Source organism: Vulpes vulpes, chromosome 3 (genome assembly GCF_048418805.1).
Source record: "Vulpes vulpes isolate BD-2025 chromosome 3, VulVul3, whole genome shotgun sequence".
Classification (NCBI taxonomy): domain Eukaryota; kingdom Metazoa; phylum Chordata; class Mammalia; order Carnivora; family Canidae; genus Vulpes; species Vulpes vulpes.
In genome coordinates, this window is record NC_132782.1 from 137,303,715 (window position 1) to 137,880,430 (window position 576,716).

The 576,716-nt window shown below is 40.1% G+C and overlaps 8 protein-coding genes, 2 long non-coding RNA genes and 1 other non-coding gene across 22 annotated transcripts; 9 read left to right on the forward strand and 2 right to left on the reverse strand.

The window, feature by feature from the left end:
• Positions 1-318: 318 nt before the first annotated feature.
• Positions 319-3,181, reverse strand: CCN1 (cellular communication network factor 1). Of its 2 annotated transcripts, none has more exons than XM_026004816.2 (5): positions 2,975-3,181; positions 2,440-2,653; positions 1,735-2,091; positions 1,395-1,603; positions 319-1,298 (listed from the first exon to the last, which is right to left on the reverse strand). In XM_026004816.2, the coding sequence occupies exons 1-5, from the start codon at positions 3,035-3,037 to the stop codon at positions 996-998; spliced, it is 1,146 nt and encodes a 381-aa protein (XP_025860601.1). In that variant the 5' UTR covers positions 3,038-3,181; the 3' UTR covers positions 319-995. The 2 variants fall into 2 exon arrangements, with proteins under 2 accessions (XP_025860601.1, XP_072610808.1); XM_072754707.1 differs by having other exon boundaries at positions 769-1,295; positions 2,975-3,169.
• Positions 3,182-5,748: 2,567 nt separating this feature from the next.
• Positions 5,749-102,896, forward strand: LOC112924415 (uncharacterized). Its single transcript, XR_012000789.1, has 5 exons — positions 5,749-6,020; positions 30,551-30,774; positions 85,571-85,706; positions 88,378-88,482; positions 102,238-102,896. It is a non-coding gene; the product is annotated as an uncharacterized lncRNA (long non-coding RNA).
• Positions 102,897-105,229: 2,333 nt separating this feature from the next.
• Positions 105,230-239,504, forward strand: DDAH1 (dimethylarginine dimethylaminohydrolase 1). Of its 4 annotated transcripts, none has more exons than XM_072754711.1 (6): positions 105,230-105,401; positions 200,622-200,721; positions 206,991-207,064; positions 208,102-208,221; positions 233,891-234,034; positions 236,222-239,504. In XM_072754711.1, exons 2-6 carry the CDS (start codon positions 200,628-200,630, stop codon positions 236,336-236,338), a joined length of 549 nt encoding a protein of 182 aa, XP_072610812.1. In that variant the 5' UTR covers positions 105,230-105,401; positions 200,622-200,627; the 3' UTR covers positions 236,339-239,504. The 4 variants fall into 4 exon arrangements, with proteins under 4 accessions (XP_072610812.1, XP_072610809.1, XP_072610810.1 ...); XM_072754708.1 differs by lacking the exon at positions 105,230-105,401 and adding an exon at positions 105,648-106,063; XM_072754709.1 differs by lacking the exon at positions 105,230-105,401 and adding an exon at positions 106,115-106,620.
• Positions 239,505-268,714: 29,210 nt separating this feature from the next.
• BCL10 (BCL10 immune signaling adaptor) lies at positions 268,715-279,866 on the forward strand. Its single transcript, XM_026004808.2, has 3 exons — positions 268,715-269,063; positions 275,795-276,083; positions 278,025-279,866. Exons 1-3 carry the CDS (start codon positions 269,007-269,009, stop codon positions 278,378-278,380), a joined length of 702 nt encoding a protein of 233 aa, XP_025860593.1. The 5' UTR covers positions 268,715-269,006; the 3' UTR covers positions 278,381-279,866.
• Positions 279,867-284,732: 4,866 nt separating this feature from the next.
• Positions 284,733-296,562, forward strand: C3H1orf52 (chromosome 3 C1orf52 homolog). The gene is made up of 3 exons (XM_026004807.2): positions 284,733-285,511; positions 286,169-286,367; positions 292,657-296,562. The coding sequence occupies exons 1-3, from the start codon at positions 285,236-285,238 to the stop codon at positions 292,728-292,730; spliced, it is 549 nt and encodes a 182-aa protein (XP_025860592.1). The 5' UTR covers positions 284,733-285,235; the 3' UTR covers positions 292,731-296,562.
• A 33,115-nt stretch (positions 296,563-329,677) lies between these two features.
• On the forward strand, positions 329,678-378,530 carry SYDE2 (synapse defective Rho GTPase homolog 2). Of its 2 annotated transcripts, XM_072754712.1 has the most exons (8): positions 329,678-330,884; positions 341,199-341,882; positions 348,300-349,402; positions 353,274-353,400; positions 367,257-367,438; positions 370,615-370,846; positions 375,565-375,612; positions 376,171-378,530. In XM_072754712.1, the coding sequence occupies exons 1-7, from the start codon at positions 329,732-329,734 to the stop codon at positions 375,573-375,575; spliced, it is 3,492 nt and encodes a 1,163-aa protein (XP_072610813.1). In that variant the 5' UTR covers positions 329,678-329,731; the 3' UTR covers positions 375,576-375,612; positions 376,171-378,530. The 2 variants fall into 2 exon arrangements, with proteins under 2 accessions (XP_072610813.1, XP_025860503.2); XM_026004718.2 differs by lacking the exon at positions 375,565-375,612 and having other exon boundaries at positions 329,684-330,884.
• Positions 378,531-398,218: 19,688 nt separating this feature from the next.
• On the reverse strand, positions 398,219-467,851 carry DNAI3 (dynein axonemal intermediate chain 3). Its single transcript, XM_026004806.2, has 23 exons — positions 467,694-467,851; positions 459,126-459,221; positions 458,676-458,714; positions 452,205-452,386; positions 451,522-451,626; positions 450,812-450,961; positions 449,552-449,751; positions 445,446-445,562; positions 439,338-439,528; positions 438,447-438,571; positions 436,479-436,568; positions 434,272-434,358; positions 433,260-433,388; positions 430,259-430,332; positions 423,989-424,133; positions 422,547-422,631; positions 414,992-415,125; positions 411,005-411,068; positions 406,103-406,233; positions 403,880-404,084; positions 402,111-402,202; positions 401,238-401,360; positions 398,219-398,543 (listed from the first exon to the last, which is right to left on the reverse strand). The coding sequence occupies exons 2-23, from the start codon at positions 459,205-459,207 to the stop codon at positions 398,403-398,405; spliced, it is 2,691 nt and encodes an 896-aa protein (XP_025860591.2). The 5' UTR covers positions 459,208-459,221; positions 467,694-467,851; the 3' UTR covers positions 398,219-398,402.
• LOC112924524 (U6 spliceosomal RNA) lies at positions 456,518-456,620 on the forward strand. Its single transcript, XR_003235906.2, has one exon. It is a non-coding gene; the product is annotated as a U6 spliceosomal RNA (small nuclear RNA).
• LOC140598387 (uncharacterized) lies at positions 462,256-473,947 on the forward strand. Its single transcript, XR_012000790.1, has 3 exons — positions 462,256-462,348; positions 473,075-473,295; positions 473,812-473,947. It is a non-coding gene; the product is annotated as an uncharacterized lncRNA (long non-coding RNA).
• Positions 473,948-477,471: 3,524 nt separating this feature from the next.
• MCOLN3 (mucolipin TRP cation channel 3) lies at positions 477,472-506,473 on the forward strand. Of its 4 annotated transcripts, none has more exons than XM_072754713.1 (13): positions 477,473-477,642; positions 481,080-481,309; positions 484,999-485,166; positions 489,472-489,625; positions 491,655-491,739; positions 491,821-491,917; positions 495,866-495,965; positions 499,167-499,279; positions 499,363-499,512; positions 502,020-502,121; positions 502,235-502,357; positions 503,202-503,408; positions 505,281-506,473. In XM_072754713.1, exons 2-13 carry the CDS (start codon positions 481,082-481,084, stop codon positions 505,413-505,415), a joined length of 1,662 nt encoding a protein of 553 aa, XP_072610814.1. In that variant the 5' UTR covers positions 477,473-477,642; positions 481,080-481,081; the 3' UTR covers positions 505,416-506,473. The 4 variants fall into 4 exon arrangements, with proteins under 4 accessions (XP_072610815.1, XP_072610817.1, XP_072610814.1 ...); XM_072754715.1 differs by lacking the exon at positions 477,473-477,642 and adding an exon at positions 478,607-478,717; XM_072754714.1 differs by lacking the exon at positions 502,020-502,121 and having other exon boundaries at positions 477,472-477,642; positions 505,281-505,564.
• Positions 506,474-509,400: 2,927 nt separating this feature from the next.
• On the forward strand, positions 509,401-561,352 carry MCOLN2 (mucolipin TRP cation channel 2). 4 transcript variants are annotated; one of them, XM_072754719.1, is made up of 14 exons: positions 509,401-509,716; positions 525,905-526,064; positions 531,870-532,043; positions 534,037-534,190; positions 537,462-537,537; positions 537,643-537,739; positions 539,579-539,678; positions 545,303-545,415; positions 546,580-546,729; positions 548,244-548,345; positions 548,452-548,574; positions 556,203-556,409; positions 557,769-557,890; positions 560,505-561,352. In XM_072754719.1, exons 1-14 carry the CDS (start codon positions 509,640-509,642, stop codon positions 560,539-560,541), a joined length of 1,692 nt encoding a protein of 563 aa, XP_072610820.1. In that variant the 5' UTR covers positions 509,401-509,639; the 3' UTR covers positions 560,542-561,352. The 4 variants fall into 4 exon arrangements, with proteins under 4 accessions (XP_072610820.1, XP_072610821.1, XP_072610819.1 ...); XM_072754720.1 differs by lacking the exon at positions 509,401-509,716 and adding an exon at positions 509,898-510,161; XM_072754718.1 differs by lacking the exon at positions 509,401-509,716 and adding an exon at positions 510,207-510,454.
• Positions 561,353-576,716: the final 15,364 nt, after the last annotated feature.

Here is a 576,716-nt window from a genome sequence, read left to right on the forward strand (position 1 = left end):
AATAAAGCATTATTATTTAAATCACGAATTTAGCTTCAGATTCCTTGTGCTGCCTACAATGCCTTGTGTTCAATACATGTTTTAGAAACAGATTACTTTAAATGCAAAGATTTTTCCCAACCGAAGATAAAAGCAATCATTGTCTTATTTTTGTAGGTTAGTCCCCTGCTCTTATCCTAAGCTCCTAGAACAGTTCCTGGCACAAAGTAGGCACTCAGGGAGTCCTGTTTGAATGACTGAGAGAATGCATAATAAGCTAGGCTGTTCCCAGTGACTTTGGGTAGTCTCTAAAAACACTGAATGCCACACACGCAGATATTAGGTAAATATTTCTTTATTAAATGATTAATTCCATAAATAAATTCTTTTCACTGAATATAAAATTAAAATCATTTACAAATTATTCCAGTATTACATTTCCCTTCCCTCCCCAAAAGCTACATTTTGATAAATAAAAACATTCAGTCTTAAAACACCTGATTTCTGTTTGCAGTTTAGAGTGCAGATAGCTGCCTCTCACGGACACTCACGGAGTGTCACCTTCGGGAGGGGACGGAAGCCCCTCCCATTTTACTTCTGTCAAAAGATGAAGGTTTTAACTGATCAACTAACTTTTTTTTTTTTTTAAAACAGTTGTAGAACCGAAAGGAAAAACGCCTAGAGAGAAATATGCTTACCAAATAATTTACAAACAGAAAACAGAACGTCATCAACACCACAAGCTCCAAAATGAAGCAGTAACATGTGCTCCAATATTACGAAGCGAAGTATTCTCCAATTGTGGCTGCATTAGTGTCCATCTGCACCAGCACACCTAGCAGTCTCAAAATACCTTAATACTACTCACGAATGAGCAATGCATCCCTTCTACAATGAGTCCCTCACCCCCACCGCCCCCACCCAGAGCTCCTGATCCTGGCACTCTTCTTCCCCCCTCCCTCCCCCCCCCCCCCAGTTGTTCCGTTTCACCCTCGTGCTGGAGACCCAGGTAGCAATTAGTCCCTAAATTTGTGGATGTCATTGAACAGCCTGTAGAAGGGGAACGCCGCCTCGTTGGCGTGCGGGCAGTTGTAGTTGCACTTGCAGGACTGGATCATCATGACGTTCTTGGAGAACGTCTCCCCGTCTTCGCAGCGGAAGCGCATCTTGACGGTGCGGGTCTGCTGCGGGGTGCAGCACCGACCGTCCACGCACGAGCCGCAGTACTTGGGCCGGTACTTCTTCACGCTCGAACATCCAGCGTAAGTAAACTTGACGGGCTCGGGGGATTTCTTGGTCTTGCTGCATTTCTTGCCCTTCTGGAAGGAAGAGGAAAGGAGGGGAGTTAGGGACTGTGCTGCTTCCCTTTCTCGCAAGAGAGCCCCACATCTGGCCGCGGGGCCCCGGGAGCTCACCTTCAGGCTGCTGTACACCTGCTGCCCGCAAGGCCGCACTTCGCAGATCCGGGTCTCCTTCACCAGGCGGCATTCAAGGTTGTCATTGGTAACTCGGGTGGAGATCCCCGTCCCACACGTCTTTGAGCACTGGGACCACGAAGTTGTTTGAACGATGCATTTCTGGCCGTGTAAAGGGTTGTACAGGATTCGAGGCTCCGTTCCAAAAACTAGAGACAGACAAGAGGGCACGTTTTTCAGAGAGGCAGACTGACCCCAGCACCTTCAGGTGCCCATTTCTACCAGGCTTCAAGCCAGGTGTGCTATCTCAGTACATCTTTCGGGCTCAGGCTAGACTTACCTGGGAGGCGCTTCAGGGAGCCGCCTTTTCCAACCGCGATTAATTCGTTGTTCCTGGTTAGCTCCACCTCCGAGGCATCGAACGCCAGCCCCTTGCCCAGGAGGCCATCCCCGTCGTCCAGGGGCTCCTTGGCATCGTCGTCGTCACAGACCCACTCCTCACAGCACTGGCCGGTAACTTTGACCAGCCGGGGGTTGGGACAGCCCAAGTTGGGGAGCGAGAGCTCTTGGGGACACAGAGGAATGCAGCCCACGGCGCCGTCGATACATGTGCACTGGTGTTTACAGTTGGGCTGGAAACTTTCCCCATTCTGGTAGATTCGGGAGTTGTATTCACAGGGTCTGCCCTCTGACTGAGCTGCAAAGAGCACCAGAAAAGGGAAAAAGAGGATCAAGTTCGGATTCCCAACCATGGCCTGAAACGCGTACATATTTTTCTGCTCTTAAATTCAGTTTATGGTAAAGTTCCCTACAATTCCTCGGGGACTCCAGACCAGAACAATAAGTTAGTCAGGAATCACTTTTCCGTATGCGCTTTTCGTTGGGCCCAGACACACTGAATTGCATTCCAGACTGCTGAAATCATGTGCCTTTCTGCCAAGCTACCAACAACAAAGCATCACCATACATGGTCTCAAAATTACTAAACTTCTGGACTACGAGGACTATTATTTTTTTTAAAGGGGCCAAACCACAAGCATCTCACCTCTGCAGATCCCCTTCAGAGCGGTGGAACTGGCGCCGAAATTGCATTCCAGCCCCTTGGTGTGGTCGCAGGGCTGCGTTTTGCTGCAGTCCTCGTTGAGCTGCTTGGCGCAGACCTTACAGCAGCCGCAGCCGTCCCGGACCAGCCCGACTCCCGGGGCGCACTTGGGCGCCTCCTGCGGGCAGTGGCAGGCGGCGGGGCAGGTGGAGAGCGCCTGGAGGGGGAGAAGGCACGCGTGAGCCTCGGCGCGCTTCGCCGGGGAGCGCAGGCCAGGGAGGGGGCTGCAGGAGGTGCTCCGACCCCGGCCGCCCCGGGTCCCCGGTCCTGTCCAGCCCCGCCGCTCCGGGCCGCGGCGCCCGCCCAGCAGGCCCCCGACGCGTCTCCAGGGGCGGGGGCGGGGTGGGGGGCGCTGAAAGAAAGAGCTAACCCGAGACGCCCCCGAACTGTCCAGTTTATAGTTTTTTCCCTGGCCGCGGGCAATGTGGGGGACAGGCCTGCGAGGGCGGATGGGGAGGCGGAGGCCACAAGCACTCACCAGCCTGGCCAGGTGGAGCAGGGTGACGGCGAGGGCGAGCGTCCTGGCGGCGCGGGAGCTCATCGTGGCGCGCAGGGGGAGTCCGGGCGAGCGGCGACGCGGGGGCGCCAGCCCAGGGAGCGCGGGGTCGCGGACGGGCCGGCGGGTCCGGGGCGGCGGGGCGGCGGGCCCGCTGGCAGCAGGGCGAGGGCCGGGGAGGCGAGCGGGCTACGGCTGCCGGCGTCCTGCTCTTGAGGTCCTGCCCGGGGAGGCGCGAGGGGCGCGGGGGCTGCTCGGGGGCGCTCTCGCTCGCGGTCTGCCGAGCGCCCGGAGCCCGCCCTTTATACGGGCCGGCCGCGGCGCCGCGTGTTGCAGTGACGTCGGCGCTGTCTGCGAGTTCCAGAATTCTCAAACATCTCAGGAATGCTGGTTGGCGCGGGCTGCTGCCAAGCGCCTCCCCTGGCTCCGTTGCACCTTTTTTTTTTTTTTTTTTTTTTTTTTTTTTTGGGTCCTGGACCCGTCAAGAAAACAATCTTCCGTTTTTTCCACTTTTCAATAACTCCTTCTATTGGGGAGGGCTCTTCCTGGCGCGGTGGCGCAGAAGGTGGTGGAAGGGGCGCAGGGGGAGGGGGGCGCGCGGGGGGGGGGGGGCGAGGTCCGTACTCCGCCGGCCCGGGGAGGGTGGGAGGACCTGGGAGGGAGGAACAAAACCGGTTTTGTTTGGTGATGCCGAGTGGACCGGGCAGCCTCGGAAGCCCTCGCCCGGGAAGGCGGCGAGCTGTTTGCTTGTTTACGGAGAAGGTGAGAGTCAAGTCACCTACGGAGGGGCGAGGGTGTCCGAGGGCCAGGACTGTGTGTGGATTCCGTGGACGCACGTTCGAATCGAGTCCGAAGCCTGGGCACTGGGCATGGTGTTTATTAGCCGAGTTAAGTGTATTGCAAATTAATACCCGCAGTGCAGTGGCATTTATGAATGGAAGGGGGGGGGGAGTCCACTTCCCCCACTGTCTGGCAGATTCCCAGGCAGAGGTCTTCCCCCTTCCGCCCCCCCCCTCCCTTTTCTGGTCTGTCGTACTTGTTTGTTTTTGGAGGTTCCCACTGTAGTTCCAGCCCACTGCCTGGGTTGGAAGTCCGAGAGGAAACGCACGCAGGGAGTTCTCCGGGAGGCTGACTTCGACTTCCTCGCGGAGGCGGAGGCCGGGCCAGCCCTTCAGCCTCCCTCCCGGGCCGGCGGGCGGCGTTGCCGACTGAGCAAGCAGCCCGCCCAGAGCCCCGGGGACCAGGTTGCGGGGATGTGTCCTGAGATCATCACCTGTGTAGACCGCGATGCCAAACCGGATTCCAGCCCCGTTGTGCCCAGTGGGGTCCACAACGCTAAAGGTTTTGTGGGGTTCTCACCACGTTTCCCTGGGGCCACTCAGAAGCCTCCCGATTTCAAATGAATTGCGATGCTTCTCTAGTCAAGTACAAAGGATGAGGATGGAGATCTAATGTTCTGTAATAAAACAACAGAATATAAGATCCCCTTCTACCTTGAACACACTCAGTAGAAGAACCTCCCCTCCCCACCACACACACAATTTGCTTTAACAGCATCAATATCGTTACTGTGATTGATAAATTTCCCGTCAACGTTTCAAAAACCATCTTCTTGTGCAATTTTAAATAAAAACATACACAAGTAATTATGCGGATCTTTCTTTTATATGCGCTCTAGAACTCTTTGTCCTTTTTAAAGTGGAGGGCTGCTCTGTCTTCACAATCTAGCAGTCTTGCTTAAGTGCTCCAGTGCCAACTTTTCTGTGAATGACTCTGATAATCACGATGAGAAGCTATTGCAATGAAATCATCCTCCAGTAAAGAGAACTGTGGCTGGAAAAGAGTTAAGTTTCATTCATTCGAAAGTGCCCTTTCATAAGTCTAAGAGGCTTTTGCTAGTTGGGAGTAGGATCTCTAAGGCTTTGTTGGAGGGGGTTTAGGGTGCGGGGCTTACTTTTCAAGACTATGGCTTGTCAGGTGTTATGCAAATTAAGCAAGGAAAATCTGGGCCCTACTTCTTACTCGAGACAGTCCATCCATTATTATTTGGAAAACGTCCCCCCCCCCCCCCCCCGCATTAAAGCTTCATTATTGTTTCCGTCTTAATGAAGTGACTGGGGATGGGGGTGAGTAGGCGCAGTACAGGGTGGGAGGAGGTCGTGGGCAGAGAATGGAGAGGAGTGTTCCTGGCTTCTGTTGTGGAGTCTTTTCTATTTGACTTCATGGTTGTAAGTATTTCCAGATGGTGAATCAGACACCAGACGTAACAATATTTCCATATTTGGGTATAGCAGTAGCCTGCGTTTTTAACATTTTTCTGCCTCTGTTATCCAACCACAAAGCATTCTTGACAGCTTCAAATGTTGTTAAATATAGACTTAACTTCTGTTCCCAGAGCAGGAAATTCTTTGGAATTCCTTGTTTTTCACGCAATCTGTCTATCATGATTTAAAATAAAATCGTAGTGGATGATCCAACTGGCCGGTGTATATACCTTGCTCTTTTATTGAGGGGGGCGGGAGATACGCAAAGAGATTCAGTCTGCCACACAGCTTTGAAACACAGGCCATTCCAGAGATTCCTTTAAAAATCAGATTAAAGTTTTCTAACAAGGGTGTGTGGGTTTGTTTCTGGGCTTCAGTTGGATCTTGGAGGATGAGTTGGTCCCAGAGAAGAAACTTAGAGAACCTTACCATCAGCTGCCCATTTAAAGCAGGGAGTATACTATGGGGGGGGGGGGGAGCGGGGGAAGGGTTGGGGAGCTGGAGCACACAGGGCCAGGAGGTAGGGGAGAGGGAGAGACTGGAGCAACCTATGTGCACAGCCTTTCCATATACTATGTCCTGGGGCGCCTGCTAGTAGTAAACGACGGCATCAGCCGAGAGGAAGAGCAGCTCCTCACGTCCTGCTTAAGGATGGTCCCGAAACCCCAGATGTCCCGTCGCCTCCTCGCCTCCTCCTGCTCCGCTGAGAGCCGCAGATCAGTTCACGTTGACAGATTAGAGGGGAAATGTGCCAGAGTTTATGGGTAAGTGTCTCGGATGCTAATTCTGCATGGCTCTTTTGCTCTTTCTCCTCGCTGCCCCCTGCGCGGACGCCCCGCGAGGGAAGGACGGGCCCGCCTTGCTTGCTTGGGCTGCAAGGCACCGAGGAGGAGCCGCCTGTCCCCGGCAGCCCCTAGCTGGGAGCTGGGGGACGGGGACATCTCTCACCCGCTCCTGCCGGGGAAGTTCAGGTCACCCAAAGAGGGGCTCACTGTCGGGCGGCAACTGAGGATAATCATCACCCTCGGGCTCCAGGTTCCCAGCCCTAGACCAGTGTCCCTCCAACTTGGGCGTGTCTCGGAATCACCTGGAGGTCTGATTGATTGATTGATCGCTGGGCCCAGCCCCGGAATTTCTGATTAGCTACATTTCGCACAAGCCCCGAGGTGCTGCTGCTGCTGGTCGGGAATCCCAGCCTGAGAGCCTCGGACGCTGGGGGTGCCTCTGGCAGCTGTGTGTAAGCGCGTGCAAGCGCCCCCAGACTCAGGCACTCGCCTGCGCCCCCGGGCCCACCACCTCGCTGTTCAGAGCCCCTTTAATGAACGGAGCAATTTATGGGGACGGGGAAAGGTCGGCTTGGAGGGGGCGCCCCCGCACCATCCTTCCTCTCCACCCCGCTGTGCACCCCCCCGCCCCCCTGGAGGTCCCCGGGCTGACGGCGGCGGCGGCGGCGGCGGGCGGCCCCGGGGAGGGCCTCGCGGCCCTGGGGACCCTGCGGGGGCGGGGCCGGGGGCGGGGCCCTGCGCGCTGCGGGGCCGCCGGCCGCCCGCCGCCCCCTGCCGGCCGCCGGGTCCGCGCGCCCGAAGCCTCGGCGGCGGGCAGGACTCGGGGTTTCCGGCGGCGCGCGCCGCAGGACGTTTCCAGCCCCGGCCCATATTTGGAGAAAGTCTTTCAGGACTCCGTCACCCGGCCCCCGGAGCTGGCCCTGCGACCTCGCCGCCGCCGCCGCTGGGGGCCGGGGCCGGGGCCTGGAGCGCGCCCGCCCCGCCCTCGCCGCACCCCCGCGAGGCCCAGGCCCACCCCGCGCCGCGTGGGAGGCGGGCGCGGAGGGCGCCGCGGCCGGATTAGGTCACTTTTCCCGTCCGCCCCCCACTGTTGACTCGTCCTCCCGGCGGGGCAGCGAGGTGCCGCGCTGCCAGACTGCGGGGTACGCCCAGGCGCGGGGTGCGTGTCGGAGGGGGCGGCTGTGCCACTCGGAGCCCACCCGGGAGCTGGGACGTGCAGCGGGCTCTGGGGAGAAGTCCCCAAGGGCTGGGTCCTTCCACCCCTGCAGGGAGGGAGCCCGGAGCTCGCCCTGGGCCTCCCACGGCCCCTGGGCCTCCTTCTCATCGAGCTCCCAGGCGGGCACAGACACCCCCCGCCCCCCATAGGAAGCCCCAGCCCTGCCATCCCCAGCCTCCAGCTTTCGCTAAGCTGCATCCTTCACCCGGAACTTGGGAAAGGAGACCAGTGGGTAGCAGAGCAGCAGCAGCCCTTTTCAGGGCCAAATAGCTTGCCATTCTCTCCTCCAGGAGGACAAGCAAACGCTTACACCTGTCCATGTCAGGCAACGTTTAGAATGCCTGCTGGATGTTGACTCCTTTAATTCTCCAATCCCCCCCCCCCCAACTGGGGCAGATCTTCTTGTTGACACGGTTTTCTATCTAAATGAAGAAGTGGAGGCCCAGAAGCGGCTGGCCCAAAGACACCCACCTAGGAGGTAGCAGAATTGGACCCAGGCGTCTTGGTTCCAACAAGCCTTGTACTTCAACATTGTCCATACTGCCTCTTCCCCATCTCTTCATTCAGGCCTATCCCCTTCTCCTAGAATTTTACCTTTATTTAACTCTATCACAGCCCAGCCAGATGTTCCAGGATAAACGTACCAGATAAAGAAATAGTTGGGATCCCTGGGTGGCGCAGCGGTTTGGCGCCTGCCTTTGGCCCAGGGTGCGATCCTGGAGACCCGGGATCGAGTCCCACATCGGGTTCCGGTGCATGGAGCCTGCTTCTCCCTCTGCCTGTGTCTCTGCCTCTCTCTCTCTCTCTCTCTCTGTGACTATCATAAATAAATAAAAATTAAAAAAAGAAGAAGAAGAAATAGTTGATATGTCCACTGAAGCTGTGCCGACCTCTGAGAAATTGCCTGATGCACCAGCTCTTCCGGAGCCAGGGGGAAGGGGTGTTGCATTTGAACAGGAAAAGGCTTCATGCAAATAAGTTTATATAGTGGGCTTTTAAGCACCTGGGCAGGCCGGTGGAGAAGATATCCAGGACCTTTGGGGTCCTTCTGATAACTCACAAGCCACACTGATCAAGGAGTCTCAGCATCCGGCATAAGGCTTGAGCTGGTAGGAATTGCATTTGTCACAGAGATAGAGTTTTCAAGGTCACTTGCTTGATAGTTTATCAGTTTGAGCGTTCCTTATGGATTGAATATGCTATTAGCCTGATTTTTCCACTAGGCATTATGAATATGATTATGTATCTAAGGGCAAATTGTTTATCCCCTTCAAACCCAGGATTTATACAGAGCTCATGGTGTGTCATGGCCCTGTGGTAGGCGGTAGTGACATTAGAAGGAGGGCTTCAACACTGACCTTCCCCCCGAGGACTCGGCAGTCTGTTGCTAAAGTGGGTACAAAGTGCTGTGTGGACGCTTCTCTGCCTGGGGAGTGAGGGTGGAAATACTCTGAGTCTGAAAGGATGAGCAAGAATCTGATACAAGAGAAGACTTTGGAGACAGAACAGAGCCTTGACCATGCATGACGAGGATGCACCTGGTGTATCTGGACCATGGGCTTCATTTGGGGAACTAGCAAGAGAAGTTAGCTCAGCCATCTGTCGTGACACTGGGATGCTGGCAGTGGTGAGCCATGTGAGGTTTTGCCTTGATTTCCTCATCTCTAAGATAACAGGGTTGCCCCAGCTCAGGGTAACATGCACTGAAGGGCTCACCGGGGTCAGCCAAGCAACAAAATGCCGTTGCAAGGATTCATGGTGGCTGACACTCGGCTTCAGCATTGGGGAATCATGGTGATAGCAGGCACCAGCCCTGGAGGTTGGAGAGGTTGATAGGTGAAAAATGCAGGGCCAGTGTTTGCCTGTTTTCTCATTTTTTTAAAGGCTACCAGAGATGTGGATTTTTCTGTGAAGTCCTTTAATTTTTTAAATGTTGGCTATTAATTAAAACAATGTTAAAATGCCATCTAAGTTAACCCTAGGAAAATCAAAGAAGGCGGTGTTTGGGGGCTGCCAGTTGTGATCTCTCTGGCCTGAATAACTCTAGAACCTATCCTGCTCCAGCATTCTCTTACTCCCAACCACTCACAAAATATCAGGTGATAGCACCCTGGGTTCCCTTTAAGTGTCAGGTTGACTAAACTTTCACTTGCTTAGGAATCAGGGCTGCCACTTAACTGAGTTGTGGGAATTTATACTTTATAAACAAAACTGGAATGTGTCTTTTTCTTATTTGCCACTTTACTCACTCCCAGACACTACTGAGTTTCCTTCTTCCTTCTCCCTCTGAATTTATGTTATAAGCAGCTGGCATTGCCTTGGCAGCATGGTAGGAAACACTTTTTTTTAGGGCATCTGTAACCAAGGGAACTATATCTGTTTACTTCCTCCACCTGGCCTCTGTCCACAGGAAGCCAGGCACTTCTAACCCCCTTACCTTACAGAACTTATTATTGATGATAACACAGAAATATTTCATTGGAACAGACTAGAAGGCACCTCTCCAACTCCACCCTGCAATCCATCTTCTACACATGATTAAGCAATATGATATATATTAATTATAAGTCACTATCAAATGGCTCCAAATTCAAACGATTAAGAATTAATCTCCTCTTGTGTTTTATTAACAAAGCTCCCTGTCTCTTAGTTGCCCACTTAAAATCACACACACCACATTGAGGATTTAGAAAAGATTTGATTTGGGCACAGTACTTGAGCACACAGACAGATCCTACAGAAAAATTGAAGCAATTTATTATTGCCAGCTTTTTGCCGGTCCAAGGACTAACTGCAAAGGAGGATTCCGGCTAATGGCCTGATTATGTGAAATAGGACATAAGACATGTTTAATGCTCAGCAGGATGCTTGGGACATAGTAAGTGCCTAATAAATTCCAATTACTGCTACTGCTAAACCCCATCATTACCTTCACTTTTACTACAATTAGCATAGAATGAGCTAGCTTCATTCTCCAGAGAATATTCTGTATTCTTTGGACTAGATGAACTCAAGTTATAAATGGTACATAGATGAAGTGATTTTTTAAAAGTTCCATGCAGCCCAGTTCTCTGGCTTGCACTGGAGCCCCCATGACCATGTAAGAAGGCACTTGAGCTTTGCCTGTCATGGAATTGCAGATTGGCCTACAGGCAGTGGTGAGCCATGTGACATTTTGCCTTGATTTCCTCATCTATAGAAGCTAATGGGGTTGCCCCAGCTCAGGGGTCATGCACTCAAGTGCCCCAGGGACCAGGCAGGTACAAAACACCATGCCTGAGGAGTATTGGCAGCTAACTCTTGGCCTCAGCATATGGGAGCCATGGGGATAGTTCTATCTGTGGGGCCTGGGTTTTGCCTGCCAGACTAGGGAGTTAGCATACATAGATGGGCTAGTGATTTTTTTTTTTTCAAGTAGGATAAGTTTTATGATTTCGTCATCATAGAGTTGGGCCAGGTTTCTTTTCTTTTCTTTTCTTTTTTTTTTTTTTTTTTTTTTACATTTTTTTAAAAATTTAAATTCAATCTGCCAACATATAGTATAACATCCAGTGCTCATCCCATCAAGGGCCCTTCTCAGTGCTAGGTTAGTGATTTTATCTAATGTATATGCCCTTGTTGGTTATAGTATTCCATTTTATGTCCCTTTAAATGATGAAAAAGCTGAGGCTTAGCTAGCCAGAGTCAGTAAGTGGTGCAAGGGCACACAGCCCTTAAGGGAGAGCAGAATGTCTGTCTCCAAAGGCTATTGTTTTGAGGGGGAACATGGGATTTGCCCTCCATGAAGTCTGCCTTAAAGTTTAGAAACGTGTCCTCAACTTCTTGACCTCCCCTTAACAACTGACTGTGGGTGTTACTTGAACATATTTCTTAACGTGTCTTGGACTTATTTGGTTGTCATAATCATGGGCCCCACCTTCTTCACAGGAGTCTGGTAATGAATGAGTTAAACAATAAAAGAGGGCTCCCTCCACAAGGAGACCCTTGCCTAAGCTTGCTCCTATTTCCTCTGAAGAAAGAGAGATGTGTCAGAACAAAGGAGGAGCTCAGAGATTGAGAGATACTTCTACTGTAACTTAGTCATCACCATCTACTTAGTTACTTGAGGCACTGAGCAGCCACCTCCCACAACCATGGGTCACCCTCACAACAGTTACTAAGCACGGAGCCCTGCAGGCACCCGCCTCGAACACCCTGTGTCTCTGAGACTTGCAGACTTGCGCAAGTGTCTCTCAGCTCTGGATGTGAGGGTGGGGGTAGGGTGCCCAAGGTTCTGACAATAAGTAAAAAGCAAAGAGCACTTTGAGTCTAGACCCAGGTGTTTCTTTTAAATTTGGTGCCCCCTTTCCTTTGAGTAACTTTTAGCTCTCCAAAGGGGGGGACATAAAACCCTGTTTTTAAATAGCCAATCTTTCTTTTTTGGAGTTATTTCTAGCTTTTTTTCCCCTTTCTTTTAAAACTGACATACAATTGACATATAACATTATATTCGTTTCAGGTATACAATATATACTTGTATATATTGGGAGATGATCATCACAGTGTGTCTAGTTAACACCCATCACCACACATAATTACAATTCTTTTTTTCATGTGAGGTGAACTTTGAAGATCTACTCTCCTAGCAACTTTGAAATATACAATGTGGTATTATTAACTATAGTCACCATGCTATGTGTGACATCCCTAGGATTTACTTATTTTATAACTGGAAGCTTGTGCCTTTGACCACCTAAACAATCAATTCTTTATTTTTTGTTAAAGATTTTATTCATTTGAACACAGGCAGGCAGACATTTGAAGAGAAACAGAGAGAGAGAGCATGAGTTGGTGGGGGGGAGGCATTACCAGACTCCTTCATTTCCAGACTCCTGCTCAGCCTATGTTGGGCTGATCTGAGGACCCTGAGATCATGACCTAGCAGAAGGCAGACACTTAACCATCTGAGCCACCCGGGCCCCCCCTAAACAGTCAATTCTTAATGGACAAAGATAATATGCGTTCAATGCTTGAATTTCTGAGATTCTGGGAAAGGCTCCTAGGGAATTATAAAGCACAGAATATATACTGAAGCATTGCAGATCCAGAAGCTTGGTAATTCAGGTCAATCTGATAAATACAGTGTGTATGCCAGGCCTTGTGCTAGGTGGCAACACAAAGAGGAATAATATCTAGACTTTGCCATCAAGGCTCTCACAGCCTGGGGAAGATGTAGATGTTCGTGCAGATAATACAATATGGTGACTTATGCTCTACGTGCAGTGCAACCAAATTGCTTTGGGAGTACAGATGAGGGACATCTAATTTAGAGTCCCACCATTTAAAGATGTGAGGACTTGTTCAGTTTGTAAGTTTGGATGGCTGGGAGGGCTCAGGCACAGCTATGCACAGGCACTAACACACACATTCCCTTTGAAGCTGGTAATTGCAGAAAACATGTGCATCTTCTTGAGACATTAGGAAAAACACCTAAAAGTGAGAATTTTGAGATGAACCTCTCAAAATGCATTGATTATAGACAAGAGCAGCCCTTTGGGTGCTGGTGAAAATTCTCTATCACTATGGATCCTTCTTTCTGAGAAGGGAGGGAAAGGAACTGACATTTACAGGGCACTTGACAGGAACCAGATGCCTTAAGGGTTATCTCATGTAATGTTCAAGAAAATCCCCTAAGATGAACATTTTGACATCTTTCTAAGCTTGAGAAGTGGGGGATTCAGAGAAGTTAAGCAACTTGCCCAAGACCAGGCAGTTAGAATGGGACCAAACAAGGATTCTAATCCAGTTCTGATTCCAAAGCCTGTGCCCTTTCTCCATTTCTGCTGCACTGTCCTGACTCCCTGAGTTTCCAGTCCCTTTATGAGTGTTTGCTCTTTTTTCTGTTTTCTTGTATTGCTACCGTCCCACCTTTATAGAGCCAGCCTTTTCTTTTTTCTTAGCATTTTTGGATTTATTGATGTTGAAGTCTTTGAACCACTGGTGAGTCTGGCTTCTAAAAGGAGGCACAGATTGAAGTAAATGGGGTCATTACCATCTTGTCGACATCATCACCACATCATTATAATCTGAGAGCAAGCATGGTGACATTAATCTCCACTTACATTTGCCCCCTTGCTGGGCACTGTGTAGAATAATTTAGATGTGTGTGACTTCTGTTACCTAAGGACAGATGACAAGCTCCAGCGGCTGTAAAGTTTAATGAGAAATAACGAAGCAAGTATTATTTGGGGATTCTGTGTTTGAAAGAAAGAGGGAAAGTACAGTCAGAGCCTGCACTAGAGCGCTGTACAGTCTCTATAAAGGCAAGGTGGTAACAATAAAAGATAACAGAAAAAGAGCAAATACAGAGAGTGGAGACTCAGAAGGAAGGAAGCTAGGTGACTATATGAAGAGGGTATTGGTCCAGTGCACTGAGGCACGTGCACATTCACGTGCTCCTGTGTTGGGGAAGGTAAGGATGGAGGGTTGGAGTGAGAAGATCATAGTGAATTATGACATTCCCATGGATTCATTTCCTTTTCTTGTTATCATTGATCTGGATTTCACTCAACTTTCTTTTCTCTGGGCTTTCACCACTTTCTAGGTCATCATTCTGCTATTTTGAATAGAGAAATCCTTCCCTCTTAGGCCAGGAAAGGTAACCAGAAAGGGCCTACTTTCATAGCTGGGCCATCTATTTTCAAGGGCTTGCAACCCTAAAAGCTGGGGCCACAGAATGAGACAGGGGTAAGGGTGGGAAGGGGAGCAAGCTCAGGGAAGCCTTCTGAAGTGGCATAAACTGAGGATTGAGACAATTTCCACTTGAAGTCACCTCTCCACTTATGAGTCATTAACCATCTGGAACCAAGCGCAGTTAATTTAGCACCACGTTGGAAAGCTTATAACGTGAACTGCATTCCAGGGCCCGGGCATCCAGGTTTTAATCCTTTGTAAACGCCTCTCTTTTGGAACACAATTTGGTGTCAGTACATAGGAACTAAGAATTGTGCCAACTGGTGAGTCATCGCTCTCTGCTTTCTTCCAGAGCACTGTGGGAAAAGGATGGGCAGACTGGTTCAGATAAAACCCAGTCCCACCCAAACTCTCACTGAAAGCTGGAAACAAATCCATTTTTTAAATGTTTTTAAAATCTAATTGAACTCCGAAAAGCGATAATAAGCCTCTGTTCTTTGATTTCAACTTGGATCTGAAGACTTGTTTTGTTTTTCTAAGTCTCTAGGCTATCACACTGAGTTTTAACCCTTTAGTATGTGCTTGCCTTTTAAAGAATATTTAATAAGTGATTGCACTGTGCTAGGTTTTGGGGATACAAAGCTATGGTCCCTGACTTTGAGGGCCACACAGGCGAGAGCAGTGAGAGCATGCGTAAATAATATGTGCGTAAATACCGTGTAATAAATCCCTTCATAAAGGTACACCATCTTTTCTGGATCTCTGTCTGAACAGGGACCCATACTAAGGGTGAGGTTCTCTCATTGCACTGGACGGTGTTGCTCTTGGAACTTCCAGTACTTCCTCTGCAAACTTGGAAGAACCAAGCAATGTTTTTCTCTGCTTGAATTTAATGGACTCTGCTTATGATATAGTATCAGCAGAAACCTTGGGAGTCCTCTGACAACCTCTCATTAGTAAGGGGTTGGATATTTTTATCTTGAATGCCTTTCTACTTCCCTTTGATAAGTTATCCAGGTGTTTATAGCCTTTTGGGTAAACTTATGTCTTCTGGTATTCTAATGATAACTAGCGGATATGTGAATTATATTTTTGGCCTTAGCTGAAATGGTGCCTGGTGAATTCTCAAGAATTCTGTTATATAGTTTTAAAGGTGAACCCAGTTATGTGAAGCTTTTTTTCCTAGGCGGTTGACCACAGTGGGAGTGGGCAAGAAGGAAGAGCATATTAAGAGGACAGTACGCCAGGATTCTATTACATTGGTGGCATTTTAGAGAATTGTTTAATTTGATTCTACCATTGTTTGTGGTGTGCCGCCTGGCGTTATTTCCTTTCCTCTATTTACTTTGGCTTCAGTTTTCTCTTATTTGTCAAGTTTCTTAATGTGGAAGCTGAAGTTACTGATTTTAGATTTTCTTTCTATTATAAGCATTTGGGGCTATACATTTCTGTAATCTTGACTTCAACCGTATCCCGCAAGTTTTGATATGTTGCTTTTATTTTCATTCAGTTCAAAGGACTTTCTAATTTCCTTTATGGGGATCCCTGGGTTGCTCAGTGGTTTGGCACCTGCCTTTGGCCCAGGGCGTGATCCTGGAGTCCCAGGATCGAATCCCACGTCTCCGGTATGGAGCCTGCTTCTCCCTCTGCCTGTGTCTCTGCCTCTCTCTCTCTCTCTGTCTCTCTCTCTCTCTCTATGTCTGTAATGAATAAATAAATAAATCTTTAAAAAAATAATTTCCTTTATGATTTCTTTTTTACTTCTAAGTTATTTAAATGTGGGTTATTTACGATCCAGCTATTTGGATAGTTTTCAAGTATCATTCTATAATTTCTAGTTTGGTTTAATTGTGGTCAGAAAATCAACTGTATGACTGGAAATCTTTTAAATTTATCGAGATTTGGGGATCCCTGGGTGGCCCAGCAGTTTGGCGCCTGCCTTTGGCCCAGGGCGCGATCCTGGAGTCCCGGGATCGAGTCCCGCGTCAGGCTCCCTGCATGGAGCCTGCTTCTCCCTCCTCCTGTGTCTCTGCCTCTCTCTCTCTCTTTCTCTCTCTATCATAAATAAATAAATAAATCTTTAAAAAAATTATCGAGATTTGTTTTATGGCCCAGAATATGGTCTATCTTGAAAAGAATACTTATGCTGTTGTGGGTAGAGTGTTCTGTAAATGTTAGTTAGGTTAAGTTGTATGATAGTGATGTTCAAGTGTTCTGTATTCCCACTGATGTTTGTCCACCTATTCTTTGGATAATTAAAAGAGGAAGATTGAAATCTCCAACTGCAGTTATGGACTTGTCTATTTTTCCTTTTAGTTCTGTCAGTTTTTTGCTTGATATATTTTAAGCATCTGTTATTAAGTGCATAAACATTTAGCTTTACTAAATACTCTTGATAAATTGACCCCTCTCTAGTTATGAAATGAAATGACTTTCTGTAATAGTTAATTTTATGTGTCAACTTGACTAATTCATGGAATATCCAGATATTTAGTCAAACATTATTCTGAGTATGACTTTGAGGGTGTTTTTGATTAAGATCAACATTTGAATTGGTAAACAGAGTAAAGTGGATTGCTCTCCCCAGGGTGGTGGGTGGGGGCAGCAGGGGTGGGGGGTGTTCCTCCGATCAGCTGAAGGCCTAAATAGGACCAAAGACTGAGTAAGAAGAAATTCCTTCTACCTGAGTGCCTTTGAGCTGGGAACATCAGTTTTTGTCCTGGGTTTGGACTGGAATTGAAACATCTGCACTTCCTGGGTCTTGAGCCTGCTGGCCTTAGGATCGGAACTGCACCATCAGCTCTCCTGGGTCTCCAGCTTGCTAGCTGCAGATCTTGGGATGTGTCAGCCTCCATACTCCTAGGAACCAATTTCTTTTTTTTTTAAGGATGGGAGGGGCAGAGGGAGTGAGGGGGGAGAGAGAGAATCTTAAGCAGGCTCCACACATAGCACAGAACTCGATCTCACAACCCTGAGATCCTGACCTAAGCTGAAACCAAGATTTGTATGCGTAACCAACCGAGCCACCAGGTGCCCCTAAACTGTGTGTGTGTGTGTGTGTGTGTGTGTGTGTGTGTATCTCATATTGGTTCTGTCTTTTTGGAGAACTCTAGTACATTCTCTTTAGAGAATACTATTAGGGAGTAATACTCTTCACTCTGAAATCTGCCAACTCCAGCTTTCTTTTGATTAGTGTCAGCATGTTGTATTTTTTCATCTCTTATTTTTAATCTATGTGTGTGGGTTTCTTGTTTTGCTTGTTTATCCAATGTAACAGCCTCTGTCTTCTAATTAAGCTGTTTAGACCATTCATACTTAATGTGATTATCGATACAGTTAAGATTAATTTCCCACCTTGCTGTTTTTCATTTGTCCCATCTATTCTTTATCCCTTTTCTCGACTTTTCTTCCTTTTTCAGACTGAATTTTTTTTTATAATTCTATTTTACTCCTTTTATTGGCATATGGGCTAAAACTCTCTGTTGTTTTATTTCCTGGTTGCTTCAGGGCTGACAGTATACATTTTAAATTTATCAGAGACTGCCTTCAAGTGATTTTATACTGTTTCACATACAGTATAAGTACCTTATGGCAGTGTGACACTACTTCTCCCTGAAGCTCTTCTTTTACTGTTTCTTGTGCAGGTGTGCTGGTGATAAATTATCTCAGCTTTTGTGTATCTAAAAAAGAATTGGTCTCATTTTCTTTTTTTAACTTTTTAGTTTTGAAATAATGTAGACTCTAGAAAGTTGCAAAAAAAAAAAATATTAGAGTCAGTCCCATGAACCTTTCACTGACATTTCTCCAGTGATGGCATTTTATAACTGCAGCACAATAAAACCAAGAAATTCATGAGTACAGTACTGTTGACTAGACTACTGACCTTATTCAGTTTTTATCAGTTGTTTCCTATACTTGTTTGTGTTTTTTACCTCCATATTTGAAAGTTATTTTTCCTGGATATTGGACTTCTATGTTGCCAATCTTTTCTTTCATTAAAAGATGTCTCCCTAAAAAAAAAAAAAAAAAAAAAAAAAGATGTCTCCCTGCTCTGGCTTGTGTTGTTTCTGATGAGACATCTTATGACATTCTTATCTTTATTCTTCCCTAGGTAATGTATCAATGCTGTGGCTGCTTTTAAGAGTTTCCTCTTTATCACCAGTTTTAAGCAATTTGATTATGATGTGCCTTGTGTAGTTTTTTTTTTTTTTTTAATGTTTCTTGTGCTTGGGATTCTTGGATATCTATAGGTTTATAATTTTCATCAAATTTGGAAAAATTTTTCAGCCTTATTTCCTCAAATATGTTTTGGTCTCACATCACACTCCCTCTCTACATTTAGGAGACTCCATAGTAGGTCACTTGAAGTTTTTACCAAGTTACTGGACTCTATTTTACTTTTAGTCTTTCTTTTCCTCTATGTGTTTTAGTCTGGATAATTTTTAATGCTATATCTCAAGTTCATTAATCTTTTATGACAGGCATATAATCTGCCATTAATCACATTTATTGTATTTTTTTTTTTTACATTTACTATATTTTTCATCTCAGATATTCTATTTTCAACTCAAGAAACTTAATTTGGGTCTTTAAAATATCTCCAGGTACCTACATAGCAGAGTTCATCTTTTTATGGCCTGCTTGACCTTGTTGAATATATAGAGTATAATTATAATAACTCTTTTATTAATGTCCTTTTCTATGAATTCTATCATATATGTTATTCTTGGGTCTGTTTCTACTGAATGATTTTTCTCCTCAATAGAGATCATATTTTTCTGCTTATTTGAAAGCTGGGCAATTTTTGATTGGATGTCAGGCATTGTGAATTTTATCTTGTTGGGTGCTAACTGTATTCATATTATTTAAATTATTATTAGATTTTGTTCTGGAACATAGGCTACTTGGAAGCAATTGAATCCCTTCAAGTCTTGTTTTTAAGCTTTATTAGGGACCAGAGCAGTATTAATCTAGGCTGAATTTGTTCCTACTACTGTGGCTAAACCTTTCTGAGTACTTGAACTGCTGTGCCCTGACTTAAAATTTTCACTCTGGTTGGTAGAAACACAAACTATTCCCAGTTCTACATGTGTTCCAAAAATTGTTCCCTCTGCTCCTTTTATTTATTTATTTTTTTGATTTTTTTTTTCCCTCTGCTCCTTTTAGACAGTTCTTTCCCCAGCCTTGGATAGTTTCCTCACCTGAACACACCATTCAGTACTTAGTTAATGACATGAAGGCTGCGCTTTTCAGATCTCTGAGACTTCCCTGTCTAAGTACTCTGCCCTATTTTCTCTAGACACTTTGGCTTCTCTAGATACCTACCTCTTCTAAGCAACTCAGGGAGACTGCTGGACTCTGTCTGGGTCCCTCTGCCCATACTGCAGCCTGGATATTCTTTTCAGGAAGTAAGCTGGGGTAACTAAAGGTCTCAACTCTTATTTTCCTACTCTAAGTAATCACTAGACTATACTGTTTGATGTCCTGTGTCTATAAATGTTTCACATATTTTGTCTGATTTTAGTATTTGTTGCAGGAAGGAAAGTAAATATAGTCATTTTAGCAGAAAATGGAAGTTCTGCAATTGGAATTTTGCTGAAGAAACTTTATAGGCTCCCTAGGGCTGCCGTAACAAAGTATCACAGACTGGATGACTTAAAACCACAGAAATGTGTTCTCTCATAGTTCTAGTGGCCCAAAGTCCAAAATCAAGGTGTCAGCAGTGCCATGCTCCTTCCAAAGACTCTTCCTTGCCTTTTTTAGCTTTTGGTGGTTGGCTGCAACCCTCAGTATTCCTTGGCTTTAGATACATTACTCCAATTTCTGCTTTCATCTTCACATGGCCTTCTCCCTGATGTGCTGTATCTCTATGTCTAAATTTCATCTTCTTATAGAGGCACCAGTCATTGGATTATAGTCCACCCCAGGCCAGTCTAATCTCACCTTAACTTGATTACGACTATGTCTTAGTTTGGGGTGCTATAACAGAATATCGTAGATGGGGTAGCTTAAGAAAAAAAAATATTTCTCACAGTTCTGGAGGCTGGGAAGTCCAAGAGACCTAGCAAGCGACTGATGAGCACTAGTCCTGGTTTGCAGATAACTGTCTTCAGTGTGTCCTCACAGCAAAGAGAGCAGAAAGGTTTTCATCTCTCTTGTGTCTCTTCCCATAAGGGCACTGATGTCATTTATGAAGGCTCTACCATCATGATTTAATTATGTCCCATAGGCCGCATTTCCAAGGCTTCAACATGAATATGTGGGGATGGGGGACGTAAACATTCAAGAATTCAGTCCCTAGCAATCTGCAAACACCCTACATCAAATAAGGTCACAGTCACAGGTACCAGGAGTTAGCACTTTAACATATCCTTGGAGGGGACACAATTTAACCCATAGTGGAAATATTTATTCTTCTTTGCTTTTTAAAAGCTCTCTCTTTTTTTTTAAAGTAAGTTGTATACCCAATGTAGGACTTGAACTCATGACCACAAGATCAAGAATTATATGCTCTACCAACTGAGCCAGTGAGGCATTCCCTTCTTCATTTTTTAAATTATTTTTTACATTTTATAAGGTTTTTAAAATTTTCATTCCTGTGTAGTTAACATACAGTGTTATATTACTTTCAGTAGTACAAATATAGTGATTCAATATCTCTGTACACTGTCAGTGCTCATTACAGTAATTATACTCTTTAGCCCCCATCACCTATTTCACACATGCCCCACCCTATTCTCCTTCTTGATTAAAGTATATTTTAAATGAAACAAAGGTGACTGACCAATCTTTCTGGGAAACTGTTAAAATACTCTGTGTTATTATTTTATCTTTAGATATCCTCAAGTATTTATGATGGTTTCTAAATCAATTCCATATTTATCTTCCCTTAATTATGATTTCTTAATACAATGAAATTATTGCTTTAAAATTTCTCATATTGGCTTTAAAAAAATAGAGCCATTATATATTTTTCGGTCTTCTGTTTCACCCTGAACCAAAGGGATTATTAGGGATTAAAAGGGTTCAAACTGGAAATTGTAGGAATCAGCTGCTGTGATGTTATCTTAAAAATAGCTTCTTGCCTGAGGATTAAAATGTGTAGTCAATTAAATCTTCATTATTTGGAGGGATTAGAAGAAATTCTGTCAAATAGACAGACCCTTGGTTCCATTTACAAATTCTTTTTAAAGGAAAGCCAGAAAGGAATCACTCACATACTCATCCAATCTCTAATAAAGTTTAATTCCATGAGCTAATATAATCAATGACAGAACCATGGTCAAAATTAGAACAGGACTCATAAAGGTCTACATTCTAAAGGGATTTTCCTTAGGGTTATAATAGGTGTTTAATCATCCATGTGCCTATGGATCCACAGGCTTTCTGAGGTGGAAGGGATTTCTGACATTGCCATTATCATATATGTTGTATTGTTTTAATTGTCTGTTTATGTGACTTTCTCCCTCAGAAAACCTGAAGATAACAAATACCTTGGTACTTAACACAGTGTAATGTAGTAGGTTTTCAGTAAATATTTGTACAAGAGATGACAACATGAAAAGAGGAAGGAAGGCCCAAACAAGTGAATGAAGGAATAAGGCCCAAAGAAGTTTAACATCCTGTCTGTGGCCACAGAGACGATGATAGGCTAGAATGAAAACTTGCTTTCCTAGTTCTCAAGTAATTTTCTTTACAACATTTCCTATATTTATTATCTCTTTAAATCTTAGTTCTTAAAAATAAATAAATAAATAAATAAATAAATAATTCTTAGTTCTTTATCCACATTTTACTAATTTTCATGAATAATAATAGATAGCACTCTTGTGGTATTTACTATCTTTCTGGTATTTTTCTAAATGTTTTCAATATATTAAGTCGTTTGATTTTTTTTAAAGACTGTATTTATTTATTCATGAGAGACACAGAGAGAAAGGCAGAGACACAGGCAGAGGGAGAAGCAGGCTCCCCATGGAGAACCCGATGTGGGACTTGATCTCAGGACTGCAGGACCACAACCTGAGCCGAAGGCAGACGCTCAACCACTGAGCCACCCAGGTGTCCCAAGTCATTTGATTTTTATACCAACTCTATAAGATAGGCACTATTTCCCCTATATTACAGGAAACTAAAATACGGAGATGTTGAGTAATATACTCAAGGTCACATGTCTAGTAATTGCTAAAGCTGAGATTGGAACCCGGGCAGTCAAACACTGGAGTCTGAATATACACCATTGTGATACATTTCCTGAAATAAAGTCACATTGTCTTTTTTGTTAAAGTTCGGTGAGGGTAAGTCAACTAATATTTAGCAATACAAAAATAGCAAAATACAAATTTTATTGCACAAAGAACATATATGTTTTAATGTGTCAATTGAGTTCAAGATGCTCAAAATTTTTTCCCCTGGAAGATACAGAAGCAATAGAAAAATATCATGTTTGTAAACTAATATTACTATTGAGAAATAAATTAAAGATATTCCTTGGGTAGTAGTTTGACAGGGTTTTTATAAATAATATTCCAAAAGTTGTGACTGATTCTTTGTTTCTACAAGATAGTTAAGACTTACTGTTTTTAAACTTGTCTGTATAGTTCTAAGGTGAAAGTCATTCTAGTGCTATTCATTTTTTTAATTGATTACTTTAGGGTTTGCAATGTACGTTGTTAAACTTATCCCATTCTTTCTTCAAATACAATTACATGGCTTCATACATACGTAAAAAACTTAAAATGGTATAATTCCATTTCCATCTCTGATCCTTGTGCTATCACATCATACATTTTACTTCTATATATGTTTTAAGCTCTGCAATGCCTGGTAATTCTTTTTACTTCAGTCAACTGTCTTTTAAAGAAATTTTAAAATGAGAAGAAAAGTACTTTATATTTACTCACATATTTATCATTTCTGACACTCATTTTTCCTTTGTGTAGATCCAATGTTCCATCTGATATGATTTTCCTTTTGCTGGAGAAACTTCCTTGAATGTAATTTTGTAGCCCAGGTGTGCTGATGATAAATTCTTTCTTTTATTTATGTAAGGCAGTTTTTATTTTGCTTTAATTTTTGAAAAATATTTTGCTTCTCCCACCCCCTTTGGCACTTTAAAGATTTTATTCCATTGGCTTTTGGCTTGCATGTTTCTGAAAAGAAATAAGTTGTCATTCTTATTTTTGTTGCCTCTAGGTAATCCGTCTTTTCTTCTGGCTGGTTTTAATATATTCCCTTTATTGTTGATCTTCAACAGTTCAGTAATCATGTGCCTTGGTGCTGTTATTTTTTGTTTTTATCCTGCTTGAGATCATCAAATTTCTTGGATCTGGGGGCTTATAGTCTTTGTCAAATTTGGGAAATTTCTAACTATAACGCCTTTACATATTTTTCTGTTTTCCTTTCCTCTCCTAGGACTTCAATTTCATGGCTGTTAGACTGCTTGCTGTTATTTCAAAAGTCATGAAGCTTCTGTTCATTTTTTTCTTTTAGTCTTTTTTTCAACTGGGGCTTAATTTTGGATATATTTTAAATTGCTGTCCCCTCAAATTCACTAATTTTTTTCCTTCTGCAGTGTCCTATTTGTTGTTAACCTCATCAGTGAAATTTTTATTTCAGATAGTACATTCTTCATCCCTAGAAGTTCTATGTGGTTCTCTTAAAGATATCTTCCACTTCTCATAATATTTATGTTTTCCTTAAATACTTGTACATAGTTATAATAGTTGTTTTAATGTTATCTTCTAGCATCATTATCTCTGGCATTTTTAGGTCTGTTTCTATTGATTAGTTTTTCTCCTGATTCTGAATCACATTTTCCTGCTTCTTGTCATGTCTAGCAATTTTCTATTGGAAGCTGAGTACTATAAATATGTTGTTGAGTTTCTGTATTTTCTGTCTTTCTTTAATAGTGAGTCTTTGTTTTTGGCAAGTAGTTAAGTTACAGGCAGATTAGTTTGATTCATTTAAGGCCTCATACTTTCTAAGGCAGGTATAGAGTAGCCTACTACTAAGATGTGACTCTACTCTGTCTGTACCAAATGATCTAGAATGTCATTGATGTCTCTCTACTAGTCAAAATCAAAAATCAGGGATGCAGTTTAAAAGAAGCTGGTCACAATGGCCTCACTGAGAAGGTGATGGTTGACACAAATGCTTTTCTTTTGCTTTTCTTTGCTGGAGCAGTGGGTGTAAATTATTCTAATAATATTGATATATGATGTCAAACTTCGCAGATCATGTTTTATACCTTCACCAGCAGTTTGGGAGAATGCCTGTTTCACAGTATCTTTGCCCAGTGTTTCCCTGGTGTAGTGCTTGTCAAATTTGCCTCACAGTATCCTTGCTAGCATTGAGTGTGATGTTTAATAACTTATGATATAGTCTCTTGGAAGGACTATCATGCAGTCATTAGGATCATGTTTTTTGAAAACTACTTAATAACCTGGGGGAAGAACTCTCAAACTAATGTCAATAAAACAAAGGTAGAATAAAAAAGTTGATATGCATCAAGATCTTACTATTAAATAAAGATCATATATATTCTTTGTTAATAGCATTTATCCATGGATAATGGCATTGTGAGAGATTGTTATATTCTCATTTTTTTAGTATAACTTTGATACTAAAAACTACTCCAAATTGTAAGGTATCTGATAAATGGATTATTCCAAACATGGAAATACTTTAAGAGCAAGGAAGTCTGCCCACATGGAAACCATATGCCCTGGGACACCTGGGTGGCTTAATGGTTGACTGTCTGCCTTTGGCTCAGGTTGTGATCCCGGGGTCCTGGGATCAAGTCTTGCATTGGGCTCCCCGTAGGGAGCCTGCTTCTCTTTGTGCCTATGTCTCTGCCTCTCTCTCTGTGTCTCTCATAAATAAATAAATACAATCTTTAAAAAAAAATATGCCCCCAACAAACTAGAACTGGAGTCACATCTTTTAGTACATCTATTCATCAGGAATCCTCTAATAATGGAGCTATCTGAGCTATTGAAAGGAATGTCCTGACAGGTCCTCCCACCTAATTGTGAATTTATAAAAGTTATGTAATTGGCCAACTCTCTGTTTTGGATTGGTTTTATTTGTTTTGACTAATTTGAACCAAATGCATTTTCCTTGTCTCCCATCTTACCCTTTAAAACACTGAATTTGCTAGGATTGCCATAAGAAAAGATCACAGATTAGTTGGTTGAAACAATAGAAATTTATTCTCTTACAGTTCTGTAGGCTGAAGTCCAAGATCCATGTGCTGCCAGGGTTTTTTTTTTTTTTTTTTTTTTTTTTTTTAGTTATTTATGATAGTCACACAGAGAGAGAGAGCGAGAGAAGCAGAGACACAGGCAGAGGGAGAAGCAGGCTCCATGCACCTCGAGCCCGACGTGGGATTCGATCCTGAGTCTCCAGGATCGCACCCTGGGCCAAAGGCAGGCGCCAAACCACTGCGCCACCCAGGGATCCCCAGGGTTTGTTTCTTCTGAGACATCTTCCCTTAGCTTGCAGATATCCATCTCCCTGTTCTTCATCTGCTCCTTACTTTGTATGTACCTGTGTCCAAATTTCTTCTCATAAGGACACCAGACATATTGAATTAGGGCCCACACTAATGACTTAATTTTATTTATTTATTTATTTGTTTTTAAGATTTTATTTATTTATTTGACAGAGAGGGAGAGAGCACAAGTAGAGAGAGCGACAGGTGGGGGGAGAGGGAGAAGTGGGCTCCATGCAGGGCAGGGAGTTTGACATGGGGCTCAATCCAGAACCCTGGGATTATGACTTGAGCTCAAGGCAGACACTTAACCAACTGAGCCACCCCCAAGAGCCCCTAATGACTTCATTTTAAATTATTTACTTAATTGCATCTTTATATTTCTAAATATAGTCACTTTATGAGTACTGGGGGTTAGGACATCAACATGTGAATTTGGGAAGGGCACTGTTCATTCCATGATACTGAGTAACTTTAGCTCTTCAAATTCCTTATGGAGAAAACACATTTCTTTGCTCTCTGAGCATAACCTCTAGAACCCAATGTGTGTGGTGTTGAATTTTGACTCTTTCACTTTAAGAGCTGTTTGATGTGAGACAAGATATCTAGCCTCTTTACACTTAAGTATCATCATCTCTCAAATGGGGACAATACAAGTACATACTCATAGATTTATTGTAGCATTCAGTGATTTAATTTATGCAGATTTGAAGAACAGTGTTTGTCACAAAGCTGTATAGTTGATGCTCAATAAAGATCAGCTGTTGTTATATCAAATTGTCTTATTAATATAGTTGCCTAACACTGTATTTGACATGGGAAATATAGCGATGAACACAAAAAATACTCTGTCTTCACCGAGGAAGGATTTTTCCCCTGGATCTATGTATCATTCTTATTTCTGGTGAGACAACTTGTGTTCTTCTTTTAAAACTTCTGTGTAGAGGGATCCCTGGGTGGCGCAGCGGTTTGGCGCCTGCCTTTGGCCCAGGGCGTGATCCTGGAGACCGGGGATCGAATCCCATATCAGGCTCCCGGTGCATGGAGCCTGTTTCTCCCTCCGCCTGTGTCTCTGCCTCTCTCTCTCTGTGACTATCATAAATAAATAAAAATAAAAAAAATAAATAAAACTTCTGTGTAGAAAAACCTTTCTAAGGGCTACTGAACAGTCAAAGCATGCTTGATCTCTGCCCTTGCCTCATTGTGGGCACTGACTCTTAGACGGTTTATAGATTTGAGGAGAGGTAAAGTCTGAAAAAGAAGCCCATGGTGATAAATCCTACATTTTCTTTATGATTGTCTCCTCTTTCCCAACTCTTTAGACAACACACACACACACACACACACACACACGCTTATAACCTCGTAGCTGTGCTAGACACATTTTGTAAACCCACGTGCCCAGATTCTGTATGTAGATAATGCTGTCTTGTGAAGTTGAGGTACCTACTCCATTAAGAAGTCCTCGTAGAATATTTGGATGACTAAAAATGTGGATGATGTGTCTGTCCTTTGTACACCAGCTCTCTCACCCTTCTGTGGGAACATGTGCTTTAGGTACTTTTTCAAGCAAGGACTTGTGCTGATCCACCTCATACATTAATTCTGGCTGTAGTAATACTTTGGGAAAGGAATATGAGCCCAAAAATAACCACAAGGAGAAGTGTGTCATGAAAGGTCATGGCAGTGGGGCAGAGGATATTGGACAGAAGAGATCTAAAAATAGAGAGCAAGAGATCAAAGAACCAGCAGCAGTGAGGAACCTTTTTTGGCTTTGATTCACTAGAGGGGGAGGCAACACTCCCCAGCGTGCTTCTCCCCGTCCTGCCACTCGCACCCCATTTGTGGAACTGCAGGGAGTAGCAGGATGGTGAGCAGATTTTTCTCCCCTGAGAGCTGACTGCCTTTAAATCATCTTGATGAAAAGTATATTTAAATAATACTTTAAAACATGTCAAAATAAGTCACTTTTTGAAGAATTTTATGTTAACTGATATATTCCTAATATTCTGAGTAAAGTCGAAGCATTCTGATCAAGAAGATTTCATTTCAGCTGTATTCTGGACCAGATCTTTGTATTTTACCACTTGACAGATTTTTTTTTTATTGTCTCCCTACATTGTACCTAATGATTAATTATTTGCAGAGCCAAGCACTAAATTTTATGTGCACGCGCTACACATTGGGTAGGTGGGTTCAGGCACATCAGATTCCAGCAGCCATTGTTTGTGTTCTGTGCGGATGGGGTGTGGGAGTATTGGCTGCAATGGAAGAAACTGATATTTTCGATATGCTGTCCAATGCTCTGCCCTTGTATATATAATACAATATATATACAATTATTTGACGATAATGAGGTGGGTAGGTTAAGACAAGGTTGAAAAGACAGAACTCTTTTGCATGAGCTTTGACAGATGATTGTATTTGTGTGTGAGAATGGGGTGTAGTTGTTTTCTAATTTCATAAACTAGAGAATCAGAACATTTGGGGTGAGTCCCATAATCTCTCTAAAAGTCAGTTTCCTCAACAGTAAAATGAGCTCATTGGCACTTGGTTTAGAGACAATATATGTGTGGAGGTGCTTGCAAATTATACAGCGCTGTACACATATTCCTTTTAAACCACATGGGTGTCAGAGAATCAGTCTGTGCGTTTGGGTGGAATCCACCCTTTCCTATTCAAGGAGGCTTCTTTTTATTCATTGCAAAACTATTTACTTCACTCTAGTGTGCAAGGCACTGTGCCAGGCACCGAGGTGCATTCAGAGGTGAATCATACCCAGAGCCTGCCCTCAAGGGAATTCAGGGTACAACGATGCAGATAAACCATTGAAAAACACACTGCTTGATTTTAAGAATTTAGCTTCAAATGACTGCATAATTGAGCATAATATCACATTTTAAAAGTGAGTTAGCAACCCCTTTTAAATATTTAAATAGTAATGTACATATTCATCAACATGCATTAATCTGCTAATAGACTAATTAACATGTATGCCGTTAGTCTAGGACATTGAGAAATGCACGTGAAAACAGTGTCTTGACTCAAGACAGGCAATTTGGGGTACTGCAGCAATTCATGATAGCTGACAGGACACTAACCCCAACTCCTGCTGAGAGATCAGGCTTCATTAGTCTCCTCAAACCAAAAGTGACCCCAAAACAATCGATTCTATCTGGTCTTAAAGTCAATTTCTCCATTGGTTTGATTCGAGGCTTTCTTAGCCTGAATCCATGAGTGAAAGGCCCTTTTGTTTAACATTTTAGTTGCAGTTAACAAATCTCTGACTTTATTCTAAAAAAAAAAAAAAAAAAAAAAAGGAAAATTGAGATTTCTCCAGGAGACTGGGATTCCTAATGTTTCTGTGAAGGAAATGTACAGTTATGATCTTGAAAATTATGTAGTTTGTTGATTTAATGAAAATAAGATATTGGGCTAATAAAATTTCCAGCTATTTGAAAACCACCACAAAATCTGACTTTTGTAAAAATCTAGCTTAAAATACATTCTCAATCAGAATTATGACTTCAGAAATATTTTGAATAAGAATATGATAGGTCTTCTGAAAATATAGGACAACTTTCTAGTAGAAGAAAACTGCTTCAGAGATCAGAAATCTCACCATTTCCTTTTCAGGATAACTATAAGGGCCTGTACCTGGGTCTGAAGTCAGCCTCTCCTTTAGGCATTAATAGGTTTAAATCAGTGTGAGAGATCTTAAATATGGTCTTTAGGAAAAAGAAGCTATTGTAAGCTCAGAAAAGAGGGATGTTTCACTTAGTGCTCAGGATAATGGTTGAAAACTATTATGAACAGGGAGATCTGTGGGTTTTACCACTTAGCTAGTGAGCTCCACAGAATAGTGGGAAGAGGGATAGAAGTACTAGGTGAGCAACAAGTGGACTGTTCAAGTGAAGATGCTCGCAGTAGGCACAGAGGCCTGGGTTACCTGATGAGGACAAGACATGCAAGCCCCAGCCAGAATTCTCAGAAAGTCGCTTCACACAGAGTCCCGCCGGCTGGCCCCAAGCCTCCAACCTGTGAGCCTCTGACCCAATGCCTCAAAAAGAGAACCCAGATCTGCATCCTATTTCGAATTACAGGTCATTAGGGAAACCTATGATGCCTCAGTTGCCCATTGCCTCTCAGGAAACAGTCCCACGAGTATTGCCGCCAGTCCCTGGATTCAGTCAATCCGTGCAATGGGTATTTATCGAGCATCTACTCTCTACCATCTGCCAAGCACAAAGACTCATCTCCTACCTCTACCCTCTGATTTGTGTTTCGATAAAGTGCAGTGAGCTTCTCTAGACCTATGATGGGATACCTTCAACTGGTCATATCAATAACATAGCCCTTTGCTGGGAGCCTCTGCAGCCCCAGTGGCTTCTGGCCTCATGTTCACAGTTAAGACCCAAGTTATTCAGTGGTTCTCACCAAGCACCCTAAGTGTTTCCAGGAGACTCTAGAAACTTTCATCCTGAAGTGACCAGTGATTACTACTCTTTCAGAAGACTTCAGAATAGAAGGCAGGGTCCAGATTTATTCCCTGCTTTTCTGGTATTACTACTGTATACCAAACAACTCTAAAACTTTGTAACTTGGGCAGCCCGGGTGGCTCAGTGGTTTAGTGCCGACTTCAGCCCAGGGTGTGATCCTGGGGACCCAGGATCGAGTCCCACGTTGGACTCCCTGCATGGAGCCTGCTTCTCCCTCTGCCTGTTCTCTGCCTCTCTCTCTCTCTCTCTCTCTCTCTCTCTGTGTGTCTCATGAATAAATAAATAAAATCTTTAAAAAAAACCAACTTTGTAACTTAAAACAGTTCCCATTATACCTAAAACTAATATTATATTTTATGTTAACTAACTGGAATTTATTTATTTATTTTTAAAGATTTTATTTATTTATTCATAGAGACAGAGAGAGAGGCAGAGACACAGGCAGAGGGAGAAGCAGGCACCATACAGAGAGCCTGATGTGGGACTCCAGGGTCTCCAGGATCACGCCCTGGGCTGCAGGCGGCTCTAAACCGCTGAGCCACCCGGGCTGCCCAACTAACTGGAATTTAAATAAAAACTTAAAAAAAAACAAACAAAAAAACAGTATCCATTAAATTATGTCTCATAGATTCTGGAAGTCAGGAATTTAGACAAGACTTCGCTGGGAGATTTTTCTGCTCCTTTTGTGATGGCTGAAGTTATTCACTGGTACTCAGCTGGCAGAGGGGCTGGTTGAGAGGACATCTTATCTGGAGGTGGAGCAAGCATCCCAATAGAACCAGGAAGAAGCTACGTGGCCTTTCCTGACCTAGCCATCGAAGCATTACCTCTGCAGCATTCTGCGGGTTGCATGTGAGTACTAAGGCCATCTCAGATTCAAGGGGAGGGAAATGGGCTCCCTTTTTAGATGGGGGGTCACATTTTAGGAGAGCTTGGGACACATTTCTGCAGCCATCGTGGGAAAATGCAGTCTTCCACCTTAGCCTCTGTGTCTCACTTATTGCTCCACTGCCTCTGAATACCTGATACTGGCCTGGGACTCAGTTACTATGTCTACTCAGAAGTCAGCCTTCTTCCCTCCCTTGTTTTCCTTCTATCTAATTGAAATGCCTTCCTCCAAAGAACTTCCCAAAGACTACCTACAAGACAAGGCAGAGAAGAAGGTGCTCGGCTGGTTTGGGTCACAGAGGAAGGACTGTTCATCATGAGAACAATAAGGAAAGCTTCCTTGAGGAGGTGGCCATTCTGGGACTTTGATAGAAAAATAGAATTTTGACAGATTGAGGGACGCCTGGGTGGCTCAGCGGTTGAGCGTCTGCCTTCGGCTCAGGGTGTGATCCTGGGCTCCCGGGATCGAGTCCCGCATCGGGCTCCCCACAGGGGCCTGCTTCTCCCTCTGCCTGTGTCTCTGCCTCTCTCTCTGTGTCTCTCATGAATAAATATTTTTTAAAAAAATCTTTAGAAAAGAATCTTGACAGATTGAGAGCAGTGGAGAAAGGTATATCATTTCCATGTGAGCAAAACCACAGAAGTGTAGAAAGGCATTTTGTATGCGGAGAAGCTAAGACTGCTAAAGAGTTTGAGCTTCAGATTCTATAGCTGCTGAGAGGCCAGGTTTAAAGCTGTGTTTTAGGAAGATGACTGTGGCAGCAGTGTGGAGAGGTGAGATTTGGGGGTGGGGGGACAATGGCCAGCGTGTGTAGAATAGTATCCTACAGTGTACTGTATCCTTTTGAAAGGAAAGGAGATGGCTTTCTTTCTCTCTTGATCTGTGAGAGAAATAGTAATAGTGACTCTTTCACCAGAAATGATGACTTTAACTGTTACAGCCCATCACTATGCTTGGACTTTGTGTCAGCAAAGGCTTGCCTACATGTGATTAGATTAGATAGTTTGTAGGACTAGTCATCCCCTTGGGATTTCATCCCACTCAACTTCACCATCCACGGTCAAGAGTTTCTTATCCTTCCCTGGCATGCTGTGGCCTATCTCACGGTCACATCTCTGCATATGATTTTCTCTCTGCCTAAAGAATTCTTTCTATCACCCTTTCTCCACCAGGCAAATTCCTAGTCATCAGTTCATACCCAAATGAAACATCACCTCTGTGAAGCATGATACACTAGGCTGCTACCTTCTGGTCTCCATGATACTCTGGCTTCTATCTTAACACCTGTCCCTTTATAGCGTCATGTGCATCTCATGTACATTTTATAGATTAGATCAAGGCCTTTGAGGGAACAGACTGTGTCTTATCTTTGTATCAGTAGCATCTCTCATAGAATTAGGTAGTCAATAAATGTTACCTGAAGGAAGGAAAGTGGGAACTCCACTTGACTCTTGTTAATGTAAATGTTGTATATGTCAGTCTGTGTTTCTGATCTAGAAATGCAAATCCCAACACTCAATGAGCAAGTAGTTGGTACTATTCTATGCAGAACAGTGGTGTTTCAGTTTGCTCTTAAGAAGCTCAGTTTCTGTTGACATAGGTTACCGAAGTAATCTAGAAAATCAACCACAGAAAGCCAGCGGATCCCAAAGTAGTAGAGCTCTATTCACAAACCTTGTTTATTCCTAACAAACAGTTTCCCAGAGGTATCATGAACAGCCCAGTTGCGGTACCTTTCATACCCCAGTAACTATTAAAATGGGCAATTTCTTGCCGGGTTTCAGAACTGTGGAGCAGCCCTGTGTAGTCTCCTGGATTCATCAATAACATTCTTTTCTCTGAAAGGCTGACATTCACAGGTAGTTTAGGTCATTGTCAACTTCTGTGGTCTCCTTTTAAAACCTAAGGTCACGCATTCATAAAATCCTTCCTGACATAGTGAGGATAATAGTGGGGAACTCAGCTTCCACATATACTAAGCCCTAAAGAATGCTCTGTGGGCAGAGCTCAGCTTACTTGCGAGAATTTTGTTTGCACAAGGTTTCAGAGTCTGGGTAGTTTCTGAGCCAGGGTAAATGGGATATTTTCCCTTTCCCCAAGAACCCTGCCATGAACTGCTTTATGTAACCAAGGCAGTACTCACCAGTTGGTGGTGGTGGCGTTTTCATTCTAGCTAGCAGTGCCAGGTGCGCCTTCTTAAGGCCCAGATTTACCGTGAACGCCCTCCTGGAGAACTTTGACATTCTACCCTCCTTATTACCCCTTGGGTTGTTGGCTGGGCTTATCAAACAACTGTCTATAAAGCTCTAATGCTTGGTCTTCTGAGAGAAACTTTTTGATTTCATTTTATCCATTAGTTAGCACCCCCCCTTCTCCCTTCCTTAATCTCACATTCAGGTGTTTTTACCTCCTAGGTGACTCATATGTGAAAATGATCATTTTAGGACACTTGGGTGGCTCAGTTGTTAAGCATCTGCCTTTGACTCGGGTCCTGGGATCGAGTCCCTGCATTGGGCTTCCTGCTCAGCAGAGAGTCTGCTTCTCCCTCTGCCCCTCCCCTCAGCTCTGCTCTCTCTCTCCAATAAATAAATAAAGTCTTTTTAAAAAATGATTATTTTAAATCATATGGATTATGGGTAATTTATCCCAATGCCAACTGATTCTCCCCTACACTGTCCTTTAAAGAAGGAGCTCCCCTGTTTCATCAAAGGATCATTAGGGATTTGAAGCGGGTGAAGTTGGTGAGGAGTGGTGAAGGGAGAGGGGACTCTGGTTTGGTCTCCTGGCTTATGTCCTAATGTTGCCTAAGTTACCACTTAGGCAACATTAGGTGACTGGACCCTTTCCAGGCCTCGGCGTCTCTCAGGATCAAGACCCTGTCAGAGGTTTGATACAGATAAAAATGAGGTAGCCCCTAGAAGATGTGCAAGAAAGATTGATTTCTGTCCTCTTTTCCTTGACAGGTCAGTAGGGCTGGAGAGGGCAAGAGAACCCGAAGCTTCACACTGAGGAGTTAGGAAACAGTGTCAGTTGGGTGCATCTAAAATTAGAAAATATAAATATGTAAATAGGATCCAACTGACAGTAATTTGACTTGCAATTTTTGAGGAATACATCTATTATACCAGGCAGTGCCAATTTTGTGATTCTGTAGCTACATTTATAGTCACCATTATTTCAAAGGGCCCCTTGATTCTAAAGCTTCTTTAGCATCATAAAAATTTCTATTAGAGAAACTAAAGTTCTCGAAATAAAGGTCTGCAGGTTCCAGTGAATGGAGACCCAGCCCAGGTGTCAGAAATGTAAAACTTGCCTATATTTACAAAACACTACTTAATCATTCCTCCAAGGAGATGAGAAATAGTTCACTCTGCTGACATCTTATCCATATGATTAAATGAGAAATAAGAGATTTAGCTCTTAAATATATTAATATCATCTTCTATTAAAGCTTGATCAAAGATACTCTCTGTTTCCTAACTCCTTTCTTCATCTTTGATTCCTGAAGCTTTTGCAACTTGCAAGTAGAAAATGTGAAATACAAAGAAAATGCCATCGATATGCGGCTAAATATTCAAACTTACAGAAGCAAGAGAAAAGATAACAGGTATTGATGATGGAAGCAGAGACCGAATATCTTTCGTGTTCTACTTCAAGGTCTAAATCTCATAGAAGAGGTCTAGATGAGTGGTGTAGGCCCCAGGCCAGCAACATTGGCACCACCTGGGAACTTGTTAGTCCTGTAAATTCTTCAGCCTCATTCCAGATGAGAAATTCATTCTCTGAATGAGAAACTCTGTGGCAGACTCAGCAATCCTTGTTTTAACACACTCTCCAGGTGATTCTGATGATGGTTAAGTTTGAGAACCATTAGACTAGAGTAGATTTTGAAGAATAGAGGAATATAATCTTCAGAGTATCATAAAAATTTCATTCCATGCTTGAAGAGAAACAAACAAAAATTACTGAGCTGTGTGGTGCTTAGAGGAAATAGCTTTCTGGAAGCCAACACCACAACAGAATAACAGTTTGGGGAAGATTGAAAAGGTCACCTTTTATAGCCTGCCTCGTTAGTACAGAAATGTTTTAACTGCCAAAGTTGGCTTATAACCTATGAATGGTCTTGGAACTAGTTTCATGAAATAGTTATTATGTACAGAGGAGATTGATGCCCAGATATTTTTAGGGTACTCTGGGTTACACAGAATGAAAAAGGTTTCTTTGTTGAGAAGTGCTACAAGAAGAGAACATGTTTAATTTTGTGTAATCCAGTGCTCTGCAGGATGTCTCAGAGCTTTTAATATGTGAAGGTGTAACCGTGGGTTCTCAAAAGAAGATACGCTCTTTTGTGTATGGATGGTTCTTGAGTTTATGGTGTTTCTCCAACTGTTGGACTGTGAAAACCTTTTTCTATGTAGTGTCCTTTGGGAGTAGACATTACAGAATCTATTTTGGGAAATGCTGAGTTTAATTATGGAATAATAGAATTTCTTGCTTGGAGCTGTATCTAGAGACCAGTCGAATCCCTTAGTTCTAAACACCTGGCTTGCCTAAAGTCACAGAAACTAATTATTCTGGAGCCACTTTTAGCTTCCATTTTGTGATGTAACCAACCTTTGAAGATAAGAGGATCTTTTTTTAAACATAAGATTTCAGGGATAGACATCCACTTCCTACAAAGATGACAATAAGTATAATGTTTCACATCCATCAATTAGATAGTGGCCTAACAAAGGGTAGAACCACAAGCCTTGGAGTCTGATTCCAGCTCCATTATTCACTACCAGTAAAACCAAAGGGTTGAGTTACTTAAATTCTACAAATCTGTTTCTTGTGTAAAATGGGGATAATAATTGTACCTCCCTTCAGGGTGTTAATAAGAGGCAAAAAACATAATTTCTATAACATGGTTAGTACTATGCCTGTCACACTGTAAATGCTCAATAAATGTTAGCTACTATTTCATTGATTGATTAAAAATATATGTAATGGACAATCATTATAGCCCAATCCACAGAGCCTTTAGTGGATTTGTATTTTATTAAACCACAATAGACTGCATATGCATTTGGGGGGAAATATTGTATAGAGGTGCAAGGCACTTATTTACTCTACAAAGTCTGATGTGTAAATCTGCAGATTCTTTTTTTTTTTTTTTAAGATTTTATTTATTTCAGAGACAGAGAGCACAATCAGGGGGAGGCAGAGGGACAAGCAGACTCCCGCTGAGTGCAAAGTTCTATCCCAAGACCCCCAAATCATGACCCAAGCCAAAGTCAACTGAGCTACCCAAGTGCCCCTGAAGATTTTTTTTTTAATTTTATTTATTTATTCATGAGATACAGAGAGAGAGAGAGAGGCAGAGACACAGGCAGAGGGAGAAGCAGGCTCCTTGCAGGGAGCCCGATGTGGGACTCGATCCTGGGACTCTAGGATCATGCCCTGAGCCAAAGGCAAATGCTCAACCGTTGAGCCACCCGGGCATCCCAGCCCCTGAAGATTCTTTGCAGTAACTCTACAACATTTGAGGTTTACAGTTAGGAACCAATGGCTGTGTTAACCTATTTTTGTCTAAAAATAGACTGTCTATTTTTAAAACATTTACCCGAGGAGAGAACCCTCTGCCTGCCTTGTTCCATTATTCTGTGTTTAAATTCCCTTGCAGTTAATTTTTTATGTGTCTCTTTGGACATGTTCAAAACCCATTTCCTCTAATTTAATCTTCTGCGGGCCTAACAGCTGGTCAGTATCTTCCTCCCCGTAACATTCTACTCAGAGGAAAACCTCTTCCTAAAGAAACCACTCTATCAATCAATTAACAATATTACATGCCCCGCACTTGAACAGACACCTTGGGACAGATAGAAGACATTTGAAACCTCTGCTGTCACTTCCAGGAACTTATTATGTTGTTGAGGGAACAGATTTATCGTCTGAGAGCATTCAAGTGCTATCCTGATAGTACTGGTTGAAAATGCAGCTGATGTTCAGAAACAGGCAAAATCAGTGCAGGAGAATATTTGCAAAGCCCCATGGAAGCAGAGTGTGTTTAGTGCAAAAATGCTGTAATCAGGAATCAGGATTTAGATTCTAATCCAGACTTTGAAATGAACTCACTGTGTGACCTATGGCTAGATCTTAACATCTCTAGATCTTCCTATCTGTAACGTGAACAATTGGAGTGGCTTCTGGCTGTTGCCACTTAAAGATGGGGACCTGTACCCCCAGTGCACATTTCCACACCGAGCGCTCACACAGCCAGAGATACAGGTACTGTTCGTAGTCCCATTTTTCAGATAAGGGCATGAATATAACCCACAACTGCACAAGTAGTAACTGGGTCCGGTACTCTGATCGCTTTTTTCTTGATCACAATGCCGAAGTTCTCTTTGGAGGGGCTTGGAAAGGATTTAAACTGGATCTTCTGAAATGGGTGAGGGCAGAGATTGAGTGTCACTGTGGGTCTAACTCAGTCCCCAGAGTAATTTATAGTACGACTTCCTACCTGACCCCAGAAAACCTATAATATGAGGTTATTTCTGTCCCCAAACATCAGTATTATTACAGAGATTAGCTGAACATGAAGTTAGTTTGCTGCTTATTCATTAACTCTTTCTTTTGCAGGCATTTTTTTTTTAATTCACCATCTTTAAATTGTTTTTTTCCTAAGTTCCTAATTTCTTAAATAAAGCTCTTCCTAGCATCATGTATATAGAAAGACTGTTTTCTCCCCACCTCTTACAAGTCATTAGCCTGTAAATAATCACAGGTATAATGTCACTTCAGACTTTTAGTAAATTTAATTGAGAGAGAGAGAGAGAGGGTGTGTCCTCCAGCAAGGGGAGGGACAGGGGAGAGGATCTCACAAAGACTGCACTGAACTGGAAGTTCAAAGTGGGGTTCACATTGGGGCTCTTGAGGGGGGGGGGCTCAGATCTCATGATCCTGAGATCATGACCTGAACCAAAATCAAGAGTTGGACACTTAAGCAACTGAGCCACTCAGACACACCATGTTTAGCACCCCCACCCCTGCTTTTTTTTTTTTTTTTAAAGATTTTATTTATTTTTTCATGAGAGACACAGAGAGAGGCAGAGACCCAGGCAGAGGGAGAAGCTGGCTCCTCTGCAGGGAGCCTGATGCAGAACTCAGTCTGGGGATTCTGGGATCACACCCTAAGCCAAAGGCAGATGCTCAACCACTGAGCCACCCAGGCATCCCCATGTTTAGCCTTTTAATATAAGAGTGAGTACACTTTAATATAAGAGCACACTGACTTTCATTTGCTTCTGCTCCACTAAGAGTTGAGAAATTCTTTGACTTTTTCAGTCTCTAATTAGTGTCCTTCACCTTTTGTCTCTGCTTGAATCTGACATTTTAGAGGTGGAAGAGCCAGTAATAGTAATCCTGAACTTCCACCGAGCATTTATTTGTTTCAGCTACGGCTCAAGGCATATATCTGATGTGCACACAAACCCTAGAAGCTGGGAACTACTGATTGTTTCCATTTTACAAATAAGGAAATCGAGATGAAAGTAATTTGTCCAAAGTCACATATTCATTGAACAGAGTTGAGGGTCAAATTCAGAGTTTGGCATCCAAACCTAAGCCCTTAAATTTGAGATTACACTTTTGTCTCCTCCAAAGGAAAGAAGTAGGACATATGTGGGAGGATCAGTTACCTTTTCTTCTTTAGGGTGAGCTGATTTAGGTGGAGTTTATTTGAGGAATGTAGGAAGATTAATTATTTAGGCTAGGAGAAAATTAGCAGCAAGGGAAGGAAATTAAGAGAGGGAACATTTTGGGTATACATTTACTTCTCATACACGCCTCTTTCCCGAAAGGAGAGTTGTTTCCTGACTAATTTTCCTAGTGAAAGAGGTCATTCACAGCTAGGAAAAGCAGGCCCCACGGCTGGCAGGATTCAGCTGCCACTGTGATCACAGTTAGTGGTGAGTTGGAGAAATTAATAGCTTACCGTCATTTCTAATGTATTTTAATAATTGACAGAATGAAAATTGACTCTCGCCTTTAGCAGAGCAAGAAGGGCTTCAGGAAATTACTCCCTCCATTTTATCACCTCTGCTTTTGTCTTATTTTCATGCTAAAATCACATGTCTGATATTTCCTTTTCCCTTGCTAATAGCAAGACTTTAAATTATTAAAGAAAAAGAATGTCAAGGCCTCTGCTTTGCTGCTTCTGTCCTCTCTGCTGTGAGAGTTGGTTCACTTTGTGGAAAGGCTTTTCTTCCATTGGGAGTCCTGTCCCAGCCCCGCTTCACGCCTGTGAACGTGAAGAGCGGGGTCTGGGCTGCTGACTGAAGCAGAGGAATGTTTGAGTGGCAGGGGAAGGGGGTTGTTGACTTTACTTAAAATATTTTTTGAAAATATCTCATATAACGTTAGGTTTTGTAGCTCTCCTAGCTCTTCTCCGACCCCCCACTTTTAAATAAACGTGTAGAGTTATAGTGTGTACAGAGGGAGTTAGAAAATGAACCCCACTGTTCCTATCTCCACAGGCATCTGTGAGGGTGTGACAGGGTGAATGGGCCCTTTGGGAATTCTAAGGGGAATCCTCTAGAGCCAAATTCTTCAGCAGGGCAAACTTCCATCAGCTGTGTAAATAGTGTGGCAATGTGTGGAGGCCACAGGCAGTTTCCTGATAGTCAGCTACTGTGCCCAGGTAGTTGGTTGAAAGGATTCGTGTTCCATCCTGAGGCTCGCAGGATGTGAGTTGAGTCTTGTAGTCCCTGTTGAGTGGGTGGGTAGAAATTTCCTCTTCGTTTTATTCAGTGCAAAGGCAGGCAGTCTGATGAAGAGAGGTAGGGCTGGTTCCTAAAACCACACCTAACGGAAAGCTTCTCCTGGGTGTCTGGCTGAAGAAAAAACTGTGACTGCCAATGGAGGACTAAATAGGGTACCCACTGGCACTTGTTCATCCCAGCTCCAGAAATTCCTGGGACTGGTCAGAGGACATGGTGCTCTGAGGACGTCGTACTCTGAGGTGGTTTATTAAGCTGCCCTTTAGAATGTGAACTTAAATGGAATTCACGTATCTAGTTTCTTTGCCCCACACCACCTGAACGCAGGCAGCAACCCTGAAGGCTTTCCGTGTGTCAGGCAGTCCGCCCTGCGCCTGCACGTGCCTCTCCTGGGGGTTGGCCCGCAGCTGCATTCACCTGGGCTCCTCCCGGTGTGGATGTCTGGATGCTTGCCTCAGCTCCTGCATCTCAAGTCCTTTTATTTTTTTCTTTGCATACTCTGCAGTCTTCATCACTCTGACATCCAATTTTTTTGTTCAGCTTAAACAAATGGGCATGGAGACAAAACAACTAGGTAGGTACAGGTAGTCCTCTGTGTACACCTGTACATAAGGCATTCCTGAAAATAGGCACAAATCTGCAAGATGCAAATAGTAGATTTGCTTGTTGCAAGCAGCAACCAATACCAAAGAACTCAAAATGCTTTAAAAAAAATCCCTAAGTATATCTTTTTTTTTTTTTTGTAAATAGCTTTTCATTGTGTATTTCTAGAATTTGGTTTGTGCTTCTTAATTCTTTCCCTTCCACTGGACAGCTGGAATACTGGCTGAAGTCCAGCTACCATCCAGTTGAGGCAAAGGTTTCTCCGCTTTTGAGGTGGCCACTGTTTTCCCATCTTCATCTTAATCCTGTTAAGTTCATGAGACTTACCCTTCTTATCAATGGGAACAGTATTTATTTTTCCATTGCCAGCGCCACTTTTATGGATGTATGTGGATAAAACCCATCAAGATGTTCAAATAATTACTTACACAAGTACTCTTAGGCAGAGAGGGCGTCAGGGGGCCCACACGGAACCACTGTACCATCTGTCATCCATTTTCATCATGACCAATTGTAGTGCTAAGCTTCTCCTTTCTTTAGTGTCCTCTCAACTTGCCTAACCATTCTGGGAATGACTAGAAAAGGGGATTGCATGCTGTTGTGGGTATGTTTTATTGAAGTGAACAACTTTTTGGCATTGGTGAAGCATCCAGAACCACAGGAATTGGTGAAGGATAGGTTTAGAGCCAGTTGCTTGTTGCCTGTGTGCACGATGAACAAGTCTAGGAGAAGCCTGTCACCTAGGTAGCTCTCAGAATAGCCTTCCTATATTATTGTTTTCTTCAAAGTAGTAGAATGTTTGAGCTGAGCTGTTGTTTTGTTGTTTTTAAAGGTTCAATGGTTAGGCATGCATATGCGTTGTTGTGACTAAGAATTTAAGAGTAACTCCAGAGACAAGGGAAGAAGTGGAAATGGGGGACTGGGATGGGGGCATCTGGATTGTTCTATGTCTTTTTTTATTTTTATTTTTATTTTTTACCACATTTACTGGCTCCTTACAGAGACAATCTAGTGAAGTACTATATTGGACTTCATCTCTTTTTTTTTTAATATTTTATTTATTTATTCATGAGGGACAAAGAGAGAGAGGCAGAGACATAGGCAGAGGGAGAAGCAGGCTCCCCACAGAGAACCTGATGTGGGACTCGATCCTAGGACCCCCAAGATCACACCCTGAGCCGAAAGCAGACACTCAACCACTGAGCCACCCAGGCGTCCCTTCATCTCTATCTTAATATCACATAAAAATAGATCTGAGAAGCAGTGTAGTAGAATCATTAACAGCATAGACTCTGAAAGATGAGAGTTTGGATCCCAATTTCACCACTTTCTAGCTGTGGGATCTTGGATGAGTTGTTTTAACTTTGCTGAGCCTCAGTGTATGCCCATTGCTCAAGGTCTTTGATTAAATTTATTAAAAATTTTATTTTATAAATTTTTTGTGAGATTAACCAGTGTTACTCAACCAACATTGGTTTGCTTCAAAGATTTTCTTGGTGTGGTCTGGACACCTGTGTTTCCCCATTTCATCTTTCACAATTATTAGCCAAGTAACAGTACTAATCATGGTTAAAAAGGGAATGGAAGACCGCTGGAGGGCATACAAGTCTACTTTGGCCTTAGACAAGGTGGGCCTGCGTATTGGTGCCATCATTTTCTCCCTGTTTGTGGATGGGTTTTCATAAATCAATACGTTGGTTGAGGGGATGGATAGAGAGAGAACTGTTTCCTTTAAAAGACTGGAAAACCGTTGATCGAGCCCTTGGATTCTCACATCTTATCGCCGTTTTATCTGGGTTTGTGATGTTGAAAGATTTTCAGCAGTTGAGCTATGAGGTGACATAAACTGACTGTTTGCTTCTGACAGAAATTCCAAGCCAGTTAGCTGGAAGTAGGAGAACTTGGAAAGGAGATTTGAGAGGGTAGAGAATTCCGATTTCCTCAGAAAGCAGAAGTAACATTTTAAAATCAGATTCCTGTAAGTCCACATGTAGACTTTTAGGATTATTCACTCTTACTGTCTTTTCAAAGGTCAGGACATACCAGCGGTTTGTCAGACTCTTCCATAAATAGTGTCATGTTTAAAAATCCCAGTTTCTCATCTGAGCTGCCCTGTAGAATTATGGACAACGTGCAGACCCTGGAGTAAAGACTCTGGATTCGACCCTAACCTCTGCCATTATTAGCTATATGACCTTGGGTGAAAGGATTCTTTTAACAATTCTGAACCTCAGTTGATCCATTCCTAAAATCCATATATTAATACCTATATCAGGGGTACCTGGGTGGCTCAGTCGGTTGGGCATCTGGTTCTTGGTTTCATCTCAGGTCATGATCTCATGGGTCATGTGGTCAAGCCCCACATCCCTTCCCGCACTCATAGGGAGTCTGCTTGAGATTATCTGTCTCTGCCCCTCCCCCCTAGCGTGTGCATGCTCTTGCTCTCTCAAGTAAATAAATAAATAAAAATTTTAAAAATACCTTCATCAAGGGAACCAGATGAAGGGTTTTGGGAACCAGATAAGAAAATGTGTTTAAAATTTTTTGCAAGCTCTGCCACCAAAATGAGGAATTTTAGTAGTTAGATGGTCATAGGATTCTGCTATAAGGATTCTACACAAATCTATACAAAATCATTTACCCATTTTTGAGATTATAACAATGAGGAATGCAAACAAATGCTTGCGAAATACTTTTTCTTTTTTCCTGTAACACTTTCCTGTGAAATGTCAAGGCAAGGGCCAAGAGCAAGAAATATTTAGGTTTCCCACAACAATTTCCCCTCTAGGCAATGGTAAGAACAAAATGACAAAAAAAATTCCACTTTAGCACACAGGGCATTTCTTTCTTTCTTTTTTTTTTTTTCTGCTTAGAAAGATTTTATATTCTTAAAAGGAAGGTGGGTTTAACCTGAGTTCCAAAGAGGCTCCTTCCAAAAAAAGTTCTTTAAAATTAGAGAAATAAAAAGTCTATCACTTAGAAAGTGCAGCTGTGTAGGCCCTTCAGATTGTGACTTGATTATGGCAGGAGAATTAACATTTCTTGAAGCACTACACTTCAGTTCTTGGCTAAGTAGTGACAAAATGCTTGGGGACCATCAGTCTTCATTTGGTCATCATGGATGATAAAGGAAAATCACTAAGGGTGCTCTGATTAGACATCCAATTGATAGTATTTTCTAAGGGCCTATTATATGCAAGAAGTTGCTGGGTTTTATGGGGGGTGGGTTAGGAGGATGGCTTTGAGTGTAATTGTTATTTATTTATTTTTAAAAATTGTATTTATTTGAGAGAGAGCACATGCAATCAGGGTGAGGGAGAGGGACAAGCCAACTCTCCACTGATCACACAGCCTAAAACTGGGCTCAATCCCAAGACCTTGAGATCATGATCTGAGCTGAAATCAAGAGTCATAGGCTCAACCCACTGAGCCACCTAGGCACCCCTGAGGACAATTGTTTAAAGACACATGAATTAGAGTCTTGATCTCAAAAAACTTATATTTTAGTGGAGAGATAAAGTACACACAGCCCAACCACACAGTACAAAGAGTAGATTCATGTGAGAGTGAAAAATGCATGATAGTTCAGAAGAATACGAGGTCATTTTCATTTAGGGAATCAGGAGAGAGTTAATAAGTAGAGATTGTTTGAGCCAGACTGCTTGGACAGAAGAAGTGAGGAGGAATGCAATTTCTGGTACAGGAGAAATGAAGGTTAAGGCAAAGGAGTGGATAAGTGTTAAGGAACATAAAGAGAAAAGAGATAAATAAGGCTAAACAGTTGAAGCCCAAGCCAAAGAAAAGGGGACCACAGTATACAAGAAGGAGCATTGGCTAGATACAAACTGGAATGATATTTCCTTTATTCAAACATTCACATTCTTTTGTCATTTTAATGTTTTTGAAATCAAGAAAAACCTTACAGTCAGCTTGTACATTTAGCATAATATTTCTTTATCACCTAAAAGAGGTTATTAAATGGTATAATCACAATTGATGGAACAATTTTAATATTCCTTAGTTGTAGTTCTCTATTTCACATACAAACACCCACTTGATCAGCTTTTTGGAGAAATAAGAAAATGACACATGCAAGGCACTCACACAGTGTTCTCAGTAAACTGACTATTTTTATAAAAGTAGAATTAAACTAACTTTGATAGGTAATGGAGCAGTCCATAAAGATTTCAAAAAGGATAGAGGATGAATCAAAACATGACATCAAATTCACCTTCAAAGAAGTTCAAGATCCAGTTAAGGATGGAACCCATTTAGGATACTATTTGAAAAGTCTAAGCAAGAATTAATGAAGGGTCAGTCTAGGGGGTGGACCAGTGGGAGTGAATGTGACCCACACCTTGCCTTGAGAGATGCTATCAACAGGACTTGCTACCTGGTGGGGTGCATCAAAAAGAGAAGTAGTCATTTTTTTTAAAAAAAGATTTTATTTATTTATTCGTGAGAGACACAGAGAGAGACAGAGACATAGGCAGATGGAGAAGTGGGCTCCTCGCAGGGATCCCGATGCAGGACTTGATCCTTGACCCTGGGATCACGCCCAGGGCAGACACTAAAACGCTGAGCCACACAGGCATCCCAAAAAGAGAAGTAGTGATGACTGAGAAGGTTATACTATTAACTGAGATAGAAGACATGGGATATGATAATATACTTTGTAAGAAAATATATATTTGGGCATCTAAGTGACGAAATATTTTTTCCCATAGTTGGTCTGCATGATTCCTGGCTCGCAGTTCCTCAAACTTTTGGGATTTCCTTCATTAAGAGAAGCAAAGGTGTCTTTTGTTAGGTTAATGAAATGACTTTTGGGGGAACCTGGGTGGCTGAATCATAAACATCTGATTCTTGGTTTGGGTTCAGGTTATGATCTCAGAGTCATGAGATCGAACCCAGCTTCTGGCTCTGTGCTTAGCTCAAAGTACGCTTGAGATTCTCTGGCTCTCCCCTCTGCACCCCCGCCCAAGCTCCCCCACTTGCCTGCTCTATTTCTCCATCTCTCTCAAATAAATAAATAAATAAATAAATAAATAAATAAATAAATAAAATCTTAAAAAAAAAAAAAAAGAAAGAAATGACTTAGGACTTCACTTAAGGAGAGGGGCTGGTTGCCAGGAGAATCAACCTTGTGGTTAGAACCTTGACACTTTTGGTCCCACCCCCAACCTCTGGGGTGGGGGAAGCCTGGAGGTCCAACCTGTCACCAATGGCCAATGAGTCAATCAATCATGACAATGTAAAGAAGCCTCCACAAAAAACAAAGAGGAGAGGGTTTGGAGAGCTTCTGGGTTGGTGAGTGCTTTGGCTCTCAGAAGAGTGCACACCAGGAGAGAGTATGGAAGCTCCTTGCCCTTTACTTATACCTTGCCCTCCTCATCAATTCCATCTGGCTGTTCCTGAATTATATCCTTTTATAGTAAACCTATAATCTAGTAAGTGAAATGTTTCTCTGAGTTCTGTAAGCTGCTCTAGAAAATTAATAGATCCCGTGGAGGAGTTTGTGGGAACCTCTGATTTAGAGCCAGTTGGCTGGAAGTACAGATAACAACCTGGACTTGCGATTGTCATCTGAAGTCCAAGTCAAGGGAACCTCTAATGTATACCTGGTTGGTCAGAAACACAGGTAACCTGGGCTTGCAACTGACATCTGAAGTGGTGGAGGATGGAGAGGGGGCAGTCTTGTAGGGCTGGACAAGATGCTATCAGATGCTATCTGATGCTGAATCTGATGCTATCTCTGGGTAGACAGTATCTGAATTGAGTCAGATTGTAAAATGCCCAGCTGTGTCCTATGAATTGCTTGGCAGCATGGAGGGAAGCCCCTTCACCCCCACACATGCTGAAATTGGTGATCTGGAACATCTTACGGGAGACACAGCAAGTGCAGAAGCAAAGCTGATATGTTTGATTTGAGGCACATTGAACCCAGCTCCAGATGGAGACATCCTGGAGCCATTTAGAAGTTCCTGATTTCGTTTTGGGAAAGAAACTAAGGATGTCATTTTAGGGTCATGTTCATTCAGGTGACAGTTGAACCCATGCATGCAGATAAGATTTTTAAATGAAGGGACTATAGAGGTTAAAGAAAAAAATTAAAGAATGGGGATGCTAGAGAAAAACAATAGGTAACACTTCATTAAAAAGGAAACAGAAACCAGAGAAAGAAGAATTTGAGCATTTGGAAAAGAACTAGAACAGGACCATGATCTTGAACCCAAAGAGAAATGGTGTTAAGCATGAGCACATGTTCCCAGACAAATTGGTATAAATAGATAGATCTTTTTTTTCTTTTTCTTTTACTTTTTCTTTGCAATTGAGATATAATTGACATATAATACATTAGTTCCAGGTGGACAACATAATGATTCGACATTTCATATGTAATATAGGCATGATGACTATACTGATACTGTATATTTGAAAGTTGCTAGGCAAATATATTAGAATCTTTCATCACAAGAGATGCCTCTTTGAACACATGAATTGTCTTTGAGTATCTCTTGGTAGTTAGCTGTCATCTTTTTGCCGCTTTCACTTCTCTCCTTTTACTTCAATTTCTGAGCCCTTTTCATCTTGACCTGCTTTTCTGTGGTTGCCTTAGTAGCTTTGAGGGATCCCCCCCGCCTCGCTGCTTGCCTGTGGGCTTGTGGGAAAATGCAGAGCACAAACTATCTTAGGCAGCTCCATAGGGTAATCCAACACTGATGCTTAAGAATGTCCAAGAAATGAAACTAAGCCCTGGGGAAATCATGGAGGCAGGCCCCCGGTGTTCCTCTTTTACAATCCAAGATGACTACTACTACTACTACTACTACTACTACTACTACTACTATTACTACTACTATTACTACTACTAATATCATATGGTTTAAGATCCAAGCACAAACCTATCCTGATTCACTTTAAAATTTCCTGGAAAAGTTACTCTTGCCTGTCACACAGAACCTTCCAACTTCTGTTCAGCTCTTCCCATTGGGTTGATAATTCTATTTCTATGTTGTTTTATACACAGTAATCCATTTTTTCTTTACTTTGCCATTCAGGGTCCTTTAAATGAGCACATATCCACAGAAGCCAGCTTAAATTTTGAGGAACTCACCCTATCTTATATTGAATGTATGATATACTTGCAGATGGTTGTAGTCTGTATTTGCCATAACCACCACATTTTAAATGCGATAAAGTATAATATACATCAACAGCCTGCTGGCAGTGCAGTTAGTTCCAGTGTCAGAAACTTGTAAGCATAAATTAGGTTTGGTTTTGATTTTCTGGCTAATGAGGATTGTGATGTCAACATTCAGTGCAACACCAAACATTTGACTCTGTTAATGCGTCAGTTTTAAGTGCAAAAGCAGAATTGGCTTGGGATGCCTGGGTGGCTCAGTGGTTGAGTGTCTGCCTTTGGCTCAGGGTGGGATCCTTGGGTCCCAGAATCAAGTCCCGCGTCAGGATCCCCACAGGGAGCCTCCTTCTTCCTTTGCCTGTGTCTCTGCCCCTCCCCCTGTGCCTCTCATGAGTAAATAAGACCTTAAAAAAAAAAAAAAAAAGCCAGAATTGGCTTTATCAAAAAAGATAGAGACACACTTATTTTCTTGTGGTTTTGTTTGTTTTTTCCAAATTTAATAATGGGCTTGATGACCTAACAAAAATGCTCTTGTTGACTAAACCAAATAAGACTTTTGAATGAGAGCAACTGAAAGATGTTAGGCCCTAAGGATGATAATTCACTAAGTCTGGGTCAAGACTGGGGCATCTTATTTTTAAGAAGCTGCCCCAATTTTCTAATGCACACCAAATTTTGATGATCTCTGTTTTTCTAAAATAAGTTCTAAAATAGTTCTAGGATAAGTTACAGAAAACTGAGCATAAATAGGGAACTATCTAGTAAAAAAAAAATTTAAATCAGCTAGGTATACTAAAATCTGCAATCCCTTATAGCTTATAGATATGCATCAAAATAATTGAGTAAAGCCTGTAAAAGAGGGACAGGGTTTTCTGAAAATTTGTGGAAGAATGGAGAACTTTTAGAAAACTGAAAAAGAGCCAATATCATATCTAAATATTTTTGAAGGAATAGAAGAGATCCAGCCAACTACAGGCTGTGTGTTTAATTTCCATTGCTGAAAAAATTACACAGCACTGGAAATGTTCTCATAATGTTGGTTTGGTAAGTGAGCGACTGTTCTTCAACCCAACTTAGGCGGAGCGAAAGGAAGTGGACTGAAACCAGAACGTGAGGGATTTAGGTTAGAATGTAAGTTTTATGACTGGGAGGAATATTGGAAGAACTTCCTAAGAAACATTGTGTAACCTCTCTCTCTAGAGGTCTTTAAAAATAGGATAGATTTTCATGTCTGGTTTAAATCTGGTGCTGCCCAAAGGTGAAGGAAAGCCAAAGTGCTTTATTTTATGCCTCATATATACTTCGAAGACCTTTTAAAGTCTATTTCCTCATTTTAAATACTGGAAACTAAGGATTTGTGTTATAATATGGCATCATTAATTTTTTTAAAGGTTTTATTTATTTATTCATGAGACAGAGAGAGAGAGAGAGAGAGGCAGAGACACAGGCAGAGGGAGAAGCAGGCTCCATGCAGGGAGCAGGATGTGGGACTCGATCCTGGGTCTCCAGGATCAGGCCCTGGGCTGAAGGCAGGTGCCAAACCGCTGAGCCACCAAGGATCCCCAGCATCATTAATTTTTGATATATTCTTCTACCTGCAGTAAATTCTGCTTTACAAAGATACATGTATATAACTTTGTGTTTAAATATATATATATGTGTGTATATATATATATATATATATACACATATATATATATATATATTCATCTCCTTTCCATGGGAGAAAAACCATGGCACATCCACTCCCATCCTACCTCCTTTTTTTCTTTTGCTTTGGTACACTGTGTTTTTGGTCACATGTATACACAACAGAGTTCAGATGACTAGTCCTGAGAACCTTTTCTGGCAGGCTTTGGCAAATCAAGTATATGCTATATAATGTATAATAATTATACACGGAGAAAAGAGGCAGAGGGCCCAGAAGCTCTTGGCAGCTGCGCTGTCTGGTTAGAAAAGGAAGCAAGTTAGAGTTTGGACATTCAGTTCTGAGACATTATTCCTGAGTCAACAGGATTTTAATTATGTATGTGGCTTAGAAGAGACATTTACGCAAGAGGAACATATTGTTGTCGAATGTGTTTATGATTTCGCTCCTGGTTCAGAATTGGAAAGAAGCCGAAAGTAATTTCTAAAGGTACATAACTGAATTGAAGAAAAACAGCATAATGATACCTCCCCTAGTGGCAGGAAAATAACCAATATCCCCGTCTTCCCTTCCTACTCCTTCGCTCAGCACACTTCCTTTTCTTTTATAGTTATCCTTTTGCAAAAAAAAAAAAAAAAAAAAACAATGAAAAAATATATATTTTCACACGACATTCATATGTTTCAAATCATACTCTTGAGATGGAAATTAAGTGTGTGTTAAATATAACTTCTTTGAACATCTTTTTTTTTCCTGTCATGATGTTGAGGTCGCTTCAAGTGTTTGTTTACAAGTTCATTGTGTTCTTGTGTGTATTTTACTCTAGTTTTGGAAAAAGTTGAAGATTTACTCACTGAAACTGAAATGCTGCATGGGGAATAGGAAGATTATTCTCAGTTATGTGGGTAACTTCTCTTGTGGAGAGAGAAGAGGGAAGCAAGGGGCCTGCAGAAGGCAAAGCATTTAGCTTTTCCGGAAAGAAGCTTTGCTTCCTGTGACTCTGTTCATTGATTCATTCACTGATTGATTGATTGACTTGTTCATTCAGTACTTAGTGAGCACCTACCATATGTCAATTCTATCTTTTAGGTTTATAGCGGTAGACCTGTGATTATCTTTGCTTTGTTTTAACTTTTTAACTTACCTTCTCCGCCCATTCATGTATGCAGTAATAATAGTGACATTTTCTGCTTTTGATAGCTAACAGTTCTTGAGCAATTACCAGACATTGTCCTACAGGCATTTTATAAATTATCTTATTTAACTTTCACAGCAAGCAACCTTATCAGATAGGTCTTGTTAACAACCTCATTTAAATGGGAAGGAAAAGGAACTAAGCACAGGGAGGATAGGCATTTTGTTCAAGGTCACATACCTAATGAGTGAAACCCACGCTATTGGAATCTGAGCCTTTTTTTAACCCATGCTGTACTGCCTTCCAGGATTTATTCTATGATTTTTTTTACTTTGAGATTTTTCCTTAAGTGAACAGTCTCACGGCTACCTCCATGCCTCACTGAATGACCATTTCTACTTTCTGTTTTTGCCTCTTTACCTCTTGAAGATCCCTCTGCGGTTGTTTTTTAAAAACAGTTAATTAACTGCGTGAATTCCCAGTTTTCTTAGATTTTTCAACACTTAATGAAGTCTTGATTCTCTCTTGAAGCCTTATAAAATAACCAGATCAATGGAGCACATTCGTAAAGGTTAATGTAAAATAATTTTAAGATATAAAGTGACTTTTTCCTCTGGTGTCCATATTAGAGAAAAGCAAACCTTGTTTTGAGTGCTTCAAGTAACTAAAAATACTTAAAACCCTGTAAATTTCTTTGGGAAAGGGAAGAAAAGTGCAGAATGTATCTACATCTGTACAGTATTGGTTTCCTCCAACTTACTAAGGGATTATAAGACAGTCTTCAGCAAACCTAGAAATGACAACTATGATTTTATAAGCATGAGAACTTGAATCGTGTTTCTTTAATGCCATATTATTCAGTTATACCTTCCAAAAAAACTTCCTTTTAAGATGAGCCAAATCTGCCAAACCAACATATCATCTTGGAGCAATGAAAGGTTTTAGGGTTTCCCCCACTGGAATCCTATTTCCAGTTGACAGATTTTGAAGTTCCCCCAGGGTTTTAGTAGATGTTATGTACCTTTTAATGTAGGGCTTGAGAAAAGCAAATGATCACTTTGTTAGAACCTGGGGGTTCCTACTTGGCTCTGCTCTGTGCACCCCAGAGTTAACATTTAAAATGGCTAGAGACATTTAAACACTAGGTTCTCTATTTCATATCCTGGCTCCACCACTTGCTAGATAGTTGTGTGATCTTGGGCTAGCTACTTAAACTCCTAGTGCCTTGGGTTTGCTTTTGTAGGATGAGAATAACATCAGTATTTATCTCATAAACTTGTTGCAAAATAAGATAATCTATGGAAAGCACAGGAAAGAGTGCCTGACCTCTACTAAATGCCCAGTAAATGTTTTATTTTATCCAGCCCAATAGTGGTGAAATTGAAGGTGATGTGTTGAACTTGGTTCTTTTACATGACCTTCCTAGAACTATTTGATATGCACACTGTAATTCAGAGCTTCACAGCCCTAGAGTTTGCAGTATTTTTGGTTGCTCAAAGCAAAAAAGATTGTTTTTTCTCTATATGGACATGGGAGGTAAAAGTCACTTTATATTCTAAAATCATTTATTTTATGTTAACCTTTACACACGCTGTATTGATTTGGTCAGATTACAAGGCTTTTAGAGAGAATCAAGGGTGCAAATGGGCCATTTTTGACATCTGGCCTCTACAGCCAGGAGATTTGGTTAGTGAGGTATGCAGACAGAGACTCTGGGATCTTTAAGAGGCAGGTAGAGCACAGTGGTGAATGGCAAGGACTCTGGATGGGAAGATGCTAGAGGGCCTGGGTCAAGCAGAGGGAGGCGGACCTGTGATTCCCAAACTATTTCTCCAAAGTGTTAACAGTTGTAACAGGTATGACTTACAGATGGTCTAGTCAAACAAGTTCAAAAGTCCTGGGTTAAATGTGGTTAAATGGCTTTCTTTATCATAGAACCAATCAATGATCAGCCTTGGTCTGAATTCCAACCCTGTCTCTCACTTCCTGCGTCACTGAGGCAGGTTGGTTAAGCTTCTTCAACCTGTTGCCCCAGTTGCAAAATGGGGACCGTAATAGCACCTTCATCAGTTTATTATGAGTGAAATTAGTTAAAGCTTGGTGCCTGGCTCGTAGTAAGCTTTATGTAAGTGTCAAGTCTTATTAATGTAGTGGAGGGAGCAGAGGACTTGGTGTCAGTAAATCCCAGCTGTGGACGTTAGGCCACACAATTTAACATGTTTGAGGCACTAAAGATTGTGAAATAAAGGAGCAAAAATACTTACTTTCTTAGCTCATTGTGAGCAGGGTAATGTACACACAGGAGATATTGAAAATGTAAAGTACAGTACAAAAAATACATGGTAGATATACCATAAATGGCAGGTATTATTATTCCCCAAGACTATTAATATCATTCACTGAAATACATGATGAGTTGATGGCATTGGAGACCTGCATAAATCAACAGAAAGCAAATTGTGTATTGGCATGTAGACCTTCCTGAACTTTTCCCCATTGCTCAGAAACATGAGAAGCTGAAATGAATCTCTGTCAGTGTTGAATGTAGTGGATTCAGGCCTTAGGAGTCAGGGTTGGGGGAGGCCAGAGGTGCCTGGATTATGGGGCTGGAATAGTCCTGCTAATCACAAACTGTTAACTGTGATATTAGCCATTACATTCAAATAAGGTTTCACTAGTCAAATAAATTTGGAATGTCGTGGATGAAACATGGGTAAATAACTTTATCTTAGAACCATTCCAATACTTTCCTATGCTAAGCAGATAGTTTAATATGAATTTGGAAATAACAGGAAAGGAATACTGTTGGCAGCAGTTCCTAAATCCATCCTTTTCTTCTTTCCCCACAAAGTGTCTTGCAGGAGCTTCAGAATACACTTGGGAAGGACTGGCCTGGGCAGTCCCGAGGCCCTGGTGTCCACTTCCTTCCTTAGTTCTCCCCAAAGGCTGCTAATGGCCTGATATACCATTCAGGCTTTCTTGTTATCAGCAGGATTCAGCTTTGACTTGGTTCTAGCAATGAGGTGGCTGGCCTGTAATAAACCTGTGATAGGTTGAACTATATGGCGATGATGATATTTGCTTGTCTTTGACCTACTAAAATAACAGTTTCATATGGTTTAAGCTCTCAGGAGAGTGATTGCAAATGCCATCTGTGTCCACCTGATTCAGGAACCATTCCTAACAGTATCAGAAGGGTAATTAGTGTCTAGCGACTGGGTCCTTCTGCTTTGTACTATCATTGAATAAATCCTCATGGAATACCTTTTACAGTTGACCCTTGAACAACTTGGGTTTGAAACGTGCGGGTCCACTGAAAAACTCAGGTTTTTATTCGATAAATACGACATAGGACTGATAATGTATTTTTTTCTTTCTTACAATTTTCTTATGATTTTCTTTTCTTTATTTTATTGTAAAAATACAGTATGTAATACATGTAATATACAAAATGTGTTCATCTATGTTATCAGTAAGGCCACGGTCAACAGTAGACTATTAGTAGTTAAGTTTTGGGGGAGTCAAACATATGTAGATTTTCAACTGTTGTGGTTGGTAGGCCCTTGTAACTTCTACATTGCTCAAGGATCAACTATATATGTCTCAGACAGTGCTATCCCTAGCAACTTATCTATAAAATATTAACTTCCTCCCTCTGATTTTACCTGAAGGGGGCTGGAGCCCCCCTGGAAGTGAGCTACACTGCTGACTTTGGAGATGAGGCTCCCCTGAAGAGTGCTTGGCACTTGCTCCACATCAGGCTGGTTGTAAAGAGAAGACTGGACCTTTAAGGGGGCTATGAGTGAAAGTAGGTGATTAGTTTAAAATTCAATATTCTGGGGCACCTGGGTGGCTCAGTGGTGTCACCAGAGCCTTTGGTGATCCCCGGGGTCCTGGGTTGGAGTTCCAGTTTCCTCGCAGAGATTACTTCTCCCTCTGCCTATGTCTTTGCCTCTCTTTGGGTGTCCCTCATGAATAAATAAATAAAATCTTGAAAATTAAAAAAAATATATATAAAATTCAGTATTCTTCTCTCCTTTATACCTCACTTTATTATTATGGAGTGCCCAGTTCATTGTGTCAGTTTGGGGATGCAACAGTGTATAGGAAGACACCCCTGCCTGCCTTCTAAACCAAGAGTCTAGGGCAGCCCGGGTGGCTCAGAGGTTTAGCATCGCTTTCAGCCGGGGGCCTGATCCTGGAGACTTGGGATCGAGTCCTACATCAGGCTCCCTGCATGGAGGCTGCTTCTCTCTCTGCCTGTGTCTCTGCCTCTCTCTCTCTCTCTCTCTCTCTCTCTCTCTCTCTGTGTGTGTGTGTGTCTCTCATGAATGAATAAATAAAATCCTTAAAAAATAAAAAAATAAAGAGCCTAGAGGGAGGCAGAGGTCAACAGGCACTTGAGTGTGGTGGGCAAGCCAGGGGAGGCCATATAAAGAAAGCCAGGTGGGGGCTGGGGATGGAAGAGCACGTTGAGAGTTCCTGAGAGTTCTGTAGTCAAAGTTCTCTGCTCTGGGTGGGGAAAGAAGTTTGTACAGTGTTTCCATCCCACCTGCTGCTGAGGAGGGCTCTGGTTCAGTAAGGCAGTCCTCATAGGGTTCTTTTATAAAAAGAGTCTGTCTTGATATCCAAGGAATCACATTGTATTATTTGGGGTTTTAACATATCTCTATGCACACCAATTTATGAACTCCGTAGGCAGCATTAAGAACAAGTACAAGGAGGGTCCATTTTAATCCACATCATGCAAAAATCTAAATTTACAGCCCAGGTATGTTAAAGAGGGATATATAGTCTATTTCAAAAATAGTCTTCTCAGTGTTTTAAGCTTACTAAATTCTGACCAGCCTGTCAATTTTATTGACAAATAGAGGACCTCTGTATCATTACACTAGAGTGAGTCTCCATATGCACAGATAGAGTCACCACAAAATTTAATAATTATCCACTTTTGGTAATTAATGTCTGATCTTATCTTCAAAAGTTGAACTTACAGATCAATTCTAAGGAAGCATCGAGTGCCCAGAGCTGGACTCTGCATTTATCCTCATTCTGCATATGGCCTTTTTATAATTCTAAAATGATCTAGTAGAAATCTGTTATGGTAAAACCTAGACTTTTACTCTTAATTTTGCATTCTATTAAATATCATTATCTTTCCTTTAAAAATAGAGAGAGATGGGGAGGAGTGGGAAGCCTAAAGAAAGAAGATAGCTTAAGTTTTAAGTTTGAAAGGCCGTTAAAAAAAGAGGAATTATGTGACTATTCTCATTTTTAAAAGGTAATATCTCCAGAATGTGATAACATAAAATAATAATCATAATTAGCTTACATCAAAAATACAGTCCTTTCATTAGCACTCACGTATTTCCTTAAATTATTTCAAATAGATGCCTGTATTATTGAATTTTAATATTTTATTTTCTTTAATAGAATTATGAAATTATTTGAAGGTCCAAGTAAAATAATATTTCTCAAACTCCACGTCATGACCCGTTAGTGGGTAGAGAAATTAATAAAATGAGTCATGATTGACATTTTATACAAATGAAGAAATAGAACAGAAAATACCAGGGGCACCTGGGTGGCTCAGTTGGTTAAGCCCCTGCCTTCAGCTCAGGTCATGATCTTAGGGTCCTGAGATTGAGCCCTACAAGCCCCGCGTCAGGCTCCCTGCTAAGGGAGGAGTGTGCTTCTCCTTCTCCTGTGCTCCTGCCCCATGCTCATGCTCTCTCTCTCTCAAATAAATGAATACAATCTTGAAAAGAAGAAGAAGAAGAAGAAGAAGAAGAAGAAGAAGAAGAAGAAGAAGAAGAAGAAGAAGAGGAAACACCAGAAATGTATCACACATTGTAAGGGCAGGTTTTGTTTCATGAAATTTTGTTGTGTATAAACACGTATGTTTATTCATACTTATATGTGTATATAAATAGCATATAAACATATACAGGTAAGTGTACTGAATCAAAATTTTATTTTATTTTTATTCATTTATTTGACAGAGAGTGCGAGAGCACAAGCTGGGGGAGTGGAAGGCAGAGGGAGAAGCAGGCTCCCCGCTGAGCAGGGAGCCTGATGTGAAACTTGATTCCAGGACCCTGAGATCATGTCCTGGGCCTAAAGCAGACGCTTAACTGACTGAGGAACCCAGGTGCCCCCTGAATCAAAAATTTAAATGTATTTCTTACTGCACAACATAGACAAAAAGCTTAGGAGAAATCCTGTGGTGGAGAACATTCAAAATAAAAAGTAAAAAAATAAACGACCATGGTACCCTACACACTAAGTATGATTTTAAATGCTAAATATCTATGAAAGCAATGCCTTCAGCCTTAGCAAGTTTACAGTTCTAATAAACAAAAAAGGGCATTCAGGCAAAATGTATTTTCATATATGTGTCTGTGTATATGTGCATACAGACACCTACCTATAAATGGAAACGTTAAAACCTTTAAATATATTTAAAACCTTTAAACTATATTTAGAAAGAGAACTTCCTGATTCCATGAATAACTGTTGTTAATAACATAAAATCAAAGGTGCAGTTATCTGATGTTTTAACAACCTTTGCTCATTCATATACTAAGCTAAAGGCCAGTATGAAAACATTGCAGGTAGTGCAGCTTTTCTCGCTGAAAATTGATAGCTGTTTAGCACCTACCCTTTCATTAGCCTGGAACGATAGTAGGTGGTCTGTGATGCATTTGGAATCTAGAAGAAATTCTGAAACTGCATTTAATGGTTGAGAAGAGACCGTCTTTTTCTTCATCTTAATAATGATCCCCCCTGATTTGTCTCTGATCTGAATCGTCTTGCAAACATTGTAATACTGCTCTGCCCATTTTTCAGTATGGACCATGCAGGCTTCCCCGGGAACTCTCAGGACCAGAAACATTCCAGACATTCCTTAACACAACGTTCCTCAAAAGGTTGGTTTCTTAGGATCCTGCGGGAAGCACTGCCGGCATGGTTCACAGAGCCGGCTGCACAGCCTTTCAGGAGCAGATGGGCCAGACCTCTGCAGCTGCCTCTCTGCTCTGAAAGACTTGCTTTGCTCAACTGGAGTCCATCAAACGCGCCTCTGGAGGGGTAAATGAGGACACTGGGATTCTCAGTAAAGAAGAATCAATCAGTGGGGCTGAGTTTCCAGCAGCACAACGAAGCTACACATAGATTGTATATCTTGGTCTGATGTGTGTTTTCTTTGGAAAGAGGAGTTTAAATTAAGTTTCCTATAGCAAAGTCTTGGCCCCCCAAATCCAAGAGTCTCAACGTTACTCTTAATGAATTCAAGAACCAGAAATTCTACACCAGAGCTCTTATTAGCTGCCTTTCTTACACAAATAATTACAGGACACACCATTTCCCTCTTTTTCCCTATTAATAATTTCCAACTCTGCCCCTCTCTCCACCCTCCCTCCCCCGTCCTCCTTATGATTCTCATACACTTCATTTGAAGCTGTCTAATGCTCTTTTTAGACCAGGACAAATTGATATCAAACGTTCCAGGGTTGAAGGCTTTTAAGAATGAAAAGACAAAAACCAAAAAACTTTTTTCTCCTACGTTCTGGCTGATGGGCCATTCACAACCAACCTAAGGGGTTCAATTTGCCTAAAATTCTCTGTCCACCCCCACCTTCCTTGATAATACAGCTATACCCAGTGTCTTTCTCAGAAACACAAAACCCTACTGCAACCAACTTCTTACACACAATTCTCCATGAAATATGAGTTCTTGAGGGTTACAGGCTGGGTTCATACACCTGGACCTGGGTGATCTGAGCAGAGTTTGTCCTCAGGCTCTATTTTTTCTCAAATGACCCATGAGATGCTGAACAAATTAGAGGTGCTCTATATTCAGCATGTGATTGACTGCCAATGAGATATGACTCAGAGCCCAGAGGTGCGGCACAGACCAGATGATTAAGAAGCTGAGGGATCATTTCACATTCCAAATGTATAGGATGTTCGCTGGAGGAAATAGTATTAGCCTGGGGCAAAGCATTTTTCTCTCTTCATCTCTTCCCTCCACGCAGCTGTGGGCGGAGGCTCCCAGAAAAGCTTGCTAAAATGAGAGTAAGGAGGGCAGTACTTTTCCCTCTGGCATGTATAAGACTCTTGCATTTCCACGTCCTTTGTTGTCATATTTGTTAATCCCACTCCTGGTCATTCAGCCAGGAGGACTTTGGAATCTTTGGCAGAATTTACGACTGCCAGCTCTGAACCAGAGAAAGGCTGGACAAATCCTGTAAGATGTCGTCATCTAAAAATAGCCCTTCGTGGGTTCCTGGGAGCAGGAAATGAAGCAGAGATAGCAAGTTCACACTGACTTTTTGAAGTCACCATGGAGCATTTACAAGGATCCCACAGACAACTAAAATTAGTTTATTCTGCACAGCATTATCTACTGCTGACTCAAGATGGTGATACAAGCAGTGTTAAACTGTGAGCTCACCAGGAAGCTCATTCCCTAAAATTATTCTCTGGCTGGGAAAGGCCCCGAGTTCACATCAGTGGTTGGAAGATGGGGCATTAATAGCAACTTGTTTCACCACTACTCAGAAGCTGTGTTTTCCGCTTGCCTCCTATTCTCTGTTTCTTGCAGCTATAAGCCTCTGGATCAGCCTATTGACGCTCTGTGCTCAAGGGTATAGGGTGTGTGTGTGTGTGTGTGTGTGTGTGTGTGTGTGTGTGTTGAATAGTGTTCTTTTAGTTGTGTAATACAATAATTCGGAAACAGGGAGGCTGAGTGACCTCGTAAGGACCATCTGGCAATTCACAGACACTCAAAACTGAATGTCTATAATTTCAGTCCTTTAATTTTCAAAGACTTTTAAACATACCGAGGCCTTGCCATTTCTCCTACAAGGAAAAATACAGGCCCTATGAGCTACCTTAGTGTAGGTGGCCAACTGATTAGAAGCATGTTCAGTTAGGTGTAGGCAGAAAATATGCAGACACAGGTGCTGTTGTGGTTTTTCTGTTGTGGGAATAGGTTTTCTGCTTAAGGGCAAATTTATTAGAATAAAGCTGCATCCACGCTCTCTCCTGTAAGTTGCTGTTTTGGTTGATTCACTCAAGAAGTCAGTTTAATAAAGAAAGTCATACAAATCAACTGTTTAACTAAATTGGCTAATCAGTCTCGTAAAAAAGTAGCTCCAGCATTTCTATATCAGCCCATACCCAGTTATGTTCTCTCTTCATGGCTGATTTTATATTCCTTTTCATACAGATTTTTTATAATGTTCATTTCAGGACCCAAATAGATATTCTTTAGTGTATGCCAGAGTCATTTTGGTTCTAAATCATTCTGTTCCTCTGTAGGTGCCCATTCTCTGCCACTGTTAACTTTGCCCCATCTGTTTAATCTATTTTTTTGGTTTATTAAGTACTGGGATTATTTCTTTGGTGACAAAGCCCTCAAACTATGCATCACTGATTTTCTATTTTTGAAGCCCTGGAACTTTCCTTGTTGGGACATTGAGTGCTTCATTTATAATTAGGCTTTCCTTCTTACTCATATTTGGCTTTGCTTTATCAATAAATTACACAACCAATAATTGGGAACAGGATTTCAGAGTATGCTACAAACATGAGTCCCAGTGATTTGTGGGAAAGAGGGAACCTTCAGGGAGAAATGAAATTGGAACTGCACTGCAAACAAGAGGACCATCGGGCTCCATAATGTAATGGGAGGTTGTTAATTTTTTAAGCAACAGCTGGACCTTACTCAGGTTGGGATAATTCTGTTTTGTAGCCAGATGAAAGTTTTTAGTAGCAACTATCCTCTTTTGTTGGCTATTCCTTTAATTTTTATTTTTCAAAGATTTTATTTATTTGAGAGAGAGATTGAGATCACAGAGGGAGAGGGAGAAGCAGACTTCCTGCGGGGAGCCCGATGTGGGACTCGATCCCAGGACCCCGGGATCATGACCTGAGCCAAAGGCAGACGCTCAACCAGAGCCGCCCAAGCGCCCTGTCCAACATCCTGTTCTAAGGCTTCCACCTCTGTGAAGTTTTTCCTGATCCCCCCACCCCAGCTCAGAACCATGATTCCATCCTCTCACCTCCCAGGCAGTCGGAGGTAATGCTTTTAGCACAGAGCCTGGGGTAAACAAAGTGCTCCCCAAGTGTTCCTCAGTACTACCTCTGCTCCTTTGCAGCAGGCATCACCCTCTGCTGCAGGGGCCGAGTCATCGCTTTATCCTAATCACCAGTGATCTGCACTTTCTGGATACTTGCTAAGCCTGTATTGAACAAATAATAGATTTTCAGACCTACCCAGGTATCTTTGTAGGCCCGGGCCTGACAGTCCATGGACACTCAGTAGGCGTGGGGCTAATGAATGCTCAGTGAATGGTTAGAAACAAAAAACTCCATTGTAACGTTTGAAAGGCAGCCAAAGGTCAGTCCCTGTGTTCACAGGGTTAACTTTTCTAATCTCCTTTTAGTGCCAAGACATTAAACAACAACAGTGTTACTTCTGAGGCCCCTTCCTATGCATGCCATGCTGGTTATTTAAATAACTGGCTAACTGGCTTTCGACGGCACTTCCCGTGTGTGCAGGAGTAATCATGGCTAATGCTTATTGGGCTTTTGTTTGGTGCCAAGCTCTGTTCTGAGCACTTTGTGTACGCTCACTTATTTCCTGCTGCAAATTCTTCTAAAGACAAGGCATTGAGACACAATGAGGTGAAATCCCTTGCCCCGGTTAATGCTCTTGCCAAATATGGAATTCCAGCCAGAGCTGGGCCAGAGTGACGAAGTTATGGTTTGATGGCACATTTCGCCCTACTCTGTGCAAAATGCTAAAATAGGAGTAAAGGCTGGAGTCAGTCGGTCCAGCCAAGATGCTGCTGCACAGAGATTTAATGTTTCTCTCAAATATATTGGTACTTTCAGCTGCCCTCTTTCTGGTAGGTGCTCCAGGTAGAGAGGGGGAGGAGGGCCACCAAAGCAGTGGCTTGTCTTGGCAGCACAGAACATTTTTAGTTAGAGTCTCAGGTCCCATATCTTTGCAAATATCTGCCCTGGCCTATTGATAAGCACTGTCCTGCCTCATCTTCTCCCATGTTCCTTTGTCATCTCATTTCTCCCAGCTCTTCCCCAGGCTGTGAATTTTCCACTTCCCTACCCTCCTTCAACTGCTTGGGCCCTATAGGTCATTTGAGATGCAACTTAGATGGCACTTCTTCCAGGAAGCCCTCTCTGACTTCCCAGTCAGGGCCCCTGGACCTCTGAGTACCCCCCTGTCCTGGCTTCTTGTTCTGTAGTGTGCTTGTTGGTGTAATTGTCTGCTACTACACTGTGAGCTCATCAAGGGTGGGGACCCTGTCTTAATCACTTGTATGCTGAGAGCCTAGCACAATTCTGAGTACATAGGTTGTCACATAAATGTTTGTGGAATGAACAAATAAATGAGTAAATAAAAGTGTTCCCGTGCATATCCAATACTCTCAAATATTCCATAAACCAACTACAGGGACCATGCATCTCCACGTTCAGATGCCCATGACTGGCTAGAAGGACACAGCCAAGAATAACAAGTTAGAGATGTTATTTCTTTGTCGCTACATATCAGAGAAAAAAAATCCCACTGCTCTCCAACCTAAGGCTATAGGAGTAAATAATCTCTGATGGGGCGGGGTGGGGGTGGGGGGGAGAGATGCCTGAAAAATTTGTGGCTGGAAAAAAATGTTGCAAACAGCATTTTATTTTTCCCCACTGTGGGCTTATTGTGTAAATTATGTGTGAGACAAATATGTGATAGAGAGATTCAGTGGTAATTACTTGTTCTCAAATGTTTGGTTAACCACGCCTCTTAATCCTACATACAGTAGTTTAGCACAGAATTAAATTCTGCCCTTTAGGCAGGATTAGCATTTGGAATTTCTTGTTTCTGTAGTTTAAATGTTTTTATCCCAATATTTGTACTTTTCCATTTAGAATAAATGCACTGAGTGTGTGTGGGGAAATATAAATAGCATGGAATTCTTACAATTCAACTCATCATCCTTATTGGTTTGTGGTTGATTTTTATGGATACTAATTTTTTTAAATTACTCATCTGTAATTAGTTACAGGGACAGAGAAAGAATTGCTTCTAATGAATCCAGTGTCCTCTCTTTGCCAATAATCAAGGCCTTTAATTTTATAAAGGAAAAAAATTTCTTCCAGCCTTTACTCTCAAAATGCAAAGACTTAAAGGGACAGAGTTATTTGACATAATTAGGGAGAAAGGTTTTTCCCTGCTGCCACATATAGCAGGAATGGGGTGGGGGGGTGTTGATCTAACTGAGGAAACTCTTTAGCCCCTATCAGTGGTAGTACTAGTTTTTTTATTCAACCTCCATTAATGTTCACTGTGTACCTAAAATGTACTAGAAGATGCTATTTACTATATTAAAAAAAAACTAGGAGGGCTCTGGGGGGCTCAGCTGGTTGAGCATCTGACTCTTGGTTTCGGCTCAGGTCGTGATCTCAGGGCAGTGAGATAGAGCCCTGAGTCAGGCTGTGCACTCAGTGGGGAATCTGCTTGAGATTCTTTCTCGCCCTCTGCCCCTCCCTCTTGCTCACACTCTTGTGCACTCTCTCTTTCTCTCTCAAGTAAATAAATAAATCTTTAAAAAAACAAAACAAAACTACGACATAGTCTCTGTCCTCAAGGAGCTTAATAAACAATTGCAATCAAACAAGACAAGTTTTAATGTGGAAGTCTACAAAAAGCCCAGCAAGGCATTAGTAGAAGAATGTGAGCCAGCGGAGGAAGTCAAGACTATGGATTCACAGAGGAGGAAACCTCTGAGCTGAGACTTACAGGAAGAGGAGCCTTCCAGGCAGCAGAGCCAGTGACTGAGCGATGGGGGAAGGCATTCTAGACACAGGGCTAAGACAACTGGAATCTCTGGGGCTTTATTATCAGTAGTATGTGGTCTGTGACCCAACTCACAACTCACAGAGACATCGGTGTGAGGCAACTCCACTGTGAGGCCAACGTTAAGCATGGCAGGAATCTGTTCAGATTGTCGGGGAGAGCAAGAGAAAGAGAGTGTTCACTCTGGCCACAGTATGGAGGAGAGACTATACGTAAGCTGCCCAGTATTTGGGCAGAGATGAGGTCAGATCAGAATGGCAGTGGTGGGAATCGGGATGTGAGCAGTGATGAGGAGGCAGCAGCAGGGCCTGCTGATTGACTAGAGGGGCCATAGAGCACCCTATGTGCTCTAAGCCACAAATCTGGACTGGCTCAAATTTTCTGTTAGTGGTCATAGCTGTCTACAACCCCCCAGTAGAAATTAGGTTGAGCCTTTCACTCAAATTAATTTGAAGTCAGAAAGGGGAGTTTAGCCTAACAGAGTATTTTGATGGCATTAAATGGGATATTTCAAAATAGATTGTCCTTTTGTGGGGGAGGTTATTTGTCCATGTTAATCTATTAAATAATTATATCCAACCCTAGAGAGGTATTTCTAACTCTTCCAACAGAGAATGGAGGGAGGCTAACTCATGGTCTCCATCAGCATTCCCCTTTTCTCTTTCAAAGCAGTTCATAAGTACAGGCTTCGCACTCTCCGTTTTTAACCATGGTTCCGTGGGAGCCAGCAAACACAGGGAAGACAGTGATTGTCACAGTCAGTGTACATCTGTGATATCGAATCGGTTTTGCTGGTAGCCTCAATCTTCTATCTAGTTATCTATTGACATTTTTCTGTGTATATGTTCACGTAAATGCCAGTATCTGTTTTCAAACTCTTCAGAATTTGGGAAAGGAAATTCTGCTCCAGTCACCTTAATCTACTCCTCCTCGCAGTCTGCTGACAAAGCCCCCTTCTTTGTGACTCATCGTAGTCTAGCTTCCTATTTGAATTGTTCCTTCTTAGAAATTTCTAGGGAGCCTGGGTGGCTCAGTCGATTAAGTGTCTGACTCTTGGTTTGGGCTCTCATCATGATCTCAGGGGCATGAGATGGAGCCCCGAGTCAGCCCATCCTGGGCATAGAGCCTGCTTAAAATTCTCTCTATCCCTCTCCCTTCGCCCCTCCCCCATCGCACTCTTGCACACATGCACATGCTCTCTCTCTAAAAAAAAAAAAAATTCCTTCAGAATCTGTCTCTAAAGTCCTCTATGAAATGTAATCAATATTCCAGTTCGTTATTTCTTGACAACATCAATGGACCGCCTTAAATTTACATACATGCTTTGTCTTAAGTCATCTTAAACATTGTCATACATATTTTGGGTATTTGCAAACAATATCATCCTTAACCTATTATGAGTGTTCAGTAGGTATTAACCTCAACGGATGGACAGAAAGTGGAAATACATTTTCATCTGTCTGCCCTAACTTTGTTTACCTCTAAAACTTTAGATTTTTTTTTCTATAACCCAAAATACATGTACCATCAGGAGAGCAACTCTATTTCTGACTTCTCCATCCAGTTCTTTTAAAAAAACTTTTTTTTTTTTTTTTTTACTAAAAAAACTTTTTAAACATTTTGTATACACAGAAAAGTACAGACTGTAACAAGCCAGAACTTTAAAAGGCAAATATCCTGGGGTGCCTACCTGGCCCAGTCAGCGGACTATGCAGCTCTTGATCTTGAGGTCGTAAGTTTGAGCCCCATGCTGGGCACAGAGATTCCTTTTTTTAAAAATGGCAAATATCCTGTCATATGTCTCTGATGCTGTATTTTTGTTAGAAAGGAAGTGTTACAGATATAGTTGGTATCCCTTTTGCAAACTTCTTTTGGTGTCCATCCATTTTCCCCTTATAGAAGTATAACTAACAAGTATTTATCGTTTTTCCTTTTTTAAAAGAATGGTTATATTATACATACTTTTCTATAGCTGACTTTTCTCAAATATATCTTTTGAACATCTTACTATGTCCGTAATATGGTTCTGTCTCTCTCTCTCTTTTTTTAGTGGCTACATAGCAGTGGTGGTGATAGCTAACATTTGCTGAGTAGTTACTATGTGCCAAGAGTCTGTCTCATCTGTAGTTTACAAGAACCACATGTTGAGGAAACTCCATTTTAGAGATGAGGAATCTGAGACTTAGAGAGGTGTGATGGTAAAATAATGGCCCACAAAGATGGCAATGTCTAAATCTCAGAAAGCTGGAATGCATTACCTTACATGGCAAAAGGGACTTTGCATATGGGATTAAGGTTTAGACTTTGAGATGGGGAGGTTAGTCTGGACTGTCTAGGTGGGCCAAGTTACATCCCTTGAGTCCCTAAAAGTGGAACCTCTTCTGGTTGAGTTAGAGAGAGATATGATGACAGTAGAAGTAAGTTCAGAGAGATGGCAGTATGGGGATTCCGGGCTCTGTTGCTATTTTTAAGATGTAGGGGGTCTATGTGCAAGGACCAGCAAGAAGACGTTAGGAGCTGAGGGCAGGCCTCAGCTAACAGCAGTCAGGGTAAACAGAGATCTCAGTCCTACAACCAATGCATGGGACTGAATTCTGTCCATACCTGAATGAGCAAGGAAAGAGATTCCCTCTGACACTCGATGAGAAGGACACTGGCACTGCCAACACTGGTTTTAGCCCAGTGAGACCCATAGTGGAATCCTGACCCATCAAACTGTAAGGTAATACACTTGTGTTGTTTTATACCGCCAAAATTGTGCTAATTTATTATGGCAGCAACAGAAAATAATACAAAAGGCCACAATTAGTAAATTGTTCTGAAATGGGAACTCAACTCCGGTGGCCTGACTCCAGGGTGTGTGTATAGCTATTTATTTAACCAGTCCATGTTAACGGCCATTTAGACTGGTTTCAGTTTACAGTGTGTTAGACAATGGGATAGTAGATTTCCTCTTATCTAAGTAAGTTCTACTCCTAACATGGGACTTGAACTCATGACCCTGAGATCAAGAGTCACATGTTCTACTGACTGAGCCAGCTGGGTACCCCAGTTTTCTCATATCTGTATTTTCCAACACTTTAGTTAAAATTTCTATAGGAGGGAACACCAGGGTGGCTCAGTGATTAAATGTCTACCTTCAGCTCAGCGTGATCCCAGCGCCTTGGAATGGGGTCCCTCATTGGACTCCCCATTGGGAGCCCGCTTCTCCCTCTACCTATGTCTCTGCCTCTCTGTATCTCTCATGAATAAATAGTCTTTTAAAATGAGAATTTCTATAGGAAAATGTCCTAAATGTGAAATTATTGGGTCAAAAGATAATCATGTTAAATATTTTTATAAATACTGCCAAATTACCTTGCAAAAAGTTCCCAGTGCAGCTCTCAAGCAAGAACTGAAATTAGCAGAAAAAGAGGAACAAAAGATACAAATGGATCTAGCTCATTGGTGACCATTTCAGTAAAGCGAAAAATTGAAGTGACCACAGAACCGAAAGTCCTTTCTCCTTCATTTTAAACAGAGAACCTATAGATGTCTATTCCAAAAAGAGTCCCCCTGGCTCTTTCTTCTTTATGTGTACTGTGGGTAAATTCATTTTGTGCTTTTATTTCTGGGTCTTGCTTTGGCCTTTGAGGCAACAAAGACTGACAAAAATAAATATCCTTTTTAGTAAGTACCTCTTGGGCTACTGATCTATTTTAAAATGCTCTATTACTTCAACTGAGGCTAGATTTTTCCCTTGTGCACAATTAGATACTTGTGTTTTTTAATGAATTTATGAAACTAGTGTTTCATTAATTTTGAGTGATAGGCTTCCCCGCAGGGTCCTGGAACCCAACTTTTGGAAAAAATGACTGGATTAAAGAAAATTAGCATAGCAACCTGTGCAAGTGTGTGGGCTCTGTGACCAGCTGCTGTTTTATGGGAGTCACGGCAGCAGGCCCATCAGGATTTAAAGGGCAGTTCCTCGTGTGACTCTATGTGAGAACAAACCTCTTCACGCTGTTCACATTAAGAGATCTTCATGTGGGCTCTGAAAAACCAAGAAGTCTTTCTTGCTGAAGATAGCTTTTACTTTCTTGGGGCATCTTAATTCCATTTTTTTATCGGGAAAGTGGTCTCTGTCACTCTTGGCCAATGCTTTTGTTGAGCTTATAGACATGATAGCACTCTTTCTTTTTTTCCCAGGCTCTTTCTTTTGTCTCAGAACTTCCTTTTCTCTTACTCTGCTGCCTTGGAGATTTTGGGTTTCTCCTAGGGCTGTGATTTTTTTATCTTTGAAGTTGTGAAACTTGACTCAACTGTTGATGCTTGTGTTTGCCCTTGTGCTCAACTGCTAGATCCCAAAGCCTTGTAATAAAAACATCCTGTTGGCTGTGAAATGGAAAGATGTCTAACAATAATGTTCAATTGTTTAACTTATTTATTTTGCTCCATTTTTGCCTAGGAAACCAGAATGGAAATTTTGAATTCTGATAAATGTTAGAGTATTCTAATGAATAATGCATCTCTTATTAACACTTACCATGTGCCCAACACTACTGATATTTTTGTAAATGGCTTCAAGTTCTCAGGGCCACTCTGTGGGGTAGGTACTATTGTTATCCCCAATCCACTGTTGAGGAAAATGAGGCTTTAAGCAGTAAGACAACCTGTTCAAGGCTATATAATAGTGAATGGTAAAGCTGAGATTCAAGCACAAGCTTGTTTGACCAGTCTGGATTCTTAACCACCATCTAGAATGTTCTTTGGCATTTCAAATCATTCATAAGCAATACTTCCAAGAATGTTTTAAAACAGAAAAAATTAAACCAGAGCTAAAGAGCTACTTACTTTGTGGTGAAGTAGAAAGAACACTGGGATAGGAGTCAAAAAAGCTGTGTCCTTACTAGCTGAGCAAGTCCCTGGACAAGTCAACAAGTCATTCACCAGCTCCTTCTTTGACCTTTGTTTCTCCTATCTGTAAAAGTGCCAATCTTCTAGCATCCTTAAAAACAAAACAAAACAGAACAGAACAGAATAAACAAGCAAGCAAACAAAAACAACAACAACAAAAAAAAAAACCTTACTTCTTTAATTTCCCTATTCTAAGTTAGAGGAAACCTGCCTCTCCCATATCATTTGTGACAGTTAAGGCTGGTATTGGATGAGTCAGTTGGCACAGGGCTACTTGTCCTGAAAAAGAAGGAAAAAGCAATGATTAAATGCCACCCTCCCACCCTGACAGAGAGCGAAGCTAAGCATAATGACTCAAGTTCAAAGCCTAGAAAATCTTGGCGGAAACAGGGTGGATATATTCTTCTGTCTCCAATTTTCCCTGTATATTCATTGTTGACCATAGAAATGTGGATGAATGTGTGGTTCATCATGTAATCATCATCTCAAACTTGCTCAAGCTGTTGTGGAGTAATACTGCTACCACACTGTCTTTGTCCAGTCAGAGATGAGACCAAGCCATAGAGAAGATTTGCTAACTTTCTCAAGCATGTATCTTTATTCTATGACAAAGCTTTTTGTGTGTGTCCTGAGCTGACTTGTGTCCTCTTAAAATTAATGTTTTGATATCCTAATCCCCAGACCTCAGAATGTGACTATATTGGGAGATAGGGCCTATAAAGAGGTAATTAAGGTAAAATAGGTCATATGGGCTCTACTCCAATGTGACCAATGTCCTTATAAGAAGAGATTAGGACATACAAATACAGACGAAGGAGTGAACAACCATGTGAGGGTGCAGGGAGAGTGGCCATCAGCAAGCTAAGGAGAGAGGACTCAGAAGCAAATAAACCTGTTAATACCCTGCTTGCTCTGACTACTGGCCTCCAGACTGTGAGAAAAAAAAAATTCTGTTGTTTAAGCACCCAATGTCAATCTCTGGTATTTTGTTGTGGCAGCCCTAATAAACTAATACAGCATATTTTTATTTATTTATTTATTTATTTATTTATTTATTTATTTATCTATTTATTTATTTATTTTTATTTTCTTAAAGATTTTATTTAGTTATTCATGAGAGACACAGGGAGAGGCAGAGACACAGGCAGAGGGAGAAGCAGGCTCCATGCAGGAAGCCTGATGTGGGACTCGATCCCAGGACTTCAGGATCACACCCTGAGCCCAAGGCAGGTGCTAAACCGCTGAGCCACCCAGAGATCCTAATACAGTGTGTCCTTATATCTGGGATTGTTTTAAGGTTTCTCCTTTACTTCTTGGAATATCTTTACCGTTATGTTGTTCTTTCTTTCCTCCTTTGCTTGAGATCGATTTTCTTGCCCTAAAAAGTCATACTTGGGTATTAAGCTTTATCCATGTCCTGGGGTGCAGAGATTTCACAAATGGTTGAAGGATCGCCAGTGTTAGATTAATCTTGACTGATACTGTGTGTGTACGTGTGTGTTTTTAAAGATTTATGTATTTATTTGGGAGACAGAAAGTGCACGCAAGTAGGGGAGGGGTAAAAGGAGAGGAGAGAGAGAATCCCAAGCCAACCCAGCACTGAGCACAGATCTCAACATGGGGCTTGATCCCACGACTCATGAAATCATGACATGAGACAAAAACAAAAGCCAGGCTCTTAGCCAATTGAGCCACCCAGGCACATATATTTACTGATACTTTGAATACGGCTTACCTTTCTACACCTATGTAAAATCCTTGTCACTGACTCACCTGTGTGTCAGTTCTTAAATAGATTTTTATAATCTATAATTAGTTATAATTTTATAACTAATATGATAAAACACTGAACTATATACAACTGATTTCTTATCCCTCACCTATACCCCAGGAATTTTTCTATTCTTTCTTACTCCTTGTCTTGATAATATGACAGTAGTAGTGCCGTCCATCCAGATTCAGATACTCAGTCTAAAAACTTAAGGAATATTTCTTGCCCTTTCTTTTCCTTGCCTCACATATCCAAATCCTTATCCACTTCTGTTCATTTGTACTTTAAAACATCGAATAGCTGGGGATCCCTGGGTGGCTCAGCGGTTTAGCGCCTGCCTTTGGCCCAGGGCGCGATCCTGGAGTCCTAGGATCGAGTCCCATGTCGGGCTCCCGGCAGGGAGCCTGCTTCTCCCTCCTCCTGTGTCTCTGCCTCTCTCTTTCTCTGTCTATCATAAATAAATAAATAAATCTTAAAAAAAAATCTAATAGCTAATATTAAACTATAATATTAATAGTTAACTATAGTATTGAATTATAATATTTAACTATAATATTAAATTTGAATTAAAAATATCAATATGGATTCATGAATTAAAAATATATATGTATGTATATCTATCCATCCTTGTTCTGTCTCCTAAAAGAATATAGAATCAATGACATCCTTCAGCAATAAACACATTTAGAATCCACATTTTGGTTTCTATTCATCATCCTACTAAAAAGAACAATGATCTTTGGAGAAATGGCTGATTCTCATTGTTGTTGCACAGGAAAACTACAAGCTGGAGCTTAGGATATCTTGTTATGCCAAAAATCAAAGAAGTGCTCCATGATTAATGGGGGCATATTAAAAGGACCCAAAAGCTAGTTTTAAAGGACTTCCCCTAGACAGATTTGGATAATATGAAGATGACTGTAATTGATTACAAAACATTGAATATTTAAAAATTCATGAGTCTATAGTGACACCCAAAAAAATAATGGAAATAAGAAAAAAAATCATTTGCATCATTAGCAGTAACAAATCCTTACTCTGAAATTGATAGTAAAAGGGAAAGAACTAAATATTTGCCTTACTTTTATAGGAGGAATTCTATATCATCTTAGTTGATGAGGGAAAACTCTTTAGACCACAATGCCAAAAAAAGGAATGATGTTATTTGAAAGTCACTCTTTTGCAACTGCCAATGAAACAATTGATTCAAGCAAGGATCATCAGTGGTGAAAGAGTATTGTGGAACAGGATATTCACCCAGTGACAAAGTGTCATCACGCAGGTGGCTTACCAATTGCAAAGGAGCAATCTGGTAGTCACCGCTTTGACTATACCAATTATATGGGATAACTTTGAATTATGTTCCTTCTGACATGATGCAGATGATTTTCACAAAATCATTTATGAACTATTCTTGCCAAAAGTGTTAAAATGAATCTAATTAAGCCTTGAGACCTAACTTCAAATATATAGAAATTACAGAGAATCACAGAACAGCCAAATCACAAGGAAACCCACAGAGGAATCCCTAACATGAGATATTCTTTTTTTTCTTTTTTAATTTTATTTATTTATGAGAAACATAGAAGAGAGAGGCAGAGACACAGGCAGAGGGAGAAGCAGGCTCCCTGCCGGGAGCCCGACGTGGGACTCGATCCCGAGTCTCCAGGATCACACCCTAGGCTGAAGGCGGCGCTAAACTGCTGAGCCACCTGGGCTGCCCCAACATGAGATATTCTATAAGACAACTTTTTTGATTATTCCAAAAGTTCTTATCATCGGGAGGAAAGAGTAGGAAGAAGTATCTTAGATTAAAAGAGACATAGGAAAAAAAAAAGAGAGAGAGACATAGGAGACATAACAACCAAATACAGTACATGAACCTTCATTGACCCTTGACTTGATCAAAACAGCTAAACATTTTGGGGACAATTGGAGAATTCCAGATGATCTACATATTACATGATATGATATGCGATATTAGGAAATTAATATTAATTTTCTTAGATGTGAAAATGACATTGTAGTGATACACAAGAAAATTATTGGTTTCAGCTCAGGTCATGACCTCAGGGTGATGAGATCAAGCCCCATGTCAGACTCCTCACTGAACACTGAACATGGAGCCTGCTTAGGATTCTCTCTCTCTCCCTCTGCCCCCGACCCCTTTCCCCCCATTTGTGTGTGCTCTCTCTCTCTCTCTCTTAAAAGAACAACAACAACAACAACAACAACAACAAAAAACCAATCTGGCAACATTTTTATGTCTCTGCTCCTTTTATGCCTCTGCCCCTTGCCTCCATCCCCATCACCACTCTCCTACTACAAGTCCTTATCATCTCTTTCCTGGACTATTGCGGTGGCTTCCTAAGTAGTTGCCATATTCAGTTTAAATCCCCTCCAAGCCATCTGCCAAAGATTACCTCCTGAAACTCAGCTCTTACCATTTTCCTACCCTGCTTCCCCCTCCCTCTCCCCCATATGGTAAAGTCTGAAAACACTTGGCAAACAAGGCCCCAAACTTGTCACACCATATTCTCATTCAATGCTTTCTCCTGCCACCTCATAGCCTGTGCTCTGCCAGGGGTCACAACCACAAATGCCCGTGGGGAGGGCCGTGAAGAAAACAATAGGGGGTATGGGGTTTGGAGTGGACTGGGGAGAAAGATCTGCCTCTAAAGGGGGTAGCTATTATTCAAGGTCAGTTGAATGTGGGCCCAGTGTTACTAAAACTTACATTTCCTTTTTTTTTTTTTTAAGATTGTATTTATTTGAGAGAGAGAGAGAGAGAGAGAGAGCACACGAGCAGGGGAAGGGGCAGAGGGAGAGGAAGAAGCATACTCCCCACTGGGTAAGGAGCCCCATGCGGGACTCCATCCCAGGACACTGAGATCATGACCTGAGCCAAAGGCAGATGCTTAACCGAGTGAGCTACACAGGTGCTCCTATATCTTTGCATTTCCAGTAAGTCAAAAATAAAGGTTTGTATATGAATTCTCCTCATTTTAAACACTAACAAGTAATTTTTAAACAAACACTCTTCAGGCTGAAAAAAAAAATTGTGGGCTGCAGTGGGTGACTCCTCCATGAGTGAATGTTTATTTTTTTCATACTGACCTCGTGTCATTCTTCCAGTACTCCAGAATGTTCTCCATCCTTTTCTCTCAAAATCCTGTGAATCCTCAAAACCCAGTAAGCAAGGCCATTCACCTTCCCTTACTCCCCCAGGCAGAGCCAGTGCTCCCTCTTTAGAGTGCCTCACCATTTGTACAAGCCTCCATTCTAGGATTTGTAATGGAATTACATGTTTATTTGTCTGTCTTCTCCTGATGGTTCTGAACCCTCGTGATTAAAAGCTGCATTTTACTTACTGTCTCCCCAGTGCTCTTCATGGAGTCCAATATATTTCAGCATTTGATGAGCATCTGTCGATTGAGTTGCAACCTGTTAAAAGTAATGCTATAGAAGAAATTTTGACATGGCTTCTGTGGCACCTAGTTGGAACTGTACTTAAGAATGTCAATAATCCAGGGACACGCGGGTGGCTCAATCAGTTAAGTGTCTGCATTTGGTTCAGGTCATGATCCCAGGATCCCCTGCATCAGCCTCCCTGCTCAGTGGGTCACCTGCTTCTCCCTCTCCATCTGCCGGTCTCCCTGCTCATGTGCTCGCTCTCTCTCTCTCTCTCTCTTTCTCTCTCTGTCAAATAAATAAAATCTTTATAAGCTTGGATTTGGAGTCAGACTGATCAGGATTTTAGGTAAGGTTCTAATACTTGTAGTTCTATGTAACATTAGGCAGGTACCATGTCCAACAGCCATGTTTTTTTTTTAATCCAGAAAATAGGGATGATGATCACTATTATAATCCTGTTTTGGGGGGAGTCAGTGATTCCTGTAGAGCATTAGCACTGTGCCTGGAACATTCTAAGCACTTTGTAAAGGTTGACAATCATGTGCTTGGTTGTGTAAGTATGATTTGAGGTTTGGATGATGGTTTCTTTGGCTCTTCTGTAACACTGTGGTGACTTAGGATAGGGTGACCCAGATTTACCCTAGCCAGGGACTTTGTCAAGGTATCATCCTTTGTTTTCTTTAATTTTACCTGTCAGCTCCATTAAATTATAGAAAGGACTTTGAGACCATTGACCTTTTGTCACATAGTAGATCCAGTATCCTGCAGCAGAGAGCATTATCTCATAAAATAAATTAACATTTTTATCTCATAAATACACACTTATTTCATGGAATTATAGAACCATCATTTCTTACTTAGGTTACAACAGCTCCCAGTGTGTCTTGGGATCTTGTACTCCCTGATTGGCCACCTTCCAATCAGGTCCCACACAGAACCAAAGTGATCTTTTAACACTAGGATCACAGAATGTCATTCTGTTTTGAATTTCCCAGTTTCCCACTGTACTTAGAATAAAATGCAAACTCCTTACCATAGCTTTGAAAGCACTACCTGACCTGGGCTGGATTGTCTATCTGACCTCGTTTCCTGTCATTCACACTGCATAGGTCATTACATTCCTATAAATTTGCTGTCCTCCTGCCTGGGCTGCCTTTTCTCTAGATCTTCATGTCATTCATCCCTCATATCACTTTCTCAGAGATCTTCCTTCACCTCCCTATCCAATATTTTTCCTCTCATTAGTTTCTATCCCATTATCCTACTTTATTTTCTTCAGATTACTAGTATTTACTAGTAACTGGTATTTACTGTATTTACTAGTATTTGCTAGCATTTACTGTATTTACTAGTAACAGGTATTACTAGTAATATTTTATTTACTGCATTTACTGTAACTGGTATTATTTGTTTATTCGAAACTCCATGAAATCAGGCATCTTATCTATCTTCTATTCTTATCACTGGGAACAGAGCCTGGTATATTTCATGTTCTCCATATATATTTGTCAAATCGATTGGTGAAATTTATACACAAAGCACATCTATAGAGTTCAGTAGATTTCAACTTTTTAAAACAGAAGACTCTTATTCAAACATAATATTTGGCTTTAAATTATTAATTTGTAAAAAAAAAATTATTAATTTGTGTGTTTGTTCAGATCTTTTTTGCTGATTTCTTGACAAGCAATTGGAGTCTTTACACATAACAAGTTCTTAGCAAATACTTAGCAATTTAACAAATCTTTATTCAACAAGAGCTACCACCAGGGGGAAATCTGCCCTCTGACCAGTAGCTGTAGATGGTGAGAAAATCTGGCTGGAGAAGAAACAGACCGGAACTCAGAAGACAAGGGCAGGCAGGAGGCACTGAATGTTCTGGAAGCACAGCTCCTCCAGGACTTCCCCACAGCTCTGCAGAGAGAGGCAGTAGGAAGCAAAAGAGGCAAGGCCATCATTTGGAGCACCTGGAAGCAGCAAGACAGGGTTCTTTAATGCCAGCCTGGGCTGCAGAGAAAAGCTGTTTGGCCTGGAGCTGCCCTGGGCCAGTGGCTGCAACACTGAAGAGATGGCAGTGGGGGTGGCAGTAGTAATGGTGGTACCAAAAGAACAACATCCCAGAGAAGTCCTGACATGTAAAGCCTCCTTCCCCCAGGATTAAGCCATGAGGGATTGGGAAGGAGGCAATGAGTGCAGTGACAAGCAAGTAGCAGTGTAGAGGGCATTTGATGCTTCACCTTCTCCTGGGTGACAGGAAGGGATTCGGGGACCTGGAATTCCAGCAGTTGAGCATGCGTGGTCTGGGTCAAAACTATCGGTTTCATTGTTGTTTAGGTTTTATTTCTCTTTCAGTATCATTTCCAGGGATTAAACAAATGTATGCAGAGATGACAGAGATGTTGGAATTCACACCCAAGGACTTCAAAAACAGTTCTTATAAATGTGTTTGAGAATTTATAAGAAAAAAGGACTCAGATGAGTAGAGGAAGATCTCACTAGAGAACTGGAAACAAAAAAGAAACCCAATTAGAAATCCTAGACCTTAAAAATAAAATACCTGGAATGAAAAAAAATCACTAGATGAGCTTAACAGTAAATTGCATTCTACAGAAGAGAAAAAATAGTGAACTTGAAGACAGGGTAATATAAACTATCTAAACTGAAGCACACATAGAGCAAAAAGGCTAGAAAAAAAAATGAACAGTCTCACTGAATTGTAGTGTAAATGAGGTGGCCTGACATCTTGTGAAACTGGAGTCCCAGAAGAAGAGGAGAGGGTGATTGGGATAATATATATATATATTTCAAGAAAAAAAGCTGGAAAAAAAATACAAATTTGATGACATATTAATACATGAGTTTTATAAGCTCAATGAACTACAAGCAGGATAAAAATGATGAAAACCACTTCCAGGCACATCATAGTCAAATATCTGAAAACCAGGGACTGAAGAGAAACATCTTAATAGTGGACAAAAGGAAAAAACTCATTCTGCACAAGACCTACGGGGGCAATAATCTGACTTCTCTACATGCTAGAAGACAATGTGATAACATTGTTAAAATGCTGAAAGAAAGAAAACCTGCTAACCTGAAATTAGAAACCCAGTGAAAACATCCTTCAAAATAAAGGGAGTAAGAAGAGAGAGCAAGAGCAAGAAAGAAAGAAGGGAGAGAGGGAGGGAGAAAGGAAGAAAGAAAGAATGAAAAAAAATTGCCAAATAAAAGCTGAGAGAATTTGTCAATAGTAGACATGTACTTTAAGAAATGTTAATGTCTTCAGGGTGAAGGGAGTGAAACCAGATGGAAACTCAGATCAACATGAAAAATGAAGAGTCCTGGAAATGGTAGATATGTGGATCAATAGAAATTTGTTTTTCCTTGCTTATTATTGAATGAGTGTCACTCTTAATTGTAGAGCCGAGTTCTTGGTAGACACTGCAGTTTTCTGGGAATCAGGAAATCTGGGGTCTGGTCCATTTCTGTGACCTTAAATAAATGCCTTAATCTCTTATCTTGGTTGGATCATGCACCAAGTAGAATTCCAATACTTGATATTTTTCTCTTTTAGGTAAGCATTCAATAAATGTTTCCTTTTATCATTGCCTCAAAAGAGCTATCTACCCATTGCTTCTCAAATTTAGCACGCATCATATGAATCACCTGGGAATCTTGTTAAATTCAACTACAATAGTAAAGTCATTGCGGGGTTACTTGGGTGGGTCAGTGGTTGAGCATCTGCCTTCAGCCCAGGTTGTGATCCCAGGGTCCTGGGATCGAGTCCCTGTTTCTCCCTCTGCCTGTGTCTCTGCCTCTCTCTGCAAGTCTCTCATGAATAAATAAATAAAATCTTAAAAAAAAAATACAGTCATTGTGGTATTGGCAAAAGGACATAAAAATAGGTCAACAATATAGAGTAGAAATATATTCTTTTTTCCTCTTTATTTTTTACTTTATTTTTTTTTATTTTTTTTTCCTCTATTACTTTTAACCTATTATTCTTTACATTATACCTTATATCCAAGCAGCTTTCTTTTAAACTGTACATCTCTATGACAACGGAGATGTTTATATACATCTGTCTTATAAACTCATTCTTATCTTTATATTCAGTTTTATAATCTCTGTCTTTTAATTGCAGTGGCTAATTTAATTACATCTAAATATCATTACTGATGTTGAGTTTTACATCTACTTTCTTACTATTTGTTTTCTTCCATCTGTTTGTTTTGTCCTATCTGGTTTTGTTTTGTTTTGTTTTTAATTCATTTGTTTCTCCTTTCCTTCCTCCTTTTGTATTTGTTGAGATTTTTTTTTTTTTAAGATTTATTTAGGGACACCTGGATGGCTCAGTGGTTGAACATCTTGCCTTCAGCTCAGGGTGTGATCCCGGGGTCCTGGGATTGAGTCCTGCATTGGGCTCCCTGCAGGAAGCCTGCTTCTCCCTCTGCCTGTGTCTCTGTCTCTCTCTCTGTGTGTCTCTCATGAATAAATAAATAAATAAATCTTTAAAAAAAAAGATTTATTTATTTTAGAGTGAGAGAGTGAATGAACACAGGGGAAAGGGACAAAAGGCGAGGGAGAGGGAGAGGATCACAAGCAGACACCTTGCTGAGCAGGGAGCCTGACATAGGGCTGGATCCCACAACCCTGAGATCATGACGTGAGCCTAAATCAAGAGTTAGATGTTTAACTGACTGAGCCACCCAGGTGCCCTGAGAATTTTTAAGTACTCTATTTTATCTCCTCTGTTGGCTTAAAAGCTGTACCTCTTTTATTTTTTTATCTGATCTAGGGATTGCAACATGTGGAGTCTACTATGATTTCATATTCTATCACTACCCATGTAGTATAAAAAACTTACTAAAGTATATTTCTTATTCCCCAACTTTGCACTATAGTTATCGTATGTCATGTCATACTTCCTTATATGTTAAAAGCCCCACAATTGTTAACTTTTTTTGCTTTAAATAGCCAATTATCTTTTAAAGAAATTAAATAACGTCGATATTAGAGCAGTCCTGAAAAATGTTCTAAGTTTACTCTCTGTTTGCTGTATTTTACTAATGCCATGTGTGAGGTCCTTTATAGCCTCTACCTGCTGGGTTAGGTGAAGCAGTCCTTCAGCAGAATCACCTCTGCTGGCCCAGTGGCTATTCCTCAGAATTTCTTCACAATTCACACTAGAAAAACAGGAGAGCAGGATGCCTAAAAGGAGGGTGAATGCTGGCCAGGGGATTGGGAGAATAAAGCCTTTTTAAGTCTATATTTTAAAATCTCATTAAGCTTCACTTTTTATGAAGTATAATTTGAAGAAATACATTTGTTTTCAGAAAGCAAGTTATGAGGCATTTGGGGGTTAGTTACCCAGAGGAATGCTGAAAATTTTGAGTTGTCAGTAATTCCAGAAAGCAAAATGCAAATACTAAAGAGTAAGTCTGTAATTGAAATCCCTAGACAAAGGAAGGACCTTTGCTTCCTCCCAGGGTCATCTTGTATGGGAGTAAGGAGGTTTGAAGAAAATATGTCATTGGTGATTTAATAATATTTGACTTGGGAGTTTAAATTTTTGTAATTTTAATTTTTCTTACATAGAAAACAGAGATTGCCTTAAATCTGCTGGTGACATATTTGGGTTAAAATTGCTATGAACAACATTCTATACGCTTCCTAATCCCCTCAGTGGTTGCAATGACTGTGCCTCTCTATTAAAATATATGTTTGCATTGTACTTTAAATTTATATTTCCTTTGGACATTGTCAGGTTTTGTAGGAATTGAAAGCTTGTCAAAGTTTCTCTATGATGGGAATAGAAACCTTGCTAATATCTGAATCACACTGAGCATAAAAAAAAAAAATGGGGGCCATCTTCACATTCAGTACCCTTTCCTGGCATAGAATGACAGAGTATTGGTATGAAAAGGACTGCTTTTTTTTTTTATATATATATATTCAAAGTGTTATAAGTATCATAGTCCTTCATCTTTGGAAGTACTGTGGCTTTCAGGGTCACTGGCTGTGTGTCATATTCCCATGGAGAGCACAGTTCATCGACTGTGGTTATTTTTTGCATTCTTGATATTGTTCATGGCTGTTTTACCTCATGAATGGTGTGACACTTTTCATTTTAAAAAGGCTCTCATGTTTGTGATTACTGTGGTCAAGTTATTGGATCTGTGGCTGGCCTTGCCCCTGTCCACCGGCTTGAGCTCGCAGGAAAGTGGACATAGTTGTCAGTGTCATGATGCTATTCTGTTTGGTGAAACACAATTTCAAAACTGATGGCTATCCAAAAAACTTCTGATATAAGAATTATTATTTTTTTGTTTTGAATTCATGAAACAGAAATACAGACTGTGAATAATGACTGTGAGTAGCCTTCTGTGAGGAATGTCCTCACTGTTAGCACCTGCAGGAAGGAAGATAGCATGTGCCATACTAGTTTTATAATATTAGAATTTGCACAGAATGATGGCAGGAAGACAAACTGGGTTTTATTCCTTACTGGTTATTATTGGTTGATTATACTCCTGTGAGGGCTTATGATACTAGATGAAACCACGTGAAATTGCTGTTTGCATAGGTGATTGTATGGCTCTAGGAAACAAGAAATATTTTAATTAGTTTTCTCAACATCATTGTGAGCCTGCCACAAATATTTTATATTAATACATATATTTGAAAATTGAAATTTGAAATGCAAAATTCATTTGTTCTCACCCTTGCTGTGTTTTTACTCTTTATCATTGCCTCCTTGGTCTTGAGGAAATGAAGATTCTATATACAGAAAATCTGACATTTGTCATTCTGTAGCCCCTTGAGAGGTAAAACAAGTAAAAATATGAATATTACCTACTCAGTCATGGGTTAAAGGCATCTTTAGATCCTTCTAACAATAATTTAAACTTGCAGCAGCAGTTCCTTTGTGAATGTTTATGAATTCCTTTTTCTATAGAGAAGACAATTTCATCTTGGGAATATATTACAAGTATTGAAATGTCTTTCCCCTCCCCCTGCTTCATATTTCTCCATTTGCAGTTTCATCTGTAGAAAGAAAAAAAAAGGAGCTCTGATAGCTTCTGCTGAGACTTTTCAGTAGAAAATGCATCATAAAAGAAAAGGAAGAAACAGCTATTTTGAAGGCTGAGTTTCTGAAATTACGCGTAGGCAAGTTAAATTTCAGATGTCATCCCTGAGAGCCGAAAGTAAACACAGTTGATTTAATCATGTTAATCAAAATGTATTTGCATTCAAGTGTTCTTATGTATCAGTACTTCTGGCTGGATTTAAATTATATTGACAGAAAACACCCATTTCCTCACATTTTCAAATACCAAGCAGGTTTTAGAACCTGGTCTACAGCATGGTTGTTTTTGGAAAAAAAATGTAATTCAGCCAAGGCTGATCTTGTTTTTCCTTTATTCTTTAAGCCAGAAGCAATTACTTTTCATTTCAGGATTAAGCGGCTGTACCATTGCCATTCGTCGCCGGGGTTCCTGGTTTCAGCATGTCTCGTTGGTTCTAAGCCAGGTGTTCAGGTAGCAAGCAGCTGTAGCTGGGAGTGCCTCTCCGGCCTGCATTCCTTGGCCACGAATTTTGCAGCCCTGTTTATCTGATGAAGACCTCCCCACAGCGAGTTGCTCATGACACTGTCACACAGGCCTTAATGAATGATATGGAAAGATAGTGAATATTTTTCCTCCAGGAATGCCAACCAACCCCGAATGCCAACCAGTCCCTGCACTTTGGCCACTCACTGCAAAAGCCTGGTGCTGAGATCTGATGAGACCTGTCCCACATAAATCACATTCTACCAGGATGCCTGCAAGTCCTCTCGCTGAGGCTGTCACCCAAGCCTGTTCAGAGAATCCTTAACGATTTCGTCTGCACAGACGTTGATTCTCATTTCTCTGCACTAATTATTTACTTCAGTTTATGCTTTCAGTCTGTAAGTATTATCGCCATCTTCAGCACGCAAAGACCTGTCTTCCTTCTCTTGAAACCATGACTTCACTTGAGATAGCTTGGGGTGGCTTTAGAGCATGACTTTCTCACTATTTCGTGTGTCTTCACACGGTAAATTCCTTGAAAGAGGAGACCTGAAAATTGGTAATACTTTATATAGACAGAAAGTACCACCAACAACATTTGGACAAAAAAACTGTTGTTGTTGTTGTTCTTAGTAATCGAGAAAATTTGCCTTAATGTGTTCAGAAGACTCTAGATCATTTGCTCTAACATATGTCTCTTCTCCTTTCCCCTGCCTGCCCTCTGCTGGAACTGCTAATGAGCAATAAGAGGGCAAAAGCAGGACGCTGTGTGGGAAACACAGGAAAATAGGGACTTGTCTGATTGAAAAGCAAGTTGGGTAACCATGATTTGTGAGTTCACAACCTAGATCTTTGAAACTCCTCGTTATTTGCCCTTGGATAACTAGTAGTCTCATTACAAGACGCCTTATGGGTTCTGCTGTGCTTGGGGATGTGACTCTACCTACTGGCATGAGACGGACCAAATGACCTTGTGTGTCTTCTACTCTTCTATGCTTCTTCCATCTCTCTCTTGCAAACTTCCAATAGATGGCACATACCTAAGCCAGAGAGCGCCCAAACATGAATGCCCTCCTGTTTACCAATCCCTCAAAACCTTCACCACCCTCAGGTGTAACAGACATTTTCAAGGATCTGGCAAGACTGCCAGTTTGGTAATGCAATGCAGAAGGTAAGTTTGAAACTCTAGACTGGTTTCCTGTTTCAAAGGACAGCAGGATATGACAGCTGCTGAGGCAGCCCATTTGCCCTTGGAGAGGAGAAGCAAGAGTGATCTCTAGATGACCTCTCCCTCCTGCTGGCTCAGGGATGGTGTGAGCAGTCCCACTGCCCCTCCTGCTCTTGGTCTGATGGCTACATCTTATGAAAACAGGGAGGAAAAACATGTTTTTTGCTTTTGTTTTATTATTAAAAGAGGCATTCTCTGGAGAGGCAGGATCCATTAGCTGAACCCATTTCAATATCTATGGTTAATTAATTTAGGCAGCTTTAATGTGCTTTTATTATGTAGCCTTTAAAAGCAATTCTGGTAAATGTCCATCCCATAAATAGTAGCACTACTTTATATGTATGATATCCTTTTTGGAAAGGTGAGTCTGAATTATTATCCAGATATTAATTTGCACACAACACTGTCCAGACAATGCAAAAAATGCTTCCTCATAGTTTGGACATTGTTTGATACATTTTGAAATGGGAAAAACTGTCAGATATGACACTCCATGATTTAGGTCAGTTAATAAGTCAGCCTGGTTGCCTCCCAAAGCATAACTTTGAAAATCAGTTTTCTACAATAACTGAATAATTGACTTCCCCATATAATTCTGTAAATTAAACACTAGACTTTGAATTACTAGAAGAAATAGCACAGTTAGCCAATAAACCTTTCTTATATAACGATAGTGTTTTAATTTATTGTATGCATTAGTGTTTATTCATGGCTAAGATTTCATCAATCAGTTTCCCATTTAAAAAAAAGATGTCCCTGAAAAACAACAGTGGAGAAATGCTGAGTTCCAAAAACAATGTTGTAAAAGGCAGCAGGCTTAGCATTTTGGGCACATGTTTAACTCAATTATTATAGTCAATACTCATCTGGCTCCAAGTATAAACCCATGTTTTTTAAGGATCTACTTTATGAACTGACTTTCTTGTAATGTTAGGGTTTAAATAAGAAAGTATTTAAATTTCGGGACGTCTGGGTGGCTCAGTGGTCTAGTGCCTGCCTTCAGCCCAGGTCCTGATCCTAGAGTCCTGGGATCAAATCCCACATCTGGCTCCCTGCATCAAGCCTGATTCTCCCTCTGCCTATGTCTCTCTCTCTCTCTCTCTGTGTGTCTCTCATGAATAAATAAATAAAATATTTTTAAAAATTAAAAAAATGAAATTATTTAAATTTCATTATTTAAGAGGTGTGCTGTATTTGTTCAAAATTATAACAATGTCTGATATTATTTTATTTTTATTTTATTTTTTGATATTATTCTAAAATATTTATTTTGCTGCTTTGATGGGCTTCTACACTGCTTTAGATTTTTAATTTTGTTTACAGTGGTACATTTCTTTTTTTTTTTAATTTTTATTTATTTATGATAGTCACAGAGAGAGAGAGAGAGGCAGAGACACAGGCAGAGGGAGAAGCAGGCTCCATGCACCGGGAGCCCGACGTGGGCCAAAGGCAGGCGCCAAACCGCTGCGCCACCCAGGGATCCCTACAGTGGTACATTTCAATAGTTGGCTTCAGATTAAATGAATACTAGTATTTTTATTAATTAGTTCTTTCTGAAAATACTTTGACTGAAAATTACTCCACAATAGAACCCTTAAGGATCACTAGCACGATAAATATTACTTTTAAATTATTTATTCATCTCATTCATTCAACAAAATTGTATTAACACATAACAGGACTGACTTGTCTCTACATAGGATAGGCGTAGGATAGGAGCCCATAATATTTTTAGGGACCTGTGTAAATGTTTTAATTTCTTTTAAAGTCAGAAGGAGAAAAAAAGAAATCTTAGGTCAAAGAAAATGTTTAAATATATAATATTAATGTATTCATCTTTTTACTAACATGATCATAAAATATAATTTGTAATATTTTTTATGGCAGAAGAGGTCCATGTAGTCTAAAGTTCCCAGAACCTCTGAAAGTCATAATGCAACCTATGCCAAATTTCATCTATACTAGATTCTAGAGATAAGAGGATGAGTAAGACACAATTTTTATGCCCTGAGCAGTCACAGCCTAATGAAGGAAATGGACATAAAACAGTTCACAATGTGGTTTCCTTGAAGTTGTTTGAAATAGTAGTAATAGCTTGAGGAACACAGGTGTTTTACTACAAAAAGTCATTGTTTGAAATAGTTATAGCTTGAGGAACACAAATGTTTTACTCCAAAAGGTCACTTAGCACATAGACCTGGTCTTAACCTTCTTTCAGTTAAATTTACACAAAATAGGATTTGCATATACTTTAATGGTACATAGCATGACTGCACGTTTGTTCATTTTAAATACCACGGATATTGCCATCCAGATCTGTAAGTGCAAATGCTCTCATTTTACAAGGAACTTCATTAACAGGGCCACAAAGAAATGCTGGGTCCTCCATATTGCTGGTTCAATGAAGAAAATTAGAAATGTCTCCCTAGCTTAGCAAAGCTTACTTATGTCTTTTGGAATTGTACTGAGGCTTCAGAAATGGAACAGAATCTTGGCTGCACTTTCTCTTTTCATATAATTTCTCGTTTATATGAGATTCATCATTTAGTTTTTCAGTTACTGTTTCTAATGTCATAATTGGGGTAGTCAGAATGTTCTAAACCTAAATCTTCCTCACTAATATTTGGGCCCACTTCCACATTTTTTTGTTGTCAGTTGGAGAACGATTTTTGATTACTTTTTATTTTTAGAGCAATTTTACCTGCATTATCTGATTATATACACAAAAGCTTTTTGAATAAGAATGGTGTCATAGGACCTTGGAAAGAGCACAGGCTCAGACAAATCTGGATGTGAATCAGAATTCCATCACCCAAGCTGTATGACCTTGGTCAATTCATTTAAGCTCATTGCATCTCAGCTTCCCCATCTATAAAATGGCAATCATTATGCACGTGTTACAAAGTTGCTGTAGAACTAAAATAATGCATATTAAGCATTAGGCCAGAACTTAGAATGTAGTAGGTTCTTTTTTTCTTTTCTTTTTTTTTTTTTTTTTAATTTTTATTTATTTATGATAGTCACACAGAGAGAGAGAGAGAGGCAGAGACACAGGCAGAGGGAGAAGCAGGCTCCATGCACCGGGAGCCCAATGTGGGACTCGATCCCGGGTCTCCAGGATCGCGCCCCGGGCCAAAGGCAGGCGCCAGACCGCTGCGCCACCCAGGGATCCCCTGTAGTAGGTTCTAAATAAGTAGCTGCTACTATTATTTGCCATATTTTACAGATTAGGAAACTGATACACAGTCATATTGGTCAGCTTTGAGGGGCTGGAGCTCCCGGTTATTACTGGAAAATTACAGCCTTATTTTTGATCAAGCCTCACTGAAAAAGAGGTTGTAGGCAAAAACAAAAACAAAACAAAACAAAAAACAAACCAGCACAAAAGCAAAAGGCACAGAAAAATCAGTAATACCGAAGCAACCAGATAATCAATATGTATTTATTGAGCACCTTGTAAGTATAAGGTTTTTGTGCACAAGTTGGGAGCACTTTGGGTTGCAAATAGCAAAATCCCAACTTGCCGGCATGAAAAGAATTTATTGGCTGATGTAACTCAAACACAGGATGTAGGAAACTGGTCCTGGAGATGTCTGGATTCAGTTATCAGGAACACTTTTAGGACTTAACACTCTTCATTTCTGACTTGTGTTTCTGATTCTGTTTACAGATAGCTTTCTCCATGCCATGGGGAGCATGGCTCCTAGTAACTTTGGTCTCTCATCCTATCCTAGCAGCTCTTTTACCAGCAAAGAAAGAGGATTTCTTCCCCTTTGGCTCCAGCCTGAAAACCATCCCAAGGATGACTTGCATTGCATCAACAGAGGTTCCATACTCCATCTCAAAGCAAACACCAAGCCAGGAAGATAGGTAATATCCCAGGGTATTAGCTCATAGAATACAAACTTGAATTTATTTCTTAACATACATGTCTTTTAATGGAGACAGTTAAAACCACTTGGGTACTGTCTCAGAAAAAGCAGAACTCTCTAAAGAAGGTGCCTGGAGGCTGGACCACAAACTGACATCCCGTTGTTTGAAAAAGTCCTGGGGGAATGCATTATTCTAACAGCTTGCTTAATGTTTTGCTTCCTGTGGAGTGGGCTGGAGGTGGAAACTCAAAGCCGACTTCTACGTTGAGTTCTAGAGTAGAGGAACTTCTCTTAAAATCTCTGCTGATGTTATTTGAAACATTGAACTGTTGGGGCGCCTTGGTGACTCAGTCCATTAAATATCTGACTCTTGATTTCAGCTCAGGTCATGATCTTGGGTCCTGGAATTGAGACTTGTGTCAGGCTCTGTGCTTATCAGAGTCTGCTTAAAGATTCTCTCCCTCTGCCCCTCCCCCTACTCTCTCTCTTTCTCTCCCTCCCTCTCCCTCTCTCTCTCTCTCTCCTCCTCAAATAAATAAATCTTTTTTTTTAAAAAAAGACATTGAACTGTCCACTCATGGTTTCAGTACCTCAGTGTCCTCTCATTGTTACATTCATGGGAGGACATGGTATTATATTTGAGATCTGGGGAGCTCGTGACTGGGTGTGGATGCAGTGTTTTGGCTTTTTATGCCAGCATCAGCATTTCCCCCACTCATCTCATATTTCTCCAGTCAGTTGGGCCCTCCATGCAAGGTTATCTTGATTACTTTAGGTCTTTTTGGTCACAAATCTTTCTTAACTTTTTACCTGAAAATGTTGTCTCTTACCCACTTAGGTTTTCTTTTTTCTGTCTCAAAATTAGAGGTATCCCTACCCTTTTCCAGCACAAAATTCTTCCCTCTTTCACTTCCCTTAGAAACTAACTGCATCTGCTGCTTCAGCTTCTATTCACATCTTGGATTACCCCTCTGCTGCATCTTTCTCCACGTATCTGCCTACAGGACTATCCCTCGAGATATCAGCAAAAGAGAGAATGTATGTGGAAGCACTCTATGGCTTTAAAGTGGAATATAAGTTTGGAATAACATTGTATCCTGTCTTTCTTCTTCACCATCCTCTCAAAAAAGTATCAGTGTAGTGCAGTTTTGGGGCTTACTTTCACTATTCAACTCATTACTTAACATCCTAAAATCTGAGGTCTCCTAATGTATTGAGGGGCCCATGTCTTTGTTGACCCTTCTGCCAGCATGTGACACATTTTCCTTTGCCTCCTCTTTTGATATCTGTAACTCACTGCCTTGGTCCACCTTTGCCTTCTCTGACTACTCTCTCCTTTAATGCCCATCTGTTTCCTTCTACCTCTGAGTGTGAGTGGTCTCCATCATTCTGTCCTTGTTCCTTCTTGCCCCCCCACCCGTCTTGTTCTCATAAATACTTCTTAAAACAAATCCTGGATCTCTCTCTTCCCCTCAACCTGTTAAATGCCCTCTGATAATTTTAATCTACTTATCTCACTAGCCCCCAAACATAAGGTATATAAAATAAACTCTCACCCTATCCTAGATATCTTCCACTCTATCTCAGCCAACAGTGTTACTTTCCTACCCTGTCACCTGGACTTGAAACCTTGGTTCCCTCTTTGATTTATTGCTCTCTTTCCCTGAATCCATGTGAAGCCATATTTTAAGAGAACACATTTTTCTATTCACCCACCTTCATTATGTCTCTCCCTTCTTCTTTCTCTTTCTTCAGGCAGCAATAGTTCAGGCTGCTGGATTAGCAAACAATCTATTATTTTGCTTTCAGTAAGGTTGTCCAGAAGTATTTTGTGGCTATACTTTTTTCTCTTCCTCATTCTTGATTCTTTCCCTTTCCTGAACTAAATAACCATTCAAACTTTATTCATAGAGATCACTAAATCTTCTTCTACAAATGCCTTTCTCAAAACCTAAGTACACGCATGTTTAGACTGGCCTGTTAGGTAACAGGTGTAAGTTGACTGTTGTCTATAAGCATTGACATGAAAAAGTACATTTCATAGCTATGTGTTTTATTAATATAATTTGCATCTTCAAATCAGAAACTTCATATTAGGATAACATTTCAACCGTATCTGACTTAGAAAGCCAATGTTTTGAGGATCTAATGATGGGCTAATGAATGTGCATTAAACATATTGCTTAAGTTTTGATACATTTCCAGCAATCATCAGCACCTAATTCCAGTTTATGTGTAAACTCATCAGAAACATCACCTCAGTCTCTAGGACTCATGTCTTCTAACTTTATTTTTGCAGATCCTGTTAATTAAGAATGATTAAGGACAGCTTTATTTTTCCCAGTTTCAACATTAAAGATGTATGTTGTAGCAGTAGCATACTGTGCAGCTATAAAAAAAAAAAAAAAAGAAAAAAGAAAAGAAAAGAAAAACAAGAGAAGCTCTTTATGTGTTTATATGGAAAGAGCTCTGTTGTAAACTGAATGTTTGTATCCTCCCCCAAATTCATAGTTGAAGCCTTACCACCAATGTTGTGGTATCTGGGGCAGGTAGGGGGAGGGGTAATTAGGGTTAGATAAGGTCATGAAGGTGGGTGGGATCATGTCATGGTGGGATCACTGCTCTTATAATAAGAGACACTGGAAGACTTGTTATCTCTTTCTGCCTAGTGAGGACACAGGGAGAAGGTGGCCATCTGCAAGCCAGGAGGAGAAATCTCTCCAGAACCTAACCATGGCTGGCACCCTGACCTCAGCTTTCCAGTCTCCAGAAATGTGAGAAAATAAATTTCTGTTGTTTAAGCTACCTAATCTATGGGGTTTTGTTATGGCAGCCCAAGCTGATTAATACAATCTCCAAGATTTATTTTTAGGTAGGGAAAAAAAGGGTGCCAAAATAGCATACTGTTGGGGTGGGAAAAAAAGAAAGGAAAAGAGTCTATACTTGTACTGACTTGTATATACATTCTAAAACTCCTAGGGATAAATGAGAAACTAGTAATGTTGGTTACTTGTTTGGGGGGTATGGGAGATTGGCAGATAGAGGGCAGGGGTGGTAGAAAGGAGATATTGCAGTATATCTTTCTATATTTCTTGATGCTTGAACTATGTGAATGTGCCACTTCAAACAAGTAAATAAATAAAATTTATTAAAAAAATAATAAAGCCATTTGGAAAAACAAGATTATATCGAAATAAGGAAAATATTGATTATATTGAAAGAAAATTGCTGATTAGCAGAATAGTTATGAAAGAAGTTGGCATTTAAAGATGAAGGAATATGAGCAGTTATATTAGATCGCTTTCTTGGTCAGTTATTTAATAATTGCTGTGACTATGTAGACAGTTCCGATTGTCCTTAAATGCACTTCTGATCATTTTCTTGCTTTTAACTTCCATTAAGGATTTCTTTTCCATTGGTCATCTGGCCTATCTCTTAATCCCATCAACTCTTTAAAAATTTTTTTTAAAGATTTTATTTATTTATTCATGAGAGACACACACACAGAGAGAGATCAGGCCCTGGGCTGGAGGCAGTGCTAAACCACTGAGCCATCCGGCAGCCCTCTTTTTTTTTTTTTTTTTGAAGTAAGGTCTACACCTAGCATGGGACTTGAACTCATGACCCTTATATCAAGAGTCATATGCTATATCGACTGGATCAGCCAGCGACCCTCTCCCCTCCATCAGTTTATTTTGAGCTGTTTTGTCATGACCCCAAAGTGCCTTTGTTTCTGTCCCCACATTTTTATAAATGTCATTTCCGGGCAGCCCGGGGGGCTCAGAGGTTTGGTGTCACCTTCAGCCTGGGGCATGACCCTGGAGACCCAGGATCCAGTCCCACGTCAGGCTCCCTGCATGGAGCCTGTTTCTCCCTCTGCCTGTGTCTCTGCCTCTCTCAATACATGTTTCTCATGAATAAATAAATAAAATATAAATAAATAAATAAATAAATAAATAAATAAATAAATAAATGTCATTTCCATTGCCTGGACTACCCTTCTATTTGTTCCTTTTGATGAAGCTCCCCCAAATGGAGGTGAGTGTTTTTCCTGACAACATTCGAAATTTTTGAACAGCACTGATATTCTCTATGCACTTTTTACCTCTTGTCAAATTCAAAAAATTCAGGGCCACACAGCATATTCATTTTACATCCCCAATGCTGGCATCCAATAGGCACTTGATGGTTGAATGAATGAATAAATATACACTCTGGCTGAAATGTTAAAGACAAAGATACCATAGTAGTCCATAATAAAATTCTAGCCAATGCTCAGGGAAAATGCTTCACAGGAGGGTTTGAACTCTCTGCAATGCAATTGTGTTATTCAAGTCATGATTTCCTTATAAGAGCTGAATTGTATCAGGACAATTTCAGTGTATGTGCAGCCAAAACGAGTGCAGAATTGTGTCAGGACAATTCTCCATGAGCCTTTTGATTTGGGGAGGAAGCTTTCAATTTTGTAGATGTTTTGTGTGTGTTTTGAAAACTCTGTTGAGCATCCCCATACTAAGGCATCTCTTTGAGGATCTTCTCTGTTTAAGAGCATTTTATTTCTAATATTTTAAAGTATAGATGACAGCTCTCAATCTAGTGGATTTTCATCCTTATCTCCAGAAAACCACATTTTTTATGCTTTGTGGTAAAGTAAGTTGTGTATCTATAGAAATCACCCTGTGTAAGTGAGCCTTTGGCTGGAACCTCAGATCTACGTTTGCTTGCCAAAGAGCAAAAAGGAAAGCAGGGTGATTTCCGTCATTTCATACTAGATGCCTTTTTCATGCATCTGTCTCAGAGGTGTTCTTTTAAAATATTATAAAATGTGCAGAAAACAAATCATTAATATTTTCTAGCTGAAAGAATTCACTTGCCACTTTTTGGAGGGTTTCGGCTATGTCAATAAGGCACTAGGGAGACAGATATTAGAATGAGGCCCATTATCTTTTGTTAATTCAGTTTGCCCTGAACAAAGTAGATGAAATAAATGCTTGAACTCCAACTATTCAGACGTGCTTGTATAAACATGGCCTCATGATAATTTGTCTTCAAAGTTCATTGACTTTAACTGTCTTACTGATGCTGTGAAAACGTGTCCACTTGTATATCTAACGTATTAGTGTTTATTTTCTATAGTATCTTGAGATCTAATGGACAGCATGATGAGTGTAGTTAATAAAACTGTATTGTACACTGGAAATTTGCTAAGACAGTAGATTTCCGGTGTTCTTCACAGAAAAGAAAATATGTTTGGAGATGGCTATGTTATTAATCAGGTTAACTGTAATAATTATTTTGCCATGTATATGTGTATCAAACATCATGTTGTAACCTTTGATTATATACAATCATTATTTTTTTTAAAAAAACAAGATTTGCAATAATTGAATGCAGAAGCTATGAGAATCCAGCTGTCCTCCATTTTGCAAAAATGTAAAATAATGCCACTCAGTACATATTTCTCATTTTGGAGACTATGGTTATTTTTTTTCATAAGAAATATATTATTTGTCTTCACCTAAAAAAATCCAAAACATTTTCTATAGTAATGAGCACCTTCAAAGCCTCAGTTCAAATATACATTTGAGCACAATCCTTATACTTTTCTCAGTATAAATAGCACATTTGTTCTTAGTGACATGTGGCTAACAGCAAAACTTAAATCCAACAGAATTTGCCAGACCTTAGTTCTGATGCCGTTTCTTGCAAGGTTTGAATATAAAAATGACAGGAATGTAGAATATTTCTCCTACCCCAGAATTTTAGTATTTTGCAGTCACCAAATGTGCAAAATCTCCAGATTTTCCCTCCTCCAGGAAAGAGTGTCTCAATTAAATAATTAATTAAGCCCTTTAAAAAAACCAGCAGTTCCCTGTGGGTTGCTTTTATAATTGCCTCTACATTCACCAACTAAAGGTCTACCTAAATTAACTGTCTCACTTGTTCTCAACATAACATTTTACCTAATTCTTGCAGTTGTTTATTGTATAGCTCATGTGTCTTTCTTTGTTTGTTGTCAGCAGCTGTTCAAAATCATAAGGCCCCAGAAGCTAAGACCTGAGTATCCTTAATTTATTTTCTGTGGGGCCTAAACAGCATTATATGATACTAAACAGGTAATAATTATTTTTAGTGTGATGCTGATGAAGACAGGAATCTAGAGTAGGCTGATAAAATGTGAATTTAACATGAAAACAGAAACTTACTGAAGCTCCAGTGCTTTTTATAGCACACAGTAGTCTATCAGCTACTGAAAGCAGTGATGAGAATGTTCAAATAGCCAACTCCCAATAGTTCATAGGGCACGTGTGTCCCTTAAATTGCTCACCTGCTTTCACCCTACAGCCATGTTTCTGTTTTTGTGACTCCAGCCAGAGGCTGAGAAGGTGCACATGAGGTCAAATAAGCGACTTTTCTAATACTGATACTTCTAGTAATAAGGTTACTCAGAGAGAAGGTGGTTAATGATCACTAAATCATTATTGTGAAAGATTATTGTAGAATTTAGACCTTGATGGTCAACTTGCATTAATAAGTCACATTCATTGAGTGCATGGTTGGTAGAAACATGGAAAAATTCTTTTTTCTGGCAGAAGCTCTGTAGGGCAAGTCTGACTGTGGAAGATCTTAAATCCACAGGAGAAAATCAAATGGCTCATCTTGATGAACTAGCAGTGCTTGGAGGAGCAAGCCTTAAGTAGAACTGAGGAATTTAACCTTTGTTCTAGTCCTCCCTTTTGTCAGCAAGAAAACTGTCAAGGTTGATTTCAAATGAATCATCCTTGGCATTTTTCCCCTAAAACCGCTTATCTGTCACTTCATAGAAATTGCTACTTGTCCTCAGTGCTATGAGTACTAGCTCAGACATTGCGGACAATTGATTATACCACAGAAGTTGAAGGAAAAAAAATATATATAATAATTATATATATATATACATATAATATTAAATAAATAAATAAATTTTTCCTTGAACTGGCTATGTATCAATAAACTCAGCAGTTTTAGAGTTAAGGTCTGAAACCATAGCCATTTTGTCACTTAGCCACCAGTGTTCTCCAAGAAAGATTAGGAAATGTTTGGCTTAGAGACAATCCTTAAAAAATACTGAAAAATGCATTTTTGCCAGCTGTATTAATATTACTTTTACTTAGAACATCACATTTCTTCACATTTTTAAAATGTTTGTAAGGTGTGCTTATGATAACATTTTTTCCACCTTTCAAGAAAACCCAGACCCTTAAGCACATGTGTCTTTAAGACGTAGACTTGGAGGGACACTTGGGTGGCTCAGTGGTTGAGCATCTGCCCTGGCCCAGGTCATGATCCTGGGGTCCTGGGATCAAGTCCCACATCAGGCTCCTCACAGGGAGCCTACTTCTCCCTCTGCCTGTGTCTCCACGTCTCTCTGTATCTCTCATGAATAAATAAATAAAATCTTAAAAAAAAAAAAAAAAAGACACAGACTTGGAGCATTTTCGCTCCTGAAGTCAGTTCGACCTACTGAGGGAAGTGTTGAACTATCTGTAATGGTTTCATTCTCCCATGCTTCTGATGATGTAGCTGTTTTGTCATGTGATTCTCTTTCATCTTTTAATTGCTTGCAGTCCTTCTTTTGAGAACAGACAATGTGCTTTTTGAATTTAATTGAATAGCTGCTCTAGAATAATGTGACAAGGGAATGTCATATTCTTAGATTCCAGTATGTGTTAAGATGGGTATAGTCATTTCTGGAAATTCCCAAATCAGATCTATGTGAACTCTTCCAGGAAATTGACTAGGCCCAACAGGACTCTTCCCCAAGCAGAGGCGAACAGATGGAAGCTAGAAGCACCATTTTCATCCTGGCAGGATTAAGACAGGACCTAGCAAACTGAACTAGCAATATTCAGTTTTCTGGTGTTTTGATGATATTCACATGGGCTCCTCCAGAATGCCTGTTCCCATATATCATGTAGATCTAACACTGCCTGTTTTTTTTTTTTTTTTTTAAGATTTTATTTATTTATTCATGAGAGACACATCGAGAGAGAGGCAGAGACATAGGCAGAGGGAGAAGCAGGCTCCATGCAGGGAGCCTGACATAGGACTCAATCCCGGGACTCCAGGATCAGGCCCTGGGCCGAAGGCAGGCACTAAACCGCTGAGCCACCCAGGGATGCCCCAAACACTGCCTGTTTTGATTTGGGGCCAAACCTACTCTGCTTTCAGACTATGTAAAAATTGTAGTAATACTCAATAAGCAATTAATGGTGCAAACAGGACTCATGGTATTATTAGAGTTCAGCAAATTTGTTTAATTTAATTAGGCATTTAATTTCCTTCTGGTGTTTTTTATAAAAGAAAAACAAGAGGAAGGAAAAATAATCTCAGTTATTAACTACTTTAAGCTATTCAGTTACTACCTCTTGGGCTGTAGCAAACCATGAATCTTTTAAAAGCAAAACAATTTAAAGTACAGTAAAAATTATGCTTAAATTTTCAAAAGGCAATGGAAATATAATTCTTTTTAAAAGGCATATTACTTTCACCATATTTCTTAGAATAAATATTATAAAGCAGTATAAAATTATATAGAATACAGTATTATAGAGAAATATATATCCTGAAGACTATACCCCAAAATGTTAGCCCATTCTTCATCAGCTAATATTCATCCGTGTTTCCTGACAATGCCCAGCCTTTTCTCCTGATCTCTTCCTTACCAGTGACCATTTCTAATGAGCATCAAAATATTACAAGGCATACAATGTTACAAAGCTCAAGAAACATTAACAAGTTGAAGGAAGGCTACAACTGAAAGGATAATTAATCCCTAAAATTAATTAGAATGTCAGAAAGAGTTCTTGGCAAGTTAATTAGAGTCGAAATTTCTTTCTTTTCTTCTTAAAGATGCATAAAAGTGTGATTCTGTTTTTTCTATATAATATTTTTATCCCCTTTCCTCCTCAAATGATGTAGCTATCACAGAATGCCCACAGGATGGAAAAAATGCTTTCCAAGGTAATCTTCCTGCTTTTGTTTTTCTTTCTGTATTTTTGAAGAAAAAAAAATCTTTCTTTAAAGGCTTTTCTAATTGTTTTCCACTTTTGAGTTGGCAGATGACATAGTTAATTAATTTTTTCTCAGTTATAATGAATACACTAAAAGCAATTCAAGAACTGAATGGAGAATTGAAGCCCATATGTTAGGATATAAAGCATAAAATATACCTAGGCTAGTAAATTATTGATAATCTGTGCAGCATTTTATATTGATGCATATATTGATTTGCTGGGATGTTTAAATAAATTATCAGGAAAATTTAATAAGTAGTTACATGTATGACCTGTATGAACACAAGTTCCCATTTTTCTCTGGGTTTCACATAGAAGGTGAAATATATATATATATATTTATATAATGGAGGTAGTAGTGTGAATCACAAATCACATTTAAAGAGTTAGATAATCTTGGCATGCGTCATTCTTAATTTACATTCAAACTATACTCATGTGTGTGATACCACCAGGATGTATATTTTCTGCAGATAATGTTTCCTTAAGGTAATTTTTCATGCAGATTTCTCTGAGTCCAGGTGACTCTCATGTAAGATATTATTAGGTTTGTAGGGGATGCCTTTCTACTTGTAAAAGGCTGTAAAAGAGGCCTGAAGGCAGGTGACAAATCATTGGCAAACTCCCCATTATTGGGGAAATATACTTGGTGGAGCCCTTATCTTGTATGAGGCTCTCAGCTGGGCAGTGACACTCAATTTTGTCACTTTTAAAATAAGTTAACAGGGACACGTGGGTGGCTCAGTGGTTGAGCGTCTGCCTTCAGCTCAGGTTGTGATCCCAGGATCCTGGGATCGAGTCCCACATCAGGCTTCTCCCTCTGCCTATGCATCTGCCTTTCTCTCTGTGTCTCTCATGAATAAAAAAATAAAATATTTTTTTAAAAAATGAGTTAACAATATCACCCACATCCCAACTGTAGTACATGGATTTCTCTTTTCTTTTTTTTTTTTTTTAAAGATTGTGTGGCTGAATAATGATGGACACTCTTTCCATCAAGAGGTAGTGCTATTTCTTCTCTCTTGATCTGACCAGACCTATGACAGCTTTGGCCAATGCAGGATGCCAGAAATGATGCCATGCTAGTTCCATGTGTAGCTCTTAAATAGCCCATCAGCCTCCACTTCTCCCCTCTAGAAAGCCAACCATCAGTTAAGAAGTGAGTCTACTTTGAGACCACCATTCTGTGAGAAGCCCAAGCCACAGGGAGAGGCCTTGGGCCTCTCAGAAGACAGAGAGGCCAGGGAACACTGAGGTATTGGCGATGTAGAGAGGGAACCTTCTTGGAAGTAAATCCTGCAGCTCCAACTGCCCCAACCAAGTGCACACGGATCAGACATGAGCCACCTAGACAAGTCTTTGCCAAATTTCTGACTTACAAACCATTGGCAAAATAAAACAATTGTTTTAAGCCTCTGTGTTTCAGGGCAGTTTGTTATACAGCAATAGATAACTGGAACGAAGAGTAAGAAAAATAAATTCATGATGATGAAGAGCTGAAGAAAGATGATTCAGAGGAGAAAATATGTAAAGGGTGAAATAAGGAAATCTATAACAAGCACCTCAGAAGCAAGAGTTCAGGTAATAGAAATGGTGAGGCTGTCTCCATAAAAACCACTAGAAGTTTGCCAGCTGCCCACTGATGCATAGTGCAGGTCTCAATTTAAAGGACCCTCTACTATAATTTTATAATGGTGCTGGCAAGAAAAAAAGTGCAGGGAAATAATCTGACACCATTTTTTACATGATTTTATTTATTTATTTATTTATTTATTTATTTATTTATTTATTTATTTTTAAAGAGTTTATTTATTCATGAAAGACACATGGAGAGAGAGAGGCAGAGACATAGGCAGAGGGAGAAGCAGGCTCCTTGCAAGGAGCCTGATGTGGGACTTGATCCTGGATCCTGGGATCATGCTCTGAGCTGAAGGCAGACGCTCAACCACTGAGCTACTCAGGCCCCCCTATGTGATTTTATTTATAAGAGTTGTCCCTTACATTGTCAAGCATATAGAATATACATAACCTAAATTTATTTAAAATGCAATCAAGTTTTCACCCAATATTCAATGCAAGATGGTTCCCGTTTGTCAGGGAAAGTTGGGCAACAATTTGTTGTAATGAGATTTGGCCCTAGAATGGGTTTGTAAAAGTTTTACCTGACCATGAAGGGAATGAGAAAAAAGAAAAGGAGTAAATTTCATTGAAAGCCTGTTATTGTCAGGTTTTGCATATTTTCTTCTTCCTCTTCTTCTCCTTCCCCTCCTTGTTCTTCATCATCATCATCATCATCATCACAGAAGTGATGATTGTTGAGTATGAGTGATAACATATGTTGAGTACTCTAACTGTATGCTATAAAGCTTATTTACATGGATCATCTCAATCTTTGTAACACCCTAAGGTAGGCATCATATTCATTTTACAAATGAAAAACTCGAAGCTCTGTGTATCAAGTTGATTGATCAGGATTGTTCAGAAGCCAGGATTTGACCAAAGGACTATTTGAATACTGACTAAACCAGCGAGGAGGACAGGGTACACATGTGCCATATTTGTTTAAGATAATTTTATTTAATCCTCTTCATACCCATCTAAGGTCAATATTACTATTCCTCTTTTGCATACAAGGGCATTAGGGTCAGAAAGGTTAGGCAAATTGTACAAGATCACATACCTGTGACAGAGCCAGGATTCAAATCCAAACCATGAACTCTACTACTGCACAGCAATTAACAGGCATTTGGAACAATAGAATCATAGACTCTTGGCCTGGTATATCCTCTTCTAAGAACCGAAAACCATTCTTATGAAGGTGGACTGATGAGAGGCCAGAAAGGAGTATGCTATCCATTGATTTTTTTTTTTTTTATCCATTGATTTATTAAGCCATTCAGCAGTAGGACATGGGGCATTCTCTCAACACATGAATTGACAATTCAGCAATAAAAAGATGTCTGTCTGCCAAGAGCTTCTCAACTAGCAAGAAGTACAGCACTGTGTTGGGAGTGAAAATAGATACAGGTCCACCACATCCAGCTTAGGGGGCTCAAGGAAGTCTTCTTAGAAGGAGTAATGCTTTCACTGAGTCTTAAAGGAGGCCTAGGAGCTACCCAAGTAGGGATGGGATCAAGCACATTCCAGGTGATAGAACATCATGTGTAGAGGCCCACATAAGACAAAGGATGGGGAAGTGACCAGAATGAGGATGTGAGAGGGTGTCTTGCAGACCATGATAAGACATTTGGACTACATTCTTAGTGCACGAGAAGCCACTGGAGGATTTAAGCAAAGGAGTGGCATGGCCAGATTTATAATTTAGAAATACCACTCTGGATAAGAGGACTGTTGCAATAATCCAGGAGACCGATAATTATATTCTGGACTAGGTGGAGTATTTGGAGAGATATGGATAGATTTGAGCCATTTTAGGAAGATTATCTATCAGAATATAATGATTGATTAAATGCTGAGGCAAAGGAGAAAGCTAAGCTAAAGAGAATATTCAGATTACTAACCTGAGCAGCTCTCTGAGTGAATGGAAGAGGAGAAGGATTCTGGGGGGAACATGATGTGTTCCTGTGGGCATGTTGAATTTTGAGTTTTTGTGGGATAGCCAAACAGAGGTGTCTTCCTAGGCGGTTCCGATGCTCAGGGGAGATTGCAGGACCAGAAATGAAGGTCTGGGCATTGCGGGCATTGAGAAGGTATTTGAGTTATGGACCTAGATTAGTCCACCCACAGCAGAGAACAGGAAAAGTTGGAGGAAAAGAGAATGAGTCTAGACAACTCTGGGAAACACTAACATTTAAAAGCAGTAGGACATGGGGCACCTGAGGGACTCCGCATTGGTTAAGTGTCTGCCTTTGGATCAGATCATGATCCGGGGGTTCTGGGATAGAGCCCCATGTTGGGCTCCCCAGTCAGAGGGGAGTCTGTTTGTTCCTCTCCCTCTACCCCTTCCCCTGGCTCATACTCCACCCTTTCAAATAAATAAAATCTATAAAAGCAGTGGGACAAAAGAAGAAGGAGGAGGAGGAGGGGAAGGGGAGAAGAAGGAGAGTAGCAGCAGCAGCCAAGAGAGAATAGGACCATTGATGCAAAAGAGGAAGCAGGAAGGAGGATTCCTAGGACATGTGTGTTTTGATGCTATGCTAAAACAGTTGTGGATGATACCACAAGAGCAAACATGACAATTCCCTGGAATCACAACACTGGCAGTTCATTGTTCTTCTATATGGAAATGAAGCAACTTTATTTCATAAAGAAATGAAGGGAGCTTATCAAAGCCCTGGAGCATGTACACACACACACACATACACACAAATTTCAACTACAGAGAAGTGTTTTTCTTTTCTATAGCATTTAGATTACCTAAAACTTGAAAAGATTTTTCCCCACAATCTATTTCTGCCCCACATACAGTTAAGTAAGAAATAACCATACAAAATAGTTCTGGAAAGACAATGTTGCCCAAAGCTCTAAGAAACTGAAAACAAAAAGAATTATAAAATGTCAGGGCCACAGTAACCTTTGCAAATCATCATAAAACATCACAACTTGTTCAGACTCAATACATTTATGTAATATTCTGTACTGTTCAGGATACTTTGATCATCTCATTAGTCGCTAACATGGTTGTAATGAAGTAGAAGACTCTGGCATCAGTGGGTTATTACAATGCTAAGAGAAGATAATAAGCAGCATAAGAGAGGAATAGAAAGGGTTACCGAGGTTTAGAAAAGGGAAATGTTCCTTATATGGGGGTGGTAATGAGATGAAAAAACTGAGCTTTGAAGAGCCGAAAGTGCTGATGGCATCCCTGCTCCTGAGGTAAGCACTTTATATGTTATCTCATTTGAAGGACTTGTGTGTGTTGCATGGTGGAAATGGGCAATTTACACAAAGGCAGATGGGAACTTTGGTATTCATCAAAGTGCCTGGTTCAAGAGCGCAAAACTATTAATATTAGGGGTTATCATTAATTGAATACTTCCTGGTGCTGGGCACAATAAATGCGATCACATTTCAGCCTCAAAACAACCTAGAGAATAAGGTATTATAACTTCCACTTTACATATAACTCTCATTTACATATACATTTAAGTGAGTTACCCAAGGAAGCTCCCTGGTGAAAAAACAAATAGGCATACTCAACCAAGAATTTTGAAGAGAATGGGTTTAGAGGTATGGACAGGGTAAAAACAATGAACAAGGGATGTTGAGGTACTCAGAGACTCGCGAAAACAGGAAGCCATTGTCACCCCTAGATGTAGATAATTTGAGGAGCATCATTAAGCAAGCAGTTCAGCTGACCTGTAGCAAATTAGTTGCTTCTTTTCAGAACATAGGAGCTAGGAATTCTACCTTTGAGGCTTTTGTTGACATCTTTACATTAAACACATATGTGATAGTTGTTATTTTGGATCTGTCAGTCCCTTCTGCACCTACTCTGATCAACATTTGTGATGCTAGGAAACACTTTGGGAAATTGGAGGAAGTGGATGACCCTAAACATAGCCTCCTTATACATTGAATATTGCCGAATACTCTTTCTGAAAATGCTGTTGACCTTTTTTTTTTTTTTTTTTGGCATCTTGTTTTTTAAAGAATATTCAATGTTATGTGCTTAAATGTGGGTTTTGAAATGTATGCTGTTTATTACTTCCATGTAAGTAGTTATCAGAAGCTAGTCAGGAGCTGGAATCACCTAGAAGGAGCCCCCTAAAAGAAGCTATGGTTATAGAAGGGTGTGGATGTTATAGAACCATGGGAAAGTAGGAAAGGAATGAGAGGAATAAATATGTTGACCTGTCTCTCTGCTTGCATCAAATTTAATGATTTTTATGTGTAAACACTAAGGACTATTATCAGGATGCATACTTATAGTACTTACTTGATCTGTATTTCTAGCACTGGGATGGATGAGAACACCCTTGAGCTCTCATTCTCTTTTAGGATTCCCACACCCATTCCCCATTGAAAGTAAATCTTGAATCTTCTAAAAATAGAGTATGAAAGGACTAATGCAGGAATGTCTATTTTAATCCTGAAATAATTGCTATCTAAAATTGACTCCAAATGTAGGTACCAGCAATATTATCAGTGGAAAAGTTGCCTTTTTTTTTTTTTTTTTAAAGTTGCCTTTGTATCAGTGTCCATCCAGGAGAATGAAAACAGATCTGGGTATTTCAAATGGAGGAAATTTAAATAGGGAATTGGTTATAAAGATCTTAAAACGTGGGATTCCTGGGTGGCTCAGTGTTGAGCATGGGCCTTTGGCTCAGGGCATGGTCCTGGAGTCCCAGGATCAAGTCCCAAATTGGGCTTCCTGCAGGGAGCCTCCTTCTCCCTCTGTCTATTCTCTGCCTCTCTGTGTGTGTCTCTCATGAATTAAAAAATAAAATCTTAAAAAAAAAAAAAAACTTAAAATGTGTGGAAGAGCAAAAAGAACAATTTGACCATAATAAACCCTACATCATTGGGGCGCCTGGGTAGATCAGTTGGTTATGTGTCTGACTATTGGTTTTGGCTCAGGTCATGATCTCTAGGTCCTAAGATTGAGCCCTGCATTGGCCTCCCTGCTGATTATGAAGCATACTTGAGATTCTCTCCCTCTCCCTCTGCTCCTGCCCCTTTCCCCATGCATGTATGCTTTAAATAAATAAATATATAATAAACCCTAGATCATCATTTATGATTGCATCCCCAGTGCCTAGCACAGTACATAGCATGTAGCAAGGGTTCAATAAATATGCATAGAATCTATGATTACATTTGTGGGTCAGGTTTGGTCTGTCAATCTACGAAAGCCATGAGTTCTGTTGGAAAGCAACCTATGTGACTGTGATATTTCAGTGACTGTGGATATATGGTTTGATCTTTGGTAGGAAATCACATTCAAAGCCTTCTGTTCACAATCTGCCAATGGATATTTATTGAATATTTACTAGGTGCTAGGTACTATTCTGGGCACTTTTCTGAGCACCTTGTATGACTAACTTAACCTTCATAGTAACCCTATGATAGTAGATTCATCATTTCCCATTTTATAGATGAGGATGAAACTGAGGCAAAGAGCCTTTAAGAAACAAGTCTACGATCATACAAGAAAATAGGAGAGCCATGCTTCCATCCACAGAGTTTGGCTCTAGAAGGTACACTCAGTCTCCACATCATTTATCTTTTCATTGCTCAAGTGAGGAAACCTTAGCCTACCTCTCTACCTTTATTTACTCTTTTTCCCGTTGTACTCTAGAGCAGAACCCTGCTAGCTGTTTCTGTGACCTGCTTCCAATTCTTTCTCGGCCCACAGAAAAGTACATTTCCCAGCTCTTCCCTATAATTACGGTAGCTGTGTGACTGAGTTCTAGCCAGAGGAATATGAGCAGGGATGATATGTATGACTTCCTGGACTGGCCCATTAAGCCTCTCACACATGTTGCTATATGTTCTTTTCCTTTCTTTCAGCGTAAGGAAGGTGAGCATGGTGAGCCTGGATGCCATATTTTGAAGTGTTGGAACCCCAAAATGGAAGAAGGCTGGACCCCTGCATGTTTCTGGGAGAAGAGTCAGGAACTAATCAGGAATGTCCATGTTAGATTTTAAGTGAACAAGAGATAAACTTATACCAGTTTTATGCCACTATATTTGTTGGGGTTGTTTGTTGTAGCAACTAGAGCTATCTTAACTGATATGTGTGTGAATCAAATTGATCTTTTATCCCTGGAACATGTGTCTGGCTTTTGCACATACTTTTCCTTAGAATTCTCATTTTCTCCTTCCAATTATTCACATCCTAAAAATTATTCAAGGCCTAAACCAAGTCCATTACCTCCAAGCATCTCTCTTCCACACCCACCAGCTGCAGTGATATCTCTTTCTCTCAATTCCTTTAGCACTTTGTTGTCTGTGCCTTTCATGTGCCCTTGTCATGGCTTCATTTTGGGATGTTGTGTTTTCCCAGTGAGGTTGTAAGCTCTTCAAGGTCAAGGATCATGTTTTTATGCTTCTTGTATGTCTCTGAAGTATGTAATATGGTGTTGTAGCTTGGGGATTTTCAATAAATATTTGTGGGAAAAATGAATTTATAAATGTATTAGGCTCAATAAAGTCTATATTCCTAAAAACAGTCCTTTATTACTCAAGCAGGAAGGCACGTAAACTATAATTTACTGGAGTTGGTGTTCTTTTTATTCCTTTCACCGACATATACAGTCTAACACTTTTGACAACTGCTTAGAGGAGACAGAAGGCATGCTTATCAAGTTTCAGATGACACAAAACTAGAGGTAATAAATAATGCACAAGATGACAGAATCAAAACTAGGCAAGTGGGAATGAAGCCGACAGCATTTAATAAGGATAACTACAAGATTAAAATTTTAAAAGCCAGCAGCCCAATTTCAGTATGGAAAGACATGGCTTTCACTTTTAATTAGCTGCTTGGGCTGACAGGAGCTCAGAGTGGTACACAGGACCCTACTCAAAGTTAGGCCTAGGGCACTGAGTGGCAGGCAAAATATTTAGGCTCTACAAGGGCACTGGCATGAAGTAAGGTCACTAGGTGGAGCCAATTGGAGGTGGATGGAGCCTCAACTTTGGGAAAAGGGGAAGAACAAAGTCCCATAAGTTAGCCAGGGCAAGCTCGGCACACCGGCTAGCTTTCAGCTGTAGCATTAATGAGAATCCCTGTCCGAGGCCACCATTAAGTGCTTTCTGACACTAAGCTAGTACCGATAGGACAGCCTGAGTCCCCTGAGAGTTTTGCCTTCGAAGTGGAACAAAAAGGGTCTTTAAAGGTTTGTTATTTTAATTTTAGCCTCATTCTCCTCTGTTAGGGTGAGAGCTATCCTTCAACTAAGACCCCTCACTTTTGAAGCTGAGAAACTCCTCATCATCTGGCATTTACATTCAAGTCACCTTTGAGATGGGGAGAGAAAGCAGAAGATCACATCTTTTCTGGGCTCAGCAGGGACAATCATTGCAGGATCCTCAGTTAGATCTGCGCCTAGAAATCTACATTTCCTAAAAACTGGAATCAGAAATCTGGCAAGAAGCCTGTGGCACAGGCCTTGGCACTAGATCATCAAAAAAGTGAATGCAATCTTAGGCGGTGTGAATAGAAGCCTAGCATCTGGAACAACGGTCCTGCTGTCATCTGTGCTGGTCACGACACACAGGAAGAACTGTTTCTATTCCAGTTACCATGATTTAAAGGGAAACAGGCGAACTGGTGTGTGTCAAAAGGAAGATAATCAGAATGTTGGAAACCCAATCACTACTTATGTTTTGGTGGTTGGGGCTCAAGGCCTAGAAGGGGTCAAGATGGTGGATTGGATGGGAGGGTGGTGTCGGGCAGCATAGATATGAGAACTGTCTTCGGATAATGTGAATGCAGTCTTGTGAAAGAATACTAGCTTGTGAGGTAATGCAGAATTGGGACCAGTGGGTTTGAAGCCCCAAAAAGAAGACTTTAGCCATTATAGCTCTTGAAATGTAGAATATGCTTTTTAAGTAAGAGAGGTTTAAAATGTTCAAGTAAAGATCTGATGACTGTCATAGATGTTTTAGCTGGAATTCAGGACCTTTGGGCGGGAAGTTAGAGGATTTCTAAGGTCTCATTCAAATCTAATGGTCCATGATCTAATCAAACTGTAACTTAGAAATGTGCTACAGAATCTGAAGGAAAGAGAGTATTACCTGAGATTCTTTTGGCGTCTTTTCTTTTTTTAAATGAGACTTTTAAAAAAAGATTTTATTTATTTATTCATGAGAGACACAGAGAGAGAGAGGCAGAGACACAGGCAGAGGGAGAAGCAGGCTCCACGCAGGGAGCCCGACGTGGGACTCGATCCCGGGTCTCCAGGATCACACACCCCGGGCCAAAGACAGGTGCTCAACCGCTGAGCCACCCAGGTGCCCCTGATTTGGTTTTTGAAGTGGGTCTTCCCCTCCAAAGAAACAGAACCCATGGATTATTTGATCTGCGATATGAACGGTGAGAAAAATAGTGCCATTAGGAAGGGAAAGGCACTCCCTGAGGTGTATAGAAAAAGAAACGTTCAACAAACACCGTGGGGAACGCCCGAGTCTGTGCAGGAGTGAAGGCAATGGCAGGGAGAAGGCTGGAAGCCCTTTTCGCTGGTGACAAGAAGTTGTGATGCCCATGACACTGCGCAAGGGGAGAGCTCCGCTTGGTCTCTGCCTCCCCACGTCCGCAGGCCCTGGAGACCGACACACCAGAATCCCGTTGTTTGTGACAACTTATTGCCCTTGACATACTGGGAGTGTCTACATCTCTGTTCTTTGCTCCACGTGTGTTTTTGGACTCACAGACGGGAAGACACACACACATCCTTTGCATAATCTCAGGTCCCACCTGGGGTGAGGGGTCATCTGCAGGCTTGGGTGGGGAAAGCCTCTCCCGCTAGGCACTGGGGGTGGTGCCGCGTGCTGCGCAGCCCGGGACCGAGAGGTCGGGGTATTTACCCACAAACACCCCGTCCCCTCCGCCCCGGCCCCTGGCCGCCAGGAAGCCCTGCCCTGGCTCCGCTCCAGCCGCCGCACGGCGTCCACGCGCGCCCTGGGGTCGGTGCGCGGCGTGCGCGGTGTGCACCTGCGGCCGAACCCAGGTAACGTCGGTCGGGGCGCCCCCCGCCCCCCAGGCCCGCGCCCCCCGCCCCCACCCCACCCCCCGGCGCCCCGCGCCCCGCGCGTCCGCGGGCCCAGCTCCGCGTGCTGCGCTCGCCGCGGCCGCAGCGCCCCGGGCGCGGGGGGTGGGCGCGCGGGCTGCGCGCGGGCCGGCGCCGGGGCTCTGGGCATGCTCAGTGGCTCGGGCAGGGCTCCGGGCGCGAGCCGGGCTCCCTCGGCGCCGCATTCAGCCGCTGCCGAGGGAGCCGCCGGGCGCTGCAGGCTCGGCGCGCGCTGCCCGCGGGAGGCCCGGCCGCCGCCCCCGCCGCCCCGCCGCCCCGCCGCCCCGCCGCCCCCGGCCATGGCAGCGCTCGGCCACCCCGCCGCCTTCGGCCGGGCCACCCACGCCGTGGTGCGGGCGCTGCCCGAGTCCCTGTGCCGGCACGCGCTCCGGCGCGCCCCGGGCGACGAGGTGGACTTCGCGCGCGCCGAGCGGCAGCACCAGCTGTACGTGGGCGTGCTGGGCAGCAAGCTGGGGCTGCAGGTGGTGCGGCTGCCGGCCGACGAGAGCCTGCCCGACTGCGCCTTCGTGGAGGACGTGGCTGTGGTGTGCGAGGAGACGGCCCTCATCACCCGGCCCGGGGCGCCCAGCCGGAGGAAGGAGGTAACGGCCCGGCGGCGCGAGGGCGCGGCCGGGGACGCCCCGGGCCCTCCCGCCGGACCGCGGGGCCCGCCCCGGCTCGGCCGCTACTTGGCTCTCGGGGGACAGGTTGTGTGAGAGACAGAGACAGAGACAGAGAGATAGGGACAGAGAGAGACAGAGAGACAGATAGAGACAGAGAGATAGAGACAGAGAGAGACAGAGAGACAGAGAGATAGGGACAGAGAGAGAGAGAGACAGAGAGACAGAGACAGATAGGGACAGAGACAGAGAGACAGAGACAGAGACACAGAGACAGAGACAGAGAGATAGGGACAGAGACAGAGAGAGACAGAGAGACACAGAGACAGAGAGAGACAGAGACAGAGAGACAGAGACAGAGAGAGACAGAGACAGAGAGAGACAGAGAGAGAGACAGAGACAGAGAGACAGAGACAGAGAGACAGAGACAGAGACAGAGAGACGGGGGCGGGGAGCTCACTGCTCACGCCTCCGGCTGCCGGCGCAGCTTGGGCGCCTCCCAGACGCCCCGAAGGAGCGTGGTTGTGCGACTCCGGCAGGTGGGTGGGGCGGGGACTCCACCGCGCAGGCGTTTTTATTTGCGGAGACGAAAGTGTTGTGAAGACCGCGCAACTCGGAGCGCCCCCGGGGAGCGGGGCGGGGGGGGGGGGGGTCGCGGCTCGGGCGGGGGACGGGGGCCCCCGGGGAGGACTCCGGGGGTCGGCGCTGGCTGGTGACCCTGAAGCCCTCAGGTCCTGCCCACGGCTCCGGGGCCGGCCCGGCCGGGTCATCGGGTGTCGGCGCCCACAGACCTGGGGCGCCCCGAGTTACTTTTTAGGGACCGCAAGTGAGTCCGGCCGAGAGGGACGCGAGCCAGGAGGGCGGTTGTTCCTGAGCCGCAGGCTGGGTGTGAAGCGTTGTACCGGGTGTAGGGTGTCGGGTGTGTGCGGCTGTGCGTTCAGCCAGAAGTGGTGGTTTCACAAATTCCATGATTTTTACTCTTCTGTGTTTGTAAGCTTATAGCGATTAGAGCTTGTTGGGGTCTCGAGGCAAAGGGACTACTTTTGCAGGTTGTGAAAATGGCTGTGATGGCTTTAAACCCAGGGCAGGTTAGTGGCGAGAGACAGAGAGAGAGAGAGAGAGGAGAATGGATTTAAAATGCCATCTGGCTTGGGGTTCCCCCTATTGCCAGGCTAAAAGCCCAGGCTCAAGACTCACAGTTTCTATTGGCATCAAGTGGCATGGCAAGAAGCTGGTGGTTTCTTTCAAATTTGGACGGTTAGGGATTACCCCCACCCCCTTATTTTGTCTCTGTTCCATGCACACTGGAAACGCCTCATAGAGCTTATAGTTAATATTTGTTTATTCCGCACAAACATCACTACTTAGTTGATCGAACCATACATGAGCTGAGAGAAGAGCATATTGCATTTGTTTCTCCCTGAGACAGTTCAGCTTTTGTTCGCCCTGCCTTAGCAGAAAGCAAGAAGAGTAACAGGTCCCATTCTCTTTACCTTTTCTTTCCTTTGCCACACCTTTGGGTTGGTGAGATGGCCCCCCTGTTTTATTTTATTTTTTTTGATTTTTTTTTATTTATTTATGATAGTCACAGAGAGATAGAGAGAGAGGCAGAGACACAGGCAGAGGGAGAAGCAGGCTCCATGCACCGGGAGCCCGACGTGGGATTCGATCCCGGGTCTCCAGGATCGCGCCCTGGGCCAAAGGCAGGCGCCAAACCGCTGCGCCACCCAGGGATCCCGGCCCCCCTGTTTTAAACTGATCAGCATATAACCAACCCTATTTGAGTACTTCCTAGTGTGTCGTAGGCCATATGGCACAACTGTGTCTGCCTTTCGAAATGGTGCTCATTTGATGAGGGTAGTCCAGCGTCCTGTCAAGAGACTGTCGCATGTTTAATCATCCATTTCATTTTATTCCTATAGTAAAACCTTCCAAATTTTGGCCTTCCTGATACTAAAGTAAGCACTGATATTTCTCCCCTGTCAGATTTTGAGGCATACGTTTTAAATTGGCTTCACTCTTATATTAATCCGGTGGCCCTCTGCGGGAGGCCAGAGGCCGCTTGATATAGGGGATAGGAACACCAGACTGCATCCAATTCTGTGACCTTGGGGAGTGTCTCTTGCCTCATTTTTCTCACCTGAAAAGTGGACATAATACCTATTTCCTAAAGTTATTGTAATAAATTTATTAATCCATCTGAAATTTATAGGATAGGACATTTCATGAATGATGGTCATTAGTGTTTACCTAACAGTAGGTCATGGAAGATTTATTTCTTTTTGAGCAGTAGGAAGTCTACTATGTACTGATGTAGTTACAGTGATATTTCCCCTTCCCACAGTGAAGGGGCGTCATCTTCAACCCTTAGGATCCTCGGATCTGTCCTAATCTGCTACGTAGCACTTCTTCCCGGCTTGCGCTTTCTACAGGCTCATGTTATCTCCCCAAAACGCCTTTGCCGTGGCACATGATCTGAATCAGCAGAGGAACAGACCTTTCAGCCAGAGAGAGAAATATGGGCAGTTGTGTTGGATGGGGTAGTCTGGAAAAGCAGGGCTATGTAGGTTAACCAACACTCTTTGAAATCTGTCACATCTGCAGTTCACTGGCTTAGTTGTTGAGTGAATAAATGAATTAATGAAATGCTAACTAATATTAACGAGCTGATAATAATTACTTCAAGGGCCTCTTTGGACTGTTGTATATATTTTTCATGTGACACCTGCCTCACTAACTGAAATTCCACAATAATCAAGGCATTATATTAAGATTATTTATACGATTTCTTTGCCTTCTGTCTCCTTTGTTTTTTTTTTATTATTTTTTTAAGATTTTATTTATTTATTCATCAGAGACACAGAGCGAAATAGAGAGAGGCAGAGACACAGGCAGGGGGAGAAGCAGGCTCCATGCAGGGAGCCAGATGTGGGACTTGATCTGGGTCTCCAGGATCACAACCCCAGGCCGAAGGTGGCACTAAACTGCTGAGCCACCCAGGCTGCCCAGCCTTCTGTCTCCTTATGCTCCATTCCATTCTCCATGTTGTAGAGTCCAAGTCTTTAAGCTGGTTTTTCTAAAACTCAAATCTTTTTTTTTTAAGACTTTATTTATTTATTCACAAGAGACTCACAGAGTGAGTGAGAGAGGCACAGACATAGGCAGAGGGAGAAGCAGGATCCATGCAGGGAGCCCGATGTAGAACTTGATCCTGGGACTCCAGGATCACACCCTGGGTGGAAGGCAGGCGCTCAGTGGCTGAGCCACCCAGGCATCCCTCTAAAACTCAAATCTGATCCTGTCCTGCACTGATGAAACTTCTTGAAGAACCTCCATTAAGCTTGATACACCCATTGAGCTGGACTCTGCTTGCCTTTCTAGCTTCATTTGCATCTCTGACCCTACCGGAGTGCCTCCCAACCCTTTGGCTCAAGCCAAGTTCTCTCACTAAAGCTCACCATGCTCTTCTTTTGTAGGCAGACATTTCTCCTTTGTCTGGGACATTCTTCCTCTTTTCCTCTTCTCCATTTTACCTAGCTGTTCCTATTCGTGCATCACGTCTCAGCTTACTATTATCATTAATGTTATTAGCTAATCTCAATTGGGTGCTTGCCACTTGCAAAACATAGTATCAGATTTATGACCTAGATTCCATTGAATGGCCACATCAACTCTTTGAGTTCAGTACTATCATTATTCTTTTAAAATTGATAGAACTGAGGCTTAGAGAGATTCAACACCTTGGCCAAAGTTATAGGATGGAACCAGTGAAACCAGAACTTGAACTCAGTTTGTAGAACTCTAAAGCTCTAGTCACAATCATTGTGATACTGAACAAGCAAGCATGGATTGGTCCTCCTTTTATGAGCACCTGTAACTCTCTGCACTTCCTTCTATGATATATTTCATACCATATGATAATAGCCTGTTTTACCTTTCTGTATCCCCCCACTATTATGAAAACTGTCAGGACCAGGATCACATCTGCATTCTTTAACATTTTATTCCCAAGATTTTGCACATAAGAGTCGTGCAGCATGTATTTTGTTGAGCAGGTGTGTCCATGAGTTTAGATCAGTCTTAGGTTTCCTTGCTTATGACATATTTGGTGTTTTGCAAGCAGAAGTTTCATTACAAGTGCAGGTGATTTATAACTGTTTTTCTCTTCCTCTGCTTTTCTCTGTCTCTGTCTCTTGTTATTTTGCTTGTTGTTTTTTTTTTTTATAAAAATCCTGCGAAATTCCTTCTTTATCAAAACATCATGTTATATTTGGTGACTTTTCTTCCTTGAAAGAAAGGACTGAGAACCAAACTCAAGAAAGTAATCCTTCTGTGAAAGCCACAATGGGACCTCCCAATATTAATAAAATACAGGTGCTGTCTGCAGGAAGTGTAAGTTTTAGTGAAGAAAACTGTGTGTACAGAGTCAGCAAATAATGTTAATTGTCTCTTAACTCTGTGTCTTCACTAGCAGTAATATTTTAATGTTTAATACTTTAAAGACAAACTAGCTTTGAGAACCAATCATATTTTAAATGAATTCAGCTTAATTTTAGAAGGAAAAAAGTCAACTTATAAATGTCAACATCCTGTAAACAAATATCTAAGACTTCAAGAAAGACAACAGAGTGTGAGGATTGGGTTTTATTTATTTATTAAAGATTTTATTTATTTATTCATGAGAGACACACAGAGAGAGGCAGAGACATAGGCAGAGAGAGAAGCAGGCTCCATGCTTCTCCCCTATGTGGGACTCGATCCCGGGACTCCGGGATCAGGCCCTGGGCCAAAGGCAGGCACTTAACCACTGAGCCACCCAGGCATCCCAGAATTGGGTTTAAAAAAAAATTAAAAATTTTGGATATATTAAATTCAGAAGGTTCAAGAGGATAGATAGGTGATGAAAGTAAGTCTCCCTGCCCTTGTACCTGACTTACCCAGCTCCCTTCCTTAGAGGCAAATGCTAATACCAATTTCTTGATTTTCCTTCCAGAAAGTTTTTAGTACCTAATAATTGATTAACTGACAAAGGTTACTCAAGCAAAATTATAAAGTAAATCCTATGCCCTTTTGCCCCTCTTTCAGAGTCATTTTATCCTTTCCTAGGTACCAAGGATTAGTATGAGGGATATTCTGTCTAGGAGAAAAAAACACACAAACTCATTCTCACAAGGTAGTAATGGCCTTAATTATCCTTTCCTGGATCATTTGTATTTTTAGGGACCTCTTTAGGAAGAAGGCAATGCATTGCACAAGGTAATAAATACCAAAAGTGGAAGTAGACATCAAGGTAGGGACATGGAGGCATAAATGAAAGGCGTGAGCAATACTTATTTAGGTAGGAATTCCCCTTTTATTGGAGCACTTAACTATTTGGACCTACATATTTTGGCCCTGGGTTTATTCTTTGGTTAGGCTAAAGGCATAACCCTGTTGACCGTAGAAGCAAGATGAGCATCAAGACCAGGTCTAATGATTAGCTAACATGTGCCAAATTGTGTGTGTGTGTGTGTGTGTGTGTGTGTGAATTGCAAAAGATGGTATTATTATTATTATTAACTCTATTTAAAAGAAGGAAACTGAGGCTCAGGTAACCAGAGTTAAGTAAGTTGTCCAAAGACACACAGCTAATAAATGACAAAACTGAGGTTTTCATGAATATGTGAAGGTCATTTTTGCTTGAAGTGCTTGTAGCCAGTTGTGGTTAATCATAACAACACAATCAATATAAAATAACTACCCTAATCCCCTTTTTATGCAACTAACAATATGCAAATCTCAGTTGGATATTAACAAAGTGAATGTTTTACTTCCCTCCTCTTATGAGAGTAGATTGTTTTCATTTTAGTTAAATAATAATAATCTGACTATTTACATGAAACCTCAGAATTCAGTAGGCACAATTTGTGCAGAATTGTATCTTATTTACCAGCGGACTGGATGATTGCTTTTTAAAATGCACACATTTCCTCAAACTTCTTTTTAACATCAGGTGAGAAAACTGCCCTAAGCCATAATTAGAATTTACTCTTACTCTTCACCAAGATAGAAAGTAAATGTGCTGGAGGCTCTTTACATGGCAGCAGATTAACGGCTCTTGATAAATCATCACCCCCAACTGGTTAGAACAACTGCTCCCTTTCAGGATGTTTCTTTTTTGACTCTACTTGGCCCTGGAAAAAAAATGTTTGTAAATTGATATGTCTTGGAAACTAGAGTGCATCTATTAAATATGCAATCTATTCCCATGCAGTTGATCTTGAAAGCCTTGAAAATAAAGAACATAATGATGAGTAGGGAGTGACTTCTATTAGATACTGTTAGCTGAAAATGAGCTTTCTGCAGAGATTCCTAGGATCATTAGAGAATCATTATAAGACTAAGAAGGCAGAGATGGATCCCTTATAATTCAGATATGCTGGAAAATTGCTTTTGCATGTATTTAAATTCTTGTTGAGCTCAGATTTCTTCAAAATTAGTTTTATTATAGTAATGGTAGGTATCCATCCATTAATATAAGCCACAACACAGAAGTCTACTTAAGACTTTTGAACAAGACCTTCTGTTGCTTTTGAATCATGCATAAATTATTCATGGCCTCTTATGAATCTCAGCATAAATTTGGAGATGCATGTTTAAAAAATGAGTGTTGGTTATTGTTTATTTTATGGGCATTTGCTATTAAAATCTAGAATGACTTGAAGAAGCCTCATTTTCTAACTAGAGAGTTGGACACATGATAGAGTTCATTCCCTTACTCAAGGGGTATCATGATTAAAGGGAAAATAACTGAAATGTTTAAAAGACAAAGAAAAGTTTCATTCATATCTTATGCAGAACGTGGTGTGTTGTTCATCCCAGATAGTCAATAAATATTTATTTACCAAAGCTAAATCCCCGATGTTCCATCAAAATGCTCCCCTGACCTTTAAAGTTAGCTTTTATAGCTTTCCCTAAACTGATATTAGGTATTAAATCTGTTAGTGTTCTCAGGCTCATTTCATAAGCAGGGATTTTTCATCCAAATGGACAAGCAGGAGTAATCTCAAACAACAAATCCCATTTAAAAATGTGTGCATGTAATGCCATCCTAGATCCCTTCATCATTGTCAAACAATTTAATAATGTACATTGTCTTCCTGAAGCTGAATGCTAAAGGAGCAGTAGCATCACATACAAAGAATAAATAACCAGACTTTAAATTCCAGTTTCTAAATGTTTAGGTCATCCAAGCAAGGTATGACCAGAAACTAGCAAGCAGAGTACAAAGATGAAAGTACATGTTATTATAGGTTTAATTTTGCCCAACAAATCAATGTGGGCAAACCTGACTTAGTTTTTGTTAGCAAATTAAAGACAACACAACTTTTAAGCTGCTTTTGCAACTGGATGGGCTTATAGGGGTAAATTGTCGTTATTGTGGAGATGCATGCATCAACATTTTGCTTGATTGCAGTGTGTGTAATTAAATAAACCTTTGCCTTAATTTAAAAATATTTTAATATTTTGATTTCTTTGTTCTCGTTTAAGAAATATTAAAGTTTTTTAATTTGCTTATGGTACTAATTATGAGAGCCATGATTGCATTAAAAATGACTGTACTTTTGAAGGTAAAGGAACAATAGTTGTATCATTACTATATGTTTGTGCATTCATGAACTGTCTGCTACATGCCAGACCCAATGTTTGGTGCTAGGGAGATATAGCTGAATTAGATACCACTGCTGCACTCAGGATCTCACAATTCACTAGGGAAACAGGCTGGTGGCAGATGCTTGCAGAACAAGGGGGCGGTTTTCATGACAGGGTTCTGAGTAGTGCGATAGAAGCTCCAGGAGGTGTGTCTTACCCACATCAGGACTTCTCAGAAGAAGAGAATATTGAGCTAGAAGTAACCAGGAAAGGCAGAGAGGCAGCCTTCCAGAGACAGCACTATGAAATAGGTTGAGGGTGGGCAGCCCTGGTGGCCCAGCAGTTTAGCACCACCTTTAGCCCAGGGTGTGATCCTGGAGACCCTGAATCTAGTCCCACATTGGGCTCCCTGCATGGAGCCTGCTTCTCCCTCTCTCTCTCTCTCTCTCTCTCTCTCTCTCTATCTCTCTCTCTCTCTCTGTCTCTCTGTCTCATGAATAAATACATAAAAAATCTTTAAAAAGTTGAGGGCAACAGTTCAGGAAAAAGTAATTTCATTAACATTGAGAAGGATGTAGGATTGAAAAAAGACTGCCTGTGCCCTCTCAGACTCTGAGATTTTGGTTATCTAGTTTCAGGTTCACCAAGAAGACTACCTCCTTAACTATATTTCCTGTTTTGAGCCTAAAGGGATTTGATGCCCTAGCATACCCTATTCCTAATTGTCTACTCCAAATCTGAGACTTATTTCTTGAGGTTGCTAGAATGCTGTTTTGCAGGGGCAGTAATTTTTCCTCTGTGGCCCCAAATTTGACACATTAGGATGTACCAGGCAAACCTGGCATCCCATAGTATATAGTTATATATAACATTAACCGTGTCAATGGCAGTAAGAGAAAATTTTCCTCTTTGCTGTTGAAATGTGTTCTTTATTCACAAATCTTTCCACCTTGGCAGTAGACATTAGTGAATCTCACACTAACAATAAATCAAGGACAGCCTAAAGTAAGTATATATCTCTTATGGGTCAATTTTTTAAAGATTATATTTATTTGTTTTTGAGAGACACACAGAGAGAGACAGAGATACAGGTAGAAGGAGAAGCAGGCTTCCCACAGGGAGCCCAGTGCAGGATTCCATGCCAGGACCCTGGGATCACGACCTGAGCCAATGGCAGACACTCAACTACTGAGCCACCCAGGTGCCCCTCATGGGTTAAATTTTATGCGTGCTGTGAAAGGCAACATGGTACAGGTATAGCACTGTTCTAGGAGTGAGACACTGGTTTTGATTTTTTGCAGTGATATGAATATCTAATATACTTTCCAGTTTGGAGATGCTGTACTTTCTTCCTGGATCTTAGGTCATGTTGGGATGGGACGTGGAGGGTGGGAAAGGGATAAGGAGATGTGGAAAAAATTATGGGGCAATGATGATAACTTACATTTGTGAGATGGGATTAGAGTTTGATGAAGAAAAAATACTGGATTTTGTTCAACCTGAAACATTATGCTTGTACTTACTTAACTAACCAATCAAATTCCTGCCTTGCTAGTAACAACCCATTATGAGATAAAGTTTAATTTCCTAACTCTATTTCAAAAGCCCAGCTTACTCAATGATTTATAGCATATTTGATAAGTAATTTTTGTTTAGAAAACTTAGACAAAAGCCATTAGAAGAGTTTAACATCCCTAGACCCACATAATTTCTGTCATCACATGACTTTCATCAGTGTCTGCTAGTTGATGTTTCTGTGGTAAATGTGAGTCAGGGATCCCTGGGTGGCGCAGCAGTTTGGCGCCTGCCTTTGGCCCAGGGCGCGATCCTGGAGACCCGGGATCGAATCCCACATCGGGCTCCCGGTGCATGGAGCCTGCTTCTCCCTCTGCCTGTGTCTCTGCCTCTCTCTCTCTCTGTGTGACTATCATAAAATAAATAAATAAATAAATGTGAATCAATGGCTTGAACAAATGGAGAGCAAGTGAATGTGAAGTATGTACTGGAAATTGTTTTTTTAATTAGAACTAAAAGTCTTGTCTTGCTCATGGCAGTTCTTTCTTGTAAACCCTCCATACATATGTGTTGATTTCCATTCCCAGTGCTAAACTCTGAGTTTTGTTTTCAAAATTTTGACTTTTGTCTTCCCAAACTGCATAGTTATTTTTCTGAATAAAGAGAAAGAAAGATACTCATTGAAATGTAGCCTTTCTGGAGTTAGGAGTTATTGATGTAATTATTTTTAAAATTTGGAGATATGCTTGTGGTAAACTTAGACATTTTTTGTCTGAAATTATTCAAAGAGCTGAAATTAGCTAATTTAATCTTGGTACAGTTAAAAGATAATAATGGAAGAAAAAGACATCCATTTTATTCTTTTAATTACTATTATTAATTCTGGGGTCATGGGGAACCATCATTTCACAAAGAAAGAATAATATAACTACACTTTGGCTTTGGGTCATATTTTAGGCCACTTGTGATATAAACATATTTTCCAATTCAAGAGTTTTGTGTGGAGAAATTTAAATCTAGTGCTGTATTTTGAGGCACTCAAACCGTTTTGCTCTTGCTTTTGGTATTCTTCTTTCTTTATGCTATCTTAGTCCTTCATCAGGGGCCTAGGTTTTCCATCTCCCATTCTGCAGAAAATATGGTGCTGAGAGAAAGAGGGACCCTAGTTGCAAAGGGCATGGATTTCTTCGTATTTATGTTATTCTCAAACTAAACATCTCTGAAGCTTTAGGCCTCCCCTACTCTCCAGGCTTTCGCAGGCCACCCCACATATGCAGTGAATAGAGCACAGCTTCAAGACGAGGCTTTTTATGCAGTTGTGTGTGTGCATGTTTTCAAAGTGCTGCTCGCCACTTTTACCATAGAGAGGTCATGAAATCAATTTAGTGGGTCATGACCGGCCCTTTTATTTTTATTGTAACAAAATTAATAGAAAATGTCAGAGTGCACTGCAGCATGATAAGATAAATAAAATGTCATGAAACTTTTTTCTTTGTATACGTATGTGTTTCTATGCTTACTAATTACATGTATAAAATATGTTTCTTACTATAGGTCACTGCCAAAGAAAAGTGTGAAAACCCACTCTATCTCCTTCAATTTGATTGTACCTCTCAGCCTCATTATGAAAATTCTCGAGTACCATGCCGGTTGTCCAGTTGGGATCCGGGAATCATGGTCAAAATCCCTAACTGTTTCTCTATGTATATCAAGTCATGCTTGATTTCTGTTTGCCTAGGTTGGAAATGGAACCTTCTGGCTATTTAGAACCCTGTCTATTGGGGGTGGGGGTGAAGCTTAATTGAGGAACAATAGGAGGAAATGTCAACTCCATCATTTGCTAGAAGCTGATTCTCCTTTGGTGACATTCTAAACCAGTTAAGGGAAGATTACATTGATTAAGACAGGCAAGCATAGTTTCCATTTGAACTGGCATCTTTTTCCTTTTTTTGCAAGTAGATTCTGTGGTGGGAATACACAATTGAATCACTGAACAAATTGCATCCAGAGGGGTTGACTTCTGCATTTTCCTACCGGCAGCCTCCAGATGGAAGCTGAGATCTGCAATGACCTCAGAAAGCCTCAGTGTCCAATGTTAGGATTTTCATTGCATTAGGGGATGGAAACTCAGGAGTTTTTTTTTTTTTCCTCAAGAACCCCAGAATGTGTCAAAACACAGAATGTCCTAAAACATAATTATAATGTTTATGTCATTCTCAGACCACTCCCTAAGGGCCTAGAAGGGACCTTAAAAATCACTGGTATCACCATTTTTCTTTCACACTCTGCAACACTAAATATGTGTAAATCCAGCCTTTACAGAAGAATGCCCAAAGGAAATTTAATTTTCTTCCCCAGGTAACCCATTTCAGCAGTATTTGTGAGCATTGGTGCTCATGAAGTATGAGTCATTGGAACTGATGTACCAGTTGGGGTTCATTCTGACAAAGTGTATTTGGTGAGTAACAAGTTAGTCTGTGATTACAAGGAAACAGAGCATCTGACTTTCCGTGGTAACCCCCCCTTTGCACAGCTGAGCAGTCTAGTACTAAGAGTGGAGTGTACTCTCTCACACCTGCTCTTTTGTCCGCGTCTAAAGGAGTGTTTTGAAGATTTTGGTAAAAGAATAATATTAGAGGAAAACAGCACGGCGGTGACTGGGGAAATTGTGTGTTTGTTGGGAAATGCCTTGGAGTTGTGCATCTTGGAGCCATATTAGAAAAAAAATGGATAATGCATTTGTCATGTCCATGACGGCATTTATCTTTGTGATCACTGAGTTGGATAACTGAAGCCTCTGAGTGGTTTGCAAAAAAACTGAGGACGAATATTGCTTCTAAACTAGTCCCGAGAGAAAAGCTTCTTGGGAGGAGAAGGAATAGTGATTTAGCTTAGAATATTTTTTTTGAAAGTAAATGCAGAAAAACATACAAGCTATAGCCCACTGGCCTCAGTGTGGCTGAGGGCTCAATTATGATTCGATCCACGCTCCCTGAAACATTCGGCCTGCCCTGAGGTCAGCCTAATGACTAGAAATTCTGTGAATGTAACAGCTACTGTCCCTTGGACTGTTTTAAACACACACACACACACACACACACACACACACACACACACAGAGTTTATACACATTCAGCATCAAGTTTGGATAAAATCAGTTTTCTAACAATGCCTTCCTTGTGAATAGTGCTTGGTAATAATGCAAGTCATCAAAACCGATTAGAGGGATTCCTGAGTTATATTATTTTGGCAGACCACTAGCCAGGAGAAATATTTTTTTAAATGAATTCTGCTTTTACAGTGGGCTCTTTCAGCCTGTAATCACCTCCATGTTACCCTTCCTTCCTCTTGATTTCACCCTTTTTTGGAGCTGTCAATGGAGGAGAAAGAGTGTATGCAGTTCCTGGAGCTTTCTTACCCTTCTTTCCTTTCTTCTTGTTGAGGAGTTCCTGTAACACCATGAATTTTTCCTTTTATTCTGAATCTGGATAGTGATTTTCAAATTACCAGTTTCAACTCGTAAGTCGATCATAAAGTCCGCCTAGTGGGTCACTCTGCCTTTTGTTTGTTCTTGTAAATGAACTAGAATTGAAAATACCAGAGTACATGCATTACCCATAAGATAGCCAGTTATTGTTTCATTTATACACATACACACATACATTTTCCTTGTGTGTTGTGGATGGTGATGTAAGGTGTATTTCTTGCTGTGAGACATTGCCATTGAAATCTACTTATCTAGGACACCAAGATAAAACTTAAATAAGTACTAACACTGGCTTTTATTGACATTCTCTGCTGTTTGCAGGAACAATAGAATTTTGACATGTGTCAAAGGCACTGACTTTCATTGAACAAATAGGCAATTTGTCTCATTTTATTACCTAGTAGGAAGGTAAAGCCTGTATAAATGCAGCAAAATGCAGGAGATGGAAAGGAAGAGAAGAAAAACAAACAGTGTAGATAGTGAGTTTGGGGTTCTTCCCAGGAAGTAGGCATTTTCAAATATCAAGGACTCCTTCACATAAATGCTGTAGAGTATTTCCATACACTTAGACACGGTATCTTCATTTGTTTTTTATTTTATTTTATTTTATTTTATTTTATTTTATTTTATTTTATTTTATTTTATTTTATTTATTTATGATAGTCACAGAGAGAGAGAGAGAGGCAGAGGCACAGGCGGAGGGAGAAGCAGGCTCCATGCACTGGGAGCCTGATGTGGGATTCGATCCTGGGTCTCCAGGATCGCGCCCTGGGCCAAAGACAGGCGCCAAACCGCTGCGCCACCCAGGGATCCCGGTATCTTCATTTGTAATCCAAACTAGGATGGTGTGTTACTATAGGCCAGGATAGCAGGTGTTGAGAAAGCACACCTATTGTTAAAAGGGCCACATTAGAGCCCAGTACGTTTTTACATTTTGTTGACCCCAGCCTCACTTCCACTGATACTGCTTTCCCCTACTCCCCCCTAATTTGCCTACCTGCATCTTCAGCTTGCCCCACTCCCTTTATCCATCCTCACTTGAAGCACTTCATGCCAGATCATCTCAGGTGCCTCAATCATTGTCATTCCCAGCATATACACCTCTCACACAAAGTCTGGTACCCAGAGACACAGGCTTTTAAACTGCTTCTGAAGGCTGACTGATTCCTGTGACATTCCTTGGGCTGTGCTTTCTCTTTCTTTCCATTGCCTTCAGGGATGGAGAAGGACAGCTATGAATTCAAATTATCATTCCACTGCTTATTAGCTGTGTAGCCTTGAGCAAGTTGAGAATCTGTTTCATCATCTGTAAAAACTGGGATGGTTTTGACCATCTGTAACTTTGTTATGTGCCTATATGCATTACCATGTTAAGGTGCCTAGTAGTACTGTGCACAGAGTAGGTCTTCTGTCAGTCATCAATTCACCCTCTTCTGTTATTATCTGTTTTTTGTATTTCTAGAGAGCAGAAATTTAAGCTCCTGAGGTTGAGACTGCACTTTTTTCTTGCTAATTCTCACCCTGGAAACTAAAGATCTCCATCCTGTTGGCTTCAGGCTTGCTGCCTGTAGCCAGTCCAGACATTAAGACTTTGCCTGGCAATTGGGATTCCCATAGCCCTTGTATTCTACACCCATATGCTGGCTCCACTTGAAACATGCCAAGAGGTTGGGAAGACCATTAGAACCTCTGCTTGAGCCTCAATGGGCACCTGAGCCAGTCCCGCAGCACCTGTGTGTGCTGCTATCGAAGCAGGTACAGTGGGGGCACTGGCTTTCTCTCCGCTGCACTTTTTTAGGAGTAAATCATCCTCAACTGAGTCAAAAGATACTGCTCTTTCTATAATTCTTCTTCATCCCCTGATCTTCTAAGTAAATGAGTACTTAGAGAATCTCTGCCTTTAAATTTACCATTTGATCTTGAACCAGTCATTTATGAGTGTTTAAATTTGAATTCACATTTCTAATACCTTTATACATTTAATATGTTTCCATTTTTAAGAACTTTAAAGGTTTTATTTTATATAGTTTTTCTTTATTATTACTATTTTTATTGAAGTATGGTTAACACAGTATTGGTTTTAAGTAATAAAACATGACTCAGAAAATTTTATACATTATACTGTGTTTAATCACAACAATAAGTATGGTCAGGATACAACATTATTACAGTATTGTTATTATTTTTATTTTAGTATAGTTGCACACAATGTTACATTAGTTTCAGTATACAACATAGTGATTCAGCAAGTCTGTATGTTATGCCATACTCACTGCAGATATAGCTACTGTCATCATATAGTATTGTGATTCTATTGACTATATTCCTTATACTGTACCTTTTATCCCTGTGACTTATGCATTCCAAAGTGGAAGCCTATATATCCCACTGCCTTTTACCCATTTTGTCTGTCTCTCTCCACTCTCTCCCATTCTGGCAACCATAAGTTTGTTCTCTGTATTTATGAGTCTTTTTCTGTTTTGGACTTTGTTGTTGTTATTGTTCCCTTTTTTAGATGCCACGTATAATGAAATAATGTGGTATTTGTCTTCATCTGACTTATTTCACTTAGCATAATATCCTCTAGGACCATCTGTATTCTCACAAATAGCAAGATCTCATTCTTTTTTATGGCAGAGTAATATTCCATTACATATATGTGTGTATATATGTATGTGTACACACACACACACCACATCTTTTTTTATCCATCTATTGATGGACAGTTGGGTTGCTTCTATATCCTATATCTTGGCTGTTGTAAAGCTATAGTAAACATAGGAGTACATGTATCTTTTTGAATTAGATGTTTCATTCTCTTTGGTTAAATAGCCAGTAGTGGAATTACTGGATTATATGGTAATTCTATCTTTAATTTTTTTGAGGAACCTCCATACTGCTTTTCACAGTGGTTACATCAGTTTACATTCCTACCAACTATGCAACAAGGATTCCTTTTTCCCCATGTCTCTGTCAATACTGGTTATTTCTTGTCTTGTTTCAACTACCGTTCTGACAAGTATAAGGCAATATCTCATTGTGGTTTTGATTTACATTTCCCTGATTAGTGATGTTGAACATCTTTTCATGTATCTGCTGGTCATCTATATGTCTTCTTTGGAAAAATGTTTGTTTGGGTCCTCTGCCCACTTTTTGATCAGATTATTTGTTATAATGGTGTTGATTTGTAGAAGTTCTTTATATTTTGGATATTAATCCCTTATCAGATATATCATTTGCAAATATCTTTTCCCGTTCAGTAAGTTGCCTTTTTGTTGTTGTTGATGGTTTCCTTTGCTGTACAAAAGCTTTTTATTTTGGTCTACTCCCAATAGTTTATTTTTGCTTTTGTTTCCCTTACCTCAGGAGACAGATCTATAAAAATGTTAAGACTGATGTTAAACAAATTACTGTCTATGTTTCCTTCTAGGAGTTTTATGGTTTCAGGTCTCCTGTGATTTCAGGTGCTTAATCCATACTGAGTTTATTTTTGTGTAGAGTGTAAGAAAATGATCCATTTTATTATTTTGCATGTAGCTGTCCAATTTTCACAGCACCATTTGTGGAAGAGACTGTGATTTCACCATTGAATATTTTTACCTCTTTTGTTGTAGATTAATTGACCATACAATCATAGGTTTATTTCTGAGCTCTTTACTCTGTTCCTTTGTCTATATGTCTGTTTTTGTACCAGTACCATATTGTTTTGAATACTACAGCTTTGTATTAGGTCTTGAAATCTGGGATTGTGATACCTGCAACTTTGTTCTTCTTTCTCAAGATTGCCTTGGCTATTTGGTAACTTTTGTGGTCCATGCATGTTTTAAGACCATTTAGTTCTGTGAAAAGTGCTATTAGTAATTTGAGAAGGTTTTTACTGAGTCAGTAACTGCTTTAGGTAGCATGGCCACTTCCAGTCCATGAACATGGGATATCTTTCCATTTGGGTCATCTGCAGTGTCTTTCATCAGTGTTTTATAGTTTTCAGAGTACAGGTCTTTCATCTCCTTGGTTAAGTTTATTCCTACATATTTTATTCTTTTGGGTACAATTGTAAATGGAATTGTTTTCTTTATTTCTCTTTCTGCTACTTCATTGTTAGTGTATAGAAATGCAACCAATTTCTGTGTATTAATTTTGTTTCCTGTAACTTTACTCAATTCATGTATTACTTATGATAGTCTTTTCATGGAGTCTTTAGGGTTTTTTTATGTGTATTATCATGATCTGTAAATAGTGACAATTTAACTTCTTCCTTACCAATTTGGATGCCTTTTATTCTTTTTCTTGTCTCCTGAATCTAGGACTTCCAGTACAATGTTGAATAAAAGTGGTAAGAGTGGATATCCTTTTCTTGTTCCTGATTTTAGAGGAAAAGCTCTCAGTTTTTCACCATTGAGTGTAATATTAGCTGTGGGTTTTTCATATGCCTGAATTATGTTGAGTTATGGCTCCTCTAAATCCACCACTTTTTAAAAATCATGAATTGGTGTTGAATTTTGTCAGGTGCTTTTTCTGCATCTCTTGAGATGATCATGTGATTATTGTCCTTCATTTTGTTGATGTGATGTACTATGTTGATTGACTTGCAAATATTGAACCATCCTTGCATCCCTGGAATAACACCTACTTGATCAAGGTGAATGATTTTTTAAAATGTGTTGTTGAGTGTGGTTTCTTAATATTTTCTTGATGATTTTTATATCCAGGTTTTATTAGGGATATTATCCTGTAGTTTTCCTTTTGTTGACCATTTTTATCTAGCTTTGGTATCAGAGTAATGCTGGCCTCATAGAATGTATTTAGAAGCTTTCCTTGCTTTTCTATTTTTTGAAATAGAGGAAAATTGGTATTAACTCTAATTTAAATTTTTGGTAAAATTCACTTGAATATCCATCTGGTTCTGGACTTCTATTTGTTGGGAGGTTTTTTTTTTTATTACGTTTAATTTTGTTGCTAGTAGTAGTTCACATTTTCTATTTCTTTCTGATTTGGTTTTAGAATGCTGTATGTTTCTAGAGATTTATGCATTTCTCCCAGGTTGTCTAATTTGTTGGCATATAATCCTTTGTAATAGTCTCATAATCTTTTGTATTTCTGTGGTGTCAATTGTTGCTTCTCCTCTCCCATTTCTAATTTTATTTATTTGGATTCTCTCTGTTTTTCATTAAAAACTTTAAAAATTCTTCTTACATTGCAAGGTAAAATTAGACTTGGAATTGAGTCTTAGTTTCACTTTTCAATTGTATCATCTTGGGCAATTCACAAGTTTTAGTTTCCAGTAAAATATCTTTCTTCCTGATTCCCAAGGATGTTGAAGATCAAAATGTTCCAAATACTGTGATGCCTTATACAAATGTGTTTACACTGTAACACTGTTATGATAAATGATAGATTGTACATAATGGTAATAGTAACTTTAAAATTTACGGACTAGAGATTATTGGCTTTTCTTGAAAATGTCTCTGACTGATGAGATCTGACCATTGTCACTTGCACTGTGACCACTAAGCTCTGACAAGCCTTTGGGAGGAGGCTTGATAGAGGTTGCTCTTAAAACTTCAACTCTAAAGACCCAGATACTACTTACTAGTAAAGTGAACTCAGGCAAATAAACTTTGGGTATAGTTTTGTCACTCTGTAAAAAAAGATAACATGACTTTTACTAACTTAATTATTATTGAATGCCTGTTTATGTAAAACTGATAAAGTAAACAAATAGGATGCCTGCCCCAGTGGAAACTAACTGGGGAGTCTAACAGGGGAGGCAAACATAAAATAATCACAAATATATGTGTATTTAAAATTAGTAAGTGCTACAAAGGAAAAAAATTATTTACTTCATAAAGTTGTGAAAATAAGTTTTTCACTGGAAAGGGCCTGAATATCTGTTCTTAGATAGACCTTAAATAGTAGGCAGCAAATGTTCATCAATCAAATGATAAATAACTGGTGTAATATAATATTGCCAGAGATAATAAATATTACCAGTAATAAATATTACCAGTAAAGCAGTAGGTTGGCACTGACAGGGTCCTGGACTAGGAAGTCTTAAAACCTTTACTTAAAAGCTGTATAAAATAAATAAATTAATTAATTAAAAAAAAAAAAAGCTGTATAGCTTAGGGCTAGCAGATGATTGCTATGGACTTCAGGATTCCCGTCTGTAAGCTGGGGATAATGCTGCTCTTGGCCAACTTCCATTGTGTTGAGGTTTAAATGGAAAAAAAACATGAATGTGAAGGCACAGTATAAAATCATGGTTATAGGTATTATGTAGTGGCTGCCTGTGAACTGTAATCTCAGCACCTCTAGGAATTGGGCCACAGCCTGCCTTGCCACATCATCACAATACCTGGAGATGGGTCCCCCATCCCACAGTCCTCTGTAGAAGTCTTAGAACCAGCTCTTGGAGTACCCTGGCCTGCCTGAGTTGGCTGTCAGACCTTTGATAGTAGAATCTATGGCAGTGGCACTGAGTGTGGCTAACTTTCTGCCCCATGTTAAGGGATTAACTGTTTTATGGGACTTCTGGGGATAGACCTCTAGTTAGACCCAGGAGACTAATTATATCAGAATATGCACCCTATAAAAAAGTTTGGGTGCTAGGTAGGTTTCAAGAGCACATGTGACCACCACTTACTTTGTACTATGTTTGCTGCTTTGTTTACCCTACTTCCTCTCACCCATATAGTAACCTCCCTCTCCCCATTTCATATATGAGGAAACTGAGTAGAGGTTACATGACTTGTTTAGGGTTAAGTAGTGGAACTGAGATGGACAGCCAGGTCTTTCTGATTCCAAGGCCTGGACATTTGGCCACTGTACCACAGAAAAGGCACAGACTGTCTTGCCAACCATTAGAGAATTTGGGTTAGTGAGATCCCATTGATGCAAACACCAAAGTCACAGGCTTGATGCCCCCAAAAGGCAGCTGTTCAGTCGATTAGTGAGGACACTGAGAAGAATGAGACAAAGGCTTCTCTTGGGGAAGACATAGGTTCAGCTCAACAACTACCCATCCCTCTACCCCTCATCCATGAGGCTAGCTCAAAAATATTTCATACCAGGGAGAATCACAGAGAAGCTGGCTAGCATCTTGAGCTATGCATTTCATCTGGGCTTGGTATTTGTTGGCAGGGATCCTTGCCAAATAGCTAAGCAACCCATGGAGAACCTTGACCTTCACTTATAAACACAGAAGGGCTTGCTGAGTAAGAATCTAAACAGGAATCCTAGGATGGCTCCAGCTCAAGGAAGGAAACTCCCCTGGCTCTCTAGAGTAAAAAACAAGGGTTAATTCCATCATACACCCACACTAACTCTTGCTCAGTTTTCCCGGAGCCAAATCAAAGGAAAAATTATGTGAGTAATACATGAAAGAAATAGATTGTCGCTATTTTTGACATAGATGTTAGACTTTGTATGTGTCTCATTTGGTAATATAGACCCCAGATCAACAGCACAATCAATAATACAAGCCATAATTCAAGCAAGCTGCAAATGTGTCTAATTCCTATACACCTGAGTTTTAGTTGAGGGAGCCAGGGTACATATAGAAACATGCCTGGGTCTTACTGTCTTTGTATACCTTAGAAGAGGGAGGATATGATGACATGCATGGCTTTAGGTTCCAGCATCCCTTAACCCCATAACTAAGACACTTCTTTGATGGCTTGGTTAAGCTATTAGCTCCTTATCCTTCCTCTCTCTTTAGTTTTGCTCTTAGGACCAATGTTATCCATATTCAAGAAAATGAATACTTTCCCACACCGTTGATCCTTTTTGGACAGCTCTGATTTTGTTCTTATGAATATCCCTTCTTCCTTCAAGAAGACTAGAGTCGTGCCCCATAGGGACTTGTCTCTGATCTGCTCTGACTTCTGGACCCTACAATGTCCATCTCTCTACCATTACCACACCTCTTTCCTAACCCTCAACCTCACCTCCCACTTATTCTTGCCACCATGCTCTCTGGATATTCATTCTGTCTACCTGCTTGGATTTCTACCTATCTATCTCTGTGTGCCTTGGTCTAGTTTTTAGGTTTATAGATCCCTTCCTGGGCAACCTACCTTCTCCTGGTTAATTCTTCCCTCTACAACAATCAACAGCGTATCATCTATCTGTATTTATTGTACATCAGCACTTTAAATCCATCCTTCTCATAATCTGCCTTGATCCTGTTATGAGCTCTTGGAACAGTTAGGCTATTAGCAGATGGATTCAGAAGACCCCTCAGTCATAGGTCAATGGTCAATAGTCAGTATTGGGTCAGCCTCATCATTTCAGCTGTTGGCCTTGTTCTGACATGACACTTGTTCATTTCAGATGCTCAAATTGTGTCCTGGTTCCATTAACTGTATTTATATCTTGATCTCCTTTGCTCTGATTTCTTGCCTGGATCCCCAGTGAATGACTTCAAAACTGACCTCTAGTGTCCTGTATGGGAGACTTCCTTAAGCTTACTGCCAAACATTCTGGTGCCATGTTGTGCCAGCCTGGTAAATGTTAGGCCAAACACCAGCCTGCCCTTATGCTGGGGTGGACCCATCAGACTGCTCCTTTTTGCTGGAGTCTCTGATGCTACTGCCATTCTGATTCTTCTTCCTTCTGCCCTTCTTCCCTGATCACTGACCTTGCCTCTTGGACCATTCTGCTGACTGGACCTCAAATCCAACACAAGCTCTTCTGTTTTAGAAGTATCTGCTAGGTTTAATTTATTAGAAAGTTTGCAGTAAAGTGACTTGACTAGGACACACCTTTAATTCTCCTTCTCTCTTCCCACCTCCCGTAGTAATTAGCTATCAATTAAATGCTACTTTTCTGATTTGGTTTAAGAAATTAATCTGTTCTTGGAAATTTCACTAAACTGACTTTAGTACAATTTAGTAAAATGGTATTTCCTGGTAGAAAAGTAATCTTGCTGTGTTTAATTAAACAGATTAAAATGTGATTATCTCAATTGTCAAAACTGTTTTTGTAGATTTCCTGTGTTTTGTGTTGTTTTCTGTAGAAGAAAAATTATTCACATTATTGTAATTCCATATAGTGCAAAACTAGAACAAAGGAAGTGATGCAGATCCTTTAGCAGAAAGGTCATTTGAGTCATTAGAGTGTCCTGAACCATAGTGGGAACTTAGAGCCCCTGTTGATGCACAGCACATTTCTTCAGATTATGACACCACTTATTTATGTAGATGTTTTTCATGTGAATATTGGCACTGAAGGAGAGTGATAGACATTCATTTGTAAACAAAGGTGGGTGGTGTGAGGAGGAAGTGAATCCCTTGTAGAACTCTGAAATAAACCAGATCCTCAGAATGTCTCACTCTTAATAATTCCTAATTCCTGACATTCTTTATCTTTTAGAACAGAGGTGATGGAGAGAATTAGGAACCAGGATTAGGAATGCTAAAAACATGAACTCTGATTGACGATCCAGAATAACAATTTCAAACTAATAGATCTTGATGTTCCCACAAGAAAGGATGATGAAGATTCTGGCTCCCAATCATAACTGGTTGATATTTACTACGGAATACAGCACTGCACCAGGTATCCATGTCTTCCTTGAGTTAGAGAAAGTGATGAATGCAGGGGTAGAGCTGGCTTGTTTTGATGATTGACTATAAAGGAAGAGGGTAGTTTTGCAGAAGAGAAATCTTTCCAGTGTTTCCACTGAGGATTAGCCTGTCGAAATTCAGACAACAAAGGCCAGTATAACTTTTGGTTAACATTTTGCGTAACTCAGACTGACTAAACATACAATTCCTGGTAACTCAATTTGAATCTTTGGCAAGCTTTGGAACTAGATAGGGAGCTATCAGATTTACCTCCAGAGCTAGGACTAGCAATCATATTAGTGGGTCAATGATTTTGCATCCTAGTCAGATTATTTTAGGTTGTTGAAAAACAACAGAAACCTATCCATGTCTGCTGCAAGAATAAGAAGGAACTTGTAACAATATACCCAAACTGAACCCACAAAATCATTCAGTACATTGAAGGTCTCTTTTCCTCCTGCTTTCTCTTTTCTCTGTGGATCTGCTTTGTCTTATTCTGTTTCTGAATAACTTCAGCTTCCTTTTGGTCCAGAATTTACCTCATATCCCCCTAACCATATCAGTGTAACTCAGACTTACATTTTCTCCGTTTCCAACTCCCAAATGGGGAGTCTTATGGGCCCATACTAATTTTTTGAGCCAGGCAACCTAGTTATAGGTAGTTGGTCAGCCTGTGAATACACTTGAGTTTTGTCAGACACCTAGTATTGGTTCATTCAGCTGTGTTGCACAGTCAAAGACTAGAGAAGGTTTGCTCAAAGCAGCAGAGTCTGTGGACAGAACAGATTCCAGCATGTAAATAAATAGGCAACTGTTGGTGTCTCACATATGACTAGCTACCTCCTGCTATAAGTGAATCTGAACACTGAACTGTAGTGAAAAAAAAATGCTCTGGATGAGGGGGCCCCGTCTGGTCTTTTTTCCCTTCGAGTTTTGAAATTCGGTGATGATGACTGCCTTTTCTCTCCTGATGAAAGATGGCCTATCCAATAACCCTTCTCTCATGCCTCCAGGTGAAAAATAAGGCATAGTATGAAAAGCTATTGCTGCAAGGAGAGTGGTGACTGTGAAGGAGAAGAACAAATGGGAAGAGAGAAGAAGAAAGAGAAAGAGGGAAGAACTGGCTAGAAATGAGATCTTCACTGTGTATCCAGAAACAACACATCTGTATGATGCTGTCTTAAACTAGATGATTGGGGGTGGTGTTGAGAGGTTTGAAGGGGATGTAGAGAGAGGGAGATGGGGCCTCAGAAGTGAGATTGCAAAAGGATAGGACAAAAGGTGGACTGGAAATAAAGATGAACTACTGAGTAAGGCTGGTTTTCAGATGTTCCCTGTTTCTGAAAGCAATCCAGTAGGGCCTGGGGGGCTCAGTCAGTTAAGCATCTAGCTCAGGTCATGATCTTGGGGTCCTGGGACTGAGACCTGTGTTGGGCCCCGCATCAGGCTTCCTGCTCAGCAGGGAGTCTGCTTCTCCCTCTCCCTCTGCCCCTCCCCCTGCTCATGCTATCTCTCTCTTGCAAACAAATAAATAAATAAAATATTTTAAAAAAGTAAATCCGAAAACACTTTAATAGTAGATTTCATGAGGAATCTCTGGGGCAATAGAGCTCAGCATGAGTGTCTCAACTTCAAACCAGCCCCAATTAGAGATGCACCAGACAATAAGCATCTGGACATTCCAGACATCTTTACTGGGCTGTAATATTTTGGTTTGCCATTGTAACAAATGGTCAGAGTTGCAGATGACATTTAACTGTTTGGAATGATTTATTTGACCTTAGAATGTAACACGATCTTTTCATTGAGCACATACCCTTTAGGAAGGAGAAGAATCCTCTTTATTCTTTTGTGCATCTTCACTTATTTCTGACATTAACCATCTCTCCTAATTTGATGTCTTATGGTTTGGCCTTCAAAGCCACATTATCCAGCTTCCTAAATATTTGGTCTTGGGCACAGCACTCATATTGCACAAAGCAGTAATCTTTTACCTTTTTTTCTTGATGATTAAAAAAGAGTGCCTCCTGAACACCTGAACTCATTCTACTAAAGCTAGCTCAGATGTCCTCCTTCCTTGAAGCTTTCACAGACTCTTAAGAATTATTATGTCCTCTGTACTTTGGTTAGCACATGTGCTCTTTGTAGTTATTTATTTGCGTGTGCTCTCCCTCACTAATCTGGACTCCTTTCCTACATCACCACTTTCCCTTTTTTTCACTTCTGAGCCTTCAGCCCTGAGCACAGTATGTGGTAAACAGTAGGTGCTCAATGAATATTTCATTGCCTTGAGTAGACTATGTTCTATATAGCTTAGCATGAACAATATTCTTAGGACTCATTCTGTGGGGTCATATAGTAGGTGGCAACTTTGGTGTAATGGGAAGAACACAGGAGTTGGAATCAAAGCACCTGTATTCAAGCCCTTGCTTTGTTTTATGAGTGTGTGGCTTTGGTCACAGTCTCCTTGAATGTTGATTTCTCATATGTAAAATAGAGATAATAATTCCTGCTGCTTAAGGCTTTTGTGAAGATGAAATTTTTAAAATATGTAGTCTTTTTATTGTTAAAGTGCTATATGTAAACGTGAGATCATCAAAATCAACCTTCTGAAAATTCAGAAAATAATCCTTAGAGGTTTGATTCAAGATAGACCTTCTCCTTCCTGTTCTGCAGTAAACATGTTTTATAATTCAAAGCTATGCATTGTGAGAATAGTAAATATGAAACATCTGGTATGGTGCTTGCATAGAATAGTCGCTCAATGAATGATAGCTGCCATTACTGTTTTTACTCCTATTATTATTAGGATAATATAGCATTTCCTCAACTGGTTCAGAGGGAAAGCAGTTAGGTGATCCAAGAAGGGTAATGAATCTTCAGCCCTCAAACAGTTCTTAACTCTCTATCCCTGAACAAGCATCTGATTTCTTGCCTTATTTTCCCAAACTCTAATCTCTAATCTTCACTGTAGGATACTTTGAGCTCAGACAAGACGAGCTGTAAAAATTCAGGTGAGCATAGCTGTCCTCTTGAGCATGCACTTTAATTCTCTCATTATCAGTTTGTCAGGTAGCAGAACCTCTATTGAGAATGAGAAGGCTATAAAAACATCTGCATTGATCTCCAAAGCTGATATTCTACTTTATTTGGAAGTTGAGGTGGAGATGGAAACCTTTCAAGTACTTGATGCCATTGAGCCTTGTTAATTTGTGAAAGGGTTTTGTACTTGCCCTCTTTTTTTTTTTAACCATTCTTAATTTTCCAACTCTACTTTTTTGTTGGCTTCAAATGTGCTCACCAGAGTCCTGCCAGCTTTAGTTGGAAGGAATATATTTCCGAGCTTAGTTGGACATCAGTTTTTTTTGGGCCTTGCCCAGACTTTTGACAGAGAAGGTAGTGTTAAGGGGTTGATGGTGTCTAGACAGTAAAATCAGAAACTGTGTAATTTATGTTGTATTACAGACATCCACTTCCCGGATTGGAAAAAGGAAACTGGTTTTTATCTAAGGAAGTTACATTAAAAACCAAAGCCCTGGGTATTTCTGACCTATGAAAAGTTGAAGCTTGAATAGTTTTACGTAACATTCTTCAGCCCCTTCAAAGACAAGAGTTATTGAGAGTATTACTGTGTTAGGCCAGAGATGGGAAACAATTTTCCAAGTTCCAGGAGACAATTCATAGAACTGTACAGGGATCCTTTGCTGCTACTCACCACTGGTTGGACCCCTATAAGCTCAGAGTGTAACTTAAGTATTGCACATCAGTTTTAAAGAGATATAGGAAAGTTGGAGAGGAGATAGGCTATTTGCCAAAGAGGATGGAGTTGTTTGGACCTGTAAAGAAAATTGCAGATCTGACTCAAGGATTGGAAAAAAAAAAAAAAATCAAGTTTTGCCTTAAAGAAAAAGCATGCTCTAGATTAGGAAAAATATAATAGATATTCAAAATGCCTCAAATCCATAATATTTTGTGTTTCTTTTCAGATTACTTAATGCTCATAAATATCAGATACTCAATACTGTCAAAAGTAATAGAAAGACAAAATCTTAAATAGCTAGGCAAAATTTATGTGAAACTAAGGTTTTTAAAGCCCATGTTAACTTTTGCTTTGTTTTGGCCTGGATACTTATCCATCTGTTTAATTAAAACTACATTTTTGGGATCCCTGGGTGGCACAGTGGTTTGGCACCTGCCTTTGGCCCAGGACGCGATCCTGGAGACCGGGATCGAATCCCACGTCGGGCTCCTGGTGCATGGAGCCTGCTTCTCCCTCTGCCTGTGTCTCTGCCTCTCTCTCTCTCTCTCTCTCTCTCTCTGTGTGACTATCATAAATAAATTAAAAAAAAAAAACTACATTTTTTTTTCCAGGAAAGTATAAACTCCTTTATGTAGAGTTATGAGACATCATATCAAAGGCCGCTCTCTGAACCATTCTGGAACACATGCATTTAAAATGCTGTGGTCTTATTAGCGTTATGAATTAATACTAAAATTTGCTTTTATATTATTGTTTTAAAGTTAATATTTCTTAAAATAGGAAAATTAATCATTGAACTTCATTCATTAACAAAGAATTATCTTATTATCCTTATCAGATCCTAGATTTTCTGCTAGATTTAAATTTCAGTTTAATCAGTTTTATGAGATCTTACCAGGTCCTAATAGTCACTCAACAAGTATTAGTTAAATTGTATGTTGAATTGTTTCTAAATTTTACATAGAAAGCACTTTTTAGTGTATAGTAATTAGGCAATTAAAATTTGTTTTAAAGGGCAGATAGTTTCAGAAATTATACATTAATATTAGATATTAAATATTAGATATCAGAAAATAGATATTAGATATCAGAAAATAGAGCATAATGTATAATGTATTGATGGCTACATATTCACAATATGTATAATATTCAGAAATCTCTATAGCTGCTAAGGATTGTGATAAAAGTCTTTTCCACAGCATTCTAGCCCTTTGGCAGGAAGACTTGGAGGTCATAACTGCATCAGACACTTGGGAAGCTGAAACTTGCCACTCCAGTTTTGGGATATTTAGACTGTTGGCTTCCGAGGGTGATAGTCTACAACTGCAGTTTCCATGATTCTACCACAGTGATGGGAATATAGAGGACACAGTGGAAAAATCTCAATTAATTGGTGGAATTGCCTGTTTAGAATGCACTGGTAACCAGGATCAGCTGGAACATTAGTATTCCAGCACTGCTAATTATGGTTGAATGCAATGATTGGAAAACTGCCTAAATAATAATAATAGTCACCATTAATTAATGGTGATAACAGTACCATTAAGTACTTACTGTCAGCTCATTTAATCCTTCCAAAAACTCTATGAATTTTATTCTATTATCATAATTTTCCAGACAGACAAGTTAAAGTTAAGTAATTTGACCAAGATCACAAACTTAGTGAAGACTGGAGTTATTTAGATTCAGATTTGGTCTGTCTTGACTCCAAAACCTATCCTTTTTGGAGTGCCTGGGTAGCACAGTTGGCACTGTGTCCAACTCTTGATGTCAGGGTCATGAGTTCAAACCCCACATTGGGTTCCATGCTGGGCATGGAGTCTACTTAAAAAAAAAAAACCACCCTTTTCATTATCATCCTATTCTACAGCTTTTTATTCACCTTCCCCACTAGTTTCTCATAAGAAGTTATATTTTGGCCTGCCCTTGGCTCAGCAGAGCTCTCCAGATGTTATATGTCATACCTCAAAAGCAAAGGGCCTTTTGAAAATCTTCTATCATCCTAATCCTTGTTCTGGTTATTTCATACTGCATAGCAAATGATTCCAAAATTTAGTGACTTAAAGCAATGACAGAATTTAATTTGCTCATGAATCTGCAATTTGGGCAGAACTTAGTGGGGATAGCTTGTCACTGCCTTGCTTGGTGTCAGCTGGTATGACTCAAAGAATAATTATTTACAATTCTGGCAGGTGGTACTGAAAAGACTCAAACAGCTGGAGACTGCCACAACTGAGGCTCCATGGGCCCTTCTCCCCATATCTCTGTGGATTTGCTTGTGATCTTCCCAGTATGATGATGTCAGAATTGCTGTGGTCCCTATATGTTGGCTCGGGACATTTAAGAGACGGTCAGAGAGAGACAAAAGGAGAGAGAAAGCCAGATGAAGCTGTATTGACTAATCTAACCAAGTCTCCGAAATCATGCAATACAACTGTTTATTAATTAGAAGCAAGCTACTAAAGGTAGCCCATATTCAAGGGAAGAGGAATTAGATTTCACCTTTTGCTGGAGGAATGTCAGAGAATTTATGAACTTGTTTTTCAGGGTACCATGAGCTTTTTAAGTCTGCTCCTAACTCAGCTTCAGGCAATAGGACTAGTGCTGAGCCCAAATGTGCAAGAAGTACAAGGTGTGAGCAACATCCATCACTCCACAGTTGTTGCCTTCACCTCTTTTTGGAGCCTCTCCTTACCAGTAACAGCTCTGTGTGGCTGTAGAGCTTCTCTGTTCTCTGAGGCCTAGAACTCTCCAGCTCTCCCATTCCACACCCCTCCTCACCTCCATCACAATACCTATCTAAATGAGCAGTTCACACACAACCACAGTGAAGCCCAGAGATATACTGGGCACCACTACCAGACAGGCAGCAGAACTTCTACAATGTCAGCACCACCTGGTGCCTGAGCCAGCTCTGACTGAGATTCACAGTATGCCAGCATTGCCATAGCATATTCTCACATCACCAACCATACGTGATGGCTTTCTCATCCTTTGTATTAATGAATAGCAGAGTTTTCCCAAGATGTTTCTACCCAGACCTTCATTTTCCACTTTATTATAGGGCAGTCATATGTTCCCAATAATACTAAATTAACATGAATGGCATTAATAGAAGATACCAGCTCTCATATGGCAAACACCTGTGTGATGGCATAGAAAAGAGGTGGGTTCACCTTCCTAGGAAGAGTTCTGTGGTTTTAGGAACAAAGCAGGATTTTTCTTCTTTGGCTGGCTTGGTGATTTTTGTGTACTTGAGAATAAAATATAGCACCTTGGTATTTTCAAAAATCTTGCATAGCTTTTCTGAAGTTTATGAAAATGCACTCTTAGAAAATAAAGTTTAAATAGTAAAAGCTAAGCTTCTTACATCTTTGGGAGATAATAGGGAATATTATTTTATATGCTAGTAAAATAAATTATTATAGTTTTGTCTGGAATGTCCTCAGCCTTATTTCCCAAATATCATATTTCCATTGTGTTCTTGAAGCTAAAATAATCCGCAGGATTTACAGCGTGAAGGCCAGTGACTCTGTACCTTGTTTCCAGTCATCTTATAAGTTGCACATTGGTCTGTAAAGGCACCAGCTAAGTACATTTTCTGATTTTAAAATATGACGCTTTGGGCAGTTTAGGTGGCTCGGCGGTTTAGCGCCCCCTTCAGTCCAGGGCATGATCCAGGAGACCCGGGATTGAGTCCCACGTCCGGCTCCCTGCATGGAGCCTGCTTCTCCCTCTGCCTGTGTCTTTGCCTCTCTCTCTCTTTCTGTGTCTCTCATACATACATACAGACATAAATAAAATCTTTAAAAAATAAATAAAATAAAATACGACACTTTATTTGGGGAGTATAGACACGGCCCTTAATTACTAATTTTGAGTTTACTTCATCATACATGAGTATCGGAGTCTTTTGCTACTTATTCTTACTTCCATAAGTAGCTGTCTCCAATCTTTGCTCTCCAGAAGACTGCAGGCACCTGCACCATGGATCTTGGTACATTACTACAATGCTGAATAAGTTCAGACACAGTTGACTATGACAATCACTAGTGCCTTTTATGGAGTGTTTACTGTGTGCCAGTGACATGAGAGGTCTTATCTCAATCCTTGGAGACAGTAGTTGATATTCACATTTTATAAGCAGCAAAACTAGGCTCCAAGAGATTACGTATTTTGCCCAAGATTGCACACTAGTACATGGTGAAAACTTGATCTAAACTGGGCTTTTGACCACATAGCTCTTGCTTTTAGCCTAATGCTCTACTACAACCATTGCTTTCCATTCGTTTATCATCTTTCATTACCTTACTGAAATTCAGAAAACTCTCAGTTGCCAGAGGATGCTTTTTCTTTCCAGTGGTATGGCTGTGAGGTAAATCCTTTATCTCATACACTGTGAAGTACCACGCATAGTAAAAAGAGAATCCAAATAGACATCTGAGAGCTTGTAGAGTTTCTGTTTGCATGTGGGTCAAATAAACCTCGTAGGGCTCAATGACATTGTGTTGCTGTATAATGAGTATCTTTTTATAATTGAATTGAACTCATGGCAGGCATTGGAAATGATGACCAACCCTGAATTGAGACTGTGGACCAAGGAGGAAGGACTCAGGCTGCCTCCCATTTTCTTGTGTTCAATAGTCTATTTTATGATCCAGCTAGTGTGTTGTGGGGGGATGTGGGGGGAGGGCTTATGTAGAGCTCAATGAGATGATAAACTATGAGAAACAGAAAGAGCAACTCTCATGAAAGGAGTAATGCCAAGCAAGAAATGCCTTTAAAAATTAGGAACCTGGAGGGTGACGGACACTGCTTCCATCTCCCACAAAAACTACTAAAGAAAGAAAGGAGCAGAGATTCCCACATTGGTACCCAGGTAAAAAAACAGTGAAAATCAGGATTCAAAGGTTTGTCTGCTGACTCTAAAATCAGTGGCAATGAGGTGGATTTGCTCCACAAAAGTTCATGGTAGTTGAGGTTTTGCTGACAATTCCCTTTTGACTTTAGCTTGCCTTGTTATTGAGCCAACTCTTATGATAAAAGGCCTACATGAGGTCAGTGTGCTAGACACTACACCATAGTCTACTGGGATTAAGGGCAGGAAAAAAATAAACAGACAAATGTAACAGTGATAAGAATTATGACTGAGAAAAATACTGAGTGCAGTGTCTAGAATAGATGGGTCCGGGAAGACTTACTGGAAGTGGTGACATCTGAGACAAGATGAGCATTTATCTGCTTTTTAAGATAATTTTATTACTTTTAGGGGTGTGTGCCTTGTGTTGTATATGTTTGTATGCATTTATCCCAAATAAATGGAAACTCTAAAAATGTCTATGGTTCTGTGTTAAATAAGAGTGAGTGGTGATAGTGAACGTCCTTGCTTTGTTCCTGATCTAAGAAAGAAAAGCATTCTTTAGCACTGCTTTAGCTATATCCCACAACTTTGGATGTTTTGTGTTTTCATTTTTGTTAATTTCAGTGTATTTTTCACGTTCTCCCGAGACTTCCTCTTTGACCCATTGAGGATTTAGAAGTGAGACTTCCTCTTTGACCCATTGAGGATTTAGAAGTGTGTCATTTAGTTTCCAAGTGTTTGAAGCTTTTCCTGTTATCTTTCTGTCATTAGTTTGAAGTTTGATTCCATTGTGGTCAGAGAACACACTGTATATTTTCAGCTCTTTTAAAATTTTAAAAAAGATTTTATTTATTCATGAGAGACAGAGAGAGAGAGAGAGAGAGAGAGAGAGACGGGCAGAAACACAGGCAGAGGGAGAAGCAGGCTCCATGCGGGGAGCCTGACGTGGGACTCGATCCCAAGTCTCTAGGATCAGGCCCTGGGCTGAAGGCGGCTCTAAACTGCTGAGCCACCCGGGCTGACCCAGTTCTTTTAAATTTGATGAGGTTTGTTTTATGACCCAGGGTATCTTAGTATATGTTCTGTGGGCACTTGAGAAGAATGGATTTTCTGGCATTGTTGGGTGTTCTATAAATGTCGATTAGGTGCTATTGGTTGATGGTGGTGTGTTCTTCTATATCCTTGCTGTCTTATGTCTAGTTGTCCTATCAGTTGCTGACTTGAGAGCAGGATGTTGAGTCTCCAACTGTAACTGTTGATTTGTCAATTTCCCTTTTCAGTTGTATCAGTTTTTGTTGCACATATTTTGCTGTTCTGTGGTTTGGTGCACAGCCATTTAGGATTGCTGTCTTCTGGAGGGCCCTTTCTAACATTTTGTAATGTCTGTCTCTGTCTCTGGCAGTTTTCTTTGCTCTGAGGTCTCTTTATCTGACATTAATGTAGATATTCCTGTTTTCTTTTGACTGAGGTTCGCATGATATATCTTTTTCTTCCCTTTTATTTTGAACCTACTTATACCATTACGTTTGAAGTAAGTTTTTAGGGATAGCATATAGTTGTGTTACACTTTTAACCCACTTTGCAATCTTTGACTTTTAATTGGTGTATTTAGACCGTTGCAGTTAATGTAATTATTGATACTTTAGAGCTATGTCAGCCATTTTATTTTTGTTTTCTGTTTGTTCATTTCTCTATGATCTTTTTCCTACTTTCTACAAATTACTTGAACAGTTGTTAGAACTTATTTTTATTTATCTGTAGTGTTTTTTAGTATATCTCTTTGTATACCTTTTATAGTGAGTGCTCTAGGTAGTATGTAACATATAACTTACCACAGTCTGTTGGTTTTGGCATTTTGTCAGTTTGAGTGAAGTATAGAAACGTTACCTTCCTTTACTTCCCTTTACCTTCCTGCATTTATAATATAATTTTCTTAAATACTTCTACATACATTTAGAATCATATCAAACAGTATTTTAAGTTTTACTTCAAATGTCAAACATTATTTAGAAAACTCAAGAAAAGAACAGTATTGAATTTATTCATATTCTTATCTGTTGCTCTTTCTTCTTTCCTAAAGTTTATCTTGTTTGGAATCCATTCAGCTTTTGAATCTATAGGTTTATGCTTTTGCCACCTTGGAGAAGAAGCTTTCAGCCATTATTTCTTTGAGTGCTTTTTCAACCTTACCTTCTTTCTTCTCTCCATATGGGATTCTGATGACATGAATATTGTAACTTTTCTTACAGTCCCACGGGTTCATTTGGTTCTTCTTTGTATCTTTTGCTTTGCTGCAACTTTCAATTTTCTTGTTTCCAGCATGTTTGTAATTGCTCTTTTGAAGTATTTTGTGATAGTTGCTTTAAAATCTTTGGCTTATAATTTCTAACATTACTGTCATCTCAGTGTTGGTATCTGTTGGTTGTTGGTATCTGTTGAATTTAATTCAAATTGTGCTTTTCCTGAAATGTTCTTGGGGTGATGAGTGATTTTGAATTGAAACTTGAACCTTTTAGGTATTATATTATGAGACTCTGGATTTTATTAAACCTCTATTTTAGCTGGCTTCCTCTAACATTACTCTGGCAAGGGAAAGATGAGGGCACTGCTTAATTACTGCCAGGTAGTAGGTTTTGTATTGGCTTATTTTGTTCAACATAACCTTTTGAAATTCCTTCATGTTGTTGCCAGTATTTGTATATCATTCATTTTTATTTCTTTTTTAAAAGATTTTATTTATTTGTTTATACATGAGAGACACAGAGAGAGAGGCAGAGACATAGGTAGAGGGAGAAGCAGGCTCTCTGCAGGGAGCCCAAGGTGGGACTTGATCGCAGGACTCTAGGATCACACTCTGAGCCAAAGGCAGACACTCGACCACTGAGCCACCCAGGCATCTCTCATTTTTATTTTTGAACAATATTCCATTATATGCATAGTATGCCTGAGTATCTTTGAAAAAAAGTCACAATTTTTTTTTCATTTACCTTTTACACATTGTGTTTATCTAATATATTGAATCATTTTTGGGAGAAATGACATATTCACAATATTGAATCATACAAAGAAGACCCAAATGTATATTTAGGTCTTATTTAATACCTTTCTGCAATATTTTGTGGTTTTAGTCTCCTTAACTAGTTAATTTTTTTGGTGCTATTATAAGTGGTATTTTTTTAAATTTTATTTTCCATTTGTTTATTGCCAGTATAGTAGTCCCCCCTCTACCTGTGGTTTTGCTTTGAATGGTTTCAGTTATTCACAGCTAACCATGGTTCCAGAAGCAGATGATCCTCCTCCTGGCATATCATCAGAAGGTCAGTAGTAACTTAATGCTATGTCACACTGCCTGCATCATTCACCTCACTTCATCTCATCGTAGGCATTTTATCATCTCACATCATCACAAGAAGAAAAGTAAGCACAGCATAATGAGATATTTTGAGAGAGAAAGAGGGAGATTTTGAGATTTTTGGGAGATAGAGATGATATTAACATAACTTTTATTACAGTATATTGCTACAATTGTTTTATTTATTACTTTTACTGTGCCTAACTTAAAAATTAAACTTTATTATATGTACATGTGTATAGGAAAAAACATAACGTGTATAGGGTTCAGTATATCCAAGGTTTCAGGCATCTACTAGGGGTCTTGGAACATATCCCCCATGGATAAAGGGGGACTACTGTATCTAAAAATACACTTGATTAACTGCATCTGCAATCTTGTATCTGCAACCTTGCTAAGTTCATTTATTAATATTCTTTGTGGACTATGTACATGATCACATCATCTGAAAATTTTACTTCTTTCTCTCTAAACAATATGCTTTTTTTTCTTTCCTCCTTTGCTTGCCTAGTTGTTGAATTGACAATACCTGTGAAACTCCTTATAATTCTGTGTATTAATTAGCCTTCTCCAGGAAATTCTAATTATGTTTACAGTCTGAATGCCAGTTGTATATTGTTGCCATTATATTAAGGACAGGAATCTCTACTAATGTCAACCAAATACCTAATGGATTTTTCAGAAGTCATTGAGGGGAGGTAGATTTCATATGCAGAGGTAAAGAAGAAAGCCTTCTCTCATCCCCTCAGCCAAGCTAAAGCCCATACTGCTCCTCTGTCAGATCAGGTCCCCTGCCAGGGCTTTGATGTTTTACCTCCTTATTGCAGCTCTCCTTGAAACCTCAGCCATTCCATGAAAATAAGTGGCATATATAGGAATTTAAAAACAAAAACAAAATTGAATCCTGTATTCTCTCTGTCTCTGTTTCTGTCTCTCTCTCTTACACACACACACACACACACACACACAGCCTGGCAGCCTGGCCCCAAACCAGTTTTGTTACATAGATTTGTATCACACAGTATAAATATCACTGTCACAGAGTAGATTCCATGGTTTGGAGTCATCTTCTTTGAACCAATAAATTTAAGCCAGAACCAAATGGGGAATTACAAGGTCTGAAGTATTGTTTGTTTTGCCGGTTTGGGTTTGTGGGAATCAGCCCATGTCTTGATCAGTTCGTGTCCCTAATTTGCTTTCACCACATTGTGCCTTCAAGTGGCTAAAATGCCAGAATGAAAAGTGAGAAAAATTCTGTTGTTTTTATAGATGCCTTAAATACTAAACATTTGAATTAACTAATGGGTGGAAGAGGTAAACCAAATCATCAAGTAAACTAAACTTCATTTCTATTTGCTTCTGGAGTGTGTCATGTGATATTTTCCAGGGAAAGATTCACATTCTTAATTATGTTTGGTTTACAATAATATTAAAATAACCACATTTCCTGAATATAATTCAATTGTGCCATTAAGGGATATGGTGTTCTTCATCATTCCAGTCAGGGTAAAACCCACTAGAAATAAAAATTGGCCATGAATAATCCATACAAAAAGAAAATAGATTTGACTATATTTAGAAGCCTCTATGCCAACAGAATTTATATTATCTCTGTATTCTAGTGGTTTTTTTTTTTTAGACATCTCAGAACCTTCACTTTAGAAGGGATATTGGGGGGTCTTCTGGTTTAGTATAGGTTAGCTGAGGATCTGCTGTATATCATGCCGTATGTTAGCCCACGAGGAAAGGAAAATGGGAGATGAAGGAGCGGTCATGCCCTTAAGGAGTTCCCTGTTCAGTGGTGCTCAGTCTGGGTATCTTGAGCCTTTGCTTGATCATCCTGAATAAAGCACTGCTTTATTTGCAGTCCAGACAAGCAGGAGTAAACAGGCAAGCTGCTGGCTGTTTGTGTTGTCTGGGGTTACTTGTCTAGAGTTTGCTGCAGGAAGCTAGTGGGGTACAGACCATTCCCACTGCCTTCTCAGATATCCGTTCACTGACCTGGCAACCTTATCATCCTTCTTGAATAGTGTTTGTCTCTGAGCAAACCTCTGCACAGGCAATAATATTCTTTCCTGAACCTTGATTCTAAGAAGTCTGGAAAAGCACATGGATAAGCACTTGAAGGGCCATAGGTGACACAAACTACTTGGGTTCTTAATATGGGTAGACAGTGTAGTGACAGCTGAGACTCAGCCGGTTAACACCTGACTGCTAAGTAGTCTATAACCTTCCATAACCAATAAGACTGACATATAGGGTTGGTGCCAAGAATGTTGTAAGGGTTGGGCCTCAGTACCTCGCATTATATTCCTTTCCCTTGTGTCCAGATCTTTGTTGGGGGAGACATATGACACCTGAAAGAGAGCCTTTCCTACCGCTTCCCTTATCTAGGATACTTGGGAGGACAGTTCACTTAGGAAATTGGTAAATATTTATGAGGTGGGAAGGGTACAAAAGAGAAAAAATGCTCAAATATCAGGGACCCACTCCTGTTATGACCTTTTCTATCCCTTACAGTTTTTCTCACTCTCACTTCCGAAACATCCTTAGAGAGAAGATATTTCAGCATGTTTATTTGTTGTTTTCCAAGAGCGGTTGACAACAGACGGTCTTGTAAACACACCCAGTTTAACGATCATGTAACAAAATAGATGACTATTCCTGTCTGTCCCTTTGAGTTGGCCCTGCATGGACTGGCAAGACACAAACATTTTGCACATGCCATTTCTATATAGAGGTCTCACAGCTATAAAAGTTGAATCCAAGTTACCATATGAACCAATTGGAATAAAAACCCCAAACAAAGTTCCACAACTAACTTGTTATTTTCTGAGCAGGCTCCTTGATAGCTAGAAATCTGAAGCTTCACATAAAAAATTTCAGAAATGATCAGATTTTCCAGCATGCTGTAATACAGAATACCCTCTTCCCTTAACTTGCTTCCCATTGTCTCTTCCACTTTAAAAACAAAAAAAACAAAACAAAGAAACAGAATCACAAGAATGATGAGCTCTTTAATACACTATGGATCTGAGTAGGGTTTAAATAAGAATCGGAGACCTGTGTTCTGTTTTATGTGTGAACACACCTAGCACATACTTGTCTTTGGCAAATGTGAGATGGAAACACACCCATACTAACTAGCTATGATCCTGAGAAAGTTACCTAACTTCTCTGAGCCTTATTTGCCTTATTTGCCTCAGCGATAAGATGAGGAGCTAGAACTAAGATCATCTGTAACATAATAGGAAAACTTAGAAGTTTTAGCCCAAATGGGTGTGCAAAGAAAATGTAATGTTTTTCAATACCTTTTTTCAATATCCTATAACTTACTGATAGCCAATATTAAATTAGCAGTTGTAGTTTAAGTAAACCAGTAGCTAGTTACCAACTTACAAGTGTTTATTAGTATGTTGGGTCTCAAGCACTTCAAGGATTGCTTGAACAGTGGCTATGCAGTTGCTTAGGCAATAAATTGACATTTAATTCAATGAACATATATCCAATGCACTCAGGGGCTTCTGAGTGCATTGGCCTTATTCCAGGAGCTGCATCTTTAATCGGCATAGCACGATGATAGTTTATGAAGCCCTTTCATATGAATGGCCTCACTTGATTTTTATACCAACACGTGGAGTTGAGAGGGCAGGTATTATCACCATTTTACAGATGAGGAAATTGAGGCTCCATGATGTCACATAGAATCCTAATTTCTTTTTTTTTTTAAGATTTTATTTATTTATTCATGAGAGACATGAGAGAGAGGTAGAGACATAGGCAGAAGGAGAGGCAGGCTCCCCTTGGGGAGCCCAGTGTGGGACTTGATCTTGGGACTCTGGGATCACATCCTGAGCTGAAGACAGACGCTCAACCACTGAGCCACCCAGGTGTCCCTAGAATCCTAATTTCAATTTATTATTCCTCAGTTCTAAGGAGACAAGGGATGGAAAAATATAAAAGGAAAACCTTTTATGAAAAAGAAATATCCAATGATGATATTAACAGCAACGATGATGATGATAGCAGTTAACATTTAATAAGCTCTCACTCTATTTCAAACACTGTTCTAAGTGTAATATATGTATTAACTAATTCTCACAACAATCCCATGAAGGAGGTACTGAAATTATTCCTACTAGTGATATATAAAATGTAAAATCAACTAGGGCACTATTTCTTTTAATCTATTTTGTTCACAGTTATATCCTCAGCAGTTAGAATGGTGCCTAACACAAAATGGACACTCCACAAATATTTTTTGAATGAATGAAAGTTTCTGAATGTTTTGAATGAATGAAAGTTTCCAAATGTTTTGAATGAATGAATCTCTGTTTTTCCAGTAGAGAAACTGAGGCTTGGGATAATTGGGTAATTGTTCTTGACTAAGACCACTCAGCTGTTAAAAGAAAGTAGATGCAAGACTTGAATTTAGCTTAATCCAGAATTCTTTAAGACCACAAACTATCCTTTATTGAAACAACCCACCAACTATACTAAGTGTATGTGCTTTGGGGGAAGTTTTAAACTCAGAAAATCATAATAACTTTTCTTATCCTTGGATTTAGTTTCTTGCAAAGAAACATTTAATTGTTGTAAAATTCTAGATTTGATATATAACTCTTATGTATGGTGATCAGGCTTGGAAAGCAGTTGTTTAACTTCATATTCTGATGCTTCTGCTTAAAAATGCATTCTCTAATTAAATGTGTAGCGTATTGTTTAGGTTGGCCAAGGCACTCATTACAAGTTAGGAAAGTCTAGCTCTGGTTTATCCATCAAAGAAAGAATGAGAGACAAGACATGTCTGAGAGATGGTGTGACTAGCCATAGAAGCTTGAAGTGAGGGGTTGTTAGTAGGGGGTGGGATGCTGGGCAGGATAGCAAATTCAGGTTAGTCAGAATAAAGTACTTAGGAAAAACTGAATTATTAGAAGATTGCTAGCTTGCAGAAATGAACCAGTGAAAATCTAGAAAGAAAAATAAGAAATGATGCATTACTTTTGAAAAGTATAAATCTAAAACATATAATATCAATGTGAGATTTTGGCTTCACAGTGAAAGAATTGCACTGTGAAATGTAATGCCTAACTTCACCCAGTAGTTAATGTGACTTGACAGCTCACCTGGAAAATGAACTTTAAAGAAATGCCTAATTTAAAAATTATATTGTATGATCTCCATAATTGAAATATTAAAAGCTTTTTAGTAGAGCATAAGTGTTTCAGTAAAAAAGAAAAAAAGTATACTCTTTCCTTGCAAATAGCCTGTGACAATAAACTGACTGTGATAATTTTCATTATTGTTTATATAACTAATGCAGTTCTTACCTCTTATGTATTTACATTTGCTTCTTAATCTATATTGATATACTAGAAATTAAAGCCAAAGATGGATTTCTCTTTATTTTGCAATTTTTTTCTAATTATAAAACTAATGAATTCATATTTATTGGAGAAAATTTGGAAAAATATAGAAAAATTTAAATATTTTCATATCAGAGTTTAGAAATTTCCTTTAGGGAGTGGTGTTTATGTCTATGTCAAGTCCTTTAGGAACTAAAAAAAATAGTGTTTTCTAATTATACACCCATGTGAAATAAGAGAGAGATAATAATACTCATTTTTATATTTGAGAAAAAGGAGATGCTGGCTAAGGACAAAAAAAAGAAATGGATTTTTAAAAATTATGCTCACTAGATTCTATTTGCATCTATAGAGATCTTTTTATACTTTTATCTGTATCGTATTGACAGATATCACCTTAGTTCAGATGTTGCTATACCAGTTTGTATCATCCATACTGTACCCTAGTCTCATTAGTCTCATAGTCTCTTTTCCATCTTAATCTCAGTGTGATTATTAACCTTCAAAAACAAAATAAAAGCACCAGGCCCAGTCAATTTAATTGGTGAATTCTACTTAACATTTAAGGGGAAAAATGACACCAATTCTCCATAATCTCTCCCAGAAAATGGAAGCAGGGGAAACATTTTATGAGGCTAGTATTACCTTAAAACCAAACCAGGTGAAGCCATTACAAGAAGGGAACTCTACGGGCCAATATATTTCTCTCATGAACATAGGTATAATAATTCTCAACAAAATATTAGCAAATTGAATCCAACATTGAGAAAAAGAATTATACAGTATGACCAATGGTTTTTATTTCAGATATGCAATGCTGATTCAGCATTTGCAAATTACTCAGTATAATCTACCATATGAACAAGCTAAAGAAGGAAAATCCTGTGTTCATATTAGTATATGTAGAAAACGCATTTGACAAAAACCCACACCCATTCATGATGAAAACTGAACAAAAACTAAGAATAAAGAGGAACTTGCTCAAATTAATAAAGAACATCTACAAAACAAAATGAATTCTACTGCTAACACATACTCACTGGTAACAGTGTTTTCCCTAAGATCAGGAATAGGGCAAAGATGTTCTTTCTTACCACTGCTATCCATCAATGTACCAAAATCTTAGTGCAATAAGACAAAAAGAGGAGATAAAAAATATACAGATTGAGAAGGAAGAAATAACACTTTTTATTTGCAGATGATGTAATTATAATTATCTACATAGGAAAATCCTAAAGAATTAACTGAAACAAAAAAAATAAAATAAAGACTCCTGGAACTAATAAAGTATAGCAAAATCTTGGACATATGTTAATGCACGAAAGTTAAGTGCAATTTGAATTTGAATTTGAAAAAACCACTTATAATAACCAAAAAGATTAAGAAAACATTGAAAGGGGCAACCCCGGTGGCTCAGCGGTTTAGCACCGCCTTCAGCCCAGGGCCTGATCCTGGACACCAGGGTCCCACGTCAGGCTTCCTGCATGCATGGAGCCTGCTTCTCCCTCTGCCTGGGTCTCTGCCTCTCTATCTGTTTCTCGAATAAATAAATAAAATCTTAAAAAAAAGAAAAAAGAAAACATTGAAAGGAAGAAAGATAAACTTACATATAAATCTAACAAAATACCTACAGGATCTATATGTGGAAAAACTAAAATTCTGGTGAAACAAATGAAAGAAGACCTAAATGAGAGATTCCATGTTCATGGATTAATAGACTCCACATTGTTAAGATATTATTCTCTCCTTGACCTAAATATTTGATGCATTCTCAGTCAAAATCCCAGCAAACTACTTTATAGATTATAACAAACGGATTCCAAAGAATGTGTGGAAAGGCAACAAGAAATCTAGAATAACCGACACAATACTGAATAAGAAAAACAAAGTTGAAGGACTCACAATACCTGATTTCCAGACTTATTATAAAGCTGTAGTAGTCAGTATAGCATGGTATTCATGGAACAATAGACACATAGATCAATAGAACCAAGTGGGAAGCCTAGAAATAGACCCATACAAATGTACTCAACAGATCTTTGACAAAAGAGTGAAAGTTATTTGTCTTAGTGGACTGCCATGACTAAATACTCACACCGTAAATTAGTTGGCTTAAACAACAGGCATCTATTGTCTTACCGTTCTGGAACTGTAAGTCTGGGATCAAGGTGCCAACATGATTTAGTTCCAGTGAGGGCTCTCTTTCTGGCTTGCAGATGACCACCTTCTCATTGTACTCACATGGCTTTTCCTCAGAGTATATGTGTGGAGAGAGAGTGTGCAAGGTCTCTGCTCTTTTGATAAGGGCACTAATCTCATCATAAGGGCCCTAACCCCCAATAATCTCATTTAAACCAAGTATCTCTCAAAAACCCCATCTCCAGTTACTACCACATTGGGGGTTAGACAATGTATGAATTTTGGGGAGATGCAATTCAGTACATAGCACTATTCAATGGAGAAAGGATAATTTTTAAAATAAACAGTATGAGAATAATTGAATATCCACAAGCAAAAAAATGAATCTAGACATAGACTTACATTTTTCATAAATATTAACTCAATGTAAAACTATAAAACTTCTTGAAAAAAAATAGGAGAAAATATAAATGGCAACAAGTTTTTTTTTTTTTTTTTTTTTTTTTTTTGGCAACAAGTTTTTAAATACACCACCACAAGCAGGATTCATGAAAGAAAAATGTGATAAATAACCCTTTATTAAAGCTAAAAAATTCTGCTCTGTGAAGGAAACTGTTAAGAGAATGAAAAGCCACTGATGGAAGAAAATGTTTGCAAAACATGTCTGATAAAGGACTTGTGTCCAAAATATACAAAGAAATCTTAAAACTCAATATTAAGAAAACAAACAACCCATCTAAAAAATAGGCAAAAGGTCTGAAAAGACTCCTTACCAAAGAAGATATACAGATGGCAAATAAACATATGAAAAGATGTTCAATATCATTTGCCATTAGGAATTATAAATTAAAACGAGATACCACTATCCACCTATTAGAATGGCTGAAATCCAAAAAACTGACAGTACCAATTGCTGCCAAGGATATAGAACAACAGAAACACGTATTGCTAATAAGAGTGTAAAATAGCACAGCCATTTGGGCAGTTTCTTTCAAAGCTAAACATAATTTTACCGTATAACTCAGCAATCACGTTCCTTGGTATTTACCTAACTGACTTGAAAACTTAGGTTCACACAAAAACCTGTGTGTAAATGTTCATGGCAGCTTTATTCATAATCACCTCAAAGTGGAGGCAACCAATTTGTCCCTATTAGGACCTTTCTATGATAGATTCATATAAAGGAATGTTAATCCACAATAAGAAGACATGAGCTATCAAGCCATGAAAAGACTTGGATGAATCTGCAGCATATATTGTTAAGTCAAAGAAGTCAGTCTGTAAGGGCTACATAATACTGTATGATTCCAATTATATGATATTCTGGAAAAGATAAGCCATGACAGTGAAAAGATGTGGTTGCCAGGGGTTCAAGGGGAAACTCCATGTGTTCGTGAAGCACAGGGGGATTTTTGGGCCAGTGAAACCATTCTGTATGACACTGTAATTATGGATATATACACTATGCATTTATCAAAACTCTTAGAACATTGCAATACAAAAAGTAAGCTTTAATATATGCAGACTTAAAAAAAAACATTTAGATTGAGAGTCCCAGGATGAAAAACAATGTGATTTTTTTTTAAAAAAAAGTGTTACAAGGTATGAAACAACCTCACTGAAAGGGATAGGAGAGAGCGCTGCTGAACTATGTAACTTTGGAAATGAGTGAAATCTGTAAGATTAAAAACAAAAGAGATAGTACATAGGCACCTAAATATAGTGGACAGTATTGTTTCCCTTGGAGACCCAGGTTAACAATTCTGGTATTTCTGTACTGGAATTGAGCAATTAAATAAATGGATGGCAGATGGTAGAAGCTGGGTTTCTCATTGTTAGAGAGTTTACTGGTAAGCAAGAAAAGCTGCAATGATCCCCATGGTAATAGATTAAAGTCAGAGACGTCAGTTTGGTAATACATTAGAGTTGGAGACATCAGTTTGAATTCATGTTTAGCATAGTATAAATACAGATGGTTGGATATAGAAATATTTATAGATACATGTATGTACAGGGACTAATGTATGCAAATATATTTTTTGCTTCTCAGCTGAGAGGGCCAGGAAATAACAACACCCCAGCAGTAACAAGCATACTTAGTGCCCAGGTCTTGGTTTCTTACAGTATTTTCCAATAAAAGGAACCAAGATTCCTTGGAGAAATATCTGATTTTAGCACTAGATCAGGAAATATATAAGATGAATCTGGAGCAGTGCCAGAATCTTAGTGCCAGAAAGTAGGGAACTACTTTTAAAAATGCACACAGTGGTAGAGTATGTCAAAGGGACACAGAAGACAGTTGAAAGACTCCCAATAGCTAAAGATGGAACAATTTGAGCAATGAAGTGAATAAGGAACTATGGGATTATAACCTGAAGTATAAAATAAATATCCTTGAGTTCATGCTGATATAAATAAATGATTGAATAAATACTTGGACAAGACAAATCTCCTATGCAGAAGAATTCCAAATAATTTATGTAGATACTCTGCCCTCAAGGAGATAGAGCAAAACTTCCCATACCTTAAGTGTGACTGCACAAACTGACTTTCTTCCAAAGGTACAATCTGCAAAGGGGAGGGGGGGAGTAACTTTAACGAGGGAAAGGCCTGACAAACACAGTCTGAGCCAGGTGATCAAGGTCCACAGCAAGTGATAAGTTATGTTGATAGTATGTAGTCTTGATATAATGTAGCACTTTACTTCAGCAGTCTTCCTCCCGCAGTGTCAATAAACCCAGTCTAATCATGAGAGATACATCAGACAAATCCACATGGAGGGACATTCTACAAAACACCTGACCAGCACTCCTTAAAAACATCAAGGTCATCAAAAGTAAGGAAAGTCTAAAAAATTGTCACTGCCAAGAGGAGCCAAGAAAGACATGGTGACTAATTGCAATGTGGTATGGGATCTGGTGGGGGTCCTGGAACAGAAAAAAAGGTATTAGGCTAAAGCTCAGATAATCTGAATAAAGTACAGACTTCAGTAAGTAAAACCCTCTCAGTGTTGGTTCCTTAGCAATGTATCAATATATGATAACAACCCTACCATACTAATGTAAGATGTGAATTACAGGGGAAACTGGTTGCAAGGATATATGGGAAATGTCTGTATTTTTTTTTTTTTTTTAGGTAAATCTAAAACTGACCTAAAAACAAAGTTTGTTTTTTTAAATGTTTCCCAGACTTTCTTGCTGCCACTGTTCTCAGGGTCACTGCATTGCACAACTCCAGGAAACACCATTCATATAAAATTCAGTGTGAACTGTGTTCCCTGGAGTTGTGCTAGGCTGCAACCTTTATAACTTTTTCCTAAGAAAATGTATCCTGTTTTCCATGTGTCAGTTTATGTTTTCCACATAAAATTTTCCATCAGTTGATTATAGATCCTGCCTTCCTGGTTTCCTCAGGAGGGGAAGGTTGGGCTGGATCACTGACCAACCTTGTTCAGACAGTAGTAGTAGGAAAGCCACTTTCCCTCTTGTTTAAGCAGGCATCAACCCAGCTACATGAGAGCAGACAGGGAAGATGTAGCCAAGCTGTGGAGAGCTGATTGGCTTCTCCTATCCTGGCCTACAATGTATACTCCACACTTTCACCCACCTCTGACCTTAGTTATGGGGTAGGAAGTGTGGCCTGCTCCGACCTACTGAACCAGGATACAACCCAAATGGGCCAGGAAAGCCCAGGGAATGTCGGAATTGTGTTGAAAGTGGCAGCAGAAGCAGTTCTGAACAGAGAAGGGCTTTTCCAACATCCAAAGAAAGGCTACGTTCTCCAGCCTGCTTGAATGAGAACCTGAAAGATAGAAAATTGTGTTGACTATTTGGAAAACTCAGGCATTTAACTGAAATACATCAATGAGATATTAAATACCTAATGGGAGCGCTTCCCCTGGTATTTGGTTCATAAGTTGTGTTCCACCAGCTTTTTACAGCATCAAGTTACCCAATCTAGACCAAACTAACAGTCTTTAACTTTCTGTTCCTAAAAATTATAAACCCTAAGTGTGTCAAATTATGTTATTTGAAACCATATAAATAATCCGAGGCCTCAGATTTCATATAAAAAGAAATTTGTCTTTTAAATAACTTCATAAAGTTCTTGTTTTACTGAAGTTGGTTGGTCCTTTTTTAATGGATCAGAAGAAAAATTAACCTTTCATGTTTTTACTTTTTTCCACACTGAAGGGGGACCTTGGACTGTTAGGACAAAAAGGGAAAATACTTTACTTGCGCCAATTTTTTTTTTTAACGGAGTAGGTCCAGTTGCTGAGATAAGCCTCTTGCTGAATCAAATGTATGTTTTTGTGTTTGGTCTTGGATCTTATCTGCCTGCAGCAGCAGCAAGCTTCATAACAAATGAGGTTCAAAGAGGTGAAGCTGCTGTTTCAGCCTCTTACACCAGTGTTTTCAAAGAGTTCTGTAAATTTGGTCATTCTGCTCATCCTAATCAAACTCTTTGAAAGCTTATCTTCTGCCACCATTTCCTATGGTCTTTCCGCAAAGCAACCATTATTTGCAATCATTAGTAGAATGGTATGCAGTGTGTAAATATCCTTAATAGTTAGAGTTTCTAAGATACTATTAGAGACCATCTTTGGAAGAATCTGAGCTTGGCATGAATTTTTTTTTTTTTAATTTTTGAAATCAGAGTATTTTGCAATGATTTTGCACACATTGCAGTTGGTTTCCTAAGTTTGTTTTTCAGTTCATGAGAGATAATGGCCTTTATGGTGCAAATAAGTTAAATAAATGCCTTTTGAGTACATAGATGACAGATTGTTTAATTCTTTTTGTGCTGGATAATTCTACTGGAAGATGATATTGATTAAGAAGAAGAGTTATGTATATGAAGGTTGATAAAGAGAAACATTTTTAATGCTATAAAGTCCCTGGAAGGAGATGGGATTCACAGTCTGCAACCTTGGTTTTCTTTAAAGGACCCTGCTGGCTTAAACTCTCAGAAAGTATGATTGTAGTCCTCAGTCAACTAAATCGTAAAAGTAGTCAGAAGCCTACCCTGAGGTGAAGGGCCCCTGTCAACATTTGGAGTGTCCAAGGTGGTAATGTTGCCATGATATAGGGATGGGGACTCAAATTCCTAGAACACAGGCATATTGAGCCCACTTGCCTCTCTGTGAATGGGGCTCTTGACCACAGGCCTGGCTCTCCTCTCCTCTCCTCCCACTCATGCAGCAGAAGACTGACCCATCCCAGCCAAAGGCAGCTGTCCTTGGCTAGAGCTGGCTCTTGGCTGCACGCTGTGCTCCACACAGCCTTCCAACCTAGCCAGCTTGGCTACAGAGGCCTCAGATTTCATCTCTAAGTGCAGACAGTTCATACACGAAAATCAGATTTTCTCACCTGGTAATTTGATCATTTCTCAGTTGGTAGATTTCATCCACAAAAATTGTCTTTTAGAAAATAAAATAAAATAAAATCCAATGTTATCTTGCATGGTGTTACATATAGGAATACTACCCAGTGAAAGCTCCTGAGAGAGCTGTAGTTAAAAACAGCAGTTTAGGGGCACCTGGCTGGCTCTCTCAGAGCATGTGACTTTTGATCTCAGGGTTGTAAGTTTGAGCCCCAGATTGCATGTAGAATTTACTTCAAAATTTTTTTTTAAATACCAGTTTATTATCTGATCCATCCAGATCTGACCATGCTGTTCTCAACTTGAATTGCTTTTGCAGAAGTGAGAGATACCAGTTTTTAAAATAAAATATGTGGGAATGTGTTACTAGCTTCATGAACATTCCCCTGCAGGTAATCAAGCTAACCAGATACTATTTGTAGAAGGAAGACAAAGTCACAGTCACACAAAGACTGTGATAACATGAATGACTTTCTTAAAATAAAAAATTCAGAAAAGATCTATTGTTTCTTCATACCTCGAAGTAACTTTTGTACCATATGTCCTAATATAAGTATACTCAAAATTCAACATAGAGACATTGGGGAATTATTTTCTTTTCTCTGCCAGGTCTTTCATGATATAATTTATCTAAAAAGATAATTCCTATGGTAGGATTCAGGCTGAATTTGATTTCTTTAAAAATGCACCCCCCCAAATTTTTTAATGCAGCTCATATGATTCTTTAACAATATTGAAAACGATGTTATACATTCAGAAGGGTGTTGTAATTGAGCAACTTAAAGAAAAACAATGAAATGAATACTTGTGTATTTATTATACAGATTAAGAAATCAAAATTTAGGTAATCCCTTGATAACCTCTCCTCAATCACAATCAATCCTCCCACAGAAGTAACTAACCACTCATCAGAATTTTATGTTAACCTAGTCCCTTGTTTTTCTTTATAATTTAATCACCTATGTATTTTTTTATACAAAATAATATAGTGTTTACTTTTGTCTTTTTTGAACTTTACGTAAATAGAATCATAACTTTGTATTTTTTGGTGGCATCTTTTGTTTAACATTACTGTGTATTATATTCTAATATATGAATATATCATTTATCCATTTTACTGTTGATTTATATTTGAGTTGTTTCTAGTTTCTTGCTGTTGTAATAAGCAGTTCTATGGTTAGTCTTAAACATGCCTCCTAGGTCACATTTTCAAGAGATTCTCTCAAGTAGCGGTGGATTGTAAGATACATGTATTTTCAGCTATACTAAGTAATGCCAGAGTTTTCCCAAAGTGATTGCTCCAATTTATGTTCTCATGAGCAATGGATGAAAGTGCTGTTGCATTTATACATGTCCTCCAACACTTGATATTTTTTTTATTTTAATTTTTTCTACTATAGTGAGTATGAGATGGTATCCCATTGTGATTTTCATTTTTATTTCCCTAATCACCAGTGAGGTTGGATATCTTTTCATATGTTTATGGGCTATTTGTGTTTTCATGCTTTCAACAAATACTGCTTGAGTACCTTCCATGTGCTAGGCACTGTTAGGGTCTTTCTTCCATCTCTGAAATTTCTGTACCTTTTGATTGCCCATTTTTCATTGGATAGTGTTCCTTTTTCAAAAGAATTCTTTATATACTCTAGGAACATCCTTTATTGGATACATGTTTTGCAAATATTGCCTCTAAGTTTATGTCTTGCCTTTTTACTCTTGTGGTATTTTTTGATGAATATAAGATGAAGCTCATAATTTTAATGTAGTTAGATCCTTTTTCTTATACTGTTTTTAAAAGCTTTAGACTTTTGCCTTTCAAATTTAAGACCTTACTTCCATTTGAGATGTATTCTCATATATTAAATGAGGAAGAGATCCAATTACTTTCTATTTTTTCCCCATATGGAGAACTAACTCTGACATTATTAATGAGTGGTTTCTTCTTTACCTACTAATCTACAACGTCCTCTTTGTCATGAGTCATCTCCTTATGTATATGTGTGAGTTTTTTTCTGGATCCTCCTTTCTATTTCATTGTTCTATTTGTCTTCTTCTATGCCAGTTCCACTATATCACTGTATTCATTACTTATCATAAAAGGAAAAGATAATACAATTGATCATTGAACAACACAGATTTGAACTATACATGCCCATTTGTGTACATAGATTATTTATAGTATGCCACTGTAAATGTATTTTATCTTCTTTATGATTTTCTTAATAACATTTTCTTTTCCCTAGCTTACTTTATTATAACAATACAGTCTACAATACATACAACATACAAAATATGTGTTAAACAACTGTTTATATTATCAGTAAAGCTTCTGGTCAACAGGAATCTATTAGTAGTTAGGTTTAGGGGAGTCAAAAGTTACGTGCAGATTTTCAAACTCTACAGTAGGTCAGTGCCCCCAGCCCCCATGTTATTCAAGGGTCCACTGTAGTTATTTTGCACTGTGCATAGCACACATGTGAAGCACTACATAGATGTCATCTATTATTATTTTAGCAGGGAACACATTTTTGGGGGGGAGAGGGACATATTTTAATATGTTGTTTTAAACGATATCTAAAACTCTGTAGAAAATTAGTGAACATTCAGTAGAAATACTTCTTTTTGCATTTGATCTGACTTACCAGGCTGTCCAGAGACTTAAGAAATACGCATGCTCAGTCATTGTCTCTGCGTTCTTCTGAATCATGTACAAAAAGATGAACTCTCTAGATTCTCTACTGATCCTCACTCAGAGTCTCTTATAGGAAGACTAAATGAAGGAGGCTTTACTTTAGTAGTTTGTTTCTTTTTCAGAGTTGAGTTTTAGAAGAGAAGATAATATGAAAGAACATAGAAGCATATTCAGGAAAGACTTCCAGTGATAAATATCTAGAGCATCCAGTTTTTACACACCTTGCTTTGATTCCATATTTGACTTAATTATAAACCACCTCTGAATCTTTATAAAATAAACCCATTTGTTTGATGACGGAGAGGGAAGTGCTACATTTTAACTGTTACTGAAAGAAATGTTCTTTGCTCTGTTGGTCTTGGACTTCCACAAAATGCTTGATTCCAGATGTTAAATTGTTTTTTCAGAAGCCTTGTTAAAGTGCCAGAGCATTAGATTTTTGAAGGCATTTCCAAACCCCAGCTGATTATCACAACACACAGGAATCCAAACTTTCAAAGCTCAACTTTGGCTCTGAAGTGTATCAGCAGCTGCAAAAAATATGTGTGAAGGCACAGGTTCACAGGACTGAGGGCCAATATCCTTATATGGTAAAACTATAAGTGAATTTCCTTTACTTCCTGGTTATCAGAGATTCAGGTCAGTTGTTTAAAAGGCACTAAATTTCCGTGATCCTGTAAAAAATAATTGTAGCACAGTAATAATGGTGATAATCATTTAGCAAGGTGACATGTAGATTCCACTATGTCATATTATAGGTTTTTAAAAAATTCTTTAATCTTATTTTTCTACCAAAGCATTCAGTGATGAGCTTATGTCTTACTCTAGCTCTATATTCCAGAATACATTTATAAAGTCACCTTCCTCAAATTATTTTATACATATTCATATTTGTGTTCTTCTTCAGAGGTTTGTTTCATCATTCCATAGGAAACCAATCCAAAAATGAAGATAAAGTCCTTTCCATTCACCTCATCTCCCTCCAGCTGATGGCAGAGGGATCATGTATAGATGCCTCAGCATGACAGAGGCTGGAGAGTAAGTTTAGGAGAAAACCAAAAGGGAATGTTTGAGCTACATCTCCTAATTGTTTCTTTTTTTTTTTTTTAAGATTTTATTTATTTATTCATGAGAGACACAGAGAGAGGCAGAGATGTAGGCAGAAGGAGAAGCAGGCTCCCTGTGGGGAGCCCCATGTGGGACTCCATCCGTGGACTGGGATCACACCCTGAGCCCAAGGCAGATGCTCAGTTGCTGAGCCACCCAGGCATCCCTGTATCTCATAATTGTGATCCAACAGCAGACTGATGATCTTTTTGTTCTTTTGTATCATTAAATAGCATTAGAGCATTTAGCATGGTATAGTAGACTCCACAGTAAATAAATTGTCATCAGATAAAGTTTAATTAGAAATACAGTCTATAATAAATGAAAGACTACCCTAGGCCCTAAAACAAAATGTTTTCTTAATTTATTTGTTTATTTGCTTGTTTGTTTATTAAAGATTTTATTTATTCATGAGAGAGAGAGAGAGGCAGATACATAGGCAGAGAGAGAAGCAGGCTCCCTGCAGGGAGCCCGATGTGGGACTTGATACCAGGAACCCGGGATTGCGACCTGGGCTGAAGGCAGACTCAACCACTGAGCCACCCAGGTGCTCCAACAAAATGTTTTAAATTAATTTTTAAAAAAATATATTCTAATTTCCTACCACTGGCATTACACCTATAATTTGGTACATATAGGAATTAAAAAATCAGTCCAATGCCTCTTTCTCTCCCAAACTCCACAAGTCCATTCTACATTGGCGCAATCATTTAGAAGGAAACCCTGATGATATCAGTGCAGAACATTCCTCCAGGCCTGGGTGGGGTAGAAGTTCTGCTTTCACCCCTTTCTAATTCCTTTTCCAGCTATTGATTGGCTTCTACAATGGTGAGGGGGCAGAGGTGTCTGCTGATCTTACTCTGATTTCTTAAGATTTCTCCCTTTCAGAGCAGAAGCCAGCATGACCAGAATACTTCTAAGGAATCCTCAGCAGCAGTCTCCATGGGGAGCCTCAAAGTGAGAGTGAAACACCCTCAAATGGCTCAGCAGTTGTCATCATGGCAGCTATCAAGAACTGCAGATGTCTCTTTCACGGTCTTTATATTTAGGGCCCAATAGAATTAATTGTCTGCTGTCTTGGCATCTGGATCTGGACAGATACACACCAAGCAGCCATTTTGCTAAAGACTGGGATCCAGAAATGAAAGACACAGTGATAGCACAATGTAATAATCAATACCACCACAACAGTTCCCCGCCTCCCCACCCCCATCAGAGTCCACATTTACCTTGTCAGGCAAAGGAGCATTTTACTTAAGGCAGGTCCATTATCTTTCTAATTGCTTTTCCAGTGATGCAAAGTCTTTTCTCTGTCCTATTTGACCTCAATACTTGTAGTTTGTTTTTAAATTTTTATTCTAAGCTACTTATTGCAATTGTGCCAGATGTTTAATTCATAATTCTTTGTTCTAGCTCCTCTACTTTGTGAAGGTTAACTATTTTTAAAACCATGCCAAAACAACAACAAAAACTTAAGCCTACAAGCCTATCTTTCTTTAAGCAATAATTCTATTCTAAAAAAAAAACAACCTATGTGAAAATTTAATTCAGATAATTCATAACAATTTATTGCTCTTTCTTAGACTTCTTCCTCTCTGTCAGACTCTGTGTCATGGACAACAGTGGCTGACTATCTTCACATGCAGTGCAGTGGTTTTTGTGATGGTGTAATAACTTGTGGGTTAGACCAAGACTGGCTGCTCAGGGTCCTGGCCAGACACTTGGTCTGAGGACCTATGAAAAATATAGTTAGATGTAGTGGGATCTAACATCATCTCAGCCCCAAAGGTGATGTTTAAAACAGCCTAACCCAACTTTGATGGTGACTCTACACTATTGTAATATCTCCCTCACTCATCAGAGTATCTGCTCCTGGTTTGGGTCATTATTCCCTGTGGTTGTTATCCACAAAGCAGAGGGATATTTGGTTTGCTTGCTTTGGTGTTCCATTAGAGAAGCAAAGATGTAATTATTTACGAGATAAAGTTAAGTAAAATTGAGAATCCAAATATTCTTGGGATTTGAGTAATGCCTACCACTGCAAAATTATCTTTTTTTTTTTTACATTTATTTATTTATTCATGAGAGACACAGATATGCAGTACTTGATCCTAGGACCCCCAGGATCACACCTGAGCTGAAGGCAGAGGCTCAACCACTGAGCCACTCAGGCACACCTTATCTTTTAAAATGTATTCAATGTGTGCATTCTAAACTAAATCATATAAATCATATTTAGTACCTAAACTAAAAATATTCAATATTAATCTCACCGTTTTCTCAAAAGGAGATACACATTATTTTTAAGTACTTCTTTTTTTAGATCTATCTACAGTTCATAGTCTACTGGTTTATATGTAAAGATAATTGTTATGATTAAATAGGCATTTAACCTGCCTAGTTAACTTGTAGCACAACAATTCAAGTAGGGAATGAAGACTAGTGAAGCAATGAACTATGACCGGTAGCTTGCATTTTGGTAAAAACTTTAGCATAGGATCCTCAAAATTTGTTTTAACCAATAAGTAGCATTTCCTATCAACAGGGTTGAAAGCTCACCTGCGCATTCCAGTGATGCTGTTACAGCATGAAATGCCATCGTAGAGGTGAAAGCAAACTGCTCTGGGAGCACAGAACTAAATACCTGCTGTGGAGTCAAGTAGCCCTTCACAAAAGATACAGTGTTTGACCTTGCTCTGGAATTATGAGTCAGAGTTCCAGGTGGAGAAAGGTAAAGGGTAGTTCAGGCAGGATATGAAAAAGCATAGTGGTGTGACAGAGCGTCTCTATAGAGAGTAGGAAGTTTGATGTGACCAGAACTTTAAGTGACAGGAGAAGTACTGAGAGCTTACCTATAGATGCCAAACTGAGATAGTCATGCTTCATCCTGGATTCTGGTTCAATGGACAGTAATGAAGGTGTTGATTGGGGCAGTGATGTGATCAGATCTTCCTGTTTGGCTATTGCCCAGTAATACCCCTGTAGCCCTGTACAGAATCTCCCTGTAGATTAAGAGTCCAAAACATGGGATTCATGGAAATGTCTTAGGGCTCCTGCAGTAGTTGATGCCAGACATGTTGAGAGTCTGGACTCACAGTGACTGTGGGAATGCAGAACAGGAGATGAAGTTGGATGATAGTTAGCCTTAGATTATTTGGTCTGTGAGGGCAGATGCCATGTGTGTTTTTTTGAAGTTTGCCTCATAAAGCTCTCTATACCTGTTGTGTAATCCCCAAGTTGACATGGCCCCTTTCTTGCAAGATCTCCATCCTTTCTACTTTACTACTCTAAGTTTTTACTGATTGGTCCAAATTGTTCAATGTAGTAAACCCATTCATTGCTTCTGCTGCTGTCAAATATATAGAATTGTCATCAGTGCATTAAGTAAAAAAATTAAACCAAATATCCTACTCATTTGTACTTGTTCATGTATTTCTGTTTCATTCTCTTTATCTAGTTTATGCTGGAAGAACAGTTAGTGGAGGTACATAAATCGCCCCATTCAGAAAGGAAGGTATATATTATGAAACACTTTTTAGCAATTTTTAAAATGAAGTAGAGGTACAAATAAGGAAACATTTGCAAGTACTTTTTTAAAAAAGTAATTTATAGAATAATGGGATAATAAACCACAAATCAAAATTATTTTATATGTATTATTTAATTATGCAGATACCCAGACAACAGTATGAAAAAATATATTCCAAATTGATAACAGTGGTTACTCCCAAGGGAAAGACTAGAAAGTGTGGGGGGGGAGGCAGGGAATGAAATCTTTCAGTTAATCTTTATTGTCTGGATATTTTGCCACACATAACCCCTGCAAAAAAAAAAAAAAAAAAAGGAAAAGAAAAGAGGAAGGGGGAGGATGAAATAAAGTAGCCCAAAGCAGAACTCTTTCAAGGCAAAAAATTCCTTTTCCTGTGCTTATGTTTGTCAAGAGCAAAAGAAACCAGGAAGTGTCTTTGTCCAGAATTGACGGAAAAAGAATTTGATTTCATGAATAATAATAATTATTATTACTATTTTTAAAGAGAGGATGGAGAGGGCAGAGGGAGTGAGAGAATCTCAAGCAGACTTCACACCCAGCATGGAGCCCCATGTGGGGCTCCATCTCATGACCCTGAGATCATGACCTGAGCCAAAACAAAGAGTTGAATGCTTAACCCACTGAGCCACTCAAGTGCCCCAGAATGAATGATTTTTATTATTGCTGCTGAAGTTGTGATGGGTAAAATAGTACAAAGAATCTAATATACAATTTCAAACTAGAAAAATCCATATTGTAAACCTGAACCTGCCTTTGAATAGTTATGAACTCAAGCAAATAATTTAAATTCCATTGTGTATTGTCTTCCAACTCTAAAGTAGGAAAAATAATACCCCTAAAAAGGATGTTGGAGGACAGAAATGACAAGTGTAAGCAAAAGAATTTAACTCTTTTGAATTTTAGGTAAGCATAAGATAGGATGCTTTGGTATAATCTCTACCTATTTACATATACTGACAGACACTGGGTATTCTGTTGCATACTGTTTACCAATTTTAAATGTGCAAATTATTGTTTAAGGTAATCTTGCATAATCCTTGAGTCAATATTACAGAAAACTAACAATCAGTTCTTTCAGTTTCAGATTTCAAAAAGCCTCCTTTCAGATTTAAATTGAATGGGCAACCATTATTTTTAGTACTTAAAAACACAGTGACATCCCCTTGGAAATCCCTAATTAGTAGTAGCTAGTGTCTAAATTAGGTGAAAATGATAATCTAAGAAAGTCTATTGATTGTTTTCAAAGCAAGATATTGTAATTCAAGCATATTTCCAGATGCCAGTGAATTGCTGGAAAGCTGCAAGTTTAACTTTCCGCTCTGATAGAGTTTTAAAAGAGGTCAGAGTACGTTTTACCATAGTGTCTAGCAATGTGAATTTGTACAGACCTTTTGGCAGACGTTCCTGCACACTCAAGCTAAATCAATGAATCATCCATTGTTGGCCAGCCCCGCTCTCAGTTGCTAAGAGATTTTTCAAGCATACTGAGGCTTCATTCTACATGGTCTGAAAAACGGGCAAAATGTGCTAAGTTTGTGAGTGTCTCATCTTTCCTAAATCAGTAATTAAAACTTTGCCCAGGACATTAATATTTGGGGTAATGGGCAAGTCAATGGGCAGCTAAAGGACTTTTCTTCTGGCAAAAATACAGGAGAAAACTTCCCGTTCATAACTCTTCAGGGCTGTGAGTATGAAGGAAATGGAAATATTTAAAAAGTAGATGCAGACACCAAAAACAAAAATTCAACTAGTAAGGTCTAAACTCTTTTAATGAAAAATAATGTGTGTTATTATGTTTGAAATGAAGATTTTTCTTTCGTTTTTATTAAATATACTTTAATTTTCATCATTTCTCTGAGTCATGCAGACTTTATAATGTAGCATAAAATTATAAAGCTTTTATTTCATATTTTTAACACAGAAATTTAAAAAATATCATAAAAATGGAATATAGTGTTTTCAGCTTATTATTTATGAAATGTATAAAGTTTATTATGTTTTATGTATATCCTTACTGATAATTGAGGTTTTAAAATATATAGTAGTTTTATTTATGTTCTTTGTGGACTTAGTGACAATTTCATATTATTGAGAATCCCATAATTTATCATAGAGGTTAAGGATTCATTTGATGAGAGGAAAAGGATGTTCTGACTACAGATTTAAAAAGAGAAAGAGCATATCAAATCTAAACTTAAACACAAGATATTTTTTAAATTATTGGATTTGAGTCATTCCTCAGTTTCCCAGGATAGAATTCTATTCCATAAATCTCTCATAAAGACGAAGCTTTGGACATAAGTATGTGGGCTTTGAAGTTGAACAGGCCTGAGTTACGATCCTGCCACTCCTTGTTCTTGGTGGTGTGACTTTGAGCAAGTTACCTTCTTTTGGCCCCCACTTCCACACCTGTAAAATAACATTACAATGGACACCACATTAGGTTGTTATGGGACTCAAATGAGGAAACATCATAGCTCTGTCACGTAGTGGGTACTCAGTTCTCAGCTTCTCTAAAACTGTTGGAGGCTAATACCAATATGCTCTTAAATGCTCACAACCAAACCTTGTTTAAGTTGGCAACATTACTATTTGTTTTACTTCTAATTTCAACAGAGATGTATTCAGATGAGTGGATAAGAACGCCTCATGTTGGGGAGCTTGGGATAAGAGCCCATGAAGAGTCTGACACTTGGCCTTCTTTCTTGCAAAGAAACAAAACATTTGTGATTCGTGGCTTCTTGCCTTCCCTCTCCGTATGAGATCTTCCTGTTATGAACCCCACCTTCTTTCAAGACCTCTATTCCAACTGCCATCTCCAGTTTACTCTTTACTGGTATAAAGCAAGACTTCATTGAGGGCACTTTAGTTTCAGCCAACAACCAAGTATTTTCCCAGCCAAATGCGGAGCAGCAAATGAACTGCACCTTGGTACCAGCCCTGTTCTGTTGATCCAGAACATTGCTTTTTAAGATTTAAAGCAAACTTACGGAAAAATAAAGACTGATCCTATTTATATGCTTAATCTTCCTGACACCTGTGTTTGTTTAGAGGAAATAACTCAGTGTCTGTACTAACAATTTGATGATGTACACCCTTTATAGAACCAAGTACGTTATTTTTATAGTCTGTTTTTTAATGTCAGGGAAAAACAATATCTTTGCCTCAGGTGTTTGAGGTGTTCCCTCTGTAGTCTTAGTTACAGTTTTAACCATATTTCTTTTAGGTAACCTTTATTATGCTTGATTGTTGACCAAATGAAAATGAACCCATTTGGCCTATCATTCAGTTATACTGAAAAGAATTGCTAGCATCTCTGCTCTCAGAATAATATAAAGTGGCGGCAGTATAGAACTGATAGAGAATCTGATAGCTCCTGCATCAGAAGAGAAGGCTTAATGTAGCTTAATAGTATCAGTGAAAGAACATGCCTGTCCTTGCCAAGAGAAGCCAAAACAGAGGTAAATTGACAGAGAGTGAGAATAATAACGCTCAGGCTGTCCTAGGGCAGATTGTTGAGTTGGTTGTTCCCTGGCAAAAATGAAGCAAAACAAAACCCAAAGGAAAGAAGTTTAGGTCTAACACATAAAGAAATTATGTTTCCCTAAAATAAAGCAAATCAGTGTAAACTAACTTAAATTGCAGTGATGGCATTCAGTAAGCACTGCATGGAACAAGTCTCGTGGCTTTCCGCTAGAATTTTACTTTGCAATTATCATTTTCATACAATTCAACTTGGGGGGGGGGAGGAGGGAGTAGGAGAATTTCCCTCACTTTCTAAATCATCACTCAGTAGTGTGTTATAAAACACCAAGAACGGAAAAGCCATTACGTGGAATATAAAGAAATACTTGAGTCTACAATATCATTGAACTCTTGGATTTGGTTTCAGCAGACATGCTCTGTATTCCCACAAGAGTCTGGAAAATTAACTTCTATTTTTTTCTGTCTGGAGTTGCAGTTAGTGTTATTATTTGCTCCATGGCTCAATCCGGGTCAGACTGTTCTGCAGTAACACAGGTGGATGTTAAAACAGGGAATCTGTTGAAAAGATTGCGGAGGAACTGCTTCCCTAAAGCAGTTTTGGATGGCAGTTTGATGGCAGTCAGCTATGGTAAGGACCAATGAAGCCTAGCAGTACCTTCTAGAATGTGGTCTTACAAGGTTTGTTACCTGCAATCGTTAGGCAGAAGTTTCATGTAAAATGGGTCTCTAGGACCAGGTGGCATCCTTTAAGAAGTGGATCATAGAAATGGAGGTCATTTAATTCTCTTAAAATTCGTGAATTGTGATGTTGTTCTGCATTTCTCTGATTAGCTTTATTTGTAATATACAATATGCAATTCTTAAAGGAAAATATATAGACCTTTTGTGGGGGCTTTAAAATATTCTAGAAGTTTACTGTTAAGAACTAGTTATAGAAAGACTTCTTATCCTATTAAAGGTAGCAGGAGAAATATAGTTATTATTTAAGATATAGAAATTGTTTTGTATTAAGTAAAGTGTTTTATTGTCAGCAATTACATTTTAAAATGTGACATGTAAATTTTGCCAAGAATACGTGTATTCACTTGTAAGCAGTCACATAAGGGAAACTATATTTTATGTGTTCAGCCCACTGAATTATTTTTCTGGTAAACAACCTAACATAAAATAGACCGAAACATCAATTTATTTTAACAACTATGTTAAATTACAGATTAATGGCCCAAAATAAAATTTAAACTGATTGAATACATAATTCAGCATTAGGGGGAAAATAGATCTTTTTCCAATGGAGGATAGACTTTTTAGTGAATAACTTATTTTCCCCTTAATAAGTTTGGGACATGCCTGAACCACAGCCAACCTTAAGAATCCTTTTGTTCAGAAATGTTCAGTGTTATATTGACTAAGGAATAACTTGGAGGTTGCAGAATAGATCAGTATTTCAATTTCTGACTTTAGACTATTTTTAAAGTGCTGAGAGTTCCAATTGAAAAATTGCAAATGCTCCAGGACACTGTGCCTGGAAATAAGATTCCTGAATAGTAGAGCTTGGGGATGTTTAGGCGGCCCTTACAGAAATGAGCCTTCAAGTACATTTTAAGTACAGTGTGTCTCGCACGTTTTGAATGGTTTTTCTCAGATTTTTCTTGGATATTACTGTTTCATTTTGTTTAGCTTCTTTTCTGTAATTCTGTTTGGTAAACCCAGGAGTTTCCATGTCCAAGGGAAAAATTTCCTCAAACTTGCTATCATCCGTCTCCAGATCAAACCCTAGCAGGCTCTAGGGAGGGTCCCAGCCCACTGCCAACACACACAGATTCCCTTCTTATCACTTGGAACAGACCCTCCTCTGTGGGCACATACACCGCTGTCTTAAGAGAGCAGATATCTGTTGAGGTTAAACTAATATTTTTGGAGCAGAAACAAGAATTCTGGGATTTTTATTGGTTAATTGTGTTTTCTAGAAATGAAGCTTTAGGTCAGCTGTATTTACCAGAAAATCCAGAAAAGCACTTTTATATCTTGGTATTTGTAACAAATTACACATTTCAGAAGAAAATATCGAACACTGTGGGAGATTCATATATACTGTCTTTTAAAAATATTTTGTCAATAAAAAACTTGGAAAGCAGTCTCATTTGTTATTAGGTGAGAGACTGAAGAGAAAAGAAATTCACACTTGGACTTTGGCTGGAAAAGAGAAACAGGAGGTGAATTTAAAAAAAACACACACAAAAAAAAAAAATAAAATAAAAAAATAAAAAATAAAAAATAAAAACACAATCTCAGGGCACACTAAAAAAGAATTAGGTACAAAACAGTTTATGAAAGTGTTTTCTTTCAAATAAGATAGTAATAGTGCTTCTTTTAAAAAATTTATATGTAACAATATCTGATTCTATTCTTAAATGAAAGGAATTTTAAAATAGCTCAGAAGCTGCTTCTCTTAAAATTCAAAATAAGATTATATTTTAGCCTCATTGCAACCTTTTCTTCCTTAAGGCAAATATGAACCATACTCTTCTGTATATGCCATTAAAACTGTCTTTAATATTTTGCATATATTTAGTTGTTCTTTATTGCTCCCTGGAAAGTGAATAAATCCAAATAAAAAGTTGTCTGTAATGGAAGATTTCATTTTTAGTGAATTTCAGATTTTCACAGTAGTCTTCCTTCTTTCTTAGGACCTCTTGGCTCGTGGAAAAAGGGAACATTTCTGTCATTTTATTGTTAGACAGTGTCAACATGGCATATTATCATAGCTGCTCTTAATACTCAAAGGCAGTTTCTACACAGCATCAGAAGTTACTGATGGAAGAGTGTCAAGCTAGTGTACTCAGAAGTCTTCACTTTTCAGCCCATTGTTTTAGAGTTATGTAGATAAAGCTATAGTCCCAGATATTTTCTTACCATGTCTTTGAAGAGTGGGTTATATCTCTGCTTAGATTTTTATATGTTTTCCATGTATTCATCATCATGCTGCAGAGGGGATAGAAGACAGGTTAGTAGGAGATATAAAATCCAAGGCAGAATCAATCACAATATGGAGAAAGGAAGAAAATACAAATAATTACCATCAGGAAGAGCCAGGAATGCAGTTAATGATATGCATGCTCCAGCCACTATTACAGATGGGTCACAGATTCTACTCTAAGCTTTCTGCCACCAGCAGTCAGAGGTGGACCTGGTAGGTGTTTCAGTCGGTGAGGACCCAAAGATACAGGCAAATCAGGTACTGAGAAGTGACAGTGTTTTTACTACTAAGCTCAGAATTTCCTCTTGGGGACCCATGTGGCCATAGTGTGATGATATAAATAGCATCATCTGTCACATTTCTGTAGTAAGTGCAACTCACTGAATTCATTATTGCAGCAGGTGAACTCTCTTAATTCAGGTGTACATTTTAGAATTTCTGAAAGAAAAATAAAAAAAGAATTTCTGAAAGACTACACTATGTGTTCTTCAGGCTGTCCTCCCTGTTTTGTTTTTTTTTTTTTAAGATTTTATTTATTCATGAGAGACAGAGAGACAGGCACAGACACAGGCAGAGAGAGAAGCAGACTCCATGCAGGGAGCCCGATGTGGGATTCAATTCCAGGTCTCCAGGATCAGGCCCTGAGCTGAAGGCAGTGCTAAACCGCTGAGCCACCCAGGCTGCCCCCTCCCTGATTATTTTTAATAAATTGTGCCAATGAGCTCACGATTTTGTTATGAAAAAGCAGCGGAGACATAGCAAAACAAAGCTAAGGTTTTCCTAAGCAAAAACTTTTGGGTCTACTCAGGCACATGGACCAAATAACAACAAAAATAAACAAAAGTAGGCTGTCACAGCTCCACAGTTCTGTTCATTTAACAAGGCTGACATAGATGCAACCTCAAAAAAATGCAAGGTCCTATATCTGCACCCCTTATGACCAAAATAAAATCTCAATAAAACATGTATTAAACCTGCACTGAACTTGAGTAATACTGTTTTCTTCCATTGTTTTCAAGACAAACTATTTGAAAACTGCACACCCAATCAACTAGATGATTTAATTTCTCCCAGATTATTACTTATAAAACATATAAACAATGGAATAGCTTTGGTTTTAGGGTATTTGAGTTACAGTGTTTTGGTTTGGTTTGGGTTTGGTTTTGTTTCTAGTGGCCTTGGGGAGTTTTGTTTGTTGGTTGGTTTTTTTATTGTTTTTTGTTTTTTTCTTTTTTTGGTTTATTACAGGATGTAAGTTTGTCTTAATCGGCCATTCTTAGAGATAAAATAAACCAAATCAGTAAGCTTGGCTTTCTGTCTATAGCAGAAGAATAAGAATCTATTTTATCCAAATACATTATAACATCCTCTCTCTCCTAAATAAAATGTTGCACATGGAGTACAAGATGCAGGGACTCTTTCCTTTCTTCATGTTTTCTTAAAGGAGTCCATTGCACTGAACCATTCTGATCCTCTGATCCATGGCAGTAAGTTGCTAATCCTGTTGGTTAGCCACATTTTTTAGTAGATCTGCAGGTCATTTTGCTTAAAGTAGGAAGTGGGTTCCACATTTATCTCTTTGCTCAGCCAAGCATTCCCCTGTGTTTCCTGTTTCCTTGTGGAATGTCTTGGAACAGGTGGGTGGGGTGAAGAATTGTGTGACTGGGTTTTTAAATGACTTCAGCCCAGCTCATGAATCAGGTTGTGTTCAGTTCTGACTGGAAGGTAGGAAACCTTGCCAGTTCTCCAATTAGATCCTTACCAGGGGACCCAGAATAAAGCTAATATCTGATCCCCATTCTTCCTTTGTCTTTTCCTAATTAGCCATAGGATAGAGAAGAGGAGTGGGTAGTAATTGTTACCCCTAACCACTGGCAAATAAGGAAAGGACACTGAGGCAAGATTAGGCTTGACCGGACATAGAAAACTATGTGACAGGGCACCCCGGGTGGCTCAGTGTTTTAGCGCCACCTTCAGTCCAGGGTGTGATCCTGGAGACCTGGGATCGAGTCCCACATCAGGCTCCCTGCATGGAGCCTGCTTCTCCCTCTGCCTGTGTCTCTGCCTCTCTCTCTGTGTGTCTCTCATGAATAAATAAATAAATAAAATATTAAAAGAAAAAGAAAACTATGTGACAGTATATTTTTTTCTGTCCTTTGACTTCAGATACGAAATTTACTAAAGTTTCTTTTTTTTCTATGATAATAAAGATATTTCTCTGAGGGTTTTTTTGGTTGAAAGTTAAAAGGTCTTCTAGAAATGTCAAGTTCAATCACACTTTCTTTTGCCATAATTGCTGAACTATACTAGCATAACTGGTATTTTGCTCATGATGATCCTACTACCTGAAACACCCTCCTTAAGCCCTTCCTGCTTACATTTTCCTTTTGGAGGGCTAATTCCAACTTCACCTAGAACATGAGTTCTCTGAGATCAAAGAGTTCATCTTAATCATTCTTGATGATCATTAATATCCTTTATCCCCTTACTTATATATTCATTCAAAAAGAAAAAAAAACAAACCCTAACTTGTTAGCATCTCCTATGTGGTAGATCTTGTGCCAGGTCCCACAGTGACAGAGCCATCACCATGAGAGCAGAGATGCTGCCCTCACAGTCTCTGGTAAAGCCCTTCATGACAAAGGATTTCAATTAAGTAAAGCACAGAGCACAGGACCTCACAGCATCAGCTACTTACCACATGCCTGTTCAGTGGATCAATCAGTAGTGATGGACGTGGCACATAGTCCGTGTCCTGAGTTTATTGTGTGGATTATCTGGATTCCCAGGCAATAATGTAACAGATAGTAAGTAAATAACATTCAGTGAACATTTACTGTGGGTAGGGCACCATGCTGAGTGTTTTACATATATCATTTTATTCATCACAACAACCGTGTCAGGTAAAACCAACTTTTAATGTCCATTTTACAAATGAGGAAACTGAGGCTCAGAATATAAAAGTAATTTTCCCAATCAACTAGCAACTATCGGAATGAGGATTTGAATGGAGTTGTTCAATTCCAAAGCTTGTGAACTTAAGCATTTTTCTGTACAACCTCTCAGGGGTTGTCTTTCAAGGGTTTCAGGGTTTTAACTCCTTTTAGTGAATCCCAGGACCTTAACAGAGAAGCCATCTATCAGTCAGAAGACCAAATGTTCCACATTGAAAGCAGATAAAAATAGCTTCTTCAGAAGCTCAGTAAAGGTGATGCTTTCTTGTTTGTCATTTTTTCAGAAAGCCATTGATTGTCCTAGAGTGGTAGTATATCTAAGCAGGACTTTCCTGAGGGCCGCATCCAGCTAAGTTAAGGAGGAGGATAGTGCCTATGGATTCTTATAATGAAATTTTTGTGAATTTTAATTTATAGAATGTAATTTTACAGTTACTACAGGACCAAATGATTCTGGACAACACATTTAGAAATAAGGGGTGGGGAAGGGGGAAGTGAAACAAATTAAATATGTCGTTCCCTTTCGCCATGTGTCCAGTTTCATTTCTTAGGGAAGACAGTAAAAATGGGTTAAAATTATATAATTACTTTATATAAACAATTATATAATTCACATTATTTCTATAGTCTCATAGTCTGTTACATTTACTCACTGTTTACATAGCTTGTATTTACAAAGCTAGTGTTCAGGAGACAGTTTTGAGGTTTTTTTCTTAACAATAGTAGCAGCAGTAACAGTAGCTAAAATTGTTTGCTATGTGCTGGGCTTTGTGCTAAAGCTTTTACAGGCATCATTTCGTTTGATCATCTCTGCAATCCTTGGAGACAGTTACCATTATAATCTCCACTTTAAAAAGATCCAAAAGTTAGAAAGGGCAAGTAATAGCTCAGGGTTAAGATTTGGAGAGGTTGAGGATTATCTCAGGGTCAAACACCTATTAAGTGGCTGATTTTATAACCAAGATGAAGTCTGGCAGATTCCAATATCCATGGAATCAATTGTTCTCCTAGCCCACCTCCTTGAGAGGCTGGCCTGACTCCTAGCTAAACCGCCATCAGGTAAGGCCTTTGCAATCTAAATATATAAGGTTCTCAGTGTAAAATGATTTGAAGAAGAAAATAGCACATTTTTCCAACTTGATAATATTCTTTTAAAGTGTACTTTAAGAGGCACTTGGGTGGCTTAGTAGATTAAGCATCCAACTATTGATTTGGGCTCAGGTCATGCTCTCAGGGTCCTGAGATCTAGCTCTGTGTCAGACTCTGCACTCAGCCAGGCATCAGCTTGAGTTTCTCCCTCTCTCTTTGCCCCTCTCCTTGCTCATGCTTTCTCTATAAAATAAATAAAATCTTTTTTTAAGTTTTTTTTTTTAAGATTTTATTTATTCATGAGACACACAGAGAGGCAGAGACATAGGCAGAGGGAGAAGCAGGCTTCCTGCAAGGAACCTGATGCAGGACTGAATCCTGGACCCCAGGATCATACCCTGAGCCAAAGGCAGATGCTCAACCGCTGAGCCACCCAGGCGTCCCTTTTTAAGTATTTTAAAATGAGATAGCCTTACTAAAAGTAAATTATTAAAGAGCACTTGTCATTAAAATTATATTTAATACCTATTTACTATTTATTTTCTTCTAAAATGTTCCTGGTTTTCTTCTCCAGGCCTAAATGCAGTATTTTTTCCCAAGCCATTCTGAATTTGGTTTTGCTTCAAGTTAGAAAAGCTCTCTGATTATAGCTGTGGATCCATGTTTTCAACTGCTCTGCTCTTTGCCGATGGTTTTGACTCCTTCAGCAAAGGCGCTCTGGCCTGCCAAGGCTCTTTTATATGGGAACTTAAATAGATATTGCAGAGAAGAATCAGCAGCAATTATGAATTGTACTTCTGGGTCTCTGTTATTTTAATATAAGACTAAATTTTCTTATTAATCACTTGCTACAGGTTTATCTTCTAAACACAGTCCAGGAACACAGTGTTGTGTAGTTACAAATGGCCTTCTTAATTAGCTTCCTAGCCCTATTTGAGTTAATAGCTATATCAGAGCGTGGCATTTTAAATAACATTTAAATAAATCCTCAAGGAGTTTTATCACACTTACTGTCTGCTCCCTTTCATGCCATTGTCACCAAAATCATCAAGAATCATTATACTTGTTCTTACACAAGTATTTTCTAGACCATCCATTTATTTGTTAAGAGGGAAGATGTTGGCTCTCACTGTTTTAATGAGAAAAAAGTCACTTGAGTTAAGAGAAATTGTAGAATGTTGTCACAGAGGTTGTCAGGGAAGTAAAGCTACAACATTTGAGTGTACAGGATTGAGCCTTTTACTTCTAGCCAGGAAGGCCTACAGGAATTTCCCTTTTGCTGTGAACAGTTAGAAAACTGGACCAGTTATGTGAAACCCTGGTTTTCAGACAGTGTACAAGAGGAAGGAAACAAATGAAGTGCGATCTACACTTGCCGCAGCTCACAGTCCAGAATCTGTTTCCAGGCCACATAGGAGAGATGGGGACAGAATAATGCTCAGTGGTCTTGCTGAGTTCAGAGGATGAAGACCAGAGTTTGGGGAGATCAAGAGTTTCAGGACAGAATACTGGAGGTGAGGATGCTTCATGAAGAGAGCTTTCTAGAAATCTGTAGAATTGCTCCTTCAGTCTTTGGCTATAAATGTATTTGTCTGTGCATGCATAAAAGCAACTACTTAAGACTAGAGAGAGAACCACAAGAAAATGGGCCAAAAAATTGATGGAACTTAAAATAGATGGGAATAATTCATATTCCTACCAGCCAGAATGGAGAGACCTCAAAATGTGTGTGTGGGCGGGGCGAGGGGGGCAAGCATGAGTGACGAAGGCAGACAAAGGAGAGAGCCCATAGTGCAAAGGGGTCTTACAGTCAGAACAGGAATATATATATGGCTGGAGAAGTCAACATGAATAATGTAATCAGTGACCAGTGGGAATATGACCATTTCAGCTATGATAGTGCCAGTGACTAAGAATCTAGGTCCATGATGAGATGGTTGTATATCCTGGAATATTCCAGCACAGGATTCTCTGTAAATGCATGGTGTGGATGTCACCCAGAAAGAAGTGGAAAAGAAAAGGAAGAACCTGAATTTAACTTAGTTTAAGATTTAAATGATTGGGGCAGCCCCGGTGATGCAGCAGTTTGGCGCTGCCTGCAGCCTGGGGTGTGATCCTGGAGACCCCGGATCGAGTCCCACATTGGGACAGTAAGTCCCTGCATGGAGCCTGCTTCTCCCTCTGCCTGTGTCTCTGCCTCTCTCTCTCTCTCTCTGTCTATGAATAAATAAATAAAATCTTTAAAAAAAAAAGATTTAAATGATTGAGAAGTTACTGGATTTGACTACATTTACCTGGACTGTTTTCTGTCTCTAGAAAATATGTTCAGTTAGCAGAAAATAAAATAATTTGTATATAACAATTTGTACTCTTAAAAATGGTCTATTGCATATTACTTAATGTCATGGGGCCTGGTTCACCATCTTTTAAATAGGGAAAATAATATCAACTTCACATGCTGACTGAAGTTTTAAGGAGTAATTTGTGGGGAAATAAAAAAACTTTATACTTTTAGAAGAAAATTTCCTTTTTTTTTTTTTTTTAGAAGAAAATTTCCAATGTGTTAGGTAAGCTAACATTCTTGGAGTTTTTTGTTCTTTTTTTTTTTTAATGTAAATTCTACACCCAACATGGGACCCCAACTCACGGCCCTGAGATCAAGAGTTACATGCTCTATCAACTGAGCTAACCAGCCCCCCCCCCCCCAAGCTTGATTTTAAAACCAATATGATTTCCATTGTTTTAGTAGAATTGCTCTGGCTGCAGTGTGTGTGATGACTTGAAGAAGGGAAGACCATTAAGAAGAAATGGGGAGGCTTTGTAATTGTTCAGACAACACAGAATGGGACCAACTTTAGGAAATTGCAGTGTGGATGGGTTCAAGAGCCTTTCCAATGGTAGAAATGTGGAGAAGGGGGAGGAATTACAGGGGAGTCACAGATGACTCCAAGGTTTTAGGCTTGGTGATTAAGGGGACAAGGATGACTTTAACAGAATTCAAAAGTAAGGATGTCAGAAGGTTTTGGAGAAAGGTGAATTCAATTTAAAGCATGTTGAATATAGAATACAAAGATGCCATTCAACAAGTCAACAGTAATGTACGTAATGGTTAATGAGGATGTGGTGTAGCTCTGGAGGCAGACTCTTGCAAAAGTTACTTAAGCTCTCAGTGCCTCGGTTTCTTTTTGTGGAGAATGGTGGTAAAATAGTATATACTTCATGGATTTGTTAGGAAGCTTGAATATAAAGTCATCCAGCAGGAACACTTAGAATGGCACCATCTTTGAATGTAGCTATTGTAGCCATTGTTGACGGGAGGATGGTACCAAGGACCTGAGCAAAGAGAACTGCCCATTGCCCTGGGTGACAGGAAATGTAGCTCTGAACACTTAACTAGCTGGTGACTTCGAACAAGAGATTCAACCGGACATCAGTTTGTTCATCTGTGAAAACAAGGGATTAGGTAATTCTCTATAAGGCCTCCTATAGCTCTAATCATTGTATGATTGTGTTGAGACTGAGAGTAAAATTTGTCATAGATAAAGCATAAGGGAAATAACTTATTCACAGATAATGGAGCAGTGATGTTCATCACATTTTTAAGTACCTGTGTGTCCCTAAGACATCTTTTTTGCATTTAAAGCAAGTTAGAAATTTAGACATGTAAAGGTAAAAAGCTTTTTGAAATTTGCTTTTGGAGATTTTTTTTTAATTTAGAATTTTTTTAAAAAAGATTTTATTTGTTTATTCACAAGAGAGAGAGAGAGAGAGGCAGAAACATAGAGGGAGAAGCGGGCTCCTTTCAGGAAGCCCGATGTGGGATTTGATCCTGGGACCCCAGGATCACGCCCTGAGCCAAAGGCAGACACTCAACTGCTGAGCTACCCATGCGTCCCTTTAATTTAGAATTTTGACTGTGCATTATTCTAGTGGCTTTTCTATTTACCTGCCATTGTAAATTTTCTGCAGGATTTCTGGTAAGTGTATGGAGCCTTCTCCTGTTATGCTTGGCTTAGTGATGTCACAGAACAGCTGTCTGGATGCTTACTTCATCTGCAAGAATAGGATATTTCATTTGCCAGGATTTTCACTTGTTAAAAAGGATCCCAGTCTCCATAGACAGGGTATTAATTAGCTATTTTTTGATAAGCTTTCTAGAGTAGAATGTAATCCTATTCCCATTAGGTTACCAGAAATTGTTATTAATAGAAACATGCTAAGCACATAAACAAAGCTAAGATTTGCATGTGGCGCATATGGGGGAAAGCTTATGAGGGAAAGAGCTTTAAGGAGAAGATACCAAAGACCTCCCTCTAAATAGCTTATACCTTCTCCATCATGTTGCCTTTAATAGGGGAGATTTTCTTTACCCTAATTAACTTCTTCTGTCCCCTTCTTGTGGAATATGGCTGAAATACGAGGATGGAGTCCAATAAGTAATCTGTAAAAATCAGCCCAGATTACTTTACTATCTCATATTCAGGTCAAAAACTTTCTTCATATGACACATGTTTAATCTGTAAAAATCAGCCCAGATTACTTTACTATCTCATATTCAGGTCAAAAACTTTCTTCATATGACACATGTTTACTATTCACTTTAGGTATATTTTCAAAGTGTTTAACTATCAGATGAGAAATCAAATACAAAAACTGTATAACAGTTTATACTATATATTTTCCAATTTTTCACGTGGATAGGCTTCAAATATTAATGAAGAAGAAGAGAGGTTGTCAACTTATTTAGGAAGCCAAGTATTCAGTTCTCAGATTACTCAAAAGTCTTATTGTACATGGGTGGGTATGTATTGTGTGTGTATATTGGCAGGGAGGGATTATGTTTTGCCTTGTGAAAGAACCATTTAAGGAAAATCTGGCAGACATTGTGAATAGCTTTGATTTAAAATTTTTTCTTATCAGTTGAAAAATACCTGTGCCACTAACTGTGCCTTGTGTGGAAACGTCTAAAAATGTGCCTGCCTGGATAATTTCCCAGAGGGCCATGGTCTTTACTCTTGTCTTCCAGTGCCAAGCCACATATATTCTGTGATCTTTGGTTTCATCGGATGGCCAATGCTTCTTCATTTCATGCCATGAAAAGTGAAATTCCAGCTAATATGAAAACTTTATGAATAATTTGTACTTGAGTCTAAGAAGATAATTTAAATTTGTATGTATATATAATAGTATACTAATTATTTTAAAGTTGTTTAAGTAGAAATGATTTTATATTAATAAAATTAGGTGAGAAAAGCCATTGGAATTTCTTTTTAAAATATTTTATTTATTTATTTGAGATAGAACAGAGGGAGAAGCAGACTCCCCACTGAGCAGGGAGCAGATATGGGGCTTGATCCCAGAACGCTGAGATCATGACCTGAGCTATAGGTAGACACTTAACTGACTGAGGCACCCAGGCGCCCTGGCTTTTTGTCTTAAAAACATTTTTACAAGGGGTGACTGGGTGGCTCAGTTGGTTAAGTGTCCATCTTAGCCTCAGCTCAGGTCATGACCTCAGGGTCCTGGGATTGAGCCCTGTAATAGGTTCCCTGCTCAGTGGGGATCCTGCTTCTCCTTTGCCTGCCACTCCCCTAGCTTGTGTACTCTTTCTCTCTTTCTCTGTATCAAATAAATAAAATCTTAAAAAAAAAGAAAAATCTTTTTACTGAATCAGGAATCTTATAATAGTATAAATATAGGCCTTGGGTTCTAAGACCTGCTACGATTGAGAAAGGTTACTTAAACCTAATAAGACTTGGTTCCCTGATCTCTATAACTGCTAAGATCTCTTCTGATTTTAATACTCCATGATTCTGTAAGTTGTATCATGTGCTACTTTCTTTTCATTTAATTCTCTAGTTCAGAAATTTATCACGCATATATCTTCATCTTGCTTTGACGTCTATTAGGTGATCAATAAATATTTGTTAAAGTAATGGTGTGTTTTGCTGCTTCTGATGGGTTGTCAAATTACTGTAATTTCACAACTTTTTATATTGGGCTGTTACTCATCTTTATCTTTGTCACATGATATTATTGCTGCTTTAACATTTACTTGCTGTCTACCATAGCTTTGTGCATGATGTAGAGTTGGTTTTTATGTGTTCTTACTAAGGTGTTTCAGAGAGGAATCTTCAGGAAAAATTCTTTCCTTACACCTAATCTTGCTCACTCTAAAAAATAGAGGGTGGCTCTGTAGGTTAAGCTGCTGACTCTTGATTTTTGGCTCAGGTCACAATCTCAGGGTCCTGGGCTCCAGTGCCAGGAGCTCTGGGAGGCCCTCATTGTGTCGGATGTGTGGCTCCACTCCCAGCTCCACACTCAGCAGAGAGTCGGTTTCATGATTCTCTCTCTCTTTCTGCCCCTCCTCTCCACTCTTGTGTGCTCTCTCTCAAATAAATAAATCTTTTTTAAAAAAGAGGTAAAAAGATAAAAAGATAGACACAAATATTTTCATAATCATAAAATAATCCAGAAAGTACATTTTACTTTTATTCGGCTTGACTCTACTTGCGAAAAAAAAGCCCAAACATTCTGAAATTGGCCAGTTGCCCTATGGAAGGAAATGGTACCCAAACTCTATCATTTGGAAAAGTAGAGACAAATATTACGTACTGTGAGCTTGGGGATACCTGTCCTTTCTTCTGAGGCTCTTAGATGGATATACTGAAGAGAAAAAAATTATAAGAAACATTGTTTCCTGTTTAATGAAATAATTTTAAAATTATAATATTTGTTCCCTTAACTTTGATTTTTTCCATCATACATTTTCAATTAATATTTAAGTGACGATTAAACAGTTTAACTGAAGGCAGCCCGGGTGGTTTAGTGGTTTAGCGCCGGTTTAGCGCTGCCATCAGCCTAGGGTGTGATCCTGGAGCCCCGGGATCGAGTCCCACGTCGGGCTCCCTGTATGGAGCCTGTTTCTCCCTCTGCCTGTGACTCTGCCTCTCTCTCTATGTCTCTCATGAATAAATAAATAAAATCTTAAAAAAATAAGTAAAATCTTAAAAAAAAAACAGGTTAACTGAGTCATCAGATAGATTCACTGAGATAGTGTATTAGTGCTTTTAAAAATGCCTAATTCTATAGGATATATGTTCAGTTTCATATATTTTCAGTATTTAACACAAACACCACCAAGGATTAATATGCCATTTAAGTCTATATATCTCTATTTAGCCTTAATATCTCCATTTAATATGGAGAGTTAATTAGTTTTGCTAGTAAGAAACCACCTTAGAGCATTTAATACATTTTATATTATTATTTGTTCTGAGAGACTAACTCAAGATTTATAGGGTTCAATTTTGAACCTCAGAATAAATAAAGGGAAGGGAAGCCAAAACTTCCCTGGTGTTGAGGAAAAACCCCTGCTTTCTAACTCTCTATGAATGGCAGTATTGTTCACCACAGTACGGGGAGCCGGGACCTTGCCATTCCATACTTAGGCTTGTTTTTATTTTTAAGGAATGTCGGAAAATGGTGAAAATGAATGTTTTTTCTTTTTCTTCTTTCCTTAATACCTCATGGATCCTGACCTTTTCCCTTTAAACTGGTTTAGTATGTGTTTCCTTTAAAATTGGTCACTGACCCAAAAATAAGTTTTTCTTTTTTCCATGATCTTCTCTAAAGAATTCTGTTAATAGCACACTAAACTGGATTACAAACTTACTGAATAAGTGCTTTGAATTCTAGGCAACCTTGGGATAAAGGGCACAGAAAGAGTAATACTGCATAAAACGAAATTGAGCGAGTTGGTATAAAGGAAAGGAATGCAACTGTATGGTTGATGTGATCAACATCTTCTAGTAGGTTTATTAGCAATTTAATGGAATATGGTTATTCAAGCACAATAATAGCTTCAGTTGAAATGTCTGCTCTGCTCTTTTTCCCATACACTTTGGAAGGAGTTGAATGTGACAGTTGAGCTTTCAACAAGCTTCATGAATTTTAAATCCTTTCGAGACATAAAGTGGGTTACATGGCATGTAGTCAGTGTGGACAAGGAATTGGCAGCCTCACCGGGTGTTATGGGATATCAGGTGTCTTCAACATACTGAGGACCTGAATTCACTAGGTGCATTCTGGGTCTGCTCTGCATACCCACAAAGAACAGAGGACCTCTTTCTTTCTTTTTTTGAAGATTTTATTTATTTATTTGAGAGAGAGAGTACAAGCGGCAGAGAGAGAAGTAGGCTGTGCATTGAGCAGGGAGCCTGATGTGGGGCTCGATCCCAGGACCCCAGGATCATGACTTGAGCCAAAGGCAGCTGCTTAACTGATTAAGCCACCTAGGTGCCCCCAGAGGACCTTTCTGTCCAAAATTTAATAATTAATTATCTTGCAGTTCCAGTTACTTTCCCAGCAATTGCTTCAAGATTTAAACTTCATATCATCACAAAAGAAAATCTTCACTAATGTCTCGGAACAAATTATTTTTTGGCAGCTGAATATTTCACTTTTTTTCCTCTCTCTCCTATCTGATCCATGTATATTTAGAGAAGAAAACCTCTGTGAATTGTGACATAGATTTGTATCCTCAGATTTTAACACATATCCTGATTGGTCCTGAAGTATTTCTTTAAATATTTAAATGTCTTATATAGCTGTTCTCAAATTCTGTTACCACGTAAAAGTCTGAATCTTTGCTTGGGGATAGAAGTATTGAAATATTCTGGAATTCAGTACAAAGAGCTTTACTAATTGTATCTGAAACTACTTTACAACAAAAGACTATTTTCAGAAGATAATTTTTCAAGAAGTCCACTGGAAAGCAATCTCAATTTAAAGTGTGAGTTCATCCTTAAATTATCTTAAAACAGGGCAGCCCAGGTAGTTCAGCGGTTTAGCACTGCCTTCAGCGCAGGGCGCAATCCTTGAGTCCTGGGATCAAGTCCCATGTCAGGCTCCCTGCATGGAGCCTGCTTCTCCCTCTGCCTGTATCTCTGCCTCTCTCTCTCTCTCTCTCTCTCTCTCTCTGTTTCTCATGAATAAATAAAATCTTTTTTAAAAAAAAAAGAAAATTGAAAAATATATATATCTTAAAACAGTCCCCCATATTTTATTTAAATATAGAATGTGGGTACTGGTAGTGTAACTTAATAGCATGAGCAGAAAAACATTTCCACAAACACAGTAGGAAATTTTGGAAGTTTATATGAGAGATTATTAGCACTGGTATTTATGAATGATATTAGGGTTACAAAGTTTTTAATGGTTTTATTTATACTGATCTGTACTCTCTAATTTTTCTGCATTGAATGTATGGAATGGGGTGTTCTACCTTTATCATTGCAAGCCTAGGGAGAGTGGGTTTTATAGAGATCTCTCAGAAAGTTGATAAATATTCCCTGCAGTTGGGAAATACCCTGGGCACTGGTCTACGAGATCTGAAGAGCAAGAAACTGGGTGACTAATGACTTGGAAACAGAGCCAGAAGAGTGCCAAGTTGTTGGGGACAGATGCGCTGCCAGAGTTTGTGGAAGTGTTTGCGTGCATTAGAAATACAGGAGTAAAAGCTGGGCTGGGGCTGTTTCAAGTCCAGTCCAAGAGTAAGAGGATCCCTGCAGTGAGAGCCTGAATGGAGTGAACCACAGGTGAACCAGGGGCTAGTAACTCAAGCGAAAAAGACTCCTGCAATGTGGCTACAAGTGGTCCACTCCTCCTTACCCAGAGTCACATCAGCATTTGCATGTTTACAGTAGTAGAAAGGATGCATTAATAAGCCATGTCCTCTGTGTGTAGATCTGCCTTGGGAGTGGTTACTATAGTTGTAGGTAGTAGAAGTTTTAAATGTTCAGATATTTCTCAACATTGTCCACCAGTGACGCAACAATCATTATCCACCAATCATAGCTCTTTTCTTTTGTGCACATTTCCTTTTAGTCTTTGTTAACACACTGTTTAAAAAATTTTTGCAATGTAGTTTTTAACCAGCTAAATTTATCTTTATTCTTATTCTTAGAGAGATCTCTTAGTTTCTCCTTGGGTATTTATAAGGATACACTTCAATTCTTTGCACAAATACTAAATGACATTAATCACTAAAGAGACACTATGTTAAATTGTGCTCTGAAGACCTGAAAGTTAGTCTACTTTTCCAAGAGAAACCAAAGCAACAAGAAAGTCTGTCTAACTATATGTCAGTAAGAAATACTTAAGGAATATATTTACTATATATACTATAAATATATATAGTATAAATATATAAATATTTAGTAAATATATACTAAAATGGATTTAGCTTTGTGTTTAGCATAAACAGTACTGTGTTCACTTAGTATTTATTTCAAGATTTGAGTGTCAACTTATATGATACTAAATTTAGCTCAGATACGTTTGAAATCTTTACAAACTATACCCACTGTTAAATGAAGTGGTTTTTGCCAACAGACTGTGAGCTTTGTTAGACTATAAGCTTTGTACATTTTATAATAAGCACATTCCTGTTGTGAAATGGAATGCGTCTGATCCATAATAAATCTGGTTGAGAGACAATGGAACTTAGCCAGCTCAGCCCTGGTTCAAGGAAAAAGACAATAAATAGGGGCAGTGACATTTAGGAGAATCTAATTTCATCATGCACTGCCTCATAAGAAGAGAATCTAGAAGGCATTAAGGCTATTGTACTTTGAGAATTACTCAGAATCAGCTACAAAGTGCCTTCCATGTTATAGAAGGGACTAGTAGCTATTCCTCAGATAAATGTTTTATTTAAAAGTTAATTTATATTTAGTAATCAATCGGACACAGAAATAAACTTTTTTTTTTAAGAGAAAACTGTAAGGACAAGAATGTTAACCATATTTTTCTAAAACAATTTGGGAAAGGCAAAACTCACCAGCTAGACAATAATTAGTTTTCTTTGGTAAAACGTTGACTGGAATGTTTCTATTAGGAAAATATTATCGAACTGTTCCAGTTTCATTCCAGCTGAGGATTCTGAGATTCGATAACAGAGAAGAGAAATTACTCAGTATTTTTGTTACCACTATGTTAGAATTTGGGCAGCTGTCAAAAACAAGAACAGTTTCTTGAAACTAGCCGTTTTATACAACTATGGTTGGAAATAAGCCTGTACTTCATATTCATAAGCATATAAATATTCAGCTGGTGGTTTTTCACTAAATATTTTAAATAAGCTCTAGGAGAAGCAAATGTTTGAACATATGACAAAGGGTGAATATTTACAAAATCACTTGCCATGCTGCAGCCTGGAATCAGAAGGCAGCTTCTCAGAGTGGATTACTATGTCTGCTATTAACAATGAGTGCAGCCTGTTACGACCACCTCTAAGGAAGGCTGTAATCACAATACACAAAAAAGTCTAGGACTAAGAAGGAAAAAAGAAAAAGCATTCCCCCAAACAACAGCATTCCAAAAACCATCCTGAATTTTGTGTTCAAACACTGGGCAGTGTGGTACAGTTTAAAAAAAAAAAAGTACTAACGTGCCAGTTGTGAAGAAAGTTAGTTTCAATTGGTTAAAAAAAAAACATAAGCACAATATTTTTAAAAGATATGCAGCCTTATTCATTTTTAGCACATACAACAGTCATTTAGGATATACTAATGAAGGGTTTCTAAATTGAGATCTTTAGCAAACCTACTTGAATAAGTGAGTAAGAATGTTTTAATTAGCACAGCAAGCATCCATTTAGTCCTGTGGTGCTTTGGTACGAATTATTTTGGACTAATTGATCTAAAATGTGTTTGAAAGTTGTTCTTCCTATAGCCTTGCTAACTTTATTTGCTTAATGAACTTCACCCTGTCTCCTGTTCAAAGTGATCACAATTTCAAAATTTATAGCCTCTTAAAGAATGAAATCTTATACTACTGCCATATTTTATAGCAAAACTGAATCTAACAAGAAAACACACAGCCATTTGACAATAAGTAGCTCTTGAAGCTTTAACATATCGATTACATCCAGAAAGTACATTACAATCCATTTATTTATTTCCAGACCTTCTATCCTGGTGGTATCTGTGCAATCATAATGTATGTGCATTAAGTAGTCTTTTCCTGACAAAGAGGATTATTTCTTCCATTGCTACAACCAGACACTGTACTGTGCAACAGCAATCACTCAAAAATATCTCCAGGAGTCTATTTCTTGGAATACAGTAGTTAAGAAGAATTGTCAAGGCCAGATATCTCACATCACTTCCTACAGAACATAGTTTGAGGTAGTTCTAATTTCCCCTGGTTTTATAAACTTTTTATGTCTTACTTCTAGTTCTGACTACACCCCAGAAGTCTAGGTTAATATTTTCAAGTGTGTTGATCTCTCCCTATTGAGGATATCTAGAAGGCATTTTAAACTCAACTTGGCTAAAACAGAACTCTTGAATTTTCTCCCTAGACTTGTTCCTTTCCTCTTCCTTTTCTGTATTAGAAATTAGTGCTATCATCCACCCCATTGCTCAAGTCAAAAATCGAAGTCATTCTTGATGGTGTTCCTTCCTTCACTCTCACATCTAATCCACCAACAAGCCCTGCCAGCTGTCCCTCAAAACACATCCCAAATTATGCCAGGTTTTTTTTGTTTGTTTGTTTGTTTTTGTTTTTGTCTCCACTATCATCACCTTTGTCCAAGCAACCATTATCTTTTGCTTGGACTGCAAATACCTTTTAGCTAAATTCTCTGCTTCCAGTCTTGCCTTCCAGTCCATTTTCCACAAAGCAGCCAGCCAGAATTATCTTTGTAAATTAGATGATGTCACTATCCTTCAAATACCCAGTGGCTTCTGATAGCACTTAAAATTTTAACCATTTAATGGTAGTTTAATAAGTTTTTTATGATTGATCCTCTGCCTACATCCCCAGCTTTATTGAGTTCCTTGCTATATTCATTTTCTAGTACCACACACCAGGTGGCTTAAACAACAAAAATTTATTTTCTTATAATTTTGGAGCCTAGAAGTCTGAGATCAAGGTATGGGCTAGGTTGTTTTTCCTGAAGCCTCTCTTTGGCCATCTTCTCCTTAGGTTTTTATGTGGTCTTCCTTTAGTTCCTGTGTATGTCCTAATCTCTTTTCATAAGGATACCAGTCCTATTGGATTAGGACCCACTCTAAAGGCCTCACTTTAACTTAATTACCTCTTTAAAGGCCTTATCTCCTAATTGAATCACATTCTAAAATACTGGGGGTTAGGACTTCAATATATAAATTTTGACGGCAGAAAATTCATCTCATACACTTGCCCTATTCATTTAGCCCCATATTGGTTATCTTTCTGTTCCCTGAACATATTAAGCTTGTTCCTACCTTAAGGCTTTTGCACTGTCACTCATTGGAACATTCTTCTCCCTGATAGCAACAGAGTTGGTTCTCTCAGTAGACTCATACATATGTCACATGTTCTGAAAAACTATTCCTGACCTCCCAGTTGAGCCCACTCATTTTATAAGCATACCTCAGAGATACGGCATGTTCAGTTCCATATCACAATAAAGTGAGCCAACTGAATATTCTGGTTTCTCAGTACACATAAAAATTATGCTTATGTTATACTGTACTCTAGTAAGTATGCAATAGCATTATGTCTAAAAATATGTGTATTTTAATTGAAAATTACATTATGGCTAAGAAAATAATGTTAATCACCATCTCAGCTTTCAGTGAATCTTTTTGCTGGGGGAAGGGTCTTGCCTCACTGTCGATGGCTACTGACCGATCAGGGTGGTTTTTGTTGACGGTTGAGATGGCTGTGATATTTCTTAAAATAAGACAACGCTGAAGTTTTCCATGTCCATTGACTCTTCCTTTTGCCAACAATTTCTCTGTAGCATGTGATACTGTTTGATAGCCTTTTATTGACAGCAATTTGTTCAAAATTGGAGTCCGTCCTTTCAAACCCTGCCACTGCTTTATCAACTAAGTTTATGTAAAATTAGATGTAAAAATATAAATTATGTAAAAATACAATTATGTGTATCCTTTGTTGTCATTTCAACAATCTTCAGAGCACTCACACCAGGAATTGATTCCATCTCAAGAAACCACTATCTTTGCTCACTCATAAGAAGCAATTCCGCATCCATACAAGTTTTATCATGAAATTTCAGCCATGCAGTTATATCTCTAGGCTCCACTTCTAATTCTAGTTCACTTGCTGTTTCTACCGCAACTGCTATTACTTCCTTTACTGAAGTCTTGAGCCCCTCAAAGTCATCCATGAGAGATAGAACTACGTCTTCCAAACTCCTGTTAATATTGATATTTTAACCTCTTTCCATGAATCACAAGTGTTCTTAATGGCATTTAAAATAGTGAATCCTTGGGACGCCTGGGTGGCTCAGCAGTTGAGCGCCTGCCTTTGGCTCAGGGCGTGATCCAGGATCCATGGATCGAGTCCCAGGATCGAGTCCCACATCGGGCTCCCTACATGGAGCCTGCTTCTCCCTCTGCCTGTGTCTCTGCCTCTCTCTCTCTCTCTCTCTCTGTGTGTGTGTCTCTCATGAATAAATAAATGAAATCTTTTAAAAAATAAAATATTGAATCCTTTCCAGGGGATTTTCAATATACTTTGCCCAGATCCATCAGAGGGATCACTCTCTTTGGCAGCTATAGCCTTACAAAATGTCTTTCTTAAATAATAAGACTTAAAAATTGAAGTTAGTTATATATCCATGGGCTCCAGAATGGATGTTTTGTTAGCAGGCATGTAAACAATCTCATTGTCCATCTCCTCCATTAGAGCTCTTGGGTGACCAGGTGTATTGTCAATAAGCAATAACTTTTTGAATATTTTATTTATTTATTAATTTGAGAAAGGAAGAGAGTGAAAAAAAACAGAGAGAGAAAGAGAAACAGAGAGACAGAGAGAGAAGCAGACCCCCTGCTGAGCAGGAAGCCCAACACAAGGCTCGATCCCAGGACCTTAGGATCATGACGTGAGCTGAAGTCAGACATTTAACCGACTGAGCCACCCAGGAAACCCCAAGCAATAGTTTTTAAAGAAATCTTTTTTTTTTTGTAGGTCTCAATAGTGGGCTTAATATATTCAGTAAACCTTGTTTTAAACAGATGTGCCATCATCTAGGCTTTATTGCTCCATTAATAGAGCATTAATAGATTTAGCATAATTCTTAAAAGCCCTAGAATTTTCAGAATGGTACATGAGCATTGGCTTCGACTTAAAATTGTCACCTGCATTAGCCCCTAACAACAGAGTCAGAGGATGCCTGGGTGGCTCAGTGGTTGACCTTCTGCCTTCGGCTCTGGGCGTGATCCTGGGTCCAGCATCGAGTCCTGCATCAGGCCTGCTTCTCCTTCTATCCGTCTCTGCCTCTCTTTGTGTGTCTCTCATGAATAAATAAATAAAATCTTTAAAAAACAAAACAGAGTCAGGTTGTCATTTGAAGCTTTGAAGCCAGGCATTGACTTCTCCTCTCTAGCTAAGAAAATCCTAGATAGCATCTTCTTCCAGTAGAAGGCTGTTTTGGCTACACTGAAAATCTGTTGCTTGGTGTAGCCACTTTCATTAATGATCTTAGCTAGATCTTCTGGATAGCTTGCTGCTGCTTCTCCATCAGCACTCGCTGCTTCACCTTGCACTTCTATGTTTTGGAGAAGGCTTCTTCCCTTAAACTTCATGAACCAACCTCTGCTACTTCAGACTTTTCTTTAGCAGCTTCCTCACCTCTCTCAGCCTTCATAGAATTGAAGAGAGTTAGGACCTTGCTCTGTATTAGGCTTTGGCTTAAGGGAATGTGATCACTCGTTTGGTCTTCTATCTAGACCACTAAAACTTTCCGCATATCAACTGTTTTGCTTTCTTATCATTTGTGTGTTCACTGGAGTAACACTTTTAATTTCCTTCAAGAACTTTTTTTTGTGTTCATAACTTGAATGGTACAAGAGGCCTAGCTTTCTCCTAACTTGGCTTTTGTCATGCCTTCTTCACTAAGCTTATTTCTAGCTTTTGACTTTTGATTTTGACTCTGCCTTTCACTTGAACACTTGAGGCCCTTGTAAGGTGGTTAATTGGTCTAATTTCAATATTGTTGTGTCTCAGGGACACAGAGGCCTCTGGAGAGAGAGGGAGGTGGGGAAACGCTGGTCAGTGAAACAGTCAGAACACACAAAGTTTATCAAATAAGTTTGCCATCTTATATGGTGTGGTTTGTGGCTTCCCAAAACAATTACAGTAGTGACATTAAAGGTCGACTAATCACAGATCACCATAACAAAAAAATGAAAAAGTTTGAAGTATTGTAGGAATTACAAAAATGTGATACTGAAACACAAAATGAACACATGCTATTGGTAAAATGGCATTGATGGTCTTGCTCAATGCAGCGTTGCCACAAGCCTTTAATTTATTTAAAAAAAACAAAAATGGAATAGTTGTGAAGCACAATAAAGTACCATAAAATGAGGTATGCCTGTATGTCACATTCCCTGAATTAACTCTCTATATTGTACCTATTACCTAATATTTTTTCTTTTTATTATTCATGTTCTATCTCTCCTTTTCCCCACAAGAATATATACAAGGATCTTCTCTCTTCACTGATATATTTCTAGGGCCTACAATAGTGCCAAGTGTGTTAAGAATGTTGCATAGATATTTACTGAGTGACTAGACAAATGAATAAAATTATTAAAGATGATAAAGAGAAGACAGCAGTTAGTGATTATTGTGACAAATACACCAAAGATAGTTTTCTCATTTGAAGGTCTTCTAGAAATAAAGATAAATATGCTTACTATTGAAATGCTGTAGGAGCTGTCTAGAAGGAGCCCCCCCCCCACCTTGTGACTATGCCTTGGCTAGATGAAGTGGATATTTATAACTGAGACATAAGTTTATTATAACATTTCTAGAAATTATGTGTAACTTGCAGAGTTTTTCAGCTATTCATTCAGTTAGACATATGGAGAGTCTGTTGTGGCCAAGTCTTTTGTTAGTAGAATGCCCTGGGAAACATGGGAGCACACAGAAGGCATATCTAATCCAGCCAAAGCCTGCAGTTGGGATGGGCCCAGGGGTCTCTTGGAAGGCTTCTAACACAGCTTAATGTGTACTATGTATTAATTGTGTATTGGACATACAAAATATTTGTCATACTTTATATGTTTGCCTTTATAAATGGCAACATACAGCTTCTCTGAATTTACAGAAAATTTTGGGCACTTCAGGTTCCATGACTGATGCTTATTTTGGATGGTGTGTGCACCAAATTTTCATGCTTCTTGACTTTTGGGAAAATTACTGTAAAATTTTAGAATCTTGTCAGTTCCCTAGTTTTTAACATATTAGATTTTGCAAACCTTTTAGCAGCTGACACTTATTTTTATTTGTTATTTGGTGGTAAATAATATTTCTGTTTGTTCTCTGCAGACAGAATGTCAGTGGCTGCTAGACACTCAGTACATGTATTGTGTCATTACTGTCAACAAGGAAAAGGGCCACTTGAATTAGTACATTATATGTCAGGAGAGTGACAAGACCAGCAGAGCTCCTGCCTTGTTTTTCATTTAAAAAGCTAAATGTTGCTTTCAGGCTTCTTCTGGGAAACGGTCTTGCTGTGACAGCTTTATGGAGGGCCTCTGGATTTTTTTTGTCTGTTTTTGTTTTTTTTTAGTTTGTTTTCTGGTTTTTGTTTTAGTTTAGTTGACACACAATGTTGCATTTGTTTCATGTGTACAACTTAGTGATATGACAAGTTTATACATTCTGCTGTGTTCACCACTAGTGTAACTACCATCTGTCCCATTACATCGCTGTTACAGTATCACTGAGTATATTCCTTATGCTCTGCCTTTTATTCCCATGATTTACTCCTTCCATAACTGGAGGCTTGTATCTCTCTCTTTCTTTCACCCATTTTGCCTGATTCCCCATCCCCTCTCCTCTGGCAACCATCAGTTCTCTGTATGTATGGTTCTGATTCTGCTTTTTTTTTTTTTTCATATTTTTAGATTCCATTTGTGAGTGGAATCATACGTATTTGTCTTTTTCAGTCTGACTTATGTCATTTAGCATAATCCTCTCTGGGCCCATCCATGTTTTCTCAGATGGCACAATCTCATCCTTTTCCATGGCATGTAATATTCCATTGTGTGTGTGTGTGTGTGTGTGCGCACGCGCGCACATGCAGATACCACATTTTCCTTATCATTCATCTATTGATGGACACTTAGGCTGCTTCCATATCTTGGCTATTATAAATAATCCTGGAATAAATATAGGGGTGTATATATCTTTTTGAGTTACAATTTTAATTTTCCCTGGGTAAATACCCAATAGTGGAATTATTGGACCATATGGTATTTCTTTTTTCTTTTCTTTTTTTTTTTAATTTATTTATGATCGTCACAGAGAGAGAGAGAGAGAGAGGCAGAGACATAGGCAGAGGGAGAAGCAGGCTCCATGCACTGGGAGCCCGACGTGGGATTCGATCCCAGGTCTCCAGGATCGCGCCCTGGGCCAAAGGCAGGCGCCAAACTGCTGCGCCACCCAGGGATCCCCCATATGGTATTTCTATTTTTAATCTTTTGAAGAACCTCCATACTGTTTTCCACAGTGGCTGCACCAATTTACATCCCCACCAACAGTGCAAAAGATTCCTTTTTCTCCACATCCTCACCAACTCGTTACTTCTTGTCTTCTGGATTTTAGCCATTCTGACAGGTGTGAGGTGATATCTCACTGTTGTTTTGATCGCATTTCCCTGATGATGAGAGAAGTTGAGCATCTTTTCATGCATCTGTTAACCATCTGGATGTCTCCTTTGGAAAAATGTTTATTCAAATCCTCTGCCCCCTTTTTTTTTGAAATTTTAAATTAAATTTTAATTTTTTATACGTTTTTACTTAAATTCCACTTAGTTAACATACAGTGTAATATTAGGTTCAAGTGAACTATATAGTGATTCAACACCTTAACACACCTGGCACTATTGTAGGCCCTAGAAATACATCACCCAGCACTCCTCACAAGTACCCTCCTTAATCCCCATCACCTATACCATCAATTTGTTCTCAGTAGTTAAGTCTGTTTCTTGGTCTTCCTCTATCTCTCTCTCCTTTGTTTCCTTTATTCATTTGTTTTGTTTCTTAAATTTGTTTCTCTTGTTTCTTAAATTTCACATATGAGTGGAATTATATGGTATTTGTCTTTCTCTACTAATTTTGCTTAGCATTATATTCTCTAGCTCCATCATGTCATTGCAAATGGCAAGATTTCATACTTTTTTATGGCTGAGTAATATTCTATTATACACACACACACACACACCACATCTTCTTTATTCATTCATTAATTGATGGACAGTTGGACTATTCCATAAATTGGCTGTTGTAGATATTGTAGATATTGCATGGATATTGTAGATATTGTAGATATTGCATGGATCGCTTTGATTTAGTATTTTTGTGTTCTTTGGGTAAATAATAGTAGTGTGATTGCTGAATCATAGAGTACTTTTTTTTTTAACTCTTTGAGGAACCTTCATACTGTTTTCCAGAGTGGCTGTACCAGTTTCCTCTGTCTATTTTTTAATTTTTTAATCTAATTATTTGTACTTTTAATCTAATTATTTTTTAATCTAATTATTTGTACTTTTTTTGGTGTTGAGTTATTTATATATTTTGGGTATTAACCTTTATTGAGATATATCATTTGCAAATGTCTTTTTCCATTCAGTAGGTTGTTTGTTTTATTGATGGTTAAATTTGATGTGCAAAATCTTTTTATTTTGGTGTAGTCCCAATAGTTTATTTTTGCTTTTGTTTCCCTTGCCTTAGGGTACATATCTAGAAAAATGCTACTGTGGCTAATGTCAAAGAAATTACTGCCTATGTATTCTTCTAGGGTTTTTTTTTTTTAAGATTTTATTTATTTGACAGAGAAATAGAGCCAGAGAGCACAAGCAGTGGGGAGGAGCAGAGGGAGAAGGAGAAGCAGGCTCCCCACCAAGCAGAGCCCAGTGCGGTGTTTGATCATGGCCTGAGCCGAAGGCAGATGCTTAACCAACTGAGCTACCTAGGTGCCCTCTTCTAGGATTTTTATGGTTTCAGGTCTCATGTTTAGGTCTTTAATCCATTTTGAGTTTATTTTTGTGTGTGGTATTAGAAAGTAGTCCAGTTTCATTCATTTGCATACAGCTATCCTGTTTCCTGGAGGGGCCTTTGAATATCTAGAACTATCTAGATAATGAGAAGGATCTTTCCCAGTTTTCTTCAGAGCTTTTTTCAATCTCTCCTGTGTATTCTGGCTCCACTGGTTTTCCTTCTGTGTTTATGTCAAATCTTTCTATTCCCATGTTCTCCAGATCTGAGTACTGGTTCAGAGATGAGAGTGCTGGAACATTAACTTCTGACTCTGACATATAGAGCTTTAACAGTTGTGCTTTATCTACAGAATCGAAGCAGTATAATACTTCCTTTTGGATTTACAAATTATTATTTGCAATCTGCTGTTTTCTATAAGCAGGATGGTATTAGTGTCAAACAGCATTTGATCAGCATTCTTATAGCCATGATAGCAGGTATTATCAGTTAAAATAACACCTTACATATTGCGTAATTTGTTGAATGGCAGTTCATGGTATATTTCTAGAGAAAGAAAAACTCTCCATTTAATAGTTGATTCAACATCAGAACTTTCTTTTTTTAAAAAAGATTTTATTTATTTATTCATAAGGTACACAGAGAGAGAGAGAGGCAGAGACTCAGGCAGAGGGAGAAGCAGGCTCCATGCAGGGAGCTCGATGAAGGACTCAATCCTGGGACTCTGGGATCTCGCCCTGAGCTGAAGGCAGACACTCAACCGCTCAGCCACCCAGGTGTCCTTGTTATGGACTCTTTGGGTACTGCTTGTCAGTTTTGTTATATAAGTCAATGAGTTGCTTTTAGCTGTAACTAACAGAAACTCAATTCAGCTTGGTAAAGGCATGAAAAATCTCATGTCAAGAATGTCAGGACTCTAGAGTTGATTGATTCATCAGCTCAACAATGTCATCAAGAGCACAGTTCTTTCCATCTTTTTGCCCTGTCATCCTTGATGCTGGTTGTGTTCTCAGACCAGTACCAGTTCCAGGTGCCATATCCAGACAGGCCAATATTCAAAAGAAGTGGGATTATGTTTCTTTCTACACCTCCAGGAATCAATGAATTTCCTTTCAGTGGCCAAAATTAGATTATTTGTGCCAATCCCTGGCAAGAGGGATGGAACTGGCATGACTGATTCAGACTAGGAGATACCTGAAGGGATATGGCATTATACAATGAGCTGGTGCATATAAAATCATTTAGCACAATGCTTAGCACTTAGAGTTTAATAAATTTTACATGTTATTAATGATGATTAGTCTGTAGCATTAATATTGTAAAAGAGGGCCAGAGTTATGAGTAGCAAAGAGGTAGATTCCTCAGCCCTTGGGAATACTGGTTCTATGTTGAGGAGATGGAGAGAGAGAGAGGTGACAAGCACCACTTGCTTGTAGTAAGTGTATCTGGGAAGCCCATCTATAGTGCAGAGTAGTAGAATCAAGGCTCAGATCTTTAGAGGGCACACAGAGAATGTCCCTCCTCATAGGAAGAGATTAAAATAAGCTACTAGAACAGGACTCCCAGGAAAAAGAACCAAAGTAGCATTTAGATATATGGTCTAAAGTGGAATAAAGCATAAAGAGTGACTTAATGCTAAATCTCAAGAGGATTGGCCTGGAGCCTGTTAGATTCTCCTTTCTCAGATGGTGATTTATCCTGGGACCTGGGTAGGGATGAACCCAAAGTTGATGAAGTCTCCTATATTACATATGAATATGATGAAGTATGCAGAGGTTAGCACCTGAGCAGAGCCTGATAGCTGTTTTCTCATAAGAAAATTATTGGGGCACCTGGGCGGCTCAGTCAGTTAAGCATCTGCCTTTGGCTCAGGTCATGATCTCAGGCTTCTGGGATTGAGCCCTGCATTGGGCTCTCTGCTCAGCAGGAGTCTACTTCTCCCTCTCACTCTCCCTGTGTGCTCTCCCTCTCTCAAATAAATAAATAAATAGAAAGAAAATTATTGGTGCTTTACATAGTGTAATTATTATCACTGTTGGCCAGTAATTAGCAATACTAAACAAAAAATGCAAAAAAACCACAAAGTATCATAAGTTAGTGTTAAGTTGACACTCATACACCTTGTTTTCTAGATAGGGTTTTTCCCACTACAGCAGAATCCTTCTGTTGGTCTCTGAGGGTTTTCATCTTAAATTTTTTAATCTACTTTTGGGTTTGCTATCTCTTCCCCACACCCATATACTCAGCTTGTTGCTTCTTCTTTCTTTCTTTTTTTTTTTTTTTAGCTTCTTGCTTCTGACTGAATTTGGTTAAACATCAGAATACTTTACTCATGAATAACTATCTGGGATGTTTTCAGTAAACTCTCTTGGAGGGAAATAGAATTACAGTTACAGTCACGTTTATGAATGCCAAAAACCATTCTGAGACTACAACTTTTTGAAATCTAGAGCTGGAAATGACTTCATTTTTAAGCTCTACCCCCTCATTTTACAAATATGGAAACCAAGATGCTAATATCCTGGTTAATTTTTAGAACTTGTCACTAGAGATAAACCAATACATTTATAAATCCATATCAGTAGAGATAAACTAATAAGTTTAGAAATCCAGGAAATTGGGATGCCAGGGTGGCTCAGTGGTTGAGCATCTGCCTTCTGGCTCAGGGCATGATCCCTGAGTCCCAGGATCAAGTCCCACATCGGGCTCCCTGCATGGAGCCTGCTTCTCCTTCTGCCTATGTCTCTGCCTCTCTTTCTGTGTCTTTCATGAATAAATAAATAAAATCTTTAAAAAAGGAGAAAGAAATCAATGAGGAAAAATGCAATGGGTATTTAATAGTGTGTGGGAAATATTTTAGAGATCTTATTCATGCAACAGTTATTATTAAAGCTCAATAAAAGAAAAATGAATGAGGTAGTTATAAAACTTTCATACATGTTGGCCGTCGTGAATATCATGAGTTCCCAGAATAATCACAGGATTAATGACATTTACTTGACTCTGTCTGATAACTTTTGAAGATGTAATGTAACAAATAGTTTCCAGTTCTGTTGACCGTTTTCCTAGTACAATAGCCTGTAATTAATTTTTCATATATTAAGGGGAACTGTTTATGATCTGAGAATCATCCAGAAACCCGTTTTATTTCTAAGGAAGACTTCCAGATGACCCACCAGCAGGAATAGATAATCATTATTAGTATTTTCATTTCTTTTTTTAAAAGATTTTATTTATTTACTCATGAGAGACACAGAGAGAGAGAGAGACAGAGACAGAGACACAGGCAGAGGGAGAAGCAGGCTCCAAGCAGGGAGCCCGACAGGGGACTTGATCCCGGGTCTCCAGGATCACACCCTGGGCTGAGGCGGCGCTAAACCTCCGAGCCACCTGGGCTCCCCAATATTTTCATTTCTTAATTTAAATGTTACTGCTTCAAAATAACCTTCCTTGAACCCCTGAAGCATGTAGCCTTCTTACTTCTCAAAACACATTGTTGTTTTCCCACATAGCTCTTATCATAATATTGACCGTTGCATCTTAAATTTTATCTGTTATGCTAAGGGCACTTTATAGCAGGGGTCATGTCTATTTTTTGATGACCACTGATCACTGTCTATCATGGTATCTAGCTCAGAACAGACACTTGATATTTACTGAATGAATGAATCTGAGAGTAAGACTGAGATGGCTCAAGGCACATTTTTACTTTGTATTACTTTTATCATTTTCATTTCTATGAACATGTATTAGATTTATAACTTTAAAAAAACAGTATTGCAATGTGTTTTCCATGTTTTAAAATGTAATTACACAACATTTCAGTAAATAATGGATTAAGGAAGTTGTTGGATTTGGGACTTTAAACTCTTAATTTAAAACATTGTTTTCTTGGGAATTTCTTAGGAATATCTTAAGAACTTTTGCACCACATTCTGAACAAACAACTTGGAAATAAGCATTTAGCTCAACATTTTGCTTCTGAACAAAGACCTTTATAAATAAATGTTTAAAATAAAATATGTTCAAATTTGGGACTTTCTGTGTTAGTTTTCTATTGCTGTGTAACAGTTTACCATAAACATAGCACTTAAAAGAACACCTACTTAGTATCTTACAGATTTTGCAGATTGGAAGTCTGAGCATGGCATGCCTAGTTGTCAGCTGGGTTCTGTTTTTCATCTGGAGCTTAGATTTTCCAAGCTCACTCAGGTTGTAGGTTGAATATTCAATTCCTTGTGGTTGTAGGATTAAGCTCTCTGCTTTTTGCTGGCTGTTGACTAGGAGTTGCTCTTAGTTCCTAGAGGCTGCTCTGTAGGCATCCCTCAGTAGGCAGTCCCCAACATGGCTGTTTGCTTTTTATCCAGACGAGTAGGACAGCATTTCTCTGACTTCCATCTCTGACCTGTAACCTGTAAGACTACATAAGTGTTTGCTGTTATCATTGCTGATTAAATTCCTTTTAAGAGTTTTGTCCTAGAATTATAGCAGAGGATTCCAATATGTTCTTATTTAGGAATTTTTAAGACTGAGTCATTTAATATGTTAAGCCTCTCCTTGATTTTTTTTGGTAGGTCTGGTTAGTTTTAGTAATTTAGTAATTTAATTAGCATGTGTGGGAAAGTTAAGGAATAAACCGCTGAACAAACCTCAGGCATCCCAAAGTTGAAGGGTGGTAATTAATATGTAGGCTGTCATTGGTAAATATTCCTGATGTGGTTTATATATTCTATTCATATTACTTTGCTTTATAATATATATATATTAAGATCAAAGATGTACTGATTAACAAAGAACACACTAAATGAAATGTGGCCTTTTGAGTGTGACCAGAGACAACACAGTGTAACTTTGATGTATCACCAAGTTTCCAGCCAGCTGTGCCTTGACATGATAGAGACATCTCATCAGCTTCTTGAGTGGCTTCCTAAGCATTATCTACATGTCATACTTAACGTTAAAAGAAAAACAAGGGGCACCTGGGTGGCTCAGTCTGTTAAATGTCTGCCTTCGGCCCAGGTCATGATCCCAGGATCTTGGGATATAGCCCAGCTTCGGGCTCCCTGCTTGTCAAGGAGCCTGCTTCTCCCTCTTGTGCTCTCTGTTTCTCTTTCTCTCTCAAATAAATAAATAAAATCTTAAAAAATAATAATAAAAGGCAAAACAAAATCAGCAACAAATTGAGAAAATGAAACTATTTGACTGCCAACAAAGCTATGTTGCTGCTGTTCACCTTTTAAGAGCTAGATAAGAATATGAATAGGATGACAGTATAATTTTAAAGCTCATATAATATGAGTAATAAAGGAACTTGGAACATTGAAATGGGCATTGAAAACCTAGTGGCAATAGTGTTGATAGCACAACTCCCAACACATGGCAGATCTGTGGGGGACAGAGGCATATAGGCTACAGACAAGCCAATGCCAAGGTCCTCATTTGTAATCACAACATCTGGCACCCCACTGAGCTGAAGCAGCTAAAGGAAAGCAGCTTGGCAAGCAGGTTGATGCAAACATAATGGAACTGCAGCACAAAACTGTTCATCAGGCCTTGTGAGCACCTTCACGACATCCAAAGTGAAGATGTAAAACATTCAGAGTGGATGTTGTTGAAAATACGCAGCAAAGGCAACTTTGGACAGGGCCAACTGAAAAATATATGCATCTAAATAAAGAATATTGAACCAATTATGGTGCTCTTGCAGGCTACCATGAATATAACTTCCTAATAAAAGTGTGTAATATTTTATATTTATTTTAGCATTTTGTGTTTGGGGGATATTTTGCAAGAGGAAAACAAGAGTTGGGATCAAGTGGTATGTTTTTGTCTTTTTTTTCTTTTTGAATGGTAGCCAGAATCCCAACCAAGACTGAGTTAATTTAGAGCAAAACAATAACATCAGCAACCACTGGTTTTGAGTATAGCGTGCCGGACACTACAAATTAGTTTATTTGTTACGTGATCCCTGTTAGAGGGAAAAACAGTATCCAACTTGTAGATTAGGAAACCGAGGCTCAGAAAGTATAACTTGTCCCAAGTAACATACCTGATAGTGGTAAAGCCTGTACTCATATCCCCAATTCTTTCCATTCACAGTGAGAACCCAAAAGGAGTGACATAAAACGGGGTGATGATGTAAATGTGAAGAACAAATGAGGTAACAGAAATGAGGGCTGTTAAGAAGAGAGTAGAACAGAAAATGAGGGTTAAGAAGAGAGTAGAACAGAAAATGTTAAGAAAAGAGAGGGAATTCTTCAGAATGAATTATATATTTAGGAACTGTAATCATTCCGTATCATCTTGGCTGACGCCCCTTTGAGTCCTGCGGGACATCTTACCAGATAGGCCCACTTCCCACCTTGTGTCATACGTGCAGGGGGCTATTTTAAAGCAGAGATTATACAAGAAATCTACCACATAGCCTGACAGATTCCAGGAACTGGAAGGAAGTCAAACTGGCATGATTTTAATTTAAATGTGTCTTCACTTTACATTGACTTTGCGGAAAAGATTGTAACTTTAATTCACTTGAAAGCAGATGGGATCCGTCATGGGGGTAAAACATAAGAAATTTGTCCAAATGTAAGAAAAAGCAACAGCTTTCCTTTGTGGGTCAGTTTCATAGTACGAGTGTTTGTCATTGGGTCCATGTAAGCTGTTATTCATCAAAATGATAGAAGTCCTAACTAATAGGTATTGAGCAATAACAATGTGCTAAGGGCTCCACATGTATTTCATCATCAAGAGGAGCCTAGGAAGTTGCTACTATTATAACCAACCGCCCACTTTAAAGATAGGAAAACTGAGGTCCAGAAAGTTTAAGCAGCTGTTACTGGCTAATAAGTAGCCAAGCTGAGATTTGAATCCCAGGGCCCTGATGGTAACACTACACTATGCAGACATTCCCAGGGAATGTAACTCCAGGAGCTCTACATTTTTTGACAGTAGTACTCCTGGGAGAGGTGGGGAAGAAGGAAGGAAAAGGAGATGGGGAGGGAAGGAAGAAAAAAAGGAAATGATAATGACCTCAAAATTAGTACCAGCTCTTGAGAAAGACGTGTGGGTTGGATGGTTAGAGGCCACAGAAGTGATTTGAACCCGCTGTGGTCAGGGAAGGGATCAGTAGCAAAAGCTGGGAGGAGCAAAGAGAGGTCAAAAAGAAATGGGAGTACAAAGTAAAAGATTGAGACAAAGTGCAGAGTGAAAAGGGGAGGAAGAAAGGTCTTGTAAATCTCTATAGTATGAAAACAGTATTGGCATTAGGTTCTAAATGAATTAAGGTGGTTTCTCCAATTTACTCTTTTATTTTGAATTTTTTGGGCTAACATGACCTATTCAACTCAACCTTTAGAGTTAATGCTGTTTGTCTGACAGTTTCTCTCCACCCTGAGTAATGCTGAGTTCCACTATGCAAGGTTAGTGTCTCAGTAAAAGGTGGGTGTGTTGTTTGGCCTTTTTTTTTTCCCCTCTTGAAAGTTAATTAAGTCAACATTAACCATGGCTATGTAACCACAGAATGGGCAGTTTCTTTGAATGCTCATGGTTTGGATCTTTTCCTGTAAAAATTCCCACTTCTATAGTTATATTTAGTGTTCTAACTGCCTGAATAACTGACTTGCAATGGGCCCATGTGTGAGGGCAATACTGGGCCTTGTTTGCAACCGAGTTTGTCTGCTTCATGGAACCAATATGCCAAGAGTTTGTGGTTCTCCATGGACATCCTCCCAGGTTCAGCCTCTCTTGTTTCTTCTCCAGAAATTTCCCTGGAGTTAGCATTGCCGATTTGATGCCATATGGTTCTACAATTCTCAGAACTATTTACTTGACATTTAACAAATTTTTAAACTTGTCCATACCCTTAACTCTGAAAGTAACATGATATCATCAATGTTTGTGTTATGGACCTATCCTGATGACTTTGTTTATAGAGATGTGACTGAATATTTAAGGAGAAAAAGAAAAGTACGGGCCTTGCGCAAAAGCCAGCTTTTTCATATTGGTGCAGCTGTTTTAACTTTTAAGAAACCACAAGCATTTTATCCTCTAAGACTTTAATTTGAAAGACACAGGACTTTTAAAGAAATACAATGTTTCTGAAGCTGGTATATATTAGCCTCCCTACTTCTGTTCTCTTTAAACACCTAAGAATCAAATAAAATTTCTCTTTAAATTCTTAAGAATCAAGTAACATTACATATACATTTTTCAGATCAAAATGCATGTTATTGCTGTATTCCTAGTAATCTTTGAAATGTTAAATTACAATACAAGCAATAGCATCGTGAGAGAGACAAAAGGTACAGTAGCTGCATTCTAAAGATCTCTTTGCAAGCTCAGAGAATTTTCCATAGACTCAAAGGCAGATGCCAGAAGGAAATGGTTGTGTGTTTTCTTGGGTTCACAGTAGCCCAGAAAGCCATGGTAAATGTTATTTTGCTTCTTTTTTTATGCTACAGTAATGATTCCCCTTCCTGTTACATAGAAAAACCTATTCTGCTGGTAAAAGAGAACACTAGATATATTTATTATGACATGAAGACCATTTTGTCCATGGAAATAAGTTTTTATTGTTCTGAGTCACTCTGGTTTGTAGAATTTTTACATGAGTTCCAGGACAAGGATGAGATGATCTATTTATTTTAATTTGTATCCTCTTTTTCTTTCTTTGCAGGAATGTCAGGCTTGTTGTCAGAATATTTCCATATTTTTATTACTTCAGAAGTTACTCTGCTGTAGTTGTCTCCTAAACTCTTCATTGACAATTCAGCTTGTGTCCTGGTCATGTTGTATTTTGGTTGAACTACCTGCTTCTCTCAGTGTCATGTGATCTCTTGTTTTTCCTTTCTCCCCTATTCATATTTTCTGGATGTATGTCTTCACCATGTCAAAGTTTATACAGACCTTCAGAAATATTTGAATTGTTGAACTGCTGGAAGGATGTGAATTAAACTGTGAATTACAAAGGGCATTTGTCATGCCTTATATGTTTTCTTGCATTAAAAATAAGCCTCACTAGAAGTACTCCCTAATTCAGCCCAGAATATCTCTGTGCTTTAGACTATACCCTGGAATCTTAAAAAGACCCTGAAGTTAATTTTCAAGTATTCTTTGGTTTGACTGCAATTATTGTATTTGTTAATCACCTCTAGGGACCTAGGTTAAATTTAATTAGCAGTTTAGACCTACAGAGAAGCCTTAGATGTTGTGACATCTTAGAAAATATTTGAACAGAAAACAATGACTATCCTGTGGGCTGAGATTTCAAGTTACAGGTTATTGTCATTGATATTTCTTCCATATATTACTCTGTGTGCAGTTCTGACTTACTGACTGACTTAAGGTTTAAAATTAGATCTTGTTGGGGATCCCTGGGTGGCTCAGCAGTTTAGCACCGCCTTCAGTCCAGGGCGTGATCCTGGAGTCCTGGGATCGAGTCCCACGTCAGGCTCCCTGCTTGGAGCCTGCTTCTCCCTCTGCCTGTGTCTCTGCCTCTCTTCTCTCTGGGTCTTTCATGAGTAAATAAATAAAATCTTAAAAAAAAAAAAAAGAAAAGAAAATGATAGGATATCAATCTGAATCATTTTATTTTCAACAGGTTGACATGATGAAAGAAGCATTAGAAAAACTTCAGCTCAATCTAGTAGAGATGAAAGATGAAAATGCAACCTTAGATGGTGGAGACGTCTTATTCACAGGTATCTTCATCCTCACTCTCTCCTACTCAAAACTAAATACCTGGCTTGTGTTCACTTGTTTAACTAACTATAGGGTTGGTTGTTTTTTTTTTTTTTTTTTAATTACCAAAGTGAAAATGCTAACTCCAGGGAATTTGGAAAATACTGAAAGCACAAAAGAGATTAAACAAAACTGACCTTTTATTCAAAGATAATCATTTCAACATTTGGGTGTGTGTCCTTTTAGTACTTTTGTATGCATGTTGTATTTGTCTATTTTTTTTTACAAAAATGTTATCAGCGTGTACCTGTCATTTTGTAGGTTGCATCTACTATATTCTACAATGTGAGTTTGTGGGTAGCATGGTTTTGCATTGTGTGTTATTATATCTGGTTTGTATTTAAAAGATTCTTAACTCAAGATGCATCATTTACAAATAATTTTCTTGCCCTGACAGCAAGATGAATTTAAATAATTTTCAATGCAAATTGATTTGCCTTCAATGCCAGATGAGTAATAGCAGAACTCAACCAAATATAAACAGCTAATATTATTATGGATCTAACTAGAATCAGCTTTTATAGAGGGCATAATATTGCTTGTAAAGAAACAGTAATTGTAGCATTTAACCTTTCCAGCTCTTTATAATCGTATTATTGCTTTGCCAAAGTCATGTACTAAAATGGATCCCCAGATTCATTCTAGTTATACTGATAAGTAAGACAATTGATAATCATTTTTAATTTATAGTGAGAGTTTATTTTTCCCTCAGTGTCAGAGATTATAAATACCTGTCTCCTAGATGTAGCCCTACCAGCAAGGGTAGGTTCCCAGGGGCTGGGGAACCAGGGGAACCAGTTGGCACAGGTGGCCAACTGAAAACATGAAGCTTTTTGAGTTCTAATATTTTAGCTGATGTGAATTTTATATTGAATCCTTTGTGTATATAGAGAAAATATAGCCATCTTCATCTTAATATAAATATAATGCTTTGTAGTCCTTACATTTTTATATAATAAATGTTCTTGGAGGGGGAGAGGTATTTTTCCTGTGACCATTAATTCCTTGCTCAGTGTCATGTACCTATGGGTGGGGCCACTATGTGGCTGATCTCCAGGTGACACCACTCTTATCCCAGACTTCTGAACAGTACCCGCTGGAGTTATGCACTGCACAACCTGTGCTACTATTGTCACGGGCAAGGGCCCTGCCTCTGGGGCATGGTGTGCACACCCAGTGAGCTCTAAGAATTCAGAACAAGGGGTCAGGGAGGCCTACGCTGCATTCTCAGCTCTGGCCATGTCCAAGCAGACTCAGGCATTCTTTTGAATCTGCCTAGTAAGTTCCCCTTAGATATTCTTTGTGTCTCCCATTGATGGCACTTCCACTCTTTTTGCAGCACAGAAAAACAGCCTGTTTCTCTTAGAAAATAGGCTTTTGTGAAAAGCGAGATGTGTAAATCACGCTTCTTTACAGTAAAAACCCTTTTTTACTGGAACATAGCCATATAATAAATAACTTCTTGTAAGCAGATACAGATAATATTTGAAGTATGGTTTAAAACCAAACTGTGGGAACTCCTGGGTGGCTCAGTGGTTGAGCGTCTGCCTTTGGCTTAGGTAGTGATCCTTGGGTCCTGGGATGGAGTCCCACATCAGGCTCTCCACAAGGAGCCTGCTTCTCCCTCTGCCTATGTCTCTGCCTCTCTCTTTGTGTCTCTCATAATAAATAAATACAATATTTAAAAAATAAAAATAAAACCAAGCTGTGTTCATGGCCATTTAGTTATCGTAACAGCTGAGCTGAACAGAGTCCCTAAAACCTTCTCAGGTCATGACACAGCTTATGCTAGAAATCTCTTCCTTTGGTCAGAGATCTTTCCATAGCCTTTCAACCCTTATGTTTTGGCCCCAACTTCTAATTAGGTACCTAAGAACTGAGGCTTGCCTTTGACACTATCTGTAATTTCTTTTGGTAATATTTAAACCTTAAGTTAATATCTTGAAAGTTATTTTATTCAAAATTGAGATAGTCCTAGGATATTAGATCTTTATCTGCGTGGCACCTCATTCATGCCTAATGCCTGGTCCTGCCTTCTTCTACTTCCTACTTCTCATGTTTTTTCCTTTTTGATTTAATCATAATAAAATACATATAACATGAAATTTTCCATTTTAACCATTTTTAAGTATACAATTCAAGGAGCATTAACCACATTCATGATATCATCCAGCCATCATCACTCAATTTTTAGATTGAGCAGAGTTAGGTAAAAAACAAAATCTGTAGTACTTTCCATGCCTTCTGGGTCCTCTTTCTTCTGCAACTCAAAGCTTCATTAACAGTTTATCAGGAAATGGACAGAAGGAAAGCAACTATCCAACTCCAGTTCCACTGAGAATCTTGTGAGTCAGGTGTCAGCTACTGGCAGAAATTATTTCAATCCTATTTCTCTTAAATAGAAGTCAACTTACCTCTACTTTTATTTTTTATTCTTGTGAAATATGGAGCAAATAAAAATAGTTATAAATGTCTATGTACAGTTTAAAGACCAATGATAAGATGAGCACCTGGTGCCTGCCACCTGGCTTAAAGAAATAGAATATTGCCGGGACCACAGGAGCCCTACTGCCAACCTCTAGCTTCTCTCAGCCTGAGGTAACCACTGTCCTGCATTTTGTATTAATCACTGCCTTATCTTTCTTTGAGTTTTACCTCAATCTATTCATTCCTAAATTATATGTTGTTTAGTTTTACTTGTCTTATAACTTTATATGACCAGGGTCATAGTATATGAACTATTCTGCAATTTGTCTGTTTTCGATCTAACTTGGTGTAGTAGCTATAGCTTTTCATCCTTCACTGCTATGTGGTATTCCATGGTTAAGAATATACCACGGTGTATTTATCCATTCTATTACTGATGTGTATTTGAGTGTTTTCCAGTTTTTTCAATTATTTTCAGTATTGTACATTCTTGTGTATGTCTCCTGGGAATGTATATGAGTTTCTCTAAAGTAAACAGCGAGAAATGGAGTTTCAGGTGACAAACACTTTTTGCTCCAGTGAAATGTATATGATTTTCTTCTTGAAATCTATTGATGTGGTTAATTGCACTAATTTATTTTTCTGATACTTGATCAATTTTGCATCCCTAGGATGAAGTCAAACTCTATCATGATATATTCTCTTTTTACTACAGTGCTGGATTTACTTTGTTCATTTTTTTCTTAAGACTTTCATTTCTATGACCTGTAATTTTTCTTGCTTTCCTTCTCTGATTTTGGTAAAAGAGTTGTGTTAACCTTATAACATACATTAGGCAATATTTCTTATGTTTCTATTCTCAAGAATCAGTACTATTTGAATTGTGCATTCCTTGAACTTTGATAGAACTTACCTATAAACAGGATCTGTGGGCCAAGTACTTTCTCTGTGGAGGGATTTTAAACCAATTCAATTCCTTTAATGATTGCATGAATAATTGAGGATTTTATGAGTCAGCTTTTGAGAATTCTGTTGTCTTCTAATATTTTATCTATTTTATCTAAGTTGTCAAAATGTTGGATATAAACTTCTTATCTTCTTTATATCTGTTTTAAGCTTCATGGCACTATACCTATGTCCCTTTTTCATTTGTAATGTTTATTTGTGCCTTTTCTTTTTTCTTTTGTGCCAGAGATCTGTCAATTTTATTAATCTTTCCAAAGAACCAATTTTGGACTTTGTTCAATCCTCTCTCTCTCACACACAGATTTCTTTTCCTCTTCCTGTTTAATTCCTTCAAATTTCTTTGTTTTTTTTTTTTTCTGTCCTTTTTTCTTACATTTCATGTTGGAACTTTGCCTCTTTAATATTGAACCTTTTCTCATCTAAATGCAAGTAGTTTAAGCTATGTAATTTTGCTTCCAAGTATTGCTTTAGCTAAATCCTTTGTGTTTTGATATATGTTTGTTATTATTAGTTTTAGATGTTTTCTAATTTCCATTATGACTTACTCTTTGACTCATTGATTAATGGACAATGATGTTATTTTAAAAACATATCAGTCATTATTGTAAGCTACTAGGGACTCTACTGACTACTCTGATAGTTAATAAGTGAAGGAAAGATTCAGCCATTCAACTATCTTTCCTTTATGAATTTTATTTCAAGTAGGCCAAATACTTGAGAAAGTTTTTTTTTTCTGAGAATTCTAGCCAGTAAATATAGATTCCTAATAAAATAATGGATCTTTGCAATGATCATCAAAGGCTATTAAAACGTTTCTATGAAAACTTGTGGGGATCTTTATAATGGAGAAATCAGGCTACTTACCATTGAACACACAGATTATTGCGTAGTATCACTGAAAATGTGGCTGTCAGTCAAGTGCCACATGATGTGATACAATAGTTCAGCCCCACCTCTGAAGTAGTCCTGTCAAAAAAAAATTTTAACAAGAATCTAATTAAGCATCTATATGAAACTATCAGTTTCCTGAAAATACAAAGTATAAAGGAACAATTTCATGTTAGATGATACACAGGAAGTAACCAGCCAAATCCAGAACACAGCGGGATCATCAATAGGATGAATGACCTAGCTTCTCCTATAAAAGAATGAGGCAAAAGGGTAAATTGATACAGAAATGACCTAAGAGACAAAACAACAACAAATTTTTTTTAACATTTTAGTTCTATAAGTTCAATTATTTTCATCAGAAAGCCCATTTAGGGGATGTAGTCCACTATCCTACCAGAAACAGAAATCCAACTTACTTTTTAAAGAGATAAGCAGTTTGCTTTCCTTTGTGCTTGGCTACCTTAGTCTTTTAAAAAGGAAATAGTGTGCACACACACCATTATAAATTTGTTTAAATTTGTTTAATTTTTAAAATGTTTTTCCTAAAAATTATATGTAAATCTAACTTATAAATCTATTTTATATTAAGGAAAGAATTAAGGATTAAGAGAGAGAATTAAGGGATTTGTTTTTTTTTTATTTTCAGCTGAATTTTTTAATAAAGTAGGTAACACTTTTATAAAATAAAAGATCTTTCCCTTAGTTAAGTTTTAATTTATATGTAGTGAGTTTTCTCAAGAGACAACACAGACATACCATTACCAAACAAAAGCAAAAAACCTGTGAGTCTGCCACCAAAGAGTGGCTCTGTCTGCCAAGAGCATAAACCATTGGAACTTATCATAACATCATTTGACCTATGTCTTTACCTCTTTCATAAGGACATCATGAGGATTAAAGTTGTAACATCTGTAAAGTCTATCAAGCAATTCTTTCTACGTTGTTTCTATTCTTATGCTTTACTCTAATGTTCTGGATCAAGATTTGTACTGATTTCTCTGAATATTTTTTCACATTACATGTAGAATTCTTTTTCAAAGAATTGAGGGAAGTTAAGGGTCCTCATAATTACATATTGCCTATCACTATCTATTATAATTAATTGTTTGCTTGCCCCTAACTAGGGAGACCATTTGTATTTGGTGTTTTGCCTTCTGAGAAGAAAATTTATGGAATTTCAGAAAGCCAAATAAATAGAAAGTTCCATCCTCCTGAAATTTAGTACTTTGCAAATAGACATCTCTGATGTTTTAATTTGAAACAAAAAGTAAGAGTTTTAAAGACATCTCTTTAGAGGTCAGGCCCAAAGACTAGTCAGCACTAAACTCCCTTTACATGGATAGTTTCTTCAGCCTTTACATCATTAGAAGAAAAAGAATCCAACTTCATCTCAAATGTTTAGTGTTACTCTTTTAGGGTAAAAAAAGGGAAGCCTTACTAACTTATTGCTATTACTTAATTTTTTATTACACATGAATGTATTTAATCGTGTTATTTCCTAAGTGAAACATTTATTCTTTTATTGTGCTAAAATATACATATTGTAGAATTTACCATTTAACTATTTTTAAATGTATAGTTCAGAGACATTAACTACGTTCACATTATTTTGCAACCATCACCACCATCCATCTCCAGCACTTTTTCACCTTCCCAAACTAAAACTTCATACCCATTCAACACTGACTTCCCACTTCCTCCTCCCCTCAGGCCCTGGCAACCACTATTCTACTTTCTACCTCTGTGAATTTGAAAATGTTTATTTCTAAGGATAAAGTTTGAAATCAGATTTGTGTTAAGAAAGCAGGGGTCAGAGTACAAGCAGAGCTGCCTTCTGTGGTAGGAAAGAATCGTTTGATGCTTTAAGGTCATTATTTACAGATAAAGAAATAGTGGGCTGTCCCTGGTGCGATCTACTCACGATGTTCCATGACATTTATTACAGGCAGAGAATTTTTTGTGGGCCTTTCCAAAAGGACTAATCAACGAGGTGCTGAAATCTTGGCTGATACTTTTAAGGTAGGTAAAGGATAATTTATGCCTGGCATACAGTAATAAATATTCATAGACACATTGAATCAATATGTCATGAATAATTATGTTTAGATGTCACCAGCTTTGCAAAATAATTCCTAATATTTGTACATTTGCTAGAAATTTTAAGAGGTTTCAAATTCAAATTTCTCAATAAATAGGCTGCACTGGGCTACCATATCCACAAAAGACAAAGTTATAGTGAACATCTTCTATTTTCTCCCAGTGTATAAATACAGCCACCTGGCAGGTTTCATGGCACAATGAATGACTTTTAAAAAAAATCTGGAGACCCAACTGACTTGAACATGAAACGTAGATTTTTCACACTAGAATCAAGAATCACTTGTACTCAGTACCTACTGTGTGCTGGAAACTGGGCTTGATATTGTGTGTACATCCTCTCAAAGTCCCTTTACTCTATTGATTATTAATAGATTGACTCACCAGACTGCTTAGGAAGGGATATATAGTAAAGAAACTCTTTTGCCTTGAGGATGTGAAGCTCTAGTTTGCACAGGAAATTCAGACATCCTTCCAGAGTAGCCCACTCCATGGATCAACCAGCAAAGCTAGCTATTGACACAATCACACATCTGGAAGGAGGCTCTGCATTTTCTTCTTAAAAGTAGTCTTTACTGGAGTGCCTGGGTGGCTCAGTTGGTTAAGTGTCCAACTCTTGATTTCACCTCAGGTCCTGAGATGGGGCTCTGTGTCTGCTCCATGCTGGGCGTGGAGCCTGCTTAAGATTCTCTCTCTCCCTCTATCTCTGCCCCTCCCTAGCCCCATGCATGTGCACTCTTTCTCTCTTTCTTTAAAACAAAACAAAACAAAACAAAACAAAACAAAAAAAGGTAGTCTTTATTTAACTGGCAATACCAAAAACTACAGGTCCCAGTCTATCTTCCAGATATTCAGGGCCCCTGGCAACCTCCCTAGAAATAGCCCTGTTTCAGGCAGATTTAAATCAGTTTTAGAATTATTCTGCAATGATACACTGCTTATTTCTATCATACATGTAGGACTATGCGGTCTCCACAGTCCCGGTGGCTGATGCTTTGCATTTGAAGAGTTTCTGCAGCATGGCTGGGCCTAACCTAATCGCAATTGGATCCAGTGAATCTGCCCAGAAGGCTCTAAAGGTAAATACAAAACTGTGCTCCTTTGAAATGCAGCACACAATGCCTGCCACATGGTTTTCCTAATTTTGTCTAGTGGATGGTCAGCAAGCAAGACTAGCAGGAAGACAACAGGCTGGTACTTGAACTTTCTTTGATAAACACCTTCATGACCTCACATTCATTGGGAATCAGAACACCTAAATGTAGGAAGAACTCTTCACTGGTGAACTATTCTTACTCATACACCAGGTATCCTTGAAAGGCCATGATTCAGAATAAGAAATATTGAACACATCACAGTTATTTCCTCTGGGGAAAAGAGGGGATGCCACTGGTAGTGCTTTTCTTAAGTAAGACAGTTGGTACACCAAGGGTTGTTGTATTATTCTTATCCTTTTGTGTGTCTGAAATAGTTCATAATAATCTTTTAGAAAGGCATGATTCAAAAGTACATAAAAACCTTAACTTCTTTGCATTTGGAATACTTAGGACAGGAATTTGTCTCATTTCACAGATGAGAACTGGAAAGCCCAGAAAAATTATGATTTTCCCAAATCACAGAGCTGGGTCAATAGTGGAAGTCATTGATAATGAAGAAAACCTTCCACTGCTATAGTACTTTATAGTCCAAAGACATTTTCCTTGTCCATAATAGCTCTGAAAGATGATCGAAATGCTCCATCAGGGCAAAGACCATGACTGTTTTGCTCACCATTTTTTTCCTTTTTGCTTGGTCCATGCTGGGGCCCTTAATAAATATCAGATGAATGATGAATAAATGAGAGAGATAGTATTATTTCCATTTTGCAGATGAGAACTAGGATGACTCATCCCAGGCCACAAGGCTAACACTAAATGGTGGGCTGGATTACTACCTTTTTCTCACAACTTACTAAAGGACCAAAGACAGAAGCTCCTCTCAGCCAAAGAGAGGAAATCTATATGCCCCAAGGCGCACAATGAATTTTTTTGCCCTTTTAAGTCTTTACTCGTCTACCTTAGTGCTAGACTTGGTCCAGTTTGTCTCAGAAGAAATCATTGCCTACCAATTGCTGAGTTTTAACCCCTTTATTTCCTGCAGCTTCTTCAGCAAGCGATCCTGGCCTTTCCATCTTTTTACTCATACTGTATCTTTGATTGTATTTCTAGGTCTTTTAACGATTGTTGAACCTGTCTCAGAATTTGAATTTGGTGGCTTTTTCTGTGTTTCCTTTAGAGAATATCTTTTGTTCTGCTTCATCTGGAAAGCTGTGTTAACTTTCCACAAATATGAAAGGTGGTGTCTTGAAAGAAAACGTTTGTTGGATGGTATCACTCAAAGGATCTAGGAGGATTATTTTTCTTCTCAGGGACTAACTGTGGTGTCTCTGTGGCAGCTGGGTTGGTTGGCACATGTCTGAAATGGAGTATAAGGGAAGGAGAGGGCTGAAGCTGGCCTCTGCTGTGCTTTTGTGTTAATTAGCAGATGGGACATCCTCTGGGTAGACAAATTACAAAAAGTAGCCCCATCTGCGATTCTGGGTAGACTAGACCCCTAACTCAAATAGCTTGGTCCCTAACTCAGAAATGTCCCTAACTTAAAAAGTCTGGAGAAATTAATGCATAACAAACTAAGAGAGAATACAGTATGGTTAACTAGCAAAACATTATATGAAGTAGCCCTGACTGCTCTTCCTAGGATAGGATAGAGCTCCTTGAGGACTAGATATTCAGTGAGAACCTCATGGACAAAAATGGGCTAGATGTGGATCTTAAAGGATTCCCGGTAGGGACACAGTACAGACACAGACTGAGCCAGATACATACATGAGATTTGAACAAGCTAGTCCAACCAATAAAGAGTTTTCCTGGGGGCTTCTGGAGATATGGCTGTATGGAGCAGGTGAAGTCTGAAGAGGTAGCGACTTAAAAGTGAAGAAGAAGATGAATTTATCTCCATGAAGCAGGAGTCTAAACTTCTGAACAGAAGGGTCTGTACTGCTTTAGAGATGTTGGACCACTATTCTTTTGGAAAGAAAGAAGAAAAGAATGAAGGGGGAAGACCCTGCAATCAGAAGAGAGAACGACTGATAACCTGGAAAAAGAAACCCACACCAAGTCCCATTGTATGCCTTGGACTTGCCACCATTTCTCCATTCATCTTTCTCATCTCTTCATCAAGTCAGGTCCCCTAGGATCACATCTTTTAAGGGCATTCTGTGTGGACTTTATAGTCCTCCTTCCTGTAGAGTTTATTTGAGTTAGTGTTAATAATGATGTTCACTCTATACTTGAAACATTCTGTGTCAGAAGCTATAAATAATCCTCACTGACTGCAAAGGTATTCACTCTTTAGAGATCATATTTTCCATCAGCAAATGTGCTTCCTAAACCATGGGCCTGTAGAGTTGGCAAATGCCCACCTGCCATGTTTCTAGCATCAAAAAGGTTTTCTTTTTTTTTTTTTTAAGATTTTATTTATTTATTCAGAGAGAGAGAGAGAGAGAGAGAGAGACAGGCAGAGACACAGGCAGAGGGAGAAGCAGGCTCCATGCAGAGAGCCTGACCTGGGACTCCATCCAGGGTCTCCAGGATCACGCCCTGTGCTGCAGGCGGCGCTAAACCACTGCGCCACCGGGGCTGCCCTAAAAAGGTTTTCTTACTTTGTAGTGAAAGCTGAGGAACAAACTGAATGGAAGAATAATGAGATCTCCAAACAGGCATATTCTCAGGTCAGAACTAGGTGAGTTAGTGAAATTCACATTTAATGAGCTGAACTGTTTATGTATTTGAGAACAGCTTTGGCTGTTATATTAGAAAAGTCAATAAAACTGATAGTGTGGTAAGTCCTACTACTAATTTGGATATAATACTGATATAGGTAGGCAGGAAGACAAATGGATAGAGACACATAGATCATTTGCACATAGTGAGCACATATAGGTTTTAATTTTTCCATTTTATAAATGAAAATACTGAAATCTGATTAAATAAAATGTTTTGAATACAATCTTCTGGAATCAGATTTCCTTAATTTTCCTCTCCCCAGTTGCCTACCCCACTCCATACTCATTCTTTTACAGTTAGAAAGCTTTTCCCAATTATTTTGCCATAGATTTGTTTCAGCTGAGCTTCCTCTTTCTCTGCCCCTCTCTCCAACTACTCACCACCTCTTCCCATTTTTTGCTGTGGTGTCCAGGATCTGACTTGTCAGGAAAGATGTGAGTTTGGTCTCAGATGTCTGTTGTTCCCTTGCAAATCTTTTGATGTCTCTGTGGAGAAACCCATGGCCACTTGGGCATCTCTTGGAAGGGCATTTAAGAGTGGAGGTGAATTGTGCCTTCCTGTGCCACACACTGAGAGCTTGAATATTTCTCACATCTGTCACTGCTTGCTGAATACTTGCCTCCTTCAGAGCCAGAAAACTACTTCTTACATATTCATGCAAAGCTGAGAGCCTAAGGGTTTCTGGAAGCCTTATTGCATTTGAAACACTTTGTAATGGGTTGCAATCGATTCTTGGTTAATGAAGTGGGATCTTATGGAGATAGTCATCATACCTGTCTAGGTTGTAGTAGATTTAATAGTGTGTGTGTTGTATATTTAAATGAAGTCATCAATCTAGGAAGACTTTAGCGACTCTGCTGAAAAGCCCAGAACATATTTAATACAGAGCACATTTAATACAGAGTATATTTAATGAAGGGAAGGAAGGAAGGAGGACATATTATTCCTGCAGTTTACTGTTGATACATTCAAGGTACTAGAAGCTAGGTTGATTTGAACAAATACATAAAGACATTTAACATTAAGTCTTATCCTAGAAATACTACTATCTAAGCAAAATCCATCTTCAGACCAACCTGTCCATTCTATGGTTTTTCCCTCCACACTTCCCATCATTCTGCACATGCCTCTGGGCAACTATACCTTCATCCTGCCCTTCTAGCTATAAACAAAAATAGTGTAAGATTAATTAATTCTTACATGAGCAATAGGCCTACTAGTACTCTGGCAGAAGGAATGTTTGCCTTCTCAAAGATGATAAGAGCTCCAGTTGCTGCATAGCTGGAGCTGCTGGTCATAAACATAATTTGAGCAAAAGAAGTCAATCACCAAGAAATATATATTCTATTATTTCATTCATTTAGGCAGGAGACAAAACTATGCTGTCAGCAGTCAGAATAGTGGTACTTTAAGGAGTGAGGAAGTCATGATCCCCGGGGCTGCTTTGTATGTTTAATTTTTAAAGTTCACAAAAATATGTATATAATGTATTATTGGAAGTGAGCTGAGATTAATTTACATAAATAATTTTCCAATAGTGGGGTCTCTAAGACCCCTGCTTTACCTTGTATATGATTCCTATCTTTCCTGCAGACTAACCTGTTTTTTATTTTATTAATTAAAAAAATAGACAAACTTTGTACCCCTTGAGCAACATCTCCTCATTTCCCTACCCCCTCAGCCCTTATACACCTGAAATATATATAAGTTTTAATTGTCAGTTATACCTCCGTAAAGTTGGGGAGGCAAAGACACAGCAAAGAGTAGATTTGCACCACATCCCATACATTTTTTCCTCGATCCATTCCAAAATCGACTTCCTTTCCAGGAACCTGGATTAATTACATGCACTCTGTCACAGGACGACAGACTGTAATTCCTACCTTCTGGAGGGACTCACTGTATTGATTTTTAACTCAATCTCCTTGGTAGCATTCAGTCCTCTAGTCAATTAGGGGGGAAAAAAGAAAGGAAGGAAGGAAGGAAGACAAAGGGAGGGAGGCAGAGAAGGAGGGAAGAGGTGGGGGAGTGACATTTAGCCAAAACTTTCCCCAAACTAATCAGATGAGGCAGCTCTGAGCTAGAGGGGCTGCGTTGCTGACAAGCCAGGGGACTATGCCATCTGTGAACCAGGCAGCAAGAAGAGCGCTCGCACCTTCATAACCCCTCGCAGAAACCAGTTCTTTTCTCCTTTTGCCATCTGCAATTTTGTTTATTGGCCTCTTTTTAGATTAATAATTCTATTCTTTTGTATCACAATGAATTATTATTTTAAAATGCTTTTGACAGGAGTACTAAAAGGATGTGGTAAGAAAAGAATTATGAGATCACCACTCCTTTTTTGTCTTTGTCATGTAAATGGAGCTGAAATCTAGTACGTGGATTCCAGTAGAGTTGTAATTTTAAATTATGATGCTCATAATGTATCTTGATGGAAATATCTTTTGGTTTCTTATCTACTTCCTGAAATAACTAACTGCATTTGTAAGATTCCTTGAATGAGGACATGGGCTGCTTTGCAGCTAATTTAAATTGCATAGCACGAGGCATGTTTTTTTCTTTTGAATGACTAACTATATAATAGAGGTCACTCAGACAGTATTTCCTCTCATTTTGACTCAGCTTCAGCATTGATTTTATGTCCAAAAATGTCCATGTTATTTTATAGATGGTCATATAAAGGAAGAAGATGGAAAAACCCTTAATATGTTTGGATTTTGTATGTTTTTTAATTGCCTGGAATTTCCTTTGATGACAACTGGAACAACAAATAGCAAAAACCAAAAGATAGAATGAGAGCTAACTAGTATCAACAGGGTGATTGAAATGGAAAAATAAAGACTCTGCATTTCTAGTTGTTGTTGTCAAAGTGAATTACAGTGTATAGCCACAAGATTTCCCACTTTGGGTCCCTACCAAATATGAAATGCATGCTGACAATCCCACTGTAGGTTTAATTTAGTCTTATTATTTGGTTGTCTGTTCCAGTTGTATTTACCAGAGCCACAAAACAATGATTTTTTTTTAAATATCTACCATGCCTGAATTAAGAAATTAACAGAAAACCAAATAGTCTCTGAGTTTGTAACAACTGTTTATGCTTCTTTTCCTGGCAGCAGTTGCCTTATCTGACGATATTCCCAGAGCTGGATGCCAACAAGGCTAGGGTGGCCAAAATAAAATACTTTGGCGTGATAGAGCCATAAATAATCTGAAGCTGTGAGACCAAAACAGCCATGCTGAATTTCAGTCCTAGTTCCAAGGCAGGAAGAAGGTAAAATTGGCCAAGTAGGAGAAAGGGAATAATAATAGGGTTTTTATTCTCTTGAGCTTTCAAGAAAATTTCAGAGAAAAAAGAGGAAGAAATTACATTTAAAGTACTATTTATTCTGTCCATTAAATGATGGGACGTTGAAAAATATTCAGCAGACTTTATGGGATGTTATAGGGGGAATTCAAGCATATGTTGGGTAACCAAACAAATGGTCTTTGAATGAGCCTTTGAATCCAAGACTCTTACTTACCCAGGGAAAGGCCTAAGTGACCTTAAATCAGTGGTTTTTAATGAGAGGCGGCATAAAACTACCTGAGGAACTTTCTGAAAACACACTACCAGGAACCTAACTCAGAAAATCCTAATGTTCTGGGTCTGGGATCACTTCTGCATTTTTGAGAAGCTCCACAGGTAATTCTGCCTCCCAGGTTTTCTGCAACTTCCAAAAGCACCTATTTAGAATCCTGAATAATACACACCCGAAGAAGCCAACCACTATACATTATGGGTACAAAACTATGTATTCCAAGTAGCAATAAAAATAGAGAAAATGTCATGATTAAAGCCATCAAAAGCTAGAAACTCCTTACCTTTTTGCTGCCTAGAGTTCAACATTATATAACTTAAAAAATAATAGCTAACTGGGTAATAACTTGGATGCCATCATTTAATCCATTTGATGGATGCTAAAATTCCTTATGAAAATATTCCAAGTGACCAAAAAATTGCTGTTATCATTTTCTAAGGACAGGATATTTGCATTTGACTCATGTTCTTACACCCTCTCCCCCAAAACACGCGTGTGCGTGCACACACACACACACACACACACGCACAGAAAAGTCTGACAGGACTGCAGGTGTGAAGATTAGTGCCAAAGAGACAAAAAGGTTAAACTTCACACCATTACTGATATTAGAGAACTTAGCTTTAAATATAATCATATGTTGATTCTAGTAAAGAAGCATAGTTGTCTAAAGAGCCAAAATGGCAATGAGGGCTAAGCAGATAACTTAGAATCCTAGTTCATGGGTTGTCATTCTGGGTCTACCACCAGCTTTCCCTGTACTCAGTCTCATCCTGAACAAACAAAGATAGATCAGCCTCACTAGGGAATGAGAGCTTCCTTTCTTCTCATCAGAAATTTCAGGATGAGCAGTTAAGGTGAAGGACTGTGTCTTGAACATGTGGATGTACAAACACCTGGCAAAAAGTAGCAACCATTTAATTTAGAAGTGGAGCTTCTAAAGCCTCTCATTACTATCCCCTTTGCACAAAGTCTTCCTAAAAGGCAATAGAAAAAATAAAACAGGCGATCGAAATAGATGAGCTTGAAGCTTGAGCTTCCTGAGCATTATCCAGCAATATTCTTTATTGCTGGACACTCTATGAAAGACACTATCTCGAGCACAGGGGACCTTAAGATGAGTGGGAAACAGTCTTTGCCCTCAAGGTGCCTCCTGCTGAATTGAAGAAACAGGACAGGACATTAAAATAAATAGTGCACAGGGGGATCCCTGGGTGGCTTAGCGGTTTGGCGCCTGCCTTTGGCCCAGGCGCGATCCTGGAGTCCCGGGATCGAGTCCTGCTTCGGGCTCCCGGCATGGAGCCTGCTTCTCCCTCTGCCTGTGTCTCTGCCTCTCTCTCTCTCTCTCTCTCTCTCTCTCTCTCTCTGTGTCTCTCTCTATCATAAATAAATAAATCTTTTAAAAATAAATAAATAAATAAATAAAGCACAGTGTAACACAAGATAAATGACTAATAGGTGAGGGAACTCTAGAAGAGATAGGAGTTCTGAGGAGGGATTGATCCCAGGAGATAGGAATCCAAGTCCGAGTGGACCAGAGTGAAGAACAAGCCTGTCATAGAGGAGGAGTGGTTATTACAAATAGGACAAGTGGGGGAATATCTATTTTATCATCAATAGATGATGGCTGGAGCAAGGGCTGAATACAGGAAAAAAAGTTAAGGTTCCGGAAATAAGTTGAGGCTGGTGCAAAGGCCAAGGAATGAGGGTTTTCTTGTCTACAGGCTGTGGGGAGGCACTCACAATTTTTTAGCCGAGGTATAAAAGTTGAAGGTGTTATTTTAGAACAAATCTATCTGGCAGTATGCCCATAATGATTTAACAGGCGTAAAGATTAGGAGTAATAAAATTAGTTAGGTGCCATCACACAGACCAGAAATAAAGAAGAGAGAGTCTGGGCTAGAGAAGTAGTCATGAAAATAGAGAGGGCCATGCAGAAGCGGAGTTCCATTTAGAGTAGTGACAGAACACTGTGACTGAGGGATTTGAGGGGCATGGGAGAAAAAAGGAGCAGATCAGCACTTTGACAGATATTTATAGAACTCCTGTTCTGTGCTAGGCCTTGTACTAGGTCCTAGGGGACATTGATGAACAAAATGACTTCAGAAATGACTACCAGATGGTGACTTTGGTGGAATTTTTGCAAAAGAGTTCCAACTCTCCCTGTCACCATGAACTCAGTCCTCCCCATCTACACAGGAACAAACCATAGAAAATCTGTGGGCAAAAGTATGTTGCTGGATTTCGCTGACCTAGATTCACATTTTGGGAACTGAGCTAGACGCAGACATATTCAACTGACAGTGGCTCGGGTAGACATCCCCTGTCTAAGCCTGTAGGACACTAACGGGGTTGGCTCCCATTTCAGTTTCCATTGGCAGCAGTCAGTGGCTCATCCAAATTTGGAGTCTCTGTCCTTTACTCTTTTCTGTTTATTTTTAATTATCTTTATCTATTCATCCTAAAGGCACACCAAAAAAATCACTTTAATATTTGCATGCCCTCCATCTCCAGCAGTGTCCTATTGTTTTTTGGCTGAATTGAGTTGGCAAAAGACTGTGTCCCCCCCCCCCCCCGCCAAAAAAAAAAAAAAAAAAACCAGGATGATTATCATGTCATGGGCTGAAAGTGTGCATCACAGCATGACCTACATGACTCTCTCGGCCATGCCAACACCAATACCCTTGATGTTGAAGGGATTAGGAAATGTATCAGTTGAGCTAGAGGGAGGATGGTTGAGTTTTGGGTTACTGTTTCTCCATGGAAATCACATGTATTAAATGCCTTAGGTGTTGATGAGTATCCTATTGCTTGGCTGAAAGTTAATAAAGCATATGGTAAAACATAGACCCTAAAGAGTGACATTTCCACTATAAATTATTTGCTAGTCTCTAGGGGATCCATCCATACTACCTCATACAATACCAGAATTTGGGCCATCCATAGAAATAATCACATGTAAGAGAAACAAATTAAATTTGCTACCACCTTCCTGCAAAACTATTCCACTAGTATTTTTACCCTGCTATTAATAATCACTTACTGGTGTGCCTGGGTGGCTCAGTTGGTTAAGCATCTGACTCTTGGGTTTGGATCGGGTCCTGATCTCGTAGCTCATGAGATCGAGCCCCACGTCAGGCTCTGTGCTCAGCAGGAGTCTGCTTGGATCTTCTCTCCCTCTGCTCCTTCTTCCCCTCTCACTCACTCACTCTCTCTCTCAAATAAATACATCTTTAAAAAAAATAATCACTATCTTCCCTTGTTTTTATCTTTTAAATGTCATGTTTGTCCAGCAGTCTTTTTTTTAAAGATTTTATTTATTTATTTGAGAGAGAGAAAGCACAAGCAGGAGGAACAGCAGGCAAGGGAGACGCAGGCCCCTCACTAAGCAGGGCACAGGATGTGAGGCTCAGTCCCAGGACCCTGAGATCATGGCAGACACTTAACTGACTGAGCCACCCAGGCGTCCCACCCCAGCAGTCTTTAAGAATATTTCTAAATCTGCTTTTCATTGATGGTCACTGGATGCTGCAGTTGGTTGGGTCCTACTGTTACTCAAACACTGTCCATAGATGTTTAAAAAAAAAAAAAAGGAAGCTTTGCAGATATACTACAATGGCCATTCCCTTTTAATCTCCTTCTGAAGTGAGATTAAGTTCAAAGCTATGACCACATATTCAGAGTTGACTCATCATATAGATATTCAACCAAAAAAAGCCAATTGGAAGCTAAGTGAAAGATGTTGAGTCTATTGCATTTTATGCACATTTTCCCGTCACTCATTTGTTTTTATATTCACACTCTGGCAAGTGATAAGAGCTCAGTATGGCTCAATATGCAACTACTAGTAGTTGTAATATCAGTAGCAGTAATAATACCTTTTAGGTGTAAAAATCATGTTAATTTAATTTGAGAAGTCTAAGTGATTTTCAAATTTTAGTGTTACCCAAGAATCACATTTGAAATACACATCACATTCCTCAGATTCCCCAGGAGAAACTCTGATTCAACAAGACTGGGATGGAGCGCAGGAACCATGGCATGATTTAGTTGCAGGTAATCCATAGATCACACTGTGAGAAGCATTGGCTCTGTCTGGAATTCACCAGATAGCAGTTCCTACAGTGGCATATGATGGCAGGGGGAGAAAATTCATTCTAAAAGTAAATTGCTATGGCCTTGAACTAAAATGCCACCTACTATCATTCAGAATAATATCATACTGAGTAAAATAACTGGCACTTCAGAGAAATAGCTCTTATGTGAAAGAAAACAATGCAGAACTCCACCAGACTATTGAAATACAAATGCTTATGAAGAACTCACTTTTCTCTAAAATGCTGTGCCTTTTTAGGGGGAAATGCTTACAGAATAAAAGACACATATCATGTGTTCCATCTCTGTCTGTTGATAATACTTGTATATTAAAAACATGTATCTGAAGTGAGTTATTGCTCTAATTCTCATTAGGCATATAGGCCATCAGACTTGAATAGAAAAGTCTACATTTCTTCTACAGTCTGACATCCTATGGCTTGAAAATAAACATGTTACTAAGTTCTTCAAGTAGGACAGAGCACCTGGGAGGCTCACTCAGTTAAGCATCTGCCTTCGGCTCAGGTCATGATCTTGGAATCTCGGGATCTCAGGATCTTGGAATTAAGCCCCACATTGGGCTCGCTGCTTAGTGGGGAGTCTGCTTCCCCTTCTGCCCCACTCATGCTGGTGCTCTCTCTCTCTCTCTCTCTCTTGCTCAGTCTCTCTCAAACAAAAATCTTTAAAAAAAAATCTTAATAAATAAATAAATTTTTCAAGTAGGAATAGTGAAAGGAGGAGGAAAATCCAGATCTCTATTTGGGTAAGAAATTTGTCTGGTCCCATTCCTGAACTTGTTAGGAAGAATTTGAAAAAGGCCTCTGGAGAGCAACCAAAGCTGATTAAAGTCTGACATTCCGTGGCCAGTGTTGATTACACAGAAGGGTATGACCCAAGTGTTGATGGGCAACTTCTCTTTGCTAATTAAGTGTGTCTTACAAGAAATTGCATTAGGAGATTTTAGGAGGATTTTAAGATTATTGAATGCTGAAATGCAGTGCTAAAATGTATTCATTCATTCAACATTCAGCAAATATGTATTGACCATCTACCACACACCAAGCACTGCTGCAAAGCACTGCACAAAGGGCCAGTGGTGTAACTGTACCTCCCCGGAAGCTTTTAAATAATCTTTCCTTTTGGGATGACTTGGATACCTTGACTTCGTTGGATTCAAACAGTATGTCAATCACCTAAGGAATCAAAATATATATAATGGCAATGTAAAAATATGTATTACTTTCTGAAACCGTTGATGAATGTCAACTGGTCTTTTTCCAACTTCTTATTCTACCCTTCCTTTTTATTGAACCTTGAGTTTCACTTTTTAAAAGATTTCATTTATTTATTTGCAAGAGCGCACATGCATGAGAGGCAGGAGGGGTAGGGGGAGATGGAGAAACAGTCCCTCACTGAGCAGGAAGCCCAATGCTGGGTTCGATCCCGGGACCCAAGGATCAGGACCAGATCCAAAGGCAGACTCTTAACCAACTGAGCCACCCGGGTGCCTGGAACCTTGAGTTTTAAATGAGCATGTTGCGACTTTGAATAAACCCCACATTTCTCAGCTTCCTTTTTACTAAGTATAATAATGAGAACTAAGTATTGGCAATGAGATAAAAGTAGAAGTGCTAGGTATGAAATCCAGGACTTGGACTGAAAAGGAGCAATTATACCTTTTCCCCCTTCCTGAATCTTGCTGCTTGAAAAAAGGATGTGATGGTTGGCGCACCAGAGCTATTTTATACCATGAAGACAAGGGTGCGCTATACCCTAAGTGTAGCAGAGCAAAAAGCTAGGACTCTGGACTCCTGATGACTGTCAAGTGACTACACTGACTATGACCTCAAAACTCCTCTCGCATGAGACAGAAATAAACTTTTTTGAAAGTCATTGGGGGGGGGGGGCAAGAGGGCAGATAGTTTCTATTATAGACAAATTTAGTCTATTATTGCCAAATTTAGATAAAGGCTATTTGTCTGCATTAGGCATTAAGAGAAAAACTCAATTCAAGCTGCCGAAACAATGGAGATTTATTGGTCCATGTAGTTCTAAAGTCATTCAGACTTTACAGTAAGTTTGATTGATCTGCTCAATGATGCCATCAAAGAATCAGATTCTTCTGTGTCTCTTCTCCACCTAACACAGATGCATGTCAGCATAACGCTGGCTCCTATTCAGGGCAGCACAGTGACCACCAGCAGCTTCTGACGACATGCTTGCACACCTGTAGTCAGGGAGGGGGACATTAACCTTCTCAGAAAAGTAAGGAAACTTCTTTCAGATCTTGTCTATTCTTATTAGTCTGAATTGGTCATCTGCCCATCTTTAACCACCTACTATAACCAAGGGGTGAATTACACCAGAGATCCAGTTTCCTGATTGCATGGAGGCATGCTGGGGCACTGCAGCAAACTCTCAGGAGCACCATGGCCTATTTTAACATTTCAAAAATAGCACAGATATACCTGTCAAATAACATACACAGTTCTACTGTTGGCTTGTTTGGACCTAAATTAAATACTAAATAAGCAAAAGTGTTATGGTTCTTTGGGGGGTAGTGGGGGCAGTGAGGAGGGGAGTTGTATTTGTTTATTTATTTTGGTTTTGGTGTGGTTTGGTTGGTCTCAAGACACCATGAAAATATTACTGAGACACCATGGGTTCTGTGAACCAAGAAAGGAACCTCAGGCCTATAGTCAGGTGGAATTAACTTCCCCCCCATTACGTGGGCTACACAGGGCAGTATAGATATACAAATGAGAAGTGAGGCAGTTACTAAGAAAGCAGAGAATTGGTGTGGAGGAAGGAACCACAATATTCACCAGACCCTGAGAAGAACTAAACCCTGAATCGCTCTTAGGGAGGGAATTGTCTTTGTTTAGGAAAATACAACAGGTCCTTTGGGGTGAAAGGTGCCGTCCTTGAAAGCTTCTGAGCAGACAATACAGCAAATAAGAAAGCAAAAATGTCCTTTGTTAGAAGCACTAGGAACATGGAGATGGAGAGAGAAGAGAAAAAGAGAGTGAGAAGAGGCCTCAGCCACAAGGCAGGCTTGTCAAGTCTTTGAAGGACACCAGCATTCAGTATTCAATTTTAAGTGTTCATATTACTGCAATATGTCGACCTGCCAAATATGAGAAAAAACTATTACCCTATGTGAATAGGGTTTTTTGAGACAATCAAAGACTGAAGTCCCTGCCTATGTTGAAAGGGTTTAAAAGAAGGATAGCACCTGTAAAATAACTATGTCTTTGAATGGATCAAATTCACTGGAAACTGGGGCCAGAGATAACATGAGAATATAAACCTCCTCCCCCTCTCCCACTCTTTACTTCCAAGATTGGTAGAAATTATGGAGAGGACACAAAATAGTCATTCTTAATCCTGTCTACATATTAGAGTTAAAAGGGGAGGGGCAAGATGTTTAAAAAGAAATAACTGATGGACTTGGTCTTACTCCAGACCAAGTAAATAAAAAGAAAATCTCAATGGTTGGGACCCAGAAATCTGTACTTTTTAAAAAGCTCCCCAGATGATTTTAGTCTTGTAGCTGTGGTTGAGAACCACTGGCCTAGGATATTACACAAATCAAAGAATAGAGGTACAAGACATTCTTAGTTAGATCTTGAAGAGTAGAGAGACCCCTTAAAATGGAGGTGGAGGAGGGGGTCAGGGAGGAGTTGACATTGTTCCTTCTTGTCCCATCAAATTCTCTCCTCCAAATTAATATCAGTAAAGAAGCCTGGACTGAGTCAGGAGAGCTAAGATCTGGTCCTCATTTTGCAGTTCACTAACTTTCTATGCTTTTAGCTAAGTCAATTAACTTTTCATCTCTGAATCTCTGTAAAAGAGAAGTGGGCTCAATAATTTCCAAATTCGTGCCTCATTCTCAAACTTACAATTCTTAGTAATCTATAAAATGAGATCACTTCCTCAGCTGCTTGGAGTACTTAGTCAACATTCACTGTCTAACACTAGCAAAGACCATATCGAGAAAGAAACCAAGGTTTCTCACCAACCCTACTTCAAAACATAAAATTTGAAATGCAGAAAGCCAGGTAACTCCCCGCACAAGAGCAAGCAAGGTGAAGATGTCTGTTTTCTTCATTAGCCATAGTTTGGTTGTGATCATTTACAGGGTATTTCAGTTTCTGGGAAAGATATATGGGACAACAGCTGTTTTCTTAAAAACTTTGCACTTTCTCTTCAGGGCTCTTGATAATTCAGAGGAAGCATAGAAGAGTAAATAGTATACTTATTTGGAAACTTGATTTCTTTCTTTTTCTGGTTGTTTTTCCTTCTCCTTCCCATAAATATCTGCTCTTCTCCTAAAATATAAATAAATTTGATGACTTTCTCCTAAAAACAATGGTTTTCAAACAGAGGCAACTTTGCCCCCCAGGGGACATTTGGTAATGTCTGGAGATATTTTTGTTACAACATGCAGGAGGTGGGGGGAAATGGATGCTACTGGCATGTAGTACATAGAGACCAGGGATGCTGCTAAACAGCCTACAATGCACAGGACAGCCCTAATAACAAAGAGTTATCTAGTCTAAAATATCAATAGTGCTGAGGTTAAGAAACCCAGTCCTAAAATATGAATGAGATTTGTCAGCCTTGTTTCACAGAAATATTAATTTCTGAGCATATCATAGTTAAGGTGCTTATATCCTTGATTAGGGTCAGCAGTGACTCCTGAACATCAAGTAGCCCATGCCAGCAAGAGTGCTTTCAGAAGACAGGAATTTAAATATCTATATACAGGGGCGCCTGGGTGGCTCAGTCAGTTAAGCAACTGCCTTCTGTTTAGGGTCATGATTCCAAGGTCCTGGGACTGATCCCCTCTTCAGGCTCCCTGCTCAGTGGGGAGTCTGCTTCTCCCTCTCCCTCTGCTTACTGCTCCCCCGCTTGTGCTCTCTCCCTCTGTCAAATAAATAAATAAAATCTTTTTTTAAAAAATAGCTAATATAGTCCCAATATTTATTAGATTTTTGTGTAACATTTTCAGGTATTGGAACTACTTAGTATACTTGGACGAAAATGAAATAAATGTAAGAGAATCACAGAAATTGAGTAACAAGGCCACATATAATTACACCTAGAGATTTTCATTACCTGCCTTTGAGGGAAGTGGAGCTGGGGCCCCTGAACTGCTATGTTCAGGTTCCTTTACTGACAAATTCAGAGGGGGTAAATAGATTTGTTCTGAGTGTGTGTGTTTTAAGAAAAGATCTGAAAAACTCATATCAAACTTTGAATAGTGGTTACCATAGGGAAAGGGAGAAGAGAGAAGAATAAGATGGAATAGAGAAGGGAGGAAGAAGACTTCAATGATTAAAAATCAGCTCTATTGAAATATAATTTCCATATAATAGCACTTTATTTCCATATAATTCACACTTTAAATGTACAATTCAAGGAATTTTGACAAAGGTATATAGTTGTTTTAAGTCCAATAGAACTTTAACTTTTTGTAGTTTAATCTTTTGTAAGAAGCTTATGTTTTGTAATTTTGTTTATAATTCATTTTTTTGTTTATAATTTAAAAACATCTTTTTAGAAGAATTGTGTGAAATTATATACTCCTACCTTACCCCATTTTGTAAGGGTGGCTTACAAAGAAGCATGAAAGATAGCAAAATAACCAGAAATAAAAGGATAAGATGATTTGAAAGGAAAACAATGATTTAAATTGGAGCCAAGGGGTCTCTGGTGGCTCAGTCAGTAAGCATCCGACTCTTGATCTCTGCTCAGGTCTTGATCTCAGGGTCATGAGTTCAAGCCCCACATTTGGGCTCCATGCTGGATGCAGTCTGCTTAAAAAAAAAAAAAAAAAGGAAAGAAAAGAAAAAGAAAAGATTAAATTGGAACCAAGTTTAAGAGTGCAAACTATGGATTCTCATTTTTTCCTTTACACATACGACAATCAGACTTGAAGCTTCCAGTTAGTGTGAAAAGGGTTTCCCTTTTCACCTTCTTTTGCATGTTTGAGAGCTTTGATGAATTTAAGCTCCTATTTAGCACACTCAATTTGCCACCCTTCCTACAACTAAAAGTTCATGAGTTTCATAAACCCATTGAAGGTTAATCCTCAATTATTATATGCCCATGAGGAAGTAAAAGTTCTATGAGGCAAATTTTAAAGCTAAAATTATCCACGGCGTTAACAAAGAGGTTATAGGGCTACTTAACCTTCTATGAAGAGCCAATTTATGCTAACATCCGGGAGCCAAGTCTTATAAAACCATGAAGACTCCTGTGTAGAGCAGTGGTTTGCTGGAACCAGCTCCTACCAGCTTATGGGGGCCAATTGTTAAATTTTCAGGTATTTTGCCAGCTGGTTGTTAAACACAGCCATTATTTTTTGTTTAAGGTTTTATTTATTTATTCATGAGAGACACAGAGAGGGAGAGAGAGGCAGAGACACAGAGGGAGAAACAGGCTCCTTGCAGGGAGCCAGAGGCGGGACTCAACCTCCCCAGACCTGGGATCACGACCTGAGCTAAAGGCAGATGCTCAACCACTAAGCCACCCAGGTGTCCCAAACACAGCCATTATTAAAAAGTAAATTATGTGAGCTTCAAACTAAATAAATTATACTGAAAGCAAAAGTAGTAAATATTTAAAACTTACCAGTTCCTAATTCTGTCACTACATATTTCCATTCATGAGCTGTGCTCTTAAGATTCCTTATATCTGTTGTGTACATGCAAGATGGTGATATTGTATAACGGTGTGCCCATTCTTTATATCAGTAAAATTTATAATAAATTTATGTAGATGTCAGTAAAATTTGTAATAAATTTATGTGGGTATATTATGCATATATTTTTCCCTACATTTACTAGCACACTACTGCCTGGAGCTAAAAATCTCAGAGTAATGAACATACATTAAAGTTTTTGGATTTTTTTTTTAAACTACCTGGGCTAAGATATAATTGGAGGCCCCGGTGATGATTTTCTTCATCTTATTCCAGAAACAAAAAAACCTCTCTCTCATGATTCTTCTCCAACCCCAAGGCAACCCTTTTGCAAATGGCCAGGTAGACTGAGCAGAGGGTTTTGAATGACTCTAAAGCAAAGCAATCACAGTTATTGTCAAAGAAAATTTAAATGTGTGCCCTCTTGATGAGACAGCCAAGTAATATTTGCTCCCACAGAAAAACAAGCATTAATCCACCAGTGGTGGGATCAGAGTCAGGGCTGATACCGGGCATCGTTGCAAACTGTATGTTTGACCTTTTCTCCTCTCTCAGTCTGGAGCCTGCTCCTCTGCCACTCTAAAAGTGATAGTGCCTCTTTACCCACTATCTTTGCTCTTCTTTCACCTACTTAAAGAACATGACAGCTAGCTTTAAGGAAACCAATCCATGTAGTTCAGTAGAGAACTCAGATGACCTCAGGAGTCAGATCTTCTCCATCTAAAATACATTTAAATGCAAACTTTAAAAAATATATGCATGTCAAAAAAGTTGTATATACAGGAAAAAAATCAGCCCAAAGGCTGCAAGTTAGTGAGCTCAGGGTCTAGTCTTTCAAGGGATATTGGAGAGGTGGTACTTTGGTGTGACAGGAAAAAGGTAGGCATTTGGAAGTTGACCTACCTGGACTTGAATCTTGGATTTACTGTCTTAACATGGGACCTTGGACAAATTACTGAATTTCTCTGAACCTTGGTGTTCTCATTTATAAAAATGAATTGTTGTGAGAAACAAAGAATGGAGAACTACCAGTAAAGAGAAGATAGCTCAATAAATGCTCCAGTTGTTTCTTGCTGTCAAATGACACAGGGAACCTGGAAGATCCACAAGCCCCCAGTACCCAAAGGCTTTAATTTTTGAAGGTGGGAATAGGGTGCAGGTATCTGGGGAAGCATAGCCAGGCATGACTTCAGTATCCAAGTAGGCAATAAGATACATCCTACATACAAGGTACAAGAACAAGAATGTGGGAGATCTGTTTCTGCCACAGAGCTAGTCTTACAGGATGCATGGGCAGGGGTTAGAAGGGAGGTAAGAGCTCAGATTTTGCATTTTGGAAGAGGTGCTTCTGAATTTCTTTCCTCTACACCCCTGAAATTAGAAAGTGAGGACTCTGACTCACCCAGGGACTCTCCTTTGTTCCTTTTGCCTATGCCTTGCTCCTAAGCCCTCCATGGAGCACAGAGTGTTCGTCTAATAAGAGGATGAGAGTTTTATTCCCAGCTTTCCCTTCCACAGAAACCACTTTTGAGGATCCCTTCCAGAATTGGTTCATGTGATTTGTGGTTGTAATTTGAATGACAGAATTCTTTTGTTCCCATGTTCAGATGGGCCTTATGATCTGAACAAAAGTAGCAACTCCAAATATGAGAGAGATTTTGTGGAGGAAATTTGTGGCAGTTAGCTTCAAAGGGAATATTTGGCATTGTAAGTTGGCCCAGATTTAACTGAAAGGAACCATGTTACTTAGTTCTTAAGATCTATATTAGCCCATCAATTCAGAGAGGATGTTTAACAAACAACTTCTCTCAGATTGTGTTTATTTTGACCTGATCCATGAGAAGATCCATAAAAAATGAAAACATAGTAGTCCTAGAATGTTATCCAGAGCTGTATTGACTCAGCCTTAAAAGGACTGTCTGGGCTTAATGCCTGGTATATTGTCAGCTCTCAATAAACTCCTGATGGAAGATAAATAAATGAATGAATGATTTTAAATATCCAGGAGCAACAAAAAGTGTGCTGGAGAATCATATATCGTATACCTCAATAGAATTTATAATCTGTCCCTTTAATATTGGCTATTTTGATATGTTGACATGAGTACATATGTATATTTCATAAATGATCAATTATGAGTGAGCCAAAAACACATTCTGAGTATTTCCTAACCATCTCTAAATACCTTCCACACACCTTTCAGTATCTGACCCATAAAAGGATTTACTGTCTTGTTTGTTTCTGTGAAACAACATAGCCCAAGATTTTTTTTTTTTAATAATTGATGTAATACAATGAAACCATGAGTAACAAGTGGGAGAATGTAGCTGCCTTCCAGCCCTTTGAATGAGAAAATTCCCAGAAATGTTGGGAACTGCCGGAAATGCCTGGTTGTTAATGCAACTAACCATGCAAATTCTCTTGGGCTGAAAGCCAGACATTTCCCACTCTATTTTGTGACAGCTCCACTCTGGGGAGCAAGGCGGATTCCTCCAAACCAGCAGCTGTGTAACAGACCATGATGATTTGGCCAACATGGTTCTCAGAGCCATTTCCACTCTGCCGCATGCCTTCTTCTTTAAGGGGTTGCCTGTAATGGAAGAGAGGTTGACTTTCTTTTTACTGCTAGCATTCCGTTCATGGCCTTGTCCTGCCTTAAATTATAGATTGTCATCTCCTGAAGGAAGAGCCTGCAACTAAATTATCTTTGGCTGTCTTTCTCTTCCCCACCTTTCACTGTCATCCTGCCTGGCCCCAGGGGGGCCTCCATAAAGGACTGTTGGATTGAACCAAACACCACTTGTGTCCAATCCCAATAATTCTTACTGTTTTACACAAAGTGGAATAATTCCTTTGGGAAATGGCCAAAGTCAGAAATGGCATTTAAAGTCAGAAAGTCAAGCAGAGACTTGACTTCTCAGATCTTTCTCTAAAGCCATGTAGAACTCATGTGTATTATCCAGAGTCTAGGGCCTCTTGGGAATTTAGAGCGTCCATAGAGAGTTTAGGTGCTTTCTCCTTTCCGTTCTGGCTTGAGACACAATGAGAAGCAGGAAGTATATCCCCTGTGGTTAAAAGAACACTTTACACAGAGGTCTGGAGCAACATACCACCTCCACCCATTTTTAGGAAAAAAATGCTGGCACATAGAACTAAACAGCCAACAGCCACATTCTCAAGATACTTGAAATGATGCTCATCCTTTAACAAAGCCTTCTGTGCATCCACAAAGAGGAAACAAAACCTAACACCTCCCCTTTCCGTGGCTGCATCTTTGTCCTTGGGAGCCTGAGCTCTTTGAGGTGATGCCCTGCCAGGTGGGCCACGTGAGCACATCCTCACTGTGTGGGCTCCAACAACAGAGGAAAGATGTTAGAGATACAGTCTTCTGAATCTTTTCTGTGTGTTCCTCTCTGAATGATGAGTGCCCTGTCTTGCATATATATGTGGATTTCCTGAACCCAGCTATAAATAAATGGCAAGCTGTCTTACTCAGACAATAGCAGCATATACAAGAAAGGCAAACAATTACTCTCACAGGAAAAGAGAAACCTGTTCTTTGTTCCAAAACACAGAAACTCTTTGTGTCTAGAATAAGCACCTTTAGCTTTTTCAAGAAAAAACAATGTATTTTTTGTTTATTACTTATAGTTACCACTTCCTGAATCCTTTTCATTTAGAAAGACTATGCCTGACATAGCTTTTGTGTTTTCTCCTTTCCACAGTTAAACCACTCACTACTCCAAATGGGGCCTATCCTGTTATTGAAAGTCATTTCTTTAGGAACATTTTTTAGCCTGTCTTGAAATGATAACCATGGGCCCTTGATAAATTGATTGAAAAACTTTTCCTAAGGTGGCTTTGTTAAGACATTTATTTTAAGAGTAACTCTCAGCGGAATTTATCAGTGAATTACTTTATCTCTTCCCAGTGTTAAATTATTTCCCTGCCAAGAGTATTATAATTCCTTTCCTGACAACAGTGAGGGAAAAAAAAAAAAAAAACTGTCCTCAAACAATGATAGGTTGGGTACTGGCTCTGATGTCAATAATTTTAAGAATATTCCCACCAGAAGCTATAAATTATAAATATAAGGTCCAGAAAAGAGAGAAACACCAATGAGGGAGGAAGAGCAGTTACTACAATTTCAAATAAATGTCATTAACTGAAGAACAAAGCAAACACAGAGGAACCAAAGTGGCAGGATTATTCACTCAAGGAGCTGAGGATGGAGGATAGGAGGGAGGGTGGAAAGAGAGGGAGCCCAAGTAAATAAAGCACACCAGGAAAGGAAATATAGTCTCCATTGTCAAAAGATTTGGGCACTTTCTGAAGTAGGCACAACCTTGGAGATTTTAATTTGTTCCCTCACTGATAAACAAGAAGTCAGCACTGATAACACTCCTTGATAACACTTCCTCTGGAATGTACAACATTCCATGTTTCTGCTTTGTAGTCAACTACCGGACATGCATGAGTCAGACCGAAAGGTGGAGAAATTGACCAGGCTGCTCATGGGACCATTAAAGGTACAGTCAGGCCCATCAGTGTGATCTTGCTATGCTTCTTTCTCTTTCAACTCATCTCACACTGGGAGTGATACGTGATTTCTTTACCTTTGGATAAAGAATGTAGTAAATCATCTGTAGACCATGAATTAAACTGGAAAACCAACTGGTAATTATCTGGTGCTTCTGAATGGTGGGAGCAACTAGTCTGAATGTGATGGACCAAATCATGTTGCCCACAATTCTCCCAGTTGCTCAGAAAATTAGGTCAATGGAAATACTCAATTTTCTGGATTTCATTTTCTTTGTGTCTGAGCTTGACCAGATAACAATGGCTATACATACTATGGGTTTTTGTTTTGTTTTGTTTTTACATACTATGTTTTAAGGATCTTTGTGAGGTCCTTGAATCCCTGAGGTCCTACTTAGTAACCCTCTGGCCCAGGGAACTGTCTCCTGGTGGTTTTGGAAGAAATCCTGAATTTCTCCAGTAACTTGATCTAATCCACATAAAGGATGACAGTCAGTTCTAACTGTAAATGAGCAGACTAGCTATCTTGGCCCACCTTCAATTACACACAATAATAGAGATTCAGACATAGTACATTCCCATTCCCTAGACGCAGAAAGAAGCATGATGACCAGACTGATCAAGAGTGATTGCTGAAAGTTTCATAAACCCTAACTTTCATGTTGCATTTAGAGACCGCTCCACTTATATCTGAAGAAATCCATCTGCTCATTGGGCTTCTGGACCATTTTACTAAATCATGGGTCACAGAGACATATTTTCGGTTTGATATACACGAAGTGTTTCCTTTTCTTTCTTTGTTTTAATACTTTCAGGTGCTACAAACTCTCTAGTTTACCCCAGGTCCACCACTCCCTATTGTTTTATATCCAAAATCATTTGGGTTAGGACCACAGAGTATAGTGTCTTGTTGAACAGCGTAAGGAAAAAGCTAAACATTGGCCTTACTGATTTAGTCCCATTCACATTAACTAATGAATTGTATTTCCTTATCTGGACATAGATCATACCTTGTTTTTGTATCCGCAGTTCACATATATAAATTGTGAACATCTCAGTGTACTCTTGATGTATGCTATATCCTTTGAAAGGAGTGGAAAAAAAGAAAGCAGTTAGTTGTAAGCATATTTTGATCACCTGCTAGATGCCAAATGACTTGCAAGAAACAAAGAAGGAAGGGTGCACATTATTACACATTTAATATGTGCTATGAACTTGTGCTAAGCACTTAACAGACATGCTTTGTTTTTCTTTTAAATAATCTTCAGGGGCACCTGAGTGGCTCAGTCAGTTAAATGCCTGACTCTTGATCTCAGCTCAGGTCTTAATCCCAGGGTTGTGAGTTCAAGCCCCATCTTGGGCTCCATGCCCAGTACTTAAATAAGTACTTTAAAAAATAAAATAATCTTCAGTCACTCTATGAGAAATAGTATGACATTGTCATCTCATTTTATAGCTGAGGAAATTGAGGCTTGGGAGCTTAAGTGACTTGCTCAAGGACACACAGTATATAGCAGAGCAAGGATTCAGACCTAGCTCTTTCTGATTGTGGACTAGAAACTTGACCCTTATTTGTCTGGTCATGCTGCCATAAAATACTAGTCACTTCTTAAGGGCCTATTACTCTGTCTTATTATATACATTATCTTCATTTATCTTTCACAGTTAGTATAGGAAAGACTATTATTATCTCAGTTTTATAGTGAGAAAACCAAGAAATTGAAAAAAAACTTAAATTTACATAGTTAATAAAGGCTCGAGCTGTGACATAAACCAGGTCTTACTCCAGAGTTCATGGTCTAATTTGCCCCATTCCAAACAATGGAAGCTACTATTAATGAGTTTTGAAAGCAACCAAAAAGAAAGTCTGCATACAATGTATTTAAATAGCAATTCTTAATAGAAGAGCGCTACTTGGATATTGATTTTTTTTCTCTTAAGCCTCTCCTTATTATTTTTGGGCATATTCATTTTATAAAGAGCTCTAAGTTGAATATGTTTTTAATTTGCTTAGAATAGTTACTCTTTAGGAGTGTCTTTAACTTCTTAAATGTCCACATATTCAAGGAGATCTAAGGTTTCTCAATCAGGGCTCTAAAGAAGAACCAGCCCTGCTGATAAAAAAGTGCAAGACAGATGTCCAGCCAAGTCCTGTAGTTACACCAGACTGGACCATGGCATAATAGGATTACATAGAAAAGAAGAGTTAATGGTACCACAAGAGAATAAATAATAAGTACCAAATGAGTGCAAAAACGATGTTATAGTAATTTATAAGAACGAGATTACTGTAGCTCTGAAGGTCAAGAAAGAGATCACATTAAGATGATTAGTAAAGAAGGCTTTGAGTTGTTCAGATGTGGGTTTAAATCTACCTGCATGAGTTTGAGCAAGTAAGTTATTTGACCTCTTTCAGTCCAGTTTGTTCATGTATAAAATGGGAATTTTGAGATTCGATAATAAATTTTAAATGTTTTCCATGATGTCCTGCTCATTCTTATTGTATAATTACTTGTTTGCCAGTCTCCTCCATTAGGCTGTAACCTCTTCAAAACCTGGACTTGTGTCCTGCTCATCTTTGTGTCTCTCAGACTTTGGTACAGTGCTTGAGCTCATCCCCATTCCTGATATTTCTTTCTGTGCAAAGGATATTACATTATCAGATTACTCCTGCCCTCTCCCAGCTTTTGACGCATCCCACACTAGGAGAAGTGAATGGTTTACTTGATTGGTGAGTTGGGAAGAACTTACTATGTGCCACCCTTAATATTCTCTTTGGAATGAATTTTCTACAGGGGGCATGCAGTCTCTTTCACTTTCTCTACTGTGAATCTCACTGTCCAATGCTGCCACCGCTGAGTGGGCAAGAGTACCTAATCCTGAGGTCTAGTAATATAAAGCACATTTCTATGCAAATATTGAAGGGTAAAGGGAGACCTGGTTAGAAAGGTAGATTCAAACCAGATTATGGAAAAGATCTTGTTATAACTTTATGGTATGACATTTCAGCAAATTCCTTAAAATGTATGGATATTGCTAAAGAATGGGATAAGTCTACATGGCTAAGCCCAAAAATATTTGGATTTTTGTTTGTCTGATTTTGGTGTTTGGATATTTTTGTAGTAAGGGGGTGGTTGTTTTGGGGGGTTTTGTTTTGTGTTGGGGAGATGAGGATAAGGCATCGAATTTTAAATTTTGTGCGAGTTCATTTTTGTAAAATTTTAAAGTTATTACAAATTAAGGCACTAAAAAACCCATCATTTGATTAATAGACCTGTTAAATCGTAGTGGGGTTTTAAAAAAATTTTATTTTGTTTTTTTTTATTTTGCCAAGTGTGGTCTGGGACCATCTGCTTCAGAATTATCTGGAGAGCTTTAGAATACAAATTTCTATACCTCACTTCATAGCTGCCAGATCAGAATCCCTGGGGGCGAAGCCTAGGAATATGAGTTTAACAGTCTTCTCAGCTGATTTTTATGCTTATTGTATTAAGGGCGTCACATGCCAACAGATAGGTTAATTCAATTTAAGTATATCTACATGAGGAAGTGTATGTGTGTGTGTGTGATTATTGCTAAATCAGATTATCGACCAGAATGATTACCACTACAGTCCTTTTTTCCTATAGACCAGGGCAGCCCTGCTTACTCAGCCAAGGATGTCATTAAAACCTCAGCTGGGCCTTTTGTATATGTGCCCATTTAATGTGTCATTGATATGTCTTAGCAAGAAAAACTATAAAAATTATACTTTTAAAACCTTTTTAAAATCACAAACACACACTTTCAGAAAAGCAGTAAGAAGAAACCTTGCAGGTCTTCCAAAGAATCATAGCCTCTTAGAGTTTTCCTCTCGGGAATCTAAATGACTAGAGGAAATAGGAATTTCACAGGAACATTCTTAGGCATCCGTTGCAAGCTTATACCCACACACTGCCTTCCTTCTGTTTGAAAGTGTGAGGAAATGCTCTACTTAAGCCTGCTTTGTTTCTCTTTTTAGATCATGCAACAGATGAGTGACCACCGCTATGACAAACTCACTGTGCCTGATGACATGGCCGCAAACTGTATATACCTAAATATTCCCAGCAAAGGCCACGTCTTGCTACATCGAACCCCAGAAGAATATCCAGAAAGTGCAAAGGTAAAAAAACATCCTTCCTGGCCACTGCAGCTGAGTAGGCCTCCGTGACAGTCTTCCTGCCTGGGGATTTTTTTCATGATGGAGTGACAAATAACAGGGACTTCCTTTCCTCTATACATGTCAAATCATTACGAAAGCAGAAGGGATAATATACTTTAGGGCATGAGGAAAATTTATTTAACTTGCTCTTCTCATTCACATCATTGATCACTAATGCATGCACAGTAATTGAAGTGATGCCTGGTATTCAAAGCTTTTCAGATAAGTACTTAGGTCTCCCAAGTTTGTGCTACCTCTCTGATTACATATATCTCCCCACACTAAGATACTCATTAAGCATAGAAACCCACAATTAGACAGTCAACTGTGTCATTGTTTTCTGACAAATCTGAGCTGTCCTTCATCAGAAGGTCATTTGTTTTTTTTACAGCAGAGAAGTATGAATGATCCAAAGAGGTAGGTGCTCATTGTCAGGACTGAAAAAAAAAATGAGGAGGGGGGTGCTTTTGGCTGCATGTCCCAGATAGTGAAGGATCAAAAGGAGCAAAAAGAAGATATACTTGCCATCAGGCACCTGTCCCTCTAAGAGCCTCTGCATTTGTGTGCCAACAGGAGAGTTGTCTCTAGATATGGAATTCTTTCCTGGTCTAAGATGTCCCTTGTCTTCTAGGGCATACTGCCAGTCTCTTCTGCACATGCAAACACAGCAGTGCTCATCCATAGACAGACACTCCAAATGTCCTTATCTCTTTTAGGCACTTCAGCATCTTCATCACTACCCAGGGGAATCAGATATTTACACTCAACATTACAGAAGAGCCTTTAATAACCACTGATCTTGCATCTTTAAAAATTTTAGAAAATATTTTAGCCACCTTTCAAATTCGCGATACCGTATAATTACTAGGCGTATCCTCTGAATCAGTCAGCTTCTTAGCAGATAAAAAGAAAAGCGTGGGGAGATACATAGATGATTTCTCTATGTCCATGACTAAAAGTGTGAACCTGAGGAAAAAAGAGGATCCCTGACCCCAGGATGGAGCTTAACCAGCTCTCAGATGAATAGAGGGTCTCATACTTTATTGTGCATCAGGATTGTTAAAAATACAGGTTCCTAGACCTTCACTCTAGAATCTACAATTTCAACAACGACCCAGGTCACAGAACTCGCTTGGAGAAACACAGCTCTGGATCGTTAGGGCTTCTCCAGCCACACTGATCATCTGACAACCAGATGATGGTTAACTGCTTCTGGATTCAGCCCTGTGTCTATCAACAGTAACAATGATAACATCCACATTCACCAAGGCTTCCCCTGTGCCAGGCACTGGGCCAAGCATACTGTGTGCATTATCTTACTTATTCCTTATAGCAGCCCTATGAGGGCACTCTTGTTACTCTGATATGACCGAGTAGTAATCCAGAGCTAAGAGGGGACATGGCACTTGGCTGAAATCACACTTTAGGTGGTGAGTTGACAAAACTGGGTTTGGAGCCCAACTCTGACCCCAGGACTCTTAATTAAACACTGTACTGAATTTTAAGGAACAAAGTGCTTCCTAAAGAGGCATGGTAGATTGTATTTTTAGACAGTGTGTTTCAAGTGATTTTGTATTTTTTAAAAAAGTGCTTCATTTGATCATCAGAGAAAAATCTGTGGACTGTTAATTCGAAGTTTTGACACATGCTTTCGATTAGTGTCAAAAGATGCTATAAAATTCACACCTGTAATTTAAAAGCAATTTGACCTGAAATCCTTCCCTTAAATTCTATTTCGTCAAGTTTTTCCAGGGGTGTTGGTAAGGAAATAAACCTTAAAGTACAGTTGAGAGGGTTTAAAGTGAGGAGAGGGAGAGTAATATTCACTGGCTTTCATGTATCATTCAATCTCCCAGTGACAACAGCCAGACTGAAGGCCTCTCTAGTAACAACCACATTTTTGACACATCTTTGGCTTTGAGGTTAAAGCATAAAGTTAGTGGTTAACCAGTGCCGCTCACTCCATTGGTATGGCTGTGGGCACGTGTGGTGTAGATCACATGCACATCTTGAGGTTAAATGGCTGAGAAGCCTAAACTCACAAGCCAAATTAATTCTCACACTAGGTGAAGGGGTGGGGGCGGGGCTTAGACAGAGGCAGAAACATAATAATCCTTCTGCTTTACCTTTCCTTGATTCCTGCTGCAGGTTTATGAAAAGCTGAAGGACCATATGCTGATCCCCGTGAGCCATTCTGAACTGGAAAAGGTGGACGGGCTGCTCACATGCAGCTCGATTTTAATTAACAAGAAGGTAGACTCCTGAGTCGAAGTCCCTCCCTTGTAGCCGGCAGTACTGCACTCACAAGGCCGATTACTGTACCACTGTTGTGTTCATTGACAATCTACTGTGCCACTGTGCTACTAACTCTGGTTTACAAAAGTCTAATTATAAGTTTGCTTCGTTATGCACCTTCCCCTCCCTCCCCTCCCAGTGGTACCTAAACTGTGGGTTTTGCTAAATGAATTAAGCAATCTAGAAAATACAGAGCTAATGAATTACTGAACTGTGATTAATAATAGTAAAGAAACACTCATTTTAGTGTTTGTATTATCAGTGTGAATTTATAGGTGCTGTTTAGTTGCCAGTATATGCTAAAGAATGTCTTCTTGATCAGTCAGATTGGCCAGGGTTTTGGTTTTTTTTTTTTTCCTCTGTATGATTAATCATCTTTGGTTCCTATGAAATTCCCTGGATTCTCCATCTTTCCTTCTTTTTTTTTTTCATCTGAACTCTGGAAAGTTTGTTTCCTCTTACTTTCTTTTGCCTTTTCCCATTTCTATTACCTTGGGTAAAATCTATGGTCTTCCTTCTGGCTACCTTCCTACAGGTCCCTCCTCTCTGCCACATTAGCCTCCTCTGGCCCATGGCTACATCTTCAGCCACCACCTTCACCCTCCCCAAGAAGGGTAAATGAGTCCCCCAGGAGAACTGTGAACAAAATCTGGGAGAGAGTTAACTATGCAGAGGAATATCCTGACAGAAGTTGCCCCAAAGATCTAAATCCCAGAAGAAGTAGGGCACCATACCTCGGAAGGTAAATTCAGCTCCAGAGGGTTACTGAGGATTGTAGATCATAAAGCTTGGAAACACCCATGGGTGTATCTCAGAAAGTCTTTAAGTCACATTCCATGAATTTTTGCTTCACTGCTGACCATTTATGGACCTTGGGGAATAGTCTTATTTTTTTCCTTATGTCTATTCCCACCCCCATTCATTGTGATTCACCCTACTTCCAGCCTTCTACCCCTGCAATTATCCAGGTCTAGCAAAGTTACTTCTTTCAAAAGAAACATTACATCTAAAAATGATCATTGATGATCTAGTGAGAGCCAGATGGAGCATGTTCAGGAAGTGATCAGCTTGGTGCTTGAAACCACAGACAATGGACAATTCTACTTTGAAATATCTATGAATATATACTGTGGAATTCAAGTAAAACTTCTTTCCTCTCTGTTTTTTAAATTACACAACCTGAAATTGATGCTGGCCTCTTACAAAGAACAATGCCGCAGTGAAGGCAGAGATCATTGTCTTTTACTTACACCTGAAAGAATCAGCCTTTTAGCAGGCCAGGGAAATGGTACTTTCCAAGGATTGGTGACTGATCCAGGCATGTTATCAAACTTCCTAGTCATCTCCACCTTTCCTGAATTGCCTGTAGCTTGTTTTTCAAGATTAACAATCAGGGAGATTAAGAAATATGACTTCAAGTCTTGCTGTGCTTACCTATGTGTGTTTTTTTTTTAAGATTTATTAATTTATTTGAGAGAGAGAGAGAGAGAAAGAGAGAGAGTGCATACACTGGATGGGGGGAGGGTCAGAAAGAGAAAATCTCAAGCAGACTCCCCACTGAGTGTGGAAACTCTGGAGGGGGAGGGGGTGGTGGTAGCCAGGGGTTGATCTCAAAACCTCCAGCCAAAATCAGGAGTCAGATGCGTAACTGACTGAGCCACCTTACCTATATATTTCTGACCAAACACTTCTTATGTCTGGTGACCAAGATAGGATTCCCTCTATTCATATATCCCCTTAGCAAATGAAAGTGATAAGCCTCTGGGAAAACCAAAACATCCTTAACCACTACCATCTTTTTCATTTATTTGATGACTTTTATGCCACAATATGAAGAAATTCCTTCTCCTCCTTTTTGCTTAACTTTACATTCATTTCACATGCAGATATCTTAGTTCTAGCATCCTGTGAATGAATGATATCTTGGTCACTTATTTCGAATTGCCTCATCATGGGTAAATAGTATGTTTTTACCAGAGAGAAAACGAATGTTGCTCACATGCTCAAGGTAATAAGGAAAAATTGTCTTCCATATTTATGGCTGCCCTTTTGGGTTAAATCTGGCCATGTGCTGGCAAAAACAGAACTTCTCCCTGGGGGAGTCTAGCATCTCAGAAACCACCTTGGGAGAGTTAACCCAATCAGCCACCTTAGGCTTACTATTAAAGCTAAGTAGCATCTAATTTTCAATATCTTTACTTCTATCATCCAGATTGAAGAACTGTATTATTGAGTCAATTGCAAATGAATAGATTTTTCTTTTGAACAATTTGTTCTACAGAAGGCTGTTTTTCACTTTTCCTTTCCTTTGCTTCTTTTCCTCTTCGCTGACTCTGTCTCAAGAAATCACTTTAGAATCTATGTGCCTCCTCCCCAGAATTGTATTCTTTGCTACGTCACTGACTAGACTGTCTTCTTTGGACTCCTTATGTGATGTGACGATGTGAAAACCCCAAATATCTGCAGCATAGTAGTAGTATTTTTTTTGATGTTCTCATCAGCATAACATTATATTTGCAGAGGAAAGATGACCCATTATATAGGTTCTCCTCTAGTCTATTGTGATTTATAAGGATAAACTAACAGAGGCTGCTCTTTGACCTTGTAAAGGCATTAGAAATTGTATTAAAGTAAGGAAAAGTTAAGTCAGAATTACTTGGTTAGTAAGATTCAATCTAACAGGGGCAATGTAAAGAAAGTACATTATTTAGCATTACTTCTTCAACTATAATGGATTGCTATAGAAATCAACAGGCAGATCTCCAATGTGTATGGATTGCTCTTTAGGCTACTGTGAACAGATTACTAAGGCTATCTCTTCATCTCTAAGGGGGAAATAGTCTGTAGATGAATAATATGACTTATATAGAGTTGCATGTTAGTCTTTGTGATTAGTTACTCGTTAACATTCTACAGAACTCAGCCATGATTTCAACATTGTGTTAGATTTGTGCATTTTGTTTTACTGACCATCACATTCTAGCCAATGTATGGTTATCCACTCTGTGTGCCAAAACCAGTCATGCCTTTCACGGCCCTTTAGTCCAGAGAAGTTCTGCACTGATTTTAGTCTCTTGCTGTCCTGATCCTACAAGTATACCAATCACGATGGAATAAAGTGTGAATTGTACTGTGACCAACAGCATGTGTCTCTTTTTTGCAACAGGAACCGCTGTAGTTAACAAAATCACTATTGCTTTGCTGTCAGAGATGGGAAGCTTTCTTTGTTGTCCCATGATTAGAAATCCTGTACCTGTAAATCAACTGCCATCAAAAGTTTGGATTAAAATGATATTTGAAGTGATACTTCATACTTCAGGCACTTAAAGTATGCGTGACACCCATGCTGGGGCCGGAGTTGTTGATTTCACATGTGGTCCTCCTTAGAGGCTTCCTTTGTTCCCTTTCACTCCTAATGATTAGCACATCATATGGTTCAGTCATGGAAACAGTGGAATATTTTTTTCCTTGTTCATGCAAAAGTTTGGTTGTGGGATTTGTTTGTTTGTTTTACAATAAGCATCTTTTAGGAAATTTGAAGATTTTTTAATGAGTCTTTTTTATCTCCAGCAGTTTTTTTCAAGCTGAAAACAGCTTTACGGTTTTCCTTTTCTGATTATAAAAATAACTGCTCACCATTAAAATAAAATTCGAATAATGCTGAAGAAACTATAAAAACAAAAGTAAAAAAAAAATACCCAAAATTTCATCACCAATCAATGCCATTATTAACATTGTGAAGATGATCCACACATCTATGAATAGATATATAAATGTGGAATAATTTTACATAATCATGCTGTTCTATAGCTTGCTTCTTTCACTTAGCAATAGATTGCAGGCATCATTCTATGTCAATAAATAGAGATCTACATCATCAATTTTAACAGCCCTGAATATTCCATGATACAGTTGTCGAAGCAGCTCTTTCTAATTTATATGGAGTGTTATATCACAGATGTTCAGTATGCCCATGTTGCTAGTAGCCTGGGGTCTTCAAGCTGTCAAAAATGTGCTGCTTATGAGGTTTCACACATACCCAGAGTTAATTCAATCTGGTGTCTTCTATGGTAAGTGAATGGTACGTGAAAATGCTCACTAGAAGCACACACTAGTATTAAAATTCCTTGAAGAGGTTGTTGATGTACTCATACCTTCTCAGTGATGTGCATTGATTAGTTCTCCCTTATTCAGACCAGCTTTGAAAGGGACACAGAAGCTAAAAAAAAAAAAAAAAAAAAAATGCCAACTACCACCCCTACACACCTGCCCTGCACCCCCTAGGCAATGGAACCCCCCACCTAAGTGCCAGAGTACTTACTCTTCACAGAAGAAAATGGAGACACTTTTTAAAGGAAGAGTTGGCAGGGCTTCCCTGACTGATCTTTCTCCCAGCCTTCCAGAAGGTAAGAATGTGAAAAATCCCCTCTTGTGACAAGATAAGCTGGAAGTGGGACTTTTGCTGAATGAATAATGCTGGTCAACAATAGTTTGAGGCAAGTGAGCACATGTTTAACAAGTGCCCAAACTGCCAGGCTCTGGGGTACAGCTCCTGTCTTTCCAGAGCTGGCAGTCTGGGAGGGGCAAGGAAGAAAGACTATGCCAGATCACAAATGATTATGACACAAGAGAAGGTAAGGTAAGAACTAAAAAGAAGAGTGTTGTGGTGGTTCCCAAGAAGAGGAGACCTGATGGCAGAGCTGGGATTTGATCTGGGCCTAGAAGAACAGTCCTGGCTTCAGGAGACCAAGATAGTATGTCAGGCCTTTGAGGCTGAGGAAACAGCATGAGCAAAGGCATGAAGGTTGGAGAACATAGTTTACACCTCAGAATTGTCCATCATGGATCAGTTAACGCTACTAGACCCTTATGGTACAATGGTGACAGGACCTACTTTCCTGGAACTTACATCCACAGAGAAAGACAGACAAGCTGTGGCATGTGTAGTGAACATTGTGGAAGGATAATAGGGTACTCAGGGCAGATGACAGGGGCAAGCAAGTGCATTTGTTTGGCTGAAACATGGGGAAATGTAAGAGTACAGCGAGACCATGTAGGTTGGGATGTCAATAGTCTTGCCTGCGAAGACAGGATATTAGGACTGAGTTCAGCAGTCTGTGAAGATCTCCTGAAGACAGGAGGTGATATTACTGGAGCTTAATATGGCAGCCTTGTATAGGATGATGGGAACTGAGACTGGCATTTCTCTAAGTTTAATTTCTCTTAGTTTAATTTGTCTTTTAAACATCTCTTTTCGGGATGCCTGGGTGGCTCAGCGGTTGAGTCTGCCTTTGGCTCGAGGTGTGATCCCGGAGTCCTGGGATCGAGTTCTGCATTGGGCTTCCTGCAGGAAGCCTGCTTCTCCGTCTCTCTGCCTATGTCTCTGCCTCTCTCTCCCCCTCTGTCCCTCATGAATAAATAAATAAAATATTTAAAAATAAAAAATTAAACATCTCTTTTCATCACCAAAATGGAGCCTGAAAGCTGGGCAATTATCTCTCTATACATATTTTTTTTCTCTCCTGAAAAACAAATTAATAACACCTTTCCCTCCCAACTCCAAAGGGACATTTTCAAAACAAATGAGATAAAAGGACTGATGAGTTCTTTGGAAGAAAAGTATAATGTAAATATCATTATCATCATCATTATCCTCATTAACTCCTATCACAGCAAGTCAGGATCCCATCAAAATGTCATCTTCTATTTGAAACATCAATCACCACTCCAGAAATAACTCAAGATTTTCATCATTGATGCCTCTAAGCTAGCCTGACAGCTTCCATGACGAATTCATAGGTTTCCTTGGTAGCCGACACGGCTGTTCTGAAGACATACTTGCATTAGGGATCTGTGGGTAAGTCGGAATGTTCCCTGTCTCCCCTCCCCCTCCAAACACTCATTTCTAACTCAGTGAAAGCTGGCCACTTAGAGCACAAGATAACTGGGGTTATCAGCCTTTTAGGAGAATGTGTAAGAGCCAAATATGTTACTGTCACTATAAATAAATAAAAGATCCAAACCAGTATGCTAGCTAGCCTCTTGGTAAAATATAGTTTGGGCTGGCTTGTGACATAAATGCCTAAAAGGAATGATGGGTCTCTAGGTCTTAGGAAGCCCCCTCTATTTATAAATAGAATGTTTAGTCATCTGTCTATGGATACAAGGAAAGAACTTGAATGAATTAACACAGACCTAAGAAGGTAGCTTGCTTTTTCCTATGCTTAACCTTAAAAGTATTTTTTTTTTAAGTTCCTGCTCATGGACAAGGAAATTATTGATTAGCTAGGAAGGACTTTGGGACAGAACTCAGAGGACAGCGCTCAAAATTAAATTAGGAAACCGTGTGCTATGTGTTGAAATTTCCCACTGTCCCTCTAAGGTACAAAGACTACATATTTCACATTGAGGCAGAAAGAGTTCAGAGACCAAAAAAGTTCTGATTCTAAGCAAGAGCCAAGCTATGCAGAAATGTTACCTCTTCTACCTCTGGAAAAAGCTTTTGGAATTAACAGATTCATGGATCCAAGAGGCTTCAAATTCCAGGGCAGGAGATGAACAGAGTCATCTGTTTTGTTTACATGAGACCTATGTGAGCATATGAGGTGCCCTAGAGTTAATGCTAGGACAGCAACATGGGGCTTGCTTCCTTTCTAGGCTTGATTATAATTGGGGGAGACCAAAAGATCATTGTTATCATGGAAGAATGGTATCAAGGAGTTTATCTGATAGGAAATAGAATTCATCCCTTAGATCAAAAAAGCTTTTAATGATGGTCTGTGTCAAAGATACAGATGTTCGGGGTACAAACAAGGGATGGTGACACCCAGAAACCAGCTGTCAGCAGCACCCCTAGGCCCAGCATGACAAGGATAGAAAATCATGCTACTGCGTCTGAGACCGAGAAAGAAGGACCACAGCTCCAGCCAGAGACCAGGTTCCAGAGCAGGAAGACATACCTCTGCCTCTCTCTTCACACTCTCTGATCTGCTTGTGCTCCCCATTGACTGAAGACAATAGCCAGGTGGCTAGTGAGGGAGCTCAGGCAACGCCTCCTTCAGAGGTGAGCCTCCTGAGCCACGGAGCTGGCAGAGAAGGGCAGAAAAAGGATCTGGAGAGGATAGAGCATAACCAGCACGATGCCACTATGAAAATGAGCTCTTCGCCCTTCAGAGAGTGGCCATCGCCAACTCTATCTCTTAGGGTTGGCATGTAAATCATAGATCTTGGCAAATTCTTTAGGCACATGCCACTTCTGTGGTCTGGTTCTCCCTCTTTGAATATCAGACAGTGATTGGAGCAGAGTCAACAGTAGGACCTGAGTCTGCCCCTCCTGAGGGTGAGAGAACATCACATTCCAGACCCGTGAGTCCTGGACCTCTTTAGTAAGCACTATGTTAATTCTAAAATTAGAGCAGTCTCTTGGGCACCCGGTGTTCAAAAACAGCTAGGTGCCTTTTTACAGCATTCTCATGACCTGCAGGTGACATAAAGTTGTTTAGGATTCCACAGAACCTATTTTCTGTTTCCCCTTTCCTTTGTGCACACCCCAGCCAATCCTCACAATACCTCACAATTTTGCTAGGCACAAGCTGTGTTTGGTTTTCCACAGTTATGATGTTCATAGGAATAATATTCAGTCTAAATTAACAGCAGTTAGTTCTCCATTGCTGGAGGTGTTCACGCAGAGACTAAAGGACCACAAGCAAGAATGGCTGTGGAAAGATTACTCTATCCGGTAAAATAACAGGTATCATCTAATGTCCTCTACCGTCCTGCAATTCTGTGCTTAGGTATTTGTGCTGTTCTGATCCTGGGTGATTTCCTTCCCACTCTGGGCCCCATCCCCAGACTCTCGAATATATGAACATTGTTCTTATCTATCAAACAACAATAATAAGAGTCCCATTTCTAGCATGATCACAGAAGAGATCTGTGGACTGACTTCCTGCCAAAGCTGATGAACAGTTTTTTTTTTTTTTTGGATGAGTCATTTTTTCTAGGTGTACTCACCTGGAAAAGACAGGTGACAAAGAGACAAAATTGTGAGGTATTTATGTTGTACAGATGATAATTGGATATACATATACATAATGGAATGATTTCCCAATCAAGTTAATTAACACATCTATTACCTTTATATAGATAATATTTTTTAGTGAAGTATTCAAGGTCAACTCTTTTAGTGAGTATCAAGCATACAATACGGTATTATTGACTACAGTTCCCAATCTGTACAGTCGATTTTTTTTTGATGTACAATTGACACAGAAGACTTTTTTTTGTTGTTTTCTAAGGAACATTTAAAGCCTCCAGAAATGGTTGTAAGTGCATGCATCAAATGAAGAAACAGTTAAAATCTACTAAACGTGTTAAGATTAATGAGAATCTGTGGTATTTGCCCCTTCTTCCTCCCCTCCCTACTCAGTCAGTCTCACTCCAGACAGAGCTAAGAGAACAGAGTCCTTTCTCCCCAAAGGTAAGAGGAGAGACCTCTCCATAGTTCATCCAGCCCTGGCCACCCGTTGTGGAGACTATATACTGGGCAAGTGTGTCTGGGAAGTGGGGCTCCCCTCTTCCACCCAAGCCTCACTTGTACAGGGTAGAGGCTCTACTTTGAGCACTGCACCAAGAGAAATGTGGGGCCCTGAACACCATTACTCTGGTTCATGGGATGGGGGTTCTAGCCAGAAGAGGCAAACCAAAAAGACCTGAGGCTACAGTCTCCCCTCTAACTAACTCTCACCAGCTATAGCAAAGACATCCCTTACAGAGGAGCTCACCTTGTCCCTGCCCCCAGCTACAGAGCCAAGCCTCAGAGATTTTGCCCAGGGGGAGTAGCTGGCTACAGAACAAAGAGCTCCAAAATCCTTGCCAAAGAACTGACTTCATTTGCAACAGAGTGTAAAGAAGTTCGAGTCTAAAGGTGCTCTCAAAAACAGAGGAGGTTGAAATGAAAAGCAATCGGGAGAAGATTGGTAGATTAGGCTAAACTTTAGGCAACCAGTTTGGAAAAGGAAGAAGTAAAACTACTCCAGTTCACAGATGACACAATCTTATATGTATAAAATCCTGAGGAATACACTAAAAAATGATTAGATCTAATACAAAGAATACAACAGCAAGATTTTAGGATACAAGACCAATATCAAAAAATCAATCGCATCTCTATGTGTTTGCAATGAATAGCCTGACAATGAAATTAAGAAAAACAATTCCACTTACAATAGCATCAGAAAGAATGAAATACTTAGAAATAAATTTAATAGAAGTGCAACACTTATACTCTTTTGAAAATGACAAAACATTAGAGAACCAAATAAATGGGAAAAAATCTCCCATATTCCTTGATTAGAAGACTTAATTGTATTAAAATGGTGATACTCTCCAAATTGATCTGCAGATTCAATGCAAAACCTATTAGAATCCCAGCGGTCTTCTTTGTAGAAATTGATGAACTGATTCTAAAATGTGTATGAAATTACAAGGAGCCCCCAATAACCAAAACAATACTGAAAAAGAAAAAGTTGGAGGACTCACACTTCACAATTGCAAACTTCAAAGGAAACAGTAATCAAAATAGTGTGGTACTGGCATAAGGATAGACATATAGATCAGTAGAATAGAATTGAGAGTCCAGAAATAACTCTATGTTTTTATAGTCAACTGATTTTCAGCTAGGGTGTGAAAGAATATTTAATGGGGGATAGGATAGTCTCCTCAACAAATACTGTTGGGACAACTGCATACCCACCTCAAAAGAATGATGTCCGACTCTTCCCTCAAACCATATACAAAAATTAACTCAAGGGGCACCTGGTTAAGCTGGTTAAGCATATGTCTTCAGTCCAGGTCATGATCACAAGGGTCTGGGCTCCCTCCTCAGCGGTGAGTCTGCCTCTCCCTCTACTCCTCTAATCCTGCTCATGCTCTCTCTCAAATAAATAAATAGAATTTTTAAAAAATAAATTAACTCAAAATGGGTCAGATATCTAAAGGTAAGAGGAAAAACATAAAGTCTTAGAAGAAAGCATAGGAGCAAGTCTTCATGACCTTGATTTTGGCAATGGATTCTTAGATATGACGCCAAAAGCACAAGCAACAAAAGAAAAAAAAGAGAGATAAATTGGACTTCCTCAAAATTGAAAACTTTGTGCTTCAAGGGACACCATCAAGAAAGTTAAAAGACAATTCACCAAATGGGAGAAAATATCTGTAAGTCATATATCTGATAAGGTTATCACATTTAGGATATATAAAGAACTCTTATAACTCAATAATAAAAAAGACAAATAACCCAGTTTTAGCCTGGGGAAAGGATCTCAAAAGGCATTTCTCTACAGAAATTACACTGATGACCACATGAGCATGAAACATCATTATCAGGGGTGTGTGAATCAACATCACAAGGAGATACCACTTCATATCCATTAGAATGAGGAGAATCAAAAAGTCGGATAATAAAAGTATTGATGAGGATGTGGAGAATCAGAGCCCTCATACACTGCTAAGGGAAATGTAAAACACAGCCTCTTTGGAAGACAGTCTGACAGTCTTAACACGTCAACATTCAATTACCATATGACCCAGCAGTTCCACTCCTAGGTATATACCCAAGAGAAATGAATGCCTATGTCCACGCAAAAAACCTATACGTGAACGCTTGTAGCAGCGTTATTGAAAATAACCAAAGGGTAGAAACAACCCCAATGTACACCAAATGCTGAGTGGATAAACAAAACATGTTAGCTCCACGCCATGGAGTATATTTGAGCCATAAAAGGAATGGAATATTGATACTTGCTACAACTGGAATGAACCTTGAAAACATTATGCGGAGGGAAAGGAGCCAGTCACCAAAGACCACATGCTATATGATTCCATGTATGTGAAATTCCAGAATAGGCAAATCTCTAGAGACAGAAGGGAGATTACTGGTTGCTCCGGCGTAAGAGGTGGGGGAGAGGAGGGTTGGGGGAGAAAATAGAGGGAGTGACAGCTTAGGAATAGAGCGTTTCTTTCTGCCAGAATGAAAATATTCTAAAATCCATTGTGGTGGTGGCCACATACATCTGTGAATATGCTTAAAACCCCTCAGTTGTACACTTTAAATGGGTGAATTGTTTGAATTATATCTCAATAAAACCATTTTTCAAATAACGATAATAATACTCTTTGTCCTTTTCATATCTCAAAGGGTGGTTGGGAACATCTAATGAGAGAATTATGTGGAAGTCCTTGGTACCCTATGCCGTGCTATACAAGCGTAGCCTATTATATTCCTGAATGGGATCAATCAGCTTTTCCACCAGCACCTGCCAGTACAAAACTCATAAGCTCCATTCCTCAAACTACCTGAGCCCCCAATTAGATTTCCTTTTCAGTAAAGTTCATTGACAAATTCATTCATTTCATCCTTGAAATAGCTCCACGTAATAATTGCTTGTGGAATGCTTCTTACCATCACAGCCTTTTCAAAAGAGGAAATAACATTCCTTTTATGTGTTTTCCTCAAATTCAGCTCAAGTGTGTATAATTACCACACATACCAAGTTCCCTCGCTGCATCAACCGTGAAGTCCACATGGTGTGTATAATAATGTGCTAACTGGTAATCATTCCTTTCCTCTCAAGTTCCCAAACCCCTCATTATATTTTGGCCATCACTACGCTCTTCCGAGCCGCGGTGAACAGCAGTCTGAATAAGCAAAAGGAGATGAGAAAGGCATTTATTTGCTCAAAGTGGTGAGGTTGAGAATAATTTTGAAAGGATCTGGTTCTTAGCCAGGTGAGCCTATGAATGCAGCACCACTGCACCATTTTTAGATAGAAGGAGGGAGAGATCAAGTGACCCTTTCCAGTGGCATTTTCTTTGCTTGACTGACCTGACTGATCCTGCAGTCTACGTAACCCCAGCTTTTTCATCCAATTATACAGCCGTGGGTCCCAGCCACCTGTCATTTGGCTTGCAAGCACCCGATGCCCTCTTGGTCTCTTTTTAAAATTTTGCAAATAGTATCTAATGATAAGAGTTTTATTTTATTTTTTTATTTTTTGTAAAGCTCTATGTACCTGCCATGGTGCCAGGAAGTGTTATATGTCTCCTCACAGGTGCCCTATGAAGCAGATGACAAAACTGAGGCCCAGAGAAACTTAGTCATCTGATAAAGGCTCACAGCAAGGGGATGTGGCACCGGAGCTCAAACCCTGACTCTGTGTCAACAGTGGAGCCCACGTTCCTCAGCGTTATTCTGGGCTGCACGCTGAAAACTAGTGCCCTATTACAATTTCCAACTTGTTACACATCAAGGCATTTTCAGAATGTGTTAAGTTTTCCCACCTCTGTGTTTCCATATTAATCCGGATCTGAGAGTACGCATAGCCCCTCTGTCTCAGAGGCATCCCTTGGATGAGCCTCAAAAACAAGGGAGGCCTGGATGTCTTTGGTTGCCGACAGCAGTTTTTATAGAGAAAGTGTAGAGTAACAGCACCCCCATGTGGTCATTTGTATTTTCTCATAGGGCCTTTAGGCAAGAAGTGGGGAGAAGCTGCTGCTGCTGCTGACCTGATGGCCTTCGTGGTACGTGTGACCCCTGAGGACGGGCTGTGGCCCTGACCTGGGCAGATTCCATGGCCTGGACTCTCCCACCTTGGCTGAAACCAGAAGTGCAGTCAAGGCCCCCACAGAGGTGTTGAAGATCCATGCAGACCCATAAGAAGTCTGAAGGCTTCTTGGCCAGGAAAGTGCCGCCTGCCACCCACAGCTTGGCCCACACCTGCATTTTCTCCCATTGAGCACCAGCTCTAGCTAAAGCTTTGTTCCCTTGCTGGAAAAAAAATCAGCAACCCTGAGGTTGGGGTGAGAATGGCAACGCTTTAATTCTTAGTAATTATTCCCATCTTCATGTACAATATGTACATCTGGCCCTGCCCTGATAACAAGTGTTTCAAGGGAAAGAGAAGAACCTAGGGATGATGAGAACCAGGAGTAGGGGGGAAGGAAAGAAAGGGAGAAAGGAAGAGGCATCAAAGAAAGGAGAGAAGAGGGAGAGAGGAGAAAAGAGGGAGAGAGAAGTGAAGGGGAAGGTGGGATAGGCCCAAGAAGAGAGGCGAGGGATGGAGCCCAGACCCCCTACCGGCTGACTCAGTCCTGGTTGCCCCAGGCTTCAGAAGCAGGAAGAACGTGCAGAGGCAGTGTGTTTAATACACCAGGTGTTGCGACGGCTCCCCGTTGGACTCCCATCGTGGCTTCGTGGATGGTCTGGGCTTTCCAGAGAAGCAGAATAAATAGGCCAGAGAGGGAGGCAGATAGAGACTCACTACGAGGAACCAGCTCACGAGATGTGGGGGCCTAAGAATTCATGATGCACAGCCAGTAAGGCGGAGGCTCAGGAGAGCCAGGGGTACGGTTCCAGCGCAAGGCCGAGGGCCTGAGAACCAGGACAGTCGAGCGTGTGAGTTTCAGTCTGAGTCCAAGTCTGAAGGCGGAAGAAGACGGGTGACCCAGATCAAAGAGGCAGAGAATGAGAGAGAAAGAGAGAGAGAATTCTTTCTTACTCAGCTTTTTATTCCATTCATTCAGGCCCTCTGTGGGATGAGGCCCACACACACTGGGAAGGGCAATCGGCTTAACTCAGTACAGATTCTAATGTTAACCTCATCCAGAAACATCCTCACAGATAAACCCCGAAATAATATTCAACCAACTATCTGGGTACCTATGGCTCAGTCAAGTTCACACATAAAATTAACCATCCCACTTGGCAGCAGCCCCTGTTGGCACACCACTTTTTGGTAGTTTGTATCCAGGCTATTCTCACCCTGGACAATACAGGCTAAGGGCAGAAACACGCTTCCCAGCATCATACTCCCAGCTCCTGACACAATAAGTGCTCAAGATGTTTGTAAAGTGTTAAAACGGACAAATGAACAAACTCACAGATTTGGGCCCAATATAAAGTATATATATATATATAGTACTTGTCTCATTACAAAGCTGTGCCCTCTCTAGAGGACGGTGAGCTCTGAGTTAGGGGCTGTGCATGTCATCACGTTCCCAGTGCTTAATATGGTGTCTGACACATAGCAGGTGCTCAATAAATATTTGGTGACCCAGGGGCCACTGAGCGATGCCCTTCTTAGAGAAGGGGCTGGCCTTGCATTTCACTTAGAGCTGACCGAAAACCACTCTCACGTCTCATCAGAGTCTGGAACAGGCTTTTACGAATTGGTATCTTTTACATCCTCTTCAGATTTCAAAAGCCTTTGTTTGCAAAATCCCAGCCTTGCCTGCTGTCAGCACAGCTATGCAGAAACTGTCAAGAGTCCCACCAGACCCCCTGGGGAAAGCCAGGAAGGCTGTACAATTAGTGCTGTCCGTGAGCAGCCTGCAGCAGCACCGTGGGCCTTCCAGGGGAGGATGAAAATCCTGATTAAATGGAGCCGGTCACAGCCTGGGAGCCTGCAGAGCTGCAGGAGAGCTGCCTTAATGCTGTGAGACAGGTGTCCAGAACAATTTGGAAAAGGGTAAAGAGACCCAATCCACGTTGATCTTCCTGGCTGGAAGTCTCTGCTAGTCAGGAAATGCAAGAAAGAGAAATCTGTCTTTGGGGCTTCTGTGTCTTAGTTTTGCTCATGGAAAACAGTAAGAGTGGTCCCAGAGAGTCACAGAAGTATGGGAGCTCGTCAACCCCCAACTCCTCAGGCAGGAGGCCGGGCTCAAGGAAAACCAAACCCCCAGTTAGTCACCACTTCTGGCCACGCACAGGAGTGCGATGGTGTAGTAGTGAAGACGTGAGCTCTGGAATCAGAACTGCCTTCCGGTGGAAGCTCTATCATCTGCTGGCTGGGGCTATGACAGCGGTGACACCAAAAGGTAGCTCCAAGGGGCTTTAGCCTTAAACCCACGATCTCCATCAGACCTCAAGCTGTTCCAAACGAAGACAATAACCATCGTTGTAATGAACAGTTGACATATGCCCGATCTTATGTGACTGTAACCATATTAGAAAATGTTGGGGGTGGGGGGGTGTCACACATGAGCTAAGTTAACACGGTGGGCTTTTTATACGAACACAGCCTCAACACAAATCCCCTGTCAATCCCTCCAACATCCCAAACCAGGTCACTACCCTAAGGCCCTCCTACAGTTAAATTATTAAATTCTGGAGCCAACACTGGCAAAGCATTTGCTTTCATTAGGACTCAGCATCCTCCTCTGTTACGACAATAAAAGTTGATATAGTTATTGAGTACTTTCTGTTTTCCAGGCACTGAGTTAGCTATTTGTATGTGAATTTTCTTATTTAATCCCTATAACAACAGTATAAGTCAGGCCTTGCCTCTGCGTGCCTCAGTTCCTCAAGTTGCACGATAGAGATAATAATGCCACCTCTTGGAGTGAAGGTTAAAACTTGCTTATCCCAGTTAATCTGCCTCATAAAATACTTCATGTCCATATTACTATAACTTTTTAAAAGATTTTATTTATTTATTCATGAGGGACACAGAGAGAGAGAGAGGCAGAAACAGAGGCAGAGGGAGAAGCAGGCTCCACATAGGGAGCCTGATGCAGGACTCGATCCTGGGACCGCGGGATCACGACCTGAGCCGAAGGCAGATGCTCAACCACTGAGCCACCCGGGCGCCCCATATCACTATAATCTCATTCTGCACGTATTCTGTGAAAACTGGAAACTTGCCAGTAATGGTATCAAGACCAAAGTTTATCCCATTTCCAATGTTTGAGCAGCGGCTGCCTTCGGGTTCCCAATCTGGATGGCACTCCCCTCTCAGTGGCTTTTTCTCAGGGACCCTTCGCTCTTGAACAGCTGTCTTCTCAGAGATTCCTCTTCACTGAATTTCTGCAAGCTCAATCAATTATTGGCAAAAATTCATGTAACTTTGTTCCTGGTATTTCAAAGTAAATCATCATGCTCCATGAGTCTGCACTTTCCTTGCTACCTGTCTTATCCCTGTCTTTAGCAAGAATTCTCCTTGTCCTAAATAAAAAAATAAAAGAATTCTCCTTTTCCTTTTGCTAACTCCTTTTATCAATCCTAATATTTGCCCAGTTCCTCCTAGAGATTTCAGATATTATCTTATTCCAGGGTCTGATTGGGTAAGTCATTTAGCCTCCCAAAGGCTCAAAAGCTTCTTTCATAAAATGACATCACAGGGGATCCCTGGGTGGCTCAGCGGTTTAGCTCCTGCCTTTGACCCAGGGCGCGATCCTAGAGACCCGGGATCGAGTCCTGCGTCGGGCTCCCTGCATGGAGCTTGCTTCTCCCTCTGCCTGTGTCTCCTCTCTCTATGACTATCATGAATAAATAATAAAAAATCTTAAAAATAAAATGGCATCATACCTCCCACGCAGGCCATTAAAGACTTTTAGAGGATGTTATGCATGTTCCTATTCTGTGCATCTGTAATACATTGGAGATGCTCAATAAGTGGAACTTTTCTTCTACCCTTGTCAGGGCTGCCCCAGAAAACCCCAAAAGGACATACATGGAAAAAAATCTAGCTCTGGTGTGCCAGCCCGGACTCCAGGAGAAGCACCAGCACAGCAAGACTTTCAAGGCCTAAGACCTGAGCCCTGGGCCATGTGATCTGCTGCTTAGCAACGTGCTGCCTCACTGGGGGTGGAAGTGATTGTGGGCAGCTCCTGGAGCGGAGATAAGAGACAGGAATCTCTGGGGAAGTAATTCGCACCCTGCAGCTGGCTACATAGGCCTCCCCGGGTGAGAAGTGGCTTGACTACAAACTCACACCTGGCACTCGGTGTCTGTCCTTGTGACTTTGGATTTGGGGGTTGGATCAGAAACCACAATACGTTTCCTTTGTCCTCACGGATAAGACCTGTCTCTCCAAATTGGCAGGTGCACGAGCTCCTGAGTGTCAACTACTGCAGCCCCGGAGGACCATCTGGGGAGCCGTGCAGGACCCTGTTGGGGGCTCAGTAACAGTCCTTTACTCCCCAGCCTGAGTTCTGGGCCTACTGAGGAATCGAGCTAAAGACCAAACAGAGGCCGAAACGGGTCCTATGTTACTGCTACAGGTTGGGTTGGAAGGTCTAACTTGTATCTGTCGGCAAAGGGAGCCTCGGCTGGGGCTGGGCCCTGCCAGGGCAGCTGTGGAGCGGGGACAGGCTGGCCGGGGACAGGCCACGCAGGGCAGCCTGCTCCCCACAGGGAAAGGGAGGCGCTGAGCCGGCCCCCCGATGGCTTCCCAAATTCACCAAGCAGAGGGACCTCTGCCCTAGGCTCCTCCTGGCCAAGGACTATTCTTCTCTTGCAAAGTCTCATTGAGACAGATGTTTCCAGAATGACAGTCTCCTGCAAGAGGGACAGCTGGTTACCCTGTGGGCTGCTCTGTTCCGACGCAGCAAGGAGCCCACCTCCATCCCGAGCCGTCGGGTGCTCCCTGCAAACCCCGGCTGTGCTCGGGCACCGGGCCTGGGCCGCCAGCTCCGTCGGGGGCCACGCGGCGGCTCGGCCTAACCCTCAACAGGTACCAGCCGTCCCCCCCGGCCTCCTCAGGCACGTTCTGCGGGCGGTGTCCTACTCTGGGACTCGGTGTCATTAGTGTTACCTGAACCCACAACAACAATAAGTGGAAAACCTCATCACTGCGGGGTTTTTGTTTCAGGCCGTTCCTCTCCAATGAGTCATACCATCAGGTCAACACAGTTTCCTTTAAACCCCGAATCGGTTACACAAGTACCAGAGTTCACGCTGACCCTGCGTTGTTACGGTTTTTTCCTTGTTCTGTAAAACTTTCATTCTTGGATTACACATTTTCAGGGACCACCGCCAAGTCCTCCTTTCTCCTCTGTCCTCTGGGCATTAGGTGTGCGTGTGCATGTGTGTGCGTGTGTCTTTTCACGTCAGCATCCTAGTCCTGCAACTAAAAGCCACCTTTCCTGTTTTTTGTTTTGTTTAAGATTTTATTTATTTATTCATGAGAGACACACACACACACATACAGAGGCACAGACACAGGCAGAGGGAGAAGCAGGCCCCATGTAGGGAGCCCGATGTGGGATTCGATCCCCGGGACTCCAGGATCACGCCCTGGGCCAAAGGCAGGTGCTAAACCGCTGAGCCACCCAGGGATCCCTGTTTTGTTTTGTTTTGTTTTTGAGAAAAATTGAATCAATTCCAATTTTCTTCTGGGCTTCCCTGCTAGCGTTTGGTGTGCGTGCATTGCTGGATTGTTCCAATAAGCTTCCCACTCTGTTCCAAAGGCATCTAAGGTAAAGAGCACTACAGGAAGGAGTTGGGCTTTCTGAGTTCAGAGCCCCCTCCTTCGGGGCGCCGCAGCCGGCAGGGTCTAAGGGAACCCGCAGACAGTCGCCTTCTCCCCTCTGCTTCCCTTATCCTCCCTGCTGCTGTGTACGCACCGTCTGTATTTTTATGGCTTGCTCCTGTCTTTCCCCTTACCTGCTCTGAGAATCCGCCAAGACACAGCTCTGTCTTATTCTTTGGATCTGCTGCAGCTAGCTCCTGACCCCGGGGCAGGGGGGCGGTTCTCAGCTACTATTTGAGGAAAGGAAAAGTAAAAGAAAGAAACAAGGAGCTCAGGAGGGGCCTGGGCCCCCAGCATTCAGGCGTATACTAGCACCCCCTCCAGAAAGTTGCCTCCACACATTTTCTCATGGCCAGCTCCTGCCCACCTTCTTCCTCTTTTTTTTTAAAGATTTTATTTATCTGTGAGAGACAGAGAGAGAGAGAGAGACAGAGACAGAGACACAGGCAGAGGAAGAAGCAGGCTCCATGCAGGGAGCCCGACGCAGGACTCGATCCCAGGACCCCGGGATCACGCCTTGAGCTGAAGACAGATGCTCAACCACTGAGCCCCCCAGGCACCCTAGCTCATTCCCAAGGAATGCCATGTCCATTCAATGTCACCCCCTCAGAATGTCTGTATCCTTCCTAAAGGAACCACCAAAGGGGCACTCGTGGACACACACAGAGTCACCTTCTATCTTCCTTCCCTGTTTTATCTATTTCAGACTCTTCACTCTCTGAAATTGTTTTAGCTGTAGGTTTAGTTATTGTCCGCCTCTCTCCATTATAATGTAAGCTCCAGGAGACACCCCAGCTCCTTAAAGAGTGCCTGGCACGTGGCAGGTGCCTGAAGAGTTTCAGTGGAATGAATAAATGGAGAAAGAGAGGGAGGAAGGAAGGGAGTATCTCCTCTCCCCCCATGCCCCACTGAATCAACTTTTAAAAGTAGAGAAGTAGGAACCTCCAGGGAGAAAAGGAAGCTGTTCTTGTGCCCTTTGCTGACCTGCCCCTGGCTCTCCAATGTAGACCACAGGGGACAGAAAACATCTTTGGTGAGAGAACAGGTGAGGGAAGTGAGAAATGTCTCAAGCCATGTATCCTTCAAGATGCAAAGGGAGAATGCAGAGGAAGCATGCTGATAGGGACGTGGGGGTCCAGCAATGCAGAGTCGTCCTGGAGACCGTTCCAGCCAACCTGCCTGCATGCAGCAAAGGACCAGCTGAGCTCCAGAAAATGGAGCACACTATTTGCATAGACTCCCACAGGCATTGGGATATGTCACGGCACCCATGAAGAGGTGGCACGAGGAGGCCTTGGAAGGGTCTGGAGTTGGGCCTGGAAAGCCAGGAGTCGGAGGCTGCAACGTCACTGCTCATCCCGCTACATTGTCGTCTCTCCTTTGCTCTGTGTCTGCTTCCTCCTCCTCTCACTGCACCCCCATGCCCAGCGCCCGCGTATGGCTGCCAGGGAGTCCCACAGACGTGTTTCCCAATTCCAAGGGGGAGAATCTGATGGGACCAGCTGGGGTGACGTGTCCACATCCCTTCTCATCAGCTGTAGGGTGGGGTCATACTGTCTAGGCGTGGCAGCCAGTAGGGTTCAGAGAACAGGGTATACGGGAGAATCACCCAAAAGGACATTTGCCATCTCTACCTTGGTCAACAGATGGTCTACTCCAGACTGATAACATCTGAGAAACAGTTTATTGTCATTTCTTTTCAAATGTCCAGGTATTTTCCATTTGTTTTCCCTGTCATTAACACGCAATCACCTAGCCCTGGGAGCATAAACTATAAAAGGCCACCCCATGAAATGTTTGCTGGGTCACTAGGGCATTAAACACTTGTTTCCAGTGTGAGTGGATCTAAAGTAGCAACCATGAGCCAATGACAGGGAAATGTTTACTGCCCTAAATTAGCCTAAAGAAGCCAAATGTGACAGAAATCCTGTGGGCGACTTTCCATCTTCCTCTTTCATTGATCCTGGGGCCTGAGAAAACAACTCCTGGAATGTACCCACTGAGTCCACCCACCTCAACAGAGCAAGATAGTGTATCCTGAATCACCCAAAATACACGTTTCCATGGGTAATTATGAGGCCCGTTTACACGGCCTTATGCCTCTCTCACTATTTCTGACTCATTCAAATGGTTTTCTGGCTATTTAGCCCAGGTGTATGTGATACAAGATGACACCAGGTGAGGTCATTACCTCGGATTTTTTTTGAATACTTGATATTTTTCAATTGATGTATTACCTTTGAGCCAAGTGTTCCTTTGTTATGGAAAGTCTATTCCATAGACAGCAGGTGCTGGGGAGGGTAAAGCAAGGTGGCTTCAAGCAGAGAAGCTGCTGTGCACATTAACGTAAGATCTGTCATAACTGGACAGTGACATATCTCCAAAGATGATGACTCCTTTGGAGAAATATTCCTACCCTAAGAAAACGTAATACAGCTCTGTGTCTACCACCATCCTAGCTTTGGAGAGGTTTAGGGTCAGTTCTGTTTGCTCCTGTGGCATGCTTGCCCAGGCACTACTCCATGAAGACTCTCTAGTGACAAGACTTCAATCCTGGAGATTTTAAACATTCTGAGTTATTGGAAAGGGAGGCTTCCACGTAGTATGAGGGGGCAGCTGAAGGAAATCCTGGGGCACAGGTGGTTGCTTTCAGACCTAGCTAATCATCACTGTGACTGCAGCTAATGAGCATTCCTCACCACAGGTGAACAGGACCTAATCTAGGTCCTCAGGACAGGTGGAGATCTCCAGGGGTGGGAGCTGATGGGCCATGGGTCGTGTTCCACTGGAGCACAGCTATCTCTCTTGCAGTCCTCAAGGTCCTTCCTCTCTCTCCATCCCACCCCCAGGCTGTGGAATCTTTAATCTGGGGGCAGAGCTCTACTTGCACTTATGCAGCTGTGTATCTGGCACTTTCTGTCTTACACCTCTATCAGTGACTTTTGAACTAAAACATTACTAATTCACCTCCTTTATTCTCTGCTTCAAGAGTAACATCCTTCCCCTAGAAGCACTGGATGACTCATATCTAGTTTTCTGGGCTGGGAGGAGGATCTTCAGGGTGCAAGTGAAGAAAACCAGAGAGTGCAGAGTTGGAAGGCTTGTGAGTGTTGCAGGGTGGGTGAGAACACAGGAATGATTCCTTAAAATATTGTCCCATTCCATATGGATTAGGCATTGTGACCACAATATAATGTTTGTTACTATGGAGTTTTGTGCTCTTGTTCACGTGGTTTCCTGCAGGGCTACAGGACAGACAAGTGGACCCTACCCAGAGGAGAAAGCAGGAAAAGCGGCTGGCGTGGACTTGGGGCGGCACGGCGCGGACTGAACCGTGGATGTCCTGCTGCGGAGTTGACTAAGGGGTCAGATCTCGAGAAATGTACCGCTATTAGGCTTTACTTCCTTTGGTTGTTTTGAAGACCATAATGCCAGACCTCCCTTCCAGCGATGAAGGTATGTTTTTCCCCTAAAGGAGTGTCCCCTCCATCATTCCTTGGGCAAGCTAACTGAGAGCTGAGTGAAGGGGAGAAAATAAGCAAATAGCTTCTCCTGTTCCCTGGGGTGAGTCAGACCTAGATTCTAAGGATGAACACGAGTGAGGCCCTCCTGTCTGGGAAGGTGGGGTTTGCTGGGTAGGATGGCCTTTCCTGAGGGAGGTAGAAATGAGGGTACCCCACAGAATGCCTCGGTGCCCACCATGACTTGCTGGCACCCTTCCGAGATGCTTGGAAGTGCACTCTGCTCTGCCCACGGCAGCCAGAAGTACCAGGGAGTGGACACCCCCAGGGAAGTGTTCAGCCAGTCATGGTTTGGAGCAATTGGATAAATATTCTTCAATCCTCAGGACAATTCTGAGGCATGTTCTATGCTATCCAACAGAAATATACTGTAAATCACACATGTGATTTCACATTTTCTGGTAGACACATTTAAAAAAGTAGTACGAGACTGGTGAAATGAATTTTGATAAAATATTGTGTTTAACCCATATATCTAATTATTATGCTGTCAATATGTAATCAACCTAAAAAGTATCCACAAGATACTTAAAATTTTTTTTGTGCAGCTTTTTGTATGTTAGGAATCCAGTGCATCTTTCGCATTGAGAGCACAGCTCAGTCCTGATGAGACATAGACACTGCTCAGCAGCCACAGGTGCCCGGTGATGATCATATTGGTTATATGTCCAGTTCTCTACCATCTCTCAACATTTCCCAGTGCGACAGAGCCCGAGTTGTGTAACAGTGGGAAATCCTCATCTTGATGCACCCTGTTTAGACTTCCTTCCCGGTCCCCGAGTGACTGCTGCAGTCTCTTGCCAGGCCTGCCTGAGGTCATCTGCTAGATGAACCAACCGCCTTCCTCTGTGCCTCTGGTTCAGCTTCTAGGGTCCACAACCAAAGACATGAGGGATCTAGCCTCTGAGCTCTGAGGGGCACCACATCTCCTATTTGTTGTCAAGGTGCTCTCAATTTTGAACTTTCCTTCTATTATTTCTATACAGAGTAAATACTTGTTAAAAGTTACAGCAGGGTGTCTTCCATGATGTGACAACCTGAAAGGAAGGGTCTGGTCTGTCTGCGCTTGAGCCTCAGTAGCAAAAAACAGTGTCCCTTCCCCTGAGGCCTAAGTGGTGGTGGCAGTAGCAGCACCCATGGTGATAGCTATGCCCGGCAGAGGGGCAATTTCGCCGAGGTCACCAGCAGGAATGTAGCCAAGTGACAAGGAGGCTGGGACAGAAGAACACAAGGGATTCATTGGCTTTCACACAAGACGGTTCTGAGGACCCTCAGACAGGCCAGAGGACAGTTTCTAGCCACCAAGCCAAGGGGAAGGTATAGCAGTTACCACAATTTTATATTTAAGAGAAAATTTTAATTTCTGTAGGCATGGGTAGTAAAGCCTGGACCCCTGAGTGGCTTGTTGGTTAAGTCTCAATTTGCTGCCTTGGCCAGGATGACTTCAGAGAATCCTCCAACCATATCTCTAAAATAAGAAAAACAATGGCAGGTTGAGATGCAGATTGACTCCAGCACTGTTTATAAATTCCTCTAGAAGAGGCGCTTCCATGGGGCGCCGGGTGGCCTCAGTTGGTTAAGCGTCTGCCTTCAGCTCACGTCACGATCCCAGGGTTCTGGGATCAAGGACTGTGTTGGGCTCCCGCTCTGTAGAGAGTCTGCTTCTCCCTTTCCCTCTGCCTCTCCTCCTGGCTTGTGCTCTCTCTCTTTCAAATAAATAAATAAAACCTGAATGATAGAAAGAGAAAGAAAGAAAAGAAAGGAAGGAAGGAAGGAAGGAAGGAAGGAAGGAAGGAAGGAAGGAAGGAAGGAAGAAAGGAAGAAAGAGGAAAAGAAGAAGAAAATGAAAGGAAGAAAGGAAGGAAGGAAGGAAGGAAGGAAGGAAGAAAAGAAAAGAAAGAAAAAAAGAGAGAAAGAAGAAAGAAAGAAAGAAAGAAAGAAAGAAAGAAAGAAAGAAAGAAGAAAGAAAGAAAGAAGAAAGATAGATCCAGAGGGTGTGGGTCCTGCCAGAGAGAACCAGCATCCAGAGAGGCAGCCTTGGAGCTGAGTTTCCTCAAGGCAGGATAGTTGGGGGAGAAACAGCATCATGGCTAAGGGGAATCAAGGTGATCATCAGGAAGGAGGTGCTGAGAATCATCAGCTCTGAAGGATGACTTACTAATGACAAAAAGACTCAAGAATAACGAAAACGACCATTGCTAACATTTACTGCCCACTGGGTATCCATAAGGAACTAAGCACTTTTCATGTATTCAATCTGGGAGATGAGATGTTGCTATTTCTTATCCTCTGTAAGTTAGCATTTCCCAACATTCCACCTTTATTCCTCCTCTCTTCACATTTTCATATTTAAACTTTTTTCCTGGGTGGAGGAGAAACCTCGGGCAGATAGCAGTTAGGAAGCTTGCCTAAACTTGAACAGTAAGTGGTTAAGGAATGATTCAAGGCCAAGTGAGGGAAGGCTGACGACCAGACAGTGAGGAGTGAGTCAGAGCCCAAGGTAGAGGTCAGGGGGGAGGACAGGCAAGGGAGGGGTCGAGGCACGTGGGTTAGGGCTAAGGTCAGAAAGAGTTACAGGACGCCAAATTCTCCTTTAACTGTGTCCTGGTGTATCACAGAAGTGAGGATGGCTGCTGAGAGGAGCCACACAGGTCTGGATGGGGATAATGGAAAAAGTATGCCGACATAAAGCAGAATTATTTTATTTTGATTTCTTTTATTCTGTTGTGGTAAGAGCACTTAACATGGTATTTACCCTGCTAACCAAATTCTAGGTGTACATACAGTATTGTTAACTATAGGCTCAGGGTTATACAGCAGGTCTCTGGAACATAATCATCTTGCATAACTGAAACATTTTTAAAGATTTATTTCCTTTTTTTTTTTTCTTTTTTAGAGAGAGAGAGAAAGAGAGAGAACACACAAGAGAGGGGCAGAGCCTGAGGTGGGGCTCAATCTCACAACCCTGAGATCATGACCTGAGCCGAAACCAATAGATGGGACACTTAACCGACTGAGCCACCCAGGCACCCCCATAACTGAAACTTTAAGCATTGAATAGCTTTTAGTTAGCCAGTCATTCAACATGTATTTATTGAACATCTACTGACTTAGTCCACTCAGGCTGCTATAACAAATTACCATTGACCGAGTGGCTTAAAAACATGTGAGAAATTTATTTCTCACCATTCTAGAGGATATAAGACCAAGCTCAAGGTGCCAACACGGTCCAGTTCTGGTGAGAGCCCTCTTCTAGGTGGCAGACTGCCAACTTCTTGTTACATCTTCACTTGGCAGAAAGAGCAAGGGAGCTCTCCGGGGTGTCTTTTACGAGGACACTGATCCCATTCAGGAGGGCCCCACTCTCTTGACCCAGTCACCTCCCATGGGCCCCACCTCCTAAAACTCACATTGAGGGTTAGGATTTCAACACATGAGGTTTGGGGAGACACATTCATTTCATAATACCTACTATATACCAGGCACTGTTGTAGAGTCAACATTGAATAAAAGTAGACAAAATGCTGGCCTTACTGAAGTTACAGACTAGCCGAATAACAATAGATCAAATATTAAACAATAAAAATGGTAGGTCTGAGGTGTTGTGCTATCGCAGCCAACTCTTTCCAAGGAAAAATCCCAGGTGAACTGGATTTCAAAAATTAGGGAAAAGATTTTTTAAAAAAGGGAAAAGATAAAGAGAAAACTTCCAGTCCTGCAGGCCAACCTCCTTCCTCTATTTAGCAAATATTCTCAAGGTTCAAGTGGCTCTGGTAGTGTGAACGTGATCTCCCAGAGGCTTAGAGTTGGAAGCACTGTCAAAGTCACTTGGGCAAAAAAAAAAAAGTCACTTGGGCGAACCACCTTGCCTTCTGCCTTCCAGTTTGTGAATGCCCTCACAGCGAAAGTGGTCTGGGATACGCTTGAATACTTTGCAGGACAGAAAACTTAGTGTTCCTCAACTCAATCCACTTCAGAGAAGTTCAGTTTTTGTTCTGTTTTGTACTGATCCCCGTTAGAGTTCATGTTAACCCTGAGGCCATCATTAAGAGTATTTTATGTTCTCAGTTTTAGATTACCCACAGATTAATGTTTTTAAGTACGTTCTGGATCACTGTTTCTCACCCAATGCTCTGTGAAGCCCTGGGTATTGTTCCACTCTGGGCACTCTTACCCTATGCCTTCAATATTCCTTCCCAAATTATACCCGCAATGGAGCCCCACCTGGAGTTTGCAAGAACTGCCTTCTTTCTCCTTCTACGACTTGGATCTAAGTCCCCTCACTGTTGCACATGGATTTTCCTGCCTCATGGATCTTTGGCAGGATCAGGCATTCTCATTTATAAGATTCCCTCTGTAGACTCCAAGGTGCCACCTGACAGACCACGAACATCTGAATTCATGCTAAGCTGTTGTGTTAGCATTTCTTCATCCACCAGAGGAGAGACCATTTGCAGAAACTCAATATAGACTAAGTAAGAAGTCCTCTTACTAGATTCCTGAGGCTCAGCTTCTACTTATTTACATCGATGCCACCTTCCAGAGTCCTGCTCCATCACTTACATCCCTTCATCTTGATGTTGGGTCCATTCCTTAGCTTCCTTGCCTTGGCAGGACGCTCTTGTAAGGCAGCAGTTCAGAATCTATCACAAACTGGAAGGCTCTCTTTGCTGTCAATCTTGGGATGTTCTCTTTTCCATTAAGAGAGTTGGACAATCCCATGATAAGTTTCCTAGCTTATCTTTTTCCTGCCTCAGACACAGACAACAGACCTAAATGCATTATATTGTTGCCCTTGCCCCAAGGAATGCTCCTAGCTCCTCTGAATCACGGTCTCCTAAGGCAGTTAGCTCAGTCTACAGCTAGTAGTTAAGAACACGGCCTTGTAATCAGACACACTGAGTTGGAAATCTTGATTCTGCTACTTGGTAGAGGAGTGGCCTTGGGCAAATAATATTTTCTAAGCCTCAGAATTCTCACCTATAAAGTGAATATAATAAAGCCTACCTGGAAGGACTATTGTAGGTATTAAATTATAAAAGCAGATGTAATGTGCTTGGTTCAGAGTGGCTACAAAATGCATCACTAGTGATTATTTCTCCCCAGGCACTTACATGACTGGGAGATCTAACCCCTCCATCAAGATCTCCCTGCTAGTATATAGGATGGCACCTCTTCTCAACTATATTTAAGGTACTTTGTCCTATAATGCAAGCCTCCAATACCAAATTCCAGTCTTCACTCTCTAAACAAACCTCCTAGAGACAAGGCAGAGGGACTGATCCCTTCTCTCAAGTTCCCTTATCAAGCCCGACAATGTCCTAGTCTTGGGGTATACTGTGAATGTCCTCGAGGATCTGTTCAGGCTCATGCTTATCACCTGCACCCTCCTGGTCTTTCCTTCCTAAACTGGGAGCCGCTCCTGGGACAGACTACTTGGAAAATTCACGAAGTTACTGAGCTGAACTGTCTGGATTCCACCACATATTGTCTTGCCATTAAAACCCAGGACTGTCTGGCTCAGAACTGGCCACTTTTTTCCTCCAATTATTTCTGGGAAAATTATAATTCACAATCACTTGGAATAGAATTCATTGCTCAACATGGCATCTGGCATCTGGTAGGAAGTTCTGGGGGGAAAAAAAACCATTAAGTAGCATTAGAGTGCCACCTATTAAATTCCTCTGGTCCAGTTTAAATACACCTCTTTCATGTTGTCTTGTCAGGCAGCAGTGGTTTCCTCTTCCCTCCCTTTACATTCCTATAATAGCTATCTTTATTGAATGCTTATTAATTGTTCCCAGGTCATATAGCTGACAATTGGCAAATCTAGAATCCAGCTATACTGGGTTAAATAGTGTCTTCCCAAAATCCACGTCCACTGGAACATTGGAACATGACTGTATTTGAAAATAATGTCCTTACAGATGCCTTCGAGTTAAGATAATGTCATACTAGATTAGAGTGGGCTCTGATCCAGTGATTAGTGTTGTTATAAGAAGAAGGAAATCTGGAGACAGAGAGACAGTAGGAAAACAGAGAAGGCCAAGTAAACATGGAGCCAGAGATTAGAGTCATGTTGCCAAGGCCAAGGAATGCCAAGGATTGCTGGCAACCGCCAGAAGCTAGGAAGAGGTGAGGAAACAGTCTTCCCTAGAGTCTTCAGAGGGGACGTGGCTCTGCCAGTTTTGAACTTTTCACCTCCAGACTGTGACTGAATAAATTTCTGTTGTTTTAAGTCACCCAGTTTGTGGTAATTCGTTGCAGCAGCCCTAGGAAACTAATACGCCAGCCTAAGCCTGTCAGATGCCAAACATCTTCATATTTAGCCACTATGATATGGTGTCTTGTGTCTGCAGACTATACTATAACTTTCATGGTACATTTATCAGACGCCTTGTATTTCACAGTAGGAGACAGATGGAACCCCTATAACTTGATGGGGGGGTGGGGGAGGGGAAGAGGTAAAATTATTGCAAGGCAGGCAATGGACAGGGCTGTTTCTTGAAAAGGTGCCCAGTCCTCATTACAGCCTGACCATGTGGTTGAGTAGAGAAGTGGAAATGTGTCTGCTCATGAAGTATGGTGCACCAGAAAAAAAGTGGGCCTGGATGCTGCAAGACCTGCCCCGAACCAGCTCCGTGATGAGGCACATGACGTTCCGATGTGGCTGCTTTGACACAGACTGTCCACTTGGGAACATGGAGACATGGCGTCAAAAACAAAAAGGTTAACCTGTTGGCTTTGAAAAATCCCTAAGCTCCACACTCAGTCCCTCTCAACCCCTGATCCTCTCTCCGTACCCCCACATAGCAGACACTTTACTTTTTAGCTGAGTAAATGAATAAAGAACTGCACACTGAGCACAGAATGAGGTTGGAAGTGTCAGAAATGAAACAATGGTCAACAATGAGGAAAAAGTCAGATGTATAGCAAGAGTCATGAAAGAAGGCTCAAGAAAAAGAGGTGTCTGCCACTAACATTTGGTGATCAATAGTCGTAACAGAAGGCAACGTGGCAAAGTATCAACATTCGGCAAACATTGGCAGTGAATATAGATGTTTGTAATATTTTTCTTCACAGTGTGGTGTGTTTTAAATGTTTTGTTTAAAAAAAGAACAATCTGGGTGGCTCAGTTGGTTGAGTGTCTGGCTCTTGATTTCTGCTAAGGTCATGATCTCCGTGTTGTGAGACTGATCCTCATGTTGGGCTCTGTGCTGGGAGTGGAATCTGCTTAAGTCTCTCTCTCTCTCTCTCCCCCCCCACCCCAGGTGGCTCAGCGGTTGAGCATCTGCTTTTGGCTCAGGACATGACCCTGGGGTCGCAGGATCGAGTCTCACATCAGGCTTCCTGCATGGAGCCTGCTTCTCCCTCTGCCTGTGTCTCTGCCTCTGTCTCTCTGTGTGTCTCTCATGAATAAATAAATAAATCTTAAAAAAAAAAAAAGGTTCTCTCCCACTCCCTCTACCCCTCATCCCCCCCCCCACCTGCCACTGCCCCCCTCCACGGGTATACACACATGCGCATGTGCTCTCTCTCTCTAGAAAAAAATAAAATAAAAATAAATAAATAATAAAAAAGAACAATAGACCAGCAACCAACTCCTAATAGCTACATTGAAATGGTTGTGTCAAGTTGGCATCGTTGAAATCACTTTACTTTAAGGGATGCTGTATCCTCTCCTTCATCAGCGGAGCTTGTATTGTTGTGGCAAAGCAGTTCATTTCCACACACACAGATGGACCAAGACTTTGGAGAGAAAGTGTGGAAATACATACATGAAAACACATTTCCTTGGGCTCTGTACTCCTCCTGCTCCTGATATTTGTGCAGAGGAAATGATAACTCAAAAGAAAAAAGGATGGAGAATATGTAGATGAAAAAAAATGGGAGACAAACTGTTTATAACAATGACAAAGTGAGAAGAATTTAAGGTGACCACTAGGGAGTGCTCAGCACTGCTCCCACTCTGGTCACGCCACCCCCATCTCCCCCTAGATCCCTGGGGTAGCCTCCAGCTGTCTCTGCTTCTACTTTTATGCCTACAGTCTACTCTCAGCAGCCAAGAGTAGCCCTTTTAGAAGGAAATGAAATCGCATCCCCACTTCTCTTCCAAAGGTTCTCACCACCCTTGCTGCTTCTAACCCTGACTTGAGCCACCACCTCCCAGACCCTGAATTTCGGGAACAGCACCCTAACTGGTCTCCCTTTTTCCATCTTCCTTCTCCTCAAGGCAACAGTGAAACTGTTCCTTTTTCAAATCATAAATCGGATCATGTCACTCCACTGCTCAGAACCCTCCAGTGGCTTCCCCTTTGACTCAGAGTACACCCATATGACTCAGTAAAATCAGGTTACACATTTACAGTAGCACACAAGGACTTCATCTCCTTCCCAGTCCCACTGGATATTTTTCATTGGCTGTTCCCTCTACTCATAATGTTCTTTCTCCAAATGTCTACATGACATTACCTCACTCTCTTCAAGTGGTAACTTAAATCTCCCTTTCTCAGTGAGATCTTCACAAACTACCCTATTTTAAACGTTACCACTCCAGTACTGAGTGATGAATAATGTATAGAATTGTTGGATCATTATATTGTACACTTGAAACTAATATAACACTGTGTGTTAATTATAGTTGAATAAAAATATTTTTTTTTACTGTTAACATCCCATATACCCATATCCTACTATCCTGTTTTGTATTTTCTCTTAGCATTTGTTATCTTCTAACAGAATAACTTTACATATCATTTTCCAAATGTCTATTTGCTCTGCCCTGAAACACATGTATGCTGGACTTTAAACTCCAGGAAGAAAGAAATTTTTACCTATTTTGTTAATAGCTGTTTCCCCAAACCCCAAAACAGTGTCTGGTGCATAGTTGACATTCAATAAATATTTGTAAAATGAAAGAACAAATGAAAGAACAAATGGTTAAGTAAATTGGGTTAAACCAAGATGAGGGAAGATTAAGCAATCAGATAAAATTGTACTGTGGATCAATGTAGGAAAAGACACATGATGTAATGTAAATGTTAGAAGCTTATGATGGAACCCAAAGCTGCTAAGAGACATCCGTGTGGCTTTGGCAACATTGTCCTTTTCTGGTTCTTTTGCTTTCCCTTCCTTTAAATGTTAGAGTTCTCAAGAGGTATCCAACTGGCTGGTTCTGTGGGTAGAGCATGCAACTCTTCTTTTTTATAATTTTTTTTTATTTATTTATGATAGTCACACACAGAGAGAGAGAGAGAGAGGCAGAGACATAGGCAGAGGGAGAAGCAGGCTCCATGCACCGGGAGCCCGATGTGGGATTCGATCCCGGGTCTCCAGGATCGCGCCCTGGGCCAAAGGCAGGCGCTAAACCGCTGCGCCACCCAGGGTTCCCGAGCATGCAACTCTTGATACTGGGTTGTGAGTTCAAGCCTCATGTTGGGTGTAGAGTTTACTTTCAAAAACTGTTGGAGTTCCCAAGTTTGTCTTTGTCTATCTACCTCTTGTCCTGTCTACACTCACTGCTTCAAATACCATGGAGTTTATTCAGCATGTTGTCCAAACCATTGTCTTGGGCCCATTGTCTTGTGTTTTGAACTTCTCATCCACATTATTCATTCTTTTTTTTAAAAAATATTTTATTTAGTTATTCATGAGAGACACACAGAGAGAAGCAGAGACAGAAGCAGGCTCCTTGTGGGAAGCCCGATCCTGGACTGGATCCCAGGACCCCAGGATCACCACCTGAGCCAAAGGCAGATGCTCCACCACTGAGCCACCCAGGTGTCCCCATTCTTCATTATTCATGTTGTTCTGCATAACTTCCATTAGTAGTTAGATACCATTCTGGGAGTAGTTGTCTGCTTATCAGTCTCCCCCACAAAAATATAATTCTTCTAAGATAAGATGACTAAGACATATTAGTAAGGACTCAATAAGTGTTTGGGTAGTAAAAGATAATAAATGGAGTTCATACTGTATGCCAAGTACCTCTGAGAACCTTACATATCATTTAATTCTCACAGCAGCCCCATAAGGGATGTAAGGTAGACATCCCTTCATCACACAGATGGAACAAATAAGGAAACAGGATCATAAAAAAGTGACCAAGAAGCATGCTGACGTTAAATTGAGTGTTAAAATGAAGGGATTATAGGCGGTTTTTCTCTTTCAAAAATGTCTTGACTAAAAAAAAAAAAAAAAAGTCTTGACTATTGCAGCGGAGCTGCCCGCGGGCCGCGTACGAGCAGGCGGGTATCTAACCCCACAACTTCAGTAGGTTAAGGCAGCGGCCGGAAGTTGCGGGGCGGGGTCTGGGGAAAGGGGAGGAGCCCGGGGGGGGGACGGTCCGCAAAGGCGGGGCCTGCGGCGGGAGGAGCCTCGGGCCCCACCCACGGAAACGCTCCCGGCAAAGGACGCGCGGGGGCTGTGGGCGGGGCCGGGGGGCGGGGCCAGGCTCGGGCCCCGGGCCGGCAGCGATTGGCTCCCGCTGAGAGGGGGCGGGCCCCACGGCCAGCCCCGCCTCGTCGGGGGGCGGGGCCTGCGCCGGCGCCTCCGGGAGAGGAAGGAGCGCAGAGCGGAGCCCGCTGGGGGACGCCCAGGTCTGCGGCGCCCTCGGCCCCAGAGGCGGAGCCGGAAGCTCTACGGGCTCGTCCGTGAGCCCCTCTGTTTTGGAAGCGGCAGCCCTCTTCCTCTCGACCCGCTCCGCCTGCCCTTGTCGCCGCTTCACCCGGAGGCCCGAGTCCCCTGCCTGGCCGGGCGGTGCCGCCGCAGCTCCCGGACCCGGAAGAGGCGCTCCCCCGCTCCTCCGCCATGGAGCCCGCTGCGCCGTCCCTCACCGAGGAGGACCTGACCGAAGTGAAGAAGGACGTGAGTAGCCAGCCTTGCCCGGGCGCCGCCGAGGGCCGGGGGTCGCGGGTGGGCAGGGGCAGGCCCGGCCGGGTGGGCGGGCGAGGAGAGCGGAAACGCGGAGTGGGAGTCCGAGCCGGAGAGGAGCCTGCGGGGGTCCGAGGGGCTCAAGGTCCAGGCGCTGCTGCAGGACGGCGCCCGGGGGACCTTGGTGGAAGCGACCCCTCGTGACCTGTGAATCCACGTTTAGATCGCTGGGTTCTGAAACTCTGTCCAGTGGAGCGTTTCTCCGCACTCAGCTTCTTGCCGGCTCTCCACTCCTCCCCCGGGGATCTCTACCCCCACCCCTGCGCTTTGGGGCTGCGTCGTTGGGAGTCGACTGCCCAGGTTCCGCCTTGAGTCACACTCCCTAGGCTGCTGGCCCAACCTGGAGCGACAGCTGGACCCGTGAAAGGCTCCAAGCAGTGGAGCAAATATGTGAAACTCTTTTATAAAGGGGGGTTGGGGGAAGCTCAACAGCTGAAAGCACAACCTGGAATTCCCCTAGTAAGCAAACGCCCACATATTTAAATTGGGGGGTGGGTGTAGCCGAAAATTAATTTACAGGTAAATGCTGAAAATATTCAGTACCTAAATTATGCCCTTTTGCTTGGATGCTGCAGAACTGCACAAATCTTAGTACTTATTTGTTGAGGTATCTCTTGTTTCTTTTGCTTTTAATTACTTGTTTTGCCACGTGAGACCTATAGGAGTACCCCCAAAATACTTCGTGTAATTTCTAATTAAAACCAGAAACCCAACAGAAAATGAGTTCTGCAGTACTTAATACAGAATCATATTTGTGAACTGGACAAGACAGCAGCTTTTTTAGATGTTGGTCTACCTTAAATGCTTCCCCCCTTTTATCCCTTGAAAGGTTTATTACACTGCACTCATAATTACATAATGACAATTGGAATGACTCATTAGCAGAAGGAAACTGGATATGACAGGGATTTGTGCCTTAGTTTGCTCATTCAGCGATACAGATGGAGCGCTTAGTATATGGAAGGCACTGTCCTTGGGCCTGGAAAGATACAAAAAAAAAAAAAAAAGAAGAAAGAAAGAAAGATAATCTGGCCTCTGCTTTACATTCTAGTCGAGATAAAACCAGGACATTGATAACTACCACAGAATAAATGAGTGTTGTCTTATATAAGTTGGTGCCAGTGGAACCATGCACTTCAAGAGCTAAGCCTGGCATCCCTGGGTGGCGCAGCGGTTTGGCGCCTGCCTTTGGCCCAGGGCGCGATCCTGGAGACCCGGGATCGAATCCCACATTGGGCTCCCGGTGCATGGAGCCTGCTTCTGTCTGCCTCTCTCTCTCTCTCTCTCTCTCTCTGTGACTCTCCTAAAAAAATAAAAAATAAAAATAATAAATTTGAAGTTTAAAAAAAAAAAAAGAGCTAAGCCTGTGGTGTTCCAAAATCTTTGTCACACAATTTGCAATGTTCCCATTTAATCTTTACAGCAGTGCTGGGAGAGGTAACAGTTGGGCATAAATATAAAACCTGTACACAAACACAGTTGTGAAGAGTGTCTTCCAGGTCTTTTTTTATATATATATATATTTTTTTTCATTTATTCATAAGAGACACAGAGAGAGAGAGAGGCAGGCAGAGACACAGGCAGAGGGAGAAGCAGGCTCCATGCAGGGAGCCGGATGTGGGACTCCATCCTGGGTCTCTAGGACCACACCCTGTGCAAAGGCAGGCACTAAACCATTGAGCCATCCAGGGATCCCCCAGTCTTCAGGTCTTTATTCATTTTTTTTCCCTGTCAGTTCATTGATACTATCCATCTCCATGATTTCAATTTACAGCTATCTCAGCAATTCATAATCTTGGGGAATCATGAAGGGGTCTCAGGAGGTCTATGAAAAAAATGTATGTGCACATTTTTTTCTTAGAGATTTTTTTCATGCTATATTCAAAATGGTTGATGACCTCAGAAGGTCTTAAAATTATCATACAAATATTTGCACTTCCTTCTTTGTCAACTCTAGATGCTTGTTTCCAAATATCTACTGGAAATTTACTTTTATGTTCTGTACACTCCTCATCTTGTCAGAAATTGAACTTTTTATCATCCCTTCCCCAAAGCTGCTTGCTATATTCTCTGTCTTGATGGATAGTATGCCACCACCCAGCCTTCTGGAAAGTCCCACTCTTTCACTATGCTCCTCCCTTCCCCCTGCCCCCATCAGCTTGTTTACCTCATCTTTTGGATTACATGCTGCTGTGAGGTTCTAACAATTCGAAAATTAGAAATTAAGACGCAATCCCAGTTTGAAAAGAGCTTAATTTCCTGGAAGGAGGGCAACAGTCATAAATTAATAAATGCAAATTACAGAATAAGTGCAATGAATTTTGCATTCATCTAGAACACTATCTACTTGACACTCTGCTAAGTGCAGGATATACAGAGTTGAACAAAACATATGTGGTTTTTGCCTGCTTCAAACATATAGGTCATTAGGGTTGAAGACAAATATATGCTTACAAATTATGGTAAGTACTATGAAGGAGACAAACAGGTATTGAGACAGTAGCATGGAGAATCAACTTGACATAGGACAGCCAGGGAAGGTTACATATAAACTGGTTGCTGAAGAATATAACAGAACTGGGGCAATAATCCTCTAGGCAGAGTAAAGTTTGTAAAGGAACTAAAACAGGCAAGACCTTGGTGACTTGGGGAAATTGGAAACAGGCAGAGGGTGCTCTGAGAAGTTAGGAAGGTTGGGCTAGAGCCAGATCATGGAGGATTTTACAAATGGTAATAAAGTATTAGGATTTTTCTCAAGTGTAGTAGGGGTCTGCTGAAGAACTATGTTAATATTTTTAATCCCTTTGCCTATTGTATGGACGGAAGGGAGCAAAAGTAAGAAGAGGGAAACCAGTGAGGAGATTCATGGAATTAATATAGTTAAGAGCTGATGGTGATTTGGATCAGGGGGAAAGCAGTAGAAATGGATGGAACAGGAGGATTCCAGATGCATTTTTGAAATAGAAATGTTAAGATTTGGTGATGGATTGAATTGAGAAAGAGAGTAGAGTCAATCTGGTGAGTGAAAATGTCAGATCAGCAATTAGACCTACAAATCTGAAGATCACAAAGGAGATCCAAGCTGTGGGATTGAGTGAGTTCACGTAGAAAGTTGAGAGCTAGAAGGGAAAAGGGAGATCATAGGGGAGTTTTTTGTTTTTTTGTTTTTAAATGAGAGGTCATAGCCACAGAGATGGGAATAGAGCCAGGGGAGTGTGGTATTCACGAAACCAGTATTTCAAGGAGGGGGGAGTGGTCAGCTGTGTCCATGCTGCTGAGAGGTAAAATGAAGACAAATGAGGATGAGATTTGACAGTGACGAGGTTCTTGGTGGCTGAGAAGAGTAATGATACAGAGTAGAAATGAATTGGGAGATAGGAAGTATAGTTGTGGTATGTAGAAAAGTGAAGTATATGCACAGGGTGCTATAAGGACAGAAGAGAGGAGTGCCTAATTCCTTCTGGGGAGTTTAAACAAAGCTTCCTGAAGGAGGTGACCACTGTGCTGAATCATAAATGATAAATAGGGACTTAGGGTATGAGAAGAGAAAATCAGATAAAGTGACAACAAGAACAACTACACAGTGACAAACAGTTTTAGGTAGAACACAAAGTACCAGGACAGTTAGAGGTGGTGACAGATTAAGCTCCAGAGGCAGGATCCATCCTATGAAGTGCCCTGTCTGCTATTATCAAACACCTGTTACTTATTGTGTACTGACTGTGTATCAGAGACTGTGTCAAGCCTTCATACTCATTGTCCTACTGAGTCCTTCTAGATGTTCTGCAGGGTAAGTGTTTATCACTATTTTACAAATAAGGAACCTGAAGCTTAGCTTAAGTTTCTTGCCCCAGCTCTTACAGAAGTATATGGCGAATTACGATCCAAACTGACGTTGGCCTTATCCAAAGTCATACTCTTGACCTCTCTACTATTCTGCCAAAGTTGAGGAACTTTATCTTTTAAGTTGGTGGAACACACTGTTTTAAATTTTTACAAAATTAACTGACAACATTTCAATATTAGTAGAATTCCACTCCAGATTTTCATTTTCTCTTGAAAAATTGGGAGATCTGATAGATGTGTGAAGGAGAAATTTGAATGGGAGGGAAAAAATGGGAAGTACAGCTAGGTGTCTTGTTTGTTAATAGTCCCTGCAGCGTATGACGAAGACCTGAGCTAAGGCAATGCTAATGATAAAGATGAAGTGAAGGGGCAGATTTGATAAATACAAGGGGTAAGTTGGCAGGACTTGGTGGGTAGGTGATCAGATGTGGCAAGGGAGCAAAAGAGAGGAAGTCGAGGATGAGTTGAAGGTTTATCGCATGATCAGCTGGATGGTGGTACTCCCAAATGAGTGAAGACTATCAAATGGAAAGGACAGGCAAAGATATCAAATTTGGTTTTAGACAAGTTGATTCAAGTAGCTTTGGGATGTCTAAGTGGAGAAAGTCTTGATCACATACACAAATTTGGGGATCATCAGTATGTAAGTAGTAGAGATGACAGCAAATGAGGTTTTTCAAGGAGTTCAGCTTTAAAATCTATTCTCTCCCTCCATCCTCACTGCTTAAATTCATGCACTCAACATAGCTTATGTAAAATATTGTGTCAGTCTCCTTATGGGTCTCCCAATTTTTGCTCCCCCAAGTCCTCTGCAAAATTTTTTATTTTTTTTTTATTGCTTCTTATTTATAAACACTTTGACTCTTGGCTACAGGGAAACATATGTTTCTCAACATGTTATAAAAACTCTTCCATAATACAACCTGTTTTCCTTTCCTTAAGCTTAATTCCTTAAGCTTAATTTCTTACCACTGTGTCACATGCACCCCTGCATCCCAACTACCCCAGACTTGTTAGTATTCTCCTCTGTGCACCTTCATACTACAAGTATACCCTCTCTAAATTTCCCGGATCATGGAGGAGGTACAGTTAATTGTTTACTCTGTACTTCCCTAATACTTGTGATTTTTTTCTGGGTTATAAGCACATTGTATGATAATTATTGGCTTGTGTTTGATAGATACTCTCCAACTAGACTGTGTGCCCTTTGCATACAGGATTCAAGTTCTGTTCATATTTGTATGCTCAACACTTGGCATATTGGGTATTTAGATATATGAAGAGTTTGTTGCGTGAACAAATAAATGAATGTGGGAGCTCAGTGGACTGAGAACTATAGGGACCCTTCACCCAGCCTACTTTTGTGCCACCATGTACTCAAATATTTCTAAGATCTTCCATTGCCTTTAGCTCATCGTGATAAATATAAGTCAAATTAGTCATCATTGTCTTAATCACTAACATTTATTGACCAGTTACTATGTACCAGGCACTTTCTTAAGTACTTTACATATATTATTTTATTCCTCATAATACTCAGATGAGGAAGCGGAGGCCCCCAGGGAGTTAAGTTATTTGCCCAAGATCACATATCTAGTAAGTAGGAGAGCTAGAAAACAGTCATTGGCATCAAATTATTAATGCTATTTAGTGGGACCCACGTCTGCTCATTAAGCCCCCTGAGGCACTTCTCAGATCTAAGCCTGTTTTCTGTGATTTCCTTTTCTTCATCTCTTTAATTTCTTCCAACATTCACTATTGCTTTAGTGTACTCCCCCACCCCACCCCACCCAGCACCCACTTCCTTCTACCCCCTGACTCACTGAGTTAGAATATAGTCTTTCCAACTGACTCCAAAGATAGACACATTAAGGGCTCTTATAGTTATGCTCTTTTAAAGACATTCATACTCTAGGATAGACACTCTATGGTTTTACTCTAAGAAAATGGAAAAATTTTTTTATAAGATTTTATTTATTTATTCATGAGAGACACAGAGAGAGAGGCAGAGACATAGGCAGAGGGAGAAGCAGCCTCCATGCTGAGAGCCTGATGTGGGACTCGGTCCCGGAACCCCAGGATCACGCCCTGAGCCGAAGGCAGACGTTTAACCGCTGAGCCACCAAGGTATCCCAGGAAAATGAAAGATTAATAAACATGAGAAGGTTATAAATTATGGGACCTCACTAAGTTATCCTCTTTGGTCCTGACTAATCCTGGATTCCATGTTAAATGGTAACTAAAATGTATGGAAGCCTCTGCCCTCATCTTTACCCCTGAAGGTGGAGGCCTGAGCATACCTCCCTTATTTCCGTGGACCTGGGCGCTCTAGACCTATTCCCTTCTCTAAATAGCGTGGCCTTGGTTTATAGGTGTGAAGATGAGATTAAAACAGGACAGAAGAAGGGCAGCCCCGGTGGCTCAGCAGTTTAGCGCTGCCTTCAGCCCAGGGCCTGATCCTGGAGACCCGGGATCGAGTTCCGCATCAGGCTCCCTGCATGGAGCCTGCTTCTCTCTGCCTGTGTCTCTGACTCTCTCTTTCTAGGTCTCTCATGAATGAATAAATAAATGAATAAATGAATACATCAATCGATCAATCTTAAAAAAAAAAAAAGGCTGCAAGGAATGTTTAGTCTGGGACCTACTTCTGTCTACTTGGCCCTTCGTCTTAATAACATGGATTTTAGTAGGCCTGAGCCTCTTGACTTCAGTACGTTTTCTCTCACCAATTAAGATTCCTAACTAATGATCAGTCACCTGTGATTTCCCTCAAGTGAGGGTGAAAAAAAAGCACTGAAGCACAGTTTTATGTCTTTCAGGCTTTAGAAAATCTGCGTGTATACCTGTGTGAAAAAATCATAGCTGAGAGACATTTTGATCACTTACGTGCAAAAAAAATACTCAGTAGAGAAGACACTGAAGAAATTTCTTGCCGAACATCAAGCAGGAAAAGGGCTGGAAAATTGTTAGACTATTTACAAGAAAACCCCAAAGGACTAGATACACTGGTTGAATCTATTCGGCGAGAAAAAACACAGAACTTCCTGATTCAGAAGATTACAGATGAAGTGCTGAAACTTAGAAATATAAAACTAGAACATCTGAAAGGTAAGATATTTTGGTGTCCAAGAATTCGTTTAAATGTAACAATGCTTTTAGAAGCAAAATACAAAACAAATCAAGAAATCATTTTGTTTTTATTCAAAAAGTTTCAGCTTCAGGATTACATTTGATTTACATTTTTTTAACCTATCGTTTCATTGGAAGATTAGAATATCACTCAATGTTCTGTATTTATATTCATTTAACAATACCATTTATACAAAAATGAAATCCTGGTGTACATAGGAGTTTGTTTCTCAAGTCTGCAGGATAGAAGATCAGTCTATTCAAAAGTAACCCCTGAAAATGCACATAACACATGAAGAAAAATATATAAGGCAAAGTATTTGTAATAAGTCCAACTGTAATGGTTCTTCCACCAGTTGATCACAGAATGAAGCGATTGGCATATGTTTGTAAGAATCGTGTTATGTAAATTATCCATAGCTTTAAACACTAGAGTCACACTCAGTCTGTCATGAGAGAGGCGAGGTTGATGAATGACATAGCAAATTCACTTGCCGTGTCTCACCCTTACCCCGGAGCACACACTCACTAATTGGAATACTACACAGAATTGCCTCTACTGTTTAAATCCTCCTCTCCCCACAAACCCCATCTCTCTCCCTGTGCCTTTCTCTAGGCAGTTGAGATAAATGTGCATGTGATGTAGCTCTACTCCAGCTGTTCTAGGCACTGGGGATCCAGAAAGGAGTAATTTAGGTCCTTAAGAAACTCTGTAAGTCCATATTGGGACACATTGGAAGTCTCCCCTCCTGAGCCATATTTAAGAAAATAGTTTCTATAGCATAGATCAGAAATGCTGAAGGTATTGTGAAGTTGAACAGCTGTGGGGAAAAAATGATCTATAAATATACTTTATAGATTTTGCAGATTTTACATAAAATTTCTCAAGTCAGGAGATTCTGTGCCTATAGACATGTTAAATATTTGCTAATGGGATTCCTGGGTGGCACAGCGGTTTAGCGCCTGCCTTTGGCCCAGGGCGCGATCCTGGAGACCCGGGATCGAATCCCACGTTGGGCTCCCGGTGCATGGAGCCTGCTTCTCCCTCTGCCTGTGTCACTGCCTCTCTCTCTCTTTCTCTCTCTCTCTCTCTCTCTGTGACTATCATAAATAAATAAAAATTTTAAAAAAAAGATTTAAAAAAAATATTTGCTAAGACTAACAGAAAGATAGAATTTGTGCTTATTCTTTTACCCTGAGGCTAATTGTTAGCTACACCCATTGGATATGGTAAAATTCTTTGATCAGAACAACCACTGTCATTTAAGTAGACTGTTAGGTTTGAGAACCAGGACATTATTAATGTGAAGAGACCTGGGTTATAGTTCTCAGTTTCCCAGGAAGTGGTTCTGGAAGGTTGGGTATGACTTAACTATTTGGGGACTCTCTTTTTTCATCTATACTAGTGAGAAGTTATCCAGGGGACCTCTGAAATCCCTTCCACTTCTAACACCCTGTGATTCAAGAATCCGTAATTGGTATTATTTAGCTCAGAATTTGAGCATATGGTCCGTTTAAAGTTTGTTTTTTTATTAGGTAATGTATTTTGTGCCAGAATGCTAAAGAATAGCAGTTTTGAAAGCTGTTTCTTATTTTATGAAAAATTTTAGGGGCTACTTAATATTTTCTAGGTCATTCAGTGGTTAAGTATATAAGTATACAAATTAAATTTGAATGATAGCATATCATTTAGCTTCCTTGAGACTATTTCCTTATCTAGGAAATAAAAATAATGGTGCACTTCATGGCGGTTGGGAAAAGCAAATGAAACGTGAAATGGATTATGACCGAATTTATAAATTGCTGTTTAAATTTTGGTTATGTGGTAGCCAGCTTGTAATCTCTAAAAATGTACAAGATAGGTATGGGCTTAATTTTTTTAGTTACTTTTTCATTTACATCTGAATAATTTTATCATAGGACTGAAATGTAGCAGCTGTGAACCTTTTCCAGATGGAGCCACAAACAACTTCTCTAGATCAAATTCAGATGAGAGTAATTTCTCTGAAAAACTGAGAGCATCCACTGTCATATACCATCCAGAAGGAGAATCCAGCACAGCCCCTTTTTTTTCTACTGAGTCTTCACTGAATTTGCCTGTCCTAGAAGTCGGCAGAACTGAAAATCCCACCTTCTCTTCAACTACACTTCCCAGGCCTGGGGACCCTGGGGCTCCTCCTTTGCCACCAGAGCTGCAGTTAGAAGAAGGAGGAACTTGTGGAAACTCTAGTGAGATGTTTCTTCCCTTGAGGTCACGTGCTGTTTCGCATCAATGACAGTTTGCAGCCTCTTAATTTTTTTTAATAATGACAAAAAATATTTGAAAGATTATCAGTCTTTTTATAAAATTACTGTAATGACTTAACATTTGATATATGTTTTTTAAAATGCAGTGGAAGCCTACTTTATAAAAAAGACTTTTTTAGAACCAAAGAATTGCATACTTTTAGATAGCTAAAGAACATCATGTTGATCATGTACTTTTCATTGTTTTCCATTCTTTCCATTTTTAAAGTATTGAGTGTTTTCACATTTTTTAAGACTAACTTTAATAGGGAACATTTCTCTATTTGAGAATAGAGTGTTAGGGTGGGAATGATATCTCAGTGTATTTGTACTAGAATTTTCATAGTCTAATAGTCCTTTCCGACTATTCAGTAAATTTTCAGACTAAGCTATATCTATATGGTAATAAATCCAGTCACTGACAGGAAAACTACCAGTGTACTGAAAAGAACCTCCCACTCACTTGGGCTAGACACTTACAGAGTCCCCTTCTGATGTGGAGGAGCACCTAAGGGAGTCTGAGCCACCTAAGATCTCAATTTGCCAAAATACGTTTCTTATTAACCTTATTAATTAATACCACTTTCTTAGGATTTTCACAATCTTATCATTTTCATTCCTACAGAAAAAAAATCTCAGCAAAAACCTGCTATTACACGTAATTTGGTGAGGTTTTAAAAGTATTTTTCTGAACTTTTCATCCTCTTTCAGTGAGGACCACTGTACAAGTTGAAATAACTAGAACAAAATGTTGTCTGTGTGTGTATATGTGCCAGTCCTGTCTTCAATACTGTCTGGAACAAGTGGGCCATTGGCTTCATTTGTCTTTTTTACTATATAACAACGTTTGACTAGTTTTACACCTTTATAAATTTTATGCTGTCATTGGTTTTATTTAAATTATAATCTCCCTGTTTCCTGATATATGTCTCATATATTTCCATTTGAAAAAGCAGAGGTGGGACTATGCTATTAACAACAAGAGTTTTTGAATTACAGTGCTATTTTTTGGAAGTTTCAAGTATTTCAATAGGAAATAAATATCTAAAATACTTTTTTTTACATGTACCAATTTTTATAGAAATCTTACTTCAAGTGATGAGATCAAGTTGCATTTCTGGATAGACATGTATTTATCAATCACAAAGAAGATCGGCCTTTGGCTTTAGAACTTGTTTTAAGCCTGGATAATTTTTGTAGTGTAACATTTTCTGAGGATTATGGGAAGCATGTTTCACCTTCAGCAAGGCATAAGAAAACAGTGGCATTACATTTAAAGAAGTTAAAAAGCAGAAGCAGGCTTTTCATTTCATTAATTAAAATTTGATATGTGGTTACTCTTATTTAAAAATAATTTACTCAGAATCAGAAATAATTTAGATATACTGTATCACCCACATTTATAGTTGATAACACTGAGTTTTCTTTCAGACTGTTAACTAACTATACAGACAATAAAATTAAGGTTTTAACAAACTTAGCCTTTTGGGTTTTCTGAATCCTATGAAGTCAATCTTTTTTTTCCTTTAAACACTGAAAACCACCTATTGCTGGAAGTATATAAATTAGAATGACAGACTCACAGATTGGTGAATGCAGGAGTGAAAAAGTTACTTTTTACACATATTGGATTATCACTTCACAAAAAAGCAACAATCCTGATCTCACTTTATAATTCTATCTTAATCAATAGACTTTATTTTTTAGCATGGTTTTAGATTTGTAGAAACATTGAGCAGAAAGTACAGTTTCCATATGCCCCCACTTCCTCTGTTTTCCATTTTCATATCTTGCATTAGTGTGGTATATTCGTTAGAATTGATTAACTAGTCTTGAAACATTATTAACTAAACTTAGTAGTTTACATTAGGATCCACTCTGTGCTGTGCACTTGTATAGTTTGGTTGTCTCTTTTTTTTTTTTTTAAGATTTTACTTATCTATAGCAGCACATGCACTAGCAGAAAGAGAGGCAGACTGAGAGGAGAGAATCCTCCAGCAGACTCCCCACTGAGCGTGGACTTGGATGCAGGGCTTGATCCTGTGACCCTGAGATCATAACCTGAGCCAAAATCAAGAGTCAGACTCTTAACCGACTGAGACACTGTGGCCCCCCAGTTCTATGGGTTTTGTTAAATGCGTAAAGTCATCTATCCACCAGTATGATATCATACAGGACAGTTTCACTGCCCTAAAAATTTCCTGTGTTCCACTTACTCATCTCTTCCTTTTCCCTCCCCCTTCCAACCCTGGCAACCACTGATCCTTTTATTGTCTCTGTGGTTTTGTTTTTTCCAAAATGTCACATAGTTGGAATCATATGTAGCCCAAGTAGTATGTGGCCTAAGTTTTCTCCATGTCTATTCATGGTGAACACACCTCTTACTTTTGGTCAGTATGTTGGTCTTAGTTCAAGGTCAAACACTGGCAAATTAGGAACAGGCCAGAATAATGGCAAATTTTTGTTTTGTTTCAGTTTTTTTTAAGAAGTGTTTTGGCTCTGTTTGGGATTTGGGGATTTATTTTGATAAACAGATTTTGTTAAATTTTAACTAATTACCAATCTTTTGTGTTTAGTGATTTCTGTCCCCTGTTTTAGAAATTTTTTCTTCTCTCAATGTCATGATGGTATTTTCCTGTTTTTTTCTGGAAACTTAGTTATTTTAGTTTCATAATTGGCCATATAATTCATTATGAAGTGATTTCTATGTATGGTGTAAGGTAGAAGCCAAGTCTTACAGGTGCTGGCTTTTAACCTAAGCAATTTCAAAGGGAGCAGAAAGTTCTAGGCTATGGTATTATCTTGTATCAGTAGATAAATATATACACTTTTGATTTTGGGGAAAAAAAGCAAACCAAGAAGCAAATCAATCTATAGTTGTTGAGTGTAAACTTATGAAGGCTATCTGAAAGGAGAGCTAAAACAAACTCGGGATAAAGTAAATGACTCAAAATCACACAACTTTTTAGGATAAAAATATTTGGCTCCACAGTCCATGCTCTTTCCATAACTCCATCCTCTTCTTAGCATTTCTTTCATGACAGGAAGTTAAGAGTGGGGATTATGTATTTTTTCAGTCATTAATTTAGTGATTATCGAGTATCTATTCTAGGTGTTGGAGATACAGTGATAAAGTCTGTGTCCTCAAAAAATTCACATTCTAGCTGGGGAAGATAAAATATAAACATGGAAACCTAGGTAATTCTAGTTGCCATGGATACAAATAGGGCATGTGTGAGTTAAAACATAACTTGGGAAAGAGTATAGGTAGCACCATCAGGGAAGTCCTCTCAGACCAGGTGGCAGTTGAGCTGAGATGTATCCAAAAGACACAGAAACCAGCTTAAAGGGGCTCCCACAGGCCAAATCCAGAATAATTTCAACATCAAAATAAATAATAATAGTTTAGGGCAGCCCGGGTGGCTCTGGTTTAGCACTGCCTTTAGCCCAGGGCCTGATCCTGGAGACCTGGGATCAAGTCCCACATCGGGCTCCCTGCATGGAGCCGGCTTCTCCCTCTGCCTGTGTCTCTGCCTCTCTCTCTTTCTGTCTCTCATGAATAAATAAATAAATACAATCTTTTAAAAAATAATAATAGTTTATAGATCATTGGATAAAATAAGAAACCATGAGTCCATGCTAATATAAATGGACAAATAATGTGATGAAGAATGGGATATTGACCTAGTCTCAAATATCTCCCTACAAAACACTTATTAATTAAAAAGGGCAAAAGTAACTTGATGGTAGAAAAGCCTGCCAGATACTACCTTAAACAAAAGATCAGGGGCACCTGGCTGTCTCAGCTGGTAGAGCATGTGACTCTTGATCTTGGGGTTGTGAGTTTGAGCCCCCCACGTTGGGTGTAGAGACTACTTAAAATCCTTTAAAAAATGGTTAAAATCATCAGTACTGAAGCAAATGAAATCACATGCCTACTGATTGGATGCAATGAGAAGAACACACCACCACTTTCATAAAATTCTTTTTTTTTTTTTTTAAGGATTTTATTTATTTATTCGACAGAGAGAGAGCACAAGCAGGTGGAGCAGCAGGGAGAGGGAAAAGCAGGCTTCCCCCTGAGCAGAGGGCTCAATGTGGGCCTTGACGCCAGGATCATGACCTGAGCTGAAGCCAGACATTCAACCAACTGAGCCACCCAGGCGCCCCCAGTTTCATGATATTCTTAAAGATTTGTAACCTGCATTTCATCACCAAGACAAATTAAGGCATCTTCTACAAGATACTGTTCTATAATCTTAATGTCAAGATCATGAATGTTAGACTGAAAGGCCATTTCAGGTTGAAGGAGATGAAGAGACATGGCCACTAAATACAATGCATGAATCTAAACAACTTTAAAGATTATTAAATGTTATGAAAATTAGCAAGCAAGAAAGAAGAATAGTAGAGGTTGAATTGGTAATAAGTGTTTGAACTCAGACTATATTTTAAATTTGAAATGATAAGACTTAGTGACTTTTGACTTGAGCATCTGGATTAATAATGCTGTAATTTGGGGTGCCTGGCTGGCATAGTCTATAGAGCTTATGACTCTTGATCTCAGGGTCATGAGTTCAAGCCCCACGTTGGGTACAGAGATTCTCACAAGTAATGGTAATACTGCTTCTCCCTCTGCCTATGTCTCTGCCTCTTTCTGTGTGTCTCTCATGAATAAATAAAAAAAAATTTTTTTTAAAAAGAGCCACAAGATACACGTGGTTATCTTAATGTCAGTTTTACTCAATAACATCATTTTAAATATTTTTATATATTAAACTAAAAGCTGTATTAGAGACTAGTATATAAAATCTGCATACATTTTCAAAATATTATACTATATGCCCCCAAGATTTTATGCTCATGGAGCTCCAGGCCACACTGTATCAGTTTTACCTATGGAGGGGCTGGAGACTGAGGTCAGCCATATATAGGCAATCAACTATGTCTACTATATCTACGTGACTGAACTCCAGTTAAAACACTGGACACCAAGGCTTGGGTGAATCTCCTGGTTAGCAATACTCCATGCATACTATCACATATCTTTGTTAATACCATCTACACCTTTATGGGGAAAGGACATTGGAAGCTCTGTGTGTGGAAATCTGGGCTCTACCCCTTGCACCTCTTTCCTTGGCTGATTTTAATTTGTATCCCTTTGCTGCAATAAACCACAAGCAAAAGTAAAATAGCTTCCAGTGAGTTTTGGGAGTCCTTTTAGCAAAAACTTGCAATCGGTGTCAGAAGTGAGGATGGTTTTGGGTACCCCCAAACTTTGCATTTTGGGACCATCATCTTCCTCTGTCAACACAGGTATCTGGATAGAAAATTTTGAGAAAACCCCTAGAGCTATACACTTATAAGTTATCATAACCCACATTATTTATGGATCATCTACTCAGTGAAAGGCACTGAGCTGGGTACCAAGAATATAAAACTGAACGAAACACAGTCTGGCTCCTCCACCTGGGAAAGAGGAGTGAACAAGACAGACCCTATCTCTGCCCCCTGGAGCCTGCCTCCCACAGGAACAGCAAATCATGAAGGAGTGTATCATCTGAAGGAGCGGTCCTCCTTCCCTGGGGTCTGTAAATGTTTCCAAACAGTTTTATCACTTTAAGTATCACTCCCTCTTAGATCACCGGGAGGAGTCCAAGATTTCTAGTTTCCTTGGTGACTAGGTTACATCATTTACTGAGACAGGGTACACATACAGAAACAAGTCATAAGGAAAGACAAGCTACTGATCTAGTAAGTGGGTGTCTGAGGCCCCCGCAGGATGTCCACATGGAAAGTTTAGGAGCCAAGTGGAGGTCTGGTCCAGAGGATGGATGGAAAGATTGCGGTTGGAGACCCAGATTCGGGAGCCACAAACATAAGGGAGTTAAGGTCATGGAAGGAGACCGGCTGACTCGCAACTTTGAATTGCCCTGTACAAAATGAGAAGTGTTGCTGAAAGATGGTATAATATGTTGGGAAACACCACATACACTGCAAAGCAAAACTGAAAAGAGGCTGACAAGGAGAAGCCAGAGTTTGGAAGCCGCGCTGAGCAGCGAGATACAACCCAAGAGGAATTTCATCAAAGATAGTTGTTCAGAGCCCACGTGGATGGGGTCAAGGCGGGAGGATTTAGTCTGTGACTTAAGTCCACCACCCATAGAGGGCTTGCAGGATGACTGAGGGAAGCAAGCACACGGAGACTAATTTTCATTTTGACGAGGAGATGCAGTGGGATCAGAAAGAAATGCTGGCGTCCCCGGGGCAATGGTTAAGGTGGAGTGGCAGTAAAAAAAAAAAAAAAAAAAAAAAATTCTTATGTCTTGTGTGCCTTTATTTACTTCTTTAAAGATTTTATTCATTCATGAGAGACACATGGAGAGAGAGGCAGAGACACAGACAGAGGAGGAGCAGGCTCCGTGCAGGGAGCCCGACGTGGGACTCGATCCCGGGTCTCCAGGATCACGCCCTGGGCCGAAGGCAGGCGCTCCACCGCCCTGCCACCCGGGCGTCCCTCTCAGGTGCCTTTAATAGACTCCTACTGACTTTGATATTGAAAACTTGAAATTTGATATTGAAATTTGAAAGTTCGGTTGGGATCAGGGCTTCAGGACTTGCCTCTTCCCGGGGCTCCAGGAGGGCGCACAAGCAGCCCCGCGGGGAAGCGAGCGCTCCAGCCTCCAGCCCCGGGCTCCCGTCCGGCTGCAGGAGCGCGGCGCGGCCGTCAGGGGGCGCAGGCCCCGCGGCTCTACCGCAAGCCTTGGGGCGGAGCCAACCGCGGGGCGGGCCCTGGAGCAGCTTCCGGCTTCCGGCCGGGCCCGCGGTCGTCGCGCGCAGCCGTCATGGCGGCGGAGGAGAAGGACCCTCTGAGCTACTTCGCGGCTTACGGCAGCAGCAGCTCCGGCTCCTCGGGCGAGGAGGATAACAGCGAGCCGGAGGAAGCAAACCGCAGGGCCCCAGATCCTGCGAAGTCGGCGGGCGGCTGCGGGAACGAGGCGGAGAAGCGGCTGCCGGGCCCCGACGAACTGTTCCGGAGCGTGACTCGCCCGGCCTTTCTCTACAATCCGCTCAACAAGCAGATAGACTGGGAGAGGCACGTCGTCAAGGCGCCCGAGGAGGTGAGGCTCCCGACCCGGTTTCCGGTCGTGGCCCCGGCCTCCGCCCCCTGCCTCCTCAGCCCGCTCCTGGGGACCGACCGTTCGTCCCCTCACACGCAGTCACCCCCTGCGGGACGCCGCCCCGCCCCCCTCCGGCCCCGGGGAGCCCGCGCCCCCTGCCCCCAGCCTGGTGGGTGTCAGCCCGGCCCGCAGCCCCCGCCCCCTGGTGAGGAGACCCAGACCTCCGCGCTCGGTGCCCCGACCCCGCGCTGCGAGGACTAACGGTGGTGACTCCCCCGCCCCCCCCGCTGCAGCTTCTCCCCGAGACCCCTTCCCTTTGACGCCGAAGTTGCCTGCGGTGCTGCCTCCAAGACAGTGTCTGCTGCAGCCTCCTGAAGGGGTCAGCCTTGGCGTAGTATCTCTGAGACTGGATTCTTCTTTGGTAACTAAAAGTTATTAGCTTTATTCGTATAGGGAACCCTTTGGCTTTTTCACTTAACAGTATTGTGGTTTTTGATGGAAAAGAAATGTCTTTAAGCCTTAAACGAAAATTAAAAAAAAAAAAAAAAAAGTCAGCCTGAACAATGAGCGGACGGCAGGGAGGTGCATGTGCCCCTACGGATGGATTGTTAGGAACCCCGGTTCGTCACGGTGCTTCTTAATGTGTTTGCTTAACAGCCTCCCAAGGAGTTCAAAATCTGGAAGTCAAACTATGTACCACCTCCAGAGACCTACACTACTGAGAAGAGACCTCCCCCCCCAGAGCTGGATATGGCAATAAAATGGTCCAACATCTATGAGGACAATGGCGATGATGCCCCACAGAACGCTAAGAAGGCGAGGCTTCTGCCCGAAGGGGAGGAGACCGTGGAATCAGGTAAGGCAAGTCAGACCCCCTAGATAGAAAATACCTTTGGGTCCTCGTGACGAGTTTAAAAACAAGGAGACACTCAACGAGTGAAATTTAAATTCAGCGATTGCACAAATTTAGTTTTGTCACGACTGTGTACGAGCTTTTGCTCTGTATGTTAGGATTCGTGTGTGATGATCGCTTTTGCTGTAGCTGTGAGAAAGATTTGTGTAAAGTCGGCTCTGAAGCGAATCTCTGAAAGCTCAACCAGTAGTAGTATCTACTGTGTTTTAGAGGAAAAAATAATAATAATAATTGTAAGTTCTTCAGGCTTTAGAGTGAAATCTCTGACAGTCTCAACCAGGAGTATATATGTGATTTATGGTGCCTTTTTAAAACAGAGCCAGCTAACTCAGCGGTTTAGTGCCGCCTTCAGCCTGGGGCCTGAACCTGGGGACCTGGGATTGAGTCCCAGGTCAGGCTCCCTGCATGGAGCCTGCTTCTCCCTCTGCCTGTGTCTCTCTGCCTCTCTCTGTCTGTCTGTCTCTCTCTCTCTCTTTCTCTGTGTCTCTCATTAATAAATAAAATCTTTAAAAAAAAAAAAAAAAAAAAAAACAGAGCCAGCTAATTCATGGATTCTTGTGATTGCAGCTTTGAAGAGCTAAAGGCTTCAATTTATATTAAAGTAGTTGTGGTTTAAAGCCAAAATTAGTGTGACAAATGAAGTTAATTGAGTCTTACGACATAGTAGTAATAGGAAGATAATGACTTAGTTGTTGACTTGTTTGTATCATAATTTCATCTCATATTTAGAGTATAGGTAACCACAGTGATCTCTGCTTACACGCTTTAAACCAGCTCCCCAATTCCATCCTTCAACACTGCAGCTAGTGATCACTTTCTAGAAGTCATGTCTGATTATGTAATTCACCTGCTTAAAATCCTTCACCAGCATAGAGTCCAAGCCCTCTGATAGGTCCTGCCCTTCTCTCCACTTTCAATTCAAACAGTGCTTTTTCTAGCACTTTAAGATCTTAAAATTGAAAACTGAATAGACCGTACTATCTTATGGTTCCCTGACATTTTTTTTAGTCCAGAAAGTTCTTCCTTCCCTCTTTGGCTGATAAACACATTCATCCTTCAAAATCCAATTCAAGGAAGAAAAAAATACTAGCATCTACCTCAAATTATTTGCTCCTCTATACTCTGTATGTGCTAATGCGGTTGATTGCATTTATCATCCTTTGTGAGATTATTTGTTCCTAAGTCTATCTCCTTTATGAAAATGAGTTCCTTTACAGTTTGTAGTACATTTTAAGTATTCAGTGAGTCATAGTTGAATTGGACTAAGTATTTGGACTACCATTTTTATGAAACATGCCAGCTAAACAAATTTCTTATGTTCTCATAAATCAAGGGCTACTTACTTAGTTCCTTTTACAACCAGCAGAAGGTATTAAGAAAAAGAATGACTAACTGGTAGGAGCTCTTCAGTTTTGATTCTATTTGGCCTTTCCATTTCTTTCACTGATTTTCCGGCATGGATTAGAAGTCACTAATGAAGGCATATCTTTAGTAAATGGCATCCTTTTAGAGATGCCAAATGAAGTTGGCATTTAAAGTATTGGGACACCTGGGTGGCTCTGCCTTCTGCTCAGGGCGTGATCCCTGGGTCCGGGGATCAAGTCCTGCATCAGCCTCCCTGCAGGGAGCCTGGTTCTCCCCCTGCCTACATCTTTCTTTGTTTCTCCTGAATAAGTAAATAAAAACTTTAAAAAATAAATAATAAAATACCTCATATTGCATAGCATTTTATGTAATTAATAAAAACCTTTTTGCATAAATAATGTTTATTTTTTTTAAAGATTTTATTTATTCATAGAGACAGAAAGAGACAGAGACACACAGGCAGAGGGAGAAGCAGGCTCCATGCAGGAAGCCCAACGTGGGACTCGATCCCTGGTCTCCAGGATCACACCCCAGGCTGCAGGGGGCGCTAAACCGCTGCACCACCAGGGCTGCCCTGCATAAATAATGTTTAATCCTTACAACATGTGAAACCAGATAGGGAAATGGGGAAATGAGAGTTTAATGTGGCTTGTACATGGTCACAAAACTAGAAAATGCCAAGCTGTAAAATAGGAACTTTGACACAGTTTTTAAAATTTACTGTTCTTAACAACCTAGTACAGAAGTGTTACATGATTTTTTATTACTACTTTATAGACAAAGAAATAATCTCAGATTAAAGAACTGGCCTAAGGAAATTCACACATTTATAAAGAGTCAAAATTAGGGATTCCTGGGTGGCTCAGCGATTTAGCGCCTGCCTTTGGCCCAGGGCGTGGTCCCGGCATCCCACGATCAAGTCCCACATCGGGCTCCCTGCAGGGAGCCTGCTTCTCCCTCTACCTGTGTTTGTGCCTCTCTCTCTCTTTCTCTCTCTCTCTCTCTCTCTCTCTCTCTCTCATGAATAGATAAATATTTTAAAAAATCAGAAAAACATCCCACATACATGAACACTATGACTGAACATTAAGATACTTGTTCATAAGAATGAAGAAGAACCAAAGATCTGAGGACTAGCAGAATAATTCTTTAAAAACTTAAAAGTATTGGGGCACTGGGTGGCTCAGTGGTTGAGCATCTGCCTTTGGCTCAGGTCATGATCCTGGGGTCCCAGTGATGGAGTCCCATGTCGGGCTCCCTGCATGGAGCCTGTTTCTCCCTCTGCCTGTTTCTCTGCCCCCCCCCCCCCCCATGAATGAATAAATACAATTAAAAATAAAAAAAGGCAAAATTAGAGTTCAAATTCAGGCCTTTAAATGGAAATGATACCTCTTTAAGCTGCGGTTTATTCTGTTGATGTTTTTGCAAGCTGTAGTGCTCCAGTGGTAGTAGCTGTTCTGTAGGAAGAAAGATCACTAGAGTTGATATTTAAACTAGGGTAATATAGGCTGGTGTTCCATTGTTGTTGCTATATGGAAATGGTGAGGATTCTATACTAGGACAAACAAGCGGAAAAAATTCTTTTTTCCAGCTTGCCTATTGCATCCAAATAGAACAAGTTACAACTATGTGGCAAATAATACTGTTATTCTCATAATTTCTGTTCTTTTGATTATATGATGGTCCTCCACCAGAAAGTATACAGATGATATCAAATGACGAATGGACCCACTGTTCAGACAGTTTAAAACTGGATTATAAAGTTAAAAAAGATAATCTTGAAATCTTTAATTTGGACTCTGATGTTATTGAATATATCTTCTTTTTTAGATACTTTACTGTTTTTGTTTTTTAAGATTTTATTTATTAGAGAGCATACTCTCAAGCAGGGGGAGAGGCAAAGGGAGAGGGAGTAGACTCTGCACTGGGCAAGGAATCTGATGCTGGAGTCCATCCCAGGACCCCAAGATCATGACCTTAGCCGAACGAAGACAGATGTTTAACTGACTGAGCCACCCAGGTGCCCTAATACTTTCCTTTTTAGAAGTGATTTATGCTATTTCAGAATCCCATACCATGTTTACAAAGTCACTATAAAATCAGTCATTTTTTTATCTGTATTTTTTGACATACAAAATATCTTATTTAAGAAATTCTATACTTGGGACACCTGGGTGGCTCAGTGGTTTAGCGTCTGCTTTTGGTTCAGGTCGTGATCCTGGGGTCCTGGGATGGAGTCCCACATAAGGCTCCCCACAGAGAGCCTGCTTCTTCTTCTGCCTGTGTCTCTGCCTCTGTCTCTGTTTCTCATAAATAAATAAATAAAATCTTTAAAAAAATAAATTCCATACTCTTAAATTATCTAATTTTTAGCTTATGAAAATATTTTTATTATTCCTACACATTTTTTGCACTTCGGCTTTTTTTTGCCAGTTAACTCTTCCAGTTTTGTTTTGTTTTTTTAAGAGCTGGGAAAGATTCAAAACTCATCCAGGCTTGCTACTTACCAGTGCTTCTTGTTTGGTAACTGTGAAATGCAGATCAGTAAGGCTTAGATATTATTGACATGTACTTACCCATGAAATCCAAGTAAAGTAGCTAATCTTTTTTCTTTTTTTTAAGAATTTAGAAAGTTCAAAAAAAAAAAAAAAGAATTTAGAAAGTTCATATTAATAATGTAAACTTATTTACCTCAGGTGGCATGAATTCCATAATAGAAAAATTTTTTCCTTACTAATGCATTTTTAATATATGGCACAGAATAGAAACTCAATCTTGATAAATGAACATTTCAGGGTGGTTTTGTTTCCTTTTTCTTGCTATAGTTTTTAAGGCAATGCCTTGTTGTATCACTAGGTGGCATTAGTTCCTGTTCAAATTACTGATAGGAAATGATTTTTTCCAACCCTGGTAATTTGTATTTTTTGCTAATTCAGTAAATTTATTTAGATTTGCCAGAATAATAGCAGAAGTATCTCACAGTCATCTTTTTAATAATATGTCAACAGTGGATTTTACAGCATAGCTAGTAATTTCAATTTTTATACTATGATGATAATCTCAAAGTCAAGCAAAGATGTTAATTAAACTCCAGTTAAAAAACAAACACCTTGAGGATGCCTGGGTGGCTCAGCGGTGCATGATTCTGGGGTTGGGAATCGAGTCCCACATTGGGCTTCTTGCAGGGAGCCTGCTTCTCCCTCTATGTCTCTGTCTCTGTCTGTCTGTCTCTCTCTCATGAATAAATAAATAAAATATTTAAAAAATAAACACCTTAATGTGCCTGAGTGGCTCAGTTGGTTAAGCAGCTGCTTTCGGCTCAGGTCATTATTCAGGAGTCCCAGGATGAGCCCTGCATACCATTCCCCACTCAGTCCAGAGTCTGCTTCTCCCTCTGACCCTTCCCCTTCTCATGCGCGTGCTCTCTCTGTCTCTCTCTCTCTCTCTCACTCAAATAAGTAAATAAAATCTTCAAAAACAAAAAGAACAAAGGCCTTGGCTTATTTGAGCTGTGTGCCGTATCAGTTGATTTGTATATTATGTTTATGTATACATGATAAACTACTGGTTAAAACTAAGAATCTGGGGCGGCCCTGTTGGCTCAGCGGTTTAGCGCCACCTGCAGCCCGGGTGTGATCCTGGAGACTGAGGATCGAATCCCACTTCTGGCTCCCTACATGGAGCCTGCTTCTCCCTCTGCCTGTGTCTCTGCCTCTCTCTCTGTGTCTCTATGAATAAATAAGTAAATAAATAAATAAATATAAAAAAAAAAAAACTAAGAATCTGTAAATTCTTCGAGGATGGTTCATTGATTTGAATTTTATTTTATCTTGCTGCCTATGTAAATCCTTAAATGCTTTATGAAATATATGAATAACATCGCCATATTGTGCTTGAAGATGAATGAAGATGTGTTTATCATCTGCTGTTGATTCTAATAATTCTCCGCATCAACAAAGGAGATATTCTGAGTATGGTAGTGTTAGCAGAAGGGAATTGAAGGCTTAGGTTGTAAATGTATTTGCTCCATAAGGAGTTTATGGTGTGATATAAGCAGCTTTCCCCCAATTTTTAATTTTTATTATTTTTATTAAGTAAGCTCTATTCCCATTGTGAGGCTTGAACTCAAAACCCCAAGATCAAGAGTCGCATGCTCCACTGACTGAGCCAGCCAGGCACTGCAGTTTCCCATTATTTTAATATGAAGGCCCCTTTCAACATCAGAATATTTTATAGATCACCACAGGATAGTTGTTGAACTGGCTATCTGTTGTTTGGTTGAGAAAATAAAGCCAAAAGTGCAGTGAATCCAATAATGTGCTTAAAATAAATTTGTATTTTAAAATTTATAACTTCTACATGTTACTCTGTCTTTATGGAGTTCTTAACATAAAGCCACACATATGTTCAGAAAGAATACAGCTTCGGTGAAACATCTACCTGTGAGTGCTTTTTAAATTTCAAAATAAAGGGGGGGGGGGCTAAAAATAGGAAAGGGAGTTGTTTTGCAGAGAGAGAAAGCAGATTAGAAGAGAAAGAACAGTCGATGGTCACTTAAATAATGTCATGGTTAGATTGATACTCTTCTCTGGTAAAAAGAATAGAAATGTGTCCTATTTTTACAACATGTAGATTATTTAAATATATACAAGGTGTATACTGTAGAATATTTGGGAATAGGTTTTTTTCAGAACAAGTCTGATTTTCTCATTTTAAACATTTAAATATAGAACTAAAAGGTCACTTAATTTTTAGTTTTTATTAGGGAACTGAAAGAAATGAGGATAATGATTTTTGTCTAAAGTCAATGAAATTTTAATACTTTTTAAAAAAATTACTGATTGAAACTTTTTCTTTCCTGTTTAAGATGATGAAAAAGATGAGCATACTTCTAAAAAGCGCAAAGTAGAACCAGGAGAACCAACAAAGAAGAAAAAGTAGAAAACAACAAATGACAAGAATTTCTGGACTGCAAAACTTGTTGAAACGGTTTTTTTGGGCAGATTAAGTTGACATTTTAAATTATTATGAAACAACATCTCCATGAAAGAACATGTTAATTAACTAATAATAAGTATTGCTGTGGGAACTGTCCACTGTAGAATTCATTTTTTTATTTAAAACTTTATTTAAAACTCAAGTGGTGATTTGTGATTGTGAAATTGACAACACATGGAAGCATTCTGGCTATCACAGAATTGGTGACATGCTTTGAGTTTTGTCACATGTCGACATGCCAATGTCCTATGAACCTTTTATAAAGGAATATATTTTTAAAGTAAATATATTGTAATGTACTGTGAACTTGTAGGGTGCTTTTCAACAGTGTTTGTACAGTGTAAATAGATCATGGAAATAAAATTACTTATTCAATATTACTATTATTGCATAGCATTAACATTTGATTATTTTCTGTGACAGGTACCCTCTTTGCCATGTGATGTTTTAATAGTAGGTTTGACCATCTAGGGAGTGCCTCCTTTGTTCAGGTGCTTTGTGTGGATACTATTTCTCTGATCCTCAAACAACCAGATAAAGCAGGTATTAGTGGCTTCATTTTTTAATAAAGAGAGATGAACTTATCCAAGATTCCACAACAAGTGAGCAATGATTTTTGGGATTTAATTCAGGACACTTGAACTCCAAAATCATCACCCTAACCCACCTACCCAGCAAGAAGAATTTCATTGCCTTTTTGGGACTACAGTTGTCATGTCTTCAGGTGCTCTTTCTGGTTAGGGAGATCTTCCCTGATTGTATTCCTGCACTTTATTGAGTAAGCCTTATGTGATGGTTATTCATTAATTTCCCTGGTTAATAGTTTTCTGAAGATAAAGATTCTCTATAAAGAATTGCCAGATGTAGCAAATAAAAATACAGGAGACACCCAGTTAAATTTGAATTTTAGATAAACAACAATGTTTTGAATGGGCAATATTTGGGACATACTTAACTAAAAATTTGTTTATCTGAGTCTCCGATTTAACCAAGCATCTTGTGTTTTATCTGACAACACTACTTCTATTGTTTTTTCTATATGTCTCCTATTTTAATGCTTTGCATAGAGTGATAATCAAAATCAGCAAGGGATAGGAAATTGATAATCTTACTTCTGTAGTCCTGGATCAGTGCAGTTACTTATAGCATTTTGAACTATGAAAAGGAGAGGCTATATGTTGTATCAATCCTTCCATGAATCTTCATGCCTTTATTTTATTTATTTATTTTTTAAGATTTTTTTTGAGAGACACGGGGAGAGAGAGAGAGGCAGAGACACAGGCAGAGGGAGAAGCAGGCTCCATGTGGGACTTGATCCCAGGACTCTAGGATCACACTCTGGGCTGAAAGCAGGCTCTAAACCGCTGAGCCACCTTCTGAAGAAGGCATCCTTCTTCATGCCTTTAAGAGACCAGAGTTATTACAGGACCCTGCACATTTAGTGTATAAGAAAAATTAAAGACATTGGTCTTTAAGTTTTTTTGAAAATTTCCTCAATCCAGTTGTTTTTCTTCAATACTGGAAAAACCGTATTTGAAAAACTACAAATTTTTTTAAATTGGGAACATGGATCAAGTAGATTAAAATTTGTAGAAGTCATTAAAAGTGATGGTGCTAGCCATGGTGTTTTGTGAAATGAGGAAGGAATGTAACAGTATGATAGCTTCCAGTACATCTCAAACTTACAAAAACTATTTATATTCTAGCTTCATAGTTGTATGATTCCCAGAATTGAAGCAATTGGTAGGGCAAGAAACTTCTTGTTTAAAGCCTTTGTATATGAATAATTTGGAGGGCTATAGTATCATATTAGGGAGTGGCATCAAGTGATTAGTCATGACTCCAGTGTGACACCAAACTAAACAAATGGAATTATAATTGTGAGTCTGTGATTCCCAAGTCTAGAGAAATCTATTATCTGGATACATGTATTAGTGGAGCAGATATCTCAAGAAATTACAGGATTTAAAAATTAGCATGAAGGCAGATCTCACACCAAAGCCAAACAAAACCCAGCAAGCTACTTACTGTCTGGATATCTAGCCTCTTTTTACCACCCATTGGTTCAACTTCCAACTTACATAATTTAGTTTGTGACAGAACAAAACCTCACTAGATCAGTCCCTATTGATGCTTTCAGCCCCCCTTCTAGAATTTAACACAATGGGGTTTGTGGGGAGGAATAAATACCACTTTTTTGGAAGGGGATTTGGTATTTCAGGGCAGGTAGTGGCTACACTTGTGAGCTCATTAAGCACCTGCTGGGAGATGTACACCTATGTGAATAGTGTAATTTAGGACGGGGGAGATACAATTTAGGAAGAAGGAAGCTAAATACTTTGGAGTGATCTGATTTTGCCATTTGTATCTCCTTGGGTTTCTTTTCAAAATATGGCCAAAAAGCAGAAGGGGAAAGAGGACTCTATCTGTATTGTTTCTTTTTTAGAGAATCCAGTCACTTGATAAAGTTGATTGTTTCCTCATCTTTAAGGAAATTAAGCCATACCAGGCATAAATGACTTTCTTTTGTGCAAGGATAAAATTTGAGAAGAACTAAGCATTTGTGGGCCATATTTTAAATTCAAAGTGTTAATAGCATTATGGAGTTTTGTGGAAAACGTTCTAGCTGGAATCAACGTTACTGAGAAAATCAACACTGATTTTTAGCCATTAAAATACTAATATTTGCAAACTTACAACTTTCTTGTCTAAATCCTTAATGCTGTGTAGTGCTTTTTAATTCACAAAGTTCAATCACAGTATTTTAGTTTCCAAAAACCTAATGAGGTAGGCTTTATCATTACCAAATTAGAGAAATGAGAAACCGGTCCAGCCAAAGGCAATATACCCACAAATACAAGAGTTAGCTTCAGAGCTCAGGTTAGAATCTGTAATCTCATTATATATAAAATTTATGGAGTACTTCTGGTACAAAGCACTGTTAGGAACAAAGGACCCATTTTTATTTTAGCAAAATCACATTGGTAGCCATAAGGAGAAAGGACATGTAGGGACTGAGACCAGTTGCAGTAGTTCGGTAGAGCAGTATCTGCATGAGCGAAGGCATTGGCGAAGAGGCGGGTATGAGAAACTGATAGTCCTTGTTAGTTGGATATAGTGGCTGAGAGTGAGGTTTCCTTTTATTGCAAACTTTATTTATTTATATATATAATTAAAATGTCAATGGGCTATAATCCAGGTTTGGACATGACCTGCACATAAAACATGTTGCCATACCATTTAGACACAAAGCCCTATTAGAGATATTTAAAAGTATCTACAGCTATCTGAATGCAAAGTCAAAATTTTGACTAATTGAAACCACAGCTGGACTTCGGTGTCACTGGTGGTATTTTGGGTTTTAGCCTTTTGTGTCCATACTGAACTGCTTCCCTACTTAGTACAGAAGTTCCAGACATTCTTACCAAAAAAAGTGTTAAATTCCCAGCAAGAGGTTTGGACTTTTCATTATATTCTAAAGTTTTCTCTCTTCTCATTACATAGTTTTCCCAATTTGAAGCATTGCATTGCATTGTAAAAAAACAAAAAAAACAAAAAAAAAACCCCAAAAACCAAGAAGCATTTGTATGTCCAGTCCACAGAGAAGGGTGTCTGCCTGTTTTCATTGACTAAAATGACGCCTGGTACATAAGACGCACTCTACAATTCCTGATTGTTGATGATGAACTGAATTTTCACCTCTGGTTTGGGAGTGATCCTCCAGAGGCTTGTGTTTTCAGTTATATGGGCCAATAAATCTTGACAATTTAAACCAGTTTGAGTTCAGTTTTCTGTCATTTTCTATAAAAACATCCTAATTGATGTGAAGCTCTTTTTAACTCCTTGGTTTCTCGCAAGGCCCCACGCTGTCCTGGTTCTCTTCTCCATCTCTGCTCTAGCTTCTTCCTTGCCAGTTGCCCAGAACACCAAAGTTCTCTACCCTGGTTCTCGACGATTTCAGCGGAGTTCACAGCTACCACAATTAGTAACTCTGAGGTCTCCCTATACTGTATGGCTCGCCAGAATGTTCTTGTAAAACCCTAGATTTCTGTATCCAGTTGTACATCTCAGCTTGAGTCTCAGGCCCCTCACATACTGTATGTGCAAAACCGAGCACACTGTGTCAATACCCATGCCACCCACCCCTGCATTCAGTTTCTGGTTAATAGCATCACCATCAACTCAAAAACCTGCCCTCTGCCTCATTTCCCATCACATGGATTTAGTTACTAAATCCTAAGGGTTCCCTCCACTCGCGCTCACACACGTACTAATCCAGCTCTCATGAATCATTTCTAATTCCCCAGATATGCTAGTTTCATATTTCCGTGTATTCACTTGTGCCGTTTGCTGGGCCTGGCCTTTTTCCTTACTGAACTCCCTCTTACCCTCCACGATGAGAGTCCCAAGGATGCTCTCTCTTACACATCTTGCTCAGTTTCTCTGTATCTGCGCCCGTCCATGGCTTTTCCCTGTGCTCAGTACTAAATAGCCAACATTCGCTGAGTGCTTACTGAAACCACTAACCGAAGGGGTAATGGATCTAAGTGCAGCTGCAACTTTTTACTGAGGCTTTTTTCAGATGCCTTTGCATTTCCCTGATACTCCTTTAAGAGGTGGATTTGAGGCTTGCCCTGCGGCTTCCTTGTTTGGCTGCCTGGAATAAACCCTTTCCTTGCTGCGTACTTGTCTCAGTAATTGTCTTTGCTGTGAATCGGGCGGATGAGCTTGGATCTGGTTACGTTACTATGTGCCAGGCATTGTTCTTGGTGCTTTACATGTATTAACTCATTTAATTTGATGATGTAGGTGTGAGTACTAGCCCTACGTCCCCGGGGGAAGAAAACAGGTACAGAGAGGTTAAGTGATTTGCTCCGTGTGGTGGAGCTGGGAAAGCAGGCAGTCTGGCTCCAGACCCAGTGGGCCCCCTCACTGCACTGGAACGGAGGAAGGAGCGCCCAAATGAAACCATGGATTGATTTACTAATTTGTATGGTATTTCGTTCAAAGGATGTCTGACCCCTACAGGACACTCAGAATACAAATATTTAGAGAACTAATGAATCCACAACTGGTTCACTAACCAGAGGCGTTGCATTTATTTGTTTAATGCTATGGAGGACATAGTCCATGCATAAGTATTTTAGGAAGATTGATTGATGCATACCTCAATGACTCAGTATCTTATTTATCGCATATTTGGAATATTTTTCACTGGAAGCCTGAAAGCAATAGAGATGAGAATATGCCCCTCTCCCTCCAAAAATACATTTTAGCTTTTCACTTGTTTTTCAAAGTCTACATTTTTTTTAAAGCAAAGTGAAATAGCCTGAAGTCATAAATTTTGCCTCAAATTTCCCTGGCATTTTTCTAACCTTTCAAATGATGGCTGGGGTTTAGGATCCTAGCACCAGGGCGTGGGAAGGCCTCCAGAGGTCCGCCAGGACAGCTTTGCCAGAACCCTAGGAATGCCTTCCCTGTGATCTTGGCCTCTCTTTTCTAGGTTCCCAGATGAGCCCACAAAATGACAGGTTTACAGGCTGGATTTGAAAAGCCATTTCCTGTGTGTCTGTAATATTTTGGTTCCCGGGGTCTGGAACTCCCGTTTACCACTTTCTGAAAAAGAAGAAACAGAGTATTTGGTGCATATTATTGAAGCAAAAGAGCAGCTCTATTCCTGGCATAATTACCTGTCTCCGTTTCTACCCAGGACCCAAATTCTAGCAACCTTCTCTAGCACACTGGGGAGTTCGCATTAACATTTAAATTTAGAATTCCTGAGAGAAACTGCAATGGAATAACAAAACCATCTCTTCTGACTGAGGAGGTGACTTGCCTGCAAGCGAAGTTATAAGCAAGCCAACTCCGAAATGACTCCTCTGAGGCTCCTGTGCCAGGGGGAGCTTAAGATGCTTTTGCTAGTTTTTGGAGACACACTTAGATGGACACACACCCAGCATTTCACAGGCGATAGGACCGTCCTCTCTTTTTACCAAGCTCTGCCCCAGGCCTTCCCCTCCAATCCCCTCCTCAACTACAAAACATGGCCTAAGAAGCCTTAGCAGTAAAATTTCTTCTATAACATCTGGAATCCATATGTCCAATATGTAAGGCATAGAATCATTTTTTTTTCCTTTTAATTTAGGCTTAATTACTTGAGCTCAAAATCCTGCCTGCCCCTGCATCCCTCCATACCAAACTAATTAGAACAATTATCTGAGCCATCCATGGCTACAGATCTGTTAAAGCCTGTTACTGAGGTTAACAAATGAGAGGGTTAATTTCTCTAGATTGCTCCATAGTTGGCGAAGAAAGATAACAAGCCTTCACATTAGTAGGGTGCTTTTGAGTTTTCAAGCTGTTTTTTCTCGACACCAAACTGCCACCCAGGAGAAGAGCTTACTTTGGGGTTCCAGCCTGTCTGGAGGTAAGTAACTTCATTCTGACCCGAAGCACTCGGAATTCACTAGCACACGTGAAAGAGGGCCTCCTGGCCTTGCTGCTTCAAGTGTGTAAAAAGGAGTTGGATACTTTTTAAAAAGAAATAGGATGGCCAGGTAGTAGCCTCGGGTGCCAACTTGAAGATGTTGACTTAAAACCTTAAACAGTTAAGTGGCTTTTTCTAGATAGTTAGACCAGGCCCTGTATATTTTTAACTTAAATTCACCCACTTTGGCTAATTATAAACTACCTAGGTTTTTTTTCTCTTCTTTTTCCACGTTTGTGTTCCCTGTAACAGTAGCAAGGCTATCCTATGTCTGTCTTACTGGGTAGCTAAACTGGAGTTCCTAATTTAATCTTTTTTCCCCCAGAACGTTTTTTTTTTAAGATCGCATAACCAAGTGTTGACTTTCTTTCTTTCTTTCTTCCGACCAAGAGAGTTAGTGAAAAGGGTTCGATTTTCTTAGTGATACCATGATTTCAACTAATTTTTCTAACAGGGATTTGTGAAAATGTGACAAAAAGTCATGGGAAATGGGTATTCAATTGCCTCACCTAAGTGCCAAAAGTAAGAAAAGTCACAGAAGCACAAAAAATAAAAACTTATGTTTTCTTTACTGCAGATATATTTTGTCTTTTTCAAGGACAGGATCAAAGTTTACACCAAAAACACAATAACAATTTGTGACTTTCTAGTCACGTGTTCCAATAAAGTCTCATAATGTTAGTGTTATATATAGTTTATAATAGTGATGTTCATTTAAAAATATTTCTGAAAAAAAAATTTCTGATTATGGGGGTGCTTCGGTGGCACAATCCATTAAGCAGCCGACTCTTAGTTTCAACTCAAGTCATGATTTCAGGGTTGTGGGATCGAGCCTCACATCACACTCCATAGTCAGTGTGAAGTTTGATTCTCTCCCTCTCCCTTTGCTCCTCCCCCAGTTGTGCACTGTTTCTAAAACAAATAAATCTTAAAAAAATATTCGATTATGAAAATGATACATGTTCATTGTAGAAGTTCTGGGAAAAAATAAAATGAAAGAAAATGGAAATCACATTTAGCAGAGAAACCCATTGGTAACATTTTGATGTATTTTCTGGGGGTGTTTTTTTCCTATGCATATATGTACATATTCTGAACAACATAGATTTTCCATATTTTAGTTCATAGGCAGCATTATTAATTCCATTAAGAATTCCTCAAACAGAAAAAAAGAAAAAAAAGAATTCCTCAAACAGGGCAGCCTGGGTGGCCCAGTGGTTTAGCGCCGCCTTCAGCCCAGGGTGTGATCCTGGGCCTTCCCACATCGGGCCTTCCCTGCATGGAGCCTGCTTCTCTCTCTCTCTCTCTCTGTCTCTCATGAATAAATAAATAAAATCTTAAAAAAAAAAAAAAAAAAAGAACTCCTCAAACACCCTTTTAAGTTTTCATTTATCTATTGGACATTGAAACTATTTCTACATTTTTCACTGCCATAAATAACACTAAGATGAATATCTTAGAATTTTGTATTCGGTTGTAGAATTTGATTATAGAACTGCTTTTGTGAGTAGGAATTTAAGACAGAGTCATATGTAAAATTGATCTAGTTTGCTTGACTCAATGCCCCTAACTTCTTGAGACCACATCTAAACACCTATCTTAAAAGTTTTCATATTTCTTGACCTCTTACATGTTAAGTCCCGTGCCAGAAGCCAGCTCTGTATAACAGCAATCTGGTATTTCTAATAGGTCCTCTTTTTAGTTGCTCTGAAAAACCATGTTTCTTTTTAGACAGCTCCAAAAAGCTACTCAGATTCCAAAAAGCCACTCACCAGTGCTCAAATTGAGAACCTGCTTATTTTGCCTTCAGCAAAAGGAATTTGTGGCCAGTCTGAACTAAAGACAGACTTGAAGGTAGAAAGGGGACAGAAGGAAAAAAATAAGCAGCCTGGGCTGCCCCCCCCCCCCCCCCAATATTGACAATATAATTGCAATTAACAGAGAAGAACCTTAGGTGGAGCCAAAGGCTGCTGGAGAAATCCCCCTCTGCTCAGGCAGCAGGCCTCTTGGATTCCCCACAGCAGCCTCTGGCCTCACTGCAGGAGGGAGCAAGCCAACCGAGAAGGGAGGATGCCAGGGAGCACCTCCTCTCAAAGAAAGGAAAGGAAAAATGCCTCCTCATCGTGATTTGTGGAATTTCCCCAATTCCACAACCAGAGCTCCCGGTGAAGTTTTACCAGAAGGCCACAAAGCTCTTCTCCCAGGAGAAGGAGAGGAGCTCCTGGGGAGAAGTAACATTAGCCCCACTCTCATCTCGTCACTTAATCACACTTATATTGTTACCTCTCTGCGGGGCCTATCTCATCCTCCTAACTGGACAGTCAGCAGGGCCTTACATTTCTTGTGGAATAAAGCTGCAGACCCAGCCCAAAGCGATAAAATTAGAAGCTGTTCAATAATTATTGGCACAGATGAACCAACACTTGGCATCTTGGAGCAGATGAGTCTTCAGGTCCTTCCCTGTCAAGTCTATTTTCGATGAGGGGCTGAGCAAAGCGACCCAGGGGAAAAGGCCCAGGAAAGAGTAGTTTACCAATGTCCTAATTTCCCTGGGCTGGCCCTGAAGAAAACTAACCAAGTTCCATTCTGATTCCTGTACCTCAGTTAATCCAATTGTTAATAACCCTCAATTAACTGAGATCCTCCCCCACTTCCTCAATTTTTAGGGAAAAAAAATTATTATAAGAAAATAATAGAGATTTTTATTTTTAAAAAAAAAAACAAGGAAAACGACTTCCTCAGTGTTAGCCAAGGACTAGGTAAAAATCCAACTCAGTCTCCTAAACCTTCTCCATCAATGTTTCCAGAAATATATTCCAAGAAAACTGCTTGCAGTTGCTCTGAGGAAAGGTTTCCAGGGACAGAGTCCAGGATTCTTCCCTTCTAGATATTCACAATGAGCACCACAGTTACAAGCGTTCTGAGGGGACACACAATAAAGAAGCCTCTACCTTCTTGGCCACCTTGTCTCAAACTTACATGAGCTCAGAATTCTTCTGAGGGAACAGCTGGCGAAAATGTATGGAATGAACCTGCAGACAGGCTGCTCTCCACCATGTGGAATGACAACACTCATTTGGGTTTATGCTGGGTGGTGTGGGGAGAGTTGCTCATGGACTACTCAAGGAGTATCTTCAGCAGTCTATTTGTTAAATTATTTTGCAAAATAGTTATTGAATCAAAGATTTTTTTTTAAAGATTATGTATTTATTTGAGAGAGAGCATAGAGTGAGTGAGCACATCATGAGGTGGGGGGAGCGGCAGAGAGGGAGAAGCAGATTCCCCCCTGAGCAGGGAGCCAGACATGGGGCTCCATCCCAGGACCTTGGGATCATGACCTGAGCCCAAGGCAGACACTTAACCAACTGAGCCACCCAGGCACCTTCCTCTTTTATTTATTTATTTATTTTTGAATCAAAGATAGTTTTAAGAGAAATGCCAATTAATACTACTAAGGGATACTATTTCTCACTAAGTAGATTAGAAAAATTATACCTGACAACACATTCTGGCAAGGATATGGAGACACAGCATACCCATACAATAAAGTGACCTAAATCTATGGAGAACAGTTTGCCAAAAGCTACAGAAATTATAAATATACTTTGACCCAGTAACCTTGCTTCTGGAAATTTATCCTATAGGCATGCCTATACATGTACAAAATTATATATGCACAAAGTTATTTGTTGAAACATTGTTTATCATAGCAAAATATGGGAATGAATTCAAGTGACATGGAGGACTGGTTAAATAACTATGGTTGGGATGCCTGGGTGGCTCAGTGGTTGAGCGTCATGATCCCGGAGTCCGGGGATCAAGTCCCGCATTGGGCTCCCTGCAGGGAGTCTGCTTCTCCCTCTGCCTGTGTCTGCCTCTCTCTGTGTCTGTGTGTCTCTTGTGAATAAATAAATAAAATCTTCAAAAAAGTAAAATATAAATAAATAACTATGGTTTATCCACACAATGGAATAGTATTTGGTGGCAAAAATAAGGAAAAAAAAGAAGTTCTCTGGATGGATATGGAAAGATATCCAGCATATATTATAAAATGAGAAAAGGAAATTGCACAAGGTATATATACCTATGCTACTGTTTACTTTTTGTGGAAGAAGGGGGATGATAAGAAAGTATATTCACCAGACAATGGACTATTATTCAGCACTAAAAGGAAATGATCAAGCCATGAAAACATGGAAAAAACTTAAGTGCAAAAATGAAGGAAAGGCTACATACTGTACGATTCCATCTGTTTGACATTCTGGCAAAGGCAAAACTATGGAGACTGAAAAGCTCAGTGGTTGCCTGGAGTGGGAGTGAGTTGGAGGGACGCCTATGTGGAGCATGGAATCTGTACCTTCCTCTCAATTCTGCTGTGAACTTTGACTTTTAAAAAAGCCTTTAAAAATATAAAGAGTCATGTTTGTGTTTGTATAAGGTAATACTGCAACTGCACAGCAGAAACCAGTAAAAGTAGTCATGTACAGAGGACAGGGGAAGGTTGGTATCAATGTTGAACTTTACCTAAGCCTTGTGCTCCAGAAAACTGAGAATGCTAAGAAATCCCCCAACTCTTTTGTGTCTGAGGAAATGCCAAAGGAACCCCTTCCTATCTGAAATAAGACCCATGTTCATCCTTCGTCCCATCAGACTCCCATGGATGACTCCCTGATGACCTGCTCCTTCCTTCTCTTTAAGTCATCCCCCATTAATGAACGCTCTCCCTATTCCAACAGCCAGAATAAAATTAGCTCTTTGTCCATGCGTTTTCACAAGCATGGGGCCAGAGGTTGAAGACTTCTTGGAGCAAACCTTTTTATGTGATTTTGATGTTCAAACCATGTGACTGCATTGTCCAGTTTAAAAATTTTAATTTAATTTAAAATATGAAACAAGTCAAAGATACTTTTGACAAACTAGCAGCTAACTTGAAAGTGCCATTAACTACACTACCTCAGTCCAGGCATCCCATGTCACTATTTCAGGGTAGAAGTATGTCCCATTCTTCAGCCTTCTCTATTGACTGATGAGGTGACTGCTCCCTGACACTTAGGACACTTAGGACACTTTCCAGGCTCTCCTTCCTTTTTTTATTTTTAATGATTTTATTTATTTATTCATGAGAGATGCAGAGAGAGAGGCAGAGACACAGGTGGAGGGAGAGCAGGCTCCATGCAGGGAGCCCGATGCGGGACTCGATCCCTGGGCCCTGGGGTCACAACCTGAGCTGAAGGCAAACGCTCAACTGCTGAGCCACCCAGGCGTCCCTAGGCTTTCCTTCCTTATAAGTACACATAATGAAAGAACATGGAGAGAAAGGAAAAAGAAAACACAGGAAGCAAGAACTGCCTCCCATATATATATAATTTTTTTTTACCCGTGGCTGATAAAATTCCCTATTTTGAACCCATAATCTTTCCTCCTACCCCAGAAACAAAAAGTCATTTTCTCTTTTCTTCCTTCACATATTCCTGCCCTTTGGCTCTTCCTTCTCCTTCCCCTTCATTTTGCACTTTTGCTTTGGAAGCCTGCGCCTACCTATACCTCGCGCATGATCGCTTCCCTGTAGTCGCTGGCTGGAGCTTGGATGTGGTGGCCTTGCTTTGAAGACCTGTCCTAAGAGAGAGCACTGCAATTTCCTGAAAGGGACCTGGATCACTGAGTGCCCAAGAGGAGCAAAGCTGCCCTGAAGACCTGGACCATTCATACTAAAACTGTTGCATGAGAGAAAAACAAACTTTTATAAGCCACTGTATGGGTTACCTTTTTCAAACCAACACAGGTTGTTTTCAAGGAAATGGAAAAGGTTGTATTAGATTCTAAGAAACTTTCCAGTGCTAACTTAAGTCAATCAAAGCCTAATTTTGCCACTGTAAGGGGTTATAGAGGCTTTGAACCATAGCTGTGTTCATAGAGCAGCATATCATCATGCACAGCTGTAATGCATTTGCTACTCTATAGGCCTAGTGGATAAGACCTGGACTTTGGGTTCAGCCCTCATAAATCCAGTTCCTGGCCCAGTTCCTTACCACCTGTGACCTTGTGCAAATTGCTTAAGCTGTCTGAGTCTCACTTCCTTATCTATAAAATTCAGATAACATTAGGAACTGTTTCACCATGTGAGATAATTCAGAAGTTCTTGACTAATAATAAACTCTCAATAAATTGTAGTTGTTTTTTTTTTTAAGATTTTATTTATTCATGAGAGACACACAGAGAGAGAGAGAGGCAGAGACACAGGCAGAGGGAGAAGCAGGCCCCATGTAGGGAGCCTGATGTGGGACTCGATCCCAGGTCTCCAGGATCATGCCCTGGACTGAAGGCGGCACTAACCACTTGGCCACCGGGGCTGTCCCTGTAGTTGTTTTTATCATTGTTGCTATTAATATCATTGTTACCATGAACTTTGTTAAGAATATAGACCCTCAACTATAATAATGTGTGCACAGACAGATCTGATCCAAATTCTGATTATCTGCTTTATATCATCAATTTAAAGAATTAATGAACAAAAAAAGTGCCACAACAGATGAAAAATCACTGGGAAGAGTGAGGCTAATGGATGTGGTGATCTACTTTTTGCTGATGTGTGGCTGTCCTGTTTGCTGGGAGTACGGGAGACTCTGCTTGCCAGCTTCTTTGCAGCTATGTAGGACAGCACACCTCACTCTAAAGGGGCAGTGACTCCAAGTGCCCTGTAGGACAGCTGGTGCAAGGAGTTTCAGGGTGGATGTGAACTCTCGCTCACTTCTCTTTCCCCAAAGCCACTGGTTGAGCTGATAGCATCATAAATGATGGCACCCCCGTGGACCTGAGTCCTTGAATGACCATATGGAGCAGGTCCACTTCTCGCCCTCAACCAAGGGCCAACTCACATTGGACATGTGGGATAGGAAATAAACCTTGCTGTATCGACACTGAATATGCTATCACAGCCCCTATTTTTTTTTCTAATATAATGAGTAATGACTAAGTTGCCATAATATCCAGAATACTTAAGCCTGTGCATTGAGAGGTCAGAGTGCCCACCATTTGCCAACTGTGATGGGCCTTGATGGAAATTTCCATGATTCAAATACTTAAAGGTGATTTAAAACACAGAAATTTTTGTTATTTCATTAATAAAAGTATGCCAATAAAGTTTCCGGGAGTGATTAACATAGAGGTTCTATGATTAGAGCCCCTAGTAGTATAGAGAAAAGCTCTCATCATTTTTACTGAGTGTATTGAAATCATCTTTTAAAAAAAGATTATTTGTGGGGCAGTCCCTGTGGCTTAGCAGTTTAGCGCCGCCTTCAGCCCAGGGCATGACCCTGGAGACTTGACCTGTGTGGGGCTCCCTACAGGGAGGCTCTCCCTCTGCCTGTGTCTCTGCCTCTCTCTCTGTGTCTCTCATGAATAAATAAATAGAATCTTTAAAAAAAAAAAAAGTGGTGTTTTGATTCAATGGTTAAAGATGATTTATTCAAATATGTTGCTGATAAAGATCTTGCTATACATGTGGTAAATAAAACAAGACCAGTTACACTATTCAGACCTAAATTTCAGCTGGATTTGAGATTTAAATGTAAAAAAAAGTAACAATCAAAATTTACCCCTAAATGTTGGAAAGACTTTTAGCAGGAAATCCAGAAGCTATAAAATAGAGATAGATAACTACTCAAATATTAAAACAAAAACAAAAACATGGTGCAAGAGAAAAAAAATTTAAATATATAAAAAAAAATGTAGTGTGGAAAAAAATACCACAAACTCAGTAGATAATGGTAGATTGGGCAAACAATTTCCAATGCATGCGAAAAATGAAGGGTTAAGTGTTTTACTGTACAAAAAGTTAAAAAAAAAAGAGTAAAACCTAATAAAATGGACAAAGAGTGTAAATAGGCAGTCCATATAAGAGCAAATCCAAGATTTGTGTTTGCCAGTAAACGTGAAAAAGATGCCAAGATACCTGCTTCACCAGGAGTCAGGGAATTGCAAATTAAAGTAACAACAAAATATCCCTTTAGAGACATCAGATTGGCAAAAAGAAAAAAAATAATAACAGCTACTGCTTTCAGAAATATGTGGAAAGGGTCACTCTCACACATTGCTAGTGAAAGTGTGAATTACTACAGTATTTTAGAAAGCAAAATTAAAAGTTTTATACATATATATACACACACACACACCACACACACCCTCTTCCTAGCAATCTTACTCACAGGGAGTATTTTCCCATTTAAATAAGAGCACTGGTATTAAAGGGTATATGTACAAGGATGCTTCCTTGCTTGCCATTGGAAAAAAAATCTTAAAAATTAGACGTTAGGTAGAAAAATTATGAACTAAATTATGGTTCATCCATATAGTGAAAAAATTTGCAGTCATCAAAAAGAATGAGTTTGGAACTATACCAGTTTTCTTGAAGAGATCTCCATGATACCATTTAGATGAGACAGATGAAATGCAGAGAAGTGTCGATTGTGCTCAGAGCATAAATATATCTGATTATATGAGTATGGGGAAAGAAACGAACATATGCATAACATTTTATATTGATTCCCTAGGGTGAAAAAGCAACCGACCAAGCAATATTTTAAAAAATGTTTGGGGGCACCTGGGGGACTCAGGTGGTTGAGTGTTGGACTCTTGGTTTGGCTCAGGTCATGATCTCATGGGTCATGGGATGGAGCCCCCACCTCAGGCGTGGTGCTTGGCAGGCAGTGGGCTTGAAGATTCTCTCCGTGTACCCCTCCTCCCACTCTCTCTCTAAAATAAATAAATAAATCCTTAAAAAAAATGTTTTAAATGCTGGGGCACCTGGGCAGCTCAGTTGGTTGAGTGTCTGCCTTCAGCTGGGGTCAGGATCTCGGGGTCCTGGGATCAGACTCCGAGTTGGGCACCTTGCTCATAGTGAAGTCAGCTTCTCCCTCTCCCTTCCCGCCTGCCCTCCACTCAGGTTTGCTCTCTCTCTTACTCTCAAATAAATAAAATCTTTAAAAGTTTTAAGTGCCTCCATAAAAATAACACACATGACATTCTATTTACATTAATTTGTATGTAGCCATATGAGATACGCAGACGATGGGCACCAAAGTGTTCATAGTGTTCATCTCAGGCAGGATAATGAGATTTCAGGTCATTTTAATTTTTTTCCTTATATGTTTATACAATGTTTTTAGAATTCTCAAAATGGATTATTTATACAATCAGAAAAACATAAAACTTTTCAACGTGGGAAAAAAGAATGAAGATTCTCAACAAACTTTTAGGTAAGTAGATATTAATTTTAATGTCATAGACTTAGGTAATACTGAAATAATTCATACTTTATTTAAATTTGACTTAAAACAATAAAAATATTTAAGTACCTTTTAAAGATTTTTCTTCTAGTTTTCTACCTTAAATAATAAAATGTAGCAAAAGCCTCAGGTCACTTAACCTGAGATTTTGTTATTGAGAGAGAAACTTTCCACTGCAATTCAAAAGAACAATATTAAGTAAAAGGTGTATTTCCTTTTCGTGCTTTCAATAAAATCTTTCTGCCATGGCCCACATCCTGATATCCTGATATTTGCCTCAGATTTGGAGACCTGCTACTTAGTGGTTTTATTCCCCCGCCTTGGTTCTTTAAGTTGGATTGTACTCTGTGGCAATCAAATTACTACAACAAACTTATTGTTGAGCACTTTGTTATGACCTTAACACAGAGAATTTATAGTATTTTCAGTTATTATCTTGTGAGTCCATTCATATGTATGTGTAACTTCTTTTATTTTTTATTTTTTTAATATTTTATTTATGTACGAGAGAGAGAGAGAGAGAGAGAGAGAGAGAGGCAGAGCCACAGGCAGAGGGAGAAGCAGGCTCCACGCCTGGAGCCCGATGTGGGACTTGATCCTGGGACTCCGGGATCATGCTTTGAGCTGAAGGCAGATGCTCAACCGCTGAGCCACCCAGGCATCCCATAACTTCTTTTAAAACAAGTAAAAAGCAGGGGCCCCTGGGTGGTTCAGTGGTTGAACGTCTGCGTTTGGCTCAGGGCATGATCCTGGGGTCCTGGGATCGAGTCCTGAAACGGGCTCCCCCCAGGAAGCCTGCTTCTCCCTCTGCCTGTGTCTGCCTCTTTCTCTGTGTCTCTCATGAATAAACAAAATCTAAAAAAAAAAAAAAAAAAGTAAAAAGCTGTTTATAAAAGAAAAGTTAAATCATAACCCATAACCCGGGAAAGAACTCTCCCCCTTACACAAAAAAGTGGCCTAATAGGGAAAGACAGCAGTGAGAGCAGTATCAGAACAAACCCATGAGTGACTCAACACAGTGAGATAGGGCACTGTTTCAAATAGCTTAACTAGACACATATACCACATTTTTCTCTTTTCTGGCTCCCTTGGGTTTCCACATTCCAGCCCGCTTGCCATTGTCTACCCACTCAGTCTTTGAAAACATCTTCATGGTTTTCTCAAGTATTATGTTCGAGTAACTTCTCTTTCACAATAGAGGCTTATTGGTATCTGGTTTTAATAAACGTATTCTCTCTTCAGTGACCACGGTTTTGAAAAGCAAAGAGTATAGACCTTGCAGAATTTCTGGAACATTCTCTGGTCCTTGAGAGGGACGTATGAGTATGGAACTCTGGTCAGGTCGGTGCTAGACAGCTCCATTCCCAGTCCAGCCAGAAGCCTCACTTTACCGTGGGTGATGGGTAGGTCAGTCCCTTGCTCCCTGACCTAGCCTCACTCTGCCTTTCTAGAGGCAAGAAAACTCACACTAAAGTTGAAAAATGGGATCTGCAATATCTATCCGATAGGGAAGTTGTGAAACTTAAACCATGTTTTTATAGCACCGTCCAACCCATTGCTGAAAGAGCTGCAGAAACCCAACGTTAGCATTGTTTCTACGGCTATTGTGACTCATGTTCTTCAGTGATGCAACAGGTAAACAATGATCAAGATAAGTCTGAGGTTTGCATATGACTTAAAGCCGCAAAGAATTGTCATCTATCTCTCCCTCACAAAAGTCTTCTTCAGGGGCTGCCTGTAATGACTGGGTATCAGCACTTTCTCAGATCAGAGTCTGTTCTGATGTTTTGGAACATTCCAGCTGCTCTCTGTCGTTTCCTTATTGACATGGGCTATCAGGCTTTCCCAGAGGGTCTTATCTGCAAACTGCAGCAGTGGTTCAGGGAGCTGCCAAACAGGTTCAGTGGGATTGCACAGCTGCCTGGGAGCTGGAGGCCAGGCTGGGTGAACTCCCTGCTTTCTCCTTTCAAGGCCTGCAGGCTTTGACCTGTAAATAGGTGCCTAGACAGGGTCTAATCTGTCACACAAATATGCCTTAGCAAAAGTGGTAATGCCCCTTATTACCTGGCTTAGGAACAATCCCAAGACACATATTTAGAGAAGGGCTTGCATAAATTGCTGTATTCGAAGCTATGCCTGGTATTTCTATAAAATCCTCTTAAGAGGTGGTATAGTGATTCAAATTTTATTTATAGTAGCCAATGGGAACAAGTCCCTTCCTATGACCCCTGGCTCTCAGGAGCAGCCCTAAAATAACAAACCAACACTGTGCACTGATGGATGTCCCGTAGGCTGAGCTTAAGTGTTCTGCTCTTGGGGACTGTGTTGTCTTCATTCGAGATGATTTTTACCATCTCTGCCCACCATGATAGGATCTTGATGCTCTCATTTAAAAACATTTGAATTTTTAGACGTTTTTTGATAACTCAGAGAACTATTTTTAATTTGTGAGAAAAACTCTCTGAAATTGGAATGATCGTTGATATTCATGGTGGGAAAGTAAATTCTCACGACCCTGAGCCAAAACCGGCAGTCAGATTCTAACTGACTGTGCCACGCAGGTGTCCCAAAAGACAAGTCTTTTTGGGGATAGTATTTAGAGGTTTTTATTCAAGTTGGAAAACTTTATATTTGCTCTGACCATTAACTTTGTGATAGAGGGAGGTGGCAAATGCTATCATAGGCCTGAATTCATAACCCCAAGATCAAGAGTGGCATGTTCTATGGACTGAGCCAGGCAGACGGGCTACACAGTTGCTACAATCTTGACATTAAATGACATAAATTAAACTTTGAAGCAGTTTATTTTCTAACAACCTAAACCAATAGATGCCCTGTTTATTTATCCTACAATGAATAACTATAAGGTTTATAAATGATACCACATTATTGGCATTATGGATTTCTTAGAGTGTTGTCCCAATTTTAGAAATCCTTTTTTTCTCAGTCTCAGTCTGATTTATTTTTATTTTTTTAACTGCTATTTTTTATAAAAGTTTTTATTTATTTAAATAATCTTTACACTCAACATGGGGCTCAAACTCATGACCCCGAGATCAAAAGGTGCATGCTTCTCCGACTGAGCCAGCCGGGTACCCCTGATTTATGTTTCTGTGTGAAGACCACAGCCTTTTGCCTCACTCCTTTTCCATTTTTCTTGCCATTCATTCATATGTGCATCCTCCAACTACTGACCATGTGCCATGCTCTGACGGAAATATTTGAGCTGAAACTTGAAGTATAATTTGGGTTCTTTCTAAGCTTGACCCCTGCCCCCATGGATCTTACATCTTGGTCAGGGGGATAGAAAGTAAACAAAATATGTCAATAAATATACAATAATTACAATTTGTAGTATTTGTTATGAGCAGAGACTCTTGTTGCAGTGACATTTGAGCTGAGACCTGAAGGATGAGCAAAGTCCTTTAAAAGAGGAATTCTCGTGCAAAGTCTGATAGGGAAGTGCTTTGCAGGTGCGAGAAACAGAAAGTTGACCAGCATGGTGGGAGGGTGTAGGATGAGGATGGCAAGGCAGGCTCAAGCCACATCATGCAGGTATGTTGAGGAAAGAAGTTTGGAATGTGTTCTAGGAGCCATAAAGCCTTGAAGGGCTTAAGCAGGGGAGGGTCAGGTGAATGTGGATGGGTGTTCTGGGTGAAGGGACAGTCACAGACAAAGAGACAAAGATACAGAGATATGAAAAAGTGTGGTAAGATTGTTAAAATTCAGGAAAGAGCCCCACATTGAGAATCTTGTAGGCAAATAAATATGATGATGAAAGCTGTTTTCTGCACCAGAACAGTGTCATTCGTCAAAAATGAAAAGCCTCTTAAATCCAAAGCCTTGGAGCATTGCACTATGCCAATGAAGTCAAACCATACTTTTGAAATTGGTGTATCATGCTCAGAGGACATATTAAATGAACCAAGAGACCAATTTTGATCCGTTGGTTATCTTTCAAAAGAGAACAGTATCACTTTCTTCCTTTTCTCTGGCCACAGGCAATCAGAAGTTATTAGTGATCCTTCTACTTCTTATTGCTTCACCCTGAAGGATGCAGAAGATAATTTACGGTGAAGGTGTCCGTTTCTATGTGTCAAAATTGCATTACCAAGATGGAATTTTATCTTTCTAGGATACTTAAATGTTCAGAGAGAAATCCATTACATTTTTCTAAAAACCTCTCACTTAATTATGAGATCAATTTCAGCTTTGCGCTTGCTGTTAATTCATCTCGCTGATGTGGATGGACACCTGTTCCACATCTTCCCAAAGGGAGATTTCTAGTGGGTTTTTCATTGACTCCCTTTTTACTTATAGCCCATCTTCCTAATTCCTCTTTGCCTTTCTGTCTTGGCCTGTAACTGACTCATTCACACATGTTCTCAGGTCTTTCAGCATACCAACCTCCCTGTATTTCTCCAAGAGCAATTTTGGAATGTTTACACAGAGACTTAGTTTATAGTTTGGCTCTTTTTTTTTTTTTTTTTTTGTTAACATAACCTATGGAATGAAATCTTTGCTTCCCTTCAGCCTTGACAGGTCTTGGCAGTAACTGCTACTGACTTCGTTGTGATTTCCATTTGGGGCAAAAGCATTCACTTTTCTTTTCATACACAGCCTTGCCTCATACATTCCTCTTGACAGGATGGTATACCTCTTCTCCCTCTTCCTTTTGCCCAGCAGACCTTCTATTTTTTCTGAAGCAGACCTCATGCTAGTCTCAAGCACATTCTTTACTTTCTCCCCTCTGTGCCTTTCCTCATGCTGTTCCTATTCATTTCTGGGAGCCAACATTTGCTTCCTGCCTCTTTCACCAAGATTTTTCTAATAAGGCATTTACCCCCAAACCATGCAATGACCTGTTCAGATTTCCTGAAGACAACAACTAGAAGCCAAGAAATCATTTGATAGTTAAGCGGTGATTAGAGTGGGGAAAATGTGATGGGAGGGATCTGACATTGTTGGACTCAGTGTGGACGAACTTGATAGACTCTTGGCAGTTAGTAACCAGGTCAGCTTGCTGAGAGGAAAACATCCACTTCATTCTACCAGTTATCCTCACTGGAGGAATGAAGGAGGAACAGCAAAAACAGGATATGTCAAAGTAAGTATCAAACAGACTATTCTTTTCCCCTTAAGGTCTCAGAATATAGTTGATGGTTGAAAGTAAAAATTACATTTTCTGATGGGGTTTCAACAGGGATATAAAAGATAAGATGATTACAATATAAAGAGAGAGAGTGAGAGGACCTGTATGTTGGTAGATTTCTACATTCCACTTGAAGTGGTAAAATATTGATTGTAAGTGGGCTGTACAGAGGAAAGCATGTAGATAGTACCTCTGGAGAAACCAACAACAACGAAAGCTATTCAAAGAGCTAAAATCACCATACCTAAGGTAAAATGGAATACTAAAATGTGCTCAGAAGCCTGAAATAAGGGAGAAAATGGAAAACAGAGTAACAGAAGGAATCCACAGAAAAGAAGTAATAAAATGGTAGGCCTAAATCCAAACATGTAAGGAATTTTGTTAGATGTAAATGGAATGAACCCTCTAAATATCTTTCTGGGATTATTTTTCTTCTGCCTGAACAACTTTTTTTTTTTTTTTTTTTAGAGTGTGTGCATGCATGCACGTGCGCATGCACACATGAGTGTGTGTGTGAAGGGGATGGAGAGGCAGGGGCAGAGGGAGAGAGAGAGTCCCAAGCAGGCTCCACACCCTGCAGCAACAGACACAGGTTCCATCTCACAACCCTGAGATCATGACCTGGATAGAAATCAAGAGTCAGATGTTAAATCAACTGAGCCACTCAGGCGCTCCTGTGAAGAACTTTCTTTAAAAATTGTTTTAGAGCTGGTCTACTGGCAATGAATTCTCTTCGTTTCCCTTCATCTGAAAATGTTTCACCTTTATTCGTGAAGGATACCTATGTGGGTATACATTCTGAGTCACCAGTCCTTCAACACTTGTAAAATGTCATGCCACTTTCTTCTAATTGCCATGGCTCTGATGAAAAACCTGCAGTCATTCGAATAATTGTCTGGCTAAAGAAAATTGCATCATTTTGCTCTGGCTACTTTTAAGATTTCTTTCTTTGCAGTTTTTAGTAAGTTGATTATAATGTCTGGGTCTAGATTTCTTTGGCTTTATCCTGTTTGGAGTTAGCTAAATTTCTTAAATGCTTATGTTTTATCAAATTTAGGAAGTTTTCAGTCATTATATCTTTAAGTACTTTTTCAGCATCACACTGCCCTCCTTCTGGGACTCTGATGACATGAATGTTGGACTTTTTGTTATTAACCCATCGATAGATCCTTAAAGCTCTGTTCATTTTTCCAAACATATTTTTTTCTCTGATGTTCAGATTGGAAATTTTCTTTTTTTTTTTTTTTTTTAATTTTTATTTATTTATGATAGTCACAGAGAGAGAGAGAGAGAGAGGAAGAGACACAGGTAGAGGGAGAGGCAGGCTCCATACACCAGGAGCCCGACGTGGGATTCGATCCCGGGTCTCCAGGATCGCGCCCTGGGCCAAAGGCAGGCGCCAAACCGCTGCGCCACCCAGGGATCCCCAGATTGGAAATTTTCTATTGACCTATCTTCATGTCTGTTGATTCTTTTTCTGTTATTTCTATACTTTTGATCCCATTCAATGACATTTCTTATTTGGTCACTGTCTTTTCCTATGCTGACATTTCCATTTGATTTCTTTGCTGAAATTTTCTATTTTTTCCATTTAAGAGTGTTTGCAAATGTTTGCTGAAATATTTATATAATAGCTCTTCAAAGTTTTCATCAGATAATTCCAACATCTGTGTCACTATTGTGTTGATGTCTATTCATTGTCTTTTCCCATGCAAATTTTTTCCTGGTTCCTTGTATCCCGAGTAGTTTTGGATTATATCCTATCTTGGACATATTGAATATTATGTCAAATTCTAGTTCTAAATGGTTGTTTAAACCCAATAAATAACGTTGAATTTTTTAAAGATTTATTTACTTATTTTGGAGAGAGAGAGAGTGAGAACATTTGCACTTGTGCAGAGAGGCAGAGGGAGAGGGAGAAGGAGAGAAGCAGACTCACTGCTGAGTGTGGAGCTGACATGGGGCTCAAATGCCATGACTCATGAGATCATGAACTGAGCCAAAATCCAGAGTCAGATGCTTAACCAACTGAGCCACCTAGACATGCCAATAATTGTTGTTGTTGTTGTTGTTGTTTTAAACAAACAATTGATCTGGCTAGGTTAAGGCTGCAGGTTTCAACCCACGTTAGTTGGGCTGTGGTGCCAAGATCAGCTCAGCTCTTCCAAACTTATAGTACAGTTCATATCTGTCCCACATATGAGTTGTCTCATGGTCACTTTGGGATCTGGGTGGTGGTGTATCTATTAGTTCAGTTCTCAAGTCTTCAGTACATTGATTAAGATCAGATCCATACATGCATAGCTCAGTGGTGAGCCCAGGCATACATAAAAATTCTGTCTTAGTCTACTCAGGCTGCTATAGTAAGAATACCACAGACTGATAGACTGGATGGCTTATACAACAAACATTTATTTTTCAAAGTTTATTTATCACAGTTCTGAAGCCTGAGAAGTCCAAGACCAAGGCACCAACTGTTTAGTATCTCATAAAGAACAACTTCCTGGTTCCTAAATAGCCATCTTCTCACTGTGTATCCTAATATGGAAGGGGTGAGGGAGATACCTGGGGTCTCTTTTATAAGGGCATTCATGCCATTCGTGTGGGTTCCAGCCTCATGAGTTCATCACTTCTCAAAGCCCCCACCTCCTGATGCCATCATAATGGGGGTTATATTATATATTATATTATATTTCAGCATGTGAATTTTGGGGAGACACAAGCATCTTGTCCATGGCACAATCTCTTAGAATCTTTTATGTTGTGATCTGCCTGTTTTGGTTGTTGGGCTTCTGTAACTTTGCTCTTCCGCACACTACTGTTACTGTGATTGCATTCAGGTCAAGCACCTTTGAAAAGGATGGAGAGAGGAAACATGCAATGGGGTCTGTCCCATCCTCTTTGAGGCCACAACTCCACCATTCAGAGGGAAAGGTTTTTCTTCTTTAGATCTCTATGCCATCACCACAGGAGTGTTTAGGAGGTAGAGCACAAGAGAACAGAGAGAAGAAAAAGTCCTAGGGATTTCTGCACTTGCTTTGAAAATTAGGAGTTCCCTTCTACCTTCATGAGAGACTAGAGGGCTTCTCCTGAAACTCTCCCTTTTGGGGCCCCAGGGCCATTTCCAAGTGTGAAGCTGCACTGCATTCAGGTCACGGAATACTGGATCAGTTTGGTGGTCCTTTGAACTGTGATCTGCCCAATCCATCTGCTACTGCTTAGTTTTCAGAGTCCTTAAAGAGGTGCTGTATGCATCCTGTTAATTCTATAATTAAGAGATAGAGTGAACATTTTATCCACCACCACGGTTTGACTTTTTGCTTTGCAGATATTTTATTGTACTTCTCATAACTGCATTCTACAGCAAACTACCTAGATCTATGGGAATATGTCCATTTTTCATTAATATATTTTATCTGAGAAAGGATTCTTTTGTTTCTCTCTGTCTATTTTATGTAGGCCAAATACAACTGTGATTCATATATTAAATATGCATTTATTTAATTTACTCCTGGGATAAACAGAGACATAAAACTTATTACACCTCCAGGCAGTCTTGACATATGCATTGAACTTTGCTGAGGAGCTTTGTTCCCTTTTTATTTGAACAATCTTTGGGTATATAATTATGAGGTTGGTGACTAGTGTGCATAGTTAAAAAAAAAAAAGTTTTCAGATAAGTGAATTTCTCCTGCATTTAAAGAAAAAGGTTTTCCCCTCAAAGTAATTTCACAGAGTTCCTGGTAGAAATGGCATTCCTTCTTGGGTCATTTAAAATTCTTGTTGTAAAATAAGTTTTTATTTTTTCCCTCCTTGGACATGTTAGATCAAATATACTAGCAAGTACAATGTCAATGTTTATAATAAAACACCACACTCTAAGATAATTGTTCTGTATGACCAGCATACTATTTTAATACTTCTAATGAGGTTGTTGAAATATTGAAAAACAAGACTTCCTAGCAGTAACTCTCCTTCATGTTAAAATGTAGATATGTGTGTTTGGGAGTGGGGAGGTGGTTACATGAGTTTCTTTTCTTAGTAGTCTTTGTTTTTCTATATTTTCTAAGTTATTTATGATTTTAAAGGAAGAGTCTCTTTCATCAGATTTTTAAAAATGCTTTTAAAAGTGAAGGGATGGGACACCCAGGTGGCTCAGTGCTTGGGCATCTGACTTCAGCACAGGGCATGATCCCGGAGTCCTGGGATCGAGTCCCACATTGGGCTCCCTGCATGGAACCTGCTTCTCCCTCTGCCTGTGTCTCTGTCTCTCTCTGTGTGTCTCTCATGAATAAACAAATAAAATCTCTAAATAAATAAATAAATAAATAAATAAATAAATAAAAAAGATTTGCGGTGCCTGGGTAGCTCAGTTGGTCAAGCCTCCAACTCTTGATTTTCCCTCAGGTCATGATCTCAGAATTGTGGGATTGACCCCCATGTCAGGCTCCACACTCAGCATGAAGTTGGCTTGTCCCTCTCCCTCTGCTCCTCCCCCTACTCCTGCAAGCTCTCTTTATCACCCTCTCTCCCATAAATAAATAAATAAATAAATAAATAAATAAATAAATAAAATCTTAAAAAAAAATAAAAGCGAAGAGATTTGTATTTGAAATTTGGAAAACTGAGGTTAGATCCTCCTCAGGCTTGCATAATCATGATTCAATGGCTTCCCGCCTTTTGGGTCTCAGCTACTCATCTGAATGTGGTTATAAAGTTCTCTGTTCTACCTCCTTCCAAAGACTTTTGGTGAGAATCAGACTAGGAGGTAAAGTAAAAGCACCTCACTATTCATAAAAGTCATGAGGCTCATGCTGATACTGAGATTATATTGATAAAAAAGAAGGCAAAAAAAGGAGTTTCATCATTACAATAGACATTGACCCATTGGGTCATGCGGCTGACAACGGATTATTTTAAATTATGGTATGAAGCTTCTCTTCCTTCTGGAAAGTTTTGTGTAGTATTCACTGAAGGTGAGAGGAGATAAGCTGGCAACCAGTACATGTATTTGGTTAGCCCCTATAGTATTTATTTATTTATTTATTTATATTTTTATTTTATTTTTTAAAGATTTATTTATTCATTAGAGACACACACACACACACAGAGAGAGAGAGAGAGAGAGAGAGGCAGAGACACAGGCAGAAGGAGAAGCAGGCTCCATGCAGGGAGCCTGACGTGGGACTCCATCCTGGGTCTCCAGGATCACGCCCTGGGCTAAAGGCTGCGCTAAACCGCTGAGCCACCCAGGGATCCCTATAGTATTTTTTTTTTTAAATGTGAAACTCACTTCTGTAGCCAAAGGGTTAAAAGAAAGACTAGGAGACAAGGATGAGGCAGTGGTTCTTTGTCATTCTTCATTCCTTGAGCTGAGAAAACAGTTCCCTTTAAATAGGTAGCCATGGTTCTTTGGTTACTATACCTGGACTGGGCTACTCATTGGCAGGGCCTGCCTCATCCTGGTGGGCTTGAAGTTTGGACCCTGCTGTCGATGGATGACGTCAAAATGTCTTTACATGAAACTCTTTAGTTTTTTCAAAAGAATTACTAAGTTTTCATAGGGTACTAGCCCTTCATTGACTATCACATTATTGATAATTACTCTGTAGGTTTTTATCTTAATTAAGAAGCCACTTATATTTATTGGTTGAATGTATAGAATTGGGGGCTCTATTAAAAAACTAGGATGTAATATAGAAAGCATTTCTGATAGTGACTGCTCAGCAAAGCAGCTTTCAAGCTGTTCTTAGTTGCATGTATAGATGCATCCAGGAAAACTGTGACCATGCTTCCTCTTACACGAATCAACAGAAAATGATGATTTTGCTTACTCTGGATTTTTAGAGTGAAGAAATTATCCTATAATTTCACAGTATGATTTATCAGTCTTACCACAAATATATAAAGCTAAATCTTGTACTAACTTAATTTACATATCTTTAACCCTTTAAAAACATGTTACTTTATTATTTTTAATATTTTATTTATTTATTCGTGAAAGACACAGGTAGAGAGAGAGGCAGATATACAACACAGGCAGAGGGAGAAGCAGGCTCCATCCAAGGAGCCGGACTTGGGACTTGATCCTGAGTTTCGAGGACCACAACCTGGGCCAAAGGAGGCACTAAACCGCTGAGCCATCCGGGCTGCCCTGCTTTATTTATTTTTAAAAAGATTTATTTATTTATTTGAGAGAGAGAGAGAGAGAGAGAGAGAGAGCTATGTGAGGGGCAGAGGGAGGAGAGAGAGAATCCATAAGCAGTGGGGACACTGAGCTCAGAGCCTGATGCCCATGGGGCTCCATCCCAGGACTTGAGATTATGACCTGAGCAGAAACTAAGAGTTGGCCACTCAAACCACTGAGCCATTCAGGCACCCCAAAAACACGTTACTTTAAAAATTATTTTATTCTGGGATCCCTGGGTGGCGCAGCGGCTTGGCGCCTGCCTTTGGCTCAAGGCGCGATCCTGGAGACCCGGGATCGAGTCCCACATCGGGCTCCCGGTACATGGAGCCTGCTTCTCCCTCTGCCTGTGTCTCTGCCTCTCTCTCTCTCTGTGACTATCATAAAAAAAAAAAAAAAAAAAAAAACGCTTTAAAAAAAATTCTTTTATTCTAAAAGAACTTACTTGTTTTCATTTGCTTAGGCTGCTGTGACAAAATATAATAGACTAGGTGACTTTACCAACAGAAATTAATTTTCCTACAATTCTTTTTTTTAAGATTTTATTCATTTATTCATGAGAGACACACACAGAGAGAGAGAGAGAGAGAGAGAGGCAGAGACACAGGCAGAGGGAGAAGCAGGCTCCATGCAAGGAGCCAGATGCAGGACTTGATCCCGGGACCCCAGGATTATGCCCTCGGCCAAAGGCAGGCGCTAAACTGCTGAGCCACCCAGGGATCCCCCATATGTTAAATCTTAATGTCCAATGTATTTGGATGGTATTTGGAGGCAGGGCCTTTGGCAGAATGGAAACAGAGCTCTTGTAAAAGAGACTCCAGAGATCTTCCTTCCCCCTTCCACCATGTGAGGATATGGAGAAAAGCCAGCCCTGTATGAACTAGGAAGTGGGCTCTCACCAGATACCAAATCTGTTGGTACCTTGATCTTAGACTCCCCAGCCTCTAGAACTCTAAGAAACAAATGTTCATTGTTTATAAGCTACCCAGGCTATGGTATTTCTGTGGTAGCAGCCCAAATGGACTAAGACTGCTCATATGGACTTTCCTTGGGTCTACCTGTCAGAGAGGAATCAAGCTGTCTGGTCTCTCTTCTCCTAAGGACACTAATCCCATCAGACCAGGGCTCCTCTCACCACCTTATTACCTCCCAAAGGCCCTCCCTCCAGATACCTATCACATTGAGGGCCCAGCATATAAAATTTGGGAAGACACAACTATTTGGTCCATGACACCATATGTAATTATTGAAATGTATTTCTTAGAATCCACCATTTCTAACTGAATGGATGTTTCTTTCCTTGCAGATACTATGCTCCCCTTTCTTGTATGTGTCATAACTGATACATTACCACAATTTAAATAAGAAACTGGGATGCCTGTGTGGCTCCATGGTTGAGCATCTGCCTTTGGCTCAGGTCAGGATCCTGGGATCAAGTCCTGCATGAAGCTCCCCGCAGGGAGCCTGCTAGTTCCTTTGCCTATGTCTCAGCCTCTCACTCTCTGTGTGTCTCTCATGAATAAATAAATAAAATCTTAAAAAAAAATTAGAAACTGAAACAAAATTGAGATTTTTCTAAAGTAAAACCATGTAGATATTAATAGTCACATGTGCTGCTATGAAAATGAACTCGGGAGGAAAATAATTGGTTTTGTATAATAAAAAGAGTCTAGGATACTTTCAGATTACCTGAAATAGTTAAATAAATAAGTGCTTACCTGAAGTTTCCTCTTTATGTATAATTGAATAATCGGAAGATGATTTTGGTTATTTATTTAGTTTTTAAAGATTTTATCTATTCATGAGAGACACAGAGAGAGAAGCAGAGACATAGGCAGAGGGAGAAGTGGGCTCTTTGCAGACAGCCCAATGTGGGTCCCTCCCCAGACCTGGATCACACCCTAAGTTGAAGGCAGACACCCAACCACTGAGCCACCCAGGCGCCCCGGAAGATGATTTTTAATCTGGAGAGACATTATTAGGCAGTTTTTGATCTGTTTTTCCCCTAAATTGGTTCCCTTCTATTCCAAAATGTTAAGTAATATGTATCTCCTTATCCTGTGCCTTAGTGAAAATCCTCCAGTAAAAGAATACAAAAGGCTAAATATGTGTTTACTTACTTATCTCTTTTGGTGTAATTATGGTTTTTCTCAGTAGCTTCTTGCCTATAAGTAATGCTCTTTCATTTTGTTTATATGAAAGAACTGAGTTTCCAGTAGGGGATGAAAGGAAGTTATTTCTAAATGCTGAACATGTTTTTGTTTTTGTTTTCTTGGTGGTAGTGAGAGGGTGAGGCTGTTTCTTTAACTTTTAAGTCTAGATTTGAACCCATTTGGTAGCTGATAGAGAAAAGTAAATTTTAAGTAAGAAGTCATTGGTGTCTAGTTGTTGAATATACAGAATTGAAAGCTCTATGAAAAAATTGGGATTTCAGGCTACTTAGGTGGCTTAATCGCTTAAGCATCTGCCTATGACTCAGGTCATGATCTCAGGCTCCTGAGATCGAGCCTTGCATTGGGCTCGCTGCTCAATGCAGAGTCTGCTTCTCCCTCTCCCTCTGCCCCTGCTCCTGTGCACACACTCTCTCTTTTCTCTCTCTCTCTCTCGCTTTCTGTCACATGCTCTCTTTCTCTAATAAATAAATAGAATCTTAAAAAAAATAACATTCTTTCTGTCACATGCTCTCTTTCTCTAATAAATAAATAGAATCTTAAAAAAAATAACATTCTCATAAAAAAAAAACACCCTGGGATTTGGTATGTGAAAGAATTTCTGACAGCAAATACCCAATAAAACACATTTCAAGTTGTTCTTATTCACATCAACAACCTTCTCTTAAAGTTTCCCTTAAAACATTTTCTTTTGAATTGACATCTTCCATGAATATTAGCTAAGAGTATAGTTAAAAGGACAGGGAAATCATGCTCCTTTGTTTAAAAAATGGAGATATATTTTGCTTACCATGAAATGCACCATTTTAAGTGTATACTTCAGTGGTTTCTAGTATATTTACAAGCTTGTGCAAACATCACCACAATCTAATTCAAGAACATTCTCATCATCCTAACAAGAAAATAACACCCTTTAGCAATCACTTCGCATTCCCCCCTTCTCCCAGCTCCAGCAACCCCTAATCTACCCTCTGACTCTATTGATTTGCTTCTTCTGGACAGTTCATATAAATGGAATTGTACATTATGTGGCCTTTTTGACTTCTTTCACTTAGCATTATGTATTCAAGGTTCATCTATGTTACCTCTTTTAATCCTCTTAACACCTCATGGAACAATAGCAATCAGTTTTATCATGGAGAAAATGGAAACATGTTAACTTGCTCTTCTTGGGCACATAAAATCACATACTCAACGAATATATATGAGACATCTACACATGCCAGAAATACTCTACGAAGTGGAGTTATGGTCTCATCAGGCTTCTTACAGGCAGCTTGCTTCTCCCTCTGCCTATGTTTCTGCCTCTCTCTCTCTGTGTCTCTCAAGAATAAATAAATTTTGTAAAAAGCGGGGTTATGGCATTTAGGGATGGTGGTGGCATCACATAAATCGATAGACATCTAATGTAACATTAAATAGTGATAAGTACAATGAAAAAATAAAGCAAAATGAATGAATAGTAAGTGCCAGAGGTATTATTTTATTTATTATTATTATTTAGGTAAAGCCAGGGAAGGGCTCTCTGAGCAGGTAACATTTGACTTAAATGGAGGGAGGGAGGAAGTCACACAGACGGAACAGCAAATGCAAAGGCTCAGAGACAGGAGTGTTTGGGGTGTTGGAGGAACAAGGAACCCAGTGTGACTGGAGGCAATGAGAGGAGGAAGCAGAGGAGAAAGATAGGAGGATGGAGAGTTGACCTCAGGCACAGGGGCAGCACCTCATCCGTCGTAAGGGGACCCGAGGTGGAGTATTGGAGTGCAAATAATGCCAGCTGGAAGATCTGGTGGTGGGAAGATGAGGCAGTTCTTTCCTGAATGTTTTTGTTACTTAAGTGTAACAAAAGGAAAAGTGATAACTGACAGCGAGGAAGGGAGAGTGGTGTCAAAAAGCTGAGAAAGAGATGGGAATGAATGGACTAAGAATATTTAGTGGTCATTTGGCAGCACTGAGGGATCATTGGAAGTTTGTAATGTTTTTCTCCAGGAACATAAATCATCCAAGTATCAATGCAAAGTACATGGGAAAGTTAGTTGTAACCAGGGTTGACGTTTTGCCAAGTGAGCAGGATGATGGAAGAGAGGACAAGAGAGTTGAGGAAGTATGCAGGGGAGTGGTTATACAGGGACCATGCATTCTAAACTGGGATAAGGGACAGAAGAGGAGCCATTGACTGGAGGGATGGTGGGATTAAAATACTGTTGGAGCCTGGGCGCCAGAGGGAGTGAGCTAGAAAATAAGAAGTGGTGTCTGGAGAGTTTGCAGGTATTGGTTATGACAAAGTCTCAGACTGGGTGACTGAAGTGGATAGAAGACAAGAGTATTAGAGAAGTTTAAAAAAAAAAAAAGGCCAGGGTATTGTATCCTTTTTGTAAATAATGAAATCATCAATAGTGATGACAAGAAAAATGGTAGAGATACTGAGGCAGATGCTAGAATGAATGGAGAAGTTGGCAGATGGTGACAAAAAGCAGAGGTGGCAGGTGATATAGTGTAATGTTGTGTATGTCCAGAGACTTGTGGATTTTCAGGAAGAAGGAGGAATAACTACCTGGAATTTGCAAAGATGAACAAGAGCTCACTCACCATGATCAGAAGTTTTAGGGTATATGACTGACCACGATTAGGATTTGAACTAGTTCTGACTTCAAATAATTCCTATTATACCACTTCAGATTTGGATTTGAATTACAGTTCTTAGACCTAGATGTCAATATTCTTTTGCTATCCCTGCAATATAAACCATTTGGCTTCCCTCAAAGTTACGTTGCTTTAAATAGTTGCCAAGATCCATTTTGAAAGTTAGATTCCTATTTTAAAAAAAAAAAGTCCATATAGTGCAACTGGTTAGTAGATTGAAGAAAATGAATCCTCTAGCCTGTAGTTTCCCATAGTCTGGATTTTATAATTGTATCCCCATGGTGTTAACGTGCTCCTGTGTTCTCTGCAATTCCTAAAAATTGGTAATCAGATCTTGAGGCTGATCAAACTCAGGTTCATTTCTGGTAAGAATACCACATAGGTGGTGTTGTGTACTCGACCAAAGGCCATGTAATGTCAGGCTGCCTCTCTCTCTTCGTGATGTGAGTAGCCACTTGTGATTTTTGTTGAGCTCCATTATTAGATCCAGTATTTCATCAGAATGAAAAATGTTGGCATTGCACCAATTCTTTTTGTTAGATTAACAGCTTTTTTTTTTTAAGATTTTATTTATTCATCCATGAGAGACACATAGAGAGAGGCAGAGACACAGGCATGGGAGAAGCAGGCTCCACGCAGGGAGCCTGACATGGAACTCAATCCCAGGACTCTAGGATCACGCCCTGGGCCAAAGGCATATGCTAAATTGCTGAGCCATCCAAGCATCCCAGATTAACAGGGTTTTTGTTTTTTTGTTTTTTAAAAAAAAGCTACTTCCGTCCATCAACTAGGAGTTACCCTGAGATACAAATCATTTAGGAGGAACAGGCTATACCATCAGTTCACTTCAAAAAGAGGCTTATCTGAAGGGTGTCTGTGGTTTTAAGGATGCATATATTTTGCCTTTAAAGTATTTAATTGTAGTTTGTCCTACTTTTAAAATTAGACCACCTTTACAGAATTCAGTTGCACATTGTGGCCTAATATTTGCAGTTAAAGGGAAATATACTACAGGATTTTGTTCTAACACTTTTGAAGAGGACTGCACAGAAAAGCATTCAAATATTCAACAAGCAGCTTTCCAATGTTCTACCACATTCACACAAGCTCATAAAATATTAAACTCTTCTGAAAGGTGACCAACTAAATAATTTATGAAAACAAAGGTTCAAGTCAGTGCAAGTACTATTATAACACATGTATATTCTAATTTGCAGGGAAATGTCCAAGGGCTTGGACTCCAGTGGCTTTGGAATCAGACAGATGAGGTCTGGATTCCCCTTCACTTATTATGGTGACTTTGAGAAAGTTACTCCACATATCCTAAATATACAGTAAGAAAGTCTGAAATAGTCAATATTCTAAGACATTAGAAAATACACATGTATTTGGCAAAAGCCTCCTTTTTATTCCTTTTGGTTAAAGGTAGGGGACGAGGTAAGGAACATGACTAATTGCCAGATATTGTTAATTGCAGAAAAAAAAAAAAAACCTAACAGTAAAAAATGCTGTATGGAGGACATGCCATCTTTGATTCTCAGGGCAGTAGCAGTGGTCAGTTTTGGGCTCAAACACTTTTTTTACTCAATATTGATGGAGCAGCATGGCAGAGACCAGGCAGGTCTACAGCGGAGGATCCCTAGAAGGCAGTTTAGAGAGAGAGAACTGGGAAAATGCCAGAGTTAAACTTGTCTTTGGTTCCACTAAGACTATAATGGAAGACTGAACAGCAGTGAGACAGAAATGCACTCTAAATTGCTTAGAAAATAACCATAACATACCTAGACATTTGCCTTGTATTACTGTTAAACTTAGTCCTCTGTCTCAACCTGCCCTGCTTCCCACCCCTTCTCCCAGACTGAGTCAGTACTACCCCATCCCAAGTTTGGCTCCCTGCCTTACTGGAGCCCTATTATCCCATAGTTGTTTCATCTTTTGTGACGGCCGACATAGTTAATTCACAGGGCATCAAAATGATTTCCAAGTCAGTGGGAAACAAGTACAAACAGTGAAAAATGTATCCCCACCCCTTCATTTTCATAGGAATCTCTTGATTAGAAATATATGAAAATTGGGATAACTGAAGGAATGGGGCAAAACTGTTAACACACACAAAATTTTTTTACAAAGTATAACTTATGTCCATTTCTTGTCCCTATCTTAATTACAATATGTATAATGTAATTTCTGTGGGTACTGTCTTTGTAGAGTTATGTTTTCATAAACTTTTTATCGAAGTATAATACACATACAGTGAAGTGGGATTTGCATTTTTAAGCTCATTATTTAGTGACATATGCCTTGACTGCTTTATTAATTTCTGTTATGACCCTTTAGAACACTTCTTAAAAACCCGTGAATTTGGGGACAGCTGGGTGGCTCAGTGGTTGAGCATCTGCCTTTGGCTGGGGTCATGATCTTAAGGTCCTGGGATGGAGTCCTGTACCAGGCTCCCCGCAGGGGGCCTGCTTCTCCCTCTGCCTATGTCTCTGCCTCTCTCTCATGAATAAATAAAATCTTTTTAAAAATTGTGAATTTATGTGATAGGACATTTTCAGCTTCAAAATGGCATTAAGCTCAGGTGTATTCAGACTTAATTCTGAGTAATGTGCAGAACAGTGTATAGTATTTGACATTGGCCGATGTATTTATAACTCCTGAAATCAACAAGATAAGTTGAATTAAAGATGAAGTTCTATCTCGATCTTTACGATTATATTTTTGTATTCATTTTTACACATATATGCAATTTATGGTATACTTAACAACTGTTAACTTACAAAGAATAAAGAGTTTGCAACCAAGAGTTGGAATGGAAACAATTTCTAAGATAGAGATTGAATTGTGTTTATAGACGCCATTATTGGCGGATTTTCTATCAGTTATTTCCTGTGGGACTATTTTACTGGGACATAACTGTATCCCTTGATTATTCATTAAATAGCCTTTGCTCCATGGAAAAAAATTCTGTAGGACTATAAATAGCAATGGATGTAAATTATAGTTTAAGATTTCACAGTATTTTCCTAGATTAGGATTAAGATTATTTAACAAACTGTCTTACTCATACCTGAAAGAATTTTAAAACAATACTAATTAAAAAAAAAAAAAACACTAATACAATATGGTCCAGTGGAGTTAGGCAATAGACTGGAAATTAAAGCCGTTTGTTTCCTTTAAATTAAAACTGACATTAATTCAAAAATACGTATTCATCATGTATATATATAAGATGCTACACTTATACTCTGTGGAGAATAAAGAAGTCAATTATAGTCTCTGCCCTTAAGGAATTTATGAATTTTCTTCTAGGAGAGATAAGGCATGCTTTGTAGAAAACAAAAACTAATAAATACTCTATGAGTGGATATGAACAAAGTACTCCTGGAGTTTGGAAGAATGAGAGATCTTGTCCATCTAGAATATCAGAGATGACTTTTGGAAGAAGGTGGATCAGTGGGGTCTTAAAGGATGGGTAAGATTTCTGCAAATAGAGATACAGGTAAAATTATTCCAGGAGGCAGGGACTAGGTACTAAGGAAAGTATATATCAAAGCACATTTAGAGATTGGAGCCTTCAACTGGTGGCGGAAGGGGGGGAGAGGAAACTTATCTCTCTTTTTTAAAAGTAACCTCTGTCCTAGGTGGGGTGTGAGGGGCTGGAACACATCACCCAGAGGTCAAGAGTTGCAGGCTCTAAGGACTGAGCCAACCAGGTGCCCCAGGACTAAATTCTTTTATTTAGTTATGCAAGCAGTCCTTTGTTCAACAAATATTTCTTGAATTCTTATTTTGTGCGACTACTGTGCTGGGAGTTAGGAGTACATTCATGAGCTACTCAAAGGCCCTTTCTAAGATGTAAACATTAAAAAAAAATGTAACTGGGGGGCATCTGGCTTGCAGAGGCTTGCACTCAGGTCATGAGTTCAGGGTCCCAGGATGGAGCCCTGCCAGGCAGGGGCGGGGTGGAGGTGGGGGTGGGGGTGCTCCAGGCTCACTGGGAAGTCGGCTTCTCCCTCACTCTGCCTCCTGCTCAAATAAATTAAATCCTAAAAAGAATGTCACTGAAATCAGAGATGACAGCAACGCTGCTTCTTACCAATCAGGCACGGGTCCATTCACCTGCGGCAACTCGAGGTACTTTGCGCAACTGTTACCCAGAATATGGGATTTAATGTTTTTGAGATAGAGCTGCTATTTCCAAAGGACAGTTTCCCAATTTCAACCCAATTGTTTCTCAACCCAGTTTTCATTAAAATGAAGTGCTAGCGGGGTGGGTGATGCGGGCGCTGGTGGCTCCGTTTTACAAGTTTTGGTCGAAGAGTCAGATTTCCGTGTGAGCGTGCATTCATTTAAAAAAAAGAAAGAAAAAAGAAAAACAGAAGGGAGATGCAGTGGTGATCTTTGGGGCAAAAGGCTTCTTCCTAACCGCCCCAAGTTCCCTTCAAACAGCTAGCTAGCTCCCCGGCCGTTCAAATGAGTAGGAACGTTCGTGGAACGCACTGCACTAGGCGCGCTACACCTGTACTCACGCCGCGTCCGTCAAAACCGCGCTCTTTGTTTTCCCTGCAGCAGGGGCGCGTCAGGTTAGACACGCCTCGTGCAGTGGCGGCCGCAGGTGCGGGGGTGGGGGGCAGCCAGGGGGGCCTCCCCCTTTCTCCAGAGCTCTGCAGCCGTGCAGCCCAGACCCACCTTCCCGCTCACTGTCTGCTCGGCCTCCCTCCGCGGCCCAACCGCAGCCGCGCGCCCCGGGGTCGCCCCCAGCTCCCGGGCCCTCCTTCCCGCCGCGCGCGCGTCCCGTCGCGGCCCGAGGCTCCGGAGCATGCGCCGTGCGGCGCCGCCGCCCTCCGCCCCCCCCTCCCGCGGCAGAGTTATGCCAAGTATGTGAGGAGCCCGCGAGGGCCAGCGCGGGTCATGGGGCGCCGCCGCCGCCGCCGCCGCCGCGAGCGCAGGCTTTTCCCGCACCGGGCTCCGTCCTCCTCCCGCAGCGGGGGCGAGCCCGGCTGTTGAGGCGGCGGGGATGGCGGACCCTCTGAGGAGGACGCTGTCCAGGCTCCGGGGGCGCCGGAGCCCCCACGCCGCCGGGGGGCTCGGGCTCCGGGCGGGCGACGCCGGCGGCGCCCCGGCCGCCCCCTCAGGCGAGCCCGCCCGCGGGGCCCGGCCGAGCCTGCAGCCGCCGCCGCCGCCGCCGCCGCCCGCGTGGGGCCCCGGGGCGCGGGGAGCGCTCGGGCCTCGCCGGCGCGGCGGGAAGGAGGCCGCCTCCTCGGGCCGCGGGCTCCGCCGCGCCCGCCCGCACGCCCCGCCGGGCCCCGAGGGCAGCGGGGACGACGCCGACTGCGACGAGAACCTGCCCGGCGGCTGGCGGTCGGCGCCCGCGCCTCAGGGGGCGGAGGCGGAGGCAGAGCGGCGGCCCCCGCCCCCCGCGGCCGCGGGCCCCTCCCCGGGGGCGGAGGGCGGCCGCCCGGAGACGGGCAGGCTGCGGACCCAGTTGCGAGAGGCCTATTATCTGCTGATCCAGGCCATGCACGACCTGCCCCCTGACTCCGGCGCGCGGCGGGGCGGCGGGGCTTGGGCGGACCGCGGCCGCCCGGGGAGAGCGCGGCGGCGGGGAGGCGGGGGCCGCCCTTGGCAGCAGGTGTCCCCGCCCCGGCCGCCTCCGAGGGCGTCGGGGGGAGGCCGCCCGCGGACTCCTCGGATGCGGCCGGCCCGCAGCAGGAGCCTCGAGAGCCTCCGGGCGGGCGCCGAGCCGCCTCCCTGGGCGCGGTGGCCGAGCGACAGCTGCGTCAGGTGCGGCGCGCGCGGAGCCCTGGGCGAGCCCCCGCCACGTGGAGGCGGGATGGACGGCCGGGCCGGCGGCGGCGGCGGCGGCGGCGCCCGGGCTCCCGGCCCCGGGGACCCGGGGCGCCCCTCGGGGAGCGCCTGCAGGGGGCCGGCGGGGGCGCGCGGCGGCCGGGAGGGGCTCCCTCTCGTCAGGCCCCCCGCGGTGACCGTCAAGAAGCTGCAGAAGTGGATGTACAAAGGACGCCTGCTGTCCCTGGGCATGAGGGGGCGCTCCCGCGGGACGCCCCCCAAGGTGGCCGCCGCGCAGGCAGCCTCCCCGAATCTGGGCCCGCTGGAAGTGCCAGAGAGCCCGGTGCGCCCGGTGCCCGCAGACCCGGGAATGACGCTAACAGGTAGGACGCTTCGCGGACTGCGAGGAAGACTTGGAGTCTTCATGTTTCCCCCGCTGGGCTTGTGTCTAAAGAGCGAGGAGTAGGTATGGGTTTTTTTTTTTTTTTTTCTTTTTTCTTTTCTCTTTTCTTTTCAGACAGGTACGTGCCAGGGCCAAAGTAAGTGTCAGCTGCATGCACCAGTATAATGCTTTCACTCGCTTTGCTTTTTCTTTTTCTTTTTCTTTTTTTTTTTTTTAAAGACAGTGGCATGAGGAACTTGGGGTTTTTTGTTTTTTGTTTTTGTTTTTTTTTTTAAGAACGAGAGTGCCTACTGCTCAGCACAACACTGAGAAAAGGCTAAGTTCACCACATGCTTTTAGTAGAGTTGGGCGGTGCTGCCTTGATTTTTATTCTTTGTGGCTCTAGGCAAATCCGTAGACTTTGTGGAGTTTGTGAATTTGAATTGGATCCAAGGTAGACTTTACGGGCTTCATAAACTGTCATTTTACTCATTACACGTTTGTGTGTGTGTGTGTGTGTTTTCTCTTCCAGGCGCGCGTGCACACAGCACAGAGACACACACAACCAAACCCCCAAACCAACACTCCCCGTCCCCCAGAAAAATTCCAACTAAAATTTCTTTTTATTTTTTTTTTGAAGATTTTATTCATGAGACAGAGAGAGAGAGAGAGAGAGGCAGAGACACAGGCAGAAGGAGAAGCAGGCTCCATGCAGGGAGCCCGTCGTGGGACTCGATCCAGGGTCTCCAGGATCAGGCCCTGGGCCAAAGGTGGCGCTAAGCCGCTGAGCCACCCGGGCTGCCCCTAAAATTTCTTTTTAGACACGTAGGATCTCGCCTACTTCTCCTCTTCACCTTTCCGCCCTTCTCCCTCCCGCAAAAAACTCCTAACAAAGTGAGTAATCTCTTTATTGTGGAAAATCGAGAGCACAATTATTTTAATCAAAAAAAGATGTCTCATGTACTTCTAAGAAAGCACAGACATTTAAAGTCATTTGTAGGGATCCCTGGGTGGCGCACCGGTTTGGCGCCTGCCTTTGGCCCAGGGCGCGATCCTGGAGACCCGGGATCGAATCCACATCAGGCTCCCGGTGCATGGAGCCTGCTTCTCCCTCCGCCTGTGTCTCTGCCTCTCTCTCTCTCTCTCTCTCTCTCTGTGACTATCATAAATAAATAAAAATTAAAAAAAGAAAAAGTCATTTGTAAACTTAACTCCATTTTTCCTTATAAGATTTTGCTCCTCACTTTGTGTGTAATTTTTAAATTTTCACTGAGAGTTTAGATTACCAATTCTAGAAATCTTTTAGTTGTGTTGTAAATAGTAAAAATTCTTTCGTGAAAGAAGTATAATACCTTCAAACTGAGTCCAAAATAATATGATCCCTTGAATTACAATCTTAAATACAAGGACTTTTAGTGAACATAAAGATTTACATGTCATTAATTGTTTAAAACGTATTAGATGGTGAAATGTAAAAAGCGTTCAGAGTACTTGGCATTTTCTCTGGTAAGAATTACAAATCCTCCAGGACTGGGTTTATACACATTAACTTTGTTTAACCAATACAAAACAGTGGAGAGAAACAAAGTTCACAAAACTAATAACAGGGTGAAGGCAAATCAAATGATTCATTTAAAGCGTATACAAACTTGACAAGTTTTTTTGAATCTAAATCACTAACCCATACCTGTCAAATTTTTTCCTCAAATTTATTCCATTTCATTTGAATAAAAGGATAACAGGATGTAATTTTTTTTGTAAAGAGATGTACTTTATGCTAAATTCATATTAAAATATGCATTTGCAGGAGTAAAGTATTTGTAATCATTATATTTCATTGCCACTATATCTTTATCTCCCATGATCTTGGTTCATTTAACTCTTGTAAAATCGTTAGATTTCAGCTGTAACAAAAATCTGCATAAAACTTTAGTCAAATATTTTTTACTCTTTTGTTGCAAAGGTTAAACATTTATCATCTGATGGCTTTTATTTTAAGGCCCCCAGTTATAGAATAATAAACATTCAAGGATTTTAAAAGTAGTAAGAAATGTAGTAAGGCTTAAGAATGAATTCATTGATTTTTTTTTTCGTTGAGAAACTAAGTGGAAGTAAGTAACCTTAAAAGAAATTAAAACGTTAGAATTATTATGTGGTAGTATTTTAGATATTTTACAAGAAATTAAGCAAAAGCTTGGATAATTTATGGTTTAAACAACTTTCTCACATGTTACTTACTGTTATTAATCAGATATTATTTCCTTTCAAATCTTTAAGGAAATATAAAATTTTGTGTAATGTTTACATATCTAGTATAGATTTGGAGAGTTAATCTTGTTTTTTAATTTTTTTTCATGAAGGTTAGTTTAACTTATAAAACTATTCTGGATACTTTGCATGGTTCTCATATTAACACCCCCCCCCCCACCCCCAGGTATGACATCTGTCATTTAACAACAACAAAAGGAACGGGTTAAGTAGTTTGCCCAAGGTCACTCAAATTAGTATATGGTTTGTATATACTAGTATATGGACTCAAACTATTATAGGGATTCAGACTCCGGTCTCTATTATGACTCCAAAACCCATATTTATTTAACGTCAAACAGATGTTAAAGTTCTTTAGAGGTCTGATGTGTGGATTGAAGAGAAGAATGGAATTTCAACAAGGTTTAGAGGGGTAGGTAGCTACCTCAAAGTTGCAGAGATGAGATCTCAAAGGTTTTTAAGACAATTTTTAAATCAATATATCTATTTTAAAACTTTACCCTTAAATATTACTTTTTTTTTTTTTTTTAAGATTTTACTTATTTCAAAGAATGGGAGAAAGCACGAGCAGGGGGAAGGGGTGGGGGAGAAGCAGCTTCTCTGCTGAGCAGAGAGTCCAATGCAGGCACTATCCTAGGACCCTGAGATCCTGACCTGAGCCAAAGGCAGATGCTTAACTGACTGAGCCACCCAGGTGCCCCTAAATGTTAACTCTAGTTCAGATTGAAGTTACTTAGATTCTACTTCTTCTTCTTTTTTCTTTTTCTTTTTACATCTTTTCCCAATTTTATTTTTCAATTATGTTTTCTAAAAAATTAATTGGGCAATCCAAATGAAATACAAATACATTCTAGATTGTATAAAGATGTTAAATAGACTAGAAGGTTAATATCACACTTTTCTATACAGTATTATTTGTGAGGATTTTTTGTTTCAAAATAAGGTTATAGAATTTGTAATGTAGAATAACTATATAATGGACTAGAGATACCTAATCTACCTAATAAATACTTAAGTATTTTGGAAGTTTTGATACTGTGTAACAAGTGGAAGCTAAAATGCTTTTCTTTTTTGTTTTTTTGTTTTGATTTTGAAGATTTTTATTTATTTTTTCAAGAGAGACACACAGAGAGAGGCAGAGACACAGGCAGAGGGAGAAGCAGGCTCAATGCAGGGAGTCCAATATGGGACTCAATCCTGGGACTCTAGGATCATGCCCTGAGCCAAAGGTGGATGCTCAACTGCTGAGCCACCCAGGCATCCCTCTTTTTTGTTTTTAAAGATTTTATTTATGTATTTGAGAGAGAGAGAGAGCATGAGAGCACAGCAAGAGGAGGGGCAGAGGGAGAGGGAGAGGGAGAAGCAGACTCCTCGCTGAGCAGGGAGCCTGACAAAGGGTTTGATCCCAGTACCTCAGGTTAATGACTGGAGCAGAAGGCAGAAACCCAACCGAGTGAGCCACCCAGGCTCCCCCCAAAAGGATTTTCTATTTTGATTTCTGGCTTCTGTTAGGAACTTCTAAAACTTTAGATAGTATAACAATGCTAAAGATTTGGTGCATTGGGTATGTAGTGTTCACAGATTGGCCAATTTGTTCTTAATTGAGATGATTATTTAAGAAATCTAAAGTCATTACACATGGTAATATTGTCAAGTTTCTGCAAGCCTTAAGATTACGAAGGTATTTGCCAACTATAGTTGATTGTAAGTCTTTATAAACAAGTTTAATTAGCACATAGTACTTAGAAATAAATTTAAAAGCACTAGGTTTAGCTATTTCAGCCTTTTATAGCTTTAAAAAAATAATTAGCCTATTTTGACTCTACTTTTGCTGCTGTACTATCTGTGAAAGGAAAATTTAGGGCATGTAACTTGTTAATATTTTGTCTAAAAATTTTAGGCAATTCTTTAAATATAGTATTAATTAATTAACTGGCATAATCTGTGCATTATACCTTAAAGTGAGGTTGACATTTCTGATGTGGAGTCCCACCTATTTCTTCTCTTTTCTCAAGTATTTGTAGCTCTGACTTATCTTTATGTATTTTTTCCAACAAATTTTTTTATGCATTAGTCCTCTTCAAGATTAGTAGCAATATGCAAATAATTTTTTACTGTCTTCTAGTTGTATTTATTTATTTATTTTAAAAAGATTTTATTTGTTTATTCATGAGAGATACAGAGAGAGAGAGAGGCAGAGACACAGGCAGAGGGAGAAGCATGCTCCATGCAGAGAACCCGATGTGGGACTCATCCCTAGACTCCAGGATCACGCCCTGAGCCGAAGGCAGACGCTTAACTGCTGAGCCACCCAGGCATCCCTATTTATTTATTTTTAAGGTTTTATTTATTTGAGTGAGTGAGTGAGAGAACGTGCACACGTGTGCACAATCAGGAGAGACAGAGGGAGAACCAGACTCCCTGCTGAGGAGCCTGATGTTGGGCTGGATCCAAGACCCCTGGATGGTGACCTGGGCCAAACGCAGACTCTTCACTGACTGAGTCACTTAAGTCCAGGACTTAAGTCCGGGACCACTGTCTTCTAGTTTTAAATCCCCCTCTGAAAAATTATACCATTGTGGCCCTAGAAGTGAGCCCAGTTACTTTTTTTTTTTTTTTTTTTTTTTGGAAGAGCGCCATAGAACATTGGAGTTGCCTGAGAATTACAAATTCAGCAGAAAATAGTGGGTTGATTTGAAAGTCCTACATTTCTAAGTGGAGTTTATTTTTTGAGAATTGCTGAGGCTATTTTCTAGACCATTGCCACTCAAAGCAGGGTTATTAAACAGTGCTTTTCAAACTTAATGTGCATACGAATTCCCTGAAAATCTTGTTAAAATGCGGATTTATAGGTATGGGGGTGAGACCTGAGAGTTTGCATTTTAACAAACTCCCAGCGTAGCTGCTACTATTTGGTACATACTTTGAGTAGTTAGGTTCTAGAGTTCCCAGTACCCCATCACCTATCTTGATTTATTTGTTAAAGTTTTGGCAAAGCATTCTACTTTATTCTGATACTTGATACTTAAACTAATCCCTATTAGAACAAAACAGTTGAGCTCTTTCTGCTTCAGTTTTATTATGTATACATTTATACTTACTACTTACTTACACATGACAGGTTTAAGCAATTCCCTCTATATTGGTCTCATCTTGCACCAATAAACATGAGATTTTGGAATCTGCCAGAGAAGAGACCACATAGTATTCTGGTTAACAGAATAAGGCCTGTGGGTTTCTGATCAGCCCCACAACTTGCCAGGCTTGTGACTTTGAACAGGTTACTCAGCACTGCATAGCCTTAGTCCTCAGGCTGCTGTGAGGATAATAAAAGATAATCCATTTGGTACCATGCTTGGTGCTACACTTGATCTTAGCCAAAAGGCCGAGAAGCGATCCATGCTTGGTGCTTAGTTAGCTATTATCAAGAGAAAGGCAAGCTGGCTTTGTGGGAATACTACTTTGCCCAGATCATTAGGATTCTGGATGGAGAGTGAAATTATCAGAAGTTGAGTACACTGGGAATTGAAAGGAACACTGGGAAAGAACACTGGGAATTGAGCTAGAACACACCCCTTTAGGGGCACTTATTTATTCTACTCATCTTTTCTTTCTTGCATCTTTGTCTTGTTCTTCCTCCTTACTGTGGTAGAACTGAAAACAGTCTCAGGGATTCTTCTCTACTGTCCCAAAAGCTAGCACACAGCTTTTTTCTTAAGGCTTTTGTTGCTAGTCACAAGAGAGGAAACATAAAGATAGAAAAATAACTTCCTTTTTCATTGTACCTATTTTCCCATTTAGATTTATCTGGAAAAAAGAAAGGCATTTATATATATATATGTATATAATGTGTGTGTGTGTGTGTGTGTGTATATATATATATATATATATATATAAATCATGCATAAACCTAAGGCTTATTAAATTTATTCTAGTCATTTCATCTGGGCTGCCAAGTTTCACTTTAAGCAGGACTGTTTGTATTTATTTAAACTTTAATAGAGTATTTGTAAGAATACTTTTATTTGGGATTTTTTAAGGAGCAGTAAGCAAAAACAATAGTTTATTTCTGCAGTAGGACTCTTGTAAATGATGAAAAGATGTTGTATATAGGTACATTTTCAGGGAGGGTTAAATACATAATTTCTCAGAAAGTATGCTGATAATTTTGAGCCAGAGCACTAGTTAAATGTTTAGTAATAGTAATTTTTATTTATTATGAAATAATAGTTAAAAACACACATTTGGCTTGAGTAGTTCAGTACTATGTAAAATATTTTTCTGAGTGAAAAACGTAATTGCCACTTCTGCATTCTCTAACAGATTTTCAAAGTAAACTGACTTTAATTAGTCATTTAATTAATTATACCATAACATGTATTATTGTAAGGGAATAGATGTTTTTGCCTTGCAATTTTGCATACTTATTTTGGTATCTTTTTGACTTGTGTATCTTCTTTGTGTGTGTGTGTGTGTATGAAGGTAGCTGTAGGTAAAACTAACAGAAGTTAAAGGTAATTTAAATTTATGCCAGTAGGGTTTAACATTAAGTTTTGCATAAAAAGGAATAAGTGGAAGATTACAAATAGCTCTCCATTTCTGTGTAATTAGCATTCATATATATATGTATATATATGTAATATATATATATTCATATATATATGTAATTAGCATTCATATATCTCCATTAACTACAGCATCCCTGTAGTTAATGGAGATAAAAATGAAGTGTTTAAAATTCTTTATAAATAATTGCTCAAGTAAAATTTAGTACCCTACATGCATTGCTTATATTCAGTTTTAATAAATGAATAAATTTGGACCTTATTAGAAATCAAAATAATGTACCTATTTATCTCTAAATTTCAACTTCAGCATATAGTATTTTGAATTATTCAGCAATAGCAATCAGACTTAAAATCAGACTTTGATTTTAAGTTATTGTAGTTTGTAATTTAATGAAAAATAGTTGCATTGTATTTCATATAATTATACCTTTTAATATTATACATTAAATACTTACATTAATGGATCTATCAATTTGCTTAAATATGGGATGCTAGTAGCTTTGTTTTTCTCATTGTGGTTCCTTGGAATGCAGTACAAGTAGAAGCATGTTTATTTTAATTAAAATGTATCTCAAAAAAAAGTGTACGTCAAAAAAAATAGGACTCAAAATAATTTATCTATATAAAATTTTGGATCTTTTGAGAGATATCTGAGAAAAAAATAAATAAGATGTAACTTCTAGCCGTTGTGAATTGTATACTTAATTTTATACCTTTGGCTTCAAATTTATAATTACATAAAAACTACAAATAATATCTTGTAAATGTCTGAAATGCTATTAAATAATATAGGATTTGGGCTTAAATGTGAAATAGATTTAGTACACTTGGCAAAAAGACATGGCCACTAAAAACCCAGAAACCACAGTGATTCCTGAGTATGTGTTCATTTCCAGTTCCTAATTTCTTTTTTTTCTTTTTAAGAGATTTTATTTATTTATTCACGAGAGACACACAGAGAGAGAGAGGCAAAGACACAGGCCGAGGGAGAAGCCAGCTCCATACAGGGAGCCTGATGTGGGACTTGATCCCAGGACTCCCAAGATCATGCCCTGGGCCAGAGGCAGGCGCTAAATTGCTGAGCCACCCAGGGATCCCCCTCCAGTTCCTAATTTCTTTGATTTTAAAGGAGACAGAACCAAAGAAGGACTCTCGAATCTTCACATTTTTCATTAAGCTAAATCAACTTAAAATATTTATTGAATAGCTGTTACATGATTGCATATTAAATCTTGGAGAGTATCTCTTAGTAGCAGCCCAGATATACTGCTACAGACTTTGGAGTCAGAAGAGTTTATTTAAAGTGCTGCTTTTCCTATTTACCAACTAGATGATCTCGGCAGGTTATTACTTGACTTTTCCGAGCAGTACCGTATAGTTTTCAAAATATTTCCAAAATATTATCTCACTTAATTCTTACCAGCAACCACCCAATAAGGTTAACTAGGTTATTGTCACCATGTTCTGAAAGGGTTGCCTACTTCCCTGCTTTTGGTGGGTGGGCATGTGTAGGGAAGACGAGTTAAGAGCATTGATTGTAGGGTTAGACTACCTTAAATTTGAATACAGCTAGCGCCTTGACCACATTCCTCATTTTTTTCTGGCTTATGGAAATAATCATACCTGTCTTAGCATTTTTGTGGAGGTTAAACGAAGTTAAGAGCTTTCTTACTGCTTTATCTCTCATTGCTAATACATAATAGGAACTCCATAAATAAATGCATAATAGGCATTCATGGGAGTTTCCTTCTCTTTTGATTCCTAGTCTATTCCTGCCTCTGGAACTAATTGAACTTGAAACCCCATTTATGTGTGAGGGTTTAAAAAAAATTTCTTTTATAAAGATTTTATTTATTTATTCATGAGAGACACAGAGAGAGGCAGAGACATAGGCAGAGGGAGAAGCAGGCTTCCTGCAGGGAGCCTGATGCAGAACTTGATCCCAGGACCCTGGGATCACTACTTGAGCCAAAGGCAGATGCTCAACCACTGAGCAACCCAGGTGCCCTTTTGAGGGGTTTTTAAAATTCATTTTTAAAATTTAATTGCTTGCTTAGGTAAAATTTAGTATTTTTAAAAATTTACTATTAAATTTTTTTACATTTTTGGGATCCCTGGGTGGCGCAGCGGTTTAGCGCCTGCCTTTGCCCCAGGGCGCGATCCTGGAGACCCAGGATCGAATCCCACGTCGGGCTCCCGGTGCATGGAGCCTGCTTCTCCCTCTGCCTATGTCTCTGCCTTTCTCTCTCTCTCTCTCTCTCTCTCTCTCTGTGACTATCATAAATAAATAAAAATTAAAAAAAAAAAGAAAAAAAATAATTTTTTTTACATTTTTAAAGGGATTTTTGTTAAGTAGAGGGAGGTTACTGAAAGCCTTGGTTATGCATGAATGTAATTTTTTCATTGTTATTAAGCTCCTCATAGTTTAATGTGTTTTTATCACTCTGTTATTGGGCTGTCATATTTTATTTGCTGTAACACTAAAATGAATCAACTATATATGCACTTAAAGTAGCACAGACTATAATTCTATAATTTATAAACCTGGCATGATCTTAAATTTTTTGAAATGTGGTTTTGTTAATGTGGTTTCTATGTCTAGTGAATTAGTATTCCAGTTTATATTTAGCTTATTGACTGTCATCGAAGCCTGCTTTATACAATTCTCTGGATGTGTAAAATTTTCCTCTTTATATGGAATTAATGTTACATATACATTTTTAGAGTCTTATCACATATTAACACAAACACATATCAAGTACCTTAAGGGTAGGAACTATTTTGTTCATTCTTCTCTTTGTGCTCCTTAAGTTTGTGTCTGGCCAGTAATCATAGCTGGTTGTATTTACCATGAGACAAGATACCTTGTTCTAATCTAGAGCCTTCTTAAGGGATTTGTATTTGTATTTTTGCCTAGATATTTAAAACTTAAACACTGCATAACTGTGTGATTAGGAAACAGATATGTTGAAATTTCAGTAATCAGGAAAGCATTTAGTAATAAGTAAGCCACACTTGTTTTTAAAGATTTACTCAAAGTTAATCTTTGTGTGAAAAAGTAGAAATATTACTTATGTTTTCTAAAGACTCTGGTCCTCGTAGTAGTGAGTTGGAAATTATTAAAAATATTAGTTAAAGGCATATTGTGTACAAAGCATTCTTTGTGTTTTATAAAGTATGTTTTGCCTAGGGTGAGTCTTTGTTAGCCCTGTCATGTTTGAAAGGCAATCTCAGAATTTGTTTATTCTTTTTCTTAGAGTTCTTATGTCACTTATGCTAATAGTCTAAATAGTAGAAATTATTTTTTGGTGAAAAAGCCAAAATTTTTCTTGTTTCATTTTAGTCTCCAAATATAAGTAATACTACTTTTCATCTTTCTGAAAATCGTATTTTAATAACTGATTTCCAGTTACCTGTCTGTTGTGGTATGTTAGGCATTATATCACTACATTCTTCTTTTTTTTTTTCTGTTGAAACAGATTTATTTGAAAATGTCTATGCGTCTTCAGTGAAGAGAAGAGAACTTGAAGATCTGAAGGACAATATTGGATTCAGAAGTCATAAACCACTTAATAGCATCACTGTGTCAAAGAAACGCAACTGGCTATATCAGAGTACTCTGCGATCTTTTAATTTGGAAGAAGAAAATAAGAAATGCCAAGACATAAATCACTTATCTGTCTCGCCTAAACATCAGCTATCACAACCTTTTTTCAAGTCATCTGAAGAATACTGTACATATGTGGTGTGTAATGCTACAAATTCTTCATTATCAAGAAACTGTTCTTTAGACTTCAATGAGGAAAATGATGCAGATGATGAAGGAGAAATATGGTACAACCCCATTCCTGAGGACGATGACTTTGGCCTATCAAATGCCTTGACTTTCGGTGAGGCAGACCCTCCCGTTCTGAAGTTTCCTGGTGTTAGTTTGAGAGTATTATCTGGTAGTGACCTAATGAAAGCAGAACAGTACACTGAAGACTTGCTGTGCTCTTCAGAACACAGAGGCAATGTTCAGACCACACAGTCAAATGAAATGAATCCTGTAGAGCCCATCCATTCCTCAGAGTTCGTGCAGCAGTACAAGCAAAGGCTTGGATACAAGACACAAGAAGGTATAATGGTAGAGGAGAGTCTCATGTTGAAATCTCCTTTTGTAGGTAAAGATGATCATACATTTGCTTTTTCTTTTTCCATTTTTTAATTCTTTGACAGTAGCCAAAACTAAATATAGATGTATGTTATAGCTATATACTTTTCCTTACAAAGTGAGTGTATTTTCATAAAAATAAAGAAAACAAAAATGTTTACAAACATTTTTTATATAAATGGTGGTTTAATTAATTCCTATCACAGACTTGTTTTTGTAAGGGGTGAAGATGCTAGGATAGTCCTACACTAACTGTTAGCAAGTCTGTCCTTAGAAATAGTAATTGCTTTTCTCTTAGCTGAAAGAATAGAATCACAAGGAGTGGAAGAGAAAAATATATTCTTTGTATAAGTCTGATTTTGCTTTATTCACTCATTTACATCTAGCCTGGTTACAGCTGAAAAGTTGTATATTCAGTGTACCAGTAATTATTACTTTATGGTTTCATGCCTACATTTTCTCATGAACCAAAGGAAAGGAAGAGGAGAAAAAGAAATGAGAGGTAGAAGTGAAGACTTTGGAAATAGGTGCTATAACATTGTTTCCCAGAGTTTTCTCCTGAAGTTAAGCACCAGTTGCCCATGGTAGTAGCAGGCTTGATAATTCTTGAATTTTCCCCTGAATTTTCTTACTTCTTGCTAGTACTTCTGTACTTTACAAATAAAGTACTTGAATTTGAATCCTTTTTCTCAGGGATATGAGGAGGTAAATATATTGATAAGAGGAAAAGTGAGTTAAAAAACTGTAGTGTATGATGTCAGTTTTTTTTAAAGAAACACTGAAAAGTTATATCAGGAATATTAAGTAACCCCTCACCCCCACCCCTATCCACCCGTCCTTTGTTGGGGTTGAAGGTAATGAAAAACTTTATGTGTGTGCATTTCTAATTGTAGATTGACTTTTCAGCATGAATTTGTGTTTTTTTTTTGTAATCTGGATGGAGAGAGAAATAAATGCTATATAACAGAATATATATGCTTTATGGCTCAGTTGGTTAAGCATCCAACTCTTGATTTAGGCTCAGGTCATGATCCCAGGGTTCTGGAATCTAGCCCCAAGAATTGCGGTAGGCTCCCTGCTCAATGGAGAATCCGCTTCTCTCTCTGCTCTTCCCCTCCTCCTGCTTGTGCTCTCTCTCTCTGTTAATTTATTATTAAATAAATAAATAAATAAATAAATAAATAAATAAATAAAATCTTTAAAATATATATATAATAGTTTGGAATGAAGGTTGTGATTAGGGTGGAGTGGTAAGGAAGGAAGGCTTAAAGGAGTATGACAGAGAGTTGGTATGGTGCAAAAAAGGCAAGAAGGTATAAGAATAACTGCTAAGTTAGAAGGCCGTTGTTTGTAAAGTGATACATACTTTGATTTAAGTACTGTCTTTAAAATTTATTATTTTATGTTTGTGGCAAATTGTGAACCTAGAAAGACTAACAGACATTACAAAAACAAAAAACAACCCCCAAACTTGAAAATACAATAGGGCTGTCATTTATATCTCCTTTCTCACTGTTATTCTTCTCTTTAACATACTATTAAAATATAAGCAGTCCTAAGTTGACCAAAGGAAATATTTATTTTTTTATAAATATTTACTTATTTATTTTAGAGAACACACATACTGGTGGGATGGTAGAGGGAACCTTCCTACTGAACAAGGAGCCCAACATAGGGCTTAATCTCAGGACCTTGAGATCATGACCAGAGCCGAAATTAAGGGTTGGGCACTTAACTGAGTCAACCACCCAGGTGCCAAACAAAGGGAATATTTAGACAGTTTATCTACATGTCATCTTTTTTTGTTTTAGTTTGATCAGAAAGGTCACCTAAAGTGATGTTTTCTTTAGCAATATTAACAGAGCTGTTGAGAAATAGGCAAAAAGAATGGTTGAATTTTAAAATAATTTTCTGATCAAGAAATAGGAAAGCTTGAGTATATTTAACATAAGTGAGAATTTTTTTAATCATCCTAACTCATTTATGACTTGTTTTTATTGTCTTTTAAGTTCCATATGTATATGTATCTTTTATCTAGTTGCAATCACAGCATTCTGCCTTTGGTTTTTGATACTTTCACTTGGTATCTTCGACTTGTACTGTTATATATATAGATTGACATTACCGTTTACTAATTTTATAGTATATTGGGACACCTGGGTGGCTCAGCAGTTGAGCGTCTGCCTTTGGCCCAGGGTGTGATCCTGGAGTCCTGGGATCAAGTCCCACATTGGGCTTCCTGCATGGAGCCTGCTTCTCCGAAATCTGCCTATGTCTCTGCCTCTCTCTGTGTCTCTCATGAATAAATAAATAAAATCTTTTAAAAAATTAAAAACTTCTAATTTTATAGTATATAATTGGGTTGATGTGTCCTAAACTATTTGGTTATGTTGTGTGTTAATAAATTGTTTCCACTATTAATAGAGTGATCTTTATCATGTTCTATTTTACTTCATTAGGATTAATTACTAGTGGCATTACTTGGGTTTTTATGGCTAGTAACTATTATATATAATTCCTATAATATATATCCTAAAAAGTTTACCAATTTACAGGCAACTAACAATTGGTTAATTAATTCATTTATTCAGTAAACACTCAGTTTCTGCTGTGTGCCAGCTACTGTTCTAGGTGCTGAAGGAGTGTGCCAATTTCACTTGATTCTAGCCTGGTCCGTGAATTTATAGATTTTTGTTTTGTACCTTCCCTTTATAGCTAATCTGTGATTTGATTAGTGTGATTTTGGTTTCATTTTAAGCATCTATTGAATTTGGTAATATTTCAGCTCTTGGGTTTTATAAAACAAAAAACAAAGCATTTTTATTTTTATTTTTTCCTAAGCATTTTTATTTTAATAGACTGGCTTACTGTAGTAGAAATTGCTAGTTTACACAGTATTTCATTTTAATAATTAGTTAAGGACTTAAGTAAGAAATATTTAATGCATGATGTGTAGAAAAAGTCAGAATGTTAAATTAACTCCTTAATAATGTAAAAAAAACCCTAGAGCAATTTAATATACAGGGTAGCTTTTTAAGCCATGACAAAATAGATAGATTGTAGACTAGAGCAGGACTCTGGTTACTATAGAATGTTTTAGGCCACTAAACCAGTAGAATTGTACTACAATTTACAGTACAAGGGAATGCTTTGTCTAGTTTATCAAACACTCCGTTTCTTATTAGTTACTTACCAGAAAAGCCCAGCAGGCATACTTAAAATAGTCCTTTCTTTATAAAGAAACCACTTCTTTGTCATTAGGACACATAAAGAGGGGTGGAGGGAGAGTATATTAATATTTTAAAGAAAGATCATTTCATCTATTGGTTTTTGAAATGAATTAATACTTTTTGATCATTTTAATTGTGAAATATATAGAGTAGCCTCTGATATTAGATCTTTGGAAGGAATAAAGTGAAAAATTAATTTAAATTTTAAATAATTGTTTTTCTTTCTTTCTTTGCTTCCTTCCTTCCTTCCTTCAGATTTTATTTATTTATTCATGAGAGACACAGAGAGAGAGACTGAGACACAGGCGGAGGGAGAAGCAGGCTCCACGCAGGGAGCCCAATGTGGGACTCGATCCTGGGTCTCTAGGATCAGACCCTAGGCTGAAGGCTGTCCTAAACTGCTGAGCCACCAGGGCTCCCCCCCCCCCCTTTTTTAAGAAGCTCTAGGCCCAACCCTGAGATCAAGAGCTGTGTGTTCTATTGACTGAACCAGCCAGGCACCCCTAGATTGTTTCTTTAAAGTCATAGTTTAAACTTATATAATACCAGCTTTTAGAAGATATGTTCATTTTGCTTTATTAGTTTAAACACTTAAATAGGAAGTTTCAAATTTTAAAATAAAATTGATCAGGCTATACATTTTTTTTTAAACTGGGGTATTAAAAAATAAAATAAAATAAAAACTGGGTTATTGAAAGTTTGAGGTTAAATAGAATATTTCAACTTTTTTTTTTAAAGATTTTATTTATTTATTCATGAGAGACACAGAGAGGCAGAGACATAGGCAGAGGGAGAAGCAGGCTTCATGCAGGTAGCCCAACATGGGACTCGATCCTGGATCACGCCCTGAGCTAAAGGCTCAACCACTCAACTGCTGAACCACCCAGGTATCCCAAATATTTCAACTTCTTAATAATGGTTGAGAAAGGTTATTAAATCAACTTTATGTAGACAGAAAACTGTTTAGAAGGATGGAAGGGCTCTAAAGTATAGTATTTAAGAATATAGACTCTAGGGGTGCTTGGGTGGCTCAGTTGAATAAGTGTCTCAGCTCAGGTCCTGATCGGAGAGTCCTGGGATGGAGCCTCATTGTCCATCTATTGGGCAGTGGAAGGTCTGCTTCTCCCTCTGCCACTGCCCCTGCTTGTACCTGCTTTCTCTGTGTCAAATAAATAAAGTCTTTTAAAAAAAAATAGGCTATGAAGGCCTATGCTTAGGTTTCTGCTGCTTATCAGCTTTGTGATCTTAAATCAGATAGCCCTGTGCGTGAGGTCTTTATCTGGAGAGTGGGATGTTAGTGGCATCTTAACTCATAGGGATATTTAAAGAATTAAATGAGGATATTTACATACTAAGTATTAATTTTTCATAATTTGACTAGCTCAATAAATGTTGGAGGGTGTTAAAATATTAACAATTTAATATTAAACAGCTTTTTTTTTAAATTTTTTTTTTTAAACAGCTTTTAATATTATGTTTACCACAATATTTACAATGGCTAATCTCGTGATAGTTTCAGTTTAAGGTATTTACTTTATTTGTATTTCTTTGTTTTTTTTTTTTTTTAAAGATTTTATTTACTTATTCATGAGAGACAGAGAGAGAGAGAGAGAGGCAGAGACACAGGCAGAGGGAGAAGCAGACTCCATGCAAGGAGCTCGACGTGGGACTCGATCCTGGGTCTCCAGGATCAGGCTGTGGGCTGAAGGCGATGCTAAACTGCTGAGCCACCTGGGCTGCCCTATTTCTTTGTTTCTTTTAAAAACTTTTTACTTACACACTAAGACCAATAAAGCTATTTTTATGTGGAGAAGGATTAAAAAACATTTCAATGCTTTACTCTTCATGAAAACTGAAAATTGTAAGAAAACTTATTTATATCTCTGTATAGTCATTTTTAACATATTGAAATTGCAAGAAAAGGCCCTAATTTAGCTTTTGAAGTTCTAGGGAGTTGTATATAAATAATATAAGAAATGTCTTTAGTTTTTGAAATTAATTAGCTTTATGATATTCAATATTCAGTTACTCTCTTTTTAATTTTATTATCTTTTGAAATATTTTATTTATTTATTTGAGAGAGAGCATGCACAAGCAGGGACAAAGAGACTTGGCACTGAGCACTGAGCTCAATGTGGGGCTCGATCTCATGACCCTAAGATCACAACCTGAACTGACATCAAGAGTTGGACACTCAGCTGACTGAGCCACCCAGGAACTCCTCAATATGCAGTTATTCTTGAATGACTGATTTCATTTCATATAATCTTCTGTGGTATGTTCTAATAGAACATTAGAATGAAGAAAGACTCTTCGTTGTCAAAATTATAAACTTGTTTGGTTTTTAAATTTTTTATTTTGTTTTACTTTTTAAAGATTTTATTTATTTATTTATTTATGAGAGACAGAGAGGTGGAGACATAGGCAAAGGGAGAAGCAGGCTCCCTGCAGGGAGCCTGATGTGGGACTAGATTCCAGAACTCTGGGATCATACCCTGAGCTGAAGGCAGACACTCAACCACTGAGCCACCCAGGCATCCCTAGTCCTGCTATGTGATAAAATTTAGTTTTTAGAGGATTATAAATAGAAATATTCTTTTATTAGAGTAGGATTTCTTTTTTAAATTAGAGTAGGATATCTAAATAAACATATTAAAATAGGAAATATGTTAACATAAACATGTATTAATATGCCAAAATAAACCTATTAAAATAAGAACTCTTCCTTGTTTCCTCTGTTATCCACTGTTTATGGTCATAAAAGAACATATTACTGTTATTATATTGCAGTGGGAAAGATTTAAAAGGAACCTCTATTACCCTTCCTCCAAACCTTTAGAATAGAAAAGCAGATGGAGAGGGAGATGCTCTTTTCCACTGTAAGCCATTTGGAAATCCTTTTTTTTTTTTTTAGGTTTTATGTTTAAGTAAGTTCTACATCCAACATGGGGCTCAAACTTAGCACACTGAGATCAAGAGTTGCATGCTCCACCAAATGAGCTATCTGGGCAGCCTTGGAAGTCCTTGATACCCTTTTTAAAGGTGATAATGGAGATTTACCTAAACTTGTAACTAAATCTCCCCAATGAGATGAAACAAGTGAAAAATTTCTATCCATATGAGAGATTGATTAGTTGATGATTTATAAAGTAGAAATCAAAACGTATCACCTTATAATATCTTTTTTTTTTTTTAAGGTCCTGGGATCCTAGCTGTTACAAATAAGAATGAATTGGGAGTTACAGAACCACCTTCTCCAAGCCCTAGCCCTGTGAAAAAAAGTAGTTCAATTAACTGGTCTTTCCCAGATAAAATAAAATCTCCACGAACTGTGAGGAAACTTTCCATGAAAATGAAAAGATTGCCAGAACTTAGCCGAAAGCTGAGCGTTAAAGGAACTTTGAATCATATGAACAGTCCAGATAATACTCCTTCCTTGTCTAAATGTAACTGTCAAGAAACTCATCATACTGATATCCTACCTGCTGGGAATACAACCACAGCTGCTAAGAGGAATGTTATAAGTCGGTACCATCTGGATACCAGCGTATCTTCTCAGCACAACTACCAGAAGAAAACATTTATCAGTTCTAAGTATTCGTGCAAAGGTGGTTACCTCAGTGATGGGGATTCGCCTGAACTTATAACTAAATCTAGCAAACATGGATCTGAAAACAAATTTGGAAAGGGAAAAGAAATAATTCCAAATAGTTGTACTAAGAGTGAAATAGACATTGATGCTTTTAGACATTATAGTTTTTCTGATCAACCTAAGTGTTCACAGTACATATCTGGGCTCATGAGTGTGCATTTCTATGGTGCTGAGGATTTAAAACCACCACGGATAGATTCAAAAGATGTCTTCTGTGCGATTCAGGTAGATTCCGTAAACAAAGCAAGAACAGCTTTGCTCACATGTCGGACAACATTTTTAGACATGGATCATACTTTCAACATAGAAATTGAAAATGCACAGCATTTGAAATTAGTAGTATTCAGCTGGGAACCGACTCCAAGAAAAAATCGAGTGTGTTGTCACGGAACTGTTGTTCTCCCTACCTTATTCAGGGTGACAAAGACACATCAGTTGGCTGTCAAACTTGAGCCTAGAGGTCTTATTTATGTGAAAGTGACTCTTCTGGAACAGTGGGAGAATTCTCTTCATGGACTGGTTGTAAATCGAGAACCAGTAATATTTGGTGTTGATATTCGAAAAGTTGTAGAGAAAGAAAATGTAGGACTGATGGTGCCACTCCTGATACAAAAATGTATTATGGAAATTGAAAAGAGAGGCTGTCAGGTATTATATCACTCTTTCTCTATTATCTCCTTATCTATTTACCTATGTTAATTAAATTTATAGTAAGTCTTAGGGGAAGGAATTCAAGGCAAGGTTAAAAAAATGCAAGTTAGACATTTTCTCATTCCTTGTGTTTATTTTTATTCCATTACTGTTTGGGGTATAATTCATACTTTCATAAATTGTATTGTTCCACAGTTTATGTTGTGATGCAGAGCTGCATGGGCCTTATACCTACATATCAGGATTGCTTTATAATGGCATTCCTAGGAAGAGCCAGAGCTGATAAGATAGGCAAAGACTAATTTCATTTAAGGAATGTTTCTGCATGGTTTGACATTCCTATGGTACAAAATTCCAACAGTGAATCTCAAAACCCTGCTTTACTCCTAAAACTAACTTCCTGCCCTTATTCCCTACTGTTCCTCATCCCACTTTTCAGGAAATGTTAGCTTATTTGTCTCTGAGTTTTGGGATCACATGTAGGATGAGGAGAGGTACTACCAATAAGCTGTCTCATTCTCTTTTCCTTTTAAATAAGAAGGTTAAATAAATAAGATAAAAGCAACCCATGAAAACAAACAAAAATACTGGTGTTATATGTAACCAGATATGTAATATTAACTAGTTAGTAGTCCTTATCATTCTTTATTTTCATTAATTCATGAGGACTATGACAGTGAGAAACAGCATATCACTGAGGATATTATTCTGAGGTACAAGTAATTGTTGAATTAAAAAATTAAGCATAAAATTAGATGTTTTGAGGTATTTATGCTTTAGTCCTATGACCATTTATGACAATTATTATTAAAAACATCAAGGGTAAATATCACCAACACTGAACTCTGATTTTTTTATATGTAGAGAAGATTTTAAAATAACTCCCCTTGAACCTGATGTGGAAACTACAGAAATAGCATAAGTAAGTTAGTGGGGGTTTGTATTAAGATGTAGGAAATGGGTACTGGTTTCTCCCTCATTATTAATTAGCTATGTGATGTTGGGCAAATCACTTCATCTCTGTGGGTCTTACCTGCTTATATCTCCAAAAATAGATAAAGTAGCTTCCCGAAGGTGAGAGGTAGGACATCTGAACTTTTAAAAACTCATCTCAGATATATTATTCAGATTGAGTTTATGTTATTTATATGAGATTGAGGCCTTTAGTTTCCAGTCAAACTATGGTCCAGTTACTTTTTCTTAAGGCTCTCTGTTTTTCTCCCCCCCCTTTTTTTTTAGGCAGTACATTGAGAGGTCAGAGATTACACAGAATTTAAAGCTAATTGTTAAACAGAAACTTTTACAATTGAATATTAAAATAAGTACCTCAAATAGCACTGTACATTTATGGTCTCTTTTCCAAACTATTTTATAAAGAATGGATATGTAAGACTTGTACCTTGTTTTAAAAACTCAGAGAACATTTTTAGCAGTGCTTTTTATTTCCCTACTTAACGTTTAGAAATATTTATTTTATTTTTTAAAAGATTTTATTTATTTATCCATGAGAGAAACAGAGAGGCAGAGGGAAAAGCAGGCTCCCTGCGGGGAGCCTGATGTGACACTAGATCCCAGGACCCCAAGGTCACGCCCTTAGCCAAAGGCAGATGCTCAACCGCTGAGCCAACCAGGCATCCCTACAAGTGTTTGATTTCAGAAGTCAGCCTCTGAAGTTAGGGATAATATTCTAAAGTGTCCTTTCCTTGAAATACCTATATTAGGTCTCTGTATTCCTTTATTCACCTTTTGGGATAACATGTTCCATTAATTTATTACTTACTACTGAAGTATTAGCTTTCTTTATTCTAGGTTCATCTCCATTTCAAGTTCAAGGGGATACATCTCTATTATGGAATTTTGTGACAATCCAGTATGCCTACACCAGAAGGGCTCTACTCAAGTTATTTTCTTTTAATGTGATAGCATTTTCTTTGATCCTGCTTAATATTTTAGTTTTGTTTTCTGGATCATCTATGGTGCTACCATGTCTTGTGAGATGTGACCAGCGTAGGAAGTGCTATTCTCAATGTGAATGAACTATCAATGTGGATAAGAGTAGGAAATTCCCTTCTCAGTACATTCACTCCTTAGTTTCCCATATTATGTTGATCCTTTTGAATGTAAGCAGCACCTTGTATTACCTTCTCTTAGAAATAGTTGCAGGTTCCTGGGGCACCTGGGTGGCCCAATTAAACGTCTGACTCTTGAATTCAGCTCAGGTCATGCTATCAAGGGTCATAAGGTCGACATGTTCCACTTTGGGCTCCACACTCAGTGAGAAGTCTGCTTCTCTCCTTCTCCTTCTCCCTCTGCCCCTTGCCTTACCCATGTGCACGCACTTTCTTTCTCTCAAATAAATAAATAAATAAATAAATCTTTAAAAAGTTGTAGGTTGCTTAAATATTCCAATTAATACTTAATAGCTTATGTCATATTTTGGATAACATTTCTCTGTATCTATTAGTGACACTTTCCTATATCGAGACACACTTTCTGTATTCTATCAGTTATTTATTGACTTAGGGAGGTTTGTGTCATAAGTACACCTGGAAATTTCATTTGTGTACTCCTTCTCTTAGATTGTTTATAAGATTTTAAAGTGATTTCTAGTTCAAATCATTGGGGATCTTCATTGTTTTTACTTTATTTCTGTCTTGAAATAATTTCTTTATGACTTCCTTCAAAAAAAAAAACTTCCTTCAATTCAGGTGATTCAACTTACTAGTGTTTGATGTGGAAGTATAGTTGACAATCACTTATTTATTTATTTTTTTGGTCTTCTTGAAGGTTTAAAAAACAAACTCTGGTTGCTTAATCAGACATGTTTTCTCTTTATAGATACCATGTTGATTTCCTCTCAGTGAATTTCTAGTGAACTTCCTAAGACTTAATATTTTATATCCTGTTTGAGCTAACAATGTTTAAAGTATAAATTTTTTTAGTGTAGTTTGAGGGGAGGATGGGTGATATCTGTGCCTCTTATATATATTTTGAGCTAAAGGTTTTATTTTACCTTTAATATATTATCTTAATTGAATTTCCTTCATCACTTTATAGTCAGTTAACTTCGTAAGTTAAAAAAAAATTCCAGGATTGCTTTTATTTCTTCCCTAGAATCTTTTTTTTTTTTTTTTCTAAAAGGATAACTTCAAATAGTATACTGGAATCATATTTCAACTATATGCTTTTTTTATGGATAAACAAGCTGAGATTAATAGAGATTAAATAGCTCACCCAAAGTCACTAAGCAAGGAGTGAGAGAGTGGGGCTTTATGGAATCCACAAAACCCTTGTTTGACCACTGTGCCACACTTCTTCAGTTTAGAGCAAAAGATGTGAAATGGTACAATTTTAGGGCATGGAGATATTGGCTGAGCATATAAAACTAAAGTGAAGGGCTTGTATCTTAAGATAGCTAGCACTACCGAACTCATAGCATATTCTTTGTTGTTTCTTTTTAAATATTTTATTTATTTATTATGAGAGACACAGAGAGAGAGAGAGAGGCAGAGACAGGCAGAGGGAGAAGCAGGCTCCATGCAGGGAGCCCGATGTGGACTGGATCCCGGGACCCAGGATCACGCCCTGAACCAGAAGGCAGATGCTTAACCACTGAGCCACCCAGGCGTCCCATATTCTTTGTTTTTTTTTTTTTTTCCCCATATTCTTTGAATTTAAATGTAAGAATAGAATGTTTTTATTCAACTGATAAATATAGTCTACCAATTTCAAAAGCTGTTTGAGATATTTTTAATGAAATGTTATCAGAATATATTTGATTACCAATTTCATGTGACTTACACATTTTGTGCTATTATATTTTCTCTTTATCAAATTTATCATAATGTGGCTATAATTTTATTTCTAGGTGGTAGGCCTGTACCGATTATGTGGTTCGGCAGCAGTCAAGAAAGAACTTCGAGAGGCTTTTGAGAGAGATAGCAAAGCTGTTGGTCTGTGTGAAAACCAGTACCCAGATATAAATGTAATAACAGGTAATAAATACTTTTTATTCTACGTATACATTCTGGAAAGACAATATATGTAGGAAAAGGAATTGAAATACTGTTTTGTAGCCTAAATTTTTTAAAGATTTTATTTACTTGAGAGAGCATGTGTGAGAGAGAGAGTGAAAGCAGGGTGAGGGGCAGAAGGAAAGGGAGAAGCCAGCTCCCCGTTGAGCTTGAGCAGGGAGCCTGATATGGGTGGGACTCTATCCCAGGACCCTGGGGTCATGACATGAGCCAAAGGTAGACGCTTAACCAACTGAGCCACCCAGGCACCCTTGTAGCCTGAATTTAATTGGGTTTTATTCTGAAGTCTTATTTTCCTTCCTCACAAACATTACTGTGGGGATGGTATTTTCTGTGGGGAGGTACCAAGTTATTGTCCCTATCCTCAAACAGCCAACAAATATTGGAGGTGGGGGGAAGGGGAGGAGTAGTGATGGGAGTAAAACTTACATTAAATTAGCCGTACTAGGTAGCAAAAGAAAAAGGCTACATTTTCTTCATATGGGGATAAATAAAACACCATTAGAGTTCAGTTTGATTGAAACGTAGGTCATGTAAAGGTCATTCAGTATCTGGGTAGAGAATTCAGATTTATTTAGTAGGCAGAGGGAACCCATCAAAGATTTTTTTTTAAAAAGATTTTATTTATTTATTCATGAGAGACACACACACACAGAGGCAGAGAGACAGGCAGAGGGAGAAGCAGGCTCCCTGTAGGGAGCCCAATGCAGGACTCAGTCCCAGGGCTCCAGGATTATGCCCTGAGCCGAAGGCAGACGCTTGCTTAACAGCTGAGCCACCAAGGCATGCCCCCATCAAAGATTTTTGAGCACGGGAGTGAAATCTTCAGAGATAATCTTCTAATCTGGCAACTCTATGTGATGGATTAGAATTAGAAGAAACCAGAAGACAGAAAACCAGTTAGGAGGCCTTGGCAGTGGTCCCAGCAAAGAGATAAGGAATGCTAAAGGAGTCTCAAAGCAGTAACAACAGGAAGGAATAGTATGAAGAAAGAGAGGGGCCAGATAAGCATGACTTGGACACCTGGTTGATTGGATACCATTTGCAGAAAAAGCTGAGAGGAGAGCTAATGCTTTTGGTGGAGAAATATAAAAAAAGATTATGAATTGGGTTTCTTTTCAAATTGAATTTGAGGTACTAGTAGGAGATCTATGTGAATATGTCAGGCAAAATAGAAAGTATAGCTAAGGAGAGGATTTAGTAAAATTTACCAAATGGTGAATATAATCCAATGTATAACATTGAACATATACTTCCAGTACTCCAGAGACATGGGGGAAGAAAATGGGAACGTGAGGGTCATTGACTTATAGTTGTAATTAATGCTTTGTGATTGTCCATAAAGTTTGAAAAGACAAGGACTTTGAGGATCTCCAAACTTCGGAGGCATGCAAAGAAAGAAGATGCAGCTAAAGAGATTGAGAGGAATGTTAGAAAGTTTGGTATTCAAAAGACAACGGAGTTTAAGGCAAGGTATGAGGCAGTCATTTGATGGAGAGATCATATAAGATGAGAACAGAAATAAGGCCTTTGAATTTGGCCATTATGGGATTATTCATAACCAATAGATATCTTCAGGGACTATTGGCTTATAATTCAATGTTTGTTTTTGTTGTTGTTTTTATTAGCAAAGTTTTGAAGCATTTACAAAAGTAGAGAGAATATTATGATAAACTCTCTTTTTCTATCACCTGGCTTCCATAATCAACACATGACCAAACCTGTTATCTTTAATACCCCTCATTTGATTCTCACCTAGACATGGATTATTTTGAAGTGTATTTTGGATATCATATCCATTCACCTATAGATGCTTTGGTATGTATCTGCAGCTCTTCTGTGTTATTTTGATAGTTCTCTCTACTGTTAACTACCATTTTTTTCATGCTGTAATATTGTTTGTTTATCTTTCTACTTTGATTTCTTATTTCGTGTGCAATTACTTGGTGAGGAGAGAATTTGAGGAAAGTTCAACTTTCCCATATTAAACAGATTTTTGTTGGTTGGAATTCTTTAAAACTTACTTTTAGGATTGGGGCTTTTTTTTTTTTAAATTCATGAGAGATACAGAGAGAGAAAGAGAGAGGCAGAGGGAGAAACAGGCTCCATGCAGGGAGCCCGACATGGGACTTGATCCCGGGTCTCGAGGATCACACCCGGGGCTGCAGGCGGCACTAAACCGCTGCGCTACCGGGGCTGCCCGGATTGGGGCTTTTTATAACAGTTGAGATTCTCAATCTCTGAACTCTGAATGACTGTATTTTCATAGTATTTAATATATACTCTTAGATAATTAAAACTTTGATACTATTTTAAAAGAGCAAAACCAAGGCACTTTTTCTTTCTTATAAATTTTAGCAAATCAGAAATAATGGATGCTTTTATTTTTTTTAAAGGAAGGAAGTTTATTTTTTCTACACACACAAAATGGATCATGTCTACAAAAAAAGTAGAATTTTCCCTTTAATAGTATGTAATCATAATCAAAGAACCCATTTTATGAATTCATTAAAGGGAGATTTTATAAATAGCAATTCCCAGGAAATTACACTCTATAACCAAATGAAATGAGATTTCGTCTTGGTAAAGCATTATCTTAGAAATAAATCGTGTCAAATATATACAAATTAAAAAGATGAATCATGTGGTTTAGTTTGATTATTTGCTATAAAACAGATCCTTAAAAGTTTGTAGCATGTGCAGGTGATATGACTAATAGGCCAATGAATATTAGATTTATAGCATTCTTTTCTAAAATTGAGAGTTTTCATAATTTATGAATTGGGTATTTTTTGGCTCTATTCTTTGTACTCTTCCATTTCTGGAAAGCTTTGTACTCTTCCGTTTCTGGAAAGCTCTTCCGTTTTTGGTTTTGGGTTAAAAGATTTATTTATTTTAGAGAGAGAGTGTGGAAGGGAGGGGCAGCAGGAGAGTGGGGAAAGAATCCAAAGCAGACTCCACACCTGGTGTGGAGCCCAACACAGGGTTTGATCCCAGGATCCTAAGATCACTATGCGAGCCAAAACCAAGAGTTGGACGCTTAACTGACTATGCCACCCAGGGGCCCCAGGAAAGTTGTTTTTAAAAAGAACCTAGAGATATTTTCTTTCTTGATAAAGAGCCAATGAAGTGATTCAAAATTATCTGAGAAATATCACTGGAATTACAATAAGTTATACACAAGGTCTCATTGTGTCTCAAAAGAAAGGATATTGTTGATTTGGGGAATTGGCCAGTAATGATGTTGCCTCATGTGTTTATTCCCTATGAGCTCACATTTCTAAGTAAACTTAGAAATATAATTTACAGTTCAGTAGTTTTTTAAAAATGAGCTATTAATAAAGTGAGTGATAGAGTTTACCCACAGTTTAATGTGTTCTTTGTAGTTGCTCCAGACAAACCAGATTTTTCAATGAAGTGCAAAATTTAAGGTATGAAATCTATTCATGATTGTTTATGGGGCTCATTTATCAAAGGAACAAGAATTTAGAAAAGTAAAAATATCATTTAGTGATTAGAAAATTTTTCTCCTGCAGAGAAAAACACAATTTGAATGTGTTTGCCCTATGTATAATTGACTTCATATTGCAGTATTACACCACCGAGATCTAAGTTCAAAATGTTTATTTGACCATGACTTTTCTGATTTTAATTCTTTTTAAATTATTCATTCTTTTATTTTCCCTGAAAAGAAAACTTGATCAGAAATAAACACCAAATTATCTTTAAAATATTAATAATTTTCTTCATTTATGCATATTAAATATACATTTTCCCTACCATATGTATTATATGTTCTCTAGTCTCTGGCACATTAACTTTCAAATTATTTGGTCTTGTCTTTCTTTGTTTGTTTCTTTCATTCTTTTCTTGATTTTATTTATTTCTTCATGAAAGACACACACACAGAGGCAGAGACATAGGCAGAGGGAGAATCAGGCTCCAAGAGGGGAGCTTGATGTGGAACTCTATCCCAGGACCCCAGGATCACAACCTGAGCCAAAGGCAGATGCTCAGCCACTGAGCCACCCATGGGTCCCTATTTCTGGTTTTTTTTTTTTTTTTTAACCTGGATTGAACATAGACCTGTAAACTATAAAAACACTAAAGAATGAAGAACACTGAGGAATGGTCATAGATTTAGCAATTGAAATAAACTGAGGCAGTGAGAGTCATTTGATCTGAATAACATCTATAGAGTGTGACCAAAATAAGCAGGAAGTTCAGAAAGAGTAAGTGAGGTAGAGTGGGGTAGATGAATGGATTTAAAAAAATAATTTATAACATTAACTTGCAGAAATGTCAGTGATTCTATGTTCAAATATATCTACTCTAATGTATCTTTATTATCCATAGAAGTTTCACCTGGGAAAGAATGACTCTCACAGCCCTGTACTATTTTCAGTATTCGGGTTCTGCTGAGTTAAATTTTGCGATCATGTAAAAAAAAAAAAAATTGCGATCGTGGGTACTGATAGAGGACGGAGGCACTTTCTCGGGGGACAGTGTCTCACTTGAAGAATGAGGTTATTTAGTATATTAATCTTCATAGTTCTGCAGTTGCTAGTAGAAAAATGGTATCCATCTATCTAACCATCATATACTGAATGCTTACTATATGTCAGACACTTTGCTAAGGCATTTGGAATACAACAATGTGTAAGAGATAATGTCCACCCTCAAGAATACTAGTCTAAGGGGAAAGATAACTGATTATAATATATGAGCAGGAACACTTAACTTATTGTGGGAAAATTAGGGAAAACTTGCTGGGAAAGGTGACTCAGCTAACTTTAAGAAGCTGAACTGATTTAGCCACAGGGGTTGGAGGAGAGCAATTTATTAGCAGAAACTTGGAGATGGAAAACTACATGACTTGTAGTACTTGTTAAAGAGGAAAGCACCAGGCAGGGGAGTAGTGGGAGATGGCTGGAATGCTCTCTCACATTGGAACCCAGACCTGGCAATGAGTGTCATTTGGAAACAGCAGGGTTAGAACATGATCATTTTCATTTCTCTCTCTCTCTCTCTCTCTTTTTGAGATTTTATTTATTTATTCATGAGAGACACACAGAGGCAGAGACATAGGAAGAGGGAGGAGAAGCAGGCTCCATGCAGAGAGCCCGATGCAGGACTTGATCCCGGGACTCTGGGATCACGTCCTGAGCCAAAGGCAGACGCTTAACCACTGAGCCACCCAGGCATCCCTCTCTCTTTCTTTCTGTCTTTTCCCTCCTTCCCTTCTTCCCTTCCTTCCAGGTTAGTTGGATGAGTTTCCATGTACTCGGGTTTGTTTTTGTTTTTTTTTTTTTTAAGATTTTATTTATTCATGAGTGCCACAGAGAGAGAGAGGCAGAGACATAGGCAGAGGAAGAAGCAGGCTCCAATGTAGGACTCGATCCCAGGACCCCAGGATCACCCCCTGAGACAAAGGCAGACACTCAATTGCTGAACCACCCAGGTATCTTCCATGTACTAGGTTTTATAATAGCACTTCTATACATTAAAGACATATCGGTAGCTAGGAGGGCTAAAAAAAATATAAGGAGATGGTGATCTATAAATTCTTTGAGGTGAATATGTGTAATTCTATAGTGACTTTTAAAAAATTATTCTTGTGTATTTAATAAAAAGACTTTAAAAAATTGTTCATTTGTGTTGTAGTCCTAAAGGGTAAATACTGAGAGATTATTTGTTTTGTTTTGTTCTCCAAATCAGAACCAGAGTTTTAAACTTAATACTGTATATTCCTGAGGTACTGGTATGATGGTGGCTATAGAAATCAAAGTAAGAAACCCAAAGAAGGGGAGTCTACGCATAGGAATAACTAGAATCCACTTAATCACTTATCCTTCCCTATCTGAAATTAATTGGTTTATTTACTAAATACTTATTGAACATTTACTATATGCCAGGAATTCTTTTAGACACCAGGGACAAATAAACAAGATGAACAGTATCTCAGTCCTTATATGTGTATTCTAGTGGGGGAAGAGAATCAGTAATCAAGCTAATGAATAGTAAGATATAGTAACTTATGAGTGATAAGTAGGACAATGGGAATGATACTGATTGGAGGTAGTAGTCAGCTTGGTGAATTCCATGGGTAGGGATTCAGAAAAGAAAGTTCATCTGAGAAGTGCCTTTTGAGCTAAGATCTGTATGAAACAGAGTTAACCATTGGAAGATCTGGGGCCAGAGTTCTAGGTAGAGAGAACAGTGATTTTGCAAATTGAGAATTAATAAAATACAGGTACTACGAACCAGTCTTTGAAAGGTAGAAGTAGTTTTAGTTATTAGAGTGCTCTGTGTGTGTGTGTATGTGTATATGTGTGATGATACCTATTATTCTATCATGGAAATGAGTAGAATTTTCCTGTGGAGTTAGTCCTTGTGCCTGAATGAAAGTGAAAGGCATATGGTTTCATAGTATCTATTACAGAGCAATTTAAGAGATATAGCCAGATCCAGTTCTTTATTTACATATATTTGCCTGCATTTTCTTCAGGTACATGATAAAAGATTTACTGTGTTGGGCTAAATAAATTTCTTCATGTAAGTTGTTCCAGTGTCTCCCTTTACTAGTTCCTGTGGCAGGAGAGATTGTCACCACAAACTTAGTATCTTAAAGTTTTTATGTCCCCAGAATATTTGAAAGATGTTAAGAAGTCTGTCACTAAGTTTTTGGGATAAGGTCATATAGCTAATTTCTAGATTGATGGGTAGTTACATAGTATATGTCACAACCTAGCATAAATAACTCTTCTCTGTATCATTTTATGAAATCTTTTATTTTTCCAATTAAATTATTTTTCCAATTAACTCTTTGTCTACATATAAAAAAAGGAGCTATAACTTTTACTTCATTGAACATAATGTACATTGAGCATTCTTTAAGTGCTTAGTATTTGTTAGTAATAATTCTCCCTTATTTGCCCTCAAATTATAGTGAAGTAAGTAATCTTGAACTTGGATTAATTTAAAATTCCATTTATATTAATGGTTGTTTAGTATGTTAATTATGTAAAGGATAATGGTATTTGAAATATGTATTTAACTAAGCTATAAAGTTATCTTTTCTGGAGATCTTTTAGGTTTTAATTTAATTGCTTTATAGGGTGAGTCTCAAACTACTAGGGCATTAAATTTTGTTAGGACTAACAAGTCTTGCTTTGTCAAGGACACATATGGAATTTTTTTTTTTAAATCATGCCCTAGAGGGTTAGTAGTGTATTTGGCAACTACAGGAAATTGCATTTTCATTAACTGTAACTCAATTGTGCTCTTTACACCAAATATTGCTATTCATTGTAGATAGACTGCAAAACTAATGATGGTAGTAAAAAAAAAAAAAAAAATCACATATAAGTTAAGGAATGGGAATAAACAAGTACCATGTCTGCTGTGTACAAAATACTTTTTCATCAGTGTATATCTAACATGTATTGATCTATCAATCTTTATATATCATATTTCTTCATATATGTTAAGGAAGAAATTTGGTCATTATTATCTTGGTTTACAAATGCTATTTCCAGATTGTTATCTTTTTTTTTTTCACTGTTGAGTAGTTCATCTGAGGAATAAAGCTCTCTTGAGGCTTATGACACCACCATCTCTATCTTCCATATTTAACATCATCTGCAGAACTCTTGGGCATTACCATTTATTCACTGAACACTTTGAGATCTCACCAGTGATTATATTTCTAACTGAAGTCCTGCCTTTGTCCTAAGTGATTTTTTTTTTTAAAGATTTTATTTATTTATTTATTCATGAGAGACACAGAGAGAGAAGCACGGACACAGGCTGAGAGAGAAGCAGGCTCCATGCAGGGAGCCTGACGTGGGACTCGATCCGGGGTCTCCAGGATCAGGCCCTGGGCCGAAGGTGGCGCTAAACCACTGAGCCACCCAGGCTGCCCCGTCCTAAGTAATTTTAATATGCAAATGACCCATCCAGAATCTGTTTGTTAAAAGACTGTTCTTTTTCCATTGAATTGTATAGAAATACAGTTGATTTTTACATATTGATATTGTGCTTTGCTAAACTCATTTATTAGTTCTATTAGTTTTTTAGTAGATTCCTTAGGATTTTCTATATATGAGATTAGGTTGTCTACAAATAGAGATAATTTTACTTCTCTCTTTCCAAGATGGATTCTTCTTATTTCTTTTTCTTGTCTAGTTGCCCTGGCTAGAACTTGCAATATATTTTGAACAGCAGTAGCAAGAGTGAACATCCTTATCTTGTTCTTAATGTTAGGAGGAAAGCATTCAGTTTTTGCCATTTTTTAGGATGTCAACTGAATTTTTCATAGATCCCCTTTAGCAAGTTGAGGAAATTCCCTCCTCTTCCAAGGTTATTGGATGCTTTTATCATGAAAGTGTGTTGGATTTCATTCAGTGACTTTTATGAGTCTATTGAAATGATCATGTGGTTTATGTCCTTTATTTTATTGATATAATATATTACAATAATTGGTTTTCAGATGTTAAGCCAACCCTTGCATTCCTGAGATTAATCTCCCTTAGTCATGATATATATTCCTCCTTTTTCTCCTCCTCCTCCTCCTTCTTCTTCCTCTCTTCCTCTTCTTCCTTCTTTTAAAAAATATATTGCTGGACTTAGTGTGCTAGCATTTTGTTGAGAAATCTTGTGTCTGTATTCCTAAATGATACTGGTCTGTAGTTTTCTTGTGATGTCTTTGTCTGGTTTTGGTATCAGGATAATGTTGGCCTTTCTACTCTGATCTTTATTTATTATTTTTTAAAAGATTTTATTCATGAGAGAGGCAGAGACACAGGCAAAGGGAGAAACAGACTCCCCACAGGATCATGCCCTGAGCCCAAGGCAGAAGCTTAACAACCACTGAGCCACCCAGGCGTCCTTACTCTGATCTTTATATTTTCCTTTCTTCTATTCACTTTGAGTATAATTTGGTCCTTTCCCCTCCCCCTACTTTCTTAAGATAGAAACTGAAGCCATTGATTTGGGACCTTCTCAGTAGAAATCAGTCTTCTAACATAGACCCTTAATGCTACAGATTTCCCTCTAAATTCTGTTTTAACCTCATCCCACAAATTTTGATGTGTTGCGTTTTCATTTTCAGTTAGTTCAAGCACTCTCTGATTTCCCTTTTTCTTTTCTTTGATTCATGGGTTATTTAGAAGTATGTTAGTTTGTGTCAAAATATTTAGGGAGTTTTCCAGATTTTTAAAATTATTAATTTCTCATTCCATTATAATCATAGCACATACTTAATGTGATTTGAATCTTTTTGTTCTTAAACTTATTTTAAGGTCAAAGATATACACTTCTGTGGTAAATGTTTTCTTTTGAACCCTTGAGAAGAATATGCATTCTGGTGTTTTGGAATGTAATATGCTATAATTACCAATGTAGTCAAGTTGATTAATAATGTTCCAATCCTCCGTGTCTTTATGTGTTTTTTTTTCTTCTTGTTAAGAGAGGCATGTTGAAATCTTCAACTATGATTGTGGTTTTGACTCATCCATCTTCTACCTCCTCCTTTCCTTTAAAGACTTCAATTACACATATATTAGGTCACTCGTGTTTGTTTTACAGCTCACCGATATTCTACTCATTTTTTTCCCAGTCTTTTAAAAAAAATCTCTTTAATTTTAGATTATTTCTATTGCTAGGTCTTCAAGTCATTAATCTTCTCTGCTAAAATTAATTCCATCCATTGTATTTTAAATCACTGATATTTTAGTTTTCACTATTAGAAATTTGATCTTTTTTTTATACCTTCTGTGTCTCTACTTAACATGTGCAGTCTTTCTTCTAGCTTCTTGAATGCATGAGATACCATTTAATAACTGTTTCGATGTCCATGTCTACTAATTCTATCATCTGTGTCATTTCTGAGTTGCTTCACAATTGATTTTCTCCTTGTTATAGTTCATATTTGCCTACTTCTTTATATACATGGTAACTTTTTGTTGGATGCCAGATTGTGAATTTTATCTTCTTGGTTGCTAGATATATATATTTTTTATCCTTTTAGATGCTTCTGGGCTTTGCTCTGGTATACTAGGTAAGTTACTTGGGAACAGTTTGATTCTTTTTTTATTGTGCTTATAAATAGAATGAGAGCAGGTTTTAATAAGGCTTCTCTTTTTCTATTTCTTTGATTCACTACTAAAACAAAACCCTTCTGTGTACTCATATTAGTTTCCTGTGGCTGCTGTAACCAAGTGCCATAAGGTAGCTGGTTAAAATATTAGGAATTTATTGCCTCATGGTTCTGGAGGCTGGAAGTCCAAAATTAAGATGTCAGTAGGGCCTTGCTCCCTCTGAAGGCTGTAGAGAAAGTCTTCCTTGCTTCATCATAGCTTTTGGTGATTTGCTGGCAATCTTTGGCGTTCCTTGTTTTATAGATGCATCACTCTAATCCTCTGTCTTCACAAGGTGTTTTCTTCATGCTTCTTCATGTCCTCTTCCCTCTACGTATGTCTGTCTCTGTGTCCAAATTCCGTTTTATAAGAACACCAGTCATATTGTATTAGGACCTGCCCTAATGACCCCATTTTAATGTGATTATCTCTATAAAGATCCAAACAAGATCACATTTTGAGGTACTGGGGACTAAGACTTAAATATAGGGTTTTTTTGTGTGTGGGAGACATAATCAACCCATAACAGTACTGTACCCAAATCCCATGAGGTATGAAGTTTTTCACTTTGGTTACTCAGAACAGCAGCTATTGCCTGCCAGTGTAAGCTTCTGAAGTTGTCTCTAATCTTTGTGGGCGGTTACTTTCCTCACCTGCACGTGCTGATCAGTACTCAGAGACTCGGGGAATCTTGGAAATCTCTAGCATTTTTTCTGGGCAGCTGTCTACTCTCTAATACTTTGTTCTTCAAGCTCTAGCTGCTTTGATCTCCTTAGACTTCTAGTTTCCTCTCCTCAAATTAGCTAGACCTACTAGTTATTGTGTTTGTACCTTCTCACTGTGACCTGGAAAGGCTTTCCAGGCAGTAAGCTGAGGCAATTATGGGCATATCTCATTAGTTTCCCGTCCCTTAGGGATCATATCCTTCTTCGCCTGATGTCCAATGTGTTGAACGTAGTTTTTTTTTTTCCCATAAATTTTATCTGGTGTTCCCAGTTGTCTCAGGCAGGAAGTTAAATCTGGTCCACGATGCTGCATGTTGGCTGGAACAACTGGTCTGTTTTTCTAGCCTGTATCTGACTTACTGATTGCTACTAGAAAAAGTCATACGAAGGTATATGTTGGTACCAGTATAAATCCATGGACTTCAAAATTAACTAGGCTTTTGGTGATGTCTGCTAATAAATATGTGTTCTTATCTCTCCAGCCCCCCTTTTCTCACTCTTCAGAGTGTCTGTTTAATATCTTCTCACTTCTCATATCTTATTTCACTCACGTCACTCTTAGCAGATGACCCTGTCTCCCAACTTCATGGAACAAATAGAAGCCATCAGATAGGAACCTCTTCTACTTGTAACCCAGCCTGCCAGCATGCCTTCTTTGGCATACATCCTTTCCACTTTTCCACTGCCTTTTCTGTTACAGTATAGAAATCATCTTCCTCACATTTTGGACTAATTTTAATTCCTTCATGTGTTCTTATGAGTCTCTTCGTTCTTCTTCTTCGGGGATTTTGCTCACCTGATTATATTCTTCCTTCTTGGATCTTGAAAACCATTTTAATGTCTTTATATTAGCATTTAAATGTTCAGTTCTTTTTCATATTAAAAAAAAAAATCCCTACTTTGATCCTGCTTCCCCCCTTCCCACTCATCTATGGTGATCACCTTCTCTCAAAGCCAGATTTCTGGAGTAGATTGCATATCTTTCTTTCTTTTTCTCTATTTTTTTTTTTAACATCCATTTACTACCCAACCTGACTTCTATGTTCTTTATTCCCTTGAAGCTGGGCCTACCAAGGCTGCTGACTTATTTCTCTGGTGGACACTTTTTGGTCCTTATTTTAAATAATCTCATGTTTCTTCTACCTAGTTACAAAAACTCCTGCCTTAGAATCACAGCAGGAATTTGTTAAAATTACAGGGACGTGAGCCCTAACTCCTGGAGATTATGATTTAGTAGGGCTGGCATGGGGCTCTGGAATTTTTTTTTTTTTAAGTTCTTCAGGTTATTTCAGCGTGCAGCCAAGGTGGTGAAACACTGTTCCCCACAGTATTTAACATGGTTTTTATCTAACCTATTACTGGTTATCAGCTGATACCATAGACTCTTTGTTGAAACAGTTTTTTCTTGACTTCCTTGGCAGCATACTTGCCAGTCTCCCCTTACCCTATCTCTGCCTCTTCTTACCATCCATACTTCTTTAGTCTCCTTTGGAAAAATCCTCTTCCTAATGACCCCTTAAAAGCTGGTGTTCTTCAGGGCCTTCTCACATCTTCTGTGCCTCCCTGATTATCTCAGCCATTCCCAAGCTCCGTTGTCATCTTTAAGTTGATTATTCTCAGGGTCTCCAGCCATCTCTTTCCTGAGCCTAGAGTTTATATCCAGCAACCTTGAATGTCCCATAGATACTTTAGGCTGAATATTTTCAAAATGAAACTCCTTTCTGTCCTCTTTCCCCACTGTTTAAAGTATGGCACTGCCATCCACCTAGATGTTCAAGCTCCAAACCTAGGAAACATCCTTATTCCTCCTTTACCTCAAAATCACAAATGCATTTTTGATTTAGTGATCCTGTTTTGGGAGTTTATCCTATAGACATACCTGAATACATACAAGTAATGATGTGCAAGGCTACTCATTATAGCATGTTTTGGAATAATAAAAGATTAGAAACAACCCAAGTATTCCATCTGTAGTACCTGACCAGATGCAGTTCTGGAATATCCATACTTTGGAATATCTGTGATGTGCTATAAAACCCCACTTTTATTTTTTTTTAAGATTTTATTTATTTATTCAAGAGACAGAGAGAGAGAGAGAGAGAGGCAGAGACACAGGCAGAGGGAGAAGCAGGCTCCATGCAGGAAGCCCCATTCAGGACTCGATCCTAGGAGTCTCTGAGCCAAACGCAGATGCTCAACTGCTGAGCCATCCAGGCTTCCCTAAAACCCCACTTTAAAAAATCTTATGTAGCAAGAAGATGTGATTCCAGTTTATTCAAACAGATGTTTTGATCCAGCATTCTCTTTAGATATAACACCAAAATCTACAAAGCAATATAAGGAAGAATACTCTCTTTCTCGTCAGTAAATAAAACAAAACAAGATCTATTCTCTTAGCAGCTTCCAAATACACAATACAGTATTATTAATTACAGTCACCTTGCTGTACATGGACTATTGGTATTCTTTAACTATCAAAAGTCTAGAAACTCAAAATTCATATAATTGAAATAATTTATAATTAATATTAGTATGCCTTGTTTTCTCAAGTTCTGTTTCACATATATTTATAGAGGGCCAGAATCAACAGAGTATATGTACCATGAATTGCTTACTTTATGAGTAACAAATCTAATATGTATGATGATTGGAAATTATGTATGTGCATTTTTAGCATGCTTTCAAAACAAGAAGTCCATTACCAAGGAAGTTTATAAGATCACAAAATACTGGTGTTATAATAGGTTTTTGTTTTTATTTGTATTTATTTTGTATTTATTTTGTATTTATTTTGTATTTTTATTTGTATTTATTTTTGTATTTATTTTTGTATTTGTATTTATTTTTTTATTTTCAGCATATTAAAGGTTGGCTAGAACAATACTTAATTTAATTTTTTTTCACAGTTTTTTATTTTATTCTGAAGACCAATTGCTATCTCTGTTTTCTAAAGGTGTTCTTAAGGACTATCTAAGAGAACTTCCTTCTCCTCTGATAACAAAGCAGCTTTATGAGGCTGTATTAGATGCAATGGCAAAAAATCCTTTGAAAATGTCATCAAGCGGATGTGAGAATGACCCAGGTGACTCTAAGTACACTGTTGACCTGCTTGATTGTCTGCCTGATGTTGAGAAGGTAAGCATATGTGGTATACCTTTTTCCCTAAAAGTCTGCTAACGAATATATACTTAGCAGCAGAGTTACAAATAATTTTTCAGGTATTTCACATTTGTGGCACTATGAGTTTAAGTTCTGCCTTTATTAAAAGCTCCTTAAACAACATAACTCTAAAAACTGCTTCTTAGAGTAAATCTAGATAACAATTTTATTTTTTTCTCTATATAATTTTAATCAGGCAGTTACTTCCTATATGTTTTTGAAGAGTACGGTTACCTTATTGTTAAAGTAATATATGTTTATTATAGAAAAATTGGGAAGATATAGCAAGGAATGGAAAATTGCAATTATCAATATCCAAAGGCAACAATAATTAGCATATTAATTTATTTCCTTTTAGAATTAAAAAAATTTATGGTAACTGTTTTAGTGTACATGGCTTAGCCTCAAGACTTAAGCAACCCTCACCACCACCATTTCTATCCTTCTTGCCTGTTCACATTTGCCGCCTCCACACAATCTAAATCTTGAGATCAGTATCTTCAGACATGCCTGCAGAGTAGATAGAAGGGTAGCTGGGTCTGCAAAACCAGTCTTAGCCTAACTTTAGTTGTTGTTCCCTAGAACAAAAGGGAAAATAATGGGACACCTGGGTGGCTCAGCGGTTTAGCGCCTGCCTTCAGCCCAGGGCATGGTCCTGGAGACCCGGGATCAAGTCCCACATTGGGCTCCCTGCATGGAGCCTGCTTCTCCCTCTGCCTGTGTCTCTGCTTCTCTCTGTATCTGTCATGAGTAAATAAATAAAATCTTTAAAAAAAAAAAAAAAAAAAGGAAAATAAGAGGGAGATGGCTGGACTTGTCCAGATGAGGCTGACTCTATATTTCTTACCATGTGAGAGTAAAAGGGCAAGAGTGAGTGAATAGAATTTTTTTTTAAGATTGTATTTATTTGAGAGAAAGAGAGAGCGGGGAGAGAACACAGGTAGGGGGGAGGGACAGAGGGAGAGAGAGCAGACTCCCCACTGAGCAAGGAGCCTGATGGGGAGCTGGATCCCAGGAGTCTGGGATCATGACGTGAGCTGAAGGCAGACACTTAACCAACTGAGCCACCTAGGCTCCCAAGTGTAGGGCAATGTTAAGCCCCAAAACTTGATTCACCTGTATACTGTAGTCTTCTGAACATCCTGTGCTCACTCCAATTAGATTAACAATTAATAAATACTCCTTTGGGTGGGAAGAAGGGAATAGCTACAGAGAGGTGTGAGCAGTAGAAGGGTGGGGTGAAGGGATAGAAATATTCCTTCCTTGATATAAGGTAAAATTGTGTCATTTTACTTGTAAGTGAAGTAATGAGCATCCAGGAACTTAAACACTTGTCTAAGTTATATAGCTTTATGAGTGTTGTAGACTGTCACCTGAATTTTGGCCTTTCAGGCCCTAAAGCTCATACTGTTAGCATCCACTCATTACATTGAGTGGACTTCACATAATTTGTCACTATTCTCTTTTGCATAATATTTAGGTTTTGAGCCTATTTGTATATATTTATATGCGGAGATTTCTTTTCAACTAGAATTATGTATTTAGAATAGAATCTCAGAGTGGAATTGTTCATTTAAATGATGTAAACATTTAAAGGCTCTTAATACATTTACATATTACTTTTCAAGAGGGACACAGCAATTACATTTTTTGGCTCATCTTAGTAGACAAAAAATATTTTCTTACTTTAAGTTATATTCCTTCATTTGCTATTGAGATTAAACCTAAGATACTTAACCAGAGGTGATTACACGTGTATGTGTGTGTGTTGTTCATAGCACAATATGCTGAAACTAGACTTAAGATGTCAATGTATGTAGAGTCCCACTTGTGTTACGAAATGTATAGTGAGTGGAGAAGAGGAACGGCTATTTATTATTTACATTATTTTTATGATTCATATATTTGATTTGTTTTGATTTCAAAATATCAATTATAGTCTCCTCTGGTTTTCATTCTCCATTCCGTTCTTTCACAGCTGAATATTGAAAGAATGTTTATTTCGGTTGTACCTTACTTCTTCACCACTCTTGACTACTCAACACATTGTAATCTGGCTTCCTACCCTATCTCTCTGGACTTGTTTTTGCCAGGGTTACTAATGACCTTCTGATCACTGAATCCAGTTGTCACTTTTGGCTCTGGAAATATGTCATTTTGATTTTTTTAAAAATTTTTATGATTACAGTTTTATTTGTCATTCATTTCTTTAATGTAATTATGAAGAAGAAATTATATGCTCATTTTATTTGTTAAATGATTTATCTTAAGCAAATACTTCAGAACATCATTTCTTTCCATAATTGCTTAAACCTGAATAATTTTCCATTTCTTGAGCAAACTCCCCTTATCAGTTTCTTCAACTATTAAAAAGTATTCTTTTTCAACAAATTTTACTGTTACATCTAGCTATACTAGTCATGGTTTGTCTACTTAAAGTATTTATTAGTTAAGCGCATTGACCTTTTTCCTAATCTGAACCATAATAGAACTGGGCCCTGTTTGAAATTGTTAGCTTCCCTAGATTTAGGATGTAGTCCCCTACTTATGACTACAGGATTTATCTGTGCTTAAAGATAAACACCCTTACCTGAGTCCTCTTCCATCACAGCTTTTGCTATTGTCATTTTAAAGGAGGAAAGAGAAGAAAATGTTGATGTATATTTTCTTAGGGACTCCGGTTGAAACTTGGAATGAATACTGAGCCTTTTAGAGTATACATTTTAACGGATCAAATTATGTCATTGGAACCTAGGGTCCTGTGTAATATTTTTATAAGAAATTATGTTTCAAAGTTCCAAATATCCAATTTACAAGCAAATCTTTGAAACAACCTTTTTTTTACAGTTTTTTTTTTTTTAAGTTTTTATTTATTTATGATAGTCACAGAGAGAGAGAGAGAGGCAGAGACACAGGCAGAGGGAGAAGCAGGCTCCATGCACCGGGAGCCCGACGTGGGATTCGATCCCAGGTCTCCAGGATCGCGCCCTGGGCCAAAGGCAGGCGCCAAACCGCTGCGCCACCCAGGGATCCCTGAAACAACCTTTTGAAAAGTGACAGGATGCATATCTATATTTTCTGCTAGAATTATGTCCTTGAATTTGCCCCTGTGTATAACTCTATTAAGTGAAATGCAATTTAATTTAATTTAGGCAACCCTAAAGATGTTGCTGGATCATCTGAAATTGGTGGCTTCTTATCATGAAGTGAATAAGATGACTTGCCAGAATTTGGCTGTGTGCTTTGGACCAGTATTATTAAGTCAGAGGCAAGAGACTTCCACCCATAACAACAGAGTCTTTACTGATTCAGAAGAACTTGCAAGTGCTTTGGATTTTAAAAAACATATTGAAGTTCTTCATTACTTACTTCAACTCTGGCCAGGTAAATGATTCAATGGAAATATTTTTCTTTCAACGATAGGGTGTTTGAATTAGCTAATCATTAAATATGCCCATACGTGATTGAAGAAAATCTTTTCTAGATTTTGCTTTTTCAAATAGTTATGAATTGATACCTTTAAATTTCTCCATTTAATTTTTTTGCTTTTGCTGATAATATTGTAGACATATAGATCAATGTACACATTTTGGTCAGATCTGAATTTGTATTATGGTTGTGTTACTTATTAGCCACCTGATCTTGGGAAGCTCTTTAACGTCTTAGAGCTTCAGTATCATCTTTTGTCATACGGATTTTTTTTTTTTTTGTCATACGGATTTAATAATATGTTTATAGAATTAAATAAAAAGTTATGTTTGTAAGGTACTCAGCACACCTCTTGTCACATAATAGGAACTCTGTAAATATTAATTTCTTTACCCTTCTCATTTTTAGTTCAACTGGTATGAAGCAGAATTCATTTTTTTTCTTCCTTCAGTTCTACTTCCTGACATCTTTTTTTTAATAATAAATTTATTTTTTATTGGTGTTCAATTTGCCAACATACAGAATAACACCTAATGCTCATCCTGTCAAGTGCCCCCCTCAGTGCCCGTCACCCATTCACCCCCACCCCCCGCCCTCCTCCCCTTCCACCACCCCTAGTTCGTTTCCCAGAGTTAGGAGTCTTTATGTTCTGTCTCCCTTTCTGATATTTCTACTTCCTGACATCTTTATTCATGGTTGTTCTTCAAATTATCCAGGCTTAATTTGACAATCATCATTGATTTTTCCATCTTACTTATCTATCCCCTGTTCTAGTCAATAACAAAAAGCTGACAGTTATTTTCCTAATACCTCTTTTATATATTTTCAGAACTAAAAGGAATATGTATTTAACTGGATGTTCTATATAGGAGGCTGTATTTAAGTTCCAAAATTTTCTAGTCCGGTAATAACCCCCACTCCTCTTCCCCACCCTGCATAGTAACAAACATGAAAGTACTTAGGAGCTTTGTGTATCACACAGTGGTAAAAATGCTTGGGCCTTGGAGTCAGGCTTGAATTCGGATCCAGATAGTGGCCCAGGCACATATTAATTCCCCTAAGCCTCAGTATGCTTCTCTATAAATAGTGCCTACCTCAGGGTTGTTGTGAAGATTCTGTAGACAAAGCATCTAAGGGCAGTGAGCAAAGTGTGTTGCATAGAGTTATCTCTTTGTTACTCTTTTAATGATACATATGAGGACAGACCAAAATACAAAAATGCTTGATTTAGTCTTTTAAAATACATCACATTAATTATAGGAAGTGAATAAAATATTTCAATTTTTAAATTTGTAAAGTTAAAATTTTTGCTTTCTTTTAAACACAGGCTTAAAAATAATTTCTAATTTATATCTTAACTGAATTGGTATATATTATTAATTATTTTAAAATCCTGAATCAAGATTCTCTGGATAATTGGTTTGATTTCTGCATTTGGTATCTCACATAAGGGAGCTCTCAAGTTAAAGTTTTAAATGTGTGTTTGAACTGCTTTAATTCTAATAAGCATTAGGAATTGGGAAAGGAGCCATCTTAGTCATTCTAATCACAAATGAAACCTTGCTTACCTAGAGATATCAAAGTTTACTATCAGTACCTGATTTCTTTAACATTTATTCTGTATCAGAGGTTATGTTATTTAAAAATGACTGCCCCAGAGGACCTGAATAGACTTTTTCCAAAGAAGACATCCAGATGGCCAAGGGACACATAAAAAGATGCTCAACATCACTTGGCATCAGAGAAATACAAATCAAAACCACAGTGATATATTCCCTTCATACCTATCAGAATGACTAACATCAAAAAGACAAGAAATAACAAGCGTTGGTGAGGATTGGGAAAAAGAAAACCCTTGTGATACAGAGAATAGGCCATTGGATGTTAACTTGCTGAATGCTCATCTCTATGCATTAAGTAGAAGGTTTTGGCTCCTCTTGCTGTGCATATCTTACTTATTATTATTATATTTTCTTTTGGAATTTCCCCTACTCCAGAGGTGAAAAGAGTTGGTTCTACCCTCCCCGCCCCTTTCATTTTTTACTTTAATTTTTTGTTATTTTTTAATTTGGGGCAATAAAATTTGCTTTAAGTTTTCCATTTGAAAAATCTTACTATCTTCAAAGTGATCAATAGGAATCCTAGCATATTGGTACTGGAAGGTAAAAATCATCCTGCCAATGGCATTTCAGGATTATCTTCTGCTAAGCCCTGATTTTCTTTGGAAGTAGCTCTGGAGCCAGATTGGCAACAGGTGAGGGAACAAAATGTAAACACACTTCCCTTTTGATCAAAATAGTTTTCTTTTCATCTTTTTTAATGTATTGGGTTTTTACAAAATTGTTGCTTTCTAAAGATGGTTTTGCTGTTTTAAGAACATTGAAATTTAGAGAAAGTATAACTCCTAGACCAGCTATTTGCTGTATCACATTTTCTATGAGTAAATTTGGAGCAGGTTTTTTAGGGAAAAGCTATCATTTTTTTCCCTATTCCTTTTTGTTCTATTTTTCTCACTAGACTAAGCTTTATGAGGTCTGAGATTATATTTTGCTTACACTGACGCACCCAAGTTCTAAGACAGTGCTCTGCATTAACTAGGCACTCAATATGTTCTGTTAAATAAAGCAATTATACTATACATAAAAGGCTAATAAAATGGTGATTAAAAATATAAATCCATCAGAACAAGATAAGAAAATTAAGTTTCTTAGTGATTATCATTACATTTTGAAACATTTTCAACAACTTTATAGATTGCATTTTAAATTTTACTCTGTTGCAATAAGCAGTCATAGTGTTGGGAAAACCAGAAGTTTTCCTTTAAGGGGTTAAAATTAATCATTTTCTCTGCATTTTTAATAGGAACTACTCCACTATCAGTAGTTTAAAAAGTCTGTGAAGTTGATTTTTCAGACATTGAATTTTTAGTCTAACGTATAAAATATTGTAATTGGTTTCTTAAATATTTTCCAAGAAATATGCAAAAATAATGTTTTTTTTTTTAAAGATTTTATTTATTTATTCATGAGAGACAGAGAGAAAGAGAGGGAGGCAGAGACATAGGCAGAGGGAGAAGCAGGCTCCTGGGACTCCAGGATCATGCCCTGAACCAAAGGCAGACGCTCAACTGCTGAGCCACCCAGACATCCCACAAAAATAATGTTTGAATAGGGATTCAGTTAAACAACTTTAACTGGCAACAAAATAAATCTGGGCTTTGCAGGTGAATGTCAGAGAAGGGGGCACAAGATGAGCTCAACCCACAGTCAAAAATGTTTTACTTTGGGTCACCCATCTGGCTCAGTTGGTAGAATATACAACTTGGGATCTTGGGGTTGTGAGTTGTAGTGCCATGTTGCCAAGGCATAGAGCTTACTTTAAATAGTTTTATGGGGCACCTGGGTGGCTAAGCGGTTGAGCGTCTGCCTTTGGCTCAGGTCATGATCCCAGGGTTCGGGGATCAATCCCCACATACTCAGATCAAATGGCTCTCACTGCCTCAGTATATTTCAGTTGCTAAATCTATTATCATTCCTCAGTGTTCTGCATTCTTTAGTGTTTATATAGTTTACAGATCTATGATCAATCCAGGTAAAGAAAAAACAGAAATAGGGACCCATGGGTGGCTCAGTGGCTGAGCATCTGCCCTGGGGTCCTGGGATAGAGTTCCACATCTCCCTCTACCTGTGTCTCTGCCTCTGTCTGTGTGTCTGTCATGAAGAAATAAACAAAATCTTTAAAAAAATTTTACTTTGGTTGGATCACAAACCAGATGACTTCAAGGTTAGCAAAGTACTGGAATTGAAAACAACAGTCATGACACTTAAGATCTAAGAACAAGAATAGCACAGAAAGTGAGGGAGAAAGACAAGAAGATTTAGTGGAGATTAGTAGCTAGAGGAAAAAAAGGAATTTGAATAATTAAACAATGGAAAAATTTAGATGTTCATTTTGCAGTTGCGTCAAATAATGGCATAGGGCATTCTGTATTAATACTGTTATTAAAGATAAATTTAAAGTAAATATCAGACCTTTATTTTCCAGAAAATTTTAGATCAAAAGATTTAAGCTATTTACAATTACATATAATGGCCATATCATAAAAACATAGACAAATGCAAATGTTAAAAACATACCTACAGTTATCAAATATTTTAGTAAAATCTAAGTGAAAAATTATGTAACCTGAAAAATATTAAGATCACTGTAAGTCTGGAATACTAGAACTATATATACATGTTTGTATTACTTTTCAATTATCTTTTATTTTCTATAAGAGGAAACAAGCACTCGTTATAAGTTGGAGTGTGAAAAGTAGGTATATTATTCCTGATAATATGTTCACACTGATAATACGTATCTTAGTCAAACAAAGTGTAAATGGAGAGGCATTTATTAATGGAGAATAAACAAGCAGAGAAAGGTATTATGGACAGTTTTTAAAAGTTACGCCTCAACATTTTCTATACAGAGGAACCTTAAACATTTTGTCCAATATACACAAAAAGGGTGAGCAGTGAAGCATTTGTTTGTCATGATGTGTTTATCTATAGTAATCTGTGTAGCCTGCAAAATGCAAAGGCCTAGAAGAAAATGAATCTTAATATATATAAAGAATGTTATTTGAGATTGTTAACCAGAATGGGAAAATAAAATATCTGTACTATTTTCAGGCAATAAATGAAGACTGTTAGTAGCTAATGCTGTATAATCAAACTCAGGTAACAAGCGGTCAAGTCTAGTATCTGCATTTTATCAAAGTGAAATTCGGGCTGCTTAGTAAAGTAAATTATGACACTGCTGCTAATAGAATTGCAAAAAAGCACAAAGATTAGAGTGAGCACTTTAGATGTCTGCCTCATTTAGATGTTTGCAGAAGAAGGAACTTTTTGTTTTGTTTTGTTTGTACACCAACATGCCTTGCCTGCTTTTTGCTGTAGCTTTTAATTTAGAAGAAGCTACCAGCTTAGCTACTGTTTGAATTATAGATAGATAATAATTAACTTGCACTGGAAGTTAATCAACATTGGAAATTTGATTTGTTTGGGGATGTTATGATATGGCATGAATTAGCACCATCGAACATTCTATTAGCTTCTATCCTAATCTTATGTCTGGTGATAGAAAAAAGTAATTATGGAATGCTTTTTAAAAAATATAGTGTGCATGTTTTATTTTAATGCATGTTTGTAGTTGATTATTAAATGGCTTATCTTTGCTCTGTTTTTTTAAGGCCAGTTGGATGGCTGTGATTAAGCAAATTTATTGTTTGTTTCTAGTGCAACGTTTAACTGTCAAAGAATCGACAGACAATTTATTTCCAGAGCAGAAGTCTTCTCTAAATTATTTGAGGAGGAAGAAAGAACGACCTTGCATGTTAAATTTGAGTGGTACTGATTCATCAAGAATACTTAGATCAAGGCAAACCCGATTAGACAGTCCAGTTAGTAATCGTTATGCAGGAGACTGGAGCAGCTGTGGAGAAAACTACTTTTTGAATACAAAAGAAAATTTAAATGATGGAGATTATGATGATGTTCCTTCAGAAGACAGAGAAAATGGAGAAAACTGTAACAAAATGTATGGACCAGATATAATGATTGAACAGCCAGTACCCATGTCCAAAGAGTACACATTTCAGACATACTTGACAGTGCAGACAATTGAGTCTACAGTGGATCGAAAAGTCAATCTTCAAGACCTACAAGAAAGTATTGATACTTTGATTGGAAATCTGGAGCGTGAACTCAACAAAAACAAGCTTAATATGAGTGTTTGAGATTGAGAATTTTCATTTGCTTTTTTGTAATGTTTTAAATTTAAAATCAGTCTTTCTCACTTTCTTGTACCTCTCACAGTGATGTTTTTATTTTTTTACTCTTGAAAATTCCATTAATTTCTAGTAAGTTCATGTGATTCAATTAAAAATACTATTCATTAATATAATTTTTACTTATTAGAAAATTTTTCTTGGGGCAAAGATAACGTGGACTTGCGGATATTTTAACAAGTTTGGCCAATTCTATGGAGATAACTTTTAAATGCACTTATAAGATTCAGATGAGTTATTAGCCCTGCTTAGTTTTTGTACTTTATAGGAACTGCTCTTTTGTAGCTGAAACAGATGTTTCTTTTAGAGGAACGTGGCAGCTGCTCCATCTGGTTTGCAGTGTGAGTCCATGTACACTGCAACATCATGTGATCATATTTCATTTGCAATGCAAATGCTGCTATAAAAAACCTTTTTATAAATAAAAGTAAAATTATACAAATATTAATGTATTCTGTATTAACACTCAGTAATTATTTAAGCTTATAAAAATTAAATATTTTTATAATCCTGAAAATGTGTCTATTTATAAGTGCATATATGGATAGATATTAGAATGGGAGAGACATTGGCTGCAGAATCACATGGATCTTTAAGGTATATATGTCATGAGGCCAAAATTATTAGCTTAAAATGTCTTTTTCAGGGAAAGAACATTTATGTTAAAGGAATTCCACAGAAACACTTGAACCAAAACACTAAAAGCTTCTAAATAGAAATAATAGACTTTCTTTTTTTGATTCACAGAGAGTCATGATATCCCTAGTGAGAAGTCATCTTTTAAATTGAAATCGCCTAACTTCTTAAGGGATTAAGAGCCCAGATTTCTGCACTAGTGATTTACATTAAAAAAAATCTTCACCTATTCTATGCATTTTTATGTTCTGCTTTTTAAAACAAAGTAATTATACTTTAAGCATATTTATTTGTAGTAGTACATTGATAACATTGACTTTATAATTACCCTCATTTGTTTCTAAAGAAATCTTGCCAGCATACTCCACGTTACTGATTTTGAAAAATTAACTTATTTTGGCTAAGTATATCTACAGTATAGTCACTATAGCAATCACAGCAGTGTTTGAAAATGTAAATTTAGAAGGCTTTTTTATTAAATTAGAATGTATTTTTTAAACTTTTATACCCACAGAACATGTAATTTTAAAATTATAAAATTTGAATCACCAACTTAAAGATGTAGCAGCCATTAGAATATTGACTTCTTGATGTTTTTCTAAATATTAAAGTATTTAACTATTTCTATGTAGTATACATTGATAAACAGACCACCTTGTTATTTAATATGAAAACACAATTGTTAAAAAGCCAGATAATTATTTTTATATGAAAATCTCATTTTTTAAAGCTTTGTATAACAATTGAGAAGAATACCAAAAGAATATGTGACAGGTATATATATTGAGTAAACAGTCAAAAGAAATGTACTTTAAATGTTTTGTAGGAAGACTGTCTTAGTCTTCCTTTAGTTTGCTTTATCATGTATATTGTATGAATTGAATAAGTTGTTCCAGAAATGCTAAAGTTTTATTAAAGTATTATAACCTTGGTGTCATGCTATTAATTATCATAATGACTTTAAGGATCACTTATTATGATGTCATTTTTTTAAACAAACATGTTAAAGTTTTGGACAATCAAATGTTATTCATAAATACATGTTACAATATTTTTTGGTCCAGCATTGAAGTTTCCAGAATCTGAAATACTTTAAAGGCCAGATGTACTTTGTTATATAATTCTGGATGGGAATATTTTTAATCTCTGCCGTATTAAATAGAAAATACTAAACGTTTGTGTTGTCTAAATCACTGTGTCCTAACTATAAATCTCTCTTATTGAATCTGCTGTATTTAGAAGTGCTGAGTAAGTTTATGCTTTTACTTTAAATGACCTTTAACTGCACACCTTTTTTGACTTTTTATGCCTGCTTTTTCTAATCTCCTGGGATCTTTCTACACTATAAGACCTTCAGCTATCATTCCCTTCTAAGTCTACCAGCCCCTACATTTTGGGGGGATTAAAAACAATTTTAATTTTAATGCATGTACCTGAATAAAATTTCGAGCAATTCAGATGGATAAAGAATGAAAAGTAAAGGTGTGCCTCCCTGCCACTCACACCAATCCCACTTCTCAGAGGTAATGCCACTTTTTATCCTTCAGGTTGGGACTACCTGCATCACTGGGTCTAGGTTTACTGCTGCTGTTTCTTGATTTGTCATTTAAGTAGTATCTGTTGATTGTCCATTATGAATGATAGGGAATGTCCATTCCTCCTCCCCATTTAATATTTTTAGTTCTTCCTTCAGTTTCCTTTATAACTTTAGTAATTTTTATTTCTTGATCCATCTCTTGTAAACAGTATCTCTTGTCTCAATACCAGTGCTATTCTTTCCTTCCAGCCCATTACTGTTCCTTACCTCCTAATTTCTCGAAGTTACACGTTTAGTTTATATAATCAACATTCATGGATGTATATTATTGGGGAACTATAACTTAGGCTTTTCCTTTATATGTTGATTCTAAAAAGTGCAAATCAAACAACTAGCCATTATGCGCTAGATTATGCAAAAGCATAGAGAGGCTAGCCAGGTGGTTTTGTTTCCTACATATCCAATCAGTCTACGCTGATTTAAGTAGAATATTCCAAACTAAAGAGCAAATGGATTATTTTATCTTACAGCCACCAACCTCTCCCAATCATGCTGTGTGTTATTTGCTTCATAATTGGGTCATGACTTTTGCAGATTTTTATTCTTTTATCATACTATTGGATTACCAAATTTGTTCATAGTGCTTTTAGCTCTCATCCTGGGATTCATGAAGTATATTCTTGCCTTTATTTTTCTTTGACAGAAGAAAAATATCTTCAGTATTATTCTGAGATCATCTTAAGCTTTTTAATCCATTTTATCAAACATGGAAAAGTAGTTTTTAGCTGTCATCCTGGAATATGTTTTCCTTGCACTCCTATATTGTTTTATATCTCACTTTTCTAAAATTTAGGGTGTCTTTTGTTTGCTGAAGTATATAAGTAGTTTCCCACCACCACATACATCTCTTGCCACCCCTTGTACCTCCCACATCCCCACACCGACCCCTCGCCATACAAACAAGAAGGGTGCTTGAGAGGTAAAGTTTTGAATCCTTGCATGTCTGTAAAGTCCTTCATTTTTTCCCTATATTTCATTTTGATTGGACCCACAGTTCTAGTTTCAAACTTACTTCCCTTTAGAACTGTGAAGGCATTTCTCTATTATCTTCTTGTGTCCAGTTTTGCAGTAATCCAGGCAAGAAAGATGGTCGTTTGGGGCAGGGAAGAAGCAATAGTGGTGGTGAGAACTGGTTGTATTCTGGATATGTCTTTTCTAAGAGGAGCCGAAAGAATCTGCCAGTGGACTGTGGAGAAAGGAGTGAGGCCTGAGCAACTGAAGGATAGATGAGATTGAGGTGACTCCATTATAATTTTAAAATGAGCTCCTTTTAGAAGTTGCTATTAATGTATTGTTTATCAAGATACCTTCAAAATACCTATCAAAATACTATCAAAAGTCCTGTTAACTTAAGTACTAATGCTTCTGTACCTGGTAATGATGGTGATAGCCACTGCAAGGATAAGAAAACAGGAAGACTAAATATGTATCAGAGCTAAGTTCATATCCTACCTTTTTGGAAGACTTCAGATTGTGTGGCTTTATATTAGGAACCCTACAGAAACAGGTTGGGGTACTGGTATGGTTCTTGAAAAGAATTGATGTTTCTAGACAAAATGATTTTAAAGCTTAGGATTTTATAATTTAAAGATACCGACTTTTAGTACTTGGAAAGTAATAAAAGTTTAATAGTAAGTTTCTGTTTGAATCTTACAGACCTGAGGACTTTGGTAGGGAAAAAAGCGGAAAAGCATTCCTTTTCCAGCCCAGTGCTCATTTTTCATTCAGTAAGGCTCATGTTTGATAAACACTGGAGTGATAAACATTGGAGTGCCAGAAATCAGAGTTCCTGGGTGCTTTCTGACTTGGCCAAAAACTGGTTAATTCAGGCAAAAATGGAATTAAATGTTTCAGAGGGAAGACTGCTAAAAGAGTGCTGAAAATGTTTTATATCTTTGTGGAAGTTTTATAGGTGTTTACATATCAAGTTCCATACTTGAGATTTTTGCCTGTTTTATAAATCATACCTCAATTTTTTTTTTTTTATGGGAAAGCTGGAGAAATAGACTTGGAAAATAAGCAGAACTAAGAGGCTAGGTGATCAGAATGACAGCAACCACAGCTATGCCTGATTAGGGTACTGCCACCAAACATTAGCTTATGCTCCACTGCCTCATTCCTGATTCGAAGTCCCTGACAGAAGCATGAGATTGTACTTCAGTTTCCAGGTGTCAGGGAGCAATTAGCTAGCATCTGTTCTCTGGAATTCACACAATGGTAAATTCTATGAATTTAAGAAGGGGCTTCAGATGCTAAGCAGCCTGACAGTGACAAATATCCTCAACACTTCCCTAGTCTTCATCTCAACCCTACTGCTCTCAAACTAGTCTTTCTCTCACTCCCACTTACCCAACCTATCAATAGTTCTAACTACAATATATCCTGAAACCGTACATGTAGTTTTGTCACTGCTCACGTTCTAGACTAAGCTACCATCATCTCCCAGTCTCTTCCTGTTTCATCACTTTACTGTCACTCTCTCCATACTGACAATCTAGTTTATCCACAGAACCCAGTCATCTTTTCAAAAAATAAACCATATCATTTACTCAGGTTCTTCCCTCGCTCCCTGGGCTCTAGCAACACTGAGGACTTCGTTCCTGTCCTAGGATCTCTGCACCTGCCCTCTCCTCCATGTGGAATGCTTCTCATCCAGACTTTTCTTGAGTAGCTGTCTTTTTGTCATTTCACTTCTATGTCCAAATGCCACTTCAGAGGCTCCCTCTGAAAATCCAACCAGTAACCCACTTTGAAAATTGGGAGAGGAAGAAGATGGAGATTTCTAGTTCTTGCAACAAATACCAAATAGTTACCATACTATTTGGTTAAATTATGGACATTTATAACTTTTGAAAATGTTTACATTTAAACCAAATGTAAGAAGAAAAACTTTAAGGGGCACCTGGGTGGCATAGTTGGCTGAGCATTTAACTCTTGGTTTCCACTCAAGGTTATGGGATTGAGCACCAACTTGGGCTTGGCTCTCAGCTCAAAGTCTGCTTACAACTCTCTGCCTCCCACTCCCTCGTTCTCTCTAAATAAATCTTTTTAAAAAGAAAGTTTAAAAAAGTATATCCACACCATTATATATCTATTTTATTGGTGTCTGCCTAGGAACTATAACATAGAAGATATTCTGTGAAGTATTAATAAATGAATGAATGTAAAGGGATTCTCAAAGAATAGTTGTCTTTTTGCAAGGAAAAGATTAAGGACCGTGAGAGCTATGTGTATGTAATTATTCAAATATTCACTCCTAAGTAGTAATTACCTGTGGTTAAGAATGTGTTATCTTTTTTTTTTTTTTAAATGATATGCATTTCTTTTGGAACTAGAATGGCCTTCAGAGTATTTGTGACTTAAAAAGTTAGTGGGTTCATTTTTTTTTTCTGCATAATAGCAATTATTTTAGTGGAAACAATTATTTAAATCATATGTATATGAAAAAGTGTCTCTCACCATAAAGGAAGGTCTCTGAGAGAGCTTTTGTTAAAATGTGGCATTTCTTTACAGAAATCGTAAGCAAAAAAATGTCCTGAATCATTTTAGTGTGCACTTTTTGCTAGAACTAAAAAGAACCTATTTTTCATTTTATTAAAAGAAAATATTTTCATAAAGTTGAATGAACACTACAAATAGAACTAAAATTAGAAAGAGTAGCAGAGACCACTTTGGGGAGCAGACACTATGTTTAATTTTTTATCTTTTTTTAAATGTAAATTTAACATATAATGTATGATTAGTTTTAGAGGTAGAGGTCAGTGATTCATCAGTCATGTAACACCCAGTGCTCATTACATCACGTGTCCTCCTTAATGTCTATCACCCAGTACTCCATCCCCCTACTCCTCTCCCCTCCAATGACCCTCAGTTTGTTTCCTATGATTAAGAGTTTCTTATGGTTTCTTTCCCTCTCTGATTTCGTCTTCATTTTTTCCTCTATTTCCCTTGATCCTCTTGTTTTTTATCTTTCTCAATGTCAAGTGCTTGTTTTAAGCAAATGAGAAAAATGCCTATAATAGTGCCCCTGGGTTGAGTTAACTTAATCCTTATCTGTTTGATAAGGCCACTGGCATGCTTTTAAGTCATTTGAGTTAATCTTTCTTTTTTGTTGTTTTGCTTACTGGAAGTATTTATGAAGTAAAAACTTGGTATTGACCTCAATATTCTACATACTTCTTTGACTGGAAACTCCTCTAAGAAGAGTTTAAAATTCCAACTTTAGAAGAACACAATGAATATTAATTAAATCAAGAAAAGGGAAAGTCTCTTGCATTCAAGACATTTTTGTGAAAGTTTGGAGAGACAGCAAGCCTGCAGCTCACATTTTTTCACAGCTGCAGATATTGAACAGTGACCCCTTGTTCTTGACCTTTGTTCAAGAAAAGGGATGCAGTTTGCCAGCATTTGCGTCTCTAACTTTCCCCTGCTCTGTAGCCATTGTAAAACTCAAGTTTTTACCTGAGGGAAAATTTGAATCATTAGGTAAATGAAAATAGCTTGTCTAAACTGGTTGATAAGAAATGTCAGAGCATAAAGTGCCATCTGTCCAAGGTTATGAATCTGTGTTTGATCTGTACTTCGATGTCGAAACTCACCTGTAAAGTCAAAGAAGGCACGTTAGTATCTTTTTCCATCAATACTTCATTATGAATGTTTTTAAATATAAAGAAAAGTTGAAAATTATACAGTGGACATGCATATATCTACCAGCTAGATTCTATAATTGTAGGCATTTTGTTTTGTAAGTTTGTAAATTCGTATGTATGTAAATTTGATCATATATATGTCCATCCACCATTATCTGTCTTAATTTTTGGTACATTTTAAAGTAAGTTGCAGACTTCAATATACTTCACAGTAAGTGTTATTTTGGAAGCTCCCTCCCCACCCCACCCCCCCCAAAAAAAAGAATTGGAGATGAACTTTGTGCTATTTAATTAACTCCTAAAAGAGTCACAGAATGTGAATTTACTACAAATCCTAGATTTCATCACAGAAAGACCTAACATTGTTATTAATAGTCTCCAAAAAGTAATGCATATTCTGTGTATCTTTTGATCCTTTCCACATAACTTTTAGCTTCCCAGACTTCTGTCATTCACAGATAACTTCCACAATTTCTACCATATTCAAACAACATGTGTAATATTATTTTCTTTAAAAAATTTTATTTTCCCCTGTCTGAGATTGTGTCCCAAGTGGGGCACATTCCTCATGAGCCCTGTGTTGTCAACCCCAGCTGCTCTGCAGATTCCACTCTGGCAGGAATATGGCCAAAGCCCAATTTTTGCAGCCTGAGGTTTGGGAACCTCTCAGAGCAATGGCTCTGACCTTATTTTCTTTTCCATTTTGTTTCCTCTTATAGATTTAACCCTCTCCTACCAGCCTATCTTCCTCCATGCTCCCTCTATATTAACATAGGTGTGACAGCACACCTATTTTTCCCTTCTGAAATTAGAATCAAGACCTAGGAGCCAGACATATAGAGATCAAAATACCAGATTTACTACTTATTGATGAAGGTAAGCTGGAGAAAATGGCTAGGATCTATGGCCAAGTAGGCTTCTTCCTACATTCCCTGTGATCTGATCATTCCCACCCAGTCACTGTCACATTTAAACTCCTGGCAGGGGTACAGCCTGTCAGCGCTACAAAAAAGAAAAAAAAGTACATTATTATAGACAGGCTGGCTCTGTAGGTGAGAGAACACAGAAGGCTCTCAGGCAAGCATGCTCAAATCCTACTCAATTCACTAGTCAGATAAGTCAGTCTCTGTGATTTGGAGAGCAGTTAAGGAGACAGGGAGAAGCTGGAAGTGATCCTCCCATGATCCTTCCTCTTGAGAAGTCAAGTTCCCTCCCTTTTATGGAAACATGAGACTACAGGATGTTATCTCCTAACAATTACCTCCTATTGCTTCCTCCTATAGTGACCAAATGTCACAGGATGAACTTTGGGACCCTTCGTCAAATGGTGCAGGAAATGGAAGTGTGCGTTGGCAGCCAAAACCAACATGCAAAGATTTTCCAGGTAATTACTAGGCAATGGCTGCCATTGTATATCCTGTTAACTAGCAAAGTGGCCAAAATTGAGCATATTCTCGCCTCTCTTGATAAAATATTTCCTCCAGCCCCTGTGGCCATGTGCCAGCTCTGGTGCCGTGAGCCTCAGATACCCCAACCAATCTTGCCTTTCCCCACTGTGCCTAGCCACAGAATCTGCCTCTTCCTCTGCCTGTAAGTAAAACTTACCTTCCATTCGATTCTACAGTCTCACCTAGAAGTCTCATCATCTGAGTAAAACACTATGGGTGTTAATGATGGTAGAGTTTTATTTTATTTTAAAATAGGAGTTTATTAAACCTCTTATAAAGAATATACATAAGAAAATATCAGAGGAACTCCTTTTGTTTCTCTCTGTTCTTTCTGCTAACTCTCTGCTCCCTGGATGGTACTGCTACATTTGCCTGTCACATTTGCTTCTGAAAGACTGCCAGCTTTTTTATTAGCCAACTCAACTTCCCACATCTGCTTGCATCCTCAGCTACCACAGAATATCACTTAAGCCATTATCAGCCATAGCCTTAGTGCATTTACACAGGACCTGAGTCACAACGGGTTTGGACCACTAGCAAATCACCTCGAGGAAATTTTATGAAAGTCAGAATTGCACATGTAAATTAGCATAAATATACATACGAAGGCCAAAACAATCTTGAAAAAAAAAAAGGACTTTGGGGGACCAATATTATGTAATTTTAAGATGACTTTTAAAGTGACCATAATCAAGACCATAATCAAGACCATAATCAAGACCTTAGAGTAATCATAATCAAGACTTTTAAAGTGACTATAATCAAGTATTAGTATCAGGATAGACAAACCTACAGAATATAATAGAGTTCAGAAATAGGCCCTACATTTATGGACAACTGACTTTTTAAAAAATTTTATTATTGAAGTATAATTGAAATGCAGTGTTATATTAGTTGCAGGTGTACAACATAATGATTTGACAGTTCTATACATTACTAGTACTCACCACAATAAGTGTAGTCACCATCTGTCACCAATGTTATTACAATATTATTGACTACATTTCCTATGCCATACTTACATCTCTGTGATTTATTTATTTTATAACTGGAAGTTTGTACCTCAATCCTTGTCATCTATTATGCCCATTCCCACCCACCCATCTCACCTCTGGCAACCACCAGTTCTCTGTATTTAAATCATTTATTTCTTTGTTTTGTATTTTTAGATTCCCCATATAAATGAAATCGTATGGTATGAGCACAACTGATTTTTGATAATGGCAAGCCAGTGGAGAAAGGCTAATATTTTCAATAAATAGTGCTGGAATAGTTGGATATTTATATGCAAGCCCCTCTCCCTGAAACCAGAAAAACACTTTGATCTGTACCTTATACCATATGTAAAAATCAACTTGAAATGGATCATGTATCTAAATGTAAAGCCTAGTAGTATAAAACTTCTAGAAGACAACTTTGGTTATGCAAAATTTCTTAGAGAAGTCAATAAAAACATAATCTGTAAAAAAAAATGGTTAATTGAACTTCATCAAAATTAAAAATATCTGCCCTTTGAAAGACCCTGTTGAGAGAATGAGAGGGTAAACCACAGACTGAAAGTAAATATTTGCATGTATCTGGTAAAAGACTTGAATCCAGAATATATAAGGAACTCTAAAATCTCAATAATTTTTTAAAAACCTCCAAGAGGGGATCCCTGGGTGGCGCAGTGGTTTGGCGCCTTCCTTTGGCCCAGGGCACGATCCTGGAGACCTGGGATCGAATCCCACGTCGGGCTCCCAGTGCATGGAGCCTGCTTCTCCCTCTGCCTGTGTCTCTGCCTCTCTCTCTCTCTCTCTCTCTCTATCATAAATAAAAAATAAAAATTAAAAAAAAACCTCCAAGAATAATGAACAAAATGTATAAACACTTCATGAAAGAGACATGTGGATAGAAAATAAACACATGAAAGTAAGCTCAACATCATGAGTCATCAGGAAAATCCTAATGAAAACTGCAATGAGATACCACTATACACTATTAGAATGGCTAAATTTTAAAAGACTCCATATTAGCAAGATTATGGAGGAACTAGAACTTTCATACACTCTTGGTGGGAATGTAAAATAGCACAACTACTTTGGAAACATTTGGCAGTATCTTAAAAAGCTGAATATCTACATACCATATGAGCCAGACATTCCAACTCTAGATATTTATCCAAGAGAAATGGAAGCATATGTCCATAAAACAAGCTGCACAGAAATGATCATAGAAGAGCAATTTGTAATAACCCCAAACTGGAAACCACAAACTCAAATGTCCCTCAAACAAATTGTGATATATCTATGCAATGAAATATTATTTAGCAAGAGAAAGTGATGAAATATTAATATACACAATAAGAATGGATCTCAAAAGTGAAAGAAAAAGACAAAAATAAGTACATACCATATGATTCCACTTATACAAAATTCTATAAAATGTAAACTCGTCTATAGTAATAGAGTTCTTAGTGAACTAATGCATGCTTGGATGATGGTTATATGGTTACATGTATACAGAATTAAAAATTAAGTTAGCTGCATGCTTACAATTTGTACACTTCACTGTAAGTAGTAGTTCAGTAAAAAGATAATAAGAAATGAAGAAAAGCATGTTTCCTGTAGTAATTCCAACAATAGAGGAGTATGTATTTGAAAGCCCATTCTTCTATCTCCTCGTCTTCTTCTCATCTCTTAAGTGCAATCTCACTCACCTGAGTTTTCTACTATTCATAGTTTGATATTTATTAAAGACCCTTTTCAAGTTTTAAGATACATAGTGCTATTTTTATCCTGTTTTCTATTGTAATTATTTGAGTACATAGCTTATTGTCATACTGGGTTATATAGTATTGAAAGCAGACACTTAAAGTATGCTTCTTTATAGTTCTCAAAGTAAGGATATAAATAAGTAAATATACTATTTTGAGGTAATTGCCATAATTATGGACACATTATAGATAACTACATTCACTGTGTTTCAGACACTATAAGAATTTTCTATGTTTTATTTCATTTAATCCACACATACCAAATGAGGTGGTTTTTCCAGTTACCTACCACTACATAACGAATGATACCAACACTTAATGGCTTAAAATAATAACAGAATTTACTTTGCTCACATTCTTACAAACCTGAGTTTGGGCAGGTCTTGGCAGGGATAGCTCATCCTGGCTCTAATCAGCCACATCTGGAGTAGCTCAAGAGCTCAGACCTGGAATTATCTGAAAGGTTTATTCATCCCACAAGCAGGGTGCTTGATGCTGGTCACTGGTAGAAATCTTACTTGGGCTTGTCAAGCAGAACACCTCCATGTGTTCTCTCCATGTAGCCTGGGCTTCCTCACAACATGGTGGCCGGGTTCCTAGGGTGAGTATTCAACGAGAGAGCCAGGTGGGACCTGTATCTGTGTTCCTTTTTATGACCTGGCCTTAAAGTTCATTCAGTGCCATTTTTCACAAAGTCACACTCCATTTCAAGGAGAGGGGAAATAGAGTCTATCTCTTGATGGGGGTGTGGCAATGGTTTTGAAGAGCATGTGGGATGGGAAATATTGCATTTGCTATTTATTTTGCCACAGCAGAAACTTATTATGGTTAAATTACTAAAGCTTGTAAAGTGGCTGAGTGTGCAGAATTGTCTCTGACTCCAAAGCTCTGATTATGATCCAGATAGTTGTCTTACTTTGTGACTTTGAAAACTATTGATATCACATTGTCAATTCCTGTTATAGTCTCTAAAACATTTTTTTTTTAAGATTTTGTTTATTTATTTGAGAGAGAGAACAAGCTGGGAGGGAGAGGTAGAGGGAGAGGGAGAAGGAGACTCCTCACTGAGCACAGAGCCTGACACACAGGGACCCTGTGTGCAGAAGTTAAATGCTTAACTAGCTGAGCCACCAGGCGCTTCTCTAAAACAAATTCTTATGAGCACTATTCATTTCCCATAGGAGGACTACATATGAATCATTTTTTAAATGTATATAGATAGATACTGTTGTACTGCATTAGATATTCATTTTAGGGCATTTAAAAAATTCTTGGTAGCTTTTTACCCATCAAAAGGGAATAGCATTTTTCAGGAAGCAGAGTGAGAGGGAGAATAGGATGTGTGGAACGTAGCATGGACTGCAACGTCTGAAGGGAAAGTAGGGAAGCCACGGCTATAAAAGATGGGCTTAAAAGCAAGCAGGGCTCTGTCATAGCTGCTAAAGAATTTAGACCCTATCCTGAGGGCAACAAGGGCCATTGGAAGGTTTGTTTTGTTTTTAAATAAATTTATTCATTTATTCATGAGAGAGAGAGGCAGAGACATAGGCAGAGACAGAAGCAGGCTCCTTACAGAGATCCCAAGGTAGGACTTGATCCCTGGACCCGGGATCATGTCCTGATCCAAAGGCAGATGCTCAGCTGCTGAGCCACCCAGGCATCCCCACTGGAAGGTTTTAAGGAGGGAAGGGATGGGGTTCAGAATGACCACTTAGGCTTCAATGTTACGTATTTAAAAGCATGGGATTTGGAGTGATATGCCAATCTCAATTCACATGCTTACTGAATAGGCTGGGATTTGCTTGTAATTTAGTGTGTTCTTTTTCAACCTGTAGATAGAGGTATTTTCCAATATAAGAAAGTTGTTTTTTCTTTTGATATCTTCAATCATGGCTTTTTAAATTTTTCTAGCATCTTATTAAATGTGTACAGATTTAAGTCCAATTCCTGATTTCCAACTAACAGTTGTGCACATGTGGACTAATGAGACTGGAGTATGCTCTAATCCACCCAAATTCATCAGGAAGGACAAGGCTATGAAGTGGTGACAAATAAACTCTGTCAGTGGTTTAAAACTATAAAGGTTTATTTCCTGCCTGTCTGAAAGTCTGTAACAGGTTGAGAAACTTTATTTTATAAACATGTCATCTGAAACACATAGCAGTTAGAGAATTTTACAAGAGGAGGTAAAGCCAGGTCCGGAAGTGGCTTTTTATCATTTCTACCCACATCCTGTTGGCTGGAATTCAGTCATAGGCTCCAATCTAACTACCAAAGAGGCTGGAAAATGTAGAGGTGTCCATAGATGCTTGAGATATTTGACAAGCATTAGTAGTTTCTATCACTTCCCTCCGTGCCCAGATTTTCTGGTACTCTCAATCAATTAAAATTAAGATCTTCATAATGAGCTGAGGCGAAATCTTTTTATTTCAAATTCTGTCTATAGTATATTATTTCTGAGGACTAGATGTATCTGAATACATAGTCTCATTACTAGGATGACCCCTACTTAGATTTTGTATAACTGGGAGTTCATTCTGATTTTCTTTTGTGGTTGTTGTTGTTGTTATATTTAGATCCACACAGTCTGGGAACTTCATTAAAAGTGAAAAATCAGTATCAATTTTAATTGTCAGTTTAGCTTGTTTACTAAGGTCAAAATAAAGCAGAAACTTGTCATATTTTAGATTTGACTTGGGGTTGTTTTCTTTTTTTTTTTTAGACTTTTTTTTTAAAGATTTATTTATTTTATTTATTTACTTATGATAGACAGAAAGAGAGAGAGAAAGAGAGAGGCAGAGACGCAGGCAGAGGGAGAAGCAGGCTCCATGCTGGCAGCCCGACACGGGACTCGATCCTGGGACCCCAGGATCGCGCCCTGGGCCAAAGGCAGGTGCTAAACCGCTGAGCCACCGAGGGATCCTAGACTTTTTTTTAAAAAAGGAATCTTCTTCTTAAAAATACAACTTCAGGCTGAAAGAACTATCCTTAATTGACAGGGAAGAATGTGAAATTTGGTATTTTACATCTTCTTTTTTTCTTCTCTTTAAGAAAAAAAGACTAAAAACAGTCCAGAATATTACATATACAGACGACTTAGAGAAATCTTATTTTCTGTCCTTTTAAGTTTGGAACATTGGTATTACTGTAGGAAAGCACAATCTATATTATTTACCATACTCACTGCATATATTTTTAGTGTCATATTTGTGAACAAGAGGGCATTTGGAAGCAATTACACATTTTTTTTTTAACCATCATTTCCCCAGTAAACTTTTGAGTTTGTTTTTTTTGGTGTTTGGGATTCGACCCTGATGGTGTGCAGTTGTTTTACATCGCCTGTGACCCCCAAATAGCTCATCAGCCATGGAAGGAGCAAATTCATCACACAGGGTTTAATTTGCCCTTCACTGAGATATTTAATTTCCTCCCTGGGTGCCTTGCTCAGTTACATGGTATCTGACCTGGTGATGGCAACCTAGCAACTGGATGGAATATTGCCTACCCCAAGCAATGCTCAGGGGTAGAGGGCACAGGGAAATGTTAATAATTGACAGTGGTGGATTAATGAAGCTGTGGAAGTGTACCCAGGCCACTGACCACCATCTCCTGGAGTTACCTGCTTTTTCATCTGAAGTGCACCCAGATGATATGGCTAAGGACCTGAAAATAGACTCGTTTAATTATACAACATTTCTGGTTAAGTAAAAAGCAGTTTATAAAGCTGAGTGATAATTAAATTTAACCTAAAAAATCAAGTATTATTAGAATAATGAATTTTCTAAGGAGCCATAGGATTTTAAGCTCTGCAAATAATAAAGCTACTGTTTAAATACTATGTCCAACATATCTGGTTTCATATTAAAGTGATCAAGGCTAATATTAAACTAAGTGTGCAAAGCCACTGCTTAAGTCACATTTGAGGGTGAGAGACATTCACGTTATTGTTAATAATAACAGCAACGTTAAAATCAGTCAAGTGGTTTGAACGAGATGAAGCTGGGCCTAGTGGTTGCAGTCCGTCTGAGAGCCAAGATGGCAGGGGATGTATACTCAACGTTAGTCACCAGTGATAACCTAAATTGACATGATATGCCAGCCTGGATCAATAAATCTCTACAGCTGAAACTGACAAAGATCGAACAGCTGTGCTCGGAGCCGGCCTATTGTCAGTTTATGGACATGCTGGTCCTGGGCTCCATTGCCTTGAAGAAAGTGAAATTCCATGCTAAGCTAGAGCATGAATACACCCAGAACTTCGAAATACTATAAGCAGGTTTTAAGAGAATGGATGTTGACAAAATAATCAATGTGGACAAATCAGTAAAAATCATTTCAGGACATTTTGAATTTGTTCAGTGGTTCAAGAAGTTTTTTGATGCAAACTTTGATGGAAAAGACTATACCCTGTAGCTGCCAGACAAAGTCAAGAAACTGCAGTGGCTCCCTCCCTTGTTGCACCAGCTCTGAGCAAACCAGAGAGACCTCTCAGCTCGAGCAGTGCTGCTCCACAGACACCCATTGCAACACACAGAACTACTGCAACCCTTCAAGCTGGCCTGGGTGTGGTGTGAAAGATCCCTGGTATGGGCAACAGGGATGAGGCAGCGGCTGAATTGATGCAGCAGGTCAACATATTGATACTTACCATCTAAGAGTAGGAGAAAGAAAGAGATTTCTACTTTGGAAAGCTAAGGAACATTGAATTGGTTTGTCGGGAGAACGAGGAGGAAAACAACCCTTTATTGCAGAGGATTGTGGATATTCTGTATGCCACAGATGAAGGCTTTGTGATACCTCAAGAAGCGGGCCCCCAGGAGGAACAAGAAGAGTATTGACAGCCTGGACCAGCAGAGCCACATCCAAATTCTTCACTCCAAATCATGTGCTTAACTCGTTTTATTATTCTTAGAGGATCAGTGATTTCTTTTCATGAGCAAACAGTACCCCAAACAGTACCCCTTCTTAAAGTGAACTTTGCAGAAGTTTCACCTCTTTTCCAATGAGTTTGAGTTAGGAACTTTTACCCTATGGCAGAGCAGTATTTTTTTTTTTTTAAGATTTTATTTATTTGAGAGAGAGATCAGGAGCAGAGGGAGAAGCAGACTCCCCGCTGAGCAGGGAGCTCAATGCAGGGCTTAATCCCAGGACTCTGAGATCATGACGTGAGCCCGAAGGCAGACGTTTAACTGACTGAGCCACACAGGAGCCCCTGTAGCACAGCAGCACTAGCATCTAGCTGGGTCACCCAGGGGACAAAGAGGCTGACCATGGGGATCACTGTGTGGATGCTGGTAACACTGATTCCTGGAGAAGGTGTTTTTATGTAATACACTGAGGTGGAGTCCTTAGTAGAGACATGTAAAGACTGATTTGAATTTCAAGTTAATGTGGAATCTTGGCAGAGAACATTTTAATAAATAAGTGCCTTGAGTATTTTTTTAAAATGTTAGAATCAGAGATTATTAGATAGGACAAAGAGGAAACATTATGTTTTCTCTGGGTGTGTGTGTGAGGCGGGGGGGTTCGGTGGGGGAAGTCCCTGAGTCTAAGCAGGAAAAGGACCCAACACTTACTAAGCACCCACTAAGTGCCAGGTATTTTACATACATTGCTTTTGGGTAAGGTAGGTACAATTATCATCGTTCCTGGCTCATAGATGGTATAACTAAGACTTAAGAGATAGTACAGCTTGCCTGGGGGATGAAACTGGGATTCAGACTAGGTCTGCCTGGATCCCAAAGCCCTCTGTCTATTCACTACACTGCACATCAGATCAAAAGACTAAAGGGCAGAAACAGAAGACTGAATTGGCCCACAGGGCTGTTGGGAAGGAGTGGGCAGTGGGAGAAAAGGCTGGAGCTCTGGGAACTGGAGGGAGGCACAACAGGTAGCTCCATTTTCATTCATGCCCAGTTCTCCCATCTTCTATTATAGGTCAGCTTCTCAGCTTGAGCCTCCCAGGGTGAGTTGAAGAACCTTGGAGAGAACTCATGCCAGGGAAGGAGGAAGAAGTGCAATGCATTTGCCTGAGCTTCACAGCCTTGAAGTCCAAGAAAAGTGAGCATTCAGAGTGGTCTGACTTATCCCACCCCAACCTTCTTCCTTTTATACATACCAGACTTGCACTAAGGTCCAAAGGCTCTCCCTGGCTTCTTCTGCTCCCTCTCCCAATAAATCTCTTGTACATCTAGTCTTGCCTTGGTGTTAGCTTCATGCTGAACCTAAACTGACACAGAGGCATTGTCCCAACACCTTCCGCCATGTTACAGGCCATCAGGCCACTCTAGCACATTGACAGAGGGGAGCCTTGGGTGCCTGGTGGTTGTAGGTTTGTTTGTTTGCTTTTTTGAAGATTTTATTTAGTTATTCATGACAGACACACGGAGAGAAGCAGAGACATAGGCAGAGAGAGAAGCAAGCTCTCTGTGGGGGGCCCAATTCAGGACTCCATCCCAGGACCCTGGGATCAGGACCTGAGCCTAAGGCAGACACTCAACCACTGAGCCACCCAGGTGCTGCTATAGGCTTCTTTTTAAACATATGTGAATCACCTTTCATCCCAGGCGCTACAGGACACAACTGGGGGTGCTTTGCAGAGGGATGAGATACCAGATAAGCAGGTGGGGCAGGATCCCATGAAACTTGGGTTGTGGCTGTTGATATGACCCCACTGGTGGGCATAGGCTGGTGAGAGGATGAGGAAAACTAAGACTATAAATACACAATACAGATATCATACTGAACTGATAATAACTGCTATCATAAGCCAGATGAACCCCATGTTTAATATCTATAGCAAGAATATTGTAGCTGTGTTGTATTTGTAAATCAGATAACATAGAGGCAAAAATTTACTGCTTGCTATATGCCAAGCACTATACTAAGCTCTTTATTTGATAATCAATATCCATTACTTTCTTCTTCTATGCTATAAAACCTTGCTTTTGTTTGAGACAACAATGAGCCAGCCAGATAATGGCTTCTGTCATATAATCATGACATTCCTGTTCTCGATGGTCCCAGCTTCTTCTCATTAAGAGGTGTCCACACAATGCAGTTCTGTCCAGGAGACCCAAGCAGAAGTCTGCCGGGGTAGGGATGGAAGACTGAGTTATGAAAATGCTTCTCCTAGAAGACTACAGGGGCAAACTCCTCGCCCTCTTCAGATCTTTGCTCAAATATTACCTTTCCAGTAACACCTACTCTGAACACCCTGCTTAAAATTGTAGAACCAGGCACAGTGTAGACACTCAAAACATTTTTTTTTCTTTAGGGGAGTATATGAAAACAAAACTGGGAAAATTACTGGACAAAGTGCAGAATAGCAAGTACAAATGCCCTGGGACAGGAATATGCCTTATGGTGAGTTGGAGGCGGCTGGCATGACTGGGATGGAGTGATATGGAGGAGGAGATAGATGAAGCCAGAATGACATGGACAGCCTGATCATGTGGGGGTTTGCAGGTCCCAATAAAGCCCCTGGCTCATAATCTGAGTGAGTTGGGAAGCCAAAGAGGAACTCTGGGAAGGAGAAGGACAGCTTCTGCCATCCATTTAAAAGCATTGTCTGGGGGCACCTGAGTGGCTCAGTCAGTTGAGTGTGGGGCTCTGTGGATTTCTTCTCAGGTCACAATCTCAGGGTCATGAGATTGAGCCCCGTGTCAGGCTCCATGCTCAGCATGGAGTCTGCTCAAGATTCTCCCTCTCCCTCTGCCCCTCCTCCTTCTAAATAAATAAATAAATAAATAAATAAATAAATAAATAAATAGAATATTAAAAATATTAAAACTATCTGGCTGCTGCCGAGAGAGAGACTGAAGGGGTACAAGTGGAAGTAGGGAGAATAGTTAGGAGACTACTGCAAAAATCCAAGCTGGTGAGGCTGTAGCTTGGACCAAAGCAGTAGCAGTGAGGAAGGAGAGAAGTGATCGGTTCTGGATGTATTTTGAAGCATAGTCAATAGGATTTGCTCACAGAGAGGGTATGGATTGTGAGAGAAAGGGAAAAATGATGGATGACATTAAGATTTTTGTCTGAGCAACTGAAAGCAAGGTGATTGGGAGGACTACAGGAGAATGGGTTCTGGAGGAAAATCCAGGCATTCAACTTTGGACATGTTTTAAATTTGAGATGCCTATTATATATCCAAGTGGAGGTGTTAAGTAGTCAAATGGATATACAGCTCTCAATTTTGTGAGAAAATTTCATGCCAGGGATATAGGTAGTACTTAGAGCTATGAGACTGGATGTATTTACATAAGACATAACTATGGGGGAAGGAAGGAAGGAAGGAAGGAAGGAAGGAAGGAAGGAAGGAAGGAAGGAAGGAAAGAGAAATGAGGGAGGAAAGAAGGAATGAAAGAAAGAAAGAAAAAGGAAGGAGGAAAGAAAGAAAGATGGGGAGGGAGGAAGGAGGAAAAAGAACAAAGAGAAATAAGGGAGGAAAGAAGGAGAGAGAAAGAGGAGAGAAAGGAAAGGAGAGGAAAGGAGAGGGAGAGAAGGAAGGAAGGAAGGAAGGAAGGAAGGAAGGAAGGAAGGAAGGAAGGAGGGAAAGGAGGTAGGAAGGAGACTGGGTGGCTCAGTCGGGTAAGTATCTCCCCTTCAGCTCAGGTCATGTTCCCAGAGTCCTGGGATGGAGTCCCAGGTCCGGCTCTGGAAGTCTGCTTCTTCCTCTGCTTGCAGCTTACCCTGCTTGTGTGCTCTCTCTCTCTCTTTCAAATAAATAAATAAAATCTGAAAGAGAGAAAGAAAAAGAGAGGGAAAGAAAGAAGGAAGGACAGAAGGGGGGGAGGAAAGAAAGAAAGATCGTTCCAGGGCGAGGCTGAGTCCTGGGACACTCAGGTATCGATGATACATTGTGTGCCAGGCGCTGCTGCCTTATGTGCAGGTGCCCATTTAGCCTTGTAAAAAGTTGCCAGGTAAATACTCTCACCTGACTGGATGGGGGGGGCATCTGTTTCATAGTGACCCGTCATCTGTCCAAAGGCACACAGATGATTAAGTGCTACTATCTACCTGTCTTTTGAGGTAAATGACTTTAATGTCCTCCAGCAACTTAACTTAGAGGCCTTGGCATCACCTTTTGTCTAGTAGTCCCCATCCAACCAGCCTCATTTTCACATTAAGCTTCAGTACAGAGTGTGTTAATCTCTTAACTTGAAGCACTACTACTGCCTCCTGGTAGGACTTCCTGCTGTTGGACTGTCCCTGCTCCAGGCCATACCTTATCTTTCTAAAAATAAAAGTGACTGTGTTACCTTCCTGCTTAGCCCTTCTATTAATTCCCCATTACCTGCAAACTCTAGTCCAGTTTTATTAGCCTGGTTTCCTAGAGCCTTCACAATCTGGCTCCAAGCTATTTTTCAGTCTTACCTCCTGCTACTCTCTCCACAACTCCAACTCCCATGCCAGTCACTTTCCTGTGACACTGAACCTCTGGTTGAGACACACCAAGCTCTTTCACAACTGTTTCACGTGCTCTTTCCTTTCTGCGCCCACACTGGTTAACAACCCCCGCCCCCCCAAATACAACATTGACTAGAAGACGTGATGGGGGGAATGGTGTTATTTCACATCTCAGAAGAAAGCTTTCAGTATTTCATAAGTATGATGTTATTGTTTTAGATACCTGGCATCACATAAAGGAAGTCCCCTCTTTGTAATTGCTAAGAATTTGTTGTTGTTTTATCATGAACGGATATGGAATTATACCACATGTTTCTTTGCATCCATTCAGTATCATGCATTCCCTCCTTTAATCAGTCATTGATTTCTTCTCTTTTGTAAGAAAGATATTCCCTGGGTAAACCCAACATGATCTTTATGTATTATCCTTTCTTTCTTTTCTTTCTTTTCTTTCTTTCTTTTCTTTCTTTCTTTCTTCTTTCTTTCTTTCTCTCTTTTTTCTTTCTTTCTTTCTTTCTTTCTTTCTTTCTTCTTTTTTTTTAAAGATTATACTTATTTATTTGAGACACAGAGAGAGAGAGTCAGAGAGAGAAGCAGCCTCCCTGCAGGGAGCCTGATGAGGGTCCTCAATCTTGGGACCCCAGTATCATGACCTGAGCCAAAGGCAGATGCTCAACCACTGAGCCACCCAGGCACCCCTGTATTATCCTTTCTTTATATATATATTCCTGGATTTGATTCACTACTACTTTATTTAGCACATAGCCCTGCAATCTGTGCAGGGGCCCTGGAGGTGGGGGGGAACATTGTTTGGAGGGGCAACCCAAAGCAATCTGATAATGGGAATGAAGTTCAATTTCCACTTTTCTCTGGGATTAGGGGCTCTGAATAGATGCCTAGGGCTGGGGATGAAGGGGATGTCTCCAGCTTTGTATTATATAGGAAAATGAAAATTTCATTATTAGTAACCTTCATATTCAGTACAAAGTTCAGTACACATTCAATCCAAAATCAAAACAGATTTTATTGTTATAAATCAAGTTTTAATAGCAGTGAAACAAAAGGCTAATATTTGTAAGTAAACCTACTTAATGCTGAGTTTGTCTTATCTTATTTCATCTTATCTAAAAAATAACAAATAAAAAGAAAGTACTACAAAGTCCCCAAAACACCCTTGTGGAAATCTTTCTACAAGTCCATGAATGACATCTTCTCTGCCACGTTGAGGAAGCCAAGGTTGATGAGGGTGGTCTTTTCCAGTTCTAAGTAACTCTCATAGTCCATTTTCAATTCAGCCTCCAGCTGTTCTTTTGACTTCTGATATGTTTTCTAGGAGGAAAAGCCAAATTATCCAAATAAAGCACTGACACCTAGAAATACCAGAGGTAAGAAGGAGCTGCTTTGGAGCATTTGCCTCGCCACTGCCCAGTGGGAGGGCTTTGCAGGAAGGCCAAGGGCAGGAGGGCGTGTTTGGCACAGGGAGGAGAGTGGCTGCTGGTTCTGGAATCAAGAGGTGTGTGCAGATTTCTGTGGCTCATGAGGCCTGCCAGATGTTAAGAGGCTGGCTGTCTTTCCTGGCCAGCGATCCTTCTCTAGCAGTGGTCCAGGAAGGTTTCCTCAGGGAGTCTGGTTTTACAGAACTGGCAAGTGGGAAATACATGGCCCTTTGATACCTCTTTATTAAAAAAAAAATACCTTCTTCTAGTCTTCCTCATAATTCTTATCCCCCTTGTGTAGCCTGGAGTATGGATAATTGACTAGGGGTTACAGAATTCTTTTGAATTCCTCCCTCTCCTAAGTCCTATTTAGATGGCACAGCTTATGGATCAGATGGTAACTCCTACTATTTCCAGCTTTGGGTCTCCAGCTGAAATTCCAGTTAGAAGATCTCCCATTTCAAGTGCTGTTAGAGCTGTAATTACTATTATTTTTCAAGAAATGGTCTGTTCCAGACTCAATGTTTGCAAAGAGATAGGTGTATAGTTTCCTTTGGATGCGTGGGTTGATGTGTACAGCCTAATTACCCTGGCAACTGCAGGGTGCTTGTGAAGACCAGCCTTGCTGGATGGATGTGTGATCCTCCCCTGCCTTCTGTAATAATAATAGTGAATGCTTACTACCATTCTCCATGTGCCAGCTACTGGCTGAGTGCTGTAAATATTTTAACTCATTTAATCTCCACTACGCCCCCTCTGAGGTTGTTACAGTTTGCTCCCATTTTCCCTTTCATCAGCAGTTGCTCCTTAGAAGATATTTCTCACTAACATTAGTTGTTTTTCCTTGGTGACGCTTTTCATGTTCTAAATGTAACAGAGGAGCCCTTTTAGATCTATTTGCTTATCCCCAGTTTAATTCCAGAGAAAATTTGAGAAGCAGTAGCTCTACATTAAAGAGGGTACTATCTCAAATGGAAACGAAGCTACAGGAAGAAGTTGGGAGACTCAAGCACATGATACCTCAAGCAATTTCAAGGTATGATTATTATAATATTCAGGTGTTTTAAAAGCATTTCATAGGCAAATAATTTTTGGATTTTCCCACAAGTCTACTTGCTTCCACTGATGTGGATAATTAGGAGCCGTCACTGTTGTATTTAAATGCTCACAATAATCATGGGTAATTGCAGGCATAAAGGAAGGGTGTCAGGTTATCTCCCACCACAGAATTTCAACCAGCATTTGTGAATGTGCAAAAGAACAGACCGAGACCAATTTTTTTGAGCAGGGAAAACGATGAAAAGTTAATTGGTTGGTATTCTTTTATACCTTGTCACCACTAAACAATGTTTTTGAAATGAGGCCCTTTGCCTTTATTACACTAATATGTACCTATCACTAAGTGACAATGTAGACATTAAAATTTCCACATGCTCATGCTTCTAACAGAGACCTAGGGTTTTATATGCATAATTGTATTGGAGGAGATTATATATTTGGCTATAAGGAATTTATAAACGGGACCAGTGGTGAAATTGCTAGGAACAAAGGCCTCAAAAGGGAATGAGCAAGAGAGAAATAGAAATGTGGGATAGAAATGTGGAGAAGTAGAAATGAGGAGATCTCTGTGGAGAGAGAGAGAAGAGCCGAGTTCATAGCATATTTAAAGGCCCTGATTCCTGTGGGCCAGGGAAGACCCACAGTGAACAGGGTTCCTAGCAAATGGAGGCTAGGAACCAGGAAGGCGAGGAACTCTAGAGTTATAGGTTCCTGTCTGGTCGAAGGATGTGCCCTCTACCAACTTTTCCTCTGTCTCCAATTTTATAGCTTGCGGATGTTATATTAAATTCCTATCTATCTGCCTATTCTAGTTCCCATGTACTAAGGGCTACCATTTGTCAGGCTACTGAACTGACAGCCTAATCCTGGAAGGTAGTTATCAGTATTCCCATTTTAAAGACAAGAACTGAAGCTCAGCACTGATATGAGCCCTGCTCCAGGTCCTGCTGCTAGTAGTGGTGGGTGGAGTTGGGATTTGAGCCCATGTGTCTTGTTTCTATATCCCATTCATTTTGCACTGCCTGTTTTTCTTTCTTTCTTTCTTTTTTAATTTTTAAAAAAGTAATCTCTGCACCTAAGTTTGAGTGGGGCTCAAACTCAACTACTCCGAGATCAGGCATCAGATGCTCTGTAGACTGAGCCAGCTAGGTGTCCCATGTGCTACCTGGTTTACGGTATTATTCACCAGATGTTAAAATTCTATGCAAAGAAAGATTCCAAATTTTGAATTGTTGTATCTATGAATGATATTCAGGTGACTTTGTATCTAAAGGACTTTGAAATTATGGAAAACTTCAGAAAGTTAAGTTGGATAGAATCTAGATAGGTGTCCAGTTGATAGTTGTTGCTCACGGTCCAATTGATAGTTGTTGCTCACGGTAAGCTAGGAAATGAGAGAAATGCCCTCTTGGCTGCCATAAGAACAGAGAATAATGTGAAAAGGCATAATTTTCCTATTAAAACTATGCATATTTCCACTGGAGTCAGAGGAAGGAAACGACTTTTGTTTCTGAAAAAAATCACTTACAGTTTTCTTCTTCTCAAGCTCCAGCTCCATTTCCTTCTTTTCTTGGTCGCGAATTTTCTTGCGTTGTTCTATGTATTCCAGATGCTTGACTTCTCTTTCGAAGTAGTAGTTCATGCTTGATACCTGTTAGAAGCACAGGCCCTTGAGAGGGGAGCCCACATGGAAGGCTCCATATTCTTCACAAGGCTCTAGAAGAATTTCTGCTGCCCATAATTCATTAGCTGGCTTACCTGCTTTGAGATACCACCCACAGGCCCACTACTAGAGGAGCTAGCTCCATGTTAGGGTTACTGTGCTAAGGTTCAGGGCCCTACAAATTGAAGGATTCCATGAAAGAAGTGGGGATGGAAGGAGAGCAGCAAAAAAAAAAAGAAAAAAAAAAAAGACAATTTTGTAGAAGAAATACTCAGGGATGGCTTTTTTTCCCTTTTCTTGCTTTTCACTTCTAAGCCTGAGGAAAGTATCATATCATTAATCACACTTGGAAAACCCAGATAAGGAGATCAGTGTAAACCCTAAAGGGACTGGAAGTAGAACTGAGTTCCTGGTCACCTGGAGGATTTGAAAGGAGTCCTATGCTTCAGTTACAACCTGAAAATACCGTGTTATGAATCCACAAGTCAATTCTTTTCTTAATCTGGGCTTCATTTACTTGCCCTCTCTCTCATCACATTTGGGTGTTTTTGTTTTTGTTTTTATTTTTGTGGTTTCAAGCTATTTAACTCCTACAACAGAAACACACCCCCTTATTTAGGATTGTATGATTCTTTTGTTTTCTTACAGAGCAAAAATGCTGTCATTCCTGAACACATTTTTACAACATGCCTCAGCAATATCTGGTCACATAAATCCTCAGAGCCAAAAGTTACTAACCTCATTGGTGGAAGGGTGACTTAATGTCCAAGGAATTTCCAATATATGCAGTGTTCCATAATAATCAGCTATGGCTATAAATTGCTGCTTTGCTGAAAGATCCAAAAAATGGGAGAGAAAGCAGAAAGTCATCCTGGAGGTTAAACATGAAATGTGTTTTTGTTTTGTGGTTTCCCAAAAGACCTGCTGCAGTTACAATAGGCTTGGCATCTTCATCAGACATTCATGACTGAGGACAATATTAACATATAAAAATCATCTTTTCCAGTAGATGAAATGAAAGCCAAAACCCTGAACTTTTGTTGGTCACTCCACTCCCCCCCCCCCAACTCTTATCTTCTTGGTGCTCATGTAAGGAGTGATTCCTAGTGAGGCTGACCCTCTGTGTGCCTGGACTGCTGGGCAGACTTGATAAGAAAGTGGGGTAACACATGCAAAGGTTTTCAAAGAAAAATCATGAAGCCAATTTCCACCACAGACTCAATAAGGGCTGAGGGATACCATTATCCAAATGAATTTCAAAGACACAGCCAGAACCAGTTTTCTTATTATCAGATAGCTTCTTTTGATCATTGAAAATAGACATAAAACACAAAACGTGTTTAAGAATTTTAATTTTCTCTTATCATATGTGTTTTTTTCTTTTTCTTAGTTGCAGAAGATTTGGTTTAAATTGTTAAGTTTTAGATTCATAATCCCTGATGTATACAAAAGCAATGTTTTGTAGCAAAGATGGAAAAAAACCCACACTTGGTGACACATAATGGTTAAGCGGTAGTGAGACTGTGAGACTCCAGAAATTCTGAAGACTGAATTTCTAAACATAATGTTTCTGAGAGAATATGGGTAGAAAAACAATTTCATGCCTGCATACCTTTGGAAACAAAGGGAAACTCTTTTTTTTTTTTTTAAGATTTTATTTATTTGACACATAGAGAGTGAGCATAAGCAAGGAGTGGGAAAGGGTGAGGGAGAGGGAGAGGGAGAAGCAGGCTCCTCACTGAGCAGGGAGCCCAACTTGGGACTTGATCCCAGGACCCTAAGATCATGACATAAGCCAAAGGCAGACACTAATTGATTGAGCCACGCAGGCACCCTAAGAAACTTCTTTTAAAAGAAGGAAATATACTCCGTTTATAAGGAAAGTAGTGGCTTGGGTAAAACAGAGAAATTGGGACAAAGGATATAAATCACTTTTTCAAGAACGCATCCTTGAATTTCTCCTTGCTTTGTTATATGTTGTTTTTCCTCATAATTAGTTCAAAAGTTAGAGGTTTAAGTAGGTAAATGACCCCAGAGAGTCATTTGATCTCATAAAAAGGATGGCTTGATACTGTCCAGGGAAAAGCCATAAAAATGAAAAAATATTGAAAATTTGTGGCATAATTAAAAATTAAAGATACAAGAACTATTCTATTTGGAAAAGAAGCAGCAAAGGGCAGCAAAGATTTAGGGATCACACTATCTGACCTGGAGAAGATGAAAGGATGCTTTTCATTTTGTGGTTCAAAATCAGCCTCTGCTTATACTAACCATGCCTCAGAAATAATTGTCAATAAGGAAAATAATGAGAGAACCTCAGATTATATCCAAAGTTTGACTGCAAGAAGGAAGGGGAAGGAAGGGAAGAGAAAGGATGGGATGAGATGGGCAGGAAAACAAAAACTTGAGAAAAAAATATTAGAAACTTTCCAGATGAATGTAAAAATGTTCCTGAGTTACCCCAAAAAAGCAAAATAACTTAGGTCATTTAATTAGAATTAACACACCAGAAAATGTCCAGGGTTTGATGTAGGTGATCATAGTGATGCAGATGTTTTGTGACTGGGCTGGCTCATGAGTTTTCTCCAGAAGGTCCCAGATATCGATGTATCCATCTTCTCGGCCAATATAGAAAACTCCAGGCCTTGTCAGGGACCAGTGGCCTGCGGTATACTTTTTTGGTGCACAGGATGACTGAAGGAGGGGTCCAGTCTTTAAACAAATTTTAAAAGAACATGTGAAAACTATTATTGGAGGTGTATTCACAATGATTTTGTGTAAGTACAACTCAGATGGCTATGATCGTGGAACAGCATAATTATGCCCACTCTGAAGCTTGATTCTTTTTCTTGTAGGATTTTATATAATGCTAACCCTTTTCTTTCCTGTGTGTTTTTTATAACATTTTTTTCTTATTTTAGTTGCTTTTTAGAAAGGATCAAATCATGCAGTTGAGCTGGAGATTGGTGGATGTTAGAGAAGGTAAGATTATAAGGAAATTTTTCACTATACCTTTATTTTGCTGACATATGTCTATTTCCCATGGAGACAACTCTGGCAGCCAGGAAAAAGCAAATAAAAAGTCAATTCCAGCTGTGAGCTGCATCCAATGGCTTATAAATATCGTTTGGAAGAGATTTTAGACCAGCAAAGCATGACAAGATCATCTTCTCTTTTCTTTACCATGGGGTAATTTGCCCTCTTTGGGAGGTTTTCATAGACAGAAAAGATCAGAATGTGCTTTCTTACTGTCATGCTCCAACCTGACAATGAGGTGTTCTCATTTATCTACTTATATCTGCAGAGACTGAACTAAACTGTGGAGCTGTTTCCTTCCCTCTGAGACATGCATAAGAAACTTCCCTGTGGGGAACAAAGATTCATGGACTCCTTATCCTGTTCTTACCCACCTTGCCCAGCTCCTTCCATTTCTGTGGATAACCAGGTACTTGAGCCCTAGATAGTCTATGGACAATCTTGCCTAATTTTCTTTTTCTTTAACAACAAAACTGATACCTACTCACTGTAAAAAAAAAAAAAAATTGAACATACAGAAGTACATTGGTATAAAGTAGACGTCCTTTTGTGGATGGGTACTTTAAGTACTTTCCAGTTGTTTCAATGACAAGCTCATATACATATTCACACAAATATTTGTGTCAGAATCTCAGAAGTAAAAGTGCTAGGTCAAAGAATATATATATATGTATATGTATATTTTTATCACTTTATTTAAATAATATATAGTTTTTATTAAAGAATATATGTATATGTTTATTCATTTTATCCAAAGAATTCATATATATGTTATATGTATATATAAATATACACATTATATATTATTTTTTCAAAGAATATATGTATCAGAGCTATGAAGTAGATTTACAAATTATATTTCAGATTTTGATAATCTTAAATTGCACACCAATGGGACCTGTCATGATGATTTCCCCACACCCTTACTTTACTGGGTTATTTATTTATTTATTTATTAAGAGATTTTATTTATTCATGGGAGATACAGAGAGAGAGTCAGAGACACAGGCAGAGGGAGAAGCAGGCTCCATGCAGGGAGCCTGATATAGGACTCCATCCCAGGTCTCAGGATCAGGCCCTGGACTGAAGGCAGTGCTAAACTGCTGAGCCACCCGGGCTGCCCACTTTACTGGATTTTAATAGTCTTCCAGTTTTTGGCAGTTTAGTTTCTATTTGCCTGGAATCAGGCCCTCTCCTAATCCTGACTACCAGAGTTCTGGCACTGCCTCACTGTGGTCCATGCATGTCTCTGGTCTCCCGGGAATGGACCCCTTAGCCTTCTTATTTACACTTTCTGAATTTGTGGACACATTCCTGGTGCAGAAGCAAAGGTAACAGACCCAGTGTTTCTCCTTGGACTTCATACAGTAACTAGCATCCTATCGTGTATTTTAAGGGGAGGGAAAAAACATAAAGCAAATCAACTGCCCACTACGCATTTTGAAGAGAAGACTGTTAAGTCTTAGAGAAGAAACATGTAAATATTGTTTCCTTCCCTCAGGAAAGAAAGGCAAATGGTGTGTTTTCAAAAGGCTTACAGTGGTTCTGCAGACAAGTTGGAACCCAGGCCATCTGTTCTAATTTCTCTAAAAAGTGTCCCCGAGGCACTGTTATGTCAGAACAGTCTGTTATTCCCATTGTCTTTCTCAGTAACAAAGGACCACACACCCACTCCTCTATTTCAGGCGACTTACCGTAACACCTTCTTTCCAGATGGCCACATTCCATCCCCCAATGGTGAGGACAATGTCCTTGTAAAAAGGTGACCTCTGAACAGTGTGGACAGCTCCATCATGGACAGTGTAGAGGTTCACTGGCTTTTTTGCTGTTGGGATGGAAAAGATCATTTCATCTTTAATAATAGTGTTTACATTCCTGCATGAAGAATGGGCAGACTTCCAGTGGACAGTCAGGTCCTAATTAATGGGATCTAAGTGTAGACAATAAGAGGTCAGTTGGGGTAAATGGATCTGTCAAGGGACTGCTCTTCCTCTTTTTATGAGAAGTCCAGAGGATTTTCATCAAGTCCATTTTTCCAGCTCAAAGGAATACTTCATGTTATTATTCAGTTACTTATTCTTTAACTCGGTTGGTCAAAAAATATTTGTGGATTACCCCTATGTACCTATAGGTACTGTAGATGATGAGTAAACAATGGTTAATAAATGAACATGATCCTGCCCTCATAGAGCTTACAGTCTAATGGGAAAGACAGATACTCAATAAAGAATATCCAATATCCAATAAACAAATCCCAAAGTACATAATAAAAAATGTTAAATGTGTTATAGTAGGAAAAAAATTATATCCATAATTTAGAACGAATGGTCAGGAAAGTCTTCTCTGAAGATGAGTCATATAGTTCTTGGTAGCATTTTGGTATGGGAAGATTTTAATGTGGAAGAGTATTCCAGATGGAACAACACACACCAAACTCCTGTGGGGAGAAGTGCTTAATGCCTTTATAAATTTGAGGAAGACCAAAGTCTGGTAATCCCAGCATGAGGCATATGAAACAAGTGGGGACCAGAGGGGGTTCAGATACACAGGCCCTTGTAGGAAAGGATTTTAAATTATATTCTACACATGATGTGTTTCCATGAGTCCTTTAGGCCCAGAAGACAATCTGATTCCTAAAGATTATCTGACTGCTGTGAAGAGAATGAGTTCAAGACAGGTAAAAGAAAAGAAGGGACACTGTAGGAGGTAGTTCTGGTGAGAGAGCATGGTAGCTTGGTTGGAGGTACAATGGACAAAAGTAGATGATCGAGAAGTATTTGCAAGCTGGAATTGGCAAGACTAACAGATGCCTTCAACAGGAGAGCTGAGAATGATAGATTTCTGGTAGGAGCAACTGACTCCATGAGTTTCTTTATTGCAACTGGGAAGACTAGGGGGAGGCAGATTTGGGTGTTAAGATCAAGAGCTCTCTTTAGTCTCTACTCTGGGTCTCGAGTCCTCCTTTTCCTTAGGCTTTCTACCCTACCATTGTTTAGGTCTTCTCTCCCCCAGACATGACTGCAGGGCTGGCTGCTCCCTACTCCTTGCTGCCCACACCCACCTTAGGGATGGCCATAAAGATATGTCCCATCTAGGTCAAACCATACGTCTGGCTACCTTATACCCAAACCATGAACTTATTTTGAATTCCGTCATATTGATAGCTGTGTAAAAGTTGGATTGTTTTTCCCTCTTAGAATCCCAATGAGACATTAAGCAGAAAAAAAAAAAAAACCCACCTACTAAATCTTGCAGATAGCTCCTAAAGTAGAGTTTCAAAGAGATATTTGTCCACCCATATTCACAGCAGCATTGTTTGGAAGCAACCCAAGGGTTTATCAATCAAAGAGGGAATAAGCAAAATGTGATATATACATACAATGGAATGTTATTCATCCTTTGAAAGGAAGAAAATTCTGACAAATTCTACAACATGGGTGAAACCTGAGGATATGATGTTAAGGCAGAGAAGTCCATCACAAGAAAACAAATACTGTATGATTCCACTTATATGACATATCTACAGTAGTCACATTCATAGAGATAGAAAGTAAATGGTGGTTGCCAGATGCTGAGAGGAGAGTGGAACAGGGAGCTATTGTTAAATGGGTGCAGAGTTTCAGTTTTGCAAAATGGACACCATCCTGGAGATGGGTTGTACAACAATGCAAATGTACTTAATTGTACTGAATTATACACTTAAAAATGGTTAAGATGGTAAAATTTACATTTATGTATATTTTACCACAATTTAAAATTTTATGAAAAGTAAAAATAAAAAATTTAAAGGTAGCTTTTCTGGATTTTAAAAAAAAAAGACCAGTTTTCCTCCAATTAGGCCCATCCTGAAGATAGCATAGGAGACATACTTCTAAGGCCATCTTGAAGCAATCTGGAAGATTCTTGGGAAGTCAGGAAAACCCTGGAAACTAGCAGCTATCTTCTTGTTGCTGCTCTTGTTTCTCAGAGCCTGGTTTTATCTTCCCATAGTGGGGCTTTCCCAGATACCACCTCACTCTGGGCAGCAGGGCCATCCATGGGTCTGGAAGCCTTCTGCAAATGTGATGATTACCAATGATAGCAAGATTGACAATTACCAAAATTTGTACTTTACAGTAACATGTTAAATATTCTCAACCCATATCTTTTCCTTCCCTTTGTCTTTTTAAGGACCTTTAATTCCATCTAGCAATGAATAGAGCTGTCCTTAAGTTATTAAACAGAGTACCAGAGGCCCCAGGCCAAGTTGCCATGAGAAAGTTACAATAAACAAAGTAGTTTCCAGAATGATTATCTAATGCAGGATTCAGTATAGTGATGCAATTAAGAGCACAGACTGCCTAGGTTAAAACCCTGGCAATGCTGGTAGCTAACCCCTAGGGTTGCCATGAGGATTGAATGAGCTAATCCATGGAAAGTACTTGGAAGAGTGCATGACACATGGCATACGCCGATCTGTGAGTAGAGTACATGAAATAATTATGTCAATTGTCATCACTCAGCCTTCATTTCTTGGCGTGTCACTTAGATCATATGGAAATTTTGTTTGATTTGGCCTTATCACATGTATCTCATTCAGGGTAATCTGAATTTTCTTAGAAGAGAAAATTCTTCCTCCTGCCTTGTTGTTAATAAGAACATGGGGTCCCTAGGAAATCAAGAAGGATTGGGTCCCAATAATCACCTCATCTTTACTCAGGTATACTTCACGGTGTTTGTGAAAAACATTAGACTGGTAGCTCTCAGGGAAAACACTGCCAGTTCATGGATATAATTAGGGCAAGCAGTGCATAGGTTAGAGGGTCTAAACATGGACTTCTCTGAACTTCAACCATTATCCAATGGGAATAACAGTGTTGTTTGGGTTTCCATATTACAAAATGTTTGACTGATGATTTTAAAGTATTTTAAAGTATTATGATGATTTTAAAGTATCCTTTTAGTAAGCGGTTAAAGCTATTTCCCCACCCCCCCTTTTTTTTACAATGAACTAAATGCCAAGAAATTAAAAGCAGCTCTTATCCGTCCATTCCAAGCTACATCCCATTGGTCATAAAGTCTGGGCATGTTGACTGCTAAGTCTCACTCATATTTCCTCTGCTGTACATCCTTGTTACCATGGCTATATTCAGTCCTCTCCATTTCTCATCTAAACTATTGTAAGTGGTCGACCTACTTCCATTGTAAGTCCCACCAGTAAATTCATCCAGCCCCTGCTCTCCTGCCAGAGTGATATTCTGATTATACTGGTAGCACTAGAATAAGGTTCAAAGCTTAGTAGGCACTCAAGGCTCTTAGCCATCTGGACCCAATTATCCTTCCTGGGATCTCTCCTGCTGCCCTCTCTATTGCTATATTTTGGCTAAGGGATCTCCCTGTTTCTTAATTGTCTCCTGCTGTTTGGGGTTTCCATGATTTTGCACGTATTACTTCTTCCACCTGATAGGTCTTTCTCCAATCAGAAAATTGCAATCCACTCTTCAAGACCCAGCTCAACTGTATCTCTCTTCAGTAGGGCCCTTTCTTACTAACTTAAGAGAGTTGGTCCCTTCCTGGTTTCCCATGTCACTTTGTATTTGCCTCTAGCCATAGCACTAATGACAATGTAATGTTATTATGTGTTTCTGTGTTTGACTTTTCTAATAGATCATGGAATTCCTTTGGGGGAGGATAATATCTTGTTTATCTTTATATCCCCAGTGCCTGGCACAGAACAGATTCTCAATAATGATGAATGAATGATAATAAGAAAGAAAGAACAAGGGGTGCCTGAGTGGCTTAGTCAGTTAAGCAACCGACTCTTGATTTTGGCTCAGATTCATGATCTCAGGGTCTTGAGATCAAGTCCGATGTTGGGCTCCACTGTCATTCTGTCTCTCTCTCTCTCTCTCTCAAAAAAAAAAAAAAAAAAAAAAAAGAGCACAAACAACATTAGTGAGTTTCAAACATAAAGCTCTTGGTTTTTAAGTTTGTTGTCATTGGTTATTCTATAAATGGAATAAAATTTAAAATAAATAACTAAATCTGTGTGTCAGGGTCTGCCTCAAAAGCAGTTTAGGAAGCTAGTTCCATAGTAAGGCCTCAAGAAAATTTCTGAGACCAGGAAGAACCAGAGTTTACCAATGCATAATAACAAAGCTATGGCATCACAGTCTCAACTTGTGTCCCAGTGGTATAGTGGAGACAGCTGCCGTGTGCATGCAGTACTTGCACAATTAATACTCATTAATTATTGAATAAACAGAAATGTGAATAATCATAAAAGTAGCTGAATGTATTTAATTATCTCCAGTATATAATTTTGAGTTCAACTTTTAAATCATGGAATTTGAAGTGAATGAAAAGCAGAAAATCAGTTTCAGGTCTGCAATCACCAGATGAATCTTATTAAAAATCCAGATTCAGATTTGGCAGGCCTGGGGTAGGGTCCAGCACTCTGCATCTCCCACGGGCTCTCTGAGGTCCAAGGGCCTCACTTTGAATGAGAAGGACAGACACAAGACCTTATATGCCCTGCCCTCTCAGCAGCAAGGCCTGGGTTACTCAGCGCTTCAGAAGAATGAGTAACTCATAACAGAGCAATCCTCAAAACTTACCCATCAACCGGCCAGTTTCAGAGTCTCTTTCCATTTTCCAATCTGTGTATATCACCCCACCTTCCTAAAAACAGTACAGGTTTCTGATGAGTACAGCGATGTCTTAAGGGAATGAAGACCTCATGTGCATATACTAAAGCTGACTGTGCCTCACACAAGCCCAAAGTGACAGGTTAACTCAATGCAGTGATAACTTGATATGGTTAGGGGGGCGGGGAGGCTCAAAACAATTACTTAATTTTTATATTAAACAGCAACAGAAAATGAACATACCAAATTTTTATCTCCACAGAATGCTGTGGAAAACACAAGCATTTATGAAAATAATCTATGGACACAAGTTCTCACTTCTGGGTTTCTCAAGTTTTTATTAATAGGGGAACTGTCCCAACAGACCAAAAGCTCCAAGAAGGGATCTGGTCTGACTTCTTCAGTGATTTGTCCTCAGTATGATACAAAGTCAGTAGTTAAAAATATTTGTGGAGTAAGAGGGAAAGGGGGAATGTAAATTGAGAATATGGCACCATTATCTTTAAAGTTGAGGACAGGAAACAAAGTTCCATTTAAATAATATAGCTAATAATATATATTTCTGCTCTGCTTATGGCCATTTTAAGGAGTGGGGAAGGCAGAGGGACTTGGTGTAATACAGGGGCAGAAACAGCAGCCAAAGGGAAAAGACGCAGAACCTGTGAATAGCAGAGGTGGGAGAGGTTTCGAGAAAATCTTTAGTCCGAAGGCCCTGCTTATAGAAGGAACCTGGAGACTCGGAAAGGTTTAGTGACTCAGGGTCGCCAAGATGCAGTCTCCTAATTCCAGTGTTTTTCTCTCTGGGTTGTAAAAGGAAAACTCAGAGAAGGATGTATAAAAAGAGTTGTTGAGAGGAACTGAAGGACGGCTTGAGACGTGGAGAAGAAAGGACAGGAGAAAGCATTTGCTATGCAAAGTGAAGGATGAGCTCACTGGAGGGGGTTGGTGGCACTCATTCACTCATCTGTGCTTTTATCCATTAATTCACATAACAAACAAGGACTGTGTTTGGTGTTCGCAGTTCAGCCCTCCCTCCACTTGTGGTGTCCAGAGTCTGAGGGAGCAGACAGGCCCGCCCGCGGCCAGTGTGCGCACACCTCTCCCGTGGTGGCCTGTGGCACCTCACCCCCCTCACCACTGCCTGAGCACAGCATTTGCTGCTGTGGTTAGGACTTTTCTGTACATGAGCCAGCCCTTGCCAGAGTCCTGTAAGAGTCATTAATATCTCCTTGGTCTCACAACTGATACGTGTAACACTTAACAGAGCCAAGTCAAAGAGGAGAAGCTTGAACCAGGTTAATAAATACATGTTGAGTGCCCATTCTATCTGTAGCCAGCTGGCTGGGAACCTTCACGTCCTTCTCCATCCAGTTACCTGGCGCGGAGAACTCGACTCTTCTCCCCTGTGTTGACATTCCTGGCCCCACTGCTCACGCCCTCTTCATCTCAGGGTTGGCCCACTTAAAATCACTGCTTGTCTAGCCTGTCTGCCTTTCTGGCTCTACTGTCTCCTGCCTCAGTCCTGCACTAGCCAATCTAGATCCCAGAGCAGTCTCCCTTATTCTCTCTCGATGGAGCAGCCATGTCAAGTGTTGGTAGAAGAGCATTCCACTGGAATGTCAGCCCATGAGGGTGGGGAATTTTGTCTGTTTGTTCACTGCTATATTCCCTGGGCCAAGAACAGTGTCTGGCATAGGGTAAATGCTCAATAAATAGCTGCTGAATGATAGATGAAGTTAATTCTAAGGAGGGTAAAAGCTTGAAAGGCAGGAAAGAGTTTGGTGTAGAAAAAGAAAGAGAAAAATCAGAGCAACTGGAGGGAGAGAAGGAGATTGGTACAGATGGGGGTGTAGAGATATAAAACAGCCAAATTATGCAGAATCTTATAGGCCACAGTGTAAAGAGTTTCGATTTTATTCACATTTGACTGAGTAAAGAGTTTCGATTTTATTCACATTTGACTGAGTTGTCACTGAAGAGTTTAGGCACAGGGTGTCATACTTTAATTTCTGTTTTAAGATCTTATGATCATTCATCTTTCTAAAGCTGTCACCCCCTGCTTTCAAAACTTGTGTCAAAGAAACAAATATTACATGATTCTACTTACATAAGGGGCCTAGAGCAGTCAAATTCAGAGACAGAGAGTAGAATGGTTGCCATGGGCTGGGGGCTGGAGGGAACGGTGAATTATTGTTTTAATGGCTACAGAATTTCAGTTTGGAGATATCTAGAGAGAGATGGCTGTGAGTGTTGCTCAACCATATGAAATGTGTCTAATAGCACTGAATTATACACTTCAAATTTGTTAAGGTGGAACTTGTTATATTTTTCCAAAATTAAAAAAATATTAGAAGCCCAAGTTATAAAAAATTGAAAGCCCAAGTTATAAAACAAGTATCTGTTTGGTAAATGCCTCATTGTCTACCAAGTGTAATTCAAATTCCCTAATGTGGCAGAAAAGGCTCTTTGGTTGGATCCCAACCTAGCAGTCAAGGTATAGCATCCCCTCTTGCCCAAATGATTCCACTATCTGCAGACAAATCCCAGGCTTCTGTAATTCCAAAGCATTGTTCAGGCTGTTACTTCTCCTGGGAATTGTACTCTGATCTTTCAGATGCTTCCTAAACCTCCAAAGTCCAGCCAACTAATAGTCTGCCTCCCCCCAACCTCCCTTCTCTCATCCCTGTGGCTTCTGGATGGGCACTGACATGGATAATGTTGTTAATGTTTCTGCTCCTTAACTAGGCAGAGGGTGCCCTGAGAACAGGGACTGTGCTGTTGATTCATGTCTGATCTAAGGCCTAGTGCTGTGCCTGGTGGACAGTATGCTCTTGAGAACTGCTGTAATCAACTAATACCCTCATAATACTAAAGTGTCAGTGCAGAGTGCATTCCAGTGAGACCAAGCTATGGTGTCTTCCCATGGTGGCATGGCTTGGAGGGGAAACCCTTTATTTCAGGGAAATAGAGTCATGAATGAAAAGGACATTTCTGTTTCTATATGACCATAGATAAGGTCCTGAGCCTTATTTCTTCGTTGGCAAAGTGAAATTTAATCCCTAAAAGATTATTAGGATTAGATGAGATATAATTTGGAACAAATACTGGCATAGACCCTACTATATAGAAAATGTTGAATAAATGGAAGCTCACTTTGGTTATTATAGTTGGTGCCAAAAAAGGACAGCCGTTATTATTATATCCAGTTGTTACTTTTGAATTGAGTGAGTTTTGCACTGTCTCTCCTGCTACATTTTGCTAGCTAACAAAGCAATATATTTTCTTAGTAGATCTATAATACTTAGCAAGGTTTCTTCTATATGGTATAGGTGTTCGATAAATATTTTTAGGTTGGCCAATAAATCATTAGTAAAGAGGGTCATACTGAATTTTATAGATTTTTTTCACATTCATCAGGAACATTTTGAATATGAATCTATGAACTATCAAGATTAAAAAATTCAATGCAAACAAGTATACTAAAATATGGGAGTGGTATAAATATTATGAACCTTAATAAGGCAAATGTACAGTAGAGGTTGTAATGAATCAGAATAGAAAAGTGGTTGCCAGGATGGGGGTGTGGGAGAGCAGAAATAGGAAAAGGCTAGGGGAAGGGTACAGAGTTCTGAGGATATGATATAAAACATGGTAACTACAGTATAACACCATATTGCATAATTGAAATTTGCTAAGCGAGTATGACTTAAATGTTATCATACACACAGGCACAAAGATAAACGTGTGAGGTGATGGATGTGTTAATTAATTAGATGAAGGGAAGCCTTTCACAATGTATACATACATGAAATCACCACGATGTACACTTAAATATCTTACAATTTTCTATGTCAATTATGTTTCAATAAAACTGAAATTAAGAATATATATATAATGAAGACTATATATATTCATATATATAACGTATATATAAAAGAGCAGATAATTCTGACTCACCTCTGTTCCCACAAAGAATTTTGTGCAGAAGTCCTCTATTGGCTTGAGATGATTGGCCAACCCACCTTCCAGATTGTAGTACGGGTTCATCTCTCCTGCCTTCACTGTTTTGCTCTGGGCTAATAATACTTGGTCTTTCAGAGGAGTATGAATAGAAGAAACACATATTTACAGTAAAAGACATTTTAAAATATGGTTAGTTTATATTTTTTGTCCCTTGCTACATACCTCTGCCCTATTCTCTCTCCAGTGTGGCAGGCATAAGTATAAACATCTTTAAACTTCTAATTTAGCAGCTAGAACACTCTTTCAAACCAAAGCATATGCAGGAACCCTTGCATGTAAAACTGATCAAAATCTTCATTGCTGTGATTAAAGTGTTTCCTGGTGGGAAGAGGGAAGACCCCTCTACCTACTTTCAGGGGCTCCATTTTTTAAAAAAGATTTCATTTATTTGAGAGAAAGAGAGAGAGGGAGAGTATAGAGGCAGAGTGAGAAGCAGACTCCCCCCTGAGCAGAGAGCCTGACATGGGACTTGATTCTAGGTCACAGAGAACATGACCTGAACCAAAGACAGATACTTAACCGACTGAGCCACCCAGGTGCCCTCAATTAGGTAATTTAGCTTTGTATCCTGCTTTTCTGTTCTCTTAAAGATATTATCTTGAGCATGTTCCTAGGTCACTTATTAGTTATAAAAAATGTGATAAATTTCTGGGAAAGATAGAGAAATATACGCTCATCTAACCCTACTCACCACATTTCAATATATCATCATCTAGGTTATATCACCCACAGGTAAACAAACAAATGAACATAAAAAATAACCAGCAATGGGCAGTTTGGGTGGCTCAGTGGTTTAGCACCACCTTCAGCCCAGGGCGTGATCCTGGAGACCCGGGATTGAGTACTGCATCGGGCTCCCTGCATGGAGCCTGCTTCTCCCTCTGCCTGTGTCTCTGCCTCTCTCTCTCTCTCTCTCTCTGTGTCTCTCATGAATAAATAAATAAAATCTTAAAAAAAAAAAACAACAACCAGCAAACATTAAATGAAAACTAAAATAGAAAAATATCTCAGCTATACTAAAAATATACATTCTTTTTAAAAACATAGCATAATTCTGGACAAAAGTAAAAAACAATTATGATTTCATTGGTACAATCAACAAATGCTTCCTTTATTAGAGATATACATGCTTTGGACAGTTTCCTTTACCAATAGGTAGGACATCAAAAACAAGTTTTGAAGTAAGCCAAACATTCATGTTTGGCTTTTACTTTTATTTATTTTTATTTTTTAAAGATTTTACTTATTCATTCTCATGAATGAATTCTGTGTCTCATGAGAGACACAGAAAGAGAGAAAGAGAGAGAGAGAGAGGGTGCAGAGACATAGGCAGAGGGAGAAGCAGGCTCCATGCAGGGAGCCTGACGTGGGACTCAACCTCGGGACTCCAGGATCATGCCCTGGGCCAAAAGCAGGGGCTAAACTGCTGAGCCACCCAGGGATCCCCGAAGCCAGACTTTTAAATAGCTGTATTACAAACTATCAGTCAACATTTCAAGAAATAACTAGGTATATTTAATCTCATTGTTCTTACTAAAAAATATTACTCATAATATATTTAACAAGAGCAAAAAGGCCTTTTGTATTCATTTAATATATAAAAATATTAAAATATTTATGTCAAATTCTTCACTCTCATTTCAATGTCTATTTTCTCTTTTTAAATAATATACATTAATATATTAATATTAGTAGAGTAGAACACATATATAATTTATAGATAAATACACACTCATTTGGAATGTGTGCTCAAAAATGTTTCCTGATGGGTACAAGATGGAAAAGTTTAGAGCCCTCTGGTCTAATAAGGGGAGCCATGAGCCTGATCCAGGGGTCAGTCCTGGTAATGCAAAGGAAGAGGCAAATGTGAGATGCACTGTAAAGGAAGACAGAGTTATCCTAAGTGAGGGACTGGATGTAGGGACCTGAGGAGAGAGACAGAGGTGACTCAAGCTCTGTTCTGGACACACTGACATTGAGGGAAGAGATTGGGTTCAAACCCAGGAGATAGAGAGAGGTGAGGTGTAGCATTCTCAGCAGAGTAAGAGTGGACCAAGTTACTGAAAGTTACTGAAAGGACCAAGTTACCAAGTTTCAGTTACTGAAAGTTACTGAAAGTGGACCAAGTTACTGTAATAAGGAAAGCACACTGCTGATGTAAGAGTTTGAGATACATCCATGATAAGAGGGCAGCAGGGAAAGACCAAGGAGAGAAACTGAAGAAGTATCAGGAAAACCACAAAAGCCAAGGCAGGAGCTCTGAGAAAAGGGTTTAATGTGGTGGAGTTAAAGAGAATGAGGCCAGAGTAAAATGTGATTGTCCACTGTGTTTATTCAGACTTGACTGGAATAACTGGCATATTTATTAAATTCAGCCTCATCCTCATGAATTTTCCATTCATGATTTCCATCTCAAGGGCCTGAGTTACATAATAATAGGAGCTAACACTTACTGAGTGCTTACTGCTTGACTACATGCCAGGTACTGAACTGTATGCTCCACATGCACCCTTTCACTCAATCCTCACAGTAACTCCTCACTAATTCTCCTTCCAGGATGATAAAGGAGACTCAGAGAGATTAAGTAGCTTGCCCGAGTTCTCACATAAGGTGGCTTACATTTATTGTGAGTTGACAAAGAGCTGTTCTTCAAGCTGTATATATATTAACTCATTTTATCTTCACAGTTTTCCATGAGGTAGTTACCTTCATTATTTACTTCCCTTATCTTCACATCTCTCTTTCCAAACAGGTTTATTAAAAACAAAAAGAAAAAAAGAGGAAGGCACAGAGAGGTATAGTAATTTGACCTGGTCAAATAATAAATGGTGGCCTTGGGATTTAAACCCAAACTCCAGAATCCACATCCTTAACTACTATGCCGCAGTGCTCAGAAGAATTTAACCAAGGGTCTGAAGCAATTCCAAAATAGGAATTCCAAAAACATTTAGAGCAAAGTCTCCCTCAGCAGAGTAAACAAAAAGGACATCCGAAAGTGAGCGCTCAGCAGGGCATGGAGTATTGCAGATCTAAGGTGGCAGGTGAAAGCCATGCGGCCTATAGCCACTAGGTGGCAACACAGCACCAGACAGTGGGCTGGAGAGCATTCTCAAGAGCAAGTGGTGGTGGAACAGTGTGAACTTGGATTCTTGATGGAAGGTCGAAGGAGAACCAAGCATAGGGTCAATACACAAAATGTGGTCAAGAAGCATATGAGTGTATTCTAGTCAATAGGTTCAAGTCTGGCGAGAGTAAGTGGATGGCTGGCAGTGTGTCCTAAGGAGATGCAAAATATCGTAATGAGATCTCAAATAAAGTTCTAAGAGTTGGCCATCTACACAAGAGGCAGGTCATGACCAAAGTAACTGCCTTCAGTTATGAGAGGCATGTGTTAGCAAGATCCTTTGAGATTACTAACTGAAATTTAATTTTCTCCAGGACTCACGATACTGCCTGCAACAAAGACTTCTGAGCGCACGTAAAGGGACATGGTCAACTACAGTCACAGCTGAGAATCTAAAAAAGTAATCTATCCATTCTCTTTATGAACCGATTTAGCAAAATATACCTTTCTCCAAGAAAGATTCACAAAATGACTTCATCTGGAAAGAGAACATTCATTTGATGGGGAGTATTCTTGTTTGATGACGTTTGAGTCATGCTTCAAGATTCATTTTAGATAGGTTCTTCCTTAAGTAGATATAGATATATATCTATCATACTAAAAGGTAAGCTCCACAGGAGCAGGGAATTATCTTTTCATAGCTGTATCCTCAGAGGCCTAGTACTTTGCAAGATTTTAATATGTGTTTGGAATAAATGCAGATACAAGTATAGAGATAAAAATTGTTCTTTAAAAAAAATTAAGGGATTACAATTACTAAATCACAATCAAGTGGAGTTTATCTCAGGAATGCAGGGCTAGTTTAACATTCAGATATTAATCAAAGTAATTCACCAAATTTATAAGTTTAAAAAGAAAAAAAGCATATGATTATCTCCAAAAATGCAGAAAAATCTTTTAACAAAATCCAATATTAATGGGTGTATAAAAGGGAACTTCTTGAGTGCACCTGGGTGGCTCAGTGGTTGAGCGTCTGCCTTTGGCTCAGGTCGTGATCCTGGGGTCCTGGGATCGAGTCCCGCATTGGGCTTGCCACAGGGAGCCTGCTTCCCCCTTTGCCTATGTCTCTGCCTCTCTCTCTGTGTCTCTCATGAATAAATAATAAAATCTTAAAAAAAAAAGGAACCTCTTCAACCTAATAAAGGATTCTGTGAAAACCCAACAGCTAACATCATACTTAATGGGTTAAAGACTAAATGCTTTCTCCCTAAGATCTGGAATAAAGCAAGAATGCTCTCTAATCACTTTGACATCCTGAGGGTTCTAGCCAATGTAATCAGCTAAAAAAAAATCATATAGATCAGAAAAGAAGAAGTAAAACTGTCCTTATTTACAGATGACATTATTATCTACATAGAGAATCCAAAGGACATTATCATCTATCATAGAAAACCCAAATCAATCTACAAATAAACCACTATAATGTGATTTTAGGAAGATTGCAGGATACAAAATAAATACAAAGAATCAATTCTCTTTATACACTGGTAACGAACAATCAAATTAAAAATGTGCAAGTACAATTTACTAGAGCACCAAAAAAATGTGAAAGACCTAGAGACAAATATGTCAAAAGAAGTGAAAGAACTTTACACTAAAAACTATAAAACATCACTGAGAAATTAATGACCTAAGTTGATGAGGAGATGTACTAATGAGTTGAAAGACTATTTTGCAGACACCAAATTCTTAGAGTACTGATTTACAGATTGAACACAATTCCAATCAAAGTCAGAGCAGGCTTATGCAAGACAAAATACAAAATTCATATGGGAAAGCAAAAAACCTAGAATGGTCAAAAACCACTTTAAAAAAGAAAAAAGTTGAAAGACTAGCACCAATTTCAAGACTAATTACAACGCTACAGTAATCAAGATGCTGTGCTATTGGTGGAAAGACAGACACATAGATCAATAGAACAAAATTGAGTTCAGAAATGGACTCACACATACTTGGACAAGTGATTTTTGACAAAGGTACAAAAGCAATCTGGTGGAGAAAGGATAGTATCTTCAACAACTGATGCTGGAATATCACACACAAATGAACTTTGATCCATAATTTGTGCATAGGAAAAAACATCTCAATAAAGATCATAAACTTAGTTATAAAACTATAAAACTCCTAGAAAAAAAATCCCAACCTTCAGTTAAATTCAAAACCAAAATCGTGACCCATGAAAGAACAAACTAATACTCAAAAATTGAAAACGTCTGCTTTTCAAATGGCAAGGTTAGGAGAATAACACAATATTTTAAAAGAATGTAAATCACAGACTGGGAGAAAATATTTGCAAGTCACATATCTGATAAAGGACTAGTATGCAGAATTTGTTAAGAGCTCTGAAAACTCAATTATAAGAAAACAATGGAAGTAAAGAATGGGTAAAAGATACGGACATTTCACCAAAAAAGATATCTGTGGCAAAAAAATGCATGCAAATATGCTCAACATCTTTAGTCATTAGGTAAATGTAAATGAGATATCACCACACCTGTTTTAGAATGGTTAAGTTGAAAAGACCAGCCATACCATCTGTTCATGAGGATGTGGAAAAATTAGAACTCTCCTACACTGCTCGTTGGAATGTAAAATGGTATAACCACTTTGTAAAACACTTTGGCGATTTCTTTTTTCTTTTTTTTTTATTGGCATTCAATTTGCCAACATATAGCATAACACCAAGTGCTCATCCCATCAAGTGCTTTGGCAATTTTTTAAACATACACCTGCCATATGATCTAATTATCTCATTCCTAGGTATTTATCCAAGCAAATAAAAGCTTATGTACATACAAAGCCATGTATATGTGTATGTATATGTAATAGGGCTGTGCTGAAAACAGTATTACATTTTATTGTATTTCAGTTATACCTCAATAAACTTAAAAGTGAATACGGAAAAAGCCACACTTTTAAAAGATATGATATCCTCACTATCGATTGGATAAAGACAGTAACATCCTCATGAGCATCTTTTTTCCATTAATTTAAAAAATAAGAGTAGGGCATTTAATGAGTTACTCTTTACAAGTTACATTAACCTCTCTCAGTCTTGGTTTCCTTAATCATAAAATGGTAACAAAAATTCCCAGCTTGCAGGATTGTCATGATCATCTATTTTACTCATCATTACACTCCCAGGGCCTAGCATAAAATAAACACTTTATAAATACTTGGTAAATGAATGAAAGCATGTGCAGTATTAGCTAGCACAGTACCTAATTCATGACTGGAATTCAATGAATTATAGCTGACAGTTGAATACAAAAGAAGTGGAGGAGAGAACTTACTTCCTTCTGGAATGAAGCAGGCCCAAACACATAAAAAATATGCAATGTTTTAATACTGCTTAGAAAGGGTCATTAAAAATTTAGTGATTCTTTTTTTTTTTTTTTAATATGGGGTCTTGGATTGTATCTATGAGACACACAGCTTCAAAGCAAGTTTTGCCCAAGCAGGGTATTAGATACATATTACGTTTTTCCAAGATATTCTATCATTTAACTGAACACTCAACAATTTATAAATGGAAATCCATTTGACAAAGCAAATATTTGGAAAGTACTTCAGTATCTAGTGATACTTGTACATTTTCATTACGCATTGCTCTTGGGGTGGGATATTCATGCACATCTTTATTTTAATAAAGATTTTAATTAATATTTAAAATATTAACTATTTTAATAGTTTTATACGTATGCCCTTCAATTACTTCAACAAAGGTGTAGGGGTTGAGTTGAGATAGATTTAAAAAGCAATTGTTATTTCTCCACTCTGTTTTATCATGGTGTTGTCCAAATACTCATTTTCTATTATTTCTGACTAAAAATGGGTAATTCATTTCTAACACTCATGACTTACTTTGCTAGACTCAAGATATGTCCATTCTATAGAATTATTCTTTGAGCATATATGGATTTATTAAGACAGCTTTGTAAAAACTTTTTTAATGTATTGAGTTCTCAAAAATATACTTGATACATGTTTATGAAACTAAACTGAATTCCATCATCAAATCTTTGTGTATGTATAGGCAGTTTTAATGTGTTGGCTATACGTTTTGGTTTTGTCTTTGTTTTGAGAGAGAGAAAGAATCTTAAGCAGACTCCATGCCCAGCGCGGAGCCTGAACCAGGGCTCCACCTCACAACCCTGAGATCATGACCTGAGCCGAAATGCTTAACCCATTGAGCCACCCAGGTGCTCCTGTGGTTATAGCCATTATAAATTTCCATAGTGGAGGGTTTGATTTTCTGTACTGTTTTTACAAATCAGACTATCTTAGAAAAGAACTTACTCTGGACCTAACCAATCACTAATATTTAAACTACTATATGCCATCTTAGTAAGCAAAGGCAGTTACCTTGTGATTTGCAAAGACTGTCTTCACTCAGGCTGAGCTTGGTTGGGCAGTGGTCTAAACTTGTTTCTCCCTTAGACAGCTTTATCTTTTGGGAGAACATATAAGAAGGATTATTTCCATATATTCTGTGGGTGATTTATTCTTGCTTTTTCCTCCCACCCCCAGACGGCTGTTCCCCACCTCCCGCCCCTTGTCCCTTTCCCATTCTCCCTTGGATTGATGGTTGCTTTCCCCCACAGACAGTGCCTAAACCACAGTTTCTAAACCCCTGTGACTAAAAGAAGCCTGCTCAGGGGCTCATTTCTAAATCCTATTCTCGTCTGTTTTTCTACATCTTTCACTTAAAGCTCCAGGAAGTTGTGTGGGGTCTTTTCATCTGCAGGCTGACTGCTGAGTCTCCTTGGGGACATACGTGCCCTTGAGTTCCAGAAGTGGCCCCGGATCTGCACCAGAATGGTGCACTTTGCCACTTCTATTGCCACTTTCTATTCTTCCCTCACAGCTTCTGCCCCACATTTCTCCATCAGGATATTTGTCCACATGTTTCCAGTTATTCCCGGGTGAGTTTCTGTTTGTTCGTTTCTATTTATTTATTTATTTATTTATTTATTTATTTATTTATTTATTTTTTACTGGGGAAGGAAGGCGGCTGGGTGTTCGTTTCTTTTTAAACAATTTACAGCTCAGTAAATCCTACCCCAGGAAATTCCTAATCCTCTAATTTCTAATTTCTAATCCCAGCTACTTCAGGAATATTCTCACCCCTCTGTGCTCTTTCTTCCATTTATAGCAAATACATCATACTGTAATTCTAGTCATACTTGTAAAATAAAGGAAAAAAGTATTCAGTTTGGAATTGGAACTAGCCATTCTAAAAAAAAAAAAAAAAGAGTCATCAGTGTCAGAAGCCCATTCATACTTTCCACACATATTCCATCCACAGCCATATTTTCTTAAAGTTGCTTTTCTTCAAAGCTCTGCCTTTCAATAAAAGTACAAATAATTTCTCTTTTAACTCCTTTCAGTTTTGTTTGGTCATAGGTATCAAAATGCTGTTTCCTACTATGTGCAAAATATGCAGAATTTTGCCTACACTAGGGATTAAAATTAGCTTTCCAGGCTATCTTGAAAGCCTGCTGATTTACAAGCAACTGCTTATGCCAATGAATAATTACTATACAAACCATCAGTAAGTTGTGGTTTGTCTGTACATGAACAAATATCAATCTTGAGTTCACAAAAATTGTGATTTCTGGTTTGACCTCGGCAGGCATCATAATAATTCTCAATGAAAGAATTTATTGGCTAAATGAATACATGAGTTATAAAGTCCTATGTTAGTTTGAGCTGCTGTACTTCTAGAGTATGTGTATATAAGTATGTAAATGCAAATATATAGTGTATGTAAACAAGTAGAATGGACTAAATTGCATGTAACTTACCTTAGTGAGAGGTTTCCAGGAGAGATCAAGATGCAGAAATGTAGATGGTACATCAAAAGGTATTTCAATATTTTCTTCTTTCTTTTTCTCTACTGATTGTGGGGTTAAAGCCTTCTGTGGTCTGATATCCCAAAAACATATTGTGCTTTAAAAAAATTCACATTTTATTTAGTACAAGTAAGAGATGAAGCCTTAGGACTACCATACTTTATCCTGCTCCACATTAGCAATGTGATCATGGTTGTATTTTAATATCTCTGAAACTAAGATTTTTATGAAATGGAACTGTTTTGCATTTTATATTTTAGAGAATTATATTATTTATAGGGTTATTTGATGACTTTGCTAGTATTGACACTAATAATATGTGAGAGCTGAGTTTGGAGATTGACAACATCTTTTTTTAACATAACAACTTTATTAAAATATAACTCATATAGCACAAAATTCACCCATTGAAAGCACACTATTCAGTGGTTCTTAATATAGTCACAAAGCTGTGCAACCATCATCACAATCGATTTCACCCAAGAAGAAACCTTGTACAGATTGGCGGTCACCCTTCTTGCTCCTCAGCTTGTCCCACCAGCCCTAGACAATAATAATCTACTTCCTAACTGTATACATTTGTCTACTCTGGACATTTCATATAAATGGAATCAATCTGACAATATGTAGCTTTTTGTGACTAGCTTCTTTCATTTAGCATATTTTCAAAGTTCATGCATGTGGTAGTGTATTTTTTATTTAAGATTTTATTTATTTATTCATAAGAGACACACAGAGAGAGGCAGAGACAGAGGGAGAAGCAGGCTCCTCACAGGGAGCCTAGCCTGATGTGGGACTTGATCCCTGAACTGGGATCACACCCTGAGCCAAAGGCAGATGCTCAACTCCTGAGCCAGCCAGGCGTCCCTATGTGGTAGTGTATATCAGTATATAATTTCTTTGTATTGCCAAATAATATTCCACTATATGGAATCTACCAGTTTATCCATTCATCAGTTGATGGACTATTATAAATAATGCTGCTATGAACATTTGTGTTTAAGTTTTGTGCAGATGCATGGTTTCACTTGGGTATACATTGAGGAATGTAATTGCTGGATTGTATGGTAACTTCTGTGATTGATCTTTTGAGGAACTGCTAGATTGTTTTCCAAAGCAACTATGTCTTTTTACATTCCCATCAGCAATGTGTGAGGCTTCCAGTTTCTCTACATCCTTACCAATACTTGCTAATTTTGTCTTTTTTATTATAGCCATCCTAGTGGAGGAAGTTGTGTTCCATGAGAATTGAACTAGATTTGCATTTGCCTGTGCTTTGGATATTATATGTAGGAAATCACTATCTAATCCAAGGTCATGAACACTTATGCTTATATTGGTTTATATTTTCTTCTAAAATTTGCACAGTTTTAAATCTTATATTTAGGTCTTTATTCCATTTCTAGTCAATTTTTGTATACAGTGTGAGGCAAGGGTCCAACTTCATTCTTTTGCTTGCAGATATCCAGATGTCCCAGTACCATTTGTTGAAAAACTAGTCTTTCTTCATTAAATTGTCTTGGTACCCTTATAGAAAATCAATCATCCATAGACATGTGGGTTTATTTCTGAACTCTATGATTTCTATGTCTATCCTCCCGTCAGTGTCAGTACACCTGTCTCTAGTTGCAATTTGAGATCAGGAAGTGTGAGTCTTCCAACTTTGTTCTTCTTTGTTAAAGTTGTTGCTTTGGCTATTTTAAGTCTCATTGTGGTTTTGATTTGCATTTCCCTGATAGCTAATGTTGAACATCTTTTCATGGGCCATTTGTATATTTTTTGAAGAAAATGTCTATTGATGATCTTTGCTCATTTTTACATTGGGTTGTCTCTTTATTGTTGAGTTGTAAGAGTTTTTTGGGGTTTTTTTTTTTGTTTTTTTTTTTTGAGTTGTAAGAGTTTTGCATATTCTGGATAGCAATTTCTAACCAGATATATGATTTGCAAATATTTTCTTCCATTCTGTAGACTGTCTATTCAATTTTTTGATTGTGCTTTTTGAAGTACAAAAATTTTGATGAATTTCAATTTTTTATTTTACTTTTTTAAGATTTTATTTATTTATTAGACAGAGAAAGAGAATACTAACAGGGGAAGTTGCAGAGGAGGAGGAAGAGGCAGGCTCCCTGCTCAGCAGGGACTCGATCCCAGGACCCTGAGATTATGACCTGAGCCGAAGGAGCCATCCAGGTGCCCCCAATTTATTTTTTTCTTTTGTAGCTCGTGTTTTTGGTATCATATACAAAAGACATGACATATAAATATATATATATATATAATATATTGTAAACATATACTATATAATATGAATATAATACATAATCTAAACATATGTATATTTATAGTGAAAACAAAACCTACACAGGCAATATTGGATTTAATGTGCTTTGTACATGGTAAATATCCAGTAAAAGTTATTTCTCCTTCCTTACAGGTTGATTATTGATTATAAAAATAAATAAGAATGTATATGAAAATTCTTTATAAAGCTCCTCACATATATAGAGTATTATTTTGAGTGTAATAAACTTGGTAACACACTTACAGTGATACTTATACATTACACAGTATTTTTAGTATAAAGGTCTTTGTGCTAATTTTGTGAAAACATATGATGAGGTTGGCAAAGAATATGCCATATTAGCCCCATAATTTCTTTCACTGAGATTATGAGTAATCTGATTAATAAACTTAAGATATTATTAAAGAATTTAGATGAGTAAGTTAAAGTATTTAGATAAATGGATAGTAACTCAAGTAAGACTAAAAAAACTTTTTTTGTAAAGATTTTATTTATTTATTCATGAGAGACAGAGAGAGGCAGAAACACAGGCAGAGGCAGAAGCAGGCTCCTCACAGGGAGCCCAATGAAGGACTCGATCCCCAAACAGGGATCATGCCCTGAGCCAAAGGCAGACATTCAACTGCTGAGCCACCCAGGCATCCCTAAAACTTTATTCATTTATGTGACTTAATAAATATTAATCATTTATTCATCTTAATAAATAAATTCATGAAAGTATTAATCATTTTTATGTTGTCAAAACATAAATCCTTGGGAGAACACCACAAATGACACAAAAAGATCTGTTTTAAACTATAATCATAATTGGTTTAAAATTGTTTTTCTAGGGACGTCTGAATGGCTCAGCCATTGAGCATCTGCTTTCAGCTCAAGGTATGATCCTTGGTTAGGAATCAAGTCCCACACTGGCATCCCCACAGGGAGCCTGCTTCTCCCTCTACCTGTGTCTCTTCCTCTTTCTAGGTGTCTCTCATGAATAGATAAATAAAATCTTAAAAAACAAAACAAAACAAAAACTGTTTTTCCAAATAACAAAGATCTTGAATCTCATTTACAGCATTAATTTGCATTATCTATGAAATGATTTTGCTAAATACAGATAACTTCAGTTGAACTTTCTGGATAAATTAGTCACATACTCTTTTTGTGGGTTTTAAAAAGTCAATTAATTAACTTTTTAAATTCTAATATAATTAACATACAGTGTTATATTAGTTTCAGGTATGGAAACTAATAGAATTCAACAATTCTGTATGTTATTCAGTGCTCATCATCATAAGTGTACATAGCCCTCTTCACCTAGTTCATTTATCCTCCTATCCATCTCCCTTCTGGTAACCACCAGTTTGTTCTCTAGTTAAGAATGGTTTTTTTGTTTGTCTCATTTTTTGTTTTGTTTCGTAAATTCCACATATGAGGGAAATCATATGGTATTTGTCTTTGACTGACTTATTTCACTTAGCATTATACCTTTGAGATCTTTGTACGTTGAGGTAAATGGCAAGGTTTCATTATTTTTTATTGCTGAGTAATATTCCATTGTTTGGTCACATCTTCTTTATCAATAGAAACTTATTTTTATCTTATTCTATATTATAAGACCCTTAGCAGAGCTGAGATAGAAAGACTAGAACTGGTAAGTTTTCCAAATAACTAAAAGTCACCTTTTCTAAATGCATAAACTTTCTTTTTTAACAACTTCTGAAAGAATTATTTCCAGAATATTCTAGAATGTTTTCAAATTCAAGGGCCATTGTTATAACCAAAAATCAGGGACATATGTCTTAAATATAATAAAACATATAATATTTTAAGTCTGTTCAGTGCTTCTAAATATTTTTCAAGGCTTCTGAAGAAGAGTACAGTTTTGCATTCGGTTGTTTAGAATCAACATCATACCATAAATATTGCTCCATGAAATCACAACAATTTTCATTGTTGTATAATATTCCATATGGCCCTACTGGTGGTCCTTTTGGGCAATAACTGTCCCCTCCCACCATGTTTTTTTGTTTTTTAGCAACAGCATTCTAATTGGCTTTTGGGGAGGGGCCCCTTCCCCATTGCATGCAGTCAGGTTGGAACTGTCATTCAAGGTGTTCTGCCCTTTCCTGTGTGGCCAAAGGGGTGAGTTTCTGATGTAACAGGAGTCAGGTTCATTCAGATGGAAGGTGCTGGCCATTTACTCCTGCTATGCAAATCCACGGGGCTGTTTCTGAGGCCTGAGTCAGCTCTTTGATTTATCAACATCATTACTTACTACCTATAGTATATATATGCATATATGTATTTATATACACCCACACACAACTCTCTCTCTACATGTACAATGAGTTGTGGGAGGATAAGTTATGGGTACTTGCCTTCAAAGCCTTGTTTTCTCTATCCATAAGTATTTTTCAGAGTTGTTGCAAATATAAAAATAGTTAACCTATTGAAGCACCTATGAGAGTATTGGCATAAACTTCTAATAAGTTGATTTTATTCCCTTAAGATAGCCATAGTCAATTTCTGTTGCTTGCAATCACAGAATCTTACCCAATATTTGTCCACAGGATGAACGATGTGTCCCTCACCCCTTGCCCATGGCCCCTATTATTGTTACTTATGCCTTCATCTTCCACTCCATAGCCTTCAGCTTCTATGGACTAAGGTGCCCTTATTCCATTGAGATCAAAACTCTTTGGAACACTCAAGCTTTGCCAGTATTTGAAGACAAGATAAATAATATTACTCTTCATGTTTCCTACTTCGTTGTGAGTTTTTAGTTCCATAAATTGGGAGATGTAATTTTATTTAAACAAACATTCTTCAACATAGTTACCAACTTATTTATCAAAAGAATTTTCTATAAATTTGCAATAAAAATGTAAAACTTTTCCACTGTTAAAAAGCCTTCCCAATTAAATGGTGCAATCTTTGTGAGATAAAATTGATGTAAATTTAGTGTGAGAATGTAAAGAAGCAGCATAACTCTGGATAATGTTTTTCAACATTATCAACCCTGAAACCTAGTTAATTCTTTCTACACCATATTTGTGTCTAAAAGTATTTTGTCAACCAGCGACCATCTATAATATTCTGCCCTATTGTTAATATCAGGTTTAATTGCTACAATAAAGATTATTTAAGGAACAGAAGAAACTAATGATTTTAGAAGCATCTAAGAAAAAAATATATAAAAAAGAAAAAACAATATATTATATGAAAACATTTTAGGTAGTGTTTAAAATAGGACTGTGATGTTGTGAATTATAAGATATATCAATCTGTTCTTCTTCCAGGATTCTAGCAGAGTTTCTGAAACCCTTGGAATTACCTAGATGGTGAGAGTAGTTAAAGTGCCTTTTGTTATGTTAATGAGGCGCCATTTGGAAAGCTCCTAAGGATTGGGGTGGGTTGCCAATGGAGCCAACCTTGTAATGAGAGAATTGGAATTTTCAGTTCCACCCCCTGACTTCCAAGGAGGGGAGACCTACAGGAGATTGAGTTCAGTCACCGCTGGCCAAAACTTAACCAATTGTACCTATGTAATGAAGCCCTGTAAAGCCTCAGGTCAGGTTTCAGAGAGCTTCCTAGTTGGTGAACACGTGGAGATTTGGGAAGAGTGAGCACCAAGAGAAGGCATGGAAGCTCCTCACCCCTTCCCCATACCTTGCCTGTGCATCTCTTCCATCTGGCTGTTCCTGAGTTACACTCTTTCGTAATAAGCCAGTAATCTAGTAATTAAAATTTTCTCTTAGTTCTGTGAGCCACTCTAGGAAATTAATCTTTCCTAAGGAAGGAATCTTGGGAATTTACTATCTGCAGCCAGTGACAAGTACAGCTAAGGACCTGGGTTTGTGACTGGCATCTGAGGTGGCCACCCCACCCACTGTGACTTTGAAATTGAGCCAAGAACACTAATAAAGACATACCAATCAGCTGAACATGTGACAAGCTGACAGCATATTCCACTTCGATTCTCAAAGACAGAACCCATTCTGTTAATCTGTTTTTTTAAAAACACAAGAAGTAAGTTCTGCATACCTAGAACATAATGACTTTCCTCAAAGCATTTTACTTTTATAATATTTTCTCCTTTGTTTTGATTTTTATTAAAAGAATATAACACTATCACAGAAATTTGGAGAATAAGGCTTAAAATGTAATTCTGACGTGTATTTTTTCCAGTCTTTTTTTTCACAGAAACGGTCTGACATAATTTTAACTAGCATGCATAAAAATTTCTTTTTTTTCTTTTTTTTGCATAAAAATTTCTAAGATTTTTCCAGTTGATGTAATTTGAACACTTACCTGTGTTACTAATAAATCACTTTAACAGTTTTATATTATACATATTATACTTGATTTAATTATCCATTATATCATTTCCATTATAATTTCATTTCCATTATAATTAGAAATGTAGGTTCTTTTGCTTTTTTTACTATTAATGATGGAATAAAACATGAATTTTTTATGAGATTGTTGAGCAGATAAGGTCAGTAGAAAAGAGTTTAGCGTTACAATAGATACCCACAGTCTCCTAGCACTGGCAAGAGTCCAAGGAGGGTTCATGGCTCCTCAGGGCCCTAGAAGGTCCCAAATTCCAACTAGCTAGCTTTGAAACAAGGTGAAAAAGATTTTGTGGCAATCTGTGAAGGTGCTACTCTTGAATCAGTAGGAAAACATGACTTTCCCCAATTCCCTACATTCCCGGAGGACTGATGGGCAGGACAGTAATCAAAGGTAGGTGCTCCAGCAGCAAACAGTGAGAGTAGGGGGTGGGGAAGGGAGCCAGGTGCTGCACTGCTAAGCCCTGTGGGCATCCCAGGAGCTAAGACCCTGGAAACCTGGCCAGGGACACAGCAGCCTGAACTCTCTCTGGTTTCTAACTACTGCCAACTTCTACTCATCTGATAAGCAACCCAGAGTCCATGTTGTCTCTCCTACTGAGCCTTCCCTGCTGTATGAAGTGCGAGACCCCAGAAGTGTGCTTGCTCGGGGCTTTTATGTTTTAATGATTTAAACGATAACAACCATATAATAATATCATAGAAATTTGGAAAATAGGAGGTTTGAACATCAAATATAATTCTACTAATATTCTTTTCCAGTCTTTTTTCATGAATACATTTGAGATAATTTGTTAGGATGTGCATATAATTTTGTATCTTGAAGTATGAATTAGATTATTTCATAATATGAATTCCCAAAATTTGAATTACTGTTCAAAGAGTTGAAGATTTGGATGATTTAAGGGTCACACTGGCTGTCTTGCAGAAGTTTTATGTTGGAACCAGCAGTGTTAGAGTTTACTGGTTTCACCACTGCATCCTTTCTAACACAGGGTATTATGATCGATTAAATTTTTATTTATTTATTTATAGATTATTTATTTATTTATTTGACAGAGAGATAGAGCCAGAGAGCACGAGTTGGGGGCAGAATGGCAGAGGGAGAGGGAGAAGCAGGGAGCCCAATGTGAGGCTTGATCCCAGGACCCTGGGACCATAGCCAAAGCCAAAAGCAGACACTCAACCAACTGAGTCACTCAGGTACCCCTATTAAATTTTTATTCAGAAATTAAATAGATCCCAAATAGTATATTATTGCTGCTTTATTATTAATTTCTTTGATATTAGAAAGCCTGAATGATTTTCATGTTTATCTAGTAATTGTTTTTCAGTATATGTTTTATTTACTGGAGATTTTGTATTTACCATATTTAAGACCAATATTTTCCTCCATTTTGTTGTTTGTTCTTTCTTCTTTAATTTAGAAATGTATGTATGTATGTTTTGAATTTCTTTCAATGTTAATTAGCTTAGAAGACTATCCCCAATCCAGAAATATGACATTCTATCATATTCTATTTTGATTTTTATTCTATTTTCCTGTGCTTTATTTTTACTTAAATTTATAATCATCTTAATTAATTTGTGTATACAGTATGAGCTGAAATGAAGTTGGAACAGAGAGTTCTTTGCATTGCCCTATCTTAAGCTCTTAGAGATCATAGAAACTATCTGGCTCTTTGCTTTGGTCCATTATAACTTTTAAGCCTTGCATAATCCATTTAAATATGTTTAAGGGCAGGGTACCTGGGTGGTTCAATCAGTTAAGCATCCTTCAGCTCAGGTCATTATCCCAGAGTCCCGGGATTGAGCCTCACATAGGGTTCCCTCCTCAGTGGGAAGTCTCCCTCTGCCTCTTCCCAGCTCATTCTCTCTCTCTCTCTCAAATAAATAAAATAAAATTAATTACCTTACCTAAAGGGCTAATTACCTTTTATAACTCTACTTTTCATAATATTCTTTGATACTCTCAAAGTACATAATAGACCCTTAGTATCCTTTAAGGGAAACATTTTGGGAGCTTACCCATTTCCAAATTTACTAACACCAGACTTAGTGAGTCAGGTGCATAATTACAAAGCCAAGCTGCATTGCAGGTGGTAGGCAGTCAGCTGAACTCATTCACAGCATGACTAGTTTTCACCCACCAGCCTCAAGGTGCACTCAGTTCAATATTGCCTTGGCAAAATAAAACATTACTATATGTCATGGATCTTCAGAGTTGCCTGCTCCAACTAGCTGAAATCATAAATTTTAAATCCACAAAGGCTGAGAGTGTAAAATATTTGCATTCTACTTTTACCTATCAAACTCTTCTCCATTCTTGTATTATATCATTGTTGATACCACTTACATTTTTTAGTGGTTTATAAGCCATTGAAGTTGAAACATTGGCCTTATTCTCATCCCCAAGCCAGATATTGGCAAGGCAACACCAACACAACTGTTTGATGCCTGGTTCTTGGTTATTTTATGATTTAAATGTAAATGAATTGTTGACTTGAAACATGCTCTTTGAATAAAATCTTCTGAAATGCACAATCCAACAGGAGAAAATTATGAGACCGTCAAGACTCACCTCAAATGTGTCAGGCAGCCAATGTATATCTGTAATTACTTTCTTATGACCATTTTCTATTGAGGAGACTGCACAGTGTCTGATATATGTTGCTTCTTTATTACTATCTGGTTCAAGGAGAAACATAGGCTGGAAAGATGCCAAAAGAAGGTTAGGTGCCAATTTCAGAGAGCTAATGAGCGAATTCATACCTTATTCATTATTCCAGTTAGAGTTAGTAACTTGGAGAAATACTAGTTCAAAGAAAAACATGGTGTTTCAGTGTATCATATATGTAGGTAATAAGATTATATATTTTGCCTTTGGCTTAGTCTAAGTTTTCATGTCTAAACAAGAAGGATTGACCCACTCCCTAAAGAAATGATGATCCCATTTTTAAAGGAATGTTTCATGCATACACAGAAGGCCACGTCCCACTGTGTCTTGGTGAAGGCCCATTGGTGTTCAGGCTGAAGAACGGGGGTAAAGGTGTGCAATATGGTGGGTGAGTACTGTATCAGGAGCTGAGGAATCTCTCCTCAGCCCTCTTGACAGCATCCACAGCTTCACAAAATCACAGTACATTATTATCAGAAAGGATTGTAACCCTTTTATTTTATACATGAAGAAACTGATGCTTGCTGAGGTAAAAGGACATGCCCAAACTCACAGGACCACAGTCCAGAGCCTACAAACATGGCCCTTCTGTCCTGTGCTCTTTCCATGACATCATGTTAGGCAAGTCACTCGGTCTCTTTATTTTATTTAACAACAACAACAAAAATAACTTCACATCCTCAGGTAGGTCATGCAACTTGTTTTATGGACTTTTTCACCAAGCGCCTACATAAAAGTGATTGAGAATATGTCCATGAATAGATGTGAAGGTGAAAATACTTGGTGAGGGTGAAGTGAAATAATACTTTTTTCCCACTCTATTGTGTCTTTGCATAGTTTGGCAGTTCTGTTATGTGCTTTTTGACAAACATCTGAATTGAAAAAACTTGGAAGTGAAAAGTTATAAAAAGCTAACCTTGAGCGTGGCTTTTTTACCTCTACTACCACCTGTCTTGATGTTTTCTATGCGATCTGCATGTGCAGTAATATCCCACATGACAATCTAAAACAGAAGTAAATGTTATTACAACATATTTTCAGAAAATAGCTTATTAGGTCTTAAAAATTTCTTAAAAGCTATTGGTATTGGCATGCACTCTGATGAATCAATCTTGAAGGATAATCAAATGTAGCTGACATCTTTAGTAAGTCAGCAACTTTTAAAGCTAACATGAAAAAGAATGTTTTCTTCTCTATAAAAGTATTTTTAGCCCTTTGATTTCTGTGCTTGTGCTTGTGTTAATAAAGGCTTGCATTTTTTTAAACTCCAAGATAAACAGTATGCAATTTCCTCTGCTTTTGGGAATATGCTGTGACTGTGGGGAGAGCTGCTTTGCCTGTTCTCCAGAAGTAGTACAAACACTCAATTGTCCAAAAAGGCTGGAAAATGATGATTTCTACTTAATTAATATTCTAGCCAACTGCAAATTTGCACATACATGGATGGTCATTTTTGGAAAAATGAGAATAAAATAGAATATACAACACTAAATTAGATAAATTTTCAATGAATATAAATCATTTCAACACACTGAAATGTTAACAAAATGTCCGGATTACAGAATTGCAAGTGGTTTTATTTTCATCATTTACTTTTCTAAAATATTCTTTTTTAAAAAAAGTTTTATTTAAGTAATCTCTACAATCCAACATGAGGCTTGAAACTCACAACCCCGAGATCAAGAGTCTCATGCTCTTTCACTGAGCCAGCCAAGTGGCCCCTTTCTAAAATATTCTTAAAATTGTATCACCTTCATAATGAGTAACAAAAAGCATTTCACTATTTGCAGGGCTTGGAGGGTGGGCTCTGGGTCATCCTTATGATCACCAGTTATTGTCGAACAAAACTGAGGGGGAAAATTGTTTTCCTGGTTGTTTTGATTCTGGATAAATGGTCATGGACACTGTAGATAGTTGTTGTTGTTGTTGTTGTTGTTGTTGTTTAAGATTTATTTATTTATTTTAGAGAGAGAATGGGTGAGAGGGTGAGAGGTAGAGGATTGTGAGCAGACTCCCTGCTGAGTGTGGAGCCCAATGTGGGGCTCAATTCCGTGACTGAGGTTATGACCTGAATGGAAATCAAGAGTCAGAAACTCAACTAATTGAGCCACCCAGGCATCCCCACTGTAGACATTTAAGTTTTCCATCACAAGGACATTTTCCTAGCTACACACAAAAAGTTCATATACCGTTAATGGTCAAACTCACTGGGTCACAGTGAATTTAAATTCTGATCATAAAACAGCTTTATTGAAGAAACAGTCAGTTGGAGGATAGGATATTTTTTCATATAAATTAGATAACTTAAAAGAAAAGAAGGGGATCTCTGGGTGGCTCAGCAGTTTAGCGCCTGCCTTTGGCCCAGGGCCTGATCCTGGAGTCCCAGGATCGAGTCCCACATCAGGTTCCCTGCATGGAGCCTGCTTCTCCCTCTGCCTGTGTCTGCCTCTCTCTGTGTGTCTCTTATGAATAAATAAATAAAATATTTTAAAAAGAAAAAAGAAAAAGAAAAGAAGAGGGCACCTGGGTGTCTCAGTGGTTGAGCATCTGCCTTCGGCTCAGGTCATGATCCCGGAGTCCCAGGATCAAGTCCATTATCAGAATCCCCACAAGGAGCCTGCTTCTCCCTCTGCCTATGTCTCTGCCTGTCTCTGTGTGTGTCTCATGAATAAATAAATAAAATCTCAAAAAAAAAAGAAAAGAAGAAAACAAATATGGTATCAAATAATAGGTATATAAATTCAGTACAATGTATGTTTTTCCAGTGAATTTCTCCTCAAATTCTGGATCATTCCCTAATGTCAGAAAAGAATTCTTGATCATGAGGTATTAATGCTTGTGTGTTTTGTTCTTCTGTGGAATCTTGTACAATATGCAGTTCTATTTCACAAATACAAACAGATTTGACTCAGTTTCATTCCAGTTCTAACTAGATTACTCTATGGACACCTCAAGCCCTGATATCGTGTCTAGCACATCTATATACCTCAGTTCTTGGCACACAATTGGCATCCATTCCTTCTGCCATACTGAATCCTTAAATTTCAAATAAACTACCTATCAAAACCTATTACAGAATGTTGTCAAAATTAAGAAATAGCTGGGAAAAAAATCCATAAGTACCTGCCCGTTTATGCAGCCTCCAGCAATGATATTAGGGTCACTTGGACAGAACTTGAAGCAAAAGATGTCATCTGGACTCTCCAGCATTAACTAAAGAAAACCCCCCAAATTCAAGAGATAATGAGAAAACCTATTAAGATCAGAGGGAGAAAATAGTAAGACAGTCAAAAGTTGAATTTGATAGCTGTGTATAAGAAACGTGGACATAGAATCCCACTTCTGGATGGGAAGTTGCTTTTGCTAAGTTTTGTGAATGTTGACTATGTGCATGAGAGAGGTATGTTCTCAAGGGCCCGAGGTCTCCCCTTCCTCCACCCTGCACATGTTAGGAGATGTTGTAATTTTTTATAAACAAGAAGACTAAGCTAAGTGTTTCTGAAGCTCTGTGAGGACAAGATACTTGTCTGTTTTGTTCCTTGCTGTCGAGCTAGCACACAGTGAGCACTCAAAAAGAAACGTTGCTGAATGAGAAAAGATAGAGGTATTGCCAGTGATAATATTTCAAATTTTAAAATAATACAGAACCCAGAAGGTGCACAAACTCAAGTACCTGGAAGATAAGAAGGAAGCCCTGCAAGGAATATACCAGTGTGAAGGAATAGGTATATTAATCATCTTTGGCACCTGTGCTATATGTTAGCACCAAGCAAAATATGTGCATGCATGATGCCTGTTCTTCCTTAACCATGACCATCAAAAATATGGGGCCCAGAGGCCATTAGTTTGCCACCATCGAGCTAGTCTTCAGGCTGGAATTGGAGTGATTCATCTTTGTTTATTTGGTACTCTGTAGCTTCTAGAGAAACTTCTACTTTTAAAATAAATTAGAAATATATCCTCCTATTGTTTTGATAGAACAAAGACAAAAGAAATCATTTATATTATTTCTTTAAGAAATGATTTGCTTGTCTTTTTAAGCTATTCTTCAAAACAGAGAATTCTTTTTTTTTCTTCTTCCTAATTTGCCTGAAAGTTCAGCCACACTTCCATCATGTGGACAGGAAAGTAACTCTAGCCCACTAGAAAATGTTAGAAAATCCCTACTTACCTTTTTGTGGTAATTAGGCTGACAGGAAAGAACAAGAGATCTGTCATTTTGATCTCTAAGTCTATAATAAATAGTGTACTAGAATCTATTATAGTAAAACTGCCTGAATTCAGATGAAATCGGGAAGAAGGTAGAAGGGAAGGCTAGGGTTTCTTACGGAAAGCCTTAGTTATACAATACTTTATAGAAACAAAGTATTATATTTAAGTACATTAAAAAAAAACTTAATCTAATACAATAAAGCACCTTCTCCCTAAGCAGGACTCCTTTTGAGCTGATGATGGAAATAGAACCCTGTGGGGCAAATCTGGCCCTTAGCCTTGTTTTCTTGGAGGTCTGTGTTTGGCTTAGTTTTAGTTGAAACTAAACTATTTAAAAATTGGGAGATTTCACTCAAAAATTCGGATCTGGGTTCTTAACAAATGGAACTATCTGGCAACAAGAGAGCTGAAGTGTAGGTATCACATAAACGGGCTCTACTCTCTCCAGGGCTATCGTGCCATAGTCCTCACCACTCTGCATTGTTTCCCACCCGGGGATCTGTACTCATTACTGTCCCATACTGGTGATCCTCAGAACTGAGGAAATTTATGTGAAATGAACATCTATTTGCATTTGAACAAATAGTCTTGAAATAAAACCCATGAAGGAGTTTGCTTTTTAAAATTGGTTAAATGATCCTCTTAAAATCATTTTTGAAAATAACATGTTGATTTGTTCAATAAACCGTTTTAATAAACTAAGCGTACCCTTTAGTTTTGCTCAAATTGGTGAGAAATTGTGAATTGAAGAAAGCCTAACTTTATAGGCGCTTACCATATTAAGTGGTTATAAAGTACTTTGCAATTAAATCTGCTACAGATAAATATGAACATAGTATTTGAAATTTTTAGACTAGGTGGACAGCTCTCCTTAATTACCTGAGGATGTATGGGATCAGAGAAACTCCAGAAAAGAATCAGTGATGGTTGCAGCAATAATTTACCCGAAAAGTGGACTCTTTCTTCAAGGGAGAGTCGTACAGCCACTGACACGGCTATTAGCCCTGATTGAAGCACAATTAGAAGTTAAAATCCACAGCAACTATATATAGAGAAATGTTTTTAGGTGTTCCTGCTCTACAGAGTCACTATTCATTTCCATTTTGATGAAACTTCAATGAATATATTCAGTAAGAGACTGGGAGTTCTCTTAGAGCTCTATTGTGTAATATGGTAGCCAGCAGCCACATTTTGCTTATTTAGCACTTAAAAGGTGGTCGGTCCAAACTGAGATATACTGTTAATGTAAAATAAACAGTCAATTTCAAAGATTTAGCAAGAAAACTTTTTTGTGTGTGAGAAAAGGGCCAGTGTGGGGAGGAAAAGAGAAGAACCTTTTTCTCTTTGTGGTTCCATCTGCATGTGGTTCCAACTGCAGAGGGTCCCACCTCCCTTGGCAGCTGAGTGATTTAAGGGAGGTGTGTTTCCTCTCTTATCCAGGAATCAGAGAGGAAGAGTATCGGGGGGAATGGAATTAGCCTTGGGAGTCCCAAAAGTCTGAGACAAATCCAGATTCAGCACTGCACCGGCTGGGTGACCTGAGCCTGTTACCTCCCTGGCTTGGGCTCTGGTTCTGTCCTTGTGGAGACCACAGTGAAGTGCTCGGGGAACACAGGACTGCAGGGGTGCAGAAGGTGCTCAGCAGGTGCACTGAGCAACTGGAAGTGGTCTCACTGAAATTGAGCAACTGAGCTAGTTTGTAATTTACTATAAAACCAACAGACTATAACTGTGCCACCATAAAGAGAACCGCAGTTGTGTTCATCTCACCATAGATAGTCGGATGCCATGAGACGGAGGTGACCATCTTCTCCGTTAGGTTATGAAGGTCCGTGAAGGACTGGTACTCTTTCAGGTGGGTATCAGTTTTGTCTCCAAAGGTGCTTTCTTCTTCGGCCAGGCACTTCCAGTCATCAACAAATGTGTTCATGATTTCATTTTGCTGCAGGGCTATTTCAACACTATATTATTAAAACAAACAAACAAACTCAAGACATTGGATTTTCCTATTCAGTGGTATGTCTTTCCGCAGCTCCTTCTACTTCATTTATATGGAAAGAAAAAAATATTCTCAATTATATTTGATAACTGATGATGACCCTCATGTGAAACAAGGACTTAAGAGAAAAAAATATCCTCATGGCTGTGTGCTACTCAGAACTTCTAGTGCCAGGACGCTGTTGGCTGGTGGCCTGGAGCACCTTCGTGATCTTCCTGGGCGCCCAAGCCAAGGCTGTGCTCTCCCAGGCTGATGCCTGGGCTGCAGCAACAGGAACAGGGGGGCCTGCCCAGCTCTGCCCCCTGCAGGACTCCTCCACAGGCTGTCCTCCCTCTGGAGCCCCCTGCTGGGCTTGGCTGGGACTTTGACTAAGCTCTTCTTGCCCAATCCTGCTTCGTTTAAAAAAATTTTTTACACGGTGGGTCCCTCAGTAAACCTCCAATTTAAACTCACTCTCATTTGCTTCCTAAAAACCCCAAACTGACAGAAAAGGCAATTTTCTTAGCCATATTCAGTATTGAATGTTCATATATACTAATTATTCTACAAATATATCATTAGGATTATATGTGATCATGATTATAATGGATATTTATATATTGTATATATATAAGATTTAAAGTAAGAGATTCTCAGCAGGAGATTTGGAGTTTAGAAATGTGAGATGTGTGTGTGTGTGTGTGTGTGTGTGTGTGTGTGTGCAGTAGTGGTGGGGGTGGTTTCAGTTGTCACAGCACCTGGGAGATGCTAATATATTCAATTCTATTACTAAACTTGCAATACATGATACAATCTCTAAAATTAAGAATTATCCTGTGAACAATGCTAATATTGCCCTTTCAAGAACCATCTGAGTGCAAGGCTCATCTCTTCATGGCCTAGGGCCCTGACTTGACAGGCTCCTGTCCTAAAAGTTACTACAGGAGCTCCCAAAGTGGCGAATGCTCAGATGTGCTGGGAGGCTGGCACGTCTCTCTCCCCCAGCCTCGCACCCTAAATCACTTGTCCTGTGCATCTCTTCCATTGGCTGCTCCTGAGTTGTATCCTTTTTTTTTTTTTTTGAGTTTTTTTTTTAGTTTTTTTTGAGTTGTATCCTTTACAGTGAACTGGTAATAGTAAGGAAAGTGCTTTCCTGAGTTAAAGGAGTCCTTCTGGAGAATTACCGAACTCATTTACAGCTGGTCAAGCAGAAGTATAGCCAGCCCCCCTGCCCCCGGGGACTCAAGATTGGTGTCTGGAGATTGGTGTCTGGGGCAGGCTTGTGAGACTAAGCCCCTTACCTCGTGGAGTCTAGACTAACTTGATAGTGCTGAGGGTTAGGGACTTGGTGTTGGACAAGACATGTATTTGGTGTTGGAGGGGAAAAACCCTCCGTTGGTTCCCCAGGGGGTATCGGGAGGAACCTGAATGCCCCATTTTCCTGCTTCTCCACATGGCTGGTGACTTCCCATGTTTAATGAAACTGGGCATTATAAATGACATGTTGTAGAGACCCTGGATTCTCTTTTGTTCCTCCAAAATGTGAAATTTGTTCTATAATGCAGTTAACTTTGCTGGACTCAAACTCCAAATCTCTTGTCAATTTTTCAGCTTCTAGATGCTGGTTCTGGATCCCCCTAGAATCTCCCCTAAAAATGAGCACTTTAGTCTACAGTCTAGGATCTGATTAGATTTTTATGTAGATCTGGGGTCTTGGCTTACCTGGGCTCCCTTCCTTCCATGACTTTCCCCTGTTTGGTTATTCTGCCCCTGTAGACCTGTATGGCTGTAGGTTTCTGGCACCAGAGCCTCCTATGGGTTAGGCAATAATCCATAGACCCTTGCAAACTTGCAAATCTCATCCTTCTCCTCTGCAGTCCCTGCTTACTTTTGGTCACTCTCCTGAGCCGTCAAGTAGTTGTGTGTACATTTGTGTATAAATATGGTTTTCTAGATCTTGTAACTGTTTTCTGTGAGTTTGACCAACTAATTCCACCATTACTCAGTCATTTGCTTATAATATGAGGTATAAAATGAGGTATGTTCTTGAAAGTAGTAGTACTATAAACAAGCAAACAAACAAACAAAAATTGTTACTCTAAGTTTCTGTCGTGTGTACTGCCCCTGTATATGCTTAGGTTTGAAAGCTTGGCTCACTTGCATAGCCTCTGGAGCTTTCCTATGATTAGAATGCCACCCAGGATTTTACCCTAATGATTGAGAGTCCAAAAAAAAAAAAAAAAAAAAAAAAAACCTTCCTTTAGTTAGACAATTAAATATAAACTCTAAGTATTATAATAGGTACTCCTAAGAATGTCATTAAGCAGGGTGACCCTTAATACCTGTGTGGTTAAGAATTAACACTACTGTTCACTGCTTAATTGAATACTCTTGGTTAAATTCTTGTATTTTATCTTCCAAACTAGGACCTAAAGTGTGGTCTGTGGACCATCAGCACCATCATGACTTGGGAGTTTGCTAAAAATGCAGTCACAGATTCTACCCCAAATTTACTGAGTCAGGGTCAGCATCTTAACAAGATCCTCAGGTGATTTATATGCACATTTATTTTATTTTATTGTTTTGCTTGAGAGAGAGAGAGAATGAGCAGGGGGAGGCAGAGGGAGAAGCAGACTCCTCGCTGAGCCAGGAGCCCGAAGTGGGGCTCAATCCAGGACCCTGGGATCATGAGCTAAGCCGAAGGCAGACACTGAACCATCTGAGCCATCCAGGTGCCCCTGGATTAATTAATAAATTAACAAATCAAGCATGTTTAAAAACCCTGTGAGAGGTAGGTTCACAGCCTGGAGCTTCAAATAGCATTTGTTAACATTTTCAAGATCTTGGGGTTTTTTTCTATTTCAGCCTAAATGAAAAAGAAATTCCCAAGAGACAAGCTAAAGCCAGGGGCTTTGCTCTGATTTCCTGATTCTTCTCTCTCAGCCTGAACTGGGAGCTAATTCACAAAGGAGAAGTGAAGACGGCACCATTTCTCTTGCTTCCTGTTTCTTGGTTTCCTTGCACTCCGGTTTCTGAATGGAGGCTGGCAAAACTGTTGTCTGAGTTAGAGCCTGTAAGTACTTTTTAATTTTTGTTTATTTATTTTTTAAAAGATTTTTATTTATTTATGACACACACACACACACAGAGGCAGGCTCCACGGAAGGAGCCTGATGTAGGATTTGATCCTGGGACTCCAGGATCACGCCCTGGGCCAAAAGCAGGTGCCCAACCGCTGAGCCACTCAGGCATCCCCTGTAAGTACTTTAAAAAAAAAAAATATATATATATATATATATATTTATTTATTTATTTATTATTTTAGAGAGGAGAGAGAGTGAGAGTGAGTGAGAGCAGGGGGAAGGACAGAGGGAGAGAGAGAGAGAGAATGTCAAGCCAACTCCATGCTGAGTGTGGAGCCTGACACAAGGCTCCATCTCAGGACCCTGAGATCATGACTTGAGCTGAAATTAAGAGTCAGATGCTTAATCAACTGAGCCACCCAGGTGCCCCAGTAATTCCTTTTTTTTTTTAATCTAGAAAATAATGTTTCTTGGTTGCTTTGAGAATCCCTTGAAGTTCTTCTATCTGCTTTCTTATCATTTCCTTCTTTTGCAAATACTGCTTCCCTTAGGTTCTTTTTGGATAAAATTCTGAAAGAACTCATTTCTAAAAAGGAACTCTTCCCAGATCAAAGCCAGGCTTATATTAACTTTTAAAAAATTGAATAAGCCTTCAACAGTTTTAGAGTGGGAAACATGGCAGCTGATATATTTGTGGGTTTATTTCTTCTTGACCAGTGCTATTATAATTCTGGAGCCAATTTTCCTATTTTTTCTTATATTTCTGGCTTTTCCTTCCCACATCTCAGAGAGGGAAATATAAAGCTGTTTAGTATTCCTCTTTCTAAAGCCTGGTAACTGAAAGGGAAGAATAAAAACTGAAGTCTAAAGATAATACACCATGTGGATAATTAAGAATTGGCTGTAGGCCATTTATGGCTTTATTTTTATTTTTTAAAAGTATTTTTTATTTATTCCTGAGAGAGAGAGAGAGAGAGAGAGGCAGAGATAGGCAGAGATAGGCAGAGATAGGCAGAGGGAGAAGCAGGCTCTATGCAGTGAGCCTGACATGGGACTCGATCCCAGGTCTCTAGGATCAGGCCCTGGGCTGAAGGCGGTGCTAAACCGCTGAGCCACCAGCACTGCCCCATTTATGGCTTTCAAATGGATAGACAGATTTCTCATTTTTAATATTCTTATCAGGAAAAATTTTAAGGACTACATTTTGATATGAGGAAACAGAAACCTTAGGTTTTCTTGCTCCTTTCTCACTGCCCCATAGGAAAATCAATAGCATGCTTTCTGTAAATGAGTGGCAGATAGTTAGCACACTGGTTTTTTGTTTGTTGTTGTTGTTTAGTTTTGTAGCCAAGCAGAAATACATTTAATTTTGTCACCAAACAAGAAAATGAGGCTTGCTGCAAAGTTGGAAGTAAACTCACCTGATTTTCATTTCCCCTAATCAACCAGCAGAGTCTACAAAACAGCAACCCCCTTTTTAAAACCTCAAACCTCTGGCAATTTCTGGAGGCTTCATGGAATTCTTTCTTGTAGTGTGTCCCCCTAGCCTTGCCATGAGATCTACAGTTTTCCTGCATGTGTAATAACTTCTCCAGAGACCAGTTAGCACTGAAATCCTGTGAGGAGAGGCTGTGTTTCTACCTCTGGGTTTCTGGCTCTTTGAAAAAAAACATTGTTTCCTCTGCTCTCCTTAGCTTTGATCCCATAGTTATTCTGGTGGCTTGTACACGGAGATGGCAGGTAGGCTCGCTAAAGTGTAGGACAAATTAGCAAGGGACAGCCTGCTGAACAGTCATTGGTCATCAGGCATTGGAGTATCTTTCTTTCTTTTTCTTTGTTCCAAGTTTTTTAAAAATTTTTTTTGTTCCAAGTTTTAATAAACTTCACAAGAAGACTTGACCCAGAGTAAACATAACTATACATATATAAAGCATTTTATCTAGTTTAATATACTCTCTTTGCTTCCTTGGTGAGTTTTTGAACCAGATCCCCCCAGGCAGAGGTAATTACTTTCAAAATGTTGTCGGGATTTTCAGGATATTTAAAAGTCTCAAAGAATTAATGGTATTTTCTTAAAAATGAAAAAGCTTACCATGGGCTATGTATGAACTTGACCAATAGATTTTTAATTTTGGAAAGAAATGGAAACCAACCTACAGGGTACAACTGGCAGACCTTTCCACCACTGGTTCCACTTCCTCTGAACTCTGATTTCGACTTGAGACTTTGTCAAGTTCTTCTCTGATTTAGAAACCCCAGGGTCCTAGTAACAGTGTGTGTGGGTCTCTGAAGAAGCCTCTCTCTCAGACTCAGTAAGAGAGGAATTAGGGGTAAGGGGTAAGATACAAAGGTACATCTGAATTGAATTCAGGATATCATTTACAAAGATCATCATTGCCATGATCGTCCTCCACACCCTTTGCATCCTCATCTTTGTGATCCTTTGTGATCCTATACAAGTTAATGAAACTAAAAAGAGGAGTGAAGAACAAAGATTTAAATAAAGGGACTATGTGAATAGCTATTAGTTTGCCATTAGGAAAACATCCTCACACACTCAACTGTATACATTTCCCAGATGAATGCTGGTGTGGTCTTAGCCTGGGAGGTCTAGGATGTTGCCTGGCAGGTCTAAGATGTTGCCTGGCAATAGAAAGGAAAGAAAGACTGAGAATGTGTCACATGCTCATGCATATCTGATAACTCGTCATACTCTCTAACTAGACACCATGGACTGAGTTGCCTTTTAAGACCCATCATAATAGGTAAGCATACACATTTTATGCTTATTTAAAAAACTCAATATACAATTTTTACCTTATAGACACGTTATTAAGAAAGTCACTCAGAGTCTTTGATTGTCCAAATATCTCTTTTTCCTCCTCTGAAAATTCTCTTGGATAATATTGTGTAGTGGCATTTTTGGGGTATGTCCTAAAAGAAAATTGAATACCAAAAATATAATCAAAGGAAAGTAAATATAGGTTGTGACAGATCAAAGGTTTCTTTCTGTGATAGTAATAAGATACTATTTTTTATTTAAACTCTATATATTGAATTTTTTCTTATCCTAGATAACTCATGTTGACTGCCTTTTTGAAATACTTTGAGTGTTTATGTATTTGTTTCCAACATAATCAAGAAATTCTTTTTTTTTTTTAAGATTTTATTTATTTATTCATGAGAGACACAGAGAGAGAGAGGCAGAGACATAGGCGGAGGGAGAGGCAGGCTCCCTGTAGGGAACCCTATGCAGTACTTCATTCTGGGACCTCGGGATCAGGACTTGAGCTGAAGGCAGACACTCAACCACTGAGCTACCCAGGCGTCCTCAAGAAGTTATTTTTTTAAGTTTTTATTTAGATATTTTTAACTTATGGAAAAGTTGTAAGAAAGATCTAAGGAACTCCCATACACTCTTCATCCAGATTCATCAGTTATTAACATTTTGCCACATTTGTTCATCATTCTCTCTCTTCATTTCGTTAAATCGGCACTTCTTAACCAGTGCAATCCTACTCCACCCCGACACCCTGGGAACATTTGGCCACATCGAGAAACATGTTTGGTTGTCACAAGTGGAATGTGCTACTGGCCTATGGAGGGTAAAACCCAGGGATGCAGGGATACCCTACAACACACAAGACAGCCTCCCAAAAGAGATTTATCCAGCCCAAAATGTCAGTAGGGCTGAGATTGAGAAACTCTGCTCTAAATATACAAAACTAGAAACAATTTACATTTCAGCAATGATGGCACCATGATCTCTGGTAGGAAGCTTATTCCATCCAATCTGTCCTCCTCTCCCTCCTTGAACATATCCTGTTGCATTTGGGCATTGGCAGTCTCACCCATTAGACCAGGGAGCTCCTTGATTCTAGGGTATGGGGCTATAGAAAGGTCGTATGGCACAGTCATTAAGAGTGTGCACTCTGGTGACATGCTGCCTGGTTTTGAAGCTTGGTTTTTATCACTTACAAGCTTTGTGACCTCGAGCTAATTATTTAACCTTTCTGTGTCTGTTTACTCATCTCTACACGAATCTCTCAAAGTACCTGGCTCATAAAGTCATAGTAAATTGAATGCATTAATACATGTAAAGCTTTAAAATAGCACATTATAAGAGCTCAAAAAAATATTAGGTTGTATTTAATCTATGTTGAGCAAATGTCAGTTAAGTGTCTCCGTGGGAGGCAAATATATTGAGTAATGAAATAAGGAGTAAAGAGAGTTTTATGTTTCATAAACAATTCTTTTTTCCCCTAGCAAGCTCAGTCTCAGTAGCACAAAGCAGAGGGCCAGAAAGAATGTTGGTGTCAGAACCAGAGAGACCTGGGTTCAAATCTTAGCTTCAGTTCTTAATTTCTAGCACACATTAGTGTCCTCTAGGTAGGATTAAGTAGGAAATTATATACCATGTATTGATTTCATCCAAGTAGCAATATGACTAAGAGCCATTCTTATTTTTTTAATGTGATTATTTTGTTATTTCTCAGATCTATTTGTGATTGCTTCAGATTTAAATTATGTTCTGAATATTAAGCTTTATTTTTAACCTGGCTCTGCCCCATTTTATTTAGCTGTAAAATGGGGATAGTGCCTACCTCCGAGGGCAGTTGTAGGAATTAATTGAGTCACTGCGTACCAAGTGCTTAGAAGAATGCCTAGTGTGTGGAAAGAACACTGGAAACATTTGCTTTCACTCTCAATCCTCTTTGAACCTCATCTTTGATTTTTTTTTTTTTTTTTTAGGCTTCCATCACAATCATGTAGCTCAGCCTCTCTACCCTCAACTAGCCACCCTTCCTGATTTCCTGATCTGGGTAAGGAGTACCAGCATTCTCCTAGTCACCTAGATTTGAAACTTTTGATTCATATATTTTGTTTTCATCTTAAGGGTCAAGAACTGGGGATCCCTGGGTGGCGCAGCGGTTTGGCGCCTGCCTTTGGCCCAGGGCGCGATCCTGGAGACCCGGGATCGAGTCCCACATCGGGCTCCCGGTGCATGGAGCCTGCTTCTCTCTCTGCCTATGTCTCTGCCTCTCTCTCTCTCTCTGTGACTATCATAAATAAATAAAAATTAAAAAAAAAAAAGGGTCAAGAACTTTGCTTACTTCTCATCTTTTCACTCCCTTTACATGGATACAATGGTCTCTCAGTACAAATCAGCATTCATTGAGAGGCAACTCAATCTAGAGCCTTCTGGTTTGGGTTTCTGTTGTTGGGACTTCCCTGTCCTTTCCTGAGTCTACCCCCCAAGTCTAACCTGATTGACTCGTGCTCTTCACTTTTCTACACCCTGGAAGGAACACAGAAATCTCTAGCTGGCTTGGCTTAGAAATTTGTCTCAAAGTCTTAGTTTCTTTGGTACTAATGTTTCACATCTCTCCTTCCTATCTTGGCCTCACTTCTTGGTATTTATGGATCTCTGGTGTCTTAATTCTCTTCTCAGACTTGGCTACTGATCCTGTCTTTATATTTACCTCCTTTGATTTTAGCCTGTCTATCTATCTGCCTCCCTCATTTCTGACCCATTTATTATGCTGGCCCCAGTATTGATGTGTATGTGCCCTGACTTTTAACATTCCATATTTATGGTTTCTGACTCATTGGTTTACATAGGTTTGAAAAGCATGTCTTGTATTTCCCTCAGCACTATTGATTCCTGATTCTCCTGGTCACTGCATATTTCTTGCTCTCCTCTTAATGCTGAAATCAAGTCAGTTGTCTGTTCTGCACATTTTTCTTTAACTTGATCCATCTCTCCCCTCTTCCTTCCTTCATTTGATAAATATGTGTCAGGAAATATCTTAGGAGTTGAGTATATGGAAGTAAACAAAACAGACAAAATTTCTGTATCATGGAGCTTAAATTTTAAGGCAGCGTGCAGGGGAGGTGAGAGAAGAATGACAAACACATATCGAGTGATGATAACATGAAGAGAAATAGAGTAAGGGGGCAGATAGATTTATAGACGGTCCTCAACTTATGTGATTTTTAAAAAATTTCACAATGGTGTGAAAACAATAAGCATTCAGTAGAAACTGTACTTTGCATTTTGGATTTGGAATTTTCCTGGGCTAGAGATCTGCTGTATGATCCTCTCTCATGATGCTGGCCAGTGGCAGTGAGGCAGAGCTCCTATGCAGCCACACGATCATGATGGTGAACAACCCATACACTGACAACCATTCTGTAGTCACACAACCATCTGTTTTTCACTTCCAGTATTTAATCAATTACATGAGATATTCAACACGGGAGTATAAAATAGGTTTGTGTTAGATGATTTGTTCCCAACTGTAGGCTGATGTGAGAGGAGCAGCAGGGGCAAAGGCAGGAAGATGTGGAAAAGCAGACATTCTGGAAGCTAGAAGCAGCTCCTGGGGCCGGAGAGCAAGAGCATGTTTCAGAACAGGGTGACAAGGCTGGAGTGGCAGACCGTGTCTTGTTGCAGAGGAAGAAGGACCTACTACCATCCTAAGGGCTCTGGGTGTGGTGGGGAGTCAAAGAAGAGATTTAGGCAGTGATATAACATGATCTGCTGTGATATGTGAGAATGATCACTTAGGTGTTGGAATAGGGTAGTTAGAAGCAGAGGTAAAGAGACAATAGGGCCCCTTCTCTGACAGCAGGAGTGTGATTATTAATAGCATCAATTATGGTCCTATTTCAAACTGTTTACACTCTGATATACTTGTCTCTTATTTTCCTATAGAGATTTTATTTTAATTTTTTTTCTAACAAGACTTTTAAAAGGCATTGTTGAGTATAATTAGATCTTCTTGAATTGCTCTGTGAAGATCTATATCATCATTGTTGATCCATTTCTATTTATTATAAAGAACTTTCAAAGATTCATGGATGGTGGTAGATTTCACTATAATTGCCTTTGAAAATATACAACCCCATTACATGCTTACCATCTTGTTTGAGTACTTGTGTCCTTGACTTTGGGGACTACCTGCATGCCAACATCTTTCTCGAGTTGCTTGAGGGTAAAATTTCCATCTGGGTAGGCTGTACACTCAATATAGGCATCTTTTACACTGGAAGCATTTTGGTCACTGAACTTAATTGGCGCTCCAAATTTACTTCTTTTTCGAGAAATCATATATGTAATCTGCAACAGCAGTAAAAGTAACATAATCAAGTCCATGGAAAAGTGGGTGTATGGTGGACAATACTGGTGCTCTGCTCAAATCCTCCCAAATCTCTTTCTATACTTTGTTTGCCCCTCCAGCTCTGTATGCTTTCTATTTCCAGGGCTGCCACCTACTGCTCTTCTGCAGAGCACTGCTTTAGGGCTACTGGGACCACTTTGGTACAAAGGTACCAAAAAATAGGACGTGACTGGAAGCTTACATCTTGACTAGTGTTGGACTGGTAGGAGACATGTGTAAGCCTATCTTTTTTGCTGCTGTTTGGGACAACCCAGGTATAATTTACATTCCAGGGTTCCCCTAGGGGTTCAAGCTGAAGCCTTTCCTCTACTGGACTTGTGCCTGAGACTGCATCCTTGGTAAGGACTTCTGCTCTGTCCTTATCCTGCTACTTTTCCTATTCTTCTATGGAACATTTTCATAATAAACCACTCACATGCAAAGCTTCTCAGGGGCTGAGAATGCCACTGTGTCAGTTTCCTAGGGCTGCTGTAACCAGGTGCCACAACCTGGGTGCTTTAAAACAACAGGAATTTATTTGAACTATGATCATAGTTGTGGAGGCTGGAAGCCCAAGATCAAAATGTTGAAGGCTTTGTTCCTTTTTAGGGGATCTGAGGGAGAATCTGTTCTTGCCTCTCTCCTAGCTTCTGGTGATGGCCAGCAACCTTTGCTGTTCTCTGGCTTGTAGATACATCACTCCAATTTCTGCTTCCTTCTTCACATGGGTTCTCCCCATGTCTTTGCATGGCTTTCTTTTTATAGGGACACAAGTTCTAGAGGATTAGCGACTCCCATTTCCTAATAGGGTCACATTCTGAGGTACTGGAGATTAGGACTTCAACATACCTCTTTGGGGGAACACATTTTGACCCTCAATACCCAAAGACTCCAAACAATGACCATTCTTCTATCAAAGGAAAAATGACATTTCCACTGGCAAACATAGCAAACCTCACAGATCCCTCAGGAAGCATTATAGAGAGGAAACACACTGAAGATCATATCCAAGCCTCTGACCTGTTTTGTAGATTCCTTAACTGATTCTTCCTCAATTTCTTTTTCACTGCCCAAAGAAACCCATGGTTTAGAGACAGGTGGCCTATAAACATATAAATCTTCTATAATATGTTCCTTGTAGTCTTCCTGTTCTTCTGCTATTTCTGGAGGCTGGAGTAAAATAAATAGCATGCTAAAATACATGACCAGAAGTAGATTAAAGCTGCATGTGTATATTTTACAATAAACTTTACATTTGTATAAATTCATTAAGCACTTCCTTATTTTCTTTATTGTTGGTACATGTTTTTCAATTAGGAGAAGGAAACTAAGCAAAAGAAAAGAAAAAGCCCCTTTTAGTCTTCACAACAGCCCTGGAAACAGATACTGTTGGTGCCAACACTTTGCAGACAAGTGGTTCAGTAACTTACTCAAAGTCATGGAGACAGGAAAATGAGAACCAAGAAAATGGGACAAAGAGTGGCCAACAGCGATGTTACTCCAGATTTACCATTTCTGTTCAATGAAGGGCAATCAGTACCTGCTACTCTGAGATGTTTGACTTAGTTCATCCCACATTTACTGTTTACCTACTTTAAGTGTCAGAACCTGGTCTAGGCTCCAGGGAAAGAGAGCTGAACAAGAATAATCATACCCATGCATAGGTCTCCCCTGGAGGCATTTCTTCCTTCTGACAACCAACAAAATGCAAGGAATTGGGGTATGCTTACATTTAAATAGTTTTCTTTGCCTTCTTCAGTTCCAATAAGATAAAAGTTAAGTCCATATTTGAAGTCTTTGTCATAAACAACCAGAAGCTCATCTCCGGGATATTCCTATAGGAGTATAATCAAAAGGGAAGGTCAGCTTTCCTTCAGTTTACTCAGACACAAAATTGATATATTTTTAATCAATCATAAAAGGGTAACCATAGTGCTTATCTATGGCTCAGAATCCCAGGTTGTAAAATTATTTTATTAACATAATATAGCTCTTAAAGCTCGGTAGGTCCAGGGAAATTTACCATGCAATTTTATTTCTAATGGGAAAAAAGAAGCATCCCTTTTATTTGGTGTCGGTGCTCTATAGCATATTTGGAGGCAAATTATGAATTTAAAAAATTAAAGCAGTATGGGAAAATAAAGGTACATTCCTATTCTAGTTGAAATTGGGCAAGGATGAGTTTTTCTGGGTGTGAAGTAAGAATCAGTCATTGATAGATAGGTGTTTGCTTTTCACAAAGGATCATCAAGCAGGATTCCAAAGGAGACATGGGCAAGCTAGCATTTGCCAAATGTGATGGGGAGAGGGGAATGGCACAATTTTGAATTCAACAATCTCTCTACCTTTTGTTATTATGTACTAGAAACTTCCTGAGGTAAAACTGAAAAATAAAGAGGGGTGTTGCACTTACTTGGATAACTTTTCTGACTGGATAGAAATCAGATACTGCAGCTCTGTTTTGAAAGTCTGCAAAAATATCTTCTTTTTTGATAAGCTTATAAGGTTGCTCATCTGTGACATCTTCATCTATTCGGCAGTTAAATATTTCCTGGGTCTGGGTAGTTAACACCAAAGGGTAAATTTCTGGATGACCTGGGGAAGGCAAAGTAGAATTTGGACATTAAATATAACTGCTTAAAATAGTAAGAAGAAACATAAATTTGTTTGCTTTAAATAATTGTCTTGGTTAAGATTTTAGAAGACTTTAGAATAATTGTTCTTATTTTTAAAGTAAGTATATCCATTACAGAAAATGTCAAAAAGGTAAAAAGAAGAAAACAACAATTATTGGTAATACTACCTTTCAAGAGAGCCTCTATTAAGAGTGCCCTATTTTCCCTCTCTCAAGATGTCTTCTCATTTTCTTATCCTTTTTCATTATCATCAGTTTCCATGGTCCCAGTCTCAGCTCTGCATCTATCCCCAAAACTCCCTCCCCCAAGTCTCCCTTCCAGGGTCCCAGAGCCCACTCTCATCTTTTCCAGACCCTATACACCTGGACATCCTGACATCTTTTCTCCTACTGCTCAACAGATGTGCCAGCAAGGGGAGAAGTGCATGTGGCCTCTTAAAGTGGAATTTAGGGCTTATTTTCCTATAGAAAGATTTATCCCCCCCCTCCAAAAAAGAAATATTTACCCCCCCACCCTAGTGGCTCTATGACACAAACTATCAGGTAATTTGGAGGGGAGGGGAATGACTATGTGCATAACACATTATGATTATATGTGGAGATGTATTCCAAATTGCAATCAGTTGGCATAATAAACATTTGGAATACAAGTTGTTCATAAATTAGGGACAAACTTTCATTTTTCCCTTCCTGGGAGTTGAAAATGGGGGAGCTGGGATCCAAACTAAGGTCCCTGCATTCTTACTACCATGCTGTACTTTCTTTCTAATGTGTGGACACAGCAGAGCACAGGAGAGGGTCCTGTTCCTTCCTCACACATGGTGGGGGAAGTGACAGATTACATCCCACAAGATACAGTGAGTGGTAGTTACTGACTTAGTAGTTGATAGAGCAGGAGCCACAGACAGACTTAAGCACTAAGTAACTTACTCCTCAGAATCTTACTGTGTGTGTACAAGGAAGAGGCCTATCCCCTACAAACCTTAGCTTATACCTCAATTGCCCTGCATTTTGAAACAGAGCTAATTTAAATAACTCTCATGTATTTCATCTGTTTATTTATTTAACATTTTGCTTGCTATTTACTTTTTTTTTTTAACATTTTATTTATTAATGAGGAGAGAGAGAGAGAGAGAGAGGCAGAGACAGAAGAAGGCTACAAGCAGGGAGCCTGACGTGGGACTTGATCCCGGCTCTCTAGGATCACGCCCTGGGCCAAAGGCGGCGCTAAACCACTGAGCCACCCAGGCTACCCTGCTATTTACTTTTTAAAAAGCAGTTTATTAAAACATAATTGACAAATAATAAACTGGATGTATTTAAAGTGTACAATTTGATAAATATATGCATACACCCATGAAGCCATCACCACAATCAAGATAAAGAACACATCCATAATCCCTCTTGTTTCCTCTTGTCCCTTCCTCCCTGCCTGCCTCCCTCGCCCCTAGGCAACCACTGATCTGCTTTCTATTACTTATGGCTTAGTTCACTGTTCATGGAATATTTACAAATGCAATTACACAGCATGTATTCTTACAAATGCAATTACACAGCATGTTTATTTATCTTTTACTCAGCAAAATGATTTGAGATTCAATCGTGTTGTTGCATGTAGCAATGGTTCATTCCTTTACATTTCTGACTGATAATCCATAAAAGAAAAGATCGATAAGGCAAAGATTTCTTAAGATTTATGACTTTGAGTGTTATATCTAGGATATCTTTGCCTAATCCATGGTCACAAAGATTTTTCTCCTAGGTTTTCTTCTAGAAGTTTTATAATATTTGGTTTTATATTAATATCTATGATCTATCTTGAGTGAATTTTTGCATATGATGTGAAATATGGACTGAAGTTTTTTTTTTTGCATATAGATATACAATTATTCCAACATCATTTGTTGAAAAGACTGTTTTTTCTCCACTCAACTGCATTTGTACATTTTTGAAAATCCATTGACCATATATATGTTAGCCTACTTTGAGATTCATCATTCTCATTTTTTGGTCTATGTCTTTATAGTATCTTTTTTTTTTATAGTATCTTTTTAAAATAGTAACAACAGGGGCACCTGGGTGGCTCAGTGGTTAAGCGTCTGTCTTCAGCTCAGGGCGTGATCCTGGGGTCCTGGAGTGAAATCCCACATTGGGCTCCCCACTGGGAACCTGCTTCTCCCTCTGCCTACATCTCTGCATCTCTCATGAATAAATAAATAAAATCTTTAAAAAATAAAATAGTAAAAAAATAAAATAAAATAAAAAATAAAATAGTACAGTGTGAACCATCTTTGTGATGGCCCACGTAAAGAAGTGTGTGTGTACTACCTAATTTAACTTCTAATAATCTCATGAGGTAGGTCTCACTACCTTGTTTTTCAGACGAGGAAGTAGAGGCTCAGAGAGGTGAAGTGATTTGTGACCGCACAGTTATTACATGGTGGAATTAGGAATTGAGCCAAGTCTGTATAATTCCCAAACCTGTACTATTAATCACTGGTGGTAAACAGAATAGAGTCGCCTCATAGGTGTCCATGTCCTATTCCCTGAAACCTGTGAATAAGTTACCTTATATGACAAAAGGGACTACCAGATGTGATTAAGGTAAGGAACATGAGATGGGGGAGATCATTGGATCCCTGAGGAGGGCCCAAGGTAACCACAAGTGTCCTTGTAAGATGAAGGCAGGAGGGCCGAAGTCAAGGAAGGAGATGTGACAAAGAGGCAGAGGTCAAAGAGAGAAAGATTAGAAAATACTACACTTCTGGCCTTGAAAATAGAGGAAAGCACCAAGAGTCCATGAATGCAGAGAGCCTTTAGCTGAAAAAGGTAAAGGCGCGGATCGTCCCCTCAAAGCCTCCAGAAGGAACCAGCCCTGTTAATATCTTGATTTTGATCCAGTGAAAGTAATATCAGACTCCTGGTTTCCAAAATAGTAAGATAATTAGCCATTTAAGTTTTAAGTGTTTTAAGCCACTAGGTTTGTGGTAATTTGCAGCAATAGACAATACACTACTGATACTCTAACCGGTATTAAAGCATGACTTATACTTTGGATAAATTATTTAACTTCTGGGAGTCACAGCATCTCCACTTCTGTAATGGCCATGATAATGCCTACTTTGTAGAGACAAACAAATGATAAGAGTGTGCCTGGCACAAAGGTATTGCTCCATAAATATTAGCTACATGTAAAAATTACATTTATTTTCTAGACACGTCTAGACATTGCCCTTTGGAACCTTAGGCAACAGTTTTTTCATTAGTTCATCAATCCCTATGTTTTTAGAAGGAAAGGGAATCCTAGTTCCCTGGGGCATAAGCCACAGTCCTGAGTGATGGTTGACAAAGTCAGGACCCCATGGCAAGGAAGTCGGAGTGGTCCTAACATTGCCCTGGAAGGCCTGGGGGTAGAAGAGAGATGCTATAGTATAAAATAAATCAACACCTACCTTCAAGTCTTACTACAACATACAAAGGTTTTGTTTTTTTCTCCTTATATAGACATCTATTTTTTATCCCATTTATTTTCTGCTGAAACATCTCCATCATGCCCCATTCTCAGCTTCATGGATTTTCTTGCCAGTCAACACATTTAGTCAAGAAATATTTATTGAGCAACTACTATGTGAAAAGCATAGTGTTGGTACTAGTTAGACTATCTAGAGGGAGACATTAGACAGATACATTCAGAAATACAGAAGTACAAATCATGACAAGTGCTATTTAGGAGAAAACAGGGTGAAAGGTAGAACTTAGAACTAAGAAGAGTGGGAGTGATGGTGGTCTGTTAGATAAGAATAGGGAAAGCCATTTATTCATTCATTTATTCAACAAATATTTGCTGAGTGCTTATTATGTATCAAGATCTGTTCTAGGCATTGGGGTACAGTGGTGAACAAGAGTTACTGTTTCCCCAGAGTACATGTGTGCATGTGTGTGTTTGAGTGAGAGAGAGTGTGCACAAGGGCCAGCCAGGTGTGTGTGAAAACAGATTATAAATGCATAAAGAAATAAATACAGTCAATCTTCATTATTCGTGGATTTTGTATTGCAGATTCACTTGCTAAAACTTATCTGTAACCCCATTCTTGCTTTGGCAGCACGTATATAAAGATTGGAATGATATAGAGAAGATTAGTGTGGTCCCTGTGCAAGGATGACACACAAATTCGTAAAATGTTCCATATTTAAATAAAATAAAACAAAATGTATTTGTAACCCCAACGTGTAGTCATGGTGCTTTTACCATCACTAGGGGCCATGCTTATGGTGGCAAAATGTTTGAGCTGCCCAACATCCACATTCCCATCTTTTATCAGCCCTAAAACTGTAAAAAAGTGTCCTTCTGTCTATGTATGTAGTGCCAAATATTCCACATTTTTGTATTTTTCTTGTTGGTGATTTTTCCAGTTAAATGGCTTCCAAGCATAGTGCTGAAGTTCTTTGTAGCATTCCTAAATGCAAGAAGGCTGGGATGAACCTTATGGAGAAAACACGGGTATTAGATAAGCATTGTTCAGACATGAGTTGTAGTGCTGTTGGCTGTGAGTGAATGTTATGAATCAACAATATATATTAAATAAGGTGTCTTTAAACAGAAATACACATAAAACAAGTTTATGTATTGATTGGCTAATGAAAATGTTGTGACCAGAGAGGCTCATAGGAATCTAACTCTATATTTACTCTAGGAGTGATAGTTCAGTATTTGCTAATTCAGTGTTCACAGCTACTGCATAGAACTTCCAAGAAAAAGAAGAATTGGCTGTACTTTAATTTTTGAATTAGGATAAGTACTATGAAGGTAATAAAATGGTACTAGGTGAAAGAGAGGTCAAGGAAGTCCTTGTGCAGAGGTGGGATTGGAGTCTAGATCTGATTAGTGAAAAGGTGATATTGCATAGAAATCTATCCAGGTATCAGGAGTAGCAAGAGCAAAGGCCCCAAGGCACTAATAAATTTGGTGTGCTCTGTGCTAAGCAAGGCTGGTGGGCTCTAGGTTAGGGTAGGATAGTGGTGGGGAGGGGAAGAGGAGAGGAGAGGAGAGAGAGAGAGAGAGAGAGAGAGAGAGAGAGAGAGAAAGGCAGATCCAGGACTGCTATAATGAAAAGTAAAACAATGGGAGAGTTTAGGCAGGAAAGACACATTACCAAGTGGTGTGCAGAATGGATTGGAAGAGAGTGAGTAGAATCAGTGATACCAGGTAGGGGTTAAGGAACCAATCTAGATGAGAGATGTGGAGGTCTGGACTAAGCTTGCAGATGTGGAGATAATGTGAAGTGGATGGGATGTATTTTAGAGGTGGAATGGTTTAGATTTGGATGGGGAGGTGTTGAGGGGGAGAAAGGAGTCAAAGACAACTTCCAAATTTCTGGGCGGTGCATTCATTAATTCGATAAATTATTTATTGGACAGTGTGCCCTGTTCCTGTGCCATTTAAGATCAGCTGGCATCCTCCTACCATCTTCCGACCTCCACCCCCCCTTCTACCACCCTGGCCCAACCCACCACCTTCTCTTTCCTGGGTTCCTGAAATAGCTTTCTGACTGATCTCTGCTTCTGTCCCTGAAGTTCTCCGCTGAGTAGCCAGGGTGACACTTTAAAAAGTCAGATCCCATCTGTTTAAATACCACTCAAGTAGCTCCCATCCTACATGACTAAAAATCAAAGCCCTTACAACCAACTACAAGGCTTTTAGACCTTCCTCCTCCCCAACCCTCATTGTTTCCTCTCTGTCTGTAAACACGAAGTACATCACCTAAGTTAAATCTATGAGGAAAGTTTGAACAACCAAAACAAAAGGTGCTATTGGAGTAAGATTATTTAGCCTCTAAAAGTAGGAGCAACATTAATTTGGTTGTTTAAGTTCTAGTTTATTTCCTTAAAAATTAGCCTCTTTACTTGAAATAGTGGGATCTTGCCATGATAAATATTGCCCATGAGCCAGAGTCTTAAAAATATCATTCTAATGAAAGTAATAACTTGCAGACTCACAACACTTTATAGTCTCTTCAGTAACGATACCATGTTTGATTTGCTCTGCTCAAGTCTGTTTTTCAGCTTGAAATTCTCTCTTCCACTCTTACTCTTTATTCTTTAAAATTTTTCACTTTATATCCAAATGACATAATGTAATTTTAGCCCATGTGGATCTTGATCAATCGCTTCAATTTGTATTGTTGTTTGCTTATTGCTTATCAAAATGTAAAACTGGGGACATAAATTCCCAATTATATTTCCACTTACCCATGCTCTCCATATTTAGAGTTTCTGCTTCTTCACTCTCTAGAATACAATTAAATGGTGTCAAATTTACATTTTTGAAGCAAAAAATGTTGTAGTTTTTACAGTCTTTTACTAAAGCCTCAAAGCACAAAACATAAACATAAATACACAATGAAGACAAACTATTTTATGAGTGATTAAATAGAATTTGAATAATTATCTTTGTTTCATAGAATGATCTCTTAGCGATATTTTCTCTATGGCATTCATTCTATGACATTTAACAGGTATTATAATGAAATGAATTAAAAATAAGAATAAACCTCCATACTTTAAATCCTGTATGTGGTTGACTTTTTGACAACAAAACTATTTCATTGCGTGATATATAAAACCATAGTCATTTTGGTTGCTAATGTATATACAGATGCTAGACCCATAAAAATCCCATCGATGAAAAAACAATCCTACCAGGTAATATTGGTTTGGGTTTGCTCCGTTTGGAATTTTTTCGGTCACCTGAGCTCTTTTGTTTTTGAGATTTTGGAGCCATGGCTCTGAGTTAGGCTGCGTAAAGAGACAACATCATGAGTACATTCTGCTTTACACTTTCAAATAATAAGCATTATCATTTGATAAAACATAAGAATATGTTTTCTAAGCTTTGCCTTTGGTTAAATCGACATGTGTCTTCACAGAATGGGTGTTCTGTGACCAAAGGTTTATTGCAATAACAATCTTACTGAGAAGATCTTGCCATTCCGGGGGCACCTGGGTGGTTGAGAATCTGCCTTTGGCTCAGGGCGTGAGCCAGGGTCCTGGGATCAAGTCCCGCATCGGGTTCTCTGCTCAGTGTGGAGCTTGCTTCTGCCTCTATGTCTCTGCCTCTCTCTGTGTGTCTCTCATGAATAAATGAATAAAATCTTAAAAAAAAAAAAGATCTTGCCATTCTGGTGGAGCCATCCAGCTGAAGCACACAAAAGTGATCTGCCAACCCTTCAAGGGTTCAGCCATAGGTGCCACCATGGAGCATGAGAGAGGATGCTGCTTCCACTACCTCTTGCTGCTGTCCCATCCCAGGGAGCTGTTGCCTGCTGCCCTGTGGCCGGCTCCCCAGTGGGTGCCCTAGCAACAAAGACAGGCTGCAAGTCCACTGGTAGACACAGGCCCATAATGTACATATATGTACATAATTTTAAAAATTAACATGATTTCAATAGTACTTAGGTCCTAACCTGTGTCCGTGTAACCCTGGTGTCCTTACTAGTGCTGTCAGAGAGTGCCTCCAAAGTTTTCTGTGAAATCACTCATCAGTTTTGAGTGAGGTCATCTGCTATCACATGAAATCCTTGTCATCCCAGTGGTCTACGCCTCACCTTGTCAGATGGTTAGGAGTGTGATTTCAGAGTCTGAGCAGCAAGGTTGAAAAACAGACTCTGCCTTTGACCAACTGAGTGATCCTTGGCAAATTATATATCTTTGAGTCTCTGTTATTCATGTTTAGGGGGGGGGGGGCTGATAATAAAAAAAAAACCTACCTCACAAGATGGTTGTAATGACTAAATGAAATAAAGTTGTATCTTCCTCAACTCAATCATATCAGACAGACTGGCTGCTTTTTTTTTTTTTTAAGATTTATTTATTTGGGTCATCTGGGTGGCTCAGTGGTTGAGTGTCTGCCTTTGGCTCAGGTCACGATCCTGGGATCCTGCGATGGAGTCCAGCATCGGGTTCCCTGTAGGGAGTCTGCTTCTCTCTTTGCCTATGTCTCTGCCTCTCTGTGTCTCTCATGAATAAATTAAAAAATCTCAAAAACAAAAGATTTGTTTGTTGAGAGAGAGAGAGAGAAAGAGAGAGCATGACAGTAGAGGCAGGGGGAGAGGGAGAAAGAATCTCAAGCAGACTGCTCTGAATGCAGAGCTCAACACAGGGCTTGATCTCACGACCCTGATACCAGGACCTGAACCCAAATCTAGAGTCAGTCACTCAACCGACTTCACCACCCAGGTGCACCTTGTTGCCTCATTTTAATAAACCAGTACAGGTTGAAAATTATTTCTTAGTCCAGTCAGAATATCCTGACTTTCATTTTATGCCTTGTCCCTCGATTACTAAATCTGGACCAAAGTGGGAGGGTGCGTTTGTGACATACATTTTTTACTTCAGATTTTTCACATGTATTTTTTTTCAAAAGAGAATAACGATAGCTCATGTTTGTGTTTACTATGTGCCAGGCACAGTCATATAAGTACTTCACATGTATTTTTATTTAATTTGAGCCACCCTTTTAGATAAGCATTTTATGAATACTGTTATCCTCATGCTCACTTTATAATGTGAAAACAGAGGCCAGGAAACTTGCTCAAGGGGATACACAAAGTGTGAGCAGTAGAGTCATGGGTGTGAGCCCAGCCAGTCTGGCCTCAATGCCAATACTTTTAATCTTTGTACAAGACTCTGCCTTTGCTTTCAGTGGAAACTGTTTACTGTGTTTCATTACAAATGAAATTAAAATCATTGTCTTTACCTAGAAAGGTATGATTTTATGATTTAATCAGAATTTTATGATTCTGACAACTTGGCAATTCCTACTTTTTAAATATCTTGCAACGAACGGCTCTGAGCCAACTTTTCAGGCTGTCAAGAATTCTCCAACTCTCTTCTCAGCCTCAGTATAATTTCAAATCTTGAACCTCATACATTTTTCAGAAAATTCTTTATCAATTCACCCCTCTCCATACTTAATACACTCTGGATACCAGCTGGACTCACCCTACCCACATACACACACATACCACCACTACCACCACCACCACCACCACCACTATCCATTCCACAAATATTTATTGAGCAATTTCAGTGCACTAGAAGATACCCTAGCTGTTAGGAACACAGCAGTGAACAAAACAGGCTAAACCCTTGCACTAATAGAGCTTACATTCTAGAGGGGAGAGAGACAATTCTGGGGCAGGAATATGGTTGGCATATTTAAGAAAACAGGAAGGTCATGATGGCTGGAGTAGAGGGAATAGGGAAGGTTAGATGAAATTGGCCAGAGAGGTGCTTAGGGTCTATATTAGCTCTGCTGGGGTAGTAAATGCCCTCCAAATCTCAGTAATATACATCGACAAATGCCTATTTCTTCTTATGTTCTTGTTTTGTGACTGTGAGTGAGCCTGCTGCTTTCAAGTCTTATTCTGGGACTCAGGCTGAAAGAGCAGCCCCTATTTGGCAGCCCCTACTTTTGTGGCAGAATAAAAAGTGAGAGAGCTACCAGAACTGTGTAATGCCTCTTCCATCTTCTCAGTGGCACTGGCGTACTGCCCTTTCTGCTTACATTCCATTGGCTCAAGCAAGTCACACGGCCAATCCTGATAATGGAGGAAGAATGTATGCTTCCTCAACAATGGGTAGGAATCTACGATCCTTGCACAGGGAAGGGAGGTTAAGAGTTCTGGATAAAATAGTTTCAAACAAAGATATAATATACCACAAGGGGTCTAGGTCATGTGTAAGGACTTGGGCTTTTATTCTGAAGGAGGGGAGAGCTGTTGGATAGTTTCCAGATGAGTTACTTTATTTGATCTGACTCACATTTTAAGGTCTCTATGGCTGCTGTGCAGTGAAGATTGCAGCAAGGAAAGAGCTGAAGCAAGGAATCCAACTGAGAAACATTCAGTAATCTGAGGAGGAGGTGAGTGTGGAATAGAAAAAGTGGTTGATTTCTGCGTATATTGTAAGCCACGAGCCAATAGGATTTGCTGATGACTTGGATGTAGGGTCTGAGAGAGAAAAAGGACCAAGGGTGACTTCAATAAGTTTCACCTAAAGAATTGAAGGCATGAGGCTGCTATTTATTGAGATGGGGATCTGAGGGGAAGAGCTGATTTGAAAGGGAAACTCAAAAATTCAGTTGAAGGCATGCAAAGTTAGACTGTAAAGTGAACTGTATGTAAACTCTGTAACTGGCACAGTGCCCATGCTAAAGCGATGTTGAATTAATCACTCCTGGGTATCCCCTTTCCTTCTGCCATTCTTAGCTTATGCATTTCCAGTCTGAACAAAAGGCATTTTGCTTAAAGTCTGTGGAATCACCTGTATACATGCTGTTTTCGTTTTCTATTGCTGCCCTACCAAATTACCAGAAATACAGTGTCTTCACACAAATTCATTACCTAACAATTCTGTAGTTCAGAAGTCTGATGTGCCTCTCACTGGGCCAAAATCAAGGTGTCAGCAAGATGTTAAAAAAGGCTGTGTTCTATTCTTTCTAGAGTTCTAAGGGAGAACCTGTTTCCTTGTCTTTTCATACTTAAGAGGCCACCAGTATTTCTTAGCTTGTGGGCCCTCTTCCTCCATCTTCAAACAACCCAGCAACAGTGGGAAAGATCTTTCTCACAGAGCATATTCTGACCTTCTCTTCTTATTTCCACTTCTACTTTTTAAGGATCCTTGTGATGCTGGGCCCACCAAGATTTTATGGTCAGTGGATTAACAATTTTAATTTCATCTGCAACATTTAATTTCTTGTTTGCTTTGTATGTTAACATATTCAGTTTCCAGGGATTAGGAGGTGCTGCGTTGGTATTCAGTTTGAATATATAGGTATCAATCTAATGCAATCACCCCAAGAAATAGTCAAAATAATCACATGTGCCCAGTTCTTTTCAAAGGCTGCTATTAAATGATCTGTGGATAATCTGGTTCAATTTCCATATTCAGGGGGAAAACATGTGCTTCCTTACCAGAATAGCTCATTTATTATTTTCATAATATTAACTCCTGTGTCTAAAATATTGTCTAGTGACCAAGGAAAAACGAAGACCGGATTGTTCTATAGGCTTTTAGAGGTCCTAATTATTCTTAATTAAAAGCACAGTATCTAAGCTGCTAGGCATCACAGATGGAAAAACTCATTTGCTGAGGTCAGCCTTGGTGAATATAGTCTAAGCTAAAAAGAAAATTATTGGGCAGCCTAGGTGGGTTCAGTGGTTTAGCGCCACCTTCAGCCCAGGGTGTGATCCTGGAGACCTAGGATCCAGTCCCACGTCGGGCTCCCTGCATGGTGCCTGTTTCTCCCTCTGCCTGTGTCTCTGCCTGTCTCTGTGTCTCTCATGAATAAATAAATAAAAATATTTTAAAAAATAAAAAAAATTATTACTTTGGGAGTAGCTACTTTACATTGTATTGATGTTCCAGGTGAAATTTCATAGTTTATTTTAGTAACTTCAAATAATAGATACCCTACCAATCTTGTGTCTATAAAATAAACTACTTTTAATTGAAGATATCTAGATCAAATGAATGGTGTACTCTATGGAATTTCAATAGACACATATATGCAATGTTTATTTTTTATGCATCTTTTCTTTAAAAAAGCAAATCCCAAATAAAAGATGTTGCTTTAAAAATACAGCACATGGTCTTATTAAGATTTTTTCCCATAAAATCAATTGCATTTTTCATGCAGTGAATATGCTATATTTTCCAAATCTTTTTCCTAGAAAAAAGTCATAAGAATTTTTCAATACAGACATCATTTTCTTTATTTTTAAAGATTTATTTATTTGAGAGAGAGAGAGAAACCAGGGGATGGGGGGGGGGGGGTAGGAGCAGAGGGAGAGAGAGAATCCCAAGCAGGCTCCATGATTTCCCTGAGATCATGACCTGAGCCAAAATCAAGAGTCAGATTGGGCCATCCAGGCACCCCCAGGCATCACTTCATTAAGATGTCTCTGAAATGCTCACCACATTTTGCCTGTTCTCAACTCTTTTTATTAAGAACAGAAGAGATGCTTCATCTACCCCTAACATGAAGGGTTAGCCTACTCCAGTAGCTTGTATTACATTTGGTTTTCAAAGTTCCTATAGCTGATTGAATTTCAAAACAGAATTTGTGAATTATAATACTGATAAATATGTAAGTATTCTATCTAAACATCTTTGATATTAAAATCACTTATATTCTTTGTAAATGAATCCACCCATTCCAGAATATCTTTTTGCCACCAGTGTACCAAAGTACACATACTCTACCTCCCATGTTAAAAGCAAAGGCATTAGAGTGATAAGAGGAGCAATCAGTGGGTAAGTTCTCCGTGTGACAGTTCAAAACCTGTGATGGCACGCTACTGATTCTGAGGAGCACTGCATTCAGAGCTGCTTATGACCTGCTTCTAAACTAACTTTTAAGGCTTGTTCATGACTGTATCTTTTTTTTTTAATATTTTATTTATTTATTCATGAGAGAGAGGGGCAGAGACATAGGCAAAGGGAGAACCGGGCTCCATACAGGGAGCCTGATGTGGGACTCGATCCTGGGACCCGGGATCATGCCCCAAGCCAAAGGCAGATGCTCAACCATTGAGCCACCCAGGTGCTGCAATGACTGTATCTTTTCATGATGCTTCTATTATTCAGGAAGGTACCTATTATTCAGGTGAAGGAATAAATGACAAATGATAATTGATATAATGCAGTGATTTAAAGTTATTAAGCTTCCTCTCTTCACTCTATTCTGCTGTAACAAACACACACATGTTTACACATTCTCGTTTCTTACCTGTATGTATGTATGTGTGACTTACTCCCAGCCATGAGATTTTTAATTCTGAGAAGACCCATGGCACTGGCACCTTCTCTTCACCTAGGGTCTTCCTTAGAAATTATTCTCCTGAGTACTTCAATTAGCCGACCTTATCTGGGTGGTCAGCATCCACTTTTCTTAAAGTATTTATAAGCTCATCATGCTTGTGTCCTCCCCCCCCCCCTTTTTTTTTTAAAGAGATTCAGAATAAGATCCAGGACTAATGTCTTGAGAGTCTGGCATATGTGTCTCCAAGAACTGCTACTTCTTGGTCAACCTCCACAAAGACCCTAAGCTTCAAGATTCTCCAAGCCCTTCAGCCATCTTCTGACAAGGTCATAATATGCACCCTCCAGAGAGTAACTATTCCTACCATGTTTCTGACTAGTTGGCCACTCTTGTTTCTCCCCTTCCAAACTACTTCCACCTCTTCCCAAGATTGGATATTTACTTATTTAAGTCAATGCTCTCCCATCACTTCTGCCTTTGAAATTTCTTCTGAATTCCATGCCCTCCTCTCCACAGCCTCCTCTGGTCCAGGCCTTCAAAATATCTTCCCATTTCAGTAGCTCCTGACTATTTTGTGCCATGACCCCTTTTGGCAGCTTGGTGAGGACCACACATCAAGTAAAAATATGAACTTACAAGGGGGACAGTTATCAAGCTATTTTTAAAAAATCATGATAAGATAATTCATGTGCTTATTTATTAATACATTAAATAACAAGACTTAGCAGTGGTTCTAATTACTACCTTGATTTTGAAGAAGTGATGAGCATAAATAATACATCTGTAATATCCATAATGTATATGAAAAGAGCCATAATTTCTTTTGATAAAGTCCCATGCTCTGCTACTACTGCTGTGGTTTGTCACCAAATGCACACATTTCAATTAGTGGTTAGTAAAAAATGAACAGGTAATTTTGTTTTTCTATCCAGTTTCCCCTCTGCCCATCTTCTGAATGGGTTATGAACATTCATTTAACTTGCCTCCCTGGCTCTGTTCCAACCAGAATGGTTGCCCACAGGGCAAAAGCAGATCTGAACAGGTCACCTCCCCATACACTGCAAAATATAATGCGGGTCCCAATTGTCCACAGTGGCCTTCTCCTCCAGTGGTGTAGAAATGGAGTTCATTTGAAAAGCAAATTTTGTGGGCCTACTGTGATTCTGCAGGGCTGGGGTGAGCCTGGGACGCTGCATTTAAAAAGTCACTATGAGGTTGTACTAGTGGTTGGCAGATGAAACTTTGCCAAACAGGGTAGAGCCCAAATGTGTCAGCAGCGCCTTGAACATCCTTCAGTCAGCCTCACCCCATCCTCCCTTCCAGCTCTAGTCCAGCCTCGCGGGATTACTGTTATTCTCCAAACAGTCTCCTACTTCCCCATGTCCCTCTCTGGGGAGCCCTGTTCTTCCCCACCTGCCCTGCTCCCCACCATGCACACATTTCTTTTTTTTTTTTAAGATTTTATTTATTTATTCATGAGACACACACACACACACAGAGACAGAGAGAGAGACACACACACAGAGACACAGGCAGAGAGAGAAGCAGGCTCCATGCAGGAAGCCTGATGCGGGACTGGATCCCAGGACTCCACGGTCATGCCCCTGACCGAAGGCAGGTGCCAAACCGCTGAGCCACCCAGGGATCCCTCATGCACACATTTCTCTGCTTACCTAAATCCTACTCCCTCCTCAAGGCTCAACTCCAATGTGACCTTCTCTCCGAAGCCTCCCCAACTGTCTCACTCAGGCTGAAGCCCTCTTGTTCTCCCTGACACTTTCTAATCATGTTCTAAGTCATGATGCCAGGCTTCTGCAAAGGCAGAAGGCTTCAAATTCCAGAGCTGCCTGGAGGATTGCGGTGGATTCATTCAGCACGCAGCACACGCCCCAGGTGGGCACTGGTGGTCCCCAGGAATCAGACAAGGCCCTTACCTTCGGAGAGTTAACGTTCTCCCACTCATCTCCTTTCTTCATCTGCGCCAGCCCTTCTGTAAGGGTCCTGAAGTCACCTCTCACGTCGTCGGCCCACGCTAATCTTTCTTCTTTGATCCTCTGTGCCTAGATCGTGCTGTTTTCCTTTTCATCCCTCCCTCCTCCCCCCTTTGTGAGCTCCCACCGTTGCACAGCAGTGGGCTAGACGATGAGCCATACTGCTCGACAGGGTGAGCGAGTCCTCAGACTGTCCTTACGTGCTGTCTCCTGGCTAGGCTGGGCGTTCTTTAAAATCAGGGAAAGCTTGGTAGTTTTTGTGTTCTTTTGTTTGTTTGTTTGTTTGTTTGTTTTTTGGTTTTTGTTTGTTTGTTTGTTTTGTTTTTGTTTTTGTTTTTGAGTTTTCACTGCATCAAGTACCTCGCGGGCCCAGCGAATGTTCCAAACTCCCTTGAAAGAGGGAGTAAGATATTGGTTTCCCAAGCCTCCTTTCCCATTCGGACCTCCCCTTACCTGACACTGCTAAGCCGAGGGGAAAAGAAGCCTCTTTGCAGTTCCGTGGAGAAAAGGCCTTTGGGGGTTTTGGAGATGGGAAGTCTGACTCTCCTCTCCGAAGAGCTCAAACGGCAGCTCCCAGCACGCTGTTGCTAGGACAACCTCCGTTGCTAAGGGGAAAGAGGCGGCCCCTCTGCTGAGATTGACAAGACGCCGCTACCAATAGGGCGTCTACTCTCCGGCCGCCTCTTCGAGTCCGCACTTGTGATTGGCTGCTGTCGTGCTGACGTCACGCAACTCGAACCGCCGTGAGATCCTGGTTTCTCGCCCGCTCGGCAGGAGGTGTGCGGTTTGGGTTCCCGCGTGGAGGTGCTGCTGGCTCGGTGGCCCCCGGGCCCCACGGCCGCGCCTCAACCCCTTCGGGCAGCTCCGCTCCCCCCACCCCCGCGGCGACCTGGGGGCGGTCCCGGCGGCCGGCGGGACGGAGAGACAATCAGACCCGACCGGAGGTCGTGGGTCTTCCCCGAATTCCGATGTGTTACATTTTCCTCTTGCCCACATGCTTTTTTTTTTTTTTTTTTTTTTTTTAATACCTTGACTCATACTGGAGGTCTCCGGGGAGGAGGACTAAATCCCTTAGTAACTCCATGGTTTGCTTTATCTGTGGTTACGAGCCCAATGGGGATCCCTGAAGGTGATGCTCATCCCCCTCGCCTGTAAAAAAAAAAAATAATAATAATTAAAACTACTTAATTTGTAAGCTGGCAGAACTTGATAAAGTACGGAACTGACTGCTGTCATTGGTCCAAATTAATTTTTTTACACCCGATTTAAATGAAAATGTCCAGTTGAGAAGAGGCTTACAGATTGATGACGTATTTAAGATGTGGTCCTCAATAGGATGACTTTACGCGGCCTGTAGAAAGATCGCGGTGTTTATTCTTTCAAATATCTGAGGAATTTGTGCTTGTAAAATGCAAATAAATTTTACTGAAGAAATCGTTAAAAAAACAAAACTTACCATTCTGGCATGGCGACAACTTTTCCCAGCCTCTTCTACTCCCTGACACTAAAAGGTTAGTTTTCCCTGGGCTCAGTGCTGAGTCTTTTTTTTTTTTTTTTTTTTGCTCTGCAGCCTGCTGGTGGCACATTCAGTTCTCTTGTCTTTAGCCATCTTGCAAAGCACATCAGTGACTTCCATTTCTATATTTTCAGCCTCATACATCTCATAAATGACATTCAACACCTGAACTTCCACTACCTACTGGACATTTCCAAATACATGTCTTACTAGCTCATGGTGTTTGATAGTTGCCAGATGAAGATATTGAATGAATAATTACCATCCCTGACTCCTACTGCTCACAGTAAACAGGTCACTAAGTCCTGTCATTTCCCTTTCCTAAATTATCTCTCAAATACTTAATCTCTTCTTAGCCATTCTCCCTCCCTCTCCCTTATCTCAGGAAGGCCTCATTTCTCACCTAGATAGTGGTAATAGTCTCTATTTTTTAAAAAGATTTTCTTTATTTATTCATGAGAGACAGAGAGGCAGAGACATAGGCAGAGGGAGAAACAGGCTCCCTGCCGGGAGCCCGATGTGAGACTCAGTGTGAGACTCAGTGTGAGACTCGATCCCACGATTCCAGGATAACACCCTGGGTTGAAGGCGGTGCTAAATCGCTGAGCCACCAGGGCTGCTCTATTCTCCTTTAAAATGTCTAAAATAGAGATGCCTGAGTGGCTGGGTGGTTGAGCCTCTGCCTTCGGCTCAGGGTGTGATGCCAGAGGAGTTCCAGGATCGAGTCCTGCATCTGGCTGATAAATAAAATCTTAAAAATAATAAATAAATAAATAAATAAATAAATAAATAAATAAATAAATAAATAAAATCCCTATTCAATGTTGTATGTCAATCATATTTCAATAAACCTGGAAGATGTATCTAAAATCATTATTAACTAAAATTGACATGAAGTTGAATAAAAGAAGCCTCAGGCAGCTTGGACATGCTTGTTCCGTGGTTCTCCACAGCCCCTGGCATACTGCTACATAGGCCCAGGGACTTGTCCCAGGATGAAAGCTGAGCTCTGGTTGTGCAGAGCTCTCTACTCCTCTCCCAATCTGCCATGCCCTTTAATAAGTGTGCATCTGTTCATCCCACAGCTCTACGTCTATCTCTACCTCAATCTGTAGTGCCTTTCTTCATCTTTGTTACCTGGTAAACTCTCATTTATTTTTCAATGCCAACTCAAATATCACTTTCCCTGCAAAGCCATCCAGGCCCTCAATAGAATTAATCACTCTTTTCTGTTTTTCCATTATAGCAAGTATTACACTGTGTTGTAATGACTTGTTTATATGGATGTCTCCCCTGCTGGACTTCAGTGTGGGGTTGGTGTCTCTTCCTTTCATATCTCTATTGTTTAGCACAGTATCTGACATGGGTATTTAATATAATATATGTTGAATTCTTTAATTGATTGACTATTATTTAGAGCATATCTATAAAAAGCTACCTAACAAAAGTGTCTTTGCATTCTTCCAAAGAATTTCCTTTTCTTAAAAAAAAAGTCATAATCAGTCAGATTTAAGGAAGTAAAGATTATAACCTTGTGACTTGGATGAGACATCAAGGCTTTTTGTCATCTTTTCTTTAGAGACATCCTAAGGAGATGATCATTGGAGTAATGAGTCATAAGTCATGATACTGAGAAAATTAGAAATTAAATGGAAAATGTTTAGTAATGTCTTCATGTTACAAACTTAAATTACAAATGATTTGCTGAACATCTGTTCTTTCATGGGAGTGGTCAGAAATGAAACATCTCCTTGGTGGCTAGTGAACACTTATGCTATTCCAGGGGATGCTGAATTAAACCTGCTTAAAATTTGAAGGTATTTAAAAATGAGTTTCAGTTTTACTAATTGAGTGAAAATATAATGAGTCAAGAATTTGTAGTATACTTCTCTGATTATTTAAGGACATCTTGATAAGTTTAAGATTGGAATTATAGAAGGGTAATCTGACAAATTAGATATGAGGTAGCTCTTTACTAATTATTATTTTAGTGAATGGCTTTCCCACCCCTTTTAAGATTTTTTTTTAAAAAAAGAGCTCAGAAACTAGGAGTTGAGGACCATGAATAAGAGTCATTATGCATCTTCATTTATGCCTTTGTCTGTATGCCTGGGAGGGAGAGAGGGCGGCAGGGAAGAAGAGTCCTTGTTTGAACTCTAAACCGCTGGGATACAGCATGTTCAAAAAGTGCTGGAGAAGACTATCACAACCTATTGCATGAGGAACTGAGGAGCATCCTAGAAGGATACTCAGCTTCAGAAATGAGAAAACAGAACAAACTGACCTGGGGACAAAGCTTTAGTTTTTAGAGGAGAGGACCAATTGTGGCAATTTTAGGGGGGAAAAAAAGAACTGAAACTTCAATAAGAAATTGGAATCTGTACAACACTTAAGTGAGGAGATGGTTAAGTTATCAGATGTATTTCTGATAACATCTACACAGACTAGCTTGAGTCTAACTGGAACTAAAGAGGATTACTACTCCCACTCCTGCCCCCATCAGAGTTGCCTGTGGGCAGCTGATGTCCCTAGAGGGACAAATGCAGGAGCTGAGGAGAAAAATATGGGGCCATGTGGTAGCAGAGTGGTCTTATCTGTAAGCAAAGAGGAGACTCCATTCTTTATACCCAGAAAAACTCCATTCTCTACATCCAGAAAGAGATGGTGGTGGGAGAGTCTTTGGTGGTGAAAGTCCTACAATATTAATGGGCATCAAGAGTCAGTGAAATAACAGTTCTAGGTGTGTAATGATTATTACTATTAGGGCACTTAAATATTTTTAAAAGTGGAATCATTCAAATAATACTGTCTCTAAAGTTAGAAAATTGTATTGGGAGCCTAAATTTGGTACTTTCTGGATAAGAGACATCAGGCAAGCTATTAAACACTCTATATCTCAGTTGTACATCTGCAAAATCTGGGATGACAATGCTTTCCTCAGAGCCAAGCCAGATAAATGTTGAGAGCAACCACATTGCTACCATAAGGGCCATTTCTGCAAAGACATGAAACTTCACACCAGTGAATTATAAATAGGTTTTCAGTTAGTCCAGCTTTCCGTACCAAGAGAGGAAGAAAATTGATTCCTCTTCACCAAGTAGACAGCTTCTGATCTAAAACTCTAGGTTGAATATTTTTGTCACTTGGTATGAGTCACAAGGTTTAACCAAAAGGCAGTGCTCCCAGCTCTGAGTTCAGCCAGTTTGAATGTTTACATTTTGAACAATTTAATATGTTCTCCATAAGCTGTTTAGTTTGGAAAATCGTGTTAATAAATTATTTCAAATGTAAAGAAAAAGTATGCATGTTTGTTAACAGAAATCAGTTTTGTCATATTTCCATTAGATATATGATGAATAAATTTTTAACAAATATTATTAGTATGAAGGGACACCAAATTATTAGCCCATCCAGGTTGCCCACAGATCTAAATCTGTCCCCCTTAGCACTGCCATAAAAAGGCCAGCATAGTGAGAATGTGGTACATTCTCAATGAATAGTTGTTGCATCAGAATTGATCTTAAATTCCATTCAATTTACAGACATTGACTCTGCCCTTTGGTGGTGATTAAAGGGAGATCTGAATATTCAACATTCTACTAGACATTTCTACTTGAATGTCTAATATACGTTATCTAAAGTGTGGCCCCTGAGATCACAGCCAGCCAGGAAATATTTGTTACTAATCCACCAAAAGTTTTTACCCATCTGCAACAAAAGTACAGAAATTAAAAGTTCTTAAAAACTTCAGAGCAATTTGATGGAGTAACTACTTTATGTTACATATGAACAAAATTGAAGTTTATATTTTAAATGTCTTGATTTCATTTTCTAGTAATTTATTTGTGTTGTGTATTATGAAAGTATCAGCCTGTGAGAGAAATGGAAACAAAACCAAATTCCGTAGCCTCTGACAATTTGAGAAGTACTTAGTAGACGTCTGAAGCACACGTTCACAAAGAACTACTGATGCTCCCCGCCAGCCTGCTCATCCTATAGTGGGCTTCACCTCAGCTGATGGCAATGCCATCTTTACGGTCACTCAGACAGAAATCTAGGAGTCGTCCTTGACTCTTTTGCTTTTATTTTTTACCCTTTGGGATATATTTAACATTGCAGCCAGAGGGATACACTTTTATTTTTTTTCTAAAACCTAATTTTTAATAGCTGCATAATATTTCATCTGGTAAATCTACCTTAATGTATTTAAGAATTAAAAAAAATGTATTTAAGAATTCACAATTGTACATTAAGGTTGTGTTTTATATTTTATATATGATTCAATGAATATTCCTTGTTTTTGTTTTCTTTTTTTTAGGGATACACTTTCAAAAGAGAAGACAAATCATGCCAGTCCTCTGTTTAAAACCCTCAGTGGCTCCCATTTCACTCTACATGAAAGCCAAAGTCCTTACAATGGCCTATGGTTGTGGTCCAGCATAACCCAGCCCGTTCCTGGCCTCATTTCCTACCATTCCTTCCTGGGGCTCACGCTGCTGCAGACACACTGGCCTCCTTGGGGTTACCTAAACGTACCAGGTACTGGGCTGCTTTACATTGGCTGTTCCCTCTGCTGGAATACTTAACGCAGATAACTTTTCAGTCTTTGCTAAAATGTTAACTTCTCAGTGAGGTCTATCTCCACACTATTTAAAATGGCATCTTCTCAACATTCCTCATTCTCTGCTCTCTGATTCTTTTTTTATTTTTTTTTTAAGATTTTATTTAATTGTGGTGGGGGAGGGTCAGAGGGCAAGGGAGAGAATCTCAAGCAGACTCTGCACTGAGCACAGAGCCCATAGTGTTTGTGTGTCGGTGAGAGGGGGTGGGGGTGCTGAGGGGGTAGTTGTGATATCCCAGGACCTGAGCTAAAACTAAAAGTCTAGCACTTAGCTGACTGAGCCAACCAGGTGCCTCCTCTGACTTATTTCCCCCCCCCCCCCAGCACTGATTATCTTCTAACATACTCTATAATTTACTTATTATGGTCATTGACTGGCTTTGTCCACTAAAATATAAACTCTGCAAGGGCAGAAATTTTTGTCTTTTTTACAGCTGTGTCTCCAATGCCTGAATCTCTGCCTGGGAAATAGAAGATACACTATATATATTCAATAAATGATTTGGAACAACCGCTTTGGAGAGTAATTTGGAAGCACCTATGGAAAGTAAAAATGTAAATAGCCTATAATCTAGCAATTCTACTCTTGGATGTTTACCCTAGAGCAACTCCTACATATGTGTATGAGGGAATGCTTCATGGATGTTTACTGCAGAATTTCTTTGTAAAGGCAAAGGATAGAAATTACTTAAATGTCCCTCGGTAGGAAAATGCATAGTGTCTTGCTTTAGTCAATAAATTATCATAAAGCTGCCAAAGTAAACAAACTTGCTTGGGTATAACTCAGAATCAAAATGGTGAGTTAAACATTGAAGACTACAAAATAATGCCATCTTTGTGAATAAAAATATGCACAAATTATTTCTACTCATTATGGATACACATATATGAGAAAATATCACAAATGAACAACTTGTGATGATTTATACCAATTCATGACAGAAGGTTACTTTTGGGAAGGGATGGTTAACTTTATAATGTTTTATTTCTTGTGATAAAAAGACTGGAAATAAATCAAATGACGTAAAATTTGTTGTATTTGGGAGCTATATTTTGGTTATTTTTTGTGCTTTTTAAAAAATTTTCTTAAAATTAAAAAATTGTCTTCTAGACCATACGATCTTTAAGAGCATTCAATGTTATTACAATATTATCGACTTTTCCCAATGCTGTACTTTTTATCTCTATGTACCATCTATTGATTTTTGACAAAGATGACAAAATAACGTAGAGAGGAGAATTAAACCTTAATAGTCAACATAATAATATTATTGGCTCAAAGGAATATACTGATGTCAAGTCAAAAGGAAGACAGGAAATGCTGGCATGCTGAGTCAAAGATTAAGGTCGACATTTCTGGAGAGCATGACAGGAGCACATTAGAAAGCACCAGTTAAGATCTAGTCAATCTTGCGTGTTATTGTTGCCATGTTATAAGTGTGTGTTCCTGGTCTTGCTAGTGAGTACTTCTTGCAAATAAAATAAACATTAATATGTTTATATACATAGAATACATTGTGCTAATCCTCTGGATAGTATGGTATTTTAAGAAATAATAAGTTTTACAAGAAATACAATCATTATGTTATACACCAGAAACTATTATAACATTGTGTGTCAACAGTACCTCAATACCGAAAAAAGAAACACATAACCAATTACCAAATAAGTGAAATATTAATTTCATATTTAAAAAAAGCAAAAGAGAAAAAGGGGAAAACATAAATTGACCATATATATGTATATCTGGATTCTTTAGTCTGTTCCATTGTCTATATATATTTTATAAGTCTCTTTTCATGAATACCAAACTGTCTTCCTTATATAGCTTTATAATAAGTCCTGAAATCAGGTAAGGTAAATTCTCCAAATTTGTCCTTATTTTTAAAAAATGCTTTGGTTATTCTTGGCTTTTTGCATTTACATATTCATTTTAGAATCGGCTTGTCAATTTCTACAAAAGAGCTTTCTGGACTTTTAACTGAAATTGGGTTGAAAGTATAAATGAATTTGGTGAGAACTGATATATTAACAATATTGACTCTTAGGATCTATGAACATGGTTGATCTTTTCATTAATTTAGATCTTCCAAAAATTAAAAAAAAATCAATATTTACAAGCACATGAAATATGCCAGGCACAGTATTGGGTGCTTTACATGTATACTATTAATTAAAATTCTATCATTCCTTTCATGGGACAGAATAAACACAGAAGGAAATAGGGAGGGGGAGAGGCTCAGTAATTCCCCACAGTCAGTAAATGGAATGAAAGGGTTGGGCCCCCATTCATTAGACTCCATTTTCTATTCTTCAGTTTACTTACCTCAGCTCCAACTATGGTTAAGTGAGGGCCACCATTTATGCCTGTGAACCTCTCTAAAGTTCAGATTGTTCCTGAACAATCAAGCATTTCAAACTCCCACTGTCGTAAGGACTTTACTGTTATGATAAGGAAGTAGTGTTAAATCATGTGGAAGCATGTGGGCATTAGAGATTAAATTATACTTTCCAAATTACACTTGAGAACCAAGTGTGCCAATTGCCCACTTTTTAATATCTACTATGTTCACAGCACCTGGGATCCGGGTTTATTAACAGCATAAAATTCTTGTGCCCCATTGCAAGAAAAGATATTTCTATTTATTAATTATCCATGCAAACTGGTTTAGGATTTTTAAAAGGTTTTATAAAAGATCTGATAGCTCTTGATATCGTTTTGAGGCATTGCCTGTTATGGGTATTCAGTGACCTTTACAAACTTAACCGTGCCCCCCACTCCTACCCCCAGTAACTTAAAAAGCAATTACAACAAGCCGGAAGTGGTTGTAATTAAAATTAATCAAAGTTCTGATCTATTTCTGACAAGCAGTAAGCTCAGGTTTAATTTTTAAAAAGAATTCATGAAGAAAAAGGTCATAGTGGGAGATGTACTCTTAAGGAAATAAAGAATGGATGACACTTGGTAAGGATGGTAAGGCGGGCTTTATTTAGGGCCGTCCAGAGTCTAGGGACCACTGCAATAGGACTTTACGATGGGGTGGGGGGGAGACGAGGCGCAACTCCTACTACCACGTGGGCAAGTGGAAACTGATGGGAGGAGGGGAGAGGCCAGTGAATGGGAAATCACTACCAGGAGAAAGCAACAAGGTCGTTTTGGCTAAACCCACCTAGCAGGATTCTGGCTGAAAACACCCCAGGAGGATCAGACTTCACCTGGGGGCAGGGGAACGACCTAGTCACTCGTTGAGGGCCATCGGATATTGAGGATGTGTGTGTGGGTGTTTTGGTTAAGCTGACTTAGCAGGGCTCTTGCTACAACTGGATTTTAGAAGCAAATGCAGAGATAAGCCAGGAGGGTTGTTAGCAGCCTGGCTAATGTTTGGCCACGCAGACAATCCTTGTCACGACCTCAAGTCTGTCCGGCCACATTCCTTCTGAGAGCTTCCCAGGGCTTCCCGTCCCAGCGCGGCCGAGAGGCTTCCAGAGAACAGTCTGCACGCAGTCCTGCAAAGCCCAAGGCCTAGAGCACGTATGAGGCTCCGGTTTGAAGAGTCTTGCACTGGGTGATTCCCCGACGCGGGCCACGGAATGGACTGCGCGCAGGCCCCCGCGGCCCGGCCGCCCGCACCCCCGCACCTGCACCCCCGCGGCCGGGCCGCCTGCAGCCCTGCACCTGCACCCCCGTACCTGCACCCCCCGTACCTGCACCCCCCGCACCTGCACCCCCGCGGCCGGGCCGCCCGCACCCCCGCACCTGCACCCCCCGCACCATCACCCCCGCACCAGCACCCCCGCACCTGCATCCCCGCGGCCGGGCCGCCTGCACCCCCGCACCTGCACCCCCCGCACCTGCACCCCCGCACCTGCACCCCCGCGGCCGGGCCGCCTGCACCCCGGCACCTGCACCCCCGCACCTGCACCCCGAGCGCCGCGAAACCCGAGCCGGGCTGTGCGGCCTGTTTGTGGGAGCAGGGAGGGGCGTGACGGGGCTCAGGGACGCGCGCGGCGCCGGGGGCCCACCCAGGAAGGGCGGGGAAAGGAGTGGGCGCGAAGCGGAGCGGCTCACGAGCCGCGGGGCCGAGCGGGGAGGATGTCCCCGGCGGCGGCTGGCGGCCCGGGACCCGCGCGGGGCGGGGCTGAGCCGGTCCCGGGGCTTCGGGAGCGACCCGGCTGCCGCGCCCCCTGCGGCCGAGAGGACCCGCGCTCGCCGCCGCCCCGCGCCCGCCGCAGGGAGTCGAGCCCGGCGCCGCCCGCGGCATCAGGTGTCGTGGGAACGGCGCCCGCGGCGCGCGGGGGGACCGCGATGAGCCGAGCCGTCGGCCACGCGCAGCGGGAGGGTCGGGGCCCCGGGCGTGGGCGCCATGGAGGGGCCCCGGGGGCCGGCGGGGTGCGAGCTGCAGCGCGTGGGCTCCGCGCCCGCCCCGCCGTCGGCGCAAGGTCAGGGGCCCTCGGGCGGCGGGGGCCGGGCTGGGCCCCGGGGAAGGGGTCCGGGCGGGGCGGAGGGACGCTCGGGCGGCGGGGGCGCGGCGGGGGGTCCGGGCGGGTGTGCGCTGGGGCGGCGGGGGGCGGGAGAGGGTCCGGGGGTCCGGGCGGGGGGCGCCCCGGCGGCGCGGCCCGGAGGCTCAGCGGCCCCCCCGCCCGGCGCGAGGCCCCCGGGAAGCCTGAGTCCTGGGGGGCAGCGCATGAAGCCGCCCGCGGCCCCCTGGCGCCGGGGAAGACCCGGGCGGGGGCCGAGCGCGTCCCTGCGCACCCAGCTCTAGGCGCCAGGGGCCCGGGGGGGGGGGGGGGGAACGGGGCCGCAGCCGGGGCCTGGGCGGGCAGACCCGCGCCTCGGGGACTCGGGGGTCGGTGTGGGAGCTGGTGAAGGGCAGCGGGGAGGGGCCTCCCCGGCACGGGATCGAGTCCCCGGGGCTCCCCGCCCAGCGGGACGGTCCGCGCCCCCCCTGCATCTGCGGGCTCCGTCTCTCAAACTAACAAATCTTAAAAAGAAGAGGAAGAAAGGCGGGAGGGAAGGAAAGAAAAGACTTGGGTGTCTGGTGAAGTGAGGAAGCGCTTCTGGAGAAAGTCGCACGCGTGGTCAACTCCGAGGTCTTTCTACTCACGCGCATCCCCCGGCTTCCTGCCCCCGCGGGGCCCCTTGCGGGCGGGGAGGGGGGTCGGCGCTCCTTCAGGCTCGCGGCCTGACACTTTGCAGGGTTTTTAAAAAGGATTTTATTTATTCACGAGAGACACAGAGAGCGGCGGAGCCACAGGCGGAGGGAGAAGCAGGCTCCGTGCGGGGAGCCCGACGCGGGACCCGATCCCGGGACCCGGGGTCACGCCCTGGGCCGAAGGCAGGTGCTCACCGCTGAGCCCCCCGGCGCCCCCACTTTGCGGTTTTGTGCGGTGCCCGCCCCGAGGCGTCTCCTCTGCGCCTGGGCAAAGCTAACGTTTGCAGCTGGTGTAGTGGCGTTTTTTTTTTTTTTTTTTAAATTTTTATTTATTTATGATAGAGAGAGAGAGAGAGAGGCAGAGACACAAGCAGGCTCCATGCACCGGGAGCCTGATGTGGGATTCGATCCCGGGTCTCCAGGATCGCGCCCTGGGCCAAAGGCAAGCGCCAAACCACTGCGCCACCCAGGGATCCCTGTAGTGGCGTTTAAAAAGCAAGTTTTGTGAACGAAACGACGTGCCTCTGGGACAGCCTGACGCCCGGTGCTGGCTCGGTGCTCCCCGCTCCTGTGGGTTATGTTACACGCGGGCCTTGTTTGTTTCCACTTTACTTTTTCCTTGTATCAAAAGAGAAAGGGCGTCTGGGTCCTCCAAAACGTAACTTCCCAGCAGGCTTTATTATTAGCAGCCTCACTACTGCTGATGGTGTTCATGTGCAAGTTTTGATTTACGGTTTTAAAATCCCATTTAAATCTTTAAATGCTGCCTTTTGAAGAAGGAAATAAAATGTTCTTGAATGGAAAGCCTAAGGAATTGATAGCTTTTTTTTCTCTCCCTTACGTCTTTGCCTCATACTTTGCACTTTAAGACGTAAGAACCGTACTTGAAGGAGTTCTATCATAATTATTTCATTTTGAAGATACGGCATATGCTATTTTTTATGCCAGTGTAAACTGTTCTATGCTTGGCTGACTCAGCACTGCCCTTGTTAATCTTTTCATTAATGAAGATTGTACAAACTTGCCCCATAGCTAGTTTTGATGGCTAATAATTTTATCTATTATTTGGAGATGTCGGGTTTGCTAAGAATGGTTGAATCAGAACCAAAAGTGGGATTCTGTATTTGGAAAGCAGTGTGATACCTAAACAGAGACTTGTTAGATGCTCTATTACTATAGTTTGACTCCCTCCAACCCCCACCTTGATTTCTGAGTAGAAGTCACTGTAAAAATCTCTCATGGAGCCGGCCTTTCTGTTCTGTGTGGAAGATCTCAACTCTCCCAGGTGGTTTGGGGTATTCTATTTTGAACAGGTTTCCATAATATTAAGTAATCTGAGTGAAAATCCAAGGTAAGTCCCCACTTCTGGAGTGACATCTTTGTCATTTTGGACTACAAAGGCAATAAAAATAGCCCCATCCTTTTCAAAGAGACAAGAGAAGTAGTGGATAGGAGGTACTTTGAAAAGCAAAATGTACTACATAATATTAGACCTTCAGTAAAAATCAAATACGAGTGGGATTTGGACTTAAGTTGAGCTTCTGCATTCCCCTTTGGGGAGTAGTTAAGTTTCCTGAGCCTCCACTGCCCCTTAAGAATCTTGTTTCCTGTTTAGGACGCTGACTTGGCTGTTAAGGCTCTAGGGGGAGTGAGGCTGCGTGCTCAGTGTTGGACTCTGTGCAAGGGCTTTATTTGCATTTTTACTTAATAAGAATCATATGAGGATAGGTATTGTTATCACCCTTTTGCAGAAGAAAAAGCTGAGGCTCAGAGAGGCCGAGTGACTTGCCTGGGTCACAGAAGTGTCAAGCCCTAGAACCAGGATTACATACTAAACATGGCCTTAGTTCCTTACACCACACCTTGCTACCTTTAACTCAGTGTTTTGTTTTGTTTTTTAAAGACTTTATTAGAGAGCATAAGCAGGGGGAGGGGCAGAGGGAATGCAGACTCCTCACTGATCAGGGAGCCCAAGGGGGGGCGGGCACTGGATCCTAGGACCCTGGGATAATGCCCTGAGCTGAAGGCAGGTGCTTAACTGACCGAACCACCCAGGCGCCCCTAACTCAGCAGGCGGTTTAAATAATTAAACTTATTTTGATAATCTGATGAAGCTTTAAGTATCGCTGCAGGAAAAATGGCCATATCTTCATATATACAAAATTTTGCATATAATTTCTGAGGCTACCTACCTTCTAAAACTCTTCCATAGGCTTTCAGGTCACCCTGCTCTAACTGTATCTGTTACTGAAGGAGGCACAGAGTGTATACCTGCTATATAAATGTCCATATATTCCTCTACCAGTAGAAGCAGCCCATGAATTCAATAACTCAACTGAGCGAAAATTTACTTAGTAACTGAAACAAAAAGAAACAGGGCGTGTTACATTCTAGTCGATTCTATAAACATCTAAAGTGCAATTTAGAACAATGGTGTATTTGAAACCAGATCTTTTGTTTGGGCTTCTTCAACTATCCTACTATAGCAAAGAATAAAGATTAGTGCCTTTAGTTACAGAATGTAAACGATCTTTTTTTTCTCCCCCTAGAGATGGCAGATCCTACAGTTGTTATAAGTAGCTGCAGCTCTCATGAAGAGGAAAATCGTTGCACTTTTAGCCAGCACACATCGCCCTCTGAGGAGCTTCTGTTAGAAGACCAGATGAGGCGAAAACTCAAATTTTTTTTCATGAATCCTTGTGAAAAGTTCTGGGCTCGAGGTAGAAAACCATGGAAGCTTGCCATACAAATTCTAAAAATTGCAATGGTGACTATCCAGGTAAGCATCTCAAATCGCAAGTTTAGCGACGACCTCTTTTAGTAACAGGAGTAAGGACAGTTGTTTTTTCTAACTCTGAACTGTATGTATAATGGAGATCAATAAATAAGGAAACACACAATCTTAAACCCCTCTGCAGTGTTTGTGAAAGAAGACTGGGGTTTTCCCCTTTTTTCCCTTCTTATCTTTCCTTAACTATTTTAGTTGCGTAATAGAATCAGTTTTTAGGAAAAGAAAACTTTAATATTTGCTTTTTAATAAAGAAGCTGAAGGTTTCTAAATCAGCCATGAAAACTAGTGGTTGCCCAACCAGAGGATTCTTTTCCTTCCTAGTTTCCCGGGAATTTCTCTCTTCAGAAACTTTAAAGGTTTCTGTTGAGGCGAGTGCTTGGATTCTCATAGCCCTGTAGTGGGAAAATGTGGAGTTAACTATAAAGGAGTGACATAGGTAGTGAAATATGAGACTTCATTTTAGGAGAGTTTGAATCTCATTTCCTTGACATTTTTTCTTCATCAATACTGATTGTGATTTACTCTTGTGAAGATATATTTTCCTACTGGTGAGAGTAATTATCCCATTTCACAGATGAGAATACTGAGGCTTAATGAGGTAAAATAAAGAGTGGAGCTGGGATTCAATTCAGATTTTATTCTAAGACCTGTGTTCTTAATTACTCCTAAATTTTTTAGAGAGCTCATCTAACCATCTTGTTTCCTGGAGTGGTCAGGAGGAAAAGTGACCAATGGTTTAAGATATTAAGGCTGTTAGTAATAAGCATATAAAAGGCATTTAGGTACATTCTTAAAAGGAACTGAGGGTTTTTCTTTTTTTAAAGATATTATTTTTAAGTGATCTCTACACCCAACATGGGACTTGAATTCACAACCCCGAGATCAAGAGTCATATGCTCTCTGAGGGTTTTTCTTTTCTTTCTTTAAAAAGATTTATTGGGGGGGGGGGGACAGAGAGAGAGAGAGAGAGAATCTCAAGCAGACTCACTACCAAGCATGGAGCCCAACAGAGGGCTTGATCCCACAACCCTGAGATCATGACTTGAGCTGAAACCAAGAGTCTGTCTCTCACCCAAGTGAGCCACCCAGGTGCCCTGGGTGATGTTTCTTAATTGTGGTGTTTCTTTAATCTGTATTAGAACAGCCAAACAAATACTACATAAAGACTTTGTAACTGAGCAAAGAAGTGTCACTTGGTGACAGGTACCCTCTTCTCAGAGGGAAGAAGGTAGACTTCCTGTTCATTTGGAGATTTTGTGTCTGCAGGAGCAAAAAGAAAGATATCTGCAATGATGGGCACCCTCCTAAATGTTCCCTTTCCCCACAACCTGGCACAGCCTCTGAGTTACAGGGGTTTTCTCTCTGTCATGGGTATCCCTTGAGGTCAGGGACCATTGCTTCTGCACTGCATCCTTGGGACCCAGCTCAGTGCCGGCATGTGGGGGGAACTCACTGATAATTGGTCTTTGGGAATTTTCTGGAGGCTTTTTGTCATCAGCTTCATTAGATGTAAAATCCTTGGCTGTCATCTTATTGGGATTTATATAGGACATTTGGCTTAAAGAGGCTCTTCAGAGATAGAAGTCCAGTTAGATGGGGAGCACTGACATGTGTAGGGTGCAGGGCATACATCACAAGGAGAGGTGAAAAGAGAAGAGATTTTTGTGCTCTATTTTGCTCCAGTCAGACTCTAGATAACTTTGTGTAGCATGATAGTGTGGCTAGAATTTGGATTCAGTCTGTTAGACTTGGGTTCAGATTTTGACTATACACTTGGTAGTGATGTGACTTGAAAAAATTATTTAATTTCTCTGGGCGTTTATGTGCCTATCTATAAAATGGGATTAGTATGAAGGAAGTTCCTGGTATGGCACATAGGTGCTCAGTGTTGTTTCCCTTTTCCATATAAAATACACCCTGCCTCACTCTGGGATCCAAGTCAGAGTGTATGTTCTAAACTTACAGTGTGTGTGTGTGTGTGTGTGTGTGTGTGTGTGTGTCAAAAAGAACAAGAGAGTGTGTGGGAGAGAGAAGGAGGGAGGGAGCAAGAGATTGAGATGATTTCGATGGAAAGAGAAGGTGAAAGAGAAACTTGGAGTAAAGTTTCAGGTGTGATGGAAAGCGCTGATGTTAATATGACAGTGTAGCAGTTAAACACCTTTTTTGTACATGAATAACCGAGTTTCATGTAAAACTCTGGGGTCAATCCCAGAGAGTAAGGATACATTATGTTAATATCCTTTAATTTAGAGATCAGTTGAAAGAATGTTTTTATTTTTGGTCTTATTGTCACAGTTTTGGTAACTGACAACTATAGTGATTTGATAAGAGGACTTAGATTTATTTAAGACATTTCTTTTTTTTTTTTTTTTAAAGATTTTATTTATTTATTCTTGAGAGATAGAAGGAGAGACAGAGCCAAAGACACAGGCAGAGACAGAGCCAGAGACACAGGCAGAGGGAGAAGCAGGCTCCATGCACCGGGAGCCCGACGTGGGATTCGATCCCGGGTCTCCAGGATCGCGCCCTGGGCCAAAGGCAGGCGCCAAACCGCTGCGCCACCCAGGGATCCCAAGACATTTCTTATATTGCTTGTACACCTGCTTCAAAACCTTCTTGGTGTCCTGTACAATTCATTTAAAAAAATCTTCTACTTGGGGCACCTGGGTGGCTCAGTGGTTGAGCATCTGCCTTTCGTTATCCCAGTGTCCTGGGATCAAGTCCTGCTTCAGGCTCCTTGCAAAGTGCTTGCTTCTCCCTCTGCCTATGTCTCTGCCTTTCTCTAAGTGTCTCTCATGAATAAATAAATAAAATCTTTTTAAAAAATCCTCTACTTGCTGTAGAAGAACCCTGCACCATCTGCCTCCAGCTTTTCTGCTGACTTTTTTTTCTTGCTGTTCCTTTAGTTGGATTGTCCTGGGATCCTCAGTACCCACCCCCCTTAAGTGCGAAGTTCCACTCTACCTTTTTAGCCTCTTTCCTGTGCTCCTGAAATGTCCCCACCTGAGTTATGCACGTACTTCAGGGGTTTTCTTTCTTTCTTTTGTTGATCTCATACCTGTGATCTCCCAATATGGTTTTTTAAAAACATATTTTATTTAAATTTAATTTGCCAACATATAACACCCAGTGCTCATACCATCATCCCAGTGCCCTCTCATTGTTTCTTTCTTAAGGAAACCTTTCCATTTCTTTAGGTACAGTGACTTTGCTTCTCTAAATTCCTAAAGAAGGGGATCCCTGGGTGATTCAGTGGTTTGGCGCCTGCCTTCGGCCCAGGGTGTGATCCTGGAGTCTCGGGATCAAGTCCCACATCAGGCTCCCTGCATGAAGCCTGCTTCTCCCTCTGCCTGTGTCTCTCCCTCTCTCTCTGTGTGTCTCTCATGAATAAATAAATATAATCGTTAAAAAAAATTAAACTTCTAAAGGAGGACTTCTCTGAGCTAAAGCTTTTGATTAGGACAGCAGCATTAAGTAAGATCGTACGTGAAAATGTGCAAAACCACTTTCTTTCATTTGAAAACTAGAAGCCTACCTTATCCTCAAGGCCAAATTAATTTACAGCTACCAAAAGTTTCATTTCTGTTGAATATTCAGGATTAATTTGACTCTTGAATAAATAAATTGACCTTTTATTTTCTTGTTTTTGTCACTCCCTTTTCCTTTTTTCTTTTAAGCTGGTCTTTTTTGGGCTAAGTAACCAGATGGTTGTAGCTTTCAAGGAAGAAAACACTATAGCATTCAAACACCTCTTCTTAAAAGGATATATGGACCAAATGGATGACACATATGCAGTGTACACACAACGTGATGTATATGATCAGATCATCTTTGCAGTGAACCAGGTAAATCAAGTATGTGCGTTCTTACTTGGAAGAAAGAACAGACAAGGAAATTGTTAGCCAGGTACACAATAAAAACTAACATTCTATCGTAGAAGGGTGAACGTTTCTGTGGTGATATGTATAAATGATATGCATAAACCATTGTAAAATAATTTTTTAAAAATATCACCATCAAACTGTGAACCTAGAAATTGAGAAAAGCTTTTGTTTAGTAACAAAGAGACAGAAACTTTAAAGAGTTAATTAAAAAAATCAGAGCTAGGGGTTGGCATGAATGCCTCAAAGATTTAAAATTATTAACCATGGCCCTGGTTGTTAGTAGCCATTAAGTCTTGGGAGTTTATACTTTCAGGGGCCCTTAACAAATAATGAGAATATTAACTTTGCAGAGCACATATAGCAACTAAGACCTGAAAATTCATTTAAAAAATAAGGGCTTTGTGTCAGACATGACAATGATTTTATTGTAATATTGATTCACTGCCCCCCCCCAAATAAAAATTATTATAGTGTAATTATAGTTCTTCATTATCTAGAGATAATCTGCACTGTGAGATAGTAAATTGCTAGAATGACATATCTGTTTATGGCACTAAGGCTTTCTGTTAACACTTGGATTGTGTAAACTGGCCAGAAATCTACAGTAATAGAAGTAAACTGTGTAAGTTACTAAACAGAACAATGGATCTGTGTGAAAAATTTCTCTGTCAAGGCAGAGCTGCAGAGGCAAGTGAGGACAGACACACAGCCTGATTAAAGCCCCTAGAGGCCACAGCCACTTGGAGGCCCCACTGATCAGTCCCACAGGTCACCTACCTTCCAGCCATAGTTCCACATTCCTGTCCCAGAGTCCTGTGACTCAAGCTCCAAGGCTGCCCTGTAGTTGGACACAGTCCTGCACTTGCCCCTGACCATCTAGCTCTTACACAGACCTCCACAAAGAGTCTTATTAGGTCAGCAAGGAAGTTTGGCCATAGCCAAAAAATGTTAGCAAGTTACCTGCAGTGCCCTTGCACCTTAGATCTTTTATGTTTCAAGATCTTAGAAAGTTTAAGACCTACAGTCTCTGTGGTCAGGAAGTTTGTATCTTTAGGTAATTCCTGTGAGGATTGCTTCAAAAATAGTGGGCACTCAGAAGGGCTAGGAACCTCATACTCGTATGACTCTACTTCATGACCCCTGCCTGTCTTTCCAGCTTTACTTCTCATCACGCACCATTGCAGGCACACTGTTCTACTTGGGACCTTACCACATTCAAGTTTCTTTTACCTTCTTTTTCATTTAATGGACTGTTTACCTCTAACACCTTCCCACCCCCAATATAAAACTACCAATTTGGCTCTGAGTAGCTTTAGCAAGGCTTAATACACTTATTTCCTTGAATAGAGAATAAAACCCTCAAAACCGAGTATCTCCACTGTTATACTACTTGCCCCCTACATGTAGGACATAATGCTGCTTAACAACTTATGCAGCTTCCTTTTATTACCATAGATTTCTGGCCCCTTCCCCCAGTCCCAGTGCTAACAGAGAGCTTAGTGCTGTAATTATATATCCTGTCCTAGGAGTTTACCATCTCACTGTGAATTGGTCATTTCTAATAATGAGGAGCAACAATTGCATTATAATAATTTTTACCTTATCATAAATTTGACAAACATTTGAATACCTATTCTATGCCTACTACTGTTTTAACTGCTGGGGTTGGAACAGTGGCCTTGATAAGTTCCTTGTCCTGTGGAATTTACATTCTAATGCAGGAAATGGATTTTAACAAGTTCAATCAAAATCATTTGGTTTCAGATACTGATGAGTGCTATGAAGTAAAATTAAGTAGCATAGTAGCATAAGGGCATTAACAATTGCCTTCAGGTGGTCAGAAAAGGCCTCTCTGAGGCCTGGAAGTCTAGGGAAGAATATACCAGGCTGAAGGAGTAGCAACAGCAAAGGTTCTCGAAGCCAGAAAATGATAGGTATGCTTGAGGAAGAACAAAGGAGATGAGTATGGCTGGGCTAGGTCTGGTCTCTCAGGGCTTTTTAGGCCCTGGAAAGAAGCTTTGAAATTTATTCTGAGAGAGACTGGAAGCCATGGGAGGGCTTTCAGTAGGGGAGAGACTTCAATATACATTAGCAAAGGCTAGTATTTATTCTCCAAATGTTTAGTATCTGTTGTGTATCAGATATTGGGTTTTGTTTTTTAAATATTTATTTGAGAGAGTGTGTGTGTGTTTGTGTGAGCGGAGGGAGGGCAGAGGGAGGAGACAAGGAGACTCTGGTGAGCCCAACATGGGGTTCAATCCCCATATCCAGAGATTATGACCTGAGCTGAAATCAAGAGTCAGATGCTCAACCACCTGAGCCACCCAGAGACCCCTCAGATACTGTTTTTGCTGCATGGGTACTAGTGACCAAATAGGTCGAGGAAATCATATTTTAATAGGGAGATATAAGCAGTAAATAAGATAATAAACAAGGATATTATTTGTCAGTTGGTTATAAGTATACTATATTAAAAAAAAAGCAGCAGGCAGAGTGAATGAATGGAGGTGGTCAGGAGAGGCCTCTCTGGTAAATGACAGGTGGACAGGGCAGACCAGAGTGTGGGGAGGCATGCTGTAGCCATCTCAGGGAGGAGCCCTCCAGGGAGAAGGGGTAGCATGAACAGAGCATAGAACAGTTTTGTGTTTTGGGTATCGCTGTCCTAAGGGCATTACATGCATTAATTTCACTTATTTCTGTAACAGTCTCATGAGTTCCATATGGAGACTAGACTGTGGTGAAAAGCAGATGGCAGGCAGGAAGACCACTGAAGAGATTCAGCTTGTCAGGGTGAGAGATGAGGGGGTGTGGACAAGGGTGAGAGCAGTGAAGGTGATGAGAGGCAGTCAGATTTGGGGTATAATTTGAAAGTAATGCACAACTTTCTGATGGACCAGAAGTGGAGTATGAGAGAAAGAGGCTAAAGGATCATCATTCCTAAGCTTTAGCCTGCAAAGCAGAGAGGCTTATGGAGTCACTGATTAAAAAGGGCATTTTCATGGAAGGAGCTAGTTTTTCTGTTGGCACGTTTATGTTTGAGATATCTCTTAGACACCAGAGGTGTCCTGCAGGCAGAGTGCTACCCATGTATGGAATTCAGTGGAAAGGTCAGGAGATGTAAATTTGGAAGCCATCAGCATACAGATAATGTTTCAACACGGGACTGATTGAGATCACTTATGGAGAGAATGTGGATGAAGAAGTCGAGGACCGAATCCAAGGGCATTCTGAGATGTAGAGTTTGGCAGGAGCAGGATTCAGCAGAGGAGACTGATACTGTGTCCCAGAAGTCAAGTGGAAAAGTATCCTGGGAAAGCACCAGGCTGCATCAAACACATGGGCAGGCTACGTTAAATGAGAACCATGCCTCAGATGTGATAAAATGCTGCTCTTGGTGGGCTGGATGAGGCCTAGCTCAGCATCTATCCCATAAGGCTCAGATTATAAATGATTTATTTCATTTAATTTAGCATGTTTCACATGCATTGTTTCATAGGATTATTTATCTCTGTATCCATCCCGTTAAATTGTTAATTCCAAAAGATGGATACCTATCTTTGTATCACTAATTGTGCCAAACAGCATTGTTCATGGTAAGCTCTGAAACACTTTTTTTCTACAGAAATCCATTCAGAGTTTTAAGTTGATGATTATTCCTAAGTACCATAAGATCCTCATTTGTAAAATCACATTTTATTTTATTTAGAGGACTCCCTGGGACAAGGGAATATTGCTGTGGAAGTGACTAAATTGTGTTCTTGCAACGATAAAGAAGAAACAGGTTTTTGGGGGGAATTATTTTGCATGTTAGCTTCCTATACTTGCCCTTTCCTATATTACAGCAGCAAAGCAGAACCCTGACCTTACAAGAAATAGTTCAGAGATAGATAAAGTTCGTATTCACACTGAATGTAAAAATCAGTTCCTAAACATAGTTCTTTAAAGAAGGAAAGATCCACAGAGATGATGTGCTGTAAGAGACCATTTGTAGACAAGAGACCAGAGGTTCAGAAAATTTGTGACTTGCCCACGCTCATAAAAATGAGACGCAAGCCCAAAACTCTAGTTTGGAAGTACTCTTGGCTGGCTGCTGTCCTGGTGCCCATGATCATGTCCTGTGCTCTGTGTATCACTGTGAATGTGAATGTCTCCACCTAGGACGCAGGTTGGAACCTGCCCATTTCACAGGAGGGGTGAGTAAAATCATGGCTTCATTTCTGTCTGGCTGGTGTTCCCATCCTTTTTTGTTTCTCTTTTCCATTGAAGTACTTGCTGCTACGCAATACCTCGGTTGGGAATCATGCTTATGAGAACAAGGGGACGGAACAGTCTGCTATGGCAATCTGTCAGCACTTCTACAAGCAAGGAAACATCTGTCCTGGAAATGATACCTTCGACATTGATCCAGAGATTGAAACTGGTGATGTTCTTCAAAAGACTAGAGCTTCTATTTTTTAACTCCTTGATTCATACTTAAAATCAGCAATTTCATCTCTGAAAATGTTCATTTGGTCAGTGCTATTAGGTCATAGCAAGAAACTATGTAGGATTTGTTATGTGTTGGGTACTGTGACTTTACTGTGACTTATGATTTTAAAAAGCAACAAGAACAAACCAATAAGGCAAAATATGTTATTATCCTCATTTTATAGAAGAGTAAAGTATGGCTCAGAGTTAAGTGATATGGTCCAGATGGAGCTAGTGAGAGGTGGTGCTGAAATTTGACCCAGGCTGTCTGTGCTCTTAGGCACTATATTCTTAGCCTCTGTGTTCCACTGCCTCTTGCACTGGATAAGCCAGTTAAGTACACTCACCCTTACAAAACATTGTACCTGCAAATTCGTCATGCATATAAAACTCCCTCCCCTGAACTGCTCTTCTCTACTTAATATCTTGTTTTAATCATTTATTTATTTTTTAAGATTTTATTTATTTACTCATGAGAGACACAGAGAGAGAGAGGCAGTGACATAGGCAGAAGGAGAAGCAGGCTCCATGCAAGGGAGCCTGATGTGGGACTCCATCCTGGGACTCCAGGATCATGCCCTGGGCCGAAGGCAGGCGCTCAACCGCTGAGCCACCCAGGTGTCCCAACTACTTAGTATCTTTGATGGTTGGTTCGAGAAGGAACCAGAACCAGGACTTAGAATAGAATGGCTTAATATATATACATATACATACATACATATATATATATATATATATATATATATATATTTTTTTTTTAAGTAGGTTCCATACCCAGAGTGGAGCCCAGTGCAGGGCTTGAACTCACAACCCTGAGATTAAATTAGCTTAAGTCTTTAAGTTAAAAGTTAAATGTTCAAATGCCTTTTACAATAGTCACTGGGACATTTTTTGGAGGAGGATAGTAAAGGGTTACAGTACAGATTAGTGAAATCTTCTAAAATACTGTCTTCCTTTTTTTTTAAGTGCTTAAGGAGAAATAGTATTTTAAAAAATAGGTCCCTTAAATTCAGAAAATTTTATCTTAGGTACTACAAGTGCTTCACGTTTATGCTTAGGATACAAAAAAGAGAGAAGGGACTCAAAGTTTAGGCTCACAGAGGCAGGGAGGAAGATAGCATTCTATAGAAGACTAATGTGAGAGTTCAGGTCTCCTACCCCTTACCCACTCCAGAAATGCTGTAGCCACTTGTGTCTTAAAAATAAATGACTCATTCAGTCAGAGAAAGACAATTATATGGTTTCACTCATATGTTGGAATATAAGAAACAGTGCAGAGGACCATGGGGAAAGGAGGGAAAACTGGGAAGAAATGAGAGGAAGACAAACCATCAGAGACTCTTCACTTTGGGAAAGAAACTGAGTGTCGCTGGAGGGGAGGTGGGTGGGGGATGGGGTGGGGGTGGGGTGACAGGGGGATGGGTATTAAGGAGGGCATGTGTTGAGATGAGCCCTGAACGTTACACCCAATGGATGAATTACTGAACTCTACATCTGAAACTAATGATGTACTATATGTTGGCTAATCGAATTAAAATTTATTTTTATTTTTTTTTCTTTTTTAAAAGAAGCAACTCAGAATTCTTCACCCAAATTGCTTCTAAGAGCCTTTTAAAAAATTTTTAAAACGATTTTATTTATTCATTCATGAGCAACAGAGGGAGAGAGGCAGGGACATAGGTAGAGGGAGAAGCAGGCTCCATGCAGGGAGCCCAACGTGAGACTCGATCCCGAACCCTGAGATCATGCCCTGAGCCAAAGGCAGATGCTCAACAGCTGAGCCACCCAGGTGCCCCCGAATTAAAATTTAAAAAAGAAACAACTCATTGTAACCAAGTGGTACTGACGTTTAGCTTTTAAATCTGAATTCAGAAGAATAGTAGAATCGGAATATCTGGTCTTAAACGCTCTATCCTTTCAAGATGCAGGTCACTTCTTTATTTTAGGCTCTGTGCGTGACGTTGTGCTCCTTTCCATGGCAGAGTGTTTCTCTGTAGAGCCAGCTGAGCCTTTCCACGTCGGAACGCTGGAAGAAAATAAACTCAACTTAACGCTGGACTTTCACAGGTGAGGGAGGCAGGTGGGAGGGCAACCTCTGTGTCTGCGCGCGTAGGTTTCCGCTGCACTAAAGCCTCCCCTGTCCCCTAGACTCCTCACGGTGGACCTGCAGTTTAAGCTGAAGGCCATTAATCTGCAGACCATTCGGCATCACGAGCTCCCTGACTGTTATGACTTTACTCTGACTGTAAGTGTGGGCTGGGCTGAATTTGGTCCCAGTCCCTGAATTTTTGAAGAAAAATTGTTTGACTTAGTTACACGCTTCATCTACCTGTATTAAAGCATGGTCAAGTGTACGGGATGTCTGCACTTGAGTGTGCAGAGGGGAAGCGCTGGTAGAGCTGCCTTTATTTCGTGATGGTACCTCGTTTACTTGTTAATTATCCTCTGTACCTCAGTGTAGGTTCTGGGAGGGCAGGGCCTATGCCTTGTTCGGTGCCTGGCACAGGGGAGGTGTTCAAATACAAAAGGAGCAGAGGCTTCTGGGTCCTCTGTAGTTGGCCCTTACCAGTCTGTGGCTGTCGGCTTAGGGTCATTGCCAAGAGTTCTTGCTGCTGAGGCTCCTCACTGCAGGGGTGTGCGGCCTGTGGGTTATTGTTTGCAGTACTTTCCGTGGGCTGCGTCTGGATGCTCTGGCTCCTCCCCCTTCAGCACACGCTGTCGCATCTTTGTTCTCTATATTCCAGTGGCACATGGAGCTATTAATGCTCTCTAGAGAGCACAGGATGCCTCTCTTGTGAGTTGATCACCTCATTAGGCTCAGGCTCAGAAATCCAATGCTGAGTGGGGCATATGTGGAACTGCATTTGATACAACTTGCCTCCATATGGTCCAGATTGCTGTTACTTCGGCAGTACTTCGTACCAGAGCTACGTTCATGATATTCAACTAATTGGCTATGAGAAATCGAGTTTTCAGAGGTTGAGGTTAAAAAAGTTTCAGAATATAGTATAATTAATAATTATGCATATCATTTAACAGGAAAAAACACTAATACTATAAGACTATTTTGTATTAGGCTACAAATTCTGATCCTAATATTAGTCAGGAAGTTATGAGTTTTCAATATTACTTGATTTTTTTAAAAATTGAGCCACTGTCCACAGTCTTCTCTCTTGCCCCTCGTCTCCCTTACCACCCCCTGTACCACTCTCAAACTGAGAGTCACCTTTCAGAAGTTTTATCATTCTCAAGGCTCAGTTCAACTGATCTCTTTGTGGATTCTTTTTGTGATGCTTCAGATAGGAACACATCCTATGCTCTGAACTCCAGGGTTTTATTTTTATTTTTATTTTTTAAGATTTATTTATTTATTTATGATAGAGAGAGAGAAGTAGAGACACAAGAGGAGGGAGAAGCAGGCTCCATGCCAAGAGCCCCACGTGGGACTCGATCCCGGGACTCCAGGATCACGCCCTGGGCCAAAGGCAGGTGCCAAACCGCTGAGCCACCCAGGGATCCCCCTTTGGTTTTGTTTTTATATTTTATGTAGGCTCACCCACCTTCTCTTTTGTTTTGTGCATTTCTAGGCTTTTATCATCAACTCTACTAGATTGAAAGCTCCTGGAAGGCAGGAATCATTTTACCAGTCTCTGCATCCCTCAAAGCACATAGTAGATGACTCAAATATTTGTGGGATGAATAAATGAAACATTTGTAAAATGTAGACCCCTTCCCATGACTCAGTACAGTGATGAGAGCAACCTGGCCTGTTAGCTGCATGCAGCTGTTCTGTTTTTCCTGTTATTGCAGATTCACCCCAAGCTATGCCTGTGCATTGTGGATTTAGTGTTGTCTCACAAAACTATAGTAGAACTGATGCCCTAGAGGGTGGTTTAATAATAGTTCATGTTTACTTATAACTTTATGGTTATAACTTTATGGTTATAAGTAAACATGAACTGGGGCACTATATGCTGATTTAAAATGCAGGGGCTTTGGAATCAGGCAAGCCTAGATTTTAATCTAGTTCACCAGTTAGTAGCTTATAACTTTAGGCAAATTACTTAATTGGTTTGAGTTCCAGTTTTCTCATTTGTTAAAACAGAATTAATGCCCACCTACCTAACAAAGTTGTGAAGACATCTATCTGTTATTTGTCTATCTATCTATATACTTCATATATATGAAATATATAAAGGACCTCCCTTAGTACCTGGTATATAACAGCTATTTATGAAACTTTCCTGGGCGTGCCTGTAATTTGGATTCATCATGTAAAAGTAATGCGTTAACATTCATTCATAGTGGTTTAACATATTCTTGCATCATATATTTTGAAACTATTAGGTATATAAACATCTAGGATTCTTGTGTTCGTTTGAGGAACTAACTCTTACATCATTATGAAATGGTACTTTTTACGCCAGTAATATTCTTTGCTCTAAAATCTGCTTTGTTTGACTTTAATATAACTACCCCAGCTTTCTTTTAAGTAGTGTTCCCCACTCTTTTGATATTAAGGTATTTGTGTCTTATGTTTAAAGTGGGTTTCTTTCTCTAGACAACATAGAGTTAAGTCTTGCTTTTTTCTGTGCTATCTAATCTGTTCTTAATCCCATCCATTATTTTTTCTTCTTTGTTTAAAGAATTGAACTTCTTTGGAGCCCTCCTGAGATGTGATTGACATTGAGCCAAAGTGTATTTACTCAGCAGATATTTAGTGAGCACCTACTATTTTTAAAGCCCAGAGACTGTGTGGGGATAAGTATGGGTTCTCCTTAGCAAATATTTCTGACTCATTCAAGTAATATGAAGCATCTTTCCTTTGTGAGGCCATGGGCTGGGTCCTCCAGCAGCTGTGGAGGTATGCAACATTGACAACACTTTAAGTTGCTTGTCAAGGAAAGATGCTTACAGTCCAACCTGAGAAACGGAGTAATCAGACTCACCAAATTTATTTGAAAATTTATATCTGCAGGCATGTCTGGTTACCCCACATGAAGAAGCTTCAGTAAAACTCATTTAAATGGCAGACTTTTTTGTTGTTGTTTTTTGAGATTGAGAGCACAAGTGGGGGAACAGCCTCTCTGTTGAGCAGGGAGCCCAGCAGGGGGCTCAGTCCCTGGACCCCGGGAACATGACCTGAGCTAAAGGCAGATGCTTAACTGCTTAACCGCCTGAGCCACCCAGGTGCCCCTAAATGGCAGACTTTTGAAAGGATGTTTTTCCTTTAGGACTTGAGAGAGGAGGCACTAAAAACAAGCTGAACAAAACCAAAACTTATTTCCTTGCTTTCCCTATCCCGATAAGGGGAAAGTGGAGAGAGCTAGAAGGCGGAGACAGTAGGAATATGAAAGTTGTTCTGGTGTGGCTTTGTCCTGCTGGGTGCCTGATGTCTTGAAGTGGTGATCCTTGAAGCAAGACACAGCTGTTGACTACCTGGCACCACATCCTTTTTTATATATGGTACTAGAGTGACTAAGAAATCTAGGTCCAGGGAATCCCTGGGTGGCTCAGTGGTTTAGCACCACCTTCGGCCCACGGCATGATCCTGGGGTCCCGGGATCGAGACCTGGGTCGGGCTTCCTGCATGGAGCCTGCTTCTCCCTCTACTTGTGTCTCTGCTTCTCTCTCTCTCTCTGTGTCTCTCATGAATAAATAAATAAAATCTTAAAAAAAAAATAAAAAGGAAAGAAAGAAAGAAATCTGGGTCCAGAATGAAAACCTGTGAAAACCTCCATCTGAAATGTTCCAAGCCTGAGATAATGAACCTCTGTCTTAGTAAGAATTATAACAGTACTGACGAACTATCGCCAGCTGAGTCCCTGGGGTGGTGGGGAAAAGCATACTTATATCAGCTCTTGTTCATACCAAGAGGACATCTAGAGGTAAAGAGGAGAGAGATCTCTTGTTTTATGAGTTGTCCAGGGCTGGAATACTGTCCTAGAAATATAGGATATTAGAGACTAAAAGATCTCAACCGAAGATCTTGTTCAACTTTCTCATTTCACAGAGAAATAAAGGGCATTTCCCAAGTTGAACAGAGTTAGCATCAGCTCAGGGATGAGAGTCTGAGATGAAATCTGGGTGGGTATCCGTTCACCTTAAAAGATTTGTTTCCTAATTAATATATAGAGATGTCTTGACTTTAAAAACTATAGCTATGTTTTTGACACTTTTCTGTTCTTCACAGATAACATTTGACAATAAGGCCCATAGTGGAAGAATTAAGATAAGTTTAGATAATGATATTTCCATCAGAGAATGTAAAGACTGGCATGTATCAGGATCAAGTAAGTGGTGAATTTTACTAGTTTTGAAAATGGTTACTAAATAAAAGAGCTATTAAATTACTGGGATATGTGGAGCAACAAATGAAAGAATTGGAGCATTCTCAAGTTCCTAATTCTCTACAAATAGATCAACTCATTGTAGGGATCTGGTGTTCCAGGCAATTCATAAGTTATTAGTAATTGAAATGACTTTTACTGACCTCTCCATGTGCCCTCACTGGCCCAGTTCTTACCAAAAAGTGCACACGACCCCCCAGGAAAAAAAAATCACATATGCCCAAAGTAATATTTATTGAGTGCTTACTGCATAAGAACTTCCACCTACATTTTAATACTTTTAAAATTTCCTTGAGATAAGCAGCATCCCTATTTACACAAATAAGAACCTAAGGCTTAGAAGTAAATCTTGGTGCCAGTAGTCATTACAGCCAGGGAGAAGTCATGTAGGCTCACCCTGAAGCATCCCGCACATTATATTTATATTTAGGAATGAGGAAAGTGTCCATTCTTGGAAATATGGACATGGACATGCATTCAGCTATAGACTAAGTACCACTGAGAATTTTGGGGCTGAACTGGAGAAAATTGACTGGAAAAGAATGTATCTGTCTCATTTTCTAGCCCCTTTGGTATGTTACACTGGACTAAGTCAGGGGTTCTTGGATTCTAGTGAGCAGAAGAATCAAGGCAAGGCAGTCCACAGGTCTGGGGTGGGACCAAGGATTGTGCAGGTCATCCTTTTCCATGCAATACTTAGAAAATCATTGCCTTAGGGCTTGCTGTTCGTGGATTCACAAAGTTCAGAAGTGGTAATGAGATAGTAAGGAGAAATGAAATTAAATTTCTTCATTCTCGTGTTTTTTTTTTCACTATTAGGTAACTTCAAATATATGAGGCTCTTGAATCACAAATTTCACTTCAGCTATAAAATTGTTTATTTGAAATCCAAGCCTGTTATGTCATCTGTAACCATTGCAGTACTTCTCCACAAACTTTAGAATAGAGAAAATGAGAGCATATGAAGGTACCTGGCACTCAGGCTTTCTCTCAAATGTTTCTTAGTTTTTAAGTTTTTCTAAAGTAGATATAGACATTTTGGTAACAATTAGATGCCCTTTGGCCAGTATTAATGGGATGCTTCATTATAGAGTTTTGAACTATAGAACTATAGTCTTAAGTGCTTATCTTTTTATCAGTCTACCTTGTCAAACAAAGACAAGCTCTGTAGCACAGCACATGACAGCGGAGACCTCTGCTCACCTTCTTCACCTGGCTCTAATCATGGTGGCTAGCACTTTGTGCTTGAAATTCTCCAGAATCTGTACGTGGATGGCTCCGCCTTGTCACTCAGGTCTCATCTGAGACCTGCTGCAGCTTACAGTGCCTTCTAAATGAGCCTCTTCTCCCCACTCCACTACACCAGCCTCTCTCACTTACACCAAGTGGTTCTTGAACTTCAGTGTCATCTGAGAGAGCTTGTGAAAATGTGGTTTCTGATTCAGTGGGTCTAGGGTCGGGCTAGAGAGTGTGCATTTCCAACAGTTCCCAAGGGATGCCAAGAACCACTAATACAGAGTGACAGATGCTGGAGACAGACTGCAAAGGGTTGAATCCTGACTCTGCCACTTACTGGCTATGGAAACTTGGGCAAGTTTCTGTGACCTCTTTGTGCATCATTTTCTCGCCTGCCAAGTGGGGGATAATCACACACACCCCTTTATTGGCGTTGTTGTGAGGATCAAATGCATCAATACATATAAAGTGCTTAGGACTATGTGTGGCATAGCAATACCTGTTAGTTACTATGCTTTATTTTCTTCATATCACTTACTCCTGTCTGAAAGCATTGTGTTCATTTACTTGTTTACCTCTCTGCATGTCGCACTGCAATAGAATAGAAGTTCCACAAAGTCGGGGGTCTATCTTGGTCACCACTTGGTGTGCATTCAGCTATAGACTGAGTATTCTCAACATCTAGAAAAACACCTGACACATAGTGGGTTCTTAATAAATATTTTACACCCAGATAGTATATTTTAGTAAAATGTGCAGGAAGGCTAACTGTATTAAGAACAAAACACCATAGACTGATAATTAAAGATCTATTATTGATGGTTGTAGTAGTTTTTAAAAGAAGGAATTTTTAAGAAAAGATTTTATTTATTTGACAGGGGGAGAGGGAGCATAAGCAGGGGGAGTGGCAGGTAGAGGGAAAGGCTGGCTCTCCACTGAGCAGAGATGGGGGGCTCAATCCCAGGACCCTGGGACCATGACCTAAGCTGAAGGCAGATGCTTAACCAACTGGGCCACCCAGGTGCCCCTAAAAGAAGGAGTTTTAACTTTCTTTAAATACTCATGGGGAACACTTACCAGTTGTTTTTGCAGAAAGAATGTCTGAACTATCTAAATTATTCCAAAAAGCAAAGTGAAGGGTTCCGATAAAATTTGAAAATGCTTCTAAAGGATGCAGAAAGGCCTGAATCAATGGAATGGCTCATCATATTTTTGAACAAGAGATTCTACATTATGTATATGCCAATTCTCCATAATTTATACATTTAACATGAGTCCTCCCAAAAAATTACCAGTAGGATTTTTATTGGAATTTAACATCTGATCCTAAAGAATATATGAAAAACTAAGCAAGAGCATCCAACAAAAATTCCAGAAAAGAGTAATGAGAGTTATTTGTCTTAGGCATTAAAACACACAAAAACATCAAAAGGGTAAAATATGGTACTTGAATACATACAGTAATTTGGCAGCTGGTACGGATGGCATTTCAAATCATTGGGAATAGGATTTAGTCTTTTGATTGCCAAAAATAAAAGATTGTTAATTTCCAACAGTGGAGAAGATGTGGAGTTATGTGTCAGTGTGTACACTGGTACGATCTTTTCAGAGGACAATTTCTTAGGATTTTTTTTCAGAACTATGTATATGCCTTACCCCAACAATTCCACCTTTATATATTCATTTGCCTAAAGAATCATGTGCACCTGTGCATAGAGAGGACTTGGAGAATTATTGTAGCAGGAAAAAACAGATTACAATCTGAGTGTCCTTGTAAATGTTAAATATCTGTACTGTGGTATGTAATGTAGCAGTTAAAATAAATGAGGCTAAAAATGAAAATAAAAGAAATAGAGGTCACCATATTGATGTTCCGCTGCATAAGCAGGTAATGCTCTTTCCTTCCAGTTCAGAAGAACACTCACTACATGATGATCTTTGATGCCTTTGTTATTCTGACATGCTTGGCTTCACTAACCCTGTGCCTCCGATCTGTAATTAGAGGACTTCAGCTTCAACAGGTAGGGCTTCTTGCCCTCTAGAAATGCTTCGGCCACTGTGATTGACAGAGAAATTCACTGTGACTCCCCTCTTTTCCCTAAAGGAATTTGTCAATTTTTTCCTCCTCCATTATAAGAAGGAAGTTTCTGTTTCTGATCGAATGGAATTCGTCAATGGATGGTACATTATGATTATTATTAGTGACATGTTGACAATTATTGGATCGATTCTGAAAATGGAAATTCAAGCTAAGGTAAATTTTTTCCATTTATACCATCATTAGTATCAGATTTGCACTAATATTTTTCCAGAATGTGAGAATTTGCAGAGTAAATTATTTCTTTCAAACATTATGTTGAGTAAACTTCAAATCAGTAGCAGTCTCTTAAATCATGTCAGGAAATCTCTTCGTGATTCTTTAGGCACACAAGCCTCCGTATCAGAGTCATTTGGGGATCTGGTAAAAATGCTCCATGTTAGACTGACTGAATCTGAGCCCTGGGAGTGGGCCAGTGAATTCTTACCCCATGGAAACTAAGGTTTCACAAGAAATGCTAGAATCTTCAACAACAACAAAAGAAGTAGGACTGGGAGTGAAAGTGAAACCCACCTACTACTATTTGAGTGCTTGCAGTTGCTGCCCTTTTCTTACTTTGCCCATTGATAGGCTATAACGTTTTCCATTTTTTAAAAAGATTTTATTCATTCATTCATTCATTCATTTATGAAAGAGAGAGGAAGAGAGAGAGAGAAGGGAGGGTAGAGTGAGAAGCAGACTCCCTGTTGAGCAAGGAGCCAGATGCAGGGCTTGATTCCAGGACCTTGAGATCATGATCTGGGCCAAAGGCAGACATTTAACCAACTGAGCCACCCAAGTGCCCCCCAAGGTTTTCCATTTTAAGTTAGGATTAACTTAGCCTAGAAATCAGTTGTACCTCCAAAGCAAAAATCAAATGAAAAAAACAAAAAACAAAACCCCACAACCCTATGTTGTTCAAACTAACCTTATTCAAATTTATATTTTTCATATTTTTTTTCTTTTCTGAAAACTCTAAAACTCTAAAACCCCTGCCCCATTCTCACTGTCCACTGATGACCTTCTTTCTATTTCACAAAAAAACAAGAAAAAAATAGAAATTCTACTACCTCCCACTTCATTTATCTACCTACCAGCATCGGTTCTCTACAGCACCCTTCCCATTAGCATGTTCTTTGTTCTTTTTAAGAGACAAAAATCTCAACCTAGTTTCTATCTAGCTACTTCCCTATTTTTTTGGCTCCCCTTTATATAGCAAAAGACCTCAAAAGAGTAGTTAATCTTGTTTCTAATTCTGCTCCTCCCATTCTCTATTATATCTGTTTCAATCAGGCTGCCCTGCCACTCTGCAGAAAAATGTTCCTTCCAATGACCACCAGTGCTGCTAAGTTAAATAATCCATTATTTATCCTCATCTTGACCTATCAGCACATTTTAACACTGCGAGCACTCCCTTTTTGATGATGCACTTTTTCACTGGGCTGTCACCCGGTTCTCTCCTACATCACAGGCTGGTATTCTGACTCCCTTTGCCGGCTCCTTCCTACTTCTCCAACTGACTGAAGTGACAATGCCTGAAGGTGCAGTGCTTGCACATATTCTCTTTCCTGCCACTATCTGGGTGATCTCATCCTGTCCCATGGCTTTAACTAGTAGCTCTCTACCATTGATTTTTATTTCATTGATTTCTAAATCTATATCTCTAGGTTAGAATTCTTCCCTGAACTCTGATCTCAAATATCCCTCTGTTGGTTCCACATCTTCATTTTATGTCTACTTGGCTCCTCAAATTTAACATACCTAACACAGAACCCCCCCAAATTTCCACCTCCATGGCCCAAACCTGCTTCTTCATAAAGTCTCCATTTCTGATTTCAGTTAATGGCAACTCTTTTCAGTAGCTCAAGACAAAAGCCATAGATGCATCTGTGACTCTTCTCTTTCACTAATCCCATCTCCCCTCCATCTAATCCAGGAGGAAATCCTAGCAATCTATCTTCAAAAATCGCCTCTTTGCCTTCACCATGACCAGGCTGGTTCTAGCCACCATCAGCTCTTATCTATATTATTGCAACAGCCTTCTCACTCTTCTGACAATCTGCTCTTAAACCGTAGCAGCCCAAATGGGATCATATCACTCCTGTTCAGAGCTTTCAAATCTCCCCGGCCTATCAGATTGAAATGCAAAGTTGTTAAATGAGGCCCTAAACTACCTACCCCCTTACCTCTATGACTCTACTCTGCCCCTTGCTCACTCCAGCCTGACTCCCTATCTTGCCAGGCACCCTCCTACTGTGGGGCCTTTGCACTAGCTAGTCTCTGTGCCTGGAACACTCACTCCTCTCCCAGATTTTTGCTTGGCTTGCTCCCTCACTGCCCTCAGGTCTTTGTTCAAATATCACCTTTTAAGTGAGACCTTCCTGACCAGCCCCATTTAAAATGCAACCCAATAGCCATTCTTTCTCCCCTCCCCTGGATTTTCTCCTCAACACTTACCATCAGCTGAGGTATTGAGGGTTTTGTTAATTTATTTCTATTACTTCTCCCCACACACACTAGAATGCAAGCTTCATGGGGGAAGGAAATCTTGTCTCTTTATTCATTTATTTGTTCTCAGCACCTAGAACAATGTGCCTGATTCATATCAACCCCCAAAATATTTTTTTGCCCAAATGAATTCTGTTAAATAATCTCTTTTCCTCCCCTGCCCTGCTCTGTTTTAGAGTCTAACAAGTTATGATGTTTGTAGCATACTTCTTGGGACTTCCACCATGCTTGTGTGGCTTGGAGTCATTCGATACCTCGGCTTCTTTCAGAAGTATAATGTAAGGATTCCATGGATCGCCCACAACGCTGTTACCATTCCTATCTTTCTGAGTTAGTGCACTGCTTTGGCTGAGGGACAAGTGGATTCTAATGGCCTCTCTTCCTTTCCTAGCTCCTTATTCTGACCCTGCAGGCAGCACTGCCCAGTGTCATCAGGTTCTGTTGCTGTGCCGCTATGATTTATTTAGGCTATTGCTTCTGTGGATGGATTGTGCTGGGGCCGTACCACGATAAGGTACCAATAAACAACTTTTTCCTGTTACTATTAAGCTCCTACATTAGTGCCAGGGGCTTGTTAGCCCTTTAAAATGAACTCCTTCTATTTCGTGACTCAGTCTGAAAATGTCGAAGGTAGTATATCTGGTGCCATGTTTATAAACTGGTAAGGTGTGACCAACTTGAGAGAATAATTGATTGACTCAACTACCTCACCTCCTCCCCTGGAATGTATCAGATAATTATGTCTTTGGTTAGTTAGTTAGTTAATTAGTTATTTCCACCAATGAGGTCAAGACTAGATTCATCAATATATATTAGAGTAAGCTATTTAGGCAAGACTTGGAAGTGTGACCTTATTAAAAAGGTAGTATAGGGAGAAACTTGAAGAAATATTTGAAAATTTTGTTAACAGAGTTATAGTCTTGATTGTAATGCCATTACCCTAAATGGAATGAACTTTCAAATAAGAAGTATGAACATGCATGCTTAGGACTTGGGTATCTCTAGTGTTTCTAGAAGGGTTCAGAGGTTTTTCTAGGATCTCTTTCTATGTAGGTAAAGTGGGCGGTAAGACTTGACTCAGAAAAGCACTTAGGGTGAGCCTAGCCCCTTCTGCTTCAATTCAAGCTGTCCCATTAAGGGGAGCCTCAAGAAGGAGCTGGTCATTCCAGGAAAAATAGTAGATGTTATAGAGGTTGTGTATACCACACAGCAAATGCTTATAGTTACGTGAGATTAACTACATAGTTTGTGGCAGCAACTTGAGATATCTGGTCCCATTATTTTATGATGTCATGAACAAAACCTCCACTGGAAAGGTACATGGAAAAAAGTGAACTTTTTCTCTTTTCCTTTTCTAGTTCCGTTCTCTGAACATGGTCTCTGAGTGCCTTTTCTCTCTGATAAATGGAGATGATATGTTTGCCACATTTGCAAAAATGCAACAAAAAAGTTACTTGGTCTGGCTGTTTAGCAGAATTTATCTCTACTCATTCATCAGCCTCTTTATATATATGATTTTAAGTCTTTTCATCGCACTGATCACTGATACGTATGAAACAATTAAGGTAAGTTCATCAAGAGCCGTAAATAGCAGCATTTTCCCAGAACTTGTAGAATGGCAATAAAATAGGGTACCTAAGAGGGAAGAGAACTGATAGAATGTTCATTTTTTCAGGGTAGAAAAGAAAGACTTTAATTTTATTTTTTTTAAAGATTTTATTTATTTATTCATGAGAAACACAGAGACAGAGGCAGAGGGAGAAGCAGGCTCCATGCAGGGAGTCCAATGTGGGACTCGAACCTGGATCATGGGATCAGGACCTGAGCCCAAGGCAGATGCTCAACTGCTGAGTCATCCAGGCATCCCAGACTTCAATTTTAGATACTGAGACACAGAAATGAAGAATTAGAATTTGTAGAATGTTGAGAGTTTTGTCTCTAAGTAAGATTTTTCAAACAAACTTCTAAAATTTTATTAGAATTATAAAGACCAGGGGTGCCTTGCTGACTCAGTCAGGAAAGCATGCGACTCTTGATCTTAGGGTCATGAGTTTAAGCCCATGTTGGGTGTAGAGATTACTTAAAACTTAAAAAAAAAAAAGACTTCTAAAAATCAGTAAGCATAGGGTGAACAAAATATATGGCATTTCAAAATTTTATTTTTTTAAATCTAATTTTCATAGAGAAAAATTGAACTCTTAGTTTGGAGCGTGCTATGACTGAACCCATACTCTTTGCAAGGCCCTGTCTGGGACCATCCCAGAGGCCTGGTCTCTAGAAGAGTGAAGGGATTGATATGTCAAGTACTAGCCAGGTATGCTTTATACATGTCAGAAACATGATTTGAAAAACTGTCACTTAGATGGGATATTTTAAAACTCAGTTTGAGCCCTTTGAAATATGGAAATGCAGGGTAAATATCCATATATATATTTAAATTTCTAATAACTTTATGCTATTAGGTATACTGTTAGCATAGACACTTCCACTTCCACTTGCGGACTTTCTGGGTATGAGAGGGCTGATGAAACATGATGTCGTACAAATGATCCTGGGGACAAAGTGAAGGTTGGCAGAAGTTGATGGGTTATGAGTTGATAATTATGAATACCTTGCTTATGAAGCGAGGACCATGACTTCATTTTTACTGAATTAGAGGGCTCCCTGCGTGGAGCCTGCTTCTCCCTCAGCCTGTGTCTCTCTCTGTGTCTCTCATGAATAAATAAATAAATAAAATCTTTACTGAATTAGATTTTAAGAACCAACCATCCTCCGTACTTGCTTGGCAGTTGTGTGCTTAGAGTCACCAAAGCCACTGGGAAAGATTGTAGTACCTGTCCAGATCCCTCCCCACTGTGCTCTAAAAATTCACTGCCTTTAGCTTTGCATGCAGAGAACTACATGTTATTTAAGGGTGATATCTTAGGTCTCAAAGAATAGTAATATGAGTCGACATGTCTTGATGATACAAGTCTGAGACTCACCGTTTAGTTGTTTACCTCTTTCCATGAGCTCAGAGCACCTGTCAGGTGGGCAAGTGATGGCAGATCCTCTCTAGTCAGGGCATGTTCTAGAGATCTTAGATCCCCAAACTGATGCTAATACAGGGCCCTTAAACACACCTGTCTGTCTAAAAGGGAGACTCCAAAATGATGTGCAGGCTGGATTCCCCCTGGAAAGACAGCTCAGACTCATTTGGGGTTGAACCAGACCCACAAAAGAGCCTCTGAGGACACTGTAGAATTCTAGACCCACTTTTCCTTAGCTACACCGAAGAATTGCTCTAGAGGCAATATCTCCCTGAAAATACTTGGCAGTGACTGAACTATCACCCTAGAAAGATCCCCCTCCCTTGCCAAATATTGAATTTGGAATAAAACTGTTTTCAAGAGACTTATTCATGAGAGCATTTTTATCCCCCTTATTCTTCCGTGTAGCATTACCAACAAGATGGTTTTCCAGAGACTGAACTTCGTACATTTATATCAGAGTGCAAAGATCTGCCCAATTCTGGAAAATACAGATTAGAAGATGACACTCCAATATCTATATTCTGCTGTTGTAAAAAGTAGCCATCAGATTAAGTAGCCACAGCATCAGCCATCTGTGCTCTGGAGGGAAATATACAATATAGCTGAGTTGGGAAGCTATATGGATATTTTAAGATCAGGTGTCGTATGTTTAAAGACTATTACTTTGAGCAAACTGATAGCTGTAATTGATCAAGAACTATTTATACTTTTAAAAGCAACATTTAATGTCTTTTGCAGCTTTATGTTGGATTTTTTAAACTAGCTTTGATGAGAGAAGCTATTGGATTCTTATATCTTGTTTATTTTGCCATAGTTTTAGGATATGTTCTCCATCCCCTTCTTCAGCTCCTATCCTCTTGAGTCTAGCTATCCTGACTGGGTTGATTGTATCATCAGGGGAGAACAATGCCTGGTCTGACTTCACACAAATCACCAACCCTGATCTTGACCACTCTCTGGGGTTTGTCTCTGAGAGAGAGGGGGGATGTGGTTGCTGTGTATCAGTAATCATTGTATTTTAAAATCTTCTCTTAAAGGCCTCTTAAAGGGCAGAGTAAGAAAGAGACAACTATTACCAGCAAACAGTCTAAGATTTGGTCCTGAAGGGCAACTGTTACATGATGCCGCTTTTAGTTCCAGAAAGGATCAAGTTTTTTAGTATTCGTGTATAAGTTTTCTCTCCTTCAGTGTTAAAATACGGAGTTAAAGAGTACCCTATATATGTATAAAAATTAAAGTGCATACCAAAGGCATATTCAGTTCTACAGGGATTATTTTAGTGTTTGCATGGCCTTGCAAAAACTCTCTGATGTCCCGTGCCCCTCACAGCACATTCAATCTCACAGAATTGTGTTTTAGGATCAGGAACTGTGATTTTGGGGGAGAGGTTCGAAAACTCACATTAAAAACATTTTGAAAAACAATACTGCTCAAAACGTAAAAATAAATGGGAAATATATGCCTTCAAAAGACACAGAAACAAAGTCTCCACCCCTGGATGCTGCTGATTAGAATTTCAGGGATTTTTACAACATGTATCTTTGTTTTGTGTGCAAAACATGAATTCAATGGTGTGCAATAAAGGTTTTCTCAAAGCAGTCTTTTTTTTTTTTTGTAAAAGAAACTGGTTTGTTAATTTTTTGTTTTAAAGGTTAAATGAATATAGCTTTGAGACACTGAAGTCTTATTATTTAACAGAAAGTCAATCATAAAAATGACTCCCAATGCTGAAATGTGAGGTTTTACAATGAGTATAAGCTGGTGTTTCATTTGCACATTGAAATTTGAGATATTTAGAGTTCTCCATTGTAACTACTACTCCCTCTACAGTGTTTATCTTTTTATTTAAATTCAATTAATTAACATATAATGTATTATTAGTTTAAGAGGTATAGTTCAGTGATTCATCAGTCTTATATAATACCCAGTGCTCATTACATCACTGGCCCTCCTTAATGTCCATCACCCGGTTACCCTACCCCCTTTCCCTCCAGCATCCCTCAGTTTGTTTCCTATGATTAAGAGTCTCTTATGATTTGTCTCCCTCTCTGATTTCATCTTGTTTTATTTTTTCCTCTCTTCCCCTATGATCTTCTGTTTTGTGTCTTAAGTTCCACATATAAGTGAGATAGTATGATAATTGTATTTCTCTGATTAACTTCTTTCACTTAGCATAATATCCTCTAGTTCCATCCATGTTGTTGCAAATGGCAAAATTTCTTTCTTTCTTTCTTTTTTTTTTTTTTTTTGGATGGCTGGGTAGTACTCCATTGTGTGTGTGTGTGTGTGTGTGTGTGTGTGTGTGTACACACACACACCATATCCTCTTTATCCATTCATCTGCTAATGGACATCTGGGCTCTTTCCATAGTTTGGCTATGGTGGACATTGCTGCTATAAACATTGGGGTACAGGTGCCCCTTCGAATCACTACATTTGTATCTTTGGGATAAATACTCAGTAGTGCAATTTCTGCATGGCCTGGGTGTTTGATAAGTATTTACTTACTGTTGGGGTGCCTGGGTGGCTCAGTGGTTGAGCGTCTCCTTTGGCTTAGGTCCTGGGATTGAGTCCTGCATCAGGCTCCATTCAGGGATGCTGCTTCTCTCTATGCCTCTGCTTCTCTCCCTGTGTCTCATTCATTCATTCATTCATTCACTCCATTCATTCATTCATTCATCTATATAAAAAGAATTTACTTACTGTTTATTTTTAAAATAATACCTTGATACCGATCAATAATCTATCACCCATTATAGCTATTGATGTACATGTATCTCTTCTCCGCTTTGTGAAACTAGGAAACTTCTCCAGATTAGGAAAACAATTCAAGATCACTAACTGTTAATTATGTGTCTGTGTAGCAGCAGTGTGGTGAGAATAAAGGCTTTGGAAACTCAAAGACCTGAATAGAAATCTTGGATCTACTACAAATTGTGTGGATGACCTCAGGGCAGTAACCTAAACCTCTCTGAACTCATTTTCCTCATTTCAAAAGGAGATGACAGTACACAGAGTGCTGAGTGTTCAATGAGATAACATGTAAATCAACCTTCCTACCTAGTGGGCACTCGGGGTTACTCCTGGCCCCTTGAAGTAGGGGGCCCTCGCACGTGGTAAACGGTCTTAAAAAAACGCACAATTAACAACGAATTTTCTTTTTAACTACCCACTGATAAGTTATCCAGTAGAAATACTGAAGTTTTAGAAAACACTTATAATGAGTAGTTGGTTGATACAAAAAGAAGTTATCCCAGTTTACAGTCCCCTTCTAAAGGGATTGTTGTCCCTAGTAGAGTCCTAGCATTTTGAGGTTAATAGGGTAGTTCCTTCATGGCAGTTTTTCTTTGAATTAAAAAGGCTTGGAAATTTCTTAGTGTAAAAACTGTGTGTATACATATATATATCTGTACATATTTACACAATATACATAAAATGTCTTGCTTTCCATATAGTTCCTCTAACACTTTCCAATCAAGCCACAGTCTGTCTTTTTCACGGAATCCACATCCTCCCCACAAGAACAGCCCTGGACAGTTTCCTCTCCGCTTTCTAAAAAGGAACCTAACCAAACCACCCTTGCACCCACCTGTGGGGACTGTACTATGCAAACGGGATCTTCCAAACCCGGGGTGTCCTCACCCAGTGGGCACCTCTGATGAAAAGGACTCTAAAATAAGGCATTTTTGCCTTAAAAATGACTTTCAAAAGAGGGTCAAGTATGTATATCTATTTACATCATTCTGTCCAGTTACCTCTACCTGCAGACACATATTAAAATAATTACGCAGCAGAGTATCCTCTGAGCTAGCGAACTCCAGAAACCTTTTAAATGCTTGCTGAGCCAAGTCGCCTGGAACTGGGGACTTGCGCTGCTACCGCGTGGAAAGAGAAACAGGACTCCGCACAAAAGAGGCTGTCGCCGGGTCCAGGCTGCCAAGTGAGCATCACCGGCAGCTGAACGTGACATGTGGGCACCTGCCGCAGGCGGGAGCTCTGGGAGGGGAGGGCAGGGGCTGCAGCAGGTGCACCGCGCTCCCGGCCTGGGGCGGCTCCAGCTTCCCCGCTCCAGCGGGAGGCGAGGTCTGTTTTCTGGCCCTCGTGCGTCCAGAGCGCTTCACGTCTCTGAACCCTGACGCTTGTCACAGTTTGTGATCACACGCTTCAGAGTGCAAACACGCTCCAGTGACCGAGCTGATCCGGATGAACTTGCCGGGTCACGCGAAGTCCTGGGGGAGAGGACCGTGGGGGAGAGGACCGTGTCCTTTTTTTTTTTTTTTTTAAGATTTTATTTATTTATTCATGAGAGAGAGAGAGAGAGAGAGAGAGGCTCCATGCAGGGAGCCCCACGTGGGACTCGACCCCGGGTCTCCAGAGTCACGCCCCGGGCTGAAGGCGGCGCTAAACCGCTGCCCTAAACCGGGGATCCCCCGAGGGCCGGTGCCCCCAGCCCCCAGCGCGGCCCTGTGTCCTGGGTGCATCAGAACGGAACCGGTGACAGGACTGCGCAGTGGAGGAGAAACCCCGGAGGGCGCCCGGCAGGAGCCCGGAGCGCAGCGAGCGCGCGGCCCCGCCCCCGGGGGCAGTGCGGAGGGCGCCCCGCGCCGCCGGCTCCCTGGAGGCCGCTTCTCCGCAGCCAGACCTCGCGGCAGACACCCGGCGCCCCCCAGAGCCGAGCGCAGGGGCCTGGGGCCGGCACGTCGGGGCCGAGGCGGGTGCGGCCGTCCACCCTCCGCGCCCCTCCTGGCGCTCGGGCGCCGCGGCATGCGCCCCGGCCTGGAGGCCCTGCACCTGCCGGCGTGGAGCGGAGCCTCCGGCCCGTCCTGGGGGCCCCGCGGCAGGTGGGTACCCCGGGGCGCTCGGCTCCGCCCCGCCGGGCGCTCCTCGCCGCCCCCGCCCCCGCCCCGGGCTGCTTGCCCCCCGGGGTCCTCTGGCGGCCGCGCCCTGGCTCCGTCTCGCACGGCCCCGGGGCTCCGAGGCGCTCCCCGCGCGCTCCCCCGTCCGAGGTGGCGGCTCGGGGCCCCCCCTCCGCCCCGGGGTGCACGGCCGCGCCCTGGCCCCGCTCCAGCCCCGGAGGGCCCCCGGCCCGAGGCCCGAGCCAAAGCCGTGCAAGGTTTCGACGCCGGAGCCGCGGGGCCCAGGCCGACCCGGGAGGCGCCGACGCTCCGGAGAGACCCTCGCCCCGGGCCCCGCCGCTCGCCGCCCCGCCCCGCCGGCTGGTAACCGCTTGCGGCTGCCTCAACGCGCTGGGCGTGGCCTTCCGGAGCACCCCGGCCGTTCGCTCAGGTGGGGGGTGCGGTGCGGTTTACCCCGATTCCTCCGCCTTTCCGAGGAGGCCGCCCCGGGGGTGCTGCGAGGCCCCCTGCTCGGGCTGCTGCCCGCTGCGCCGCGGGCCCGGTGAGCGCGCAGGCCCGGGCTCCCCCCCCCCCCCCCCCCCCCCCCCCCGCTCACGGAACACGGGGCGGCCCGCACCTTCCTCGGGCGGCGTGGACAGGGCAGTGTCCCGGCGAGGAGAGCCACGGCCCAGGAGGGCTTCCCTGATCTCTCTAGAGACTGTCCTGATAAGCATTTATTCCCAGGCAAGTGTGGCATATGTTTGTTTTAGACGGTGGAAAGGCCAGTTTTGAGTCAGAGGACGTCACTTTGGTACGACTTTCTTGGCAACTGGATACCTGTGTATGTTGCACCCAAATGAACGTCTCTCTCTCTCTCTCTCTCTCTCTCTCTCTCTTTTTTAAAGATTTTATTTATTTACTCATAGAGACAGAGAGAGGCAGAGACACAGGCAGAGGGAGAAGCAGGCCCCATGCAGGGAGCCTGACGTGGGACCTGATCCAGGGTCTCCAGGATCACGCCCTGGGCTGCAGGCGGCGCTGAACCGCTGAGCCACCCGGGCTGCCCATGACCATCTCTCTTAATGCTGGATGTCTGGTTTTAATGGGGCAGATGAGCAGAAGTTGCGTATTTCTTCCATCTGCCTGAGCTCTAAGAGCCCTGTCCTGAGAGCTGGGGAGCAAATGGACTGTGGCTTTACCTAGTGTGCTCTGCTTGGACTGATAAGCAGGCTTGTGCTTATGGCAGGTGTGGTGTATATAATCTTTCTATTTCTTAAATCTTTACTTAAACCAGCATTTTTCTTCGCCTGTTTCCTTCAGGACTTAACCATTTGCATCATATCCAGTGTCTCCGGAGGCTCCCACTCTTTACAGCTCTGGACACATCCTCCACTGTGTGCACAAATAACTTTTGAAAGGATTCTGATTTGAAATGTGTGTGTGTGTGTGCGTGTCTGGTTGTGCAGTGACAGGGGGAAACAGAAGGGGTCCTTAAGAGAGAGGTGGGACAGGTTGTCCGGATGTCAGGACAGGGCTTCTCATGTTTTATGTTGAAGGGACCTACGGACCACATTGTTCTCCGCAGGGGTTGGGTGTGGGCTTCACACTTTTAGGAACTGCTCACTGCCTCTCTGATGTGCTAACTAAACAGCCCAAGTTTGGGGGAATCCAGTAGCTTCTTCCTTTTGAGTCATCAGTCTCAAGATTTCAGCTCATTTTCCTCTTCATACTTTGAGTCAAACTCCCATTACTGTAAGCTTGCCCCTCTCCTGTAGCAAAGCTCCCATAAACCAGGTTCTGTGGTGTGGACCCTTTAAAAATACCTTTCCCACTCTTCCCCTGACTGTTCCCATGCAGGGGCCAACATAATGGTGCTGATTTTATTTAATCTCCTGCACTTAAAAATCGGTAAATCCTGATGAAGTGTTTGAGGAGGCCATGCTCTCTCCTAGCAAGGAGGAGCACATCAAAAGTGTGGTTTTTAACAACAGAATAACAACTATAAAATGTCTTCATGAGCAAGGGTAGGGAGACAAATTTCGAACAGAGTGGCAGAGAATAGAGAACTGAAAGTCAGCAATGGTCCTATTCACAAGCTGAGCTCTTCAGGCCCAGGCTCTGTTAGTGAAGTGAAACCCAGGATAAGACAATTCTCAAAACTTAGTGGGAAAACAGGTGATTTCTTGTGGCTACAATTTTCAAAGTAAAATTAGTTGCCAAAAGAAGCCCTTCTGGCCAGGAAAGTTAGAAGTGGGATCTTCCCTGAGGCTGGGTTGTTCTTAGCTGAGGCCAGGAGTCTGGGTTCCATGTGTCAGTTCTGCAGAATGAGATCACCCTTGGGGGAACTCTCACATCACGTGTTGTGGGCTTCATAGATAGAGAAAAGACTTTTTATTTCCAGACTCCATTCTTTTTTACTCAACTGCAATATTCTTTTCAAGGTCAAATGTTTATTTTTTTATTTTTTTAAAAGATTTTATTTGTTCATGAGAGACACACAGAGAGAGGCAGAGACACAGGCAGAGGGAGAAGCAGGCTCCATGCAGGGAGCCCCACGTGGGACTTGATCACGGGTCTCCAGGATCAGGCCCTGGGCTACAGGCGGCGCTAAATGGCTGAGCCACCCGGGCTGCCCAGGTCAAATGTTTAAAGCCAGGTTTTGGTTTATGTACTTGTTTGTTTGCTTTGCCAATCATCTGGGGGGGAGGGGGTTCTTTCCATTTTCCTTAGCCTGCCTCTTGCTGGGCTTTCTGTTCTTGGGTCTCTGCCTCCTTTACCCTTGGTGTGACGAGACTGCTTTGGTGAGGCAGGGGTGCCAATAGGCCTGTCCCCTCAGTTGGGGGATGGCTTCCTTTCTTCTCCTTTGAAGGTTGTCTTTTGGGATTTCCCCTTGAATACAGCAGGTGTTTCAGCCTAAAACATCTATTAGGCAATAATTGGTGACTAGTGAAGTTAAAGGTTCTGAAAAATTGTCCTTGCTATCATTCCAGAAGACCCGTAGTCTAAGTGGTGAGCTTAAAAGAAAATCCTGTCATCTATAGCAACCTATAGCAATCCTGTCACCTATAGCAACTAGAGGGAGTTTTTAGAGATAGGGTGAATATAGGGATTCCCCAGCTAACACTGAGGTGGGCTTGACTGAAAATAAGGTAAACTCATTCAGTGGCTTGAGGAGAAATTGATTAATTATGGTTTTGTGACTTTTAATTTTACTTTTCCTTAGGTATGGGCATCAAAATTGGGCACTTCTTGAAATGTTAGTGAAAGCAATGTGTAAGGAATGCTATAATTCCAGTCTTCTCCAGCTTTCCTTTTTTAATTTAATTAAAAAAAAATTTTTTAAGAGAGAGAGATTGAGAGAGAGAGAGAGAGAGAGAGAGGAGGGGCAGAGGGAGAGGGAGAGGGAGAGAGAATCTTAAGCAGGCTCCATGCCCAGAGTGGAGCCCAGTCTGGGGCTAGATCTCACAACCCTGAGATCATGACCTGAACCAAAAATCAACAGATACTTAACCAACTGAACCACCTGCGCACCCCCTCTTCTCCAGCTTTCACTGCTCTTGGAATCCCGTATTGCTGAGAAAAGGAGTTTTGCTTTATTTCTCTCTGACCTAGAGAGCTGATTGGTCAGGATGTTTTTTCAAAGGGAGTGTGACTTTTTCAGAACAAGCACTTTTAGGATATGCAGCCCTGGTTCTGCTCTCCTGCTGGCCAGAAGCAGCAAAGTGGTGACGGGAGATGATTTTATAGGAACTGGGTGGCATGGTTCAGGCATCTCTAGGGAAATTCCTGAAAGTTGTAGCATGCACATTTTTTATCAGTAGCTCTAGTGAAAAATGAAAAGCTCTACAATCTGTCTTCTCAGTGCTTCTCAGGATTAGAATGAGCACATCATTTCTGTTCTGAGAGCTATGCTTAGAATGTAACTAGTTTCTCTCTCTGACTTTCTCTTCATCTTCTTCTTTTTTTTTTTTTTTTTCCTCCTTGACTTCCTTTAATTGGGGCTTAACTACCCCAGAGCCTCAGCTGTCTGGATCTCGATCTGTCTCTCTCAACCTCTCTCTTTCTCTCTCTCCCCCTCCCCCTCTTTCCCTCCCTCCTCCTCTCCCACTCTCAGCAATTCAGCAAATCATGACAAAATCAGTTCATTGTAGAAATTGGAGTAGAAGAAAAAAATCCAGTGTGGGTTGTTGGGATTGTTCTAAAGTCTTCCATTTGCCAGATTGCCTTGTGACATTCCCCCCAGGCCAGCATGACCATTGCTGTAGAAATACTGAAGTTCAGGGGCACCTGGGCGGCTTAGTGATTGAGTATCTGCCTTTGGCTCAGGTCACTATCTCCCTTCCGCACAAATGTTGGGCAGGGAAACATTGGATTACCTGATAGGTATTATTAGATCCTTTTGGACATAGCTTATTTTAACTTAAAATGGCAACTCAAGAATCCATTTGTCAATCACCAAAAATCAAGAAAACGTGGAAAACTTAAGAAAATTCAGATTACATATAACACAATTTTAAGATATTACCAAGATTTTTTTTTCTGGTTTATGCACTTCCAAACTTTTAAGATGTTTGCATACAGATATTAATGTTGACATTTTTGGAAAGAGGAGGACTTGATCGATGGATGTGAGAATTGAGGAAAAGGAGGAATCAAAGTATGGCTCTGGAGCTCAAATTCCTACACTTTATTGCACATTAGAATCACCTGAAAAGCTTATCAGAAATCTTGATGCTCAGCTCATAACTGGGCACCAATTAAATTGGATTGTCTAGGGGCTGGAAGCCAGGCACTGAAACCTTTTTTTTTTTTTTAAGATTTTATTTTTATTTATTCATGAGAGACACATACAGAGAGAGGCAGAGACACAGGCAGAGGGAGAAGCAGACTCCCTGCAGGGAGCCTGGTGTGGGACTCTACCCCAGGATTACAACCTGAGCCAAAGGCAGATGCTCAACCACTCACCCACCCAGGTACTCGACACTGAAACCTTTTAAAAATCCCCAAGTGCTTCTACTGTGCAGCCAAGGTGGAGAATCACTGGTGGAGGGAGTGATTACAGCTGAAACATGTAGATAAATGTGTGCTATCCCTGCCTTGAGTAGTTGGGTGGAGAGAGGGGTGGGGAGCTGGTTGAGAAATTTATTAGACATGAGGGTGGAGTTTCAAGGAAGAGGTTGGATAAGGGAGTCTGTTCAAGAGAGAGATTTGCTGGAGTGGCAGATGTGAAAGTCCACATCATGTGGGTAGTATTTAAAGCCACAGGACTGGGCAAAGTCTTCTAGAAGGGAGGACTGAGGATGGAAGATCCCTCGGCTGTGTCCTGAGACACTCTGGCACCTGAAATTGGATGGAAGAGGAGTCAGCAAAGGAGACTGGGAAATGCCCAGTGAGGTAGGCAGAAGAACCAGGGAAGAGAGGTGTCCTAGAAGCAGAGAAGAGGTTGTCCGAGGAATGTAGTGGTCAGCTGTGTCAAATGCTGCCAAGCCACTAAACTGTAGCCTGAGAAGTCCCTATGGGAATCTGCTGCAGGACAGGGTTCACTCTGAGGGTCCCACTGGGGTGGAACATGTAGAAACCAGATGTGTGCTCTAGAGAATTGGAAGCACAGATAGACTCTGAGGAAAGTAAATGTTGGATTTGTTCCATTAGATGGCTTTACTTGTTTTTTCCTTCTCATTTTGATAACGTGACCATTTAGAAGTCTCCCGAATTTATGGACTAGGATGCTACGGTCTGCTAAATATCACACATCTCTAAATAAGTGAAATTATTTCTGAAATACTAGTTTATTCAAACATAACGTCTTTTTCTCCATTCCTGATTATCTTACAGGCCATTACTCAAGAAATATTTAATTCCAAAAAAAAAAAAGAAATATTTAATTCCTGTATAAGGAAGAAATACCCGAGGGGGTCAGTAAATTGGATTCTTTGGGGGCAGGTTGTAATCTGAGGGTCCTTCGTTGCCTCATTCTTATGATAAGGAGATGGGAACAGGTGATCTCTAAGGTAGAGGATGTCAAACTGGGTGCACATTAGAATAACCTGGGAGCTTTTTAAAAGCCCTGATGTCCAGGCTGCACCCACACTAAGGAGGCCAGAATCTCTGTAGGTGGAAGATGGGCTTCAGTGGTTTTCCAGTACCCAGTGGGCCTCAGTGTTCAGCCAAGTCTGTAGACAGTAGCCCTGCGATCCTGGCCAGAGCTTATATTGAATTATCCTATTCTTGGGTGTTAATATATTATATATATTCCCCACGCTCAACAAGCTCAGAATGGGGAGGAATGGATACTGGGTGGGCAACCAGCAGTGTCTCAAAATTTACCTTCCAGGCTTCCTGCCACAGGAAGGAATTGATGGAAACTCCATAAAAATGAGGGAGCAAAGGAATTCCAGGAGATGTGAAATCCAATTTGGGAAGCAGGTGAAGGCAATTCCCAAATCGATGGCCCCAAATAGGAATTAGGAAGCAGGTTGGATGGAGCCGGAGGATGAGGCTCCAGGAATGAGGCGAAGGAAGAGGCTGACAAGTTGCCCGACTTGTTTGACTGTATTGAACGGAGCTGGGAGGTTCAGCCAGTTTGCTGAGAGATACCTGGTTGGTAGGTTGAAAACTAAGCAAATAGGGAAAAAGGCAATTAACGCCCAAACCTTCTTTTTAGAAGAAACAATAAGAAAAAGTTGGGGGGGGTGGCACCTGGCAGGAGAGCATGCCACTCTTAATCTCAAGGTTGTTAGTTCAAACCTCATGTTGGGCATACAGCCTACTTTAATTTATAAATTCATATATATATATATATATATATATAACCTTTTTTAAAAAGATTTATTTATATATGAGAGAGAGAGAAAGAGAGAGGCAGAGACACAGGCAGAGGGAGAAGCAGGCTCCATGCCAGGAGCCCAATGCGGGACTCGATCCCGGGACTCCAGGATCGCGCCCTGGACCAAAGGCAGGCGCCAAACTGCTGAGCCACCCAGGGATCCCCTATATATAACTTTTTAAAGACTTTATTTACTTATTTGACAGAGGAGAGCACAAGCACGGGAGTGGCAGGCAAAGGGAGAGGGAGAAGCAGGCTCCCTGCTGAGCAGGGAGTCCCATGCGGGGCTGGATCCCAGGACCCGGGGATCATAACCCAACCCAAGCTGAAGATGGACTGAGACACCAGGCACCCGGGCATAGGGCCTATTTAAAAAAAAAAAAAAAAAAAAGTAAAATCACAGTGTACTAGTGGCCTGTGAAAAGTATTTGCTATTTACTTAGTAAATTCTGAATGGTAATTTATCCAGAAGTTTTATTAAAATTTTATTGAGATTATGAGTGGGGAGGTGAAATGTGTATGTTTGCTGGTGGGGTTGCAGATGTAAGAGCTAAAATCATCTTTTCCAGGGGAGGATATAAATTGGTAATATCTGAAAGAGGAATAAGTAGTGGGATGGCATTGTTTAGAAATACTAAAGTAAATATCTCAAGAAAACCATGAAAGAAGTTGCCTCTAAAGAGTGAAAATCAGATGTGGTCTTTGTTATAGTTCCTTCAAAATTATGTACATGATTAAGTGTGAGGAGAAAAAGATGACTTTGGGGAGGTAGGTGCGACCAGGTGATGCAGAGCTCCGCAGATGAGAGTTCCCTGAAGCTCCCTGTCCTCTGGGACTAGTAAGAGAGAATTTTGGATTAGGAAAACCCTTCTGTTCTAGCACCACCGCATCAGTACAAGATACCTCAGCAGTGCTATCTGTCGGGAGCTGGGGGAACAAACACCAATTTCTCCCAAACTAAGGAGTTCATAATGTCAGTGGGGAGAACAAAAGAACAACCACATCTAAGGTGTGGTTGGAGCTCTGAAACACTAGAGAAGTAGTCCCAAACATGTTTGATAACTGACCGCATCAATTAAAAGAAGATCCACTGGCTCTGAATGTATATTTATATATTATATGTAGAACTATATATACTATAAAACACATAAAATGCTTTATACTATAGATGGTGAAATACTTTTTTTGTAAGGGGGGAGGGGCAGAGGGAGAGAGAGAATCCTAAGCAGACTCCATGCCCAGCTCGAGCTCACAACCCTGAGATCATGACCTGAGCCAAAATCAAGAGCCAGATGCTTAATTGACATATTAAATGGACATATTAAAGGGTGAGATGGGGGATGCCTGGGTGGCTCAGTTGCTTAAGCATCTGCCTTCGGCTCAGGTCATGAGTCCAGGGTCCTGGGATCAAGCCCCACGTTGTGCTCCAGGCCTCAGCATAAAGCCTACCTCTCTCTCCCGCTGCCCACTGACCCTGGCTTGTGCTCTCTCCCTTGCTATCTCTCTCTCAAATAAATAAAATCTTTATCAAGAAAAGGATGAGATAGATAAGGATATTAAAATGAATTGCTAAATGCAGTGACTTTACAGCATTCTGATTTCATATTGTCCTTACCTAATAACTTGGGGTACAACACGTAATACTTAGGAACAGATTAGCAATCGCAGATTTAGCCAGTATTTTAAATAGTTTTCTTGATAAATGTTTCTTTATTCCAACTGCTTTTCAGATCAGATCTGCTTGGCATCGTTTTTAAACTCACGGCAAACAAAGTTTACACTAGGAGAATATTAACGTTCTCCTAGTGTAACTTAGGAGATGTTAACTTAGTTAACAGTGAGTCTCATTTTTCGAAAGAATCTTCACGCCTTTTGCCCACCTTGTGAGGGTTGATCAAACTGGATTGTGTACTCCAAAAATGCTCAAATGCGCCCATATAAACCTTTAGTGGTAGGACTATGCTGAAAATCAGTGAGGCCATCACCATCAAGTCACTACTTTGGGCACTTGCTTTCCCGCCCCCCCCCCCCCCCCCCACGATATGTTGCACACCTACGTGGGACACAGGCATCCGGCATTCTGACCAAGTGAAGGCAGCTTAGGTATAATAGATAATAATCCCTATATTAAACCTTGGAAACCGTAACTTCTCTCTCTGCTAAGTTAGTACAGTTGAAAGGCCTAACCTTTTCTTCTCGCGTACCAGTGAATGGTCTTACATACCCCCTTGCACGCACACACATATACATACACACACCCCTCTGGGAGGCCAGTGCAGTAGAAAACAGTCTTTCATGCCTCTTGTTGATTAGGGTAAGGATCATGCAGGCTGAAAACCTAGCACTCTGGGCTGGTTAGCTTATTTGCTGAGCTGATTGTGCTAATAGGAACAAGGTACCATCATTGAAATTAGTGCGCCCATTTTTCTGAGGCAAAGGTCAGAAGCCTTCACAGGTTCCCATAAAGGGTGATGACCCCTGTGAGATTAAGAATTGCTGGTAACTTGTTTTTCTTTTGTGTGTTTTTTTTTTTTTAAAACATCAAGCTTTCATAGACTTTCTTAGTCATGGATTTGTTAAAGCTGGAATTGCCCTTGGTCACATGATAGCCTTAAAATTAGCTGACATGACACAGTCCTGATTATCTGAGGGAAGAGTAGGTTTTCTCATAATCTAAAGTAGCTTTGTTGTGCTTCCTTTCTGACTTCTCCTGGTAGTAGTAAGGCTCAGGCTTCTCTCTTTCCTGAGTCCTATTTACTTTTCCATTCCAGCATCTCTACCTTTTATTTAGTACATGGTATGGGGGTGAATTTCTGTTGTATTCCAGATCTTGTTTTAATGCTCACCAATACTGTGCTTTTTCCCCTCTGATATTTTGGTCTTTAGCAGTGCTGTTTATTAAGCTTATATAATCCAGATCATCATGCACTTCCTATAGTTTAGTGAAACATAAATAATTCTTGATTATTTTATTATATAAGAATAATTATGATTATTCTTACTTATTTTGTGAAATTTCAATTTCACGACTATGCTGCAGTTGATCGGTCAGATTTAGATCCTCATCGATTTCTCTTCCTTCATTGTTTTATGGTGCAATTTCTCTTCCCCTGTCCCGAATTGTGTTATGAGTTAGCCGCTCTCTGCCCTTTTCTCAACCTGTTGATGATTTTCATCATTTGTGATAGAACTTGCAGTGCTTTTCCTGCTGACTTAAGTCTTGCTTATAAAGTTGTGATCGCAACTTCAGGCCTCCTGTGCCAAACACCCAGCCTGGTGCTCAGCACAGGAGGGTGTGGGATGAGTATGTGTCAAATGCAGGGATGTTTTAGTTGTGGGATATTCTTGCCCCCCCCTTTTTTTTAAGTTTTTCTCCTTTTTCATTTTGCACTGTTTGTTTCACACCCTTGTATTTTTGTTATAGGACGTCCAGTTGTATGTGTGTATGTATTTTTTTAATTGTGTGTGTGTGTGTGTGTATTTTAATACCCTTCACTGACCAGGGAAATAGGGTAGATCTACAAATTGGGAAGAGGGTGACAAGAAAGAACCCTCAGAAAAGTAATTTTAGAAAACTTAAGCATTTACATTATCCTTGAGATTCCAGAATTTTTTTTAAGATTTTCTTTGTTTATTCATGAGAGACACAGAGGGAGAGGCAGAGACACAAGCAGAGGGAGAAGCAGGCTCCCCGTGGGGAGGCTGATATGGGACTCGATCCCAGGACCTTGGGATCACACCCTAAGCTGAAGGCAAATGCTCAACCACTGAGCCACCCAGGTGCCCCAAGATTCCAGAATTCTTGAACCAAAATTTCATTACCTTTTCTTCCAAACTTTAGATGTTATTTATTTATTTATTTTTTTTTGGTAAAGATTTTTTTGTTTTAGAGGGGAGGAGGGGCAGAAGGAGAGGGAGAGAGAAATCTCACAAACACTGCCTGCTGAGCACAGAGCCCAATGTGAGGCTTGATCTCACAGCCCTGAGACCATGACCGGAGCCAAAATCAAAAGTCAGAATGCTCAACTGAATGAGCTACCCAGATGCCCCATATGTTATTTCTAAATTTAAGTTGGACTTATTAAAAATAGCCATCTTGGGCAGCCCTGGTGGCTCAGCAGTTTAGTGCCGCCTTCAGTCCAGGGCATGATCTTGGAGACCTGGGATCGAGTCCCACGTCAGGCTCCCTGCATGGAGTCTGCTTCTCCCTCTGCCTGTGTCTCTGCCCCCGGCCCCCGCCGTCTCTCATGAATAAATAAATAAAATCTTTAAAAAAAACCCAGCCATCTTATTACATAACTTTATTATTCACATTAGGTTTTTTTTTTCTGTATTTCTATTGATTACATTTGATTAGTACTATCCTTTATTTTACCGGGTGGGTCCTGTATTCTTCAGGGGAAAGGTTTTCATACTAGCTTTTCCATTTTTCTGTTTTTCCTTTACAGTGCTAGAAGTATTGCAGCTGTTCTATAAGTGGAAAAACTTCTGTGTGGATAGACTTCTGTAAATAATTTAACAGAATAAGTGACCTGGTATTTTTTATCTCTGAAATTTTTTTTCATCTATGAATTATCTTAATAAGGTTTCTTACAGTAATGTTAACATTAGTTACCCTTTTTTGAACATTTAGTGGACATATAGTCAAAGAAACCAGCACCTGAAAGAATTATTTGAAGCCACTTGAAGCAGTTGGGGCACTGTCTTCTCTCTGTTCCTGGGGTGCTCGATGCATATTTCAATTATAGCACGGAACACATTTTATCGTACCTTTATGTATTCATCTCTCTCCTTTCCACTGGATTGAGCTCCTGGAAGGCAGGAAAATGTCTCTGGCAGAGCTGGGCTCGCAAGCTGTTCACTAAGTATTTGACCTAATGCCCTGTTTCACACCACTGTTTTCAAGAAAACCATCTCTTCTTTCTTCCGTATGGTTTTTCTCACACTAGAGGCCAAGGCAGGAGTTTCCATGCCATGTTTTGAGGGTTCTATCACAACTTTTCAGATGGCTTTTTCCTCTTATTAAATGGAAAAAATAGCATGAGTCATCAGGATGACTACATTAGCAACACGGGTCTGCTAAAGTGATGGTGGTTAACTAAATTTAGTACTGCTCAAACATGCCCACGACGATTCTTCTGGCATGTTCTCGGGGTTCTGAAGGTTCACATTGGAGGATGTTGCTGTCAGGCACAGCCAAGAGAGCACGTTCTTCTGGGAAGTGCCATCCTTGATGCTTATTGTCAGGTGCCCCCATGGCACGTCCCCCCTGTGGCTTTTGGTGAGGTTTCCCCTCTGACTCAGTGAGCCCCTCTGTCAGAGTCAGGCCTGTTTCCACAGTGCTCTTGGCACTCAGGGACAGCATTCGCTGAGCTCTCAGGTAACATGGGAACATGCACTCACGAGTCTCTCTCCTACTGAATGCTAAGCATCTGTGATTCGGGGAGGCCCTGGTGTTCGGGTCCCGAGCCCCCAACTCAGCCTCAGCACGGCACTCAGCAGGGTGGCCGATCTCACCCAGACCTAAGTAGCCTGGATGCAGTGAGCACATTTCAAGGGTCTCCTCATTCTTTTGAGAGGAGACTGACATGGTCATTGACTTTTCATTTCTAAACTAATTTTTTGTTTTTCGCAAGTTACACATATTTCTTCTAGATATTTTTCCCTGTTCTTGCCTTTCAATATGCTGAGCCTGATGGTCTTCAACCCATGTTGGATTCCCATATACCCGGCCCTGTTTCTAGGCCCTGTTTCTAAGTGGACTGCTCCACGTTCCTGGGCTTCCTCACATGCTTAGTTTGTGATCAGTAGGTTCTTCAGGTTACTCGTATAGTGCCCGAGTGCTAGGATGAACCTCGGGAGAGGTCTGTGAGTTCGCTAGGAGACGAAGAGCTGTTGTCAGTCGGGAACCCCCTGAACCAAGCTGGTTCTTGGTTTGATTTCTCTGGCTTGTCGGGGTGTGAGGCTCCAAGGAATGTGTCATGGGCATCATTTCTCAGGATGGGCCTATTTTTAAATTTTCTTTGTCTCTTCTTTGATCTAAACTGCTCTGGCCTTCTCTGTAGGCTCTAAGTTTGGGGACAGGAGTTTTGATGCACAGTACTTTTTCTGAGAGGGTGGCTCTTTGGAACTCCCATCTAAATTTGAGGAGGATCTTCTTTCAGATCTTGGAGGGGCTTTGGGCCTTCAGTCCTGGCTCTCTCATTCCCCTTTCCTGGGGCTGCAGACTGAAGCTTAAGTGGGCTTGAATAGCAATGGGCCCCCACTCCTCCAGGGTCCCCCCAAGACTAGACTGGGAGTTCCTTACTCTTAAATTTTTAAGTGTTCTTTTTATTTTTTTAAAGATTTTCTTTATTTATTTATGAGAGACCCAGAGAGAGAGAGAGAGAGAGAGAGAGAGGCAGAGACACAGGCAGAGGGAGAAGCAGGCTCCATGCAGGGAGCCTGACACGGGACTTGATCCCGGGTCTCCAGGTTCAGGCCCCTGGCTGAAGGCGGTGCTAAACCACTGAGCCACTCGGGCTGCCCTTTAAGTGTTCTTAAAAACATCTTTATTATAAGTTTTTTTTAATTGGAATATATCTGATGTATAGCATTGTACAAATTTAAGGTGTGCAGCATGTTGAGTTGATACATTTATATATTATAATAGGATGGCCTCTGTAACAATAGTTAACTCCTCTGTCACCTCACAGGATTACCATTTCTTTTTCGAGGTGGGAATAATTAAGATCTAGTTTCTTAGCAAGTTTGATATTTATAATACAACATTATTGTATATATTCACTATATGGTGCATTAGAGCTCTAGGACATCTTGGTCTATTTTTCACTCCTCAGGTACTTTCTCTACCTGCCCCCCAAAAGACGTATACGTTTATCCAGCATCTGTCTTCTTTCTTTTCTTTTTCTTTCCCTTTCTTTCTAACTGCCCTCTTTCCTTTCCCCTTCTTCCTTCCTTCCTACTTTCCTTCCTTCCTTCTTTCCTCCCAGCAGGAAAATTCTAAATAACCTAGCCTACTAATTCTGGAAATAGGAGATCTAAAAATCAATTTAAAGATAGAAAATTATTAACTAAGTATAAGTCTTAAATAGTCTTAAAATAGTCTTTCCCTTTTAGTCTTCTTATGTATGTATGTATGTATGTATGTAGGCTCCACCCAACATGGGGCTTGAACTCATGACCCTAAGATCAAGCATTGCATGCTCTACTAACGAGCCAGGCAGGCACCGTCACCCCCCTTAGTCTTCTTTGAAACTTGTTAGGGTAGATAATATAGATCTGAAGTCAATATAAACGTAGGTCATTTAGATATTTCAGGTGAAACGATGCCCCCAAATGACCCCCAATTAATGAAACTTCCCTAGAAATGGATACCTTGAATGATTGGCTGAAATTAGTAAAATTTATTCATTAAATTTATCATCAAGACACTTCCTATTGTAAGAAACAGAAGACTAATTTAAACTAGCATAAGCCCCAAGTAGTATTTATTAGCTCACATTGCAAGTCTTGGCACAAATGGCTTCAGGCACAGCTGGACCCAGGAACTCAAGTATTGTCATTAAGCTTAGTGTCTATCTTCTATCTGTTCTGTGTTAGTTCCACTCTCTGCATGTTCTTTTATGATGGCAAGGTGACTTCCACAAACTCGAGACTTACAGCCTTTGCTTTAAGTCTGTGATCTCCAGGGATCCCTGGGTGGCGCAGCGGTTTGGCGCCTGCCTTTGGCCCAGGGCGCGATCCTGGAGACCCGGGATCGAATCCCACGTCGGGCTCCCGGTGCATGGAGCCTGCTTCTCCCTCTGCCTGTGTCTCTGCCTCTCTCTCTATCTCTCTGTGACTATCATAAATAAATAAAAATTAAAAAAAAAAAAATTAAAAAAAAAAAAAAAGTCTGTGATCTCCAAACTTTGTTGATTATGTATCCAATGATACAAGTTAAGTGCATGTTCTCAATGTGTGTATATTTATTTATAAATTATGCATGATTATATACCACTGTTATTCTATATGTTATATTAATAATTAGTAGAGTTCAGTTTCTTTTTTTAAGATAAAGAATACAATAGGGGCATCTGGCTGGCTCAGGCAGTAGAGTATGCAACCCTTGATCTTGGTGTAGTAAGTCTGAGCCCCCTGTTGGACATAGAGTTTATTTAAAATAAAAAATTAAAGTATAAAACTCATTTCTAAGAAAAGATAAAGAATAAAATAGAAATACTAATACTTTCTGTACTGCCAATGGATTGTTTTGCACACTCCAATTTGGTGATGACTTAGTAGGACATTTCTCCCAACAGATATTATCACAGTCTTGGGACCACAGCTCATTGCTTCTTTTTGGCCTAGCTTGCATCACATGCCCATTCCTGAGTCCAGACCCCTCAAAATAGTAAAGGCAAACATTACCATTGTAAAGCGACACAAATATTTGACTAGGCGTAAATAGATACTATTTTGACTTCCTGAAGGTATTTGCATTTTGAACCTTATTATCATTGTTATATTATTAAAAAGGGACATAGGGATCCCTGGGTGGCGCAGCGGTTTGGCGCCTGCCTTTGGCCCAGGGCGCGATCCTGGAGACCCGGGATCGAATCCCACATCGGGCTCCCGGTGCATGGAGCCTGCTTCTTCCTCCGCCTGTGTCTCTGCCTCTCTCTCTCTCTCTGTGACTATCATAAATAAATAAAAAAATTAAAAAAAAATAAAAAAAAATAAAAAGGGACATAATCATTCAGTACATTATAGAACATGGATTCTCTGTTTTCATAGCAATTTAATTCAAGTTTCTGTGATTTCATATCTGGTGTATCATAAAAGTATCCCATCTAGTTTTTGTTATTGAATATTAACAATATTCCAGTGACAGGTGAATTCTATATGTTAAGATGTAGGATGATGAGTCTTGCAAATAAAATCCTATTCTTAAAAATTTTGACAATGGCCCTTTGGAACTAAATGAATAACTATGTGGAAAGGCAAGTGATAGAGGGTCCTGAATAATTTTCAGATTTCTTTTTTTAAATTTTTTTAAATTTTTATTTATTTATGATAGTCACAGAGAGAGAGAGAGAGAGGCAGAGACCTAGGCAGAGGGAGAAGCAGGCTCCATGCACCGGGAGCCTGATGTGGGATTCGATCCCGGGTCTCCAGGATCGCGCCCTGGGCCAAAGGCAGGCGCCAAACCGCTGCGCCACCCAGGGATCCCAATTTTCAGATTTCTAAAGAGAAAAAGAGGTCACTGGTTGGAGACAGAATTTTGCTTGTAAGAATGGATAAAAAACATGAACAGGAAGTTTTATTCAGAAACTCTCTGATGAACGAGATATTCTGTTTATTTAAAAATTGGTCTTCTGTGGCAGAAATGCAATGGCTCATCTTGATTCTGACACGAAAGAAGAATGTCTGAGGGAAGACCTGAAGTTTTACTTCATGAACCCTTGTGAAAAATACCGAGCCAGACACCAGATTCCATGGAAGCTGGGATTGCAGATTTTGAAGATAGTCATGGTTACCACACAGGTAATTCATATTGTCAGTTTGCTTCTTTGTTTTTTTTCCTTACCCCAAGATGAAACTATTTTCATTTTTCCGCTCTTGACTTTTGCTCTGAAAAGTCCACACTCAAGTTCATAAAACTGTAAATTTATGTTGACTCTGGAGGGTGATGGTGGGTTGAAGTTCAGTTTCGATAATGACCTTGTTTTAGTAAGGGATTATGAGGTCATCTTTCCACGGGTTCTGTAAATAGAGATAAATAGTAGGTCTGTATATAATAAGGAATTTGATATGGGGGGGGGTGGAGTTCTATATCTGAATAAAACACATAGCCTGGCAAGAGGGGTTCAATCCCAAGTGATTATGTTCTTGAAATTTCTCATCTTTATTCAAATACACTTTTGAAAATGCATTTTTGACTGTTTTGACTTGAGTCTTGACAATGCTGTTTCCCTTGCAGCAGTAGCTAAGGCGGTAAGTAAATACTTACCATTGGGCTTATTAGGGGCATACAAGGGCTACATTGGGATCTTTTGTTGAATTTCATATTGTCAAGACTTTATCCCCGTATCACAACAGCCATCAGAGTTGTCATCTAGTTTTTGAGACTGTGGCTTTGAACCGGTTTCAGGGAGGCTCCTCTGTAGGTAACTACACTTGAAATGTGTGCCCTTTTAAAGACACTACCGATTTGGGGTATTTGGCTCCTTTGGCAAATAATCATTCTGATATCAATGTAAAGATGTTATTTCTGGAACACAAAAATAAATACCTTTCTACAAATACTTTTGTATAGTTTTAGAAATGAGAGGAGGTTCCTGTTGTAACTGAAGTTACATCTTTACTCTGATCATAAAGAGATCTTTTCATTGTATGTTATGCTTTCCAGTACACCAAGCTTTAGGGTGACCAAGTTGCTTTAAAAGAAACAACAAAGTTTGAAAAAAACCAATAAAGTTGAGATACAGGGCTCCTGTTAAATGTGCATGCCTGGGTTTTTTCATTTAAAAATATTTTCATTTAAAAAATAAATAAATAAAAATAAAAATATTTTCATTTTAATTCTTGGCTTTGAAGTTTTAATTTTGGCATCCTATAAAGTAGGTACATTGTTAGTATTACTTGGAAGGAGGAGAAATGATGTCCCCTTTATCATTTGGTTAATTTTATTTTATTTTATTTATTTATTTTCATTTGGTTAATTTTAATTGTTTTCTAATTTCTTCTCTGGCCAAAACAGCTTTCATTCAGCTTGCTTCTTGATCTATTAATGTTACTACAACTCCACCTTATCTAGGCATAGAACATTGTGATTTTGACTTACCTTCTTTGTCCTGATATCTACTAAATCTTGTGGATTCTTCCTACAAAACTGTCTACTTATGTTTTGCCATACTCACTATCTTTTCTCTCTAGCTCAGACTCTTATCTCATTCATTTCAAATATGTATGAAGCACCTCCCTGCTGTGTATCCTGCTGGGAATACAGCTGGGAATGCATCACTGCAGCAGAGATGTAGCATAACATATGCCGTAGCATTTGCCATATGCAAGGCACAGGTGCTTTTTGCATGTTCGTTCATTTCATCCTCAGAGCAACCCTGTGTGACGGGTCAGTTTTTGCTCCCCTCTTGTGGATGAGGAAACGGGGCCAAAGAGAATACATAGTTTTCTTATGGCCATTCAGTTGATAAGGGGTAGAGTCAGATTGGAGCCCGCTGGTCTGGCTCTAGAGTCTCTGATTCTCAGATTGGTTTTATTCTAGACAGGAGTCCTGTCCTCATTTTGCAGTCTTGGGAATACAGACAAGTTAACTAGGCTCCTTCCTAGTTTTCTGATGCTTACCTTCTTTATCCACATACATACCAGTGCCTTCAGTGCTAATATCAAATGAATTTTTCTTAGAATGCTTTCATTGGGTTACTCTCCTCAGAAAATTTTGTGGTACCCATTTTTCCCACAGAAGAGAATCTTGACTGTGTAGCTTGAAATTCAGATTCCCACAGTCTCCTTGGACTTGCCTTTCCTTTTTTTTTTTTTTTTTTTAATTTATTTATGATAGTCACACAGAGAGAGAGAGAGAGAGAGGCAGAGACACAGGCAGAGGGAGAAGCAGGCTCCATGCTCCGGGAGCCTGATGTGGGATTCGATCCCGGGTCTCCAGGATTGCGCCCTGGGCCAAAGGCAAGCACCAAGCCGCTGTGCCACCCAGAGATCCCTGGACTTGCCTTTCCAATGGGTCTTCAGCTACTGTTTCCTCCCCAGATCCCAGCCAGCTGGATGCACCCAGTGATTCTCATCCCTGCCCTGTTTGTAACACCAAGTCCAGAGTGATTCTTTTTCTCTATCATCTTGCAGATGCCACTGGAAGTCCCCCTACAGTCTTGCCTGACCACTCACCACGTGGTTTTCCTGGGTACCTAGTATCTGTTGCTTTCTATGTCACTGCTTTTAATAGACTATTCCTGAGAAATGATCATTTACTTTACGTGTAGATGTACCCTGTCTCCCCTAGCAAAGTTGAGAGGGATTAAGCTCTTATTCTGCTGGAGGACCATTCTAATAAGTTTTGCTACATGGATGATATCTAATTGGAGCAGATTTCTTGAATACCTTTCCTTCCTTCGGATACCACTTGTACCTCCCCCTGTTTTTCTGTCTCTTAGCACTCCATTCCCAAGTCTAATGGGATAGGTGGCATTTTATCAGGGTTGATGAAGAGGAAACTTTAAAAAAAAAAAGACATTCCTACTCTGCGTTCTGCAGTAATGTATAATTTTGAGAGAGGTGTCCACATTCTTTTGCCAGTTCTACTCTTTCCTTCTCATATTCTTTGTTCATTATTTTGACAGGATCCTGTTTTTACCTGGTACAGAATATTTTCTCCTACACCGATTTCATAATCAGGTCTTACCTTCACAATCTTTGCCAGGCTGCGCTTCACTATTTTTCTATCATCATAGTCTTGGTAAATCTTAAGATCTAGTTAGTGGGGCAGGAGTACATTTTTCTGTCACCCATTTGACCAAACCCATCATCTCCTTTCTCTTGCTCCATGGAGAGTGTTTGGTTCTGCCATCGCAAGAAGGGCATTTATGATCTCCTCCCTAGGGTTTCTCTTCTCTACTAACATATGCTTTGAAAATCCCAACCCTGACCTGATGATGCTGGATCTCAGCTTGTTCTATGAATAATGGAATGGAGTAAATTTCCTCTTCCTGATGCCAGATGGGGGTGGTTCCAAACAGAGTTTACACCTTCATGTTGTGTCATTCTCCAGGTTGAGTTGATGAGCTTTGAGTTTTAAGTTAAATAAGGTGGTAGCTTAAAATATCAGTAGTTAAAATGCTACTTTCTTGGTCAAGATATCCATTCCTCATTCAGATTGTGTGTGTGTGTGTGTATGTGTGTGCGTTTTATTTCAAGTTTGAGTGTGGGAGGAATGGGTCGACTATCCCCGCTTCTAGATTTAAGTTGGCAGCATCTCTGTTTGAGAGATAGTGTGGCCAGGTGGTCAAGAGAAGGGATATGTAATCTAAATAGACCCCACACTGATATTTTCTAGCTGTTCCAACCTGAATAAGTTCCCTGACTTCAGGTTGCACATGTATAAAATGGGACTATATTCATCAACAGATTTAGTATTTGACTCTGGCATTGTGATAGACGCTATTCCAGTTCCTGAATAGTGGGGGGAAAATTCCTGTCTTTGTCGAGTCCAGTGAATATCCCCTTCATAGGGTATTATGAATTATATTTTTAAAAAATTGTAAATTTTAGGCATAGTCCCTGGCACTCAGTAGATAAGAGCTGTTATTCAACACCATGCAACTTGATCTTGCCCACATCATATCCCAGCCCAGGACAGAGTAAGCACTCAGAAGACTTTGATTGAAGAACTTAATTCACATGCATGTATACCAGGTTTTTCTTTTTCATTTGTGTATCAGTATTTTACAGGACCTTGAAACAATCATGTATGTATTAATTCCCTGGTTTACTTTTGGCTTTCAAAAAACAACCTGACCTTTTCTGGCATCTACAGGCACCATTGAAAGATGTTATGTGCTTAGAAAAACCTTTAGCTTCCAGTTGCTTGATTTCTAGCACAGGTTAGATGATGTGTGGTTTCTTATCTGATACTTTCCTTAGACTAGCTGGGTTTTAACAATTGCTCAATCCTTTGGCTTGGTATTTGAGGAATGTGACCTGGTGAGGCTCAGATGCTAAGGAGTGTCAATTAAGTACATTCTCAAACAGTAGTTGCAATTCTGGAAAGCTAGCATCTAAATTCTTTTCTATAAGAAGAGTCCCAAAGGCAGATTCTCCAAGAGAGGGAAATTGTTATAGCACAATAAAGTGACTTTGGAGTTAGACCTGACTTTCATTCTAGCTACATGACTTAGGGCAATTAAATGGGGCTAAATCTCAGTTTTCACATGTGTAAATTGGAGATAACCGTAGTGACCTCACCTTAGAGTTTTAGTAATGGAGATGGTGCTTGTAATGCAGTTTAGTAAGCACCTGGAGTATAATAGTTGCTGAAAAATGGTAGCTATTATTTTTAATTATTCAGCCTTTTCAAAAAGTCAGACAAGAAAGCTAAAAAATATAAATCACTAGAAAGTAGTATATATATTTGCATATGCAGATTAATGTGTTTTCATCTGAAAGGTTCGTTAGTTGATGTCTGGTTCAGTGCCATGCAGTCTCTCATATCCAACTGTGGAGTGACAGCAAATAGCAGAATGCCACAGTCATCTAGTTGGACTTGCTGATTTCACACATGAAGAAACAAGAGTCCCAAATTGCTTTAGGGACCTAGTGGGATGAAGATCTACGGCAAGATTTTTGGACTTTTATTGTCTTTTAAAGTAGATGAGATAAAGTAGGCAGATGGGGAGGGCTTATAAAGGTTTGACTTGTCTTCCGCCATTCATGTGTGTGGGTGCGCACATGTGCATGTGTGCATGAGAGAGAGAGAGAAAGAGAGTGAAAGATTGTTGGTGTGTGTATAATTTCCCGGGGTGGGGGGGTTGGTAAAATTTAGTGCCTGCTAATTTTCCCCCCATATTGGATTCCAAAATGGGCAGAATGAATACATTGCCCCCTAGTGAAGAGAGCCCTTGGTGCCAAATCTTGGACGAGGATACAGCGTGAGGGAGAAAAAGTAGGAGTTTTGTCACAAGAAGGTGGGTGCGTGCGGACAGTGAATGGGTTTGAACTCAGAGGGGTAAAGCAAACCCTGCTATTCTTTCTGGTGCTTTGATGCTATAGATCTTGCAGCGAGATCTCTAAGGTGTAAATCTTATATAAGAGTTCTTGCAGAGCTGGAATAATTGAATTCCTTTGACAACTATTACCTCTCAGATAGAGTAAGTATTATATAGTCCACTTTTCAAAAACATTCTTAAAAGCCACATATAAAGCCTCGTTGTGATTTTAAAAAATAATTGCAATTTCTAAATGTTAATCAACAAAAAAATGACATTACTTTATTGAGTACATCAGTTTTTAAAGCAATTAATTTGAAATCCAAATATGCAATAAATGGATTCCGACTTCACTGATTTGGATTTCTCCTCCTTCATTCAAGATCAGTAAGGTTGGTAGTCACTGGGAGTGGTAATTTCCTCTAATTTTACGCTATTTTGACTTGCCTATGTAGCTTAATGAGTGTATTCTTTTCTGGGACTTGTATTTTGACATTAATGTGGTTAGTAAACACTTGCTGATATTTATAGGCAGGAGTTGATGATAATATGAATGCATTTGCCTGCCCTGGTAAACGGTAAAATTCACATCTTCGTATTTGATTTTCTTTTCTAGCTTGTTCGTTTTGGTTTAAGTAACCAGATGGTAGTTGCTTTCAAAGAAGAGAACACTGTTGCTTTTAAGCACTTGTTTTTAAAAGGATACTCTGGCACGGATGAAGATGACTATAGTTACAGTGTCTATACTCAAGAGGATGCCTATGAGAGCATCTTTTTTGCTATCAATCAGGCAAGTGTTTTGTTATGAATGATTGACACTTGACTTTGTTGTTTTAGCCTATTTTGCCTATTTAAGTTTTTTCTTAAAGATTTATATTTATCCCTTTATACCCACTACTTTTGGGAGATTACCCAAGTTCAAACAGCTGAGAGTGGATTTATACTCTCAGAAGGTTTGATGAATGAGATATCGAATCTAAGATTGCAGAGTTTCAATTTTAATGTCTTAGCATTAATAAACCTAGCTGAATATTAGGAATATGGAATAGGGTATGATATACTCGTATCTAAGTAAGTATTGAAAAACCACACTGATAGGCCTGAAGAAAGCATTTAGGGGAGGGAAATTGTTATTCATATTTTTTCTTTTCTCATTCATTCAATAAATATTTGGGTGCCTACTATATACGAGGTATTCTAGATACTGGGAATGTATCATGAATAAAATGAACAAAAGCCTTGTTCCCATAGAACTTCATTCTAGAGATGAGAACCAGACCAATGAAAAAAAGTGAAATGTATAGCATTGAATGCTAGCTCCCTCAAAACACCACCAAGAAAACGTGTTAATAAGCAAAACTGAGCTTATTACTTTCAGAGGTAAGGGAGATGCTCCCTTGACCATTCTTATTAGTTCCTTGGGTGAAAAGGGCACAGTCCAATACCGATTTTGAGGTGTAAGCTAGACTGGTTTTTCAGCATGAGGGGAGCTCAATTAGAATTGGGTAAAGATATGATATCATAGTTTTGGATTGGTGGACACAGCAAGGTGAGGGTTTGTGGGGAGATGGGCTTGGTTTCAAAGAGTCTTGCATTTATTAGACTAAATCTTCAGATTGATTGTCTAAATCAGTTGTTGTAGATGTTCCTGAAATGAACAATAGAGTTATTTGTAACTGTTATGTTCCTGGGCAAAAGTTTCCTAGAATAGGGGTACCTCGGTGGCTCAGTTGGTTGTGTCCAGCTCTTGATTTTCTGCTTAGGTCATGATCTCATCTCAGGGTCATGAGATCCAGCCCCATTTGGGCTCTGCAGTAAGGGTGGAGCCTGCTTAGGATTCCACCCCCCAACTCTCTCTCTCTCTCTCTCAAAAAAAAAAAAAGTTTCCTGGAATAGTAAAGTCATGTTAATGAAGGTGGGAGTTAGTAAAGCCCTCTTAGCCCTGTTAGTGCAGATAGGCGAATGGTAAAGTCATGTTTATGTAAGTAAATACCAGTTGTGTTAGTGTGAGCTGTGAGGTATGGACGGCTTGAGTCTTCAGTGGTGTGTCTGCCAGTGATGGCTGCCATGAAATAGAGCTGGGGAGGAGACTGGCAGTGCCTGGTGGAGCCTGTGCACTGGTGATGGATGCTTGCAACTTGCACTGGGTAGTAAGGGAAGGCATCACTGAAGTGGTAATATTTGACTCAAGACCTGAAGGAGTGAACCTAGCAGATGGAACGTGGGGTTCCAGGCAGGGGGTACAGCAAAGGCCCCGGTGGGAATGTGCCAGGCAAGCTCCAGGAGCCAGCTGGGGACCAGTGTGGCCTTGGAAGGTGGCACTTGGAGCCAGGAGACAGTGGTGTACTGTGAGGTTAGACAGGTGGGAGTGTCTGTTAGCACGTCATCTACTGTAGTTCCAAGTTCCGTGAGGCAGTGTGTTTCCTGCCCACCCATGAGAAAATTACCTTGTGGTATATTACACGGGTAAGTTCTATTGAGGGATCTGACACAAAGTTTAAAATAGCTATAAGTGTATTCCATATGCTGTAACTTCTTTTTTTTTTTAAGATTTTATTTATTTATTCATGAGAGACACAGAGAGAGAGGCAGAGACATAGGCAGAGGGAGAAGCAGGCTGTCTATGGGGAGCCTGATGTGGGACTCGATTCCAGGACCCTGGGACCACAACCTGAGCTGAAGGCAGACGCTTAACCACTGAGCCACCCAGGTGCCCCTTACGCTGTAACTTCTGATGAAACTCTTAAAAGCTCATACGATTTTTATTTAACTATTTTGAATAGTATCATCAGCTAAAGAACATATCCCTGGGGACACTCGGTTACGGAGAAAATGAAGACAATAGAACTGGCTTGAAAGTCTGTAAGCAGCATTATAAGAAAGGGGCCATGTTTCCTTCTAATGACACACTGAACATTGACAGCGACATTGAAGTAGGTAATGCACTTTCATTATATGCCTTTATCATCTTCTGTGGTAAGAGCAAACATCCCTTCATGTGCTGACAACCCAAATAGAATGATTTTGCTTCTTGTGACAGCTAACTTAATTGAGGTTGAACATATGCCTGCAAAGGCTTTTCTCTCAGGGAACTGTGGGTCTACCACGATAGGACCAGGGAACATTTGTGGAACGTCTTGGTATAACTCAAGACTTTTGGGGGTTGAGGTAAATGTACAGGTGTTTCCTGTTTGTTGAGGTTTGTCCCTCCATGAGGAAGCAATTAGGCTTTGGGGGGAAAAAAGAGTCTAATTATATATGAAATAATGTATGTTGAAATGCTTGGTACTCTTGCTATTAATGCAAGAGTTAACTACATTAATGCTCTTCAAAGATGAATTGTACTCAGCAATTCATTTTCTCTTTTAGGAGGTTGCTTAGCAAGAAGTTAGAATCTAATCAGGTAGAATTCTCTTGTGCAACTCTGTTAAGAATTTGAAAACACATTACATGTAAGTGCAAACTAGTTGACTTAAGGCTCTGGAAGTTTTGTCATTCATTTAGCAAATCTCTAGTGTATAACTAGCATGCCCAAGGCACTTCCTGTTTTATATACTGGGGTTATGAACTGTGAAGATTAATTAGTCATGACTCCTCAAGAAACAGTTCAGGAGCAGGGGTTCTAGTATCCATGTGGGATGGTTTTATTAAGAAGAGAGCATTGCATAGTTCGTTTGACCATATTTTCTAGCATTCAATTTAAAGATGCTTTGTTAAAATAATAGAAGAATACATCTGTAAAACAGAGGTTCCAAGTCTGTTTCCACAGGCTGCCTATTGAGAATCTCTTCGTGAGTAAAATGTGTCCCATACTCTTGACTCTGAAACCAGCAGCCCATCAGCCAAGCACCATGAAAAGCCTCAGGTTTCTTTTAGTCATCTAAGTATCAGCAGCCTGGTGCTGTGTCCAACAGCCTTGAAATACCCCTTGTCCTGTGTGACTTAATTAGATGCATCTTACAACTATTTTCCAGTGATTCTTATGTTGTTTTCCTCAATTGATTTTTCTTGGAAGATGAGTGAAAGAGACACGGCCAAAGTCAGTGTCAGTGGCTACGTAGGCAGGAGTAGGACTGGCAGTGCCAGAGAGTGGAATTTATTACCTGACTCCTGTGCAGTGGTGTCCTTGTCTGTTTTCCTTCTATCAGAATATGGAATCATTTTCACCAAAGCAGAAGAAGTTGGTTATGAATTTTACTTTATTTTAAGAAAGACTATTTTAGCAAGTTATTTGTATTTTTGACTTATGAAATATAACTTGTCAAAGAGAACCTTTTGACATATCTATCTACTCAAGAGATGTAAAGAATATTCTTAAAATACTTGATACTAGATCTTAGACCTTCTTTTTTCAGATATATTGGAGACAGCCTGCACATGATAGGAATAGGAATTGAGCTGGACTTCATTGGTGAGGCATTAGAGTTTATGTAAGTGAATGAGCAGACGCTGTTCTAGATTACCTATCCGTGACTTTTGCATCATCTTTACCATTGAGAGGGTCATCCTTTGGTGTGTAAATGCAGCCATCCCCCTCCATGCCTGCTTCCTTGGGGGGGTCTCTATTCATTGCACAGTCTTTGCATGACTGATTGTGTAGATCAAGCTAAGGGTTTCCCTTAAATCATGCTGTGGGCATTTCATGCCTCTAAGACCTATAGCTTTAGAGGCTATCCTCATTGGGGGAACTGTTATAAATCCTGCTTTTTAAAATGTCTTTACGACATTTAGATGGCTATCATTCTAATAGTGTGTGTTTCTTTTTCTGTAACACAGATTTTGAATATGTTCCTTCTCTTTTCAGAATATAGCCACTTAAATAAATGTAAATGTTTTATTTTCTTTTACTTTGTCTTCAAATAAGAGTGTAAGAGGTAGAAGGACCCTAAATATCATCAGTTTGGCTTTTACTTTACAGTTGAGGAAGTTGATGCTTAGTCAGGCTAGGTGGCTAAGCCAAGGTCATGTACCGATGTAGTGACGGGAGGTCTTTGCTGCTCCAGGCCCAGTGGGAGAAGACATTTAAAGGACTGGCTATCAAGTCTACCAATTTTCTCAAACACCTCCTGAGTACTAGGCACTGCCCTAGGCCCTGATTTTTAGGTTTCAAAGGCAGCACGAAGGGGCAGCCACAGTGTGGGCGAGAGTCAGCCCAGGCTGGCTTCCCACCAGTTCTGTGTCAGGGCTCTGTGACCTTGAAAGCCATTCACTGTTTCTAGCCTGTTTCCTGCCAAGGTGTTGAGCTACCCAATGAAGAGACTATTTTTATGTGAGGCTCTTGGAATGATTTTATAGTTTACACCTCGTAATTTGTTTTTACTTGAATAAAACCTCAATTTCTTTCTTTCTTTTTTTATTTTGAAGAAGCATCAGACTTTACAGAAAAGTTGCAAAATAGCACAAAGATTTCCTTGTCTACCCTTCATCTAAATTTTCCAAAGTCTAACATTTTACCACATTTTAAAAATCATTTTTCCAATGTATAAATATTTCTCCTGAAACATATGAGAATAAAGTGCAGGCATAATGTCTCTTGACCTCTAAATACTTCAGTGTACATTTCCCCCAAACAGGAACATTGTCCTACAAAACCACCATACAGTGCTTAAAAGCATGAAGGAACATGGATACAGAACTGTAATTTACAAACCCAATTCACATTTCATCCATTGTCCTGTTCTTTATAGAAAAAGAAAACTGCCTGCCCGGACTGCCACCTCCCTGCCCCGCCCCATGCCCCCTCCATGCACCCCTTGCCACCTCCCTGGTCCAAGATCACATAATGCATTTAATTGTCAGGTCAGTTTAATCTCCTTTAATCTGGAGCAAAATAAAATTCCTTAGCCTTTTTTTTTTTTTAATGACCTTGACATTTTAAAAGAGTAGAGTGTTCCTCACTCAGGTTTTCCTGTGTCTTGTTTATGACTTGATTGAGGTTATGTATTTGGGCAGGAATACCACACAAGTGGTACGTTATTTCAGGAGGTGCCTGATGTCTGTTCATCCCATTCCTGGTGATGTTAACTGTGATTGTGGCATCTCCAGGTCCTTCCCTGTCAAGTCACTGGTCTCGTTACAATGAATCTGGATTTTGTGGGAAGATACTTTGGAACTTTTAAGTGTCCTGCTTCTCAGCACACCTGTACCACTGCTTTTTAGCATCTGATTATTGCCTGAAACAATCCTTCTTGTTGTTTCATTGCCCTAGATTGTGTTCACTTAGACCTCTCCAAGGACCCTCAGGACTGGAAGAACTTGTCATTCTTCAGACTGGAATTTTACCGGTAAATAAGTTTTTAAGTTTCATTTCCCAAGAGACAGGGATGGGAGAAAGCAGAGGAGGATAGGAAGACGCTGACAATTTATACCTTGTAATGTTTTTTGTTCAGGCTCTTAGAAGTTGAAATTTCCTTTCGCCTCAAAGGCATCGACCTACAGACCATTCATTCCCGAGAGTTACCAGACTGTTACGTCTTTCAGAATACGGTAAGTGTCTTGTCTTACTACAGCTGGTTTTTATTATTTTTCTCTACTGTTGCAGATGCCAAGTGTAAAACACACCAGCCTACATAGATGTGTTAGATGCAGTTGTGTTAGAAGCGGCTTAATGACACTTTCTAGCATTGTCGATCCAGAGACCATTACTTTGGAAAATGGAGCAAGCCCTTTCCAAGTTCTTCTTTTTTTTTTTTTTTTAAGATTTTATTTATTTATTCATGAGAGAGAGAGAGAGAGAGAGAGAGACAGGCAGAACGTGGGACTCGATCCCAGGTCTCCAGGATCACACCCTGGGCCAAAGGCGGCGCTAAACCGCTGAGCCACCGGGGCTGCTCCCTTTCCAACTTCTTAAAACCAGATTTCTGGGCTGCAAAGAGGACTTTTCAAAATTGCCTTTGGCCTTTTACTCCCCTAATACATTAGAAGAAAAGTCTATGACAGGTGTTTAAGTGTCTATGATGTTTTTCCTACTTTCAAAGGAAGGTCTTTGCAACCGTTGTCGCAGATGTTTTCAAACCTCCTGGCAGACACTGCTTCCTTGATCTGAAGGCCAGTCTGCAAAGGATTACTTGTTGCTTCTTGTGGTTTGGGAGGAGGCATGTGCAGTAGAAGAGAATGTTCACTTCTGTGGGGAGAGTAACCAGCCTTCTCATCTCATGGAGTTTCATGCTTTCCCTCTGGCCCTCGCTCCCTTCCTCATGTTTATTGAGGGGCAAAACTGAATGCTGAGCTGAAGTTGTATGTGACCAGCTTTCAGCAACTTGGAAGAGTGCCTCATTCAACAACAGTCAGTCAATATGTGATGAGACCCTCCTATGCACCAGACATTGCCTCCTATAGAGCTGCGGTGGCTCTCAGGAAGCTTAGAGCCTAGTGGAAGAGCGAGACTGGAAAACAAGCAAAGAAAGAAATGAAAGTAATGATAAATCTTGACATGCAGTGAGGAAGAACGTCTCTGGCAGAGGAAAGCATGATTAGCCTCCCTGGGGTAACCTCCAAATTACAAAACACATTACAAAATGTGTTTACCTAAAGCAAAGAGCTTGCTGAGCTGAATGCGTAGGTGATCTGTATTGAATCCACAAGTGCCCGAGCATCTCTACATATAAGCCACACTCTGTGTAATCCAAGAATATCACTCTGACCAAACCAGAGGCTTGAGCATTAAACTTGTTGGCTCTATTGCCCTACCTAGGACCTGTGAGCACACCTCCACTAACCCTGGCACACTCAAGGCCTCATTCTCCCCTATGGAAGCCCCACAAACACTTCTCTCAAGCTCTCAGATCTCCGCATATGTCACTTGTAAACTAAATGACTGAAACATCATGTGGAAGAATGAGGCTACCTGGAAATCTTAAATTCAGCCTGCAGCCTGGGAGCAATCTTTGTCACTTCTGAAAGTATTATAGGTAGCATTTGAAGCAAACAGAAAAATAATTTCTAGCCTAGGGAAGACCTAGGTTTTTGTACCCAGAGGAATAAAATGAAGCAAATGCTTTTAAATTCCATTTGGTATAATAAATGTGTTCTCTTGTCAAAGATTGGTGAATCTTGGTTTTGTTCCTAGGACTGATTACTTGTTTTGCTCTGAGGTTTCTCTGCACCCAAACATGATTCAGTAGAACTTTACATATTCACCCTTTGGATCACATTTTTTCATTAATAATAGAAGTTTGTGAAGGAATCATGTGATGTGGACATTTTCATCAGTAGAATTAGTTTTGACTCAGTATGCTGTTTGGATGCCAGTGATATTTTAAGCAGAGATGATCCAGGGTGCCCGTTCTGTGGGGTGGTAACCTTTCCATACATTTGTGTCTCCAGATTACCTTTGACAATAAAGCTCACAGTGGCAAGATCAAAATTTATTTTGACAGTGATGCTAAAATTGAAGAATGTAAAGACTTGAACATATCTGGATCTAGTAAGTATGTTACCTGCTTGCCTGTCATGGATTATGGGTGATTTTTAACCCTTTATTTTGGGACTTGGGATGTTTAAATGGTGACGGGAAGAAAGAGCTCCAGAAAACTCTTGAGCATTCAGTTCTGTACGGCATATCCTAAAGCTTTGCCTTTTTGTTCAGTTTCAGCAGGTGTTGATTACACACCTCTTGGGAGAGGCAGTGTTCCCAGTCTTAGGAGCTAAGTTTCTGGAGCCTGGGTTTGGGTCTTGGTTCTGTTCACTGTGCCTGTGATCTTGGACAAATTACTTAACCTCTCTACTTCTTAGTACATTTCTCTATAAAATGAGGGTGATGGTATCTACCTTCCAAGATGTTGATTAGTAAATGAATTAGTAAGTCAAGAAAAGCACTGAAAACAAGAGTTGGCACATAGTAACCATGAAACGCTATGGAAAGAGAAAGAAAATGCCTTAGTGAGAGAGACTGACATGCCTGTGAAATCTAAGCAGTGGAGATAGAAAGGGATGTGAATAAAGCAAGCAAAGGTTAACTTTGGGCCCGAGTGAGAAATAAAATCTAGCAGTGATTTTTGGAGAAAGTGTGCTTTGAGCCAAGCCTTTGACAATGGACAGAGATTAAGGCTTCAGAGCTCAGAGAGCAGCCTGGACAAACACTGGGTAGTGTACTGAGTTGTTACTCAGAAAACCCCTCTTCAGCCACAGTTTAAAACGGGCTATGCAGCACTTCCCACTGAGGGGGTTGTGATGGTGTTAATAATGGATTGTCATATTTCTTTTCTTAAAAATTTATGTATATATTTGAAATAGAGAGGGAGAAAGTGCAAGCAAGTTGGAGGAGGGGTAGAAGGGGGGAGAGAGAGAGAGAGAGAGAATCCCAAGCCAGCTCCATGCTGAACATGGAGCGGGGCTTGATCCCATGACCCTGAGATCATGACCTGAGTGGAAATCAAGAGCCAGACACCTAACTAACCGAACCATGCGGGCACCCCGGATTGTCAGTATTTTTTAATTTACAAATTTTGTTGAATTTGCCTTTGTCCAAATTATCAGAACAGAGTAAAATGTAAAATACCTGTAGTTTTTAAACTATTTTAGATTTATTTTAATCTAGATTTGTTTGTGGCCCATTGCTGTTCAGTTATATAATACATCTTGAAGAGTGTAAAGGATTGGTTTCAGTATTTCCATTAACTGACTCAAGGCTCTGATCAGCATAGGCAGTTTTAGTTTCCTTCTGTTTGAAGTGGTTTCTATTTCCCAGCAGACGCACTGTCTCCACAGAAGCGCACAGATCAGATGCATACTTGCCAAGTCCTAGTATAGGTTCAGCTATTTAATGTGAGAAAAGCTAACCTTTGTGTGCCATACAGGAAATGTGGTTTGGAACAGTCATTCTGACCGAATGAGTTAGTGGGTCACACCTGTTGTCAGAATATGGTTTTCTTCCTCCCCAGGGGCTGGTCCAGTGTTCATGAGCTTTCCTTGCCTGTACTCAGATCAGAGCTCTGGCTCCCTTCTGTGGCCAGGAAGGAGAAACACAGACATCACAGACCTCTGAGTAGAAATACTAACATTTCTGTTTCTCCCAGAGCTGTGTCCTAAGAAACCAAATTGTGTTACTAGGAGAATATGAATTATGAATGATGTGCTGAAACCCTTAAGAAGCTGAAGTTTGGAAACCAGCTTGTGAAGTGGATTTTTTCCCTTCTGTCTATGGGTGCTGTCTGGTGGAATGATTGATTGCTCTGGCTTTGGAGGAAGTGGGAAAAGGCGAGGGTGACATCTGGTGGGATCTTTGTGTTATTTCCAGAAAGTTCTGAGGCTCCTTCAAGTCTGTACACTTAACCCTGTACACTTAACCCTTCAGGTCTGTACACTTTCTCTTCCTCTTGTCATTACCTATGTTATCTCAGGAAGAATGATGAGGGATTGTCCATTTTCACATACAAACTTCATGTTGCCTTTTATGACTTCTAATACCTATCCTAAGTTTGCCACTAATCTTCACTTTTTTTTTTTTAAATCTTCACTTTTAACTGGATTTTATAAACATAGCAAGTTGGGCATGAGGAGCAAAATTCCCCACTGGCGAGTGGTTTCCCAAGTGTCACAGGGGAAAGGGGGTTTAGTCGGCAGAGGAAGCCCTGGGTTAGAGTCCCTCAGGTGGGCAGTGTGGCAGTGTGTGCAGGACTTCTCAGGACCTCTGAGAGAGTGGGTGGTGTGTAGGGTTCCCTAACCATGTTGGCAGAGCATCTCTCTGGATTAGTGCTTTATAACCAAAGTATAATAAATGTTCCTGTGGAGCTAAATATAGATTCAGTAGAAGTAAGAAAGTGATTACAACGTTCATAAAATACTTTTTGTAGCACACTAACTTGTCTTCTCAATAGATCAAATTAAAACAGAATATAAGAGAGAGACAAACTAAGAAACAGACTCTTAAAAAAAAAGACTTATTTATTTTAGAGAGAGAGAGAGAGAGAATGAGGTGGGAGGGAGAGTCCTAAGCTGACTCCACGTTGAGCATGGAGCCCAACACAGGGCTCAATCTTATGACCCTGAAATCATGACTTGAGTTGAAACCAAGGGTCAGACAAAGGAAAAGTCAGACACTTAACCTACTATGCTGCCTAGGCACCCCAAGGAACATATTCTTACCTTTAGAGAACAAACTGATGGTTACCAGAGGGGAGGGGAGTAGGAAAATGGGTGAAACAGGTGATGAGGATTGAGGAGGGCATTTGTCATGGTGAGTACCGAGTGATGGATGAAATTACTGAATCACTCTATGGAACTCATAGTGTGCTCACTAACTGGAATTAAAATAAAAGAAATTTAAAAATTAAAAATATAAAAGTGTGTCCGAAGCTAATATGATAAACAACAACAACAACAACACAACCAGAATATGACACTGGTTTCTCTGTTAGGAGGGACTGTTTACCTTTCCAGATATGGGCCTCTGTTTCCCCATTCGTATATAAGACAAGGTACAAATAATCATAGAGGTTTTGTTCTGGTTGTATGTCAGAAAGGAACGTACTAGATGTTGTCCTTGCATTTCATAAGGTTTTCGGTCCTTCTTCCCAAGAACTATACCGATTCCCTCTGCCTCATTTCATGGCTAGATAGGTAGGTAGGTAAGTAGGTAAGCAGATAGGTGGATAGTCAGTCAGTCTTGGGTTCTGGTTGAGTTGTTTTCTTACCTACCCATCAGATGTTATCTCAAGGTAACTTAAACTTCATAATTATAAAATGGCTATAAGTAAAAATAAGTGCTAGGTCCTGTTCAACAAGCACTTGATCTGGATTATTTCACCTGATTTCCTGACAGCCCATGCAGTAGGGACAGTTGCTTCCCCTATTTTGTAGTGGAAGCCTCTAAAGCTTAGTAAGGCTAAATAATTCTCTCAGTGAATTACATTTACTATCCGACTGTGCTCATAACCCACAGATGAGCTGCTTTGCCCTCAGACCCACCTGCCATTGTAGCTCACACCTTTGCATTATTAAACCCATGGACACTTGGTCTTTCTGTTAAATGCCTCTTTTGCAGAGGTGTCACTGGGGAGCGCCCCACTTTTTAATCCCTCTCGGGCACCCCGCCAAAGGTCACCTGTCCTCAGACCCATGCTGTCTCCCATGGCCCTTCCCAGTCTACGTCCTGAGCTCAGCTCTTCTCACAATTCCCCACATCGCTGCCCCTCTCCTTGTCCTTCCCAGTCTGTGTTTCCCTCTCAGGACCTCTCAGTGGTCTCTCTCAGTGGCCGGGTCCACACTCATGGCTTTTAACTACCACCAAGTCGTCCTCTCTTATCGTGAATGTCCAGACTGAGCTCAGTTCACCCAAGACAGAAAACCAGGAGTCGTTCTTGGATGCTCCTTCTCTTATTGCTTAGGTCCCTCTGGAAACCAGGTAGACTGTCGGGCTGTCACGGCTCCATGCCTTCTCTCCCTCTGCCTGTAACTGAGCTCACACCTTCACGGGTTCCAATTTGGATTATTTGGTAGCCCTCTCATGTTCTGTGGGAGTCTCTGCATTCATCTGGAAGCACACTGAAGCATTATGAAAGCACAGTCACTGTAGTGTTGGGCAAACACACACAGTCCCCACTTCCTAGGGTCGGTCACTTACTGGAGAAGATGGACCTCAAGTGATGTACAGTAGGAACCGCTGGTGATGCTGTTCCTTCCCTGTGCTGTTCCAGGTGCTTTCACATATGAACTTGTGTAATTCTCACCACAGCCCTATGATAGAGTGGGTTCCCCCCCCAACCATTTTTTATTTTTTTATTTTATTTTTATTTTTATTTTTTTTTAAATTTATGATAGTCACACAGAGAGAGAGAGAGAGAGAGAGAGGCAGAGACATAGGCAGAGGGAGAAGCAGGCTCCATGCACCGGGAGCCCGATGTGGGACTCGATCCCTGGTCTCCAGGATCGCGCCCTGGGCCAAAGGCAGGCGCTAAACCGCTGTGCCACCCAGGGATCCCCCCACCTTTTTTTAGATGAGGAATCTGAGGCAGCTTCCCCAAGACCCCACAGCTTCTGAGTGCAGAGCTGAGATTCAGGCCAGCTCATTCTGCTCCCCAGACTATGTCTTTCTTGTTTTGCACCGTCTCTCTGCGCCTTGCTGTGCCCTTAGAAGATGTAATTACAGGGTCAGTGGCCATCAAACAGAGAAGGATAAAAGGAGCTCTGGGTGTGTGTACTTGCGGAGAGTGCGATGAAAGAGTATAGGAGGAGGCTAATAAAGATGGGAATTCAGGGAGTTCTGAGGAGGAAAACATTTCATCTGAAACCTGAGGCTGAAAAAGAAACATCTAACTTGCAGGACAGGGAGGGCCCTGCTCTGGGCAGAGCAATCAGCACTTGCAAGGTCCCTGAGGCAAGAGAGCAAGCAAACCTGATAGGAGCAGGGATGGAGGAAGAACAGTATGGCCTCAAGATAGAGAAGGTGGGGAGAGGAATGGCAGGTGATGAAGCTGCAGGAATGGGCAGGGGGCCAGGCATTGGGAATGCTCCCCTCAGGTCCCAGAGAAGCTGGGGCTACCGGTGCATCTTTCTCCATTACCTCCCCCCGCCCCCATGCTCCTGGGTATTCCACGCCAAAAATTTGATTTACTTCCTTTCCAAGAGGTTCTTTTCACCACGTGCAGAAGAAGCTAACTAAATTGGCCTTATTTGCTGGTAAAGAACTTACACAGTAAGGTTGAGAAGCAGGAGTGGGGATTCTGAGGAGTAGTGTTTTAAATTGCTCCCTCATTAATGGAGAACTTGATGTTTGTGCTTTTATGAAAAAGACAAACTCAAGAGTTTGTCAGTTTTGCCTCTTTTGAATAGAGCCCAAGTAGACCACTGTCTGTTGAGCTCTAGCCTATAGAAAATATTTTTAGTACATTTAGCAGAGAGCGTAATATTTTTATGTGTGCAATCCTTAACGTCAGAGAATGTTTCACCCTGTTTAAAGACTTCTGAATGAATGCAGTGTGATTTGTTTCTGATGATTAAGTATTTATCATTTGAACTTCTTTTCAGACTGCCTTTTTTTTTTTTTTTTTTTTTGGAATTTTTTCCTAAGTAAGGTGCGTTTAACGTTTGAATTCTGTTTTTGTTCCTCAGTTCAGAAAAATACTCAGTATGTCCTGGTGTTTGATGCATTTGTCATTGTGATTTGCTTGGCATCTCTTATTCTGTGCACAAGATCCATTGTTCTAGCTCTCAGGTTACGCAAGGTAAGCGTGCGTTCCAATATTCTCCCTCCCTTCTTGGCTTCTGTCCTATTTGTCCAGACAGTGGACCCTTGACGTTGGGTCATCCTGCCCTTTCTGGAGCTCTCAATTAGATTAGATGCCTTTGAATGATTGCCCTCCCTTCTAGGCATTAATCAAGCTGAGGTGTAGAAGGTGAGTAAAGGCTCCTGGCATGTCAGGCGGGATCAGATAATTATCCTGCTTAAAACTGAGCTCCTAGGCACAAGTGCACAGTGGTGAACTCTCAAGCTTTTGAATGTTTCCAGTACGAGATCCTTTTAAATTCAGGAGTTGATCTTAAGAACAGAGTAATAGCATGTGTAGGTTTCATCTTTTGTCTCCAAATCAGAGTTCATTTTGACAGGGAGGCATGGTAAATGAGTTATAATGAAGCATAAAATACTTTATTCTATTTTTAAAAATAGTTTAAAAATTCTCTCCTGAGTTTCTTTTTACCTTTTTACCCTCAGAGTTCTTTTGAACATATACTTCAGCTTCCCACAAATCTTTTTCTGGTTTGTGGCATGTGGGTAAAAATGCAGACTGGGGTCAGAGGAAATAGGAAGTCATCAGTTGTGGATACCATTTGTGGAGCAAGAAAATAGTCTACATCCTGTTTTTCTTATTCTTGACCTTTGTTGTCTTATTTTGTAAATATCCACTTCTCTTACCTTTCTCCCAGGCCTCTTGATATTCTGAACCCAAGGTCAGAGTCCTGGGTCTGCCAAAGTTAGGGGGCACCATTGAGAGTGGCCACTGACTCTCATTGTTGGGAGCACCCAATTCATGGTTAGCCTTTCTGAAGATAGGCCTGTTCATAGGGTTGTCAGATTGAAAGAGTTGATAATAGGTAACATACTGGGAACGTACTAGGTGTTAGCTGTTATGACAAGAGTCTCTTGGTGTTAGAGCATAAGCATTTGATGGTCACGTTAATTTAGCAGGTACTGGAATACTCACTTATAGCTACACTCGATTATGAGGGGAAGTAAGGGCTCTAGTCCCCACCCTCAAAGTGGATCTATCAAGTTGGGAAAGGTAATGTCGTATCATTTTACAGGCGACAGCACTGTTTTGCGCTTGTCTTCTCCTTCCAGAGGGCAGTGTGTGGTTTGTAAGAAATGCTTTTTAAAATGTTTGCCACAGAGATTTCTAAATTTCTTCCTGGAGAAGTATAAGCGACGTGTGTGTAACACCGACCAGTGGGAGTTCATCAATGGATGGTATGTCCTGGTGATTATCAGCGACCTAATGACAATAATTGGATCCATATTAAAAATGGAAATTAAAGCAAAGGTGAGGGGCAACCCATTTGAATCCTCTGTTCTTTCTATTCTTCTGGGTGACCCCAGGCACTTTGAGGTATAAAATCCTTACGGAGGCTACTTTGAGCCTCATGTTTTCACTTTTCTCACATCTGTATAACTGAAGCTTCCTCTGACTTCATTCCCCATCAAAGGAAAGTGAGAAAGCCATTGTCCTGTGGCAGATGATATTCCTATGAGCATCCCCCAGGAGACTCGGCAGCATCTTTAGATCAGGAACTGAAGTTTGAGAAGATTGACTGTTTGGGTGGGCTTCATTTTTTTTTTTTTTTTTTTAGTTGCAGAAAAAGCAGCTGACCCATGAACCAGTCATGTCAGGAGCCAGTGGTGACCCTTGGGGACTGATGGGTGCTCTCAGAGGGGAGTGAGGGTGGGAGTATTGAGTGGTCACCAGGCATCTGACACTCTCTTGTTGTTCATTGATTTAATCTCACGACTGCTCAACGACAACTCCTCACCGGCCATCCTCCCCTCCATGCTGTCAGTGGAGTGGAATGTTACTCACGTCTATTTTTTTCATTCCTTAGAATCTCACAAATTATGATCTGTGCTCGGAACGTCTATGCTCTTTGTCTGGGTTGGCGTCATCACCACCTTTACCTCCTAACCACAGTGTCTCCCTCCTCTCTGCTCTCACTACTCTGGCTTTCTTCAGCCTATCTTCCTCTTTGGGCTGCACTGCTGCAACAATCTCCTCATTGGCTTTCCTGTGTTCTCTCTTATATTCCTCAGGTCCATCCACACCACTGTCAGACTCATTTTCTTGAAGTATCTAAACCCTCTGCCTCATGGGCCCACTGGGATGAAGCCATCTCCCTTCAGCAATGGCCTCTGCAGTCCACATCATCTTGCTCTGCTTCCCTCCCCGTCCTAGCTCTCCCAAACCCATCAGTACTCATCTCTAGGACATCCTGCCTGCTCTTGGCCTTGTGCCTCTGTGTAGCCTTTGTCCATTGACCTACAGTACCCCTGCCCAGCCTGTCGTCCAGGCACACCTCCATTTTAGAGTCATGCCATGGAAAGCCCTAGGTGACAAGCTGGGCGTTGTGGCTCTCGTTGCACTTAGCATATTGCGTTATAACTGTGTTTGTGTGTTTGTCTACTCAGTGAGACCCAGAAGTCCTTGAGAACGGTAACTGGCTTAACAAATCAGGTTGGAGCTTTCTTTCAAAACTAACTGAGTGGTATTATTTGATATTTAACAAGCACCATTACTTTATACACTTTAATTGCCTAGGTCAGTAGTAAAGGCAATTTCTACTTTAGGATATTGTTTGAACAGAAACTCAGTTTAATCACTTCAAATACTAAGAGGAAATGAGAAACACATTTGGAATTGGGCTATTTTTCTTCTTCAGTTTACGGCTCTTAGTGGCACCTATAGAGAGGCAGGCCGTCTATTCTTTTCCAGTCAATTTAAAATGAGGCTAGTAAGGGGAGTGGAGTGGAATGTTTTTACTCACGTCTATTTTTTCCATTCCTTAGAATCTCACAAATTACGATCTGTGCAGCATTTTGCTCGGAACGTCTACGCTCTTTGTCTGGGTTGGCGTCATCAGATACCTGGGGTACTTCCAAGCATATAATGTAAGGATGTGGCATTGGGTTGGGCACTGGGATGGAGACTCATTTCTTCTTTGGGTCCTACTTGGCTACTTTTTAATTACCCCCATTCTGCTGGTCTTTATTTCAGGTGCTCATTTTAACAATGCAAGCCTCACTGCCCAAGGTTCTGCGCTTCTGCGCCTGTGCTGGTATGATCTATCTGGGCTACACGTTCTGCGGCTGGATTGTCTTAGGACCATATCACGACAAGGTGTGCAGCCCTCATTCTTTCCTCTGCAAATTAGGCACTTGGGACCCTTATAAGTGGGTCCCTCCACTGCCCTGCTTTCCGCTTTGCTCTAGCATGTACCCTCGACGCCAGTAAGATGTATCTTTGCGTCAGTTTTCTTTCCCTTTTCAGGATATTGAAGCGACTTCAGAATATTGAAACAAGAACTGTAGGATGGTAACCAGAGTTACATTTCCTAGTTGTCTTGGACTGGCTTCTGGGGGGGAGGGGCATCACATACTCACCCAGCTGATCATCAGATGAGAAATGTTTGGACATGAGATCACTATAATACAAATGAAAATGAAATGGGAGCAAATTATTATAATATCCTTCTAACTTAAAGGGTTAGGGTTTTCATCCCCATTAACTGAGAGGAGTGAAGGTGACAGAGACTGCCCAGAATGACCATCTTAGGTCTGTGATTAAAGTGATAACACCTGTTGGCTTTGCAGGTGGTTGATTGCAGGGTCATCTTACTACCTTATGAAAGTTCAGTATCTGAATTCTCAACTGTCGCTGGGCTTTGGTCAGCAGCAGCATCTCAGGGACATGGAAGTCACTTCCAGATGTTCTTGTTTAAACAGATAAATTTGATCGATAGACGATGCCTCAGGAAATGAAATTAGGTAGGCCTTGTCTTCAAACCAAAAAAAGAAGTGAAAGGAATTATTGCATCTTATCGGTTTTCATCCACGGGCCTCTGTCAGTTGGAACAACGGAAACAACACGGTGAACAATGGTAACAGCTATTACGTGATGCTCGTGTGTTAGGTACTGTCTGCTCTTATTTCATCTCGGTAGCCCAGGGGACTCTTATCTTGGCTTAGGTTCTCTGCAAGGAGGAAAGAAGCAAAAATGCAAAGGATTATGTTGGAGCTTGTAGGACAGCTCAGCCTTAGGTTTTGACCTTGACAGTTGCATTAAACAAAACATGATCAAATCTGGTTTGCAAACTGCTCACAAGAAGCGAGCGGTCCACAAAGCTCCAGCTTCCTGTGTTTGCATAATAAAATAACTACACACACACACACACACACACACACACACACACACACAGGTTTCTCCTCTGCAAGTGTTATACTGAACATGTCCAAAGAGAATTCCTGTTTGAGAAACTGTATAAATAACAAAGTGACAATCCCTGGGTTAATAGTAAATCTTGATAATCTTATTGCTCTTCCAATTCCATGCCACTGCGTTAAAGATGACTCATGAGTAAAATTGTTCTTTGATATAATCTCTGTGATCTGGAGAACTTACTGTCTTAGTACTGAGGAAAATTTACATTTTTCTTCCTGATGTTGCCTCCTGCTCTGAATGCGTCTCCACATTTTTGTCACTGGAGGGCAGTGTTGCACTGTGTGGAATGAACACTGAGCCTAAGAGTTTCTGCCTCAATTCCGGCTCCAAGGCCTCAGGATGAGGCTTCTGTCTCCTTTGCCCTTCCTCTCTCCTACTCCATCATTATTCTGGAAGGTGCTCAGATAATGTTGCTTGAATTTTACTAACCTAGCTACCATTCTCGAGCATTATATGCTAATTAATATAGTTCTGAGTATAGAACTAAATAATCTAAGTTCTTGGGGGATCCCTGGGTGGCGCAGCGGTTTGGCGCCTGCCTTTGGCCCAGGGCGCGATCCTGGAGACCCGGGATCGAATCCCACGTCGGGCTCCCGGTGCATGGAGCCTGCTTCTCCCTCCGCCTGTGTCTCTGCCTCTCTCTCTCTCTCTCTCTCTCTGACTATCATAAATAAAAAAAAAAAAAAAATTAAAAAAAAAAAAAGAAAATAAATAATCTAAGTTCTTTACCTCTTGCTCTGTCAACCCTCCCAGCAGTCCTGTGGGGAAATATTCTATTTCTTTTACCAAAAATACGGTTCTTTTTTTTTTTTTTTTTAATTTATTTATGATAGTCACACAGAGAGAGAGAGAGGCAGAGACACAGGCAGAGGGAGAAGCAGGCTCCATGCACTGGGAGCCCGACGTGGGATTCGATCCTGGGTCTCCAGGATCGCGCCCTGGGCCTCCAGGATCGTGCCCTGGGCCAAAGGCAGGCGCCAAACCGCTGCGCCACCCAGGGATCCCCAAAAATACAGTTCTTAATATGTTAATTTTCCCGAGGCTACCCAGCTAGTAAAGAGCAGAGATAAGATTCAAACCCAGATTTGTCTGCCCCAAAACATGTGCTTTGACCAATAGCCTGCAGGGATTTTCTTGGTATTACCTAAAACAGATTATTACAAAAGAGCATTTAGTTTGACCTATGAATAGATCAACTGTGAGAGGAGATCCACTAACCAGTTTTATTTCTCTCAACGTGTGAACCTTGGAGAAAATGATGTTATTTATTTTGTGAGTCTGAGTGTGTTTTCGTATGTTTGGTTCTGCCCTTTTTTAAGAATCCCAGTGAGATTGGGATGCTCTGGACAAGTGCTATCCAATAAAAACATGAGAGCTACAAATGAGAGCCACATGTGTACTTTCCAATTTTCTAGTAGCCACATTTAAAAAGGGAACAGATGAGGTGATTTGAATTATGTATTTGTTTAATCCAGTATATCCAAAATATGAATAGATTTCTTTAGCATGTACTCAGTATAAAACATTGAAATAATCTACATTTTTTTTTAGTACTTTGAAGTCTAATGTGTATTTTATCCTAATAGCACATGTCACCCTGGACTAGCTGCCATGTATCAGGGACTCAATAGTCACATGTAGCTACTGGCTGCCATGGTGTACATTGCACCTCTTGATTTGTACCTCCCACTTAATGCCAGCCTTCCATTTCTCCCCCAGAAGAGCAGAGGGACAAGGGCTGTCTCTAGGGTTGCGTGGCAGGTCTGTTTATGGCATCTACCTTTCATCTCTAGCCGGACTTTCATATTGGGGAAATGCATACTTGAATCAATCCAGTGAATGCATTTGTCAGTGGAGGGAGAAAACCTTCAGTCTGGTTCTGGACTTTTGTGCTTTTCTTCTCTATTTTGCTGCTGCTGCTTCTTCTTCTTCTTCTTCTTCTTTCTTTCAATCTGAAGTTTAAAATGTTTACTGCCCCTTGCACCCCTTCCCCTGCAAATTAATCCAAACCGTCAGAATGTTTAGATTCTCTGTCAGCATCTGTTGAATCAGAAGACCTTTCGAATTATCTGAAGCCTTGAGAAGCTGGGCACCGCAGCAAGCATTTTCTAGGATTTCTAAAATACAGCACCCTTGGGTGTGGAAGCTAACTCTTCCTTTAAACAAACAAGCAGAACCACTCTGAAAGGGAGGTATCAGGAAAACTAGATTCACACTGCGGTTTGCTTGGCAGCAGGACTCCCATATTTTAGCTCCCTAGTTTCCTGTCAGACATTGGATTTCAGTGGCTCAACTGAAAAGCAGTAAGGGTACAAGTGTCCTGCCAACGTTGATTCCAGCGCTAATGGGCTTGGGCACAGCGCCCTCTCAAAATGTCTGGGCAGCGAGGACTAGAGACCGTTGATGTTTAATAATTCAAGGTGAGGTTTGGAAGAACATTATTCTGATGCGGCCCTTACATTTCCAGAGGACTTTTTCACTGTGAAGGATAAATCAGTCTTCACCTTGTCCTCATTTTACAAATGAGAAGGCCAAGCCATCGAAAAATGGTTGGACTCTGCTGACACCCTGCGTGGAAGCTCAGCAGGGCCCACAGGACATCGTTGAGCTTTCAAAGGCTTCTTTTTTTAAAAGCCAAGCTCCTCTCTTATTCAAAACAACTGTTAGCCACTTAAAATGTTTCCCCTGAATGTTGCATGAGGTTCTCAGGACCAGCTCTTGAAGCAAGTTTTTATGTCATTCTCCATAATACGCCACTGTCGGTTGTGTTTTCATTCAAATGAAAGTTCTCTGTGGCTCAATCACAAGTGATCATTTTGCAGAACAAATGCTCACGTTCTCTGTGGTTCCATAGAACCTAGGGAACACTCTTTATGGAAATAACCATTTAATGCTTACTAAATGTCTACTGTATGCCAAATATTGTCAGGTTCTTCTAGACTGAGGTCTTCGAGGGCAGTGACTACGGCTCTTTGCTCTTTGCATTCCCATGCCCAACATGATGAGTAGAATATGGTAGTGGATCAGCAAACTTTTTAATGAATAAAACCCAGAGGGACAGTAGGGGCTTACAACCTCATAGGAACCAATGCAATTCCCTATAAATGTAGTCCTTCAAGACCAGAAGCACCTGAGGATCTTATTCTCCTTACCCTGGGTATTATTAAAGTTCACTTCCTCTGTGGATTTTGGCCACCGAAACTGACTGTGTGGCTCAGGGCCGCTTCTTGAGGTACAGAATGGCAAGGTGTGTGCCACTTAGTTTATTGGGTCTCTTTTACATTTTTGGTGGGTTAAAATAAATCTCATGTGCATAGAGGAGAGGGAGGTGTGATGGTGGTGAACAACATTACCATTGAGGCAGGCATGATATCTAGGATGCTTCTGAGTAACTGCAGAAGAGAGTAAAAAACAGATTTGATATGTACCCACCAACTGGATATTTGCAGTTTTAGTGAGGCACAGACTGTTACGGGTTCTTGAAACTAGAGAAAGGAATTGACTGGCTTCCAAGAGAATTATTAATGGTGCCGGCAGAGTCGTAATTCATGTCCATAGAAACCAGCCTTGATTTCATTGTCCAAAGGCTAGTTGGGATGGAAAATATTTGCTCTGGGAACTGCCCGTCTTACTGTTAAATAATCTGCATATTGTTAAGTGATTTGCTCAAGTGGACGTTCCCTCCAGATCTCTGCGGAGAGCAACTTTAGAGGTTTTCAGAGCTGTTGCTGATGCGGTAAAGGCATGGGCATGACTTTTGTTTGGGCTACATCAGTATACTCTCCCTGGGTTACAGGCTTTACCCTGTGCGTTCAGTCATGGAACAGGGAGTTAGGACATGGTGTATATTACTTTGCTGGGGTTTGGAGAAGCGTATAAAACCAACTAGAAGACAAGCTAGTGGTTGACTGTGATGCAGAGAACAGGGAAGGGGCTAGAACTGCCAGGACAGTCTGTCTTGAAGTAGACCTTGAAGTCGCCTTTCCACATTGGCTTAATGGAACACAAGGATGTGGAGGGCATTGGAGGGGGGAGAAGGACATCCATCAGGCGAAGAGAACACATCATGAGGGAAAGAGAAAGAAGGGGGCCTGGTGTGTGGGTATAGACAGGCACAGAATGCGACATCGACTCTGAGGAGCAGGAAAAGAGGCCACGTGAAGAAGAAACTTACCCCAACTTTCTTGGTTTGGATTTTTACTTTGCAACCTACCTTTGTGTATATCCGTAAGCAAGAGAAATAACCTGAAGGCCATGTGTTCTATGAAGTTTAGATTTAATAATGTTTGGACTGCAGGACAAAGAGGCTGGAATAAGGAAGACTTGCTTGGAGGTTTCCATAACAATCCAGGTGTAAAGTTGACATCAGAGTGGATCAGGAAAACATCAGAGGAGCAAACAGCCCTTCAAAGAGGGAAGAGCGGGGAAGGCTAATCAATTCGATGTGTAGTTTTAAGTACTTGATTATTTTGGAGTAAATGCTTCTTTGATAGGAGACTGAAGTCAGTGACAGAAATTGGAGATTTCAAGGGAAAGGCTGGTTCCCGGCTTAGGGGGTGGGAGGTTGTACCTTACCTGTGAGTGGAGGAGTTCTTGTAGGCGTTTGTCAGGGCCAGGGCTACCCCCAGAGCCACACGGACTCAGTGGACATGTGCCCCTCGTGCTAAGTAAGGACAGAATTTGGTTCAAAACTCTACACTAACTTGCCCCCTCTGTGTTTGAAAACTGCATTGTTGGAGCCTCTGGGTGGCTCAGTGGATTAAGCAATTAAGCATCTGCCTTTGGCTCAGGTCATGATCTCAGGGGTCCAGGGATCAAGCCGGAGTCCCGCTCCCTGCTCAATTGAGAGTCTGCTTCTCCCTCTGCCTCTGCCTGATGCTCCTGCTGCTTGTGCTACCCCCCACCCCCCACCAGCTCTCTGTGTCAAATAAATAAATAAAATGTTTAAAAAAAAAAAGAAGAAAACTGCATTGTCTTTTGCCTATTAGGCCATTATTTTACATTCCACTAATGTTGAACCCTCGAGATGGCCCTCGAGATGTCCATTTATTAAGCACCTGCTGTTTGTTAGTTGCCATGGCAATCACTGGTCAACCACTTAAGGCAGGATGGCTGCCTGTGGGATTCCAGTGATTCCACACTGCGCACGCTCAGCCCCTGGAGCCTCCCACTAACCTCCTACTAGCGGCATTTCTCCCTGGCACATCAGACTTGGCTCGTTGAAAACTGAGTCCCCCAGGTGTCTGTCCCTTCCCAGGCTTATCTTCATCTCTGCTTCCCCGTCTCCGCAGTCTCTCCTGGATTCCTTGCCAACCAGGCTCCTGCACACACCTCTCGAGGTCTCCCTGCCCCTAGGCTTTTCTCATTCTAAATCTTCTGAGCGCTGGGATTGCCTTTAACAAACACAGATCACATTATGTCACTTTTCTGAGTGAAGGTTTTACTGTTTTCAAGTCAGGGCCTGTATTAGTGTGAAGTGTGTAGAAGCGCACAGGAGGCCTTTGCAGCAGGCATAGACACACCTCTCCAGCCACTTCCCAGGCCGGACTCTGCATTTCTCCTGTGTTCGCTGAGCAGATCCTCCCCTTTCTCCTCTCACTAGCAAACTACTCAGCCTTCAGGCCCTAGTTCTGAGGGTTGCTCTCCTTACCCTAGCTCTACCACAGGGCGTTATGTGGTGTATGTTACATGGTATCTTGATTATGGCCTGTCCACCGTTAGCATGGAAGCCCCTCAAAGGCACGAGCTGTGATCCTTCATCATTTGACACTTTCCCACCCTTTGTAATCTTTAGTTTTTAATGTGTTAAAATTACCCAGGCCCATGTTTGGAAGGACTAAGGTGAAACCCTCCACATAGCAAAACTTTCTTGAGACTGTGCTACGTCTCAGCCTCTTCTCTCTCTGCTGGTTGTAGAATACAGCCCCCACTGTTCTTTCAGAAAGAAGTTTGGCTGATTAGACCCAATAACAGGAAAAAACATTGTGCTAAGAAATGCTTATTACATTGTCTTTTATAATAACAAATATTATCGGGATGTCTCGCCAAGGGAAATAGTTAAATTTGACATCCAAGAGATGGTCTGTTGTATAAAGGCTTTCTAAGTGTGAGCCAAAATCAACAGTCAGACCCTAAACCACCTGAGCCACCCAGGCACCCCAAGGAGAGTTTTGAATAATGTTTTCTTATTATGGTATATTCTGGATGTTTTAAAATGAACATTACAGGCACCTGAGTGGCTCAATTGGTGAGGTATCTCCCTTCGCTCAGGTCATGATCTCAAGGTTCTGGGATCAAGCCTCATGTCGGGTTCTCTGCTCAGCAGAGAATCTGTTTCTCCCTCTGCCCACCCACTGCTGTGCTCTCTTTCTCTCAAATAAATAAAATATTCAAAAAAATAAATAAAATGAGTGTTACTTAATAGTAACAACAACAACCACAACTAAATAAGCTAACTAGATACTTCTCTGCTTTTTTTTGGATAATACCTCTTAAAAGCTAATTTTGGTTCCCCCTCCTCCCCACAGTTTGAAGATCTGAACACAGTTGCTGAGTGTCTGTTCTCTCTGGTCAATGGCGACGACATGTTTGCGACCTTTGCTCAAATCCAGCAGAAGAGCGTCCTGGTGTGGCTGTTCAGTCGCCTGTACTTATACTCCTTCATCAGTCTTTTTATATATATGATCCTCAGTCTGTTCATTGCACTTATTACAGACTCTTATGACACTATTAAGGTAAGTAATATTTCCTGCCAAAAAACAACAGCAAATTCTGTGTGGTTTGGAACACGGGAGAAGAGTATGCTTTTTACTTAAAATAGTACAATTTTATTTTGATTTTGAGGGTGTTTTTAGGAAAGAAACTTTTTTAGGTGCTGGTAGTTAATTTTAAATATGCATTTAGGGCATTGTCCCTGTCACCCCGACCAGGGTGGACTGTGGACTGGTTTGGAAGTGTGTTGGAAAAGAGAAAGGACATGGGTCAGGATGGGCTGAGCCTGGTAAGTCAGGTAGTTGGGCTGTCAGCCTCAGCAGTGACAGGTGTGCCTGCCTGTCCTGGAGCTTAAGTTTTGAATAAGCTTCAGTGAGAAGGGGTGACTGCCACCTTGACAGCCTATCCAGAAATGAGCACACCTATACACAGGATGACCTAGCCATTTGTGTGGTATAGGTTTCCTTGAAATTATGAAAGGTAAAGCTTTGGGGGCTGCTTCACTTCCTTCCTCCCTGAGCCACCCTGTGAATTCCGTATCCTTTCAGACTGTATTTATTGAACTGATTTGTAGCTCGAAGGAAGTTCTGTGCTGCCTATGTGGTGGCACCTCCACACCAGATGGTCCTGCTTGGAAAATCCTGTTTTGAGACCAGTGTCTGAACAACCAAGGGTGTCTTGGGGGTTTGCCCTCTTCTTAAGCCCTTTTCAGGCTAATTCAGAAGAAGGCCATCCATTGGAAATGCTCCTGGGGACTTTGTTTGTCAATGGGGAGATGAGCGCTCATGTGGGAATGGGTGGTTGGCTCTTGTAGCAGGGTGGGCATGGAGACAGGAGCTACATTCTCTTACCCTGTGGGTTCCTGTCTTTGATGTGGCAGTGGCACTGTAAGTGGGCCAAGCCTGGGTGACCTCAGTGAGCATGAGTGAGCGGATCTCAGGGTGTTTGTATCTGTCGGGAAGAACCTGCTGCTTTCTGACGCACTAGGTGACCAGCTTCTATAAAAGTAGAGGAACTGGGGATTGCTTCCCTATAGAGTCTACATTGGCAGTAGGGAAAGGGGAAGTCTTATCTGCACTTAAAACTAGCAATAAAAATTTTGGCTTATGACTCTTTCCTTCATTCCCTTTATTATTGCACGCCTCCCCTGCCCAGCCATGGCTTTCTTTCTGGGATTTTTAGATTGTTTCTGTTCCCATGGTGGCCCTGGCTTGGCTTTCTGGGACTGACAGATTGATGCATCGCTGCTAATATCAGTTCTTGGATCTGAGCTAGCAACGTGGGAGAGTTTTATTTTAGCAAAGGTGGGTTTGATGTGTTGACAGAGGGAACAATTTCTCATGCTCTCTGAGTAAGGTAACAACATTGTGTACTTTTTACAGAAATACCAACAGAATGGGTTTCCTGAAACGGATCTTCAGGAATTCCTGAAGGAATGTAGTAGCAAAGAGAAGTATCAGAAAGAGTCCTCAGCCTTCTTGTCCTGTGTCTGCTGCCTAAGGAGGTAGGTATTGTGTTTAACCAGGTCTCCATGCTCCTGAGGTGAGCTTCTCTGTGGCCTGGACAAAGAGTTCTTCCAAGGTTTACTCTACACTCAGAAATCAGCTTATTGTGGGAAATACTTCGTCTTTCATTTTTCCTCCCACTGAAACTGGCTTCAGAAATGAATTGTTTCTTATAAAACAGGGTAGAAAGCTACGTGACATGGTTGAAATCTCTTGGGAATGTTATGAGACTCTGATGAGAAGGCATGAGTGATATCCCGAAAGTCAAGAAGGTGAACTCTGAGGTGGCCGAGAAAGAGGTCCAAACTCTCGTTGTTCTTAGAGGTGGTGCTCTGGGAACGTCAAAGGCCTTTTCCCTTTCTGCAATATTTGGTGGAAATAACCTTTCTTTTTTTAAAAGATTTTATTTATTTATTCATAGAGACATACACAGGGAGGGAGAGAGAGAGAGAGAGAGAGAGAGAGAGAGGCAGAGACACAGGCAGAGGGAGAAGCAGGCTCCATGCAGGGAGCCCGATGTGGGACTCGATCCCGGGTCTCCAGGATCACACCCCAGGCTGCAGACAGTGCTAAACCACTGTGCCACTGGGGCTGCCCAGAAATAACCTTTCTTGAGCAAAGCAGGAAACTTGCTCAAGAGGAGGCTGTGTGTAGCCCTGGTTGGGAACACACATCAGTAGCCTGCATTGACCAATGGCACTTTGCTCATGTTCAGGACACTTATGCAAATGGTCTATACCTCAGGGGCAAAGCATCTGCATAGTGTTCTGGGGACTAGAATGGGGGTCATATGAGGATAGCTTTCTTAATTGTACCCATATTTGTTTTCATGTGAAGTTGGAGGTGGGGTTGTTGGCTAAAAATATCCCCTACCCATGTTTTTTGAGAATTCTCTAAACCAAATTCCTGAAGGAAGATGGAGGAGCCTAATTGCTGCTTAAAAACCACAGGATGTATTTTCTGTTAATCAATTCATACCGCATCTTGGGATTTTGAAATGATATGATTGAGCATTTCCAAAGAATGTCTGGTAAATATAAAATGAGGTCTTCTGAGAAAAGTGAGGTTTTTAAAAATCACATTTCTTCCTCTCAGAGCATTAAACTGTTGCCATAGAAGCTGGGATAAAGGGAAACTAATTCTCCTAATAGGCAGCTGCTTCCTAAGAGACACCTTATATAAGGAATTCTCGCAGAGCTGCTTTTTCTAATGTGTATTTAACTGTAAAGAAAAAACATTCATCAGAGAATGTAATGGTGAATTCTGGGAAGTCACCAGTCTTTGGTGTTTGGTTTTTGGACCTCAGTGTGCATCACAAAAAGCCACAGGAGGTTGTTAAATGTTTTCTTGTGTAGCCATATGGAACTAGTAGAAGGTTTAAGGGATAGAAGAGAAAAGTTCTTGATCAGATTGAGTCTGAGAGATGAGAACAAGTAGCAGTGTCAGCAGACAGTCACTGTATGGTGTGCTAGGGGCCATTGAAAAGATGCTAGTTCAGAGGAGGGTCTGCTTATAATTTTGAATGAAAGAATTAAATGCAAGGAGGGAGTCTACCAAGGAAGTCAACTGAAGAATGTTGAAAGTTTTCAACAAAGAGGATATCAAAAATAAAAACAGAAGTGTCTATTACCAGAGATGATCATGGGTGAAGTCAGCTAGAACAGTTTTAGTTGAGTCATCAGATCAAGGCCTGGATCCCAGGCAGATTTGGATGGACCCTGCTAAGGGTAAATGAAGCTCATGGGACTGATGCAGGAAATGGATTGTAATGAGAATAAGTGATGGCTTTGACTCCATCAAGAACTCACTATGCCTGATTGTGTTTAAAGGCTAGGAACCTAAGAATGGTATAAATTGAGGAAGGCCATCAACGGAGAGTAAATATTGGAGAAAGCCCTCACTGAGGGAAACTAGGGAGTAAGGGCATCACAGATATTGGTGTCTGGGCCTCCTGGCTGGTGCCCATGACTGACGGCACCAACTATCACAGCTCCACCTCCTGCAGAACACAGATGGTGGTCATTCTTTTTTAATTAAGCAGTCCAGGAACCAGCACAGACTAATTCTCCTTCAAATTATTGACAGAAAAAAAAAAAACAGAAAAAAAAATTATTGACAGAGTTTCTAGCCTGATCATCAGAACACCTTGGGTTTCTGTTTTGGATCCTACCAGTTACTGAATGTGTCCCGTGACCTCTCCTTAACCTTCTGGTCCTTTCAGTGCCACAGGCTGCAACATACGATCTCTGAAACCTCTTCTAGTTCTACTATGGTGTGATTCTTTGGAAAGATCTACTTGGCTGGACAGCTGCAGAGTTAATCTTTCCCCTTCTCCACTGCAGCGAAGGGGACAATCCATTGTAGCCATCGAGTGAGGCTTTGCCAATGTAGGGGATTTAGGGTCCCAGGACAAGGACAGCTCCTTAGAATTGCCAAAAGCATCCACTCAAACCAAAAATGATGTGCATTGCCCTTCTTAATTTTTCTTCTTCTTATATGTGGCACTCAGCATGTCTAGAACTTGTACATGCCTAGAACATAGAGTATTCCTATTCCATTTCAAAGATTTTGAAATCATTGTTTTCTCTTTCATCCTCCCCCTTTCTGACACAGGAAAGGAAGTGATGACCACTTGACACTTGTCAACTAAAATCCTTCTGCTAAAGATAATCAGGTGTCAGGCCTCTTTACCCAGTGACAATGCAGAGGGACCCCAAACAACTTGGACCAGCAGTTCCAAAAATCCCAACTTTTTTTATTTGTGGAGAGGGAAAGAGGACTGTCACCTGGTTGAACACAACTGAAGTTCCAAAGTTTCTCTTATAAACTTGGATGATGAAGAATAGACCAGAGTCAACTACTGAGCATTGGTGCAATAGAGCAGTGACAATGAAATTCTGCATTGGACTTTAATTTATGACATCACAATGTTGGGATGGAAAAAAATGTCACATTTCAGAGTGTGCAAAAACAATGGCACCTAAAGTCATGTGTTGAAAGTTGTGTGTTTATCATCCAATAAGGATTTGTTTTAAAAGTGGTTCTTGGACTAGAAGACATTTGTAAATTCATGGTATGCACAGAAATGAAGTTGGTTGCAATACTAAATTAAAAATTCCAAGCTGGAGAACTATTACGCCTTTTAAAGAACACACTTAAACCAACAAAAAGACCTCTTGTAGTGGACATTTCTGGGCCTGTGTGTGTGTGTGTGTGTTTGTTTCAGCATGACAGGAAGCAGCTGTTGGCATGTTCAGTGAGATAAATTGGAAGCAGAATTATTTGGACATGTTGTCATTTGTGCTAATTGTTGATTGTGCACACATGACATGTGGAAATGAACTGTAGCAGTGGTCACTCCTTTTAACAGTTGAACTCCACTCTGGTGGTGATTTACCCTTGTCAAGCAAGGAAAAATGGTATTTTTTTCCTAAATAAATTTATTTTTTATCACAAAAAAATGGAGTTACTGCTATTTTTTTAGTGTAATATTTCTTAATATCAACTTAGCGTGAAATTCAGATCACATCTCTTTTGACTATCTGGTCTCCAAAAGGGATATCTCACTTTCTTAAAGGCAGTGAAGGAGGGCTAATATGTAGAAGTTAGTCAATAAATATTTATGATAAGGTCTTAAGATCACTTCATGCATGGATTTATTTCATACTTGAGCTATCTTTCAGGGGTCAACTATTTTAAATTTATTAGAGAAGAGAATTTGAATTAAGCAGAACCCTCATCCCAAGGCTCTCCCTCTTTTTTCCCTGCCCTCTCCTGCCAAGCCCCTGTCAGATTTCCTTTCTCATACCCCTTTCCTTGTCCCCCCTACCTTCTTCATTTGCCGGTACCAAATCTAGGCCAGGAAAATCATTCACTTAATACCACTAGCATTAATAAGTGAGTGACTCATGTCTACACACAGAATACTTGGCTAAGGGATCCCTAGGTGGCTCAGCAGTTTAGCGCCTGCCTTTGGCCCAGGGCGCAATCCTGGAGACCCAGGATCGAGTCCCACATCGGGTTCCCGGGATGGAGCCTGCTTCTCCCTCCTCCTGTGTCTCTGCCTCTCTCTCTCTCTCTCTCTGTCTATCATAAATAAATAAATAAATAAATAAATAAATAAATCTTTAAAAAAAAGAATACTTTGCTAAAATTATTTTAATTAACTTCTCTTTTTTAAAGATTTTATTTGAGAGAGAGAGAGAGAGAGAGAGAGAGAGAGAGAGAGAGAGAATGAGCCAGAAGTGGGGGAGGGGTGGACTCCCTGTTCAGCAGGGTGCCTGACACAGGGCTCCATCCTAGGACCCCGAGACCACCACCCAAGCCAAAGGGATATACTTAACCGACTGAGCCACCACGCACCCCATTTTAGTTAACTTCTTACAAAAAAAAAATGTCAAGAGTTATATTCAACTTTTAAACTAAGGACCATTTAACTGGTTGTTCTAGGGTCATTCCCAAGGCTCCAGAATCAGGTATGCAATTAGATCCCTTGCCCCAGTATTTGGTTTGTCTCTGAATAGAACTTCTATTAAAGCCTTTCTGTAATCTGCAGCTGTGACTGCCATTTGAATAGAAGATTAATGATGGTCTTCCATGCTCAGGTTTTTCTTTTATTGGCTTTCATGTTTCCTTTTATTTCTTTTCCCTCCAACTGAACAAAACCCTTTCAGGAAGAAAAGTCTTTTTCAAGGTTACCCTCTATCCATGGAAGTATTGTTTTCTCTCATTTTGATAATTTTAAACAATTGTCGTCTTACCAACTGTATTATCTTTTTGGGTTTTATTGAACAATGTTGCTCTCATAGCTCTGCTAATAGACACATCTGGGACGAACCATTTTGTCTCCCACCTAGGCCTCCACTTGGAGAGTTCACCTTGAACTCCTACCGAGGGCTCTCTCTCCCACCTAGGGCTCCACTTGGAGAGTTGGGAGGCTCTCCTTGAAAAGTGGGAGACGTGTTCTTTCTGGTTCTGCCAGTGTCATCCTGGTATCTCCAACTCTTGAGGATGTTCCTCGTCCGCTTGCAGGGACACACTCACAGCCAGATGCAACACCCTTGAGCTTGTTGACCTGGGGTAGGAGGAAAGAGCATGGGTGTGGACACCATCTGGACAGACTCGAGTTAAAGTTCAAGCTCACCCTGTAGCTCTGTGGCCCTGGGCCTATTACTCTGTGCTTCTAAATGATGGTGATAACCTCACTGAACTGTGGGAGTCACATGTGAGTCAGAGAACCCAGGCAAACCTGGCATCAAATTGAAACCTAAGTCTTTTTTCCCTTTTGACTTTTTCACCACGTTTCTAAGTAGGTTCCTCAGGACCAGGGAAGAGTGAAGACGTTACGATGTTTCATCTGCAGCCCTTCTGCATGGGCTACTGTCCTCCTCCTACTGAGTCTCCTCAGCAAGATGACGCACGGCCCCAGTGTCTTCAACTGTACAGTGGGGACCGTGAGGATTAAACAAGTCAAACGTGAAGTGCCCAGCACAGGGTATGACTCCCAAGTGTATGATAAATGTTAGATCTTTAAGGTGCTTTTCTAGCACAGTCTATAAATGTGCAGATCTGTTTGCCTGGGGACCAGGAAGATCTTTATTTTGTATTGGGCTCACCCCACACTTTTGGTGGACTTTGTTCTGGTTAGGACTTCCAGTGTGTAAATATCCCACATCCAGTCCTGTGCTGGAGGAAACAATCAAGTCAGCTGTCAGAAAGTCACACTGACAGTGCAGAAGTGGAACGGACGCCCTTCCATTAGGGGCAGAGTGATCCTCCTGATGGGAGGGTTAAGGTCGCTGAGGTGCACAAGCCGTCACAAACCCCAGTCCTTCACTCTGAGTGAACCCTTCCATCCTCTGCTAGGAAGCCACTATCCTAACCACATTTTTCAGAAGGTGCGAACAAAGTAGAGGTTAGCTTGCTTCTAGGCCCTTGTGGACATAGGGCGGCAAAGGCAAGAGGGTGAGAGAAGGTACTCCGCAGGAGCCCTTCAGGAGATTCCAGTCACTGCTCCCAATCCTATCCTAACAACGGTGGGAGGGCTGCCTGGCTCAGCATCTCAGGTTTAGGAGAAGCATGGCAGCCCAGCCTTTTGCTCTAGGGACAAGTAGCTGGTCACCCTCTAGTGCCTGAGGGCCTCCCTGTAGAAGGGGCCCAGCACTATCAGCCATGGGCAGGAGCCCTGGAGACACTGGGGCAGTATGTTCAGTGAACTGCTGCTGTGCTCTTGGCCTTGGCTGCCCCCGCCACTGCAAACATCTGTGGTGTTTGAAGATAACGATTCCAGGTATCTGAAGAATTCCCCTGTGACCACCGTGGATTTTAGTAACTTTGGATGACCAGATCACACTGTACTATTCATCATTTCCACCTTTATTTTCACAGAACTCAAGCAGATTTTATTTTGCTACCCCTCACTTCAAGCTTGAACATCTCAACCATAACACTGAGTTTGTCTACCGAATCCAGAAGTTCACATTCCTCGTAAGACATACAGGAAGCAGCTGTGGTGGGACAGAGGGGCTGAGGACCTCCCAGATGAACCCCTGAGCACGGGGTTCAGATATTAGGCACTTTAGGTGCTATAGGCACAGGAGAGGAATGTGATGCCCTGAGTTGGAGCCAGTGTGGAACACCTCTGCTTTCCCATTCTTTCTACCAGAGAAGCTTGATATCGATGCCATGCAGTTTTGTGGCTGTGTGACCTATGCATTCACAAAGGACCCCTGGATTTAATGCTTTGCCCTCACACTCTTGCAATTCTTAATATTTTTTGAATGGGGGGGGCCACAAGTCATGCAGCAAATTCTCATGATAGGACTGTTATTCAGGGATGATTTCAGTGATTAAAGTGTGGCCTTTTAGGAAAAGGCTAAGGAACCTAGCATTTTACTTTGTCTTTAAAACAATCAAAATTGAACAGAAAGAGTGAACCGGAGTTCACTGGCAGGTTGGCTACTGGGCTGTGCACCTTCTCCCCCTCCATGCTCATTTTCTTACTTTCCATTCTATGTTTTTCCCTTGACAGGTAGCTTAGGGCGGTTCGTCCTCTAAATTCAAGTATGTTCACCCAGTTATCGTGTGACCTCTGAGCTGGCTCAGCAAAGTCCAGTGGGACCTGCTTCACAGGACAATCAGATGCTCTCTCCAAGCTCTTTGCAGCCGTTTGCTGTTAGAATGAAAGGCCTGTCTTTGAATGAGAAGCTGTAGAATTGTCAAACATGCTGTGTGTTGGAGAAAATAACATATCAGCACTGGGAAGACATCAAGATGAACCAAATCTCAAAATAGACATTCAAGTTGTTAGGGAAAGCAATACAGCTCATGGCTGTCCTACCGTGGACTCACTTACAGCAGATGCTGCTGCAAACCAGTGGGTGAAAATGGTGGCAAATGTCTCTCTTGCTATCTGTCTCTGCCAGAGAACCAGGGAGTGAATGAGAAGCTAAATGAGTCACATACAACATTTCCACACCATCTTGTATAACAAGGACAGCAAAACTCTGACTTCTTAAAGACCCCAGGGAGCTATTGGCTCTGGTGAATGGGAGAGACAATTTATTAGGGTGATGTATGTTTCTTAGTTTCTAATGATACATAAATTATCCCATGAGCCATGATACATATGGTTTAAAGAGAATTTTAAATGAAAGCAATTTTTTTTCTAGCAACACTAATTGCCTAGCAGCAGTAAATTACTCATCCCCCGCTGCCTGTGGGCTGTGGTCATTACTCTCTCCTCGAGGTTGAGCAGATGTCCCCCAAGAGGAATGTTTGCTTTGACAAAGTGAATTTACATTCTCACTTGTGAGCCTGCCATGCTGGGTCTACTGGAGGAGAGACTATTAATAGCACCATTTGGACCTAGCACCGCGTGTTCATGCCATCCTGGGTGTGTTATCTATGATAGCGAGACAATGAGTTGGGTCTTAGCTCTTGGTTGCCTTTGGGGGAAAATCAGGGAGCTGTTATCAATATTTAATTTTCTCCAGCTGGGAGTTTGAGAGGTAGACTTGGCTAATAAGCGTGGAAGTTTCCTAGATGACAAGTTAGGCAGGGGAAGTGATAAGCACCACTAATTTGGGGGAAACACAGGGTAAAAGCATGATGTGTAGATGGCAAATGGAGGGGATGCTATTGAAGACCATTAATTCAATGGGTATTTGTTGGATTTCCAATCCTGTGCTAGGTACTAAGGATGCAAGAACGAATGCCATGATCTCTGGCCCCAAGAACTTTGGAGTCTAGTGGGAAAGACAACAGTGTACAAAGCAAGGATAAGGTCACCCCAAGTGCTATATGAGAACGGAATGGCCATAGCTCCTGCCTGCCTAAAGTATAAGTTAAGGCCTCTTAAGGACAACCAGACAATGTTGGAACTGAGACTTGAATAATACATTGTGCTTGACCAGATGGCCATGGTGTGGGGTAGGAGTGGGGTTTTCTGGGTAAAACCAGCTCCGTGGAGATCCCTGGGCGGCTCAGCGGTTTAGCGCCTGCCTTTGGCCCAGGGCGTGATCCTGGAGTCTTGGAGTCCCGGGATCAAGTCCCACTTCAGGCTCCCTGGGTGGAGCCTGCTTCTCCCTCTGCCTGTGTCTCTGCCTCTCTCTCTGTGTCTCTCATGAATAAATAAATAAAATCTTAAAAAAAAAAAACAACCAACTCCGTGAGTCTTGCAGGTGGTAGGCCCAAGGCATGGACAGGAGAGAGAACCCAGCCAGTTACAAAAACTGTTTTGGGGTGGCTAGAATGTAGGTTATATATTGAGGAAAGTAATAGAAGCCAAGACCAGAGAAGTGACAGGAAGGCCACAGGGGCCGTAAGCACCCAGGGAGCGGCATGACCAGAAAAGGCAGAAGCGAGGAGGACGGTGAGACAAGCAGAGAACCAGTGGCAACGCTGCTGCACCCATCCGGATTAAAACAACAAAACAGTGGTGCCATTTCCCTGTAATTAAACACAATAACAAACACAGGGAGAATTTTGCCTGAAATCTGTCTCTAAGGAATATACCGGATTTCATGGATATGTTTTATTTATCTGTGTGCACATTTTTTCTTTCTCAAAGACTTTTCTGCTAACTACCCTGTCATTTTCTCAGGAGTTTGTGCATTTGGACTATGCACTTAGAGAGGAGGGTCTGTTTTCCTAACTCCTGTTATGGAGAGGTACATTTTTAAAAAAGATTTTACTCATTCATTCATGAGAGAAACAGAGAGAGAGGCAGAGACACAGGCAGAGGGAGAAGCAGGATCCCCGCAGGAAGCCCCATGTGGGATTCGATCCCAGGACCCTGGGCCGAAGGCAGATGCTCAACTGCTGAGCCCCCCAGGTGCCCCTGGAGAAATACATTTATTAGGATGAATGGCTTGAAGGCATATTTCTATCATACGGGCATTTCTCCATCCCACATATTTAGAAGCAGCTTAGCCAAGACTTTCTGTTTCTGCTTCATATGGCCCCACCTTCCCTACACACACACACACACACATGCACTCTGGAGTCCTATGACCTTAAGGCCAGCCATAGTTTGTGCCTATAAAAGTGGCAATACACGTGGGTGTAACCACCAACAAAGCCAGGCTTCCATCTAGAACCTGAAGCTTACAGATTGCACAGAGACGTTTATGACGATTCCATCCACAGCCACCGTCAAGGTTTGGGTGTGGGACCACAAGGGTTCAGAACCAAGCAGGGCCCCCTGAGAAAGGAGGGTATCCCAGGTACGTGCTAGCAGGGGCTTTGCTTCTATGCCTCCCTTGGCGGGGGGCAGTGTGTGCAGAGGTCGAGGATCAGGGGATGGGGAGGTGACCTGGCTGAGGGACCGGGAGAGAGGACTGTGTTGTGCCCACCCCCACTGCCTCAATTTGGGGGGTGGTAGTGAATGAGGTCACGTTAGAGGATGAGTATTCCTGAGACCAGTGGTGGTGGAGGGGGTGGGCAGAGAGGGTGGCATGGGCCCCACCTCACCAATTAAGAGAGCATGGAGTTGTACAAAGGCCCGAGGACACGTGGAGCTGACCTGCCTATTTCCTTCCAGAGCCCTGCAGGGAAGGGTGGCGGTTTGTTCCGTGACCAGCCCCAGTGATAGCTCCATGCAAGCTCTCCCTGACTCTAGTAAACCAACTCCGTGAGTATTGTGGGTCGTAAACTCATAACACTTCCTTAACAAGTGGAATATGGGGCACCTGGGTGGCTTAGTGGTGGAGCATCTGCCTTTGGCCCAGGGCATGGTCCTGGGATCGAGTCCTGCATTGGGCTCCCTGCATGGAGCCTGCTTCTCCCTCTGCCTGTGTCTCTGCCTCTCTCTGTGTCTCTCATGAATAAATAATCTTTTAATAATAATAATAACTTGTAGAATATGTGAGGCAGCAGGGTGGTAGGAAACCCCATTAGGAGTTTCCTTATCCCCCAAAGCAGGAGGCCAGAGGAGCCCGGCTGGGCATCGGTGGAGGGAGAGCTCTCAAAGCTCCGCAGGCTGACCTTGGAGCAGGGAGCTGATGTGGCTCCTAGGGGTGCAGTGGCAGCTGGCGCAGGCTACATGCCCAGAGGACCAGACCATGGCCTTGCGGTGATCCACGCCCATGCTGTCACCCTGGCCGGCCAGCAAGACTCTCTGTGGGGGAACTGCCATGTCTACCATCATCCTTGGATGGTGAGGCCACCCAGCCAAGTCGGATCTTTGGGGAAGGTGCATTTGAGCTGCCAGCCAAACTAACATGGAGATCGTTTCCCATATCCTTTCCTGAGTAGGTCATGTTCCTGGAACAGCTTTTAAGGAACCAAAGTAACAGACTGAGGAAGGGATGAGTAAATCAGTGATGATTCTTCCACTAGCATTTTTTTTCCCTGGCGTAAATGATTCCATAGTCCATCTGGAAAAGATAACCAAGGGGAAGAGTTGACCAGCAGGTGAGGGAAGCATTGGTGTGAGTGGCTCTGGCTAATACTGTGATGACATGACTTTACTTCTCTCACACTTTTCTCTAGGCTTAGCGAGGCTCTGACCTTTAACCCTTCTATAGAACATTCTGTTTAAGCTTCCGCATTTATATGATTGAGACAAAAGAATTGACATGTATTGTGCTGCCTTTAAAATGAAGCATCTAAATGGGATTAAACCCATTGATATAAATCTTTCCCCATTGGACTTTCGAAGAGTGGCAATTCACATTCATGGCAGGCAGCTCAGAGGGTAAGTCCCGGAGACAGAAATGGGTACAAACCAAATTAAGAATGTAAACATTCTGAGGCATCTGGGTGCCTCAGTCAGTTGAGCGTTGGACTTTTAGTTTTGGCCCAGGTCGTGATCTCAGGGTTATGAGATCAAGCCTGGCCTCGGGCTCTGCACACAGCCAGGAATCTGCTTGAACATTCTCTCCCTCTGCCCCTCCCCTCCCCCTCTCTAAAATAAATGAATGAATGAATGAATGACTGAACCTTAAAAAAGGATTAAGCAAAATTTTAAAAGCCTACTCTGGAAGAAAACAACTGCAGGATATACTGGCTGGCTTAGTGTCCTTGCTAGATGAGGAAGCGCAACAAATTCTAAGAGGGTGAGCCCCTGATGGCAGGGACTACATCTTCTGAGTCTCCGTGTTTTGTGTGCATCGCAGGGTTTCTGGTGAGTAGCAAACACACAGAAATAGCATATATTTAAACAGCTATTTTGGTTGAATGCCTACCGTGTACATGTGGTATTGCCACTCGTCCCCACAAACTTAGACCTCACGTATCCGAATTTTCATTTTACTAAAGAGAAAACTGAGCATGGAGTTGGTGGCAGAGGCTGGCTTCAAATCCGAAGCTTCTGACCCCAACCCCTCTCCCATCCTCCTCTGCTGCCTGCCTGCTAAGTAGTGCTTGCTAAATAGAATTGAATGGCAGAAGGTTAAGTTTCACCTTCTTGGTGAGGAATATGATTTTTAGTTTTAAACAACCCTTCCTTTGGGAAACATTCCTTGAACTCACACAACACCGGTGCTAATGGAAAATAATCTGTATCTTTGTAGGGGAGTCGAAAGCTCCATAGCAGTGCCCAGCTCCAACCATTTGCCACGCCTCTCCAAGCCTCAGAGCTCTTATCTAACACAGGGATAATAATAAAATTGAGACTACAGGGAGGAAAAGTAACTTGTTCAACGTCACACAACAGTAACACCAGAGCTGGGCCACAGGCCGAAGCAGCACATCTTCAGAGCTGGCCAGTTCACAAGGTTGATGTCATGTCTAGGAGATAACGGGTGTAAGCAAGCTTTGAAAAGGACAAATTGGACACACTGGTGAGTGGCGGTAAAACCTAAGATTATAAGCCTGTGTGTGTGTGTGTGTCTGTGTAAGGATTGTGAAAATCAAAGCTTGATCGGGACATCTCAAATGTCTGAGTATGTCCTTCTTAATCTACTATCTGCCTTCGAATTTACATAGCTGAGGATGTAGGCTGGCAGACTGACCATCGCTCCCTCCCACCCGCTTTAGGGAAACCAGTGTGGTAACACTGACTAATGGACCAAAGTCACTATGTCCATGTTTAGAATCTTATCTCATAGGCTCCTTTAAAAAAAAAAAATGAAAATAAGACAGGTCATTGCAGACAGTGGGGTGGAGTTCCTGGCAAGTGCAATAATGAATCACACATAGTTGTGACTGGATAATGAGAGCCGCCCCATAAAACTTCGACTCAGCATGTGTTTCGTCTCACTGGCCAGAAGCCAGGAGAGCCAGTGTTAATAACGTGCTTTACTATCACTCATGTGCTTCTCGTGTCTCGGTGCAGAATTTGGCCATTGATGAAGTCAGCAGTCGTACGTGCAACTCGATCCGTGTACCTTTCAGAAAATGTCCTTCATGTTCTCTGTACTTCTAGTGTATATAATTTATTTTTCTGAACCATTTGAGTGAAGGTTGCATATGTGCCTTATACCTTAATACATCCGTAGGTACTTCCTATCAACCATAGCCTCTTATAGAATCCCGGTACATGATCAAATTTAGGAAATTTAGCACCGGTACAATGCTCTTAGCAAATCTTGCAGCGCATAATCTAATTGCATCAACTGTCCCACTGGTGTTCCTGCTGGCATTCTTTCCCCTCTGGTACAGGATCCAATGGAGGGTCACTCCTGAGCCTAGTTTCCTTTCATTGGGGAACCTCCTCAGCCTTTCTTTGTCTTTCACGGTCCTGAGATTTTTTAAAACTCCGAGTTAGTGTCTATACATAGCCCCTTCATGTGGATTGGTTTGATGCTTCCTCATGACTAGGCTATGCATGTTTGGGGGACATTCCACAGAAGCACTGAGGTGTCTTCCTCCGGGTATCATATCCAGAGGCACATGATATTGGTCTGTCCCTCAAGGGGGATATTTATTTTGGTCGCCCAGTGAGATGTTGTCTGGTCTCTCCATCATTGTGGTGGCCACAAAAATCATGGCCTGGCTCTCCTGCTGTGAGGAGCCTAATGGCAGCTGCCTCCGCTGCCATGCTGTGCTCAGAACCTGCCTCCACCTGCCTCCACCTGCCTGGAGACACATGGATTGCCTGGCCAGTGAGGGGGTGCAGCAGTGGTCCTAAAGCAGGCTCGTCTCTACTACACAGGGGACCCTCTGGTGGACTCCCCATCAGCTTGGCTGGGTCCATCTCAGACTCTCCTTCCTGACAACTCTCCTTTTTCCTCCCGCCTTCACAGGGTCAGACCCTCACTACAGCATCACAGCCCTCTTGGCCCCCACGGGGTGGCTCCCCCTTTCCCCTCACAGGAGCTGCCTCACAAATCCTCTTGCATTTCTACTCCCTTCTTGGCAATCTGCCTCTGGAAAGGTCTGAAGTAACACACGGTGCTACTGAAAAAGACGCTTGAAATGAGGTGGTAAGATGGAGATTTGGGCCTGGTTTACTCATCCTGGTGGGTGAAGAGGCTGCCATCCCGAGTGGCAGGTGGGGCGCAGAGCGTTTTCTGATACAAGGCAGTGGCTCAGTTGCCCAGGCTTTCCCCGGGGGTGACCTGGGAAAGTGTCCTGGTGGTAGGCCCGCCGTGGCAGCTGCGGTGATTCAGGACGATCCCGCGTTGAGAAGCCATGGCGAAAGGGCTGCCTACAAAGACAGTAGAGTTGTCTCATCACTTCTAAGTTGATTGACACCCTGAAGAAGGACAAGAAACTGTGGGCGGAGATTAGGTAGTTAAGGCCGATCATGAAGGAGGAAGCCCCTGCAGTGTAGGAGCGGCCCAGCCTGAGGACCCTGCTTGGCAGCCTCCCTCACCCCTCCTCTGTATCTCAATAGACCTCCTCCCCCCCTTTTTGAAAATGGAGGCTTGGAGAGATGACATAACTCCCCTCTCTTCACCCCAATTTCTGACAGATCTGCCTACCTCCACAGCACTTAGTCTTTCTGCAGATGCCTTTGTGTGGATCCTCAGATTCTAGAAGGAGAAGGCCACGCATGACCTTTGGTGGGAACAGAGCCATATCCTCTCTACTGTCTCCTCGGCCTTATTGCCTCTTTATGACTTTTTAACTGCATTTTTTTTTCTTGCCAGACTCATGTTATCTACCTCAAGAATTTGGGGTTACCTAAGAGTAATGAAGTGTAAGAAGGCATAGCAAGGTATTCTAGCCAGGCTGACAAGAGGTACAGAACCCATTAATAAGAAAAAACATTTCTTCACACTAAATAAAGAAACAAGTTTTCCTTGCTTGGGGATGTACACATAACTGTGTGTGTGTGTGTGTGTGTGTGTGTGTGTCCAGCAAAGAAAGGTGAACGGCTGTTTTACTGGGGTGTGATTTGCTAATATTTGTGTAAATAGAGAAATGAGAATAGTTTTACTCTTGAAGATTAGACAAAGCACGATAATAGAAAATTGAGATTTTATAGGCATGTTCAAGAAAGGGTGGGCAAGCCTTTCTAAAACTAACAATCCATCACAGGACCATGGATTCATAATAATCTCTTACATTTGCATAATACTGGAAGGTTTGCAAAGGGCTTTCCCATGTATTATTTAGTTTTATCTTCACAATAGCCCTATACCAGGTAGAGCAAGTTTTATCGCCCCTATTTTGTATATGGGAAAATTATATTCTTTCACAGAAAAACGAAATAAAGAACATTAATTGAAATGCCCATGCATTATAAAAAATGTATCTGAAACCTGGCATAAGAGGAACTCAATTTTTGAAATTACTTACTGTTTTGCCTAGAAATTTTCATTTCTTTTATAATATTTAATATTTAATATAATTGCTAATATGCTGGAGTCAGTGTTTCCAACTGGCTGAGAACCCTCACTTAAATCTATAATTCTTTCTGCTGCTCTTTGCAATAAGGATTTAGTAAATAAAATAATATGAGCACTCAACATGAATACTTTTCCTCTGACATTGCTGAAAAATTTAAGTGACTTTAAACCTTTTAGATTGCCATGGGGTCCATTAAAAAGGAGAGAGAAAAGAACCAGACTCAGTAATTTGGATCTGATTTATTTGGGAGATTAGATAAGAAGATGTCTTTATTTTTTCCCAGTAGGAATACTTCTATAAAAGTTGCAGCGGAAGTGGTGAGAACACAGTTTTCCAGACAAAACTTTGCTTTTTAGCAAAGAAGCTCCTTGGAGAATTATATATATGTGATTTGTATATATGGTGATTTTCTTTACGCCAAATTACCACTTTTTGCCTTAAAGTCTCTTTCATTTGATATTAACAGTCACACAGGCTTTCTTTTTAGTTAGTATTTGCTTATTCTCTTACTCTTTCTTTTTAGTTAGTATTTGCTTACTCTCTTACTCTTTTTTTTTTTTAAGTTAGTATTTGCTTACTCCCTGTCATTATGACTTAAATATATCTCATTCACACGGTGTGTAACTGGATTTGTTGAGTCCATTACAATCTCTCCATTTCAATTGAGTTGTTTTGTTTTGCTTACATTGTTGTGATAATGGACATATTTGGACTTATTTCTATAATCCTAGTGTTTCCAGAAATTATACTTTTTTTTCTTGTTTCTCACCTCCCCCATCTTTCCTTCTGTTGGGTTAAATGGAGTTTACCTTGATTCACTTTCACTTCTTTTCTTTCAGTATGTACTCTTAACTTTTCAACTTTTCACCTGACTTAGAAAAATCTAAAGCTAATCAAAAGATCTCTGCTACTCTTCAATAATGTGAGAGCCTTTGAATCTTTTTTTCCCAGATCACCTTCATTCTCCATTTACTCTGTCTTACATGTTTTTCTTGTCTAGTATGATAGTTCCTTTTTCCATCTTTCTTTCCTCAGTAATTGTTATTTTTACTTACTGTCTGGTACATACAGTGTTTCCTCAGATTCACTCATGTTTTTACCACTTAGTAAAAATGCTTTTTGCAGACCACTTCTTCTTTCTGGATTCAATTTCCTTCTTTATTTGGTAGTTTTTTTTTTTTTTAACTAAGGCTCTGTCTTCGCCTGAAAAATGTTTTTATTTCACCCTCGATTTTCAGTAATTCTTTAGCTGGACATTAAATCCGTGGTTGCCCCTCTTTTCCCTCAACACTTTGGTAATGGAATTCCATTTTCTCCTGGTCTTTATTGTTGTTGAGAAGTGTGATCAGTCTAAGTAACCTGTCTTTTCTCATCGTTGCTTTTAAGGTTTGTTCATCTTTAATACTTCATTGTGTGTGTGTTTTAAAATTTAATTGTTTGAGGCAGTTGTAGTTCTTGAATCAAAAAATTCATGTCTTTCCTCAATTCTGAAAACTACTGAATCATTAGTTGGTTTTATTTGGTTGTTTTTTTTCATATTGTTTTCTTCTGCCCATTCTGTCTTGTCTTGATTTTTGACACTCTGATTAGAAGCATGTTGAGGGGCACCTGCTGGTTCAGTCGGTGGAGCATACAAATCTTGATCTTGGGGTTGTAAGTTTGAGCCCCATGTTGAGTGTAGAGATTACTTTAAAAAATAGAATTTTTAGGGGCATATGCATGGCTCAGTTGGTTAAGTGTCTGCCTTTGGTTCAGGTCATGATCTCAGTGTCCTGGGATCAAATCCTGCATTGGGCTCCCTGCCAGTGGGAAGCCTGTGTCTCCCTCTGCCCCGCCCCCTGCTCATACTCTCTCTCTCTCTCTCTCACTCTCTGTGTCAAATAAATAAAAATAAAATCTCTTAAAGATTAGAATCTTTAAAAAAGAAAAGAAACATGGTGAACCTTCTCATTTTCTCCTTCTTTTCATTCCTTCATCTCTTAATCTCTCTTTCATGTTTTTAATCCTTCTTTCTCTTTCTGCTATAGTCTAATGAGCTTCTTGAGATATATCTTTCAGTTCATTAATTCTCTCTTTAGCTGCCTTTAAGTTTTGGGTTATTTGGTTCATTGAGCGTTTATGGGTTTTTTTGTTTGTTCATTTATTTGTGTGGGGTTTTGTGGCATATAAGCAACAGAAATTTATTTCTTGTAATTCTGGAGGCTAGGAAATCCAAGACCAATGTGCCAGCAGATTCAGTGTCTGGTGAGGGCCCACTTCCTGGTCCATAGACAGCCATCTTCTTCTTATAACCTTATTTGATGAAAGAGGCAAGGGAGTCCTCTGGGGCCTCTTTTTATTAGGCCTCCACCCTCATGACCTAATCACCTCCTAAAAGCCCCACCTCCAAATATCATCATATCAGATATTAGATTTCAACATTTGAATCTGGGGGGTGGAGGGACACAAACTTTCAGTTTATATACTCCCCATTGTGAACATTTAATTTGTCTAGGTTTATTTTTATTACAATGACTCAGTTTTTCATTTCTAGAAGTCCCTTTTGGTTTTCTTTTCTATTTTTTTAAGATAGATAGATTTATTTATTTATTTATTTATTTATTTATTTATTTATTTGAAAAAGTGAGAGGGCATGAGCAGGAGGGAGGAATAGAGGGAGAGGGAGAAGTAGGCTTCCTGCTCAGCAGGGATCTGGACATGGGGCTCCACCATAGGACCCTGAGATTATGACCTGAGCCGAAGGTAAAGGCTTAACTGACTGAGCCACCCACATGCCCCTATATTTTCAATTCCTTATGTAAGCTGCACTCAGTAATGTGAACAGAGTATAAATTTAATCTTTCCCCAATGACCTATTTAAATCTGATATATAATCTGGACGTTTTCTTGCCTTTTGGGTGAAATCTTAGGCAAGTTGCATAAATGTTCTCATTATAGATAATTAGGCATCTTGTGATTACTTTTAGAAGCAAGAAAAGCCTTATTTCAGTAATTGTGATGTCCTACCTGGTATAGTAATTTAAAGTTAAAATTTCTCAAAAAAAGGGGGGGGGCGGAATCCCTGGGTGGCTCAGTGGTTTAGCGCCTGCCTTTGGCCCAGGGTGTGATCCTGGAGTCCTGGGATCGAGTCCCGCGTCGGCGTCCCGGCATGGAGCCTGCTTCTCCCTCTGCCTGTGTCTCTGCCCCTCTCTCTATCTCTCTGTCTATCATGATTAAATAAATAAATCTTTTTTTTAAAAAAGTTAAAATTTCTCTCCTTCTAAAGCTTCAGTTTTTCCAGCTAAGAAGCTTGATGTAGGAGAGAGAAACCAGGTGGTCTTTGGTTTCTTTTTTTCTGTTCTGTGCCCCTCTACTTAATTGTCTTAATGTCTCATCTCTCCGGATCTAGTCAGGAGGAATAGAGGTAAGCGGGCATTCTTATGTTGCTGGTGCTATCTGGTCTGGTTTTGGGACTCTCTGGATAGTAAATATTTAATAGTGGTTTCTTTCTCTCACAGGACATTCTTCAGGAATTTCTCAGAGATTATTCACTTCCTAAGCTCCCTGCCTCCTAAAACCCTTAGGAAAATATGGCTGTAATTTCCA

What these genes read in the sequence shown, in the direction of transcription:
- CCN1 (XM_026004816.2), bottom strand. Translation starts at nt 3,037, where the DNA reads ATGAGCTCCCGCGCCGCCAGGACGCTCGCCCTCGCCGTCACCCTGCTC. An exon ending in TCTGAAGGGGATCTGCAGAG is followed by an intron (nt 2,092 to 2,439) that starts GTGAGATGCTTG and finishes TGCTCTTTGCAG; the next exon opens with CTCAGTCAGAGGGCAGACCC. An exon ending in CTCCCTGAAGCGCCTCCCAG is followed by an intron (nt 1,604 to 1,734) that starts GTAAGTCTAGCC and finishes GTCTGTCTCTAG; the next exon opens with TTTTTGGAACGGAGCCTCGA.
- DDAH1 (XM_072754708.1), top strand. Translation starts at nt 105,761, where the DNA reads ATGGCAGCGCTCGGCCACCCCGCCGCCTTCGGCCGGGCCACCCACGCC. An exon ending in CGCCCAGCCGGAGGAAGGAG is followed by an intron (nt 106,064 to 200,621) that starts GTAACGGCCCGG and finishes TATTTTCAACAG; the next exon opens with GTTGACATGATGAAAGAAGC. An exon ending in TCTTGGCTGATACTTTTAAG is followed by an intron (nt 207,065 to 208,101) that starts GTAGGTAAAGGA and finishes TCATACATGTAG; the next exon opens with GACTATGCGGTCTCCACAGT.
- BCL10 (XM_026004808.2), top strand. Translation starts at nt 269,007, where the DNA reads ATGGAGCCCGCTGCGCCGTCCCTCACCGAGGAGGACCTGACCGAAGTG. An exon ending in TGACCGAAGTGAAGAAGGAC is followed by an intron (nt 269,064 to 275,794) that starts GTGAGTAGCCAG and finishes TATGTCTTTCAG; the next exon opens with GCTTTAGAAAATCTGCGTGT. An exon ending in AAAACTAGAACATCTGAAAG is followed by an intron (nt 276,084 to 278,024) that starts GTAAGATATTTT and finishes ATTTTATCATAG; the next exon opens with GACTGAAATGTAGCAGCTGT.
- C3H1orf52 (XM_026004807.2), top strand. Translation starts at nt 285,236, where the DNA reads ATGGCGGCGGAGGAGAAGGACCCTCTGAGCTACTTCGCGGCTTACGGC. An exon ending in TCGTCAAGGCGCCCGAGGAG is followed by an intron (nt 285,512 to 286,168) that starts GTGAGGCTCCCG and finishes TTTGCTTAACAG; the next exon opens with CCTCCCAAGGAGTTCAAAAT. An exon ending in GGAGGAGACCGTGGAATCAG is followed by an intron (nt 286,368 to 292,656) that starts GTAAGGCAAGTC and finishes TTCCTGTTTAAG; the next exon opens with ATGATGAAAAAGATGAGCAT.
- SYDE2 (XM_026004718.2), top strand. Translation starts at nt 329,732, where the DNA reads ATGGCGGACCCTCTGAGGAGGACGCTGTCCAGGCTCCGGGGGCGCCGG. An exon ending in GTTGAAATCTCCTTTTGTAG is followed by an intron (nt 341,883 to 348,299) that starts GTAAAGATGATC and finishes TTTTTTTTTAAG; the next exon opens with GTCCTGGGATCCTAGCTGTT. An exon ending in CTTACTTCAACTCTGGCCAG is followed by an intron (nt 370,847 to 376,170) that starts GTAAATGATTCA and finishes GTTTGTTTCTAG; the next exon opens with TGCAACGTTTAACTGTCAAA.
- DNAI3 (XM_026004806.2), bottom strand. Translation starts at nt 459,207, where the DNA reads ATGGCTCCAAAATCTCAAAAACAAAAGAGCTCAGGTGACCGAAAAAAT. An exon ending in TCTAAATATGGAGAGCATGG is followed by an intron (nt 452,387 to 458,675) that starts GTAAGTGGAAAT and finishes TGCCTTCCCCAG; the next exon opens with GTCATCCAGAAATTTACCCT. An exon ending in GTCACCCTTCCACCAATGAG is followed by an intron (nt 401,361 to 402,110) that starts GTTAGTAACTTT and finishes TGCTTCTAACAG; the next exon opens with GTATCAAGCATGAACTACTA.
- MCOLN3 (XM_072754713.1), top strand. Translation starts at nt 481,082, where the DNA reads ATGGCAGATCCTACAGTTGTTATAAGTAGCTGCAGCTCTCATGAAGAG. An exon ending in TTGCAATGGTGACTATCCAG is followed by an intron (nt 481,310 to 484,998) that starts GTAAGCATCTCA and finishes TTTTCTTTTAAG; the next exon opens with CTGGTCTTTTTTGGGCTAAG. An exon ending in TTAACGCTGGACTTTCACAG is followed by an intron (nt 491,740 to 491,820) that starts GTGAGGGAGGCA and finishes CCTGTCCCCTAG; the next exon opens with ACTCCTCACGGTGGACCTGC.
- MCOLN2 (XM_072754719.1), top strand. Translation starts at nt 509,640, where the DNA reads ATGCGCCCCGGCCTGGAGGCCCTGCACCTGCCGGCGTGGAGCGGAGCC. An exon ending in TAGTCATGGTTACCACACAG is followed by an intron (nt 526,065 to 531,869) that starts GTAATTCATATT and finishes TTTCTTTTCTAG; the next exon opens with CTTGTTCGTTTTGGTTTAAG. An exon ending in TCTTTTTTGCTATCAATCAG is followed by an intron (nt 532,044 to 534,036) that starts GCAAGTGTTTTG and finishes TATTTTGAATAG; the next exon opens with TATCATCAGCTAAAGAACAT.